Source organism: Sminthopsis crassicaudata, chromosome 1, assembly GCF_048593235.1.
Source record: "Sminthopsis crassicaudata isolate SCR6 chromosome 1, ASM4859323v1, whole genome shotgun sequence".
Classification (NCBI taxonomy): domain Eukaryota; kingdom Metazoa; phylum Chordata; class Mammalia; order Dasyuromorphia; family Dasyuridae; genus Sminthopsis; species Sminthopsis crassicaudata.
Genome location: NC_133617.1, coordinates 248,872,954 through 249,302,953, shown reverse-complemented (window position 1 = coordinate 249,302,953; position 430,000 = coordinate 248,872,954). Strand labels below are relative to the sequence as shown.

Here is a 430,000-nt window from a genome sequence, read left to right as displayed (position 1 = left end):
TTGTTTAGTCCATTAGTCATGTCCTTCTTTTCCTGATATTATTTAGGGTTTTTTTTTTATTCAATGAGAAGGCTTGGAGAATGATATTGGAGTGGTTTGCCAATTCCTACATCCATTCATTTTACAGATTATGAAACTGAAGCAAACAATCAAGTGACTTACCCCAGGTTCTCACAGTAAATGTTTGAGTCATATTTGAACTAGAGGTCCAACACTTTAGCTACTATGCCACTCAGCTGCAAAGAGCAAATTATGTTAATTCATAATTCTGGACAAATTACCCCAAAATACTACTTTTATTTTTAGGAAACCTTTAATTCCATTCTATCCTCGTGGCAGTTCATATACTGCAAATATATAAAGTAGTCTCAAGTATAATGGGAAAAAAAATTAGATAATAAAGGATAAGCTACCCATGTGGAAAATTAATCTTTATTTAAAACTACTACCAAATAACAGGAGCAATTGATATAAAAAAGAAGCCTCTTGCAGAGAAGCAGCTTATGTCCATTATGATTCTGCTTAGCTTTATACACACTTTTATCTTTCCTAAATAAGTCTAAGTATTATTTTCAAGCTAGAAAAAAAAATCATAGTAAAATTATCACTTCTTATATGTGGATATTAAGGCATATGCGTGACAAAAACACATCAACTTCATCTTATGGAATCTTTCTCAGTGATAACAAAAGATCATTTGGACTTAATAAGACTTAATAATACAATTTTTAATGTTTGCCAAAGAAAGACAGTAATGAAAGGCTTCAAGTTTGAATCCATAGAGAAAACTGAACCACTGGATCAAAAGAAACACTTAAAAATACCTAGATCTCTTTCAAGAAAGACATCGAGAATAAGGTACATTAAGAAGAAAGTATAATTTTATTTGTCAGAAAACTTACAGGCATTGTGAAATCAAAGCTCAATGAGAAGAACACATTTAAAGCAATTTACAACTACATAAAACTAGTTTTAATATATAGCAAAAATAGTTCATAATGTATTTATAAAGTATCCTAACAACAACAAAAAGCAGCACAATGGAATATATGCTCCAACATATTAAGGCAACTATAGAAAAGTTAATATCTTTAGGAATAAAATATTGATAAATACTTTCAAAGCACATTAAAAACTCACATAAATTCTTTCAGAATAATAAGACCTCACTGTGTTTTACCCCCAGAGGAAGTCTTTGCAATGGCTGAAATCCAAGAATAGAATCAAAAGGCCCTTCCTGGGTGAGATCCACATGAATTCAATTAGCAACATCCTACCAACAAAACATCAAACAAATTAGTGGCGGTCATGAAAATTTGTTCACAGAAATGGAAGGATTTAAGATGGCTATTCAGGAATAGATTATCAACAACAGAAATTATAGATGATTTATCCTTGTATTTATCAATCTAGGTTACACAGGGAAATAATAGTAACTGTCAAATTGCAATTGCAGGTTGTAAAACTTTAGCACCTGCTGAATACCTAGAATGGGATCATTTAATGGCTAAAATTATTTATCAGAAACTCTGCCTGAATAACAGATAAAAATGCTCATACTATACAAATAGTGTTATGAGCTTGAAGTGGGAGGGAAACTGCTTACTGAAGCTGTGCTCACTTTAAGATTATCACTCTGAAACTGTGTTCCCTTTATTGAAACTGTGTTCCCTTTAAAATTAAATTGTGTCCCCTTTTTGATCTGAGAGATCAGGATCTCCCAGGCTCCAAGGAGTCTAGAGAGAGGACCCAGCTTCCCAGGATGAGAAAAGCAACATTATTCAAGGGCAAATCAACTTCCATTGATCTTTTTGAAATTCTAAATTCTCATTCAATTGAGAAATCCTGGTCTGATCAGCTCAGGCTGTCCTAGCCCCCCCACCAAGATATCCATATAACAGGTTCCCTTAAACTCACTCCTTGCAACCAATTTCCTAGGACTCTCTGCCTACTGAGAAGGCATTCTCTTCTCAATGCCAGATTCCATTTCCATATATATATATTCCATTTCCCTATAAAAATCAGTCTCTTAGCAAACTGGCCCTAAGGTACAGAGGATGATCAGTACTCAGAAATGTTCAGCACAGACCACAGTTTAGGGATCTTTATACTGCACTGTTCTCTTGACTAGCAGCAAAATACATATCAAAATAACTTGAGAATTCAACAAATAAATTATATTAAAACTTGACTATTACAATTGACAGAAATATTATCAGTAATCTCCTGGATATAACAATGCTTTATAAAAATTTAAGAACAATTGCCATTCCAAATACTCACAATCTCAAAGCAACTAGCAACAAAAAATTTTCAAAACAAAGATCCAGTTTATATTTTTATTCGTTTTATAATTATGATTTTTTTGACAGTACATATGCATGGGTAATTTTTTTTACAACATTATCCCTTGTATTCACTTTTCCAAATTTTCCCCTCCCTCCTTCTACTCTCTCCCCTAGATGACAGGCAATCCCATACATATTAAATGTGTTACAGTATATCCTAGATACAATATATGTGTGTAAAACCAAATTTCTTGTTGCATGGTAAGAATTGGATTCCGAAGGTATAAGTAATCTGGGTAGAAAGACAATAGTGCAAACATTCTATACTCCTTTCCCAGTGTTCCTTCTCTGGGTATAGTTGTTTCTGTCCATCATTGATCAACTGGAAGTGAATTGGATCTTCTTTATGTTGAAGATATCCACTTCCATCAGAATACATCTTCATACAGTATCGTTGTTGAGGTGTATAGTGATCTCCTGGTTCTGCTCATTTCACTCAGCATCAGTTCCTGTAAGTCTCTCCAAGCCTCTCTGTATTCCTCCAGTTGGTCATTTCTTACAGAACAATAATATTTCATAACATTCATATTCCATAATTTACCCAACCATTCTCCAAATGATGGGCATCCGTTCATTATCTAGTTTCTAGCCACTACAAAAAGAGCGGCCACAAACATTTGGGCACATACAGGTCCCTTTCCCTTCTTTAGTATTTCTTTGGGATATAAGCCCAGTAGTAGCACTGCTAGGTCAAAGGGTATGCACAGTTTCATAATTTCTTGGGCATAGTTCCAAATTGCTCTCCAGAATGGCTGGATTCAAAGATCCAGTTTAAAAAAAGTCAAAATCATGTGGAACTAGAATAAGGTACATTATCATTCTGGTCATTTGTTTGAACTATCCTGAACATGCTTGCAAAGAATTTAGTAAAGATAAGCTTACTTTCCTATAATTGTATTCAATTATGAAAAGCCATAATTGTATTCAACCTTGCAATAATGTATTGAACACTGAATATAAATTAATTATATGAGGATAATGAGTAGTCACAGGAACATTTCTACCAAAACTCCACAGGAATAAGATGATTAATAAAAGTAAAAATTCATGCTTTTGTAATGTTGTAAGGTTTCATCACAAAAACTCTGTGGGGCACATATTATTTATAATGTTATTCCCATTTTACAGATAAGGAAATCAAGTCTGAGACCAAGTGGTAATTTGTCCATGGTTAAATTTAAGCTAGAAAGGCTTAAATACTAGATTCAAACTTGCCTGACTCCAAGATCAGATATAATTTTACTATATTGCAAAGCAGCCTAAAATCACAGAAATTAAATCTTCTTAAAAGCTACTTTCAAAAATCAGTAACATAATTTCATTTTTAATTTGCCTTTTTAGTTAACTATATTTAAAATCAGTAAAAAAAAGTTTAGTTTTTTTTACCACTTTTTAAAACTAAAATTAAGCTTTTCTTTGGACTTATGAAATTCTCTATATACATAAAAAGTTTGTTTATATAATATTTCATTTTAGAAAGGCTATTGCATTTATAATCCTGTGAGATAAGTACTATAGATCTTATTATCCCTACTTTATAGATGAGAAAACTGAATATATGACCAAGTTAAATGACTTGCTTTCTGATTATACATCTAGAAAGATCTAGAAGCAAAAGTCAAATGTAGGTCTTTTGTGACTCTATCTCAATACTTATCTCTCTAAATTGAGTTGCTATAAAATGCATTATTAAGAAAATTCTAAAAAGGACAATGTTTGCCTGAAATATTATAAAATTGTAAAAGCTTGGGAATAAAGATAAATCTAAATAGAAAGATAATCACTTAAAAGAAGACCTAATTCAAAATCATTATAATAATCCTTATGCAAAATTAGTATTACCAAGATACAAATTTGTAGTCTGAAAGTTAGATAATAAGAAACATTGCTATTTTATGGGCTATGAATGACAGTTCTAACTTCTTGCTTGGTTCAAGTAGTCTCTGTTCTTTTCCAGTCATGCTTTAACCTATAGGTTTTATTCACTTCATTCTTTCTTGTAATTTTTTTCACCAATCCCTCACTTTTCACTTCCATCCACCTTGAGCTTTGATATCCATTAGTTTTTGGGTGACATTAATTCCTCAAAAGTCATTGTTCCATGACTAACAGTCATAAGGTACAGTTGGAAGACATTGGTACTTTGAAGAATGGAATATTATTTTTAGAGAAAAATCTTGGGGTTATTAAATTCTTTTCAGTTTCCTAAATGTCTACTCTGTTTTTCCTATGACTATCCATGATGTAAGAAAACCAAGACAAATAGAAAGCAAATTTCAAATCTTGTTTGCTGATGGAGTGAAAATAGAGAGGGAGATTTGGTTCACAAATCATAGATCATGAAAGGAATAGAAGGTGAGACAAACAAGAGTATTGGGAACAGAGACTATTCCTCCTGCCTGATAGGCAAAGAGAGAAGGAGGTCAGTGAAGCAGGAGTTTCTGATCAACAAAAAGATGTATTTGCCCATGGATATAACTTAGCCCAGTATGCAAAGAAAATGCTGTAATTCAGTACTTCATTGGTGTGTTCTAAAGAGGAATAAACCAATTCTGTAACGCCTATTTTAAAAGCATCATAGTCATTAAATTAAAATTCTATTAAAAGAGAGTTTGTCAAAATCACAACAGCTCACACTGTGATTGTTGCAACCCTCTCCCTGTAGAGAGTTCGCACAGTTATAACTACTATATAATTAATATTTTCTAAATAAAATGTAGTGCAGGAACTCTCCTCTGGGATGCCATAAAAGCATGAAAAGGGAGTGAAGAAAGGAGGAAGAAGGGAGACTCAATTAGCTACTCTCATTCCTTCCCTGGGTAGGAGAAATATCACTTTGTGGGGTTCTCTCCTCCCCATCACTTCCTCCTACTGGTTGGCTCTGTGCCCTTCTCAGTCCCAGGGCCAAGACTTGAGTGTATCCAGGGGCACAGTCAAAGCCTGGAAAGGCAAACTGTCCTTCAGAACAAAGATTGCCTGCCAGGCAGCTTTCCACTTCCTACCCTCCTTTAGTGAGTTTGGATTCCACAGAACTGCTTATTGCAAACTGAGACCATGGAGAGGGCAACTAGTGACCTTGGTGTAGCAAGAAGCACTAAAAGCCAAGCTTCCCAGCTTCCTGCCCCTAGGGTTGTGAATCTTGGCACTTCTTGCAATCAGGTTCCTCTTCCTCTGAAAGACAGAAGCAAGAGGACAGTCCCAGGTTATACAACCCATCTAGGCACAAAACTGCTGGCTGAATTGGGCTACCAGACCACTCAATAGAAGGCCAAAAACCTGAGTCACTTTTCTTCTCTGTGGGAATGGGTTTCCATGCATGTCAAAAATGAATTACCACCAGGGAAATACAAAGAACTCCCCAGTGGGAAAATGCCTATGTATTTGATGAGAAATAGAGATTATTGCCCCCATTTTTCTAGATACTTTCATTTGCTGTTAGTAGACCTTAATCCATTTTCTTTGTAGACCATTACTTGTTATTTTAAGACCTTTTAGAAAGAGACTTTCATATGAACTTTTACAAAATATGAAAAATTAGTTTTCCAATAAACCAAGGTCAAGGATTAAAATATCAATATGCAGCAGGAACAATAATTCCATTAAAAGAAGAAGACATATGCACAGTTAATTCTTGATTAATAGTGATCCAATTTTCAATTCAACAATTATTTCTAATCATAGTTAGCATTTATAGAACATTTACTACGTGCCAGGCATTGTGCAAAACATTTTATAGATACTGTCCGATCTGATTCTCATAACACCTTAGAGGTAGGTGCCATGAGAGTCATTGAAAGTAGCACTCTATCCTCCTATACCACCCAGAGCACTATGTTGGGCATTGAGGGAAATGCCATCTTTAAATAAAATATCATGAAGCTATGATATGACATATCCAAAAATACTTCTATTTGGAGATATTATATATGTACAAAATCATATTTGAAAAGTCTAATAGAAAGTGCTATGTGAGGCTGGAAAAGAAAGATTATTGAAGGGTTAAGGAAAGTCTTCCCTGAGGAAGGAACATTTGAGTTGTACTTTCTTCAAAGTATAAGAATTAAACAGGACAGCAAAGTGGTTCACTGGGTAGAATACTAGGCCAATAGTGAGGAAGATCTGAATTCAAATATGGTCTCAACATTTAATAGCTGTTAGACCCTAGGCAAGTCATGAGCCCTGTTTGCCTCATTTTCAGATCTGGAGGAGGAAATGGCAAACTATTGTAGTATCTTTGTCAAGAATACCCCAAATGAGGTTATGAAAAGTAAGAAAAACTGAACAATAAAAAAGAATTAAACATGTTAAAGTGTGATGGTAGGACATTTCAGACATTTGGAATAGCACAAACATAAGCACAGAGATAGAAAATTGCTTTTTGTATTGAGATAGGTGAGATTATAAAGAAAAGAATAGTGTGGGGGTAAATTAAAAAGTAGGTTTTTATATGTTTTTGGGTTGTGGATGATATTGCTATTGGGAGTGCTGAATAGAACACTAGAACACTGCTTAGAAGACATAGAATTCAAATTCTTTCTTAGTTACACTTATTAGCTGATGGGACACTAAGTCACTAAGCTTCAGTTTTCTCATTTGTAAAGTGAGCATAATATTATAATAGCATGTTTATTGTGAGAATCAACACGCCTAGGGATAATACTATATTTGTAGCAAAGCTTTGTACAAGGTGTCCCAAAATTCTTGCTGCAGTTTTAAGTTACTGAAATTTAAAGATGCAAGTTGTAAAAGATTATGTGAGGATCAACTGTGATGAACTTGGCTCTTTTCAACAATGAGATGATTCAAGGTAATTCTAAGAGACTTATGATGGAAAGTGCCATCTATATTCAGAGAGAGAACTATGGAGACTGAATATGGATGAAAATATAGTATTATCACTTTTTTGTTGTTTGTTTCCTTGTGTTTTTTTTTCTTTCTCATTGTTTTCTTTTCCATTTTGATCTGATTTTTCTTGTGCAGCATGACAAATATGGAAATATTTTTAGAAGAATTGTACTCATTTAACCTACATTGGATAGTTTGCTGACCAGGGAAGGAGTGAGGGAGAGAGGGAGAAAAATTTGAAATACAAGGTTTTCCAAAGATAAATGTTTAAAACTATCTTTGCATATATTTGGAAAATTAAAATAATATGAAAGAAAAAAAAAAAGATGTGAGCTCTTAATACCTAAAACTGCACCATGACTTTTGGGACACCCTGCATTAGTAAAATGCTTTCTCAACTATAACGTGTTATACAATTAAGTTACTATTATTGAATGGCATTTATATACATGATTTTTATTTAGGAGGCAATAAGGAAGCATTGCCAGATTTTGAGCAGAATCATGAGATAACCCATTTTCTGCATAAAGAAGATATCTGGTCATCTTACAAAACTTGACTTGAATGGGAGAAAATGGAAATGATAGAACCAGTAGAATTGTAATAGAAAATGAAAGCTTTCAGCAGCAAGATAACAGTGGATAGAGCACCAACTTTGAAGTAAGAAGGACTTCAGTTCAAATCTGGTCTCAGACACTTAACACTTACTAGCTGTGTGACCCTGAGCAATTTACTTAACCCCAATTGCCCTCCCCCCCCAAAAAAAAAAGAAGAAGAGGAAGGAAGGAAAAAAAGAAACAAAGAAGAAAAGCAAGCAAGCAAGAAAGAAATAGAAAACGATCTAGAAAAGTTCAGAGCTTAAGCAGAAAAATGGAGTAATTAACTTTGGTTAATTAACAACTTCCTATTAATCAAGTTCTTCCTCAAAAACCTTACACAGAGAACATCCCTGAACAAAATAATCTTCTCAGGATAAGCAGGAAACTTGCAATAAATAAAACTAGTGTGTCTCAGGAGCACCCAATGCAAAAAGCAGAGTTGGCAGACCCAAAGTCTGCCATAGCCCTTGGTCATGATCACTACAGTAAAAATGACAAAAGATCTAGGACCTGCCTGTAAGCAAAAAGAACATACAAAAGGATTTTTGCAGTGATCTACAACAATGTTGGCCCATTACTAATGACAGTTCCATATTAATTAACCAATTAATTATCTGCTATGAGCCAGTTGTTTTGCTAAGTTCTGGGGATACTAAAAGGGACAAAAGACAGGAAGGAGTGGGAAGGATAACATCTTTAATCTTTAGGATATCAGGAAGAATAAAATCTTTGGGGGAAAAAATGGAAGAAAGGCTTGAGAGGATTTTTTTAAAGCTAAAAAAGAACTCTGGGAGATGACTATGAACCACTACATAGAATTCCCAATCCCTCTATTTTTGTTCGCCTGCATTTTGGATTTTCTTCATAGGCTAATTGTACACTATTTCAAAGTCCAATTCTTTTTGTACAGCAAAACAACTGTTTGGTCATGTGTACATATATGGTATTTAATTTATACTCTAACATATTCAACATGTATTGATCGACCTGCCATCTGGGGGGAGGGGGAAAGGAGGGAAAAATTGGAACAAAAGGTTTGGCAATTGTCAATGTTGTAGAATTACCCATGCATATATCTGGTAAATAAAAACTATTAAAAATAAAAATCAGAACAATGACAGGATGAGGGGAGGCACTGGACATTCTGCTAAGTAGGGAAGGTCTGGGGTCATGATGTCTAAGGTACAAGGTTTTTCTCCTTACTTGGATCATGATGATTAGGAGGGGGAATGTTGCAACTAGGAGGAATGATTCAGATAAATTGAGATAGAATAATTAGGGAAACTGAGGTAGAACAATCAAAGGAAACTGTGGCAAAATAATACATAGACACACACATATCTCCCTTTCATCTGCCCACCACTCCCAAACAAGCTACAGTTAAAAAAAAAGATATAGTTATGTATACATATGTAGATATATACATACATACATACACACATTCCACACATACATATACCTCCTACATACAAATGTGTTTCCTATCCCCTCTAACTCTTTCATTAAATTCTGCCCCATAACTTGGCTTACTATTACTTAATCTCTCCCATCCAAAGATCCCTCCCTTGTCTATGTCCCTCATTCTTTGTTTCCCCAGCCGCCTATCCCTCCCTTCCCTTATTTCTTTATAGATTGTGGAGGGAACTATACCCTTCATGGTATATATGTAATGTTGCCTATTGAACCCATTCCTAATGTGAGTAGGTTTTCAGAACTACAAGCATTCTTACACACCCCAATGCCTCTATCTACTTCTTCCTCTGTACCTCATTTTTATGACATGATTAATATTTTTTGCCTTTACTACTCTGCTAATCTTTCTTTTGAGCTTACTTTATTGTTGATGTACATCTTTTTAAAAACTATAAATGTAAAAAATGTAAAAAATTAAAAAAATAAATAATTTGTCCATTTTTAAATAGTTTGTCCATGTTGAGTTCCTTAAAATTGCACCTTAAAGTAGCTAGGGGAAGCTAAATGGTGTAGTGTGTAGAGTACTAGCCCTGAATTCATAAGGATATGAATTCAAATCTGGCCTCAGACACTTAACATTTCCTAGCTGTGTGACCCAAGGCAAATCACTTAAACCCAATTGCTTCACAATATACATATATAAGATAAATAAACAAATGACCCCAGATCAAAGAGAAAATTTTGCAAGAAACAATAAAAAAACAATTCAAATATGCTGGAGCTACAATTAGAATTGAACAAAACTTATCAACATCTACAATAAAAGATTGCATGTCTTGGAATCATATTTACAAACAAGCAAAATAACTAGACCTGCCACCAAAAATATCACACGCAACAAAATTACCTATAAGTTTTAATGAGGAAAAAAATGGACATTCAACAAACTTGCAGATTTTCAGGATTTTTTTATCATACAAACCTGAACTTAACAGAAAATTTAACACATAAAAGCCAATATCATAAAACTATGGATACTAAGATGATTTTTGATTGGAATAAAGAGTGAATGAAGAAAAAGAATATAAATATGGAATAGCAGGTAGCAAACCGAGTATGGAGACTTTTAAATGCCAGGCTATTTACATTTTATCAAAAACAAAAAGAAAGAACCCAAAAAGAATCACTGAAAATTCAATCATCTATAGAATTTAGAAGCAAAGATGGGCCACATAGCATTAATACCAAAGTATAGTAGGAAATTAAAGCTCAGTATGAGCTAGAACTAGTCGGAAATACTAGAAAGAACAAGAAGAGTTTTTTGAAACCATATTGAGGGAGAGGAGAAGATTAATAAAACGTTGGTGTGAGGAGAAAAAAGACTGCTGCTTAGATTTTCAGGGAATTGCATAATTGAAATTAGTGGGAGGACAAAACTACTCAACTTTTTTGTTCTTCTGAATTTAGGTTTGGAAGGATAAAACAAAAATGGTTAACAAGGAGTCAAAAACCAAAATAAATGAGAGAATGATGCAAACCCCTTCTTTAGGAATTGTCTTTGATGAGATTTTTTTGGCTTGATTTTGTTTTGTTTTTATCAAGTACAGGTGAACTACTTTTAGGGTAATCAGACACTCAGTAATCGTTTATTAGAGGCTATTATTTGCCAGGTAATTAGCAATGCACTGGAAGTACAAATTAAAAAAATAAACTATCTCTGTCCATAAGGAAATTTTATTTTACTGTACTGAAAGACCTGGCAAATGGGATTGCTGGACTGCTATCAATTTTTGAAAGATCGTAGAGAATGAAGGCTTGAAGAAGGGCAAAAAATGTTATCTCAGCCTTTTCTTTGAATTTTATATATCTTTTGTTTTTATATCACTTATCTCTTCGACTACATTCCTCTCCCCCTCTTATAGAGGCCTCCTTTGTAATAAATTATAAAAGGGAGGGAGGAGGAGGGAGGAATCCAGCAAAACTAAACAACAAATCAAAAAAGTTTGGTATTTAATAGCTCAATATTTGTGATCTCTTACCTCTGAAAAGAAATTGGAGAGGGGCAAAGGTGAGAGGTGACTTCTTATATCTTTTCTTTGGGATTAAGCTTTATATTATAGTTTTACAGCATTGTTTAAGTTATTTTGTTATTGTTATAGTCAATTATATTGTTTTCCAGATTTATTTTGCATTTATTCCCAAACTTTTTGCCATCATATTTAGCACTTTTCAAAACACAGCAATATTCTATCATGTTCATGTGCCATATTTTATTTAGCCATTCCCCAAATAATAGATATTTCCAGTGCTTCACTAGAACAAGAAGTGCTGATAAGGACATATGTGTATATGTATGTATATGTGTATATATGTGTGTATCAGTGTAATATGGAGACTTTTTTATTGTTGACCTTTCAGTAAATATCTGGGTAACAGGGTATTCTAATTATCTCTTGGAAAGAAGTTGAATTGGTTTCCAGAATGGTTGTGATGGAGGGACCCTGAAACTCCAGAACTCCTTGAAGGACAAATTTTCCTTGAATCCTGCCTCTCTAAAGACCCCGCCCGAGGACAAACAGCTTCATTCTGTTATCTAGGTGGGGCTGGTTGAGTTTGGAGCTGGAGATACCAATCTTATTGAATTAAAGAGAACACCCATTCAATTCCAAAATTGTCTATTCTGAGTCCAGCTCAAACTCCACTCACTAGCTCCCACTATCCCCCTGGGCTTGTAGCCAAAGGCTTCTATTATAAAAGAGCCAATTTTAAGCTTAATCCTTGCAGAGGACCTAATATGCTATGCCAAGGAAACTCTCTCTCTTCCTGGTATAGCAGGAAACTGCCCTCGGGAATATTCTCTTTCAGTGCCACCCTCTCTTTATCCTCACCTATTTTCCTAAGGAGACTTTATATCTCTCTGTCGGGACCTTACCACTAAGGAATTCAGCCTTTCTAGTCATGCATAGCAAAGACCGACTTCCCAATGATAATAATAAACTTCTTTTTATCAGTTTCGCTTTTCAGGTTCATAAATTCCATACAAAGGACCTCTGCTCCACCAGAAGGGGGATCTCCAAACCTCTCTACCAATATGCTGAATCCCTAAAGGGGGCTAGAGGAGCCAATCTCATCATTTGGTTTCCTGAACCTCGAACCTGCCACTAACCTCATCATTTAACTCCCTGACCACGTGGAACCCCAGTCTCATCGTTTGGTTCTCTGAACCTCGAACCTGCCATTAACCTCATCATTTAACTCCCTGACCACAAGGAACCCCAGTCTCATCGTTTGGTTCCCTGAACCTCGAACCTGCCACTAACCTCATCATTTAACTCCCTGACCACGTGGAACCCCAGTCTCATCGTTTGGTTCCCTGAACCTCGAACCTGCCACTAACCTCATCATTTAACTCCCTGACCACGTGGAACCCCAGTCTCATCGTTTGGTTCCCTGAACCTCGAACCTGCCACTAACCTCATCATTTAACTCCCTGACCACGTGGAACCCCAGTCTCATCGTTTGGTTCCCTGAACCTCGAACCTGCCACTAACCTCATCATTTAACTCCCTGACCACAAGGAGCCCCAGTCTCATCGTTTGGTTCCCTGAACCTCGAACCTGCCACTAACCTCATCATTTAACTCCCTGACCATGAGGAGCCCCAGTCTCATCGTTTGGTTCCCTTACTGAATGGAACCCTGAAAATTAGACCTCATCATTAGACCAAAAATCTAGACAAGATAAAAAAAAAAGCCTTTCTTGTTGTTGCTTTTTCTCCAGCTAGGAGAATTCCCTTATGGGGATTCTTATGGTCTCTGTCTCTCTCTCTCTAGACTTGTATACCCTATAGCTAGGACACTCAGACTTTGAATCATCAGCTCTCTGACAATTGTCCATTGCTCAGGGAGCATTTTGTCACTTTCCTTCTCTAGAGAAGGACGAGGAGCCTATAGAATCAGGGACACTGTCTAGGGTCAGATAAGGAGCTATTGAATCAAGAACACTAAAGGGGTTTTTTTTGTGTTTTTTTTTTTTCCCCTAGAAAATCAAGGAATTCAGTCTTTCTAGTGAAGGCTGACTTCCCATTTGGTGGCTGTTCATGAGGTTTTTTCTGGTTGAGGTAAGTTTCATCACCCCACCCTTTATATGGTGGGGGGGGGGAGGGGAGACAGCTCAAACTCCCCAGGGACATGGTTGAGTTATCCGGGGCACCAGGCCCAAGCAGAGTTTTTGCCTCACGACACTCATGGCACAAACTCCTGTGAATTGACAAAATTAAAATTTTTGTCATCTCTCTCTCTCTCTTAGGGACGCCTATAGAGAATGAAAAAGCTATAGAATTGGGAAAACTTGGGGCTTGGGCCTGTGCTTCTCACCTGTAGGCTGCCTCATTCAGCTTGAGAAAAAACCTCAAAACTTGAAAACTTAAGACACTGATTAGATCAGCTGAAAGGAAATCAGTCTCTCTCTCTCTCTCTCTCTCTCTCTCTCTTCTCCTCTCTCTCTCTCTCTCTCTCATCTCTCTCTCTCTCTCTCTCTCTCTCTCTCCTCTCTCTCCTCTCTCTCTCTCTCTCTCTCTCTCTCTCTCTCTCTCTCTCTCTCTCTCTCTCTCTCTCTCTCTCTCTCTCTCTCTCTCTCTCTCTCTCTCTCTCTCTCTCTCTCTCTCTCTCTCTCTCTCTCTCTCTCTCTCCACCCACCAGCATCTCAATATAGCTTTTTTTTTTTTTTTTTTTTTTTTTTTTTTCTCTCAAACCCTGGGACTGCTCTCTGCCCTCAGGCAGAAATGGCTGGCCAAGACATTCCCAGTAGAAGTGCCTCTTCTGAAGCTGAACCCCGAACCCTCCCAGCCTAAGGAGAACCTGGCTACTCTGGGATCCCGTCCCCCAACTTTTTCAGGGATCCAAAGCCAATATACAAGGAAAACTGGAGGAGCCAATTGTGAGCCCTCAAGTTTCTCCCACTCTGATGTTACAAACAGCTGTGGCTTTTTAAACTCTCTTATGAAGACTCCCAGCTTTTTTTTTCTCCTCAGGACAACGCCTGCATCCTGGGAAAGACACTCAGAGCAGAAGTGCCTTTTTAATGCAAATCCCTCCCAGACTCAGGCTGGGAACCCCAGAGGTTCATGCTATAAGTGTCATGGAAAATGTCCCTGTCCTGAGTGCAGGAGGAGCACTGGAGGGACTGCCTTTCCAGCATGACAGTCAACACCTGGGGGATGGTACAGAGGGTCGAGCCACCCTTCCCCCAATGTCCGGCTCTCTGGTAGGAATTTGGGGCTTGGTCAAGTTCCTTTTTGCTTCACTGGGACAGCCCGAACACCTGGGGCAGGTAAAATGGGTGGGGCCTCTTCACTCTGGCTCTGGCGTGCGGGTCTCTCCCACCCCTCCCTTCTAAGAGTGGGGAAGGCAGGGTAAGAGGGCTCAGAACAAGCTTAAGGAAGCTTGGTGATTTTGTGGTAAGACTCAATTCTCTTTCTCAGACTTTCAAAGGATTTTTTTTTTTTTTTAAGCACAAACCTTTAGACAGACAATTAAGAAATTTTGAGAAGCTTAACTGCACTCTTATCTTGATTTGCAACCCTAGAAGGCAGGGCCAAAGGACATCAGTGTCTTAGTAGGAAACCTGATAGACAATGTATAAATGTATAAAGTTTGAGCATCATTGACACTGAGAGAGCTGCCTCCACAATTTGCCTCCATCTTCCCTTTGCAGTCTTATTTCATCTTTTCTCCCACTTCAAACGCTATGTTCCAGCCACACTTTAATATTCTTTGTTCCCCCATTTAGACCTACTATTTATTACTTCTGCACATTTGTGCCTGTGACTCCTCATGCCTAAAATGCACTTCCACTTCATTTCTGTCTGCTAAAATCCCTTTCTTCTTTCAAGGCTCAGCTCAGATGTTACCACCCCCATGAAGCCTGACACCTCTTCCCACACTCAGATAAAAGACATCTCTCTTTCCTTTTTCTAAAACACTTTTCCTGGCTCTCTCCCTTTTCACTATCACAATGTCATAAGCATTATTCCATTGTTTGTATGCCTCATTAGCACCCCATCTCTGGGGTAGACTATAAACTCCATGAAGTGAGGACTATGATGATTTTTCATCTATTTATTCTACACTATGACTGAGGAAGGACGAAACTTAACTAAGACAATGAAAGGTATGGGCAATAAATAGCAAAGAAATAACAACAATTATTATTATATAGCACCTACTATGAACCAAGCATTTAATGAAGATCGTCTCGTTTGATCTTCACAACATTTTGAATTAGGTTCTTTTATTATCTTGTATATTTGAGAGAACAGAAGCAATCAGGGACTTGCTGATATCTGAGTCCACATGATAACTTGGGGCTTCCAGACTATAGCGGCCGCATTCTATCCATTATTCCACCTCACTACCCTAGCTATACCCTGCATAGATGTCAAAGAAGGGATAGAGAAGTTGCAGCTGGACAATTTAGAAATAAGATAAGGGAAAGGAGGAAGAATTTAAACCGAGTTAAGGATTGTCACAGGTAAAAAACAGAGGTAGGGCATATTAACTGCCATTAGGATGAGCAAAAGCAAAGAAATAAAGTATAAAACACAATCTAGAGAAACTAAGTCAAATTCATTACAGTCAATTCTTACAGATTGAGAATTGGGAGTGAAATGGAAAGACTGAGGAATAATTGTCCACACCAAATATATCTTGTTTGCTATCTAAATGTTTAAGGTTAGGCCTACATGGTGAATGAATTAAATATAAGTGATGAAGCCAAATGGGATGCCCTTGGTTTCCTTCATCTGTATCTCACAAACTGAAGTAGACAAAAGAGAAATAAAAAGTAAATTTAAACACAGAAAATCTTTACTGTATAAAGAGTTTGTTATCCAGTGTAAGAACTATCTTGTGCAGATTTATCTCTTTTTTTGTCTTCCTGCTCTCTACCTATAAATATTTCAGTATCTATTACCTAGATATGAGCTAGGAAAAGCAAAGAAAAAAGAAATTTAAATCAGCAAGTCTTCCATTTAATGCTGTGGTTCTGGTAAACAGCTTACTAAGGGAGAAAGTTAGATACTATGAACTAAATTGAAGTTTGGGGATTATATGTAAATCCCATTTGCATGAATAATAAGAAGTTGGCTACAAGGTAATAAAAATGCCAAAGTATTAATTCTGAGAATGGAACATAATAATATTAACCCTATATGAAACAGAGCTTTAGGATATCTTGAAATCTGTTTTTCTTTTGAGTCTATCCCCATTTCCCTATCACCACCCAAGAGGTATCCATGCAAAAACGCTCTTGGGAATTTAAAGAGAATCCTGTTTGCTAAAGATAAGAAATTATAGTCAAGAAATGCAAAATGGCTTCTATATAGAAGCAGCTGAGTACATATGTCTGATTGATTCAGTATGAGGATGAATCACATGATGAAAAATAAATTCAAGCTAGTCTTTACAGATACAATTGATTTATTTTTCAAGTAAAACACTTCTGAGCAAAAAAAAAAAAAAAGGAGTAAAAAGAAGAAAGTTGTTAACAGGTATGAAAAATGCATAAGATCTATTTTAATCTGGAAGCTGTGCTTCCCTAAAAGTTCTAGTAAAAGATAGTGGAATAAATTTAAAGATGAAATGAGAGACAGCGCAGAGGCCTCGACTCAGAAAGGAGATTGGAAGGGAAGGATGCTTTGGCAAGGTACAAAAACCTGTGTCTATTCTACAGTCTTTATGAAATCTCTGCCTACATGGTCCTTCTGCATCCCACCAGAGAGTTGCTACAGCATGAAGTGACTAATAACACTTAAATTGAAGGATTTTCTTTATGTAAAGATCAAATATTATTTTCTGTACTTCCTACTATCTTTCTTCTGGAATCATGATGAAGTCAAATTGTTCTCCGATATGACCATTCTTCAAAGAGCCAAAGAAAGCAATCACGTTCACCCAGATTTTCTGATCTCTGTGCTAAAAATTGAGAGTTCTACCAACTAATACTCATTTGGTATGGTTCTTGTCTTCTGGAAACATTGAGAGACTTGGCCATTGTTAAATGGCTGTATTTCATCTGATCAGTGACCTTCCTGATATATATGGCCTCCAGAAGTGGGCACAATACTCTATTTATGTCCTAACAAGGGCAGAGGACTATCATCTACCATGTTCCAGGTACCATAGATCACATTATTCAAGAAATATTTCTTTTTGGCTCAGTGAATTGAACTCATGAGAAGCAGTTAGGCAACCTCTTATGTTTTACATTGGATTTTACCTCCCTTCTTGTCTGAAAAACAAACTCAGGATCAAAAACTTGTACAAAAATTAAGCTCATGCCATATGAGAGTCTTTTGAAGGTTTGAAGAAGAAAAGACTTTGGGGGGCATGATATTAATAACGATTGGCCTTTACATAGCAATTTAAGGTTCATGGAACACTTTACATAGATTCCTTTTCAAACCTCATGACAACCTTATATGGAAAGTATTACAAATATAATTATCCCCATTTTATAGATGAGGAAACTGAATTCTTGAGAAGTTTGGGTTTGTCAATAGCTACAAAGTTAATAAGCAACAGAGACAATATTTAAATCCTCAGTATTTAACTTTAGGTCTAACATTCTAGCTACTTTGTAATGAAGTCTCCCCATGACAGTTGCTTTCAAGAATTTAAATGGATGTTATATGAAAAAGGATTCAATTTTTTTCTACTTGGCTGTGCAAGACAGTAATGAAAAGTAATGGAAATGATAGATAAGCAAATTTAGACTTGATCAAGGGGGAAATTATATATACATATACATTTATACACATATGTGTGCATGTATACACATATATACATATACTTGGAGCTATACAAATATTAAATCAACTACCTTAGATGGTAATGAGTTATTTCCCATGCAAAGTCTTCAAGTAAATTCCAGATCATGCTTCTTCAGGTATGGGCTAGAAAACACCATTTCAATGTGCTGTTATTACACGTGTTATTCAATAAATATTTGTTCAATATGCATTATGTGCAATTACTTGAGAAAAAAGAGAGAAGGAAGGGGGTGGAAGTAGAGAAAGAGGGAAGGAAGAGAAGGAGGAGGAAGGGAGGGGGAGAGAGAGGAGAAGGAAGAAAGGAAGGAGAAGAGGGAGGGGGGGAATGGATGAGAATTTATTCAGTACTTATTATATGCCAGAACTGAGCATAAGGTTTCCAGGAGGGAGACAGGGTAAGGAAAACAGCCTGATGAAGAGATTCCAGAGATCTCAAAACCTAGTGAAATGCATTTCTGTATCCAGTTGTGTGTGCATTTTTCCCTCCTTTCACCAGCTCAAATGTGAACAAAGTTCAGATGTTACCTAGTGCCAACCACTGCTTCCTCCTTTCTTGTACAAACTTTTACTATCCTGAGTAGAGAAGATAATTTTCCCCATCTTTCCCTCCCTTCACCTCCAGTTCCCAAAAGGCTCCTCTTTTCCTCCTTCTTTCAATCTTCTTTTAACATCAAAACATTACATCACTACATCTAGACCCTCTGTCTTAGAAACATTTATTGTCTTCCCACATTAGAATGTGTTTATTCTTGTTTAGTCCTTTATGATTATTAGTCCTATGTGATTATAATGTTTTTCTTTTTCTCTTTCTCTTAACTCCTATGTTTTTATTTCAGAGTTTCTATACAGTTCAGATCTTTTCATTGGGAATACTTAGAAGCATTATTATTATTATATCTAAGCTGCTTTGCCTTCCTACCACAGGGGTTTTTTAGTTCATATTTTTACCTTATTTACAAGGTTTCTCTCTGTTAGCTGTAATCTGAGTTGGGAACTTCCAGAAATAATAATAGAGCCAAGATATAGATTTAACTCCTATCTCAGATATTTACTAGCTGACCTGGCCAAATCATCTCAATTTCTGGGCCCTGTTTTCTTACTCCTAAAATGAAAGCTTTGCCCTTAAATGAGCTCTAAGATCCCTTTCATCTGTAATTGCTCTGTGGCTCCAATTCAGCTGGCAGATCTGTCTGGAAACCACTCTCATGCAGAAACTTTCTTTTGTACATGTCAGAATCCCTGAGCTGGAAGTGGCTGAAGAGCTATTTTATTCAATCATACCTGAATAAATAGTCCCTCTACAACATCCCTGAGAAGTGATCAGTACAGGTCTTTTCTGAAGATCCCCCCAAGCCTGCTCTTTCCTGGGGCAGAGGGTCATAGTTTGTAATACCTTCAATTTTTGTGATTGTTTATAATTTATGATTTCAGCCCCAATTTCAAATATTCTATCCCAATGTCTTTAGAAACCAAATAGGAGGCTTTGTCATGAAATCATCAGCTCCTCCAGGACAGGGATTATCTTTTGCCTTTCTTTGTATACCCAGCACCCCTGTGCCTGCCACAAAGCAGACATTAAATAAATGCTTATTGACTGATAATATTATCATTTCAAGTTTTAGTAGAGTAGTATCTTAAGGATAATCTTGATTTACAGAAAAAGGGTAACAAGTGCCATTGATTGTGTTGATATTTGTAGTTCTCTATGCCCAAAGCTGATTTCAAAATAGACTTTCTAGTTTTTTGTTTTTTTTTATTGTGAGAGAACTGGTCATTCTCATAGGTGGCAAATAACCTAGTCTTTTATAGAGCAGACTAAGAGCACTTGTCTGGGGTGTAGCCTTTAAAATCAGCTGTATTCATTCATTAGCAAGGACACTTTCACAAAATTTAAATAAAACAACCACTGGGTGGCAGCATCGATTTGGAAAGTACAAGCCAGACATATGCTAAGGGCTATGGCAGTTGATTCATCTGTTTTACAACATTGTGACACTTCTTTCAATTTAATGTCTTTTGAGAGATAAAATTCATGTAACTCCTTCTACTATTAGAAAATGTCATATATGACTGAGAAAATAAACTTCTCCCCCCAAATTAAGACACTTTGTAGATCCACTCTGGCTGAATTTTTTTTTCTTTTTTTTTCTTCTATTTAAAAAAATGTCACTACTTGACATCTCATTCTATTCTATAAATGTAATATGAACTTTAAATATTACTCTGTTCAGCTTTGATCGGTAGTCACAGAGGAGTGTTTTCTTTCAAGACTCTAAGTTGGCATTATTTTAAAATCAGAAATCTGACAGTTTCTACATTTCTGTTTTCCCTATCTTGGAAATTATGAATGAATATGTGGGATCTCATGTTATATATATTTTATAATAGAGGGACAGTATGGCATGATGAATTGAGGGAAAACTTTGAAGCCCAAAAAACATGGGTTCAAGTCACACCTCTAAAACAACTGGGCAAGTCACTTCACTTTTCAGTGTTCTAGACAAGTGGTATCAAACTCAAATACAAAAGAAGACCATTAATCTACACAAAATGACTTTTGTAGGCTACATATGACTTATATGACATTATTTATGTTTTATTGTATTTTTGTTTATTTTGTTGAATATTTTCCAATTATAGATTCATCTGGTTCTGGCTGCACATCTGGTTGCGGGCTGCATGGCTAAACCCTCTGACCTACACAATTCTTAAAATTATAAAACATGGAGAAGGTGGTGATCTGAATTGTTAGGAATTCCTTAACTAAGAAATCTCATATCTCAGTAAAATAATAGCTCCAATTCCTCTCCTTATATTTTGTAATAGGAGAGATCATTACGTAATGTTAAAATCACAGGCCTTGAGCTATAGTTCTGTTTATGACTTTATGGTCTTGTAAAGTTATTTAACCTTCTTTTGTTTTAGCTTCTGTTACTTCCTAATAATCTCCCTTCAGTTTTATTTTATAAATATATAGAAACAGTAATCATTCCCCAACTCACAGTTATTACTATTATCTACTAACTCCTTCTCCCTCCTATTTCAATAAAAGGTTGGCTTGATCATTATCTTCACTTCAACTTGTTCCTTCATATATATTGATGCTCCCTCAAATCCATTAATTTCACAATTCTTCCCTGTTAGGATTACTAAGTGAGAACTGAGGTTTTCTGGACAATTACAAGGTGAGAACTCAGGTTGACTTGATAGAGGGGGCAAGCTCATTGGCTGGGGTGGTTCTTCCCAGAAGCCCTTGCATTATCCCACGCCCATTCTCTGGGAGAATAAAAGAGAGGACTCTCAGAGAAAGAAGAGGACTCTGAATTGCATCAGGCTTGACGGAGCTCTCTGCAGGAAGGGAAGTCACTTCTTTGGACAAGAGTTAACAGCAACTGCCTGGAGACAACGGTTCATTACAGGAAGAAGAATCTGTCGGAGAGATTTGAGTAGAAGACACAGCAGATCTCTTCCCAGAGAGCGATCCAGCAGATTCTGGAGACGACAGCTCGCTACAATTGGCGCCCAACGTGGGGCAAGGACTTTTGCTTATCCTGACAAGAGGAGCTAGACCAGACCTTCGCAATTTGGCGCCCGAACAGGGACAGACACAGTCCTGATTCCAGTGGAAAAGCTTCCGATCTAGATCTCAGTCTCCTCCTCCAAAAACAAAAGAAAGGGGGAGCCACAGGTAGCCCTAGGGAACTTCTAAATTTAGTTCTCTATACCATTAATTTTCTAATTTTTGACAAAGATGCACTGGCTCCAGCAGACAGGTTTTATAACCCACCAGAAGGGCAGTGTCCAGTGAGAGCATCTCCACTGTCCTTAGATAATCGCCAGGTGATGTGGAGAGATCCAGAAAGTGGTGAATGGAAGGGACCAGATAGGTTAACTGCCTGGGGGAGAGGGTTTGCTTGTATTTCTTCAGCAGGAGAAGGAATCAGATGGGTGCCAACGAGTCATATTCGCCTTGTCCATCAGAGAGAGACAGAAAAAGAGAAAGGCCTCAAAATAAAGGAGAAGATCTAAGAAACATCTGACACTGAAAGAGCATGGATAATAAGAAGACTGTTAAAGAACTTTAAAAACCAGCAGGAATCATTGGACTTCCTCACACAAGATGAGACTAATGGACAATGGACTTATGGACATTTATAAATTTTCAATTTATGATTATGTTATATACTTCTAGCATGTGTTATGTTACTATGTTACTATGTGCTTATGTAATTTATGTAATTATCTGTAATACTTCCCATATTGATGGATTTATGTTTCAAGGTCATGACTGTCCTATGTTCTAAATCAAAAGAAAGGGGGAGATGTTAGGATTACTAAGTGAGAACTGAGGTTTTCTGGACAATTACAAGGTGAGAACTCAGGTTGACTTGATAGAGGGGGCAAGCTCATTGGCTGGGGTGGTTCTTCCCAGAAGCCCTTGCATTATCCCACGCCCATTCTCTGGGAGAATAAAAGAGAGGACTCTCAGAGAAAGAAGAGGACTCTGAATTGCATCAGGCTTGACGGAGCTCTCTGCAGGAAGGGAAGTCACTTCTTTGGACAAGAGTTAACAGCAACTGCCTGGAGACAACGGTTCATTACAGGAAGAAGAATCTGTCGGAGAGATTTGAGTAGAAGACACAGCAGATCTCTTCCCAGAGAGCGATCCAGCAGATTCTGGAGACGACAGCTCGCTACACTTCCCTATCACTCCACTTCTGCTACACATAGACGGTCATTCCTTCAATCTCTCCTTGCCATCACCTTTAAATGCACTGATATGTTCGTTAACTTCAAAATTCCTTTTTATATTTTAATTTATTTGTAAATCATGATTGATTTTATTTATGATTATTTATTTTGTGATATTTTATCATTCTATTATTCCTCATTCCTTACATACTGTTCGTCATTCTTTTCATGACCTTTGTTTCCTTCACCCCTCAGTTTTTTCTCAGACTATACATCGGCTGTATTCTCCACTTCCCATACTAAGTTCTTGGTGAATCGGTCCAATGCTACTATCCTCCACTTTAAAATCAGTTGCCCTTGTTCTACTATGTCTTATCCTATGATAAACAGAGGCTGCCTTGGATTATTCCCACCATGCACTTCTTTTCCTCCTAATTCATATACCCTTCAAGAAAGTCGTGAAACATTGTTAATAAGATCCATTACAAATTTATGCCATATAATCTCACTAGGGCCCTCACAATTCCAAGGCAATTCTTCTATGTCCCCCTCCACTGATTCACTCTAGCATTTACCACAATGATTATTCTAACCCATTCCATCCTCCTGGAATCTCTTACTATTCACCCACTTACCAAGAGTTTCACCTAGTATTTTGCAAAAAAAAAAAAAAACAAAAAAAACAAACCAATGAGGGCATTCATAAGGAGTTGATTCTTCCCTCACATCTTCCTTGCACCATATCATGCAGACACCTTCTTCCATTATCTCCTCCACTCTTGTCTCTGACAAAAAGTTGGTGGCTTGTCTCCTCATCAAACAAAACTCCTCTTCATGTACCTTTGATCCCATATTTGCACACATATACATACATAGATGTAGCGAGCTGTCGTCTCCAGAAGCTGCTGGATCGCTCTCTGGGAAGAGATCTGCTGTGTCTACTCAAATCTTTCAGACAGATTCTTCTTCCTGTAGTGAACCGTTGTCTCCAGGTAGTTGCTGTTAACTCTTGTCCAGAAAAGTGACTTCCCTTCCTGCAGAGAGCCGACTTCCCTTCCTGCAGAGAGCTGCGTCAAGCAAGATGTAATGCAGAGTCTTCTTCTATCTCTGGGTGTCCTCTCTTTTATTCTCCCAGAGAATGGGCATGGGATAATGTAAGGGCTTCTGGGAAGAACCACTTCAGCCAATGAGCTTGCTCCTTCTATCAAGTCAACCTGAGTTCTCACCTTGTAATTGTCCAACCTGAATTCTCACCTTGTCACTATCCAGACAACCTGAGTTCTCACCTAGTAATCCTAACATCTCCCCCTTTCTTTTGATTTAGAACATAGGACAGTCATGATCTTGAAACATAAAGCCATCAATATGGGAAGTATTACACATAATTACATAAATTACATAAGCACATAGTAACATAGTAACATAATACATGCTAGAAGTATATGACAAATAACATAATCAAATAATCATAAATTGAAAATTTATAAATGTCCATAAGTCCATTGTCCATTAGTCTCATCTTGTGTGAGGAAGTCCAATGATTCCTGATGGTTTTAAAGTTCTTTAACAGTCTTTTTATTAGCCATGCTCTTTCAGTGTAAGATGTTTCTTAGATCTTCTCCTTTATTTTGAGGTCTTTCTCTTTTTCTGTCTCTCTCTGATGGACAAGGCGAATACGACTTGTTGGCACCCATCTGATTCCTTCTCCTGCTGAAGAAATACAAGCAAACCCTCTCTCCCAGGCAGTTAACCTATCTAATTACCTTCTATTTACCACTTTCTAAATCTCTTCTCATCACCTGGCAATTACATTGGAATTGTTTGCACTGGATACAGCCCTGTTGGTTTAAAAGGCCTGTATTCTCCCCAAGTGTAATCCATTTTTGCAATCTGATTGCCTTTTGGCTGACTGATTGGGTAATCCCTTTCTGCCATGTGATTGCTTTTCTGCTGGTTGATTAAATCAGAGTCCTGGCCTTCTAAAGATTCTTTGGGTGTAACATCAGCTGCCATCATGCCCCAAGTCTTTTTTGCCTGGGGCCCTGGACCTGGGCCCCTCATCCCATTTCCCTGAATTATTCTACACTCTGATGCCCAAGGGAGTCCTCTGTTGCATTTTGGACATGGGGTTTTAGGTCTTCTTTCACCCTGTCTTCTCACTGTATCTCCATACCTACACTGAGCTCTTAGATGTCCAATTTTTCCACATTGAAAACATCGCCGAGTTTCTCTAGATGTCCCTTGCCAGAAGGGACCCTGTCTTTCCACATTCATCATTGTCTGGGTGTAAAAAGCATTTGTTCCCACTGTAGCACAGCGTCTTATGATCTCCTCTAAAGGAGCATCTTTGTCTAATCCCCATATAATTCTTTTGCAAATCTCGTTGGCATTTTCCTTAGCCAGATGTCTGGTCATTATTTCTGTAGCTGCATTTTCTCCAATAGTTCTTTTGACAGCAGTTTGCAAACGTCCCACAAAATCTGCAAAAGGTTCATTGGGACCTTGCTGTATTTTAGTGAAAGCCTCTCCACGATCTTTCTGTCCAGGAAGGACACCCCAAGCTTTTATTGCAGCCTTAGCAATTTGTTCATATATTGTCATGGTATAATTAATCTGTTCCGAATTCTCTCCATACTGACCTTCACCAGCTAAGTGGTCAAAAGTGATGTGTGTTAACTCCTATTTCCAAATTGCATCTGACTTGAATTTTACATAATTCATGAAATTCCGCAAGCCATAATAAATTTTCCCCAGGTTCCAGACATGTCCTTGCTATGGATTTCCAATCATTCGGGGTTAGGACTTCATAAGACAAACCATCTAGTAACATTTTGACATAAGCTGATGTAGCCCCATAAAGGGTACAACCTTTTTTCAAATCCTTAATTTTATTCAAATCTAAAGGTGCATATCTTCTCCTTTTTTTACCTACAGAGTCAATCTCTTCAATCACAGAATATGCATGTATAAAATCACTTATATCCTGTCCTTCTCTCTTAGCTTTAATCAATGCTTTTTCTAATCTTGTCATAGGCTTAGGCTGCTTCACAGGCAATTCTGTTTGTGTTTCTGCCTCTTCCTCTCCTCCTTCTTGCTCCACCCCTGAAGGGTTAATTGAGGGAGGAGATGGGAGGTGCTCCTGTTGCTGTTGCTCAGAATTGTACTTAACTTCATTGTTATCTGATTCATCCTTTTCACCTAGTTTAGTTGACACTTCCCCATTTTGCTCCTTCATCTCTTCCTTTAGAATAACATTTTTTAAAGCCATTTGGATTAAATTGTAGGTATGAATTGTATCTTTGGAAACTGAGTTTGGTCTGGAACCAAAGGGCAAAATGTCACAAAGGCAATTGTAGTGTTCACCTAATTGCTCTCCTACTAATTTCCACTCATCTGGATCCAATTCTTTTTCCAGAGAAAAAGAAGGACATATGACCTTCACAGTTCTTAAAAGTTCAGTAATCTCCTCTAAAATTATAATCAATCCTTGGCTTTTCATAACCTTGATGATGCTCTCTAAACATTTTCCTTGAACAGAAGGTGTTTGCCCCATTTCACTATAAGAGATTCCTGGTTTAGCCCTTAACAAGTTAAGTTCCTTATTTATCTATTAGCACGCTCACTTAATCTTTAACAAAGTTTCCTCGTTACTCACGGTTCTGGGTCAGAGAGACTGAGATCTAGATCGGAAGCTTTTCCACTGGAATCAGGACCGTGTCTGTCCCTGTTCGGGCACCAAATTGCTGAAGGTCTGGTCTAGCTCCTCTTGTCAGAAATAAGCAAAAGTCCTTGCCCCACGTTGGGCGCCAATTGTAGCAAGCTGTTGTCTCCAGAAGCTGCTGGATCGCTCTCTGGGAAGAGATCTGCTGTGTCTACTCAAATCTTTCAGACAGATTCTTCTTCCTGTAGTGAACCGTTGTCTCCAGGTAGTTGCTGTTAACTCTTGTCCAGAGAAGTGACTTCCCTTCCTGCAGAGAGCCGATTTCCCTTCCTGCAGAGAGCTGCGTCAAGCAAGATGTAATGCAGAGTCTTCTTCTATCTCTGGGTGTCCTCTCTTTTATTCTCCCAGAGAATGGGCGTGGGATAATGTAAGGGCTTCTGGGAAGAACCACTTCAGCCAATGAGCTTGCTCTTTCTATCAAGTCAACCTGAGTTCTCACCTTGTAATTGTCCAACCTGAATTCTCACCTTGTCACTATCCAGACAACCTGAGTTCTCACCTAGGAATCCTAACACATAGATATGCATATATTATTACTGAAAGTATACATCCATAAGGAGATCCAGTCATAAAATCTCTCCTGAGCTAGTCTCACACCACCAACTACTGTTGAGATACCTTTTTTTTTTTTTTTTTTTGGCAAAGTATAAGGTGAGGTTCTTGGGAAGAGAGTATGGACTGGGTTGGAATACACTGAGATCCTATTCAATCTCAAACTCAACATAAAAGCAGAATCCACCAAAACCCTCCCCTCTTCTCAGTTTTTCTAACCTGTCAAAGACACCATCATTTTCCCATCACAGAGGCTTGCATGTGTCAATCTCAACTCATCACTCATGCTCACGTAATATAACTAGTCTATTGTAAAATCTTGACATGTTTACCTTTAATCATGTCTTTCATATATGCCCCTTCTTTCTACTACAAAGCACCTCCCTTAATTCAGTCCTTCATAACCTCATATTTGGACTATCAAAATAATTTTTTGTAGATCTCTTTGTTTCAAGTTTCTCCTTATGCTTATGCAATCTCCATTTAGTGTCACAATGATTTTCCTAAAGTGTAGGTCATCTACCTACTCAAAAAACAATAGCACTTACCTATTACTCCCAGGGTCTAATATAATATCCTCTATAATTTCTATATTATGTACAGCATATAAATCATAGCTTTTTAGTCTTTACTTCTATTCCCCTTTAAACATATTTAGAGCTATCCACACTGGCCTGCTTACTATTCCTCTGACACAAAATTCCATCTCCAAATTCTATGTCTTTTTATTGAAAGGTTCTACCCCTCAATTCCATCTTTTAGTTGCCCTGGCTTCCTTTTAAGATAGCGCTCAAATTCCACCTTCTGGAGAAAGTCTTTTACAATTGTTCTCCTCTACCCATCCCATATGCATACCTTTAGTGCCTTCCATCTGAAATTACTTTCCATCTTCTATCTCTCTGTCTCTCTCTGTCTCTGTGCCTGTCTCTGTTTCCATATCCGTCTTAGTCTCTATGTCCGTCTCTGTCTCTCTGTGTCTGTCTTTCTGTCTCTGTCTCTTGTTTTTTATCCCCATGTAGTCTCTTCCAATAAAGTGTGAAGTCCTAGAAGGCAGAAATAGTCTTTTTTTGTATCCCCAGAACTTACCACATTGCCTTAGTTCATAGTAACTACTTTAAAATGCTTGGTGATAATCTGGAACTATGCTCAAAAAGCTATCAAAATGTGCATATCCTTTGACTCAACGGTGTTTCTACTGAGCCTATATTCCAAAGAGATTTTAAAGGAGGGAAAGGGACCTGTCTGTGCAAAAATGTTTGTGGCAGCCCTCTTTGTAGTGGCCAGAAACTGGAAACTGAGTGGATGCCCATCAATTGGAGAATGGCTGAACAAACTATGGTATATGAATGTTTTGGAATATTATTCTTCTATAAGAAACGACCAGTGGAATGATTTCAGAAAGGCCTGGAGAAATTTACATGAACTGATGCCAAGTGAAATGAGCAGAACCAGGAGATCATTATATATTTCATTACTAATACTATATGATGATCAATTCTGATGGACATGGCTCTCTTCAACAATGAGATGAACCAAATCAATTTCAGTAGTTCATTGATGAATAGACCCATGTACACCCAAAGAAAGGACCGTGGGAGCTGAGTGTGGACCACAATATAACATTTTCACCCTTTCTATTGTTTTTTGCTTGCATTTTGTTTTCTTTCCCAGTTTTTTTTTCCTTCTTGATCCAATTTTTCTTGTGCAACAAGATAACTATATAAACATATACACATATTGGATTTAACATCTAATTTAACATATTTAACATGTATTGGACTACGTGCCATTTAGAGGAGGGAGTGGGGAGGAAGAAGGGATAATTTGGAACAGAAGGCTTTGCAAGGGTCATGTTGAAAAATTACCCATGCATATGTTTTATAAACAAATAGCTTTAATTTTAAAAATTAAATAAAATGCTTGCTAACTCAATAACTGACTTACAATAAAGACAACCCATTTAAAATTCCCTTTCTGTTTCTGCAACATGTTCCCTGGAGCCCCTCTGGAGTTAGAAACATACCTATAGCTTTGTTCATAAAATCTCTTCTGTGTTTAGACTAGGATTATTATTGCCTGGAATGGTTACACAAATGACCCTTGGCTCTGATTCTTTCTCAGGCTCCTTCAAGGTCAGTTTGTATGAATTTATCAAGGCAGTAGCTAAAGTACTGTTATATGAGAGAGTGTAATAAGACCATGTTAGAGGCCAGACAAAAGTACTATAAGAAAAATTGACAGGAATAAGCTTCTCCAACTGTAGGGTAAGCTTTCTCCAACTGTAAGTCTTCATGGATGAAGCAAGAGTAAATAGAGTCTTGGTCTTGGAATTAGAAAAACTTAGAATAAAAGCCTGCCTCAGACACTGGCAATTGTTATGTGTCTCTTGTCAATTCCTTAGCATCTTTGTGTGACTCAGTTTTTTCTTCTTCAAAATGAAGATAGTAGATTTGATGGCTTCCAAAGTCCCTTTTAAATTCCATGATGATGATTAGTACAGTAACTGAGAGCACACACAGTTAATGGTTACCATGATAATGCTGGAACCAGCTTGAACCAAGTCAGTTATTAAGTGTGCACTGTAAGCATTTACATCTGGGGGGGGGGGTGAGAATGCTAAAAATCATGCTTGATTTATTGTTGTTTTTTTTTAAATAGTTTAGATTTTAGAAAGTGATCAAGAAAATATTGATAATACAAGTTACAGTTAAGAGTGTGTCATGGGAACAATTCCCACACAGGCCTAGAACTGGTTGTTAAACATTGCCAGCATATCGCTGACTGTAGCTCAAAACCAATATTCTATCGACACAAAGTTAAGAAAAAAAATGCTATGATTAACATCACTGTGCTTGTGCTATTCGATATTCGATAAAATTCAGGACAAACTAAAAGAATATCCCTCTCCCCTTCACCCCAAATTATCCAAACCTCTTTCTTGAACTATGGATCAAAATAAAAAAATTGAGCTACTCTGTGTTATTATTAACATTATGTTTCCTTTCCAGTGATTCTCAAATAAGCTATACAAACCATGTTCCCCATAGAGGCAAACAGAAAATCTTGCCTATGGTAAAATACTGTTGTTTTCCCACCATTTATGTGAACCTCCCTCTATTTACAGTGTTGGAGTTCATTTCAGTTGAAGGTATGTGACAATAGTGACTTTGGATATTCAGTTTTTCTTCTCACTTAATGGCACTACAATTTTTATTCCAAGGAGGAAATGATTTATATTCAATTTGAGGAACCAACCCATTAACTAGATTTGGGCCAAAGATTTTTCCAAACAATAAAGACATACCACATTCCTCGTGAGCTCGCCAACGGCATTGTTCCAGCAGCTTCTCATTAAGCTAGATATAAAAGTTTCAGATGAAGAAGTAACTAATCTAGCCAGGGAAGCAGTCTGGTGTAATGGAAGGAGTGCTGAACTTGGATTCAGAAACCTGGAATGTGACTCCTAGCTCCCCATTTATTCACTGTATGACTATGGATAAATTGTCTTTTGGTCTGTTTTCCCATCTGTCAGATAGGGATGATATACTGTGCTAAGGGGAGATTTGGCCTACTGAATAGGGTATAGCCTTGACAAGAGGCTTGAATTCAAATCCTGCCTCTTGACACTGAATGTGACCATCATCCTCTCTAAGTTCAGTTTCTTCATGTGTAAATTAGTAATAATAATAAATATTAATACCTCACAAGGTCATTGCAAAATTCAAATAACATGATGCAGGAAGTAGCTAAGTAGTATAGTAGATAGACCACTGGCCCTGAAGTCAGAAAGAACTGACTTCAAATCTGGTCTCAGACATTTTCTTGCTATGTGACCTTAGAGAAGTCAATTAACCAAGTTTGCCTCAGTTCCTTCTTCTGTAAAATGAGTTGGAAAAGGAAACTGCTAACCACTCCAATATTTTTGCCAAGATAACTCCAAATAGAATTATGAAGAATTGAAACAACTAAACAACAACAAAAGAGAGAGATTTACAAACTATGAAGAACTATATCAATACCAATATATGAAACTGTTAATGCAACCACAGGGGGATTTATTTGTTAGTCATCACTAATAAAATTATTAACATAATCCTCTTTAATCATCTGTTTAATTATCCAGAAGATGTGCACCTGCCTAGAGTCAGTGTGGCTTTATAAAGGTTTATGGAAGGAAGAGTTAACATGGTGTTTGCTGTCCAACAACTCCAGAAAAAAATGTCAGGAGCAAAACAGAGGTGTGTGGACATTTGTCAACCCAATCAAGGTCTTTGATACTCTCAGTCATGAGGGTCTGTAGAAGTTCATAGCAAAATTAAGTTTCTGGGAGAAGTTCATCAATATTGTATAATTATTAACATCTACCTTGTCATATTTTGTGAGAAAAATACCTTTTTCAAAGAAATATTTTAATTTTTAAAAATTATTTGTATTGATGGCTTTTTAAGCAATACCTTCATTTCCATATTTATTTTTTTCTTCTTTTAATTTTTTTATTATAGCTTTTTATTTATAAGATATATGCATGGGTAATTTTTCAGTATTGACAATTGCAAAACCTTTTGTTCCAATTTTTCCCCTCCTTCTCCCCATCCCCTCTCCCAGATGGCAGGTAGACCAATACATGTTAAATATGTTAAAGTATCCATATTTATTTCTTTCACCATAAAATGATCCTTTACTTTTTTAAAGGGCAGTTTAATAAAATTAAACAAATTATCAACCAATTCTGATCATATTGGGTAACCCCCAAAATCTTAGTGAAGTTTTCTTTCGCTATCTTTAAAAATTGTTGCCTCTTGACTTGAAATAGTAAAAACATTGTTCATGCACATTTCTTAGACATTACATTTTTAGTTTGGGATAGTTTTTTTAAACTTTTATAAAAACAAATCAGGACATATTAACAAGTATTGGTTGGTTTATCTAATGATGTAACAAGGTCAAGAAACTTTAACCATAAAGTGAGTTTTGCCATGTGGAAAAGTCATGAGGGGCAGTGAAGAGAACTCAGAGAAACCCAAGTTCAAATTCTAGATCAAAGTCTCCTCTGTTAAAAGAGAGATCTGACCCTATGATCTTTAAAGGCCCTTCCAGTTCTAACTCCTACAACTTCATGGATGACATTTCTACCAGATAGACAAAGCTCTAATGTGAGCCCATGCTCTGTCCTATAGCGTTCATATTTCCTGTAGAATAAAGAAAGCTCCACAATTCAGTTCCAAAGACCAACAAACATTCCACTTCACTCTGTTCTGCCTGAAAAATGTGGCTTTTATTGTGGTGAAAACTGATGCTACATTAAGTTATGACAAATAGTATTATTTTCTTCATCCCTCCCAATCTCCCATCCCCTCTATCATTTTTCCCCCCAAGCTGTTCATTATAAAAGAATGTTTACTGGTAAGGTACCATTGAATAACATTTTCAGTGGACAATACTTCACAATTTAGCCGGCTCTAATGATAAATAGCAACATACCATAAGGATGCTTTTACAGGTGCCTTGCTCTCAAGGAATGGAATCAGCAGTGAACCTTGGCACTAAGGTGTACCATCCATCAGATGCCCTTACAAATACTGAATGGTAGGTTCAGCGTTTATGTTCTGCTTATGTACAATGAAATACCTAATGGACTGTTCCTAAATAGAAAAAGAGTATCAAGGGGCTGAGTTATGAAAATCTTTTTTGTTTTAAAGAAATTCAGAGAATCCATTCTCTCCGAAAAATGGGCATGGGGTGAAAGTTTGGTTCAATGTGTGGCACCCAGAAACTTTAAATAACTCACTCTAAAGTCTTGGAAATAATATTATTGGCATGGGCAGAAGAGGTTATTTTGAGAGCAAAGTTTAAGAAAACAGGTTCATAGAAGGTCTTATCCTAGGATATCACATCTGAGCTTTGGTATCACTCCCCAAATGCTCACTCACGGTTGATGTTCTAGATTCCCAGATATTGACTTTATCTGTTTTCAAGGTTCAAGAAATATCTTGAAGGGTTTGGGATATCCACCATCTTTTGTTTTTGCCCATCCTGTTTACATCATCTCAATATCAATTCAATAGCCAATTAACATCAGTTAGATTTCATAAAAGCTGAGAAAATACAGCAAGATATAAGATAAACAAACAAATGAATAACACCTCCACCAAAAAAAAACCCCAAAACAACCAATTGCCCAATAACAAGCCAGAGTACACTCTCTCCTCCATACCTTGATTCCTAACAATGCCTCATATTTAAAGTGGTAGCCACAAAATATCCTCCCATCAGGTTTACTTCCAGGTATAGTACACTGAGGGACAAGTCCCTTGCTAGTAGTGGAGCCTCAACTGTGCTGGTCAGGACTATGCTGACTAATTAAACTTTCTATTGCTTTGGCTATAGCAGACTGAGCTATGGATTCCTATCACTGGACTCCATGGTTTTTTCAAGGAAGAAGGAGAGGGAGGTTGAGGTTTTCCATTAGAATCTTTGGTCCACAACCTCACTTTTGGCTCAGCAGCCAATTAAAAGGCTTTTTATCTGAGGTGGGATATCATAAGGCTACTCCATTACACAGCATTACTTACTTCAGGAAGCAGGCTTTCCAAGTATCCATGTGGATTGTCATCAGAAAGAGCAGATTGTGCATGCTCAAAGGACAAGGCCCCTGTTGGCCAGTCCCCTATTATACCAGAATATCTAGCTCATCACCAAATGTGTATTTGAATGTTCTCTACTAGGATTTCTGTGTCTCCACGTTCAAGTTGTTTAAGAGTTCTGAGTATTAAGAAAAATGATACTTTTGTTCATTCATTCAAAGATACTGGAATGGTTAACTTTTTTCTTCTCTAACCTAATTTACAGATGAGGAAACTGAGGCATATAGGGTTAAGTGACCTGGCCAAAGTCACACAGCTTGTAAATGCCTGTGGTCAGATTTGCACTCAGGAGTCTTCTAGACTTTCTGGTTGACCTAAGTGGCCAGTTGAATAACATGCTGGGTCTGAAGTCATCTGGCCTCAGATATTTCCTAGCTGTGTGACTCTGGGCAAATCACATAACCCTATATGCCTCAGTTGCCTCATTTGCAAAATGAGAACAAACCACTCCAATGTTTTTGCCAAGAAAATCTTAAATTGGGTCACAAAAATGATATTGTACTCTCCTTTTCAGAACCCCAGCTTGGAGCTAATGCTCTAAGAATCCAGTTTGGAATTTAGGAATACTAATGGCTTTCACTAGCTGTTCAGTCTTTTTCCATTGTGTTTGACTGTATCCCTCTCTCAGGTCCACCCCAGGCATCCCATTGTTGATACCGACACTTTTTTTCTCCACATCAGAATTTAAATCTTATGTGCCACAGGAATGGTTTAAGTTTTTTAGTAGAATCTGATTTCTACTTTCACAGTTGGACTTTATGCCTTCTCCAAGATTCTCTTTTTTTTTAGGCACATGTTAGTGCCTAATAGAGCCAGTACCTTAGAAACATTCTGGGCATGGGCCAGAATCCTCTACCAATTGGACCTCCAGAATGCATGTTCTCAGTCCCTGGGAAAGTGATCTTGCTCATCTTTGGAAGTTCTGTTCTAAGGCTCCACTGCATTGATTGGTCACTGAGTAAATGCAGACTGTCCCATTCAGCCCACTAAATATAAGCCTCAGATCTCAGACTTTACTTCACTTCATGTTCCATCCAGCTTATCATCTACAAATCATCGTGTACAAGTTTCCCTTAGTCCTTTACTTCTTTGAATAATGTACAGTTGCTTCTTCTGGAAAGGATATGTCAGCTGTCCTATATTGATTGAGTGACCATTCCTGTGACTGCCCAGCCTAAAATTTCCCTTCCTAGTCACCACTCTCAAATATTTATTGTCTCCCTCTATTAGGAAATGGACTTATTAATTAAGATTGGGGATTGTTTCTTTTTACATTTTAGTCAGCACAGTGCCTAGTGCAATGTTCCTAATAAATATGTGTTGATTTATTGATATGAAATGATGATTTCATCTGAATTTAAAAATTGGTGTCTTTCTTCCTCTTCTATGTCTCAACAGTTTGTTTAGACGGAGGAGTTGAGTTCCCCATCTCTGGAGGTCTTCATATATAGTCTAGGTACCTACTTCTTTAGTCATAAAAAAAGACTCTGCTTGGGGCTGGACAGGAGCCACGTGCAGAGGCCCCTTCCAGTTTTGACAGCTATGATCTTTCTTTTTAAAAAAATCCCAATGAACCAAAGTGAATTGCCAAAATAACTTCCCTTCACTTTTCTAAAAACAGCTGTCATGTCATCCACTAAATCTTTTCTTTTCCAGGCTGAACATTTCCATTGCTTTGATTACTCCTCTTAGAAATTATTTTAAGACCAATTAAAACCATAATTATATGTCTTCTGGATAGCTATATAGTTAATCAGAGTCCCTCAATATTCTGGTCTCAGAATTGGACTTCATATGCTGGATAACAGGTGACCAAAATAGAATTCAGAGCTATGTTCTCCCTCAATTCAGACAAAATGTTTCTTCTGACATAATTATTAATTATAATGATGATACACTCAAGACCTTGTTAGCCTTCTTAGCAATGTCATATGGATAGTTTATGTTCAATGCTCACACAATGAAAATATACACTGCCTGACCTGTTGGATCTCCATAGACAGATATCATTCCTAATTTTTCTATCCTTTATCATCATAAGACCTTAGATTTTTGTCTGGCAGTGGCTGTGGCCTCATCTAGCCCAGAATTATCAAACTCATGGCAAGAAAAAGCTTAAACAGAGCACAAAGCAAATTTAAGTACAATTGGGGAATGTTTATCAAAATAATAAATAGAATACAACATAGATAATATTAATTGGTGGTTTTCTAAGTCAATATATGCCCTCCTCAAGGATCCTTTCCTATTTCAGTTTCATACCACTAATCTAGAGCACCTAGGTGGTACAATGGCTAGAGTTCTGACCCTAGAGTCAGGGGGATCTGAATTCAAATCTAAGCTCAGACACTTAATATCCCTGTGATCCTAGGCAAATCACTTAACTCTGTTTGCTTCAATTTCCTCATCTGTAAATAAGGTGGAGAAGAAAATGGTAAACTGATTCAGTGTCTCTGCCAAAAAAATTCTCAAATGGGGTTAAGAATTTATTGACTAAACATAAAGACTGATCTAGCCTAATCCCTTTCTTTTACAGATGAACAAACTGAGGTTCAAAAAAAAAATAATAATTTACCTAAAGTCCCATAAGTAATAAATGGTAGAACCAGGTTTGCACTGAAGTCCTCTAAATATAAAAAAAATCTAGGGTTTTTGTTTGTTTGTTTTTTGTTTACTATACTTCCCATAAGCTATATTATGGGGTTACTAGGCTAATCAAAGAGAGAGGTCTCAGGATGCAGTATGAACATCATGTATAAAGTATTATTAATAGTATTGTGTGGTCTGCTCCCAAAATGGTGACCTAGAACAGTAGTATAAAAAGCAAATAGAAATGGATCCCTATAGGCTATTTATTGACATAAAAATACAAATTCATATTATTATATTGTGATGTATTTTTATTTTGTTAATTCTTTGCCAATTACTTCTTAATTTGTTTTCTACAGTAATTTTGAGTCTCACTCTGTATTTCATGCTTTACCAGTTTGATACCTCTGGCTTACAGAACATGAGTTCTAGGTTTTCTTCTTAAGCACTATTGGTCATTAATAACTGGCAGTTCTATGGTACATTCAGATTTATAAAGTGATTTTTGTATGTTATGTCATTTGACCCTCTCCACAAACCTGTGTGATAAGAGATTTTCATTCTGAAAAAGAAAACTTTGGCAGAGTAAAATAGCTATCTTCAATGATTTGAAAGTCTGTTGCCAGCAAGAAGGATAAGTTTTGCTCTACTTGTACCCAAAAGCAAAATAAAAGAAAAAAGTAGGAGCAATGGATCGAAATGGTACATTTATTATTAATGATCTAGAAGTGCAAAATTCTTAAAAATCATCTAGACAATTATCTTCATATAAAATATCATAATATAAAAAAGAGAAATAGATCACATAGATCTCACAGATATGAATAAGAGATATATTCTTAAACAAGAGATAAAAAATGTTGGGTTCCCCTCCCTAGAGATAATCAAAGACTGTTTTCTAAGGTGGCCCATTCCACTTTTTGAAAAGGTCTAACTTATTGTCTTCTTCTATTGCTAGCATTTCTTTTTTATTAAAGCTATTTTTTTTATTTTTCAAAACATAAACATAGATAATTCTGCAACATTAGCTCTTGCAATGTGTTCCAATTTCCCCCTTTCTTCCAACCCCCCCTTCTTTAGATGGCAAATAGTCCAATATATGTTAAACATGATACAAATATATGTTAAATCCAATATATGCATATATATTTATACAATTATCTTGCTGTACAAAAAAAAATCAAATCAAACCAGAAAAGAAAATGATGAAGAAAATGAAATGCAAGCAAACAACAAAAAAAAAAAGTGAAAATACTATGTTGTGAACCATACTCAATTCCCACAGTCCTCTCTCTGGGTATAGATGTTTGTTTTTGTTTTTTTTTTTTAATCACAAAACCATTGGAACTGGTCTGAATTATCTCATTGTTGAAGAGAGTCATGTACATCAGAACTGATATAATATTGCTGTTGCCGTGTACAATGATCTGGTTCTGTTCATTTCACTCAGCATCAGTTCATGGAAGTTTCTCCAGAACTCTCTGAAATCATCCTCCTGATTGTTTCTTATAGAACAATAATATTCCATTATTGCTAGCATTTCTAAGAGATCTATATCAAATAATATTGGGGAAAATAGACATCTAGCATATTTCTATTGCATTTGATACTTGCTTTGATTTTAGATTTTTTTTTTACTTTTAAAAACAATACCTCTATATCTATGCTTTGTAGGATTTTTAGCATAAAAAGTGTTGTACTTTGTCAAAGGTTTTTTGCATCTATTTAGATAATTATGAGGTTTTGTATGTTTTATATGATTAATATGATGTTAAATTTAATTATATTAAATTAATTAATTGCATTTTAGGTGGGTTTTCTAATTTATTAAGCAACATATTTAAAGTATCCTTTTACTGGCTATGCAGAAAATATAGCTATAAAAATTAAAATTTCTGCATACTGTCCATTACCTCTGGCTTTAAATTTTTAGGGTGACAAGGTTGATGGTGGTAAGTCTTATAGGAACAGCCTTATCTACATGTAGATAGGGTAGAAAAGAAGGTATAAAACTAAATCATTATGCAATGGTATGCTTAAAATATAAATGGGCATAGTTAATAGTTCTTGTCTTTAACAGATATAGCCTTGACAGTATCCTTCAGTAGGAGAAATTCATTTTGTTTTGGGTTGTTGTTTTTTTTTAATCATTTTTCACTTCCTAATACCTAGGTAACCCACAAATGGATTAAATTGTGATAAAAGATTTATTTTATCTACCAGGGACAGAGACTGGAAGAGGTAAGAATGCCTAAGCAATGCAACATGTCTTTATTATGTCTTTTTATGTGCAAAGCACTATAGTAACCACAGCTGACACAAAAATGAATAGGAGTAGTTCTTAGGAAGCTTAAAATGAAAAACAGATAAAGTAGATAATGAGAAAAGAAGAATGAGATATACTCAAAATCAAAGTTCTGAGAGCAATAGAGTGAGTACCTTTATCTAAGAGAATGGGAAAGGTCAGGAATGGTTTTCATAGAAAAAAAGAACATTTGAGTAGAGTTTTGCATGGGAGAACTTTAAATAAACGGGTGGCATAAGGGTTCAGGTGTGAGGGAAAGTCTATTTGAGGTAACAAACCTATCATGAACAAAGGCATAAAAATAGGAGAGAGCAGAATGAGAAATAGATCTGAAAAGGAGTTTAATTTCTGTATAGCTCAGAATTCATTAGACATGTTGGCAATGAGGAATCTCTGAAGGCTTTCATATAGAAATGATATGATAATAGGGGTACATTGGATAGATCAATTGGCAGCAGTGTTAGGATAAATGGATTGAAATGGGAAGAGACTAAAAATTGGTCATTGGAATAATTTAGATGAAAAAAAAATGAGGTCTTGAAATAGAGTTGTGGAGTGGATGTAGAAAGGAGTTAGGAAATATTGCTTAGAAAGGAAAATCAGGATCTGGACACTGGATGGATGTCTGAGGAATAGAATAGGGTAGCTCAAAGGTTACTAGTTTGACAATAAGGAATGATATGATATCAACAGAAGAAGTAGAGAGGTTAAAATTAGGGCTATGTGGATGGAGGTGTGAGGTTTGTGAGAAGAATAAAGCAATAGCACTTATTATAAGCTAAGCAATGTGCTAAACACTTCTTTCAAATAATATTTATTAATTCATTTGAATGTGGATGTACATATCATCAAAGATATATCAATGGATATTTACAAGACAATTGAAAAGGGTATTATAGCTCTGGAAAGAAACTACCAATGAAAATATAATATTATTATCTGTACCTAGGATATACTATAAGATATTTAATATGTATGGGAATGCCTGCCATCTAGGGGAGGGGGTGGAGGGAAGGAGGGGAAAAATTCGGAACAGAAGGGAGTTCAAGGGATAATGTTGTAAAAAAAAAAAAAAAAAATTACCTATGCATATGTACTGTCAAAGAAAATGTTATGATTATAAAAATTAATTTAAAAAAAGAAAATATAATATTATTATCAACTGAATTGCCTTGATTTTGTCACCTTCCTATATCATGAAATCTGATCTCTTGAAGCTGGCTTTGGCAGAACCAAAAACAAGTAGAAATAGCTGGCTAACTATCAGACTAAGAGCTTAGAATTCTTCAAATCACTAAGAAATGTTAAGTAACAGATTACTCACTAGAAAAGCAAATTTTAGCTCCCAAATAGAAAGCAGTTAGGAGCCTCTACTCAGCTATTATTTATTATTATCATCGTGGGTAAAAGCTCTTCCTCGCATTAGGTAATTGCTTTATATACCATGGTAACAGGATAATGACACAGATATTTCTAAACTCATAGTGTCACGAATCAAACTGAGAGTTGATGCTTTTCTTTTTAAGCGGAATTTTTAAAATGCAGCTTCCTTTGCTTTTGCTTGTGGTGTGTTGCCCCATTTCAAAAACTGTGAACTTTCTCAACATTGCTAGCTGCTCTTCAGGCAGTTGGTAGGGGGCATTACTGCACTGTTTATAAATGCAGCCTCCTCCTCATGGTCTTCTCATTTCTATTGACTGATTAAGCATACAGAAACAGTTCTAGCACTTTATGTAGGCCACAAATTCCAAGACTAAAGACTTCTCTTCATAATAGTCAGCAATTCAACACATTTTCAGTTAAGTTTAGTTAATAACTTTTCTGGATATAGTCTAATGGCACATTAGACATTCGAATATATCCAGTGACATTAGGCTATATCCAGAAAAGTTATTAATTGAAATGTTAGGGAAAGAGGAAATGGAACAAAATTTCCACTTTCAAACATTCTCTGGTTATTAGGCCACTAGATGATAAAGATCTTGGCTTTCAATGTCAAAAAAATAAATAAATAAAAGTTCAGGTTCAGATAGTTAACATAGATTAATTTAAGAAAGGAACATTAGAAGAATAGTCTCAAGTTATGAAAAGGCTTAATATCTCATTTTACCCTACCTACTCTCCCACAGTGACCTCTGCAATCCACTTTGTTATAATTTAAAAATAACCATTTCAGAGAAAGAAATGAAAGCAATTTCTACTTAAGTGAGAGTAGGGAAATGTTCTAAATCACTAATTATTAGAGAAATGCAAACTAAAACAAAACTGAAGCACCACCTCACACTTGTCAAATTGGCTATGATGACATAAATGGAAAATAATAAATGCTAGAGGGGATTTAAGAAAAATGATACAATAATACACTACTGGTAGAATTGTCAACTAATCCAAACACTTTGGAAAGTAATTCAGAATTATGGTAAAAAGTGATTAAACTATGCACTTCAACTTCAAACTTCAACCCATTAATACCATTATGAAGTCTATAATCCAAAGTGAGCAAATAATAAGAGAAAGGACCTAAGTACAAAAATATTTATAGCAACTATTTTTTGCAGTTGCAAAGAGTTGGAAATGGAGTAATATACCTGTCAATTGGGGAGTGGTTGAATAAGGTATAGTATTGAATGTAATGAAAAATTATTGTGCTATAAGAAATGATGGAACTAATGATTTCAGAAAAGTCTAAGAAGGCTTATGTGAATTTACACAAAGTAAAATGAGTAGGACCAGTACAATTTATACAGTAACAGCAATATTGTGAAAGCAACCAACTATGAAAGATTTAGAAATACTGATCAGCACAGTAACCCACTATAGTTTTAAAGGATATATGATGAAGAATGCTATCCACCATCTAGATAGATGGATGTATTAAGTTTAGCAGTTACAAGATAGTTCAAACACTACACAATTATTATATTTCTTTAAAATTCCTCTATCAGATCTAGCTTATGGTTTATCTTTCTGTTCAAATTACCATAATTTCTAAAGGAAAATGATATTGGAGATTTCCAGCTTTCCATTGCCTTACCCCTCAACCCTACTTCCCTCACCAACATCCCTCCATCTACTTTGTCTTCACTGCAATCATCTTTGCTGTGGTTCTTTGTAACCTCTATTTCAGTCCTTGATTCCATCCCCTCCTAGTTTCCATTCACTTGCCTCTTTAATCATTTCTTTTATCTCCCTAAATTTCAAACTCTTCTTATCTACTGGCTCCTTTCCTACTGCTTAAAAATATGATCAGTTTTCCATCAACTTTAAAACAAACCTTTATTTAATTCTCATACTCTTAAATCATTGTTTCACCATTCTCCTGTTCGCAGCCAAACTTCAAGAAAAACGAAGTATAACCTCACCACCTCCACTTCCTTTCTTTTTATTCATTAGACTCCTGAAATCTGCCTTCCAGTCTTATCATTCATTTGAAAATGTTATCCATTGATCTCTTATTTTCCAAATCTGAATGCCTTTTCTTAATCTTCATACTTCATGACTTTTCTACAGAATCCTACACTCCTGACCTATTCTTTCCTGGATCTCTCCCTAGAAAGGTACTTTAGTCTCCTTGATTGGATTATCATCTATTACCTACCTCATATATAAGAAAGCCCCTAAACGTTCTTCTCTTTCTGCCCCTCAATAAGCTCATTTATTTCCTTAGGTGCAATATTATCTCTATGCAAATAGATTCCTGATCTTACATAGCTAGTTCCAGTGTCTCTCCTGAACACTAACTCCACTTCCATAGGTATTTCAGATGCAAGATTTTTCAAAACAGAACTGATTATCCTTCCTCCCCAACCTTCTCCCTCTTTCTAATATACTTATTTCTCTTAAAAACATCATAACTCTTTGTCACCCAGGTTTGCAGTACCATAGATATTGTCCACTCTTCTAATTCCCTCATCCCTTAATCCTTACATCCAGGAGGTTGCCAAGTCTTTTTAATTTCATCATCCCAGCTTATCTTGTATCGAACCTTCTTTCACTTATGAAAGCATGATTATGATTCAGGCCTTCATCCCTTCTGACCTAGACTTCTGCAATAACCTTTTTATTGGTTTTCCTACAGTCAGCCTCTTTCTACTATTATCTATTTTCCATACTGTTACAAGATGGTTATTTCTAAAAGACAGGCAAGAAAATGTCATTCTACTGCCTCAGAAGTCTCAGTGGTTCCTTTTTAAACCTTGAAAAATATAATTATCTTTTTCACATCACAAGATTAAGGGTACAGCACTCCAGATCTGGAAAATCACAGAAAATTATTTTGGCCCTTCCTTTATGCCAGAGAAGAAGCCTGAATAATAGTACTTTAAAATAACATATATTAATATTATACAGTACTATACACATGTTGTAATGGGCCAGAACTCTGTACTTGAAACAAGGATTCTTACAAGGTGTTAACTCAGTGGAATTGATAAGACAATGGTTATCTAGTATAGCATGGTGATTAATAGTTCTCTATGTTCAGTATGATTGAATTAATCTTACAACAAATAATGGTTTCCTAGTGATATGATGATTGGCTTATACTCAATATGATGAATGGATTTAATTGTAATAGAGTATTTAAGAGCTCAGAATCAAACCTAGAGAGGACTCTGAGACAGACTCAGAGAAGACAGAGGACTAGAGGCTGGAGCTCAAGATCTCAGAGCCAGGGAGAGACATTCACTCTGTCTCCCACCACTGTGGTGGCTGGCCTGTCCTCCTACTTCCTCCACTGAGATCAAGGCCTGTCTGAAGGGTCTCCAGAAAGCTAGCCAAGCCCCAGGCAAAGAGACAGCCTGTGAAAGAGACAATAAAGATTTTTGGACTTTATCTCTGGCTATTCTCGTGGTTACTCTGCTGAAACAAAGGCTGGTCCAAAGACTTCCAGAAAGCTAACCAGAACGTTACAATATGTTTTATACATTTCTGAATTTCTAAACTTTTTCTGTCATCTGCTTGCCTTCTGCAGATTCAAACTCCCCCCAAATTCCCAATTAATTTCTTAGACTGACCTTCAATACATCAAAACCACAATAGAGAAAATGATGATGTGGAAGCAATAACTATACTAATTCCTGTATTTAGCTTGTAAAGCCCTTTTCATTCTGTGTCCAGACTACTTTCAGGCTAAATACACAATTCTGCTTGTTTGTAGCCAACCTGGCCTTCCAGCCCTTCCTACTTTGTGCTTTGATACTTACCATTCTCCATTCCTGGAATGTATTCCCTTTTTCCTCTTGTGGAATTCTTGTTTCTTGCCAACTCAGTTCAGTTGTCACCTATTATAGAAAACCTAACTTGATTCCCTCAGTTTTTAGTACTTCCCTAGAAACTACTTCTTAATGATTTTGTATTAAATTTTCTACAACATATGCTGTATTTGTTCAAAAGAATATAAACTCCTTTGAAGGCAGGGACTGTTCTGCTTTTTGTATTTAAATCCCTAATGGAATGCCTGGTACATAATGCACAATGACTATTTGTTAACTGGATGATTAAGTGAATGAATGAATAGACTGAAACTATAACTGTTGACTGATTACTTTCTGCTACAAACTTACCCTTTTAAAAAGTTTAGGATACAGCAGTTGATTTCCACAACAAAATGTGTTGTTTTTTTTTAAATCAAGAAATCTCAATCTTCTACAATAAGCTAAATAAAATTGTAAATGTGATTCCAATCAAATAACAAAATAAAAACACTAAGAAAAAAGAACATATAAGGTACACACTGGTGAAAATGACTAAGCTGGAAATAAGATTGAAGAGAAAGAATTTAAGAATCATCAGACTCTCTGAAAACCAGGACCAAGCAAACAAACAAAACTGAATACCATATTCTAAGAACTCATAAAAGAAAACTATTGTGAAATACCGATGTATTTAATGATTTCTTCTCCATTAAAGTTCCTTGAGAAGGGAAGAAGGGAGAAAAAAGAATAAAGTAAAAAGTACATAGCACAGCACAGCATAGCACAACACATCAAAGAAGCAAAGAAAAGATTGTCAGAACACAATGTGTAGTATTTATTATGTAGGCTTTCTTGAAATAGAAATTTATTGCTTTTTCTATTGTGAATCCTGTGCACATGTCAACATTTTATTTTTCTTTTCCTATTTTCTATTTCCATTTTAAATAAATAAAATTTTTAAAGAAAAAAAGCAATGTACAATTAAGCAGTTTTGTGACATAGCTCCATTTGCTTTACAAAATGGCTTCACTAATTTATGTCCCCATAAAAAGAGAATCAATACCCATGTTTTCTTGCAGTACTTTAGCATTGTCATTTGGTTTTTGGTTTGTGTGTGTGTATGTGTGTGTGTGTGTGAATTTTGCCAATCTGATAGCTATAAGGTAGAATCTCAGAAACATTTGAATTCACTTTCCTTTGTTAGTGATCTGGAGCAATTTTCATATAATTGTTGATACCTTAGTTTTTTTTTCTTTTTAAACTGTATTTTCATATCTTTTGACCACTTATCAATTGCAGAGTGACTCTGATTCTTATACATTTAAATTAGTTCTCCATAAATCTTAGAAATGAGAACTTTGCCAGAGAAATTAGCTATAAGGATTTGTTGTTGTTGTTGTTGTTGTTGCCAGTTCCTTGCTTCTTTTCAAATTTTTAGCTATGCTGGGTTTTTAAAATAAAAGATCTTTGTAAATCTGATTTAATAAAAACTGTCCATTTTATCATCTGTGATCCTTTCTATACTTTTTTGTTGTTTTGAACTCTTCACCTTTTGATAAATCTTAAAAACAAAATCTTTCTTGCTCCTTTAATTTGTTTATGATATTTTTTTCTGTCATATACTCATTTAGAGCTTATCTTTATACATTGTATGAGACATTGATCTATATGTAATTTCTGTAAGAATGTTTTCCAATTTCCTCAACAATTTTTGTCAAAATAGTGACTTTGTTCTCCAGTAGCTGGGATTTTTATATTTGATCAACAATAATCTGCTGTTAAATTCCTTTTCAATGCTGTGTACTTAATTTTTTCAACTAATTGTTTTTGCTATTACTTAACCATAAAACCCATTTTGACAATTAACTGTTTTGCAGTATAATTTGATGTTTAGTACAACTAGGACCTCTAAATCCCCTTCTTTTTCCCCATGATTCCATTTGAAATTCTTTATTTTTCATATTAATTTTGTTATTGTTTTTCTAGCTGTATAAATGAATCTTTTAATAGTTTAGTTGTCATGGCAATCAATATGAAAATTATTTTAAGTAGTATGGCCCTTTTTGTTATATTGTCTCATCCCACCCATAAGCAATTGATATCCAATGAATAAAGTATGTTTTTGTGCAAGGTGTTTTGCAGTTTTATTTTTATAGGCTTGTGTGTGTTTTGATAGATGCCTGAGTATTTTATATATCTTAATAATTATTTTAATGAGATTTAGTCTCTCTGTCTCTTATCACTGGATTTTGTAGATAATATAAAGAAAATGCTAAAAAGTTTTTAGGTGAATTTATTTAATATTCTACAATTTTGCTGAAACTATTTTTTCAATTAATTATTAAATTTGTTCTCCAGGTTTCACTGAATAAATCATATCATCTGCCAAAAGGGATCGTTTTGTTTCTTCTTTATCCTTATTCCCTCTATATTTTTTGGTATTATTTCTATACATAAATTTTTTAGCATTAAATCAGATTGTAGCTTTAATTTCTTGCTTTGCCCTCTTTTTTTTTTTTTTGAAAAGGTCTTTACTTTATCTCCATTACATATGATGCAAACTCTTAGCTCTTGATAGATATGATTTCACAAATTAAGGAAAAATACATTTATTCCTGTTTTCTTGTGTTTTTCATAGGAATAAGTTTTGTTTCTTATCAAAAGCTTTTTTTCTGCATTTATAATCATATGGCTTTACAATAATCAGCATGATTAATTACATTTAGAATTTCCTAATATTGAACCAATATTACATTCCTGGCATACCTTCAACCTGATGCAGATTGTATGATCTTTTTATCTATATCTACAACCCCTTTGCTAACATTTTATTTAGAATTTTTATATCAATAGGGATATTGATCTACAGCTCATCTACTTAATCTGTGGTTCACAATCCCATATGAGGTCTAGCAATTGAATGTGGGGGTGGTGAAATTATCATTTATTATCAGCAAATGTTTGATTTGTCTACTTATTTTATATGCCTATATATACCTAGAGTCATGGAAAAATTTCTTGGGTGGTAAGGGATTTCAAGAAGAAAATATTTAAGAAACCCTGATCTAAGCTGTTATTTTTAGTCTCTTTATATTTTCTGTGTCCTAGAAGAGCTGAAAGGGGTTCATGAAGGTGTCCCCTCATTTTCTACTGCTATATTTTTGCTGCTATTTCCCCCTATAGCAATTAATGCTATTTAATGAATTCATGTTAAATATTGATATTATTTCAATTTCTTTAGTTGTAGTTGATATGAATCTTTTAATCAATTATGTTTTTCTTGGTACCTTGTCTGAGACCATGACTGCTATCTCTGCTTTTATTCACGTAAAGGAAAACAGGTTTTTTCCTAGCCCCCCCCATTTTTTTTTTAACAGTGTGAATAGTTGTTTCAGATAGTTTTCTTGTAAATTATATATTGTTGGATTTTAATTTTAAATACATTGTTATCTTTTTCTAGTTCTATTATTGAATTCATTTCATTCACATTAACTTATGATTATTACTTTTGTGTTTCCTTCCATTCCATTTTCTTAAACATTTCCTTTCTTTGTTTCTTGTATCCTCTTTATAAAAAAGAAGGTGGTGAGAGACGTGGGAGCTCAATACCAGTGTTCCATGATTGATGTGATCAGCTTCTGATTCTTTTCTCTTTTCTTTTGACTTTAATATTTCTTGTTGTTGCACAGTCATTGATTTCAATTTGTCCTTTTTAATATTCAAAAAGTCTCTTGCTTGGGTAAAGTTTTGTGCCTCTTGTCCTAGACTGTTAATTCTCCTTCCAAGTCTTGTCTCTAAAATGTATTTCTTTTTCCACTTTTCCCCTCTAGAGCTTTTATTTCATTTACAAAATAATTTTTAACATTGAAAATTTCTTTCTTCACTTCTTTTAGAAATTCTAGTAGTATTGAATTTTGTTTTCTTCAAGGTACTTAACAAAAGGTCAAGTCCAGGATCTGCAATTTTTCCATTTACCTAAAATGGTTTGATCTAGAGCAGAGTCTGATTGTCCTCTTCATGAAGCCCTGAGTTCAATATATGTGATCTTGCTCCAGATTAGGGTAAATTGCTGCTGGCTTCAGGCTCTGTTACCTAGATGGATTCAAATGAGTAAAACTACAGGATTCTCCCTTGGTCTCAGGTTTCTGTCCTGGTTATTCAACCAGAGGATACAAACTATTCTAAGGTCTGAATCTGAATCCAACAATCCAAGCTCAGTGTCACACAGATGTTACTTGCTTCTGTTCCTGCTCCTTTTCCACTATAGCTTCATCCCATAATCAATCCTTACCCCAAGGATACTACTGACTCTCCACCCCAAGAAAAGCCCTTCCTTGATCCACACATCCACACATCCACACAGAGACTATTACCCAGCTCTGGGGTCAGAGTGACTTAATTTTTAATTTTTTTCCAATAATATTTTATTTTTCCACAATACATGCAATCTAATACAGGTTAAATATGTGCAATTCCTTTAAGCATATTTCCATAGTTGTCCCATTGTGCAAGAAAAATCAGAATAAAAGAAAAAAAAAACATGAGAAAGAAAAAGAAAAATGAAAATACTATGCTTTGATCAATATTCAGTCTCCATAGTTTTCTCTCTGAACCATTGTCCATCACAAGTCTATTGAAATGCCCTTGAATTACCACATTGCTGAGAAAACCCAAAGCCATCGCAGTTGATTATCACATAATTTTGTTGTTGTATACAATGTTCTCTTGGTTCTTCTCACTTCCCTCAGAAGCAGTGTCAGAGTGACTTAACCACCAGTTGTCTCCTGTTTCTGCACAGGAGTAAGGATCATCTTGGCTATATCTAGTGCCACTTCTTGCCATTATACACAAATTCAATCTCCAGTCTTTGAAGGTCTTTGTATCACTGTGACAATCTGGGCTCCAAAAGCTTACTGTTTTTTTCTCTTTGAATTCCCTTATCACTATTAGATCTGGCACTTTTTCTAGGTCTTTGTTATACAGGAGTTGTTGAAGGACCATTGCACTGGACTATTTATCACTATTCAGTCTTTTCTCTGCTTAAGAAATTTATGACCTAGGACAAATCTGAGAATAAATACAAATCCTTTGTTGTTGTTACTTCTCATTGATAAATAGGGGACATTTACATTTAAATCATTACATATGAGAGAAGGATTTTGGTATACTAAAATTTAAGTGCAATTTAAGTGTAAGTGAATAATCTGATAATGACAGTCAAAAAAACTATATGAATTTGTTTTTGTTTTTTTTGGCAAGGCAGTTGGGGTTAAGTGGACTTGTTCAGGATCATAAGTATTTGAGGCCTGATTTGAAATCAGGTCAGCTTGATTCCAGAGCTGATTCTCTCCACTGTGCCATCTAGCTGCCCCAAAGCTAATATGATCTTGGACTGCATTAGGAGGGGTAGGGGTATAATTTCCAGAGAGAAAGTAGTAGTGGCACTAATATATTGTGACTTGTTTAGACCACATCTGAGGTATTATGTTCATCTTTTTAATTCCACATTTTATAAATTATTGATAACTTGATGGTGTGATACATAAAGCACTGGATTTGGAGTCAGGGAGATCCAAATTCAGATGCTGCCTCAGAAATACATTAGCTCTGTATCCCTGGGCAATTTTTTTTTTTTAACATCTTTCAGCCTTGTTTCCTCATCTGTAAAGTGAGGATAATAATATAGCACCTAACTCACAGGCTTGATTTGCACATCAAATAAGACAATATAATGTACTTTGTAAACCTTAAAGTTCTTTATGGTTAGCTATTATTGCTGTTGTTATAGAACAGAGATGCCAGATTTCCACCCTGTGACCAGCACAGAGCTCACATTCAGCCTGAATTAGGTTGAAATCTAATTGAAAAATGTTTACCAAAATAAATTAAAAATATTAGATAATATTAATTTGTGTTTTCTTAGTCAATATGCAATCTTCAGGAATTGTTTCTATTTGAATTAGACACCATTGTTGTAGAGCATCCAAAGTTGTGTTTCCAGGATGGTGAAAGCCCTTAAATAAATGCCAAATTAGATTAAATGAAGGAAATGGGAATGCTTATCCTAGAGAAGAGAAAATCCAGTTAGTGTATGAACTCTAGATTCAAGTATTTGAAGGATTATATGGAATGGGGACTGAATTGTACTTTTTAGTCACAGAACACAAAATTAGGAATAATGAATGGAAGTCAATCAATTACTATTTATTAAGGACTTTTTGTGTGCTAGGCCCTTTGTACAGTCCTGTGAATATTTTTTTTTTAGTTAAAAAGTAAGAAAACTAAGTGTGAAGTACTAACAAATTCTTAATGATTAAAGCTAAGTGAGCTTCCTTGAGAGGTATTGGGTATCACCTCATTGCATATCTTCAGATAAAGACTGGGAGACTAGGCAGACTAGTAGATAAAGTACCTTTTGTAATCTGGTTTCTTCTTTTCTCTTTTTGATGTAAATGCCTAAACAGCACCTTTTAAAAAAAAAATTCAAATTAAGAGCCTAGAAAACATGAATAAGAGTATTATTATTACTCTTTTTTTTTTAAGCTAACATCTATCAACAATCGCTAAACCCCTGGAATATGTTCACACTTCTTCTCAAACATTTTGTTCACTTAAATATCCTCATTAGGAACTCATAATTCATCTAAACAGTGTCTAAAAATAATACTTAAGAGTAAATACCACCACACATTTTTATTAAACAAAAGTATCACCATTTTCAAGTATTAACAGCCCCAAGCTAAAAAGCTGTCATCCATTAAATAAATCATTATAGAAATAAAAGAAACACCAGACAAAATACTTTGAAATATGTAAAATTCTATTCAAATGTAAGGGACCGTCATTAAGATAGCCTCTCCTTCACCTAATAGTAGATGAAGGTGAATCCACACATGACCTTCAATGGGTGCTAAAGAACACTGAATTTGGAACTAGAAGACGTGAAGTGGAATCTTTTCCTTCTAGGAGCCAAAATTTGCTTATCTTTGAAATGGGATAATTTGCTTATCTGAAAGTTCCTTCCAAATTTTTTTTTTCTATCAGCCTGCAAACCCAAATGATAAGTTAATATCATGACCTTTATGATAACAAGAAATGAGAAGTCCAATAACTAATGAGACTTTCTTCCTTACCTTTCAGTATTGTTCAGCTGTTACAGTTGTGTCCGATTCTTTTCTAATTGGCTTCCTAATGATGAGGTAATAGGGAACCTCAAAATGATGAGGTAACTTGAACCAAATCATGAGGTAAATACCTAATAATGAGGTATACACCTCAATAGGATTAAGTGAGGTCTAGTGGCAGGATTCGGGGTACAGGGAGTCACATGGAGCTCCCCTGCAACCCCCTTAGGATTCGGCGCAAGGATACAAAATTAAGTCAGGTCTAGTGGCGGCGAGTCCCCTGTAAATGAATTTACAGGCCCGAAAACCTAGATGGGTGAAAGATGTTTATTGCAGGGTTTGGAAGCAAAGTTAAGGTCTGGTTAGTAAAAGGCATTAGATAGAGGAAGATATACACCGAAAGCGGCGGGGACAGAGAATCTCTGACGCAAGCATCTTGGCTGGCATCTTTCAAATCTCTGAACCAAAGATGGTTCTAGCTTTGCTCTTTTTATCTGCTTGAAGAAGTAATGGGCGAAGCTCAGGTTAATTCCTTGAAGGCCAGATTTTTGGCGGGCTTTATCCAAGCCAGCTCAGATCCAGTGGGGGGCTGGGTACAAGCCCAGACTAGTTTGACCAGATCTTGTATCAAAGGTCCAAGTCCCAAAGGAAGTTGGAGATCAAACAAGGAATACCAAGGGGCTACCGCCCTCAACACTAACCCCCTTCCCTCTTCCCTCTAGTCCATCCTCTACAATGGTATCAATATTGAATGAGATGAGGTGAGATCTTTCAAGACAGTTGTGAAAATCGAGTAAGGCTTCATCTACTTCAGAGTTCGAGTAGGCCTGAAGGACTCTGAAGGGCATTGCCTTCCCCTCCTATGACATCTCCCTATTTCATCCAAATATGGGCAACTATGTACTTATTGGTCAAGTTCAATTTCATGGGTAGATCTCGCGTTTAGAATGTAAGACTCTCAGCCAATGAGGATGAGGGTCAGTGGTGGGAGGGGGCGTTTTGCGTTAGGGATTAAAGGTGCTGTCCTGCCCACAGGAGGCACTTCCTCTCTTCGATAGTCTACTCGAAGAGTGGGACGCCCTTCTCGCGAGAATGTACAATAAAATGCTTTTCTCTAGAGCTCTCTCCAGCTTTTTTTATTAAATGGTGTTCCCTCACCATTTCCATACCACACAATATGAATTCCCTAAAAGGTAGGTCTGACTCTGTCCCCTTCCTTCCAGTAGCTCCCTATTACTTCCAAGATCAAATATAAGGGTCTACATTATTTAATCTTCTGGACCCTTTTTACTTTTCCAGCATTTACTTTACATTCTCTACAATCTAACTAGACTGTATATAACTATATCTGCATCTATACAGTTCCTCAAATGTGACATTCTATTATCTATATCCATGGTTTTGCACTGGCTGTCCCCATCTCTGGAATACTCTCTATCTTCATCTCTTCTCCTAGATATTGTCTTCTTTCAATGTTCATATGAAAACACCAACAACTAGTATTTACATAGAACCTTAAGGTTTACAAAACATTTAACAAACATCTTCCTTCATCCTCATAATAATCCTGGAAGGTAGGCACTTTTACTATTCTCACCTTACAACTGAAGAAACAAGGCAACTAAATTACTTGACTAGAGTCACAAAACTACTCAAGTGTCTGAGGCAACATTTGAATTTAAGTCATTGATTCCAGGACCTAAAACTCTATTACAAAACAAGTCAGCAAACCATCTGGTACTAGTTAAGAAATATATGAGTGATAGACCAGTGGAATAGGTTAGATACGCAAGACACAATGATCAATGACTATAGTAATCTACTGTTTGATAAACTGAAAGATTCTAGCTTCTGGGATAAGAACTCACTATTTGACAAAAAGTACTGGAAATACTGGAAACTAATTTGTCAGAAACTCATCATAGACCTATATCTCACACTCCATACTGAAATAAGATCAAAATGGGTACATGATTTGGGCGGAAAGCATGATATCATATGCAAAATAAGAGTAAGGGATAGTTTACTTATAAGATGTTTGGAGAAAGGAGGAATTTATGACCAAAGAAGAACTAGAGAATATTATGAAATGCAAAATGAACAACTTTGATTACATTCAATTAAAAAGGCTTTGCACAAACAAATTACATTCAATTAAAAAGGTTTAGCACAAACAAATGCAACACATAAGATTAAAAGAGAAGTACAAAGCTGGGAAAAATTATAGCTAGTGTTTCTGATAAAGACCTAATTTCTAAAATATATAAAGAATTGTGTCAAATTTATAAGAATACAAGTCATTACCCAATTGATAAATGGTCAAAGGACATGAATAGACAATTTTCAGATGATGAAATTAAAATTATCTATAGATGGTTATAAATAGCTATTTTTTGGAGGAGATGTGGGAAAACTGGGGCACCAACACATAGCTGGAGCTTTGAAATAATCCAACCATTCTAGAGAGTAATCTGGAACTATGCCTAAATATGGTATATATATATATATATATATATATATATATACACACAGTATAAAACTGTGTATACCCTTTGACTCAAGCAGTGCCATTACTGGATCTGTATCCCAAGAAGATCATAAAGGAGGGAAAAGGACCCATATGTGCAAAAATGTTTGTAGCAGCCCTTTTTGTGATGGCAAAGAATTGGAAAATGAGTAGCTGCCCCTAAAGTAGGGAATGGCTGAATGAGTTGTGGTATGTGAAAGTAAAGGAATATTGTTTAAAAAAAAATGAACAATCTGATTTCAGAAAAGCCTGTAAAGATTTACACAAACTGATTCTGAGTGAAGTAAGCAGAACCAGGAACACATTGTACACAGTAATAGCAAGATTGTGTGATGATCAACTATGAAATACTTGGTTCTTCTCAGTTATGCAGTGATCCAAGACTATCCCAATAAACTCTCAATAGAAAATGCCATCTGCATCAAGAGAACTATGGAGATTGAATGTAAATCAACACATGCTATGTTCACTTTTTTGTTGTTGTTGTTGTTGTTTTCTTCATGGTTCTCCTTTTTTTCTGATTTTTTTCTTGTCGCCATGATTCATGAAGAAATGTGTATTTAAAGAGTTAATCTACCTGTATAATCAGAAAAAAATTTAAAGAAAACCCCCAAATGGGAACATGAAGACTTTTACATGACTGAAAAAGGACTCAACAGCAACAAACTTTCTCAGGTAATTCATTCAACCTTCAAATGGCTCTATGTATTAGGAAATTTTTTTAAAAATTGACCTAAAAGTGAAATGAGCAGAAACAGGAGATCATTGTACATGGCAACAGCAGTATTATATAATGATCAATTCAGGATGTGGCTCTCTTCAACAATGAGAAGATTCAGATCAATTCCAAAGATCTTGTGATAAAGAGAGCCATCTACACCTAGAGAGAATACGGTGGGAACCAAGTATGGATCACAACATAACATTGTCACTCTTTGTTATTGTTTGCTTGCATTTCATTTTCTTTCTTATTTTTTTTTCTGATTTGATTTGATTTTTTTTATGTAGCAAGATAATTACATAAATATGAATGCATATATTTGTAGAGAGCCAGAACTCTGGAGAAGTATACTTGAAACAAGATGTCAACTCAGAGGAATTGATGAGACAAAGATTATCTAGTTTACATATATACTTAGTGCTCAGCATGGTGATGTAATGGTTCTCACATAATCAGTATGCTGTAATGATGTAATTACAATAACCTATATAAGAGTCAACAAGGATGGGAAGAGAGACATTCCATCTCCCACTATCTTGGTGGTTCTCCTTTCTTATGCATTCCTCCACTGAGACCAAGGCCCATCTGAAACGTCCCCCAGAAAGCCAGGCCGGCCCCAGGCTAAGGAGACAGATTGTGAAGGAGATAATTAAGACTTTAGGAAGTTTTCAGGACTTTATTCCTGTTATTTTGCTGAAATGAAGGCCCATATAGAGGACCTCCAGAGAACTAGCCAGAACATTACATATATTGACTTTACCATATATTTCTACCATGTTTAATATGTATTGCACTACTTGCCATCTAGAAGAGGGGGGCAGAAAGGAGGGAAAATTGGAACACAAGATTTTACAACGGTTAATGTTGAAGAATTATCTATCTATGTTCTGAAAATAAAAAGTTCCAGAAAGTTGAATATCTGGTGTGATCTCCAGAACTTCCTATCATGTGTACATCCACATTGAATTCTTGCTTATCAATCAAAATTGAATGCAGAATAACAGTCCCCCTACCAACCCATCAATCCTCAGCACCTACTTTGTCTTCTGAAGGATGAAATTATCAAGGCCGTAAATCTCTCAGGAGTTGTTTTTTAACCAAAAGTGAGTTCTTTCTGAAGTCTCCCTCCCTATTGTATCTTGCTTTCACCCCAACTACATGATCTCCCTAACTCGTGATCCATTCTTCATTCCTGCAAATTGATCTATAATGTTTTCAGCACAATGACTCTTAATTTTCTTTTTCTAATGATCCTCATCCAAGTGATCTCTACTCTGTTTCCCCTTTTTGTTCATAGAGTGAGTTTCTTTAATAAAAAAAAAAAAAAGATATTTTTAAAATATGTGTAGTCTTTCCTACAAGCTTCCAGTGACTAATGAAATAATTCTCTGGAGGAAAAGATGTGGAGCTCCTAGCCATGTGAAATTTGGGATGGGAGTATGATATATTGCTTATGTGCAAAGTTTAGAAGAGCCTAAAGATGGGCAGATCACAGACATTTCCAGGAGACCACATGCTAGATAGGTAGACAGGGCATTAGCAATCAGAATGAAGCAGGAATAATAATGGATATTTTTCTCTCCACTATGAAACTGCTAAGGATGTCCTCTCTTTTCTCTCCTCTTCAGCTGCCCAAAGATCCCCCCTCCCACCTAGATCTTTCTATTCCTTTTACATAAATCTCTCATTATGCAATGGTGTTTTTTTTTTTAAATTAAGCCTAATTTATTTATAGACCATTCTCTTGTGTTTTGCTGAGTAGGCTTAATGAAAGGATAACTCTGAAAAAGTCTTTATATTTCACACAATAGGTGAACTAGAACCCAATGTTCTATGGCTCACAGAGATAAGACGCTCAGGTTGTATGACATTTTTCAACACCACCTTTTTCTGATTAGGATAGACAGAGTGAAGAGGAAACAACTAGAACTCCAATAGTAACTAGGGGCTATAATTGCAATGCCTCCTTCCATTAAGATGGGGGGCTAAGATATTGAATTATTTCCCACCTCATTCCATTTCAATGAAATTGCATTCATTTCCTTGTGTTATGATCTCTAGTCTATTATTCTACCTACAAATAAATAAATTCATGAGTAAATATTGGAGTCAAAGATTATTAGTTCCTTTCCCAGATATAATCTATTGGGAATTAATAGGCACATTCATTGCTATTCTTCCTAAGTCACATTAAGTATTTATTGTGGTATTGACTTTAGCAAATTATTTACAGAAAATGTGATCTTTGTCCATACAATTTTTAGTTTCAAGCTCCTGTAATCAAATCTGCAAGTTTCCTTAGTCTTCATTTGATATATTCCATTTATGGCCAGAAGCTCATCATTCTCATATTTTAAGTCCTGATTCTGAAATCTAAATTTTGTGCTCTGATAATCTTTTTAACTGGCTGTTTATTTTCTCAAGCAATTTCATTTTATTTACTATAATATACACTTTAATTCTGTCAGTAGTAATAAACTATCACTTGTCTCATTTCTTATGTTCAGCCCAGGATTTCACAATCTCAAGAGTCTTTGGGTTCAAATTTTCTTCTGGTAATCCTGAGTCCTATATAAATCCCAAGAAGTAGCTGGTGCTTACCAGATTCAACAAACCTCGGGAGGGTCTATATCACATATCAGATCCATATCCTAGGAAGCCAATTGTGCTCCCTATTTTTTTTCTGACAATCTCAAGACATCTCATCAAGAAGCTATCTGACATCCAACATTCTTCTTTGGCTTTACATCTGAGTCATTGTTCTGGGAATCATGGATACCACAGGACCTAATTCTACTTGCAAATGAAGGAAAACCCTCAATCTCATCCTTCAATTTTACAAAAGTTGAAATTCCTTTCCCTACTATTCTTGCTTCTCTAATCCTGTGTCATATTTGTTATCCCACTGCCAACTGGCTACAATTTATTTAAATGCCCCTTGAATTTAACATTTCAATTAACTTATTAAAAGTAATCTTTAAATTCTTCCTTGAAATTCATCATTACTTATTTCCAGATATTGTTTTCATTTACCAAAGATTTCTTCTATGTAACTCCTCTAAAGTGATCCTTTTCTAAGATCTGAATGTAGTAGAGAAATGGCCTAGATTCTCAAAGCCTATACTAAAAGAGAAAAATATCTGAAAGATTTTATGATACTGGAATATGTTTGAGAAGAATTCTGGTGACATATCATGTCTACTTTCTGTGGCCCAGCCTAGCAAAAAGGGGTTCACCAGTAGGCTGTCCAATAAGGCTGTCCAACTTCTTTTGCCATGACAACCCATGAAACAAATACAAAATGGTTCTCAGGCCTGTATAGTCCCCTTTCTGCTTCTTCAGTGAAAGTGACAAACTAGTAAAAAATAAAATGTAAGGCTAACAGTTTGTAGATTATCAACAATGACTTACTGCTGTTGCTATTCTACTGAAGAAAAAAAAAAAGAATTAGATCAATATTGACAGCCTTGCTATAGGTAAATCCAAACACAAGTTGTAGTTAGATGGAAAGCTATTCCATAGGTTCTCCTTATGAGGAAAAAGCAATTGTTGGAAATTGAAATCACTATTCACTCAGGCAATGGGAAACATTACCATAGCACAACTAGTCATCATGCTATTGAAGTGGTCATGATGCTCATTTGCAAAATATCATCACTAATATGATTCTGTTGCATAGAACTTACAGAAAGTTTACAAAGAATTTTACGTGACTCTTCAAACTAAACATGTTTAATACCGAATGACTTTAATGTAAAAGTAGGCAAAGAGAAAGATGGTACAATACGTGTTTTTTAAAGAAACAAAATATGATTTTGAAATGAAAAAGAGGCTGAAAGTCTGTACCTGCTCTCTATGTTTCAGATTATTTATATAGAATAAAATAAAAATCAACAGCAAATTAGAATACAAATGAAAAGATAAGATATGCAATTGAAGTAACATGAATCTATAAAATTATTTAATTAATCTGTTGATGTTGAAAAATGAGAAATGGATTAAAGAACAGATATTGATAAATTTTTGCTATTTTTAAAAGTTTAACTTACTTGAAACAATTGCCATCAGGAGATTGAGGACCTAAAAATTGCCTTAGTCAACAAAGAATTCATTTCCTTATTAAGAGATTTGGTGGCCAAAATCAATATTGGATTAGAATATAAACTTACATAGAAGAGATTTGTAGAAGATTCTCTGGTAAGTAGTAATAGGTTTAAAAAAAAAAAAAACTATAGAAAGCTTGATATGAAAATTAAATCAAATCTAAAGCATTTTATGGAAATGAAATTACTCTTCTTGTTCTACCTATTAGCCTATTTAGTTAACCGTAAGCTAGATACTTGTTTGCTGGATATGAAAATAGTACCCAGATTTTACTGGAAACAAACATGTTCAATCATTGGCTTGGGAGTCTTAGAAAGGTACATATTGAAATAAGTATAGTTACATTTACTCATTTTAATAGAAAGGGTGTTTTAATTGCTTTGACTACTACCTATTATTCAAAGGCACACACACAATCTTTTGTAGATATCATTAAGAAATCTTCATATGGAGCAGACAGGTGGTACAGTTGGTTGAACACCAGCCCTGGAGGACCTGAGTTCAAATACTATCACAGACACTTTGCTTTTTTTTTTTTTTTTTTTTTTTTTTTAACAAAAGATTTATTTAGGGAAGGGGTTCTAGGCAAAATGAAGACATGAAATAGGCACCAGGAATGGTAAATGAACTACAGACACTTTACATATCCTAGCTGTGTGACCCCTGGGCAAGCCTTGAGGGAGGGGGTAAGGGGAGAAGAAAAAAGAAAAACCACCTTCATATAAACAAGTTGGCCTTAAAACTCTATTAAAACTTTTGGATTACCCTGCATATACCCTTCACTTTATTTTTACAAATCAAGTAGAAAGTTTAAAACAGAGCAACTTTGGGGGATTTTTAAACTTTTTTTGTAATCATTAAATAAGAAAACATTTGAAACAATAGAATTGGGTCCAAAATCAGAACAGTAATGAAGATTCTAAATTCAGATAGAAATATCTTATAGTATTTTTTTAAATTATAGTTTTTATTTACCGGATAAATGCATGGGTAATTTTACAGCACTGACAATTGCCAAACCTTTTGTATGTGTGTGTTTTCTTTAAAGAAAAAATTTCTAATTTGAATGCTAAGCATTCAGAGTAAAGGACAAGTTATTTATAAAAATCTGTTTCCAGACACATAAAAAACTGATGAGAACAGTATAGATGGCCTAATTCAAAAGTGTCTAATTTTGTTTGCATATTTTTAAATCAACCCCAAATAATAGCTGACTATTCCATCTCAATCAACCCTACAATTCAGGGTCAGCCATTTTCAAAAATATCTCAAGTGTCCAACTTTTTTCAATTCAAATTTTAATATAGCACACAATATAGTATGTACCAATAAACTACAAATAGAAATAACAAAAGAGGGAAAAAAAAACTAGGGACAAGTATATATATTTAACTTTTTTATTTTCTTCAGAATATTTTAATATTGAAGTCCAAATTGTTACTTTTAGGGAAAGGGAAACAGAGAAACATGAAAAAGACAAAACATTTCATTTAACTTATGGTATTGTGAGCAGTCACTTTTGTAGGCAATACTTTTTGTAGAAAAAAATAAAAACAAAACAAAAAACAAACAGCACCATTAAAGAATGCATGATCCCTGAATTTTAAACAAAATACTGTCTAAAAAAAGTGTTAAAATGCTTCTTGCAGGCAGTCACATTTAGTCAGGTATCAAAGCAAGCATAACACAGTATTAAATTGTAGCAGTCCCATTGAAATCAATTGCTCCCCCTTCTGAGGATTCTGCAAACCATTTATGAGTTTTGTTTTTTTTGTTTTTTTTTTGTTATTTCCTGTGGGAATAGTATTTTCTTTGGTAGAGGACTGAAGGAGGGTTTACTTTTTTGTATGCTGATATAAAATGTCTATGTATGGTGCAGGGGCATTTGCCCCTGTACTTGTCATGCATGTTATGTTTGGGTTGATTTCACATTTTGCTGTTATACTGTAGGAGTAATACTGCCTTTTAAAAAAAGGCATTAAATGGCTAATGTCAAACAGATGTAAACATTCAGAATACTGACAACGAAAAAAAACCACACGCGTGCACGCACGCACACACACATACACACACAAAAAACCCTGTACTGAAAATGTGAATCAGATTAGGTTTCTGTGAAGTAAGGAATGGTGGGGGTTGTGGAAGAATATTTTATAGCAGTACAAGAGAATTATGGCAACCAAGTAAAGCACTTTCTTTGTAACATTCATTTACAGTACAAATACAACAAAGTTATTCTACAGACTAAATTATTGTCACTATCAAATATAGTACAAAGAGAAATTGTATGTGCTATAAAAAAAAGCAGCTCCTTTAAATTAGACTAAAAAAATGTTTTCTGTTGGTTTGACAGTGACAACACATAAGGGCTGAAGACAGGATTTCAAATTCAGGAAACATTTTAGCTATATAGGCCAATGGCAGACAGTCAAGTATTGTCTCTAGGACTGTCCACATCATTCTCTGAAAACATATGGGTGACAACTGGACAACTTTGTTACTGTCACTACATATGTTGTGCAGTTTCAACAGGGCAGTTCACACCTGGGAGAAGAAATAGTCACAGGCCTGAATCTTACGGAGATGGAGCTTCTGAGTTTGGCCAATTTCCAAGTGTTTATATTGGGACTTTACCAAACTTCATAGGAACTGTTAAACCAGAGGCTACAAGAATTTTGAAATTTTGCATGTTTGTAAAAGGAATGAGGCTACAGCATAAGAGTACTTTTACCCCTGGTGGTATTGGAAAGCACCATATGCACTAGTTTATTCTGCTTTTATGTTAAACTGAGCAAGGAACTCTAGGCCCAGAAATCACCTAGATGTTTTACAGCTCATCCCTACAACAAGGCTATCACAGGAAGTCTATTAAATAAAGAGGTCCAACCTCAGAAGTCTATTGTCTTCAAGTTAACCTACATTTTCCATGGACTACATCTCAGCAAGTAAACAATATATAAACAGGGTGCTCAATTCGCCAAACCTTCTATATTTCTCACTCTGGGGAAGAAAAGAATCTTCATATTGGAAATTTATTTTGCAGTAGGACACACTTCTTAGTATGCTCCTTGGTACCTTACTGTCATTACACACTTCAGGTATATGCATATCATGAAGGAGGTGAGGGAGGGGAAGTGACTTTTTTTCCTTCCCCTGCTCCAAAAGTGCTACTTAGGAATTCTTTTTTAAGAAGAAAGGAAAACAAAACAAACAAACAAAAGGCAAGTGTGCAAATATTTTTCTTCCTGATGGAGACATATTAGGGTGTAGTAGTCCACAGGTATGATAGGGCACATACCAAAGCCTGTGTTTTAACATAAACCAAGAAGGAAATAGGCCAATTACCCCATCTGTACTCAAAGGTGGCAGCTGGTACAAATCAGCAGAGAAACCCTATTGGTCTGAATTGCATAATTTGGCTTTTCTACATGCACTTAATAGATACCTGCAGAATATCTGACCCCTCATGTTGCTTATTACTCTTTTAATCTCACTATTTTTTAGTGTGTGAACATAGCTGCTCAGTGACACTAAACTGCATAAGCACTAGGCTAGGAAACTAAATTGGAGCAAAACCAGAATGGGCAAGAACAGGCAAAAAACCGGCAAAAAAAAAAAAAAAAAAAAAAAAAAGTTTTGAACTTGATTGCGCTCCAAGTTACACTACTGAATGACTAAATACATGACCATTGATAAATTCTTAAAACCTAGTCAATGAAAAATTAAAGATACAGAAGGACACTTTTCTTTATCCCCCAAAAGCCGCTTGCAAGCAATATATAAAAATGACTGGGCTGATAAGAAGAATGAATTTAGTATCACATCAGTTGCATTCACATCTCACATACAAAGTGCAAATGTTCTGTTGATTGGAAATTCTCTCCACATTGCCTATTAGGCACTGCTACAATATTTTTTCAATCTGCTGGTGTAAACAGAGACTCATACCCACATATAGCTAAAGAGTTTGGAATCAGGAACTACAAAATGCGCACACCTGTTTCTTAGGAAGTGTTCACACTAAACTATTCTAGTACTTTGTTGTCATTCTGCTCAACTGAGGAATTCTTTGCTCTGACCCTTGTGAAAGTTAAATACAATATGATGTGATACAAAACAAAAGATACCACTAAACTGAAGCTTGGCACACAAGAGGAGCTCAAGGATCTTCTGAAGTCTATCCTGATTCCTTTGGAATGGATTAAGTGCACTCCTAACTTCTTCAAAGATCAGGTTTATGGGAAAGTTAGTAGCAAAATATCAAAAAGGTGAATTGCTTCACAAAAGGAGGCATTTTAGAGAAGAAAGCATCTTTTGAGGTTAGCAATTTTCATCAATCAAACCTGACTTGCATCACATTAACAAAAGGAATTTGGCAATATCATAGTAATAAATAGGAGGGGAAAACATTTAGAATCTTAAATTGCTTGTTTTAGTCCACTCTTAAGACAAACTCTAAGAGAAGCATTTACGTTATTAAGATAACCCCATATGTAAACACCCAGGTGATACTACCTAGATATAAATTACCATTTCTCCTATGTTTTTGTGTTTATTTTAGTGGCCACAGCCACGTTAGTGGATGAGTTCGCTGCACTCCAAATTTTGGCTAGCAATTTGGAGCAAAAAGGGTACATTTTTTCTTCCTACAATCTGCATGTGCTTTTATACGTGCATTTGTGACTAAAGCCCCCAAATTACAACTGTTTTCAGATGTGATAATAGTGAAAGCTTTTGAAATGTAGCTACTGAGTCCTCAACATGCATACTGTACATTAAATACTGATGGTCATTTGTCAAAGATACAGTATCCCTTTTTCAGAAAAGCACTCCCACTTCCCCAACACTAACAATGTCTGGAATTAAATTAAGAAAAAAAATTTTAAGCATGCATTATCTAGAAGTAATTTTTAAAATAAAGATTACAAATTCAGTCAAATATATTTATACAGAGAGTAAAACATGAAATATTTTTAAAGTGTTATACTAAATTAGCCCTATATTCTGACATTCACTTTCATCATCAATGTCACCTTAAAAGGTAATGTCTGACTTTAAGAGAAGCCAGAATCCAGAAGTGTCATTGATGAAGGGCCCTCGTCACCTTTCCTACCAAATTTTAATGGCTAATGATTATACTGAATAAAGTGGAAAGATTTCACCAAATTTATCCATTTACCAACCAATATGTGAAATACTTTAATTGGAGAGGTTACTTTTAGTCTTGCTTCAAGTATCATGTTTGAAGCTATGACGAATAGCATATAGTACTGAGACCAAATAAGTTACCCTGAATTTAAAATAAATTTGGAGTAGACAAAGTCACATTATTGGCTCTATAAGACCCATTTGGGATTAAGGATGGGCAATGTCTTCCCCAGATGGGTAAACTTCTGCACATCTTTTAACAGGCCATCCTATTCTACTCTATTAATAGTGTTTGGAAGGGCTAAATGGGGAAATCAATAAGAGCAATTATTTTCATTAAACTCTTACCTCTATCAATCTCTCTTGTGAGGCTCACCAAGCAAATAACTCCCTAGTTATACCTTTAGGTCAGATCCCTCCCCCAGTTAATATGACTGGGCACAATACATTGTACAGGTAGATTTGGGTTAAGGAATTAGTAGGACAGCTAAGTCTTGTAATTGTTAATCTAAAATAACTATGTCTCTCCCCTGACTTCATTTTCAATTGAAAGGAATCAAATTATCTTGTCCTACTTATTTATCTCAGGGCACTGCATATCAACTACCTAGGTAAACAAACACTATACAGTGTGTGTCCACGTTGGCAGATTATTTCCAAAGCTGGGAATGATACTTCTTAAAACCCTCACTTATCATGGCAACCAAGCTTATTGAAAACAAAAAACAAATATAAAAGCCACACACAACATGCCACTAAGACATTTCTGATGTGATGCATCCTTTTTTAAGAGGGATAATAAGGCAAAGGGGATAGGGAAAGGGAGGAAAGGAATCTAAGTGTGAAGAATATAACCTCCCCTAAAATAAAATAAATTAGAATGACAGAAAGCATTGTAATATAAATTCTTTTTCTGTTGTTTGGCTCCTCCACAGGGAAATGGGATACTGCACCTTGGACTTGGCTCCTATCGGACAACCAGGCAAGCTACACAGAGTTTGGAAGGGCCTATGCAGTCATCGTGGCAGAAGGCTCCACAGCCCTTGCACACAATCATGGCTTTCAGCCTGCACGAACATTTCAATTCTAGCTCATCTGCATTACTGTTGTCAGCAAAGTTTTGAACTGGAATCTGAGCATTCTGGGTAGCGAGACCTGTAGCAGTGCTGGAAACACTTCCCAAAATTCCAATGGACTTTTCAATTGCAGAAGCTGCCCTTTTGAAGCTTGTGCTACCAAAGTGTATAGCTGGGTAATTTCCACAGAGCTGCTGTGGTGGCTGTGGTTGCTGTGGCTGCTGTGGCTGCACCTGCATTTTCTGAGCAGCTAATTGGGTAAAAGGCTTTTGTGGCTCAGAAAGTATATAGGAAGAGAAATCTGCATTTTTTAGTCCAAAGGCTTTTAACTGTTCTTTTACTTCATTCTGATCATAAGACACTTGCTTCATACTCAGTTCACAGCTGCTCAGACCTTCCTCAAAAGAAAGAGGTTCAGATTTTATATTGCTACATAGGCTGGCTGGCTGTGGCCAACTAAGTCTTTTAGTGGTTTCCATAGTAACTGGTGGTTGTTTTTGATCAGGTGGGACTTCTGCATTGGGAACAGAAGGTGGTATGGGAGGTGGTGGTGGGGGAGGGGGTGGAGGCAAGGGTGGTGGTGGTGGTGGGGGATGCACCAAGGCTTTATTCTGGAGGGCATGTGCAGTGCTGCTTATGTCATCACCTTCCTTAATGGGAATACTGGGTGATAACACACTGGCCAACCTTAATTGGTGAGTGGTCGTTGGGATTCCAACCTCTCCCAAGCCTTTTTGTTCCAGGTGTCTGTTGAAAGCAAATGAATGGCAGCCAGCTGGGGCCTTGGAAGAGGCCTGCAGTAGAGCAGCTGAAGGAATGGGGCCCCGTGCAGTCACAGGCATTTGGTAAAACTGTGGTCGGTGTGAGGTACCGGCGTCTGTGTGAAAGCTGCCATTCTTGTCAACATGGAATAAGTTCTGCTGGAAACTACAAGAGGGAAGCAGCCTCTTCTGCTGCTTCATCTCAGGACTGTGAGCGATTCTGCCCTGGGCGGCGTGTTTGCTCATCCACTCTTGCTTAAAAGGCTGGCTGTGCCCCAGTGGATTCATGTTGGAGCTGACACATGGTGCCACTTTAACATCTGTGTCCATCAGCAGCTTCCCAGGCTCACATTTCACTTGAGCATGTTCCCCCACAGTCCTGGCTACTCTCTTTTTTGGGTGGTTTTCTCGCTTTCTAATTTGCAGTGGCACTAGAGTCCCTGCCAAGTAGCCTTTACCATCTGGATTTGGAGAGCTAGCAGGAGTCTCAACAATATTCCTTTCAGATGCTGCTTTGCCCACAGGAGTCTGCAGAGGCAAGGGAAGGCGATGAATTTCCAGCTTGGCTCCTAATCGGGGCTGTGGCAAGGCTTTTTCTAAAGGCAGGTTGCCTTGTAATAACTGTGTCACTAGGGGATTGTTGGCCTCTACGGATGACAGGCGACAGCTTGAGCTTCCTCCACCTGGGACTCTCTTCATCGATTCTGTGGACAATGACAGCGTCTCTTCCACAGAACTGGAGACAGATGCCTTAGTGTTTGGGGTTTGCTGTATACTTGGGGTAGCTACATCAGCCTGAGGAGGCATTTCTGGTATCGGGAACTCTTCTGTGTCCATTCTAAAGCACTTGTCAATTTCAGGGGCTTCTGATTTCACTGGAAGAGCAATTTTTGCCATAAGATTCCTAGAGTGTAACTCTGAGACATGAGTGTAGTTGGAATGTTCTGTTTTGATCGTCTTGGGGCAATTCTGCTCTAGGTACTCCTTATGTTTATTTATAGCTGTAGAATGGCTAGCTGTAGGAGGTTCTGTACTCATGACATCTTCACTGTTCCAGCAAATGAGATTACCCGTATTATACTGATTGCTACAAGTAGTGTCTGCTTCACTTTTGAAAGAAGTTGGGCCTTGTAATTGTTCAGGAAATCCATGACTGGGTGTAGTGACCTCGCCTACTTTATCAGGAGAACCAAGGGGCAATTCTCGGAGATGGGCACAAGTGGAACTCAATGGTTTGCCATCTTGCTTTGCTGTAGGAGTAGCAAGGAAGCCCAAACCATGTTCCATGTTTTCACCTGTCACTGGTTCAGACCTGTTGATAACAGACACTTGAGGACATGCCACATTTTGTAAGGCTGCCTCTGTCCTTGACGGCCTGCTCTGAATTTCCAGGCCAGTTTCTGCACTTTCAATAGAAACAGTAAGAGCCAAGGTGGCACTGTGATCGACAATAACTTTACAGGGAATCGATCTGTTCACTGCTGGTGGTGTATAGCCCCCAGATGGGTGCTGAGGTTTTCCAGAGTGCTCTGGCCTACTTCGGACAGCTGTACTTTTTTCCAAGCTTTCAGGACCCACCTTGGTAGGGCTGTCATAGGAACTTATTGTTAACATGTTTCCAGTAAACATAGCAATAGGTGGGCATTTAGCTGAGGAGTCTGTGATCGCAACCCGATCACTGCAGCTCAGAGCTGCTCTCACAGTGGTGCTTATAGACATGCTGGTCTGCTCATCGCATCCAGGCATGGCTATCTTATCAGAAGGAAATCTGCCACTGGCTCCCACTGGGGGAACCAGGACAGAGCTGGGAGGAACATGATTTGGCAAATTATTTCCAATGGAGGGAGATGGCACAGTGGGATACTGACTGGAGACTAAGTTATTATTAGCACTGTTGCTTGTTATTGGCAACCTTTTATCATCAACAGAGTTTGGTAAGACTGAACCTTCTGTGGAAGGCGTAACAGGAGCATTATCAACACATTTTGGTATAATGGTTACACATGTAGTATCAGCTCCCTGGATAGTTTTTAGCATATTTAAGTTACAAGCAGAACCTGTAGCATTTGTACTGTCAACAGACATTAAAAGAGAGGATTTATCAACAGAACTTGCAAAGGGAAGTTCTTTAATTGTTCCTGACATGGCAGTGTTGCAAACAGACACAGGGACAGAATTTTTAGTAAAAAGTATGGGCATACCACTATTTTCAGAAGAGGTAGATGAAGTAACTTTCTCAGACAAATGTGACATTGGTATATTTTCATCAGAACTGTGAAGAGATATGTCAGTAGCAGTTTCTGGTAGCTTAGCAGGATTAAGTGACTGCTGCAATAAAGTGGTAGTTTCCCGGAGGGGAGCAGACTTGTTGCTAGGAGACCTGCAGTTTGGATTAACTATAATGACACCAGTTGAACCTTCCATCTTTGCATCAGGAGTAGCTGAAACTTCCAGAATAGGAGGCCCATCCTTTGAGCTAAGCTGTGGCAATCTGGCTTCTTTATTAGTCTGGAGTAAGTGTGCTCTCGCTTGATGCTTTGCAAAGAGCTTGGCTTTTGTTTGTTCTTTGATGTGGGCCAGGGTCCGGGTTTTCCCACTTTCACTTGGACTCCCCATAGCTCCTGAGACTATGCTTGCAGCAGCAGCGACTGCAGCTGCAGCAGCAGCCTCTCTCTGAGCCCGAGCTTGTTGGGCTCTTGCCTTGATATCTGCGAGGGTCCTTGCACCTGTGTTCCTCCCGCCACTAATTGAAGTGCTAGGTGATGATCTAGACTCTGGCTTGGAGACTGGCTGGCTCTTGATAATAAAAGGAGGCCCAATTTTTGATAGCTGAATCTGAAGAAAAAAAGAAAAGGGAACAGGGAATAGAAATATTATTTTTCCACCACAAAAAATATACTTACTTGGCTATTACATAGTAAAGAACATGCTGCACTCTCATCATATTTTTCTTTTTAGGAAGAATAAAATATAATTAAATCCTTATGATGGTCAGGGCTTTAGGGGATAAAGACAGGCTGATTCAGCTCAGCACAAATATGTCATCTGCCACCATTCATCAAGCATTCTTTATCTGCTTTTAATCTTCTTAAAAAACAAAGAACTGTACTCACTTAAAAAAAAAAAAAAGAAGCAAGTCTTAACTGTACAATGGAGAAAGTATGGTGCCTTACCTCACAAGGCTTCTGTGAGGATTAAAAAAGGAAAGTACATATGGGTATTATCATGATATTTCAAAGTATAGAAACAAGACAGTGTCATTTTTGGAGTTAGGAAGACCTAAGTGTAAAATTAGCCAAAGGCGAATTACGAACCATGAAGTAGTTCCTACTTCACAGGGTGGTCATGAGGCTCACTTGAGAAAACAGAGGAAAGACCTTAGGGGACTATATGTCTCTTAGTATTATTATTAACATTATACATTATTATTATATACATTATTATACATCTCTTTAATTATAGTGGGTAGAGGGCCAAGTTATAGAGTCAGGAAGGCCTGGGTTCAAATCCCTCCTCAGACATATAACTTGCTATTTAATGTTAGATCTAATGTAGGTTAAATCTACTCAGTGCCCCAGAGAATTATCGAAGACTATAAAAAAATAGAACATTTGCTGATTTTTATCAAAAGTCAGATTTCTTCACTGAGCATTCCCTATACTACTGAAAATCACAGACCTGAAGGGAAAAAAAAGGTACAAACTGAAATTACAGGTATCTTGCTTTAGATCTAATAAACAATTTTTGTCATCTAACTTTCTGAGCAAGGCACCCTCTAGCTGAGAAAAAAAAGTCCATACACTGTTGTTTCATCTTCTTTGTATTATTCTAAAACTCAAAACCATCTTAATTTCATTCTTTGACCAATATTTGACATGAGTTAAATCTAGCATATATATATATATATATATATATATATATATATATATATGTAATATTTTTCCAAAGAAACTCATCATATTCTAGTTGACTACAATAACTACAAAAACACTGATATTTTCTTTTAGATAGGTAGTTTTTATATTCAAAAGGGTAAACAAAAGAATGAAAGGATTACAGTTTTAGAGCTGGAAGGGATCTTAGAGACCATTAAGTTCAAAGACCAAATTATACAGATGAGAAAACTGAGATTCAATGATGGAAGAGTTGAAATTGTTAACACTGGTCCTCTGACTCTAAATCCAGTGTGCTCTTTCCATTATACCAATAACAGCCGTATGAATTTATGGAACAGCAGTTGGGAGAATGCCTGATGTTTCTCCAACATAATGGGAGCATGGCTATCAAATGTCATTAAGGGCAAGCAGGAAAGCTATTATTTAGAAAAACATCCTCTACTAGTTCTTTTTTTTTCTTGTTACAATTAAAATCTACACACACACACACACACACACCCCTATCACACATCAAGCCACTTCACTCCCTTATTCAAAATGTACCCAATTAATATCCAGCACTTCTGTGACTAGATATATCAGGATAATACATCACAGACCCTTTAAAATTCTTCCTCCTTTAGTTTATTAACTAGAAAAAAATGGAAAATAAAACTCAATACACATTAAAAAAATGGATATCAAATCTTCAATAATTGCTCCTGTGTCCTCTCCTAATTTCATGATTATTCTCAAAACATCTAAGTAGAGCACCCAGGCCTGCCATTTCTCTCATTCCTCTCAAGTATTGCTCTAGACTTCCTCTAACATGTCCTAGCACTAGGTGCCTTTGTCTCTCCCTCCCTCCCCTTTTCACAGCTGCCTTTTATATGCTGTCTTTCCTATAAGAATGTAAGCTTTTTATGGGAAAAAACTGCCTGTTTTCTGTTTATATTTAGCCTTCTTAGCGCTCAGCCCAGGATCAGAACACAGTGCTTAAAGACTGGTGTAAAAAAGAGGAGGGGGGAAGGGGAGGAAAGGAAGTTCAACATGTGTTATTTTTGTGGCAGCTAGACAGCACGGTGGACAGAGCAATGGGCCCTGAAGTCAGGAGGAAACTAAGTTCAAATCTGGCTTCAGACACTTAATACTTCCTAAGTCTGTGACCCTGGGCAAGTCACTTAATCCCAATTGCCTCAGAAAAACAAACAAAACCATGTTGTTTTTCCTATAGGTCTAAAATATGTGGACCTACTGCAATACTTTAGAGTATATCATCACAAAGGAAGAAAAAAAAACAAAACTAAAATGAAACAATCTTATTTTTGTTGGTTTTTTAATGTTAACTATGTTTATGTAAATAAACTTTATGGTAAGGCTTACTTCTACATGTATCTTTGACATTTTTATGTTCAATTTCAGAAATCAAAAGTGTAAGGCTTTACATATTTTTCATGTCACTAGAATAGATGAGAGTTGTCTTACTAAACAGCAAGACCAACTAGCTGGGACCTATAAAGTCAACCAGAAATTCATTTCATGTGTCTTTTATCATGTTAGCATGAAAAAGTGTTCATCCCATGCTTTATATATTTGGTCAGATTCCATCACATTGCAAAGACTATTACAGAATTAATATATATATATATATATATATATATATATTTTTTTTTTTTTGCAACAAAGAAACAACTGAAGTGTCCAAAAATCAAAACATGCAAACAAGTTCTATTCCTGACCTGACCAATCCCCAATTGACTTTGGGGAAAGCATCTGTTCACTCACTCACTCACTCATTATTCATTGAAATTTGTTTGTTTAGTAAATTCCACAGATGACTTTAGGATGAAAAGCACTGAATAAAAGCAAAATATAGCATATGTAATTTTGATTAAGTTAAAAACTTTTTTCCCTAAAATTCACATTTTATATTAATGTTATGTTCACAGAAACACAGAAATAAAAAGGATCTTAAGAAGTCACCAAATCTAAACTTTATTCAACATAAGAATCCTCTTGATAACATCTCTGCCAAATGGTACATTACTCTGGCAGAATTACTATATGTAGTAGAAATTTAATATTGACTGAGTAAATAATCATCCAAAGTCTCTGGTTTATGCACTTCCAAAGATGGGAGTTCACTAATCAACTAGACAGTTTAGCTCCAACTTGATATTCAAATTAGAATCTACTTTCTGGGCCTATCTATCTATTTATCCCAATATCTAAGGAAATACTGGATGAACTAGTTCTCCAACATCTATTTCACATAAATGAAGTCTTTTATCAATTCCTTCTCTCAATGATTTCTAAAGACATGATTTTAAATCCCCTCATTATTCAGATAGACTTCTAGATGCTCAGGCCATTCAGGTAATGCCTCTCTCAATTTGCTTATGGCAAGAATCATTTTATTTAAAACTTTACTATTTGAGTGCTGAAACTTACCTAAAAATATGATGCCATAAATTTCATTTATGTCAGAAAAAGGAACACCAAGGGATCGTACTTTCTTTTTAAACATATCTATAATAACTCGTTAATTAGAGGTTCAAAGTTCTTTGCAACATAATCCATGTATTAAAAGCTGAGTTAATATTAGCACTACTACTGCTAGCATCTATACAATGCTTATATGGTTTGCAAAGCTCCTCACAAATATTATCTTATTTTTTGCCTCAGAATTAGGTGCTATTATTTCCCTCATTTTGCAGATGAAAAAAAAAGTGCCCAAAGTCACACAACTATTAAAAGTGACTGTGGCCAGATTTGAATTTAGGACTTCTGGACTCAAGATACTCTGTTTTATCTAACTAATGAAAAAAAAAGCAGGACCCTGAAGATTTTGGCCCAAATCATAGAAGTAGGCAATTGTGAATCTGCAATAATAAAACTTAAGTCTTATGCCTCTGTGAATGCAATCTAACAGTCATCAACATTTAATGAGATGGAAAAAATCATTAAACAAAGACTTCTGGGCAATATGGAATCACTCACTAAGTTTTTAGAGAAAAAGGAACAAAAAATAAAAGGAAAATAATTTTTGTTTGTGAAATGCAGTTAATGGCCACTATCTACTTACTATGATGGTTAATTAATAATTAAGGAAACAATTTGAACTATATGATTTATTAACACAATAGGCATAATTAATGGGTCAATAAACTTTCCAGTCAGTTCAAACTTGAATACAAAGTAGGATAGATTTTTATATATTAAAAGCAATCAAATAAAATCAATTAATTATAAGAAAATAATTATCCAGGATACATATCAGAATATATAATTAAGTAATCTCATTAATAATTAGAAGAAACATTGGGGGCTTTACAAGTTGGTAGGTTTTGGTATCTTTCTTTTTCCCAAAATTAAGAGATTCTGATTAATTGAACCACCTGCATTTATGAAACAAAAGCTAATTTATACCATCTAATTTCCAATGGATGATTTGCAGAAAAACAAGATGGAGGAAAATAAGTGGCAGAACAAATGAGTCACTTTTCAAAAGATATGTTCTAATTGATTTACTTGAGTCTAACACCAAACTAACTCCATTTTAAAGCTGGCCTTCATTTCATCTCCTTATTACCCAGTACACACATTTGGACACACAAAGGCAGTGTGTGTGTGTGTGTGTGTGTGTGTGTGTGTGTGTGTGTGTGTGTGTGAGCGCATGTGTGCTTGCGCGCATCTCTTTCTTTCTCCCTCCTCGGCCCCCATTGGTCTTTCCTTCTCTCTATCTGGCCCCACCATGGCCCATATTACTTCCCGTTTCACTCCCCTACTGAAAACCGTCTGAGACTTGATTATATGATTATGTCAAGGCATTAGTAAGTTGCTGAATGAATAAAGAGCCTGGAATAATGCCTTACTTTTGGTCTCTTTAAATAACTCTGAATGCTTCAATACCATACCTTGAGAGGTGGTACCCTGGGCTCCTCCCGTGGGGGCTGCTCTTTTTCAACTGGGCTGGTGGCTGAAGCACTACGGCTTGTCTGATCATCTTCTATTCTTGCTCTCTTCTCTTTACAGATTCCAAAACTGTGCTGTTCTACAGTTTTCCTCTTTGAGATCTCTGGTTCCCTATTTTCATTTCTTATTCCTTCAGGTGATTTGGCAACATCTGAGGATTTAGAAGAATGTGAACTCTCCAATCGAGTCTGTGTACTCCCCTGCTTGTGTGTCTTATTTCGAGATCCTTCAGAAAACGAAGCCTTCTCTAATGAGGTATTCTGTTTGTCGTGTGACTTAGCTGGAGGAAGCTCGCCGCTCTTAGCCACAGTGCTTTCAGATGAAACAGATCCCTCAGATGTTGAGCCTGTACCTTTCTTTTCAGTTCTTTGCTGGACAATTTGACTTTTAACTTTTGTCACTTCTGGAGGAGAGAACTCTGGAACAGATGCAATACCAGACTGCTCTGTTTCTGCAGGTGATTGACAAGGCTGCTGGCTCAGGATTTTACTGTGGGTATCCTCAGTTATTGAAGTTTCAGGAGTGACAGGTGGTAGATCCAATTGGATAGTCTCAGGTGTATCCAGATGCATCTTCTGATGAGTCATAAGGCTCTCCCCTGGAGGTTGAGAGAGGGTAGAATTTTCATCTTTGAGAGGAGAGAGTGGCTCTTCAGATATAGAAGGTGACTTTCTTGGTTGATGGATGAGCCTTTCACTCATGGAAGAACTAGAAATTGGAGATGTTTCTGAGGGTACAGGTAAACTGGTGACAAGGGATGTCTCTGATGTCAGAAGTACTGAAGAAACAGAAGAGGTTTCTGATGTCAAAGGCAAATCAGACATTGGTGATGTTTCTGATGTTAAAGGCAAGTTAGACACTGGAGAAGCTTCTGATGTCAGAGGTAAATTGGACATGAGGGATGTTTCTGATGTTCCAGGAGAAGTAGACATTGGAGATATTTCTGACATCAAAGATGCATGAAGGTTTTCATCAGCAGGCTTTCTATTACTATCTATGTCAATGTTTTCAGTGCTAGACACCTCAGAACAAAAGGTTATTTCAAGAGATGCAGGTGTACAGGGCTCTTCTGAAGTTGACTGTGTTTCCCCACTTGGGGATGTCACACTAGCAGATGCTCCCTCTGGGCTCTCTGAAGAGAAAGATGTTTCAGAGACACAAGCATTTTCAGAAAGCTGTTCATCAGGATCACTCTGTAGCTCCATATCCACAGCAATGCTTTCAGCTGGAAACAGTTCTTCCGTACCATGAGGAATATTCTGTGTTTCTGGGATATTGGACTCTTTTATGGATTCTGGCTCCTTATCTGCTGTATCACTGACAGAATTCAGAGAGGAAGCAGAAGGGGTTAGGGATTCACAGTCGGTTATCTGATCAATAACAACAGCCATTTCTTCCTGAGGGGATTCCAATTTCTCTTCCACCTTAATTTCAACATGAGACAGTGTATCTAAGACATCATTCATCATGACACAGCCTTCTACATTATCCTGAACAGGCACTATTGTTGACTCTTCACTTTGATTTGGGGAGCTACCAGATTCCTTGGAAAATTCTGGTTCCGTCTTAAGATTTTCATCCTGGCATTCACAGAAAGTGGTTTCTACCTCTTCTGCAACTTCTTCTTGAATTACAGATTCTTCAGGGATCAAGATATCTTCCGATTCAGATTCTGTCATGACGTTCTTAATTGGGACCTGTTCCATGGAAGCACAGAAATCAGTTTCTGGAGAAGGTGGAATTTTTGTGCTTTTTGGCAGCTGTTCTTCAAAGGATGATGGTGTAGATGGACCTGGCAAACATGAAGACCCACACAAAGGAGTATTTTCATCACCATCACTGTTTTCAACTGAAGTGAGCTTCATTGATTCTTCTCTTGACATACCCAGCCTAAGTAGAAATTATAGACATTAAGTTAATATTCAATTATAGAGAATTAATGTTATCATTTGACTTTTTTTTTTTAACAGATGCCCTATTTCACAAATTTGAATCTCCATATGTTTTAAGTAAATATTTAAATTTTGGGGGCCTAGATTATAGTAAATTCAATTTTTTCCACTCGTTTTAAAACTATGACAAAAATTGAAGCACATTTCTGATTTAAAAATATAGATACCCCAACATTGTAAGCTTTTTGAATGCATGGATTCTAACTTATTCATTATTGTATCCTTCCCTGGTTCTTTTAATGAGTAGATACACCCCAAATTAGTCAATCTCTCACTCTCTTTCCTCTCTCACTTTTCTCTCTATCCTGACCTATGAATTCACTTGTAGAAGGAACTTCTGATGAAGTTCTCTCTATCAATTCATATCCACATCTGCTAGGTAACTTTTCTTCAGGAGTTGCCTGGGACACTGAGGACTATAAGTGTCTAGCACCCAGGGTCACACAGCTAGGATATGACAGAGGCAAGTTTTAAATCCAAGATTTTCTCATTCCTAATATATATTAACTCTGCCAGGAAGTGAACACAATACTTCTAATAAGCATTTGTTAATAAAATAAAAACTAGTGATGTCCTTTTTAATAAATCATTTATTAGATAAGATTTTTGTATTCTTTCACTGTGAAAGTCAAGGTAGGTATCATTATACTTGGGTGGCAAAATTCTGATGAATAATTTTGGTACTTTATACTACTGGACTAATATTTCTATAATCACCTGTCTCAGTGGGCCAGAAAAAAATAAATACATGTGAGAAAGGGTATAAGTAACAGAAAAATCACAAGTCATCAAAAAGAAAGAGAAGAAGGCAACAGAAATATAATCTATTATTCTGGTTATATTCTAAGACATAAAGTGAATCTGAAAGCAGAGAATTCTATACTATGCCAGTAGAAGGTAAGATTCAAAACCTGATCCTTTATTATAATTTAAAAGAAAAAATATTGAGCTGAGAAAGTGTGAAGACAAACTGACTAAACAAGTTCCTTAGTGTTTGTTTGTTTGTTTTTTTAAATATAACCTACTAGGTTCTGACTTCAGTCTGTTATGTTTATTATGACAAAAGTCTGGTATAATAAACAGCAGTCTTGCTTAGAACAGGAATTGCCTTTTAAATATCTCCATGACTGAAAATAATTCTTTCAAGGATTACAAATTATACCCAAATCACCAAGTTACTTTTTAGATGAATATATGGCATAATTCTAGTGGTACTAGATGCCAGAGAAATATTTTCTGCTAACTGAAATTAAATTACTTTGTAATGAATAAGGAGAAGCAAAAAAAGAAAAAAAAAATAGAGCAGAGGACACCCCTAAGAAAGGGCACAGGGAGGATTCAATCTACTTATAATAACATCCAGGAAAGAAAGAAAAAAAACAAAACTGGATGACTATGCACTTCCATCTTTTACCTAAAAAGTATTCAGGAAATCAAATAGACTGGATCTCTGATCATTTATCTATCCACTTAAATTATGAAGGCTGGAATTAATCAAAGGCAAAGTCTGAGAGAATATATATTTTTTAAAATTAAAGCTTTTTATTTTTCAAAACATATACAAGGACAATTCTTTAACATTAGCCCTTGCAAAACCTTGTGTTCCAATTTTCTCTCCTTTCCCCCACACTCTGCCCTAGATGGCAAGTAGTCCTGTTGTTGCCATGTATAATGATCTCCTGGTTCTCATTTCACTTAGCATCAATTCATGTAAGTCTCTCCAGGCCTCTCTGAAATCATCCTACTGATCTTTCTTACAAAATAATAATATTCCATAACATTCATATACCATAATTTATTCAGCCATTCTCCAATTGATGAGCGTCCATTCAATTTCCAGTTTCTTGCCATTACAAAGAAGGCAGCCACAAACATTTTTGCACATGTGGGTCCCTTTCCCTTCTTTAAGACCTCTTTGAGATATAAGCCCAGTAGAAACACTGTTAGGTTAAAAGGTATGCACAGTTTGATAACATTTTGAGCATAGTTCCAAACTGCTCTCCAGAACGGTTGGATCTGTTCACAGTTCCACCAATAATGTATCATTGTCCCAATTTTCCCACATCCCCTCCAACATTTGTCATTATTTTCCTGTCATCTTAGCCAATCTGATATGTGTGTAGTGTATCTCAAGACGTGTCTTAATTTTCATTTGTCTGATCAATAGTGATTTAGGGCACCTTTTCATATGACTAAAAATAGTTTCAATTTCTTCATCTGAAAATTGTCTGTTCATATCCTAAGAGAAGATCTTAAAAATCAGTTTTTGCTTCATCTCTACCCAAATATGGATTTAAATACATTTACAAATTGACTTGTATTCTTCTTAGCAGGTAAAAAATAAATTACTAGAGGACAAATTTAGAAAAGAATAATTCTATGGAAAGAAACTCCAGGAACAATTTTCATCAACATCACTGTTTCTTAGAACTAAGAAAGGAGGTTTAGGTGAAAAGGATTTAGGGAACTATATAAACACTAAGTCTACAATGATATAGGAATGCCAGAAAAATGCAGTCTTAGGTGGCTCAGTGGATAGAGAGCCAGCCCTGAAGTCAGGAGGACCTGAATGCAAATTTGGACTCAGACACTTAAACACTTCCTAGCTGCGTGATCCTGGGAAAGTCACTTAACCCCAACCTCAGCAAAAAACAAACAAAAAAAACAACAAGTCTTAGATCAAAGGAAGTACATAAAGGTCGTGTATGCAACAGTCCTACTATATTCTATATTGGTTAGACCACATCTAAAGTATTCTATTAAGTTCAGGTACTACAAAGGTACTATACATTGTCAAACTAGAAGGAGACTAGACTGGTGATATTTGAAATCATTAAACTATGACTACTCCCAGAGGAAAAAATAATAGCATTTGAGATGCCCAAAAGGTCACAGAAGACCAACCTAAAGAAAAAAAAAAAAAAAAAAAAGGCAATAAAATCCAAGACTTTAAGTTGCTGCATACCAATTATGTCTAGCAAGTGAAGTGAAATGCAAGTGATAAAACAAAAAAATACAGAATACTAGAAAATACAGGAAAAAAAATACTAGAACACAACTCTGAAAGTATAGAGTACAAAGGAAGAGGGCAGGGTTAGAAAAGGGAAGGAAAGGGAAAGGGGAGGGCAGGGTTAGAAAAGGGAAGGAAAGGGAAAGGGGAGGGCAGGGTTAGAAAAGGGACAGGTGTCAACAGCACTAACTATTAAGACACTCTGAAACCAGGAGGGACATGTTTGAGAATCTCTATCTGAAGACTAATGGTACAATAGAAGCAAGAGTGTCACTGAGAAACCACAAATCATCCAAAGAAAAAAGACACAGATAAGAAGTTTAGAAGGAAGAAGAGGGAGATTCCAATCATAAAAGCATTTGCCAAGGATCTCCCTCTTCCCACCTCCAACTCTGTATAAATGACCTAGGTGCTAAGACAATGAAAACATTTTTTAAAGACTACATTGAAGAAGAAAAAAAATTAAGAAAGAAAAGATAGAATTACCCTTACAGATGAATGAGACAATGATAATGAACCAAGGAAAGCTTTCTCTGCTTAACTTTTGGAGAGCAATTTTTTATCTTTCTTTGTATCACCTTGCTTAGCACAAAGCTTGGAACACAAAAGGTATTTAACAAAAGCTTGTTGACTAATTGCCTAATTACTTAATTATTCTTTTCTCTGTTAAAGAAGATAATCTTTGGATTATAAACATATTTGTTAAGTGTCTATTAAATGCCAGAGAGTGCACTAAGTATTAAAGATACAAAGAAAGGCAACAAAACAAAACCAAAAAAAAATCTAGTTCTGGATTTCAAGAAACTTATAATGGGGAAGATGACAAGAAAACAATTATGTACAAATAAGACACAAACAGGATAACTTGGATTTAATCAAAAAAAGAAAGGGGATCATAAAAATTTTTTGTTGGTAATGAGATTTCAACTGAGACTTTGGAAGCCAAATAGGGCAGAATATGGAGGTTATGAGGAAAAGAATGTGGGCTGAGGAACAGACTGTGAAAATACTGGAAAACTAGAAGATAAAGTATCTTGTTAGAAGAACACAATGGGGTGTCTTGTTCTAAATAAAAATGGAATGTCTTACTCAAGGAAGAGCAAGGAGTCCAGTGTCAATGAAACAAAGAATACCTGGAAGTAAATAAAATGTAAGAAAACTGGAAAGGTAGAAAACAACAAAATGATGGTCTTTGAATGCCAAACAGAGAATTTTATATTTGATTCTAAAGGTGATGAGGAACCACTGGAGTTTACTGAATTGGGGATAAAGTGCAACATGCTTTAGGAAGATCAATTTGGCAGCTGAGTGGAAGATGGACTATATGTAATAAGAAAAGACTAAAGGCAGTGAAAAGTAGCAGGTTATTGCAATTGGAACAGGAAGGAGACCAGATCAGAGGGAAATTTGTAGATAAAAAGAAAGAAAAAAAAATAAAGGCAGGAAGAGATCAGGTTATAATGAGGCTTTAAAAGAGAGGATTTTATATTTGATAGGGTGATGATTTGGTCAGATTTGTGCTTTAGGAAGATAAGTGGAAAGAGATTTGAGTGAGGAAAGCTTGAGACAGAAAGACCAACCAATAGGTTATTGCATTTGTACAAGTGTAAGATGATGAAAACCTGCACCAGGATAATAAAGGGGCAACAACAATTGTCCTGATTAAAGGAAAAGTAAGAAAGAAAATATAGTCCACAAACTACATTCTAATGAATTTAGCTTAATTTCCATAAAAAGTTGAAAATGTGTTCTTAAAAATAACTCATTTTTCAATATAATTACTAAGCTAAAAGAACAGGGGAATGCCATAGGAATATTTTCTCTAGACTTTAGCTAAGCATTTGACAAAGACTTTTAAACTGCACGTGGGCAAGGTAGAAGACAATTCCATAAATAAGGGCAGTACTTTTCCTTTTTATTTCCATTACAAATATATAGTATTATAATAATGATATCAATAATGGACTTTTATGGCATAACTTAGGGACCTAAAGATGATCTATGACAAGAATTATGGTAAAAAAAAAAAAAATTTCAAGTGGCAAATTTGGAATAGTCTGCCTTGGGAAGATAATGGTTTCTCATTCAATGGAAGTATTTGGGCAAAGGTACATTATTTTTTGGATGTATGTTTTTAATTAAAGCTTTTTATTTACAAAACATATGCATGGCTAATTTTTCAATATTGACCCTTGCAAAAGCCTTCTGTTCCAAATTTCTCCCTCATTTTCCCTCCCCCTCCCCCCCTCCCCTAGATGGCAGGTAATTCAATACATGTTAAATATGCTAAAATATATGTTAAATTTTTGGGGGTGTATTTAAAAAAAATTCTTGTTCAGGTATGTGCTAGACTATTTAAATAGCTTCTGAGGTCTCTTCCAACTCTGAGATTCTCTAATTCTATATCGCAAAGTAAATTCAGCATTGGTTGGATGGTCAGACTCTATTTGTGATACACTATCAACATAGACGTTGGTCTTTAGTGGAATGCCTCAAAACTTTATACCTGATCATGTGCTATTTAATAATTTTACTCATTTGACAAAAGCCTTAGATAACAATCCCTACCAAAACTTTTAGAAAAACGACACAAAGCTAGGAAGGATGCTGACATACTCTATGAAAGAATTGAGATTTAAAAAGTTCTCAATAGGTTAGAACAGTGGGGCAGATCTAAAGACATGATATATATATTCTATCCAAGTCTCTCACTTATGTTTAAAAAAAAAATTAACTTTATAAGTACAAGACTACAGTTAACTAGATAAAGATGACACATTAATGTGTAAGCACACTTCAAGAGTATATGATGGCTTAAAATAAACGTAGGAACCAGAACTGTTAGGAAGGTAATAACATCACTATACTTGTTCACTTCAAGGCACAAAAAGAGTACTGAGTTCACTTCTGAGTTCTAATTTTTAGGAAGAAAAATGAAATTCTATGATGAGAAGGACTATGAGAGAAATTGGTCATAATGAAAGAGATTTTAAAAATCAAGCCATAGAACAATCATATGAAAGAATTAGAGATGTTTAGCCTAGAGGAAAGAAAACTTCAGGAATATATTTCAGACTGTATTCATGTGGTTTTATAAGTCAAACCTGGAAGCCAAGGACAGAAATTGTAGAAGGTTTCAGACTTGTTATAAGTAAAGATTTTCTAACAAAGCTCAAACAGTGAAATGAGCTGACTGAAAAAGCAATACAGTTGGGTCCCTGTGTTACTTGAAGCCTTCAAACAAAGGTTATATGACCACTGGTCAGGTCTGTTAGTAAAGGGAATTGTTGTTTAAATAAAAGTTGAACAAGGTGGGTTTTGAGGTTTCTTCCTGTTCTGAAACTGTGATTTTTGCCTCTGTAATTCATTTTCATAGAAAGAATGTCTAAGGGGAATTGAGGGCGTATAAATATCCTAGAGAAGAAAAAACAATCATCAAAAGACACGATATGCAGAGAAATACCAACTGTTTTTGTAGATTTATAATGCACAACTAGAACCAAAAGGTAATATTTTTTCAGAGAAACAAGTTTTATTTCAATTTAAAAGAAATTTTTAACAACTACATTTGCAAAACTGTCATAGGTTTGCATGCTTGGTAGAGAATTTTCTTTTACAAAAAGTATTCAAATTATTAGGGATGTCAAAGAGAGAATACCTGTGTTAGATGAGAAGTTGAACTATATTACACCTGGGTACATTACAACTCCAAGCTCTTCCTAAAGCTAATAAGTTATTTGGGCAGGATATATAGCCTGGCATGTTATGATCATCACATATCAATTTAGGTTGTCAATGATATTAATGGTTAAGCTGCTAAGGGCTGTAGTAAATGTTACAGTGTTACACACAGATTTACAATATACATTTTCATGTAGAAATATGACAGAAAAGGAAGGAAAGGGAAGTCAAATTGATAATATCTGTGGAAAAACATTTCAAGCTTACACAGAGAGATTTGTTGGATAGAAGGCAGACAAGCAGACACAAGGAAGGTGAGAGGGAAGAAGGAAGAACTTATTAAGCACCTAGTATGTGCCAGAAACTATGCTAAGAATTTTATACATATAATCTCATTTAGTTCTTAACACTTATATCCAACTTATTCCCCTCATTCTTTACACATGGGTAAACTGAAATAGAGATCAGTAAAGAAATTTGGCAGTCATATGACTATTAGTTTCTGATGCTATTTTTGAACTCAAGTTGTCCTGACTCCAGTCCTACTGTCCTATTCATTGCACTTCCTAGCTGCTTCAGAATTCTAAATTCATTCAACAATTCTAAGATCACAGACCTAAGTGTCTTACTTTCAGGTTGTTAGTATGACAACAAAAAATTGGCCTGCTAATAGGTTAAAAAAGCCCATGAGGGATCATTTTTTTTTTTTTTAAGTTAAAAGCCAAACTAAAGGCAGAAAAATGAATATGGTCAATTTTTAATGAATGTTAGTCTGTCTGCCAAAATAATCAAGAAAACCAAAGCTCAAGAGAATAAGAAAACATACATTTCAAATCTACTTGATGGCAAAATATAAACATTACACACACACACACACACACATCATATGTGTACATACATTCATGCCAGGAAGGGAAGATATAGAGAGAAGAGAATTCAAAGCCTATGGCTAAACAAAAGCCTTAGTGTTATAAACAAACCTTAAGAGATTTGTCAAAAACTGCTTAAGGATACAAAATATTTGCCAAGTTAGAAATAGCCAAAGTTAGAAGATAAAAGAAGGTAGTTCTTCAGTGAAGAAGAAATATCTTCTTCCAATTTACTCTCTTTCTATGCACTTCACCAAAAAGAAAAAGGTAAAAAGTTACAAAGTTACATAATATAGAGGAACTCTAACTAAAGAACCTAAGTCCACAAACTTAAATTTGGGGGAATGACATGACTGCCAGACTCTAGACGGTAACTCTATCTAGATGCTGTTACCAGTAAGAACAGTATTAAACAAAAATTAAGCAGTGAGCCACTATGGCATTCAACATTATCTCTAGGATTTGAACCATAATTCTCAATGCTGCTTTATCAGTAGACACCTGGTATAACTTTGAATTTGGTACTTTTTCCAATCCCCCACTCCAAAAGAAAAAAGGGAAAAAAGAAAACATATATATATATATATATATATATATATATATATATATATATATATATGTGTGTGTGTGTGTGTGTGTGTGTGTGTATTTTTTTTTAATTATTTATAATTAGCTATGATTTGGCATCAATTATGCACTCAACAGTCCTCCTCTGGTTGCGCTAAAAAGTAGTTCCTGTTCACTAGTGTGCATCTACCCTCCTTAAATAGACAGGTTATGAAATCAACTCATTGAGCCCAAGATTCCTCCATCCACAGGAGAATCATGTGATTTAAAGGAAAACAGCCAAGCATGATGCCTGAAAAGGATGCCACATTTTTTTTTTTTAAATATAAAACAAGCAATTAAATTAAATTCAAGCCAGTAGTTAAGTCAGTACACAAAGTCTTTTACATGGAAGGAAACCTAAGTCCATGGACAAAACTCAGTGGCTAAATCTCCCTTTCATATAGACTGAACTATGTACATGAGTCCTTAAATTATATTAATTTAAATCATTAAATTTATATGAATATAAATCATTCCTCAACTAATAAATAATCATAGGCTATGAACATAATTTTCAGATGAAGAAATTAAAGTCATTTCTAATCATATGAAAAAATGCTCTAAATCACTATTAATCAGAGAAATGCAAATTAAGGTAAGTCTGAGGCAGCACCTTCACACCTCTCAGACTGGCTAAGATGACCAGAAAAGACAATATTAGATGCTGGAGGAGATATGACTAAATTGGGACACGAATACATTGGTGGTGGGCTTGTGAAAGGATACAACCATTATGGAGAGTAATTTGAAACTATGCCTAAAAGGTTATCTGATTATGCATATTTTTCACAGCAGAGTCTCTAATGCGTCTGTATCATAGAGATATCATAAAAAAGAGAAAAGGCCTCATATGTGCAAAAATGTTTGTAGCAATCCTTTTTGTAGTGGCAAGAAACTGGAAATTGAGTGGATGCCCATCAGTTGGGGAATAGCTGAATAAGTTATAGTGTATGAATAAGTATACTATAGTATATGAATATCAATAAGTTATAGTATATAGTATATGGAATATTACTGTTAAGAAATGATAAGTAGAAAAGCCAGGAAAGACTTACATGAAATGATGTTGAGTGAAGTAAGCAGAACCAAGAAAACACAGTAACAATAAGATTATATGATGATCAACTATAATGGATTTAGCTTTTCTCAATAATGCACTGATTCCAGGCAATTCTAACAGATTTGGAATTCAAAATGCCATCTGTATCCAGAAAAATAATTATGGAAACTGATATATTTCAAAGCATAGTATTTTCATCCTTATTTTGTTTGTTTATTTGTTTTGTTTCTCATATATATATAAGCAGGGGGGGGTGGTGGTAATTAATTCAGTCAAAAATACGAACAACACTTTTACATAACAATATTTATGTAAAGATACATTAACTTAAAGTGCTAAAAGTTTATGTTTATATAACATATATACAGAACATGTTTATAGAACATGTACATAGAACTTCTAGGGAACAAAACATAATTTTGATTTATGATAATAGAAACAGATTTAAAGCATTTATTTCTAATATATTTATTAAAGGAAACACTTGAAAATGAAGAAATGTATGAAAAAATATGAAAAATCAAAATTGACTTCCATGGTAAAGTCCAATGTGCCATTTTCTATTCACAGTGAGTTTTTATGGATAAGTTGTACATTCTTGAAAATGAGTTTTTTTTTTTTTAATGGGAGTGCTGACATGCCCCTATAATTTTACCCACAATTCCTTATACAAGGGAGTGCCTGCCTTTTATCAAAGGTTTATTGAGTGCCACAGCATGACTTTCCTATTTAAAGCAAAGGATTATATTTACATTTCCCTCTAAAAGAAATGAAAAAAAAAAAAAAAGTTTTAATACTTACTTTTCTCCATAAAACCTTTCAAAGAATTTCTCTTTCCAAGGTTCTGTTTTCTTTTCCTTCTCAATTTCTTGCCTTATTCGTAACTGCATTTCTGGGGTAAATTCTCCTAGAAGACACATGTTAACATTGTGAATAAAAGTGATCCTACCTCTTACACCTTTGTCAAAGATCATACACATTGTGGCAGATTGAAGACTCAAACTCACTGCTTTTTTCCAGCTTTCATTAATTTAGATGCCTATCTTGAGGCATTGAATAAGGGGATGGGATCTGACAGAAACTTAAATAACCCTGGTGTTTCTAAACTTGGCACCAGGCAAGGGTCAATAATCAGATTATGGCTCACTTCATTCAATTTTCAACAGAGAAATATATATACAACAAGCTGAAAAAATCATACAAAAGCTAGAATCAAGCAAAATCTTAATTTTGTAAATGGAGAAACTTAGGTCCTTGGAGGTTAAACAATTTATCCAAGTTCACAAAGGTAAACAAATCTGAGATATATTTGAACACAGACCCTCTAAAACTCCAGTCAATGCTTTTCTAGATGTTGAAGGCATTAGAATTCGTTGAAACAAAATGTGATTTGTACTAAATTAAAGTATAATTCAAAATAATTTTGACAAATTGAGAAATTTGAAAGAATACAAGTTGTGTCAAATACTTCAATGTTTCAAGGATCTACAATGTTGGTTTGGTTACTCTCTTCAATTAAAAGATTGCAACTCCTAATAGACTGCCTTAGGATCATAGGATCACAAAGTTAAGAGATGGAAGGGAATTTAGAGACTTCCTAGCTCAAACCCCTCACTTATTATATAAAAAAAAAAAAAAAACACAGTCCATAAAATACGATTGGCCAATGATCATATAGATAGTAAATGACAGAGATAGTATTTGTTTTTTTGTGACACCTTTAGCAGTCCATCTTTGTGACTGCCTCCTTAGTGGCTAACCTGACAATTAGCAATTAAGATTTTTTTTTCCTCTTTAGCCAAAACATATATTTACTTAGGAGAAGTCAAGGGAAAAAATAAAGATTAAAATAGGCCTGGTAAATATCAAACAGATTTGGCAGAGCATATAGTTAGCAAGGAAAGGGGGAGAAAAGGAATATGCTATGAGGTGTGAGTATGCCACTGACTGGCAGGCTAAATAAATAGAAGAATATAGCAGACACAGACTAATCAGAGTTAGCTATGTAAGGAGAAAGACAGCAATTAAAATTTTAATAAAATTAATTGTCAGTCACAGGCACAAAATCCAGGATCATTGTTTTTCCACTTAAGTAGAACATACCAAAGCTTCTCTTCCCAGTTATTCCAGAAAACAAGTGAGTAGTGAGGGATTTTTGTGCTATGATGAGTCAATAGAGTAGGATTTTAAGAATTGATATGTCATAGGATGAGAAAAAATTGGAAATTTTACCTTCTGCTAATCGTTGTTTCCATCCTTGTGCTGCATATGCAAAGAATTCATTATTTAGGGCAGAACTACTGAGGCGTAAAACTCCATCACTTCCCATCTACAAAATAAGCCAATAAAAATAAGACACAATAATCAGAAAGATGTTCAGTTAAGATTACACAGAAATAAGCTGAAGATTCCAATTAAGGAAAATATGAGGTTTAGAGTACAAAAGAAAGAAAATAAATGAAAAATAAAGGGAAAGTAAAAGAAATGGATTTCTAGTAATAATAGTCGTAAACTCTGTCATTTTTACCTTCTCAAGACATAAGACATATAAACACATATATTTGTATGTATGTATGTATGCATACTATCTTACTCTCCTTTATAAATTATTTGCTAGGGAAAATTTAGATCCCTGTCCAGTTTGTTCTCCCTCTCTTAGGTCTGTCTCCCCTTTTCTTTTTACTCATTCTACCTTCTTTTACTCACTGTGACCTGATTCTCTCCTAATGACACAGCTTCTTTGTCTACATTTTCCAGCACAAACAGTACTCAACTTATATGAACTGATGCTGATTGAAGTGAGCAGAACCAGAAGAACACTGTATAGAGTAACAGCAATATTATTTGATCTTATCTCTTCTCAGCAAATGGTGATCCAAGATAATTCCAAAGACTTGGGATGGAAAATGCCATCAGCATCCAGAGAGAATAATGGAGATTGAATGTGAATAAAAGCATCCTATTTTCACCCTTTTGTTTGTTTGTTTTCTTTTTCTCATGTTTTTTCCCCCATTTTGTTCTGATTTTCTTTCACAATATGACAAATATGTGGAAATGTGTTTAAAATAACTGTACCTGCACAAACTATAACAGACTGCTTTTGCTATTGTGGGGAGGAAGGTAAGGGAGGGAGGGAGAAAAGATTTGGAATACAAAAACCTTACAAAAATGAATGACCTTTTAAAAAATGAAAATGAAAATCCCCACAAATATTTGAAAAAATAAAATATCATTGAGATAAAAAAAGAAAAGAAAACAAAAAAGCCAGTCCCATTCAATTCTGTCTTCTCCAACACATCATCCTCTATATTATCCTCACTCATTCATTTAGCTTCAATCTCTCTCTCTCTCTCTCTCTCTCTCTCTCTCTCTCTCTCTCTCTCTCTCTCTCTCTCTCTCTCTCTCTGTATTGACTGCTTCCTTGTCCGTTGTTCAATCATTTTCATTCATGTATAACTCTCTGTGACCCCCATTTGGGGTTTTCTTGGCAAAGATACTGGAGTGCTTTGCCATATCCTTCTCCAGCTCATTTTACAGATGAGGAAACTGAGGCAAATAGGGTAAAGTGACTTAAGTCACACAGCTATTAATTGTCTGAAGCTTTATCAAAGCACTGAAGATAATTCTATTCCTGGCATTCTATTTGCTTGTGACACCTCACTGCCTAACTGATTTCCTACAAACAAATGCCTACAAATATATCCATGACTTCTTCATCTTCAAAGAATTTTCACTTGATCAATCTAAAAGCACTAGAAATTGTCCCATATCGTTCTTATCTTTTGTGGTCAAACTCCTTGGAAAATAATTTAAAATTGTTACTTCCATTTCCTTTCACTCCCTTTTTAACTCTGCAGAACTCATAATTCAACTGAAACTACTGTTGCCAAAGTTACCAATGATATCTTAATTGCTAAATCTAATGACCTTTTCTAAACTCTCACTCTTTTGACCTCTCTGTGGCCTTTAACATTGTCAATTATTCTCTTTTTTGTGATATGGACCTGATTCTAGCCTTTAGCCTACTAAGTAAGTTTGCCTTGAAATAACTACAAAAGAAATCCCAAACCAAATAGGAGAAAGCAGTTTTGTTGCCCTGAAGCTGCAAAACTTTCCGTTTGGCTAAGTGAGTTCATCAGCAGTCTATTGATATTCCTGGGTTGGGGTAAACTCAGACTAAAAGAGTAGTGAAGAGGCCTTTCCTTGAATCACACCATTTTAAGAGAACTAAAAACCTGCAGGTCCTCAGATTGAGTTGTAAAATCAAGCAAAAAAAAAGGGCCAAAAAAGTCTGATATGCTCCATCTCTACTGAAAAATGGAAAATCCAGCGCACTAACATAAAATCCAAAATTAGTAAACAGGCTGGAAGATTGAGGGGAAAAAATCCTGTTATAAAGAACTACTATAATGACAGAGAAGCTTAAGACATAGAAAATAAGAGAATGATGAAAAACACTTACAATTTATAAAGCCTCAAATCAAAATGAAGCCTGTTCATGATCCCAAGAGGAATTCTGAAAAGAGCTGAAGTGCTAAATGCCAAGAAAAGATTTATAACAAAAATATATGAAAGTCATGGAGGAAAAATATGAAAAGAGTTTGTAAAAAGAAGCATAAAAATCTTATTGAAGAAAATAATTCCTTGAACATTAAAATTTGCCAAATGGAAGCTAATGACTGCAGAACACCTAGAAATAGTAAACAAAGTAAAAAAATCTGACAAATAGAAGAATATGTAAAATATTTCTTAGGAAAAATAACTGCCTTGGAAAATAAAGTGAGAAAAAATAATTTAAGAAGCATTCAAATACCTAAAAATGATGGAGGGAAAAGAGAGTGTAAATAACATAAAAGAAAACCGGCCAGATATATTTTAAAACCAAAAGGCAAAATCCAAATTGAAAAATTGACTGATCAGTTCCTGAAACTCGCAGTGCATCCTGTCACTGATGTCCTTAATGCTAATGGTTGCATCTAAATTATTAATGAGTAAGACAATGAAGTTATTTCTGTCACATGACTTCTGTTAGCCCTTGAGATATATATATATATATATATATATATATAAATATGTATGTACATGTACATGTCTGTGTATGTAGATATGCAGATCTATATGTCCCCATAATATCACATAGAGAACATTGATGTTAAAGACAAGGGCTTTGTAGCATGAGGATTTGGAGATCACTAAAAGTACTCCAAAATTATCTTGCTGAGATTTTAGTCTGATCTCCTCTTTTTCAATCTGTCCATAATCTCTAAAATACACATATTATTGAACTAAATGGAAAGAATGGGCTTACTGCCCAAACTATGAAGTAGTTGGAAGCTGTATTTTTCATCTTAGTTTTTATAGCATAGATTGTGATAACTTATTTCTTTATATGCCAGTATATTTCATTGAAGAATGTTTGTAATATTCTGAGGCTGAATGCAATGGGTATAATGCCAAGTTAAAAAAACAAACAAAGAACATGTGGATGATCTCACTATTGAATCACTCTATTGACAGGGAACTAATTACTCTTTTATTTTAATTGTCAGCCTTTAAAATAAGCATCTCTGCTTGTATTACCTATAGTTTATAATCTTCAACATATCTCATCTATATAAATACTAGAGGCCATTTAGTCCAATGTCCACCTGAACAAGAATAATCCTTAAAACATTCTCATAAATGGTCTTCTACCTTTGTTCTTCACAATCACCCCCCCCCCCCACTGTCCACCAATTTTCCACATAACAGCAATCAATAAGCACTTGAAAGATCATCACACTTGCCAGGATGTTCAATTGATCTTCATATAGTTTGGAAGTTCAAAGAATTAAAAGTAGAAATATAAAGATAAAGAGTTTGTAGTTGTTATGCAAAATTTATAAAATTCTTTTTTAATCAAGAACTTAATCATCAATAAACATTACATTATACAAAGAAGAAAATAAAGATGTGTGAAATTGTAAATTTATTATATGCTTTGAAAAATATATATTAAAATAAAAAAAAACAGTAGAAATAAAATTACTCTGTTACTCTGACCCCCCCCCTTTGATTTTCCTTTGTCTACTTCACATGATCTGTGTTCTCAAACCTATATGGTTTCAGAACTTTCCAATTTTGTGTTCTCAATATGCCTATGTTATCATCCTTTATCTTTAAACCAAGTACCCATTTTGACTTTATCTTGCTATATGGTATGAGATTAGTCATCTGCCATACTATTTCCCAGTTTTCCCAGCAGTTTTTTCTTTTTAATCAAACAGTGAGTTCTTATTCAAGAAGCAGGAATCTTATTATAGTCATTCATTACTGTGTCTTATGGGCCCGTAACCTATTCTAATGATAAACCACACTATTTCTTAGCCAGTACCAAATATTTTTGATTATCACTTTATAATATAGTTTTAGATCTGGTATGGTTAGCCCCCCTTTTTTGTATTTTTAAAAATCACTTCGTTTAATATTCTTGACCTTTTGTTTTTACCGATTAAATTTTTTCTAGCTCTATAAAATATTATTAGTTTAGTTTTAATAAGTGAATTAATTATGCAAAATTGTCACTTTTATTATTAGGTTGGCCTCCTCATGAGCAATGGGTATTTTGGAAAAACATTTTATTTAGCTCTGACTTTATTTGTGTGAAACATATTTTATAATTGTATTCATATAGCTCCTGGGTTTGTCTTCGCAAGCAGACTGCTAACTATTTTATACTGTCTATGCTTATTTTAAAGGAAATTTCTCCATCTCTTGCTGCTGGGCTTGTTTGGAATATACAGAAATGCTGATGTTGTATATGTGTTTATTTTATATTGTGAGACTCTGCTAAAGTTGTTATTTCAATTTATAGTTGATTTTATAATTTTAGTTCAATATTTATTTGATTTTCTATGATTCTCTAAGAATACTACCATACCACCTGCAAAGAGTGATAGTTTTATCTCATCCTATTTTAATTCCTTCAATTTCTTTTTCTTTTCTTATCCCAAAAGTTAGTATTTTCTAGTACTGTATTTAGTAATAGTATTCAAAATGAGCATCCTTGCTTCACCCCTGATTTTACTGGGGAAGCTAATAGCTTATCTGCATTACATATAATGCCTGCTGATGGTTTTAGATGGATTCTGTTTTATCATTTTAAGGAAAATTCCATTTATCCCTATATGTTCTCAAGTATTTTTAATAGAGGAATTTTCCTAATACTGAACCAGTCCTGCATTCCTGGCATAAATCCCATCTGGTCACATAGTGTTATCCTGGTGATAAATTGCTATAAACTCTTAGCTAATATTTTATTTATTTATTTAGTCAATTTTTATCACAGAGGTTGGTCTACAATTTTCTTTCTCTGTTTTGCCTCTTTCTGGTTCAGGTATCAAAATCTTATTTTTGTCATAAAAAGAATTTGGTAGAATTCCTTCTTTTCTTATTTTAAAAATACTCATTAATTTTTAAAAAATATTTTTTTTGGTAAAATTCACTGGCAATTCCATCTGGCCCTGGAGATTTTTTCTTAGGGAGTTTATTCATGGGTTGGTTCAATTATTTTTCTACAATGGGTTTATTTCCTCATTTGTTAATCTGGGCAATTTATATTTTTATATCTATTTCTAGATTTTACTTGGATTATCAGATTTATTGGTACATAACTGGGCAAAAAAGCTCCTCATTATTATTTTAATTTCTTCTTCATTGGTGATGAATTCACCCTTTTCATTTTTGATACCGGTAATTTGGTTTTCTTCTATTAAAAAAAAATCAAATTAATGAAAGGTTTATCCATTTTATCCCCCCCCAAAATCAAGTCCTAGTTTTATGTATTAGTTCAATAATTTTCTTACTTTCAATTTTTATTAATCTCACCTTTGATTTTTCAGAATTTCTAATGTGGTATTCAATTGAATGGTTTTAATTTGTTCTTTCATAGTTCTTTTTAATTGCATGCCTAATTCACTGATCATCTCTTTATTTTATTTTTGTAGGAATTCAGAAATATAAAATCTCCCCTAAGAACTGCTTTGGCTGTCTCCCATAAGTTTTGGAATATTGTCTATTGTTATTCTCTTGGATAAAATTATTGTTTTTATGATTTGCTGACTCAGTCATTTTTTAGGGTTAGACTTTTATAGTTTCTAATTAGTTTTTAGTCTATCTTTTCATGGCCCTTTATTACATGTAATTTTTATTGCATTATAATCTGCATTTATATTTCTCCCTTTCTTGATTGTGAGGTTTTTATGCCCTGATATATCATCAATCATTGTAACTCAAGGATACATATTAGAACAGAAAAAAATAAATTATTAAAAAACCAAAGACATGTCACCAAAACCATGGTTGGAAAGTTGTGCCAGGGAATAAAGGTCTCCTTCTAGCAGTCTTATAAACTTGAATCATCTTCCCCCATCCCATTCCTTAATTTATGTGTCAGAATCATGGAATGAAGGAATGAGAGCTTTCCAATACAAAACTAGAAACTTGACATACATTTTCTACATTGGGATATGATTTTTCCATCCAGATAGAAACTTCTTTATCAGCCCCTATCACCCTTAGCATATATTATCTGTATTTGAAGATAAAAGACCTTGGCCTTTTTAGGTCTGTCGCCAGTTGTCCTGATCTACACCTCGCCATTGAACTCCAAAAGCTATGGAGGAGAGAATAAGGTTGACAAACCCTGCAAAGCTTTGCCTCACTTAAATCCAATGCACGTGCAGCAAGTAAAGACATCTATCTTCACTGAAAACTACAGCACAATGATCATCAAAAAAAGCTTGAAAGAACCTTGGGAAGGTACTGTAGCCCAAGATCCCTCATTTTATAAGTAAAGAAAATGAGGCCCAATAAGGATACAATACAGGATGTTTTGTAGAAACATCCACAAAGGATTTCCACAAACGGAACAAAGATTCAAATTCAAAACTATTCCCATTATATCCAGTACATGAGTTCACTTTGTCATTAAGATTTGAAGAGTTTAATAATGAATCTTGCACAATGGTACACATGCAATGTGGCTAAAAAAATTAAGCTAATACTTTCTTCATATAAGTAAAGCACAGTAAAACAAAAGAGAAACAAGAATCTAGAAGCTCAAGATTCAACTTTCTCATCTTATTTTATCATCTCCAACACAGCTGACAGAGAACTACAGAATCTAGATATATCTATTGATCTGGAGGGAATAATTACACAAACAGTAGGCTTCAATGTAATTTTTAATCCCCAAAAATGCCAAATGGAAATTTCACTTTACTGTCAAGTGAATCTGGATACATCCTGAGAACTGTATGAGAATTTTAGGTACCTAGATACAAGAGCATAAATGTGTTTTTCATAAATGCATGAGATACCACCACAGGAAAAAAAATCCTTTAAAACAAAACAAAAATTAGCCTCCATAATTCCTGTCCACAGAGACAGCACAATTAAACACTAGGGCTAAATTAGACTTTGGAGAAACATGCCAATAAAGCAGTTTTTAAATACACTATTAATTTTTATGGTCTTTAAGAAACACTGTCCAATGGATATAATGTGTTAATGAGCTGGAACAACAAACATTTCTAGAAAGGTTTATTTTTCATTCTGTGGGGCTTTAAATTCCTGTCTCTCTGATTAGGCATGACTACAGTACTCATTTGAAATACAAACAACTCTTTTATGAAGAAGTCACATGAGAATATTTGAGATGTAATTTTTCCTTTTTAATTAAGAGAAAAGTACTGGTCATACTCCATTGATTGTTTATTTAATAGGACATAAAGATGTCATTGGCAAGAAGAAACTTGAGCAACTAGAACTTCAAAACACTCAACTTCTACAATGTTAACTGTATCACAACACTCACTTTTGTTGTGAACTCTGACTTTCTGAAATACCACTATTTTAACAATTTAAAAGATTAATGTGATTTTTTTTCTCCAAACAAACTGAATAATTTTCGTAATGTAGAGCTTTATTCTCAAACTATATAGAGAGCCTATGAATATTCCTTAAATATTATAACTGACATTTCATTAGCAATTACCAAGTTTCCACAATTTTATATTCCTTAGATATCTCTTAATTCACCTTACCCAGCATCATTTAGGAAGCAGTAGGGCCCTGAGAAAAGACTAGATTGGGTTCTAAGGATCAGAATTCTGACTCTGCTCCTTCTCAACCTCTGTGACTGCAAGAAAGTCACATAATCTATTTAGACCTCAAAAGTCCTCATTAATAAAATGACTGGTTGGACAAGGTGATCTAAAAGTAGAGTTTCTTCCAGGTTTAAAACCTAAGATATCCTCTTATAAAAAAGGAAAAATGTTATACAGAAGAAAGAACAGTGAAATTGAAATCAAAAGACTTGGACTGGTATCCCAATTCTACCACTTTAGAATTTAGATTTGGTATTGTCAATAATACTAAAATGACATTACAGGACTTAAAGATAAGGTAAATTATTACCTTATGGGAAAAGTTAAAAAATAGGAAATTAAGATAAATTTGTATATGCTATAGAAATAGTTGCTAGTTTCTCCTAAGTTACTTTTTATGACAAAAGTAAACATGACATGTAGTTTTGTAAGACTACATTACCCTTAGGCTTCCTGCAAAACTGGTAAACCCTCAACCTTCTCTCTATTCCAACTTTCTGCCAATTAGCCAAGTTAAAAGTAACCTCTTTTCAAAACCATCTCAAGGGAGGATCAGTCATTTAAGTTTGCATCTGAATTTGTTAACGTGTTACCCTTTCTCTCTTGTATTTGAGCCACTGAAATTTAAAATTTTTCTTTGTAACTCAAGAACGAAAGACTTTTTTTTCCCTCTTAAAAAGAAATCTGGACAACAATGAATATATGGAGAAGATATAATCTTGACATTGGAGGGATCTTCTTGCACCCCATAAATTACGATATTGAGATAACTGCAGAAACCATCTGTTCTTGGTACAGTCTAGCAACAGAAATGCTCAGAAATTATAAACAAAGAAGGGTAGCTTGTCAAAGGAAAAATTCTGGTCATCTCTAGTCAGGAAAACTGGAAAAATATTTGTTTTGACAGGTGCCATTTTTCTCCAATATGAATTTAAAGAGGAAATTAAAGCTGAAGTATGCAAAATATAGCTAATATTTGTCCAAGTATAAAATCAAAACTGGCTTTAGGAAACAATGAAAGCATCTTTATCCAACTAGGAAGTACACAAGTCATTAAATTTTGACATATTAGAGGACCAGCAAAGATAGCAGCATTAGGGAGAAGCAATAAAGCAAATCTCCTTCCATAACTTCTCTAACAAAGTTCTAAGAGCTGTGACTGAGAATCTAAGAAGAAAACACAGGGTTTCTCTCTTTTTTTTCCCCAGTGTAACATTACAAAACACTCCTCAAGCAAATGACCAAGATAAGAACCATGGAAATAAGGGTGTTCTGGCAGAGTCATTGCTCTGATCCCAAAGCAGGACATTCATGACTCAGGCCAGAAGTAAGAATAGCAGTTCCACAGTTAACTAACCCATCTTGGAACTTCAGCCCTTAGGCACTAATCAAGATTAGGCTGGCATTGTCATCTGTCATTCAGCAAGTTCAGTTTCCACTCTCAGAATAAGATTAAGGCAGGAATGCAATTTCTGTGTCATAGAGAAATTGCAGACTCAGATCCTAGATACAGAAATCATGTGTTTTAGTCTCTAGGCTCAAACCAGATTAGATAAACCAATAGCTAGCTCTACTCAAAGCCTATAGAATCTTCCACATATTTGACAGGGGTTGGATCTGTCTACTAGAATGTTTCCTGACTCCCACCCCCGGGATAAGTCTGTAGTTATGTTGCCTTCCAAACTGGGGACTGGAATTTGGAAAGTCCAGTGGGCCAGCAATCAGATCATGCCAAAGATCAGACCACTTAGAACCCAAGACTGTTTACTTTTCCCTGGCTTGAAATATCCATCATCTTTGAAGAAAATAGCGCTCAATACCCACAAAAACCAATAGCAGAACCCCCAAATTTTCTCTTTTTAAAATTTCATAGAAGCTAGCCATAATATTAAGTTGTAATGTTGGAAGAATGAACAAACAAACATTCACATAGCAAAGAGCTATTATAGTGAAAGAAAGATAATTTCTCCAAAATATCTATAAGCAAAGCCTTAAATAAAAACACAAAGTCTAACTATCTTATTTTAAATCACTAATGAAACAAGAGTTTTTAAAAGTTGATAAACATATATAAATAAAATATAAGTGAAAACAAAGTCACCTAACTCTTCATAAAAGAACGCCCCCAAATAAAAGCTTCCAGGAATGTGATAGTCAAAATCCAGAGCTTTTAGGTCAAAAAAAATGAATATAGCAAACCATGAGAAAAAAAGTTTTCAAGTACTGAGAAATTAGTTAGGATCACATAAGCTTTAGTTGCAACTTTAGTAGCTTTTAGCTACTAAAAAAAAGGAACAGAAAGAATATAAGAAAATATTCCAAAAAGAAAAAGGATTTAAGTTCACAACCAAGAATAACTTACTCAGAAAAAGCTGCACATAATCATAAAGAGCAAATAATGCATATCTTTAATAAGAGATGTCTTCTAAACTACTCTAAAGAGTTGAAAAGACACTTGTTATTTCACATAGAGAAGATATGCCAATAAAAAAATCAATACAAAACAATACAAATGAAAAAAGGGGGAAGGGAAGGAATCACATGAACCTAATTTTTATCTGAACTGGCCAAAAGATGGTAGAAGCCACACACACAAAGAATTGGGAACAGAAATATATTAAACTCAAAAGAGACAGGATGGTGACAGGGAGAGTAAGAAGTAAGAGACAGGGTAAATTCAGGGAAGGATTACCATAAACAAAACAAACTTCACTCACAGAGTACATTATGAAAGTGGGTTGAAAAAGGGAGAGAAAAGGTGAGAAAGAAATAAGAAGCATTTACTGGGGTCTATCTGTAAAGAAGAAAAAGGATACAAGAGAACAGACTTTTCTGCATCAAGCATTAAAGCACAACACTGAACCAATCTTAATTAAAATTTAATAATATTTTAAGCTCTTCTTAGAACTGTGAATTCACACAACTTTACCAATTATACCTTAAATGTCTATAATTCTGAGAGAAATAATTATTAATTAATAATTGTTAACATGGGAGAACCTAGGATTTTTCTCTTTTTATTTCCTCAAAACGCAGTACTTCTGAAGGACAGGATTGACAATTAGACATTCTTCAAATCATGGACAGGATCCAACTTAATTGAGAAAGCTTATTTCAAATTAAGGGGTAAAAATAATCTAATCTAGGAGAATTTTGGTCCATTGTTCTTTTCAGGATAGGACTGGGTGAAGACCAGATACACAAGTGAAATAACATAATAACAATAAATATGTATGGATCCCAGAAACCAAAATTTTAAAGAAAAAGTAAATAAATTACAGGAGGAAGTATTAATAGAGGACCCTCAACTTTCCTCTCTTAGAACTAGGTAAATCTATCAAAAAATAAATAAGATAAATAGAATCATTAAAAATTAAGAGAAACTAGAGAAAATTAAATAAAAAATGAAAGGAATATACTTTTTCTTCAATTGTACATGGCACCTTTTCAAAACCTCACAACCAAATGGGAAAAAGTTGGAATATTAAATAAACCTTTTTTATATCACAATGTCATAAAATTTCATTTAATAAAGGGTCATGGAAACATAAAAGTTAACTGGAAACTAAATAATCTAATATTAAAGAACAGGTGGGTCAAAGAAAAAAAAAACATAAAAATAACTCTTAAAGAAAATAACTATGAATATCACTGCAAAATTTGTGAGCTACAGTTAAAGCAATATTTAAGGGAAAAGTTACATCTCTAAATGCATATAAAAAGCAGATCAATGAATTGGGCAGGCAACTTAAAAAAAAAAAAAAAGTAAAAAAATTAAAAGGAAACAAACTAAAAGAGCCTCAATTGAGCACCAAAATAGAAATTCTAAAAGGAAATAATAATAAAATAAAAAAAATTATTAAACTATAAAACTAGGTAGTTTTCATGAAAAAAAAATCAGTTTTGATTTTTTTAAAAAGAGAAAAAACAAATTATTAGTATCAAAAACAAAAATAGTAACTGGATCATCAATGAAGATGAAAGCAATTATTACTAGTCATTTTGCCCAATTATATAATAGGAAAACCAACAACCTAGGTGATTAAAGATTAAAGAAAAGCAAATAGAACATTTAAATAACTATCTTAGACAAAGAAACTAAACAAAGCATAAATGAGTTCCCTAAAAAAAAAAAAAAAAAAAAAAAAAAAAAAAAAAATTAGCAACCCCCAAATGGATTCACAAGATAATTCTATCAAATATTTAAGGAATAATTAAGCACAATACTATATAAGTTATTTGGAAAAAAAAATAGGTAAAGGCATATTGCCAAATGCTTATACTGATACAATTAGGGTTTTCATACCTAAATCAGAGCAAGAAAAGAAAAAGAAACTACAGACCAATTTCTTTAATAAATATTGAAGCAAAAATTACAGCAATATATATTTTTATTTTTTTTATTAATCTTATAATTTTAACCTTTTTTTTGACAGTACATATGCATAGATAATTTTTTTTTTTTTACAACATTATCCCTTGTACTCCCTTCTCTTCTGAATTTTCCCCTTTCTTCCCTCCACTCCATTCCCATACATATTAAATATCTTATAGTATATGCTTGGTACAATATATATGTGCAGAACCAAATTTTGTTGCTGTTGTTGTTGCAAAGGAAGAATTGTATTCAGAAGGTAAAAATAATCTGGGAAGAAAAAAAAAAATGCTCACAGTTTACACTCATTTCCCAGTGTTCCTTTTCTGGGTGTAGCTGATTCTGTCCATCATTGATCAATTGAAATTGAATTAGCTCTTCTCTATGTTGAAGATATCCACTTCCATCAGAATATATCCTCATACAGTATCATTGTTGGAAATGTATAATGATCTTCTGGTTCTGCTCATTTCACTCAGCATCAGTTGATGTAAGTCTCTCCAAGCCTCTCTGTATTCCTCCTGTTGGTCATTTCTTACAGAGCAATAATATTCCATAACATTCATATATCATAATTTACCCAACCATTCTCCAATTGTTGGGCATCCATTCATTTTCCAGTTTCTAGCCACTACGAAAAGGGCTGCCACAAACATTTTGGCACATATAGGTCCCTTTCCCTTCTTTAGTATTTCCTTGGGATATAAGCCCAGTAGCAATACGGCTGGGTCAAAGGGTATGCACATTTTGATAACATTTTGGGCATAATTCCAGATTGCTCTCCACAATGATTAGATACTTTCACAACTCCACCAACAATGCATCAGTGTCCCAGTTTCCCACATCCCCTCCAAAATTCATCATTATTTGTTCCTGTCATCTTAGCCAATCTGACAGGTGTGTAGTGGTATTTCAGAGTTGTCTTAATTTGCATTTCTCTGATCAATAGTGATTTGGAACACTCTTTCATATGAGTGGAAATAGTTTTAATTTCATCATATGAAAATTGTCTGTTCATATCTTTTGACCATTTTTCAATTGGAGAATGGCTTGATTTTTTATAAATTAAAGTCAATTCTCTGTATATTTTGGAGATGAGGCCTTTATCAGAACCTTTAAAATGTTTTCCCAATTTGTTATTTCCTTTTTAATCTTATTTGCATTAGTTTTGTTTGTGCAAAAACTTTTTAATTTGATGTAATCAAAATTTTCTACTTTGTGATCAATAATGATCTCTAGTTCTCCTTTGGACACAAATTCCTTCCTCCTCCACAAGTCTGAGAGGTAAACTATCCTATGTTCCTCTAATTTATTTATGATCTCTTTCTTTATGCCTAAATCTTGGACCCATTTGGATCTAATCTTAGTGTGTGGTGTTAAATGTGGGTCCATGCCTAGTTTCTGCCACACTAATTTCCAGTTTTCCCAGCAGTTTTTGTCAAATAATGAATTCTTATCCCAAAAGTTGGGATCTTTGGGTTTGTCAAACACTAGATTGCTATTTTTATTCACTATTTTTATTCACCCTGTGAACCTAACCTATGCCACTGATCAACTAGTCTATTTCTTAGCCAATACCAAATGGTTTTGGTGACTGTTGCTTTATAATATAGTTCTAGATCAGGTACAGCTAGACCACCTTCATTTAATTTTTTTTTTTTTTTATTACTTCCCTTGAAATTCTCGACCGTTTGTTGTTCCATATGAATTCTATTGTTATTTTTTATAGGACATTAAAATAGTTTCTTGAGAGTCTGATTGGTATAGCACTAAATAAATAGATTGTTTTAGGGAGTATTGTCATCTTAATTATATTCACTCGGCCTATCCATATTAATATGGTCAATTATACTAATAGTTTTCCTAATATTAAACCAGCCCTTTATTCCTGGTATAAATCCTACTTGATCATAGTGTATTATCCTGGGGATGATTTTCTGAAGTCTTTTTGCTAATATCTTATTTAAGATTTTAGCATCAATATTCATTAAGGAGATTGGTCTATAGTTTTCTTTCTCAGTTTTCAATCTATCGAATTTATCAGCATAAAGTTGAGCAAAGTAGCTCCTAACTATTGTTCTAATTTCCTCTTCATTAGTGGTGAGTTCTCCCTTTTCATTTTCAAGACTAACAATTTGCTTTTTCTCTTTCCTGTTTTTAATCAGGTTTACTAAGGGTTTGTCTATTTTGTTGTTTTTTTCATAGAACCAACTCTTAGTTTTATTAATTAATTCAATAGTTTTTTTACTTTCAATTTTATTAATCTCACCTTTTATTTTTAGAATTTCAAGTTTCGTGTTTGTTTAGGGGTTTTTAATTTGTTCCTTTTCTAGCAATTTTAGTTGTAAGCCCAATTCGTTGGCCCTCTCTTTCTCTATTTTATGCAAGTAGGCCTGTAGAGATATAAAACTTCCCCTTATTACTGCTTTGGCTGTATCCCACACATTTTGGTATGATGTCTCATTATTGTCATTTTCTTGGGTGAAGTTATTAATTATGTCTATGATTTGCTGTTTTACCCAATCATTCTTTAGTATAAGATTATTTAGTTTCCAATTACTTTTTGATCTATTTTCCCCTGGCTTTTTATTAAATGTAATTTTAACTGCATTGTGGTCTGAAAAGGATGCCTTTACTATTTCTGCCTTACTGCATTTGATTTTGAAGTTTTTATGTCCCATATACTAATATGATCAATTTTTGTATAGATTCCATGAACTGCTGAGAAGAAAGTGGACTCCTTTCTGTCTCCATTTAGCTTTCACCAAAGATCTATCATATCAAACTTTTCTAGTATTCTATTTACCTCTTTGACTGATTTATTTTATGGTTTGATTTATCTAATTCTGAGAGTGCAAGGTTGAGATCTCCCGCTATTATAGTTTTGCTGTCTATTTCTTTTTGCAGCTCTCTTAATTTCTCTTTTAAGAATTTAGATGCTGCATCACTTGGTGTGTATATGTTTAATATTGATACTGCTTCATTATTGATGCTACCCTTTAGCAGGATATAATGCCCTTCCTTATCTCTTTTAATTAGATCAATTTTTGTTTTTGCTTGATCTGAGATGAGGATGGCTACTCCTGCTTTTTTGGTTTTGCCTGAAGCATAATGGATTCTGCTCCACCCTTTTACTTTTAGTTTGAATGTCTCACCCTGTTTCAGGTGTGTTTCCTGTAAACAACATATAGTAGGATTCTGACTTTTAATCCAGTCTGCTAACTGCTTCCTCTTTATGAGGCAGTTTACCCCATTCACATTTATGGTTAGAATGACTAATTCTATATTGCTTGCCATCCTGTTAACCCCTGCTTATGCTTTTCTCCTTTCCTTCCCTCTTACCCCCCTACCCAGTATTAAACTTGTGAACACCACTTGCTTATCACAGCCCTCCCTTTTTAGTTTCCCTCCCCCACCTTAAAGTTCCTCTTCCTATTTTACCCCTTTTTCTCACAATTACTGTATTCCCTTCCCCTTAGCTTACTCCTTCCCTCTCACTTTTCAATGAAGTGAAAGAAGTTTCACCATAAATCAAATATGTCTATTGATACACACTATATTCATCTCCCTCCTTTCTTTCTCTCAGATATAATAGGTTACCTTTGCCTCTTCATGAGATGTAGTACCACCACTTTACCCTTTTTTATGATATAATTTCCTTTCCACTTCTAGTTTCTAGGACAAATTATACATGTGTTCTTTACATATCTTTATGGCAGAAATATAGTTCTCAAGGTTTCTTTTTCCCTTTTTAGAAATCTCTTGAGTTCTGTATTTGAAGATCAAACATTTTGTCTAGGTATGGTTTTTTCATCAAGAATAGATGGAATTCATTTATTTCGTTAAATGTCCATCTTCTTCCCTGGAAAACGATGCTCATTCTTGCTGGGTAAGTTATTCTTGGCTGCATACCAAGTTCCTTAGCCTTTCGGAATATGTTCCAGGCCCTTTGTTCTTTTAATGTGGATGCTGCTAGATCCTGGGTTATCCTTATTGTGGCTCCTCCATATCTTAATTGATTGTTTTTTTTCTAGCAGCTTCCAGTATCTTTTCCTTTGTCTGATGGTTCTTGAACTTGGCCACTATATTTCTTGGCGTTTTGATTTTAGGGTCCCTTTCAGTAGGTGATTGATGAATTTTTTCAATGTCTACTTTACCCTCTGTTCCCAAAACAGCTGGGCAGTTCTCTTTGAGAATTTCCTGGAAAATAGTGTCCAGGCTCTTTTTTCCTCACATTTTTCAGGGAGTCTGATTATTCTCAAATTGTCTCTCCTGGATCTGTTTTCCAGGTCTGTTGTCTTTCCAATAAGGTACTTAACATTCTTTTCAATTGTTTCATTTCTCTGGTTTTGCTTGACTACTTCTTGGTTTCTCCTTGAGTCATTCATTTCTACTTGTTCGAGTCTAATTTTCAATGATGTGTTTCCTTCACTTACTTTTTTTATATCTTTTTGTTATTGTCCAATTTAGTTTTTATCTTCTATGGAATTTTTTCCCCATTTTATTCATTAGAGAGCTGTTTTCTTTATCCAGCTCACTAATCCTGTTTTCCTTGGAGTTGTTTACCTTTTCCAATTCACTAATTTTATTTCTCAATGATTTATTTTCTTTATCCGCTCTGTCTTTAAATGCGTGGAATGACTTCTCCAGGCTCTCTTGCCAAGCTTCCCTTTCCTTTTCCCATTTCTTTTCTAGCTCTCCTGTGAGAGCTTGATTTCCTCTATGAGATTCTTTTGTATTGAGGATTAGATCATATCCCCCTTAGGGGATTCCTCTGGGGACAGTCTGTTTTTAGTCTCCTCAGTATTTGAAGTCTGCTCTCTCTCCATACAGAAGCTGTCAATGCTTAGAGCCCTTTTACATTTTTTGTTAATTTTGTCAGAACGGGAATCAAAGAAAACAAATTGACAAGATTAACAATTAGTCTGTTTTGAGGGAATGGGGCTGGATGGTGTTACCGGGCTATCTCTACAGACTGCGGGAGACAGCAGTGAGAACCTTACAAGACAGCGATGGCTGAGCTGAGTCTGCACTCTGAGGCTCTGAGAACACGCTGAGTCACTCCAGGTGGGTGTGGGGGTGGCCGGTCCGAGAGACACTAGCTTTCTGGGGTTTTAATCTTCACCTCCGATGTTTACACCCTCTCCACTGCTCCTGGCTTGCTGCTAAGATGGAGTATCCACAGTGGGGTAAAAGTATTTTCACAGAAATGGAAGAGATCGTACTCCTCCCCCCTCTGGTCTGGGTTATGTGAGCTGCCTGCCTCACTCTCACTTCCCGCCCTCAGTCTGCGCCCGGTCTGTCTGTCTCCTCCCCTGAGCAAACACAGACCTTGTCTGGCCAATTTCAAGGATGGCTTCTGTTGGTGATTATTTGTGGGTTTCTTTTCCGGTCAAGCATTAACTCCAAGGCTTGTCATGAAGTAAGTCCTGAGAGAAAATGGGGAGCTCAAGCAGCTGTCTGCCTCCACGCCACCATCTTGGCCGGAAGTCCAGCAATATATTTTTTCAAAAATATTATATACTATGACCAAGTAGGATTTATACTAGGAATGCAAGGTTGGTTCAATATTAGGAAAGTTATATCAATAACAATATCAAAAATCACATGAAGAAAAGCCACTGAAAAAATAATACACATTCATATTAAAAAAGTATTAGAAAACATAGGAATCAAAGTAATCTTTCTTAAAACTGTAAGTAGTATCCATCTAAAACCAAAAGTAAGTAGTATCTGTAACAGGAATATGCTTGAAATTCAATAATATCAGAGTTGAAGCAGGGATGTCCATTTACACTATTCTAATTCAATACTGTATTAGAAATGCTAACTATAACAATAAGACAGGAAAAAAGAATCTGAAGGAATAAAATAGACAACAAGGAATCAAAACTATCAGTCTTTAAAGATGATATGATATACAAAGAGAACCCTTGAGAATTAAAAAAAAAAAAATAAAATAAAATAAAACTTAACTGACACAATTGAAACAACAATTTCCACAAAATTGCAGGATATAAAATGGTGTTTAGTCATTTCAAATATATTCAGTTTTCTGTGACCCCATTTGGATTTTTTGGGCAAAGATACTAGAATAGTCTGCCCTTTTTTTTTTTTTCTCTCTAGCACACTTTATAGATGAGGAAACTAAGGCAAACGGGGTTTAGTAACTTCTCCAGGTCAAATAGGTAATTTTTGCTTCAATATTTATTAAGTTTCTGAGACCAAACTAAAAATTGGGAAGATAAATTTTCATGACATCAGAGCTGACACTCTTATCAGTTGCTCCTAAGTATATAAAGTAAACCTACATAAATCATCAGCATTTTTGTATACTATAAATAAAACTCAGCAGAAAGAGACAGAAAGAGAAATTCCATTTAAAATAACTTCAGAACATATAAAATATTTCAAGATAAACCCAGGGATTATAGGGAACACAATTACAAAACACTTTTCACACAAATAAAGACAGACCCAAAGAACTAGAAATATTTTCTAGCTGTGTGACCCTGGGTAACTCACTTAACCACAATTGCCTCTGCAAAAAAGAAAAAAACAAAAAGAACTAGAAATATATTGCTTCTCATGGATAGACCGAGCTACTGTAATAAAAATGGCATTTCTACCTATATTAATTTATTTACTTAAGGTCATATCAATCGAAGTATCAAAGAATCATTTTATAGAGCTAGAAAATATAGTAACAAAAATTTATCTGGTAGAATAAAAGGTCAACAATATCAAGGGAATCAATGAAAAAAATATTAAGGAAGGCAGGATAGCAATTCCAGATTTTAAACTGTGTGGAATAAGATATGGTGAAGAACTTACAGATTAAGCACGTATTGATCAGAGACTGTTAGCTAACGTAAACCAGAGTATATGCTCCAGTCATGTGAAGGCCTAGGCTACATTCCATTGTCCAAAGAAGAGGCTATCTAGGTATAAAAAGAAATGTAAAAAGTGAAAATAAGAACTCTACTTGTGTCTGTGCATGTATGTTTTTCTGCTTTGTGTTGTTTTTGTCCCGTGTTAAAAGTTAGCAAGTTCGTAAGAGATAAGAGTTCAGCCTCTGTGTTGCAGGCTTAGAAAAATAGCAGGCTGAATTGCTGGGAGTTGGGATTCAGTCCGAGTAGTAATTCTTTCAGAGTGGCTCAGAATGTATTGGTCTTAAATCATAGAATATCTAGGCATTCTCTGGGAAGGCAGAGAGATGCACTAAATGGGCTTGGAAGTTTAGAGAAACTCCATTTGGATTCTGGGAGGGAAGAATGTTCAAGGTGAAACATTCTCTCCAGGGTCAGGGGTCCTGGGAAAAGCCCCTAGTCTGTTTTGCTGATTTAAAAGCTCTGTTAAGTTGTAAGAATAATAATTAAGAAATTTGGGAATAGGTTATTTTAATGTTACTTAGCATAAAACTTGCTTGTGATTTTAAACTTTTTAACCTGATGTGCTAATTTGTAAGTAAGGAAAAACAGGGCTGAAGTAGTTTTCACAGCCTGCTAAAGTAAAAGGGCAATAAAACCTTATCTGATAGAAACTCTGGCAGTAGAAGAACATTTGATTAGAAATATTGGGATGATTCTAAAATTATTGGAAATATAATTTTGTTATTGCCTTTGCATGCTAGATTTGTTTATTCTGAGTATAAGATCTTAGAATTTGTTTGAATAATGAAACCTTTATTACTAAAGAGGAAAAAGAAAAAAAAAAATTTGCTCTAGTTAGAAAGAAGGAAAAGAGCAATAAAATTCAAACCTAGACTGGGCTAGGCTATAAAAGCTCTGCCTGAATAGATAAAAGAGCTGCTAATTACTGTCAGAAGAACACTCAGACTAAAGAAAGGAAAGAAAACTTTTAAAAACAGCTGTATTAGTTTGATTCAGTATGTTACCTTCTGAAACATGTTGGGTAATTTGTTAACATTGTTAAGTTATGTTTTGTGAAGTTATCTAGGTATCCACTGTATTATGAATCTTAAAAGTTCTGAAGGGAACTAGAGAAGAGAATGCAGGAGATTTATGAAGGATTGATTTATAGGAGTAAATTGGAAACTTGAATGATATCAAGAAGGAATCAGTTGGAAAAAGAAAGGAAATTAACTGATTGCCTAAATCTTGAGAAGAATTCCTTTATAGGAAATTGAGTGGGGGGAAGGGCAGCAGTGGAAAGGGGCCTTTGTTCCTGTTCCCAATAAACTGCTGAAGCTGAATGGGGGGGAGGCTAATCATTTAAAGGGACAGGCTGCTCTTACTTGTTTCTTTGAAACATAATGTTTTTTTTTTTTTGTTTTGTTTAAAGAATATGATCAGAAATGTGATTTATAGTTTGAAAGGGGTTATTTCAAAAAGTATAAATGATGTTTATAAAAACTTTTCAGGTTCTTTTATGTGAAAATAGGAAGTTTTAATAAGTGTATTGGTGCCAATTATTTAAAGGGACTCCAAGTATAATAGTTTTTGCCTTTGTCCTTTTGAAAATGTTTTTGTTATGGCACTATGTAGTTTGGGATTTTTCTGTGTATTGAGTATTTTAAAAGTAAAATGATTGGTATAATGTTCAACTTATGAAACATCTACTTGGGTATATAAGAATTGTGTAAACACTGAGTTAAATTTCTTACTGTTAAAAGTCTTACAAAATGTAGATGATCCTCTTGTGGCAGGAAGGAAAAAGAGTAACCTTGCCCAAGTTACTATCAGTCTGTTAAATTATCTAGGGGCAGAGGGATTAAGAGTTTCCCAAGACAAATGGCAATTTGTGAAATGTGAGGAAAAATATTTAGGCCATTTTATAAGCTTAGGGAAAAAGAAAGGAGACCCTGTATGGGTGGAGGGGATTCTTCAAATTACTAAGCCTAGGATGAAAAAGAGTCTCCAGAGATTCCTAGGATTGATGAATATGCATTATTAACTAAGCCTCTATATAATCATTTGTTGGAAGAGAAGCCTGATATTGTGCAATGGAATTCAAAAAGGGGAACAAAGCTTTGAAATGTCAGCCCCTGTATTACTTTTGTCATCATTAGAAAAAGGCTTTTCATTTATATGTAAATACAATAAACAGGGTGGCTTTAGGAGTATTAGCACAATTAAGGGGAGGGCAGCCACAGTACTTTTGGTAGAAGAAACGTCAGAAATTAACCTTTGGGGGTAGTTTAATAGTGAGTGTCCTGCACCAGGTTCGATCAATTCTGAATCAAAAGGGCTGGGAGGTGGCTAACTGATTCAAGGATTTTAAAATATGAAGCAATACTATTGTTAAGAGATGATTTGGCACTCTCACCAGACCATAACTTTTATCCAGCCATGTTCTTATCAACTTCCGCTGGGGAATATGCGTCCCTTGAACATGACTGTCCAAATGTGATTGATTACCAAACTAAGATTAGGGAAGATCTGTAGGATGTCCCTTTGTTGAAAGGCACTGAATGATTCATAGATGGTTCTTCCCGGATAGTTAATGGGAAAAGTTAAAATGGATATGCTATTGTTAATGGGGAAGATTTGACTCTGGTTCAAGTTGGATCCTTGCCAAAAGAGTGGTCAGCTCAAAATTTATATGCAGTAAATCAAGCCCTAAAATTGCTTGAAGGACAGATTCAAAATATGCTTGGGGAATTGTTCATATATTTGGGAAAATATGGGAGGAAAGGGGAATGGTAAATAGCAAAGGAAAGGGATTGGCACACAGAGCATTGGTCACTGAAATTTTTACTAATCTTATGTTGCCTAAGAATATTGCAATGATTCATGTGCAGGGGGACTAAAGAGGAGATTCATTTGAGATAAGGAAAAACTACTTTGCAGATGAGTAGGCAAAATGGCCTGAAGAAGAGGAATCTGTAAGTACGGAGGAGAAGATGGTGATAATTCTGGCATTTCTGCCTCCAATGCCTCCACCTTCCCTTATCCCAAAAGAGAAGCAAGAAACCCAAAGCCTTGGCGCTCAGGAGGATAAAGAGGGCACTGACTCCTCCCTGATGGCAGAGAGGTACTGACATGTACATCAGAGAAGTCATTGGGGTGTCCAAGGCCTGTGTGACGTAGTGCTAAGTTTGTGGCATTGGCTTATACACAATGGGAGGCAACTGGTCATCGGGTGTCCTGTTTGTCAGAAGATGAATACGGCAGCCCAATGACAAGTCCAAAAAGGAGGAAGGCCCCCTGGTATAAGGCCTTTCCAAAGCATACAGGTGGACTTTAGTGGGGTGTCTCAAATATCTGCTGGCTGTAGTGGACCATCTGATCTTATGGGTGGAGACCTTTCCCCTTGCCTGGGCAACTGCCTCAGCAATTGTAAAAGTACTCCTTGAGCATATCATTCTGGGGTATGGGATGGTGGAGCAGGTAGATTTGGATCAAGGTACCCATTTCATGGCTAAGATCCTCCAATCTGTGGCCCAAGCTCTAATATCATGGGACTTTTATATCCCATGGCATCTGCCCAATCAGGTAAAGAAAGGACAGATAAGGAAATTAAACAGCAACTGACTAAATTGGAGTTAGAGACACAATTGCCCTGGACCAAGTATCTTCCCCTTGCCTTATTAAGAATTAGAACAAAATTTGGAAAAATGAATACAAGGGATAATATTATAAAAAAAAATTACTCATGCATATATACTGTTGAAAAAAAATTCTAAATTAAAAAAAAAAAAGAATTAGAACAAAACCCTCAAGGGATGTGGGATTATCATTTTATGAGTTATTGTATGGTCACCCTTGTCTAAAAGGGATTCAAAATTCCTCCTTGGATAGAATGTTTGAGACCAAGGATTTGTTTTTAGGAAAATATGTCATGTCTTTATTGCAACATCTAAAAACTTTACACCTAAAAGGGCCTATTGATCAGACTCCTCCCTTAGGATTCACAGTACTACAATTCTAGCTTGGAGACGGGGTCCTGGTTCGGACATGGAAGGAGGACAAGCTGACCCTGAGCTGGAAAGGACCGTTCCAGATCCTGTTGACTTCAGATATGGCAATACACATCAGAAAGAAAAGTTGGACACATCACACTCTAGTCAAAGGTCCCATGGATGCGCCAAAGAAGTGGGCAGTAGAGACTGACAGGAAACTTAGCAAAGACTGATGAATTGTGCATGTAAAATCTTTTTGACTTGTCTCATTTGGGGAACTCTCTTGGAACTTTTCTTCTTTGTACTAGATATTACAATTTGTTGAACTGTATTGTTAGGAATTAGGGGTATTATATACTAGTAAGGAGAATGGGGTGTGAACCAAACCCAAAGGGTTTGGAGACTGTGCCTTGTATATGCATGTATGACTTTATGTGGGTACACCCTTTGTACTGGTACCTCGAGAGCAGTAGGGTATGAAAATACCTTTCAAACCCTGATCCAAACAATAGCCACTAGCTTTAAATTGAGTGACTGTTGGATATGTGGGGGACCTGATCAACTTACACAGTGGTCCTAGGTTCCTGTTCCCTTGTCTCTGGCCTGGAGCTTGAGTAACAGGTCAGTAACAGACAATGGAACAGGTTTCTAGTCAGCTGAAGAAAAGCATCACTGGACCCTGACCAGTACAGTTTTAGGGAGATATTGCCTACATCAGACTGGTACAGGACCATGGATGGGAGAAAGTGAATGTACTTGGACATTTACTTGCAGGTCAGAGAAGGGAGCTATTATAGACTACAGTAGGTATGTGAATAGATGGAATCAAACCAGTATAACTTGTTATGATGGATCAGTAATTTGCTGTATCCAACGTTCTAATAATAGTGAGGAGTGTGTGAGGAAAATGCCACCTACCTGTTTAATCCCTGATTGAGAGGGACCCCAGATATGGACATGTATAACCTTGAATAGCATAGTACCAGGTTCAACTTATACTTCAATGGAATGGAAGTGGAAGAATAGAGAAAGCACCCTTAGGAAAATGTTTAATAGTTTCTGGAGCCGTCAGGATCTAACTGGGGAAAATGGTTGCATCTGCCAATGGGTAGTTGAAAGTCATCTTTGGAGATGTAATTCTAATAGGGAGGGTGGGGGGGAACCCTTGGATCTCTGAGATGTGAGGTATTTTCCACCTTCAAGTGGACCCTTCATATTTTAGTATGAAAATAATTCTGCCCTGAAGGGGCATTATTGGATCTGTGGTCAGACAGCTTATACCCATTTACCCAAAAATGGGACTGGGGTTTAATTAATTTAATTAGGTATAATTAAACCTAAATTTTTCTTTCTCTCATCAAGCACTGGCAGGTAATTGGAGATATGGCTATACAAAGATTTGGAAAGGGAAACACGAAGTGTGGACCATTCCCTAACCTGTATTGATTCTTCTTTGACCCAAACAAATGATACCAATGGGTGGGGAGATGCCTGGCCTCCAGAGAGAATTATAAAAGAATACATACTGGCCCAGGATGGTAGTTAGGAGGGTATCAAACCCTGATATATGTGTTAAATCAGTTGATTAGGCTACAGGCAGTCCTTGAGGTAATAATTAACCAAACTGCTCAGGCTCTTGATCTATTAGTCAATCAGGCCACCTAAACAAGGGAAGCTATTTTATAACATAGATTAATTTTAGATTATTTGCTAGCAGAGGAAGGAGGGGTCTGTGAGAAATTAAACTTGTCTACTTGTTGCATGCCAAATTGATGAAAATAGACAAGTAGCAAAAGAAATTACGAAAGGCATTCGCAGAATACTTCATGTGCCTGTAAAGATGTGGAAATCCCCTTTTTCTAATAGCTGGTGGTCCTGGTTTGATGGTAGCTGGTGGAAACAACTTTTATGGTATGGACTAATTGCTATCAGTGGTATTATATTTTTACCATTATGTTTACCCTGTATGATTACACTAATAACGAAAATAGTCCAATGATCCCTTTCAAAATTATTGCATCCAGAGGATGTTAAAGAGGCTGGAGGGTGTTGGAAGGGGATAATTCTGATAGTGAACTTGATAAACAACGTGTAAGCTTATTAACTGATTTTGAGCAATGTGTAAGTTCTTCATAGAGCATGTGATAAAAATCACTTACATATTAGGAGTAGGGAGCTGTGTGCAGTAATATATGGTGAAGAACTTACAGATTAAGCACATATTGATCAGAGACTGCTAGCTAACGTAAACCAGACCTATAGGCCCCAGTCATGTGAAGGCCTAGGCTGCATTCCATTGTCCAAAGAAGAAGAGGCTATAAATCAGTTTGTATGACCAATCACAACCTATGGAGGGTGGCATTTTGGAGGTTCTTTGTCTGAAATGTATAAAAGTTGTGAACATTTTCAAGGGAGTGGCTCTCTCCTGCTGTGAATCTGGCTCACAGACTAGGATGGGGTCAGCTTCTAGAGATTCTAATAAATAATTCTGCTTTTCTATGAGTGATCTCTGAGTAGTCATTTTTGGATAGGATTTTCTATCCCTCACAAAACTATACTGTATCAAGATAATCATCAAAATAATCTGGTACTAGCTAAGAAATAGAGTGGTGGGTGGATTAGTATAACAGATTCAGTATATAATATATAGTAGTAAATGACCAGAGTAACTTACTGTTTGATAAATAAAGATCCAAGCTTTCAGAATGAAAACTCAACATCATCTCACAAAAATTGCTGAGAAAATGGGAAAGTAGTTTTGGCAGAAACTAGGTACAGACCAACATGCTATACCATATACCAAGATAAAGTGAAAGGTCAAATAATCGATTCATAGATATAAAAGATGATATAAGTAAATTAGGGGAGCAGGGAAAAATGTACCTTTCAGATCAAAAGATAAGGGAAGGATTTATGACCAAACAAAAACCAGAAGTTTATGAGAAGTATACTGATTACACAAAATTAAAAACTCTTTAATGCTACCAAAACAAAACCAATGCTACTAAAAATAGAAGAAACACAGGAAAAGGGTGAGGGGGGAGGAGAAAAAAGGAAATCTCAACAAGTTTTTCTGATAAAAGTCTTATTTCTAAAATAAACAGAAAATGGAGCCAAATTTGTAAATATAAAAGCCATTTCCTAATTGATAATGGATATGAACAGATAATTTTCAAGTGAAATAATCCAAGCTTATATGAAATTAATAGACAAATGAAAAAATGCTCTCAATCACTACTTAATAGAGAAATGCAAATTAAAACAATTGTACCTCACACCTACCAGATGGCTATTGTTACAGAAAAGGAAAATCACAAATGCTATAAGGAATGTGGAAGAATTGTGATACTGATGCACTGTTGGTAGACTAGTGAACTGATTCAACCATTCTGAAAAGTAACTAGGAGCTACTAGGAACTATACCAAAGATTAAAAAGAAATAAACAAAATCCATGATGTTGATATTTTATTTTTTTAACTAGAGCATGTACATAAGTATTTGTAGCAGCTCTAGTTAAAAAAATAAAATATCAACATCATCATCATCACCACCACCATCAGCCTCTCAAATAAACTCTTTCAAAGACACAGTCCCTGAAGAGTACTAAGAGTCTACACTATTTATTCAAAAATCCCCGAGCAACTCTACAAGATGATATAAAAAGAATTTGTCCCTTGAAAGTTAATGAACAGAGATTCTCACAGTCAAAAAGGATTATTCTCAGGAACTAATAAAAAATATTCTATTCTGGATTCAGGATGCAATGCATTTTCTAAAATAATTTACAATACAAATAGAGCAAAATACTTTGGAAGATAGGGAAGTATCCATAATATATTTATCAATGAATTTGATAAAGCTAAAAAAAAAAAAAAAAAAAACATGGAAAAAGGAACAGATTGGTGGTGCTTGATTCAAGAGGACAGAAAAAATGAACAATGAGTCAAAGGTTCAGAGAAATTAATTTAGGCTTGAGGTAAGGAAAAATTTATTTTTTTTAAAAAAATTATATTTTAATTTTCCAAATGCATGCAAAGACAGTTTTCAACATTCACCCTTGCAAATTTTGTTCCAAATTTTTCTTCCAATCTCTCCAAAACAGCAAGTAATCCAATATAAACATGTGTGATTCTCAACATATTTCCATATTCATCATGCTGCAAGAAAAATCAGATCAAATGGGGAAAAAAAAATACAAACAAACAAGTAACAACTACAAAAAAGGTGAAAATATTATGCTTTGATCCACATTCAGTCTCCATAGCTTTCTTTATGGATGCAGATAGCATTTTTCATTCCCAGTCTACTGGAACTACCTTTAATCACTTCATTGTTGAGAAGGGCCAAATATAACATATTTGATCATCACATAATCTTGCTATTAACAGTATACAATGTCCTCTTACTTCTGCTCATTTCACTTAGCATTAGTTCATGTAAATTTTCCCAGCCTTTTCTGAAATCAACCTGCTCATCATTTTTATAGAATAATAATATCCCATTACCTTCATATAACATAGCTTGTTCAGCCAATCCTCAAATGATGGACATCTATTCTTTTTCCAATTCTTTGCTACCACAAAAAAAGTTGTTACATACATTTTTGTACATGTGGGTCTTTTTCCTTCCTTTATGATTTCCTTGGGATACAGACCCAATAACAGCACTGCTGGGTCAAAGGATATGCACAGTTTGATATGCCTTTGGGCAAAGTTCTAGATTGCTCTCCAGAATGCACCAACAATGCATTAGTGTCTCAGTTTTCCCACATAGCTCCAACATTTATCATTATCTTTTCCTATCATCTTAGCCAATCTGAGGTGTGAAGAAATTTGCATTTCTCTAATCAATAGTGATTTAGAGCATTTTTTTTCATATAATTAGAAATGGTTTTAATTCATTAATCTGAAAATTGTTTATGTCCTCTGACCATTTATCAACTGAAGAAAGAAAAATTTCTTAATGATTAGAAATATCAAAAATTGAAATTGAAACAGTCTGTTTTGGGAACCAATATACTTCCTTGTCCCTGGAAGTCTAGAAACATTAACTGGATGACCATTTGTTTAGAGGTATACTGTTCAGATACAGGTTAGACTAGATAAATACTGAGGTTTCTTCCAAAGCTAAGAATCTATGGAATATGAAATTTGAGGTGCTAATGATGCCAAGAAAAAAATAACATATAAAAGATAAGGATTAAAAGGATTTATAGTGTCTCTATATCTCTATCTCGAAAAGACAGTGTATCAGAGTGAAGAAATCATAATCAGAAAGATCTCAGTTCAAATCCCACCTTTAATACTTGTTAAGTATGTGACTATAAGCAAGCCAATTTCTCAGATTCATTCAGATCTAAAGAGTAAGTGGAGAAAAGAATGAAAATCTTAAAAACATAGATGATAACAAAACTGAAGCCCAAAGTAGTTGTGTGTTTCTCAATATCACACAGCCATTACTAGATTCCAGGTTTCACTTTCAATTACATCTTAGTCAAGAATATAAACTCAAAATAAAGAAAAAAAAAAGCCAAGGAATTTCTAAAGATTGATAACAAACATCACAGATATGCAAAAAATGCCAGCCCATCATTTTACCAGAGAGGAAATTGCAAGCTAGAGTAATTAATCAATACAACCATTAACTATTATCAACACCAGCAACAAATGACATTTTTAAAAAGCTTTCAAGTCTACAGAGCACTAAAACATTTCATTTCAGCCTTTCAATAATCCCTAAAGATAGATGCTTTCTAAGTATTAATAGCCTCCTTTCAACAAATAAGGAAACTGAGGCTCAGAAGTCAAGTGACTTGCCCAGGATAACACCAGGGTAGAAAATGAACCCAGGTTTCCTGTTATCAATAACATGCCAGGCTCTGCAGTTGCAGTACTGTCAAGTTTGCTTATAGCTTTTCAGCTAGAAAAATAATAATTCATCTGGAAAAAAGAAAAGGTCAAGAATATCAAAAGAATTAATGGGGGAAAAATGCAAAGGATGATGGCCTAGAAGAATCAAACCTAAATTCTATCATAAAGTAACAATCATCAAAACCATCTGGTACTGGCTAAGAAATAAAATGGTATATCAGTAGAAAAGGTTAGATACACATGACAGAGTGCTCAATGACTACAGTAATCTGTTGTTTGACAAATCCAAAAATTCTAGCTTCTGGGATAAGAACTCACTATTTGACAAAAATTATTGGGAACACTGGAAAATGGTTATCTCAGAAACTTTGCATATAGCTACATCTCAACCCCATACCAAAATAAGATCAAAATGGATACATGATTTAGGTATAAAGGGTAATGTTATAAATAAGCAAATTAGGAGAACAAGGAAAAGTTTACTTCCTAGACCTTTGAAAAAGGAAGGAATTTATCACCAAAGAGAAAATTAGAGAACATTATGAAATGCAAAATGGTTAATTTTGATTACTTTGAATTACAAAGATTTTACACAAACAAAACCAATGCAGCTACTATGAGAAGAGAAGCAGAAAGCTGGGGAAATTTTCTTATAATTTGTATTTCTGTTAAGACTTCATTTCTAAAATAAATAGAGAATTGTGTCAAATTTGAGAATATAAGTCATTCCCCAAGTGAGAAATGGTCAAAGGATATAAACATTTTCAGATGATGAAATTAAAGGCATTTGTAGTTATATGAAAAAAAAGCTCTAAATCACTATTGGCAAAAAAAAAAAAAAAAAAAAAATGCAAATTAAAACAACTCTGAGGTACCACCTCAAACTTCTCAGATTGGCTAAGATGCCAGGAAAAGATAATGATAAATACTGGAGGGAATGTGAGGAAACTGGAACACTAATTAATATATTGTTGGTAGAGTTGTGAAATGATTCAACCATTCTGGAGAGTAGTTTGGAACTATGTCCAAAAGGCTATCAAAGTATACATAACCTCTGACCCAGCAGTACCACCACAGCTCTTTCTCCCAAGGAAATTATAAAGGAGGGAAATATGCAGCTCTTTTTGTGGTGGCAAAGTATTGGAAAATGAGTAGATGCCCACCAATTGGGGAATGTCTGAATAAGTTATAGTATATGAAAGTAATAGAATACTACTGTTCTATAAAAAATGAACAAGCTGAACCAGGAATACATTATATACAATAACAACAAAATTGTATACTGATCGACTATGAAAGACTGGGTTCTTCTCAGAAGTTCAACGATCCAAGGCAATCCGAATAAAGTTTGGAAGGAAAACGCCAGAGAGAAAAATAGAGACCGAATTTAAATCAATTGTAATGTTCAGATTTTTTCCTCCCTTTTTCTTCAGTTTCATTTTTTTTTTCTCTCACTCTCATGGTTTTCCTCTTTTGTTCTGATGTTTCCCTCCCAACATAAGAAAATGTATTTTGTTTTTTTTAAATGAATGTACAATGGGAATGTGACAGGGGAAAAAAAAAAAAGAGGCCTGGGATACTCAATTGCTTGTATTTATATCCCACTTAGTACCATGACTGGTATATCCTTCTTTTGTTTCAATCATTTCCTATTTTTTTGTGACCCTATTAAGGTTTTCTTGGCACAAATACTGAAGTGGTTCATGCTATTTGTTTATCTAGCTCACTTTACATATAAGGAAACTTAGGCAAACAGGCTTAAGTAATTTACCCAGGGTCACTGAGCTAGTGTCTGAGATCAGGTTTGAACTGAGGAAGATCACTCTTCTTGTCTTTAGCAGCTCCGCTATCTATTCACTGCACCACTTTGCTGCCTGATCTGGCATTTAATGAGAGTTGAATAAATGCTCTATCAATCTATTTCAATTCAACTCTTTGGGCTTCAATATATTCATCTGAAAAATGAAAGTGATATTAATGGTGGAACAGTATTTTATAAATATGGGCTCCAATAATAGGAACCACATCCTAGGAAATCCTTTGAACACTGTAGTCTACACATCTGGGTCTGTAAATTAGTAATTCCTGGCAGGGGAAGGTAATAAGCATTAAATAGCATCTAGTATGTGCCGGACACTTTGCTAAGTGCTTTTACTATTATAATATTGTCTTTGACAGCTATGGAAAGAATATACAGAAAATGGAATAAAAATTGAACAGATTATTTTTAAAAAATACTCTCTTCCAATTTCTAATTTCCTTTTTCTTTAGATTTTTGCTTCAAGCACAACACAAAGCTATTCCAAATAGCAACAGCAGGCAATTTGCTGATGGTAAACTAGAAGTTAAGAGAAGAAAGACTACATAATTAAATTCTAACAAGATATTAAAATATTTCATGGTGGCCCTACCCTGATGCCTCAACATTAATGGTTCTACTAAGCTTCATAAAAGGTCGAGAATTGAAAGGGAACTAATGAAAAAAAAGTCAGAGGAAGGTAGTCTAAGTGTACCTGATCTAAAGCTATATTATATAGCAGCAGTCACCAAAACCATTTGGTACTGGCTAAGAAATAGAACAGTAGATCAGTGGAACAGATTAGATACAAAGGACAAAAAAGGGTACATCTATAGCAATCTAATCTTTGACAAACCCAAAGATACCAACATTAGGGATAAAAATTCATTATTTGGAAAAAACTGTTGGGAAAACTGGAAATTAGTATGGCAGAAATTAGATATGGATCCACACTTAACACCATATACCAAGATAAGATCAAAATGGGTCCATGATTTAGGCATAAAGAGGGAGATCATAAATAGATTAGAGGAACAGAGGATAATCTACCTCTCAGACTTGTGGAGGAGGAAGGAATTTATGACCAGAGGAGAACTAGAGATCATTATTGATCACAAAATAGAAGATTTTGATTACATCAAACTAAAAAGTTTCTGTACAAACAATACTAATGCAAACAAGATTAGAAGGGAAATGACAAATTGGGAAAATATTTTTAAAAGGAAAGGTTCTGACAAAGGTCTCATTTCCAAAATATATAGAGAACTGACCCTGATTTATAGGAAACCAAACCATTCTCCAATTGATAAATGGTCAAAGGATATGAACAGACAATTCTCAGATGATGAAATTGAAACTATTTCCACTCATATGAAAGAGTGTTCCAAATCACTACTGATCAGAGAAATGCAAATTAAGACAACTCTGAGATACCACTACACACCTTTCAGATTGGCTAAAATGACAGGAACAAATAATGATGAATCTTGGAGGGGATGTGGGAAAACTGGGACACTGATACATTGTTGGTGGAGTTGTGAAAGAATCCAGCCATTCTGGAGAGCAATTTGGAACTATGCCCCAAAAGTTATCAAACTGTGCATACCCTTTGACCCAGCATTGCTGTTACTGGGATTATATCCCAAAGAAATACTAAAGAGGGGAAAGGGACCTGTATGTGCCAAAATGTTTGTGGCAGCTATTTTTGTAGTGGCTAGAAACTGGAAGTTGAATGGATGTCCATCAATTGGAGAATGGTTGGGTAAATTATGGTATATGAAGGTTATGGAATATTATTGCTCTGTAAGAAATGACCAGCAGGAGGAATACAGAGAGGCCTGGAGAGACTTACATCAACTGATGCTGAGTGAAATGAGCAGAACCAGAAGATCACTATACACTTCAACACCAATACTGTATGAGGATGTATTCTGATGGAAGTGGAAATCTTCAACATAAAGAAGATCCAACTCACTTCCAGTTGATCAATGATGGACAGAAATAACTATACCCAGAGAAGGAACACTGGGAAGCGAATGTAAATTGTTAGCACTACTGTCTATCTACCCAGGTTACTTATACCTTCGGAAGCTAATAATTAATGTGCAACAAGAAAATGGAATTTACACACATATATTGTATCTAGGTTATATTGTAACACATGTAAAATGTATGGGATTACCTGCCATCGGGGGAGGGAGTGGAGGGAGGGAGGGGATAATTTGGAAAAATGAATAAAAAAAAAAAAAAAAAAAAGAATATACGTGACTAATAAAAGAAGTGTGAGAAAATGTCAGCAATCAGAAGAGTTCTTAGAGGTATAACAGCTAGCTGTAAACATGCAGAACTCTCTCTCTATGACCTATTCTACTGTTACTTTCCTATACACACACACACGGATTTAAGTATATCATATGCTATCACTCACAAAACACACATGATCTACACACAATCAAGACAGCGATCTTAGGTTTCAATTTTATTCCAATGGTAAAAGAAAAAACTGTGTTTTAAAATTCTCAGATAACTGGAAAATAATTTATTAATGACAAATTCCATCCTTATAATCACAGCCAGGTATTGTTATTTGACTAGAATACAGTTAATACTCAAAGATAACAATTTAATTATGGGAGGCTTCATTTTATGACATGGTTATCACTTTATAAAGGGAGAAAAGTTCCATTTAGCTAAATGTCACAAGAAACAGCCCCCTTCAGATTTTAGAACGAACAGCAAAACATCTTTCAGGTACTATAAATCTTTTCTAAAACCACAATTTGAAACATATGGGCCAAGCTCAAATAATAATAAAGAAAACCTAACAACTAGAAACTGGTACTAAGTAAAAGCATCCATGAAATTTATGTAGAAAGGCAAAAAAATATATCTATATCTATATCTATATCTATATCTATATCACTCTGGGAAAATGTAAAGATGGTATTTTTTCTTTTTCATTTTATCACCAGAAAACAAAGATGTCCTTACCCCTGAAAGAATATAGAAAACCTAAAAAAACAAATGCAAATAGCTGTTGACAAAATGAAATGTGATCTAGTTAATTTAGGAATTGTCTAAAACAAGAGGAGAAACAATAACACTGACAATCATTCTAAAATGCTTTGTCAAAAATAGGAAAAAGTTCAGTCAGGCAGAGCTAAATGCACAAAACTAAATGAAAAATGTAAATGAAATAATAAATCTGACAAAATGAGAATAGTGTGCAGGTTGAAAAAGAGTTCAGGAAAAAATAAGATCTGAATATTCACGATGGCATTTTAATTGCTTTCCTATAAGGCAATGTGCAATCACATTTTATAGCCTCACAGAATACCTTCCATTAAGCACTTTGTAAAAATACTGATTTTCCTACTCATATGCCAAACATAAGAGACTTAACTACAACATAAATGCTTGAGAAGTAGATGCAAAAGCTAAAATAACAGAAGTTTATAAAAAACAGAAGCAAAAAATCTATCAGTCTGACAACTAGTTACAACTGGATATGTGCAAATTATATTCACCCCCTCTCCCAACTAAATGAAGATAAAGGTAGGTGAGGGAATGCATCTTATGGTTAACTTTAATTTTCTGGTAAATTTTTATGCCCAAACCAATGCTTTGGGGATGAAATATGTTAAAAAAATTCAATAATCAAATCAAAACAAAACATTTAATTAGTAGGTTAAATGTACCCTACATACTATGTTTGAAAGTAATATTGTAGACACTTGTCCTTTATTCAGAATGACAAATGGAGAGACTTCCCTTTTCTTATGCTGAAGAATTCATAAAGGAGTTGGCCAAAGAATACCAGCATAATTTCTAGACTACCAGGGAACCAAAATGTTACTGAGATTATATATATTACTGATGCAATTATTATTGCCTATGGCTGGGCAGTTTGTTACCTTAAAGCAAGTTCCCAATATAACAAGGTTCAACACACATATGTGCCAATTAACTGTATTCTTCTTCCACGACAAGACTGAATAATTAATTCAACCCAAGTAGTATGAGCATTTGAGTCAATAAGAATAAAAAAGTGAAGAGAGAAATCATTGATTCTTTCCCCACTTCTCACCTCCCCCCCCCAACAGTAAGCAACCTAGGAAGCCAAAACTATATTTCCTCCAGTACCTACTGCAACTAACAAGTATTTCATAAATGTTTATTTAATTGAATGACTCTGAAAATCTATCAACTCCCCTGCAAGCGTAAGCCAAGTATAGCCTATATGGATATTATTATAGTTGGACTCTCAAAAGCCATCTGGGGCAAGACAATTTTTAGGAAAGATAAATGATTCATTTATTTCTGATGACCAGTGTCATCAGAGTTGGAAAAGATGCAATAAGTTTGTAGGTATTTATTGGGGAAAAGCTTAAAAGTAATTTTCACAAATAAATTTCCCATTTATTTAAAAAAAATAGATCATCTTATTAGGTAATTATTCCATCTGAGGACTTACCAAAGAGCCAAGTATTATTAAAAAGATGGTATAATTAATTTAGTTTATCTACTGCATACATGAGAAAAACATCTTGATGTACATGCACAAAGCTTCCCAATGCATGAAATAGGATCCAAATATGAATGCTTGGGTAACCAAAAGCAAACAAACTTTCAAAAATATATCTCTGAAAAGCAGTTTTTTAGAGCAATAAGAATAATTTCTAATAGAAAAATTTAGATCCATAAACTAAGCCCTTCTATAGCACTAAAATTTTATTTGTTAAAGAAAATTCACAAATGACTTAAATCAACCCTTCAATTGGAATATATTCAAGTGCCCTGAATGTAATAGGAGGCATCATATGGCTCAGTCACTCAGAAAACCTTAAACATAGACTGAAAATTTTTTTCTTTTTCTTACTTTTTCAAATTTTATGAAGTAATAGAACAATGGGCAAAATGAGATTTACTAATTTATTAATTATTAATGTATTACTTAGATATAAATTTGCTTTGGAAAAAAAAGGAAAATATTTAGGCCTTTATAGAAAAACTATAAATAATAAAATTTGAAAATGACAAGGATGGGTAGTATTGAAAAAGCTTTTTAAAAAATACAATATTGCCTAAATGTTAAGATGCAGAAATAGGAAATATTTTCAATGTTCTCTCCTCATCATGTCTATTAATTTCAATTCAATGGAATAAAATGGAACAAGAAAGTCAGTTTATATTGAATGAGACTGATTGGAAGTTTCTTCAGTTTAAGACTAAGTCACATGATCTCTATTCCCAAAGTCAGAAGATAAGTTCTAGAACCCTGGGATGCAGGAAGCTAGTGAAGTTACAGGAAGTGATATGACCCAGAGGAAGCAGACACTATCCAATGAAAAGGCTTGAGTCTTTTTCTATTTAATCAGGTGTTCTACTTCAGCTGATCAGGTCAAGCATATGGCAATGTGCTCCTGGGATGCCTCCTGGGTATGATTGGGTCCCACCTTGCAAAGACTAAATAAATGCTTTCTCTTTGTACCTGAAGATGTCTCTGATGACTGCTTTTAATTGGGAAAGCAGGTCTAACTTCTAGCACCCATCCCATCTTTGAGGGTTTATTTTATAGAACTTGGAACAAAATTAATCTGGAGTCAAATCAATAAACATTCATTAAGCACCTACTATGTACCATATATAGACATATATTCTCCTAAATGTTGCTGGGAAAACATAAAACAAAAAAACTTACCCTCAAGCAGTTTAATCTAATTGGGAGAAATGACAATTCTTAGAATCTCAAGGAAAATAATGAAAAAAGTAGGAATGAAGGAGGAATAGCACTTCAGACCTTAAACTATGTAATAAAATATTTGTATTATCTATTTGTATTAGTTTGGAAATAGACAAGTATGAATCAAAACATCTAGGTAAGCAGCAATCCCAAATAATAATTCAGTGGCTGCTAAGTCTAAAGAAATATTAGAATTCTTTATTAAACAAGAATTAGACAACTAGGAGATGGTAAATAAAAAAAAAAATTGAAACAAGCATTTCACTCCATACAATATAAAAACTCCTTAAAACAATCTCACACGCACACAACATTACACATATATAGCTTTTTTGTCAATATATTGACATAATATCATTTGAACATAAACTACCCAGATCAAAACATTTCTAAAAGGGCTGCCCAGCAGAATCAATCCTTTTCTTTGAATAAGACTTAGCTTTTCTTCCAGGTGAATTTCCTGTGGGCTCTCTCTTGGCCTGGTTTCTTCCTAAAGAAGAAATAACCTAAACATAAATGTAACCTAAATATGAAAGGCTACTTCATTTAAAAATTGGAAAAAATGCAAATCAATATCTTTCACAACTATTGCTGAGGGAAATTTTAAAAATTCTTAAAATGCTATCTGCTTTTAAGTCATCTTGATTTTTTGAGTGTAATCTTCCTTTCATTTCTTCTTACAGAGCCATCCTTAGAGGAAAAAAAAGGATGGGGGGGGGATTTAATAAATCTAATGACTATATGAACCATGTTCTACTAAACAAATGTGTATGTATGCGTATGTAGCATTCAATATAGCCCCCACCTCTATAAAGACAAAGAGGTACATTTTATACTTCTTTGTTATGGCATTTGATCATTATAATTAAATTTCTTAGATCACAGTGATATTCTATTATATAAATGTGACAGAATTTGTTTAACTTTCCCCAAGTGACCAGCAGCTGTTTTGTTTCCAGTTTTCTGTTACAACAAAAAATGCTATTGTAAATAGTTTGGTATATATGTTATTTTTTCTTTTATCAATGAAGTCCTCTGGGTATATACTTACCAGTGGATCTTTGAATTCAAAAGGTGTAGACATTTCATAACTCTTTTTTTCATAATTCCTGATTCCAGAATGACTGCATTAGTGTACAGATCTTTCATCTATAACCCACTCCACTTTCTACATCTTCTCTTGATAGTGACCATTCCTATCTTTTGCTCTCTTTTGTCAATTTGCGAGTGTAAATGGAAACTTCAGAATTGTTTTTATTTTCATTTCTCTTATGACTGATGTGAAGCATTCTTTTGCATGGTTATTAATTTATAAATCTTCTTGGAGAGCTGTTAGGGTAAGTTATCAATATTCTCTGACCAATAATGTATTAGACAATATTTTTAGTCATGTATTTTTGTTTTTAATTTTTATTTATATATTTTGGAAATCAGAATCTATCCAAGGTAATTGAGACAAAGAAACTATTCTCTTGCTAGCTGACCATTTTCTTTCCTGGTAACATGAATTTTGTTTATGCAGAAACTTTTAAACTTCAAATAACCAAAATTACCTTTTATAATTGATGGAGGTTGAGGTCCCTTTAAGCTAGGATCTTTTGATTCACAAATCCTAGTCAAAAAGCACCCTTTTGAATTCCATTGATATCCAGGCTTTCCCCAGCCCCCATCAGATCTGAGCTAACTTGGGTTTTCCCAACCCCCACAGTTTCTTCCTTATCTGAAAACCCATTGAATTCTATTCAATGCTGACCCTGCTGGAAAATCCGCCAGGAGCCTGGGACTCCAACCACCTTACCTTCAAGATTATAAAAAGGGAAATCTTTTGAGGCCACTCTTTGCAGGAGCCTCCCCCCCCAAACATGGTATCCTTCCACCATGTAAGGGTTCCTGTCCGCCTGGTAACCACCTCTGGCCCTGGTGTCTTTCTACCTTTACTCTTACTTGCAAACCCTAAAAAAACCTTTTTTATCAATCTAGGTTTTCAGGCCTGTAAATTCCTTTACAGGGGACTCTGCGCCGTCACTGGACTATCCTTGCGCCAACCCAAAAGGGGTTCCCCCTTTCCTAACTCTCATCATGTGGTGGCCTATTTGGGGACCCTGAAAATTGGTACCCCAGAAACTAACCTTAACCTTTTTTAGGTCTCTCAGAACCAATCTGGGTTCTCAGCTGTTCGTGCAGCTTCCTGGAAGAATATCTGTGTTCCTACCCTTGTCTCATTCTATCTCTAAAACATAGTGGGCACCCAGACCAGGTCTGAGCTTCAAGCAAAATTTTCTGTGCTAATGGAATAATAGTAGACTGTAAAAATGAAAAAAAAAAAAAAAAAAAAAAAAAAAAAAAAAAAAAAAAAAAGAGGAATTCAGAGAAACTTGGGAAGATTTGGTGAAAGTTGGTGGCTTAGCAGACAGTATGCCAGGCCTGGCATCAGAAAAACCTGAGTTGAATTACAACCTTAGATACATAGCAGCTGTGCAACTCTGGTCAATTCATTTAACGTTTTTTTACCTCAGTTTTCTCATCTATAAAATGAGGACAATAATATCACCTATCTCCCAGGATTGTTATAAGGATCAAATGAGATAACTGTAAAATGCACTATATGAATGCTAGATATCTTAGTAAGAAGAGGAAGAGGAGAAATGGATGTAAGGTAAAATAAACAGAAGCAGAATAATAATATATACAGAAATATAAAAAATAAAAATAACAAAACAAATATGAACAGTTATGAAACTAGTGATTAACTTTTGATTATGGATTAGAAATTTTTAAAAAAGTACTTCCTTTTGTTGGTAAGGTGGGGAAGTATGGTTTGGAATGGCAGGGTCACTGTATTGGTCTTAATTATTTTATTTTTTTTCCTTTTTACAAGGAAAGGCTTACTATAGAGGCAGTAAGCAGCAAGTGAGGAGTCAATTGAACTAAGAGTTAACTGGAAACAAGTGTGATAAAATTTTTTTAGTCTAATAAATTAAATAGACAAACACATAGGTTTAAATGTCCCAGGAAGAGAAATAAATGTATTTAAATTTAAATAAATTGTTGTGGAATTACTTTCCCTAAAAAAGAATGAACAGTAAATATCCAAAAACTGTAACGTCAACTGAAAAAGGAATTCAAATATAGGAAATTCTCCAGTGCAGTCTAGCTCACTTTGTTATTCATGGATGTGTGAGTATTTGCTGCTGTGACAGGACCTTTCTGTAATTACTAAGTTGCTCAGCAAAGAAGTAAATGATCATTCTCTACATAGGAGGAAAAATGTTATGCTATCAGTTGGGAAAGGAGGAAAGTCTGGGGCAGTTTTTCAAGGAATGGATGCATTTGCAATGTTTAGACAAGTTTCCTGTGTGTTGTGGGTTTTTTTTTTTTTTTTGACATTTGTTTTCATTGCTTTTAATCAAATCCTATTTCAGTTAGGAATCCCATCTGGCAGTCTAAATAAGGAAAAACAAGAACTCAGTAAAATTAGCTGGCCTTGAGCTTTACCTTCTCCTAAATGAAAGTATCTTTCCTAGTTTTCAGTGAAAAGAATATAGTAAACAGTAATTGTACAACCTATAAAACTAGTGTTTAAAGAAAAGTCAATGTTTATGACATTGATATAGTGAAAATATTTCTACTGATCTCATGACACATTATTTTATTTATAGAACCTAACATGAAGTTGGTAGTAAAAAACATGAAACACTTTGGGGAATTCCATTCGGTGAACTAATTATTTAACTTAGCACCAACTCTCAGCTAGGACCCGAGTACATAAAGACAAAACAAAACAAAACAAACAAACAAACAAACAAAAAAAATCTACTCCCTATCTTCAAGCTTACATTCTAAATACAGTAAGGGATAAAAAATAATAAGAGTGATACTCAAAATTATCTTTGGTCTGCCTGGAATTAAAATTGTCTTTATTAAAAGGTCTTTTATAAACATACAAATGAATGAATAAAATGAAATGTCTTATAACATCATAGATCTAGAGTTAAGAGTTTGAAAAATTAAAGTCTATCCATCTCAAATTCCTCATATTACAGACATGAAATCCATGGACATTATGTGACTTGTCCACAGGTGGTAATAAGCATCAGAGGTCGAATCAAATCCAAGTTCTCTTTCTCTACAACCTACTTAGGTCTTCATTCTTAAGAGGCCTTGGAACTAATATTAATTGTGCTTATCTTTTATATTACAGAAATATAAAACATATAACCATACAAATAGCATATTATAATATAATATAAATATTATATATTTAATTTATAAAAGTAGTCTACCAATATAAATCAACAGACTGATCAATCAATAGACATTTACTAGCCACTTACTATGTTCAAAGAACTGTCCTAGAAGCTAGAGATACAAAGACAAAAATGAAATATTCTCTGGTTTCAAGTTCATATTTTATAAATGAGGTAACCAAAGAATATTTTAAAAATCACATATGCACAAAAAAAAAATAGAATAACTGTACTTTTACAGATTGTGTTGGTAACTTCTTATAGTCCCTGAACTAATTTTGACAATGAGACTTCAAGATTTTTATTAGTCTGGTCTTCAGATAAGATATACTTTTCAACCCCGGGACTTTAAAAAAACAAAACCATTATGGTTTATTAGGACTTGCCAAAGCCTACACAAGCTTCAGGAACACAAAATGACTCTACGTTCAGGTAAGGTCCACAATTAAGAATTTAGGTATATATTAAATAATGCTTTAAAATGCTTATTGATTTTAATATTACTTTATATTCAATTAAGTAATACATTAACCATGTAGAAAGTCACATTTCTAATGATATAAGGAACCAAGTATTGTAATGAAATGACTGGTCCATTGTCTGACAGTTTTCATCTTTCTCTCTTATTACTAGGGCCTAAGACAGGAAGCAGAGAGGATAGTGTCTATTATTCATAAGTTAATGAATATTTACTGAATAAATGTTCAGTGAAAATATGTCACTCTACTGCATATTATTAGAAAAGTATCTAGTATATTTATTGTTCAAAAAATATAAAGATTCATTTATTATCTTTTAACTATTTTACAGCCTAAGTAAAGGGAAAAAATAAACAGGGATATCTGGATGTGCTTTTCAGAGTGAAGACAAAGCTGATGTCAGGTTTATTAAAAGTTCTGCAATACAAGAGAACTTTTTACTTTTGGTTAAAGGTTTAAGATAATTTTATAAGATTACAGATAAAGGGAAAAAATTATTATGATATGTTACATAAATGGATTATTTGACTACATATACTAACTGTGGAATAAAAATAATGGGATAACTTTTAAAATCAATATATGCAGTATATAAAATAATCTCCATGCAAAGTTATTGCAAATGTATGAGATACTTCTACTTGGGGGGAAAAATGATTATCTTCTTCCATTTACATTTATAAAGGCTATGTGATGTCTTTAAATACACAGAGTAATGGCAACAAAGTCATCAAAAATCAATAAATCATGTACTCATGTGCTATAACATGCTTAACAAATGCATTAATTTTTCTAATCCAAAATTCTCTGCAAAGAGAATTGTGTAAATGTTGCATTTTACTTTAATGGTATTTTCCAGTCAGAATTATGTGCATTATGACTGAGTACAAAATCTCAATGGGCCAAAGTTTGATAGGATTTTAAAGAGGCTATGGAGCACAAAGCATTCAGTAGTTGAGCATCTAACTTACTCAAAATTTCAAAATGTGAATGTAGAGTAAAATAGAGACTAATTATAATGATCTAGAAACCTGCAATTGTTTATTTATTTATTTATTTTGGGAGGGACAAAAGAGAATAGACGAACTAGGAAGCTTTTGGTGAGATCTGTGTCAGGGAAGGGGAAAGGGATAATATGTGAGGAGTTTCTCTCTTATATCAAGCCCAGAAAGCAAAGATGCATATTCCTGGAAAATAATATATGTGACAGAACTGACAACATACTATTCATCACTGAGGTGACATTTGAAAAAGTAATAAAAACCTAAATAAGACTCCACTTAAGTTGACATTTGTTCCACCAAGTGACATCCACTAAAAAGGTCATGAAAGATACACGTATACTATTTATGAAAGTACAAATTTTAGAAGCTAAAGGAAAAAAAAAATCTGCCAAATATATTATAGGGAGGCCTAAAAAAGCCAAGAAGCATATCTTAGAAGGGTTTGCACAGAAGTATCCCAGATTAAATACCAGCAACAAATACTCTGAGCAGTTTGATTTACTATTTTGTCTGAATGAAAAACCATTTCAATCCAGTACCAATCTATCAGCAAGAGATCCCCTGCCCCTCTGTCTGACTCCAGACTTCAATTCTCTTTCTTTGTTTTCATAATCCTATCTTAAATTCATGCTGGTAGCTACCGGTTGCTTTTATGGATATGATCTGGAATCTTCTATAGTTTAGAACATTCTCCTTAACAAAATATTTGGGCAAAACTAAGCCAAACAAATCTGACCCTTTCTCTAGGAGTTCCTAATATCACTAGTATAAAATTAAAATAATATTTTTTCTCAAGGGGAACAAGGTAGCTCCTACCCAAGGAAATAAGAGGATATTATATTATTATTTAGGGCACTTTAAATTTGGGGAGTAAAAAATTAGAATAACATCAATTAACATGTTCAAACTAAGAAAAACTCAAAGAAAAAGACTAAAAGAATGTTACTTTCATTTATGGATTTGTGTTTACATGATGATCTATATGTTATATCTTATGTTAATGTTTAAGGGGGGAATTATGTCTATGAATAACTTTAATAATCTAGGGATAGATTTAATTTTAAAAATTCCTTATCAGATATCACAGAAATCTAAAAAAAGTCATATTCTATGATCATGATCTTTTATTTTAAGAAAATGTTCTTCAAGACTTAATTCTTATTATAGATTACATTACCGTACTAACTTATTTTTAAAATCTTTTCAATAATGTAAATTATATTTAGAATTCAAATATGTATACATAGTTAGCTACAAACAACCCCCCCCAAAAAAACAAAAACTACAACCTAAGTTATAGAGAAGTGATTAGTTAATGGTAAATCCTAATTTACTCTGATATGCTCAGAGTCTGGAACCATAAATTTTAAATGCTTTCCCCAAAGAGTTTAAGAATAAAAACATTTACATATTTTCTTAGAAACATAGGCTCTTTATTACTGCATTCAATATTCTCTCAGGCCAAAGAAATATCTACTTCAAAGATTTATTTGATAATGAAATGGAATGCTTGATTTCCCCCCCTTAAATATAATTTATACAAACTCTCTTTTACTGATTTTTATTATACAGTATACTATATTTTAAGATATAATTGGCTAATTATTGAAATTTAAGATCATTATTATAAATAATAAATTAAACTAAGAAATTAAAATTAAGTAACGTGGTCCTAATTATTTCAAAGGGAATTAATCTAAATAATAGCTCTACATCTTCTGGTTAACATAACTAGCATTTGAAAACCAAAGCCTAAAACTTCTACTTACCTGCCTATCTACTTCCGGAAGCAAAAGCAGGAGGTACTGTTGAAAATGTTGAGGTAAGGAAGCAAAAGTGTGTTTGTTTATTAACGCCCTCAGGTTAGTGTTCACAAGAATAGATCCTGGTGTTTCTATGTCAATATCCTCAGCTTTGGTCCATTTCAAGTGTCCTGTGGTAAAAAAGCAAGAAGTACAACTTTATTGTAGATAGATATGTGTGGGCAAAATTATATATCATTTTGGCGAGACAGTTAAATTTCAATCCCTATTTAAAATGTTGACATTTGAAAAAAGAAATTGTAATAGCTTCTTCCTTTATGTCTGCCTTACTTTGACTTTTTTCATTTGTACCATCTTAAAATAAGAATCACATACATTTTTAACTCAAATTAGCATCTTGGACCATATAAATATTTTCTACATTTCATTAATTTATCAAATTGCTATTCTGCTGGAGCAGCTAGGCATCTCAGTGGATATAGCACCAGCCCCAGGATCAGGACCACTTGAGCTCAAATTTGACCCCAAATAACTTACTAGCTGTGTGACCTTGGGCACAACATTTATTTCCCCTCCTCCCATTTTTCTTTTTTTAATACTATATTATCACAGCTAAGCCCCAAGTTGCTTTGAAATACTTTGGGGTTATGAAAGCAGGAGTCTAAGTATGGTAGACTACTAAATGGAAACCCCTTTACAGAACACTGTATAAGAAACTCAGTTCTAAAATATTTGCCATAGATTAGGAGAAAAGCCCATAGAAAAACCTTCTATTGCAAAACACCTAATATCTGTTAGTAAAAAGACAATGTACCAAAAATCCTTTTATAAAAAGAGAATAATTTCCACTAACAAGGTTAAATTAGTATGGGTTCCTATACTCTTCTGAATATCTGAAGTTTCTCTGTTCAATGCTTGTTCTTTATATTTTTAATTATTCTATATTGTTCCATCTTTATCTCATAGCAAAATCAACAGCTCTTTTATCAGATTACTATAATATTATAAAATAAAGATCATTATTCAGTCCAGAAATAAGTTAATTTTCCAAACAATACAAAGATATTTAGAATTTTTAAACTTCAGAAAATCTTATGTCTTAACCTAAAAATAATTGGCATGGTTTTACCAAATAGGAAAGGACAAAAGATCTGAGTTAAATGCTAGAGAGAATATGGAAAAGGCTAAGAATTAAGTGATGACATTCCTCCCAGAATTCATTTATTCATTCATTTGACAATCTCATATTAAGTGTCTGCTAAATGGGGCTACATGGATTAAAATGAATAGGATCTAGCCTTTGACACAGTTTGGTTATGTGGCTATCAAAGTCACTAAGCCTCTAAATGTCCTAGACAGACTTCAAAGCCCATAACTTCCAAAGAAGGTCCCTTATACTGGAGTTCTATATCCCAATGAAATCACAGTCCAAGCCTCCCTAATAAGTGCAAGGCTGAATGTTAAAGTTACAAAGATGGAAACAAAGCAAAGCCCCTCAAAGAACCTGTTAGAATTAGCTTCATGGAAATGGTTCCATTCCAGGATAAGATCCAAATTAGTAGCATTTTTCAATATGTTTTTCAATATGTGGAAAGATTAAAGAGTGGATAATTCTAATGGGGATGAATTAGAAGTTTTATATTCACACATGGAATATAAGGTGTCTCATACTTTGGTATCAATGGAACCTATCCCAAATTTATAAGCTAGGAATACAACATATTTTCTTAGGCCAGTAGTACAACATATTTTCTTAAGGCCAAAGAAGTTTGTTGTTTTTTTTTTTCTTTCTAATTTTGCAATCAAAAAAAAAATCATATTCTTATAACATGTATAAATGTAAGAATTTCTTGTGGAAAGGTAAATATTAATAAATATAAAACCTTATATATTAGATCTTTTACTGAAGTATATAATTAAGCATATAATTAAGACAATGTTAGCTTATTAGATTACAGATAACATTTTACTTTTTTCCATATTCTAAAAGAATCTGCCTGCATATGCTCCCTCTCTCAATAGTCTCTTGAGGGAAACCAAAACCTTTGAAAACAGAAACGGATGTATTTATTAAAATCATTTCAGAATCACTCATCAGAAGATGGGGCATTCCAAAGTCACTGGATAAAATATATACGCATTTACTTTATATCTTTTGTACAATGTTACATTTAATGATTGAAGCAAATATGAGATTAAATACTAAGGTACTTTTTACATGTTAACAACTTAGTTGGGGAGATGAGACTAGGTTAAAAAAAAATTAAAAACAATGGCACATCCCAATTAAGTAAAAGATAGGATATTAAAGCTATAGGTAATGTGAAGAAATATCAATAGATCTTTTATTATATGGTCAGCTGTAGCGTTCTGGTTGGTTTTCTGGAGGTCTTGGAGCAACCTTTGTTTCAGCAGAGTAATCACCACAAGAATAGTCAGGTGTTAAAGTCCAAATTCTTTATTATCTCCTTCAAAGTCTTGTCTCCTTATCTGGGGCTCAGCTAGCTTTCTTGTGATCCTCTGGAATGTGTCTTGGTTTCTGTGGGGGAGGCAGGAGGAACACCACGACAGGCTCTACCTTGAAGTCTGTCTCAGTCTGAGAGTTTGTGCTCCAGCCTCCAGTCACTGTCTTTCCCCAGTCTGTTCCAGTCTCCTTCTGAGTCTTTCTCCAAGCCTCTTCAGAGTCTGTCTCTGGCTCAGAAGGGTCTTGGTCTCAGTGTAGAAATGAAGGACAGGCCTGCCACTATGGTGGTGTAAGATGGAATGAAAAAATCTGGCTGAATTTGTCCCAGCTTATATACTCTATTATACTTACATCATCATAAGTGTGAATCTTATAGAAAAGGTATCAATTTTGTAGAACTATATTAAGTACTAAGTTCATATACTTAAGTAGAGAACTATTCATCACCATACTAAACTAGATAGCCATTGACTTATCCATTCCACTCAGTTAACACCTTGTAAGAATCCTGGTTTCAGAGTTCTGGCCCATAACAGTCAGCTATAAACTCCAATTTTACACTAGCAGTTTGTTCATTTGAATGAAAAGTAATTATCCTATTATCTTGTCAATTTCCTAACCCCCAGTTGACACATACAATTGGAATAAAGTAAATTTTTGGAACAGAAATGGTTCCTTTGAGGTTGCTTTTAGCTCTCCAACATAGTGGCAAAGTCATCAGTATTCATCTGTGAGGTATGTTTCCTTTAACAAGGAAAAAATGTAACAGAAAGAAAAAGATTCAACTCACCACTACAAAGGGTAATGGAGATTGTATTAAATTCTAAGGTTGTAATTTCAAACCAAGATAGACATACCAAATATGAATTCCCATATGGAATCATTTCAAGAAATCTAACCCTGTTCTGGGCATTAAGAGATAAAGACCAGAACAATAATTTCAACAATTTAGGGAAGTCATCTAAGGAACTCCCTAAATTGTTAAAGAGGATTCTCTTTATAACTGTTCTACAACTTAAAGAGTCTTAGAGCATTTCCTAGAGAACTGATAAAAGCAAATATCTTGCTCAGAGCTGCAAAAACAGTATGTATCAGAGGCAGAACTTGAACCTAGATCTTCCTACCTTCATGGCCCACTTTCTATTCACTACTTCTCACTGTCTTGAGTTGAAACAAAGCACAAAAACTTCATGATTAATATTATAAAATGAGTATTAAAAACTAGATGAGGGCATGGAGGTGAGAAACAATTCATTGTCCTCACTTCACTAACTAAAATAAACATATAGTAGGCCCCTGCAATGTACAGGATTTCATAAGGGGGAGAAAGTGTACAATACAATTACATTTCTCAAAACATAGTTTAGAAAAGATACCAAGACACATATGATCAGCATATTAGGCCTTCAAAGCAAAGTACCCTGATAATTTTGAGACCAGATCAAAAAATGCTACACTTTGAAACTGGAGTGAGTAAGTAATCAAATCAGCAGGGATGAGAACAAAGACTGCATGGTAACCTGCCCTAAGAGAGTATTTGAAAACAAACTCCTGTTATTGCTATCAGGTTTCCTGAATCCCAGAAAGAAGTTTAAGGGTCTACCTAAAAGAAGGAGAAATCAAAAAATTTTTTGGAAGGAAGGAAATCAAAGATCTTCATTTTATGCAGGTTGAATTTCATTTTAAGCATATAATTAGTTCAACTGGTAGTTTTCAAAGCTGTCTATATTACGTGTCATTCTTTTTGGGCTTTCCTTGTGTTTTCAATCTATTTAAATTTAACCAACATAAATGGTCATCTTAAAAATTTAATTTGTTTTCCTAAGTGTACTAGTGACACAACTTAGTGGCTGATATTTTGAAAGCTATGTAAGAATCTATTTCATGTAAATATAGTGCTTGTCCAAGAGAAAGATAGCACAAGGTAGGGAAAAGATGAGATTCAAAAGTCAAACCAAATTTGTCACTATTTGTGTGATCTTGGAGAAGCCAACTCATTCTCTCAATTTCCTCATGAAGAAGAACAGGTTTAAGAGGACTCCTAAGGCCCTCTTTTCCAACTTCAACTTTAAACTTATGAAACCATACTATCCTATTCATAGTATAAGAAAAGTTCATCTTTAGGCTCTACTGTCTCTGTATGGTTTAATCATTTTCAAGCTCCCATGATATACAAAAAGAGATACTTCAGATAAGAGACACAAATATTTAGTCTCCTTAAAAATATATCTACCAATTACAAGTAAGTAAATTGACCTTCTGGTTTATGTGAGTTGGTTGCTATGAATAAATTCCTCAGGAATTGATTGCCTAATAGTGGATTGATAAAATCAGAATAAAGTCAACAGAATCATAAAAACCATTTATTCTGTAACACCATTGTAAAAACAAACAACTTTGAAAGAACTTTGATCCAATCAATACTAAAACATGGTTCCAGAGGACTGAAGATAAATGTTACTAACTTCTTGAGACAGTAGTGATAAACTAAATATGTAGAACGAGAATGTTTCTGGACATAGTAAATGTAATTTTTTAAAAATTTAACTTTGCATACTTGTTACAAAATTTTTTAAAAAATGCTTGTTAATGTAAAAGATATAAAATTTTAATTTACAAAATTAAAAATATATATATATCAAATAACTGAGTCCTGGAAGCCAAAGAATAAATGAAATGTAAATGTGAGGGGATTTGCCAGAGCTACTTCTCATATGAGATATCAAGGATAAAACAAGTCTGTTGATTCCTCTAATATACAACATATACATACTGTAAATAAATACAACATACCTGGATTTGGTCCCATTTCATAAATATTTCAGTCTTCTCCAGTATTCTAAGCTCTTATTAAGTTCAAAGTCTCTCTAAGACAGCACTTTTAATAGATAGTAGATACAATTTATTGAGTCTCCTTTTGTGTGCGACTATGACTTTTCAATTTCTGAAGTTTTCTTAGATAGTGGCGAGCACATAATAAGTTCTTAAAAATTACCTTCTGACTTTGCTTCCTCCAAATGGGCCATCCCATCTCTCACTACTGAATGTTTATTCTTTCTTCTACAATTTACTACTTATAATTCTCAATCATCACCTAGACTCTTTACAATATAAATTATACTACTAACCTATTTTCAATTACCTTTTGCCTTTCTCTCTTCACTTTAAATAATACCTGCTTTTAGATATTAGGTTGTAATAAATTTTTTCTATTCTGACCCAATAGACATGCATTCTTAGACCCTGTTGTTGTTGCCTTAATCTGACATGCAGCGCTATATATACAACTCTACCAGACACTACATGACAACTCTGTCAAGCCCCAAACCATATACATATATAACTATGGTACGTATCTCCAAGTAATCCCCATTTCAACAAATTTGGGAAATGGCCATTTAATTTCTGCTTGAAGATCTCAAAGGAGAAGAACCACAACCTCTCAAAGTAATCCTTTCATCTTTTGGACAGTACTAATTGTTAAGAAATACTTCAAGACATCAAACTAAAATTACTCTCTACAAATCTCAATCCCTATTTTTGCTTCTGCCTTTTGAACATGAAGAACTTTTTCCTCTTTCACAAGAGCAATACTTCAAACACAGTTATCATGTATGTCTTGACTCAACCAAGCTTCATTCAGCATGAAGTAAATGCCTTTCTTTCTCCAGTTTGACTATTGTTATCTGAACATTCACTTTCCAGTATATAAGTGTCCTTGCTAAACTGTAATACCAAAAACCAAACTCAATCTTTCATGTGTTTCAAACAGGTAAGAATAGCACAGGATTATCCATCTCATTATTTTTGAAAGCTATGCATTCCTTACAGCCTATGATCACACCAGCTCTCTTTAGTTTTGCAGTCCACTAAAACCTCTATTGGCTTTCCTTAGTTTAAGACAACAAAATATCCTAGCTGTCTTCAGGTTAATTGTTATTAAATATCACCAAGAATACTACAAAAGTGTTTTCTATTGTATGACTTTCCAGAGTACAGGGCATAAAAACCGTGATTACTAATTGCAAATTTCAATCACTGTGCTATCTAATACTATAGTTTGATTTTATAAAATAGATCTGTAGATTCCAATCTGAGATAAGACTCCCTTTTTCCCCTAGAATTCCTTTCTAATACTCTGTATAAGGCATTTAACCTACTCTGGAACATGTGTAAATGCTGCTCTCTAGAACTGACATCAAAGCTGATATTCAGGTAAAGGCTCCAACTTTAACTCCTCTATATTGGCTAAACTATAGCCTCTGGTCCTCAGTTTCTTCATCTGTAAAATTGAGGTATTAGATGACTTCTGAGGTGCATTTTCAGCTTTAATTCTATGATCTTATGAACTTGGTAAATTTTTCCCATTAGGAATATTCATATACAATATCATACTTTAGTTTGTTTTCTGCTTTAGAGCCAGGTGATAGGAAAGTACTTAACTTACATTCCTAAACATGCATATTTTACATATGTGTGTATATGTGTCTGTCACATACACACATAATTCTTATGCTCAAGTTAACTATATACTTTCTATGTGAATATATTATATACTTACATCTATAAATATAAGTAGATATTCATATATAATGATAAACATTACATATTTAACTATAACTACGAATCTAAATCTAATTATGGTCTGTTTAAAGTGTTTTAAAACAGACACAACAACCATTATTTTGACAGTTTTGTTTATTTGTGAATCTCAAAGATCTTTCAAAATTTCTCTCTGGTTCTTAAAGAAAATCATTTCCATTTTTATATGGGGCTAAATTTTAACATCAAATTTTAGTTTTAAATAATCCAAAAAGTGGTAAAAAAAAATTCAGACTTCTTAATGTGAAGTCTTTAAATCATATATATTTATTCATTAATTTATCAGAACACTTCAGTGTTAAGATATTAATGCACTGGTTTTGGGGTTTTTTTCACAGATGGAAACACTATGAAAGAAATTGACCATTTGATTTAGTTCATCCAACAAAACAGAAAAAGACAGAATTACAATGCCCAGATCAGAAGACATTTTCTTTTTGCCTTATTAAAATAAATAGGCACGGTGGCATGTGCTTGCAATTTCTATCAAGGAATCTGAGGTCAATAGAACTCAATAGAATAGTACCTAAGTTCTAAGCTATAATAGATAGCTTTATTTAAAAAAAAAGGAAAAAAAAAATCCACAAGTTGAGGGAATCTAGATTTGAATCTCAAATCCAGTGGATGTACAAAATGCATATTTGATCAAACTCTAGATTTGGAATCAGGAAAACAAACTTGAATGCTGTTTCTCATACTTATAACTTTTGTACAATCGTCTGGCAACTAGATAGAGCTTAATAAATATTTTAAAACAAGCAAACAAACAAAAAAGCTGCAATGGACTACAATGACTGTATGTTTGCATTAAGCTCAGCATTATTGTAGTGGGAAGGTTGATTAAGGACACAGCAAATCATAACTTTTGTATCAACCAAAGGGATAAAGGGCCTGTGAGTAATCCTTAGTCTTCAAGTCTGAGAGAAAAAGGAAGACCCAGGTTTTGGTTTGTTTGTTTCTGTTTTAGAAAATAAATTAACAATATAACATGGCATGGCATGATGTAACATAAAATGACATGATGTAACATGGCATGGTATGATGCAACATAGCATGACATAATATAATTTCACTATTCTTTTTTTCTTTCCTTTCAAATACCGCAACTGGGTTCCAACTGAAAACTAATGTCACTATGCAAGATCCACAGATCCTACAACTCATAGATTTCTCAGAAAATTTGTAAATCAACCAATACAGAATGACCTGAGAAAAATAATAAGATAGGCAGCCTTTTTAACATAGAACCCTATCATAATGTGCAGCCCCATAATTATTTCCTGTAAGTTCACCTTTTTATTTGAAGTAACACTGTATTTCAATCAAATGAAAACTTAAATGCAACAAAATCCCTCACTAATGAAATCAGTATTTGGAAGAAGAGATCACTTTAATTAATGCTATTATGAAACTGTCATTAGCACTTATTTTATCTATTAATTTTATATTCAAAGAGAACTATCATTCACAAATAAGGAAAACAAAATTAAATCACTTAATTATGTTCTTTTCCATTCTCAAATATAACCTAGGTTTTGTTTTAGATACTTTGTAAAAATTTTGCTCAGTTTGATTGGATTAAGTATTTTTTAAAGTATCTATGGATAGTCTACAAAATCATTCAATAAGATAAGAAATTTAATGGACCATAATCAATCCCATTGGTATACTCACCTAAACCAGATTTTTTCAATCGTTTTAAGTGCTGACTTGTTTGTTTTCCAGTGGGAGATTTCTGCCCATGTTTCATTTCTTTATCTGAACTGTCAGCTTCACCATTTTTAGATTCAGATCCTAAAAAAAGAAAACAGTTATACAACTGCTGTCCTCTTTCTTGTTTTCCTTTTTAAAAGGAAAGATCAGATTTTTTTTTTTTTAATCCAAAAGCATTATCTCCTTTGTTTTAGCTAAGAGGCACTATCTTTTTTGGTCATAATCTGATTCTTCTAACCCTAGAAGTAATAAATATAAAAGCAAACTAAATCAATGCAAAAAATAGATGGACTATCAAGAGTAGCCAAAAAGTAAATTCACTAATCTTATAACTTGAGGATAAGTCCCAAGAAAGCACTTTGTAAAACAAAACTTTAAAAAGCTTTTTAAACAATTTGATATAGTATTCTTAAGTACAGTCTAAAAATAGGGAAAGATACAGAAAGAAGGAGGGTGAAAAAGAGAGAGAGGGAGAGAAAGAGAGAGAATATGAAAAAAACATCTTTCCAAATAAACTTTTGCAATAAAGTATTTCTGAAGAATACAATATTGTTATATAATAAATACTTATATCTCACAAGGTTTTTTAAATAAACAAATCAACTAGGAACCAAAATCAAAGGTTAGAGTGGCACAATGTTAAAAATAAGTGTCAGAAAATAAAAACTTATAAAAGGAACTCTAGTTTTGACAGAAGACTGACACACAATTTCACATCCACAAAAGATCTGCTTTTGATAGCATTGTACATCATTATGTGACCCACTGTTAAAGTTCAATATCCAAACAATCAGGGGGGAGGGGCCCAGAATCTATCAGCATCATTTCACATTTTCTCACAATTGTTGCCATTTGCAAAAGTCATTTATTGTGTACTATCTGGATTTTTTTTTTTTTTTAAAGAAAAGGTTAACACAACTAGTTTGAGTTGCTTTATCAACAGAAGGGATTTTTTAAAATAAATAAACCAAACCTCCAAAAAAAAGTAGTACCCAATGATTTTCATCAAATCCAGATTTCATATGCCATTTCTTACTAAGGTATATTCTGTGAGAACTGGTCTAGCATACAATCATTTAGCTATTTTACCTGACGGTGAATCCGACTGCTCATCAGACACCTTTAATGGTGTCAAAACAACACGAGGAACAGTCTTGTTTACCATCATTGAGACTCCATTTCTTCTTTTCTGCTGCTGTCTCAAAGCCTATAAAACACGATAATAAAACACAACATAAAAATATAACCAAAATTATTTCTTTTAAGTGAATTAAATGAGGCATCTGACTACCATTAAATGAAATCTCTTAAGAGATACAAATTTTGCATAGTCACTAATTTGTCAAGCTTGCTAATAGTCACCTTCATGTCATTTTCTTCAAAAGCATAAAACCAGGCTTTAGGAAAAGGGGACGAGTCTTAGATCATTTTCAAAGCAATTCTGACAACAAAGCAACACTTAAAGGTTTGCTCTACCTTTGCAGCACAACATGAGGACCCCTGGAATTTGAAACTATGACTTCAGAGTAAAATAAATGTAAAATAAATGTTTCAAAATCAGGATAAAAATATATGTGCCTGCACTTGTCTTGCAGGTGCATCCTCTCTAGTATACTGCTCAGTCAATCAACTTAACACAGAGTGTCATCAGTATGTACAGCATGTAAGGACTACAGTACTGAGGCACTCACTCAGCCGTGTGGAGTGCTGCACAAAATCACTGAACATGGCAGGAATCATTTATTTCTGTGAAGGGAATCAGTCCTAATCTTGGAAACCTTGCAGCACTTGGCTTCTGTCTGACTGACTTTAGGCATTAACCTTCAGAACACGAACATGATGGTATTCCGGCAAATCCAGAGGAAAAAAAATTGATGAGAATAAATCTCTCCAAATAGGAGTGTTTTAAGTTTTACAAATGAATCAACCACAGGGATAACATGATAAAAGCTATTAAAAAGTTTTAAAATATAAAGTCTTAACTGATCATTTTACACAGAAAATTATCTCTGGTAGGGAAAAAAAAAATTAAACCAGGGGCACCAAGCTCAAAAATATGAGGCTACTAAAAGTCCTCAAAAGGCTAAAAAAGCTTGTCAGGGACTGCCTGAGCCTCTGACTTTGCTTTTATCTGTGTCTGTTTAATTCTCATTAATTTTGTAACATTTCTGTGACCTATTTAATGTTATTATGCCAAAGATGGTCAGACTTCATTTAAAACTTATCAATGACTTGCCTATTTCTTGATAGCCAAAGACAATGCAATCTTTTTTGGAAAGAGATATATCAATTAATTGTAGCTAGAAGGCTCTTATAAGCCATTTTAGTTACTCAAATAACTAAACAATTGGAAAATCAGATGAGCTTTGAAAGAATTTGAAAAAATGGAAATTGTTAAAAGAACATTCCAAAAAAGGTAGTGACAAGTAGAACAAAGGGAATCATCATTCAACTATTATTCTTCATTTTGTGTCCAAGCATGTGGGCATCAAATGAGAAACTATCTGTAAAATACTTAACATACAGCCAAGAATGTAGTAGGCACTTAACAAAGATTTATCGCCCTCCTTTCTTCCAATGAATGAATGAATGAATGAATGAATGAATAAATGAATAAATAACAGAAGTAACAAGAACAAATTAGTTTTGGAATAATAATACATTGTTGGTAGAATTGTGAATACATCCAGCCATTGTGGAGAGTAATTTGGAACAATGCTCAAAGATAGCAAATTATGCACACCCTTTGTTCCAGCAATGTTTACTACTGGGCTTACATCCCAAAGAGATTTTAAAGAAGGGAAAGGGACCTGTATGTGCAATAATGTTTGTGACAGCCCTCTTTGTAGTGGCCAGAACTGGAAACTGAGTGGATGCCCATCAATTGGAGAATGAATAAATTGTGGTATATGAATATTATGGGATATTATTGTTCTATAAAAAATGACCAGCAGGGTGATTTCAGAAAGGCCTAGAGAGACTTACATGAACTGATGCTGAGTGAAATGAGCAGGACCAGGAGATCATTATATATTTCAACAACAATACCATATGATGATAAATTCTGATGGACAAGGCCCTCTCTAACAATGAGATGAACCAAATCAGTTCTAATATAGCAGTAATGAACTGAAGCAACTACACCCAGCGAAAGAACTCTGGGAGTTGACTATGAACCACTACATAGAATTCCCAAGCCCTCTATTTTTGTCCGCCTACATTTTTGATTTCCTTTGCAGGCTAATTGTACACTATTTCAAAGTCTGATTCTTTTTGTGGAGCAAAATAACTGTTTGGATATATATGTGTGTGTTTTGCAAATGTCAATGCTGGAAAATTACCTATGCATAAAATTTTTATAAAAATTAAAAAAAAAAGAACAAATTATTTTTGTTAAAGTTTTGCAAAATATATTATTTTATTTAGCACTCATAATAACTTTATAAAGTAAGCAGTTTTATTATCTCCACTTTACAAATGAGGACTCTGAGGCTCTTAGCTTAGTGAATTGCTTAGGAACACATAGTCAATAAATGATCAAAGCAGAATTTGAACTCAGTTCTTTTCCAAGCTGATTCTAATATGTGGGCTATCTATCCTTCAAGGGACTTTATAATAAAGGTAATATTTTATCTAGTAGTGATAAGGTGTGAGCCTAGGCTCAAAGAAAGAGAAAAAGAGAGACAGAGAGACAGAGAGGAGAGTCCACATGACAAGAATTCATGAACCTGAGTATCTGTGGCAAAAAATAGGAAAGTTTATTTCTTTTTTAAGAAAAGAATTCTCTTTGAAGGAGTTTCAGGGCTCCCCCTTCAGTTTCAGGATTCTCAGATCAGTAGCAGTCTCTGAAGAATTCAAAGAACTTTACAGACATTAATTCATCAACTGAGAATACAAAGTGTCAAGGGTCTGAGTGAAATCTTAAAAGGTAGTTTAGTACACCTTCCTATAACTCAGTTTAAGACTACAGCTAACTAGCCTAGCCAGATAAGATAATTAATATGTATAATAGAAAAAATGGTGTATACATATATATGTGTGTTTATTCAGCTCCTCCCTTTGGCTGATTCTCTTTTCAGGGTATCACCTAACTCTCTTGACTTCAGTTATCTGTTCCTTGCCTAGTCCTTACTTGCTGTACACACTACTGACACTGTGTTAACTTGATTGACTGAGCAGTATACAAGAGAGGAGGCACCTGCAAGACAAGTGCAGGCATATATAATTTTATCCTGGTTTCCAAAACATTTGATTTACATTTATTTTACTCTGAAGTAATAGCCACCTTGGGCTGCAAAGGTAGAGCAAACCTTTAGGTGTTGCTTTGTTAGAATTGCTTTGATAATTTTAAAATGGAGAAATCCTTCCCCTATTTGTCACTATCTCCATGAATATAATTGGAACTTCCTTTCCTAATCTTTTCTTGGTACATTGTAGGTGCTTAATTGATCAGTTGAATCTAAAATCCCATTGTGTGCAATGGTTGTTGAAAATGACACATGCTTTGAAGTCTACTCTCTGCTTTACTTTCATCTTTTTAAAATACATTTTATTTATTTGTTTTTTATATCACCAATAGTATCCCATGAATTCCTTCTGAAAGCCATCTCATGAGACAGTATTTTTAAGAGAAAAAAAAAGTCAGCACAATTGATCAATACATTGAAAAAAATATATAAAACTATGTGTAGTGTGTAATACCTATGGACTTGCTACCTCTACATGGGAATGAGTAGGGAATCTATCCCCTCAAGTCCTTTCATTTAAGTCCTACTTGATCTTTTTAATTAGCAACATTTACTTTTGTTCTTTGGTGAAATAACGCTCTATTTATCTTTTTGTACTTAGTGTATATATTGTTTTCTTGCTCTGTTTACTTCACTGTGCATCAGTTCATATAAATCCTTCCATGTCTCCATCCATCCCACAAATTAATTAATTAACTAGGTTTTTGTTTGCTTGTTTATTTATTTGTGTGTGTGTTTGTTCATTCATTCATTTCACTCAGATTAAGTGACTTACTTAGGGTCACAGACCTAGTAAGTATTAAATATGTGAGGCCACATTTGAATTCAGGTGCTCTTTGATGAGGTTTAGATTTGGGGAATCCAAATGAAATTAGCGTTTCTGGTGGTCAGGGAGTTAAAATGAGATCTAGTGGCAGGTTCAGGGTTCAGGGAGTCAAAATGAAGAAATTTGGCTCCCCTGTAACCCCTGTGGGATTTGGCACAAGGGTAGGGAATTTTGGGGACTCCCTTCTGGTTGTGCAAGAGGTCCCCTGTAAAGGAATTTACAGACCCGAAAACTTAGATTGATAAAAGAGGTTCATTATGGGGATTAGAAGTAAGTAAAAGTCTAGTTAAGAAAATAGGTGAGGATAAAGTGAAGATAGCACTGGAAACAGTATTCCAGTGGGCAGAAGCTCCTTGGAGTGCCAAGCATGGCACAGCTGACATGTTTGGAATTTCTGCAAAGAGAGGGTTTTAATTTGGCTCTTTTATATTAGGAGTCTTTGGCTACAAGCTGAAGGGGGCTCATGGGTGGAGACCCAAATTGGCTCCTAGCTTGGGTTTCAGCTTCAAGCTGGAATCTGAATAAAATTCAATGGGTTTCAGGACTCAGCAGACCCCACCCAGATAACAAAGATGAAGCTGTTTGTCCTTGGGGCAGGGTCCCTCCCTGAGGCAGAGTTGAAGGAGATTTTTCTCCTTTAAGAATTTTCAGAGTTTCAGGGTCCCCTCTTCACTACTGACTTCAGGGTCAGTGCTCTATACACTGGACTACATAGCTGCCCCACACAAATTTTTCTTACAAAACAGTAATAGTCTATCTCATTCATATACTGAAATTTGTTTAGCTATTCCCCAACCAATTATTACTAGGCAATTACAAAAAAAAAATGCTGCTATAAATATTTTGCATATGGAAAATTTTTTTCTTCATAAAGATTCTTTGGAGTTACTAGTTCAAGGAATATGGATGTTTTAGCTACTTTATTTGCATACTTTCAAATTGCTTTCCAAAATAATTATACTACTTTACACCTCCAACAACAACATACCAGTTTGCTTATCTTCCAACAACCCCTTTAATAATGTTGCTATTTTTTTGGTCCATTTGAAGGGTGTGAGGTGAAATCTCAGTGTTATTTTCATCTGCACTTCTCTTACTAGTGATTTGGAGCTTTTTTCATGTGACTGCAAATAATTTGCAGTTTTCCTTTTCAGAATTGTTCTTATCCTTTGATCATTTATCTATTGGGGAATGACTATTAACCATATATATATTTATTAATTTTTCATTGACATATATATATATATAAATATATAAAATGTACATATACATATATTTTCACTCTCATTAAACCTATTTTAATCTTCATTTCAACCAGTCCTCTATCTCTTCCTGCATTATCCATACTTCCATAGGCTTAACCCTCAAGTGAAAACATTTAACTATATATGTGTGTGTGTGTGTGTGTATTTTAATATTTTTCCTATTTTAACATTGCTCATGCCTTGCCAAATCTCAACTGCCCCTTCAACCTTCCTTCAGGAGAGGACAATGTCTTTTCTTTTACCCAAAAAAGAAGTCATTTGTTGTGAACTCCATTTTCTTCCCATTACATATCTCAAACTCCCTCTACATCATATTGCATTCTCAACTCATTTGTCCCAATCTTTCTGAGGCTCTCTTTCTTGCCAAGAACAATCATTCTTGTGTACTTGTGTACTTGATTTGAATCTCTCCCTTCAACTCAAAAGATCTTTAATTGCCCCCCCCTCCATGCTCAAACTTCATCTGCTGGCTCTTTCCCTGATGTCTCCAAACATGCCCAACTCTCCATTTTCTAAAAAAAGCTGTTCACATGACCTGTCATCTCAGAGCAATATGTGTACACAAACACAGACACAGACACAGACACACACCATAGCCAAGGATAGGGAAAAACAGACTTGTAATTTTATTGCCACAGAAAAATTCCAGGTGAGGAAACCCTCTAACAATTCTAGCTGGTACATTCTCTATAATCCAGAGTCTAAGAGGAGTCCTTTTAACTCAAACTGGGTGTGGAAATCCACATTCATTACATCTACCATGTTCCTTACCAATTCCTTAAAAAAAAAAAAAAAAAAAAAAAAAAAAAAAAAAAGACTTTTTTTTCTGTCTTTGCAGAGTAATTTTCAAATACACCCTCTATCATCTCATACCATTAAACAACAATAACCAGATAAATAACAAATAAATAAACAAATAACAAAAACCACATAAGACCTAATGGCAACTGTATCTGACTATATTTTTAAATAACATTCTATTCCTAGAGTTAACCACCATTCTCCCAAGAGCAGGCAAGTATGTTTCAATATCTGTAGTCTGAGGTGATGATTTATCACTTAATGAGTATGTTGTTCTCCTGGTTCTACTTCATTCTGCATAAATTTATGCAAGTCTTTCCATTTTTTCTTTAAAGTTCTCATATTTGTTAGTTATTATTGCACAATGATATTCCATTACACAAATGTACATCCTTTCAACTTTTTACTATCGTGAGAAAATGCTGATAGTGAACTGAATGGATTAATATATATGAACACAGAATTCCAAACTATCATCCAGAAATGTAAATGATTTAAGATTCCTATAACCTCTAATATTGATTTTTTCCGATTTTTAATTTATCTCTACACTTTATCAATTACTTGGAACACTTTTAGATTATAAGATCTTTGTGGTTATGAACTGTCTTTCTCATTTGTCTCCCAACATTTACCATCATACTTGGTATATAATATGCACTTAATAAATGTGTACTGATTATTAAGTATTCTTTACATTTCGGCACTGTGTGAAGTGTTAGGGATACAAAGAAGGGCCAGAAAAAAAAAATCTCAATCTCAAGAAGCTCAAAATCTAAATGGGAAAGACAACTATGTACAAACAAGATACAAGATAAACTGGAGGAAATCCCAGAGAAGGCAATAACATAATTTAAATAAGGAATAGGAAAGGTTTCTTGTAGAAGTGAATTTCCAATAGCTATCTTACATTCAATATGCCCAAAACTGAACTCATAGCTTTTCCCCTAAACTTTCTTCCCTTCTAATATCCCTGTTTTTGTAGAGGGCAATACTATCCAGGCAATTTCTCAAATTCACCACCTCCCATGGTAATCCTCACTATCTCTCATCTTCAATATGTAACCTGTAACCCACATCTGTCATTTTTCACTGTCACGACATCTTTCTAATATGACCTCTTCTCAGCTCTGACACTGCTGCTACTCTGGTGCAGTTTCTCATCACCTCATTAGTATTAGTATTATTACAATGTCCAGTGGGGGCGTCTGTCTTTCTCAAAATTCTCCACAGTACAATCTACCTTTCATTCATTCTTGAAAGTGATTTTCTTTAAATACAAATCAACTATATAACCTTATTCAGTAAAGTCCAACAGCAACCTATGTCGTCTAAGATTAGATGCAAAAATCTCCATTTGATATCCAAAGTATTTGTTTCTCAGTTCTGGGCATTTTCTTTGGTTGACCCTGGGATGCTCTCTCTCCTCATCTCTACCTACTGACTTGCTTGACCACATTTAGGTACCAATTAAAATTCTTAATTTCATGCCTACCCTCTATTAATAATTTTCTATTTATCCTGCACCTAGCTTGTTTGTACATTCTATATTTGTTTTTTTGCCTCCCTCATTAAAATCTAAGCTCCTTGAGGGCAGAAACCATCTTTTCCTTCTGTGAAAATCTCTAGTTCAGCATGGAACTTTGCACATAAAAGGCACTTATTAAATGTTTACTGACTGATTTTATGAAAAGTTTTCATTCTAGAAAGAGGACTGAAGAGGGTGAGATGCATTTGTAGGTTAATTCCTTGTGCCTGTTACAACAGGAATGACTATCAACTTAACTCTATCTTTTAAGAGTTTTTGCCTTCCAAAACCGTGCTAATTCTAGTTTTTATATTCTCTGCTTTATCAAATGATCCTGTATTTAGCTCTCTTGTTATTTTATTCTTTCACAATTCATGAGAGAAGAGATTATTTTTCAGTTGTCTTTATATGTCCATTGCCTACTACATAATAGATGTTTTAATCAATGCTTGCTGAATTGAATTGACTAAAAAAGTCTCTGAAATTCAATGAAGCAAACTGCTGCTTTAAAGAGTCAAAGACGTCAACAATGGAAAAGAGCATGTTCAGTAATCCTCTATTAATAGCAGGTAAGATATGTGTTCATCCAAAGTTGTTTACTATTTCTTTGGAATTTGCTAACACTGAGTCCAAATGAAATAAGATTTCCCCACAGACTAACAGATTCTCCATTTTCTCCTGTTTACAGATGGCAATATCATTATAGTATCTGGGAAGAGCTTTGGGACAATACAGAGATGTTATGGGCCAGAACTTGAAACAAGGTACTAAGTGGAATTGAGGAGACAATGGTTAAATCTAGTTTAGCACTGATTTAATCCTACAACAAATAATGGTTTCCTAGTGATAAAATGATTTGTGTGTACTCAGTGTACAGCATATAAGCAAGAAGATCTCAGGGCCAGAAAAGACAAGTGCACTAGAAGCTCTCGGAGGCTGAGTCAAGTTCATTCCATCTTCCACATTTGTTGTAGCTGGAGGCTGAAGCACAAACCCTTGGAAGTCGGGGAGATTCAGAAGTCAGAGCTCAAGCTCTCGGAACCAAGATTACAGAAGATCTCTAAGAAAACTAACCGCGTTTGGAAAGAGACAATAAAGGATTTGTACTTAAATACCTGGCTGCATTTGGGGTGATTACTGAACTGAAACTTTGTTAAAGGGCTAAAGTAGTCCTTCAGCTAAAATGAGACAGATTTTAAGAAAACAGCATTCTTTTCTAGTTCAAGGAAAATGTGTAGAGAGTATTGTCAAACTTATGAAAAGCCAAGGTTTGAATGTAATCTGTGAGCAGATCACTGAACTTTTAGAAACTGTATAGTACACATCTCCTTGGTTCTCTATGGAAAAAGAACTGGATCTAGAGGAGTGGAAATTAGTAGGAGAGCAACTATGTCAATTCTATAATGAAAATGGACCTGACTCAATTTCCAAAGACACACTTAATACATATAATTTAATATAACTGGTTTTAGGAAATTATATAAGTTATAGAATAAAGAAAAAAGAAGAAAGAGCAGGAGGGGGAGGAACTAAATAAACTAGATGAAAAGGATGAAGAATCATTTAAGAATGGAGTTAAGTACAATTTTAAGTATGGCACTTCACAGCAGGAGCATTCCCCATCCTCTGACTTACTTCCCTCAATTAACCCTTCATGGGTGGAGAGAGAAGGAGGAGAGTGAAAGGCAGTGGTACAGTCAGCACCACCTATGAAGCAGCCTTTGACAAGATTACAAAAAGCACTGGTTAAGGCAAAAAATGAAGGACACGATATATCTGATTTAATAAATGGATACCCTGTGATTGAAGAGCTTGACTCTTCAGGTCAACAAAGGAGAAGATACACTCCTTTTGATTTGGAAAAAATTAAGGCTTTGAAAAAAGGTTGCACTCTTTATGTGGCTACATCATTTTATGTTAATAAGATGTTACTAAAGAGTTTGGCTTATGAAATCTTAACCCCTAGTGATTGGAAATCCATAGCAAAGATATGTTTAGAACCTGGACAAAACTGGTTGTGGCTTTTGGAGTATCATGAATTATGTAGTTTTCAAGCCCAATGCAATAAGCAAACTGGAGTAATTGTAGAGAATGGAGAAAATTCAGAACAGATTAATTACCCCCATAGGAGCGAATGAATAAATTGCTACTGCTGCTATAAAAGTTTGGGGTACCCTCCCAGGGAAAGATCAAGGGGAAGACTTCACAAAAATAGAGCAAGGTCCCAATGAACCCTTTGCGGATTTTGTGGGACATTTGCAAACAGCTGTCACCAGAATCAGTGGAGAAAATGCAGCTACAGAAACAATGATCTGACAACTGGCTAAGGAAAATGCTAATGAGGTTTGCAGAAGAATTATATGGGAACTACACAAAGATGTTCCTATAGAGGAGATCACAAGACGCTCTGGGCACAAATGCTTATTATACCCAGACTATGATGAACATGGGAAGACAGGGTCCCTCTTGGCAAGGGACTTCTAGAGAAAATCCCCAATGCTTTCAGTGTGGACAAATAGGAGATCTTAGAGAGCAATGTGCATTATAGAAATAGAGTAAGGGGACAGGATGAGAGAAGACATAAAACTCTATGTCCAAAATGCCACAAAGGTTTTTTCTGGGCCTCAGAATGTAGATTGACCCAGGAAAATGAGAGGTGGGGGCCAGCTCCAAGACCTTAATCAAAAGACAGGTGGGGCATGATGGCAGCTGAGTTTACACCCAGAGAGTCTTTAGAGAAGTTTAGGGTTCTGATGTGATCAATCAGCAAAAAAGAAATCAGATGGGAGAAAGGGATTACATGATCAATCAGCAGAAAAGCAATTAGATAACAGAAAGGGATTACAATTGGAGAGAATACAGGCTTTTTTTTAACCCAACAGAATGGAAGTGTCCAGGGCAAGGAGCTCCAATGTAATTGCCAGGTGATGAGGAGAGATTTAGAAAATAGTAAAATAGAAGTGACTAGATAGATTAACTGCTTGGGAGAAAGGGTTTGCTTGTATCTCTCCAGATAGAGAAGGAATCGGATGGGTGGCAACAAGCACCTGGAGAAAGACAGAAAAAGAGAATAACCTTGAAACAAAGGAGAAGACCTAAGAAAAAAATCTGCAGGAATCATTGGATTCCCTAAAACAAGATGAGATTATTGCAGGACTTCAAAGCTTGCAGGAATTATTGGATTCCTGGCACATGAAATAAGGAACAATGGATTCCTTTTGGACTATTTCTAGGACTTATGGACATGTATAATTCCTCATGTTGACTCATGTTATTTGTTACATCACTATAAGCCTGTATTACTATGTACTTTATGTAATTATGTGCAATATCTCCCATTGATGTATTTATGTATGCCTGTTTTAAGAGTGAGCCCCTTAATCTGCTAATCTGATTTGATTTCCCATTTCCTTTGGTGTTTTCATCTCCCATACTGAGATGTCAGGGAGGGCGTGATCACTTCCTCTTTATGGTGTTTTCACCCCTTTTTTGGACAGTCAGGGAAGGCATGATCAACTCCTTTTTTGGGGTTCTCACCTCCTTGAGAAGTCAGGGAGGTCATGACCACCTATGTTCTAAAAACAAAAGAAAGCGGGAGATGTTAAGGGCCAGAACTTGAAACAAAGTACTAAATGGAATTGAGGAGACCATGATTAAATCTAGCTTAGCATTGATTTAATCCTACAACAAATAATGGTTTCCTAGTGATATAATGATTTGTGTGTACTCAGTGTACAGCATATAAGCCAAGAAGCTCTCAAGGCCAGAAAGGACAGTGCACTAGAAGCTCTTGGAGGCTGAGAAAGGTTCATTCTATCTTCCATCTTTGTTATGGCTGGAGGCTGAAGCACAAACCCTTGGAAGCCAGGGAGATGCAGAAACCAAAGCTCAAACTCTCAGAACCAAGACTACAGAAGGCCTCTAAGAAAGCTAACTGGGCTGCAGGAAAGAAAACAAGATTTGGAAAGGGACAATAAAGGATTTGGACTTTAATATCTGGCTGCATTTGGGGTGAGGAAACAATGCTATAATGGATATATTTTGTCTACAGATGAACAATGAACTAAGACAAGAATTGATGGAAAAGAACATTACATTGCATTTGGAAATCCCTAAAGTTTCTTTTTTTCTACAAAATAGAGACAGCATGGCACAATGAAGAGGGCAATGAACTCCAAACATGAAATATCTGAGATCAAATCCCATTTAAGATATTTGCTAGCACTCATTACACTATTTCAAAGTCCAATTCTTTTTGTACAGCAAAATAACTATGGATATGTATACATATATTGTATTTAACTTATACTTTAATATATTTAACATATATTGGTCAACCTGCCATCTGGGAAAAGGGGTGGAGGGAAAGAAAGGAAAAGTTGGAACAAAAATTTTTTCAATTGTCAATGCTGAAAAATTACCCATGCATATATTTTGTAAATAAAAACTTATAATAATAAAAAAAAAGATATTTGCTAGCTCTATGGTCCTTAGCATATCATTTAATTTATCTATATCTCAGTTCCTAAATCGCTAAAATGAAGAGGTTGTACTTGACATTTTCTATGATGCCTTCTAATTCTAAATCTATGATCCAATGACCTTAATACCAATTTTTTTTTTTCTGGTGTTGCTATACATATCCTAGAAAAGGTATACAAACACGCAAAGAAATGGAATATGGAATATAACTGGTCTTCAAGGAACTAAAATTACAAATTAGCTGCAATGCAACTGAAAGACAACTATACCTTACTACAAGAGAATTACATACTAAGAGGGGCAGAAAACATATCAGAGACATTTGGAATGTTGGAAAAGAAGTGTGCTGGTTATACAGCAAAAGTGAAGGACAAGAGTTCTATGAGAGAAAAACAAGAAAATTAGAGGAGAAAGACAAAAAAGTTACCTGTTTTAACTTTTGCTAAGCCTAAAGTAATTACTTTTCAGAAAAGGTAAATATGAAAACAGGGTTATAGGTCATGTTATCTTGGAAAGATGTTAGGCTATGGGAAAGCTATTCTGTTTTCCCTCTATCTGGAATCCTGGATGATTAGTAAACTTATTCCTTTCCCTACAGAATATAAACATCCATTTGCATATAGACACAAACACACAAATAGAAGATACTGATATACACAGGTGTGCCTACACACACACACACACACACACACACACACACCCTTGTATAGAAAATATATTCACTAGAAATTAGAACTAAAATTACAAAACTATTATGTTGGAGAATTGTACAATGGATAACAATGCATCTTGAAGCTATTGCCTAGAAACAATTTAGTTAATAGGTAAGTCAGATTGAAGGTGCTGAATCCCATTAAAACTCACAAGATAAGCTGGATGGGCAACAGAAACTTAATTTATATGTCAAACAGTAATTTGTCATAACTCCATAGTAAAACTGCAAACATAGTTAATTCGTAATGGATCACAAGTGTACTTAAAAACAAAAATTTGTATAGTAGTATAATAGCTCATCATGACAATAAAAATGATTATATTTATCATGTTTGCATTACAACTCCAGAAATGACAAAAAGATATCATAAAATGTGAAATAACACAGTTATAATATGGTTTTTCATCTAACATGAAAAACAAAAGGGTAAAATTGCACTGAAGTTCACATTTAATTTCTAAGGAGATATTAGGCTTTGCACAAAAAATATCCTGATGAAAAATACTATGAAAGAATTTCAACACAGTTAAAAGATTTAAAAGAAATGAATTAAAAACCCAAGCCTAAAAGTTGAGAGCAAATATAAATTGATTCTACTCTAAGATTATAATCTAATAAATTTTCTGATATAAAATAATACTCAAATTATACACACACACACACACACACACACACATTTTAACAATTCCATGACAACTAAGAAATTTATAAGACATGCTCAATTAGGATTACAAAACAAAACATTAGTAAATATTTCAAAAGTTTTTCTTGTAGGAAAAAATTTTAATCTCAACATATTTAGCAGAAATAAACTTTGAAATAAAACAAAATGACAAAAGTAAGCTAACAACTAATAAAAAATAAAACAAAATAAAGCATCTTAACATTATTATTAGAGGATCACAGATCTGACCGTAACTTGAAAGATAAGATTTAAGAGAATATAGGAAAATCACTTTTATGACATGATCTCACATTATCTTTATAAGGCAGGGCAGTTTCTTCTAGATTAGTAAATTATATCTCAAAAGCTTTAATTCAAGGAACTTCTGAGAAAAGTCAAAAGCTAGGAAATTGTCCTCATTTCTGTTCTACAACAGAAATACATATTGGAAAATCTTGAAATCTGTATTACAGAGATAATGCCCATTTTATTTCACTGGGGAACTGGTGGAAAAACAATATAACCGCATATGGATAATGCATTAGTACAGTAAATAATTCATTGGAGACTTTAAAATATCATATCTTATGAATGTTAAAATTTAAATAATTAAAGTATACTCATACTAAACACCTGGCTGCATTAGACATGAGCACCTCATACTCTTACTGATTGTTTAAATGTCAATGCCCATGTTCAGAAACTATTATGTAACATAACCTTTGAAATTTCACAGTATTAGTCAAAAATAACAATTTACAACAAGAATGTTCTGCCAAATTAAAAAAAAAAAATCTATGACTTTATAAGTTCTATTACCCTAAATAAATAATGAAGACTTTCAAACAAAGTGGCATAGAGAAAAAGGAAAGGTTATATTTTAATACAATGCCATTTTCCGTCATAATAAAATTCAATCTTATTCTATCCTTTTTCCCTTTTTGTTCTAATATGTCTTATACCAAGACAAGAATGAAATGGGTACTTGATTTAGCAATAAAGAGTGATACTATAAGCAAATCATGAGAGCAAGTAATAATTTACTTGTCAGATCTATGGAGAAGGGAGGAATTTATATGAACAAACAAGAAAATGGGAAAACTATGAAATGCAAAATGGATTACTTTGATTACTTTAAATTAAAACATATTGCAGAAACAAAACTAATGAAACACAAGTTAAAAGGAAAGCAGTCAAAAAATGTATAGGCAATATTTCTGATAAAGGCCTCATTTCTAAAATATATAGAGAATTGAATCAAACTTATAAGAATGCAAGTCATTCCCCAAATGACAATCAAAAGACACTAGCAGCCAGTTTTCAGATGAAGAAAATAAAGCCATTTGTAGTTATTAAAAAATGCTCTACATTATTAGAGAAATGAATATTAAGACAACCGAGTTACCATTACACACCTCAGGATTGTCTAAAATTATAATATAGAGAATTGAACCAAACATATAAGAATACAAGTCATTCCCCAAATGACAAATAGTCAAAAGATGAAGAAAATTAAAGCCATTTGTAGTTATTAAAAAATGCTCTATAACATTATTAGAAAAATGAATATTAAGACAACTGAATTACTATTACATACCTGTCAGATTGTCTAAAATGATAGGAAAACATAACGATAAATGTGGAGGTATCTGAGAAAACTAGGACACTACTGCATTTTTGGTGGAGTTGTGAAATTCTGGAGAACAATTTGAAACTATGGCCAAAGGGCTATAAAACTGTATAAAACAAAATTCCTTTGATCCAGTAGAGTATCTATTGGGCCTATATCCCAAAGAGATCATAAAAGAGGGAAAAGAAACCTTATGTTCAAAACTATTTGTAGCAGCTCTTTTTGTAGTGGCAAGGAACTGGAAATTGAGTTAATGTACTTCAGTTGAGGAATGGCTGACTAAGTTAAGATATATGAATGTAATGACATACTATTAATCTATAAGAGATTTCAGAGAACTCTATAAAGACTTACATGAATTGATACTGAGTAAAGTAAGCAGAACCAAATCAACATTGAAAATAGTAACAAGATGATCAACTGTGATGTATTTGGCTCTCCTCAACAATGTAGTGATTCAAGGCAATTCCAACAGACTTAGGGTGGAAAATGTCATCCTCATCCAGAGTAGGAACTATGGAGACTGAATGTGAATCAAAGCATAGTATTTGTACCTATTTTGAGGTTTGTTTATTTTTATTCTCATTTTTCCCCCTGTGAGCCGATTTTTATTGCACATATTTATTTATTTAAATATATTTAATATTATTATTATATATTAAATAAGTAAAATAAATAAGTAATATATTTAAAAGAATATTTATCCTATATCAGATTACTTATTGTCTTGGGGAGGGAAGAAGTAAGAAAGGGAAAGAGAAAAATTTGGAACACCAAGTCTTACAAAAATGAATGTTGAAAGCTATCTTCACATGCATTTGGAAAAAGAAAATTCTATTGAGAAAAAAAATTCAAAGACCACTAAATTATCAATTAGTCATTCAAGTATATTTTGTTTTTCTTCATATTTTTTATATCACCAGTTTCCCTCACTCCTCCCAAAGTGTTATCACATGTTAAAAAGGAAGAGGAAAAAATCAGCATGACTGATCAATACAATGAATTAATTCTGAAAATATGAACAATGTACAACACTTGGGAGACTTTCAGATCTGCAAAGGGATGGGGTGGAGTGGGACTACATTTTATATCTCCTTTCAAAACAAGCTCTTCTTAAATAGCTTTGAAACATTCATTTTGGATTTTTTAAAGTTATTTTTTCCAATTACATTATTGTAGTTACTGTGTTTATCATTTTCTTGGCTCAGCTTATTTTACTACTGCATTGGTTCATGCAGATATTTACATGCTTTCCTGTACTCATTATTTCTTATAGCACAGTAATATTTTATTATATATGTGACAAAATTTATTTAAGAATTCCCCAATTTTTGAACATCTGTTTTGTCTCCAATTTTTAAGTACGAAGTGACGGCATTCTTATCAATAGTTTCCTTGAAATATAAAACCAGTAATGGAATCTGAGTCAAAGGACATGAACATTTTTGGTCACTTTATTTACATAATTCCAAATTGTTTTCCAAAATCATTTCATTTGATTCAAAAACCAAAAATGCTGTATGCCTATCTTCTCAAAACTTCTTCAACCTTGAATATTTCTATCTTTCATCATTTTTGTCAATTTTCAGGAATGGTTGTTTTGATTTATATTTTCTTATTTCTATGTGTATTAACATTTATATTTTGGAAAACAGTCCCCTATTTCTTTTGTAGTCTGTTTTATTACTACCCTGTGATAAATGTTGATTATTTTTGTTTTTATAGTTTATGATTTTACCTTGTTCATTTGCTATTTTATTGGTTTAATTTTTTGTCCTATTTTTAAATAAAACTGACTAAAGATGTGTCTATTCAATTGTTCTTTTCAAAGAACTGGCTTTTAGTTTTATTCATTAGTTCTAAATTTTTTTACTTTTCAATTTACGTATTTTCTTTCTAATTTTGATAATTTCCTCCTATGATATTTTTGTTATTTACTGATTTTCTGATTTTTAGCTGTATAGTTAGCTCATTTATTAATCACATCATTTTCTACTGTAAGGATGTTTGCAGGACTATGATTTTTCCCTTTGAGAACCCCTTTAGTTGAATTCCTGAAGTTTTGAAATATTCTCTCACATATTTTGTTTCACAATTATTTTCAATTTTTAAAAAATATTTTTGTTTGTGGGCCAATTCACTACTTAGAATTTTACTATTAAGTCTGCATTTGAGTCTTTGGTTTGTGTTCAGTAACCTGATAATTATTCTTTTAAATATATTATGGTCTGTAAATGCATTTTAATTATATTTGCCTTTTTTACATTTATTTGAAATATATCACTTTGTCATAATAAAAGATCAAATTTTGTGAAATCACCATGTGATGCTGAGATATTCATAGATGTTCTAATAGGGGAACTTCAACTGGCCCCTTTCAGAACTAGATATATCTAAAAAAGTAAAAAAGAAATAAATGAGGAAATGGATGGATTTTAGAAAAAACAGATGATCTCTGGAGAAAATCAAATGGAAATAGAAAGGAATATACCTTTTTTTCACTGATACATGGAGTCTATACAAACATTTATCATGTATTGGGGCATAAAAACCTCATATAACAAAAAGCTTCAGAAATATTAAATGCATCTTTTTGAATTGTGCAATAAAATCATATTCAATAAAGAGATATGGAACTATAAGTTGAAACTCAATTAAAAACTAAATAATCCTCAATGAATACATCAAAGAGAAAATCATGGAAACAATTCATTAAAAAGCATGACAACAATGAGATGAAACCCTAAAGCAGTACTTAGAGGGAAATCACATCTCTAAACACTAACCTTAATAAAACAGAGAAAAAGCTGATTGAGGCACTAGGGAATGCAACTTGGAAAAAAAAAAAAAAACACTCAAAAAGAACAAATTAAAAATCCCCAAATAAATATGAAATGGAGAATCATGAAAATCAAAGGAAAGATTAATACAATTGAATGTAACAAAATCATTGAACTAATAAAACTTGGAATTAGTTTTAGGGAGAAAAAAAAATCAACAAAATAGATAAAACATTAATTAATTTGATTTTTAAAAAGAAGTAAACCAAATTACCATATTAAAAATGAAGAGGATAAATGCAAGACCAATGAAGATGAGATTGAAGGAATTTAATAGGAACTATTTTTCCCAATTATATGTCAATAAATATGAAAATCTAAGAAAATGGATAAATATTTACACTATTGTAAAAAGGGATTTACACTAGGAATGCAGGGCTGGTTCAATATTTAAAAAGCTATCAGAATAATTAACAATATAAATAACAAAATCAACAAAAACTACATGATTAACCCTGTAGATATAGAAAAGACTTTCATAAAACAAAACATTAAATCATATTAAAAACACTAGAAATTAACAGGAATCCATGGAACTTTCCTTTAAATGATAAATAGTATCGATCTAAAATCATCAGCAAGCATTATCTAGAGGAGGATAAAAGCTGTAAGCCTTCCTAATAAGACTGGAGGGTTAAGCAAATATAACCACTATTTATCATGATAGGCTGAACTAATATAACAAAAATGACAATGGTAACTAAATTTTCTTTTTCAGTGTCATACCAATCAAACTACCAAAATATTACTTTATAGAGGTAGAAAAAAAATAACAAAAAATACAAATAAATAAGAGGTCAGAAATATCTAAGGACTCATTGAAAAAAGTGAAATAATATGATAGGTACTAGATATCAAAATGTATTAAAAATAGTAATTATCAAAACAATTTGATATTGGCTAAGAAATAGAGTTCTAAATCAATGGAACAGATTAGGCACACAATTCACAGTAATAAAAGACCACAGTAATGCAGTATTTGATATACCCTAAAATCAAAGCTTTGAAACAAGAACCCACTATCTGCTTAGAAAACTGGAAAACACTTTGGCAGAAACGCAGAGCTAAACTAAATCTCAGATCATATACCAAAATAAGTTCAAATTGAGGCCATAATTTACACATAATGAGTAATATCATAAACAAATTACGAAAGCAAGGAACAGTTTATTGTCAGATCAAGGAGAAGAGGAAAATGTATGACCAAAGAGACAGAGAACATTAATTATTATATGCAAAATGAATAATTTTGATTACATGAAATTAATTTTTTTTTCAGAAACAAAACCAATGCAGGAAAGATTAGAATAAAAAGAAATAAAAGCTTTGCATAATTATATGAAAAAAATGTTCTAAATGACTGGATTAGAGAAATGCAAATTAAAACAATTCTAAAGAACCATCTCACACATATCAGGCTGGCTAATGTGATTTTTAAAAAAAATACTTTATAAACATTTATTTTATCTTATCAGGAGGTACCTACAGTTTTGCTTTGCCTAAACATAATCATAATTATCACTATCAAGATATTTTTAAATGAGAACAGTGTGATTGGTTGGGCTTTGCTTTTTTTTTTTTTTGAAAATTCTAGTCTAATCCAGGAATTTTTTTTTCAGCATTGATAATTGCAAAACCTTTTGTTCCAGTTTTTCCCCGCCTTCCCCCCACCCCCTTCCCCAGATTGGAGATTGACCAATACATATAAAATATGTTAAAGTATAAGTTAGATACAATATATGCATACATATCCATACAGTTATTTTGCTGTACAAAAAGAATCAAACTTTGAAATATGTTAGGTTCTTACTAAGTGCTAATGAGATAATGAGATATTAGGCTCTTACTAAGTGCTAAGTCAGTACTTGACAATTCTCTAGTTCTGGCCTTTCCTGGGGAAGAGCTTGCATGCTTAGGAGGAGCAAGTTCATTGGTTGAAGTAATTCTTCCCAGAAGCCCTTGCATTATCCCACGCCCATTCTCTGGGAGGATAAAGAGGGCAGCTCTGGAGGAAAAAGGAAGTCTCTGATCTAGACCAGACTTGAGGCAGCTCTCTGCAGGAAGGGAAATCACTTCTCTGGACGAGAGTGAACGGCAACTGTCTGGAGACAATGGTTCTCTACAGGAAGAAGAATCTGTCCAAGAGATTTGAGTTGACACAGCGATCTCCTCCCAGAGAGCGATTGTCAGCTTCTGGAGACAACAGCACGTTACATATATATATATATATATATATATATATATATATATATATATATATATATATATATATATATATATATATATATGTATTAACTGTGAAGGAAATCAAAAATGTAGGCGGACAAAAAAAAAGGGATTGGGAATTCTATGTAGTGGTTCATAGTCATCTCCCAGAGTTCTTTCGCTGGGTATAGCTAGTTCAATCCATTACTGCTCTATTGGAACTGATTTGGTTTATCACATTGTTGAAGAGGGCCATGTCCATCAGAATTGATCATCATATAGTATTGTTGTTAAAATATATAACGATCTCCTGGTCTTGCTCATTTCACTCAGCATCAGTTCATGCATGTCTCTCCAGGCCTTTCTGAAATCATCTTGCTGGTCATTTATTACATTACAATAATATTCCATAATATTCATATACCACAATTTATTCAGCCATTCTCCAACTGATAGGCATCCACTCTGTTTCCAGTTTCTGGCCACTACAAAGAGGGCTGCCACAAACATTCTTGCACATACAGGTCCCTTTCCCTTCTTTAAAATCTCTTTGGGATGTAAGCCCAGTAGTAAACACTGCTGGATCAAAGGGTATGCACAGTTTGATAACTTTTTGAGCATAGTTCCAAATCACTCTCCAGAATGGCTGGATGTATTCACAATTCCATCAACAGTGCATCAGTGTCCCAATCTTCCCACATCCCCTCCAACATTCCGCATTATCTTTCCCTGTCATTCTAGCCAATCTGACAGGTGTGTAGTGATATCTCAGAGTTGTCTTAATTTGCATTTCTCTGATTAATAATGACTTGGAGCACCCTTTTCATATGGCTAGAAATAGTTCCAATTTCTTCATCTGAGAGCTAATGTGATCTTTTAAAAAAAGAAAAGAATGTTGGAGGGGGCATGGAAAAACTGAGACATTAATGCATTGTTAATGGAGTTGTAACTAAGCCAGTCATTCTAGAGAACAATTTGGAACTATGGCCAAAAGGTTATAATACTCTGATTCTAAATCTATATTCCAATAATATTAAAAAACAAAAATCCATAATATAAAAACAGGCAGGAGAGGTAGAAGAACCTTTTTATATAAAAACATGCATATCAATTCTTTTTGTGGTGACAAAGAACTGGAAATTGAGAGGGTTATATGTTTTGCATGATTGAACATGTATAATCTACATTCTGAAAGTGAAAAGGTAGAGAGAAAATGTGATATCAAAAATTTTTATAAGTGAATGTTTTAAATTGTACATGTAACTGGGAGAAAAAGATTTTTTAAAAAATATATTAATGTTAAAAATTGTTTCTATAAGTGATTGGAGAAAATAAAATATTTTTTAAAAAAAGAAAAGAAATATCAATTCCTACAGTGATAGAGATCTTTTTATATTGTTGCATCCCACTTGCCTCAAAATCTCTTCCTTAATTTTTTGCCCTCTCAATTTTGTGTTAGTTGTTCTCAGATTCTCTGATCCCTTTTTCTCCCGGTAGTATGAGTGATCTCAAATCAAAGCAAATCCCTGCAGAATTATGCTCATTGTAAGACAGTAGTTTCCCATTACAGAATCTTTCTCCTCCCAAGGAAGCATTCATCTTTGTTCTCCATTCCTCACTACAAAAAGAAGATTTCATTCTTTGCCTTCATTTTCCAATCCCTTTTATCTCTTAAACTCATTTTCTTATAGACGCACACTTTTTTTTTTTGACTTGAACAGCATATACCATTTATTCTTTTATGCCTTTCTTTTTCCCCCTTTTTTGTGCTCTCTAATTCTATATCATTTAAATCCACAAACAATACTGATTCACCTGTATGAAATATTATGAAGGTTTGTCTATGCTATTTCATGCCTATTTCTACACCATAACTTATTTTATTCTTGGTCACTATATTTGCTTGCCTTCTTGTATTTTTGTTTGTCTGAGGTATTTGAAAAACAAATTATTTCTTCAAGTCTGATTTTCTTCCTAGAAATCTTTCAAATGACTCATTTATTAAATATCCATCTTTTTTCACTAACAGGCTAAAATTTTCATAAGAGGTCACCATAGCTTTTATATTATTTTGATCCTGGGAATATATTACTCCTGCAGTTTCAGCAGGGTGCAGAACTTTCTTTTCTTTATATTAGGTCTTTCTCCTAGTGCTAGTGATTTCAAAAATTCATTATCAATGGAATGATTAAATTTAAGCATGATGTGTTCTTGAACTTTGATAAATAAGGTGTTTGGGTTGTTTTTTTTTTCCCCTTGTGTTGATCTGTAGATTCTTTTCATTGACACTTTATTTTATTTATTTTATGTTTAGAAGTTTTGGCCAATTTTCTTTAAGTATTATTGCACTAAAATTAATTTGGAGTTTTTTATTTATGTTCTTTTGAGAAATTATAATCTTTATATTGTCTCTATACATCCTGTTTTTCAGATTAATATGTTTTGAGCATATGGAGTTTATGTATTTTTTGATATTGTTCCTTTTTTGCTTCTTTTCTTCCAGATTGTCTTTCATTTTAAATATATTATGCTGTGATATATTGGAAATTTGGCATCAGGAGACCTCTTTTCAAATCCTGCCTCTATCACTCAGTAGGCAAATTGGTAGCCTATTGAAGATAGCTAGTGGGCAATGGAATGAACATCAGGAAAGGCTTTCCGCCAAAAGAGAGACATTAGCTGAGATATGAATAAAGCCAAAGAAACGGAGATAGAAATGAGAAGGCATATCATTCCAGATATGGGAGACAACCAATGAAAATACCCACTACAGGAGATGAAATGGGCTGTTCAGGTGGTCAGTGTTATTAGACTGCAAAGTTCTACATTTTAAGAGGCAAGGAAACCTTGGTTCAAATCTCCAAATCTTAACACTTACTAAATGTGTGACTTTGGATAAGAAAATCTCTTTGAGACACAAGTTCTCCATCTCTAAAATTAGGAAATCAGACTCAATGACTTCTTAAGCACCTTTTAGATCAAAATTTATGGTCTTATGTTAGGATTACTAAGTGAGAACTGAGGTTGTCTGGATAGTTACAAGGTGAGAACTCAGGTTGACTTGGTAGAAGGAGCAAGCCCATTGGCTGGGGTGGTTCTTCCCAGAAGCCCTTGCATTATCCCACGCCCATTCTCTGGGAGAATAAAAGAAGAGGACTCTCAGAGAAAGAAGAAGACTCTGAATTGCATCAGGCTTGACAGGGCTCTCTGCAGGAAGGGAAGTCACTTCTTTGGACAAGAGTTAACAGCAACTGCCTGGAGACAACGGTTCGTTACAGGAAGAAGAATCTGTCTGAGAGATTTGAGTAGACACAGCAGATCTCTTCCCAGAGAGCGATCCAGCAGCTTCTGGAGACGACAGCTCGTTACAATTGGCGCCCAACGTGGGGCAAGGACTTTTGCTTATCCTGACAAGAGGAGCTAGACCAGACCTTCGCAATTTGGCGCCTGAACAGGGACAGACACAGTCCTGATTCCAGTGGAAAAGCTTCCAATCTAGATCTCAGTCTCTCTGACCCAGAACCGTGAGTAACGAGGAAACTTTGTTAAAGATTAAGTGAGCGTGCTAATAGATAAATAAGGAACTTAACTTGTTAAGGGCTAAACCAGGAATCTCTTATAGCTGAAATGGGGCAGATGTTAGCTATATTCAATCCCTGGACCTCAGCCGACTCAACCTCAGCCCCAGACGCAACCTCAGCTCCATTCAGGAGTGGTACTATAGAGAGTATAATCAACATAATTGAGGAGCAGAGTTTACTTGTAACCTGGGTACAGATTGCTAAACTCTTGGCTGCATTAAGACGCACATCCCCTTGGTTCTTAGAGGAAGAAAAGATAGATGTAGATAAATGGAAGCTAGTAGGATATGAAATGAAAGAATTTCAAGCAAAAAATGGGCCTCGTTCAATTTCTGCAGAAGTATTTTATATCTACAACATAGTTCAATTAGCCTTAAACTATCAAGCAAGTTGTAGGAGAAGGAAAAGTTCTAAAAATGAACAGAGGAGGAAGTGTGAGGAAAAAAGGAAAGATCAAGATCTTTCCCTAGAGCAAGAGGATTTAAATGAGGAATTATGGTATGATTCTCTTGAAGAAGCTTCAACCCTGCCTAGAGAACAGATTATTGACAGGCCCACATCAACCCCACCTTCAGAGATGGAGGAAGAAAGAGGGGAAGAGGCAGAAACACAAACAGAATTGCCTGTGAAGAAGCCTAAGCCTATGACAAGATTAGAAAAAGCATTGGTTAAAGCTAAGAGAGAAGAAACAGAGATATTAAGACACTCCTCCAAAAACAAAAGAAAGGAGGAGCCACAGGTAGCCCTAGGGAACTTCTAAATTTAGTTCTCTATACCATTAATTTTCTAATTTTTGACAAAGATGCACTGGCTCCAGCAGACAGGTTTTATAACCCACCAGAAGGGCAGTGTCCAGTGAGAGCATCTCCACTGTCCTTAGATAATCGCCAGGTGATGTGGAGAGATCCAGAAAGTGGTGAATGGAAGGGACCAGATAGGTTAACTGCCTGGGGGAGAGGGTTTGCTTGTATTTCTTCAGCAGGAGAAGGAATCAGATGGGTGCCAACGAGTCATATTCGCCTTGTCCATCAGAGAGAGACAGAAAAAGAGAAAGACCTCAAAATAAAGAAGATCTAAGAAACATCTGACACTGAAAGAGCATGGATAATAAGAAGACTGTTAAAGAACTTTAAAACCAGCAGGAATCATTGGACTTCCTCACACAAGATGAGACTAATGGACAATGGACTTATGGACATTTATAAATTTTCAATTATGTTATATACTTCTAGCATGTGTTATGTTACTATGTTACTATGTGCTTATGTAATTTATGTAATTATCTGTAATACTTCCCATATTGATGGATTTATGTTTCAAGGTCATGACTGTCCTGTGTTCTAAATCAAAAGAAAGGGGGAGATGTTAGGATTACTAAGTGAGAACTGAGGTTGTCTGGATAGTTACAAGGTGAGAACTCAGGTTGACTTGGTAGAAGGAGCAAGCCCATTGGCTGGGGTGGTTCTTCCCAGAAGCCCTTGCATTATCCCACGCCCATTCTCTGGGAGAATAAAAGAAGAGGACTCTCAGAGAAAGAAGAAGACTCTGAATTGCATCAGGCTTGACGGGGCTCTCTGCAGGAAGGGAAGTCACTTCTTTGGACAAGAGTTAACAGCAACTGCCTGGAGACAACGGTTCGTTACAGGAAGAAGAATCTGTCTGAGAGATTTGAGTAGACACAGCAGATCTCTTCCCAGAGAGCGATCCAGCAGCTTCTGGAGACGACAGCTCGTTACAGTCTTATACTTCCTTTGGACCTCAGTTTCCTCATTCGTAAAATGAAGGGTTGGATTAACTGTCCAAGAAGGACCTCTTCCTGATTTCAATTTATTATCCTGTGGTCTTAGAACCTCAATATACCATTATTCAATATAGAAAGAAATTTGGTATAAATTGTCTGTCTTGGACTGTCTATTTAAAGGCTGCTAAATAAGGTGACTCAGATAGTGTGAACTCTGAGAACAGTCTTACACAGAAACCACTATATCTGTATTTAACTTAACCATAGAGGTATTTAAAAAATTTTAAAGATGAATTTGTTTGCTGAGGCTGCTGCAATTTAAAATACAACACAGAGCAATTACTTAGAATCAAAACACAATTCTGCTACTTTAGCTTTTCTTTAAAATTATTTTTGATATGAATCTGATTACTAATCAAACAAATGCCTTTTTGTACATTTTGATCCAGAATCTCTCAGTACTCAAGCTATTCTTTGTTACAGAATAATTAACAAATAAAAAAAGGAACTCTTTTAGGGACAATTGTAAGTTTTGGTAAACTGATGTGTGTCTAACAACTAAAGAATAACTTGAGCATAGAACAAATCTTGCATAGCATACAGAAAAACATACATTCACATATGATAGTAATAATAGTAACAATAATAGTATTTATATAAAGTTTATGAATCATTTTACATGTTAGCTCTTTTAGTCCTCAAAACAAATAGTTGCTATCTCCATTTCAGAGATGTATTTATATGCACATATGTTTCACATTAAAATTTGGAATAACTCATTAAAACTCTTAAAATATCTGAATGATAAAAAGTACAGAATGAAAATACAGATTCAAATCAATGTCCAAAAAAAAAAAAAAAAAACAGGGATACAGAGGAATAGATCTTATGATTATTAAATTTATTGTTTAAGACTATGAGAAATACTCCTTTGTTAAATCACAATTCTATTTATACTAAATACAAGTAAAATTTTTATTCATACTTGCATTTTTCAATACTGAAGGATGCATAGTTCCTGACTTACAAAAGCATTGTGTTATAATAGTTCTTGGTAAGTCAATTTGAAGCATAGAACGCATTTTCCAATTTACTCAATTTGTTATAAAAAAAAAAGTATAAATTCCTAGGTTAAATCTTAAAGAAATGTATTTAACGTACATTATAACTAAAATTTGTAGAGAACAAAATAGTTACAATACTAGTGATAAAACTGAGACAATCAAATTATTCTTAGGTTTACATTTTTTCCTTTTATATGGTATTTCAGAAAAAAAGTTTAATTAAGAATTAAAAGGTAGATAGAAATACTGTAAAAATATTTGTGGGAGCTTCTTGATACTTTCTTAGACTTTATAAAGTGATAAAACTGGTTCTTATTCTACATAATTTCATTTAAAAATCTAAAATAAAAAAAGTTTTCATTTTTTCTTGATTGAAACATATCATTAGCAATTTTACATCTATCAGCCCATGAGACCATATACTCTTTAAAGGATAGCTATGCTTTCATTTGTCATTATATCCCTAGCATTCAGCACAATGCTTGGAATATAATAGAAGATTATGGTTTTCTGAATACTAATTTTTGTAAAGTGCTTTCCACATCTTAAAGATAGATACACATATACATATATACATGTATATATTAATATATCACATATTTGTTGTCATATTTTGTAGGATCACTTCACATTGAATAGAGTCAAGAGATGAGTTATAGTCCTAGTTCTCTCACTCAACAGCTGTGTGATCATTTTCAAAGTCAAATGTTGCTAAATTGAGAAGTGTTTTATTTTATGCTACTATTTGGACAAAACTAATAAATTTAAAAAATGTAACAGTAGTAATACAATTACAAATAAATAACAGATAAATTCATTACAAATATATCCCTTACAATGCTATAGGAATACTTGATCACCTTTCAAATTAAATACATCTTTAGGATCATGACCTTAAAGACCTTTTAGTCACTGTATCACCCACTTCAATTCCATTAATCTGTTCTAGACAAAGTCCAGTCTATAACTACTCAAGCTAAATTACCATGTTTTCTTGTCCTACTTTCCTTCTATTTCTGAGGTTCAACTCAAAAGACCACAATAAATATGAAAAAACAATCCTTTCATTCTTTAGATCTTCTCATTATAGACCTTTTCTTCATCAGGGCCAACCTCTGCAAAAGGTCAGGTATTTAATGTTATATCCTACTGTCATCTAGTCTCAGGCTCCAAGATTTTGATGTTCCTTAACTACTGGCACAACCTACACCTTATCAAGCTGATTTAAAATCAATAAATGAACAAACTTCCTTTATCATTTTATTACTTACAGGTCACTGTCTAATCCAACATCTGATGCAGAACATAATTTGACAATATTATCTTAAAACAGGATTATATACTCTGTGAGTACTCAAATATTGATTGGAAAACATTTTAAGCTATCTTTGAAATGTAAAATTCTTTCTTCTTTAATAATAGTAAGTATGATATATTCTGGATCTCAGAATATCTGGCCAATGTTAATAATAATCATTCAAAACTTTTCCTCTCTTTTGGAAGTGTAATCAAATGGATCCTATAAAAGTTTGCTTATTGTCAGATATATAAGATTCCATAAATAATCAGGAAAACATCATTTTGACACCACACCACGTTCCCAAGTGATACATTTTTATTATTGAGTCATTTTCATTACCAACTTCTCTTTTTATGGTTTTCTTGGCAAAGACAATCTAATGGTTTGCTATTTCCTTCTAGTAGACTGACTCAGGGAAATGGGACGAGGGGCCCAAGGCAAAAAAATACTTGGGGCATGATGGCAGCCGATGCTACACCCAGAGAGTGCTTAGAAGTTCAATACCCAGACATGACCAATCAATCAGGAAACCATCTGATGGGAGAAAGGGATTATAATTACGGAGAATAGAGTTGTATGCAGCTGGGACAATTGAGATACCCCCTGGAGAGGTGAAATCTGTTCCTCTCCAGCCTATGGATCCCTTGCCTCCAGGCATAGTAGGCTTGACCATTTCACCTAAGAGTACTTCATCCATACACTGACTTGGGAAACTGGGGAATGTGTAGATAATATTCCAGTCACTAATACAGGTAGACAATGTGTGACTTATCAACCAGAAGTAGTAGCATCAGGTTTATTGATATAGACTCCCTAATAAGCAATCTGGTGATAGTCGAGCAGATTCTGACTCCAAGCAGCAAAATCCAGGAATATATTGGACAGCAGCTATGACAGCTGATCGACCTATGCTCACCATCTATATAAATGGCATACCATTAGAAGAACTGGTAGACACTGGTGCAGATCATACAGTCATTAGAGGTGCCAATTGGCCCAGTCACTGGCCAAAGATTAAGGCAGACCCCTACATGTCCGGGGCAGGAGGATCAATAGCAGCTGAAGTTAGTGCTACCCCTTTGAGATGGACTTTTGAAGGCAAAACAGGAGGTTTTACTCCTTTTATAGTTGAAAAATCCCCATCAATCTGTGGGGAAGAAACATTTTACAACAATTAGGAATAAAAATGAGTACTTCCATTTTTTAGGCAGGGCTGCTGTTGAAGGCCTGCCAACACTTTCACCTGTTCCTATCCAATGGAAAACTGATACATCAGTGCGGATAGAACAGTGGCCCTTAGCTAGCAATAAAACTCAGGCCTTATGAGATATAGTACAGGAGCAACTTGACCAAGGACACTTACAACCCTCTCTAAGTCCTTGGAATTCCCCAGTATTTGTTGTAATAAAGAAATCTGGAAAATGCAGGATGTTGACTGATTTAAGAAATGTAAATGAACAGATGGAAACTATGGGAACTCTTCAGCCTGGACTTCCATCTCCTCAATTGCCTAGAGAACGGCCTTTTGGGTTATAGACATTAAGGACTGTTTCTATTCTATCCCTCTAGATAAGGAGGATATGAAAAGATTTGCCTTCTTGGTGCCCAATGTTAACTTAGCTGAATCTTATAAAAGATATGAATAGACAGTTTTGCCAGAGGGAATGAAAAAGAGCCCTATTATGTGTCAAATGTATGTTGCTGCTGCTCTTACTCCAGTAGGAAAAGCATTTCCAAAAGTAATGCTATTACACTACATGGATGATATATTGGGGTGTGCACTTGAGAAACAAATGTTAGAAGCATGTCTACAAAAGACCATAGAAACACTAAGGAATTACAAATTGGACATAGCTCCAGAAAAAACTCAAAGACATGCTCCTTTTCAATATTTAGGATATGAAGTATACCCTAAGGTATTTACAGTACAAAAACTCTCCTTAAGAGCAGAGAAGCTAAACACCTTAAATGACTTCCAGAAATTGATAGGAAATATCTAATGGATGCGTCCAGTGTTAGGCTTGACTACCTATCAATTGCAATTATTATATGACATTTTAAGAGGAGACAGTGCTTTAAACTCACCATGCCAGCTTACAAAAGAAGCTCAAGAGGCTTTGAGAGAAGTAGAACTGGCTTTATCCAATGTGGTTGAAAAAGTCACTCAAAAACCCTTGGAAATATCAGTTTTTGCTACACAAGAGGCACTCACAGCAGTCCATCAAGGAGATAGTGTGATAGTGTGGGTGAACCTCCCAGCACAACCAGAACAAAGCCTTACTACTTTCCCAGTGCTTGTGACTAGAATTTTATTAAAGACTATTAATTGAGCAGTACAATTATCTGAAATAAGACCGGACAAGATATACACCTTTTATACTAATGCACAAATTAATGTATGTTGTGAAACCATCCCAGAGTGGCAAATGTTATAATTTGCCACTAATAAAAAGTTTTATTAACCATGGCTCCAAATTTTACACACGGGTCTCCATAACCAGACTATTATATAATTGATGATGGATTCCTGAAGAAAAGGTTTCCAAAGTTCCTCTTAAAGGACTTCAACCATCTTTACAGATGCATCCAAACATGATATTTGTGCTGTATACTCTCATGACTTAACTATAAAGAGAGTAGTTAAAACTCCTTTTCAGTCTACTCAGCAGAATGAATTGTATACAATCATTCTAGCTCTTACTTATTATCCAGGAGATATAAATATGATATCTGATTCAGCCTATTCAGTAGGTGTGGTACAAAGAACTGCCACAGCCCAAATAAAATTTGTAGCCTCTAATATATATCAGCTCTTTAAGGAACTTCAAGAGCAAGTGAGAAAGCATCCAGGTAAGATTTATATCTTGTATGTCCACTCTCATAGTGGACTTCCAAGTCCTATTTTTGATGGTAATTCAAAGGCAGATAACCTTCTAACTATGTTGGCCAATACTCCTTTATTTCAAGAAACCCAAGGATCTCATTTTAAATATCATCAGGCTGCTCAAACTTTATGTTTACAATTTGGAATAACAAAGAGAGGAAGCTAGGAGCATAGTAAAAGCCTGTACAGCTTGTCTTCCTTTCCATACTCCTACACTCCCTCCAGGGAAGAACCTTCATGGTTTGAGACCAAATGAAATTTGGCAAATGGATGGGACCCATTATAAATCTTTTGGTCACCTGTCTTTCGCCCATGTTGTGGTAGATACTTTTTCAGGTTTCATTTTTGCAATACAAGCAGCAAAGAGACAGCTTGAGTGGTCACAGAATTCCCTATACAAGCATTTGCAATTATGGGTGTGCCACAAGCAATAAAAGCAGATAATGAACCTGCATATACTTCTAAACATATACTTTGTGCATAGTGTAAGATTTTACACACTACTGGCATACCCTTTAATCCTCAAGGACAGGCAATAGCAGAGTGGACAAATAGAGAGGGTACAAGAAAGGTCAGGCCAGCGCAATTAAGATGTAAATGGACCAATGGTCTTTATCCTCGATGTGCTTAAGAGTTGAGTACTTAGGGACTTCCTCTGTGGTTGGGATCTCCACCCAAGGCGGGAACCTACATCTCCCTCTGAAGTCAAATTCAGGATGTAGACTTCATGGTTGACTGGCTTGTGTCTGTGACCTCATTGACTCAATTTAAGCTCAGGACTAGAAGCACCCTCTCCTTTTTCACTTCCCTTTTTCCCCTCTTTTCCCTTTTCTCTTTCCTCTTTCCACCTGGAGCCTGGACTGGGAGGTCGATACTAAGGTATATACAGGAGGTCATAGGGTAGATGTGATTTATGGGAATAAAGTTTAAGATTGCTGTTCATTTAAATTCTTGGGTGCTCTGTTATGCTTCAAATACTTTCTATGAGATAGTAGCCAGAGGATTCTGAAGACCTCAAAATAGAGGTGAGATTGATGATATTATATTTACCAGATTTTCTCTGATAGGCCTAGGAATAAGGACAGATTAGCATTAGTTAGGGAGAGGAAAATAAAACCCTAACACTCCTCCAAAAACAAAAGAAAGGGGGAGCCACAGGTAACCTTAGAGAACTTTTAAATCTAGCTCTTTTATACTATTAACTTCTTGATTTTTGACAAAGATGCACTGGCTCTGGCAAACTGGTTTTATATCCACTGAAAGGGTAGTGTCCAGTGCAAGCAGCTCCACTATCTTTAGATAATCGCCAGGTGATGTGGAGAGATCCAGAAAGTGGTGAATGGAAGGGACCAGATAGGTTAACTGCTTGGGGGAGAGGGTTTGCTTGTATCTCTACAGATGTAGAAGGAACCAGATGGGTCCCAACAAGCTGTATTCACATTGTCTATCAGAGAGAGAAAAAGCAGACCCTTGAAACAAAGGAGAAGGCCCAAGAAACATCGGGTGGTTCCATCGCTGATTGCACCCAATACCAAAAGAGCCCGACAGTTATGGTATTTGACTCATGGACATCAAAAATTGTTGGACTTCAAAACCCTCAGAAATCACTGGATTCTCTGAGGCATGATAAGACTGTTGTAGGACTTGAAAACCCTTAGGAATGGGATGGCGTGATCACCTGTATTCTAAAACAAAAGAAAGTGGGAGATGTAAAGGGCTGGAACTCTGAGTTGATGCACTGAGGTCTGACAACCAAGCACTTAAGGCTAATTACCTAATGGACAATACTCTATTAGCATATGCTTGGAAAATGGTCCTTCCCACTATTTTGTACTGGTTAAATCTTTTGGTGTACACAGAGAATTGTGGGGAGGATAAAGGGGTAGAATAAGACCTTGGGCGGTAGAAAAAAGAGAGGAGAGGTCATGCAGATCCTTTGTTGATCCAATTCACTTCTACTCCTAAGACCAAGAATAAAGACAAAGAACTTTTGCTTATCCTGACTCTAGCTAATTCTAAGGTATCCAGGGTGCTAATTCAATCTTCACAATGAGCCATGTTGCTTTATTAAAATATTACTAAGACAAATATCAATTATTAAGCACCTACTATGTGTCAACTTTTCTCTTCACTCTGAATTTGCTGCTCTGCCTGGTTTCATTCCATGAAACAAAAAGTCCTTCCCAGGTTAAGCTTATTACTTCTTGATCACAGGGCTGCTAAACTCAAGCCTTGATTAATCACATTCCTTACACAGCCCTCTCCTCTAACTGGAGGATACCATAGGTATTCCTCCTCCTTTCTAGAAGACAGAAACAACTTTTTCTATTTCATCCCTGCCGCTGCTGCTCTGCCTGATTTCAGCTTTAAAGAGCAACCTATGTCCTTAAAACCTTGTGGTTATCCTCCCAGGTTCCTGCTTTTTTTTTTTTTTTTTTTTCAGTGTTGTCCCCGCCCTCCCAACTAGACTGTAAACTCCTTGAAGGCAGAAACCATCTTTGTCTTAGTAATGGTACTCTCAATGTTTGGCACACAGCAGACTCTTGAGAAGGCAGTAAACACAGTCTCTACCACTAAGCACCCAGCTTAATGCACTCTCAAGAATACAAAGGCACTCAAAGAATACAAATACAAAGGAGGATAGAAAACAAAGGAGGCAGTTTGTTAGGGGGAGGGGAAGGCTTTGTGTTTGTCTCAGGGAAATCATTCAGAAGAAGGACTAGGATGGATTTCCAGGAGAAGATAGGACTTTAATTGAGACTTTAAGAAAGCCAGGAGATATAGATGAAGATTAGAAAGTATTCTAGGCATAGAGGATGGTAAGTGAAAATGCTCAAAGTGGAAAGATGGAGAATATTCTGAGAGGAACAGCCAGGAAGCTAGTACCACTGGATCACAAAGAATATGAAAGGGAATAAGGAATAAAAAGACTGGAAAGGTTGGAAGGGGCCTGGATATAAAAGGCTCTCAAAGCCAAACAGAGAATTTTATACTTGAACCTGAAAACAAAAGGGGGCTACTGGAGTTTATTGAATGAAATATAATACAGTCCCATCTGTGCTTTAGGAAGACCAATTTGAAAGCAGGTAGAAGTCAGACTGGGGAAGAAAGACAGGAAGCAGGGAGACGAATCAACAGATCATTGCAGTAGCCAGATAGTGAGATGATAAGGGCTGGCACTAAAGTAACTATAGGGAGGTACATAGGAGACTTGTCATGAAGATAAAAGAGAAGGATCTGACAACTAGCTGAATATGAGAAAGGAAGAGTGAAGAAGAATCAAGGACGACACCTAAGTCATTAATGGAAGAGGGTGGCACCCTTGACAGTAAAAGGAAATCGAGGGAGAGGAAAGGGTTGGGAGCAAAAGTTAATGAGTTCTGTTTTGGACAAGTTGGACTGTCTATAAGACATACAGTTAAAGATGAATAGTTATCAGCCATTAGAGATACAAGACCCAAGGGGCCAGGAGGTGGTGAGGTCCCTGGACCTGGAGTCAGGAAGGTCTGAGTTCAAATTTGGCTTCAGACACTTGACACTCCTGGAGCTTATGTGTGTACCTGAGCAAGTTATTTAATCCAAATTGCCTCACAAAAACAAAAACAAAAACAAAAACAAAACAAACAAACAAACAAACAAAAAAGGCCCACAGTCAGAAGAAATAATAGAACTAGCAAGTAGATATGTGAATTACTTGAATACAGATGATAATTAAAAGCATAGGAAAACTTTCATAGAGGGAGAAAAAAGGGAGCCCAGGACAGAGCCTTGAGGGCCACAGTTGGCTGGCACGAAGTAGATGAAAATCCAACAAAGGAGAAAGCAAGAAAAGTCCACCAATTAGGAGAAGAAACAGGCAAAGCAATATCATGAAAATACAGTATCAAAGGAGAAGATGGCTGAAAATGTCAAAGACTATGGAGAGGTCAAAAAAATGAAGATTGAGAAAAATTCATGAGATATAGCAATTAAGAAACCATTAATAATTTTGGAGAGTGCAGTTTTAGATGAATGATGAGGTCAGAAGCCATACTGTAGAGAATAAATTAGAGATTTTGTTGCCTACAGAGCTGCCATTTCATAGAACATGATGGAAAGGTTAGGTAACTTTAGAGGCAGTTATTTGAGGGGGGTGGAAATTAGGACAGTGGAGGATAGAGAATGAGGTTAAACAATGTCAAATGGCATTCATAATTACTGGGTGGGTTTGATAGGATGGAAGTATATTAGTCATTGAAAAATTTAATCAGGTTGATCATTGTCCACTGGAGTGTACACCTTTGGGTAGAATGATCAGAGGGCTTTAAGCAGCTGTGTATGGCTAAAAAGTACAGGAAGGTAAACGGACAGGAGATTATTAAGGCAGATTTAGTCGTGTGAAGCTACAGGTGACTAAAAAGAATGCTTGGAAAAAATTAGAAATACACAGGCAATGTAAGACCAAGGAAATCAGAGGTTAATAAAGAAAGTGCCTGGCTGGAGCATAGTTCTATATGTTGTTCAAATATTATGACATGTGGCAGATCTGGAGATAAAAGGCTGAGTTCAAATCCCAGCTCTCCTACTTAGAGGTATAACTGAATGTCTTTGGTCAAGTTAGTCATTTAAGCTAACCAGGCTCCCAGTTCATCTGTAAAAGAAGTTTGAAATGGATGACCTGTAAAGTCCCTCAGTTTCCTCCAAAATTATGCTAAAGAAGAACTATTACAGGACCACTGATGGAATCTTACCTGTTTAAGAGCCTTTTTGGTGTGTTGCTGGAAGGAAGACACTAACTTGTTTTGCACTGCTGTATTTGTAAGGTTTGAGTCCCGGTTGGAAGACGATTCTTCAGATACTTGTCTTGTACAAACTAAAAAAAGAAGTAAGAAATGAGATTATAAATGGTTATTTCCTTTTAAGTCTCATTTAGAATTACCAACCATTGGGGTTTTCTAATAGAAAAAGTTTTTTGGGTTTTTTTTTTTTTTTTTAAATAGCTTTTTATTTACAAAACATATGCATGGATAATTTTTCAACATTAACCTTTACAAAACCTTCTGTTCCAAATTTTCCCCTCCTTCCCCCTCCCCTAGATGGCAGGTAGTCCAATACATGTTAAATATGTTAAATCCAATATATGTGTATGTATATATATATATATATATATATATATATATATATATATATATATATATATATATATATTTATAGTTAAATGTGTATACATATTTATAGTTATCTTGCTGCACAAGAAAAATCGGATCTAGAAGAAAAATAAAATCTGAGAAGGAAAACAAACATGCAAGCAAACAGTAACAGAAAGAATGAAAATGCTATGTTGTGGTCCACACTCAGTTCCCATAGTCCTCTCTCTGGGTGAAGATGGCTCTCTTCAGTACCGAACAATTGGAACTGGGTTGAATAATCTCACTGTTGAAGAGAGCCATATCCATCAGAATTGATTATTATAGTCTTTTTGTTGAAGTTTATAATGATCTGGTTCTGCTCATTTCACTTAGCATCAATTCATGTAAATCTCTCCAGACCTCTCTGAAACTGTTGGTCATTTCTTACAGAGCAATAATATTCCATAACATTTATAAACCATCATTTATTCAGCCATTCTCCAATTGATGGGTATCCATTCAGTTTATCGTTTCTAGCCACTACAAAAAGGGCTGCCACAAACATTTTTGCACATATGGGTGTCTTTCCCTCTTTTAAGATCTCTTTGGGATATAAGCCCAGTAGTAACACTGCTGGGTCAAAGGGTATGCACAGCTTGATAACTTTTTGAGCATAGTTCCAAACTACTCTTCAGAATGATTGGATCCATTCACAGTATCCCATGTATCAGTATCCCATGAAAAAAAAAGGTTCTTCATATGTAAACAATACAACAGTCTATCTGAAACAAGCCTTAAGAAATTTAACTATTTTAAATCTCTCATCACACAGGCTAAAAACATCATCCACAACCAAAACACACACACACACACACACACACACACACACACACACACACACACACACACACACACACACACACACACCCCACACACACACACACCCAACCAAAATTATTCTTTCATTTATGTGGCTATACATATGGTAGGGTTTTATTTATACAGTAGATTATGAGCTCAACAATCTATTTGCAGTTGAAGCAAAAAAGCATGAAAATTAGAATGTGGTCTTTTAAAATGTGATAAATTGGTCCTTTTCAGAGTATTATATAATTTTTCCATTCTCCAAGGTGAAGTTTTTCCCTTTCCTTGAATTAGAGAAACTTACTTTTCCCCTCTAACATTGCTAAATAGGAAAAATAGGCTAAAGAAGCTTTCTTTGAATAAAGTCCAAAATTATAACATAAACCTTTGTGACTACCTCTCTCCACTGTTCATAAGATTGCCTGGCTAAATTAAAATATCTACTTCTTTGTGTCATATGTGATTGGGATGAGGGTGGTAAGACAACACTAAGATGTTATGATTCAAATGTTATATTCAGGTCTATTAGCAATGATGACAATAATAGCATTTATGTAGTGCCTTAAGTTTATCTCATTTAATCCTCAGAACAAACCTAAGAGAAATTGCTATTATTCATTTTATAGACAGTCAGCCAATAAACATTAATTAAGTGCCAACTTTGAGCCAGTCACTAGCACTATGCTAGCACTAAGGATATAATAAAGGTAAAAGGTAGTCCCTTATAGTCTAATGGAGAGACAACGTGAAAATAGTTATAAATTTAAAAGACACAAGATAAATTAGAAATAATCAAAAGAGGAAAAGCACTAGAATTAAGGGAGATCAGGAATGATTTCTTTATACAAAGTGGGATTTTATCTAGAACTTAAAGTAAACCAAGAAAATCAAGAGGTAAAGATGAGGAGGTAAAGTATTCCCAGCATGGGGGAACAGCCAATGAAAATGCTAGAATTGGGAGAGAGAAAATATCTTGTTTGAAGAATAGCAAAGAGATCAATGTCATGAGGAATTGGAGAAGGGAGGGTAAGGATAAGAAGACTATGAAAATGAAGAAATTGAAGTTGATTTAATCAGGGTCACAAAACTGGTAAATGTAAGTATTCTAAGTAAATTCTTGTAGATTATTAACACTCTATTCACTACAACATCTAGTTAGATTATATGTCGACAAATTTGTTCTCTCGAACATACACACACACACACACACACACACACACATACACACATATCTTGGTTTACTGCCTGTATAATTTATGAACTGTCTAGGAATGACAAAGATACTAATTTTTTAGAATTATTTTCTCATTAACTGCTTTTAATTCCCCTATAAAGCAATAATGTTCATAATCATTTATCTTCCTTTTTTTGTGTTTTACAAATGAAAAATTGGTATTGACTAAATTGCTATTTCTCTTGAAGAGAAGAGGAAGTGTTTGATGGCAAAGTCAATTTCTGGCTTTTTATGTACTTTTTTTGTGACAATTGTTCACTATCAATGAAAACTTTTATACCAAAGAATGATAATTGGGATCAATGTCTTTGATTTTTCTATTTCCCACTTTTTGGCTTTGATGGCTTATTTTTAAAGATGAAGTTGAAGTTGTGTGACTATTCTGTTTTCTCAATTTTGGCCTTTTTATATCTGATTTTTACTTTTGCTCTAAATAATCAATATTCTGACTGCACAGTAAATTTTGATATGATTCCCACTTAAAGTAAACAGTTGCTCTTGGTTAAGACAATTTTATTTTTTGATGATTTTGTTTGGTGTTCTCCATGTCTATGTTCTTAGTTTTTTAAAGTATTTTTCCAATTACATGTAAAAACAATTTTTAACCTTCATTTTTTTTTTGCATGTTTTTTTTTTGTTTTTTTTTTTTTAATTTTTATTTCATTTTATAATTATAACATTTTTTGACAGTACATATGCATGGGTAATTTTTTACAACATTATCCCTTGCACTTACTTCTATTCAGATTTTTTCCCTTCTTCCCCCAACCCCCTCCCCCAGATGGCAAGCAGTCTTATATATGTTAAATATATTACAGTATATTCTAGATACAATATATGTGTGTAGAACCGAATTTTTTGTTGCACAGGAAGAATTGGATTCAGAAGGTAAAAATAACAGTTTACATTCATTTCCCAGTGTTCCTTTTCTGGATGTAGCTGGTTTTGTCCATCATTAATCAATTGGAATTGGATTAGCTCTTCTCTATGTTGAAGAAATCCACTTCCATCAGCATACATCCTCGTACAGTATTATTGTTGAAGTGTATAATGATCTTCTGGTTCTGCTCGTTTCACTCAGCATCAGTTGATGTAAGTCTCTCCAAGCCTCTCTGTATTTCTCCTGTTGGTCATTTCTTATAGAACAATAATATTCCATAACATTCATATACCATAGTTTACCCAACCATTCTCCAACTGATAGACATCCATTCATCTTCCAGCTTCTAGCCACTATGAAAAGGGCTGCCACAAACATTTTGGCACATACAGGTCCCTTTCCCATCTTTAGTAGTTCCTTGGGGTATAAGTCCAGTAGTAGTATGGCTGGGTCAAAGGGTATGCACATTTTGATAACTTTTTGGGCATAATTCCAGATTGCTCTCCAGAATGGTTGGATTCTTTCACAACTCCACCAACAATGCATCAGTGTCCCAGTTTTCCCACAAGCCCTCCAACATTCGTCGTTATTTGTTCCTGTAGTCTTAGCCAATCTGACAGGTGTGTAGTGGTATTTCAGAGTTGTCTTAATTTGCATTTCTCTGATCAATAGTGATTTGGAACACTATTTCATATGAGTGGAAATAGTTTTAATTTCGTCATCTGAAAATTGTCTGTTCATATCCTTTGACCATTTATCAATTGGAGAATGGCTTGATTTCTTATAAATTAAAGTCAATTCTCTGTATATTTTGGAGATGAGGCCTTTATCATAACCTTTAACTGGAAAAATTTTTTCCCAATTTGTTACTTCCCTTCTAATCTTGTTTGCATTAGTTTTGTTTGTGCAGAAACTTTATAATTTGGTGTAATCAAAATGTTCTATTTTATGATCAATAATGGTCTCTAGTTCTCCCTTGGACACAAACTCCTTCCTCCTCCACAAGTCTGAGAGGTAAACCATCCCATGTTCCTCCAATTTATTTATGATTTCGTTCTTTATGCCTAAATCTTGGACCCATTTTGATCTAATCTTAGTATGTGGTGTTAAATGTGGGTCCATGCCTAGTTTCTGCCATACTAATTTCCAGTTTTCCCAGCAGTTTTTGTCAAATAATGAATTCTTATCCCAAAATTTGGGATCTTTGGGTTTGTCAAAGATTAGATTGCTATTTTTATTCACCATCTTGCCCTGTGAACCTAACCTATGCCACTGATCAACCAGTCTATTTCCTACCCAATACCAAATGGTTTTGGTGACTGTTGCTTTATAATATAGCTTTAAATCAGGTACACTTAGACCACCACCTTCCTCTGACTTTTTTTTTCATTAGTTCCCTTGCAATTCTCGACCTTTTATTCTTCCATATGAATTTTGTTGTTATTTTTTCTAGGTCATTAAAATAGTTTCTTGGGAGTCTGATTGGTATAGCACTAAATAAATAGATTAGTTTGGGGAGTATTGTCATCTTTATTATATTCGCTCGGCTTATCCAAGAACACTGAATGTCTTTCCAATTATTTAAATCTGACTTTATTTTTGTGGCAAGTGTTTTGTAATTTTGCTCATATACTTCCTGACTCTCCTTTGGTAGATATATTCCCAAATATTTTATACTATCGACTGTTATTTTGAATGGAATTTCTCTTTGTATCTCTTGCTGTTGGATTGTGTTGGTAATGTATAAAAATCCTGAGGATTTATGTGGATTTATTTTGTATCCTGCGACTTTGCTAAAATTCTGAATTATTTCTAATAGCTTTTTAGCAGAGTCTTTGAGTTTCTCTAAGTATACCATCATGTCATCTGCGAAAAGTGACAATTTGATTTCTTCATTTCCTACTCTAATTCCTTGAATCTCTTTCTCGGCTCTTATTGCCGAGGCTAGAGTTTCTTGTACTATATTGAATAGTAATGGTGATAGTGGGCAACCTTGTTTCACTCCTGATCTTACAAGGAAAGGTTCTAGTTTATCACCATTACATATGATGTTTACTGAAGGTTTTAAATATATGCTCCTTATTATTTTAAGGAATAGTCCATTTATTCCTATACTCTCAAGCGTTTTTAGTAGGAATGGATGTTGGATTTTATCAAATGCTTTTTCTGCATCTATTGAGATGATCATATGGTTCTTATTAATTTGATTATTGATATGGTCAATTATACTAATAGTTTTCCTAATATTAAACCAGCCCTGCATTTCTGGTATAAATCCCACTTGGTCATAGTGTATTATCCTGGGGATGATTTTCTGAAGTCTATTTGCTAATATCTTATTTAAGATTTTAGCATCAATATTCATTAAGGAAATTGGTCTATAGTTTTCTTTCTCAGTTTTCGATCTACCTGGTTTAGGTATCAGTACCATGTCTGTGTCATAGAAGGAATTTGGTAGGACTCCTTCAATCCCTATTTTTTCAAATAGTTTACATAGCATTGGAGTTAGTTGTTCTTTAAATGTTTGGTAGAATTCACCTGTAAATCCATCTGGTCTGGGGACTTTTTCTTAAGAAGTTGGTTAATAGCTTGGTCTATTTCTTTTTCTGAGATGGGACTATTTAGACTACTTACTTCTTCCTCTGTTAATCTGGGCAAGCTATATTTTTGAAGGTATTCTTCCATTTCATTTAAGTTATCGAATTTATCAGCATAAAGTTGAGCAAAGTAGCTCCTAATTATTGTTCTAATTTCCTCTTCATTAGTGGTGAGTTCACCCTTTTTATTTTCAAGACTATCAATTTGCTTTTTCTCTTTCCTTTTTTTAATCAGGTTTACTAAGAGTTTGTCTATTTTGTTGTTTTTTTAATAAAACCAACACTTAGTTTTATTAATTAATTCAATAGTTTTTTTACTTTCCATTTTATTTATCTTACCTTTTATTTTTTGAATTTCAAGTTTTGTGTTTGTCTGGGGGTTTTAATTTGTTCTTTTTCTAGCAATTTTAGTTGTAAGCCCAATTCGTTGGCCCTCTCTTTCTCTATTTTATGCAAGTAGGCATGTAGAGATATAAAACTTCCCCTTATTACTGCTTTGGCTGTATCCCACACATTTTGGTATGATGTTTCATTATTGTCATTTTCTTGGGTGAAGTTATTAATTATGTCTATGATTTGCTGTTTTGCCCAATCATTCTTTAGTATAAGATTATTTAGTTTCCAATTATTTTTTGGTCTATTTTCCCCTGGCTTTTTATTAAATGTTATTTTGATTGCATTATGGTCTGAAAAGGATGCATTTACTATTTCTGCCTTACTGCATTTGATTTTGAGGTTTTTATGCCCTAGTATATGATCAATTTTTGTGTAGGTTCCATGAACTGCTGAGAAGAAAGTATATTCCTTTCTGTCTCCATTTAGCTTTTACCAAAGATCTATCATAAAAAACTTTTCTTGTATTCTATTTACCTCTTTGACTTCTTTCTTATTTATTTTGTGGTTTGATTTATCTAATTCTGAGAGTGCAAGGTTGAGATCTCCCACTATTATAGTTTTGCTATCTATTTCCTCTTGCAGCTCTCTTAATTTCTCTTTTAAGAATTTAGATGCTGCACCACTTGGTGGATATATGTTTAATATTGATACTGCTTCATTATTGATGCTGCCCTTTAGCAGGATATAATGCCCTTCCTTATCTCTTTTAATTAGATCAATTTTTGTTTTTGCTTGATCTGAGATGAGGATGGCTACTCCTGCTTTTTTGGTTTTGCCTGAAGCATAATAGATTCTGCTCCACCCTTTTACTTTTAGTTTGAATGTCTCACCCTGTTTCAGGTGTTATTCCTGTAAACAACATATAGTAGGATTCTGACTTTTAATCCAGTCAGCTAACTGCTTCCTCTTTATGAGGCAGTTTGCCCCATTCACATTTATGGTTAGAAGGACTAATTCTATATTGCTTGCCATCTTGTTAACCCCTGCTTATGCTTTTCTCCTTTCCTTCCCTTTTACCCTCCTATCCAGTATTAAACTGGTGAACACCACTTGCTTTTCACAGCCCTCCCTTTTTAGTTTCCCTCCCCCACCTTAAAGATCCTCCCCTTATTTTACCCCTTTTCCTCAAAATTACTGTATTCCCTTCCCCTTAGCTTACTTCTTCCCTTTCACTTTTCAATGAAGTGGAAGAAGTTTCACCATAAATCGAATATGTCTATTGATACACGCTATGTTCCTCTCCTTCCTTTCTTTCTCTCAGATATAATAGGTTACCTTTGCCTCTTCATGAGATGTAGTACCACCACTTTACACTTTTTTATGATATAATCTCTTTTCCACCTCTAGTTTCTAAGACAAATTGTACATATGTTCTTTACATATTTTTTTTGACAGAAGTATAGTTCTCAAGATTTCTTTTTACCTTTTTAGAAATCTCTTGAGTTCTGTATTTGAAGATCAAACCTTTTATGTAGGTCTTGTTTTTTCATCAAAAATAGATGGAATTCATTTATTTCGTTAAATGTCCATCTTCTTCCCTGGAAAACGATGCTCATTCTTGCTGGGTAAGTTATTCTTGGCTGCATACCAAGTTCCTTAGCCTTTCGGAATATCATGTTCCAGGCCCTGCGTTCTTTTAATGTGGACGCTGCTAGATCCTGGGTTATCCTTATTGTGGATCCTCCATATCTGAATTGCTTTTTTCTAGCAGCTTCCAATATCTTTTCCTTTATCTGATTGTTCTTGAACTTGGCCACTATATTTCTTGGGGTTTTGATTTTAGGGTCCCTTTCAGTAGGTGATCGATGAATTTTTTCAATGTCTATTTTACCCTCTGTTTCCAGAATGTCTGGGCAGTTCTCTTTGATAATTTCCTCAAAAATGGTGTCCAAGCTCTTTTTTTCCTCCCATTTTTCAGGGAGTCCGATTATTCTCAAATTGTCTCTCCTGGATCTGTTTTCCAGGTCTGTTGTCTTTCTGGTAAGGTACTTGACATTCTTTTCAATTGTTTCATTTCTCTGGTTTTGCTTGACTACCTCTTGGTTTCTCCTTGAGTCATTCATTTCTACTTGTTCCAGTCTAATTTTCAATGATGTATTTTCTTCACTCACTTTTTTTATATCTCTTTGTAATTGTCCAATTGAGTTTTTATCTTCTATGGAATTTTTTTCCATTTTATCCATTTTATTTTTTAGAGAGCTGATTTCTTTTTCCAGCACACTAATCCTGTTTTCCTTGGAGTTGTTTACCTTTTCCAGCTCACTAATCTTGTTTCTCAATGATTTGATTTCTTTATCCACTCTGTCTTTGAATACATGGGATGACTTCTCCAGGCTCTCTTTCCAAGTTTCCCTTTCCTTTTCCCATTTCTCTTCCAGCTCTCTTGTGAGAGCCCTTTTGATTTCCTCTATGAGGTTCTTTTGTATTGAGGAGCAGCTTATATCCCTCCCAGGGGATACATCTGGGGACAGTCTGTTCCTAGTCTCCTCAGCATTTGAAGTCTGCTCCCTCTCCACACAGAAGCTGTCAATGGTTAGAGCCCTTTTGAATTTTTTGTTCATTTTGTCAGAGTAGGAATCAAAGAAAACAAACTGACAAGAGAAACAATTAGTCTGTTTTGCGGGGGATGGGGCTAGATGGTATCAATGGGCTTCCTCTACAGACTGGGGGTAGGGCAGCAGAGAGCCACTAACAGAACAGCAATGACTGTACTGAGTCTGCGCTCTGAGGCTCTGAGAACGCACCGAGTCAGTCCAGGTCGGGGTTGGGGGTGGCCGGGCTCTGAGAGAAGCTGGCTTTCTGGGGTTTTAATCTTCACCTCCGGTGTTCACACCCTCTCTGGTACTCCTGGCTTGCTGCCAAGACGGAGCATCCACAATGGGACAAAAGCCCTTTCACAGAAAAGGCAGAGATCACACCCCTCCCCCTCCGGTCTGAGCTGTATGAGCTGCCTGTCTTGCTCTGGCTGCCTGCCCTCAGTCTGCGCCCAGTCTGATTGACCCTCCCCTGAGCAAACACAGACCTTTTCTTGCGACTTTCAAGGATGTCTTCTCTTGGTGATTATTTGTGGATTTCTTTCTGGGTCAAGCATTAAGTCAGAGGCTTGTCATGAAGTAAGTTCTGAGAGAAAACAAGGAGCTCAAGCAGCTGTCTGCCTCCACGCCGCCATCTTGGCCGGAAGTCCCTTAACCTTCATTTTTAAAAAATTTTGAGTTCCAAATTATTTCCCCCTCCTCCCTAATTGCTTATGAGTAAGCAATTTGATAAAGGATATTTATGTGCAATCATGTAAAACATTTCTGTTAGGATTACTAGATGAGAACTCAGGTTGTCTGGACAGTGACAAGGTGAGAATTCAGGTTGTCTGGACAATTACAAGGTGAGAACTCAGGTTGACTTGATAGAAGGAGCAAGCTCATTGGCTGAAGTGGTTCTTCCCAGAAGCCCTTGCATTATCCCACGCCCATTCTCTGGGAGGGAAAAAGAGGACACCACTCCAGAGATAGGAGAAGACTCTGCACTACATCTGGCTTGACGCAGCTCTCTGCAGGAAGGGAAGTCGGCTCTCTGCAGGAAGGGAAGTCACTTCTCTGGATAAGAGTTAACAGCAACTACCTGGAGACAACGGTTCACTACAGGAAGAAGAATCTGTCTGAGAGATTTGAGTAGACATAGCAGATCTCTTCCCAGAGAGCGATCCAGCAGCTTCTGGAGACGACAGCATGCTACAATTGGCATCCTCACGTGGGGCAAGGACTTTTGCTTATCCTGACAAGAGGAGCTAGGCCAGACCTTCTCACATTTCCATATTAATTGTCATGAAAAAAACAAAAAGGAAAAAAAAAAAAAAGACAATTTTAAATAATTTAAATTTAGACTTCCGGCCAAGATGGCAGCATGGAGGCAGACAGCTGCTTGAGTTCCAAGCTTTCTCTCAAGACTTACTTCATGACAAGCCTCAGAGTTATTGCTTGACCAGAAAAGAAACCCACAAATAATCACCAAGAGCCTGGAGAAGTTATCCAGAGTGGATAATGAGATCAAATCATTGAGAAACAAAATTAGTGAACTGGAAAAGGTAAACAACTCCAAGGAAAACAGGATTAATGAGCTGGATAAAGAAATAAGCTCTCTAAAAAATAAAATGGAAAAAAATTCCATAGAAGAAAAAAACTCACTTAAAAACACAATTGGACAATTACAAAAAGATATAAAAAAAAGTGAGTGAAGAAAATACATCACTGAAAATTAGACTCGAACAAGTAGAAATGAATGACTCAAGGAGAAACCAAGAGGTAGTCAAGCAAAACCAGAGACAGGAAACAATTGAAAAGAATATTAAGTACCTTATTAGAAAGACAACAGACCTGGAAAACAGATCCAGGAGAGACAATTTGAGAATAATCAGACTCCCTGAAAAATGTGAGGAAAAAAGAGCCTGGACACTATTTTCCAGGAAATTCTCAGAGAACTTCCCAGACGTTTTGGAAACAGAGGGTAAAAGACATTGAAAAAATTCATCGATCACCTACTGAAAGGGACCCTAAAATCAAAACGCCAAGAAATATAGTGGCCAAGTTCAAGAACCATCAGACAAAGGAAAAGATATTGGAAGCTGCTAGAAAAAAGCAATTCAGATATGGTGGAGCCACAATAAGGATAACCCAGGATCTAGCAGCGTCCACATTAAAAGAACGCAGGGCCTGGAACATGATATTCCGAAAGGCTAAGGAACTTGGTATGCAGCCAAGAATAACTTACCCAGCAAGAATGAGCATCGTTTTCCAGGGAAGAAGATGGACATTTAACGAAATAAATGAATTCCATCTATTCTTGATGAAAAAACCAGACCTACACAAAATGGTTGATCTTCAAATACAGAACTCAAGAGATTTCTAAAAAGGGAAAAAGAAACCTTGAGAACTATATCTCTGCCATAAAGATATGTAAAGAACATATGTATAATTTGTCCTAGAAACTAGAGGTAGAAAGGAAATTATATCATAAAAAAGGGTAAAGTGGTGATACTACATCTCATGAAGAGGCAAAGGTAACCTATTATATCTGAGAGAAAGAAAGGAGGGAGATGAATATAGTGTGTATCAATAGACATATTTGATTTATGGTGAAACTTCTTTCACTTCATTGAAAAGTGAGAGGGAAGGAGTAAGCTAAGGGGAAGGTAATACAGAAATTGTGAGAAAAAGGGGTAAAATAGGAAGAGGAACTTTAAGGTGGGGGAGGGAAACTAAAAAGGGAGGGCTGTGATAAGCAAGTGGTGTTCACAAGTTTAATACTGGGTAGGGGGGTAAGAGGGAAGGAAAGGAGAAAAGCATAAGCAGGGGTTAACAGGATGGCAAGCAATATAGAATTAGTCATTCTAACCATAAATGTGAATGGGGTAAACTGCCTCATAAAGAGGAAGCAGTTAGCAGACTGGATTAAAAGTCAGAATCCTACTATATGTTGTTTACAGGAAACACACCTGAAACAGGGTGAGACATTCAAACTAAAAGTAAAAGGGTGGAGCAGAATCTATTATGCTTCAGGCAAAACCAAAAAAGCAGGAGTAGCCATCCTCATCTCAGATCAAGCAAAAACAAAAATTGATCTAATTAAAAAAGATAAGGAAGGGCATTATATCCTGCTAAAGGGTAGCATCAACAATGAAGCAGTATCAATATTAAACATATATGCACCAAGTGGTGCAGCATCTAAATTCTTAAAAGAGAAATTAAGAGAGCTGCAAGAAGAAATAGATAGCAAAACTATAATAGTGGGAGATCTCAACCTTGCACTCTCAGAATTAGATAAATCAAACCACAAAATAAATAAGAAAGAAGTCAAAGAGGTAAATAGAATACTAGAAAAGTTTGATATGATAGATCTTTGGTGAAAGCTAAATGGAGACAGAAAGGAGTATACTTTCTTCTCAGCAGTTCATGGAACCTTAGAGAGACTTACATTAACTGATGCTAAGTGCAACGAGCCGAACCAGAAGATTATTATACACTTCAACAATGATACTGTATGAGGATGTATTCTGATGGAAGTGGATATCTTCAACATAGAGAAGAGCTAATCCAATTCCAATTGATCAATGATAGACAGAATCAGCTACATCCAGAAAAGAAACACTGGGAAATGAGTGTAAACTGTTATTTTTACCTTCTGAATCCAATTCTTCCTGTGCAACAAGAAATTCGGTTCTACAGACATATATTGTATCTAGAATATATTATAATATATTTAACATGTATAAGACTGCCTGCCATCTGGGGGAGAGGGTTGGGGGAGAAAGGGAAAAAATCTGAACAGAAGTAAGTGCAAGGGATAATGTTGTAAAAAATTACCCATGCATATTTACTGTCAAAAAAAAGTTATAACTATAAAATAAAATAAAAAAAAACAAAAATTTAAATTTAAAAATGAAAATGGTATGCTTTGATCTGCATTTGGATTCCATCAGTTCTTTCTCTGAAGGTAGATAGCATTTTCTATCATGAATCCTTTGTATTTGTCTTGGATCCTTATATTGCTATGAAAAACTGTTCACAGACAATGCTCAAGTAAATCTTTCTGTGTTTTTCTGAAATTGTGCTGCTCATCATTTCTTATTACAAAATAGCAATTTATTACATCTACATACCACAACCTTTTCAACTATTTCAACTGATGGGAATCCCCTCAATTTCCTATTCTTTTCAATCACAAAAAAAAAAAAAAAAATTGCTATATAAATATTTTTGTACATGTAAGACCTTTTCCCTTTTTGTGATCTCTCTGAGATAGATATGACAGTGGTATTATTGAATCAAAAAATACGTACAATTTTAAAGCCCTTTGGACCTAGTTCCTAATTGCTTTCCAAAATGGTAGGATCAATTCATAAATTCCCCAACAGTGCCATTATTGTCCCAATTTTCCTGCATCCTCTCTAATATTTATCACTTTCCTTTTCTGTCATATTAGCCATCTGATTGGTGTCAAGTAGTGCCTCAGAGTTGTTTCAATTTTCCTTTCCTTAGTCAAAAGTGATTTAGAGCATTTCTACGTATGAGCATAGATAGCTTTGATATCTTTACCTGAAAACTGCCTGTTCATATGCTTTGACAATTTATCTGCTAAAGAATGGCTTCTACTCATATATTTGACATAGCTCTATATATATGAGAAATGAGGACTTATCAGACATAGCTGAAGTAAAGATTGTTTCCCAGTATTCTGCTTTCCTTTTAATTTTGGTTAAAATGGTTTTGTTTGTGCAAAAAACTTTTAAATTTAATGTAATCATAATTTTCCAATCTACATATAGTAATGTTTTCTCTCTCTTGTTTGGGCATAAATTCTTCTCTTCTCCATATATCTAACAAGTTAAATGTTAATTGTTCTCTTATTTCATGCCTTTTTTATGTCTAAACCATGTATTCATCATTGATCTTATCTTGGTATACAGTATAAAGTTAATGCTAATATCATTATGTTTTCCAATTTTCCTAGTAGTTTTTGATAAATAGTGAATTCTTATTCCAGAATCTGGGGTCATTGATTTAGTAAACATTAGGTTACTTTTTACTACTATGAGTTAACCTAATCTATTTCACTAATTCACCACTTTATTTCTTAGCCAGTACCAGATAGTTATGATATTATCAGTTCATAATATAGTTTGAGATCTGGTATGACTAAGCCATTTTATTATGCATTTTTCTCCTTCTCAATTTTGGCCTTTTTATATCTGATTTTTACCTTTGCTCTGAATAATCAATATTCTGACTGCACAGTAAATTTCGATATGATTCCCACTTAAAATTGCTTGCTGAATAAGTTTAATAAAATGTTAGCAAAGAGTAGTGACAATCTTAATTTTTGTTTCCGGATCCCTCCTTGGGCAAGTCTCAACCTGCCTGGGTTTCACTTTCATCAAAAAATTTTAAAGGCCTGACCTGAGGCAAATATAGGCTAGGATACTAGCAATACAAAAAAAAAAAAAAAAAAAAAAAAAGTCTTTGACTTGCTATTTAGATGATCTTTACAATCTCTTCAAATTCTCAGCCCAATTATGAATTACGATTAGTATCTACCCCAGAAGTGAAAGCAGGAAATTATGTATCTTTGATCTTAAACACAAATAAATTCATATATAAATGTGTGTCTAAAATAGACAATATCCAGACTGCTGTGAAAGAAAACCACATAAACTGAATCTTTAGATACAGACAAGCCACAACAATTTTTAATGTATTTGTAAATATCAAATCCCATTACATATCCCATGAGTCCCTATATAAAAATTCTGAATAGCTTTTTCTGAAAAGCACTTATAGACTGAGTTAATGGGCTGTATTTGTTCAAATAAAGATTCTAGAGTTCTGATAAAACTATTTTTATCATTTTTTTCTCATTCTTGAAGCTGTTTTAGTAATATATGTAATAATGAAGAAATACAATTGAGTTCATTTTAACAACTGCTCTTAGATAAATAAATATTTTAACAAACTTAGAACTAGTCCTCATAAATGATAGCCAAATGAAAATAACACTTTGAAAAGGAAAGTACAGAGGGAAAGCCTTTCTATTTAAGAACTACTGTGAAAACTCAAATACAAAAAAAGGAAGAACATGCATATTTATGTTATTTTATCTACAAATGCTGCCACACACACTGTAGAATGTTTCTACCATACATGTTCCTAAATAAACACTAAAGACAATGAGAGGCTAACAGCATTGTCTCAGTTTTCACACATACACCATCATCTCACTATGAGGCATTTTTCTTTCATGAACAACACAGTTAAATGGGAGGAGGTATAAATCCTGCCTCTGGAAAACTCACATCTTTTGCAAGAAAAAAAATTTAAGAAAATTTTGGAGAACATGATAGCCCCAAAGGGCAATTCAGAAACCACCATATCAAACTGTTGAATTTAAGCTCACACTGTGAGGTAAATCAAATGTTCTGGGAATTTAATTTTTGTTCTTTCAATAATAACTAGGATCTATGTGGGAAGCCTGGGGTCTGAAGCCAAAGTTACAGATAGAGCTGGTAAACTAGTGAACAGGAAAATAGCAAATAAAGACTTTCACATAGTGGTAAGACCTGCTCCAACGTACACCTGAGGTTCAACACTTCTTTGTGGATTCTTTTAAATTCCTTTAATTTCATCTTTATATATTTTCTGAAGGAAAATATTCACAATTAAATTAACATACTTAAAAACAGTTGTTTAAGACTGACATCAACGATTAACTTCCTATTTTTAAGATAACAAGAGAAAATACGCTTGTCATACCTGAGTTACTATTTATTATTAATATTCAATGGCTAAGTTAACATTTATAGATGATCAAAACACTTTATGGTCTTTTGCCTATTTTTAGAATTAATTTTTTGAAGAGTAGCTTTCTTCTTTTCCAGCAAGGAAATACAGGGGCCATTAAAAGGCCCTTTTCACATATATATTTAGAACAAGAGTTTCTTGACCTAAATGACTTAGGCCAACTTGGTCCCCTTTTTTAATTTTTCATTTATCTATTTATGTATTTTAATACACATTGCTTTATGAATAATGTTGGGAGAGGAAAAAAACCAGAACAGAAGGGGAAAAAAAAAAAAAACTCATGGGAGAGAGGAAAAAAAAAAAAACAAAAAAATAAAAAACAGAAAAAAGAAGTTAACATATCATATGTTGATTTACATTCAATCCCCATAGTTTGTTTTGTTTTTTTTCCTGGATGGCATTATCTGTCCAAAGTATATTGGATTGTTTTGACTCACTAAACCACTGAGAATAACAAAGTCCTTTATAGTTAATCATGGCACATTCTTGCTATTATTATGTACAATGTATTCTTGGTACTTATTGTTTTGTTCAGCATCAGTTCATGTAACTCTTTCCAGGCCTTTCTCAAATAAGATTGTTTATCACTTTTTATAAAACAATAATATTCCATTACCTTTATACACCAAACTTGGTTCAGTCATTACCCAACTGATGGACATCTACCCATTTTCCAATTCTTTGCTACCACAAAAAGAGCTGTTACAAATAATTTTACTCATATGTGTCCTTTTCGGTCCTTGATGATGATTCCCTTGGAATACAGGCCCAGTAGTAACACTGCTGGATCAAAGGCTATGCAGTTTGATAGCCCTTTGAGCACAGTTCCAAACTACCAGAATGATTGGATAATTTCACACCTCCACCAACAATGCTCAGCATCCCAATTTTCCTACATCCCCTCCCAACATTTATAAAATTATCTTTTCCTGTTATCTTAGCCAATCTGAGAGTTGTGTGGTGGTATCTCAGAGTTGTTTTAATTTGCAATTCTCTAATCAATAGTGATTTAGAGCATTTTTTTTTCATATGACTATAGAGGGCTTTAATTTCATCATCTGAAAATTGTTCATATCTTTTGACCATTTATCAAGTGCAGAATGATTTATATTCTTATAAATTTGACACACTTCTTTATATATGTTAGAAACGGGACCTTTATTAGAATTATTGGCAACAGAATGTTTTCAGCTTTGTACTTCTCTTTTAATCTTCATTCTCTTGGGATATTTTGTGCAAAAGCTTCTAATGTAATATAATTAAAGTTTTCCATTTTTCCTTTTATAATGTTCTCTAGTTCTTTGGTCATAAATCTCTCTCTTCTCCTAAGATCTGATAGATAAAATTATGTCTCACTCTCCTAATTTGTTTATGGCATTATTCTTTATGTCCCTATATACCCATTTTGATGCTATTTTGAGATTGGATATGAGATGTAGATCTATGCTGAGTTTCTAATATATTTTCCAGTTTTCCCAGGGATTTCTGTCCATATGGTGATATGTTAATCTATAAAATATAAACTATAAATAGTTTAACTTTTGAATAATGATTTTTTTTCCATTTCCTTTTTACTTGTTTATGCTTCTCTTGAGTCCTCCTCCTCTAAAAGATGATGCTAAAGTGTTACTGGATAATTGATTCTTGGTTGTAATCCCAGGTCCTTTGCATTCCAGGCCCTCTGATCTTTTATTGCAGATGCTGTCTAATTCTGAGTAACCTGTGACTCCTGAACATTTCTTGGGGTATTGTCCTTGAGTTTTCCAACAATGTTTCTTTAGGTTTTTCCACGTATAATCTCTTTCCAGAGGTAATTGATGGATTCTTTCAATGACAATTTTTATCTCTGGTTCCAATATATCAGGGGAATTTTCCTTGATGATCGCTTCAAAAATGCTATCTAGAATCTTTTTTGGTCATGGCTTTCAAGTAGTCCATCAATTTTTAAATTGTCTTTCCTGGATCTATTTTTCAGATTGGCTGTTTTCCCAAATGAAGTATTTTATATTTTCTTCCAGTTTTTCATTCCTTTCAGTTTGTTTGACTGATTCTTGATGTCTTATAGAGTCAATTAGCTTCCATTTGGCCAATTTTAATTTTTAATGTATGATTTTCTTCAGTTACAGTTTGAATCTCTTTTATCATTTAATTAATTCTACTTTTAAAGGTGTTTTCTTCAATGAATTTTTATCATTCCTTTTCCAAGTTGTTGACTCTCTTTTGAATAGGATTCATTTCTTTTCCCATTTTTTCTTCTCCATCTCTTATTGTCTTTTAAAATCCTTTATGAGCTCTTCCAAAAAGGCTCTTTGAAGCTTGAGACCAATTCATGTTCCCCTTTCACATTTCAAATATAGGCATTTTGTCCTCTTCTGAGTTAGTGTTTTAGTCTTCCCATCAAAAGAGTAGCTTTTCAAGGTCAGTTATTTTCTGTTTCTTGCTCATTTTTTTTTCCTTTTCCCTATTTTCATGCCTTTTTTGGGGGGAGGAGGAAATAAGGCAATTGGGGGTTAAGTGACTTGCCCAAAATCACAGAGCTAGAACTGTTAAGTGTCTGAGGGCAAATGTGAACTCAGGTCCTTCTTACTTCTCAGTGTTCTATCCACTACACCATCAAATCACCCAGTATTTGGTGATTTTTAAGAAAAGGTCTGTTCTTCAATCAGATCTGTACCAAAATTTTTGTTCAACTTTGAGCCTTGGCTTTCAAGTACAGGAGTACAATGTATTTGATATCTTGGTCATAGCCTAACCAGTCCCATCTATTATTGCCTGGTTTCTTTGATTGACAATTTGCCTTCTGTGCTGAGACTGGGGGTTGCCCCACTAGTTCATGCTTTCAAGACCAAGAGCCTTAGCTGCTTGATCAAGACTCTCTCACTGGTTTTCCTAGACCCTGGCTGAGCTGAGTCAAGCATTCCTTTTTTGATGCCCTTCCAACCTATTTTGAACTGGAAAGTTGTTTCATTCCATCTCTTTGTAGGCTTTATCATTCCAGGCCCTGTTTAGAACCTTGATTTCATAGGGTTTCTGAAAGGAACTGGGGAAGGCTTGAGGAGCTTCCTGGTTTTACTTTGCCATCATTATTATAGTAGAGGCTATTATAGACAAATGCCACTTTGTTTGCCTCTTTGCCTGAATTTCCACCACTCTATTGAAATACACTCCTATACATGATCAACACATATACCTATGAAATAAATCTATGTGATCCACATACATGTAATCTCAAGAATCCATATATAAAATTTATGGATAGTTTGTGAAAAACACCTGAATAGATTATTTTTAAAAGCACTTGTACTCACAGATGTAGATATGTTTAGATTTAATTCATGAATGGTGTATGCATAGATATAAATTTAATTTAAGAATTTTCCTAGCAAAATAAGTCATGTCCTCTTTATTGCTGGTAGACTAATCTCATCTGATTTTAAAAAAACAGAGCTGAACAAGATAGTAGGCATAAATGAATTCCCATTTGTATTGAAACAATATCCGTACTAATGAGATGTTAGACTGTACTTAAATAATGTTAATGTACATGCTTAGTTAATAACCTGGGGTATAAAGATATTTTTGAAACTAGAAATGGGAACTTAGGAAATCCAGCAAAGATATTATTATTAATGGTAAAAATAGTGACAACAATTACTCATTTATGTAATGCTTTACTATTTGCAACATTTTCATACTTTATTTTAATTGATTCTTTTACCTCTATAAAGTAAATGCTTTTACTATCTCAATTTTATAAATGAGGAAACTGAGGTTTTATAGGACTAAGTGACTTAACCAGGGTAATTCAGATATTTGTTAGAGAAACAAAAAAAAGTTTTCCTGATTCCAAGAATAGTACCTCTAAGCTGTTATATCATCTGGTATTGTAACAATTGTAGTTGTAATTGAGTTAATAATGATAATCATATTTCAAAAGTATAGCATACTTTTGGCTAGCAAGTAGCAAGATGGTGAGGTAGATCACTGGCTTACCAGTCCAGAAAAATCTAAATTTAAATATTTATGAACTTTGTGACCCTGGACAAGTCACTTAATTTTTATCTCTTTCCTTATCTGAAAGATAGAAATAATAATATTATGTGCCTCCCTCTTGGAGTTGTCAGTATAAAATGAGATAATATTTGTAAAATGCTTGGCAAACCCTAAAGCACAATATAATCCTAATCATTATTATTATTTTTAAAAACAAAGGATTTGTAATATCATTATACAATATACACTGACACAGACCAAAATTTCTCAAAACTTAATAGCTGGGGCTTCAAGAGTTGTTGGGGAGAGGGTGGGAGAGATTCATCTCTTTTGGCTGCCTTGGTTATGTGGATGCACTTATGCAGATCAATTTGACATAAATTACAACAGATGTCACTGGGTTCATAGATCCTGAACTCTATGATGCAATATCGGAGAAAAGAAATAATAACAATAACTATAATGATGTAATTTTGGACCAGATTAAAGTAAAAATTTTAATGTATATCAGAGAAAGACAGAGACTGAAGGATTCAAATTTAAAACAGAAGGCCCTATGGAATCAATGAGTGACACTAATACATGAGCATCTATTTTTCTTCAGTGTATGACAGACTGACATTAAAGATAACAAGAAGCATGGTATGATTAAACATGCTAAGAAAGTTACTAACTTTCTGAAATCAAAGATGGCTAGGATATCTATTACCAATCCCTCCCTCCCTCCCTCCTTCCCTCCCTCCCTCCCTCCCTCCCTCCCTCCCTCCCTCCCTCCCTCCCTCCCTCCCTCCCTCCCTCCCTCCCTCCCTCCCTTCCTTCCTTCCTTCCTTCCTTCCTTCCTTCCTTCCTTCCTTCCTTCCTTCCTTCCTTCCTTCCTTCCTTCCTTCCTTCCTTCCTTCCTTCCTAGTAAAAAGGGTAGGAGGGGGGTGAGAAAGTGAGAAGATTTAATTGTTAATTTTTTTTAAATAAGGTATAATTTTTTTTTTTTTTTTTTAAAGAACTGAATGTAGAGAATCCTGGAGAATCAATTAAAGAACTATTAGAAGCAATCCACGACTTCAGCAAAGTTGCAGGACACAAAATAAATCCACATAAATCATCAGCATTCTTATACATCACTAACAAAATCCAACAGCAAAAGATACAAAGAGAAATTCCATTTAAACTAACTGTCAAATTCTGAGATATCACTACACACCTGTCAGATTGGCTAAAATGACAGGGAAAGGTAATGCACAATGTTGGAGGAGATGTGGGAAAATAGGGACACTGATAGATTGTTGGTGGAATTGTGAATACATTCAGCCATTCTGGAGAGCAATTTGGAACTATGCTCAAAAAGTTATTAAACTGTGCATACCCTTTGACCCAGCAGTGTTACTACTGGGCTTATATCCCAGAGATCTTAAAGAAGGGAAAGGGACCTGTATGTGCAAGAATGTTTATGGCAGCCCTCTTTGTAGTGGACAGAAACTGGAAACAGAGTAGATGTCCATCAATTGGAGAACGGCTGAATAAATTGTGGTATATGAATATTATGGAATGTTATTGTTCTGTAAGAAATGACCAACAGGATGATTTCAGAAAGGCCTGGAGAGACTTACATGAACTGATGCTGAGTGAAATGAGCAGGACCAAGAGATCATTATATACTTCAACAACAATACTATATGATGATCAATTCTGATGGATGTGGCCATCTTCAACAATGAGATGAACCAAATCAATTCCAATACAGCAGTAATGAACTGAACCAACTACACCCAGCCAAGGAACTCTGGGAGATGATTATGAATCACTACATGAGTTCCCAATACCTCTATATTTGTCCGCCTGCATTTTTGATTTCCTTCACAGGCTAATTATACACTATTTCAAAGCCTATTCTTTTTGTAGAGCAAAACAACTGTTTGGACATGTATACATATATTGTATTTAATTTATACTTTAATATATTTAGCATGTATTGGTCAACCTGCCATTTGGAAGAGGGGAGGGGAAAAATTAGAACAAAAGGTATGGCAATTGTCAATGCTGTAAAATTACCCATGCACATATATCTGATAAATAAAAACTATTTTAAAAAATAAAATAAAATAACTGTCAATAGTATAAAATATTTGGGAATCTATCTGCCAAAGGAAAGTCAGGAATTATATAAGCAAAACTACAAAATACTTTGCACAAAAATAAAATGAGATCTAAGCAATTGCAAAAATATCAAGTGCTCATGGATAGTTTGAGCAAATATAATAAAGAGAACACTCCCTAACCTAATCTATTTATTTAGTGCTATACCAATCAAACTCCCAAAAAACTATTTTACCAGATCTAAAACTATAAGCAGCGGTCATCAAAACAATTTGGTACTAGCTAAGAAATAGAGAAGTTGTCAGTGGAATAAGTTAGGTTCACAGAACAAAATAGTCATTGACTACAAAAATCGAGTGTTTAACAAACCCAAGGGCCCCAGCTTTTGGGATAAGAATTCACTATTTGACAAAATCTGCTGGGAAAATTGGAAACTAGTATGGCATAAAGTAGGCATAGAACTACACTTAACACCATATACCAAGATAAAGTGAAAATGAGTTATGATCTAGACATAAAGAATGATATTATAAACAAATTAGAAGACCATAAAACAGTTTACCTCTCAGATCTGTGAGGAGTAAGGAATTTGTGACCAAAGAACCAGAGATCATTATTTATCACAAAATAGATAATGTTGACTATATTAAGTTAAAAAGGTTTTGTACAAACAAAACTAATGCGGACAAGATTAGAAGGCAAGTAATAAACTGGAAAATATTTTTACATCCAAAGGATCTCATAAAGGTCTCATTTCTAAAATATATAGAGAATTGACTCAAAATTTATAATAGTTCAAGCCATTCTCCAATTGATAAATGGTCAAATAATATGAACAGTCAATTTTCAGATGATGAAATTAAAACTATTTATTGCTACATGAAAAGGTGATCCAAATCACTATTGATCAGAGAAATGCAAATTACGACAACTTTGAGATACTACTACACACCTGTCATATTGGCTAAGATGTCAGGAAAAGATAATGACATCTTTTGGAGGGGATGTGGGAAAACTGGGACACTGATTCATTATTGATGGAACTGTGAACAGATTCAACCATTCTGGAGAGCAATTTGGAACTATGCTCAAAAAGTTATCAAACTGTGCATATCCTTTGATCCATCAGTGTTTCTACTGGGATTATATCCTAAAGAGATCTTAAAGGAGGGAAAAGGACCCACTTGTGCAAAAATGTTGTGACAGCCCTTTTTGAAATGGCAAGAAACTGGAAAATGAGCAGATGCCCATCAATTGGAGAATGGCTGAATAAATTATAGTATATGAATACTAAGGAATACTATTATTCTGTAAGAAATGATCAGCAGAATGATTTCAGAGAGGCCTGGAGAGACCTACATGAACTGATGCTAAGTGAAATGGGCAGGAACAGGAGATCATTTTGGCAACAAGATGTCTACATGACAATCAGTTTTGATAGATGGGCTCTCTTCAACATCGAGATGATTCAAACCAGTTCCACCTGTACAGTGTTGAAGAAAGAGTCATCTACACCCAAAGAGAGAATCATGGGAAAAGAGTGTGGAACATAACAGCATTCTTGCTCTCTCTGTTGTTATTTGCTTGCATTCTGTTTTCTTTAAGTTTTTCTTTCTCTTTTTTCTTCATCTGATTTTTTCATGTATAGCATATAAATATGTATACATGTATGATTTAACATATATTTCTGCATATTTAACATGTACTAGGACTACCTGCCAGCTAGGGGAGGAAATGGGAAGGAGAGGAAAATTTGAAACAAAAAGTTTTGCAATGGTCAATGTTGGAAAAGTTACCCATATATATGCTTTGTAAATAAAAAGCTTTAATAAAAATAAAATAAAATAAAAAGTTAATTTAGTTTAAAAAAAACTGAATGAAAAGATCATGTTCATCTTAAAGCAATCGTCACTTTTACAAAAAAAATTCTTAATATACATTTTTGGAATTGCAAAATGAACCATAAAAGATTTAGAGTACCCTAATAAGAATGTTAACAAAGCACTAAAGCAGTTATAGAGATACTCAAACTTTCCTTACAAAAAGACATAAGATTGGTTAGACATTTTTAGGGTACATATCAAATCAAAAAGCTATAGAAATACTTTTGGGATAGGCAGACACCACTTTCACCATGCACTTCTAAAAACTGGCAATAGTAGCAAACTATTACATTTGCAGAAAGTGACTCAAAGTGGTTGTCTTTGGATAGAAAGTAAGATAAGTGACATGTAAATAATATAGACTGGAGGCTTATATCATTCATATAAAACCGGCCACCAATAACTCATCATAAAGTCATTCACCAAATATTAGTAGAAATAGAGCCTTATAATTCAGGATTTGGTCTTGGCTATCAGAAACACTCAGAAAGTGATCAAAGTAGTTTGTGATTCAAGGAAACAAAATAGAGAATATACCCTACTGCAGGCTATAAAAAGTTTGCACCTACAGAATACCCAGAACAAGATTCCCATGCTGTTTCTATCTGAACCTCTTCTAAAATGATGATAGGAATGAGATTATCAAGATGATGATGATGATGATAAACAACTCACATGTAAACAGATTTAGACTTTGCAAAGTACTTTCATTACAATAACCATATAAGATAAGAAAGGAAAGAGACGTGTGCATAGACAATGTGTGTATATGAATGTAAAGGACACACACACACACACACAAAATCTTATGTACTATAGGGAACCAGTTTTATAGCTGGAAAAGAGTCTGGTGAAATAGATGAAAGATCATAGATCTAGGACTGGAAGCGAAGCCACCAATCTAATCACCTCTAAAAAGTTTTATCAGTAAGAAAAAGGAAGCCCAGGAAGATTCAGTTACATAATTAAGTTGCTGAGGCAGGATCTCAATGGAAGTGCTTGGACTTTAGAGTCAGTGTCCTTTCCCCAAAGAGCCAGCTCTAGAGTTTTGAATACTTGGCTTCAAATCCTACCTCTGGTATCAATCATTATTCCCTCAGTGACCTAGGATGCTAGTTTATTTACAAATAAACTGCAAATCTGCTTCAGTGGAGGAATTTCCACTATGAGAGGTCCACATCTCTTCTACCTCTATCTCCAAATGGAGGCTTTCATGTGAATGTTTTGATTTGGCTCTGACCATAAGCCTATATCTGTCTATGCACAAGAGCTCACATCTAGGTCAAGAAACTGAAGCAGAAAAGAGGTTACAAAAGGGTTATAAAACAAAAGTGTCTGAGACCAGATCTGAACTGAAGTAAGTGTTCTAGACTCTAGACTCAGAACTCTATTCAGTTAACAACTTAGCCCCCAACAAAATTATTTGCTTTGTAATCTTATGTATTTTAATTTGTTTACCTAAAAACGTTATTCTGAGAATGGCAATGCCAAAAAAGTCCATGACCTAAAAAAAGATTGACTCCTTCTTTGCTTATAATGATGTTATTCATAAAATGATGATAGGAATGAAATGATCAAGATGGTGATAATAAATAACTCGCATATAAATTTAACTTAGAACTTCACCAAGTGCTTTCAATATGATAATTCTATGAGATAAGATTATTTAATGACCTATGGAGCATTTTATTCATGGAATTTTCTTGGTAAAAATACTACAGTGATTTCCTACCCCAGTAGATCAAGGTAAATAGAGGTTTGTGACTTGTGACTTGTCCAAAGATTGCTAGTGTATTGAGATCAGGTTTGAACTCAGGTCTTCCTGATTGCAGGCCCAGCACTCTATTCTTTGAGCCACCTACCTGTCTCCTAAGGAAAAGTTAAAGTGACTTGCCCAAGATCATGATACATCTAGTAATTTTCTGAAGCCAAATTTCATACAACCCATGCTCTAACCACTGAATCATCTTGGTCTTTGCTGTAAACTAATTGTTAAATTTTGCCCGATAGCAATATTTAATTTACACAGCGTTGCATTTTCTTCTTTATTCTGATGTTTTCTTTCATAACCACTGAGAGAAAAAACATTATTGTTAATTTAAGAAGAAGAATGATGTGCAATGAATATGAAAGTTTCTCCATCTTTTAAAAAGATTTTGACATGACTAAAAAAAATTTAAAATATACTTCTTAGAGGAACAAAGTTAAAGTTTTATAAGTTCTATATTTTCAAACTGATCCTTCAATTTCACCCTCAAAGTCACATATTTTTAGATTAGTTTAACATGACATAAGTTTGACTTTAAAATTTAAAAGAAAAACCATACTATTTAAAAATAAAAATTTAATTTCCATGTTATTTATTTTAAATTACTCTGGTAAGAAGAAAGGGACACAGAAAGTGAGGAAATTCCTAAAAGTAAAATATGGGTTGTGGTAAAGAACCATGTTACAAAGTAAAATTATTTTTTAAAAAGATGGAAAGTAGCCATATTTTTCCAAAGTCAAAAAAGCCTCACATCCCAAAATTAATTAAGGAAAATATGACATCCAAACCACAACTTCCTGTTCATCACGGAAGGAAGGAGAACAACATACCAATAACTATGAATCTGAATTGCTAACTAAACTATTTTATAAGGAAAAATCCAATTTCAGTGGTTTTGCTTCACTGAAATAGTTTGATTTTTTAAAAAAAAATCTCAACTTAAACGTCATAGTGGTTGATATAATAATAACGGGTTGTGTGTAAGCCAAGAGAAATAAAAACAGCATGGCACCAAACCTTTGCCTTGAAATCCCTACACATTATAATCCCAAATCATCTGTGATGGCAAGACCAGCAACAGAGAGCTCCTCAAAGAAACACACCTTAGTGTCCACAAAACAAAACAATGATCATCAGTACTATCAGTATTTGGGCTCCAAGTTTGATAAAGATAAAGACGCAGTACACTCTTATTTTTTTTACTATCCTATTTTTAACCATCCTATAGGACTTGTGGAAATTGTGTATAATATTAAAAAATTGCGAGATGAGTATATAGAAATTTATTAGAGATCAGAACAAGGTAAAGTCATAAAATAACATTTACATTTATATTATATTTTAATACTTGAAAATAACTTTATGTCATTTGGTTCTCACAATAATCATGTGATATGAAATAATATATTGTGTACAAAGTATTTTGCAAACAAAGAGCAATTATTTTAATTCCCATTTTACAGATGAAAAAACAGAGACATTAAGTGATCATATGATTACACAGATAGAAAAGGTCACATACAAGACTGGTACCCATTAAGTTTCTCCTGATTTAGTCCAGGTTTTTGCCTACTCCAATATTATTTTCTATCATCAAAAGGTGCTTTCAGATAGTCCAATGATTTTCTCTCTTTGATCTGTTTTCCATTTCACTTGTTTTTCCAGATATTTTACATTTTCTCCTCTCTTTTCATTTTGTTTTATTGTTTTTTGATGTATTTTAGAATCATTAGCTTCCCATTTGTCGAATTTTAATTTTTAAGGAATTATTTTTGTTAGTAGCTTTTGTACCTCCTTTTTCATTTGGTGAATCCTACTTCTTAATAATTTTCTTGCAAACTTTCAAAGTTGTACTATGATTAAAAAAAAAATCCTTTGATGTTTCTGCTGTTCCTGATTTAGTTTTGAGGACTTAGTTTAAACTTATTTAGAGAAGAATTTTGAAGAGCTAAAGTGAATATTTGCCTTTACTCTACCTACAATCATGGTTTTGTGGCCTCTGTCTTCCAGATTCACACCTTAATACTATTCTCCTAACAGACCCTTTCTTTCTTATTTTTTTCTTTTTCTTTTTGGCTTTTCTATGTATACCCATTGATAAAGCACAGAATCTGGCACAAAATGGAAGATTAATAAATGTCTGTTAACTCACTGACTTTTATAAACAATTATGACAATACCTGTAAAGGATTTTTAAGGTTATTTAGCTCTTTTAACCTGCCCAAGAGTTATACCCAATCAATAAACCAAAGCAGTTACTATGTGGAGCAAAAGGCAAACCCAGAGGATAAATATCAGAGATAGAATTTGAACTCATGTCCAAATCCAATTCTCTTTTCCATTACATTATGTTGCTAACTGAAGTAGCTCAAATCAAAATCACTATATCAGAGTGATTATGACATTCAAAGACTATAGTCATAATCACTGTAGTGACTATCATTATAGCATTTTTTAAAAAAGTAAATGCAGATATCATAACAGATGATTACTGTGAAACAGCATTTTAATGAAGTATCACAAAATAAAATTAGGTCTCAACTACCTTCACTACTGAAGATTAGCAGAAAGAAAGAAGTCAGTAAGCGGCAGAAAATCCAAAAGACATTATATCTAGAATGTTTTTATGTACAGTACTCACACTTCAATGTGGGTATGTCAGGTGTTCTAAAATGTAGGTGGAATAGTGAACAAAGCACTTGGCCTAAAATCAAGAACACCTAAGTTTAAATCTTACTTTAAACAATTATTAGCTATGTGACCCTATAGACATCACCTAATCTCTGTTTACCTGAGTTCTCTCAGCTATAAAACTAATAATAATAGCACTTTGAAAGATCAAAGGATATATTAGTAAAACTCCTGGCACAGCTTTTTGCTTCTCTTCTAACCATGGCTGCACTGGATTTGTTTGTGTAAAACTCTTTTAATTTAATGTAATCAAGATTATCCATTTTGCATTTCATGATGTTTTCTAGTTCTTCTTTGGTCATAAAATTCTCCCTTCTCCTAGGTTGGAGCACAGTTGTGAGAAGCCTACAAAGCTAAACAGTTATCTTTATATCTATATCTAGTGACAGCAAGGAGCTACAGAAGTAGCAGAAGCTATAAGAAAGCTTTTCCAAGAAATCTGAAGCTATATTAGGCAACAGTTTAGGAGAAGACAGTCTAGAGATAGTTGTTTGTTTTTTTTTTTTTTATGATAAAGAACTACATGGAAATGTTTGATGGAAATAGGGAAGAAAACTATAAAGGGGTTGAAAATTAAAAAGAATGACTCAGGATGCAAACTTCTAAAGATGGAATGGGTAGGATTCAGTACATATATATAGGGGTTGGCCTCAACAAGAAGATGGTTCAAATTTTGTCAAAAACTTAGAAGGAGGAGGAGAGAGTACGAGATGATATTAAGGGATCTGAAATGAAAAGAGAAAAGAGGAAGCTCACAATGATTGGTATTAATGTCCTCGGTAGAGAGAGAAGATCCTTTTCTGGGGGTAGGGCTGAAAGCAGAGAAGGAAGAAGACATTTACCTTTTTACAAAGCAGAGAAGGGAGAGTTTCCAGGCCTGGGGGACAACCAAAGAAAATACCTAGAGCCAAGAGATAAAGTATCTTGTTTGTGGAACATCTAGGAGGCCATTGTTACTGAACCAAACCATGTTAAGAAGGAAGATGTAAGGAGACAAGAAAAGTAGGAGGGGATAAAGGGAAGGATGATATGATGGGACGTGTGTTTTAGCAAAATCCTTTTAGTGGATGAATGAAAGAGGGATTCAAATATAAAGGAGTGACTATCAGGTTACTGAAGTACTTCCTTTTTTCCTTCTCACTTTACCTCTCTCCCTGTCTCTTTCTTTTTCTCTTTCTCCTTCTCTGTCTCAGGAAAATCATTCACAATCTTGTGTTTATTTCATTGCATAAGGGAATATAATCAAAGGGGATCACAATAGGATGAACCTATAAAAAGACCTGGAAATATCTCACTTTCTTTTGCACTCATGAAGGCTTTCACTTTTCTTTCTTCTACTAGTGTGTGAATTGCTGCTGATGAAATGTCAATGTGACTACTGCCAGATGGTCCCAAAACCAAAAAGCTACCTTCAGTGTTTTCTAGGCAATTGTGTATCCTGAGAAGCTACTTAACCATATGTAATTGATATCTCAACAAAGATCTTGATCCCCATTTACTTCAGGCCATCTGACAACATGTTTTCATTTCTAAAGCCTTTGAGTCAAGGAAAACAAATAACCAAATGAATAAAGTTTCATTAAGTTAATAACAAATTTGCCAAAAAGTATAAAATCAAAAGTCTATTATAAAAGTTGGTCACAAAGGGTAATTTTTAAACCCTTAAAATCTTTGGATGATTGAATTATTTTCTTAAGAATACTTCAGACTGAAGGATAGGATATATGTTCTATCTTTTTTTTTTTTTAACTTCTTTTTAATAAAGAATGCTTTAGAATACTCAAGCTCCTACTACAGTGTTGCTTCATTCCTGAAAGTTATTAGGCTTAATAACAAGCAGACCACTGTTTGATCTATGCTGGATGAAAATTGTACTTTCTCCAGTTTCTCCATAATTGCTTTGAGAATCCCCATTTTAAAAATAAAGAGCATAGTTGATGTTGAAGCATAATGTGAAGCATAATGAGATCCAATAAAACAAGAACTCCTTTGTTTCCTTGTCAGTAGAAAATTTGGAAAATAATGTTTAAAAAAATTACTTCTACATGGTTATATATCAAACAAAATTAGCATGACTCTGTCATACACACACTTTAGCAGCAGGTAGTCCACTTAAAACAGCAAATGTGTGAGCAAACTCCTCAGATGTGCTTATGTCCAATAAACAACTCACACACACAAGAATAGCTCATAAAATTCAAAACATTTCTTTGGGTGACATAGATTTATACTTATATTGACATAAATGGTCATGGGTTGTCAACATAGATATATCAAGTGATTCACCTAAATTATTCTTTGATCTTTAAGAGCTTAATTTGTAAAATTTGAACAATTTACTTTCTTTAGTTGGTAAGTCTGATTCTTATTAACATGAGAAGTAGCTGAGAAGCCAAATTGAAATAAAAATCAATAAGCAAAATGTATAATTTACAAAGAGGATTAAAAATGAATGAGTACTATTCTGGGCCTTATAAACATTAGGACCGACAATATTCCCACTTATTACCACAAACAAGAAATGAATTACTTTATTCAACAGATCTTTGAGAAAATGTCTCCCTACAAACCAAAAATTCAGTTGCCCTAAAAATAGGATCAAAATAGAGCAAATGCAAAATTAAAGTATTTTTGTTATAATCTTACTCTAGAAGAAAAAAAAAAAAAAAAAAAAAAAAAAAATATATATATATATATATATATAATATATATATATATATATATAATCTTACTCTAGGACAAGTCCACTGTTTCCAAACATCTAAGAGTAAAAGCTCACTCTTGTTGCTATTTGCAAATTTAAGGACTACTTTCTTTTCTCTAAAATTTCTGCCTCTTTGTTCCCTTAATAGTACAGCAAATATCAACAAATCTTATGATTATCTAAATATATATTCTAGATAGACAGATAGCTAAATATAGATAAGTTTATAAACTATATTGAGAGACTTCCTATCAACTGATTTCCTATTGGTTCTCCCCACTCTTTCATCCCATAATAATAGTAGCTGGCACTTTTGAAGATTTGTAAAATTAATTCATATAACTTTTTTCATTGATTCTTACAACAACCTTGTGAAATGTTACTATTACTTTTTCTTTTCTTTTTTTTTTTTTTAAGATGAAGAGACTAAAATTCAGTAACATTCAGTTACAAGATCACATAGCTAGTAAGCACTAGAGCCAAGATCTGAGCCCAGTATTCCCTGCCTCCACATTAAACACTATCCATTTTGTCATAGTGTCTCTCCATAGGAGGAATGGGAGGTAAAAGTGTGATGATAGGTGGTGATTTTTCTCTCCCTTGTTCCTTCCAAAGTATATTTATATTTTTACTTTAGAAAAGTAATTTCCCCATTCCTTTACTCTACTATGTATAGCTGAAATGATAACTTAAGTCAACCTATAAAAATACATCAAGAAATAATTATTAAGCATCAACTATATTCAGAGCAAGCATAGTGTTAGATATTGTTGAGTCATTTCAGTAATGTCCAATTCTTTCTAAACCCATTTTGGGATTTACTTGGCAAAGATGCCACTTCCAATGAGGAACAGGCAAATAGAATTAAGTGACTGCCCAGCATTATCCAGTTAGTAAGTGTCTGAGACTGAAGCTGAACTAATGAATATGAGTCTTCCTTATTCAAAGCCCAATGCTGCATCTACTGCAGTTACCTAACTGTATCCCATAATGCTAGACAATATAAAAATTAAGACATAGCCCTAATCCTTATGGAGCCCATTTTTTAAAAGTGGATTTGTTTTAAAGTTTACCTCAAAAAAAAAATATATATATATAAAATTTCTTTTATATGTATTATTCTCCACTATTACTTATCTATTTTATACTAAGCACTAAGCTCAATACTCGAGATACAAATAAGAAAAAGAAAGACAGTCTCATCCCTCTATGTGCTTACAATCCAATGGAAGAACACAATACAATAAAGTAAAGTGAAAAAGGAAAAAGGAGGGAAGGTACTAAACACATGAACTCGATGAATAAATCCACAAGAATGCAGCCAGTAGGAAATGAATAATTGATTGGCTTGGACACTCTCTTTAATGAATACTTTCCATTCACTATCCCCTCAAATCATAGAAGCCAAGGCTGTTCAGGGTATTGATGCAGTAAAGACGGGGCTTCTGATGATGCAGTTCCTGGATTCAAGCTAGAGGAGTCTGAAGGAGTTGAGCTGGATGGGCATGCTACATTATTATAATGTAAACTCCTTCATAGCGAGGATCTATCTATCTATCTATCTATCTATCTATCTATCTATCTATCTATCTCTCTGTACGTATATATTTGTATATATACACACACAAACTGTATTTTAGTATGTATACTGTATTCCCATAACTTGGCTAAACACCTGGCACACAGTCAGCATTTACTAGGTTTTTTCATTCAAACATCCATTCTTTTTTTTTTCTTTCTTTCTTTCATCTCATTTAAGCACCAGAAAAATCCTAGAAGTTGCCTCCTAAGATTTAGGTATTACACGTATTATTACTTTCATTTTCCAAATGAGAAAACTAAAGCTCAAAGACTTTAAAAAAAACTTTGTGCTCATTTACCCAGCTAGTATATATCATAGGCAAGATTCAAACACATCTTCCTAATTCCAATGTCATACATTAATTCTAATCCATTGAGCCAAATACAGATTTAAAATGCATCATTTTCTATTGAAAAAAAAAAAAAGTACTGTTACAGAAGATTTACCAGGTCAAGTTCATTAGTGCCACCTTTTAAAGAACTGTTAATCACTGATTTGGAAAAGGTAAGGACCTCCTTTTGCTGTAACAGGTAATGTTCTTTATCCTAAACCCTAACTATCATGCCTACAGATACAGAGGTTTATGGACCCAGTCATGACCTCATCTTTTTAACTTCCTACAACTGTCTTTGTTTGCAAATGCCCCCTAAGGTTGCCACAATAGGCAGTACACAAAAGAGGATTTGCTTAACTGGATATGAAGCGCACAGCCCAGAAAGAAGCAATGTGGTTTTGCTACCAGAAGTAAAGGGGGGACAGTTTAGAAATGTTTACTAGAGTTCTGGAAAGCCCTATTACCCCTAATTTTCTATTCTCTCCCAAGAATCCAACAGGGAAGAAAATCCATGGGAAAACTAAATGTAATCATTTTGTCTGGATATTTATGAATATGTTTTATTTAACATGAAATTAAGAGAGAAGATTTTTTGGCAAAGTGTTCATGGGATTCAAAACAACCTTCAAAACCATTTAATTCAATCCCTTCAATGTACAGATTAGGAAAGTAAGTCCTAGAAGTAAAGCAATTTGCCTAAAATCACTCCAATTTCAAAAATAATATTCTTGCTACAATACCACAGCTAGCTTAGACAGAAGTTTCAAGTAGAGTGCTCTCTCAAAAATTATTTTTATATATGATCATCCAGTATGAAAGTCTATTTCCTGTTGCCACAATCAGATCAACTAAGACATCAGAGATTGCTATATATATCTCTGCCACTGTTGTCTCCCTAATTCTATGTAACAGTAGTCTATCCTAGTCTAAATTGTAACTAGAATAATGAGTATTCAGATGCTGCCAATCCTGATCATAGATGAGATAGTTTAAAAAAAAAAAAAAAAACTACATAAAAAGTATGTCTTCAGGTTTGTAATGAAAGATCTTGGAGAATACTTCTATAGTGATAGCTTCAGAGATGACTACTTGTCAACCATTACCAGGAATCTCATAAAGACTATCAAAAAGCATACTAACATGAGAGCAACCATTTGGTTTAAAGACTACAAAGAATCTTTTGTTGTACTTTAAAAAATGTAATGTCTTCAATCTAATGCTCAAATGAGGCATTTAAATTTAATTAATAGTAATGGAGACCATGCCAACAGTTTCCTTCCCAAATCATTCTTTTGAGTCTGCTGAGGGGAAAGCAGACTGAGCATGAAGAGTAAAGCAGTACATGTAGAGCAACTGTACAAAAATCAACATGTAGTCCACAAGTATTTATTATCCACTTATCTATGCCATGCATTATACATATAAAAATTACAACACAAAAATCTTCAATGTTATAATTTCATTTATTTTAGAATTCTAAACATAAGCACTTTAGTCATTCTCTCCAATGACTGATCTCCTCCCCACAAGAAACAACATTTCAATATAGAAAAAGAAATAGCTTAATACATTAGTAAGATAAAGAAGAATATTATGTGTTTCAAAAATATTAATTTTTCATTTCAGGTTATAGAACTTGTCCAGGATCACAAATAATCAGCTGATTGAAAGATAAAACATGGATTTTTGTAGTTTTCATTCAGAACTGAATCATTAGAAATGCTTATCATAATCTCATAAGAATATATTTTTACTGAGAACACTGCAGGAAATGACATAATTTACCAAAACATTAAACACTATGACATAAACATACAGACTCAGACACAGATACATATACCCCCTATCCAGACCAACACCTTTTACTACTCAGTCCTTTTTATAAAAATTGCACTAAGCACACATCTAGAATGTAAGAACATAGAAAAAAAATTTCCTTTACTAAATCTATACTATTTTGAAACATATTCCACAAACCATTATAATTATCACATGCAAGCAGAATACTTAACAGAACAAGATCACATACCCTAAAAGTTTTCATACCTACCTCCATTTTCTTCTCCATTACTACTATTTGCTTCAGCCATTTCAGTGCCATCTAACTCTGATTCACAACCTAAATCCAATGTTCCATCAGCTGGGCATGAAGATTCTTCTTTCTATAGTATAAAGAAAAGAAACAGAAAAAAACAAATTAACAACAAAATATTCATAATATTTTTAAAATTTGTACTGTAAATTATCACAAGATATTATTTTGAATTTCAAAAGTTAATTACTTTCATTTATAATAATCACTACCCAGAAGGAAAAAAATGAAATAAAATAAAACTGACAATGACTTCTGAAAAAGGGTTACTTATTTATAACATAAAAGTCTGTATTCTAACATACATATACTCAAAGTAAAATTCTTTGTTTAGTTTTCCTTCTTTTATCTCTTATTTCTTGTGCAAAAAAAAAATTATTTTTTTTTAGTTTAAAAATTTGGGGATTTAGTCAGTGACCTCTATACCCAAGTTAATTGTAAGGGAGAAACAAATAAGTAAACTCCTTTCACACATTCTCATTCTCTCTGTCTCTCTCTCTGTTTCTCTCTCTCTGTTTCTCTCTCTCTCTCTCTCTCTCTCTCTCTCTCTCTCTCTCTCTCTCTCTCTCTCTCTCTCTCTCTCTCTCTCTCTCTCTCTCACACACACACAGTAATATTTTTTTTATTTTAAGATAATGCTTAGAACCTAGTATACAGCAACCAAGAGAAAATATTAAGGTAATAAATTATAAATACTATCTATCAACCGTTAAGGAAAAGTCTTGCCTTTGAAAATTATAAGTAATAATGTTCACAATGATTTTACTCTTTCAGAATAAAGGCTGCTAGAAGTTTTTTTTTTTTTTTTTTTTTTTTTTTTTAAATAAAGCAATAAGATTTTGCCAAAATAATTCAAGTTAATGTAAATTGTTAATGACAAAGAAAAATCAATGGTGTTGAAATAATTAAGTTCCAGGACTCTTGTATTCCTTTTCAATTATTCTACTGTTATTATGAAGTCTACAGATTTAATTACTATTATTTCCCCTGGATCACTCTATTTTCAAATTTAAAAAAACAACTGCAATATCTTTTTCATAAACACTTTATATTAAAGTGGCTTATAATCCAAAACTGTCCCACCTAGAACTTTGAAAAAATAAAAACATTTTAAGAAACAATTTTTTGCCATATGTCAAAATTAAAATAGCGATCCTCTTTTCCTGAAAAATAAAGTGTCAACTTATTCTCACTATCAGCTGCTTTTAAAGACATATGAAAACAATCAGGTTTTAGGGTCATTTCCTGTTCACCACACTACTACCCTCTCTCTGAGTCTAATTTTGTTTACTCTTCTCTTGTAAATTAGTAAAATGTATTCATAATTTGCTATAATTTTCAGAAGAATCCAACTTACTTTAAGAGCATAAAGTCCTGATTTCCCAGGGATTTTGAAGAATGTCCCATCCCCTACTCGAGTGTTGGTGTGAAGCATTGCATTCAGACAGGCTAATGGAGAAGTCCCACTAGAAAATAAAATTTTATAAAAATGAAGCAGTCTGAGGTGGAATGTCTGTAGTAAAACTGTTCACTGTCTCTTTAAAAAAATTCATGCATGCCTTTTTAAATAGCCTCCCAACCCTGAAAACATCTACATTACAATAACAGGCCAGTTTCACCAAAGTTAATCAGATGCATCTGTCCTATAGGCTTCAGGCAAAAAGTCTGTGAATTATAATTATGCTTTTCTTCATACAGCAACCAACATCACATTCTAAAGAAACCAAAGTCCAAACATTTATGTGAAATTATTTCACAAACACCATGAAGCCTCAGTTTTAAAATGTTACAGACAATTTGACGGCTGCACATGAATGATCAAAAACTACTACTAAGTTCAAGGGCAGCTGTACACTATAGGATGAAAGGCAACAAAAGAATAATAAAAAACTAAAAAACTCGTTTGAAATTACAAATTTTAAGTTACTGAGAGGTAGCATTTTTTCACATGGTGAAGTTACTATGTCTGCATACATTCTTAAGATGCAATTTCTATAGGAGATAGTATATTCTCTATTAAGATATTTTAAAGAGATTAAAGAAATGAAGCATATAGTAATTATCATACTGGTCTTATCAGCTAATATGCTCCTTTTGTAAAGCTATCAGGTGTCAAAGTCTTAATTAATTTGAATTTTTTAAAAACCATTGGGATAACAAAATTCCACATTCAAATATCTTAATGAAAATTCACAAATGCATTTGTACTTCATATGTATCAAAAGATCTCAACAACTACATTCTTCCCCAAATATGCTTAAGAGTATGATGCAAACTAAATTTTTTGGGGGGGTAGGAGAAGAGGGAACTTGAGCAACAGGAGGAAGGATTGACAAAAGATGGTGTTCTAATTAGCTTCAAACTCTCCAAAATACTATACATTAAATCAGATTAGGGATTGAAAACTAATGCTGATAATAAAGTCCCTTTAACTTTCCTCAGGAGCTCTAACTATGTTAGGAAACATTCTGAAAGGAAAAAGTCCCAAATGCTGAGATTCCCAAGCATGTAATTGTAACCTATCTGTTTAGAAATACAACTTTGGTATTTTACTTAAAGATCCACCTACAAATAAAATCATCACCTTGTCATAATATGTAACCTGATGTTTACAGATATGATAGAAAAGTCAAAAACTTCCACCAATTTTGGCTAGCAAGTACACATCTGATAACAATTGGGTATGTATTTACATTTATGTATTTATATAGAAATGCTATATAAATTATTTTTAGTATAAAAATCTTTCTTTTCCCACAGTTTAAAGTGATTTCAATCAAGTTTGATTCTGTGAAGATAATATTGGGACAGTAACAACTGTACTAGCAATTGATTATTGCAAAAGTTTAACATATTAATTCATTTCAATCTAACAAGAACATAATTCAAAAACCGTAAGAGAATTTACTCAGAGTACAAATCAAGTTACTAATAAATGAAGTCACAATATGTAGTAATTGTACTTTGTATTTATATATTGCTTTTCTCCATAAAATTCCTAAACTTTTTAGCCTTCACATCATTCTTCCCAATCAAAAGAACCATTTGTAGTTTTTCTTTTTAGAGGGCCTGGACACACCTATAAAAATGAAGTCCTCTCTAGAAATTTCTTTCAATAGAGAAATTTCACACAAGAAATGTCATAAAATACTTTACCAAATAAAAGAATTTTTCTTCATTTCATCTTTCAGGCAAAATGACGTACAACTTGAAGTTAGCGAAAATGATTATGCCATATTTTTGGAGTCTCAATATAGTCAAACTGTCAGAATTACAAGTTTTTCAGTAGGAAGTTGGCAGGAAAATACTAACACTGCAATTGTAAGTAAATCCAATACATAAAAATGAGAAGGTACAAGTGAGGTTATTTTTAATATGGCTTTATAAAATAATTTACCTGCTTTAAAAACCTAACATGTTGATCTTGCCATTGACTTACAGAGTCATAGCAACAGAAATTTCAGACTCTTAAGCTTCAAACTAAATAAAACAAGAGAAACCTATGAAGAATGCAAAATAAAGAGAAAAAAAATAAAATAAAAATAAAAACCAAATATCACTCAAATTCACTGTCATTTTCAATGTCTGTAATTCAAGTTGTATATCTTTCATAAATAAAAATATTTGGTTCAGAGAATTCAGGTTAAAGAGAATATGGTTAAATTCTTCAATTAAATTCAGGTTCAGAGGTGCTATGATATCAAGGATATTATGTTACAATATTAAAAAAGACTGAAAATCAGTTTTTTGAGAGCTGAATTTAATAAAATTAAAGGAACATTTATTTATGTTTTTCTCTCCCATTATGAAGAGGCTTTTTATATTGTTTTGTTGTTTTTATTATGGGAACAGTTGGCATTTTCCAATGATTTCAAATTTTCTATTGATATGCTTTCAATGGTTTGGTTAATGGAAAATAATTTTTTTTCAAGTTGCCCATTTACTATTATTATTTTTCTTATCCATCTCCATTTTGTATATCAAAATACAGCACTGATCTGGGCTACACAGTTTTTAGGATCTAAATGATTGACTCAGTTTTAAGAACTGGATACTCAGCTAGGAATTGTTAAGTGTCCAAGGTCAAATTTGAACTTGGGTCCACCTGAGTTCCTTCCACAATTAGCTGCCCCTCGTGTGACCCTGGGTAAATCAACTAATCCTAATTGACTCAACAACAACAACAACAACAACAACAACAACAACAACAACAACAACAACAACAACAAAGAACTGGATACTTAAGAATTGGAACATAAACTGCTGAATTACATTTTTTTTTTTTTTAAATTTCAAAGTGTTTGACAAAAATTCATCCTTAGAATTATGCTCCTATAATTGGATGAAGTGTATACTAAATTTGCTTAGGAAATACTTTCTTCTGATAATACAGTAATAAACTTCAGTCAAGCCAACAGTAAAATAATGTGATCAATTCTGAAATAATGGACGTTTCACAATACTTAATATTATTTTATTGTATTTAAGAAAAAATACCTAAACTACACAAGATATTTTCTAATATGATGAATTAGTAGGTGTGAGAAATTCCAAGTTATTAAGAAAATTTTAAAGAGTGGTAAAGAGTTTCAAACCAAAATTTATATACTGTGTGTATATGTGTATGTGTATATGTATGTATATGTATATGTGTGCTTCTCTGTCTAGCTGTGCATAGTACATTGTGGCAAAGCTATAAACTAGTTATTATAAATTGGTTTTCTTACTCCAGTGATTTTCAAAAATCTTGAGGATGCAAACTCTTCTCCTTATATGTAATATATGTGTATATAAAAGATTATACATTTATATATAAATATGTGTGCACGTGTATTTATACATATGTTCTCCAAGAATCCAGAAGACTTAATAAAGTTTAGAGGCAAGAGAAATTATTGAAATTAACTATGTTCATGCCTATTTTTATGTAGAAACCATCATACTACTCCATTTTTGTAATGAAACAGTAATGTTGACAATAGAGCACATCTAGAAAAAAACATATGCCCTATTTTCCTTTGACAAACTGAAAAGTGAATTCACGTATCTGGAAAAGCAGATAGGGCAGGTACAAGGTCCAAAAGAAATAGGAGAAAATATTCCAAAATAATTGTTGGATGTTATCCAAACACAGCTAATACAAAGACTCTCAAATGAAATCTCTTCCTCATGAATAGTACAATTAAGACAACAAGAAACAGTTTAAGGGGGCACCCTAAAAAATATTAATGGAAACTATTTTAAATGCCTTTAATGTAGCTTAAAAAAACAAACAAACAAAAACCTTTGGAGAATTTATTGCAGACAAAAGATTTAATTCAATTCAACAAGCATTTAAGCCCCATCCTATGGGGCCCAGTCACTGTTAAACTCAGAAGATTGCAATATTCTAAATGAAAGATGAGAAGAGCTGTGACCATGTGGATAGAGAGAAAAATATAAGATAAAATAGTGACTACAGATTTTTACTGAAATGACAACTGAACAGATATGTGGATTGAGAGAAAAAAGTAAAGTCAATGATAATTTTAAGACTTTAAACTTAGAAATGATGGTGGTTCCCATAACAAAAACAGAAGTCTGAAGGGGAGGATTCTATGGGATAATAGATTTGGAGGTAGAGGGACTTTGGAAACCATAAAGTCCTGGCCCTCTATGGTTATAAAAATTGAAGCATAAAGAAACTAAGTAATTGTTATGCTTAAGGCCCCATAACTACTAATTAAGTGTCTGAAGCAGGATCTGAACTCACTTCTTTCTCACTCAAGTCCAACTATTCCAAAGGTTCCGAAAGTGCACTTCATAAATCCTGGGGGATCCCAGGAACCTTCCAAGATATACTCAAGATCAAAATTAATTCCATAATAATAAAAGGACATAAAATTAAAATTTTTGCCTCTTTTCCAATTACCTATCTGTAAGGCCATTTTTCCCCATATACTTTATCCAAAATAACATATTTTAACAGATGTAATACAGACGTAGGTACAAGAATCCAACTGCCTTCTAATAAGTCAGACATAATGGAGATTATTTAAAAATTTTAAATGATGTTACTTGTGATTTCTCTTTTTTATTGTTCGCAGACAACCTGAACTATACTCAGAAGCTTCTGTCCCAAACACTAACTCTCATAGCTCTCATTTGCTGGATAATCATTTCCATGGCATCTTCACAATTTTGGCATATATTCTCAAAAAAGCTGAAAATCAGTTAAGAAGTATTTATTAACGGTTTACTTTGTACCAGGCACATTGTGCTGGGAATACAAACAAGCCAAAAGAGAGTCCTTGTGTCTAAAAGAGGGATGATGACACATACAAGGAAGATTAAAGGGGCTTGGAGAAGGGTACTAAGTGTAGGGGCATAATGGAAGTGCACTTTGATAAGAAAAAAAGAGAAGCTGTCCTGAGAAACCCCCAGAAATGCAGATTTGGGGAGGAATCATTCAATCAAGAGAGACAGCACAGATATACAGAGGAGTACTTCTAGTGTGTGAATGAATTCCAAGGACAAGATGATCTTCCAACATGAAGAGGTTTCTGAGATATGGGAGAAAAGTCCAGGCTACAGCCTGGTGACAGCACAAGCTAGATTTCTATTATGCCTAAATAGATTTCTATTAAAATTTTTATGGACATCTGAATTAAAAATTGGAATAGTTAGTTTTGAGCTGTTATGCCATATTTTACTCTAACATTCCTAAGTTATTTAGTATTAATCTATCATTCTTTGCAATCTCTATTCTTAGAGAACTGCCTAATGCTAAGAAATTAAATAACTTCCTCACAATGCTGCAGGTAGTAAGTGTAAGAAAAAGGATTTGAAATATGTTCTTAAGGGCAGCTGGGTAGCGCAATGGATAGAGCACCAGCCCTGAAGTCAGGAGGACTGAGTTCAAATCTAGTCTCAGACACTTAACACTTCGGAGCTGTGTGACCCTGGGCAAGTCACTTAACCCTAATGGCAAACAGCGAAAAGAAAAGAAAAAAAGAATGCTTTTCCTAGAACTCTTAAGGCATTTTGTTAGGATTTATTTATTTCCTAACATTTTTTCCTATAACATAATGTTCCTTTGAAATATTCAACTCTTAAGTAGATGGCTTGGAATTTGAAAAGTGAAAAGTGACTAATAAAAAGAAGGGAATAATACTTTGGCAGAAAGAAAAGGTAAAGGTCAAGAATAATTTTTTTTAAAAAGAAGAATTGTGTTCTTGGAGAATAGCTTTGAATTTCCTCTTGCAATTATTGCAGCATAAAGAGTAGAAATAATAACAGTAACAGCAACAAGAAAGTTTATCATAAATATGGATTAAAAAATTCCAAAAGACAATGTAATGAATAAAACCCAAGTCTCTGGAGAGAGCCGAATTATAGTATTTATTTTTTATATATATACTCAAAAACACATTACATACACACACACACATACAATTCCTTTATGTGAGAATGATTTTTTTTTTTTTTTTTTTTTTTTTTTTTTTTTGCTGAGGCAATTGGGGTTAAGTGACTTGCATAGGGTCACACAGCTAGGAAGTATTAAGCGTCTGAGACTAGATTTGAACTCAGGTCCTCCTGACTCCAAGGCTGGTACTCCATCCACTGCACCACCTAGCTGCTCTAAGAAATCATGATTTTTTTTTTTTTAAATACAGTCAACTCTAGATTATCTATAATGCTAAGATTAATGTGTCATTGGTAATGTTAAACAAAATTATATTTGACTATGAGAAGCATTATGATGATTTTTTTTCCTGGCAGTAGATTAATCTTTCCAATTATGTTTTTCCCCTTGGGCCAATATTAATATTATTTTGTATTCCTACATATATACAATTGCTGAGGGGTTGTAAAAGGAACAAACTCTGATAAATGTGGGATGGCAAGGGAAAATCAATATGGAATTAACATTCTATATAAATAATCCAAAAGGACAAATGAGAGTTAATTAAATGTGAATTTTTTATGTGTGTTAAATTCTAATGCAAAAGTGTCCTTCCCGTAGTACATCTGGTCCTCGCAATCTTTGAAGCAAATGAAACTAGGAGAAAATTTTCAATAAAGTAAAAAAAAAAATTAAAGAAAAAAAACTTTTGAAATGTGCATGGAAAGAATAAAAGGATAAATCATTTAAAAGGATAAATCATCTTTCAATTCATTATAATAAATTAAAATTTAGATCAAAATATATTAATTACACTGATGATCCATTTCCAAGTTGTCAACTTTGTTTATCCATTCCCATATACTAGAGGAAATAAATCTTAATACTGTTCAAAATGTTTTCATTAACATAATCCTAAAAAAAACTTCAAACTATTTTAAATTATGATAAATTCCTAATGAGCTATCAATTTTATTTCAGATAAAAGGGAAGCAACAATTTTATGAGGGGTATATACATATTCATTCAATTCATTCAGTACAACAGGAAAGACCAGGAAAATCCACTAATTACTAACCATCCACTTACAGCAGTAATTACACTTGTTTCAATAGTCTTTAGCACAGTGCAATGGTAGGTTACTGATATTTTGACTAACAAAATTCTTGCCTCAATAAAATAAAAGAAAAGAAATTATATAGTTATCCTATTAAAGATGAGGAATTAAGGCTCTGTCTGAACTAGGTACTAGATAGCACTGAATAGAGAGCATTGTACTAGTGAAGACCAGAGCTCAAATTCTGTCTCAAATACTTACTAGCTGTATAACCAGGGATATAGTTTTTAATCTGAAGTCTGCTCAATTTCTTCAATTTTAAAATGGAGCTAATAATAACACCTATTTCCCAAGACTGTGGTGAGGATCAACTGAGGTGACATTTGTAAACCACTTACCATATATAGCATATGCTTAATAAATGCAGGTTCATTGATCAGAGAGATTAAGCATTTTGCCTAAAGTCACAAAGGGATATCAAAAAGATATTCTATCCACAAATATTCCTTTATTAAGCACTAACTACTTCTAGTACATAAGCATATAAAAGACACAATATAAAAGTGAACAAGGGACTTAATGGAGTAAGTTTTACAAATAAGAAATTTACAAAAAAGAAATAAGAGATTTTGGAAAAGGAAAAAGCTTTTGATCAGACTACTCATTCTGAAGTCCAATTGGATTATTATCACAGCCAAGTCCATGCCCTAGAGCAGTGTTTAAAGGATAGATAATGTCTCTTAAGGGACTATGACTGAGAGGCAGATTTCATATTTCACTGATTTCATGACTTTAGTGGCATGGAGATAAATTGTGAACATAAAATTGTTACAGATTAAAAAGTCAATTATACAAATGAGAAAAAAAATTAGTTCATTTGAATGCATATCATTATGTTCCTTATAGTGTACTGCTTGAGTTTAATAGTATTTTCTTTTTGTCCTGACCTATGATTTCTTCAATTCCACAGGTAAAATTTCAATCCATTGATAAAGTTCTGCCAGAAACACAAAAGAGTTTTGCAATGTTTTGCCAGTATTACACAGATCCTAAATATCAGGGAAAGACTTGAAAACAAGTATTTTTGACCCACAAGGATATTCTTGTATTCATCATACCAAAACAAGAGAATTCTCCAATTAATCTGGAATCTAATATGTACAGACACTAGAAATATTGTGTGCATGTTCTTATCAAAGATACTATAGCTATCACTTCATATCATAAAGGATTAGAATCTTTCCAAAAGGACATCATAAATCCAGAGTACACATACATAATATAAAGTGACTTAAAATTATACTGAGGAACATGTTACTATATTGAGAAAACCATATTAAAATGAAATTTCTTCAGTAGTAATTGAACATCATTCTAAAAATTCACAATGTGATATGTTTATTATATACAATATATAATTTACTCCATCCACTTTAAGGTCCTAATAATTGTATATTCACAGATAAATTACAATACCCCCCCCAACCCATTTGCATCCCCTTTTTATCTAGATTAGATTAGTTCTTAGTTTCTTTTATCAAGGGGGAATATTCCCAGCCTTTGCAGTAAGGTGTAGTGTATGCACCCTAAAAAGATATGTCTTTACCTATCCCAATCTGGTAATAAATATGTTCATAATTTAAATATATAATATACATATATATTATACACACATTCATATATTTCTATATTACATTTCAATAAATAATCTGGAATTGAATATTTAATAAAGGCAATTCATCCCATCAGAGCTCTCTGTTTTATAAGACTTCTCCAGGATGCTATGAAAGAACACCTTTCCTAATTTTCACAAACACTTTATTAAGATAAATGCATCCTAATTTTAACAGAATTTCAAAGGTGGTGGGAGGGAATGAAATATATAAGACTGAAAATCATGTAGTTTCTATCTTTACTTCCTCCCTTGCTGGACTATTCTCTAAAATATTCATCTAAATTTTTAAAGACATAAAATTTCTACCCTATCAAAAATATTAGCAAAAACAAATAATTTAACCAACTGTTCCATGAAATTCAGTATAATAAAAGAAAAATGCTTTAAATTTAAGAATTTCAAGTGCAAGTCCTAACTTTGCCACTTGCTAGATCTGTCACCATAGCTAAATCAATTAACCTGAGACTCATTTCTGCACCTGTAAAATGGGCATAATGAAACTATCTGCTTCATAAGTTTCTCTTAAGAACAACATATTATAAAACTTAAAACATTAAATATGTGCTAGTGTATTACTATTCTTACTGGGCAATCTTTGTGATCATAGAAAAAAAAAAATTTTTTAAGTTCAGTAAAATGTCGTAATTAAATCAGAAACTTTGGAAAGGCTCAATCTCCAGCAAGCAGAAGATGAGAAGAGAATGATTGCCTGTTGCCTTAGTCCATGCTAGGAATCTGAGAATACACTTCTCAAGATTTATTGAAAGCCTCAATCTTAACTTGGTCCAAAGGATCTATTCAAAACCTTATCTATTCCAGGACCACCTTGAGGGTCAAATAATGACAACAAAATATTAATTAAATACATGATAGCACTAGTATTAATTTTCTTGCAAAAGGTTGGGTTTGAGGTCAGATTTGAAAGAAACCAAGGAAGTTAGGAGGCAGAGACAAGGATGGACAATATTAGGTATGGGGAAAAGTCAGTTAAAATGCAAAAGAGAGTTTAGTCAAGTAGGAGGAATAGCAGGAAGGAACAGATCAAGAATATGTGAAAGGGAATAAGATAAAAAACTAGAAAGTTTGCCATGAGACAGATTATGAAGGACTTTGAATACCCAACAAAAGATTTTTCATTTGATCTTGGAGGTGAAACTTAGCCACTAGAGGTAATTGAATAGAGATGAGGTAAGTCATCTTTAACAAGATCATTTTGATAGTTGATATATGGGAGTGGGAAGATCTGAGGAAATGAGATCAACAAGCAGGTGAGATGAGTCCATTGCACCAAGCCAGTAGCAATGTCAGAAGAGAGATGTAGATGTATACAGGACTAAGAAATGACCAACAGGATGATTTCAGAAAGGCCTGGAGAGAGACATACATGAACTGATGCTGAGTGAAATGAGTAGAGGAGATCATTGTATACTTCAACAACAATATTATGTGATGATCAATTTTGATGGATGTGGCCATTTTCAACACTGAGATGAACCAAATCAGTTCCAATAGAGCAGCAATGAACTGAACCAGCTATACCCAGCAAAAGAACTCTGGGAGAAGACTATGAACCACTAGAATTCTCAATCCCTCTATTTTTGTCTGCTTGTATTTTGGATTTTCTTCACAGGCTAATTGTACACTATTTCAAAGTCCGATTCTTTTTGTACAGCAAAACAACTGTTTGGACATGGTGTGTGTGTGTGTGTGTATATATATATATATATATATATATGTATTGTATTTAATTTATACTTTAACATATTGAACATGTATTGGTCAACCTGCCATCTGGGGGGGAGGGGAAAATTAGAACAAAAAGTTTGGCAATTGTCAATGTTGTAAAATTACCCATGTATATATCTGGTAAATAAAAACTATTAAAAATAAAAAAGATATATACAGGACTTAATGCCAAATTAGAAATAGAGGGAGGGAGGGAGGGAGGGAGGGAGGGAGGGAGGGAGGAGAGAGAGAGAGAGAGAGAGAGAGAGAGAGAGAGAGAGAGAGAGAGAGAGAGAGAGAGAGAGAGAGAGAGAGAGAAGTTATGAATGAATCCTAGATTGTGAATGAACAAACTTGAGTGATGAGAATAATGGTGCCACTGACACAGTAAAAAGGAGGTAAGGAAGAGGGAAGAATTGGCGGCGGGGCGGGGAGGGGGAGCGGGGAATGAGTTCACTTTTGGACATGTTGATTTTAAAGTGTCTATAGGACATCTACTTCCAAGATATTATGATATTCTACATAAATTTAAACAGAATTAGGGCTAACCAAGGTCCAATTTACTTTAACCACACCCTTCTGAACAACAAAACCAACCTGGATTCTTGAGAAGTAAACAATGAATGCTTCATGACAAGGTATACAGTCTAAGGATGCAGTGGATCTATCCTGGTTTGTTGGTGTACTCTAGGGAATGCATGTGCTGTAAATCATTATAATAACTCTATTTAGTCTTTAATTGAAAGGAACTACATATAACAGTCGGGAAAAAAAAAAGGCAATCCTTTTGGCTCTGTTAGCACAGACATTCTACAATGACTTTATAAGCTGACTTATTTTTAAAAATATGGGTCAGATAATGAGGGGGAAGGCAATCAAAGTACTATTATAAAATACTTTGCTCTTTAAAATACTTATAATAAATGGATTATCCTATGCAAAGGATAACAGTAGGAAAATATTGGTATGTACCATAATTTAAACTGCAAAACAAAACAAACAAAAACCCCACAAAACAAGTTATATTGATTGGAAAAAAAAATGTCCTAAAATTATTTTAATAACAAATTATCATGTGCTACTTACACATTTATAAATCCTTAGAATTGAAAATGAATTTGAAAATCAAATCCAATCCCTTAAATTTTAAGATGAAATAGAGCTTGAGTTTACTTTTCTCAACATCACACAGTTATGATTTAGGACTTGAACCCAAACCTCCTAATTCCTAATTCCTAATTTAGTGCTTTTTCCTCAGATACCATATCATCTTCTGATTTCTCTGGACTTTCTTTTGTGTTGATAAATGAGTATTACAAATAACATACACAACTAGAAGTTAAAAGGAAATAAGAACAAGAATACAAATTAAAGATGCAAAATGCATCTTTAAGTTATCCCTCACCAGCATCAAAAATTATATTATTCACAATCTCACAATTGGATTGTTCCATCCCCATAGCACTATTGGATTCAATGGTAACTGTTTTGAAAATTTGAAAATGTTGGCAGAGTTCAAAGAAGCTTTAGAAGGGAAAAGAATTCAACACTTTACTGACTACAGAGAGAAAATACTGATTCCTTCAAACCTTTGATAAATAAGATCATATACAAGTATAATTAAATTAACCATTATAGATCAGCCCAACTCTTACAGGAAAGAGGCAAACTTTAGCTTTGTTCTGAGTCTGACCTTCCACCTTCTTTCACTGTTTTGATTTAAGAAAATTTAAGGTTGACTTAATAACAACTGATAACAATATCATCCACTGCTCTTACCATCACATGAGTCTGAGAAGTTGACTTTGTATTTGTGATTTCAGACACATATTTAAGAATGGCTTGACAGGAGACAAGAATACTTTATGTACTTTGTAAAATTCTATTTTTATTTCTCCTGTTCTCAGGACTAGTAAGTAATTTGTTCACTCATGATATCTACCTTAATTCTTCCATGAAAAACAATTTTCTGATTTCTTAACGATCTAAAACGTTGACCAAAAGCCTATAATAACCAAGAAAAACCTTTAAACAATTTGCTTTGAAAAATAATTAATTAGGAACAATTAATTATGCTACTAACCACTCTCCCTTGTCCTAAATCTATTGTTTTACTTAGACACAGCCATTGTCATAAAAATAAAGCTAAAGAAATAAAGACAGATTAAAATAGTTAATGTTGGAGAGGCTCTGAGAAGTCACAATTAATACATCTTTGAAGAAGCTGTGGATTCTGGAAAATAATTAAGCAAGAAAAAAATTTAACGTCCAAACCATTTGGGCCAGAATATCCACTGATAAAAATCAGAAATCCAAAAGTGATGCAAGACAGAGATACCATATATCAATATATCAATCAATAAATATTAAGTACTTACTATGTGCCATGTACACTGTGCTAAGTGCCAAGAATACAAACTGAGGCAAAAGAATCCTTGCCCACAAAGAGCTCACAATCTCATTATATATGAAAATGTTCATAGCAAAATGTTAAGTCGGAACTAGCTCCCTGGAGGCCTCTGTGTTCAGCCAGAGTCAGGATAAGTAAAAGTCCTTGGTCGTTAGGGGGAGAAGGGAAAGAAGAAGGCAAATTGCCAGGAGTTTTGCCAAAGATCTCTTCTCAATTCTCCAGTCCAGAATCTCCACCTTTCTCCTCCTTGTACTGCCCCCAAGTGAAATCTGGCCTCTCTCATCCCACCCTCTAAACCTTGCCTATGATTATCTTGTATACACCAAACATTGAGTAAGCACCAGTGAGAAGAGACATTTATCCAAACATTTGCTAATAGTCATTGTCTCACATTGAATAGGTAATTAGCCTTAAGTGAGCAGCTGTCCAATTCAAGAACACTTTTTCATAGTTTCAGCCCTTTAACAGCAATGCATTTTGTGACAGTAAAAAAAATGAAAACAAATATGGTGCCCATCAATTTGGTAAAATAAAGTATTAGCAAATAAATGTTAATGTGAGGTTACTGAACAGTAAGGAAAAGAAAAAGTGTGAGAAATTCAGGGAAACAAGACTAATAAGAATTGATGCAGATTAAGTTAAGGTGAACAAGAAAAACAATGGATAATTATTACAATAATATAAACAAAAAAGCTAAGAGTAAGTTTTGTTTTTTTTAATTGTACTAATCAATCTTGACTCTAGAGAGGATATTAGGAAGTAAAACTTCCTCCTTTAGTTGGAGAGTTGAAAAGCTATAGATAAAACTAAATATACTGTCAGATGCAGTCCCCATGTCAATTAGCTTTGCTTAACTGAGTTTGTGGTTTGTGATTTTTTTTTATTGTTACAAGGAAAGGCTACTGGTAGTGATAAATTCAGAAATAATAATAATAATAATAATAAAAGGCATAAATAAAATAGGGAAGGGGAAGGATTTGGGACAGAGGGAAGGAAAGAGAAAGTAGGTTTGATTAGTATCAGGAAGTAGAATTAAAACAAAGTTAGGAAGGAATAAGGTCATAAAAGTTTTGTATTCAAGAGAGAAAAAAAGTCATTGTTTCAAGCTGATGTTTCTGCTATAGAGATATAGGGGACATGGTAAATTGAATTATAGACATCTAGAACCACCAATGAGAATACTGAGGTTCAAATGAGGTTTCTGCAAGGCTGATATAAATATAAGATTACAAAAATATACACATATTATTAATAAATTCTAGAACTAATTCTATCTAAGAAGCTAAATATAGTAGCTATATTGACAGAAATAAATTAATATTTTTGTAGGAAAAAGTACATATTTTTATGACCTATAGAAGTGGGAGGGATAGGGAATGAATCTTTAGACAATAAAAAGTTTCTTCAATGTTGTTATACCAAGACTGGGTTCCAAAGATCCTCTAGAAAACAAATCAAGTAACTATTATAAAGAAAAGAATATAGACTCTGAATGTTGGTGGAAATAAAGTGAATAGGAATAGAGCAGAGGAAAATCTGATATGGTAAACTTTTAACTCTTATAGTACTAGTATTATAGTGCAATTAGCAGAATACCACAAAGATTTTTCTCCCTAATTTTTTCCATTTCTATAGAAGGGGAAAGCGGGTTCTGTCTTCTTTCACTTTCCAATGTAAAATGTTCCACTAAAATACCGTGGCTGCCTGCCATTTGGCATTCATCTCATTTAAGTACAACTCCAAAACACATTCATTTCTCATAAATTAATGTTCTTGAAAGTTTTACGGTGCCACTTAAATTTTCAGGAAACAATTCCTCGATCCAACCATCACCTACTTCCACAGAGTCAATATTTCACATATCCAAGCCAAGAATACTTAACTTATGTTTAAACATTTTTATTGTTCTTAGTTTTGAATATTATTTCAAGACTACTGGTAAAAGATATCATAGTTTTAAATCTGTCCAATCACAGAGCTATCATGACCACAATTATTAATAATACAACATAACAGTACAATTACCACAATTAACACACATGAAGGCTGCCATTCACCCCCATATAAAGAGCTCAATGCATAAAAAAAGAAAATAATCCTCTACCTATCCCTGACATGAAGAATACTGTTTCAAAAAGGTGCCTACCAATATAAAAATAGAATGTACAAAATCATAATCCAGTGCAACTGTTAATTACGCTTCTGAGATGGAGAATCATACTGATCCAAATTTGATTTTGGTCTATTAAAAAGCACAGATTTACTTATGTGTCGACTTATATGTTTAGAAACCAAAGCAATTATTTTTAAGTAGTCCTCCTAAAACTTCTTTCAACTTACAAACCATGCGCAGACACTTTATATTAATATTTTGCAGAATAATGTCCAAAAGCTTGAAGATTAAGGGCAATTTTTGACAACAACCATCTGGCTTCTGAATACTATCAAAAGATATGTAATTGCCTCCACAAACCTAAACGCACTGATCTTCACAATTTCTTTTGACATCATGAGAAGTATTGTTTAAAAGTTTTCATTTTACAGACACAGAAGTTGAGAAAGGTGGAAAATATTCAAAGACTAAACTAATTTTGAATGAAATTTTTTTATCTTTCTCTTTATGATTCCTCTCCCAGTGTGTTTGTTAAAAATTCCTTCTGATCCTTTGATATTAAATCACATTACATCACAAAATTTTACAAAATTACTTTATTGTTGCATTTCAAATATCCCTATCATTTCCCTTTGATTTGCTTGTGGCTTCTGATGTGGGCCTTCTATAAATTCACACAAGCACTATAGTTCATGGAAAGAACATTCCATTTTGAAGCAGAGGAACTGAACTTGAATTCTGTTTTTACTATTTCTGTGGGCCTCAATTTCTTCTTATAAAAATTTTTTTATACAAGTTTTAAATTTTAACTTTCTAAAGTTCCTTATAACTATAAATACGATCATCACCTTTCTCCCTCCACTTTATTCCTAAAATTGAAATATATGAGATAGTATCTAACTAGTCCCTGATAACAACATTTACAAATATATACCTTAAACTTCTGTTCTACTGTTAGATATATAAAAACTCCTCAGTGTTTGATGATCAATCAACTTCTGCATACCTACTTAAAGCAATATTATCTAATTAATATTCCAGAAGGGACATACTATCAATACAGCAAAGGATCAAAATGAATGTGACCTAACTTCATGCCTACAGAAACTTAAAATACAAGGACTTTTTAAAAACGGAAAAAGGAAGGCAATTATGTATATTTTGTACCTTTTAAAAGTGTCCTATAATATTTAGTTAAAACAATATTTTTAAAAAAGTTCTCTCCATGCATAAAATATAAACCATTATTTGAAAACAGTCACTCTCTCCTTTAAAAACTCTTATAAATGTGTAATTGAACTAAGCCCTAGCAAGTATCACAGTTGATGCATAATTTGTTTGAAAGAGTGGGTCCCAATCAGTATGTATTTCTAATACTGAAATCTGATTCTTAAGAATTGTTCATAGTCAAAAAATAAATTATCAATGATTGATCAACGCCTATAGTTAGTCCCATTAGATAAGTCACAACTATGAATAATTTCCCTTTTTTCTGATCACATTTCTTTCTTGTCTTCTAAACTTCAAATCTAGTCTGTATCTTTAAACAAAAACAGAACAGAAGTAAAGGATATTGAACAACTTCAAACTGAGAAATATCCTCAACACACTCTATGATCATTCCAATCACACTGCCTTTTATTTTCCCCCAAAGAACCTCTCACACCCACTAAATATGAATGGTAGAATAATTGACCACTATATATAGGGTTCCACATGGGAGGTCCCTCAGTGTCAATTTTCACCCATCACTACTAACTGATACCTACCCGGAAAGAACGAACGGAACCACTCCAATGTAATCCCATCCACTCCTGCTAGTTCAAGCATTCGGTTCAGCATCACCTCATGACCAACACGAAAGCAGCTGAGGCTCTAATATAATCATCATGGAAAGTTGTCTCAAATCCAGCATTCGAGGAGGATCATCCTTCAAACACACCAACGCTGTCTCCAAGCCACGCTGGGTTCTGAAACCAGACTGGAAAATATTATATATGTATATATATAATAAAACTCCCACAAACCACTCTGCTACTTTGTCATAATACTGCTGATTAATCAATACTATATAAATTTCTCATTGAAATTACTTCAACAAGAGACATTTTTAAGAACAGAGTAGGCAAATCTAAGCATTTATCTGCTCTGTTCCTTAGTGAAGATGGTCAAAGAACAAAAACATGGTAGTGGGACAAGGATAGTGTGAAAGAAAATGAGACAGATAAGTAATATTAGTAGCATTCAAGATCAGTATTTCCTAATATGACACCTAGGATCAAGCCCCATCACAATGTACAAACAAGCACTTGACCAATATCTTGTTAAATGTAATCCAAATTTTTTCCAAAGAATGATTGGTGCATTCACACTAAAAACTACACCTAATTAAAGAGAATTTTTCTCCAGTTTTATGGCAAGAGTACAGCCCTACTATGCTATACTGTCACCTATTTTATTTTTTTAAACTACTACAATGTTACTTATCTAACTTGCAAATAACCAAAGCCCAACAGATTGGGTTCACTGTTTTGTCATGTACAGCAGCCAGCTAATTCTTGTTTTATAATAAATGCTAAATTTTAAAAATAAAAACAGTAACCATCCCTAGAGCCAACTGTATACTTAAGAAAAATCGGAAACGAATAACTTAAAAAAAAAAAAAATAAACATGGCCTACTATCTTCTCACTTCTCTAAGGTATGCAATTTTTTAGAATAGAAATATAAAGCATAAACATTATACAGAAATGTTATTCTAGTTTGTAAGAGAAATTCTAGGTGAATCAGAGACTTTCATTGTTTTGAAGGGTTTTCTTGTTCTTTACCATGAATTATTAGATTTTTTTTAAACAAATCTCTTATATTCTGAATCAATATGGTATTATACATTATAAAACTGTACAAGTTTACCAAAATCAGTCTCTATGTTTCTAATATAATAACTTTTTTAAGTCAACCAAGTGAAGTTATTATGCTATTTTAAAAATATGATATATCAGCTTCCTCACTGTTACTCACACACAACACATTCCATTTTGACTGGCATTTTTCACTGGCTATGAATTTTCCATGAAATTTTCTCCTCTCCTTTTTGTTGGTTTCCCATTTAGTATCAGCTAAAAATCCAAAAAAACCTGCTCATATCTCCTATAATGATGTGTGGCTGGAGGGGAAGAGACAGAAGGAATTTATAAATGTGTATGTATATCTCTTTACATATGTGGGTGTGGACATGGGTTAATACATAAATATATATGTACATATATGTATATATGTACATATATATATGCACACACATCCATAACCATATATATGTATATAGATATAGATATATACATACACGTTTGTTTTGTATGATATAAGATATTTTCAAATTGCTTCTTCTCCCATCCCTCCCCCTCTCCATTAGATTATAAACTCCTTTAAGCAGGGACTGTTGGGGTTTTTTGATCCCGAGTGCTTTAACACAATCAGTGCCTTAACATAGTGCCTGTTACATAATAAGATCTTAATGTTATTTACCTGACATACAAGTCAGTGTAAATAAATCCTCATTTGTTCTAAGCATAAGGGTATTTACAAGACTGCTACATGGAAACATCAATTCACTTAAATGAAAGTATGTCTTTTAATCATCCATGTATTAGTCAAATTGCTCATACTGTTGACATTTAAGCTCAGCTTTCATTAAAAGTTGAGAAATGTTCAATAGGTTTATTAATAAGTCTCTATTCTTAGGAATTTTTTAAATTTAACCATCATGTTTAATGCAAACATTTCAGAAGTCTCTGGTATAGTATTAAGGATTAGTTGAAAGATGAATGCCAGAGACCAAAACAAAACAAAGCACTCCCTTTCTTTGTGAGTTCTTCACTAAATCTTCAACATCTCTGATGACTATGTCATATGTAAAATGATTCATAAAAGAATGCATGATATATATAGGCAATATGATCTTCCAGCAATGCAAAGTATACAGAATACATTTAGGAGAACTTGGAAAATTCTATTAGTATCCAATTCAAACTGATAAGATTATCCTGTTCATTATATTTTATTAGAACAATAGAATATTAAAGCTGAAATGGCCCTCAGAGATCATATGTAATGAGACATGAATTCCTATACTGCAAAAAATAACTCAAATTCCAACTTCATATCACAAATACTAAATAACACACTACCACATATAGCTGTCCATTCCGTTTATATATATATATTTCATTTTCTATATATTGAAATGAAAGCACACTCATATTTCTGTGCTCTGGGAACAAGCAAAACAAATACTCATAGTATTAATGATCATAATAAGCTTTTTATATTGGTGCTATGTATAGTATCTATTATGTATTAGTCATTATAATAAGCTTTTTACAAATACAGTCAATCCTTGTTATTTGTGGAGTTCGTATTTTCAAAATTATCTATTTGCTAACATTATTTTTAGTCCCCAAATCAATACTCCCAGTGCTTTCATTGCCACATGCATACATAAAAAGAGTATCAAAAATGAATTCCTTGATAATCATACCTCTACCTGAAATTGAACTAGACAATACTTTGCCTTCTTGTTTCAGCTTTTGTACTATAATAAAGCATCCTTTTGGTGGTCTATCTGGTGCTACATTTTTGCATTTTGGTGCTTTATTGTTGGTAATTTCATTGTTTTAAGTAAACCTAAACATAGTGGCAAAGTGCACACAGTGTCCTAAATGCAAGGAGGATGACATCTTAGAGATGCTTCATTCAGGCTTGAATTATAATGCTATTCGTCACTGAATTCAACGTTAATGCATCAACGATATGGTACTGCCTAAAAAAGGAAGAGAAAATTCAACAATCTCTACATGAGGCTACTCTGGAAGGTGCTAATGTAAATTTAGTTAAATGATTTTGTAAAATATAACTACCATGAATGACAAAAATCAACTGTTATCTCCTTTGATCCTTATAATAACCCTAAGAAGTAAATGCTATTATCCTCCCTATTTTACAGTTGAGAAAACCTAGGCAAACAGAGATTAAGTGACTTGCCACACAGCTAGTCACACAGTTATTAAATATCAGGCTGGATTTGAACTCTGATCTTGACCATTTAAGCTCAGTGATTGTTCTATGTTATCTTGATGCCTCTAAATTCATTTCCTTCCCCACCTTTCTTTATTTTAAGTTAATGTAGATCACTAGTACCTATGTGACCTATCAAATCATTTAAACTTTCAAGAACTTAGTTACCTCACTTGTAAAAAAATAGAGAACTTCTGAGACCATTTCTAGTCCTATAGATATGACCCTATGAATTAACTCATCCTTTTAAGTTCCATCCTCCTCTGGATGTGCTACTGCTTTTCAATGGTCTTCTTAAAATATGATACTCAGAAAAATATCCTTATGTGGTATATATAACCAAGAAAGATCTGGATTTTAAATTTTCTGCAACTTTTATTTATTATTATTATTATTTTTTTTTTTTTACCATTATGCTTCATTAGCATGGAAGCACCCCTCAGTTTTCAAAAGCTGTGCAACTAGAATATAACCCTCAGGTATGCTGAACCAAACTAAAAAGGCTTTTAAGAGTGTGCCTTACTATATGAATGTTATGGAATATTATTGTTCTGTAAGAAATGAGCAGCTGGATGAATACATAGAGGATTGGAGAGACTACATGAACTGATGTTGAGTGAAATGAGCAGAACCAGGAGGTCATTATACACTTCAACAACAATACTGTATGAAGTGTATTCTGATGGAAGTGGATACCTTCGACAAAGAGAAGATCTAATTTAGTTCCAATTGATCAATGATGGATAGAATCTGCTACACTCAGAGAAGGAACACTAGGAAATGAGTGTAAACTGTTTGCATTTTTGTTTTTCTTCCCAGGTTATTTTTATCTTCTGAATCCAATTTTTCCTGTGCAATAAGAGAACTGTTCAGTTCTATACACATATATTGTATCTAGGATATACTATAACATATCTAACATGTATAATACTGTCTGCTATCTAGGGGAAGGAGTGGAGGGAAGGAAGGGAAAAATTGGAACAGAAGTGAGTGCAAGGGATAATGTTGTAAAAAATTACCCATGCATATGTACTGTCAAAAAAAATTATAATTATAAGATAGAAAATATTTTTAAAATAATAAAATAAAATGATATTGCCCATGGGGGAAAAAAGTATGCCTTACAATGGACTGCATATTATGTATGTCATATCATAATAACTCAACTAAAATGTCAAATAAAGTATGAAGGAATTAAAATTTTTCAGTAGAAGGAATATTCAAAATAAAAATTCTTTTGAAGTGAAAAAATTAACTTTAGATAGTGACTTTGTAATATTTTAATTTGAGAGTAGAGGTCAATTAACAGAATAAATTAGATATGCACCATGCAGAATAAATGAACATAGCAACAATAGACTTCTCTGATAAACCCAAAGATCCTATTTATTGAAGGAAGAAATCACTCTTTGAAAAAAACTGTAGGTGAAAGTGAACAGTCTAGGTATTAGACCAATATTTTAGATAATATATAAAACTAAATTCCAAATGGATTTAGACATAAAAGGTTACATGATAAACAAGAGGAGGAGACAACAAGAAAATATATTTTTAACACTACAAATAGTCTTAAGAGATTAAGAACTCAAGAATGTATATAAAATATCACAACTCTGATTACATAAAAAAGTATCAAATTTCTGTGAAAAAATCTCATATATAGGAAACTAATTCAAATTTATAACAAAAGTCATCTTCAATATTTAAATGGTCAAAGGATTTGAAGAGAAGAAAATATAAGTTATCAACAAATATATGTTTGAAAAAGTAAATACATAAAATTAGAAATATTCTAATTAAAATAACATTATAAACTCAAAAATTCTAGTTACTATTTGACAAAAATTGCTGATTAAACAAGTCAGAAATGTGGCAGAAATTAGATACTGAGCAACATGTCAAACCATACAGGAACATCAGCTCCAAATGGGTACATGTATTAGATTTAAAAGATCATGTTGTAAACAAACTGGAGAAGCAAGCATGAAATTACTTTTTAAATTTATTGCTAGGGATAGAATGTGTTACTATAGAAGTGATAGAGACAATCACACAAGATAAAATGAACACTTATTGGATCACAGTAACTCATGTAAAATATCAACCAAAGTGTGGAGGAATTATGATTTTTCATTTGTTGAACAAACAAATCTAATATAGTAAAAATCAAATGACAAACAATGAAATGGGGGAAATCTGTGCAGTCTGGTTTGCTGATATAAAAGTCTCATATTCAAGATACATAAGGAAGTACTTAAAAGTCAAGAGACAAAGTGCTGTTCTCCAATACATGAGTAAAGGCACAAGAAAAGCAATTTTCAAAGGAAAAAATCCAAACTAGCAATAAGCAATAATCATTTTTAAAAGTGCTCTAAAAATCACAAATAATTATAGTATTGAACATTAAAGCAACTTTGAAATTCTAACCTCATATACATAAGACTGGCAAAGATGAGAAAAGAGTAAAATTTAGAGAACAACAATAAAAATCAGTATAGTAATGAACTGTTAGTAAAGTTGTGAAATGGTGTAACCATTTGGAAAAGCAATTTGGAACTACTACGAGGAAGTTACCAGATTCTGCATGTTCTCTGAATTGTATGATGATTAAGTCTATATCTGTATTTAGACTCTCCCTATGAACAGTTAGATGGCACAGTAGCTAGAGTATCAGATCTGTAGTCAGGAAGATATGAATTCAAATCCAATCTCAGATATCTATTAGTTGTGTGACCCTGAGTAAGGGCTTAATCCTCTTTGCTTTAATTTCATCATCTGTAAATTGAGCTGGAGAAGAAAAGGGCAAACCAATCCAGTGGTTTTTTTCTTTGTCAAGAAAAATTCCAAAAGGGATCATGAAGAGTCAGACATGACTGAAAAATTCCACAACAACAAAAATATATTTTTCCTATATATTTCCCAATAAGTTCTGTTATCAGGAAATGGCTAAACAGATTATGATTAAGAAATGCACATATTATTTTTACATAATAAATAATGAAATAAATAATGAAATGGATAGTTTCAGGGGAAATTGGGAAGAGTTCCATTAACTAAAGCAAATCAAAATGAGCAGAAATAGATTAATTTATACAAATATCTGTTAGGATTCTTACAAGGTGTTAAGTCACTGGAATGGATAGAGACAATAATTATCTAATTTATCATGGTTCAGTATGATTGATCTGATCCTACAAGGAGATGTTATGGGCCAGAACTTGAAACAAGGTACTGAGTGGAATTGAGGAGACAATGTTTAAATCTAATTTATCACTGATTTAATTCTACAACAAATAATGGTTTCCTAATGGTATGTACTCAGTATGCAGCATGTAAGCAAGAAGCTCTCAGGGCCAAGGAGGACTTTGGGAGATTCAGAGTCAGGATTCAGTCAAGGAGATTCACAAGTCGGGCAGAAGGAGGGAAGACAAGCAGTGGCAGGCTATCCTGTGAAGAACACTGAAACTAAGATCCTGAAGGCTTCCAGAAACCTAGCCAAGCCCCAAGTAAAGGAGGTAAGATTTGGAAAGGACTTTAACTCCTGGATGCATTTGGGATTATTGAACTGAACTGAAACTAAGGCTGCTTCCAGAAGCTCCCCAAAGATCTGCTCCCAGAGAACAATTACAATTTAGAGAAAACATTATAAATATCATTATAGAGGAATATAATTTCAAAAGACAACTCTGATCAATGCTATAATCAAGTCCCAAAGAATGAAGGTGAAACTCACCTCCTCATAAAAAGATATTTGAACTTAAAATTCAGAAAAAGAGATAGATTTGGGTTTTGTTGGACTATACAAATAAAATTCAAAAATTGATTTTTTTAGATTTGGGAATTAATTTATTAAAAATAAATGCATACCCTGTTATTCATGAGTTTGACTCAACGTCAACAAAGGAGAAGATACATTCCTTTTGATCTGGAAAAAATCAAAGACTTGAAAAAGAGTTGCACTCTTTATGGGGCTACATCATCTTATGTTAAGATGGTATTAAGAGAATTTGGCTTATGAAATTCTAACCCCTAGTGATTGGAAATCTATAGCAAGGACATATTTAGAACCCGGACAAAACTTGTTGTGGCTTTTGGAGTATAGTGAACTATGTAGAATGCAAAACCAATGAAATAGGCAAACTAGAGTTAATATAAAAGTCATCTTTGACAATATGTAGACACTTTAGCACAGATGAATTACCTAATTAATTAAAAATCAAAAAGGTTTAGACATTTGTTTTGTTGTATAATCATAGATTTATTATATATTCAGTTTTGTTTTGCTTTTGTTTACTAGGAGGGAAGTATTAAGTTTGTTTTTTTTCTCAACGGACGAGATGGAGGAAGAGACAAATTTTTTCATGTAGACACATATACATATTTGTATATATGTATGTATTTATATATATAAAAATAACTCTGGATTGGTACCCCACACCTTTCAAATGAAGAAAGATGATAAGAAGAGATGCTAACAGCTATTGGAGGAGCTGTAGGAAAACAGGTACACTAATTGGTGAAGCTATGAATTGGTTCAGTCATTCTGAAAAATAATTTGGAACTATGCCCAAAAAGTTACTAAATTTGTTCATGCCCTTTAATCCAATAATACCACCAGATCTGTACTTTAAGTAAATCAAAGGAAGAAAAAAAAATCCATATATTAAAAAAAACAAAAACATAGTCATCCTCTTTAAAATGGCAAAGAACTGAAGATAGAGGAAGTACTTATCCATCAGCCAGGGAATGTCTAAACAAATTATGACATATGAATGGAATAGACTATCACCATATTATAAGAAATGATATCAAAAAAAAAAAAACTTGGGAAAATTTGAATGAAATGATAAATATAAAGCAACTAAAACCAGTAGCCCAAGTAATTTACACTGTAAAGGCAAAAAACAAAAAACTGTAGAAAGACAGGTTTCAACCATATTTAAAAAAATATTTCTGAATGAGAATAATTGTAAAATGGAATATGCTGTCTAAGGAATCAGTATGCTCCGTGTTATAAAGTAAAGGGACTTAATAATCTGACAGGAATGGTAGACAAGATTAGAATTCAAGGTAGCCATTTTATTACATAACATTCAAGGGCCTGACACCTTCTACATCTGGGATTCTATAATTCTTTGTTGTAAAGGGGTTTCATTATGCAGATTCCATTTTCTGGTTGAGTTTTAACTAAATGGTTGCTAATATTCCTTCCAACTACAAAATCATTTGAATAACAATGACACAGAGTCCCAAAGTCTAAAGCTCCTGGAAGGAGAGATTCTCCTTGAACCCTCCCTTTGTGGGACCAGCCCCAGAAAACCAAGATAAAGTGGTTTATCTTGATGGGACTAGGTGAAATAATCTCAGTTAGATGGAGATCTAGATTTATACTGATCCCTATTGTTGGCTCAAAACCACTCCTAGTAAGTGGTCTCATCTAGGCCTGGGGGCAGTGACAACATTGAGAGAATCACATTCAGTTGAAACTCTGTCTCAGATTTCCTTATAAAAATGGCAATTTTAAGTTCAGTCCTTGCAGAGGACCTAACATGCTATGCCATGCCCATGCATAGCAGCAACCTCTGCCCATTGAAAATCATTTCATCATATTCTCTTTCAGCATTGAAGACCCCCTCTTTATCTTTCTTACCTATTTCCTTAACAAGACTTTATACTTCTCTGGTGTGATTTCTCTACTAGAAACTTTACTTCTCTGCTGGGACCTTGCTACTAAAAAATTCAGTCTTTCTATTTATGCAAAACAAAGGCTGACTTCCCAATGCCAATAATAAACTTCTTTTTATCAGTCTAGCTTTTCGGGTTTGTAAATTCCTTTACAAAAGACCTCTGTGCCACCAGACTCTCTACCTTGCTGCAGAATTCTAAGGGGATTTATAGGAGCCAAGCCTTTTCATTTGGTTTGCTGAACCCTAATCCTCATCATCATTTAACTCCCTGACCTAGACTATGAACCCTAATTTTATCAGCCTTATCTAAAATTATTATATATAAATCTGATGCCAGTAGATAGTCTCCAAGAGTTAGAACAAAGTGTTAACATCCTTAGAATTATCTTATTTAGGCAGACTCAAATTTACATCTATTCAAATTATGCAAGATTCTCAATAACACAAATTGATATCAGAGTAGTTGATTCATTTGGGTGATCACAGGTACTCATATTACCTCCCAGCTATCACTGATTAGAATTCAACCCCACAACCACCACTACCTGCATTACTTATTCACTTTTATATCCAAAGACAAAACTTGTGACCACATAGAACCCCTGCTGATAAATTTCAATCTATTTCAAAGTAGCTAGATGGTATAGTATATAAGTACTGAGCCTAGTCAGGAGGATTTTAGTTTAAATTCATCCTCAGACACTTACTATCAAGTCATTTAGCCTCCCTTTGTCTCAGTCTCCCTTTGTCATTCTCATATCAAATAAGAATAACAGCACCTACTTCTCAGGGTTGTTGTGTGAGAACCATGATATAATAAAAAGAAAAAAGGGACCAGCAGGATGAATACAGAGAGGCTTGGAAAGACTTACATGAACTGACGATGAGTGAAATGAGCAGAACCAGGAGATCATTATACACTTCAACAACAATATTGTATGAGGTGTATTCTGATGGAAGTGGATATCTTCCACAAAGAGAACATCTAATTCAGTTCCAATTGATCAATGAGGGACAGAATCAGCTACACCCAGAGAAGGAACATTGGGAAATGAGTGTAAATTTTTGCATTTTTGTCTTTCTTCCCAGGTCATTTTTACCTTCTGAATCCAATTCTTCCTGTGCAACAAGAAATTCGGTTCTGCACACATATTTTGTATCTAGGATATACTATAACACATTTAACATGTATGGGACTGCCTGTCATCTAGGGGAGGGGGTGGAAGGAAGGAGGGGAAAATGCAGAACAGAAGTGAGTACTAGGGATAATGTTGTAAAAAATTAACCATGCATATGTATTGTCAAAAAAATGTATAATTATAAAATTAATTTTAAAAAATTAAAAAAAGAGGAGTTTCCTCAACTGTTTAACAGAAAAGTTCTGCTAAACAAGATGACCTTAAAAATTCTTTCCAATACCATATCTTACAAACCAAGACAAACCAGCTATCACTGATTAGAATTCAACCCCACAACCACCACTACCTGCATTACTTATTCACTTTTATATCCAAAGACAAAACTTGTGACCACACAGAACCCCTGCTGATAAATTTCAAAATATTTCAAAGTAGCTAGATGGTATAGTATATAAGTACTGAGTCTAGTCAGGAGGATTTTAGTTTAAATTCATCCTCAGACACTTAGAGTTGGGAACTACAAATACAATAGCAAAATATCCTGGAAACATTAAAAGAAAGTTATATCAGGCCTTTATATTACCCAAAATAAATCATCATGTTACATCTCTTAGCTTTTGTCTTTTTCTATAATAAAGTTGTCAATTCCAGTCAAGTCAAGGAATATTTATGAAGCACCTATTCTATTCAAAGTACTGAAAACATAAAAAAAAACAAAAACAAAAAACAAAAAAACTCTGCCCTAAAGATTACCCTCTCCACTGGGAGTCATAATATATAAATATAAATGAATGATTGAATAAATACATACATACAAAGCAATTTTAGGAGGAAAGAACAAAGAAAATTTATTGAGAGCCTTAAGGAAAACATCTCCTGGAATTTCAAAAAATTTACATGAACTGGAAAGATTACATGAATTGAGTGAAATGAGCAGAAGAACCAGGAGAAAACCATACATAATAGCAACACTGTGATGGTCAACTAGGATAGACTTATTCTTTTCAGCAACATAGTGATCCAAAACAATTCCAAACTTGTGATGGAAAATGTCATATATATCCAAAAAACTAAGGAGTCTGAATGCAGACTGAAGCACACTATTTTCACTTTTTCTTTTTTCTTTATCTTGATTTTTCCTTTTTGTTCTGATTCTTTTTTCACAACAAGATTAATATGGAAATGTTTAACATGATTGTACATATATAACCCAAGTTGAATTACTAAATTGAATAGGAAAGGGGAAAGAGTTAGAGGGAAAAAATTATGAATTCAAAATGTTACAAAAATGAACACTAAAAATTATCTTTACATATAATTGGGGGGAAAATACTGTTAAGTGACTAGGAAATATATATATATATATATTTTACTTCCAGGAAAAAGAAAAGTTTCACTCAGAAAGTACCATCTGAGCTGAGGCTTGAAGGAGTTTAGATAGGGGAGCACATGATGGGCAAGAACAGCTGGTACAAAGCCAATAGGTCAGGAGATTGTACAATCAGTCTGGGACCAGTCGTCTAGCTTGACTTCTCTTTCTCCCTCCTTACTCCTTCCACATTCTTCTCCCAGTTCCTTTCCTACTGCCTACAAACATATCCATGTCTTACCCATCCTTAAAAAAAAAAAAAATCCATAGTTGATCTTTCTATCCCCACTACTATCCTATATCTCTTTTGCTGGTTCTTCTGCTCGACTTTCCTCTCATTTTCTCTTCTTGACGCTCTACAAGCTGGCTTTGGACTTCATCATGCCACCAAAATTGTTCTCTCCAAAGTTACCAATGATCTCTTAACTGCCAAATCCAATGATCTCTTCTTGATCCTCATTCTTCCTGAGCTCTCTATTAATCATCCTTTTATCCTTGATACTCTCTTCTCTCTAGATTCTCAAGATACCACTTTCTCCAGGTTCTCCTATACATCAGACTGTTCTTAAGTCTTTTTTACCTGATCCTTATCAAAGTCACACCCTTCCACTTACAAGGCTGTTCCTCAGGACTCTGTTCAGTGCCCTCTTCTTTTCTCCCTCTAGTCTACTTCATATGATGATCTTATTTCTGCAGATGATTTTCAATTCTACCTACTAGCCTGCCTCAACCTCTCTACTAACTTCCAATCTCGTAAATCAAACTGCCTTTCAGACATCTTGAACTGAATGTCCAATAGACATTTTAAAATCAAGATGTCTAAAATTGAATAAATTACCTTTCCCCTAAAACCATCAAATTTAAATTCCCTACTACTGTCCCTCCAGGTCCTTCAGTTTCATTACCTTAAGTGTTATTCTTGAGTCCTTTGGTCTCTCTCACCTACCATATCTAGTCTCTTTTCACGGTCTGTGGATTTCTCTTTTGCAATATCTCTCAAATATACTCTCTTATCTCTTTTTTGATACTGCTTCTACCCTAGTTACAAGCCTCATCACTTCATATTAATACTATTGCAATAGCCTGCCAATGAGTCTGCCTCCTTCAAAATTCTCCCCAATCCAATCTATTCCCATTTAGCCTGCAAAAAGGTTTTTCTAAAATAACAAGTCACCTTCTACTCCACTCCACAAATTCTAGTGGTTACCCATTTCCTCTAGGATAAAATACAAATTCTTTCATTTGGCTTTCAAAGGCTTTCATAAGCTAGCCTGCCCCACCCCTTCTCTTAGTCTTTTTACACTTTACTCTCAGTCATACTCCCTTAAATCTTGTGACACTTCTCTGTCATCAACATAGCTGATTCAAATCTCTGCTTCCTACAAATCCCTTGCTTCTCTATGTACTTGTTTGCTTGTTGTCTTCTCTTCTGGATTGTGAGTTCCTTGAGGGCAAGGACTATCTTTTCCCTCTTTCTGTATCCCCAGCATTTAACAAAATACTTGGCATAGTGTGTGTGTGTGTGTGTGTGTGTTCAGTCATTTTTCCTTTATGTCCAATTTTTCATGAACCTATTTAGGATTTTCTTGGCAAAGATGCTGAAGTAGTTTGCCACTTCCTTCTCCAATTCATTTTACAAATAAGGTTAAAGTGACTTGCCCAAGATCACACAGCTAATAAAGTGCCTGTCCCCAGGATTTGAACTCATGATGATAAGTCTTCTTGATTCCAAATCCAGTGTTCTAATCCACTGCACCACCTACCTGCTCCTGTTTGCCAAAAAAGAAGGTACTTAATAAATGTTTGCTTATTCACTCACCCCTCTACACAATACCCTACCCAGGATATTTGCTCTAAGTAATAGGAGATATATTGGTTGTTTAATATTAGGAGAATTGGGTCCCTAACACTTATTTTCTGCCAAGTAGAGTATCAGAAAAAGGCGCTCATTCTATTGCCAAAACTTCAGTATACCAGAAATTCCATCTCACCTATGTTCATACTTTCCCTTCCCAGAACTTTGATAGTCTAAATTTAAATATACCTAATGACCTGATGTAAGGATGCGGTTCCTGGAAAAAAAGAGAAGGGAATTGTAAGGGCCCTTTAAATGGGCGGCGCCACAGTACAACAGGAGATTGAGTTGTCCAGAAGTAATCTCTGTGGATATTAGGACTGTCCTATGGGTAGGATCTTGGCCATATTGAGATAGCTTCATAATGGGTGAAGACTCTCTCGCTGGTTGGCTGTGTGTGTGACCTCACAGGCCCTTTATAAGCCCACTGCAGGCAGCAGTCGCTCTCTTTAACCTGGCGCTCTTCACCCTGGCTCCCTAGCCTGGGTAGCCAAGCCCAGATGGGTAGCCAAAAAAGGTAAGGATTTTGGTAGTGAACACATGGGTCTTCTGACCAGGTGTTTACTCGGGAACCAACAAGTCAGGGCATCAAGTCAGGGCATTATGTGAGTAGGTATAATAAAGGCTTTTAAGATTACACATGGCTGTTCTTGAGCGTGCTACTGGTTATTAAACTATAGATTTAAGAGATTGTGGCCAGAGACCTTTGAAGGCCTCAGAGGAGACGAGCCGGGTAGAGTTGACACTGCAAAGGTCAGTGGTCAAAGATACTCTGTTGGGCCTAGCACAGACTAGTAATTGTAACTGCCAGGAGGGCATGTTACAACCTGAAGCATAAATCTATGTCCAAAATAGCCAAAAAGTTAAAATGAAGTAACAGTAAAACCTCAACCCAGATGATCATCTTATTATGATCTAAGTGCTTAATATTTTAAATAAGCACCAACAAGGGAGAAAAAAACTTTAACAAAATAAAATCCATGGTGACGAGGAAATTTGAGCTGTATATAGTTGCCTTCATGGAAGAGGCTTTCTAAGAGTCGGAATTCCCTGTACTATCCAATATCAAGAGTCAGGAAAACCTCAGATGAATCAACAAGAGGGAAGATGTGTGGCACACTGGAAAGGAAACCCCCACTGAAACCAGCAAAACCTAGTCATATCCCTCTTCTGACACATACTGGCTGTGGAATCACTGTCACAGGAAACTTTCTAAAACTATGAATTACAGAGCAAGGGCTCAACCCTAACAGTGGAAGAAATTTATTCAGCAATAATATACTGTGCAGGAGAGGAGAGGGAGTTAGACAGAGAGAGATATGGATATATACAATAGATATATAGAAAAATTAGTGACTACAGGATCCCAACCATATTTTCCACCTGAGGGGATACTTCTTTTTATGTAATTCTAATGTGTATCTAGTCTGTGAGCACCAGGGTCTTTTGCTTTTCTTAGTGTTCCCAGTACTTAGTACAATGCCTAGCACATAATAGGTATTTGATATTTATTATTGTTATTGTTGTAGTTGTTGCTATTAACCCAGAGACAGCAGGCTGCAGTCTAGTGATGACTTCATTCCCTGGGCCTTCTACTGCAACCCTGCTGATCTCAAAAATATTCATAGAGTGTAAAGGGCTGAAACTCTTGAGTCAATGCACTGAGGTCAGACAATAGAGCACTAGAGGCTAATTACGATTGGACAACATAAGAATATGCTTGGAAAACGGCCCTTCCCACTATCCTGAACTGGCCCAATCGTTTGGTGTATACAGAGAATTGTGGGAGGGACTAGAAGGTGCAATGAGACTATCCAGACTCACTCTAGGCCAGAGAGGAAGAAATGAGGTCATGGAGATCCTAAGAGTCCATCCCCTTCACTTCTACAGGAAAGACCAAGAATAAAGACTTTTGCTTATCCTGACTCTGGCTGATTCTAAGGTATCCACACAATAGAGCAATACAGATAAATATTTAAGAACCTGAATTGGAAGAGAGGGAAAGAATATATGCACATACTAATACTCATAAATTTAATCTGAATTATTAACTAATTTGAGACAATAATAATAAAAAAGTAAAGATCTAATCTGTAGCAATTAACAATTCCATAGGTTCTTATCTGGTTAAATCTGGCTCCCATACAACCATTTGCATCAAATCCTAGTTACTTTCCTGAGACAGTTATGCATCTCCAATGGCTTATTGGATACTGCTGTCTAATCATTAAATATTGTAAACCTAACACATTCAAAATAAAATCATTAGTTTTTCACCAAAAACCCATGCTTCTTCCAAACTTAACCATTTCTTTGAGAGTACCAACAATCTTCTGGTCTCCTGGATTCAAAAACCTAAGAATTAACCTCAATTTCTCACTTTTTCTCAACTGAAATATCCAAAAAGTTATCAAATCTTGTTTCTACTTAAAGTCTCTAGCATCAATCCCTTTTTCTCTACTCCCCACTCCAATCCAACCTTCATATACCTGCTAAAAAGCTTTTTCTGAAGTTCAAGTCTGATCATCTAATTCCTCTATTTAATCCACTCCAATGGTGCCCTATTGTCAATCAGTCCAGTAGGATTTATTAAACTACTATGTGCCAGACACTATACTAAATGCTGGAAACATAAAAAAAAGCAAATGAGAGTCCTAGTAGTCAAGGAATTCAGTCTAATAATGATGACCACATGCAAAGAACTATGTACAAATAAACTATTAAACAGGATTAATTGGAGATAATCAACAAAGGAAAGGTATTAGCATTAAAGACACTGGAAGAGGTTTCTTGCAGAATGTGAGGCTTTAGTTGAGACTTTGAGGAAGCAAGGAACTCAGGAGGTGAAGATGAGGAAGGGGAGTAAAAGGCAAGGAGAATACAAGTGAAACTGCTTGGAGTCAGGAGATGGAGTACCTGGTGTGAGGAAATCCAAGAAAGTTAGTGTCACTGGATTAGAGACTACACAAGAAGGCATAAAGTATAAGAATACTGGAGAGATATGAAAGAGAAAAAAGATGAAGAACTTTAAAAGTCAAAATGAAGATGTGGCATTTGGTTCTGGAGGCAACAACAAACCACCAGAAGTTGACTGAATAAAGACAGGAGTGACATGGTCAGACTCAGAATTTAGGAAGATCAACATATCAGCTTCTGAGTGGAATATGAACAGGAATAGGGAGAAACCAGTAGGCTTTTTTAATAGCCCAGGCATAAAGTTATGAGGGCCTACATCAGGATGATGGCAGTATCAGAGAAGCAATAATAATGTTGATAACACATATAAGGTTTTCAAATTATTTTACTATATCTCATTTTAACCTGACAATTATCCTGGAAGGGGACAATATTCTTGTCTCTATTTTAGAGATGAGAAAACTGAAGCACACAGAACTTAACTAACTTGCCCAGACACACAGTGTCTGCGGTTAGACTGAGTTTTAGTCTTCCTGTCACAAAGGACAGGAGATATGGTGAGGAAGAAGAGCTGGTTAAGGGGGTTACAAGACAAGTAAAGGTAATCAAGTAGTTCAGTCAGTAAAGTTTTGGTACTGGAATGCAGAAGACCTGAGAACAAATTCAACCTCAGACATTTACCAGCTCTATGAACTTGGGGAAGTCACTTCTCCACTATCTGCTTCAGTTTCCTCAACTGTAAAATGATGATCATAATAATACCTACATTCCAGTGTTATAGAGGGTTTCAAATGTAACAATATTTGCAATGTTGGAAATTTTTTCAGTTAATTGAACAGAATGTCCTAAAAAATCAATAGACAACAGTCATTCTTATTTGGGTGATAAATGTGGATTGTATAAACCTAAAAGAGAGGATACAAAGTGGGGAACACTCAGAATGGAAGTATAGCAAGGAGTTTTCCAACTCCCCCCCCATCATGAGCTATAAGTCAGGCCTATGAGTAAAAATGTAACTAGAGCTTAAATTTTTTTCAAATGGAAGAGTTTAATGCTGAAAGGGACACCAAAAGTATCTATGTTAAGAAAAAGATTTGTTTAATGGAAAAGAATTTAAGATATTTCTGTTGTCACAGATGAACATTTTTGTTCATCATGACTGAAAAGAGTAGGAAAAGAAATCTGGTCTAATGAAATTTAAAATATGTGTAGGAAGAAACAGTTTTTAGATGGGATTTGAGCAATTTGAGGACAGAAAGTAAACTGTGCCATAAGGGTAACGCCAAATTATCTTGTCAAAGATATAGGGCAATACTTCATTTATATATAAATAATTTGATGGATTAAAGGGACAATGAGAAAAAAATTTTGTTTCAAAAAAACTGGAAAAACATGAGCATGAAGAAATAGTTTTGAGAACACAAAATTGAGATGGGAGGATGATTTTGGGAAATGAATGCTGAAGGTCATTACAAGTGGTGAGTAGTTTATTTCCCCTCAACAGGACTATTATGAAGACAGAGGGAATTGTGGCCACACATTAGTGTTTTTTCTCTGGAAAACTAGACTTGTAAAAGCAAGTTAAGTCGTGAGCCAATTAGACAGCCAAAGGAATAGATAAACATTAGCACAATCACATAAGAGGTTGAGACTACCATAGCATGAATAACTATTATACCACCAATGCCCACATTATCCCTGAAATGTATTCATCCCTAATTTTTTATACATGCCAAGATACAAGTCAAGAAGAGCTGAAGAGAGACATAAGGTTTGGAATAAACCTGTCTGAAGAGCAAATATCTAGTGACTAGCTCCACAGAAACAACAAAAGAGGGACCCCTCGAGCTAACTGGGTATGACTGGAAGCTTAGCAGGAACCACAGAGACTTTCAACTTTTCAACTCCTGTACAGTTTGTTGGGATTTGGATCTAGGAAGAGGATGTGACCCTTGACTGCCAGAACCAACTGTGCTGCTGTGATATGGTTCTGTGTGAGAAGGAACCAGCAGGGCAGGGGTATTGCTCACTTCAATTATAGGAGGGTGGAGCTCTTGGTTTGGAGTTCCTTGTCAGAGTGGAGAACTGAAGGGAAGCTTGAGACACTATTAAACCCCCCCCATGATTAAAGGTGCTTACACTAATGCCTTAAAAAAAAAGAATCCTACCACTGAAACACATTATGGGAACAGGGAAGCTGGGAGAAAGGGGTTTCATCTTTAGAAAAGGATATTGAAATAAAAAAATCTTCTACTCCAAAGAGTAATATGAAATGGCTCTCCACCCAGAGAAATCAAAATACAATTTAAAAATCAAATGAGGGACATTGAGGAAAAACTAACAAAAAAAAACATACAACAAAAACAAGATTATGAAAAAAGTTAATCAACTAGAAAAGGAGACAGTCTCAAAGATGAGAAAATAATTCTTTGAAAATTAGAACTGGGCAAGAGGAAGCCACTGAAGCTATGAGAGACCAAAATATAATAAAACAGATTATGAAGAATGAGAAAATAAAACAGAATGTGAAACATCTTATAAGAAAAGTGACAAATCTATAGAATAGATCAATAAGAAAAAATATAAAAATAATTGCAATGCCAGAAAGTTGTGACCAAAAAGAGAACCTTGATTCAGTACTACAGGAAATAATCCATGAAAATTATTCTGGAGTGATAAAACATGAGGGGAAAGGAGAGATAGAAAAAAAATCTATCAATTAACCACCTCAAAGAGATCCTTTGTGAAAAACACAGGAATAATATTGCTTTTAACACAGGAATATTATTGTCAAATTTCAAAACCCCCAAATCAAAGAAAAAATTTTGCAAGAAATAAGAAAAAAAATTTCAAATATGCTGGAGCTACAATTAGAATTGAACAAAACTTAGCAGCAGCTACAATAAAAAAAATTGCAGGTACTAGAATCATATCTACCAACAATCAAAAGAACTAGACCTACGGCCAAAAACATCATATCCAGCAAAATTATCTATAATTTTTAATGAGAAAAAAAAAAAATGGACCTTCAATGAACTTGCAGATTTTCAGGGCTTTCTATCAACCAAACCTGAACTTAATAGAAAACAACATATAAAAGCCAATATCAAAGATCAAGTTTAAGGAACTCAACATGGACAAACTGTTTAAACATGGAGAAATAGTTTATGTTGGTTTTTGTCTTTGTTTTTTAACATAGGACATGTGTATTATATATGTAAGATTCACATCAACAGCTACCCAATAGGGTAGCTCAAAAGAAAGATTGGCAGAGTTAAGGTAAAAATCGAAATCATGATACACAAATCAGGTGCAGAAGACTAGTCATAGAGGCAAGGTGGGGGGGGGGAGTTATAGTTCTGAAAACCTACTCACTTCAGGAATGTGTTCAATAGGCAATCCTACTTATATATTATAAAGGATATAGCACTCTCCAAAATTTATAAAGAAATAAGGGGGGGGGGGTGGGGTAGGATGAGATGGGCAGACTGGGAAGTAAAAGGTTGTAAAAAGAAAAAAAAGGAGGGATCTATAGATAGGGGGAGGTTAAGTAATAGCAAGGCAAGTTAGGAGCAGAATTAAAGCAAAGAGTGTATATGAGGGGTGGGGGAGGTTATGTACATATACATCTACATATGTATACATAAATATATCTTTTCTTAAATGCAGCTTGCTGGGGGATGAGGGAGATAAAAGGGAAAAAAGAATAAAGTAAATAAGGTATGCAGCAGAGAACCAAAGAACAATTTATAAGGAAGTAAAGAAAAAATGGACATTCATGAATATAATTTTTTCTACTAATACATATACTTTCTAGATCTGGTAATTTGTTGTTATATATTTTGAATCTTGGAAGTAACTAGGTGGCACAGTGGACAGAGCACTAGCCATGAAGTCAAGAGGAACTGAGTTTAAATCTGGTCTCAGACAATTAACACTTCCTAGCTATGTGACCCTGGGCAAGTCACTTAATCCCAACTGCCTCAGCAAAAAATTTAATTATATATATATATAATTATATATATAATATAAGAAAAATAAAAAGCTATTATAAAATAAAATAAAATAAAAAAGCCAAGATCTCCCATTTCATCCAAAGCCAACTCAACTTGCCCTGATCGATATGTTGCCACTGGACCCAAATGACTCTGTAGGAGAAAGTAAGACTGGTGATTTTGCACAGTTCACCTTCACTTAAATCTAATTCACTTTCATGTCATGGATTCACTTCCCTGAGATCATGCCTCTTGGAGAATAAAAGACAAATAACAATACCAACAACGTGTTACATTTTTAAAAAATCAATAAATCCATGTTTAAAAAATGTCACAAAAGACATGTCCCATTTCCTTCAAATCTCACTTCAATTATAACATTCTAAATAAAGCCTTTCTTCATTACTCCAGCTACTAGTAACCCCTTCCCCCTAATAAATTTGTTTGCATTTTTCACATATTTATACATGTATCTGTTGTCTCCAATAGAATTTAATCTTCTTGAGGGAAAAGTACTAGTTCATTGTTTTCTTCTTATTCTAAGTCAAGCACAGTACCTGGCAGGAGGCAGGCACTTAATAAATATTTGTTGAATGAAAATAACACAACACTAGTCAAAAACAATTCAAGTAAATTACAAGCTGCTATTAACTTTTTAAATGTCCATAATTAACCTTTTCTACTATTAAAACTAGCTGGAAGATGAGGTAATGGAAATAGAGATCATCTATACACTCAATGAGTGAGTACTAGAACTGAAATAAAAGTAAAAATAATAGCACCTACCTCACAGGGTTGTTGTGAGGGTCAAATAAGATAATTATCTATAAAGTACTTAGCAAATAGTAGACAGTTAATAAATGCTTGCTCTCTTCCCTTCTCCTATCCCCAGACTCCCTGGTTCCACTCAATCTTCTGTATAATTCACTTGAGTTTTTTAATGTGAATGTATTCACAATTTCAAAGAAAAGAGGGAAAGCAATTAACATCACAGCTTGGAGGGCCAGAAAATTCATTCATATTTGTAGATGAGATTAGAGGAAAAAGAAAGCTGGGGAAATGCATCTTCTGGATAAATCAAATGAGCACACACTTTTTGAGAAAAATAATTCATTCCATGCTCTAAGGGAATAACCTCTTGTATAAGGAGGGAAAAACTCTACATGTGAATATTAAGGACTATGGTTATTAAGAGTACAATATGTTTTTTTTTTTCTTTTTTTGTTTGTTTTTTTAAAGACTCCAATGTTAACAAATGGAATTCTCTGGACTACAAAAAATTTAGGCTTTGTGTTCAAGTAATAGTTTTAGATAGACTCTAGGAGTCATTTGTGCCCATATAAACTAACTGAGTTATTTAGTCAGAATCTGTAGTGTTTTAAGATTTTTCACAATAAATGTTTTGTTAGATGTCTGGAAGGTTTACATATTATATATTGCTCTGATTTGCATTTCAAAAAGGTAATCCCTAATACAACTCTAATAATTTATATGTGCAATGCAATAAATATACAGCTTTAAAAAACCCAGCCAGCCCTCATTCCTCTTATTCAGGTCATGTCATGAGGATAGAATCTGTGTCACTAGAAAAGAGAGCTCAACATTAGGTATGAATATAAGGTGAATACATAGTGATTGAGCTCTGACTTCGTTTTTCAGTGATACTTATTTCTATATTCTACTTTTCACTTTTGCAATAATTCTATACCATTATTTTATCTACCAACATTTACATATAAGGTAGACAGAAGAAATAATACATCCAATTTATTGGACTCCAAGATCCAACGTGATTGAGCGACCTTGTTCTGTGTTACAAAGCAAAGTCAAAGACTTTAGAACCAGAATCCAAATCTAATATCTCATCTAATCCTTCTTCAATTAAACATAGCTAAGAATGTTCTCTCTGCTTCAGTAACAGTACAGAAATGAGTAAAGCTATTTATTTCTTTAATAGTCAAAAACATTATGATTATAAGTCAAGGTAAAACCAGAAACTGACTTTAACAAGGAAAAAAGAAGGTACTGTTATCCTTTCCACATCAAGACTGAACAGTAAGGCAGAGTAATGCTGAGGGAAGAACATGGGAATCAGAAGACCTAAGTGTAAATCCAACTGAGTAACTCTGAACAAGCCACTTCACACCCTCTGCTTCAATTTCCCAGAACCCACGCTAGAAGAGACCATAGAGAGAGGCCATTTAGTCCAATACCTCATTTTAAAGATAAGGAAATTAAATGACTTGCTGACATAAAACTGGAAATAAATATCAGAAGCAAAATTTGAACCTAGTTCTTCAGAGGACACTGACTAGTGATTATATAAAGGCTCTTCAAACTTAAAACACTTCAATCCTATTTGTATAAAAAACAAAAACAAACAAACAAAAAAACCCCTGTGAAATTCAGTTAAGAACAAGAGATTAGCTATGTATACTGTGAAGTTTGATTAATTTCAACTTTATTTCATAAGTGAATGGCTGTCTATTTCATCTATGACTTATTTGACAATGATTACATATTTTAAAATGACATTGAAAGAGACAGAGACAAAGAGAAGGAGAGAAAGAAAGACATCCAATAAAGACTAATTTAACACATGTACACTTGTTTTTGCCACAGGTTTGTTTCCTTCTGTAACATGTCCCAGTTGGACTGTTCAAGCTGCTCAATTTCTTATCATATTTTGATTATATTTGCATATTTAACTGAAATCTATCCCACTTTCTAAACAGAACAGAAGGTAAAATTTAAAAATGAAACACAGTACTATGATCACAGTGTGTATAAAGAAATTGAGAACACAGCAACAGTCCAATAGGGAAATCTAACTAGGAAAAAAAAGGAAAATGATGTATATTCCCCTATTGCAAAAATTATCACACATATCAAGGTCTCCTTTCTTCACTTATCTAAAATTCATTTTTAAAGAAAAACTAATACCACCCTCATTACATTTGATAACACCCCCTTCACACTCACCCCTCTTCACACCTACCCACACATACATACACAAACACTCATCAAATAGATATAACTGCACATGCTGTACCAAAAATTGCCTCCCTCAGCAGACAGATGTTGCAATGTACGCAAATCAGATACTTTTCTGCACTACTTATTTTTCTTGTACAGCTAATGTTCTAATAGGAGCAAGGAACTGACAAGGTCAGTGATAGGTTAGAATGAGCCTCATATGGCCCAGTTGCTTTCCACGCATTTGATATAAGTATGCCACTAATTACAAAGGTAACAAATGAATAAATATGGATGAATTACTAAAAGTCTATTCTCCTAGACAGGAAAAAAAAAATTTAAAGCCCCCCAAAAATGAGTTCAATAGTTATCATTTTCATATACATATCCAAAAATACATATGCACATACACATGAATATATAATATATGCATGTATGGATGTATATATATTTTCTTCTATTTTTCAACACTGTTCAAGATAATAAGATTTTCATGGATCTCAATTCTATCATCTATAAACTCTTAATTTACTAACTTGAAAATTATTCCAAAGTTCTATTTTTTAGTTAATCTAAATGACTAAGAAATCATTTCAAATCTCATATTACATTCTACTGTAATGAGCCTGCTCAGAATTCCCTTTCATTTGCAGGGGAAATCTATTTCAAATAAGGTTTCTCCAGAGCATAGTTCAAGGTTATATGATGGCAAAGACAACAGGTCCCAGTGTGCTCTTTCATCCTACCAAAGGAACTACCAAATGAACTGAAAGGAACTTAATTAGCCACAACCACAGAGGCAGAATTTTCTAATAAAGCAGCAGATCATGTCTTAAGAGGTCAAGGGAGTTGAATGGATGGATGGATTTCATATTTTATATCCTTACCTGTTCCAACATGATCAAAGTGCTTCACAGATATAATTTCATTATTCCTCATAGAATCCCTGTGAGATAGGAAGGGGGAAGGTACTATTATCCCCAATTTGCAGGGTCAATATATAGGATACATGAAACTAAAAGTTGTATTGTACTTGCTAAATGATTAATTCTGTGTGCATTGTATTGAAAGTGAAGGGGACATATCCAAGATGCTATAGCCAACCAGTATTTACATACTACATAACAAATCAGGACTAAAGGACTACTAGCACAAATTATTTTTAATAATATCCAAATTGTACTTTCTGGTTATCTCATCATGTGTTTTCCCACTATACAGCAAGGAAGAGGATTTTCTAACTTGTGCCTTTGCTATTATTCTGGATCTTCCTCCAACTAGTCACCAATTCTATTCTGATAAATATATAGATGCCATATTTATATTCCAACAACTGACTACACTACACAAGTCACATCAGCAAAACACTGAAAATAAACCCAGACTCAGAGCTAGTTCACAATATTTGAAAGGAAAAAAAGAAAAAAATTCAGCATACCAGTCAAGTAGTAAAATCTCCATAAAAATTTACTGATCATATGTGAAAGGGAGGAGTTGAAGATAACACCAAAGTTGTGAATCTGAGTGACTAGAAGGTTGATGGTATCTCTTACAAAAATAAGCAAGTTAGGAAGAGGGCAATTTGGGAACATATGTGATTGTGCCCCATGACTGGCTCTCACAGGAAGTATGGAATGCAATCCATCTTTCCATCCTCAAAATAATTGATCACATACCCCTTTAGGTTATGCACAGAGGCCCAATTCAGAGACCATGGCAAAGATCATGGGTGAATAGAGATGAGAATCTAAAGTTTCTTTATCACCTACAACAAGGAAAAAAGGAAACAGGGTATATAAGGCAAATGGTACTGGCCTGAATCCAAAAAACCTCCATTTTATCTCTGTATCTATCAGTATAGCAAAGTGACCATAGACCTTTATTTTCTCTAAGCCTCAGTTTCTCCATATGTAAAATGAAGGCTACCCGAACAGAAGGCAGAATGCCAAGCTCCCTCAAATTCATGGCAATGTTAGAAAAACAGAACAAGTCTATAACATCCAAAACTAATCATGTAGTTTACAAGAACAGAGAATTCCCTTGAATATTAATCTAGAGTGGCATCCTTGGAAACTGGAGGAAATAGTAAAAACCACTGTAGATGAGGCAGACACCAGAAAGAATGTTTCAGACAAGGAAATCTCAGGACTACAAGGTCCCTAATATTCAGTTCTAAGATATCAGAGAAGGCCTTAAAGATTCAATACTCAAAGAATCAAGGGAGCTAATCCTTAAAGGAGTAAGTCAACACAGAAATTCAGGTTTTTCAGGAAAGATCAAGCAAGGCTGGTAACCCATTCAAAAGTAGAATCTTGCCCTGAAGCAAAACACAAATTCAGGAACTAAAGTTGAGAAAAGGGAAAATCAAAAAAACATACTGAACTAATACAAAAAAGCAGAAACATAAAAGAAAAAATTGATTATATAAATACCTAGAAAGAATGAAAAGGATTAGATTGTTTGTTTTCCCTTTTCTGAAATGATAAAGAGGAAAATAAAGAGAATTTGGTGTAGAAATTCATCAAACTCAACAAAAAAAAACAAATATCACTGACACAAAATAATAACAGTAAATATCACTAGCAAAATAAAGCTACTGATGGTAAAAGAAAAATTAAAAGAAGGGCAAACAACCAGAATCTAAAATGATATCTTGAATTTGGAAATAGCTGGCTGAACAAATTGTCATATATAGCTGTAACAGAACTGTATTGAATGGTAATGAAAGGATTGTTGAGAATCCTGGGTAGCAAAAACTGGGACTAAGCAAATTAAATAAAATCAGAAAAACAATATACAACAACATTATAAAGAAAAACAACTCTAAAGAGATGGATCAACACTGACTAATCATGTCTCCAAAGGACCTAGCAAAAAACATGTTAACTTCTCTCCCTGTGTGTTGATGGACAGAAAGAGCCATTTTTGGAAACTCACTATGTAGTTTCATGTTGCTTGACTATGCTGATCTGTAATTGTTCCCCTTCTTTACCCTAATAGTTATCTGCATTTTGATCCAGAGGGTCTAGTATAGACTAGTACAGATATGCCATAAACAGATATTTATCTTAAAACAGGATAATGAGAAAGACTACAGAGTAAAAAGGAAGTCCATGAAAATGAAGGGAACACTTCTATGGCATGACAGAGAGTAAGATTTAATAAATGCTTGCTCACTGACTGATCAATGCTGTAGGAAGTCAGCACCTACACTGTACTCACTACCTACATTAATCATACACAACATCACAGATGCCTAGCAACTATAAATATCTGGGCAGAAATTAAAAATGAAATATATAAGATCCTAAAAGAACTTAAAATAGTTAGACACATCCATTTAACTTGCACTATAAAATGTCTGATCAGCACCATTAACAAGTGAGTTCTGAGTAACACAAGGCAAGAAGTTGATTTCCTACTCAAATTCATTCTTCATTAATGCTGCCAAATTTATTTTCCTAAAATACCACTTAGATCATACTACACTCTTATAATCAACAAAGATCCTCATAGTTAATCTGAAAATTATCTGCTTACTCTCAGAAATATACCATTTATTGTGGTACCATTCCAATGGGACACTAACTTTGAAAAAAAAAATTTTCTTATGCTATGCTTCGATTAATCATTCTCAGAAGTCTCAATGTCAATATGACGATCTTTAGAGAGGAATAGCAAGGATCTAGAAAGAAAAAAATGACACTAAGCATGGCAAAAAAAAAAGTATGTTGTAATTTTTAAGAAATATGAGAGGACATAAAGAGATGTTTGTCCCTAAAAATATGATAGGGATGTCAAATGGAAGAGAAAATAGCCTTATTCTATCTGAGTTTAAAAAGGCAATGAACATTATTATGTACAAGAAAGAATTTTGAACTTGAAATTTATCAATGAATGACTTCAATGATATGACTATCAAATATGAAGATAACATGAAGCTTGGTAAGATAGATAAAAATATTGAACCGCTAAAACAGCAAGTCAAATCTAAAACTTTAAAGGGGGTTTGTTTATATGAGTATTTCATCAACAGAAATTGTGATCTATTTCTTAATGAATTTCAAGAGTTAATTATGGTCAAAAAATTTATCATCCTGCTGCCAACTGCCCTGTCCTATAGAGTTAGGTTGGGCCCTTGTCAATTATTAGAACCTATACTCTGCTGGTATAGTGTTTGGGAAACAAAATTTCATAATATTATGTTAACACAACAAAGACTTTATTAAAGACTACACATTATTAATAATTTTTTTAAAAATTAAGTTTCTGAATGGTTCCTAAAGAATTTACCCATTATTTCCTGATCAATGTAAACTATAAAAATGATTTCTCTATCATTGAACTCATTTTAAAATGTATTTTATAAATTAAGAACAGACATAGATATAATATATTTTATTTTCATTTGTCTATCAACCTAGATTTTGTTCTCAATGTAAATCACAAGTCTCTTCTTGCAAATTTGCATCTAAAGGAAATATTCATGATTACCATCAGTTGTAAAAAACACAGGTCTTAAGATAAACATGTATTAACCACAAATACCAAATTAAGTATCCCTACAGTAATGTTTTTTAAACTTTTTCCATTCACAATCTCTTTTCACCCAAGATGGCCCTGATATATAGGTATATAAAATAGGTATACAAATCAAACATTTATTTATTATAATGTTATAATTTTGCAACCCCCACATTTAGACCCCATATGGAGTCACAAATCACAAGAAACCAAGCCCTGGGACCAGCTATATGGCGCAGTGGACATAAACTGGCTCTGAAGTCAGGAATCCTTGAGTTCAAATTTGGCCTCAGACACTTAACACTTACTAGCTGTATCATCCTGGGCAAGTCCCTAGTTACAAGAGAAGGAGAGATGAGGAAAGGGGAAGGAAGGAGAGGGAAAGGAGAAGAATAAGGAAGGGGAGGGGAAGGAAGAGGAAAGAGGAAAGGATAAACTGAGCCCTCCAAGAAATCAAAACAAGATCATTTCTTGTTTTTAAGAAGCTTACAATCTAATTGGGAAGCCACATAAGTAACACAAGACAACACATATTTAAGGGATTTGGGCTTTATTTTGATAGAATGTCAGATTCAATGTTGGGCTCATTTCAGTTCAAATCATAGAAAAAAAAGAAAACAAACAGCATGCAAAAAAGATTCATATTTTCATAGCAAACTATTATTTGAGATAGGTCTATGACAAATTATCCTAAGGAAATTGTTACAAATTAGAAATCATGGCAAAGGAAAAGGATGTTGTGATTTGTAAGGAATATGAAAGGAAAGATGACAGGAAAAGATGATAATGAATATTGGAGGGAATGTGGGAAAACTGGAACACTGATACATTGCTGGTGGAACTGTGAACAGATCCAACCATTCTGGAGAGCAATTTGTAACTATGCTCAAAAAGTTATCAAACTTTGCATACCCTTTGATCCAGCAGTGTTATTACTGGGTCTATATCCCAAAGAGATCTTAAAGAAGGGAAAGGGACCCGTATGTGCCAAAATGTTTGTGGCAGCCCTTTTTGTAGTGGCTAGAAACTGGAAAATGAATCAATGCCCATCAACTGGAGAATGGTTGGGTAAATTGTGGTACATGAGTGTTATGGAATATTACTGTTCTGTAAGAAATGACCAGCAGGATGATTTCAGAGATTTCATGTATTGGTCTACCTGCCATCTGGGGGGAAGGAGGGGAAAAGTTGGAACAAAAGGTTTTGCAAAGATCAATACTGAAAAAATACCCATGCATAGGTTTTGTAAATAAAAAGCTATTAAAATACATATATATATATATATATACACACACACACACACACACACACACACACACACACACACACACACACACACATATGAGAAGATATGGTGAAAAGGGATATATCTGTCCTTAAAAAATGTCATAGGAATGTCACATGAAAGAGGGAATAATAGTTTTATTGTATGTAGCTAATACCAAATTTGTGTGGAATCCTAAATTTAGAGAACCAATGGACAATACTATGTAAAAGAAAGAATTATAGACTTAAAAAATAAGGACTGGATCTCATTGGTACATCTAAGGCTATAATCAGAGTGAATTAAATCACTTAACATATTCGTTTATTTATTTTAAGACTGGGTCTCCCCATCTTGCTTAGGCTAGAAATGGATCAGTCATTGGAATCATCTGATCCCACCTCATTTCTGACTTGGGTGGATTCTATCCTTTCTTTATATAGATATCATGATGAGTACCCTGCCTCATTCCCTGCTTCCTGAGGGTTTATTATATTGAGAATGATGTATTATAGACGCTGGATTAATTGTAGTCCTGAAGTGCAAAACTGACAAACTCAACCAATGCACCAGACTCAGCCTCCTCAGCAGTCATGCTTTGTCACACCTGCAGTACCATTGATAAGAAAACTGAATGAGATATATTAAAGTAACATAAGTTGTTAACTTTAAAGTACTGAGATAAATATGAATTTTAACTATCATAACTATTATTGAATTTGAACCAGCCAGTAAAAATTATAGGAAAGTACTAAATTTCAAGTTAAAATAAAGAGAGAACTTTCTATTAAATACAAATGTTGAAAATTCACGTAGATTAACTAGTTTAACTAGTGAGTCTCAAGCTACTGAAATCTTTCAAGCAGAGTTCTTATCTCTAGTCAGATATATGGAGGGAAGAATTCCTTTGTTTATATGGGAGGCTAGATTAGATGACCTCTAAAGTCCCATCCAACACTAAGATTCTATAATTTTAAAATATACAAAAAAATCTTAATATTATGATAATCTAAAACTTTTTTAAAAGAAAAATGCCTTTAGTGTGCTAAGTATGTCTTTTAAAAAATACAGGTTATTCACACCCCAAAAAGCAAACTAAAACATCCCCTAAGTTTCACTTAAATGTCTTTTTGCTTTTTTTCCACCACATCCTACTGATTAAAAACATTATACTTGGGCAGGTGGAATCAAAGGACCTGGGAATGGATCCTTGTTCTACCCTTTCAATTTGTATAAGCACTTCACTTTCCTGGACCTGATTGTTATAAGTAAAATGAACAGGTCAGTTTGAAGGATTATAAAGTTCCCTCCCAATTCAAATTCTATGATCAAATAATCCTCGATATTCTTTTCTTGCTACAATGACTGAATCTAAATCGTCACTGCCAAGGCTACAAAAATCTAAAACCTGATCTTCCTGATTTTCTAATTCTTATACCTCTGCAATCCATCTTACAGCTATTTTCAAAAACTCCCTTCCTTAAACATTACATTTATAAGGGATGAACATTAATAAAAACCTCAAATGAGTCCAATGAATTTATTGAAATTACAGGGTATGGGCCTTTATTGGAAAGGTAACTCATGGAACTAGACAAGTGTCATATCTAAACTTATTTTTGGAGATTTTCCTGGAGTGTTACTCCTAGACAGGATAAGCAAAGAAAGAAACTGATCTTTTTTCCTGTGTTCAGGCCTCTGTGACAGGACTCATTCCAAATAAGCCTAGTCTTGAGGGTAAGGGGAGAAGGAAAGTAAGTTAGGCTAAAAGTGATAGTTTTTTGTATCACATAAAAGTATAATGGTTTTGTAGCACTTATGGTATAAAACCAATTAGTCCTACAAATTTCCTAAATCATATCAGATTTGTTATTACCCACAGTTCCTCTGTTCCTCTATCAAGCTCAATAAACTCCTGAAATCTCAAATAAATAACAGCAGCAAAAACAACAAAGTCAAAGTGTTGTTTTGTACCTCTATATACTGTGAAAATGATCAGCTTCCCTATCATTCAACTTTAGCACTGACCTAATATTTGGGGCTCCCAACACTACTAGCCACATCTCCCCTCACCAGGCTAGAGATCCAAAATCCCTAGGAGTTCCTCAAATCTAATCTTAAAAGGTGGTTAGTCAAGCCACAGACATCCCTGATCAGACCCCCTCCTTTTAATTTGTTTTTTAAAAGAAATATAAGTGAGAGTTCTGCTTATGCAGGTGTATTCTAAATGAAATCAGAATTTGTGATCCTTACCTCCTCTATCAACTTATTCCTGTTCTCCTAGAACAGCTGGTGAGCATGAATCTAACCATTAAATGGGACTTGCCTAGGGAATGTTTAATCTTACTGAAATCTAAGATGATAAAAAATGAAAATTCTATCAGATGGGAATAAATAATAACTACCCGAGTGTAACATGTTGATTTAAATTTTGAAAAGTACTCTTTCTCACTATGAGGTAGCTATTTTAGGTATTCCTATTTTATAGCTAATGAAACTATAACTAAGAAGGGCCAAGGAACTTGCCCTGTTACATAGCTAGCAAGTGCTAAAGCTCGAATTCTTTCTATTATGACATCCTGGCTACTTTGATAAATAATGCCATCTGGCCACAATAATACCTGTTGTGTTCTACTTGACCCTATCATGAATCATATCTTTCCAGAACCAACTAAACCATAGGATTACTGTTCATTTGGAAGACATTCTAATCTACTTCATTGATCCAAACCAGCATATCCAGATGGTCTACATAATTTCCAAGCATCTCTGGCAAAACCAGTAAATACAAACTGGAAGTGTAGAGGTCAAGGAAGACAATATAAGAGAACCAAAAGAGTTTCTAGAACACCTAATAAGTCAGAAAATGAAAGATGGAAAACAGAAGGCATTTGAAAGCATAAAGTCCTTAACCAAAAAAAAGCATAGCTAACAAATAAATAAATCCAATCCAACATTTATTAAACATTGATTATGAGGGTGGAAAGAATTGAGAATGGAGGAAGTTCAGAAACAAGTAGCAGCTATATAACTCAGACACTTTTAGTTGAACAATTTCGTCATTTTGCCCAAGCTATGGAAGAGTAAAGGTACCCTACATAATTCTGAAGAAGAAGAAGAAGAAGCCTAAACAACAAATTCTCTGAAGATTAGAAAGGACTAAGTAGAAGTCAATGATTCAATGAAATCAGAAGTATTGAAATAAAGTCAAAAAAACTGAAAAAAAAAAAAAAAAAGGAAAAAAGAAAAAACTATAATGCACCTCATAGCAAAAACTGACTTATGAAAAAATTCAAGAGGGGGAAAAAATTTAAGAATCCTTGGACTCTCTAACATTCTAATGGGGGGGGGGGAGAGAAACATTCAAGAAATCTTTGAAAAAAAAATTTTTTTTTATGCTTAAATCATTTACAACCAGAGGGTGAAATGGAAATAGAAGGAATCCATCAGTCACCATCTGAAAGAAACTTTTTAAAAATGAAAACTTCAGGAACATTTATAACCCAAATCTAGATCTTTCTAGTTCAATTAAAAAAACATCAAAAGCAGCCAAAACAAAAGAATGGAACAAGGAACCCCAGTCAGAATTACACATGCCCAAGAAGTAAGTATTGTGATAAAGAAGGAAAAAAACAAGAAAAGGATCTTCAGAAAATAAGATGATTTCCAACCATCTCTGATAAAAAGACCAGAGATGCACAGAAAATCTGATGTGAAAAGAAACACAAAAATGTAATCATGAATGAATAATGATAATTTCTTACAATGAAATATGAGGAGATGATACATGGGGTCCCTCAAAACCCAGTCATCATCAAGGGTCACAGACATTATAGTCTAATTAGATAAGGTCTAGGAATGGTTCTTTTTATATAATGATGATCTTTACAAAACAATGGAAAGAGAAGAAAAAAAGAAGAAATGAGGAAGAGAGTAGGAGGACAAGGAATCTTAGGGGTCATTTCACATAATCAAAGTGTCTAAGCAGTCATCTGTACAAAAAAAGATCAAAATGGGTCCAAGATTTAGGCATAAAGAATGAAATCATAAATAAATTGAAGGAACATGGGATAATTTACCTCTTGGACTTGTGGAGGAGGAAGGAGTTTGTGTCCAAGGGAGAACTAGAGACCATTATTGATCACAAAATAGAACATTTTGATTACACCAAATTAAAAAGTTTCTGCACAAACAAAACTAATGCAAACAAGATTAGAGAAGAGGGTACAGGGAGCAACTATATTCCAACCTCACTCACATAAGCAGTAGCCAAAAGAAAGAATACACATAAGCAAAAAAAAAAAAAAAAAAAGAAACACAAGCAATACAGAGTTGCCCCACCAAAAAATGTATCTTTAATGGGCAGTCATCTTGGTCCACTTTTTGAGTGGAAATGAGAGAAACTATTATTAATAATCAATTATTAGTCTGGGAGGAGAAATTCAGGATTTTTTCTCTTTCTATTTCTTCATTCAAGACATATTGAAGAACTGAGGAAAAGACAGTGATTAAAGGATAAAGAGAATCTAATCTAGATGAATTTCAACTCTTGGTTTTTTTATATGTAGTCTCTTTGTCTAGACTGCCAGAGATGGGTGAGGTCTAAATGTTCAAGAGTCAAGTTTCCTAATCTCTCATTATAATATTATTATATATTTGTTAATATTATTATTATAATTGTTAATATTATTGTTAACCAATGAGAATTTTTAACCAATCAGGTATTTAAACATGAAAAGGATTAGGGGAGAAAGTAGGTGGGGAAGTGTTTGTTTTTTATTTGACCTTCAATGATCTCAATTTATTATTTACTAACCATAACTAATACACTCATTTTTAATGATCCAGAAATTATGTCTCTCAGACTTGCCATTTGTCACAAAAGAGTGGGCAGTCTCATATTTAAGAAGTAATATATTTTTGTTGATTCTGGGCTTCTCCCTGAAGAACCTCTTTTTTAACATCAATTTTCTTCTGTAAAGCTATATGGCTATGAGTCATAAAGTTCCACAGACTCCAGAAAATTCCACTTACCAAAATACAATAGAGAGACACATAGTGGTAATGAGTGAGTGATTAGTATTTTGCACATAACTAAGTATGAGGCAGCTGGGGTTGTTGAGTGGATAGAAGGCTGGGCCTGGCAGCAAGAAGACCTGAATTCAAATGCAGCCTCAACCACTTACTAGCTGTGTGACACTAAGCTAGTCACTTTGTCATAAAGAACATGGGATGATAGATAGATATAGACAGACAGACAGAACTCAGAACCAGGAAGGCAAGTTCTGCCTTTGACATATATAAGCTTTCTTACCCTGGCCAAGTCACTTACACTCTAAGTATGTTAGATAACTTAGATAAGATTACAAATTACAAAAAAGGAGCTGACATGCAATGGTAAGACGAGAGTTCTTTATCTGAGAGTTCTTTATACCAATGAAATCATAGGTCTAGTTCCTATCTTGTAAACAGCTTTAGATAATATCATTTGCAACATATATATATATATATGTATGTATATTTTACAAATTAGGTAACCTAAATTGAAGAGATTAAATTGATTTGTCTACTATCACACTGTAGAAGTCAGAACTGATTCCTATTCTATTGATCTTTTCACTGTATCATTCTGAATAAGTACCAATCAAGAATGACAATCCACAAAAAATAGTTAAGAAAGGAGGAAAGCTCAAGAGTGGTAAGAAAATAGTAAAAATGAATTTTGGTCTTCTTAATTAATTTAAAAGCAAAGACCCAAAAGAATCATATATATCTGCACATCAAAAGCATTTATAGCTGTAATCACAGCACCAAGACAATCTTAAAAAAAAAAAAAAAAAAATAGCAAATAGGAACAATACAAAAGAACTACAAACGGGCAGATGTACCAATTTTATTTAAAAGGGAAATTCTGAAAACAACAAAATGATGAGCTTGAAATACAGTGATTCCCCAGCTAGGATCTAAAAGGAATTATTTAATAATATTTGGTAACATCATAAGGGAAAAAAAAATACTAATAATTATGAGCCAGCAGGCTCTTTTAAGAGCACATTATATGAGTTCAGTTCATATAACCAAAAAGACAGAGAGCCAGAAATTTTCTCTAGTCATTACTCTCAGAAAATAATAGTAATTCCCCCCCCAAGAAGTAATGACATGCCAGCAGCAGAATAATTACAGCTATCTCCATAGGTCAAGACACTAAGAAGCTATGAATTACAACAGAAAATATTAATCCCCAAGTGTTCACTGAGCAACAAGGCACACAATTTGATACAGCAATTTGTGTTCTGGGATCCATTTAATTTCCCCCTGCAGCTGCTAGCTCTACCAACACACCCTGCCCTCAACTTACCATTCTGTTGCAACAAACTGAAAACCTCAATTGTCTTTAATCTCTTGCAAAGGTAAGGGTAGATTTTCTAAATCTGCCAGCAGCATTCTATCAGAGAACTAAGTAACAGAGAAAACTGGGGAAAAGATACTAGGATGCATGAAGGGCTATATCAGGACTTAAGAAAATGGCACTGAGATCCGGTTATTTTCAGTCCCTCGAGGAGTCACTTGGGATAGGTGCTAATAAGATCAATGAAAAATGAATTCCCTAATATAGGATATAGTTGATATAATACAGTCCACAAAGGATCTGTCATTAGAAAAGGAGTGAAAGAGAGAGGGGAAAAGGATCAAAATTACATAGAAGAGCAGGAAAAAAAAAAAAAAAAAAAAACTAGCTAAAAACCTAAAGCACAAGCAAATAGTTAAAAAGGGAAACTATTAAGCTAGATTATAAAACAGGTACCAAAATATCTAAATGACTGCAAATGTCTCTAAATAAATATTGCAAGCCAAACGATAATGAAACAAAAGCACTTTATAAAAAACAAAATTCTGTATATCCCCAAGACAACAATGAAACCATTGTAGGATGTTCCTGAATGGTTGAAGAGAGAAATTAAAACCTTTAAAGAAGATAAAAAGGACTATGGTAAAATGCATGGTCTATAGCAAAAAAAAAAAATATTAACAGAATAGAAAAACTTGAATCCTGAGTGATGAATCTTACCAAAAGGAAAAAGAAAATGACTAGAAATACAAACACACTTAAGTAATGGATAATCTGAAGAAGAGAAGCAAAAAGCAATATTGTAAAAAAAAAAAAAAAAAAAAAAAAAAAAAAAAAAAAAAAAGATTTTATATAAACAACACATTGATCTTGGGCACAAAGATAGCATATGGATTATAGGGCTCCAAGGAAAATATGACGGGTCACAACATGAACATCATAATACAAAAACAACAACAAGGCAGAAGCCTAGAAATCACCTTCAAGGAAGAAAAAAAAAAAAAAAAAGAAAGGAAAAAAGCCTCATTCTACAAACTCCAAGACAGAAAATATTTAAATTCTAAAGACAATTCGAGCAACAAACCTTCAAATGTAAAAGAAAAGAAATCTGAGTATCAATAGAAACCAAAGAAGGGAATGGAACTGATGTACTTCAAAAAAAAAAAAAAAAAAAAAAAAAAAATGTTCATGTTGTAAAGCAAAAAGGCAGACATCTTTACACCTGAACCTAATTATCAATTTAAAAGATGAACTTTCAATAAAATGTCATGTGAAGCATTAAAAAAAAAAGCAAACATGAGCAGATTATTTGATAAGCAAACATCCCAAGAAAAAAAAGAAAGTATTTAACACAAATATCTACCAAAAAAAAAAAAAAAAAAAAAAAAAAGGTTAAGATGAAATTAAAAGAAAGAAAAGTGAAGAGGGAACAAACACATATGTGAATCAGTGTATTTTGTTTTGTGTAAACTGATTTTGGTTGGAGAGATGGATAAAAGCATCAAGAAATGGTAGAAAAATGAAGACAATGTGTGATGCAGACTAACAAGTAAATGATAAACAACAAAGGGCAATTAATTCTTGGGAGCTCTCCTCAACAAGACAGTGAAGAGACTGAAATACAGAAGAAATAAAGGTAGACATCCCAATTCACTGGTGGAAGGGATTCTCAAAAACCACTCAGTATTGGTTAAAAAAAAAAAAATAAAGCATATAAACAAAACAAAAGGAGAATCAAAAATAATGGAATTCAATAACCCAATATTCAATAAACCAGAAAACATGAATTACTTAGAAAAGCTCTCCTTATATAATTAAAAACTGCTGGTAAAATGGGAAAGCCAACCGAAATAAATTAGGTTAGGACCAATACCTTACTCTATAGTCTAAAATAAATTCTAAATGAATACATGACCTGAATATTCAGACAAGGAACTTGTATTAAGTACCTCCTATATGCCAAATGCTGTGCTAACCATTGAAAATGCAAAAAAAGGGCAAAAAAACAGTCCATCCTCTCAAGTTCACAATCTAATGATAACGACAAGAAAACAACAGGATACACTAAAAATGATCAACAGAAATCATGTACCTTTCACAAGGGTTAAGAGATGTATTCCTAACCAAAATAAATATATAGAGGCTGTTAAAAAGGAAAAAATAGCTAATTCTTATTACATAAAATTTAAAAGCTGCTACACAAACAAAAAGAAAATCTCTAGGATAGGAAGGGAAGCAGTCAGTGGAATAGGAAAAAATTTGTATCAAATGTTTCTGATAAGGGTTTGACAATCAAGATACAGACAACTATGTTAAAAAAAAAAAAAAGTCATCAAAACTATCCTTAATAGAAGAATTACAATCAACAACCATATGAACAGATGTTCCAAATCACTATTAGATAAACTGCAAAATCAAAACAATCCTAAGCTTTCACTTCACATCTAATAAATTGGCAAAAATGAAAAAAAAAAAATAAAAAAAATGGAAACAGCTGATAATGGAAGGTTTAAGAAAAGATAGGTTCAAGAGGTTACTGTTAGTAGATCTGGGAATCATTTCCATAATTTTAAAAGTCAATTTGGAATTATGCAAAAAAGTGACTAAACTCTTTGACCCAAAAGATGCCACTGCTGGGCATAGATTTCAAGATCACTGATTAAAAAAAAAAAAAAAAAAAAAAAAAGTCCCCTAAAATAACAAAATATATAGCAACACTTTTTATGGAAGCAAAGAACTAGAAATAAAGTAGAAACCCATCAATTGAGGAATAGTTAAACAATTATAGTATGTGAATATAGTGTATATATAAAGAAATCAGAGAAATATCTGATCTTGCAGAGTTAAGTAAAACCTTTTTTAAAAGATAGTGTACACTTATACATCATAATAATTTTTGTAAAATTATTAAAAACCAGCATGGGGGGCAGCTAGGTGGAGCAGTGGATAGAGCAACAGCCTTGAATTCAGGAGGACCCGAGTTCAAATCTGGTCTCAGACACTTAACACTTACTAGCTGTGTGACCCTGGGCAAGTCACTTAACCCCAGCCTCAGAAGAAAAAAAAAAATTAGCATAGATCCAAAGAAGAGATATCAGAAGATATCTCCTCCCAGTTTTCTGAAAGGACAAAAGATCTACATCTGTGGAACACTACATATATTTTCAGATTGTTTTTTCCAATGTACTGACCTATTTTTGCTTATTTTTTTAAAAAAAATTCTTTATTATGTGGCATGGTTCTATGGGAAAAAAGGAAAGGACACAGAGAACTGTAGGAAATATAAAGGCAAAAGATAGCAATAAAAATTTAATTTGAAAAAATGAACAAGTTATTCCAAAATTTAAACAATGTTTTTCATAGAACTTGTGAATAGGTACATAGAAAATGCTGTACATATACCATATTCAAATTTTAGCAAGGCATTTTATAGTCTTTCAAAACATTCTAGATGATAAACAGAAAAATATGGTTATATGAAAATATAATTAAATGAACTAATAGCCATGAAATAACCGTATTTGGTTATATCCAGACTGATATAAAGAAAAAAGCTCTGGGTTCCAATCAGCTCTGCCATGAAGTAGCTATATAACAAAAAAACAATTCTTTTAACGCTCAGCTTCTTCATCTGCAAAATGAAATTATCAAGACAATATTAAAATCCTTTCCAGTTTTAAAATTTAAATATATATGTTACTGGGGAAAATAAAAATATTAAATATAAATATTTTAAAATAAACAGCAGGGTGACTTCAGAAAAACCTAGAAGACTTATGTGAACTGATACAAAATGAGTAAGCAGAACCAGAAAAACACTGTACACAGTAAAACCATACAGCAAAACTTATTATCAACTGATCAAAAAAATGATTTAATACAATTGCAAAAAACTCACAATGAAAAATGCTATCCATCTCCAGAGAGACAATTAATAAATTCTAAACATAAAATGAAGCACTGTTTTTTTTAAAAACTAACTTTATTGTTTTGTCTGTATTTTCTATTACAACATGGTTAAAATGAAAATATATTATGCATCACTTCACATGCATAATCAATATCAAATTGCTTGCCTTCTCAAAGGAGGAGGAGGAAGGTGAAGGGAGAGAACTTAGAACTCCAAATTTAAAAAAAAATTGCATGTAATTGGAAAATATCTAATACAAAGAAAATGAATGTTTTTGCTCTTGTTCTTTAAAGAATAAAATTTTTAAGAACTGTTTAATCAGAAAAGGCTGCAAGTGAAAAGAAAGCTTCCAGGGTGATAAGAAGGTGGGAGTGGTGGAGAAAGCCTGGAGAATCAGAAGTGGAATCAAGAAGGGAGGGAAGAAAGTACTCAAACAAAAACAAGATAATCATCTGAGATGCTATGGAAAGGTATTTCTGTATTTTAGCAGCAGATTTGATTCTATAATCCAGATTTCCAAATTTAAAAACAAAAAGTTAAATCCTCAAAATCTTATGATTATTATTTTAACCATATCAAGTCTAAAAACTATTGTGCCTGATTTTAAGGACATCCATATTTAGAATCACCATACCTATCCCAGAAGTTGAAGGAGCTATCATTCTTCATGTTTTGGAAATTAGGACATCTGCCTTCTCCAATCTAGAAATACCTCTTCCACTCAAGTATATTTTACAAATCCTTGACAACAGCTGAGCAATCACACCTCCTAGTTCTTTCAATCTCTTGGCATGTAGTTTGTATTGATCTACTAATTATTTACTTTTTCTTATCATGGATCTAAATAATCTATTAGCCACTTTCGTCCTTTATTACTCGTTACATGAGATTTATTCTGATACCCTGATATCTGAGCACTCATATCTCTCTTGAAATTAATATTGATACATGTGTGTATGCTGTATTCATACATACACACAAGAAAGTCAGCTGCTTGAGGGCAGGAACCATTTGTTTTTTACTCTCTATAATCCTAGGAGTTTGCAAACAGCAGGTACTGCATAAGTGTTTGCTGAATTGAATTGTCAAGTGAATACCACCCCCAGCCCCAAATCTATTTTTCATTTTCAATCACTATTCCAACAGATCTGTAATTTCATCAATCTAGGTTTCTTTTCCCTAAGAAAAAAATATTGCAGCCCTTCCATGACTGCTTAATCTGTTACGCCTGCATCCATAGTCTTTCAATAAATCCCAGAAGGGACCCAATACACAAGTTCAAGTTCTATTGATAATTCATAAATAGCAATAAAGCATAAAAACTACCAGCCTTATTTTCACTACATGACTGTTTATTTCTTTACCTCATCATCCATTTCTCTGAAGAATCCTTCACACTATATCTCAGGATAATCCATTATTTGTTATGTTTCATTCATTTATATCCACCATGCTCTCCTCCATTGCTTTTTCAAGAATTTTCAACTTCATTTCTTTGGAGGCTATATAATCCCATGACTTGCAACCAGACAACAGCAGTACACTTTTTATATATGCCACAGACTGTGTGAATGTGCATGTGCATTTGTGTGAAAGAGAGAGAAAGAAAAAACAGGCAGAATAAAACTATGAAACCATAAATGGAAAATGACCACAAGATCCATATCATTATACATAAAATGTATGCATATATATTTTTCAGATATATATATATGTAATAATAGTGTTCTGTATATACTCACGTTAATAAGACAATGGTTGAAAGATTGATTTTCCATCTAAAATCTCAAGCACAATTGACGATATATATGAGATACAAAAACTAGCATTGTGTTAACACTTACTAATGTTTAATAAAAGTAATACTAAAAAATTAACTATTTACCAAACATTTTCTAATAAGCAAACAACAATGTGATTTTTCTTTTGGTGCCATTAAACTCACCTTCATACTTCACTTATGTGATACTCTTTCAGTTTGATAAGGTGTCACACACCAATAGTCTCTACTGCTGCAGAACTGATGGATCACTTGGATTCAGGAAGTCTCAGAAGCAGTAGGACTAAAGCTAGGAATGTCCACTCTACGTGACGATTATATGTGAATTATATTATGTGAATTTCATCAAGAAAAATAAGTTGGTTCACTCATTTTTTTTTAAGAGTAAAGTGACTTGTTCAAATACTGGCTTAACAAAAGAGAACACAATTTAATAATCTTTGAAACAAAATCACCTATAAAAAGAAGTTTCTATGTCAGCATATTATCATTTTGCATTTGAATTCTGATTCCAAACTCAAAATAGAATAGAATAAAATTAAAATCACTTAGACTTTAGGCAATTCAGGGCACAAACAATTTTAAAAAGTGAAAGGTAACAGGGGAGAGAGGGAACACAATTAAATAAAGGCATGTTGCTTAAATCTCTGTTCCTATATGCCTTGCCAAAGAGTTTCTCCTATATCTGATCCTCAGATGGACTCAAGTCATTTATACTACAATACTATATCCACTTTTGGTTCTAGTCATGCAGTAAAATATTTATAGAGTGCAGTGTATTACTAAAATAAATTACATCTGTATCTTGACAACACTGAACAACCTAAATTACTTCTTTTGTTCAACTGTTTAAAGGAATTTTTTAAAAAGCTTGACAGAATAAAAAGATGTATGAAGAAATATTGCCATTTCACACTTATAATGTATGTCTTAAATGTAAACTGAATGCCCTGAAAATTACATATAGTCGCTAAAGTTATTTTTACCAGAGGCTAAAACTCAAATTTAATTCAATGTGGATATGTCATGATAGGTTCTTATTATGTATGGTCATGACTCTTTTCAAAGTATTTTGTGCAGTGAAGTATACAATAAGAAGCATATTGTGAGCACAGACATAAGACATAATACTACACTAGGAAATGTTCTCAATACTATTCCTCAAAATGAAACAAAAAGCTCCAAATTCAGGATATCCATCCAGCAATAATACTAGATTCTTTTTCCAGCCTTTCTAGACCACTAAACATTCCTGGCAATGCTAGGAATGTCTTCCCTAAGTCAGATACCAATATAAGGAACCTTAAGGAAGAGAGACTACCAGGAAGGGTAAACTGATCCAGATTTGGTTTGGGTTTTTGTTTTGTTTCTTTTAAAAAAAATGATAAAGAAGTGAGGGGGAAAAGGAAGAGGAATGAGAGAAAGGGATGAGAGAGAAGAAGAGGGAAGACATAGGAAAAAAAAGAGAGGAGGGGGAGAGAAAAAAAGGAGAAGGGAGAGAGAAAGCAAAATAAGAAGGAGAGAAGTAGATAAGAAGAGAGGGCAGGAACAGAAGATTCTTTTTAAAAAATTAAGCCAACAACTGTGAACGCTTTATAAGAGCAATAATTTACAAAGGATTTGATATGGGCAATAATTATTAGGGTTCTCTCTGCCTTTAAATTTATTTATCTTATGTACATGTGTTATTTTCCCAGGACAGAGACTGTTTTGTTTCTTTTCTTGTATCTACTGCCTAACAGGAACTTTCATATAATATGTGCTTATTAACAAATGTTTATTTAATTTAACATAAAGAATTTTTGGAATTCCTATCCAGAATGTCTAAGTGTGCTTATCAACCATAAAAGACACTCCCCATGTCCTACTATCCAATCTCAAAAAATATATTTCAATAGAACCTAATATTTCTACCATGTAAAAGTAACAAAAATTCAACTACACAAGATTGCTTGGGCAAAGATGATGCAAACACAAATTTCCAATGTGTTCCAACTTGGAAACAACATTATTTTTATGAATCTAATTCCCAACAACTTATTTGACACTTTATTTTTAATCACTAAAAAAAAAAAAAAAAAAAAAAAGCTATAATTACTAGTGAAAAGAAATAAATTACAAGCTAATATTTATAATTCTAAAATAGTACAATACTTCCAAACCCCATCATTTTGAAATAAAAAGATAGCTAACATGGAATTTGAAAGTAAGAATTCTGAAACAAATGACATATATCTTATCTCCAGTCAAAATATCTTGGGAATAGGAATGGATCATCTCTTACTGCACAAATTAGGAATAGGGTTAAGAAATAGTACTATTTGTCACTATGTATGATAACACCATGATTTGAAATTTCCTTCACCCTAAGAAAAGTGAAGCATGTAAAAAAGTATACAAATATAATACAAAGTAAATCTTATTTAAAGCAAATTTAAAAGGGGGAAGTTAGGTAGCGAAGTGGATAGAGCACTAGTCCTGAAGTCAGGAGGACCCAAGTTCAAATGTGGCCTCACTTAACACTTCCTAGCTATGTGACCTTGGGCAAGTCACTTAACCCCAATTGCCTCAGGGGGAAAAAATTAGAGCATTTAAAAAGAAAAGACAAAAAATCCTTAGACAGTTGTCTTAAAAGAATTTCTCCTATATGTTTTCAAAGAAAGAACAGACAATACTATTCAATCTCCAAACCCAGAATTGTCAATAGCATACTCTGTATTAATAAAATAAAATTAAACTAAAAATGGTCAGCCTCAATGTCAGTGGAAATAACATTGATCATGTATGAAACTTGAATAACTTGACAACTATGAAAGGCAATTCATTGGACCTGAAGTCCAGAAAATCTAAGTTAAAATCTAGCCTCAGATTCCTATGGGACCAAAGAAGTTCAGTGACTTAACCAAGGTCACACCAGACATTAATGAGCAGAGTTGGGAATTGAACCCTTGTCCTCTAATTCATTTAAAAAAAAAAAAAAAAAAAAAAAGAAACCCCAAAACACTCTTTTCATCATAACATAATATGTGTGGTATTCCTGCAGATACATTTAAATTGCTATTCCTCTACATGCAAAATAGATGATTTTCCATGCTATGATGAAAAATGATATTTGTAATGACAGGGAAGCATCACTGGTAGAGAGCACCTGTGTACATATAATCTCTCAATTACAAAATAAAGTAAATTTTCCTTCCTTTTTAAAGATATTAACACAAATCATGGAAACAAGTTCTGTTATTTCTTTTCTCACTGATAGCTTCTAAAAGCTAGAGGCAGGAACATTATTCCACAGTAGCAAATCATGCCAAAGTCCTAAGAAAATATCTGAGCAGCATTCACACATTATGTATTTTAAGGTTTGCAAAGCACTTAACAAAAATTATCTCATTTGTTCCCAGAAGACATATAATATTATTCCCATTTTATAGAGGAAGAGACTATGAAAGAAGTTGAATGATTTGCTCAGTCACCCAGCTAGGAAATGTCTGAGGTAGAATTTGAACTTAGGTCATCTTCCTAATTCCACTGGGACTGGGATTCTAACCACTGCACTACTTAAGTGCCTGTGAAAATACTGAGTATTTGGCCTAACATCTCCCTTTCTGATAACTTAAAATCTTCAGATTATTTTTTAATCCCCGAAATGAAACATTTTTCATTATAAAGCTCTTTCTACTAGAAAAGTACTCCAAATATTCTATTCACTAAGACTGACCATTCTCATGTCACTTTAAAGGAGCAGGCCTCTAGAAAATACCATTCACTCCAACTGGAAAATGATGAAGCAAAGTCAAAGTGCAAATAAGGCGCTCAAATCAAGATACTTTTCACTATATCAAGACACCTTTCACTATACCTTCTGTCACCTGACATTTATGTTAGGAAATGAAACAAGAAACACATGATTATCCCCTTACCAAAGATAGTTGTGAATACTAATATTAAGTTAGTAGCATTAGAAATCATTCACATTCTGCCAAAAGATTAGAAAATATCGTAATATTAAAACTAGCACAATCCACATAGTAAGTATTGTTTCAGCATGAAAGTGATGAGAACAAAACTGAAATACATTGGCAAAGCTAAATATATGGCAATATAGAGAATATGAACTTTCAAGAAACCCAGTCTTTGGTGCCTGTATATATAAGCACTTAAAATAAATGACTGTTGATTATCATTTCAAAAAGAAAAGTACATAATTAAATACTTAAGAACGTGTAGTGGAAAGGTTGGTATAAAAAGACAAAAGTGGTTTTTATAAATCATACAAGTGTCACTGCTCCAAACATTAAGCATACACATATTCATACACAAAAGTTACACTCTAAAAGTTAATATTATATTTGCTATTTCAAGTAGGAAGTTTATTTACCAGCAGTTTTACTGTTAGAAAACAAGCCAACTTTGCAATAAGCTTTTTAATTCACAGGAAATCAGTGGAAAATCTCAGCATACATATATTATATGAATTCATCGATTTGCTATGTATTTTCTAAATTTAAAAGTCTACCTTTTGGATGTGATTAAAAACATTGAAACTACTGTTTGTTAGGATTCTTTATAATAAAATTTTTAAAAGTTTCTAACTTGGATGGCACATCAAGGTCATTATAACCAATAGCAATTCCTCTATTATTGAATGCACATGAATGAAAAAGTTAGTAATGTTCAGCTCCTGGAGGGAGACAAAATGAATAAATACACATTCTTGCGTCTTGGAACTCCTACTAAAAACTAGAAAAAATTTTATTATGCATGCATAATAAACCAAAGAACTACTGGTCACACCTTTTATACCAATGACTTTGCTACATTTAAAAAATAAGCAGACAAAATGCTTGGATTTCCTGAAAATAGCAGCATTTATAACCTTCTAAGAATTCCTCACTAAGGTTCTATCATATGACAACACTATTTCTAAACTTAACTCTTTTCTAAAAAAAATATACAGTGACACCTCACTTATCTGGCAAATTCAACAACTTGGAACACAGCCAAGAACTCAGAAAAAAGCAAAAAAGGTCTCTGAGCAGCCAAATTAGATGTCATGAAGCCAAAACACTAATTCAAGAGAATTTCTCAAGTACTTGCTCAGAGTCTACTTATTCCTAATTTAAACACATCTCTAACAACCTTGTTGGTCTGGTTTCCAAATCCCCTGCAGATTGAGAATTCACAATGCAGAATATTATATTACCTGAATACTTGAAAAAATACTTATCTCAGATATGCACCAGAAAATTAACTTCAGAGTTTATATGCACATATCTGACAGTTGACTTTATAGGACAATAACTAAACATAAGTAAGGCCTTATTCATCATGACCTCTTTTCATACTTCCTCAATTCATATTTTTAATTTATGAATAATTAAAATGTTTTTTTCTTTCTATTTCTGACTGTGCTTGCTCATCGTCATGTTTTAAAATTGTAGTCATTTTTCCTAGATATAAGTTTTACTGCCATGATGAAGGAGTGACTTGAGAGTTAGGACTGTTTTCTGTTTCAGTGACTCTTTAAAAAGACTATCTTGAGGTTTTTTTTTCTTTTTTTTCTGATTATGTACACTTATATTGCAACCTCTTTAACATACAACTCTGAGAAGACAAGCATTTTAAGTAGTGTGAAGAGGTGTTGCCATAATAACGAGACTAATTATAATGTAGTTCAGAGCCAAGGTGCAGTAGTCTCATATCACACAGTGAAGAACAACAGATAGTAAGTAGCATATTCACTGCTGTTGAGAAATGTATCTTAATAAACAAATTTCAAGTGATTGCTTTAATGAGGGGCTTTTTGTCTGTGTCGGCAGATCTTTCTGGCACAAAGCCCATATTCAGCAGGAGTTTATTTTCTGAGATTCCCTCCCCCTACTCCTTTCTTTTTGGCTGCAGAACAAACATTTCCAATGCTTTTTTTAAGGGCACATACATTTCCAGGGCTTTGACAGGTAGCAAGGGGAAAATGAATTTCTAGTTCTCCCCATTCTGCTGTCTGCCAACACACACATATCTAGCTTCCCAGAACAAGATCACCTTTAAAAGTGTTATGTAGTGTCAATAACTGTACAATTCTGCATTATTCCCTCCACTTTAGGAAAAATGCTTGCAAAAGTAACAAGATACATCCTCACAAAGCATTTCTTCAGAACAGATAAACATAGAAACAATTAGGTTGAAATTTCAGATCATACTGTCCTAAACCAAGCTAAATTTTACAGCTTATTGATCTTATTTTGCAAAAGCAACATTCAAAGCTGCTAAAGTATGCTATCACTTGTGCTATATAATTACAGGTGAGCCTTTTTTTTTTCTTTGTTAAAAGAAAAGAAAACCTATTCCAGAGGAATATTGATCCCCTTTAGCTACTTTATTTCAATACTAGTCACAACAGTCACAATGCTGAAAAGGTCTTGTCAGGTTTACTTGTTTTGGCCATGTGACAATTACTGAATGCATCTGCATGTAGGCACAAAAGTACATGCACAAAAATCTATTTTATGAAAATTTAGCCTATTATTTGCCCACAATATGGTTATTTTCATCCTCAAAAGCTAATTCCATTCTCTTTGAGCAATTAAAGTTCAAGCCACAAATTACCAACCAAAATTACAAACAAATACCAGCTCAGAATTAATACTTACATCACAGGATGTCTGTAAACTAACCAAGTTAAATACTATTCTTTCTAGAACCCCAAATTTTATCAAAAGAAATTCCACTCTTATATCTACAGTTCCATCTATTAAACCAGAAAGAACTATATTCACCATTCATTTTCAAAAACACTAACAACTTCTATGGGGAAAAAAAGAAACAAGGATAATTTTTTAAAAGATGCTAACTTTAGACAAAACAATCCTTCCTTAATATAAATAGCTCTTCTATAATATTTTATATATAATTTATCAAACTTTTCCCAAGTTAGAAGCCAGGCAAATGTTTGATCAAAAAAATTCCATGTTCACTATATTGGAATCTAAATCATACCTATCACTTTGGGAACCAGCAGTTTAATAAATCAATGAACAAAAGAACTCTATATACATTAATACTGACCTTGTTTCTTTTAGTCCTTCTTTTTGAATGACTTCCAATATCTGTTTTGCAGTCATTGGTGAGTTGGGGTGTTTTTCTAAAGCCTATAAAGAAATAAAATTTGATGGTTATTGTGTGAAGTTATTTAACACAAACAGTACTATATGTAATCATGCAATTTTCATTTAAAAATCATCAAAGAGCAGGGAACTTTATTGAGACATTGACTAAAGAAGAATAAGATTTTTTGGACATTTGTGGCATCATCTGCTTCAATCAAATATAGGGAAATTTTTTTTCCCAAAAAATGTACCAAACATACTGAAAAGGGTTAAACCCAAGGATAACATACTAATAATGACTGACTCAACTAAACAAAGAATAATTACTAAAATTTGGTTGAGGGAGGGAACACTTTTTTTTTTTTTTTAATCACCTTTAAACACATTCTTAATGGTTCTCTGATCTCAGGAAGACAAAAGCTGGAGACTAACTCTTAAAGAAGTAGATACTAGTCAATGATGACTTCATAGGTTTTATGTTTTAATTCATTTTTTTTTAGCTTAAAATAAATAATTTTTAAAATGTGGTCAAAAATAGTCAAAGCAGCACAGAAGATGCCCAGATGACTCATGACTGTGTGTTTTCCAGTTCAGCTCAGTTTCCAATTCCTTTGCCTTTTCCAATTGAACACAAGCAAAATCTCCCTCCTCTTCCCATTCAGTCCACCTCATACAGTTTTGCAATAAGTTCCATTTTTTTTCCTGCTCCCTTTTCAGTCCTACTTAGTTCATTTTCCAGATTACTTTTAAAAACTAGGTGGGAAAGGGTACCATTTATGCATGTAATGGGTAATCTACCACCAACTCTAGAAATCAAGCTCCTTCATTATCCAGAGACCAATTTCCTGCCAAACAAGAAATGGCAGGGTCAGGTTCCTGTGATGTCTCACCAATATGGTCGACAGAGACCAAATCTTGGTGGAAGAAGTGAATCTAATCTCCATCCATGTTCTCACCATCATCTCCACTAAGACAACCAACAGGGTCACAGCTACTGACAATTAACACAACAGGTTTTTTGACAGGGACTCCTGCCAGCTGAGAAATGGGAAGGCTTCCAATTCATTTCACAAGGGCTACAATGCAGCCATCAGAGAATCTTATTTTGGATCTCTACAACTGTGGGCTGAAAGCCAAAAAGGTCTCTAGAGGAAAAAGGCTTAGTACATAAGTACATCCAATAAGCTATCCAGCCACTTGATTACCCTCCCCCCTTGCCCCCACCCTCCTCTGCTACTTCACAACTTGAGTTAACTTTCCTGTTCTTCCCTTTCCAGTTCAGAAAGTTTACCCATAGATAGTCCTTGCCCCACATTATTTTCCAATGCAGATCAGCCTTCTTACTATTTGCTTTTTTTCAGTTCTTCTAAAGAGGAATGTAGAAATATGGGCTGCACTAGAAAGGTCTGGGAGGCGAACGAAACTGGTCCTGGCTGGAGACGACAGTGGAGAGCTGAACTGAAGGCTGAGAAAGGGGTAAAAAAGAAACATAGGCATGTCTGGATACGGAAGAGGAGTAAACTGGAAAATACTGAAAAAAAAAAAAAAAAAAAAAAAAAAAAAGAGGCAACAAGGAAACTGTTTAGAGCTGAAAAGGGGACAAGATTAGACCATAGAGGGAAAGGGAAAAGAACTAGACAGACATGTAAAAGCAGACAGATTTTTTTTTTTTTTTTAAGGACTGGAAATAAGACAGTACATAATTATAAGATACTTTAAAAGGGCATTGGAGATTCAAGGACTTGAAGGAAAAGGTTTGTCCAACTGAGAGACAAGGCTGGAGAACACTAACTTCAATCCAAAGGGATAGAAGGAAAGTCAGTAGACACTGAAAAAAGGAAACAAGCAGGGAAAAGGGAAATTGGTAGGGTGGGAGGGTTAGGAGAGGAAAAGGTGAAAAACAGTGGAGAAAGGGCTAGAAAGGAGAAAAACTGAGCTGAACTGGTAACACTCCAAAGGGCAAATTGGGTACAACTGGAAAGGGCAGAAGAGGAAACTACACTGTACTGGACAAGGCTTTAAAGGAAACTTGGGTGCACTTGAAAGTGGGGTTACTCACTGTGGAGGACTCCCTGTTTCTCTTCCTGAGTACAGGCCCCTCAGCACACCTGGGCAGCTCCTCCCAGCAATTGAGAGAATTTGGATAGCCCTTTCCCCTTCTCTATGACATCACATCCTACTCTATAAAGGAAGTAAAAGTGCCAAGTATTACAGCATGAACTAAATGAGTAGTGGGAAGGAAATAATAAAGCTATACAAAACACCAGAAGCCACCACCCACCCAGTTCCTACAAGATGGGGAAAGGGAGGAGGAGAGGAGGTACAGTATGCACTAAGGAAGCTGCACTGAACTGGTTGTGGGTACAATAGAACACATGAATAGAGAAAGATAATCTTCACAAAACAAAACAATAAAACCATCAAAAAAATGTGTAACATGGCAGAGACAAAAATCAGGACCCACAAGGCAGCCACGCTCTTAGAAACACTGTAGTATGATACAACCACATTCAGACTAAAATGACAATAACAAGATGCAGAATACTAGGCTGAAAGCCACAGACTGATCAATTATCCCTTGTTTCATGAATTTCTTGACTTGCAAGGGATTTGAGAGTTCATATATCCGACAAAATGCAATTTGACAATAGAACTTCCTTAATATTTCAGAACATAACTGGTAGGAGTATTCCTTTCCTTTGAATAATGTAGAGTAAATTTTCTCAATTACACATTGTTGTTGGGTGGTTGTTGTTGTTGTTTTAATTATGCATTTCCTGTCTTAGGTCTGCTGTATTCCAGAAGATACTATAATAAAGGTATAGATGTTAAGAATAAATCTAGAGTCAGTTAAGTAGCCAACCCAAGAATGGAATAAAAACAATCTTAGTCTAATTATATTCTCAGACATTTCCTTAAGAATAGGGTCAATAGGGGGCAGCTAGGTGGCGCAGTGGATAGAGCACCAGCCTTGAACCCGAGTTCAAATCTGGTCTCAGACACTTAACACTTCCTAGCTTTGTGACCCTGGGCAAGTCACTTAACCCCAGCCTCAGAAAAAAATTAAAAAATAAGATAAAATAAAAAAATAAAGAATAGGGTCAATAACTACTCAGGCCAGCCAAATATAGAGTTGCAAAACGGAATACAAATTACATGAAACTTAGGACAAGAGAATAAGATTTATATTCATATATAGACCGAGATATCTATTCACTACTTTTTCAGGTAAGTTTAAGGAATTTCTTCTTATTGAGCATGTGATCTCTTCCTTAATTTCAATTTCCAAGTTTAAAAAGTTATCTGTGTTCTCAAGAGCTCTGGATATGGAGTCATAAAGGCTTGGGTTTGAATTCAGTCTCAAATCTTTCCTTGCTGTCAGTCGATTATCCTTCATTCTCAGAGGACCAAAATGACATCACTATGTCAGAGTCAAGTTAGAGTGTGTCTATCTGTGACAGATCAGACCAATTCCAACTCAGAATGCTCTATAGTAATTCCAACACAAATAGTCTATATAACAGATCAGGGAGATGTCTCTAAATTTGCACATCTCATGTTTTTTTTAAGATATTGCAATTCTGCACAGCACCTTTTCTGATGAGGGCACACACAACTATGCTTAACAGTCTCCCCTGTTCTACAATCAACTTCAAAATTCTTCAGAGAGACCTTGAGAGTGTCAGACTACTTAACTTCTCCAAATCTCAGTTTCCTCATATATAAAATGTCCTGAGGTCATTTCCAGCTCTAAATCTATTATCGAATTATCCTACAGATATAATGCATAATTTCCATTATTGCCTAAACATGAATCTCCAAATAAAATATTTCTTTCTTGCTTTTTTTTTAAGCTAGAATGTCATCTCACTTCATTTTCTTTAATCCAAAATTTATATTTTGTATATCTTATACTTCAACTATATCCTTCAAGCATGTCCTTCTATTTTTAAAAAAGGTTTCAAAATCAAACCTTTCAAGAAAAAGTCTTTATAGAATCAACTCTTAAACACAAGGGTAGTCAATGATGAGAAATAATAAAAACCACTCCTTTCTTTGAAAATTATCTTTAGTTTCAGGGTGAAAGGTTGCTGGATTTAGCCAGTACTAGAATTTACCACATTTCCCCTTCCAATTGTATTCTATGATGGATTAGGTCTCATAGAGGATTTCCTTGCAGAAGCTATCCAACTATGGGCCCAAAAGCTATCTCTTAGAAATCCCTTTCCCAACACCACTCCCTCCAAAATTGCAATGTATTTTATTTACATATTATATACATGCATACATATGCATACATGTTTGTGAATAGTTTCTCTATTATATGTGTATGTGTGCATATGTATGTATATACATATATACTCCCTTAAAGGGAAGACAGTAGGTGCATGTATGTGCATATATATATACATATATATGTAAACACATATCTCTCACGCATACATACAAACAAACACACATACACTGTCTTCCCTCTACCATGTCTTAAAGGCAGAGGGAAAGAATTTTTTGTCTTTTGTCTTGTTAACCTATCCCCAGTACTTACTACAGTGCCTAGAACATAATTAGCACTTAATAAAGCTTTTTTTTGTTAAATGATTGATGATAACATAAAATGAAGAAAACATAAGGACACTATGTAAAGTAATGAAAAGTTAGCATCTATATTTGCAATTTTATTTTCATTTCCCTCCAAGTTTCAGTCTTAAAAGAAATCTGGTTCAGGACAGGACAATTCCTTATCTATGGATGTATACTTATATATGGATGTATATTTTGGTGTATACTCACACAGAAGAGTGACTTAAATTGCCCCCAGATGAATATATATATATATATATATATATATATATATATATATATATATGCAAAGAGAAGATGAAAATTTTCAGAATGAGCTACCATACTTTAACTATGAAATAAAAAGATATTTTCCTCTAAGGCAATGGTATTTGGATTTGGGGAGGTAAAGGGAAGAGATATTAGTTAATGATTTATGGGTTGTATTTTTTCCTGAAGAAAAAAGTTCTTAAGCATTTACTAAGTACCTATTATGGGCCATACATTTTAATAAGTACTTTTACAAATAATATCTCATTTGATTCTACAACAACCCTGAGAAGGAAGTGCTATTACTACCCTCATATTATAGCTGAGGAAGCCCAGATTAAGTAACTTGCCTAGGGTAACATAGTTAGTAAGTGTTTGAAGCCTCATTTAAACTCAGGTCTTCCTGAGTTCAAGCCTACTACCACTCTACACTAGCTAGCTATCTCAAAGCTTTAAGTGTTGCTAATTTCTTTGATTTTCAGAATTTCTACTTCAGTATTTAATTGAAAGTTTTAAAATTTAGTAGTTTTTAAAAATTTTAATTGAATGCCAAATTAACTGATTTGTTCTTTTTTCTCTTTTGCTTACAAATAGAGATATGGTTTTTCCACTAAAGATTGATTGCTTTGGCTAAATTCCAAAAATTTTGGTGTGCTATCTCATTCTCATTATTTTAATGACATTATTTATTGTTTCTCTGATGGATTCTTTGACCTGTCAATTCTAAAGGAGTAAGTTATCTAGTCTTTAAATAATGTTGAATTCTTCAAGGATACTTTAAGAAATAAGATTTTTGCTTAATTACATGAATTGAAACAAAGAAAGTACATGGTAAAAACTCTCTATTTCTCTAAAATATGCACATTCATTAGCAAACAAGTCGACTTGTCAGCAAATTAGAGGATTTAGCTATTTAAATCATAATCTATTAAAAAAAATTACTTGCTACTAAAAATAGGGATTTGTAAATACCAAAGGAAACCACTGAAGTGAAATACTTAATAATAATGACAATCAAGATAACTCATAGTGCTTGGCACATAGTAAAGCACTTGATACATGACTACTGATTGACTGGTGATGGTGATGCTAATAAGAAACACAATAATCTAGAGTAATCTAACAAGGATAGAGTAGCATAAGGCATTTCCTTTGTTCTGGACATATTAAATTACTAATCATCAATTTATTATTTACAAATTCAATTATGACTAATAATAATACTATACATATTTATATACACACATATAAACAAACACCCCTCACTCTGAGGTTCACAGAAGGTCTCTCTCTATATACCATGAATGAATAAAGGAATAACAACAAAAATAGCATTTATAAAGCATATTAAGGCTTGCAATCATAATTCATTTTGTATCTTCATAATTCTGAGAAGTAGATGTCATTACTATCATCCCTATATTACAGATGAGGAAACTGAGGCAAAGAGAGATTCAGTGACTTACCCAGAATCACATAATTTCTAACTATATGAGGCTGGATTTGAACTCAGTTCCTCTTGACAACAGATCTAGCAGTCTTATTCTCTAAGTCACCTAGCTAAGAAGTTAGAAAAATGTAATTCTAGAGTAATTAACATTGCTGAGCTTAAGGCAACCCCCAAAATAAACATCTTGCCTTTATAGTATATTAAGGTTCTCAAATCATACCTTTTTATGAAAAAGCAAAATCAATTTTGAAGTTATGTTTTTCTCATATGAAATGGTACAGGAAATAATACTTTTAAAACTTTATGGTAATATAGAAATGTAAGGTATTGTTAAAATAATAATATTTAAAGGAAGAAGTAGGTTTCTAATTTTTAGCTCTGTTACCTTTTAAATAGTAACCTTTAAGATAACCCTGAATGAGACACCTTGAACAGCTCTGCTGAATTCCCTAGATCAGTGGTGTCAAACTCAAATCAAAATAGGGACCACTAAACATCACATATGGATCCATGCTGGGAGAACTTGATGTGCCAAAGCAATAGAAGTTATAGGGGAAAAAATGAGAGGGACATAAAACTAGACAATAAGGATAGGAAAAAAAAATTAAGACTACAGACTTTCTATTTTGCTCCATAAGAGATTTTTCTTTAGACTCATAGATGAATGAATAATTAATAAAAGAAAATGCATTTATTAAGCACTTACTATGTTTTCAGAATTCTCAGCAATCCTTGGGAGCAACCTATCTTCACAATTGGCACTTTCAATTGTTTCTGAGAAAGCTCTTTCCCTAGTCTGCTAAAAACTCATAAATGGTAGGAGTTTTTGAGGTATTTAAACATTGGAACTAATGCCCAAATTCCACACTGAGACTCCTAAAAAAGAATAGTCCTCTTTCAATTTTTATTTGTATATTTATTTATATGAAGGGATAGTCAGAGTTTTATACTAAAACTAAAGCTAAATCTCCCCATATAAAGATTTAGTGTAGTAGAGTGGCATTGTTGATTTTCAGTGAAATTTTATTAAATAAATTTATGTTCATCTTAATGCTGTTTTTGCTCGAAAAACATGCACTTTTAAGGAAGATCTTTATGTGTTTGTCTTACTGGACACAATCTTCCAATTGTCAAATGATTCTTCCAGTTTATAACTAGATCTACCAAAGATATTCGTGCATATGGAAACAACTGATTTCCAATCCCAATTATACCCACATTTAATTGAATTACTTTGGTTGAATTCCTAAACTCCTTGGTATTAGTTTCCTCATGTAAAAAATGAGGAAACTAGTCTAGGTAAACTGTAAGGTTCTAAACTCAAGGTTTAACAATATGATTCTCTTAATTGTAACACAAAGAAAGAAAAAAAAAAAGGTATGATTCTTACAGCTTTTTTTTTTTATTTCCTCCATTCCAAATTTTCATTTTAATTAACTAGTCTTCATCATCCCTTAAATTCAGCTTTTCTCCCTGCTTAACTCTACTTGCCTAATTTTATCTTCCTCAATTATAAAAAAATATTCTAATTTCAAACAAGGTCATTATGTTTCTATAAATACTGCCAAGTCCATTGTGAGTACCCAGTGAAATAATTGCAGATATTCAAATTCAAAGTTATAATTATGTAAAATAAACAATTCCAGATCAATAGAACTATCCAGTGACAATCTGAATAATGTACCCAATTCAGTCCACAATGCATTAAAGACTTGTGTAAAACTGATAGACTGGTAGTGGTGGTTCATGCCATGATGGCACTCCAACCTTCATTTCTTACCTGTCTCAACTCTCTAGCTCTGAACAAAGCACCTAACACATATCAAGTACATTAATTACTTTGTCATTAATTTGTTCTTTCTTTTGTACTTTCCCGATTCCAGCATTTCTAATCCATTCTTGCTTTCAGCAAGTAAGTTCCTTGAGGATAATAAGAACGATCTTTTTTTTCATTATAAACCCAGTTCCTAAAAAAAGGCTTGGAACATAGCAAGTACTTAATTACTATCAAATATAAAGCATTGACAGGTGTCAGAGGAAATTAAACAGAGAGGAAAAAAATATATATAACATTATTTCTATTCCATCCCAGGCTTGCGAAAGATATACCAAAGAAGGATGATAAGAAAAATCAACAGGTTCAATGGGAAAATGTCAAGTGAAAAGAATAAGGAGGACAAAGTGGAAGAGCTATAAATTAAAGGAATTGAAGTTTTGTATTCATTATAAGGTACAGCTCTCTAGGTAGGTAGGTAATAGGTAAAAGAAAAAACAGAAATGTAAGTGATATAAAAAAGGTTAATATGTCTTAGAAACAGAATTAAAGGCATGTGAATAAGCTTTAAAGGGATTCTACTGGGGATTGTGGGAGAAATAGAAAGAATCAAAATTCTTTAGACAAGGAAAAAAAAAGTGAAAATGACAGAGCCCCCCCCCAAAAAATTAAATGAAAAAAGCTATCCCAGAACTCCAATTTCATTGTAAATGTGAATTCTAAAACATTCTTATAATATTCTAGTTTAAAAGATTCCTTTATATTTTTGATACAAATTTAAAAATACTTCTAACAATCCCCCACTCAACAAATTCCTATGTAATCCACTGAACTCCCCTGTTGCTAAACTCATAGCTGGTTTTTTTTTTTTTTGGGGGGGGGGGGTCAAACTCTTCTCATGTATTTAAATAAAGCTTTCTCCTCTAATTTCTTTCACAATTGCCATGTCTATTCTTTCTGTTCTTCAAATATCAACTCCCTAACTTCTCTTGTATCCCTGAAACTACTACAATGTTAAAATATTTGTTCTTATTTTCAAGGCTGCTGTTGCTAAGATTTGTTTCTAACATGGAAGAGCATATATATCCCCCCCCACACACAAAAAAAAAAATGCAGTAGTTACAGTATCACAAAGTCACAGAACTGAAAAGAATTATACATATCACCTAGGCCAACCTAATCATCTTAAAGATAAGTGGCTCCAAGACATTTATAATTCACTTTAGTTTTCACATTCAAAGTGTAAACGGAAGTAACAGGACAAAGTGGGAAAAACACTGATGGCTGAACAAAGTATGGTAAATGAATACAAAGAATCATTATTGCACCATAAGAAATGACACACAGATTCTGAGAAACCTGGAAAAAGTAATATGAACAGATGCAGAACAAAGTAAGCTCAACCAAGAAAACAAAATATACAATGGCAAAAATAAGGTAAAGGAAAATGATTTTGGAAAACCTATGATGAATCTGAAAAATGTAATGACTAATCATGACTTCACTCAAAAGATTGATGAGACAACATTCATCCTACTTAAAAAGGCAAAGAGATGATGGATCAGAAATGCAAATGAGATATTTTCAGATTCAGTCAATGCACTGATTTATTTTGCTTGATTACTAAACCTATGCATTACAAAAGAAGGTAAAATTGTGAGCAATGATATTGGTAGGAAACAAGAACAAAATAAGAGGAGCAAGAGAATAGTAAGAGAGGTCATTTTCTCTCACTGAGCCTGTTTCCCCATATGTTAAATAAGGATAATTAAGGCTTAGACTCTCTACCTCAAAAAAAACTATGAAGATAATTCAACATAAACCTCTGAAGCTCTTATTTCACAAAGATATGTGAATTCTTATTTCACTGGAAGCTAGCTCCTATATTTCCTTAACTTTACTAATATGGGCAAATCTCTTCACCTTTTGTAAAATAAAAATAACAAAAACTTGGCATTACTTCTACTTTACTTTCCCTTCTGGAAAAGTGTTCTGTAAACCTTCAAGAGCTCTAAAGATAAATTAAAGTATTACCTTTACATCAGCACATATAATGGCTACCACAAGAATAATCTGGGTGATTTGAGGATCAGAGAACTTCTTAAGATCAAATTCTTGTTCCACTCCTTACTACTTCAACTATATGTGTGACTTCTCACTTAACCTTTCTAGATTTCTGTTTCATCATCTATAAAATGAGATGGTTGGACTAGATGGTCTTCCATCTCTAAGTATCAGACCATAAGTACAATAAAATTATTTCTATATTATAAACATGAAAACTAAGCCTCAGAAGAGGTATCTGGTTCAAAGTTACATAATGAGTTAAGTCATGAAGCCAGAACTCCACTACAAGATAGCCTCAGAATCTAGACCACTTCATAGTAGAATGGGCCTGTATGAATACAATATTGCTTTCCATGTACCCCTCAGTGACACTCTCTAAGTGGAAATGGAAAAGAAAGCATGAAGAAGAGATCTAGCCTACTTCTCTTAGATTTTAAAAATCTATAATTATTCTGAAAACCACAGGAATGCTACAGGTTAGGTCAAGTACATCTTCACTATCAGCACTCTGCCATCTCACCTAAAAACAAAGTGTTTTAAGCAAATACCTGTACTAGATTAGCTTCAGACAGAGTAAAATACATGTTATTCATCTTTCTATATACCTGTTTTTAACACACTGTGCATAATAATAGGAATTTTACAACTCACCTTCTAAAAAAGACTCTACAAGGATTCGTCCCGGGTTAATGAGATATGTTTACAAACTGTACTTAACACATGGGAAGAAATGCATTACATGGACACAAATTACTATTCTCCAAAAGCTATGCTATCTGTGTGCTACATGTAATTATAATGATTCTATACAAGGAGAAATGCACAATAACAACAAAACTTAGCAGTTTCTTGTTGCACTTAGTGAGCAAGTATCTTCTCTAGAGACAAACTTTCAAGACAGCAGGAAAACAAAATCATAAAATACTTCCCAAATGATAAAATAAACAGAAAAATAAAGTTTTCTGCTAGTTTACTCAGTTTCAAGGGTGGAATAAAATATCCTTGATGTCATATCCAAGGTGACCACAGCATTGTTTTTGACAAAAGAAATCAAAAAGAATTCATCAAGACATTTCCTTTAAGTACTCCCAAGTTTACAGAATCCTTGAGTTGGAAGGAACCTTAAAGGTCAACAAAATCAGCCTGAGGATTACAGTCAGTACTCTGCCACACACAAAGTGAAAAAAATATGAGCAAAACTCATTTTTCTGACTTTCATTTTCATCACCTACCAAGTAGGAACAGACTTCAAGTTCCTCAACACTTTTCAAAAGGTGAGCCACAAAGTTTCATTAGGTGTGCCTCTAAACTCCTTCTCACAGCAACCCCTATCTCCAGCTGCAATTTAGGGGGGAGGGAATAAGTACTTATGTAGTACTTACTATATGTAGGTACTGTGCTAAGTGCTTTTTACAAATATTATCTCATTTGATCTCAAAATTTTACAAGGTTAGCACTATATGCAGTTGAGTAAACTAAGGCAAATGGATGTTATATGATATGCTTAATACCACATAAATATACACTGTCTGAAATTAAACTTTGGACTTAGGTCTTCCTGAATCCAGGCCCAATACTGTATATACTGCACCATCATGCACCTATAGGGCAGTCTACTAAAGGTCATAATAATAGCTCCATTAGTGCAGACCCCAAACTACTTCTGACTCCATCACTATGAGTCCTGTAGAAGTAAATAAAAAGAATGAGTTAGCAAAGCAGTGAAATAAGTGGAAGAATTCTAAAGTATGGTTAACAGGTCTAGAGACTTATTAAGAAAGGGCAAGGAAGCTCTTATTCACTGCTAACAACCACTGAGTCTATGAAAATCTTCATGGTAAACAATACTGTGCAATAAGTAACATAAAAAGTTAGAACCACTTAGAATATCTCACATTCAAAGGACTGTCAGTTCCAAATGAAATGCATCGAAATCTTATTTTAACTATAAAATACTACTGTGCTTTAGTGTATTTTTTTTTACTGGACTATAACTGCAAAGTAAGCTTTTGCTGATGGGCATGGAGTAGATCTAAAGTAGTGATTTCATCAAATTATTTCTAGTTACTAAAAACCTTTAAGAGTTTCCTAGGGCAACTCTATATAAGATGTTAAGCAACTCACTCTGGGCCACATAGCTAGCATGTACAAATCAAGACTTAAAACTAAGGATTTAGATACTTTACAAGGGATCTCTGAAGCTGTCCAGTTCAACTTCCTATGTTTAGAGATAAGGAATTATGAAGTTTGCCCAAGTAACAATAGTAGTAGTTAGTAATACAGACAGGATTGAAAGCAAGGGCCTCGGACTCCAACTATACTTTCTACTAGTCTTCCTGATTAAGACTATCCATTTATTTACAATGCCCTAGAGCTATTATTACAAATCTAATCCAATTTTCTACCCAATGTAAAACACTCAAGAGAATATTCAATGAATACTTCTATTTAGTCTCATTCATTATTTTAAGCTCATAGTATTAATCTATGAAAACTTTTTTCAGCCTTGACAATTCACCTATTATGTTAACTTTTAACTATTGTGTTATCCTTTCTAGAGTTATGTATTCCACATGTTATAAACATTCCTTCTACATCCTCCCCTAGTGGGATCCCACTAAACACTTCAATACAGGTTAATATCAATTTATTCATTACTATTCTTTGCACATGATTACTGAACCAGCCACAAGTCTTACTATAAATCATGAATCCAAATAATTATACTGAATTCTCAAATTAACAAAAAAGATTCTACTAAATGTCTTGCTGAAATTTAACTATATTAGGTCTACATTTATATTAGTTGATATAATAGCAGTATCCAGAATGAATGAGATGACATTTTTAGTGAACTTATACTTTCAAGGTTTTCTGTAATACCCATTTTGTTTGCCACATGATCATAAGTCATCAATGTTACAACAGAATGTAGAATTTTGCAGAGGATCTGTGCCTAGGCCACTGGACTTAGGTTCTAGAAATTTTGGAATATTACTGCATTTATTCTTCTGTGGTCTTCTGTCAACTCTGTAGTTATCTATCAATCCTTAAAAACTGCCTAGTTCTGTGATTCTATCTACAAGTTCTTTGAATACTTTGATAATTCTTCTGGGTCTTCAGACTTGAACTTATTTATACCATCTAAATGAGCTCATACAATCTCTTAATCCAACATCTTCAATTCTTCCAACCGTGATTTTTTAAATATTTGGCCATTTTTCAATGGCAGAAGATGAAAGTGAAAGAGGTTTAGAATGAAAAAATATTGATATAAGAAGATATTATTCACAATAAAAATTCTGTTTTTTAAATACCACCACAACATAAAAAGAATTTCAAAATCAATTAACACATTAAAGAAAGAGGGGGAAAATACAACAGCCTCACCAGAGCCACTTTAACATATTTATCAATATAAAACCAAATTCCTATTGTAAATTTTTCCTTTCCTGTAAATTGTAAATAAAGACATTAACAAAATAGGAGCACAAGATTCAAGTTAAAACTCAGTTATCAGGGCAGTTAGATGGCACAGTGGATAAAGTATCAGCCCTGGTTTTGGGAGGACTTGAGTTCAAATCTAATCTAAGACGCAACTTACTACTTTAGGTATCAACCCCAGGCAAATCACTTAACTCCAATTCCTCTCAAAAACAAACAAACAAAAAAAAACACCTCAACTACCTCCCACTTCAAGTTCTTCCTTATCCTCCATACACACACACACACACACACACACACACACACACACACACACATATATATTTATATTCTGGATCTCAGATTCATAATTTCTTTTCTAGTCTGTCACTAAGCATTTATTAAATACATACTCTATGTGCCAGGCACAAGGAACACAAAAAGAGCCTCTTCCAATCTCCTTATACACATAAGGAGCTGAAGCGCTAAGATGTTAAAGAATGTGCCCATAAGCACACATATAGTGACATCTTGAGCTAAAATCCTGGCCTCTAGTATATTATCAATCGTACCATATTATTAATATTTAATTTGTAGAAAGGCAATAAAAATATAGAGTGGACAAAAAACTGGACATGGAAATCAAATGACCTGGACTCATCCTGGCTCTATCATTAGCTGTATGATCCAGGGCAAATCATAAATTCTCATCTCATTCCCTCTTCTATTAAAATAAGGATAATAATAATTCTTATATCATAATATAACAGAATAGCTGCTATCTCACAGGATTGTGGAATACTTTGCAAATAGCAATGCCCTCCATAAACCTAAGTCATTTTTCCTTCCTCAAAGACCCAAAGTAAGTCCTTAGTATATGTCTTGTACTAAATTTTAAAAGCAACTACTTACCATCCCTGAAACAAGAAAAAGGCATAACTATTTCCACATAAACAGAGGAGATTAACAGAACTACATTTCTCAGTTTTGTTTTATTTTTTTAAATACTTGGAAGTGATCCTCCATCCTCCTAGGATGAGGGAGATGATATTTATGATGTTCTGGCCAAAATAAAGAATCAGTAACTATAACTGCATCAAAATGGTCAGATAGGATGAAGGAAAGTTGTATTCTATTGGGAACAATATTATTCCAAACTTCCAAGTAGTCCCAAGAAGAAAACTGGCATGAAGAAAACTCAGACATCTAGGAGGAAAAAATGCTCTTGAATCCAGAAAATAGCAACTTTAAGGCATTCATAGTCATTTTCAAATAAATACTACTACCTCTGCCATGTAAAATACTTGTATTCTACAGCATATACCTTAGGCAAACCTATTTTGCAAACTGTGAAAAGGTCACTGTCTTAAGTATCATATGCTGGCATTTTTTTCCATGCAAAATATTTAAAGAAAAAAAAAAAACTGACAGGTAAAATGAATTTTTTTAAATTTAGGATAACTTCTAAATTGAGGCAAAGTCAGCTAAATGAATGTCATCACAAAAGCCATCAAGAAAATAGGTCAAATCTTTGGTGAGGATTCCACAACTCTGCCATACAGGTCTATGCAATTTAAATGCTACAAGGTCTTCCAATAGCATTTGGAAAAATGAATGAGATAAAATGCCAATATAAGTACTTCTCCATTACCCAGTTGGTTTCCTCAACTCTAAAAGGAATGATGGTATAGCCTCATAGTTATTGACTTTCTTTGTATAACATTCTTAAATATTTTTATTCTCAGAGCTTAGAAATGCTCTAAATAGTTCCTCAACTAGGTCAGGAGATGATAGCAAACCTCTGGAAAATCCCAAGTCACTGAAATACCTCATCAAAAATGTATTAGGTTTCTGAGTCTCCAGTTATTCTGATCTTTCTTTCCTTCCTTCCTTCTTTCTCTTTCTTCCTTTCTTTCTCTTTCTCTCCCCCTCCGTCCCCCTCCCCCCTCCTCTCTCTTTCTTTCTTTCTGGCATTTGAGATTATATGACTTGTCCAGGGTCACACAACTAGTAAATGTTAAGTATCTAAAGCCAGATTTCTACAAACTTTAAAAAAAAAAAAAAAATCTGAATCGAAAAATGCAGATTTCATTTTTAGACAATAACTTTCTAGGATAACAAGTTCAGCCTTATTTATGAAAGTATCAATTAAATTAATGTGGAAATTAGAAACTTTATACGTGACAGTGGGGATGATTACTTTACTGTTTTAATAAAAGACTATATGGTTCCCTGGACTTATACTATATTCACTAGATGAGTGACAAGTTATTCAGTCCCCCGTCCCTAATTTTTGTCATGCCCAAAATAAGAACATAAATACTTCTACATAACTACATAAATTCTACATAAGACACTACATATGCTTCACAAGGATACTGATTATCCAGAAAGATAATTACATAAAAATATTTTTAACTGTGAAATGTTATATAAAAGACAAGATACTATAATATTTACTAAAAGATTTTCTGACTTTTTTTTTTTTTTTTTAAACTCATCAAATGATACTTACTTAATCTTTCCATAGAAACAGCTAAGAAGTGAAGTAGGTAAGAGCAGCTGGGTCTGGAATCAGGAAGACCAAATCTGGCCTCACATACTTACTAGCTGTATGACCCTAGGTAAATTACTTAATCCTGTCGACCTCAGTTTCTTCAACTGTAAAATAGGGAAAATAATAGCACTTATTTCAGAGATGTGGTTATCAAATGAGATATTCATAAAGTGCTTAAGGCACAGTGACTGACAGATGTTGATCAGTAGTTTTAGTCATGGCCAACTCTTCATGATCCCATGGACCATGTCTTTTCTTAGCAAAGATATTGGTATGGTTTGCCACTTCTAAATCATTTGGTCAGGGTCACACAGCTACTAAGTGTCTGAGACTAGATTTGAACTCAGATCTTTCTGACTCCAGGTATAATACTATTCACTGAACCATCTAGCTCCTCCTACTTGATCCAGAGTAGGTGTCTAATAAATGCTGGTTTCCTTCCTTCCTTAAAAAGTTTTAAAAATTCAATTCAACTTTAAAAGAGGTCTGCAACCACACAGAATTTATAACATAGTTAGGGGTATAGAATATAAAAATAACAACATTACCAAAAAAATGATAAATTCCGTCAGCATCAATTTCATTCTACCAACTTTACAAGTTATTGTTCTGCATCCCTCCTCTCCTTTTAATTAAACTGTTTTTGGGAAAGCCATCTACATCTACAATAAATGTCTTCAGTTTCTCCCACTTTCACTGTCTTCTAAACCTTCTTCAATCAGGCTTCTGACCTGATCATTCAGCTTCAACTACTCTCTCCAAAGTTTAACTGCCAAATCTAATGGCCGTTTTTCTCCTCGATTCTGACCCTCATTGACAACTCCATATTACATGACATTGTCAATCACCTTCTCCTTCTGGATATTCTCTTCTAAGTTTGTATAATACTCTCTTTCCTGGTTCTTCTCCCACCTAACAGACAGTTCCTTTTCAGTCTTCTAGTCCCTCTTCCAAATCAAGTCTTAAAACTGGTGTGCCCCAAGGATTGGGTCCTAAGCCCTTTCTCTTTTTATTTTATACTACTTCACTTGATGGTCTCAACAGCTCCCTTCAAATATCTCTATCTGCAAAGATGTGCATATATTCTCTTCTGAGCTATACTCACCTATCTTCACTTGCTTCCTGGATAAATAAAACTGGATATACTGTAGGGATTCTTAAACTCAAGTCTACACTGGAACTTAAAATCTTTCTCCTAAAACCTCTTTTCCCCTTTGGAATTTTTGTCAAGAACACCATCATCATCTCATGTTACCCCAGGCTCACAATCTTAGTATTATCCTTAACTATTCATTCTTACTTCACATATCCAATCCAGTTTCAAATTCTGACATTCTTACTTTAAAATATCTATCATATATTTTCCTCCCTATTCATAAAACCATAAATCTAGTTCAAATCCTTATGACCTTTCTACTGTACTATACAAAAGCCTTATAATGGGTCTCCATGCAAAATCTCCCCACTCCGAGGAGGAAGGACTTTGTGTCCAAGAGAGAACTAGAGACCATTATTGATCACAAAATAGAAAATTTTGATTACACCAAATTAAAAAGTTTCTGCACAAACAAAACTAATGCAAACAAGATTAGAAGGGAAGTAACAAACTGGGAAAACATTTTTACAGTTAAAGGTTCTGATAAAGGCCTCATCTCCTAAATATACAGAGAATTGACTTTAATTTATAAGAAAGCAAACCATTCTCCCATTGATAAATGGTCAAAGGATACGAACAATTTTCAGATGATGAAATTAAAACTATTTCCACTCATATGAAAGTGTTCCAAATTACTATTGATCAGAGAAATGCAAATTAAGACAACTCTGAGATATCATTACACACCTGTCAGATTGGCTAAGATGACAGGAACAAATAACGATGAATGTTGGAGGGGCTGTGGGAAAACTGGGACACTGATGCATTGTTGGTGGAGTTGTGAAAGAATCCAACCATTCTGGAGAGCAATCTGGAATTATGCCCAAAAAGTTATCAAAATGTGCATACCCTTTGACCCAACCATACTACTACTGGGAAATACTACCAAGGAAATACTAAAGAAGGGAAAGGTATGTGCCAAAATGTTTGTGGCAGCCCTTTTCATAGTGGCTAGAATCTGGAAAATGAATGGATGTCCATCAATTGGAGAATGGTTGGGTAAATTATGGTATATGAATGTTATGGAATATTATTGTTCTGTAAGAAATGACCAACAGGAAGATACAGAGAGGCTTGGAGAGACTTACATCAACTGATGCTGAATGAAACGAGCAGAACTAGGGGATCATTATACACTTCAACAATGATACCGTATGAGGATGTATTCTGATGGAAATGGATATCTTCAACATAGAGAAGAGCTAATCCAATTCCAATTGATCAATGATGGACAGAATCAGCTACATTCAGAAAAGGAACACTGGGAAATGAGTGTAAACTGTGAGCATTGTTTTTTTTTGTTTTGTTTCTCTTCCCAGATTATTTTTACCTTTCAAATACAATCCTTCCTTTGCAACAACAATAATTCGGTTCTGCACATATATATTGTACCTAGGATATACTATAAGATATTTAATATGTATGGGAATGCCTGCCATCTAGGGGAGGGGGTGGAGGGAAGGAGGGGAAAAACTCGGAACAAAAGGGAGTACAAGGGATAATGTAAAAAAAAAAAAAAAAAAAAAAAAATTACCTATGCATATGTACTGTCAAAGAAAATGTTATAATTATAAAAATTAATTTTAAAAATAAAATAAAATAAAGATGCGTTATCCTAAAAAAAAAAAAAAAAAAAAAAAAAAATCTCCCCACTCCCATCCATCCTCCCATCCTCCACTCAACTGTTAAGGTGATTTTCAGAAAGCACAAGTCTGACAATGCCACCCTGATCAAGGGGCTCCAGTGGTTCCCTATTAAAGATAAATGTAAACTGTTTGAAATTTAAAACCTATCCCATTCCTATATTTCCAATGTTTTACTCCTTTTTATGTACTTTTTTACCCTTTTTATGTACTCATTTTCCAATGACACTATCTGTCCCCTATACCTGAAGTTTCTCTAATAAAATATTCCTATCTCTGGTCTCCATACCTTTGCATTGGTTCTCTACCAAGCCTGAAATGCTTTTTATCTTCACCTCTACTTTTTAAAATTCCCTAGTTCTTTCACTTTCTTCATTTCCCTTCAAATTCTACCATTCTTCAGGATACCTTTTTAGTTCTCTCTAGTTATTAATGCTGTCTCTCTTAAGATTACCTTCACATTAGATAGCTAGATAGGCAGACAGATAGATGTGTGTATGTATATTTTAGATTATTTATGTATTAACATGTCTAACTTATTAAGATATATGATCTTTACCCAAAAGAGACTGTTTTTCTTTGGATGACTTTTCTGCCTTTGTATCTCCCATGCTTACGCAGTACCTGGCACAGAGTAAGTGCTTAATAAATACTTGCTGAATGATTTTATGATAGTGGCATTTAAGTGGAACTTTAAAAGCTGAATTGAAATTAAGTTGATAAAGAAGTCAACTTTTCACTAAAAGAATAACAATTTTCCAATATGTCAATGGAAATGGTTATGTAGAAGACATAATCAACTGTTCATTTTCTTTCTCTTCTCCTTCCTTTCCTCTTTTTTCCTCTCACAATGATGCAAGGAACTCTTTATCAACGAAAATCTGAATCTAAGCTATAACTTGGAGACTTAAAAGAGTTGTGTGAGGCAAGGTCAGTCAAGTGACTTTCCCATTTTCTTTGTCTTTTTCATAAAGAACCTGAACCTAGGCCTACTAAAATCATTCCAATAGAAAGAATGCTACATTTGGGAGTGTGAGGACCAGCATTCAAATCAGAGGTATGTTGTAAAAGTTTAACTGGTCTCAAGGGGAAAAAAAGAACCAAAGGCACACTTTTAAATTTAATCTGAATTATTAACATTTGTTTCTATCATTCGAGTCTAAACAATCCACAAAACAATCAAAAAGGTAAACCCTGATTTGTTACATTTGTTGATTTTCAAGGTTTAAAATAAAAACAACAATAAGCTTACAGGTTTCAAGCTAACTCCAGGACATCAAGTGGCTCAAATCTTCCCTCTGCTTATATGACCTTAGATAAGTCACTAAACCATTACATGCCTCAATTCACATCTATAAAATTAGGAAGTTGAACCAGCTGGCCTCTAAGGCTACTTCCAAATCTATAATGCTTTTATCTCTTTTCCACTTGCCAGACTATCAACCACTATTTTCACTAAAAATTGGGGAGAAGATAAATAGAACTTAAATGAATTGGAAATTTAGGACAAATATTCAGAAAAAATATTCTATGAAAATTGTTAAACACTGAAACTCATTACCAAAATAAGCAAGAATATTTATAGATTTTTTTTAAGAGCAGAGAAAACAACCATTTGCTGTCCTTGCTATCTTAATTGGACATCTCAATTTAGTTCATTATACATAATTCTACAACCTCCTCAGCAATGATTTAATCTAGCAATCCAAGTACATAGTACTTCACAAATAAAAAACTAATATTCCTAAGGCACAGATTGGACCATGTCACTCTTGCATTCAAAAACTACTAGTGCTTCTTCTTTACTTCTAGAATAAGGCATTAATAAACCTTATCACCTAGCTTTTAAAAACCTCCACATTCTTACTGGAGACCATCCTTCCAGTCTACTACTTCTATCTGGATACCTATGGTATCTTTTTAGAAGAATTAAATTCTTGGGAAAGGGATTGTTTTCATAAATTGTTTCCTTTACACTCCAATGAAGTTCTCTCTTTCATGTAGGTATGCCTTCCATTCACACAGCTTTCAGCTTAACTATGCTTTCTCCATTCATTTATTAAGCACCTATTTTGTAGACTTTATAGACAAATTTAGATCTCATTGTCACATTCTGTGTCTATGGATAAGCCCAAAGAAGAGCCCAGATAACATGATTCATTCTTTTATTACCACTCCTAGAAATTATCTTTACTTGAAGTAATGAATGGATCAACTAAAAGAAATTGGAAGTGATATTTATCTTCTTACCAATATGAGAAGAAATTCATCCTACCTCTTTATCTTAGAAAGGCAACAAGAAATTGTAGAAAGAGCTCTGGGTTTGGAATAGAGTTCTTAGGTTTAAATCTCAGCTCTGCTTCTGAGTGGCCTCTAGCAAGTCAGTCACTTCCCTTTTATAAATCATAACCTTTCTCTCCCTTAAAATGGGGGCGAGGTAGGTTAAGGAAAGAGAAATCATAACATTTGATAAGATTACTTCTAGCCTAAATATCTAGACCAATTATTGCATTAGCTAAAGAAAGATACTTTAGCAACTGAATTAAAGTAAAAATGGGCATGGGAACGGATCCTTAATAGAGCATCCTTCACCTCTGAATAATCTGTGAGTTGAAATCCACATTACCAAATTATCATTTATTTAGTCCATTCTCATCTGTTTTTCTCTCATGAAATTCCATTCAAGCTTACAGTACACCAAGAATTAAATTATACCCCAGGCCCTTAAAAAAAAAAAAAAAAAAAAAAAGTTATTTTTAATAGTCTCCTGACAAGAAGCTATATATTGCCCTAGGGATAACCTTGTAGAACTCCAAAGTTTTATCAAAGCTAAAGATGTTTATTCTGGTTCTTCCTCACTAGTAAATTTAGCATTATGACAAGCCCTTTAGCACTAACCTTATAGCATGAATTTGCCTTAAAACTACATATAAAATATATCAAACTAAAAAGGGAACCAAGGGAAAAAGTGCCAGTATTTCCAATGCATGCAAAAATTCCTTAGTAAATAGAGGCTAACAACTTTATTAGCTGAAAATTAGCAACATTTAAACCATCAATTGCTCAGTTATTTCCTAATGTGGGGATGGTGAGGGAACATGTAGGCATCTAAATTCAAGCTTATAAAAGTTAATTGCTATTCTGTCATTAGGATATGTTTAATGCTGAAAACAATACAGCTAATTTTAAGCATTTCCTAAATGTTCTCAGGGGCTTTTCAGTCAGTGCCTGAGAGTTTTCAGGAACTGAGGTATCACAATGATGAGTCAAAAGAAGAAAGAATCAAGCAACCACAACAAATAGAGAAGCAGAACAAGGTGGGAAAAATGAAAGAATGAAAAAAAGCCCCATGTTACTAGGCTTTGATACATTAGAATTGCTAAAGTTCTGAAAAGACACTCAGAAAAATATCAAGGAGAAAATTTAGCCTATGTAGCTAGGATCTTTTCTTGAATCAAATAGGGGAGGTGAAAAATGCTAGACTCCATAGTACTCCTCCCTTTGCCCAATGGAATCCTTTTTTTCCTTCAAAAATGAAGCTGGAGCTGGGTTAGATGCAGTGGACGTTGAGAAGTCCACAGAATAATCCACTAAATTGTTGCTCATATAGAAGCTAAATCATTTTTTTTCAAATTATTTCAATAATAAAACATAAATGAGGGAGAAGAATAAAGTAAACATAGAATTTCGGGAAAGACCACCCTGAAAATAAAGAAACTACAATAAAACTTGTTAAGTATCAGGGCAACATGATCACAGAGATGTACAGAATCATTGAATTAGAACACTTCAGAATTGGAAAAGACCTCCAACATCATCTAGTCCTACCCACACCTGAACAAGAGAGTACAAGAGAGAAAACTCCCAATACCTGCTGGAAAGAGAACGTTTGCCACAAACACATGATATTTATCCAGGTTTCACACAAACTTGGCTGCTAAGTTAACACATAGTGCAACATGATAATGCTTCTTTTTGTTCTTCATAGTAAGTTCCCAGAACACAAACTCTCCATCAATGCATCAACATTGTCATTATTGTCATCTTCAAAATCATAAAATTTATAGAGTATTCAATGTGGTAGTGTCTATCCTAAGCTTCTTCTAAAAATATTTCATTTGATCCAACAACTTAGCAAAATATCCTTATTATCCCCATTTTACATTATATTTACATTAAAGAACCTGAGGCAAAGGTGAAATGACTTGCCCAAGATCATATAGCTAAGTGTCTGGGGTTACATTTGAATTCAGACCTTCCTTAATCCAGGCCCAGTATTCTAACTGCCTCTAATGCAGTATGGCAACTGTGCTGCTTTAGAAAGAAACAGCAACTGCCCAGAATAACACTAATAGTATGCATCAAAGGAGATGGAACCAAGGTCTTTCAGACCAGTTCTCTACACACTAAGCTATATCAATTTTCTATTCCCTATACCATAATGCCTCTCCTATACATAAATACACATGTGTGCATATACATATATAGGAACATGTTATTTTAAGTAATAATTCCTCAACAAATTCCAAGATTTCTAATCTCAAAATCTTGTTCATGTAAAAGAAAGAGTGCTGAACTTCTTAGTCAGGAAAGACTCAGGTTTTTATCCCAAATCTGATACTTAATACCTATATGACCTTGGGACTTTCTGAACCTGTTTCCTATTTTGCAATATGAGGATAACAACACCTATATTTCACAATACTATTATAACGATCAAATAAATTATATTTACAATACATCATATAATTTAATGCTGCTACATAATGTCAATTATTCCTTTTTTTGCATAATTATTATTCATTTTTGCAATATTTCCTTTAAGAATCCAATAACTGGAACCCTCAAAACCACCACTAAGCACTACAAACTCATTATGGCCAAAAGATCCTATCATTATCAAAAATGACAAAAAAAACTAAAGGATAACCTTTATGTCTTGAGTAACTCCTGAATCCCTCTTACATCCATACAACATAAAGGCTGAACTCCTTAGTCTGTCCTTCAAGGTCTTCTGCAATCTAGATCAAACCTACATTCCCAGAACCAACTATAGATGATTCATCTAGTATTATTCAAACCCTACTTCAGGCATTTTACTACTGGTAGGACTAAAGGCAATTTACTGGGTCATTCCACACAGTGATTCTGATTCTTCATTTGTATAATACTGATTTGTAGTGTTTACCTAAGGGTTAAGGTTCAAATGTGATAATGTATATTAAATAATGTGAAAACCTGAAAGCATTATACATCAGTTAATAATAAAAATAGTATCATCTCTTTTAAATCCCTAAACAAATTTTCTTCTTTAGGTAGATTAAACTGTATGTGACTTGCATCCTAATCTCATACCATTTGCATTCTGCTCAGCATATATACCCCCTACCTAGAATTCCATTATAACAATCTCCTCTCCACCTCTCTAAATTCTAAACCCATCCTTCAAATTCCAGTGAACACCCTTCTCCTCCATGAAGCCTTTCAGTTCAATTCAAATTCTCTACATTTCACATTCTTACCCAACTACCTGGCATAATACCTGGTTTAGGAGGTGCTTAATTAACGTTAGTTGGTTCATTGTTGATTGTAACATTTATAAAGTAGCTACCATATATAAAGCAAAGGCCACAATATAGAGCTTAAAGGACAGCTAATCAGTTAGTTTGACTGAAAGAGTACATGGAGAACAATGGTAAAGTTAGAAAGGTAAGATGGAACCAGACTATGAGGAGTCTCAACTGCCAGGTTGAAGATTTTGTGCTTTACTCCAGAGACAATAAATAGGAAATCACAAAAACTGAGCAGAGGAATAATATGATTAGTTCCGAGCCTTAGGAAAATTATTTTAGCACATTTTTGGAGAAAGGGTTGACAAGGGGATAAAAACAAATTAGGGAACCAATTAGGAAAAAGCTACAATAGTTTACATAAGAGGTGGCCCAAACTAAATTGGCGGCTATGTAAATGAAGAGGGGATACATGTAAGAAATGTTGCAGTCAGAATCTCTAAAACTGGAGTACTAAATGGACACGGTGAAGGAAAAATATCAAGGGATATCAACTTTTAACATTTATATAGTTCTTTAAGGACTGCAAAGAGCTTTAAACATATTATCTTATTTAATAATCTAGAGTTGTTATCCCCATTGTATAAGTAAGGAAATTGAGACACAGATCAACCAAGTGCAAGTCCCAAAACTATAACTATTAAAGTTAGGTTTTGAACAGTCTCTTCTGCCTCCAGAAGATTTCCATTCTCTACTGTTGTAAAAAATATAGTTATTATGTGTCTCCTTGGAGGCTGTAAATTTATGTGACTAGAAAAATGGTGAGGATAGCCTCATCAGAAATGAGAAGATTTGGAAGAAGATATGGCTTAAAAAGAATGAAAAATGAGATGGTTTTGGATATGCAGAATTGGAAAACCGACAGGACATTTAGGTGATGCCCAGCTGACAGCTGGAGATGTGGAACTGAGGTTGAATAAATTTGGGAGCCATCTGCATAGAGATGACAACAGCATTCACAGAAATAAATAAGATCACAATGAAAAAGAGTGAAGATGTGAAAAGGAAAGTGGATTCCAGACAGAGTCTCAGGGCCAAGAAATGGATAAAGATCCTACCAATGAATCTGAGAAGTGGTCAGTCAGATATGGAGCTAGCAGCATCTCAGAAACCAAAGAAAAAGAGAATCTAGTGGAAAATACTCAAAAGCCACAGAATAGACTATAAAAATTTGAGAAGTGAGTGGAATATGAGAAAATAGAGTAAAGAAAGTGTAGACAATTCTTTCAAGGAATATGATAGTGAAAAGGAAAAGATATCTAGGACAATAGTTTAAGATGATGGATCAAGTGAAAAGTTTTTGTTTAAAGGCACAGAGGGAAAGAATAAAGAAAAGACAGAAGAAATGATCAATAGTCCAAACTCCCAAAGGTGACAGCAGAAGACATATCTAAGGTACATGTAGAGGTTCTGACCTTGGAAAAGAGAAAAGTCACCTGTTTCTCACAAAACAAAGCAATCATTTGAAATGGTAGAGGGTTTTGAGTACAGAGTAGGGAAGATTAAGGAATATACAAAAGCTAGCCCTTCAAAAATATAAGAAATTAGATTATCTGCTGAAAATGGTAAGGTAGTGAGAACTTAAAGAAAGAAAAGTCTGATGGAGCATAATAATCAATTAGGGAAAAATAAAAGAGTTGCCATGCAGCAGAGTAGTGAGGGCCTACCTGAAACTAAATAGCATGTATTCATTCGTCTGCAAAAAATAAGTTTCCTTCTTTCAGGTCAGGTAGCACCTCAAGTGCAATAGATACCCTAACCCATATCAATCTCTCCAGGCCCTAAATTTATAGGGCACTTACTTGTCTATACCTCTCATCTTGTACCTTTTATATATTGTTTTTTATTTTGGTTAATATCCACATATAATTGTTTCCTCTTTCCAATGGGATTTTAAGGCTCTACAACATAGAGATCTTACTATACTCAGTGTCCATCTTGTGTCTCAGTGTCTACTAGCACCTAGAATTATTATTATTAATTGGTTGATTTGATTACACTTGATATTCTTCCAAGAATTTTTAGTAAATGGTATATGCTGTGAATTACTACCATATTCCCACCACCTTAAAAAAAATAACTACTCCAGACAAGGACTATCTTTTACCTTTCTTTGTATGTTGAACCAAGGCAGAGCAATTGGCATATAGTAGGTACTTAATAAATACTTATGGACTGAATGACTTTATCTTTTAAGTTTTTTTGAAAAACAATAAGCTGTTAACAAGTCAGTTTTATTATGAAAATCATAACTAAGTTAGAGAAACAGAAGAACATAATACAGAAAATGTCACACTGTAAAATGTTACATTCTAAGGAGAAAAAAAGATGTAGTACATTTCAAAATGTAATGTATAAATGTGATTTGTTTTAGGAAAAATTTGTTTGCAAAACACTCAAAAAAAAAAAAAGATAATGTAGAAAGAAATGTAAAAAGAAAGAAAATAACAGCTCCTATTTACGTGTAATCTTAAGGCTTACACATCGTGTCTTCCTCACAAAAACTTTGTAATGTAGATAAGGCAAGAAATATCATCCCACATTAAAGATATGTAAACAAATTATTAGAAATGTCCAGTGGCTTGCTCAAGTTAGGAAGACAACAAGACCGCAAACGTCTACAATTTACAATAAAGGTTTGCAAAAAGGTTTACTTTGCAAAAAGATTTGACAATAGAATTCCTTTAAATGACCAATCCTCTTACAAAATTCTGAATAGTATTTGAGTCTAAAAAATTCAATAAAGATACATCCTTTGGCAAACTATATTGCATAAAAAAGGCATATTTGAATTCCATCCATAAAAATGAAACTGCTTTTTTTTAAGTGTAAAAAAGATAAACCTCTAAAGGTCACCTTGAACATAAAAATCTAAAATTCACTATTATAAAATAAATATATCAAAACTAAAAAATAAAAGTATATCCACCAAATATAAGGCTACTAAAAATTCATTTTAGTAAAAAAAATCATTTTTCCATTCTTATTAAAATTAAAACACAGAAATCTAGGAATAAAACAAATAGGAGGGACCCCCTAGAGTCAAATAAATAAATAAAATGATTATCTTCAAAGCAGCACTGGCATTCTAACCAGGGGACAAAACTATTAAAAAAAAAAAAAAAAAGATTCTCAAAGCAACAACATTTTTGCATGTCTAAAAAAGAATTAACCTAGAACAAATAGGGAGACAACAGAGTGGTCTATGTTAAGCCAATAACAAAGAATCCCCTTAGTTCAGTAAAACAAAGTCCGGTCAAATCCCCATTTTTACAAAGAAGCATGAAGATCCTTTCACAATGGTTTAAACTGTATTTATAGTAACAGAGTGAAGACTTGAGATAAAAGTCAAAAGGATTAAAGTCAAAGCCCTAGCTATACATAAGTCATGGTTTTGATTTTTATCCTCATTGTAGTCTACAAATATTAAGACAGAAGATATTTCCATGTGAGTGTGTGATCCACAGAGACTATCCAGCCTTAGAAGTAACAGATAAAGCAGATGAAAATGCATCTGGTTTGGGGGCAGCCTGCCATATTAAATGAAAATGCGCAAAGTAACAACTGCAACTGCAGAATGCTGTGGGGGAGGGGGTAACCAAAGCTGAATTTTTCAAACTGATTTAGTGCACAAAGCAGAAAAACTGTTTTGTTACGTTTTAAAATGGCAGATTGCTAATGGCCAATACATTTCTTAAATTACACTGGCCTCTAATGAAAAAGCTATCATCATTTCTCCTTCCTTGAGCTGAGTAAATTATATCCTTCTAAATTTACATGTATGCTTACGAATACACATAGACAGATATAGAGTTACTATTAGCACACATTATTAGCCTGAGAGGTAAAATACTATTACTTGATAACCAGTAACTGACTATATAACTGAAAGAAAATCCCCAGAGGTACACTATCTCACAGTGTGCAGCTTCTGAGACATTATAATTTGCTTAAGAGGAAAGAAAAGAGAAATTCTAGTTTTCTAACAAGCCTTTAATTACTCCAGAATTTTACTTCTTCCAGTTTTCCTTAAGAATGGAAAGCAAGTTGTGTATTTAGATAAAAATCCATAGGGCTTAGTTTTTAATGTTTACCACAAGCTCTGGGTCACATTTCTATAATTCTATTTTTTGCTCAACTGCTTGTTTTTTCTTCCCCCATTCCCCAAAGATTAACATAAAAGTTATTCTTAATATATTAATTCACTTAGTCTGTCCTCCAATACAAGTCATAATACAAAGCAAAAGCAAATCATATTGGGTTGCTTGTGTTTCTCCTCTCATGAAACATTACTTTTAAAAGCAAATAACGAGTGCTCCAGTTGGGTGGAGAAATAAAATGTCCTTCAAGAATCAATGAGAGGAAATTAAAACGTGTAACAAAAAATATTTCTATCAAAAGTACTAAAGGAGAAATTCTTTCTTCAAAAACTAGAAATTAATTCTATTATTTATTTCTAAGTCAAAATGGTTTATCATGTAAAATTTAGAAGATGGTAGAATGTATATGTAACCATGAAGCAAGGAGAAAACACTACTTTACCAAATAATCAAATTGTCTCCTTTTAATCTCAAAATAATTGTGAATTTGTCATATGTCAATTAAAAAAAACTTTTAGATTAAAAAATCTTCATAAAAATACTTGTTTTATTCTATATTTTGTATTAAATGTCACATTTTGAACACACATTCACACAAGGTTCAAGGGAAAAACTTGTATCAAATTGAAAAATTGCCATATCTACTGGGTTCAATATGTCTGGTAAAAATACAGACATCTGGTCTATCATTAATTCTTTTGTGTTGTTGATTCCCAGTGTGTCTATTTCCAGCAACGAACTTTGCAAGGAAAAAAATTCAACTCTTAGAAAAGAACTGTGATTTAGACATTAATTTCAAGACTTTAATTATGATATCTGTTACAATTTTTTCAAATAATAGGAGCACCACACTGACAAAAATGTATAAATTTGCTTATTGTATATTAATGCCTACCATGAGGTCTTATAAAAATAAACTTATTAATTATTCAGGAGATATTTCTGAACAAGCAAATACAGCTAACTTGTGCTCATTATTTTAGAATATATATCAATCACATCATTGTTTACTTGAAAATACGTTTGAGTTTTGGAATAAGGCTTTATTGTTATTCCAAGAAAATGAAATAATGAATCATATGGTCCTTTAAACAATATGAAACTATGTCTTAATGGCTAAGAGAATCTTGAGTACTATACTATATATATATATATATATATAAATATATATATATATATGCATACATATATAAAAATATACATACACAAACACTATACTATGCTCAGCCTCCAAATCACCCCAAAATCTACACTATGGGATCAACTTGAAAGTTATGTGTAACACAGACTAAGTTTCATCTCCTAGCAAATCCATCCATAGACATTGTTAGTTAACTCAATTACAGTTGAAGGAAGAAATAGACCCGTATACAATATTGCAAAATAAAGTCAAAGACCTGGAGACAATTACCACTATATTACAGCTATATTTAAATCATACAATTTGACTCCTGGGAAGGGTGGGGAGGGGAGCAATAAAGGCTTCTTGTTATATATGCCTTTGCTAGACATTGGAGATACATAATGGCCCTTTCAACCACAAAATATCTACAGTTTATATAAAAGCCTCACATATATACATATATATGTATACGGTAAGGATTTTCAAAGCTCGAAATTAAATGAGGCTACTAAGTGAAATCATTTTTACAAAAACTTCACAGCATATTTTGGGGGTGTGTTCAGATTTTTTTTTTTTCCAGGCTTTTCTTCAATTTACAGCAGCAACTAAACTTTGTGGACGTGTAATTTATGTAGTTGAACCAGAGAAAGGCTAAGTCCCACCAGACACACTGTACAGAAATATCCTTTTAAGAGAGAATGAGTTTTACAGCTTTCCTTTAAAAGAAAAACGCACCAAACCAAATACATGATTGTGCCGCTGCTGCAGCTACAAACACTTCTACTCTAGGCACATTCTTTCAATAATCAAAACACTAGATCGTAAAGGTTAAAGAGGGACCCCCTCCCCACCCCCGCAAAAAAAAAAAAAATCGCCAACCACCAGCTGCAAAAACTTCACTATAAAACACACACCTATCTGGACGTCTTTAAAACTATCCACTGAAACTGACCCTGACCCAACTTCTCGGGACACACACTGTACACACGTGCACAAAATGTACATAAAGGCATGGAACAGCAGCACAATGCCCCTAAAACACACAGACGCTGTACACCTCCACACAAAGTATGCAGACATGGGGACACAGGACACATGCACTCACTGTCCCCACACGCATGCATACACTATGCACATACCGGGCACACGGCACGCAAGTGTCCGTGTCCGTACTACACACACCCTGCATGCATGTGCGATGCATGGACACGCAGTCTGTACATACATACGGCCGACACAGACTGTGCACACGGAGAGTTATTGATGAAATTCCAGGGGGTGGAGGGGAAGGAGAGGGAGTGGTAATTGCCACACAAAGGTCTGGCGAGCGGCAGAGGGAAGTGGAGAGGGGCGAGTAATAAGCGAGTAGATACAGTCACCAAAGCATAGAAAGCAAATCCCCGGCGTGGGGGGTAGGGGGCGAGGGGGGACGCAGAGGAGAAGTGTCCCGGGCCGGGCCGCGGGGGTGGTCGGGGGTGACGGTGGCTGGCGCTGGGAAGGAAGGGGGAGGACTCCCGGGAGATCAACCACTGGCCCCTCCACGCGCGCGCAAGCACACTCACATACACGCTCGCTTACACACTCACACCCCCCAACTCCCCCCGCGATCTCGATCCCGGGAATAACAAAGACACCCCCCACCCGAAGCGGCTGAGGCTGAGGCTGGGACCGGAGCCCGGGGCCGGCTGCACCCGGCGGCCGGGGGGCTGTACGTACCAGGCGGGCAGCTTCGGCCCAGGTGCGGTCCTTCTTCTTCCTCTTGTCTTTCATGTTTGCATCTCATTGATGGTTCTGATTGTGACGTGGGGGATTCCACGGGGTGCTCGGGGCTCGAGCGCGGAGACAATGACCCAGTGACCCGGTGACCCGTACACGCACACCACACACACACATACACACACCACACACGCACGCACGCACACACACACAGCGGGGGGGAGGAGACAGGGTGGGGGGAAGGGGGGCAGAGCGCGAGCGGGCGGGAGGCGCGTGAGTGAGCGAGGGGCCGGGAGGGCGGGGGCGCCGGCGCCGGGGCTGGGCTGGCTCGCGCTGGGGCTCGCGCACCGCGGCCGCAGCGGCGGCGGCAGCAGCAGCAGCAGCACCAGCGGCGGCGGCGGCGGCGGCTGTGACAGCTCCGAGGATGCTCGCTCGGCTCACAACAATACACTCTGACGTCACGGGGAATGGCGACCGAACATAACACACTCCCGTACACGCTCACGCGCGCGGACATATACAATCGCTCATTCACTCCCTCACGCGCACAAGCCCACAGACTCATCTGTGCGTGCTTCACGAATCCGGCAAAAAGACGCGCCGAGCGCCCCCACCCCCCCAAACCCTCGCGAGACCCTTGTTCACCAACCTCCCACCCCAAACATCACCCTACTCCAACCAAAAAAAATCACAGACGACTACACCTCCCAGCAGGCTGTGCGCCCCTTAGCCCACCGACAGCCCCCAAAGAAGACCCCTCCAAACCGCCCCGTCCTGCACAGCATGTACTAACGTCCCTTTCAATGTTCATTTAAAACTATCTCTAAAAGAATAAGAAAAATAAAAGAAACAAAACTCTCCCAGTGGCTTCTCTGTGGTCTGTAAGGAAAGCCCCAGGCTTTTCTGAGGAAAGTGCAATATGAAAAGTTGGTCAACAATGCAAAGGAAAATTACTCTGCTTATATATAAATATAATATATAAACATGCACACAAACATACGATACGATGCTACATTTAAACTGTTTTAGAGCACAATCTACTTTCTGAACCCATTTGAATAGCACAATGAAATGTATTATAATTCTAGAAAACGTTTATAGGCTAAAAAAAAGTTATATTTACTTTTCAAATTAATTTATTTTTCTCCTTTTGGTTGAATTGCAAAGATCTCGAAGTTTATTTTAAGTCTTTCAACTTCTTTTATGGCTCATGAGTGATTCGAAGCTATGGAATAACAAAAATAATAATAAATTTTATGTACAAGGGACCACGAGGAAGCCAATTTTTTTTCTGAAATATTTAACATTTTGCTTTGTAGAAAAAAGATACAGATGCTGATTTTTAAAAATATTTCCATGCTTAAATTAAACTGACGTATATACAGAGCAGGAAGGAGCTAAACAAACTTAAAACACACACACACACTAAAAATACTACATCAGACAGCAACAGTCTAGTATTAAAAGAGGAGGGCTACTTCAAAATGTAATGGGAAGACAGAAAAGAGATATGAGGAGTTTTTGAAAAAGCCTAGCCAACATAAAAGAACTGGAGTAAATTAGGGAAATCCTTTTCTCTTCCTTTAGGAGTAAGGGCAAAGGAGATGAAACAGGCTTTGCAAAAGTTGGCAAAGAGAACTTCTGACCAAAATTGTACTATGAATTGGTCAGGGAAAACAGAGAAGAGTTCAAAGAAGTTTTAAGGGATGGAAGAGGGAAATTACAACAAATACTAGTGATTGCCTCCAACTTCTCAGAAAAAGGAAGAGAATCATTTGCTGAGAGTGAATGGCATAAGGGTATGGTCATAGGCTTGAGATCTGTAGAAAAGATTTGTCACACAAACTGGAGTATACTATTGAGGCGCAAAGGAGCCACTGAGTCACTTCTAAGGAGCAAAGTGTACTGTAGTTGACCAAATCCAACGACTTAAGAGCTTTTCCTTTACATATGCAACTAAAAATTGAATAAAAGTGGTTTAGTGAGGGCTCAGCAGAGGTTAAGTAACATGAATTTATAATGGTACTAATTAGCAAGGTTCATTACCTTATGAAATAATACTTCAAAACCTAGGAACAGGATGGGGAAAGATGATGGGAATTACTGGATATTTTTCACATGTTTCTTAGCCACAGTCAATGGTGGATTGTAGAAGACCACAAATAGTGAGTAAACATCCTGCTTCAAGAAGCAAGGATACTTACAGCAGAGTGTTCACTCACTATCTTTGATCCTTTACAGTGGACCAGGTTGAAATCTTCTGAGGTGGGGTGCAAGGACGGATTGCCACTGATACCCTAGAATCATCAAAAATTATTAAATTGTTCATAAAGAGTCAGATTCATTTAATTATCAAGGATTATGTAAATTGCTAAGGGACCAAGCAGAAGATGGCACACTAGGAATGAGGTTAGTGGGAAAAGGATGCAGGCTAAATTGGCATGAACCCTCAGGAAATCCAGTGAGGTATGTGTTCCCATTGGGCTCTTTGATAAAGTGCATGTTTAACCAGAGTCTTCTGAGTGGTCCCCGGGAATTCCTCCTTCTGTTCTACCTCCATAATATGGGAACCCACCAGAATTTTTGTTTATTTATGTCTTTTATCAGAATTTCCATTGGTAATGTCCGGGGCAATATCATTCCAGGAACAGCACACATGGCTCAAGAAGACACTAAAATAACATGAGGTACTCCAAAAAGGTCTAGCTCTAGGCATATACTCCCTAGAAAAATTAACCAATGTTACTTTACTTTAATTCAATGAAAACTTGTAAGGTATTGTTGTGATCAGAGTTCAAAAAAGGAAAATAAGGTCTAGAGATCAGGATGCTAGATACAGTTATAACAATAAAAACACATTGATTAAGCACATATGCAAGGCAAGAACAGAGTAATACAAATGGATAGATGTCTAGCTTTATAATCAGATAAACTTGGATTCAAATCCTACCAGTGACACTAGCAGTGTCATCATTGGCTAGTATCTTAAAATTAGTTATAGATGATTTGTCTACTTGTAAAGGTATAGAAGGTATGTTCCCTATGCCCACAAAAATCACAGGTTGGAAACCTTCCTTCCCTAAAAACATGCAAGTCCTTGTGCTTGTTTCTGGAAACACTCCACTAAACCAAAGGAATTATGATATCATCTGTTTGGGTATTTCCTTCAAGCATATAGATCACAAGCAATCTATGCCTATCATTTTACATAACTCTCTTTCATGTCACCACGGGGGGCCAACCAAACAGGTTGAGAGCCCTGCACATTTTCTTGAAACTATGAGGATACAATGAAGCACACAAATGAAATATCCACACTAGAATCTCACTAAAAATATCCTGAACTACTTCTCTTTAATTTGTTTGTATGTGCTTACTTAATGACCATCATGCATCTTTCCATGGCCCACTGGATGATCCTCAAACTCAATTCTTCAGAGACTTTAAGTGTCCATGACTTGAAGTAATACGGTAGAATATGTAATAAATGTAATAACTGTTTCATGGAGAAGCTTAGGTCATTAAAGAACCATAAATTTTCCTTGACTATTATATTCCTATTCAATTCAGATCCACAATGAATATCATAATTTATTTGCAGTTTCTGGTCAAGATATGTAAGCTAACATGAACTTTATGGGTTGTTTATTGAATGGAGTATCAGTCTGACCAACAGATATACTTCATGTGCATGGGGTTTCTTGGACAGATGATAAGGTCAAACTGTTTAATGACTATGGATTTCATTTAGGAGCCTGGGCTTGTAATAGGGTTTGATGTAATCAATGCAATATCATCTACAGACAAGAGTACTTTATCATATTTAGAGAATCATTCTTAACTTGAATTCTGCACTAAACTGCTTTCATAGCTGGGAACATCTTTGACAAACATACACCTTCCTGTTTTGTTCCTCTTTTGATATTAATACATCAGGAGAACACCAAACAAGTTTTTCTATGTTATACATTTTTTAATTTTTAAGCTCTTTTTTCATTTTTTTTTATTAAAGCTTTTTATTTTCAAGTCGTATGCATGGATAATTTTCAACATTCACCCTTGCAAAGCCTTGTATTCCAAATTTTTCCCTTCCTTCCCTCCCAGCTTTTCCCCTAGATAGAGTAATTTAATATATGTTAACCATGTGCAATTCTTCTATTCTGTTATACAATTTAAAGAAATCTTGTCTGATTTTGGCATATGAAAAGGAGACATTTGGAAGAAAGCCTTGAAGGTAGAATTTACTTTGTTTAGTCAAATGTTTTGTTTGGGTTTTTATGGTTAAGAAACAATAAATATGATACAACTTTATATTTTTCTACATTTTCAATCAATTGCATGATATTAAAGATAAGTCTACTGTGGAATACCACTTACAAAAGCCTGTTTCTGTTCTTATACCCTCATGAATAATATCATCAATGTTTGTTGACTATTCTTAATAAAAACTTTATATATTTGGCATTACAATCAGTAGTTGGTGTTACTTTTCTTAGTCACTTTTTTACTAATAAGAACCAAGATTTGTTTCTTGTTTTTGATATGCTCCATTTCTTCAGGTAATTCCCCCAATAACCTGAAAATTTTGTTTCTTATGGTGCTATTCTGCACATATTTGTTCTAGTCTAATCCAGTTACTTTTCCTATCTTTGTTTTCTTCAGTGTCATTTCAACTTCCTCAAGAAGCAAATATGGAATTATGAGATTATTATGAGGACCACTGGGAGAGTCCCAAATGTAGTGACTCAGATTTTCCTTGATAGAGAAAAGTATAAGCTTAAAAAAATTTGTATATAACTTTTCCATATTTCATTTGTTTGTTGTCCTATTTTCAATATCATACTTAAATGACAAAATGAGATATTTTTAAAATCACTAAGCACAAAGTAGAGGTAAAGAGCATTGGTTTCTAGAGTTAGAGGAGCTGGGTTCAAATTTTACCTTCAATGTTTTATCATTGAATGAACTTGATAGAGAGTCACAAGTCCCTTGGCCTTTATTTTTTTTTTTTCTGAAAAATGAGGGTGTTGTACTAGGAAGCCTCAGAGATGCCTTCCAGCTCTCTCTCTATAGGATATACTATATCTTAGTATTGGATGATATGTCATTCAATCAGAATGGAAAACTTACTTATCTTTGGGTCTACCATCTTTTACCAAGCCCTACTCATATGAGAAACACGAAGTTAGCCACATAAACAAGCAGACAATTATTCCATTGTATAAACATCAATCTCACTTACTTTTGTGTCTCTATCATCTCCTTTCTAGTCCCTCTTCAGCTCCTCTAATATTGTCTCTAATATTGTCCTCTAATATTGTCCTCTAATATTGTCTAATATATTTCCTGGGCACCAACCAGTAAGAAGCTTTGTCAGTGGGTGAAATCTGAGATAGAGAGCTCATACATATCAACTTATGTTATAAATATAATCCCTGCCACATTAGAATAACTCACACATTTGTAATGAATCACTTCCTATCTAATATAAAATCATCTTGAATTATTTGTGATGTTATTTGAGGTGTGTCATGTCAAAAGTATTTCAATTTTTTTCTCGAAAAAAGTATTTGAGAAGCCTGAGCTTCTCAAAATTCCTCTCCAAACAAAAATTTTTAAAATACCTCAAAAACATTTTTTAAGCACAGAACTAACAAAAGAAAAAAATTAAACAATATTCTAGCTTAAGACAATTTAGGAAGGTTGGTGGGAAAATCCTCTCTCACTAGTGTGAGAGTAGAGGGCAATCCTATTCCAGCCTTGGCAAGCCAAAAGCAGGTCTCAAGAGCTAATGAGTCAGCTATAGTGGTTTCCAGAGGGCTCAGTCTCCAGATGTACAACAGGTCAGCAAAAGATTATAGGTGACCATTTAGTCCTCAGGGATCAGGACTCTGTTACATTGCCCATATGAGGTTCTAGCAGGAATAAAAATCCTAGAAATAGTTCCAAAGCAAAAAAAAAAAAAAAAAAAAAAGTGCCTGTGGTTGCTCATAAACTAGAGCACAGGCTAGAAGAGCCACATCCTTGGAAGAACTGAAAATTTACAGACTCCCAAAAGAAACTCTGAAAACAGTTGCAAAATAAACCCTAAAGCTTCAGAGGGTATCTGCTATCTCCACAAGAGGAGGGAGGCCAACTTTAACAGAAAGTTAAAAGTCAAGAAGTAGGCTGAGAAAATGATCAAAAATTAACAACAAAAGAATCTGATTACAAGAAGTTACTATAATGATAGGGAAAATCAAAACCCAAATTCAGAAGAAGACAGTGTCAAAACAGCTATATGCAAAGCCTTAAAAAGACAAAAAAAATTCATTGTTGCTGGAATTTTGAACTGATCCAATCATATTGAAAAGCAATCTAGAATTATGCCCAAAGAATTACTAAATTACTTATGGTCTTTGACCCAGCAATACCATTACTAGGTCTATTTCCAAAGATGATTAGGGGAAAAAATGTTTATAGCAGCTCTCTTTGTGATGATACAGAAATGGAAATTTCAGGATTGCCCATCAATTGTGGAATGGCTGAAAAAGTTGTGATATACGATGGTGATGGAATACCACTATGTTATAAGAAATGATGAGTTCAGTGATTTTAGAAAAACATGGAAAGACAAGAAATAATGAAGAGCAAAATGAGCCTAACCAAGAGAACATTGTACAGAACAGCAGCATTACTGTTTTAAGAATGATTTTGAGCAGATGAGTTATTTTGTCTATTACAAATTAATTATAATGAACATATGAAGAAAGATGTTATCTGAAATCAGAGAAAAAACTGATAATTAGAAGTATATATAGAATAATTTTACATATGCATACTATTTATATCTGATGGTAGTCATCTCTAGGGTGGGTGAGGGAAGAGAGAAAAGGAAAAAGAAGAAAAAAATTTACATAATAGTTTTGTTGCATATTTGAAAGGAATAGCAAGTTATGCATAGCAGATTTGCAGTTTCATATATAATCATCTTTTTTATTATACTGTTATAGAAATATTTCATTTATTTCATAAATTAAAAATAAAATAAAGAGTAAAACAAAAAAAAAAAAACAAAAAAAAGGAAGAAAAATGTGAATTGGTCTCAGGCCCCAACAAAAATATTCCTAAAAGAGCTAAGAAAGGATTTTGAAAATCAAATAAGAAAAGTAGAGGAAAAATTAAAAAAAGAAATGATAGTGATGTAAGAAACTCATGGGGGAAAAAAGAGTCAGCATCTTGGTAAAACAGGTACAAAAAATACAAAAAAACAGAATAGGCCAGATTGTTAAAAAACAGAATTGGCTAAATGGAAAAAGAGGTACCAAAAAAACTGCAAAAAGATTTTCCTTAAAAATTAAAATTGGACAAGCGAAAGCTAATGATTCTGTGAGACATCAAGAAACAAAACAAAATCAAAAGAATGAAAAAATAGAAAAAATGTGAAAATTTTTTTGGAAAAAAGAACTGACTCAAAATAGATCCAAAAGAGGTAATTTAAGAATTACTGGAAAATCTGAAATTCATGATAAAAAAAAATCCTATCTTTCATTAAATTATCAAGGAAAATTGCCGTGATATACTAGAATCATTAGGTAAAATAGAAATTGAAAGAATCCACCATTCACCTCCTGAAAGAAATCCCAAAATGAGAACTACCAGTAATATTATAGGCAAATTACAGATCTCCCAGGTCAAGAAGAAAATATTGCAAGTAGACAGAAACAATTTAAATATCTTTGAGACATTAAGATAATGCAAGTTTTGATATCTTTTTGATATTAAAGAATCAGAAGGTATAGAATATGTTATTCCATTTAACAAAGAAGGTAGGATTACAACTGGAATCATCCACCTAGTAAAACTTAGCACTTGGGAGGTGAGGGGAGAAAGGTGAAGAAGAATGGAAGACTTTCAAGCATTCCTGATGAAGAGAACAGAGATGAATAGAAAATTTAACTTACAGATACAAAACTCAAAAGAAGCATAAAAAAGATAACAGGAAAAAGAAATCATAAGGGATTCAATGAGGTTAAACTATTTACATTACTACATGGGAAGATATTTGCCAAAAAGATTATTTTTGGCAAAGACATAGGGTAAATATTCATAAGGTGGTCAGAAAAAGCAATACAAGGACACTCTCAAGTTTCTCTTAAGAACTTTAAAACTGATTGCATGATGTGGGGGATTTAATGGCAACAGAACTACCCAACATGGCACACACTCATCAGAAAAGGTGCTGTGCTCTATAAGTAAAGCAGAATTGAAATAGTTCAAAAGACAACAGGAGATGCACAAAGTTAGAGAATCCACCCCAAATGTTCATAGAGATTATTTGTACCAACATGTGGTAGAGCATTCTAAGCTCAACCACAGGAGAACACAATGTAACTTGAATCTAACATATTCATGTCATTTTGATCCTCTTTAAGAACGAAGGACAACCACCAATTATTCTCAGCAATACAATGATCCAGGACAATTCTAAAGAACTAATCCATTTCCAAAGTAAGAACTGATGATGTCTGTATGCATATTGAACCACACTATTTTTTCATTTTCTATATATTTTTTTCATGGTTTTTTTTTTTCTTTAGGTCTGTTTCTTCTTTCAGGAGAAATGAAGGGGAAAGAAAGGAAAGAAAGGAGTAGGAATTTAGAACTAATTTTTAAGTAGTAAATACATGTAATTGGAAAAATAAAATATTTTTAAAATAGAATACAGTATATACAACTTTAAAAAAAAAAGGAATTCATCATGTTTTGTCATTGGGCTTCTCTGTAGTTTTATAAACCTTTGGTTTCTCTTGTTTGTTATTCCTGAACCATATTTTCCAACTTTTTTTTTGCTCTTCCTCACCTATTTCCACTTTTTCAATGGTGTCACCAAACATCCAAATATATGTCAAATTAATTTTTAAAATTTAAAACCTAATACAAAATAACAAAAAACAAAATAGAAAAAGACAGAAAAAGGAAAACAAAACAAAACATTGTCATGTGCATAGCAGAATATCAGGGAGGATTCAAAATTTTTCACAATAAATTTCCATTTCAAGAAAGTACATATAATAGTAGAAAACATTATATTCATGATTGTCCTACTTTTCTTTGCTTGCTTATTTTTTTTTTTATTCTTCTTCCTCCCTTTCATTCTACATATACATACATTTACACATAGGAGACATGCATCTAAAACAATATTAATATGGCTGCCATAATACAAATTTCTCTCTAAATTGAATCTTTAAGTTTAATTTTGAGATCAATGATTGCTAGTCCTATTTTATTTTTTAATAAGTTTTACTCCTGATCCTTGTTAGCACTGAATTAATTTGCAAGTTCTCATTTTTCTTTTTTTAATTAAAGCTTTTTATTTTCAATATATATACATGAATAATTTTCAACATTCACCCTTACAAAACCTTATGTTCTAATGTTTTTCCTCCTTTTCCCCTACTCTATTCCCTAGATGGCAAGTGATTCAATATATGTTAAACAATGACTTAATTTTCTATCTCTATATTTTCTAAAATTGATATTGGCCCATAATCTGCAACTATTAGCATGGTATTTGTCCCTTAAAAAAGGAGCTTTATATCATCTTATTTAGCTGAAACTTTTTGTTTTCAGGAGGAACATTCATTTTCTCTAGTACTATGTTCACTTGTGAATTATCTAACAAGACTCTCCCGTTTGAAGTAGCAATAACTCATAGATAGTTCAAAAATGTTTAAAAATTATGTGATTCCCTCACTTTCTCTGCCACCATTACTGAAGAAATGGAATAACATGGCTTCCATAAGCTGGCTACATGAATGAGAGGTGTATCTCTAAGCTGCCATATTCATATTCCAGAAAAAACATGAAATTGTACAAGATGGAATAATTAACATAAAACCCAGTGATAAATGAGAAACATACACCCCTCCACAAAATGTTGGCCAGAATGTCCTTGGGGGCTTCTATAGAAACAAACCAAGTCCCACCAACTAATCACAAGCCAAATAAATGTATAGTTTGCAAGTCTCGGTCGGGAAGAATGGAAACCTCCAACTCCAAGTAAGACCCAAGGAATTGAAAAAACTAGGGTGGAGACCTTGAAAGTACTAGAAAGCAGAAGCCATCAGAGTTCCCCAGCAGGGCTCTTACATAGATAATCTAGGTGACTTGAGATAACATAGAGAGCCCTAAAGATCCATCTCCACTATCTTGGGGGAATGAGGGATATGTAATTCCAAAAAGTGGAAGCCATTGAAAGAACCCAGGGACTAAGAGGAAACAAAGTAGGGTCAACTGCCCTATTAAAAACTAAGTCAGGAATAGAGACTCATCCAAAAAACCCCAATTCAGATTCTAAAGGTGTATATTAAAGAAAACATCAACAAGCATAAATAATTATTAAAGACCTATATATCCCATCTCAATCTTCTTCTCCCCACCCCCCCCAAAAAGATAGAGTACCCGTAATAGCTGTAAGAAGAGACATGAAAAAAAGAATACATTTTTCACAAGGAGTACATGAATACCCAGAAGAAATGAAGAAGAAAAAGAAAAAAAGCAAAATTGTGGAGAAAATACTTAGGAGAATAACTTAGATGGGAAAAAAAAAGGTAAACCTTATCCAAGTTAACATATATTCTGAAAACTAGAATAGACTAAAAAGAGATCTATGTTTCTATGAAACAGTAAGAAGCATGAGAACAAAGAAATGAAAAGGCCAAAAAAATTGGGAAAAAAATATGAGATATGACATCAAAACAATTTAAATGGGAGAACAATTGAAGGAGTGATGATTTAAGGATCATTGAATTTCTGAAAACCATAATAAAAATAAAGCCTTACAATGTCAAAGTCAAGAAAGTATAAATGAAAGAAAAATGTCCAGATCTATTTCAGAGAATAAAGTGAAGATAGAAAGAATCTATCAATCACCTCCTGGGAAACAAAGAAAAAGTCTTAAGTATGGTATAGCCAAAATCCATAGTTCTCACTGATCTATAAAAATAATTAAGAACAGTGTTTTTAAAATACATAACCATAGCTAATAATCTCCAAATTGTATGAAATAAAGAACCTGAAGTTACTGGAAATCAACACTTAACACAAACTTCTAGCCTAATAATGAAATGGATAGCAAAAATAATCCAAACCTTAAATGATTTTGAAAAGAAGACAGGTAAACTTAAAATTTATAAAAAACCCTTTAAGTTTGATGGCATAAATTCATCTAAAAGATCAACCATCACAAAAAAGGGTCATTTTAAAAGTTTATAGCCATTATTCACTCAATATTTAACAGAGAATATTAGCAGTTAAATAGTAAAAAAATTATAAGTTTGTAAGTGTGACTGTAATTGTAGGTGAACTAAAATTGATTGGAGAGATGAAGGCCTTCAGAATACAAGAGAATGAAAAAGTATGAGACCAACAGAGTCAACTACATGGATCCTCAAGGAGATAAGATGAATGTAATCAATAAAATGGTGACCAGAGTAAAAAGAAGGCAGCTTAAATGAATTATATAGTCTGTAAGTGAAGAGAGATGTTATGAATGATGACAGAGCAAAGGTACAAAAATGGGTAATGGAGTATGGAGAAATGAAAGTTGGGGATTTAGAATAGAAAGGTCTGAAAGATTTGCTATGTGGAATTTGAAAGAGTTAATTAGAATAATACAGTTAATAATAATTTGATATATGTTAAATATAAATCAAGAACTAGCTGAAGGAATTTTAATTGTAATCTCAATGTACACTCAGAAAACAGGCAAATTATTTTTACCATAATGTCTTCTAAGGTTGCCACATTACTCTATCCCAGCAATATTAATCAATTAAGTTATTTTCTACCCAGATTAAAAAAAATGATTAAAGAGGCAGGTGTTTCAGTGGATAGATCTGAATTTGAACATTTAGTAGCTATGTAATCCTGGGCAAATGCCCTAGCCATTGCCTCCTCAATTTCCTTATCTATAAAATAGGAATAATAATAGCACTAACCAAATCTGCTGACCTGATTTTCCCATCACTTTAATCCTTACAGTTGAACCAACCTCCTTATGTAGATCAAAGGAGACAATATTTGTAAAGTGCTTAGCAAATTTTAAAGTGCTTTAAAACACTAGTTATCATTATTCATAGTCGAGGACTTAATATAAAAAGCTTGAAGTTACCTATTGAGCAAACTTGAGGAGATATAAAAGTAGAATAAGACAAGAGGTGGAAGAAGAAGGAAGGGAAAATTGAGAGATTAAAGGGCTAGAAGAAGCCCTCAGTAACAAGCAAAGCAGTAAGCCAGAAAAGATGATATGTTATATTTCTACTTCTTAAAATTGTCACCTCAGTAAATTCCATCTTTGTATTGACTGATCATCTTCTCAGCTCAGATTGCGTATTCCATAAGAGAACTCTCATTGTTCCCCCAACTACTAGTCTTCCCCTATAAGATTACCTTCTCCCTATTCTATATATCTTTTATATATACTCATTTATTTGCATATTGTCTTTTTCCATTAGAATATGAGCTCCTTAAGGGTAGGGATCAGTTTTACCAAGTACAGTGCCTAGTGTGTAGAAAGGGGCTTGATAAATGCTTGCTTGATTGTTGAATAAGATAGAAATGGATCCTTACCCTTTACATTAATTTTTAAGTGTGATTTTTATGAAGATGGATAAAATGAGGTCCCATACCAAAGGTTTAATGTCCTAAATTTATTCCTTGAATATGTGTCATACTTTAAAATAAATCTAGAGTCTAAGAAAAGAACACATATTTAATGAAACACCATATGTTCCAAAAGTGAAAAATGTTACAGTATTCGAATTCCTTTGAGGATACCTTCTTAAAGATTAAAGTAATAAAAATATTGAAGACTTTGATTCCCAGGAGTTGAATAGTGGCACTTTATTCCCATAAGGTACTGATTACCAACACCAACACTTCTGCAAAAATATTTTTTAAAGCAAGCATCTAATAATGGATTTACCACAAGAAGAAAAAATAAAACCTAGACTAACATTTTAAAGAATCGTTAAAAGGTTATCTTCAATATATTTTTAATGGATTGCAAGAACACAATGGAGCTCTCCCTAGGTAATAATTTTACCCTTGTGGTTTGCATAATTCCATCCTAGTATGTTACTTGTTTATTTTCTATTTCAAATATTTTGAGTTTGAATCAAATTGAGCATCTGCTTTTATTTCCAAAAAAATCTTCTTTACAGTCAAAATAACAGATACATTTTAGACCTTTTATCTTTTTATTTTACCTCTCCTAAATTTTTTTCTTTGAAACCACTTAAATCACATCAATATTGGCTACATTTTGTGGAATGGTGACTAATAATAGGTTTTGAAGTCAATTAAAGTAAAAAGTTTGTTTATATGTGTACACTATCACAGAAAAGATTCTGATTTGAAATATGAAAGACAAGACTTTTCTCCAGCAAGTCTAAGTGAAACTGAAAATACAAGAACACAATGCAGGGTTATTGAAGGAATGTTGATTCTGGGATCAAAAGAGACCAGGGCTTTAGACCTGTTTCTGTCATTCATCAGCTTTGTGAACATGAGCTCCTAAACCTCTATGAGCCTCAGTTTCCTCATTAATAAAATAAAGACAATAAAATTTGTTAGTTACCTGATAGTGCTTTATTGAGAGGATCAAAAGGGATTTCGAGTATAAAACACAACATACATTTCAATTATTATTTTATGCATCCATAACCTTAGAAGTAGTATGGTATGGAGAATGGAGAGATGGACAGAGACAGACAGGCAGATAGACAGAAACAGAGAGATGCAGAGAAAGAAAGGGAGAGATAAAGAGAGAGAACTGGGCTGAGTTTCAGTCCTGCTTCTAATGAACTAGTTGTTTGCTCCTGGACAAGTCATTTAAGCTTACAGTGCTAACTTTAAATAGACTAAATGGCACAGTAGATAGAGCACCAGGCTTTGAGTTAGAAGTCTCATCTTCCTGAATTCAAATCTGTCCTAAGACATTTATTAGCGGTGATGTTGGGTAAGTCAATTAAGCCTGTTTGCCTCAGTATACTTTATTTGAAGAAGCTTTCTCTCCCCCTGACCGATGAGTCAATTAGATGAACAGTAAAATAATTTCCAATTCAAAAATTGTTAAGTCATTTATTCCTGGATGACAAGTCATTCCTTCCTTCCATAAACACTAAGTTCCTACTATGTTCCAGGTACATGCAAGATTCTAGGAATACAAAGACAAGAAGGCTATCCCCATTTTCAAAGAGTTTGTGATAAACACAGAAAATTATAAATAATAATTTCTCAGGAGAGTAAACTAGCATCTAGGGCAATCTGGCTAGGTTTCTTATATGAGACAGCACTTGAGCTGAAAGTTGAAGGAAGCTACATAGCCTAAGAGGTATAGGCGAGAAGAGACTAGATTTCAGGCAAGGGAGGTAGCTTATTCAAAGACTTCTTTACAATCAAATGAATTTGTATTAATTGTGTATTAAATTATTTCCCTCTATGCGGAAAGGGGTGTCAAAATGTGTATACCCTTTCACCCAGCAGTGCTTCTACTGGGCTTATATCCCCAAAAGATTTTTTTTATTATAGCTTTTTATTGACAAAACATATGTATGGGTATTTTTCAACACTGACCCTTGCAAAAACTTGTTTCAATTTTTCCCCTCCTTCCCTCCATCCCCTCCCCTATATGGCAGGTAGTCCCATACATGTTAAATAGGTTAAAGTATATGTTAAATACAATATATGTATACATGTTTATACAGTTATCTTGTTGCACAAGAAAAATCAGATTTAGAAAGAACGCAAAAATAACCTGGGAAGAAAAACAAAAATGCGAGCAAACAATAACAGAAAGAGTGGAAATGCCATGTTGTGATCTCAGTGTTCTTTTACTGGGTGTAGTTGGTTCTGTTCATTACTGATCAATGAAAATGATTTGGATTCTCTCATTGTTGAAGATAGTCACTTCCATCAGAATTGATCCTCATATAATATTGTTGTTGAAGTGTATAATGATTTCCTGGTTCTACTCATTTCACTCAGCATCACTTCATGTAAGTCTCTCTTGCTGGTCATTTCTTACAGAACAATAATATTCCATAACATTCATGAAGAGGGTGCAGTACTAAGCAGAGATGGGTCTGTAGGTTTCTCCTCTCTCTCCTCTCCAAAGTGCTAAGGACAGGTCCGTGGTGAAAGAATTTGCCTACTCGAAGCTGTGACAAGAAAGGCTTTATTGATTAGGAAAGAACATCAAGAGTCTTGGGGGGCAATATCTGCTTCGAGAGAGAAGCCATATTGCAAGAAGCACAGCTTGAGAACTTTATTTTATACACAACAGGATAATAGAACAAGATTTGTATCTGATAAGACTTTTCTGCTTCCAGAGGATATGGAGAAGTTTCTCCAGAGACTGTAAGTCTTTTGAAGTTTGTATAAGAAAGGAATTTTTCTCCAGAGGATATAAAGTTTTGTTGGTCATTTACATACTGGGCTGTTTGCTTTTCTCCCTTATTAATTCATATATACAATTTACTCAGCCATTCTCCAATTGATGAGAATCCACTCAATTTCCAGTTTCTAGCCACTACAAAAAGGGCTGCCACAAACATCAGGTGGAGAATGGCTGAATAAGTTATGATATATGGATGTGATGGAATATTATTGTTCTATACGAAATGACCAGCAAGATGATTTTAGAGAGGCCTGGAGAGACTTACATGAACTGATGCTGAGTGAAATGAGCAGAACCCAAATCATTGTACACGGCAACTAGAAGATTATATGATTATATAATATCAATTATGATGGACATAGCTCTTTTCAACAATGAGATGATTCAGGTCTGTTCCAATGATCTTGTGATAAAGAGAGCCATCTGCACCCAAAGAGAGGCGTGTGGTACTGAGTGTAGATCACAGTATAGCATTTCACTCTTTTTGTTGTTGTTTGCTTGCATTTTATTTTTTTTTCTCATTTTTCCCTTTGTGATCTGATTTTTCTTGTGCAACAAGATAATTGTATAAAAACTTATGCATATATTGAATTTAACATATTATTTTACCATGTTTAACACATATTGAATTACTTGCTATCTAAAGGAAAAGATGGGGAGAAGGAATGGAAAAATTGGAACACAAAGTTTTGCAAAAGTCAGTGTTGAAAAATTATATGTTTTAAAAATAAAAAAAAAACTTTAATAAAAATATTTTCCCATCATGAATTAAAAAGTGATTTGTATTTTCTGTTTTTGCCTCAATTGGTGCTATTTGCCAGTGTACTGAAATTGCTAATTATGGCTCTGGTATGTAGAAAACATTATTTTTATGAGAATTTGCTTTCTTCTTACTGTTCAGTCATTTTTCAATTGTGCCCAATTCTTAATAATTCCATTTGGGATTTTCTTGGCAAAGATACTGGAGTGCTTTGTCATTTCCTTCTCCAGCTCATTTTGCAGATAAAAAAACTGAAGCAAACAGGATTAAGTCATTTGCCCAGGCACACACAGCTAATGAGTATCTGAGTCTACATTTGAACTCAGGAAGATAAAATTTTAGGTCTGGCACTCTATTATGCTACCTAGCTGCCCCTAAAAGAGCTCAGGGTTTACCAAAAAGAAAAATCTGGAGTTCTAAAATTATGCTCACCCATAATCCTAAATTAAAAATTATTTTTACATTTCATATGATCATAGGTTGTTAAAGCTTAAAGGGAAATTAGAAATCATCTGATATAACTTTTTTTTTTTTTTTTAAATAGCTGAGGAAATGGAATTAAAGAGAGGTTATAATTTGTCTGAAACGTCTAAGTAAACAACTAGGCCAGCACTCTTTCAACTGCCCTAGGCTAATCTGAAATAGTAATTCAGTCAACTAGTATTTATTAAGCACTTACTGTATGCCAGGCTTGCTAAATGGTGAAGATATTAACAAAGGCAAAAAAAAAAAAAAAATTCCTGATCTCAAAGAGCTCATAATTTAATGGGATAAACAATACCTAAACTATATGCAAAAAAGATAGAATATATAAAGAAATATTTAAAAATTGGGGGGGGGGATAATTTCAGGAGAAAGATATTCAGATTAAGGAGAACTAGGAAAAGTTTCTTGTAGAAGATGTGATTTTAGCTGAGAATTGAAAGAAACAAGAGAAGCCACTAAGTATGGAGAGGAAGGAGCATGGTCCAGAACAATGAAAACATTTATTCTACTTCATATCTAAAGACTGCTTATCTTTGCTTAATTTTTATTTCAAATTCCATCCCTTTGAGAATTCTGAATCTGCTTAAATAAAAATTAAAAATATCTAAAGGGTAAAGCCAAAAAACAATTGCCCATTGGTGAGATCCTCTTTTATAACACATATCTTGATGACATGGAAATAAGACTATATATCTCAATTATTATTGGCAACTATTTCTTAAATTATGCTTTTTTGCTTGTTTCCACCATTGTTATCAAAGCATAGAAGTATTTGTCATAAGAGCTCAACAACAACAAAAAATTCTATTGTTCATTTGTACTGATTCTTTAGATTTAAAAGAGATAATGTATCATATGTTTTATCATATGTTTAAAGGGCTATTAAATCCAATTTTAGTTATTGTTTTGTAAACGTTATGAAGGTAGAGTTCTATCTTCAAAAAGTTATTTTCTGGATTTTATTGATTAACCAATACAATTCCAATTCAGTAAACATTAAATTATATAATTGATTTTTTAAAAAAGCAGTTAGTATTAATTATTAACAATCACAGAGTGAAGCTAATAAGTGTAAAATTCAATATAAAAATCTCAGTGAAGGTAAAGTCAGCCTCGACTGTAGGCCAATATGGAGCTATATAGCAGTTTAACACTAACTAAATGTATTATACAAGAAGAGAAAAATGTTTGTCATATTCACTATCCCTCTTAGTTCACAATCACTACTACACAATCCCAAATTGCTGAGGAATTATTATCATCAACATTCATCACTTGGCTGAACAGGGGAAAAGGTCAGGGTTGGAAAGTAAAGGCAGCAGTGACCAGATTGCACAGGAATGGGAAGTGGCCTTCATGCCCTGTCTTATAATAAAGCTAAATGTTGCAAAATATATTTTGTTTCTGAAACTCATACAGCTTGAATATTTTGGAGTTCTATTAACTGCATTAGTAAATATATGTGATAATTTCTCTTGAACATTTGAAATTGATGATTGAATATTATCTTGTAAATTCAGTAAATGTCAATTATTATTATCCATTTTAGTGGCTACATAACTTTTTCCTCTTTATATCAAATCATGATAAATAAAACAGAACATGAGCTGCTTTTTAGTTATGATCAGATGTGACCCACTGATTTTCCCCTAGCTTTCATGAATGTTTACCTCACTATTTTGGTTCCATATGCCACTGCATATTTTATTATATACATAAAATACTACATTCTCTTAAAGTTATCCAACTGAACAGAAACTTTATGAAAATTGTAAATGTTATTTGTGCTACTGAAACTTTCTAATGAAATATTCTGAGCCTACTGGGATTATGAATATATAATATTATTGTAGATAGAAGGACCACTGAATTTATTTACTAGGTGCTTCATGCAATACTTAGGATGCTGCATTATCAGTATCAACCTTTATCAGTACCTGTGCTGCCTTTCATATGCCTGCTAAAAGACAGTGCCTCTTTATCAATTAAATATAAAGAAAGTAAAATGGCTCTTTTAAACAATGAAGTGATTTAAATCAATTCTAATAAACTTGTGATAGAGAGAACCATCTCTCTATCATGGTGAGGAATGAATATGGATCATAGCATAGTATTTTTACATTTTTCCTTGTTTGCTTGTTTTTTTTTTCATTTTTTTCAGTTTTTTTTTCTTGTGCAGCATTGATACATGTGGAAATCTGTTTATAAGAATTACACATGTTTAACATCAATTGGATTACTTGCTATCTAGAGGAGGGAGTGAAGGGAGGGAAAGGAGGAAGAAAATCTGGAACACAAGGTTTTGCAAGGGTGAATGTTGTATTTTAAAAATAAAAATGAAAGCAAAATATATAATTTGTGCAGGACTCTACTCAAGCTGCTGAGATCTCCTCTGAGTCTCTTTCTGACATATTGCATGCACAAGATAACCTCATTCAATGTAAGTATATTATCTTGCATAGGCTACATTACTTCAAACATCCAGGCAGAGAGAATCCTCCAGAAGAGGATTCTGAGTTCTGGACTAGGTGTAGATCTAGAGAGCAGGAACTCTGAAAAGGTGTACTTAAACTTAGCATAGTGATGTAATCTACTGAGGTATTTAAGGGAGTCTCTCTTAGCCACAGACACAGAGAAAACACCAGACTCCATCTTTGACCAGACCCACGGCCCTCCTGCCTCCTTCACTCCTCCACTGAGATCAAGGAGTTGGGCTGATCCCCAGGGCCTCCAGAGAGCTAGCCCAGACATTGTAGGTAGATGTAAAATATTGCTCAAAATCATCAAAAATAGGAACATCTATTATTTAGCAGCTATTAGACTATTTGGGGAATATTTCTTGACCTTCTATCTCAGGAGTTCTTAACCTTTCTTTGTATCCTCTACCCCTTTGGATCTGGTAAAGCCTACAGAGTTCTCAGAATAAAACATAAAATAAAATATATAATATTTAAAAGAAAACTGTTAAGGAAGTATAGTTAAAATACCTCCCTAAAGTTTCACCCTCAGAAAAGAACCCACAGGCATTCTACTTTATCTAGCCACATTATTTAATTGAAAAGAAAAGTGGGAAAGAAATGGAACAGGTGCTCCTTCTCACCTTTCTCTTTCCATCAAAGGTGAAGAAAAAAGGCACTGGGCCTAGAGGTCCAAGAGCCACCAGCAGGACCAAAGAAGGAGAATCTGGGGCAGGCCAGGGAACTGATGATGGGCCTGCTACAGGCTGCATGCAGAGGCCTGACTCACCTGTGTGCCCAGAGGTCCTTGGATGGCTGTGCTGAGCCCCAGCCCTCGAGCTGCTCTCTTGCTCTGGCCCTGGGGGCAGGCCCCAGCCAGGGCCACAGTCAGGGGTCGATCCCACATGTTGGATGCTTGGGCCTAAGTAATAACTTAGAGAGCTCTCTCTCTCTCCTCCCCACCCCCAAAGAGATGCTGGAAGGAAATGGCTCCTGGGGGCAAAGGAAGAAGGGAGGGGGACACTCTAGGCCCGATCTCAGTGGGGGAATAGGTTTCCCTCTGCTGGTAACTTCCAGCCAGCAGGAGGTCTTCACCTTTACCTTGATTCATGGAACCCACTGGCAGTCTGGTGAAAACTATAAATTCCCACTCAGAACAATGTTTTAAAAGGCATAAAACACAAAGTAAAACACTTTTTTGAACTGCACTTTTAAAAAAATATTCTTTTAAATTAGGAATTAAAAGCACCCCTGTTAGTGAGAGAGTCAGAGTGGGAGCTTCAAGAACTCATGTTATCACTTAAATCATGAGTATCCTTATCCCAAGTCCAGAGAAAAAACCAATTATAATATTTTAAAGTAAATAAGCAGGCAGTTAGTGTGCACCCATTAATAGAAAAATTTTAGACTCAATCCCAGGAAAAGCTCTCTTTTTTGGAAGGATCAACTTTAGTTGTGGCGATGTTCATTACAAATCTCTATTTCAAAAGCTTAATTTTACTTTTTTTGTTGTAAATTGGAAGGTTGGGAGGAAGAAGAAATAAATGTTGTAAGTTGAAAAATAAAGTTACAAAGTGTAGTAGAGCGGTCATTGTGGTAAATCAACTGAAATAGCAATCCAAGAAACATGTATACAATATGGCCTTCAGGTTTGTATTGTCCCCCTTCTGTTTTTGTTCTGATGTCAGAATGGCAGAAAAGGGGTAGCAGGTGCTAAGAATCTGAACTGTTTTTAGATAATTAAGTTGTAAAATTAACTAAGTTATTGGTGTTCTAACTATGAGATCCTTATTCAATGATCAACAATTTGAAATAGTACCAGAGAAACCTGATCTTATTAAACTTGACAATCTCACTACAAATAAAACCAGAAGACAAAACAAAGTTGCTGTTAAGTAAATGGGCGTGGTCACAGCTTCTCCTTACAAAGAAGTTGGTAGAGTTGGTATAATTGTGTATCTGAAAGCAACAACAAAAAATCATTTTGGATTTCAGTGCTCATGATGAACATTTGAAAAAAGGCCATTATGACGACAACTATTTATTGCCAGTATTTATTGCAGAGGATTGAGAGAAAATTTCTATAAGAATTCAATATATGTCATACCAAATTAAGTTAAGCTATATATTTGAATATTCATGGACTTTAATGCAAAAGTGGACATCTGGCAGGATGGCCTTAAATATACTGGAAAATATGGCAACAAAATGAATATGAAACCATATGAAATAAAAGAGGAATCAATTGCACATGAAATATACATAAGCTGTGGAAGACTGAAAAAATCATTGAAAATAATCCTATTGTCATTTTGCGGTTTCCCATTCATATTTTTCCCTTTGATATCCTTATTAATCCTATTATTCCCAATGATTCCCTTCCTTTTCCCCAAATAATTCTTCCTTATAACAAATGACATATAAGTTGAATAAAATAAATCAACTCAGAAACTATTCATATAATACATTTTTCTATTATTCCCCTAATCAATGAGCACATTCTTGCTACTCCAAAAAATGCTGCAATAAATATTTTTGTATATATTTAGGTGGCATATAGATGTCTTTGACAGGGTATATATCTGATAATTATATCCCTAAATCAATGGATATATACAAGTTAGTCATTTTTTAAACATAATTCCAAATTGTTTTTCAGACCAGTTGGACTAATATACAATTTCATTACTAGTATATTAGTGTGTTTGTTTTCTCATAGCTCCTCTGTAATTTACCACTTCTATCTTTCTAAAAATTATTATTATAGCTTTTTATTTACAAAACATATGCACGGGTAATTTTTTAACAGTGACTCTTGCAAAACCTTCTGTTTCAACTTTTCCCTTCCTTTCCCCCACCCCCTCTCCTAGGTAGCAGGTAGTCCAATACATGTTAAATATGTCGAAATATATAGTAAATCCAATATATGTATACATATTTATACAATTATCTTGCTGCACAAAAAAATCAGATCTAGAAGGAGAAAAAAATTATGAGAAGTAAAACAAAAATACAAGCAAACAATAACAGAAAGAGTGGAAATGCTATGTTGTAGTCCACAGTTATTTCCCATGGTTCTCTCTCTGGGTGTAGCTGATTCTCTTCATTATTGAACAATTGGACCTGGTTTGAATCATCTCATTGTTAAAGAGAGCCACATCTATCAGAATTGATCAGAATATAGTATTGTTATTGAAGTATATAACGATCTCCTGGTCCTGCTCATTTCATTTAGCATCAATACATGTAAGTCTCTCCAAGCCTCTCTGAAATCATTCTGTTGGTCATTTCTTATAGAACAATAATATTCCATAACATTCATGTACCACAGTTTATTCAGCCAATCTCCAATTGATGGGCATCCACTCAGTTTCCAGTTTCTAGCCACTACAAAAAGGGCTGCTGCAAATATTTTGCACATGTGTATTCCTTTCCCTCCTTATATCTTTGGGATATAAGCCCAGTAGTAGCATTGCTGGATCAAAGGGTATGCACAGTTTGATAACTTTTTGAGCATAGTTCCAAATTGCTCTCCAGAATGGTTGGATGCATTCACAACTCCACCAACAATGTATCAGTGTCCCAGTTTTCCCACATCCCCTCCAACATTCATCATTATCTTTTTCTGTCATCTTACCCAATCTGACAGGTGTGTAGTGGTATCTCAGAGTTGCCTTAATTTGCATTTCTCTGATCAATAATGATTTGGAGAACCTTTTCATATGACTAGAAATAGTTTCAATTTCTTCATCCGAAAATTGTCTGTTCATATCCTTTGGCCATTTATCAATTGGAGAATAGATTGATTTCTTATAAATTTGAGTCAGTTCTCTATATATTTTGGAGATGAGGCCTTTATCAGAACCTTTAGATGTAAAAAATGTTTTCCCAGTTTAGTTTATTACTTCCCTTCTAATCCTGTGCACATTAGTTTTATTTGTACAAAAGCTTTTTTCTATTTTGTGATCAATAATGATCTCTAGTTCTTCTTTGGTCACAAATTCCTTCCTTCACAGAGAGAGAGGTAAACTATCCTATGTTCTTCTAATTTATTTATGATCTCTTTCTTTATGCCTAGATCAGGAACCCATTTTGACCTTATCTTGGTATACGGTATTAAGTGTGAGTCAATGTCTAGTTTCTGTTATAGTAGTTTCCAATTTTCCCAGCAGTTTTTGTCAAATAGTGAATTCTTATCCCAAAAACTGGGGTCTTTGGCTTTGTCAAACACTAGGTTGCTATAATTATTGACTATTTTGTCCTATGAGAGTAATCTATTCCATTGATATTTCTCTCTATTTCTTAGCCAGTAAGAAATGGTTTTGATGACCACTGCTTTATAATATAGTTTTAAATCTGGTACAACTAGGCCACTTCCATTTGATTTTCTTTTTTCATTAGTTCCCTTAAAATTCTTGACCTTTTGTTCTTCCAGATGAATTTTGTTGTTATTTTTCCTAGTTCTTGGGGAGTCTGATTGGTATAGCACTAAATAAATAGATTAGTTTAGATAGTATTGTCATCTTTATTATATTCGCTCGACCTACCCAAAAGCACTTGATATTTTTCCAATTGGTTAGATCTGACTTTGTGTGGAAAGTGTTTTATAGTGTTGCTCATAGAGTTCCTGACTTTCCCTTGGCAGATAGATTCCCAAATATTTTATATTATTGACAGTTATTTTAAATGGAATTTCTCTTTGTATCTCTTGCTGTTGGATTTTGTTAGTGATGTATAAAAATGCTAATGATTTATGTGGATTTATTTATTTTTTTTTGTTAGTAAATTTTTTTTTAATTTTAATTATAGCTTTTTATTGACAGAACAAAATCATGGGTAATTTTTACACCATTGTTCCTTGCACTCACTTCTGTTACAACTTTTCCCATCCCTCCCTCCACCCCCTCCGCTAGATGGCAGGTAGTCATATACATGTTAAAAATTAAAGTATTTCCTAGGTACAATATATGTGTGCAGATCCGTACAGTTCTCTTGTTGCACAAGAAAAATTGGATTCAGAAGGTAAAATTAACAGTTTACACTCATTTTCCAGTGTTCCTTTTCTGGATGTAGCTGATTCTATCCATCATTGATCAATTGGAATTGGATTAGCTCTTCTCTATGTTGAAGATATCCACTTCCATCAGCATACATTCTCATACAGTATCATTGTTGAAGTGTATAATGATCTTCTGGTTCTGCTCGTTTCACTCAGCATCAGTTGATGTAAGTCTCTCCAAGCCTCTCTGTATTCCTCTTGTTGGTCATTTCTTACAGAACAATAATATTCCATAACATTCATATACCATAATTTACCCAACCATTCTCCAATTGATGGACATCCATTCATTTTCCATGTGGATTTATTTTGTATCCTGCAACTTTGCTAAAGCTGTGGATTATTTCTAATAGTTTTTTTAATAGATTCTCTGGGATTCTTTAAGTATACCATCATATCATCTGCAAAGAGTGATAATTTGGTTTCTTCATTACCTACTCTAATACCTTTAATCTCTTTTTCATCTCTTATTGCCAAAGCTAGCATTTCTAATACAATACTGAATAGTATACTATTTTCATCTTATCATCACTTAAAAGATGAATGTGAGGTGAGTTCTTAAAGTTTTCTTAATTTTCACTTCTTTAATTATTAATGAATTGGATCATTTTCTGTGAGGTTTTTGATAGTTCATATTTATCTTTTTAAAAATTACTTGTTCTAGATTAGAAGGGAAGTAACAAATTGGGAAAATATTTTTACAGTTAAAGGTTCTGATAAAGGTCTCATTTCCAAAATATATAGAGAACTGACCCTAATTTATCAAACCATTCTCCAATTGATAAATGGTCAAAAGGATATGAACAGACAATTCTCAGATGATGAAATTGAAATTATATCCACTCACATGAAAGAGTGTTCCAAATCACTACTGATCAGAGAAATGCAAATTAATACAACTCTGAGATACCACTATACACCTATCAGATTGGCTAAGTTGACAGGAACAAATAATGATGAATGTTGGAGGGGATGTGGGAAAACTGGGACACTGATACATTGCTGGTGGACTTGTGAAAGAATCCAGCTATTCTGGAGAGCAATTTGGAACTATGCCCAAAAAGTTATCAAATGGTGCATACCCTTTGATCCAGCATTGCTGCTATTGGGCTTATATCCCAAATACTGAGGAGGGGAAAGGAATCCACATGTGCAAAATATTTGCAGCAGCCCTTTTTGTAGTGGCTAGAAACTGGAAGATGAATGGATGTCCATCAATTGGAGAATGGTTGGGTAAATTATGGTATATGAAGGTTATGGAATATTATTGCTCTGTAAGAAATGACCAGCAGGAGGAATACAGAGAGGCTTGGAGAGACTTACATGAACTGATGCTGAGTGAAATGAATAGAACCAGAAGATTGCTGTACACTTCAATGTTGTATGAAGATGTATTCTGATGGAAGTGGATATCTTCAACATAAAGAAGATCCAACTCACTTCCAGTTGATCAGTGATGGACAGAAATAACTACACCCAGAGAAGGAACACTGGGAAGTGAATGTAAATTGTTAGCACTACTGTCTATCTAGCCAGGTTACATGTACATTCGGAATCTAATACTTAATGTGCAACAAGAAAATGGGATTTACACACATATATTGTATCTAGGTTATATTGTAATACATGTAAAATGTATGGGATTGCCTGTGATCTAGGGGAGGGAGTAGAGGGAGGGAGGGGAAAATTTGGAAAAATGAATACAAGGGATAATGTTATAAAAAATTACTCATGCATATATACTGTCAAAAAATTATAATTAAAAAAAATTACTTGTTCTTTCCCTTTGACCAGGTATCTATTGAAAAATAACTTTTGTCTTTATGTGTTTCTTGATTACACTAAAGCCAACTCTAATTAGCTTTAAAGGTAGACACTTAAATTTTAATTGTGAGTACTTACACCTCAAAAATAAGCAATTGTTACAAATCAAGACATCATTTATGTGTTTATTGATAATCCAGATTTAAGAAAAGGTTAATAATGTAAATTAAACTTAGGTATTGTTAGTTTGTTTTCATAGAGCCTGATTGTTAAACATTTTACTAATACATCCTTGTAGTATGACTGAACTCAGCAAGAGTGCAGAAAAATATTAAAGGAAAAAAATCACACCATTCTAAGGCCTAATGATGGTCAGTCAACAATAGCAAAAGCAAGAAATAATGATTGGCATTTATGTAGTTCTTTAAGTCTGCAAGCATTTTGTATCCATTATCTCACTTGAGCCCCATGGCTGGCTTTATTTATTTGATAACATGCCTTTTTCAAGAAATGCTTGTTGCAAAGGTTTTCTCTAATTAGTTACTTCCCTTTTTATTCTAGCTATGTGGGTTTTGCTCAGATAAAAGTGTTTCAATTTTATGCAAATGATTTTTTTCATTATATCTTCCATAATCACCTCGATTACTTATTTGGTTAATAATCATCCCCTTAGAAATTGTTGGAAAAGTATTTCTTTCCAATTTCCCCAAATTCTCATAACTTTAAAAATTTAGATTATGTATTCATTGATAGTGCATTGTCATTTATTGTCTATAATATCTGTTTAAACCTAATTTTCTGCCAAACTGTTACTAATTTTACTATTTTGAACAGACTTCTAGCTCTAATAGTAGTTATGTCATGAAATTTATCAAACACTATGTTGAATTGCATCTGAGTTGCATACCTAATCTGTTCCATTAATGAACTTTTTTATTCTTTAACCAATACCAGATAGTTTCAATGATTGCTGCTTTGTAGTTATAGCATGTGTGACCCAGCCCCACTCTCAGAGGGTCATGCACACTACATATCGGCAGAGTTCACCCAGAGCAGTTGGGGGTTGCCATCAGCTTGAAAGCCATTAGTAGAGCTCCTTTCATTATTAAAGATCTCATTTCCATTTAACCACTTAACATCAATTAACTTTTTCAAAAGAATACTGCAAGAACAAATACACAAACATTTTACCCATTACTTCCAGAATGCTTTTTCCTATATCACCTTGGTCTGTAAGGAAAGTCAAAGTTTAGCTCAGTTTTACACAGAATCCATCCTTCTGAGTTCAAGTTGAAAGACTGTGTCACTTCTGGGACCCACTGAGCAGGATACTGAAGGTCATTTCCTTATTTATTTATTTTCTTATTTTAGTTTTCAACATTCTTTTTTGTAGGATGTTGAATTCCAAATTTTCTCCCTTCCCCCTTCACTTCCACCCTTCCCAAGACAGCAAGCAATCTAATATAGATTATTCATGTACAATCATTTGAAACATATTTCAATATTAGTTATGTTGTGAAAGAAAAATCAAAACAAAAGGGAAAAACCACAAGAAAGAAAAAAAAAGCGAGACTTGTATGCTTTGATTCACATTCAGTATTCATAGTTCTTTCTCTCGATGTTGATGATATTTTTCATCCTGAGAGTCATTTCCAAAGACTGCTTGCTCCTTGCTCCTGGGGCTTTGACTGCAACACCTGGCCTGAATTCCAACCTCTAGATTCCCTGTGGTTTGTTCTTCCTCACTTTGAAATTCTTAAAGTTGAAACTGAGACTTGTTTCTTGAATGGCAGTATATCATTTCAGTGAGGAAAAAAAGATCCTCATGCCTTTCCTTTTATCATGGGGTCTCTTATTCAGGACTGTGACAAAAAGAGTCACCAGCTTTCTCCAAGATGTACATGAAGATGACTCTGGTCTTTGTGAAGATTTTTCCAGTTCTGGCTACATAACTAATCAGAAAGGGCTCCTTCCAACCATATAATTAGGCAACCAGAACTATATTTGGTTGGCTAATCATAATCTTTAGAATTATTTAAGAATTAAATAATATTTCTTCAATTACTTATTTTCCTTTTTCTGTAAAGAATATTTTATTACTGTAGTAATTTTCAAATTTTTCATTAATTTTTTTGTTTCCTCACTCACATTTCCTCTCATATCTCTTCTGCCCTTCCCCAAAACCTATTTTATAACAAATAATAAATATAATAAATTAACATATCAACTCAGTCTAATATTATTTGTAAAATTTCAACCTCATTGTTTCCCCATTACTCATCACTCCAAAACCCACAACCCCATATCCAGAAAAGAAGGGAAAGACATATTTTCATATCACTTGTTATAGCCCAAGTTTGAATATGTTTGTTTTTTATAATATTTAGTTACATTCACTTTATTGCTGTTCTTTCTGTAAATATTTTATTTTAGTTATTTTGTCTGTTTTATTCCTGGTTCTTCTTATTTTCCTTTGCAGTAATTGTTACAAATCTTCCTGTGCTTTTCTGTATTCATTAAATTTCTTTTTTCTTACATTGCAATTACATATTGCATTATAAATCATTTTATATTTGAATGGTATTTACTTTGTTTAAAATTCTTTGATATTACCAAAAAAATCCTGCTATAGAATATATTAAATATATATTTTTTTCTATATAGACTATCCTTCTTTCTTTCTTTTTTTTTTCTCATTGACTCCTACCTTTTGACTTATAATGTAACATGTTTTTCAATGCTATTTTTCTAGTTCAAAGAATTTGGACATTATAGTTACTTTATTAACAGAATTCTAATTTGCTTTCTAGAACTTTTACACTAGTTTACAATTCTATCAATCAGATATTAATATTTCTATCTTTGTGTAACTACATAAATATTAATTATTCTTACTTTTTGTCATCTTATCAATTTGCTGGCTACAAAGTCAAATCTTAAGGGTTGTTTTAATTTACATTTCTCTTGTTACTACAGATTTGTAATAATCTTTTATATGATTATTAGTAGCTTGAAATCCTTCTTTTAGAGAATAGTTTATTCATATTTTTGGCTATTTCTCTACAGGGAATGGTTTATCTCTTGTATATCAGATTCCTATGAGATATAGTTGATGCAAAGGGAATAGTTTTCTGGTAGAGATATTTCTGTTCCAGGTGAGAGTTGTAGTTTGACATGTCTGAAATTTAAAATCCTTTTATGACTTTATTATTTAAAATCCTTTAATGACTTATAGAAAGTTCTATAAATGATCTCAGACTACATGGTTTTAATTACAGTTACAAATGAAGAACAGGGTGTTTTTCTACCAGAAATAGAATCAAAATCAGTCAAAGGTATATTTGTTATATTAGATAATGCTAATCAGTAAAATGCGAGTTCAAAGATTCTATAAAAGATAATGGCATAATTTGTAATACTGTTTTGAGAAAACAAGGAACAATTGTATCTGGTCACATGAAAATATTTTTTTAATAATCTGATATCTTCTGGGATATGCTAGTTTTAATGTATAACCAATTAGTCTTAATAATTATTAGCTTAAAATTAGCAGACTAACCTATTTATAGCTAAGTAGTAAGCACTCTCTTCACTTTAATTTACTTATAAATTTGAAACTCTAATATTATGATTTTATAATAGATTTGATCCATTTGCACATATATTTTGGAGAAACACTGAAAATGGAAAATGAATTGAGCCTGGAATTGGAGAAGTATAGAGTAGATTGCCTTGGGGAAACTAGGCAGTGCTTTTAATGACTTCAAGCTTCTGCCTGAAATAAAGGTCCCTCTTTTAAAGATCAATATTCTGTATATATAGCTGTGAATCATGGAATAATTAAACTTGCAAGTCACTCACAGTACAATGGAAATCCATCTGATGAACATAAATAGAATACAGAATTTAACCAGTAAAGAATTACAGAACAAAACAAAACAGAATAGAAGTGTAAAATGTTTCTTCAAAGAGACAAATTATAAGAAAAGAAAATAGTTGAGAATAAGGGATAATAAATGAACAACACAGAGATATAGCACAGTTCCAATGCTCCATTCATTACCATGCAATGTCAAGAGATCTATATTCTTTTCATACTTTGGGTAAATCCCTCTAGAGAATTTATGCAAAAGCAAGAGCTTTCAATTAAGTGCCTACATTGATAAGATCAAATAGCCATGAAAGTATTAAAGTAGAGCTAAAGTTAATGGAAATTGTCAATTTTCACCTAAGCTAAGGGAAAAAAATTATTTGTAAGATTTTAATTACATTGTCTGCATTCAGTTTCTTCTAGTACAACAAACTAGAGCTATTCTTTTAACTACATAGGTTTTGTGTTTAATTTAAATTTAATCTTAATGTTTACTGTAAAGACTAGATAGTATTGAAGAAAGAATGTTTTGTCTGGAATCAGAGAATCTGGGTTCAAAAATCACTCCTTACACATATTCTCCATTTTGTCAAAGGTCACCTCGCTTCCAGTGATCTCATTTATAAAATTAGGGTATTTAAATAGATGATCTTTAAGGTTCTTTCCTGCTCTAGATATAATCATATTTTACCTCTACAATTTTAGAATTTTAACTGTTTGGATACTTCTTTATATGACATAAATTAAAACTCTTCTGCAACGTGTATAGATGCCATTTGAAAGGGACACCCAGTATTTTGAAGATGCACAAGAGTAGCTGCTGATAGGGAGTTGGCAGCATTGGGATCGGGATCTCTTTCACAAAGTGATATGTCTCATAAACAAATTGAATGTTTAGAAAATTGGCAAATCACATTACCTATTTTCAATTCCAATATTGTCCCTAAGATCCCCTGAATGTCCAGGTCTGAGTGATTTCAGGATTCAGCAGTCAGGGATGGTTCCATTATATGGTCCACGAATCAGAGCTTCATATTTTGCTATTGTAGCAGCTATTGACTGAGAAGCCTAAGAAATGTTTTATTATGATACTTATCCTTCAAGCTGTATATATTTGTTCTTAATTTATAGCAAATTACTGCTGTATTCCTTTGAGTACTTAAAAAGATATTCAAAAGAGTATTAGAAAGTATTGGTTATACTCTTTGATCCAGTCATTACTTACTTGATCTCTATCCCAAAGAAATCATAAAAGAGGGAAAAGGACCCATTTATGCAAAATGTTTGTAACTGTCTTTTTGTGGTGACAAAGAATTGGAAAGTGAGTTGATTCCCATAATTGGGAAATAATGGAATATTATTGTTCTATAAGAAATTATGAAAGAGCTGATTCTAGAAAAGTCTGAAAAGATTTGCATGAATTGATGCTGAGTGAAAGATGCAGACCAAGCTACAACGATGATCAACTATGATTCTTCTCAGCATCTCAGTGATCCAAGGCAATTCCAGTAAACTTTGGATAGAAAATACCAATCATCCAAAGAGAGAACTATGAAGAATGAATATGGAGCAACATATACCATTTTCATCTTTTTTTTCTTTCTTATGTTTTTTTTTTCTTGTAGTTTTTCCCTTTTGTTCTGATTTTTCTCTCTCAATATGACTCATATGAAAATATGTAAGAAAATAAATGTACATATGTAACATAAAGGAAAAAAAGAAGAAAAAAGTATTGGTGATCCTCCTATTTTTTTTTCTTTTTTTCTTTTTTTTTTTCTGAGGCAATTGGGGTTAAGTGACTTGCCCAGGGTCACACAGCTGGGATGTGTTAAGTGTCTGAGGCCAGATTTGAACTTGGGTCCTCTTGAATACTCCTATTTCTTATACAAAACTGACACTTTTACCTCTACCTTATAGGTGCCCCTAATCAAATATTCCCAAATACATCATTTCAATTGAGCTTTGTCCTCAAAAGCTTGACAAGCTGTATCAAAATGAACACATATAGTAAAGAGAAGAAGTACCAAGAATGACTCACCATAATTTAGCGGTGGAGCTTGTATAATTTTCTCCATTTGGTTTATTTTTTTTTCCTGCCAGGTCTTATGTGTTAAGTTGATTTGTGGGTATGTTTTTATTTTTTGAAAGTTTTCCTTTTTTATTTTCAAGAAATGGCCTGTTCTATTTAAATTTGTTGAATAAAGAGAAAGATTTTGTAAAATTTTTTTTAAAGGACAGCCATAGCGCAAAAATGCATTTCCCTACAGCCAATCTGGGAATAGACTCTCGGAATTTATTTAGGCAAATACTCAAAGCCATTTCAGTTTTGGAGATATGTGAGAATTTTCATTGCTGACTTAGTTTTCAAGAACTCACAGCACAATGAGGTAATTGGTGGAAGACTTTAGGTGGAGGATTTGAATGTTTTCAACAATAAAAAACTTCAAGTACCACTCAGACATAATGAAGTTTGAAAAAATTTCCAGGACTTGAGAGGGCTGACAGTTTCCTACCATTTTCCACTTCTTCATTTTCTCAAATGGATCTTTTCTCTCCTCAAGTTTTCTGCTAATCTTACATCATAATAGATTTTTCTTCTAGATCCAGTGCATTAATTCGAGAATTTCTATTAAAAAATAAACTTCTCTTTCAAGACAGAGACAAGTCACAGTTTGTATTCCAGTGTTTGGAAGACTCACATTAAGTCTATTACATAAAAAGCTACACACATATTCTTCAACAACCTTCATATTAGTTTATACTGAATGAGAAAACACTTAGGAAATGTAAATAAACTTTTCACTGATACTATCTTCTTATGCATATTTAATGTTGTGATCAGACTATCAAAATAGAAATGTAACAATATTTTGATTATCTCCAAATGCACAAATTAGATTTCTCTAGGTAAACTCTGATTTAATCCTTTATTTATCATATTATAATGGATGGGATAGGAAATTACACAGTGCTGAACTGATCCTTGTGTGGAAATAACAAAACTCTCTACAGGTGTAAGAAGAGGACTAGAATTCTGATTTTCACTACTGACTCAACCACAATATAACTGTGGGCTTTTGGACAAATTGCCAAAGTTTTCTTTGCCTCAGTAGCCAAGTTTGCTAAAAAATAATAATAATTGAAACTGACCTCAAAATCCTTTAGTAAAGAATTATTAGTGTATTACTTAAATAGTTTAAAGCTTTATTGATATACTTTGTTTTTATACTAAACGAATTTACATAATAACCCTACTCAATGAAAAAATCTCATATAACAAAAGTAAAACAATTTTAAAAAATTAATAATACAGTAATATCATCTGAAAAGTTACACAAAAGTTCACACGAATAGCCTACTTCTCCCTCCAACATTTCTATTTTTTAAAAATTTGGAGAAAAAATTATCCTACTCTTTGGGAAAAGAGAAAAACAAAATTTTGTTAACAATTATAGACTTACGGACTTCCGGCCAAGATGGCGGCGTGGAGGCAGACAGCTGCTTGAGCTCCTCGTTTTCTCTCAGAACTTACTTCATGACAAGCCTCTGACTTAATGCTTGACCCAGAAAGAAATCCACAAATTATCACCAAGAGAAGACATCCTTGAAAGTCGCCAGAAAAGGTCTGTGTTTGTTCGGGGGAGGGTCAATCAGACTGGGCGCAGACTGAGGGCAGACAGCCAGAGCAAGACAGGCAGCTCACACAGCTCAGACCAGAGGGGGAGGGGTGTGATCTCTGTCGTTTCTGTGAAAGGGCTTTTGCCCCAGTGTGGATGCTCCGTCTTGGCAGCAAGCCAGGAGCGGTGGAGAGGGTGTAAACACTGGAGGTGAAGATTAAAACCCCAGAAAGCCAGCGTCTCTCAGAGCCCGGCCACCCCCAACCCCCACCTGGACTGACTCGGTGCGTTCTCGGAGCCTCAGAGCGCAGACTCAGTACAGTCATTGCTGTTCTGTTAGTGGCTCTCTGCTGCCCTACCCCCAGTCTGTAGAGGAAGCCCATTAATACCATCCAGCCCCATCCCCCACAAAACAGACCAATTGTTTCTCTTGTCAGTTTGTTTTCTTTGATTCCTACTCTGACAAAATGAACAAAAAATTCAAAAGGGCTCTAACCATTGACAGCTTCTGTGTGGAGAGGGAGCAGACTTCAAATGCTGAAGAGACTAGGAACAGAATGTCCCCAGATGTATCCCCTGGGAGGGATATAAGCTGCTCCTCAATACAAAAGAACCTCATAGAGGAAATCAAAAAGGCTCTCACAAGAGAGCTGGAAGAGAAATGGGAAAAGGAAAGGGAAGCTTGGCAAGAGAGTCTGGAGAAGTCATCCCATGCATTCAAAGACAGAATGGATAAAGAAATCAAATCATTGAGAAACAAGATTAGTGAGCTGGAAAAGGTAAACAACTCCAAGGAAAACAGGATTAGAGAGCTGGAAAAAGAAATCAGCTCTCTAAAAAATACAATGGAAAAAAATTCCATAGAAGATAAAAACTCAATTGGACAATTACAAAGAGATATAAAAAAAGTGAGTGAAGAAAATACATCATTGAAAATTAGACTGGAACAAGTAGAAATGAATGACTCAAGGAGAAACCAAGAGGGAGTCAAGCAAAACCAGAGAAATGAGACAATTGAAAAGACTGTCAAGTACCTTACCAGAAAGACAACAGACCTGGAAAACAGATCCAGGAGAGACAATTTGAGAATAATCGGACTCCCTGAAAAATGGGAGGAAAAAAAGAGCTTGGACACCATTTTCGAGGAAATTATCAAAGAGAACTGCCCAGACGTTTTGGAAACAGAGGGTAAAATAGACATTGAGAAAATTCATCGATCACCTACTGAAAGGGACCCTAAAATCAAAACGCCAAGAAATATAGTGGCCAAGTTCAAGAACCATCAGACAAAGGAAAAGATATTGGAAGCTGCTAGAAAAAAACAATTCAGATATGGAGGATCCACAATAAGGATAACACAGGATCTAGCAGCGTCCACATTAAAAGAACGCAGGGCCTGGAACATGATATTCCGAAAGGCTAAGGAACTTGGTATGCAGCCAAGAATAACTTACCCAGCAAGAATGAGCATCATTTTCCAGGGAAGAAGATGGACATTTAACGAAATAAATGAATTCCATCTATTTTTGATGAAAAAACCAGACCTACATAAAAGGTTTGATCTTCAAATACAGAACTCAAGAGACTTCTAAAAAAGGTAAAAAGAAATCTTGAGAACTATACTTCTGTCAAAAAAATATGTAAAGAACATATGTACAATTTGTCTTAGAAACTAGAGGTGGAAAGGAGATTATATCATAAAAAAGTATAAAGTGGTGGTACTACATCTCATGAAGAGGCAAAGGTAACCTATTATATCTGAGAGAAAGAAAGGAGGGAGATGAACATAGCGTGTATCAATAGACATATTCGATTTATGGTGAAACTTCTTCCACTTCATTGAAAAGTGAAAGGGAAGGAGTAAGCTAAGGGGAAGGGAATACAGTAATTTCGAGGAAAAGGGATAAAATAAGGGGAGGATCTTTAAGGTGGGGGAGGGATCCTAAAAAGGGAGGGCTGTGAAAAGCAAGTGGTGTTTACCAGTTTAATACTGGATAGGAGGGTAAAAGGGAAGGAAAGGGGAAAAGCATAAGCAGGGGTTAATAGGATGGCAAGCAATATAGAATTAGTCCTTCTAACCATAAATGTGAATGGGGCAAACTGCCTCATAAAGAGGAAGCAGTTAGCAGACTGGATTAAAAGTCAGAATCCTACTATATGTTGTTTACAGGAAACACACCTGAAACAGGATGAGACATTCAAACTAAAAGTAAAAGGGTGGAGCAGAATCTATTATGCTTCAGGCAAAACCAAAAAAGCAGGAGTAGCCATCCTCATCTCAGATCAAGCAAAAACAAAAATTGATCTAATTAAAAGAGATAAGGAAGGGCATTATATCCTGCTAAAGGGAAGCATCAATAGTGAAGCCGTATCAATATTAAACATGTATGCACCAAGTGGTGCAGCATCTAAATTCTTAAAAGAGAAATTAAGAGAGCTGCAAGAGGAAATAGATAGCAAAACTATAATAGCGGGAGATCTCAACCTTGCACTATCAGAATTAGATAAATCAAACCACAAAATAAATAAGAAAGAAGTCAAAGAGGTAAATAGAATACTAGAAAAGTTTGATATGATAGATCTTTGGCGAAAGCTAAATGGAGACAGAAAGGAATATACTTTCTTCTCAGCAGTTCATGGAACCTATACAAAAATTGATCATATACTAGGGCATAAAAACCTCAAAATCAAATGCAGTAAGGCAGAAATAGTAAATGCATCCTTTTCAGACCATAATGCAATCAAAATAACATTTAATAAAAAGCCAGGGGAAAATAGACCAAAAAATAATTGGAAACTAAATAATCTTATACTAAAGAATGATTGGGTAAAACAGCAAATCATAGACATAATTAATAACTTCACCCAAGAAAATGACAATAATGAGACATCATACCAAAATGTGTGGGATACAGCCAAAGCAGTAATTAGGGGAAGTTTTATATCTCTACAGGCCTACTTGCATAAAATAGAGAAAGAGAGGGCCAACGAATTGGGTTTATAACTAAAATTGCTAGAAAAGGAACAAATTAAAAACCCCCAGACAAACACAAAACTTGAAATTCAAAAAATAAAAGGTGAGATTAATAAAATTAAAAGTAAAAAAACTATTGAATTAATTAATAAAACTAAGAGTTGGTTTTATGAAAAAACCAACAAAATAGACAAACCCTTAGTAAACCTGATTAAAAAAAGGAAAGAGAAAAAGCAAATTGATAGTCTTGAAAATGAAAAGGGTGAACTCACCACTAATGAAGAGGAAATTAGAACAATAGTTAGGAGCTACTTTGCTCAACTTTATGCCGATAAATTTGATAACTTAAATGAAATGGAAGAATACCTTCAAAAATATAGCTTGCCCAGATTAACAGAGGAAGAAGTAAGTAGTCTAAATAGTCCCATCTCAGAAAAAGAAATAGACCAAGCTATTAACCAACTTCCTAAGAAAAAGTCCCCAGGACCAGATGGATTTACAGGTGAATTCTACCAAACATTTAAAGAACAACTAACTCCAATGCTATGTAAACTATTTGAAAAAATAGGGATTGAAGGAGTCCTACCAAATTCCTTCTATGACACAGACATGGTACTGATACTTAAACCAGGTCGATCGAAAACTGAGAAAGAAAACTATAGACCAATTTCCTTAATGAATATTGATGCTAAAATCTTAAATAAGATATTAGCAAATAGACTTCAGAAAATCATCCCCAGGATAATACACTATGACCAAGTGGGATTTATACCAGGAATGCAGGGCTGGTTTAATATTAGGAAAACTATTAGTATAATTGACCATATTAATAATCAAATTAATAAAAACCATATGATCATCTCAATAGATGCAGAAAAGGCATTTGATAAAATCCAACATCCATTCCTACTAAAAACGCTTGAGAGTATAGGAATAAATGGACTATTCCTTAAAATAATAAGGAGCATATATTTAAAACCTTCAGTAAACATCATATGTAATGGTGATAAACTAGAACCTTTCCCTGTTAGATCAGGAGTGAAACAAGGTTGCCCACTATCACCATTACTATTCAATATAGTACTAGAAACTCTAGCCTTGGCAATAAGAGCCGAGAAAGAGATCCAAGGAACTAGAGTAGGAAATGAAGAAATCAAATTGTCACTTTTCGCAGATGACATGATGGTATACTTAGAGAACCCCAAAGACTCTGCTAAAAAGCTATTAGAAATAATTCAGAATTTTAGCAAAGTCGCAGGATACAAAATAAATCCACATAAATCCTCAGGATTTTTATACATTACCAACACAATCCAACAGCAAGAGATACAAAGAGAAATTCCATTCAAAATAACAGTCGATAGTATCAAATATTTGGGAATATATCTACCAAAGGAGAGTCAGGAATTATATGAGCAAAATTACAAAACACTTGCCACAAAAATAAAGTCAGATTTAAATAATTGGAAAGACATTCAATGTTCTTGGATAGGCCGAGCGAATATAATAAAGATGACAATACTCCCCAAACTAATCTATTTATTTAGTGCTATACCAATCAGACTCCCAAGAAACTATTTTAATGACCTAGAAAAAATAACAACAAAATTCATATGGAAGAATAAAAGGTCGAGAATTGCAAGGGAACTAATGAAAACAAAGTCAGAGGAAGGTGGTCTAAGTGTACCTGATTTAAAGCTATATTATAAAGCAACAGTCACCAAAACCATTTGGTATTGGCTAAGAAATAGACTAGTTGATCAGTGGCATAGGTTAGGTTCACAGGACAAGATAGTGAATAAAAATAGCAATCTAATCTTTGACAAACCCAAAGATCCCAAATTTTGGGATAAAAATTCATTATTTGACAAAAACTGCTGGGAAAACTGGAAATTAGTATGGCAGAAACTAGGCATGGACCCACATTTAACACCACATACTAAGATTAGATCAAAATGGGTCCAAGATTTAGGCATAAAGAACGAAATCATAAATAAATTGGAGGAACATGGGATGGTTTACCTCTCAGACTTGTGGAGGAGGAAGGAGTTTGTGTCCAAGGGAGAACTAGAGACCATTATTGATCACAAAATAGAACATTTTGATTACACCAAATTAAAAAGTTTCTGCACAAACAAAACTAATGCAAACAAGATTAGAAGGGAAGTAACAAATTGGGAAAAAATTTTTACAGTTAAAGGTTCTGATAAAGGCCTCATCTCCAAAATATACAGAGAATTGACTTTAATCTATAAGAAATCAAGCCATTCTCCAATTGATAAATGGTCAAAGGATATGAACAGACAATTTTCAGATGATGAAATTAAAACTATTTCCACTCATATGAAAGAGTGTTCCAAATCACTATTGATCAGAGAAATGCAAATTAAGACAACTCTGAGGTATCATTACACACCTGTCAGATTGGCTAAGATAACAGGAACAAATAACGATGAATGTTGGAGGGGCTGTGGGAAAACTGGGACACTGATGCATTGTTGGTGGAGTTGTGAAAGAATCCAACCATTCTGGAGAGCAATCTGGAATTATGCCCAAAAAGTTATCAAAATGTGCATACCCTTTGACCCAGCCATACTACTACTGGGCTTATACCCCAAGGAACTACTAGAGAAGGGAAAGGGTCCTGTATGTGCCAAAATGTTTGTGGCAGCCCTTTTCATAGTGGCTAGAAGCTGGAAGATGAATGGATGTCCATCAATTGGAGAATGGTTGGGTAAACTATGGTATATGAATGTTATGGAATATTATTGTTCTATAAGAAATGACCAACAGGAGAAATATAGAGAGGCTTGGAGAGACTTACATCAACTGATGCTGAGTGAAACGAGCAGAACCAGAAGATCATTATACACTTCAACAATGATACTGTACGAGGATGTATGCTGATGGAAGTGGATTTCTTCAACATAGAGAAGAGCTAATCCAATTCCAATTGATTAATGATGGAAAGAACCAGCTACATCCAGAAAAGGAACAATGGGAAATGAATGTAAACTGTTATTTTTACCTTCTGAATCCAATTCTTCCTGTGCAACAAAAAATTCGGTTCTACACACATATATTGTATCTAAATTATACTGTAATATATTTAACATATATAAGACTGCTTGCCATCTGGGGGAGGGGTTTGGGGGAGGAAGGGAAAAAATCTGAATAGAAGTAAGTGCAAGGGATAATGTTGTAAAAAATTACCCATGCATATGTACTGTCAAAAAATGTTATAATTATAAAATAAAATAAAAATAAATTAAAAAAAAAACAATTATAGACTTACGATATCAGTAAATTCCCTTGTCTATATATAAAAATATCTACATCACATCCAAATCTATCACTTTCTCTGCCAGGATTTGGATAGTATGCTTCATCATTGATCCTTCAGACTCATGGTTGGTCAAAAAGTTAGCTCTTATTCCCAAAATTTGGGTGTTTTTAAAGTCACATGTTCAAGTACTAAATATTTTTATCTGTGTGGTATAGCTAATTTTTGTAGTGATCTCTCTTTTTTAACTAGTACCAAATTGTTTTTGAGAACTCCTGCTTTGTAATATAGTTTGAGATCTGACACTAATAGTCTCCTTTAATTTTCATATTTTTTCATTATTTCTCTAGAAATTCTTAATTTTTGTAACCTACATATAAATTCACAATTGAAGAAAAGATAAAGGATATTATTCAAAGTTTATTTTGCCCAACTATCAGCCAATAAAACCAACAATTCAAATGAAATATATACTATACTATACTTCTGGAATATAAAATACTCAGATTAACAGAATAAGATATTGAGAATTTAAACAACCTAATTTCAAAGGAAGAAAGTGAACAATTCATAAATGAATTTCCAAAGAAGAACTCCAGGATAAGATGTCTGTAGAGTTGTGATAACATTAGAAGCACAGGTCATGTACCAAGCCGTGTGTGACTCATTCTCTGCAATGCAATTTTACCTGCATTCCCAGAATCTACTGGGACTTTCAGTAATATCATGTTTTTGCATGTGTTGCTTCATCCTGATTTGGAACTCAATGAGCTTTTCTCCTGTGTATCACATGGTATTAGAAACCTAGCATAGGGGTCTTTTAAGCCCCTTCTCTCATACATCTCAACTCAAGTTTGTATACATTCATGCTAGCTAATATCTGGATATAGTTCAATAAATTTATTCACTGCAAAGCTGTACCCTTTAAGTTCTATGCTGGTTTTATCACTTTGGTTCAAGGGCTTTTCATGTCCCAGCCACACTCTCCTGTCCAATCCTAATACTTTTCTCCTGGAATGGTACCCAAATGTGGGACACAAGAAACACAAGAAACAAAGAAGCAGCAGCACCCAAGAGCTGTTTGTGAGTGGTATTCTCCCAGGAGAGTTCCTTCGGTAACTCGTGGGGAAGGAAAGGGAGAAGAGACCCAGTAAGATTTTTTTAGTCGGGGTAATCAAATGGGCCGACAAATCAAAGGGCTGAACCAGGAAACTAGTGAGAGACTTATGAAAAGTGCCTGTTCTGACTACAGTCCTCTTCTCTGTTTGATTTGCCTCCATGACATCTCACAAGATTTAACACTTTCTATAGTATCTCACCCTACAACCATCCAGAGGTGATAGAGCTGTTTGTACTCCCTAGCATGTGGACTCAGGTAACAGCTAATGCATAAATTTACTGACCATGCTGTGGGGGAAAATAATCCTGTTTCCATAAAATAAAAAATGGGGAATTGTTAAGGACCATATTTAAGTGAAGGGGCAGGTCAATTCTCTGAGAGCCTCCACAGCTATGAATCATAATACTTGAAGGAGTTACAAAGCAGCTTTTTACTAACAAAGATGTTCCTTGTGTATTGGGAATGAAATAAATTGGAGGCAAGAGGGAAGAGGAGAGAGCTCAGACAATGCACCTGCCTCTCAGTCTCCTTGTATCATCATCCTCCTCTCACATGAAGGGATCCATTCTACAAGTTTGAGTTAGACTTCCAGCAGACACTGGCAGGTGGCTCCCGTATTGCAACATTGGGGGAGATATAATTTATGTCCAGAGAAAACGCCAGTTTGAGGTCTATGGTATCTATCTGCCACAAAGAGCATGGACTTAGCTTTTCTTATAAAGTAGAATGTTTGTGTTCATTTGGGACATTTAGTTTCTTTGTATGAATGTCTCCTTTGATTAGAAGATTTCCTTTCTCTTTAAGCAATTCATTATCATCAAAAAGTGAACTAGCATGAAATTCCCAGAAATAACTTCCTACTGTTAAATTATCCTGTATATTTCCATTGTCATAATTCTCAGGCAGAACCAGAAAAACTTCTTATCTCATATGCCCTAACATTAGTGATTTTTGTATACTTTTCTAAATCTTTTAATTTTTGCCCAACAGCTATAAGATGTCCTCATTTCTTGAGGTTTGGTCTATTTTTTTAATTTCAGGAGACCTCAATGATTTTTAACTACAAAAACAAGATAGTATTACTCAACTATTGTAGTGCCAATCTTTTCTAGAGATTACTACATAAATATTAATGCAAGCAACAAATGCATACTGATTGTATTACAGCAAGCACTGACTATTGGATTAGTATTTGTATTTAAGCAATACAATAGCACAGCAAAAGATATGAATTTAAAGGATGAAAATAGTATCAGTGATTTTTCATTTATCAAAATATTGCAGTTAATTATGCATTGGTAGTGATGAAGTTCTCAGTAACTGGATTGGTTGGTAGAGAGGAACTGCAGGGAAAGTCTTTGATAGATATCAGTTTAGCCTATTCTTTGTAGAGGTCATCCAGTCAGAAATCCAAGTTATGTCAAATCCCTGAGACCTACCCTCTGTGGAGCCATAGATAGCCTCACCTTGCTATGTCTTGTCCCAAATCCCATTCACGTCCCTGAGTTAAATTTCCCCTGTAAATCAGTCTATGGCTTATGCCATCTTTGCTCAATCCCCCTTGGGGTATAGCCCACCATAGCACTCTGCCTGTGGTGTTTTTCCCTCCCCCATGCCATATGGTACATCTCCTCTCAACCCCCACAATGCCTTATGGTGACTTTCTCCTTCTTATAGCTAACTAACTATTGTGTTCTCCCAATGATATTTCATATTTACTTTTCCAGGTATACTGTATCTCTTCATTTGGCTGTAACCTCTCTTAACCAAACCTACTATTTGCCAAAGAAAATGGCCATTGTGAATTCTTCACGTGACCGAATCCCCATATTTGGTGCCTATATCAATCTGAACATCTAGTGTTCTCCTGTGCCTATTTGGTGCCTGTGTCTACAACCACATCAAGTAGCATTCAAACTTTTCAGAAGTACTACATATCAATATATTGAGCAATCACATAACAATATTTTCATATCAAAATCAGCTTGTGATGATGCTAAGCCACTATGGATAAGGTTGTTACACTACAAAACAAAAGTTAAAATTAAAAATTCCATCTAAAAATTCCAAAATGGAAGGAGGAAAAAAATTATCTGAGTCTCTATGGAAAATCTGTTTTTAATGAAGAGAAAAGAAAGAAATAATGTAATATACATTTTCCAGAATGGTGACACAAAGTCCTTTTCTGAGGCAAAATTGTTCACAGCAAAAATCTCTTTCTAAGCCAAAGAAGTATCCATTAAGTTTCACCATTAAAAAAAAAATCAGTCCTAAAAATAAAAAAAGCTTTCAAAATTGCTCTCCAAAAACTGCCAGCAAACAAATTTAAACTGTAAAACTGGCTACTGCAGAGAAAATAATTCCTATTTAAATGTATTCCCAACCTAAAATAATCAACCTCCTGGAAGTGAAGGCTAGAAGTGTTTTGAGTGGTCACTCAAAACAATAGCTTGCCTACCCTGGGGTTATTAACAACTCTACTTAAGTATAATCATTCAGAAAAAAAATTACAGAACTTCAAGATAACATTAAAAAATCCAAGGTTTTTAGGGGAAAAAAAAACCGATACAATAGTAAAACAATTTCTTACAAAAATAAGTGACAAAAATAGAAGTTAAATCTATTTTTTGGAACAGAATCTAAGTTTATGGTGTCCAAATGGACACCATAGAGGGGAAGAACAGGGAATAATGAATACCTATCAGTAGAGTCTCCTGGACTCACCCCTCTTCAAGGGAGACTTTGATTTTGCCCAGAAAGGGAGCTGGAGATTGGGGTCAAAGACTGGCCAGTCTGCCCTCCTTTGAAAGAGAAAATATAAGACTGGAATTATATTTGCTCCCACTGTCCTCTACCTCCAAATATTGTTAGTCTAGGGGATTCCTGGCATTATCTTAAAATGAGGAAGTTATGCTCTGAGACTTGACTTCCTTGCCATCAATGTCAGTTCCACAATGAGCATCCATTAAGAAATAGCAAACATTTAACCAAGCTGATAGCAAGCAGAAATCAAAGAATTTATGTAGATGAGATTATATACCAAATAATAATACACAGTACTCTCCCACTGGTAGCAAGATCTAGCTCAATCAGCAGAAAGACCTCCATATATCAAGAAGTAAATTTCCCCAAGTCTCTAGCATAGGAAACTGGGATAGGGATCAGGGTGGGGGCTCTTCTACATAGCAGCATCTTCCCAGGGTCTTTCTCTGCCTTTGGGGATCTGACAAGAGTCTGGAGTCTTGTGTCTTCTTTCTGGAAACTGGAAGCCAGAAGATTTGAATCTCTCTTCTAAACTCTCGCTAATCCCAGTCTCTCATGCAATTATGGAGAACTGAATAAATCAATCTCCACCAATAAGGAGAATCCCCTGAAAATGGAATTTGAGCCTGTGAGAATTAGATGAGTTTCTACAGTTATGAAACATAAATTAGAGAAATGCAGAGAAATGAAATTTAAATCAGAGAAATGAAACTGAAGCCTAAAGTCAGGTTAGGCTGTCATGGAACAAAGAAACAACTTAGAAAGGAAAGCCATAAATTAGCACATAAAGCATGCTATGAAATGTAATCAGGAATGGGAACTCAGACTCACATGGGAGAATTAGGCTGTAGATAGATTGTAAATTCTGTAGTACCCAGCCAATGGGGAATCAGAGGAGGTACTTGTGTTTTGGGGACAGGTATAAAAAGGCAAGTTCAGCTAATTTTTAGGTGTGCTAGTTTCTGGACATCTGGGTCTTGCAAAATCATGAATAAAAATCCTTTCCAGGTAGAGGGTTTGAAGAAAAGAGAAAAGAGCCTAATATTCTATCTTTATAGTGTACAAGAACAAAAGCCAAAATTTATTCAGAGTCATTATACAAATTTTATCAGCAATGAATGGGACAGTAATGGATGCCCATTTGAGCATAGATAAAATACGGGTCTTTGAAAAATGATAGTGCCAATTTTTAAAAAGTTTCCTTATATTGAGTCTGATTTGCTTCTTTGAAACTTTCATTCATTATTCCTAGTTCTCTAAGGCCAAGAAAATCAGATTCAATCCTCCTTCCACATAACAGACTTTCAAATACTTGAAGAAAGATATCATGTTCCCTGCTAAATCCCCTCCAAGCTAAATATAACCAGATCCTTCTATTGATGTTATATAGTATATACTGGAAGATATTCGCAATTCTGATTGCCCTTCACTGTGTATTGTCTACCTCATTAATATCCTTCATAAATGTGGTACCCAAAAATAAACATAATACTCTTAGTTGTGGTCTGGACCCAATTCATAAATGGTGGTCAACAAATGTTGAATATTTGAATAAATAGAAAAGTATCTGTATAATTTGAAGAGGAAAATTTTGGATTGGAAGAGAAGTCTAGGGTTGGTCAATGACATTGAATAGCTAAAGGAAACCACGGAAGTCCAGATTATTTAAAGAGGCAACATATATAGTCAGAACTTCTGAAAAAGGATCAGAAAAGAGATTGGGAGGAAACAAAAACAAACTCTTCCTACTTTGCAGCAGTTGTCTATGGAGCAGTTGTAAATTTGGTCAACAATCAAAGTAAGTTGTTCCCTGGGAAGAAAGGGAGATGCCAGTGTGGTTTATTGGTCAGTCAGCTTTGGAAGCAGGAGGAATTGTATTTAAGTCTTCCCTGTATCATTTCCTAACTCTAGACAAATCACTTAATGTCTTAATGTTCAAGACAATCTTGTGAAATTATACAGAGAATCTGCCAACCTATGTTGAGAGAGGGAGTTCTCCAAGTCAATGAAATCAAAAATCTAATTCTTTTCTGTTATTACTTTATTGTTAGGCCTGTACTTGGACTCTCTTTCTTTAAAGAGGTGACATATAGAAGAAGGGTTTATTCTGCTTGGCATCAAAAAGGCAAAACTAGAAACAGTCAGTGAAAATTTAAAAGAAAACCGTTTTAGTATGGATGTAAATCTAATAACTAGAAATATCCATAAATAAAATCGGCTTCCTTAAGAAGTCCAGTGTTCCTTTCATTATTCATGATCTTCAAGCAAAAGTCCCAATATCATTTTTTCAGGTGTCATTATCAAAGGGATTTATTTGGGATTGTGATTTGGAATAAATGTTACTTTCCAACTCAAAAATTCTGGGACTTTGGAGAGTTTAGAAAATATACATTTAATTTTTCTAATTCAACCTTTCCCCAGACCAGCTTAGGTCCTGTTCCTACCCCTTCCAACCTTGTCCAAAAACTCTCTCTCCATTAAATCATGACTTTTTTATATGGGATAAAATAAGAAAGAAGAAGCGTAAAAGCAAATGGTATTCTTTCTCTAGTCTTTTTATTGTCATTGTATGGTACAGAGAGAAAGCCATGACATGGTGAATAGAGAAGTAGTTAAAGAATGAGAAGATATGGGTTCAAATTCCACCCTTATTACAAATTGATTATGTGACAATTGATTATGTGGCAAGTTGTCTTTGAATGTTCCAGGCAACTCTTTAAGGCTATAAATTCAAGAGCAAAAGTCTATTTTCATTAGGAAAGGGGTTTCTTCATTTAAAGTTCCCTATTCTAAGTTATGGTATATTTATGTTATGGAATATCATTGTTCTATAAGAAACGATTGGAAGAATGATTTCAGAAAGGTCTGGTACTGATGCTAAGCAAAGTAAAGAGAACCAAGAGAACACTGTACATAGCAACAAGATTATGTGATAATCAACTCTGATGAGCTTGGCTCTTTCACAAGATTCAGGCCAATTCCAATGGATTTGTAATGGAAAAAAGCCATTTGTATCCAGAGGGAAGAGTTTGGGCACTCAGTGTGGATCACAACTATTTTTTTTGTTTTGCTCCTTTATTTTGTTGTTTGCTTCCTTTTTTTTTTTTTTTTTGTTTTTTTTTTGTTTTTTTTTGTTTTCTTTCTCATTTTTTTTTCTTTTTGATCTGATTTTTCTTGTGCATCATGATAAACATGAAAATATGTATAGAAGAAATGTACATGTTTAACATATATTGGATTGCTTGATTTCTAGGGGAGAGGGTGAGGAGAAGGAGGGAGAAAAACTTGGAACATGGGGTTTGGCAAGGGTGAATGTTGAAAACTATCTTTGCATGTGTTTTGAAAATTAAAAACTAATCTTAAAAATAAATAAATAAATTTTTTTAAAGTGTATGTTGAAAACTATTTTTATAAGTAGTTGGAAAAAACAACAAACTACTAAAACTATTAAAAACTATTAAAATATTAACTATTAAAATTATTTTAAAAACTATTTTAAAGTTCCCCAATTCCGATGAAGTTGCAGGACTTTTTTTTAAATGTACATTTAAAGGATTTTCTTTTTCCATTTGTCACATGGATATAATGTATCCCTGGCAAAAAGAGGGAGCCTTAGATACTAACCTCAGAAAGCTTCTTGTTTCATTTTAAGTTGCAAAACATTATTTTATTTTTCAGTTGTACTCTATTTTTTACTACCCCATTTGAGGTTTTCTTGGCAAAGATACTGGAGTAGTTTGCCATTTCCTTCTCCAATTCATTTTGCAGATAAAGAAACTGAGGCAAATGGATTAAGTGACTTGCTTAGCTAGTAAGTGTGAGGCCACATTTGAACTCAGGAAGAGAAGTCTTCCTGTTACCAGCATTCTATTCTACCACCTAAGTTGCCTGCACTACAAAATACTGTAACATTTGAGTATTTTCTAGATAATGCGAGTATACAGGCTGATTCCTCCCAGGATTGTAGTAAAGTAACAGAGTGTGCATTCTCTGCAGACTGGCAAAGCTTTGCTATTTGTTTCTTTTTAAAGGCAAAATTGAGGATATATATTTTCCTTAAATGCAACTCCTCAGTTAAAATATATGTGTTTCAACTGAAAACATATCCTGTCAGCTAAAATATTAACTCATAGCTCTTCTACATTCATAAAGGGAGCATGTGCTTGCTTGATTTCTGTGCATTATGTATAAATGCATATACTTATTTAGAAAAAAAAAAACACCTACACATATTTAACTTCTTTGGAAACTCGAATACTTAATACATGTATATGACTAGCTCAGCTTATTGGAAGAGAGACAGGGAACTATAGGTAATAAAAGCATTAATTTGGGACTAAGAGAGCTGGGTTCCACCAGTGGTGACTAGGATGGTTCACATTTCTTTAGTGCTTTAAGATATAAAACAGTTCCTCTCAATAATGATACAGATATTATAGATAGCTAGATGGTTTAGCTGAGAGGATGCTGAACTAGAGTTCAGAAGACCCAAGTTCTATTTCTGTACCCAGACACTTACTAGCAATGAGATTGTGGGCAACTCAAGCTATTATCTGCCTCAGCTTCCTCATCTGTACAGTGGTGTATCTACTTCACAGATTGTTGGGAAGATCAAATGAGGTAACATATAAAGTGCTTTTGCAAGGCTTAAAATGATATGTAAATAGTAGCTATTATTATTAGCTAAGAAAACCAATTTTCAAAAGAAGGGAGTCTCTTGCCCAAAGTCACTGGATTGTCAGGCTTAGGTTTCTTAACTCCAAAAACAGTTTTATACTCTACTATACTACTCTCAGCTCTTTATTTTGGAGCCTCATTCCCTAGAATTCACACATTAGAAATAGTGGGAAATAATCCCATCCACTCAACCACACCCATGTAACTCCATTTAAGGAGAATGCTAAGGCGGCCAACCCTTATTCCTTTCTAGGCTGCCCTGGGGACTTTTTTCATCAAGGTCCAGCTCTTCATCTTGGAGCTTCACTCCAACCCTGTAGTTCACACATTGGAAGTAACACCTCTCTCTTCTGCCATTGAATGAATTTTCCCAGAATCTCTATTTAAAGATTTTACACAGGCCAACCACATTTCATTTCTCTCCAGGTTGCACTCAGTCTTCCCTTACTATGAACTCCCACATACCTTTTTCAGTTTCCTTTATGTATTCTCTTCTCTCTTTAGAATGTGAACTTCTTAAAGGAAGGAACAATTTTTCTTGCAACTTTTTTTTTTTTTTTTTAAACTATCCCCAGCATATACATGTAGCATCCTGGTTGGCAGATAGTAAGTGCTTAATAACTGCTGGTGGTTTGACTGACTGACTGCTACTTGTTCTTCCACTAACTTGCTATGCAACAGGGACTTAACTCTTTTTGGCAATGGATTTTTCAACTGTATAATAATGGAGTTGGATTAAATAACCTACAGCTTTCCCTTCCTACTCTAGAAGTCTCAAAAGTACAAAATGGTGGCAGTAGAGGAATCAATATTAAAGTTTCAGCATATGTAAATAAACTTCACTCATAAGAAAAATATTTGGTCTTTGTATGGGGTTGGAAGTATAGGCTGCAACCTTCCATCCTGCCAGATGACTCACATGTGTATCCACAGTTACAAGAAAAGAAAATACATCTCAATTAGGTCCCAAATCTAATACCATAAAGTATATGCCTCAAAGATGAAGGATTATTGACCTAACTCTGTATGAAAAGGGAAATTTTGTGTATATAAATGCCACAGTAGTAGTTAAATAAAGATTCATCATCAGAATTCTAAGTTAATTATCTTGGAACTAGATAGAGGCCCTCAAACTACTGCTAAACTCTGGTCCTCTGGCCTTGCCTTTAGAGAGGAATTAAGCAAAAGCTTCCCTAACTTTCTTTTTATATTGTTAAAAAAAGGTCATTCTTACCTAAAGGACTATTTTATAGAGAATTCATTCCTCACATGGTAGTCAGAAGTGATATAATGACTCACAGTATCTCTGAAGAACTTTAATATTGACTGAGAGACATGGGAAATGTCTGCACAAGATCTGCATAATGTGCCCTCATCAAAGAAGACACTGTGTATGCTCCCTGAGCAAAGCACAATTCTGTAAGCACAAAGCAAACATGAGCTATACAAATCCAGAACCACTTCCCCTCCAAAGGGCCTAGTTTGTGCTCCATCTGTGGTGGTACCTTCCATACTGGGATTGGACTGATTGACCATAGCTGAACGCACTGTGCCCTGACCCCAATATTGTGATGTCATTGGTCTTCCTTGAAATTTAAGGAAAAATAATAAACAACAACCTAGATTTATAACAATAAATTAGTTAATTTGAAGCAAAAATAGCTTAGAGTGGAAAATGGCATTGGAGATAATAGGTTTGATTACGATTTTAACCATTCCTATAGAGGAAGTCATCTGGTTGATGTATCCACGAGTGTTGGGGTTGAAGGAAGGTATGACTAGAAAAAAAGATGTCATGGTAATGGGATCCTGCATTACAGAGCATGATGAGGCAAGATATGGAACAGTATAAGGGGAAGAAGTCGCACACCTCACCTCTCCCTCACAGGAAAGATTTCCCCTCATCTAGATGTTGGTACCTTTTGGCAAAACACCCTTCTCTCCATTTTAGTTAGGCTTTCAGTTGCTAAATGTGGCAATCCTAGTGTCCCAGAGTCTCCTTTGCCTTGACACTAAAGCTACAGGGTTTCAGATATACAGCAATAAATCCTCTTCCAATAAAAATCATGTAATAGCAATGTTGAATGAATAATAAGGGAACTAAAATTGCAAATCTTTCATCAAAAATGTCAGAATCATGTCAGAATTTTAAAGAAAATAACTTTATGTTAGGGCAAATACAAACAAAATGTGCTAATAAAACATACTACAACTTCTTTTAGGTCCTTATCTTTGAGAACACATTTAGTGAAGAGGTTATAATAGTGTTTCTCTAATACTGAAATCCTGAAACTATTTCCCCATGAGATTTTCCTTTCATTTAATACAACAAAAATAGATTCATTCTACAACTTTGGCATTTAGAAATCCGGTCTTGTTGAAATCAGTATTACTGAGCTTCTTCTTTCCATTGGGGTAGGGAGTTTTATAAGCTTATTCACTTGTCAGCTGTTTCATTAACATTTTAAAACAGAATCCAAATGCCTGGAGATTCCAAAACCATCACAAACTGCCCCAGCTTTACGCCTGTGGCTTCTGACCTGTCATCAGAACTCTTTGATGTATACATACAATCTATGTTTATGGGAATAGTCTCCTGCCCTCTATTTATACACAGTAAAAAAAAAAAAGGGGGGGGGGACTTAGATGAATGCAACTTTAATACCACTGGAAACTTGGGAGGTTGAATATATTTATTTTCTAGATTGTTCCCATGATGAACAGTGTTCAGCACCTTTTGTCAGATAACATCTACCCTCTTTTTATCTGGCCTCCTATTTACAAATTGATGAAGGGAGTATTACAATGAAATGAGTAAAAATAGCAGATGTGAATGTGCATCCTGTTTGAAATAAATCTTGACTTAGAAATCCTCGTATATTACAATTTAGATTTTTGAGAAGGGAAAACTATTTTGTTTTGATATGTCTTTCTCAGCAAGGATTTTATATCAAGGGCAGTCTAAAGCAAAAGGTTTTAGGCTATTCATATATAATGTTAGAATAGAATGGACAATTGAGTTGTAATTATAAGGATAAGACGGGATACAAAAATAATACTAAATGCTTTGTCACTATAAATAGTATTAGTCATAGTAATATATTTCTATGTGGATTGTTTTGTTTTTGTTTTTTGTTTTTTTACTATCACACTCCCTAATATTTATGTGACAAGCAACAACCTTACTTCTTACCTAATCATAGGATTTGGAGCTGGGAGGAACTCTAATAGTAATCTAATCCATACTTTCACTTTTTTCTCTTCTCATCTCCCATCACTTCAATGCAATCTTTTGCTATAATGACACTGGCCTCCTTGTTCCTCAAACAAGACATTTCATCTCCCAGTGCTGAACATTTTCATTGGCTGTCCCCTCATGTGTGGAATGCTCTCCCTCTTCCTCTCTGTCTCCTGGCTTCCCTGGCTTCAAGTCCCAGTTAAAATTCTACCTTCTGTAGGAAATCTTACCCAATCCCCTTTTTTACTTTTTATATTGAAAACCAATGGATTTCTTTTTTTCTTTTCTTTTCTTTCTTTCTTTCTTTCTTTCTTTTTTTTTTTAAGTTTATGGAATAAAACAAGCATTTCCATAGCATAGTATATTAAAAGGATGATTGCCTATGAAAATGAAAAAAATGTACTATATATAATAAAATTATCATGTACATTTCTTTTTTCCCTATTCTTCCCCTTTCCCCATGATAATGATGTTATCATTAGATACTTTTAATTCTAGTGCCTTCCCTCTGTTGATTATTTCCAGTTTATCTTATGGAAGACTTGTTGGTACATTGTTATTTGTATCTTGTCTCCTCCAATAGAATGTGAGTTCCTCAAGAGGAATGATGGCCTTTTACCTTTCTTTGTATTCTCAGTACTTAACACAGTACCTGGCATATAGCAAGAACTTAATAAATGTTAACTGACTCACTGACAATTGATATAACTAAGATCTGGAGAGGTGACTTGTCCAAAGTAGCACAGACAAATTCCAGATCCAGGTTTCAAAAAGATATTTGTTTTATTTGTTTGTTTGTTTGCTTTTGAGAAAAAAGCATGATATGGTAGCAATAACAATGCATCTGGAGTTAGGAGACTTTGCTTCAAACCTCTGTTAATAACTAACTCTATAACCTTAGCCAAGTCACTTAACCTTTTAGGCCCCATTTTATGCACCTATTAAATTACAGGGTTAATGCTTTTAAAATTCCTTTCAGCTATGAATTAGTCATGTATGATTTCAATCCCAGGGTTTATTTGTTTTTTTTCCCCCACTGTGCTGCTTATTTTATAGAACTGGTACTGATGCTCACTATTTATAAATACATTTGTAGGTCAGCAGTCCACGAGGATGGAGCTGTCTGTGAGATGTAAGGAAAAATATTGTGTCTGAAAGAATTTTTGTAGTAAGTCCCTCTTTAAATCAAATCATATTAGAGTCTCTGGTCTAAATAATACATGATCAAGAATCCCTTCTACAACTTCTCCCAAAATGGTCATGCAAACTTTGAAGATCTCTAATGAAGACTAACCACTATGTCCCATCCCATCTCAGATAACTCTAATTGGTAAGTTGTTTCTTATATAAAGTCTGAATCTACCTCTCTGCAATTTCTATTCACTATTCTCAGTTCTGAATCTGAGTAGAACAAATATGCAGCTATTCCTCTTACATGCTGACTTTGCCCATCATCATCATTCCAATATATTGCAAGTTGACATAAGAAATTAAATAGGAATTTGGGGGAGTTTTGTAGAAGCTGCAGTTGCAAAAGATCAACAGATGACACAGAAAAAGTTTAGAAACTCAGAAATAATATATATATATAGTATTATATATTATTTACATATAATTATATAAATAATATATTATTATGACATAATAAGATAAATTTTTACAAGGCATTGTAAACATCCCTTTAAAAAAAAAAAAAGAAAAAATTCAGATTTGTTTTTTGGTGTGTAGGGAGAGCCAAAAATTTTATGCAGATTTTCCAAAATGTGGGGGCACTGCACCCCTAACCCTGAGATATAGAAGGGATAATTGTAGTTTCTCTTTCACTTGACACTTCTTCAGATACTTGAAGATTGATCTCATGTCACTGTGAAGTCTTATCTTCTATAGGTTAAATAAGCCCATTCCCCATGTTATGTTTGTCATGCCTTTTACTAAGGGTTTGCTGGAAAAGGTTTCTGAATCAGTTCTATGAAAAAAAAAAATGGTACAGGACACATTTTAAAGTTTAACCTGCATTATTAACATTTTTTCAGCAATTATTTTTAGTCTAGGCAATCAGCAACAAAATGAATAATGACCCCCCCAAAAAATCCAAGACATTAAAGTAGATGACTTCTACCCCAGAATTGCACAAAAAGTCAATGAGAAGCCTACATATAATAAGGGGGAGCATCACAAAACCATCTTCAGTACAAACCCAGACTTCCAATCTAATAATGGACCTGGGCTTCAAGTAGCTTGAAAGACTGTGACTCTAGGGGTAGCAACTTTGAAGTGTCTAGGAGTGACAACAACCAAAATGGTCTGGCAATGGCTCAGACCACTGTGGTTCAGTGGCTTGGACATTCCAATGTTCTAAAGGCTTTCTCTTTACAAGCCATAGAATGCTCTTAAGATCCAGTATTCTGTACCTCAGAGATATAAGGGGTCTTAAGAGTAGTAGGAGAGGTTAGTGTTGGAGTCTAGGGTACTTAGGGTTAGCCATCATTGTCTCAAAATATAATGTCCTAGAAGATAGGAGGAAATGGACCTTTAATGGAAAATAACACTTTCAAATACTTCTACCTGAAAAGAAAAGAACTGAGTAGGAAGTTTGAAATATAAACAAAAGAGATAGAATATTAAAAAGATAAATTTATTTAAGCTATTGGAAGGGGTTGTGTGATCATTCAGGGTGAGCATTCTAATAGGGAGAAGAAACAAATATTACATCAGAACCTTAATTTTTTTTTTCAAAAGTTTTGGAGGAATCAATAGAAAAAAAAAACTAGGTTGGTTTGGTTCTATTATGATTGGTTGTATTCTGGGGGTTTTAAGAGGAGAAAAAAATGAGTAAGATAAAGAAAGGAAAGAAAATGAGAGGCTAAAAGGAAAAATGTATGTATAGAAAGGAGGAAGAAGGGGATGGAATTTGCTATTTTTCAATATTAGGGTACATGAGAAGAGCATACAAACATGGAGGAAGAAATAGGGGAAGTGAGGATCAGATGTAATATATTTTTATTTGAAAGGATATTAGCATATTAAACACGAAAATCTTTGGTGTAAAAATACATCAAAATGAGCAGAAAGGATAATACCAAATAGGAAATAAATCTAGTTAAAACAAATCTTATGACCCTGAAGACAAGATTAAAAGGGGAGAGGAAGGAAAGAAAAATAAACAAACAAACAAAAAACCCTAGAATTTAAGGCAGTTTATTTACCAACTTGGAAATCATTGAACAAAATGAGATATATAAAAGTCATGGAGAATTTTTGTGCCTAAGAAATGATAAAGAGATGATTTTAAAGAATCCTGGGTGGCAGGAAGAGATACATATCAAAGTAAGTAGAACCAGAAAAACACTCTGTGTGAACACAAAAATATTATAAGAAAAACATCTTTGAAAGACCTACAATGGTTTCTCTCGAGAACAAGAGATAAAAGAATTTCCCAACTCTTGTCAGAGAAATGATGAACTCGAGGTGCAAAAAAAGTCACATATTTCTGGATATGGCCACTGTGTAGATTCATTTTGTTGACTATACTTATTTGTTATAAGATATATTTTTTTCTATTTCTCTTGGCTTTTCATTGGGAAAGGATTAAGAGAGGAGATAATAGCAATAGTGATGCAAAGCCAAAGAGAGCCATTGAAAATAATTAAAACACACACACACACACACACACACACACACACACACACACACACACACATAGAGGAAACAGAAGAAAGTTTAGAAGATGTCCCAGACAAGTAGAACAGTTTTTAAATTAATATGTGCAATTTATTATATACTTTTCAAAAAAGCAAGCAGTGGAAAATGGAGAGTCACTATTTCATATACACCTTTTCTTTTATATATTTCTGGAAGGGCAGGTAATTATGGACCCAGAGCAAATCACTTAATCTTGTTTGCTTCATTTTCCTCATCTATAAATTGAGCTGGAGAAGGAAATGGCAATCCATTGCAGTATCTTTGCCAAGAAAACTCCAAATGAGATCACAAAGAATCTGAAAAGATGAAACTACAAAAGGCGTATTTTGAAATATTTTTTCTTTTCTTTTTAAAGAAGCATTTGTTGATTCTAAAGAGGGAGGACTATGTGAAGCAAGTGGTGTTCATAAGTCTAATACTGGGAAGGAGGGTGAGGGGGAAAGGAAAGAGAAAAGCTTAATTTGAGGATAATAAGATGGCAGGAAATACAGAAATAGTAGTTTTAACCATAAATGTTAATTGGGTAAACTTCCCCATAAAGCAGAGGTGGATAGCAGACTGGATTAAAAGCCAGAATCCTACAATATGTTGTTTACAAGAAACTTGAAGCAGGGTGATACATACAGAGTAAAAGGTGAAAGGCTAGAGAAGAATCTACTATGCTTCAGGTAAAACCAAAAAAGCAGGGGTAGCCATCCTTATCTCAGATCAAGCAAAAGCAAAAATTGATCTAATTAAAAGAGATAAGGAAGGGCACTATATCTTGCTAAAGGGTAGCATGGATAATGAAGAAATATCAATATTAAACATATATGCCCCAAGTGGTTTAGCATCTAAATTCCTAAAGGAGAAGTTAAGAGAGCTACAAGAAGAAATAGACAGCAAAACTATAATAGTGGGAGATCTCAACCTTGCACTCTCAAAATTAGATAAATCAAACTACAAAATAAAAAAGAAGTTAAAGAGGTAAACAGAACACTAGAAAAGTTAGGTATGATAGATTTTTGGAGAAAACTAAATGGAGACAGATAGGAGTACACATTTTTCTTGGCATTTCATGGAACCAATACAAAAATTGACCATATATTAGAACATAAAGACCTCAAATTCAAATGCAGAAAGGCAGAAATACTAAATACATCCTTCTCAGATCACGATGCAATAAAAATTACATTCAATAATTTGCCAGGGGAAAATAGACCAAAAAGTAATTGGAAACTAAATAATCTCATCCTAAAAAATGATTGGGTGAAACAGTAAATCATAGACACACTGAATAATTTTACCCAAGAGAATGACAATAATGAGATGTCATACCAAAATGTGTGGGATGCAGCCAAGGCGATAATAAGGAGAAATTTTATATCTCTAGAGGCCTACTTGCATAAAATAGAGAAAAGGAAAATAAAGAAATTAGGCTTACAACTCAAAAAATCTAGAAAAAGAGCAAATTTAAAAAACTCCAATCAAACACTAAACTTGAAATTCTTTTTTTTTCTTTCTTTCTTTTTTTTTTTATTATAGTTTTTATTTACCAGATATATGCATGGGTAATTTTACAGCATTGACATTTGCCAAACCTTTTGTTCCAATTTTTCCTCTCCTTCCCTCTACTTCCTCCCTCAGATTGGCAGGTTGACCAATACATGTTAAATATTAAACTTGAAATTCTAAAAATAAAAGGAGAGATCAATAAAATTGAAAGTAAAAACTATTGAATTAATAAATAAAATTAAGAGTGGTTTTTATGAAAAACCCAACAAAATAGATAAACCCTTTGTAAATTTTATTAGAAAAAGGAAAGAGGAAAATTAAATTGTTAGTCTTAAAAATGTAAAGGGAGAAATTTCCACAATGAAGAGGGAATTAAAGCAATAATTAGGAATTACTTTGCCTGACTTTATGCCAATAAATTTGATAACTTAAATGAAATGGATGAATACCTTCAAAAATATAGGTTTCCCAGATTAACAGAGGAAGAGTAAAATGGTTAAATAGTCCCATTTTAGAAAAAGAAATAGAACAAGCTATTAATCAACTCCTTAAAAAAAAAAAAATCCCCAGGAGCAGATGGATTTACATGGGAATTGTACCAAACACTTAAAGAACAATTAACTCCAATGTTACATAAACTATTTGAAAAAATAGGGAATTAAGGAGTCCTGCCAAATTCCTTTTATGACCTAGACATGGTACTGATACCTAAACCAGGTAGGACAAAACAGAGAAAGAAAATTATAGACCAATCTCCCTAATGAATATTGATGCTAAAATCTTAAATAGATATTAGCAAAAAGACTACAGAAAATCATCTCCAGTATAATACACCATGACCAAGTAGAATTTATACTAGGAATGCAGGGCTGGTTCAATATTAGGAAAACTATTAGCATAATTGTCTATATCAGTAACCAAATTAACAAAAATCATACAATCATCTCAATAGATGCAGAAAAAACATTTGATAAAATCCAACACCCATTCCTATTAAAAAACACTAGAGAGTATAGGAATAAATGGACTTTTCCTTGAAATAGTCAGTATCATCTATTTAAGACCATCAGTAAGTATCATATGTAATGGTGGTAAACTGGAACCATTCCCAATAAAATCAGGACAGAAACAAGGTTGCCCACTATCACCATTGCTATTCAATATTGTATTAGAAACGCTAACTTCGGCAATAAGAGATGAAAATAACTAAAGGAATTAGAATAGATATGAGAAAAACAAATTATCATTCTTTGCAAATGATATGATGCTATACTTAGAAAACCCCAGAGATACTACTAAAAAGCTATTAGAAATAATCCACAACTTTAGCAAAGTTGCAGGATGCAAAATAAATCCACATAAATCATTAGCATTTTTATATATAACTAACAAAATCCAACAGCAAGAGATACAAAGGAAAATTCCTTTTAAAATAACTATCAATAATATAAAATATTTGGGTATCTATCTGCCAAGGGAAAGTCAGGAACTATATGAGCAAAACTACAAAACACTTTCCACACAAATAAAGTCAGATCTAAACAATTGGAAAAATATTAAGTGCTCCTGGATAGGTTGAGTGAATATAATAAAGATGACAATACTACTTAAACTAATCTATTTATTTAGTGCTATACAAATCAGACTCCCAAGAAACTATTTTAATGACCTAGAAAAAATAACAACAAAATTCATCTGGAATAACAAAGGTCAAGAATTTCAAGGGAACTAATGAAAAAAAAAAAATCAAATGAAGGTGGCCTAGCTGTACCTGATCTAAAACAATATTATGAAGCAGCAGTCACCAAAACCATATGGTATTGGCTGTGATCTAGACTAGTTGATCAGCAGAAGAGGTTAGGTGTGCAGGACAAAATAGTCAATCTCATGTTTGACAAACCCAAAGACCCCAGCTTCCGGGATAAGAATTCACTATTTAACAAAACTGTTAGGAAAATTCGAAACTACTATAGCAGAAACTAGGCATTTACCCACACTTAACACTGTATACCAAGATAATGATGTAGGCATAAAGAATGAGATTATAAATAAATTAGAAGAACATAGGATAGTTTGCCTCTCAGACCTGTGGAGAAGGAAGGAATTTGTGACTAAAGAAGAACTAGAGATCATTACTGATTACAAAATAGAAAATTTTGATTATTAAGTTAAAAAGCTTTTGTACAAATAAAACTAATGCGGACAGGATTAGAAGCGAAGCAGTAAACTGGGAAAACATTTTTTACAGCTAAGGTTCTGATAAAGGCTTCATCTCCAAAATATATAGAGAATTGACTCAAATTTATAAGAAATCAAGCTATTCTCCAATTGATAAATGGTCAAAGGATATGAACAAACAATTTTCAGATGAAGAAATTGAAACTATTTCTAGTCATATGAAAAGGTGCTCCAAATTACTATTTATCAGACAAATGCAAATAAAGACAACTGAAATATCACTACACATTTGTCAGATTGGCAAAGATGACAGGAAAAGATAATGACGAATGTTGGAGGGGATGTGAGAAAACTGGGACACTGATGCATTGTTGGTAGAATTGTGAATGGATCCAACCATTCTGGAGAGCAATTTGGAACTATATTCAAAAAATTATCAAACTGTGCATACCCTTTGATCCAGCAGAGTTATTACTGGGCTTATATCCCAAAAAGATACTAAAAAGGGAAAGGGACCCATTTGTGCAAAAAATATTTGTGTCGGCCCTTCCTAGTGTCCAGAAATTGGGAATTAAATGGATGCCCATCAATTGAAGATGGCTGAATAAATTGTTGTATATAAATGTTATGGAATATTATTGTTCTATAAAAAATGACCAGCAGGATGAATACAGAGAATCTTGGAGAGACATATATGAACTCATACTAAGTGAAATGAGCAGAATCAGGAGATCATTATATACTTCAACAAAAATACTATATGATGATCAATTCTGATGTAAATGGCACTCTTCAACAATTGTTAGGATTACTAGGTGAGAACTCAGGTTGTCTGGACAGTGACAAGGTGAGAATTCAGGTTGTCTGGACAATTACAAGGTGAGAACTCAGGTTGACTTGACAGTTCTCTGGCTCTTGCCCTCCTCCTTCTTGCTCCACCCCTGAAGGGTTAATTGAGGGAGGAGATGGGAGGTGCTCCTGTTGCTCAGAATTGTACTTAACTTCATTGTTATCTGATTCATCCTTTTCACCTAGTTTAGTTGACACCTCCCGATTTTGCTCCTTCATCTCTTCCTTTAGAATAACATTTTTTAAAGCCATTTGGATTACATTGTAGGTATGAATTGTATCTTTGGAAACTGAGTTTGGTCTGGAACCAAAGGGTAAAATGTCACAAAGGCAATTGTAGTGTTCACCTAATTACTCTCCTACTAATTTCCACTCATCTGGATCCAATTCTTTTTCCAGAGAAAAACAAGGCATATGACCTTCATAGTTTTTAAAAGTTCAGTAATCTCCTCCAAAATTATAATCAATCCTTGGCTTTTCATAACCTTGATGATGCTCTCTAAACATTTTCCTTGAACAGAAGGTGTTTCAGAGGAGCAGTCTGGATTGGGGAAGGACAAGAGCTGGAGGAGATTCAGAGCCAGGATTCAGGAAGAAGAAGAGGCTGGCTGGAGGCTCCAGAAGCCTCCCAAGAAACCTGCTCATAGAGGAAAAGATTATACAGAAAAGAAACCTCCTCCCAGAGAAGGATTACAACTGAGAGACAATCAGAACATTACAATTGGCACCCAATGTGGGGCAAGGACTTTTGCTTATCCTGACAAGGACTTATTCTGAGCCCTTCAGAGGAGCTAGACTGTACCATAGCAATTTGGCGCCTGAACAGGGACAGACACAATCCTGATTCCAGTGGAAAAGCCTCTGATCCAGATATCAGTCTCTCTGACCCAGAACCGTGAGTAACAAGAAAACTTTATTAAAGATTAAGTGAGTGTGCTAATAGATAAATACGGAATTTAACTTGTTAAAGGCTAAACCAGCAATTTCTTATAGCTGAAATGGGGCAGATGTTAGCTAAAGACAATCCCTCAACCTCAGCTGACTCAGCTCCAACCCCAGAGGCAGCCTTAGCTCCAGCCCCATTCAGGAGTGGTACTATAGAGAGTATAATTAAGATAATTGAGGAGCAGAGTTTACTTGTAACCTGGGTACAGATTGCTAAACTCTTGGCTGCATTAAGACGCACATCCCCTTGGTTCTTAGAGGAAGAAAAGCTAGATGTAGATAAATGGAAGCTAGTGGGATTTGAAATGAAAGAATTTCGTGCAAAAAATGGGCCTCGTTCAATTTCTGCAGAGGTATTTTATATCTACAACATAGTTCAATTAGCCTTAAACTATCAAGCAAGTTGTAGGAGAAGGAAAAATTTTAAAAATGAACAGAGGAGTAAGTGTGAGGAAAAAAGGAAAGATTAAGATCTTGCCCAAGAGCAAGAGGATTTAAATGAGGAATTAGGGTGTGATGAGTCTAATTCTCTTGAAGAAGCTTCAACCCCACCTAGAGAGCAGATTATTGACGGGCCCACATCAACTCCACCTTCAGAGGTGGAGGAAGGAGGAGGGGGAGAGGCAGAAACACAAATAAAATTGCCTGTGAAGCAGCCTAAGCCTATGACAAGATTAGAAAAAGCATTGGTTAAAGCTAAGAGAGAAGGACAGCATATAAGTGATTTTATACATGCATATCCTGTGATTGAAGATATTGACTCTGTAGGTCAAAAAAGGAGAAGATATGCACCTTTAGATTTGAATAAAATTAAAGATTTGAAAAAAGGTTGTACCCTTTGTGGGGCTACATCAGCTTATGTTAAAATGTTACTAGATGGTTTGTCTTATGAAGTCCTAACCCCGAATGATTGGAAATCCATAGCAGGGACATGTCTGGAACCTGGAGAAAATTTGCTATGGGTTGCGGAGTTTCATGAATTATGTAAAATTCAAGTCAGATGCAATTTGGAAATAGGAGTTAACACACAATTCACTTTTGAGCACTTAGCTGGTGAAGGTTGGTATGGAGAGAATTCAGAACAGATTAATTATACCATGGCAATATATGAGCAAATTGCTAAGGCTGCAATAAAAGCTTGGGGTGTCCTCCCTGGACAGAAAGATCGGGGAGAGGCTTTCACTAAAATAGAGCAAGGTCCCAATGAACCTTTTGCGGATTTTGTGGGACGTTTGCAAACTGCTGTCAAAAGAACTATTGGAGAAAATGCAGCTACAGAAATAATGACCAGACATCTGGCTAAGGAAAATGCCAATGAGATTTGCAAAAGAATTATATGGGGATTAGACAAAGATGCTCCTTTAGAGATCATAAGACGCTGTGCTACAGTGGGAACAAATGCTTTTTACACCCAGACAATGATGAACGTGGAAAGACAGTGTCCCTCCTGGCAAGGGACTTCAAGAGAAACTTAGCGATGTTTCCAATGTGGAAAAATTGGGCATCTAAGAGCTCAGTGTAGATATGGAGATACAGTGAGAAGACAGGGTGAGAGAAGACCTAAAACTCCATGTCCAAAATGTCACAAGGGCCTCCACTGGGCCTCTGAATGTAGATTGACCCAGGGAAATGACAGGCGGGGCCCAGCTTCAGCCCCCCCAAGTGGGGCATGATGGCAGCTGAGGTTACATCCAGAGAATTTTAAGACATGATCAATCAGCCAAAAGGCAATCAGATTGCAAAAATGGATTACACTTGGGGAGAATTTTAAAACCAATCTTTTAAACCAACAGGGCTGTGTCCAGTGCAAACAACTCCAATGTAATTGCCAGATGATGAGAAGAGATTTAGAAAGTGGTAAATAGAAGAAAATTAGATAGGTTAACTGCCTGGGAGAGAGAGTTTGCTTGTATTTTAACAGACAGAAGAAAACAGATGAAGAAGGAAATAGATGGGTGGCAACAAGCACCTGGAGAGAGACAGAAAAAGAGAAAAACCTCAAAACAAAGGAGAAGATCTAAGAAACATCTCACATCGAAAGAGCATAGCTAATAAAAAGACTGTTAAAGAACTGGCTAAGGAATCATTGGATTTCCTAACACAAGATGAGACTAATGGACAATGGACTTATGGACATTTATAAATTCTCAATTTATTATTATTTGATCATGTTATTTGTTACATACTTCTAGCATGTATTATGTTACTATGTTACTATGTGCTTATGTAATTTATGTAATTATGTATAATACCTCCTATAGTGATGGATTTATGTTTCAAGGTCATGACTATCCTATGTTCTAAATCAAAAGAAAGGGGGAGATGTTAGGATTACTAGGTGAGAACTCAGGTTGTCTGGACAGTGACAAGGTGCGAATTCAGGTTGTCTGGACAATTACAAGGTGAGAACTCAGGTTGACTTGACAGTTCTCTGGCTCAGACCTTTGGTTTGGGCCTTTAAAGGGAGTTTACACCTTAGGAATTCTAGGAGGAGCAAGCTCATTGGTTGAAGTGGTTCTTCCCAGAAGCCCTTGCATTATCCCATGCCTATTCTCTGGGAGGATAAAAAGAGGCAACATTGAGCCTGGAGAGCAGTCCGGACTGGGGAAGGACAAGAGCTGGAGGAGATTCAGAGCCAGGATTCAGGAAGAAGAAGAGGCTGGCTGGAGGCTCCAAAAGCCTCCCAAGAAACCTGCTCATAGAGGAAAAGATTATACAGAAAAGAAACCTCCTCCCAGAGAAGGATTACAACTAAGAGACCATCAGAACATTACAAACAATGAGAAAATCCAAATCAGTTTCAATTGATCTGTAATGAATAGAACCAGCTACACCCAGAGAAAGAACACTGGGAAATGAGTATGCATCATTATCACATAATATTTCCACTCTTTCTGCTTTTGTTTGCTTGCATTTTTGTTTTTTCTTCTCAGGTTATTTTTACCTTCTTTCTAAATCCGATCTTTCTTGTACAACAAAATAACTGTATAAATTTGTATGCATATATTGTATTTAACATATACTTTAACATATTTAACATATATGGCATTACCTGCCATCTACGAGAGGGAGGGAATGGAGGGAAGAAGGGGAAAAGTTGAAACAGAAGATTTTGCAAGAGTCAATGTTGAAAAATACCATACATATGTTTTGTATGTATGTTTTGTATATAAATGTTATATGTATGTTTATATACAGAATATATGTTTTGTATATAAAAAGCTATAATAAAATTTTTTTTAAAGTACTTAGCCAAAAAATTCATAGTCCACAGCCAAGCAAGTGATGGGCCTTTCTGAATTTAACTAGAGTGATCTTCAGACCTCTTAAATTTGAAAACTTAGCATTGTTGTAGAAACTTTCTGAGCTTGGATTCTGCTGGATAAACTCAAGGTCAACTGAATATCCAAGGACTATGAATAATAGACTTCAGTGGAGAGTACTTCTATTATTTCAATCAAAATGACTCATAGTTTTAGAAATGAATAAATTTCAGAAATCATTTTGTTCAATTCCATATTAAAAATGAGAAAACAGCTTATTTCAATTTTTATTTATCCCATCCAAGTTACCATAAGGATTCTTTGTAAATTAATTTCACTTTTAAAAAATTATCAATATTTTCTATTTTACATTCTTTTCATTTCAAAACATATCTCTTCTCTGCCCCTGGAAACCATCTTTGTAATAAAGAATAAATGGCAAAGAAGAAAAACAATTCAGCTAAATTAATCAATACAGCAACTGAGTACTGACACTATATACAATTTTCGATAGTCTCTGCCTTTGCAAAGAAATTGCAGCAAATTCAAACTATAAAGATCCTCAGTGCAGTGAGACTACCTGGGAGAATTGGAGTTCTACCTTGAAATTAATTTAAACGTCTAAAATATCATTATGATTTTTCACTTGTTCTAGATTGCCATCAGGATTTTCTGTCCATTCATTTTTTTAAAAAATGATTATTAATGTGTTCTATTTTACATTATCTTCATTTCAAAATATATGCTTCTCTACCCCAACAATTCATCCTTTGTAATAAAGAATAAACAATCAAGAAGAAATAAAAAACAGTTCAGTTAAACTAATCAAATCATCAGCTGAATACTTGACCACATAGGCAATGTTCTAAGCCTTTGGTCTCTATCTTTTGCAAAGAAAGGAGGGAGGTATATTTTCTTGTCTCTTTTTCAGTGCTAAACTTATTCAGTATAATCATACAGAAATAACTTTTGATGTTGTTTTGACTTGGTTTTTTATGTTCATGGTAAATAATGTTTTCCTGATTCTACTTACTTCATCATACATCAATTCATACAAATCTTTTTATGCTTCTCTGAATTTTTCATGTTTGTTGTTGGCCATTTCCTCATTCTTTGGGCATCTTCTTTCAGTTTCTGTTCTTTGCTATCATATAGCAGCTCTTTGCTGTTATAAATATTTTAACTATATTCATGGGATTGTTGATTCTATCCAGTGATTCTGAAGTAAAGTAAGAGAAAATTATCCAGATTAATTCTGACCCCAAACTATATCAAATAAGAAAATATTTGTAAAAGTGCCTAGCATAGTGCCTAGCAGATTAGGAGATGCTTGATAAATACTTATTTCCTTATACCTATGGCCCTCCCTTTAAATGATGATTAAAAACTAGGTTTTAAATTTTCTTAATTCTTCTTAACCTTCAGCCCCTTATCTGGATAATTATCTTCTTTCACTGCCCTGGAGGCCTAATATTAGAATGTGGATTAACTTGTGTGTCTGCAGTGAGGAGATCAATTACAGTCTCTGACCAAAGACCAAAATACTTGTTAATGAACACCATATTGAGTCTTTTCTTGGACAAGTCACCTCTTTAACTAAACATTTTTTGAGTTTATTTAATGAAGTTGGTCAGTCAGTAAAGATTCCACTTGCTCAAGCTAAGTGACTGGCTCTGGGCCTGCTTCTTTGAATGAGGGAAGTTGGACAAGAGTTAAAGGATAATGAAAATACTCTGAGAGGAGTTAGTAACCTCATTGTTTGCAAAGCATTCTGAAATCCTGCAGTGAAAGGCCTTGTACAAATACTAAATGCTATCATTAATCACTTCACTAAGTGTGTTTTTTTCCCCCCCTCTTTCTCAGGATCAGATTTAGAAGTTCAACTTTGTTCATTGATATTTTGGTCTAAGAAGATCTCACTGTTTACCTTGAGACTACTAGTGAATGCAATAAGATTCTGCTGTGCAGCTTGAAAGATGGGTTATAATGTGTCCAGATAGTTCTCAAGAGACAGGATTTTGAGTTAAATTAGATAAAAGGATAAATGCAATTTTAAAAATACATAAGTTAAAAAACCAAAACAACAATTAAAAAACAACAACAGGTATTTGTGGCATTATTTTACATTTAAAAAAAGAAGAAAAAAGCCCAAAACAAAACAAAACCATACCCACTGAACAAAAACTGATATGAAATACTTACAGAACAAAATAACAAAATCTCCCCTGAGGAAAAATACTCATTTTACTAAAAAGAAAAAAAAATCCTAACTTAATTCAATGTTATAAACATTTATTAAGTACTTAATTAGTTTACAGGCAAAATATATTAAGCACTGGGATACATAAGCAAAATGAAAAGACTCCCTGCCCTCAAGGAGATTCCATGCTCCTCTAGATGTAATATAAATAAACAAAAGAACATTTGAGATGGGAGAGCATACTTCCCATATTTGGTCAGTCATCCAAGAGCATAAAGGGACAAAAAGAGTGAGCTAGTATTGTATTGTGGTGTTACATGTATTGTAAAGGCCATTTCAAACTGATGTGCATTAATCTGGGAGAGAGTCATGATTATTGGTAGGGGTAGGATATCCTGGAAAAAGAAACCTTGCTTCTTTTATCCAAGATAATATGACTTTTTTATCTTTAGGAGTTATTTCAAGTAATAAGATGATTTCTTTTATTATTCTGTTTATAGATCTTACATGTTTAAATGTTTACATTTTATATAATGAAACATTCTGTATGCAATTTTACCGATTCCTTGTCTGTTTATGGCTTGATTATTTTTCCCATAAGGAAAAAAAACCTCTAAGTCCTAGTTATCTCTTACTTTTAACTATACAAAAATTAATTCTCTCTGTCAAGTTAGTCATTCAACAAGTTTTTCTTTTGTTATTACTTAATACGCTCTGGGATATGAAGAAAGGTCAGAAGAATCCATGAACTCAAGGAGCTGACATTAAAATGGAGGAAACAATATGAAAATAACTACATCTATACAGTTATATGATGGAAAGTAATCTCAAATAGAAAGGCATTATCAGTTGGAGAGGTCTGGAAAATACCATCTGTGAGATTGTGTGTGTGTATAAATATACATACACACATACATATATACATGCACATATGTGTACATATTATATATACTATATTTACATATAAAATATATAAATATATTTAAAATATTTAAGTATATATTTTATAAATATTATATATGAAATATATATATATATATATATTTATATAATTTACTGCTTTCTTCTTTAAGTTGAGTTGAGAAAGCCAGGAAAACTAAGAGAAATAAAGGGAAGAACATTCCAGACATGTGGGTCAGCCAGTGCAAAGGCACAGGGATGGACCAATCTTAACTAAATTATAGAGTGTCAGAAGTTTGAAAAGTTAAGTCTTGTTCCTAACTAAAGAGCTGAAGCTGCCAAATAGGGAAGTTTGCATTTTATCCTGGAGGTTATAGGAACAACTGGTGTTTACTGAATAAGGGGGAGGGGTGCAAGACCAGACCTGGGCCTTCGGAAGATCACTTTGACAGCTGAGTGCATGATGGATTTGAGTGGGGAGATACTTGAAGCAGGAAAACTAATTAAAAGGCTATTGCCATAGTCCAGTAGAGAGCTGATGAGGCCCTGAGCTTGGGGGATGGCTGGCTGTGTGAGTGGAGAAAAGGGGGTGGCTGCTGGCTCCATTTCCAACCACACTTTGTTAGTAACATTCTATAGAAAGGATCCCTGAAAGTGGATATAAAGTTATCTGAGGCCTCTGAGGCTATAGAAACACTTCAGTGCCCTATAATGGACTCTTCAGTTAAATACTGTGTAAGTAGCCCAGTCTCACAAAAGGAGTGAGAGAATTGCCTATTTTGTAACTAATAAAGGGTAAAAGGGTTGTTTCAGAACTCTTTGGTTTGAGAGGACTCTTTTGTTTCCCAGATAACATTTCTCCTATACACAGCTGCGGTGATGAGGGGCTGGCCACTTAACCAACCAGGATTTGGTGAAAACAGTGCTGAATCTGTATTGGAGAGACCAGATTTAAAACCTGCCTTTGCTATTCTTAGCCGTGTGACATTGGAAAAGACACTTAACCTCTGTAGGCTTTCTTTATTTCTTTTATTTTTCTGCTTTTTTATTTTTATTTTTAGGCTTGCTTTCCTATAGGTAAAATGAGTGAGTTAGATTACGCTTTCTCTGAGGTCCTTTGCTGCTCTAAATCTAGTAATCTTATATATTTCTCAATGTGTCAGACAGTATCAGAGCTTCTTAATGACTGTCAAGTGGTAGATGTGCATTGCTAAAAAGAAATTCCTCTCTAGGGGCTGTCTATATTTTATAAATATATCCCTCAGTTCCCCTAACCACTACCATCACTATACCTATTTTTTAGGAAGGGAAGAGAAGTTTTTACTTAAGTTTAACATAGTTAGTAGTAATAGCCTCTCTCCACTTTTGGTTTAGGAGTCACAGAGAAAAAAATAGCATGACAACATCTTTCAGTTATATCTAGCTCCAAATCTTCTGATCCAATTACAATGAAGCCAGTTGTCACAAACTATTTACAAAAGCAAGCAGAACAGATATTCATTCAGCTATTCTTTCTATCGTCTAGCATAGAATCCCTTCTATTCCTTCTTTCTCCTCTTCCTTTTTTCTCTTTCATTTTTATCTAATCTTCCACATATTAGCTCCCAACCCACAGAGACTTTCTCCTACACTATTTTCCCTCATTCTATCCCACTCTACCAGTGGTTCTGAATCTACCCCTGTCCCAGCCTTGGCCTGGGATCAGCTTTCTTATAAGAGGTGATCACAAATTCAGACTGAGGATATAATATGTCAAGTGCTGATAAGCAGCCTAGAATAGTGGACAAAGTCCAGCATTTACTCCCCTCTTATACGTAGTGGCTATATAACTAAAGCACTCTCAGTACCCCAGGACCTTCACTGAGACAACAAGATCAGCAGAACAGGAGCTAATTCTGATCACTAACTCTTTACACTGATAAAATCACAGATATAATGGGAAAATAATGTTAATACATTTTAAAATTAGATTTTTCATGTAAAAAGACAGGAAACAATGATCCCTATGCAAATTCAGATAAATAGTTAAGGCTATTTAAAGCTACTTTTATTAGGAATAATTTTTTCTATGTCAGAGACACAGGATAAAATCCCACTTGATTATAATTAGGTATAGCAAAGCTAAACTAAATTTTCAAAGTTTAAATATCTCCAATAAATTTCATCATTTTGTTTTTAGTACTAATTACAAGTGCAAGTAATTTTTACATTTGCTCTAAGTGTTTCTTCTCCTCTCTCTAGGCTGCCCTGAACAAAGCTATCAAAGAGAATTTCCTAAAATCTGTCTATTACCTCCTCTACTTAATAATTGTCAGTGACTCCCTAATACTTCTGGTATCAAATTATATTGTAATTTAAAGCTTCTCACTATCCATCTGGCCCCTGCCTATCTTTTCAGTATTACTTATTATTTCCTTCTCTATACTCTACCTCCAGCTATACTGTCTTATTTGCTACTTTTCACACACCAGTAGCTCAGTTTATCCTTTTGCCATAGCACCACTCTGATTTTGGAATGCTTTCTCTTCTTACTTCTTCTATTTAGAAACCTAGTTTTCTTTAGGATTTAGGCATAATTCCCACCTTTCTTTCCCTTTCTTCCCAGTTGCTTTGGAGTTTCCTTCTAAGATGGTCTTTTGTATGCTCTCAAAAAACCTGAAAAAAACTTATATGAACTGATACAAAATGAAATGAGCAGAACTAGGGGCAGCAATATTGTATGATAGCAACATTATACTTTGAATACTTTAGCTATTTTCAGCAATATAATTATCCAAGACAATTCTGAAGTTCTTATGATGAATGCTTATCTTATGCTATCAATCTCTACAGAAAGAACTGCTGGAACCTGAATACAGATCAAAGATCTTTTTCTTTATTTTCTTCTTGTTTTTTTGTCTGTGTGTTTTTTTTTTTTTTTCACAGCATGACTTACATGAAAATGTGTTTTGGGAGATGACAGATGTATAACCTATATTAAATTGTTTGATTTTTCAATGGGGGAAAGGGGAGGAAGGAGGAAAAAGAATTTGGAATTTAAAATTTGAAAGTAGAATGTTAAAATCATTTTTACATATGATTGGGGGGAAAAACCTGAAAAAGATTACCTTTCATGCATTTGTTTACATGTTTATCTATATGTTGTCTCATCCATTGGAATGCAAGCTCATTGAGTACAAAGACAATTTTTCTTCGTATTTCTAGTTTTAATAGCGTAAAGGTATTCTAGATACCCAGAGTTTAGTGCCCTTCTTTGTTGTCTGGTAATCGGTAATGTCTCACAGAATTAGACCAAGTTAGCATACTTTCCTGACAGATGTTATTTTCTGATTTTGAACTAAACAGAGTCTTAAAGATCATCTAGTTTAGGTGGTTTTCAGACTTTGGTCTCAGGATGTCTTTTCATTCTTAAAACTTGAGGACTCTATTGCTCAAAGAACTTTTGTTTATGTACGTCATTATCTATCTATATGTAGTGTTCGTTCGCTTCAATTATATACAACTCTTTGTGACCCCATTTGGAGTTTTCTTGTCAAAGATACTGGAATAGTTTAATATTTTATCCTCCAATTCAATTTACAGGTGAAGAAACTGAGACAAATAGTTAAATGACTTGCCCAACCTCACACAGCTAGAAAGTGCCTGAGGCCAGACTTGAACACATCTTCCTGACTCTAGGTCCAGTCCACTGTGCTATCTAAATTAAGACATTTTAGTATTATTATAATAATTGTTTTGAAATCATGAATTTCCTGAAAGTGTTTGGGGATCCCCTGAGGTTAGCTAGATCACACTTTGAAAACCATTATCTAGGCCAATTACCTCCCCCTTTTTTTTTTTAATAAGTGAGGAAAAGTGAGTTGAAGTCATATTATTAGTGTTAAAGATTTAAAAATATATATATATATATATATATACATAACATATACATATATATCATAATATTGTGAATACAAATATTTTTTATTTATACTTTTTACTATGGCCTGAAAATTCCTTAGGGCTTTAGGTTTGTAAAATATATCAGTGTCTGACCTTGATAGTTTTTAAGCTTGAAAATCTTTTAAAATGTGAAGTTATTCATTTAGCCATTGACTTTTTGGATCCTCAGTTTATTCTTCCTTTTGCTGTATGATATTGAAGATTACTTTCTGGAGAGTTGGGGGAAGATAAAATTTGCATTAAAGGTGTGGTGAGTAATATTTTATCATCAACTCTCAAAAAAACAAAATAAAGAAACAGTTTAATCTGAATTATTATTTAATTTAAGCAGCTTTACATTTTCTCCATCACTTTCTTAAGTCTGCACAATCAACAAAGCAATAAATCAAGCCCTGGTTTGCAGTGTTTGCCTATTTCTGATGTGTAAACAAGTTCACACCTGAAAATTTAACAATCAGGCTTCAGCAAATTAGAGTTGCTATCAGCACACTCCTGATTTGGGAAGTGTTTAGCCCAGATTCAGCAGATTGAATAAATTTGCATTTTATTTAAAAGGAATAGGAGATTGCAGTGTTTTATTTTGTTTTGTTTTGTTTTGCTTTGTTTCTTTCTACACTTGTCTTTGCTGGTACTTGGGTAGTAAAGACACAAAAATTAATTTTAAATTCAGAATTGTGGTAAAACATTTAACAGTAGCCTCAGAATGACTATTTACAATCATCTGTTCATTTAATTTGAATGCTGTATTTGTGTGTACTAGTGAACCCTAGCTCTACTTTCCATGTATGAATCACAATTCTTTCTAGTTCCAAATCTATGAAAACTCAAATAATAAATTTTCCCCAAAATTTAGATCCTAATGTCTTGTCTATTTATTGACCATGTAAAGAGAAAAAGAACAATACGTATATTAGCTGCTCCAAGTATTCCTGATATCACTGAATCCTAAAGATTTACTTTACAATCTAATAATCGGATCTGAAAGGGAAAGATTTTTAAATCATATTTTGTTGGTAAAAAATGAACTTATCAGGTAAAGATGTAATCAGCACTGTATTGCAATTAAAAAATGCCAGCATGAATGACTTTTCATTTCAATGAATTATTGAACTGTAGGTGACTGAGCAAAACCTCAAGCAAATAAGATGCATTTCAGCTTTGGTGGACAAGTACTAAGGTTAATGACATGTACATTTGACCTTTTTCTTTTCCTTTTCCTTCCATCAATAAATTACACTAGTTAGTCAGGTCCCATTGGCTTAGAAAATACCAAAGGTTCTCTGAAAAACCCTTCCTTCCTTTGCTGGCTCTCTAAGCTTGGGAATGAGTGGGGGCTGGGAAGACAAAGGCATGTGTATGCTTCCAGCTCCCACGCTGTTCTTTCTGTTGACCCTACTCAGCAGGTGAAAGTGGAATAGAGAGGAAATCAAGGCACTTTCAGAAGTTTCACAAATGTCAGTCCTGGCCCTCCCCCTTCTCAATAACATAATCTCACATCCAGAGATATTCAGGGCCAAAGAGAAAGATAAATCCCAAGTCCCTGGGGGCAAAACTGAAATTTGGGAAGGTGTTCAGAGCCTTGGGCTTTTTAACCATACAGTAATTATATTGGTTTGATTCATAAATTTACCACAATGATTCTTTGGATGGAAAGGCACCTAACAGCATATTATAGTACTTAGAGACCTTTTCTCTTACATGTGCCTTTTATCTTACAGGCCCTGAATATATTATATATTACAATCAATTTATTTATTCACTAATGAGGTTGGTTCCTTTTGAGATGAAGGATTTTGGACCTTTCCCAGAAACCAAGCAATGATTTATGTGGAAGTGTGTTTTGGGTGATATTACATGTATAACCTATGTTAAATTGTTTAATTTTTTCAGTGGGGGGGGGGAAGAGGAGGGAGAGAGAGAAGTTGGAATTTAAAATTTTAAAATAGAATGTTAAAATCATTTTTATATGTAATTAGGGAAAACACTTAACTAACAATGCATTATTCTCTACTGTGAAGTTAGCATACCTACCGTCTGAAGTACAGCAGAGACTCTATGGAATGTAACCTAACATTTTTAGTCTGGTGTCTTTTATCAGAAGGAGCTCTGGTCTCTTTCTCTGGAGGCATATTTGACATACAGGGAATTTAAAAGAAGTTAAATAACATGTTTTGTAAGTGCTGTGCAGGACTATGAATTTCCCTCATCAGGTAAGCTCAGGCACAAATTGCAACAAAAGCTAGACAATATTAGGCAAAGAAAAAATTGTTTTCAAATCTGTGGTCTTCTTACATAGGCTAAAAGACCCCTTCACACATATGTATTTATATACCTTTCCTAAGCAAGTGCTCTGAATTGTAGAGGTCAGCTCAGGCCCCCATATGATGTTCTCCAGTTGCCATGGTAATTACTTGTTTTCATTGGGTAACGGAGCAAATGGTCACATCTGTTCTTACTGAGCACTCTTTTTTCCTTCTAACAAAGAGCATAGGGAATAGCTTCTCTTCTTAGTGCACAAAGATTTACGTGCATAACCCGTCTACACATCAAGGAGAGGCTATAAATCTCCATTCAGAAAGTCACATTTGCCCTTGGGTACCCTCCTTGTTCTTCACCCCAAATGTTCTACTATCCTCCTATAAACACAACCAAGTATGCATATTTTCCATTGTGAAAGACACATAACAATCTCCTTATGTAGTAAGGTAATATATCCTCTTTGGATACATATTGATGAGCCTGTCACTTAGTACAATGGCACAATGATAGTCCAAGTCTTAAAAGCTAAAGATTTTCTGGGAGGAAGCATAATACAAATGTAGGATTCTGGGTTTTTTTTTTTTTTTTTGAGTAATCTTTTCAATTGATAAAACCCCAGTGGTACATCAGTTCTAATGGAAGTTGGATCTAGAATGTCACGGTTATATTTGGATGATTTTGCCTCACTCCTACACAAAAGAAATAATGTTTTGCTGATCCCAACATTCTCAGCCCTGAATGGAAGAAGCAGACTATTGTAAACATGAATAAAGATACCCAGGACACCATTATACTAAGCTATGCAATGTGAGGTGAGGAAGACAATTTTCATTTTTATTGTTCTTATGTTCAGTTCATACCCAAAGTGGGGATAGCCAAAAAGGTACAAGAAATTTCCCAGAAAGGTGGCAGATGGTTTGTGTTGTAAAAATTATATTTTAGTACATCAAAAGATTTGTACTTTAATCAACTTGATTGGTGAAGATTGGCAGTCCTTCCATACCTGATGAGATAATTTAATGTTCACTTGTGGTTAAATTTTGTGAACCTCCTCAAATTTAGCTACAACAGCTTTAAAAGTTACTCAAAGTATTTTCAGTTCAATAACCTCTGCCAGGTCTTATGTATTATTACTTTACTAGTTTTTAAGACTCAGTCATACCATAATCAATTATCAGAATACTAAAGTGCAGTGTAATGTATGTGTGTATAGAAATAACAATTCCTACTTATATAACTTTAAATTTTATGTTACAAGTAGGTACTTGGCTAAAACCTTATATCCTCAATATAGAATTCTAGAATTTAAGAGTTGGAAAGGACCCCAGAGATCTCAATTCCAAGCTACAACCAATGTATTTATTTCAATCTTATTTATTTCATCTGCAACAACTAGTGATTCAGCATACTCTGTCTTCCAGCTCAAAGTTTACCTTCTCTAGGAATTTTTCTTAACCCCCATCTTGATGCTAGTGCCTTCCACCTCCTCTATATATACCTTATGCACCTTCCTTCCTTCCTTCCTTCCTTCCTTCCTTCCTTCCTTCCTTCCTTCCTTCCTTCCTTCCTTCCTTCCTTCCTTCCTTCCTTCCTTCCTTCCTTCCTTCCTTCCTTCCTTCCTTCCTTCCTTCCTTCCTTCCTTCCTTCCTTCCTTCCTGCTTCTTTCCCTAATTAAACCATACAACAAAGTACAATTTCATGAGTTTCAACATAGTTTACACACACACACACACAAATGTATACATACCTATACATATGTGTTATGTATATATGTATGCATATAAATGCATATGTGTATTTATACATGTATAAATAAAGGCACATATATATTTACTAGTTATTACCTGTCTTATACTGTGGTTTTTGTTTATTTACTCCCTGGAGATTTATACATATAGATAATGTATATACTACTCTTTCTTTAGCTCATATTACTTAATAAATGTCTTTCCATATTTTTATATCCCTCATATTTCTTATTTTTAATTGCATTATAGTGTTCTATCCACTCTGAGTGGGCTTATACATTAAGATATAAACACAGGTTAGGGAGAGGCAATTCTCCCTCCATGGGGGAGGATTGTGGTCTGAATCAAGGTCCATGCAATAATAAACTAAAAGGCAAATCTGGGTGAGTACCAGGATTCCTTTGAAATTCTAAATCCAAGGGGATTATGTGGAAGAAGGCAACCAGTTATAGAAACAGAGATTTCATGCTGTGAGGGTAGTACTGAATCATGAAAAGAGTACAGGGAGTGTTGATTAAACCTATCTCCTTAAAGTTTTGGTATTTGAAGACAGCAATGGGTTTTTCCCCCACTGTTGTTCTGTGCTGATGTGTGGGAGTATTCTACTATGCTCCCTTATGATTCACTTTTATAATAAGTCTGTGTGTGGTCATAGACACCATCTCTAGTTCCTGAACACCCCTGTGGACCTTAAGGATATGACTTAGTGGGAGGGAAGTGGTGGAATGCCTTTATGCAGCCAAAACATAGCCCATACTGAGCATAGAGCACTAGTTTCCCATTTGGGCCTATATCCTATTAGTGAAGTGAGTGTTGGAGATGGTCCTTGGGTCTCTGTGAGATAAGGCAGTTTTGAACAATATATTATTTTTGTTTAATCATATTGAGAAGTTACCATCAGTGAATTTTGAAATCCTTAGAGAAGGGAAGAAATGCAAGTTTTGAGAAGAACAAAATTTCAGGTTTTACAAACAAGGAAAAAGAATGCTATTCTAATTCCTGGAAAGAAAATTTTAAATGTATTGTAAAAGAGATAGTAAAGGGATATTTAGGGAGAGAGAAAATAGTAAATAGGGAGAGAGAAAAAAGTAATTAAAAAGATTATGGGAGATTGGCTTCATTTCCAGCCTTGATAGCATTATTAGACTATAGGATTTGTGTGTATGTATATATATATATATATATATGTGTGTGTGTGTGTGTGTGTGTGTGTGTATATGTATGTATGTATATATATATATATATACAAACACACATACTACATACATACACACAGCATATATATGTATGTATTATATACACACATATACACGTATGTATATGCATATCTTGCCTAGATTTTAGGAAAGCGTTTGACAAATCTCTAATGTTATTCTTTTGCAAAAAGTAGAGAGACATGAACTAGACGAAGAAAGCAACAAAAGAATCAAGCATTCATTAAGCACCTACTATATTCCAGGTGCTGTATTAAGCTCCTTACAAATATTATCTCAGTTTATCCTCATAACAACTTCAAGGCAGATGGCATTATGTCCATTCTAGAGGTGAGGAAAATGCAGCAGACAGAAGTCAAATGACTTGGTCCTACAGCTAATAAGTATCGGCGGTACAATCAGATGGATTGAGACCTGGTTAAATCGCTGGACCCAAAGGGATGGCCACTAATAGTTTGATGTCACATTTATTTTTGTTCCCTCTTATATATTCAGAGAACTCAGAGAAGCCTGTGAACAAAAACCAACAAAAACCCAAAGCAATCATTTTTCTATTTGGATTCCTTCCAAAAAGGACATTTCAGGGATAAAAACATTTTCACCATTCACTGCATCTGCACAGTATGAGCAACTTATAGCAATAACAGAGTTGGCAAGACACATATTTCTTTCTAAGATGCCCATTTGCTAGAGGACAATCATTTGATGAGAATCCTTTTTGTCCCTTAATGGGTGCCCTATTAAAGAAATTTCCCTCCTCTTGGGAATTCAGCACTCAATTCATAGATTTGGGGGATATGGGGTTAGAGCTGTGTTCAAAAAGCAGCCAGGTCCATGCACTCCCTCCTCAGCCCCTCCTAGGCAAGTCCTGGAAACTTAGTTGCTTTTCTTTGCCTTTGAGTCATGGTTTTCTGATCCTGGATCTGATCCTCATCTGTCCTCTCTACCACCAACCTCCCCCCATATGCACATATTATATTTTTAGTCTGGAAGTCCATGAGAGAGAGCATTAAAAAGGCTGAGTGGTTTTCTCAGCTTATTGTTATGTACCCTGGGGGTTTGGGGAAGATAGTTGTTCTGACAAGAATCATTCTGTCTGACTTTCAGACACCAATCACCTTGGAGACAGACTCAGTTACTGGTAACCAATCAGTAAAGTAACTCAAGTCATGCTTGATCAATCCTCATTATACTTCAAAAGGTAAAGGAAGTAATGAAAGGAATTGCTGTGTGGGATCTGATTTTTATTAACATGAAGGAACTGGTAGCTAAAGGAGAAGTAACTTGAACCTTGGGAGGAAGTGACTGCTCTAGTTCAAGATAGATAGAAAGGCCAGGTATAGTTTGAAATGCACCCTAAACTTTGGGATGGTGGATTTCCAAAATTCCAAATAAAAGACTTTATGGATTAATGTTCTTTAGTCCTCTTCAGGGGATAGAGAAACTCTCAAGAAAAATGACAACAATTTTAGGAGAATGAAAAAGCAGAGCATTCTAAAGAGACTGATATAGAGCCACAGAAACTCATTTAAACAACCAAATTTTTAAAAAGCTAGCAGGGAAAAAAGGGCACATAATAGAGGATAAAGATAGTCTTGTGAGCCTAGTGTTTGGAGCATGAAAGCTAAGAATGAGGTAAGGAGGATGATGAAAGTCAAGTAAAAAAAAAAAGAGAGCTGACTTTATAAATTATGTCAAGGGCAAGATGAAGATCAAAGAAAGGATAAGATTACTAGTAAAAGTGAATAAGAAAATGATAATGCATGGTAGGAAGAAGGGACAAGTATTCAATTCTTACTTGCTTTTTTTCTGCCAAGGAGAACAATCTTTTGTTGAAAGTATAGAAAAAAAATAGGTCAATAGACAGTTAACAATGAAGATGAATGAGAAGAGGATAAGAAAGAATTTAGTTGTTCTAAACAGTTCAAGTCACAAGGCCCAAATGAACCACATCTTTAGATACTAAAATGAACCAATAGAAGTAATGGCTGAACTACTGTCAATAATTTTGAAAAGATCATGGAGAATTCAGGAAGTACGATGCATCTAATAATATTAATCAACAATATCTTGGGTTTTAGAAAAGGAAAAAAATTAAAGGAAGAAAAATAGTTTCAAAGAACACTTCAGGTACCACTTTCTAAATGATACGTTTGCTGATATACCTGATTATTAGCTTTTTCTTTTGGGAACTATTTGTATCTGTGTATATACATATATATTATATATATATATATAATTTATATATGTATACACACATACATAAACATATATGTATATCTTATGTACTTACCCATACATTGTATTCCATCAATATAATGTAAGCTCCATAATGGCAGACACTGTTTGTTTTTGTTTTGTATTCCTTATACTTGGCATAGTGCCTTTCCTACAGTAGACACATTATAAATATTTCTTTACTACTATTTGAATTCATACTATAAACTGGAGTTCATGATTCAAGTTCTTGGCAAAATTCTAGGATGTATTATTATTAGAGAGTTCTTTACATAGTCTTACTCCTCTAATATCTGGTTGTAGAATGGAACTGATTCTGGATTTTGTCTTACTAGTTTACTTCAATCTCTGGTATTGCTTGCCTTTATATAAAGTATACATATACATATGAGTATACAAATTAGAGTATAATTCTAATTATGGATTCTATCTAAATTCACAGTTCTTTATTACACAATATTGCTGTTACTGTTACTGTGTTACTGCGTAGAATGAGGAACATTCTTCTGGTTCTCTTCACTTCATTTTGTATCAGTTTATACAAGTCTTTACAGTCGTCACCATTTTATATAATGGCTTGTTTACCTATTCCCTATTCCCTAATTGATGGACGTCCTTTCAATTTCCCATTTTTAGTTCACCAAAAGAGCTACTGTAAGAGAGAATGAATATATTTTAACAGAGATATGAGTTGAGCCAGAATAAGTTCCTTATATATATCAAGATCATTGACTTGTTAGTGTGAATTTAAAAACTAATACAAAGTTAGAAAAAATAATAAAAATGAGAAAAATAATGTTATGTAACTAAAATAACTAAACTAATTGATTAATGATGAAAAATCAAATATAAAGTCATATGACATAATACACATTTTCTCTGATCTCCATGACCTCTCAAATTTCTTCAAAATAGAAATTGTGCACCATGGATAAAGCAACTGTAACTATCTTCATGATCTAAGATACCAGAAGATTAAAAACAATCAAACAATGAATTGATTCCTACCCTAAGCTCACACAACAGTTCCTCCCCCATATCCACTAAGCTACTGTCAGTAAGACAAAACTTGCCAATATGAGGACTCCATGGGTTTACAACAAAGCTTTAAGCTATATCTTGGTCATTTCTCCCTCCTTCTAGTGCTGTGATGATCTGGAATCCAGAAATATGCTAAGAATGGATAGTACCCTGGCAGTATTCTATTGCAATAAAAAATTTCTGCAAGAGAGCAGAGAAAGAGTAGGATAGGGACAGACACATGTGTGGACTTGAAATAGAGCTTATTCTCACATCTCAATCCCTCTCTTTTTCTATTGCTATGGAGATGCAAATTCTAAATGACAGAAAACATCCACAGCTATTGTGACAGTAGGATAGCAGCATTTTGAACTGCCAGGTAAGAGAATTGAGTAACAAGAGAAAAAGGGCAAGATACTGTGTGTATATGGGGGTGGGGAATAGACTTATGGCACTCCATTAAGCCTAAAGGAAAAATGTCCAGCATCTATCTGGGGCTACTGGAAGAGATCTTCATTTGTGAACCAGGAATTGTCCAGTATAAGTGGTAACTGGTACATTTTGAGATCCAATCCTCAGGGAAATTTCCATCAGAGAGGAAGAAGAAAAAAAAAGTAAACAATAGAGGAAAATAAGAAGGGAAAAGACTGAAATTGTCAAAGATCTCAGGAAAAAGAAAATTCAAAGACCTTGAACATAAGTAGATAAATCAAAAGAAAAAAAATATAAATAGCCGGAGAAAATCTGGTGTCCAGATCTAGTGAACAAGTTCAGGAATATAGAAATAAATATTGCAAAACAAAGGAAATTGATCCAATATTTGATATGACATAAGACTCCTTGGAATTTAAGAAGAATGTGGAACCATATTACACTGCTTCTGAGGTGGTTTAAAAGAGAAATGAGAATTAAGACAGAAGAATTTATGGCCTGCAATGCAAAAATAGTTGACAGAATAAAAAAAAAAAAACAACTGTAATCAACTATGGCAAATTTTATTATGAAAAAGAAATGAGAACAATGGATTGGGTACACAAAAACACAGAAATGAAGGATAATCCAAATTGGAGATATCAGATACATGTCAGGTGGGCTGCATATAGCTTACAACACTATAGAATAAAGATTGAAACATTAAAATACATTAAGAAATATTTAGCAAAATAAGAAATACAGTAAAACATAGATAATATAACATATTAAAACTAAATCAGTGGCCCCTATTTTAATTTGAGAGAAACAATAAACAATAACATTAATGGAAAATATACTCTCTATGTAAAGCAAAACATATTAATCTCAAAGATAAGATCCAAGAGAGAACCTAATTAAGAATAATAGGTTTTCCAAACCCAGGAAGTTTTTTTTTTAATCCTAAACACCCTAATATAAGAAATTAATAATAATAATAACAATAATAAAACTTCTAAACACAGAAAACAAAGGGCCAATCAAAAGAATCCATTGATTGCCTCTAACCCCCTTTCCCTCACACCATTCCAAACCCAAAGCTGCAAACTCAATTACATTGAAGAATTCCATTGAGAAAAAATAAATTTTGCAAGGGACTAATACAAAGATCTTCAAATCCAAAGGAAGAAAATCCAAATAACAGAAAACTATTCTGCACCCACCAAAAATTACAGGAAAGAATGAAATAATGTACTCTGAAGCACAATTGAGCTCAGCATGCAATCCAGGGGGACCTACTCTGAAAATCTGAGATGGATCATAAATGAAAAAAAGATACATATTTAATAATAAAGAGGAATTTGAAATATTCTTAGAAAAGAAAAATAAGAACTGAAGAGATTATTTGTTTTTTGAATATCTCAGACAACAGAAATGAAGGAGAGGGTAAATGGATGTGTAGAATCTATTAAGAGATTTCTTTCTAAATGTATCTAAGAAATGTATCTAAGAATATCTAAGAATGCAAAAATATTTTGCAAGTGGAGAAGCAGCCCTGAGATATTATAGACAAAACCTTATGATAATCTGCCTAAAGGTGGGATTTTTTGTGGCACTATATTTAAATAAAAGGGTGCATGAAAAAGTGAAGGGGAGCAGAAATAAACGATGCGTTATGTCTCATTCAAACTGAAGGCTAGCAATGACAGGAAGATAAGCTCTGTGATCTTAGAAAGAGAAGGGTCTGTGGGGGTGTAGGTAAGAAGGAAGAGAGTATTGGAAAAGAGCTAGAGAATATGAAGGCTGTGTGTTGGTGGTGGGTCCACTAATGAATTGTCTCTAAAAGTGAAGAAAGATGCTCCGTGAGCAGAGATGAAGACCTTGTGCTGAGTTTGAGGGATTTGGTATCTGACAAGACCATTTGTTTTAACTTGGTAGAGAAAGAGTTAAAATTACTAGGACCAAATGGAATCCAGTTTGAGTAGGAAGACATTCAACTGGGGAAAAGCTTTTTTAGGAATATGAAGAAAGATGATAAACAGAGAACTCAAATGGAAACTTAATAATGAAATCCTAAATAATGAATGAAACAAGAGCAAATTATAAAATGAACCAATATATCAAAACTTCTGGGATACAGTCAAAATAAGCTTGGGGGGGGAGAAACATGTCCCTACAAATAAATATTAACAAAATAGTAAAAGAGAAGACTAATTGAATATGTATTTTTAAAAATAAGAAACAACAATAAATTAAGAAATTAAAATAAGAAAGCCAATAAATAAACCTAAAATAAGCACAAAAGTTATTAAAATTGTAGGAGGAATAGATTAGAAACAAACCATAGAAATAATAAATAAAACTAAAAGCTGGTACTTTGAAAAGACTAATAAAATTGCTAAACCTTTGAATTACCTGATTAAAAAGAAGAGGATAGAAAAATCAAATCAGCAAAGTACCAAATGAACAACGTAAAATCACAACCAAACTAGAAGAACTTAACCAAATCATATTATAGATATATGATAATAAAACTGAAAACCCAATAGAAATGAAAAAAACCCTTCAAAATACAAAATACTCAAGGTATCAGAAGATCAGGTAGATATTAAATAACTAGGTCAGAAAAAAGGAAATAGATCTTGCTATAAAGACATTATCAAAGAAAACACTAGCAGTTCTGATAGTCACAGAAGAATTTTATCAAATTATTAAAGAACAATTATAAACTATCTTTTACAAGTTATTCTCAAAAATTGAGAAGGAAATAACTCTATCAGAATGCTTTTATGGAATAAATATGGTCCTATTAATTAAACCAGGCAAAGATAAATCACAAAAGAAAAACTTTAGGCCAAAATTATTGAAGTAGGGACTCAAAAATTTGAAAGAAAATCTTGATAAATAGAATACAACAATTTATCTAGGAAATCATTTGCTCTGACCAACTAGAATTTGTACTAGGGATATAAGAATGATTCACCATTAGGAAAACAATCAACATAATTAATTATATTAAAAACCAAACCATCTAAAACCACATGACTATCTCAGTAGATGCATAAAAAACCTTTGACATAATTTTGATCCACAAACTCTGTTCCTAGGCTTATGCTCCCAAGAAAACAATTAATAAAAAGAAAATCCTCATATTGGTTAAAATATTTAAAGCAGCACTTTTTTGTGTGTGAAATCAAGAATTGAAAATAAAATAGATGCCCTTTAGTCAGAATATAGGTAAACTAATTATAGTAAATGAATGTAATGAAACATCATATTGCTATCAGAAATTATGTATGTGATGAATATAAGAAGCATTGAAAAGATTTATATGAATTGATACAGAGTAAAGCAAGAAGAGCCAAGAAAACAAAACCCACAATAAATACAATGTAAATGGAGAGAACCACAAGCCAAAAAAGACTAAAGTGAATGTAACAAAATTATAAAGTTAAAGCATGATTTGAGCAAAGATATAGGAGAGGACACTCCCCACTTTCAATCACCCATTTGTGCAGGTGAGAGGTCAACAGATGCTACACTTTTCACATGTGTTTGAACTTTTTTTAATGTATTTATCAGATGATCTGATATTTTTTTACTATTCTTTTTTTGTCTTTAAAAATTATTATTTGTTTGGGATGGCTATCTGGGATGAAGTAGGGAAATGGATATTGGGGACAACTATGATAATATAAAAACAAAAGACATCAATAAAAACTTATTAAAAATGAAATATGAATGAATAAAATGACATTGAAGTTCAGCTAATGTTGATCAATCATTATAACAAGGAAACCCAAAGGAACTAAGTATTTTCCTCAGTATACACTTGATTCATTTAGGAAGCCTAGAAATATGACAAATAAAGTCATCAGTCTAAAATAGAAATATTTATAAAATCTTAGAAGACTGGTGAAAGATTAAGATATATTTCCTCATACAGAGAGACAGATAGACAGACACATATACACAGACAGAGACAGAAGAGAAAAAGAGAGACAGAGATAGAGAGACTTTGTTGATGCTGAAAAATGGGATAAAAAATGAATTAAAGAACAGACATTTGTCCAGAAGGGTGTTACCTAAGGAAATTAAACCGATATTGATAATTGTCAAAAGACCAAAAGAGACTAGAAGATACTTGAGCCAGAAAATGTTGTCTCCTTGCCAGAGTAAAAAAAAATGGGAACACCAATTTAAAATAAAATTTTATTGGTATAGGGAAACCCCAAATAAGAAAACTTCTTTTTCCAGTACCTTCTCTGTAACTCATAGTCTTACAGAATTATATAGAACATGGAGAGATTCAATAACTGCCTAGAAACAACCTCTATATATCAGAATAACCTATTAGGTCCAAGGCCAGATCTTCATATACTTTGCCATCACAAAACAATGAATTGCAGAAGACTTAATATGTGTGTATACACACACGTACATATATAATGTTTCATAGGTACTATATTATAAAATAATATTTATATAATTGAGAAAGAGAAAGGAAGACAGACAGAGACAGAGAAAGGTAGACAGAAAAATAGTGACAAGGAGATAGAAACAAACACAAGAGAGAGACAATCAGACAGACACTTAAGTGCTTTCTATGTGTCAGACACTATGGTAAATATATATATATATATATATATATATATATATATATATATTTATGTATATATATATATATATATATATATATGTATGTATGAATATATATACACAAATTCACAGAAAATCCTTACCCTCAAGAGGCTTACATTTTAATGGGAGAACTGGAGTGTGTAGTTTCTAGGACATAGTGAATTTACAAGATGAAGAGGTGTGGGGGGCAAGGTAAAAGTCCAGAGGGTATCTTGGAGAGGAATGAGACAAAGACTGGATGACTGCTTTTCTCATATATGTGGAGGAATATCTTGTTAGGATGTAGATTATACTAAATGACTTTTGAGGTTCCTTCTTATTCTGAATTTCAGTTTATGTGACTTTGTGATATGTGTAAAAATGACTACAATCATAAAGTATACAAAATTGAGTTTTACTGTTGTGACTGATTTTTGTCATTTCTTTGTGGATATAAGGTGATTAATCAGAGCTATTTCAATTTTATTTTTTAAGAAGAATGATTTTTTTCAAATGAATAAAATTTGTGTATCTTTTCCTGTCATTTATCCATTTGCAAATATTTTTCTTGAATATTTATATTGGTCCCTCATACATTTTTAGTATTAAGATTTATCTGTTATATTTGCTGCAAATGTTTTCTGCATCCTTTTTCCCCCTCTTTTTTATTCTGGTTAAATCATTTTTGTTGTAGATTTTAAAGAATGTATAAATAATCAAATCCATCTACCTAGTTCACTTTAATTTATTTTATTTGTTCAAAAGGTAAAAAAAAAATCCTACTCTATAGTTAAGTTGAATATATTATTCCTTTTTCTTTTTACCATTTTATGGTTCTATTTTATATTTAAATCTGTTCCAGATGGAATTTATTATGGTATGTAGTATAAGCTAAGGATCTAATATCCCTATTAAATTTCATCTTGTTAGTTTCAACATTCCCTTCAAGTCTTTCATGATCTTTTATAAATCCAGTTTCTATTGCATAATGTATTTGCTATACCTACCAGTGCTGTGTTATATATATCCAATCCCTGCCATCTATGAAAAGGATAATTAGAACCACAGGACCACTGGATGATGGTCTAAAGTGGAGCCATTTTTATAACTCACCAGTTTGGAGGTGGGGGCAGGGAACATGTATGATTCTCAACAAAAGAGTTTAACACAGAAGGGGCAGGACCACTAACACCCCACTATTCTCTGGTGAATGCTCTTTATCTATCAAGATCTGGAGGAGTTTGAACCAGGTTTGGTTTCAGATGAGATAAGTAACATGATTAGGGTTCTACAAGAAAGGAAAGGTCTGAGATGAAATTTGAACTTTGGTCTTAGAGTCAAGAGGACCTGGTTAAATCCTTACTCAGACACCTAGTAGCTGTGTGATTCTGAATTAACCACTTAATTAACCACTCTGTGTCTAAATTTCCTTATTTGTAAAATGAAGAGGTTGGGCTCAATGACATTAAAAGTGTTTTTCAGTTTGAAATCCATAATGTCATGATTCCAGAAGCCACCCCTCCTGTATATCCAAGGGTAGTAAAATCACTCTGGTAAGCACATGCTGTACCTGGTTACTACTGGTTCCTTTTGGAAAGGTTTTCTCTTTTCCTCTCCTATAATATTCTACGGCTGCCATAATTATGATAAGCTACAATTGTTACAAGAAACTCCTGACTTATCCCTCCCCCAATTTTTTCTCATTCCAGTCTACATGGCACTCATCTACCAATGTGATTTTTCTAAATTATGGGTCTGACCATGTCACCTTTCCCCACCTTCCCTTTTCAATAAATTCCAGTGGCTCCCTGTCACCTCTAAGATCAAATATACAATACTCTGGCTTTTGAAACCCTTTATAACCTACCTCCCTCCTCTTAGGAGTCCAGATTTCTTACACTTTACTCTCTTATTTTCTACTTGTGTCTCTCTGGGAACTCACTCCTGTTAGTTTTCAGTTTCCTCAACTATAGAATGGGATAATCATGGGCACCTACCTCCTAGTGGTTGTGAGGATTAAATGAGATAATATTTGTGAAGTGCATAAAATAGTGCTTGACACATAGTAGACACTTAACTGATGTTTTTCCCTTCTCTGCCTGAGGAAGTAAGAGTCATTATGGGAGTACAAAAAAAGCAAGGGTTGTTGGAGGAAAAACTTTACCTACTTCAAAATTTTGTCTGGGATTGTCCTATTGTTTGCAGGTGTAAATAATTAGTATGGAAACATGACTATTCAGTGAGCTAGAAGTTTTGGTCTTGAATATCTTGTCTCTAATATCACCTTTTATTTTTCTACTTTTGGTTGTGTTCATAACTTTTCTTCTGTAGGAGGAAGAATCCCTTTTCCTTGACTTATTGAGAACACAAAATGAGTTTTGAAGAGAAATTTGAAAAAAGCATGCTTGTAACAGAAGCTCTTGATAAGGTGAATAATGGCAAAGAAAGCCTGGAGCTGTGGGTGAAAAGGAGCCAAACAGGAAAAAAAAATCAAGCAAGACAAATAAGAGGAGGAAACATCTGGACTGAAAACCTGAAAGTAAATTTTCTTCAAACTGTATTAGGTTTATTAGCAAGAGTAATAATATTTACACTTTCATAATGTCTTCCATATGAGAATTTCAAAGAACCATATAAACATTAATCAGTCTCCACAATACCTTTTAAGCATAGTTTAGTGATATTATCCCTATTTTACAGACATAGAAATTAATTAAGATTAGTAAGCTCAATGAATAGCTTTCCCTCAATTTAAGGTTTGACAAATCTGCTATAGGGAATGTCTATGATGTATTTCAACTAATTCCGTGAGAAAAATTAAATGTTAATTGCCAAATGATTGTTTCATGATGTTGCCTTAGAAGAATGTTCATTTGCATAGGAATGTAGAAGATTTTAACAGTGTAATAGTCTAATCGTATTTATAACTACTTTAGCCTTTTTATCCAAATGGACAAAGGAATAATTTAGAAGTGAATTTTTATGCTTATCTGCATTTACTTGAGATAACTATCCTACAAAGCTATGCCCCTTAGGTTTTCTTGATCTGGATCAAAATATTATGACTATGCCATAAAATAATTTTCTATAAGAAAACCAAGCTACAGAATTAAATTCGGATTAAGCAGTATTGAAGTTTTTAAAAAGTAAATATAAATAGAATTTATCAAATATACTCATATGGTTTCCTCCATTTATCTCATAGTTTTACTCTAAAATGTGGCAGAAGAGAGGACAACTTATACAAGCCTCTAAATCGCATTTTAATACCACCCTCTTTTTAAATCTAAAAATAAGGTAGGAACTGATGAGTTCCTGAATGTGTGTTGGACAGAGAGAAACTAAAGAATTAATCCCTGAGGCAGGCAGGGAGAAGACACTGACAGAAATCATGATCTCACCTTTTGGAGAAGTCTTGAGCAGTTTCACCTTGCCATGTCCTGTCAGAAATCTCAGTTATGTCCCTGAGGATAAATTTTCTCTACAATTTAATCTACTTATGGGCCATCCTGTGGCTCCCGCCCTCTTTAAGGTCAATCTGCCGAGAGATTCTGCCTTGTGGTGTTTTTCTCCTTAACCTTCCCCCACTCCATGCCCTAACTCCACTATACTTCTCAACTTCTCCTTCTTACAGCTAACTAACCCTTTTAGGGTGCTTAGTCCCTTTCAGGATTTAGCCTGACAGCTCAGAGGATGCTCCACCCTTATGGGGTGCTCCCTTTCTACTGGGTAATTGTGAATTCCACTGAGGAGCTGGTTTTTCAAATGTTCTCCTAATTTGATTTCATATTCACCATTCCTGGTGTCTATTTGTATCCCTTCATTTTGTCTATAACTCTTCTTTTAAAAAATCTACCTTTTGTCAAAGAGAATGGCCATTGTGAATTCTTCACATAACGGAACCCCAACTTTTGTCCTGCCATCATCTGGTGTCTATATCACCTACATTATTTTGGTTCCTGAACCACATCAGGAATTATGAAAAATTACTGTGACTAAATATGCTTCTCATGGTCATGAAGGACAGATAGAGATAAGGAAAAAGTGGGAAAAAATTACAAAGGGAGGCCATGCTGACTTCTTCAATGGGGTTTTGGAAAGAAGAGGAAGATGGAAAGGTCTAGGAGCTATCCATTCACATCAATGATAGCTATTACTGGGAAGCAGACTTAGTTCAATGTAAATCTCCCCACAGGGTCCCTATGCCTCTGGATATTCAGCAAGCATGATCACTTCAATATAACATACATTATTAATCTCTGATAGGATGAAGAACATAGTGCTAGTCACTAAATGCTAGTTACATAGTTTAGAGAAGGTATATTCCATACCATAATTGACCTTACAAGCTAGTTAGGACATGGTGTACAAAGATTTTGTACCTGGGAACTTATGATTTTCTCCTTAAAAGTTTTGAGAGAGGGATATCTGAATTTGGAAGATCAATTTTCCTTCCTTCCTTCCTTCCTTCCTTCCTTCCTTCCTTCCTTCCTTCCTTCCTTCCTTCCTTCCTTCCTTCCTTCCTTCCTTCCTTCCTTCCTTCCTTCCTTCCTTCCTTTCTTCCTCCCTTTCTTCCTTTCTTCCTTCGAAGAAATCATCAATAATTATAAGATTGAGGGAAAACTCCTAATGTTACAAATCCTCTGACCAATCTTTTAGTAATGTTTCTCTGAATTTAGTTAGACTAGATATCTTGATGATAGCTATACTGAGCCTATATGCAATATTTCCAACCCAGGTTCACCTCTGAGGATGCAAGATCACCTCTGTACCAAAAGGAGGTGTCAAAAACAATACTTTAGTTGAGAAATACCTTGTTATTCTTATTTAATTAAACATTCTTTTAAAAAATCTTACTGTTTTAGGAGGAATGAAATTTTGCCACAGGCAATTTCCCAGTGTATTTTAAAAAATTATTCATTCTTTGTGAAGTAGTATATTTATTATTGTTATTATTAATACTAGTTTTATTGTCTATTATGACCATAATTATCAAGAATAGCCCTTACCTGTAAATCCTTAGGACTAGGTAATTATTCTAAGTTTTGGGAATCACATTGATTGGGAAAAAGAACCCAGCTGGGGACTGACTAAATTCCATTAAAGAGGCACTTTTTCTTAAATGCTGCAAAATAGTATGGTAATAGTATGATATACCCATGGGAAATTTAGCATTCTTTAAGCTAGTAAACACTCAGATACTTGGCTCTGTGTCACTCACTATTAATGTCAGTTTTCCCTTCAGCAAAGAAGGTTATAATACAACTCTCCCTGCCCATCTTATTAGACTCCTTTCCAGGTCTTTACAAAAATTAGCCACAGAAAGTCTATCTAAGGGCCTTTTTCTTTCCCTTTTGAACATGGTAAGGATATCGTCAGAGCACTGGATGTCCAACTATTGCCTTCAATCTCACCATATGGTGAGAATACCCATCTTCTTGTTGAAGAAATAGTCTAATGAATATACTGCTAATTGCATGATCAAAGCATGGCTCCTTGATTGGTCATAGGTAACTGAGAGAGACTTTTTTTGGACAGTAAGAATCTTTTCATAATTGCAGTAAAGCAAAAGTTTATATGATATTGAGAAAACAGAATCACAGAACATGAGGCTTAGGATTCTGATCCCACATTTTTTTGGCTCATACATTTCACATATGCTTTCTTTTACTCTATTTTTCCATTGTAATACCACATTTATAATGTGCTGTAATTTACTCTTGCCCATCATCCATGCCTCCCTTGCTCTTTGAGGTGATTATTTATTTTATTTATGATTCACAGCTATATAATGAGACCGGTACAAAGTTGATATTGAAAAGATGGACCTTATTCTCAGGGAGAAATTTGGGGCCATTAAAATCAGCCTGTAATTTCCCAAATTCAAGACAACTTACTCCAATTTTTCTGCTTGATTCCGGGTCAATTCATTGTTCATTTGTATGTCCAAGATACATAAATTATGATGAAAAATACTATAGATTGTCCATGCAGCTAAACTATAGTCAGGACAATAAAAATTCTTTATCCTATTTATTTTTTCTCATGCTGTTAGTCATATAAACTCTTTTGAATGATTATGAATCTCATTTAGGATTTTGTTCTGTGTTCTGGGGCTTGATATAATTAGAATAATGCCATCAGTAAGCAGAAATGTCTGAAAAAGCTCACCATTTGAAAAGTATCTTTCTTCAATTTGAGGCTATTCAGAGGATTTCTTGTATGGTGGCAGAGAACATTATTGGCAAATGTGTGTCCATATTTTATGACTGTTGATTTTATTGATTACAGGATCATCAAAGTCATCATTCTCATTTACTTCAAGGAATCATTTATAATTCTAACACACACACACACACACACACACACACACACACACACACACACACACACATATATATATATATATATATATATATATGACAGCTTGTTGGAGAAGGACCTTTAAAGGCATCTTACTCTTTTGAGTCAAGTCCTAGATGTTTCCATTAATTTCTATTAAATAGCGTCATCAAGGATATATTTGATGCACACATTGAGTATTCTCATAATTTAAAAAAAATAGGAAAGTAGGCATATGTGTTAACCATCAGTCTACAAGTATTTATTAAGCATTTTATGCAAGCCAGTGTGCTAAGAAATGCAAAAACATAGTCCTTTTCTTTGGTAATAAGAAGGGCCAAGGTTTGACATCTTTGAAATACATTGATCTCAAAATGTCTCTAAATCTGTGTTGCTTATAGCACAAACACCCTCTGTGTATATTTGGCCCAATCAAGAATATTCTCTATCACTGTAGACTGACAATTATTTTATAATTTCCTTTTTTTTTTAATGCCATAGACAAACAATTCAACACCTAGTGTTGTCTTATTCTGTGTTTAGATGAATTAGTCTTTTGAAAGTAGGCAATCTGTTGGAAGGGCCATACTTGATTCTTTTCTAGCATTGTAGAATGTGCTAGAGCTTTTCATTTACTGATATAATCTTTCATGCAATGATGAGACTTTTTTATTAGGATTTTGTAGAAGAATAAATTGATAAGTTAATAATATCCACAAAATGGAGGAGTCAATGGGCTTTTAAAAAGTATTTTATTTTTCCAAATACATGCAAAGATAGTTTTTAGCATTCATATTTATAAAACCTTGTGTTCTAAATTTTTCTTTTTCTCTACTCCCTTTCTCCTCCCCAAGAGAGCAAGCAATCTGATATAGGTTAAATATGTGCAATTCTCCTAAACATATTTCCATATCCATCATGCTGCACAAGAAAAATTAGATCAAAAGGGAAAAAAACATGAGAAAGAAAAAAAAAAGCAAAATAACAAAAAGGTGAAAATACTATGCTTTGATCCATATTCAGTCTCCACAGTTCTCTCTATAGATGCAGATGGCATTTTCTATCTCAAGCCTATTGGAATTGTCTTGAATTACCTCATTGTCTAGTGAGTCAGTGGTGTTTTGACTGCCAGACTAACAAAGTCTTTCTTAGGGAATGTCACTTTGTCAATGGACCTTATGCCATTTAGCATTCTAATCAATGACTTGAAGGAAAAAAAAAAATTAAATGTGTTGATGACGTAAAGACAAGAGCTTCAGCTAAGAAGTTGGATGGACAGGATTAGGAGATGAAAAATAGCATGTTGGAGCATTGGGCTGAATGAATCTAATGCAATGAAATTTAATAAGATTAAACAGAAAGTTTTATATTTTGTTAAATCATCAACTTGTCAATTATGAGACTAGAAGCAAAGGCAGACAATATTTTTTTCTGAGTTTATTTATTTATTTTAAAATGAACTATACGAGTTAACAATATTATATGGCATTTAAGGAAGATAGAATAGTTTTAGCTCCATTAGGAGAGGCTTAGTTCCCAGAAATTTTATGTATCCATGAGAAATGCTTCACTGGAGGAGAGCCTTTAAGGCTACATCTTGTCTAATTTATATATGATCCATAGATCTAAGTCTGGGAGGAAACATTTGAGTTTATTAATTTCTCATTTTACTGATGAGTAAATTGAGGCATAGGAAAGTTAAGTAAATTGTTGAAGGTGATACATGTAGTATAACACAACAAAATCATGATTTGAATACAGGTCTTTTGACTACAGAGCCAGGTCTTTCCATTGTACTAGATTGCCTCCCCAGAATTTGCAAACTTTCTTTTCTTCTTCTTTTATTAAGTATGCTCTCAATGTATGTGAAGATTATTCTTATAAAATTTTTGTAGATAGGAACGTAGGTATAAGTCAACCCTAATTATTAATTTCTTATGTGGATTCCAGATATGCAAATTTACTTAATAGTTAAAATTTATTTGTAACCCCAAAGTTAATACTCCTGGCATTTTAACAATCATCTGCGGACATGCACTGAGCAATAAAAAATTTGAGTTGTCTACTTATGAGTGGACATATGAGGTTGCCAGATGAGGTTAAAGAAGGTGATGTTTGGTGAGCTCTTGTTTTAGCCTTCCTACTATAAACAACTGTCATTTTTGTGGTCTATTTAGTGTCACTTTTTTGTCTTTTGTGCTTTTTGTTGGTAATTTCTCTGTTTAAAATGATCTCTAAGTATAGGACTGAAGTGTTCTGTAGTACTCCCAAGAGCAAGAACACTGATGTGTCTTACAGAGAAAATACAAGTGTCAGATAAGCTTTGTTCAGGCATAAAAGTGTTGTTGGCCATAAGTTCAATATTAATGAATCAATAATACATTATATGCAGAAAAGGGAAGAAGAAATTCACCAATCTGTCCATGAGGCTGCTAAAATAAATGTTGTGACCAGAGGCTTATAGGAATCTAATCCTGAACAATAGTTCAGAATGTATTAATTCCGTGCTCATTGTGATTTTATAGAACATAATTATAGTGAATGATGAAAAGCAACTGCATACTGATAGATAATTTTATTGATTACCCTTTTTAGTGAACAATGATAACCTATCCTTTTTCAGATATCTTGAAATGCAGTTGGATAAAAAACTTATAGAGCTTGTCCATCAGCATATGAATCTTGGACTGTCATTGGAGATAAAGAATATAATGGGCAAAGAATGAAATGGAAGCAGGTGAGTAGTTTATTTTGTCTTTGAAAAAATTCTGCAGTCTAATAAACTATGTGAATAACAAACCCAACAAAATTTATATGATTATTTCAATAGATGCAGAAAAACCTTTTGAAAAAAAAATCCTATTAAAATGACTAGAGAGGATAAAAATAAATAAAACTTTTTTTAAAATTATGAATAATCTCTTTATAAACCCATCGATAAGAATTATCTATAAATGGGATAAGTTAGAAACCTTTCCAATTAGGTGACACAAGGATGCCCATAATCACTACTACTATTCAATAATGTACTAAAAATGAACTATAGTTAAAAGAGAAGAGAACTAAATTGAAGGAATTAGAATAGGCAGTGAGGAAACAAAACTACTGTTCTTTGCATAAAATATGATGATAGAGAATCTTAGAGAACCAACTGAAAAAAACAGTCAAAATAATTAACAATTTTAGCAAAGTTGCAGGATATATAAATAAATCCTCAGCATTTCTATATATTATCAACTAAGCCCAAGGAAAAAAAAAGATGGAAAGAAGAATTCCATTTAAAATAACTGTATAATATAAATATCATATGAAATATTTGGGAATCTACCTGTCAAGACTAACCCAGGAACTATATGAACACAATTACAAAATAATTTTCAAACAAATACAGTCAGACTTAAACAATTGGAAAACTATATTACTAATGGGTAGTCCAAGCCAATAAAAATGACAATTCTACTTAAATTAATTGACTTATTCAGTGCCATACTAATCAAATACCAAAATATTTTATGAAGCAAGAAAAAAAATGATAAAATTCATCTGGAAGAACAAAAGGTCAAAAATATTAAAGGAATCAGAGAAAAAAATGAGGTAAGGTGGCTTAATTGTACCACATTAACTTAGAAATAGGGTGGTGGATCAGTAAAACAGATTAGATACACAAGACACATAGTCATTTAGAGTTTGATAAACCAAAAGTCTCCAGCTTTTGGGATAATAATTCACTATTTAATAAAAACTTTAAGGAAAACTGGAAGATAATATGACAGAAATGAGATATACACTTTTTTTTAATATATACCAAAATAACATCAAAATGAGAACACAATATAGACATAAAAGGTGATACAATTAAGAAAATTAAGAGAACAAAAAATTGTTTACCTGTCAGATCCATGGAGAAAGGAAGAATGTATGACTAAACAAGATAGAGAGCATTCATTGTAAGATATAAAATGGATAAAAGTTTTTGCACAAACAAAACCAGTGCAACTAAGACTAGAAGGATATTGGAAAACAACATTATCTTTACAAAAATATCTATGCCAGCTCTTTTTGTTATGGCAAAGAATTAGAAATTGAGCAGAGACCTATCAATTGGGGAATGACTTAACAAGTATGGTATATGATTGTAATGAAATGCCATTGTGTAATAAGAAATGATGAGCAGGGTGATGTCAAAAAAACTTGGAAAGATTTATATGAACTGATACAAAGTGAAGTGAGCAGAACCAGGAAAACACTGTATACAGCAACAGCAATATTATAAGATAATCAATTATGAATGGCAGCTCTTATCATTATCTTGGTGATCCAAGATAATTCCAAAGGACTCATGATGAAAAATGTCATAAACATCCAGAGAAAGAGCTGACAATGTTTGAATGCAGATTGAAGCATACTTTTAAAAAAATGTTTTTTTATTTTGCATTCATGCATGAGTGTATGCATGTATGTTTGTGTATATTTTTCTTTGTTTTGCATCTTCTTTTATAACATGACTAATATGGAAAAAAAGGAAAATTCTGTAGTAGAGTTAATGACCTCAAATTTATCATTCAAATAGAGGTCAGTATTTTTAATATAAATATTTTCTAGTAATAATTGGAAGCTTTTGTTTTTATTCTTAAGGCTTTTTTATTTTTTAAATATATACATAGCTTTTATCATCTACCCTCGCAAAACCTTGTGCTCCAAATTTTTTCTCCCTCTTTCCCCCCACCTCTCCCACAAATGACAAGTAATCTAATATATGTTAAACATGAGTGATTCTTCTATGCATATCTCCATATCATCATGTTGCACAAGAAAAATCAGATCAAAAAGGGTGAAAAAAAGAGAAAGAAAACAAAAAGCAAGCAAACAACAACAAAAAAGATAAAAATACAATGTTGTGATCCACATCCAGATCCCACAGTCCTCTCTGTGGGTACAGATGACTCTCTCCATCACAAGTCTATTGGAATTGACCCTTATCACCTAGCTATTCAATAGCAATTTCTTGCTATTGACAAGAGCCAAGTGCATCAGAATTGATCATTGTATAATCTTGTAATTGCTGTGTAAAATATTCTCCTGATTCTACTCATATAACTTAGCATCAGTTCATATAGGTCTCTTCAGGCCTCTCTGAAATCATCCTGCTGCTCATTTCTTATGGAACAATAATATTCCATAATGATAATTGGAAGTTTTAAAGAATCAAAACACTATAAATCTAAAGCCAGAAGGCTAAAGCCATCATCTGGTCTATCTACTTGTTTTTACAAATGACTAAATTGAGTTCCAAGGAGTTTAAATGATTTATTCAAAGTCATACAAGCATCATTATAGGCAGGGAATGTGGGTTAATTAACATACTCATCTTTCAGAGCTAGAACTCTTTTCACTCATTATTTATAGTTATAAATGAGGCAGCTAGGTGTTTCAGTGGTTAGTGTCAAGCCTGAAGTCATGAATATTCATCTTTCTGAGTTGAAATCTAGCCCTCAGACACTAGCTAGCTATGTGACTCCTGGATAAGTCACTTAATCCTGTTTGCCTCAGTTCCTTATCTGTAAAATAAACTGGAGAAATAAGGGGCAAATCATTATAGAATCTTTGTCAAGAAAACTTTAAATAGGCTCATGAAGAGATGGATAATACTGAACTATAACAACAAAATGGCAGTGAATCATGGAACAGGATAGTCTTAGAAAAGATTCTTGTTGCAGATTACTCAAAAGATGCTGAAGAGATACATCATGGTTGTAAGAAGGCAGCAATATATGATCAATGAAGAACTTTGTAGATGTTCCAAAGGAAAAATCACTAAAAGGAAATTTGATCAGAAAAGAAGGTGGGTTAGGATAACTGATAAGTATTTTGTGTTCTTTGTCATTATTTACTTGTAGCACTCAGAATCCTACCTGTCATGTGCACATGAAAGCTATCTTAGGTTTGAGCCCTGCTGTAGGCTCATTAAAAAACCATAATTTATGATCCCCACCAATTTGTTGTTGTTGGGTTTTTTTTAATAGAAGGTTTATTAAACTTTTCTTACTTGCAATCCTTTGTAGGACTGAAAAAAAGCAAGGAAAAAGTCACGCTAGAGGAGAATGCATGGATAAGTTGTGACCAGTATATTGGAAGAAATGCTGGCATTGATAAGACTGCATTCTAATTCACTGTAATCTAAACCAAGGTTTCTTAAACCTTTTCCACTCATGAAACCTTTTTATTTATTTATTTATTTATTTATTTATCTATTTATCTATTTACTTATTTATTCTTTATTTATTATTTGCTGAGGCAATTGGAGTTAAGTGACTTGCCTAGGGTCACACAGCTAGGAAGTGTTAAGTGTCTGAGGCCAGATTTGAACTCAGGTCTTCCTGACTTCAGGGCTGGTTCTCTATCTACAGCACCACCTAACTGCCCTCTTGAACCCTTTTTACCCAAGAAATTTTTATGTAACCCTGGGTATATAAGTATATAAAATAAGTACAATGCATATCATTTATTTACTGATAATACATCATAATTTTGTGACCTTTGCATTCAGTTACAAGACTCCATACGGGGTTGTGATCCAGTTTAAAAAGCTGGAAACTAATCTATAAGATTGTATAAATATATAGGACCTGGGATGTGAGGGTTCATCAAGACATCAGACTGTATTTGGGATATTTTGTTCAGTTCTATCCACTACATTTTTAGGATGTCATTGGCAGTCATTGGTTACAGTAACATGAAATAATGTATGAAAAAGCACTTTGTAAAATCTTAGAGTTTCATAAACATGTGTTATTATTAGAATTGGCATTAGAATTAGCTAGACAGTATCCTAGTGTGCAACCAGGATGACTAATAGAATTTAAATAATATTAATAAGAATCTTTAAAGTAATTGCAAATGTTTAGCCTAGAAAAGCAAAGACATTCAAGTGTTTGAGGTTTTGTCATATCAAAGTGGGATCAGATTGCTTTTAGCCTTAGATTTTGATATTGAGAATAATGTTTCAAAGCAGGAAAGAAAAAAATTTGGGTTGATATTAGAAAAAAATTTTTTTCTAACAATTTTAATTGTTAGAAATTGAATATATTATCTCAAAAAGTAAGTGGATTGTTCTCTTGCTTGATCTTTTTAGGTGTAATGTAAAAATAATTTTCCTTGCATATAGAGTTGGACTAGATGGCCTCTGGGGTTTGTTTCAACTGTGATATTCTGTGAACCTTCCAGACAAATCTATGGAATGAAAAGACATCTCATGACAGTAGTCTCCAAAGGAGATGTTCATAGTGGGACAAGTTACCAATGACTTCCTTGTACTTATGCTATCACTTCACTCTTACCAAACAATCCCAACACAATTTTCTCAAAGCTTAAGTTACCACATAAACAAATAATTAATTGCTCTCTGTTCAACTTCTAAATACCACATAATTCCTCTTTTGTGAGAAAGAGGATTAAAGGTTGTGATGAAAAAAGGAATTCACTCTACTTCTAGTTTGTTTCATCACTGTCTCATTTTTCCTTGTCTTCCTTGTTGCTCTCAAGTTTCTTTATGGAGCAGGCTTGTACTTCTCTCACAGATAGCATACTTTCTTTCAAAACTGGACTATAATCCATCAAATTTGAGGGTATGGTGTCCTATTTGAAAAAAGGTCAATGGAGATTAGAGAAATTCCATCTCATTTTTCAACAAAAGCTGTTTCTCCAAATTAGTCATAGTGCCCTTCTCCTTATCCAGAGATCTTACCATAGGATTTACTTTACCCCACACTGATATGGCATTCAGCAGCTGAAAAGTAAAAAGCATTAACTGCTAAGGCCATGAGAATTATTTACCAAATGGATTATACTTCTAAGGATGACAGTGTTTCCTTCCATGATTCCTTTGCTCAACTTCTCTGGAAATATAATTTAGAATGAGAAGTATAGGAGAAATGGCCATCAGAGAAGTGTAACTCAGTAAGGAGAGGGTAAGAGAGTACCTGTGGCTCTTAGTGAGTTCAAGCTACTTGGTCCAGACAAACTAAGCTTTAGGTCAGGGAAATAACTTGCAGATGTATTATTACTGAATTACTGGAAGAGATGCCTGAGGAAAGAAATATCAAGCATAGGAGAGAGGCCTTAATACTAGAAGGGGCCACATTTTGCCCTGGTCTTCAAATCAAAAAGCAACTAATTCATTTAGTGCTTATTATGTGCCAGGTACTGTGCAAAGCATTGGGATTACAAATAAAAGCAGAAAAACAATCCCTGCTCTCAATGAGTCACATTATAATAGGTAAAGACAATATATTGAAGAGATTTGAAAAGTGAAAATGTATGTGTGGAAAGGTATCTGTAAGGGTGGGCATCTATGGAGCAAATTCTTAACAACAACAACAACCACAACATGGATTGTGAACCCCTGGGGCAATTATACTATACAATTCATACTATTATTTTTTATTTATTCATTAAGTGTTCACCCCAGTTATGGATTGCATTTCATAAAGTGGTCTCTTCCTGGTATACTTCCTCTCATCACTGTGTCCTCTGTCCTTATCTCTGGATTTTCTCTCCCAAGCTTTTTTTCAAGAGGGTCATCATCTTTCCTCCTTCTGATTCAGATACTCCTTACTTCTAGAAGAGAAATTTTCAGATAATATTGTGTATTGTGTAATACTGTGTTTATTTGGGGGTATCACAATTTATTAAGGACATTGATAAAGTGAAAAATTTCCAGAGGATGGAAGTTAAGATGGTCAAAGGGCATAAGTCCATGCATAAAAGTTGAATGAATTGGAAATATCTAATTTAGAGATGACTCAGGGACTGGGAATAACAATACTAATAGTCATATATATGTACATATATATACATATACATATATGTGTGTGTATATATGCATATGTATACACATATATATGTATATATATATATAATTTTAAGGTTTTTAAAAACATTTCAAATTTTATCTTTACAACAGGTAGGCCCTATTATCCCTATTTTAAACACAAGGAAACTGAGGCAGAGATGTATTCAAGCCTACATAGCTAGTAGGTGCTTGTGGCAAGATTCAAACTCAGGTCTTTTTGACTTGAAGTTTAGCACCTCATCTATCATTATCATCTAATAACTGCCTTCAAGTATTCAAAAAGTTGTTAAATGGAAGAGGGATTAGATTTGTTCTGTTTTGATTTGGAGTGGGGAAAGAGAAGTGGGGTAGTGGAGGAGGAAAAAGAGGATATCAAAATTTTTTTTGAATATAGCATATGGAAGTATTATGAACTAGAAAGAAGTTTGATATTAGAAAAAAAAACTTTCTAACAATTATAACTGCTGAACTGTGGTTTATATTGCTGTGAGATATGAGAAGGAGGGAAGGGGAAATAAACAATTATATAGTACCTACATGTGGGAAGCACTATACTATGTGCTTTACAAATGTTATCTCTCATTTAATCTTAACAACTCTGTAGTTATACCTATTTTGCATTTTATTATCCCCATTTTACAGTTGAATAAATGGGAGATCAATAACACAGACACACAGCTAGTAAATGTTTGAAGCTGAATTTGAACTCAGGCCTTCTTACTCCGGGTTCAGAACTCTAGCTACTACATCACCTAGAGATGTCCAAGAAGAGACAGATTACTTGTTAAATATATTACAATCTTTTGGGGGTACAGCTAGATGAATTGCTGGGGGTCCTTCTAACAATAAAATTCTGTGATTCTGTGGTTACTTGCTATTTTGTTTCAATGGTAAGATAGTTCTGTGCTGCTCTCCACAATCTCCCCAAAGAGTAGCATGATTTTTCAGTCATCATTACAGACTGAATATTGAAGCTGTACCAGGGGGACCTAGCTTTGCAATCTTAGCAGCTCTACCTCTAGCTTCAGAATTCAACTTAGCAAGTTCATATGGTGATCTCAAAGTGAAAAGCACATATTTTCAGTGTATAGCCTGCCCCCTTTGACTCTCCTTCCTGATACCCTAATAGTAATAGCTGACATTTATTTAGCATCTTACCACAACTTTGCAAGGTATTCAGACAAACTACCTATCTTCAAGCTGCCAAATCTGACTGGCTGCTCTGGAAATCTAATTCTAAATAGATCAAGGTGAGATTTGCCAAGTCATAACATATGGTCCTAGCAATTATAGTGCTTACATCATTACAACAATAGAAGACTTTGAGGTCTTTATATAAGATATCCAAAAAACATTTTGACATTCTCTCTTTCCTCCTCCACTATCCCACCTCTTACCACACTCCAAGCCAAGATTTTTTTTAGAATGAAGCAGCTCTCCTAAACTAACTTGTAGAAGGATGATTATCCTCATCGAGGATGAACTAGTCCCAAGTGAAGACTTCTTTCCTGCCTTCATAAAATGAATGAGAATTGAGGAATATCTTCAGTGGAGACTTTGTAAAACATAATTTGTATACTGGGGCAATCATCAACTCAATGCCTCACTTGGGCATACTTAAGAGCTGATTAGAGACTCTAAATATATCTGAGCAGAGGATTGATCTAGTCATATATATTTAAATATATATAATATATATATATATATATATATATATATATATACACACACAGAAGGGACATTATTCTGGCAAAAGATTTTCTGGAAAGGGGTCAAAGTAGATTATAGTAGAGAAACTCAAATGATTTAATTTTTTTAATTTAAATTTTTTAATTGAAGTTTTTTATTTTTAAAACATATGCATGGATAATTTTTCTACACTGACTCGTGCAAAACTTTGTGTTCCTATTTTTTCTCTTTTCCCCCACCATCTCCCCTAGATGAAAGTAATCCAATATATGTTAAACATGCTAAAATATATATGTAGATCCAATATAAGTATACATATTTATACAATTATCTTGCTGCACAAGAAAAATCAGATCAAAAAGGAAAAAAAAAGAAATGAAAAAAAAATTCAAGCAAACAACAATAAAAGAAGTGAAAATGCTATGTTGTGATCAGACTCAATTTCCTCAGTCCTCTCTCTGGGTGTAGATGGCTCTCATCATCACAAGATCATTGGAACTAGTCTGAATCATCTCAGTGTTGAGAAGCCACATTCATCAGAATTGATCATGGTATAATCTTCTTGTTGCCGTTACAATGATCTGGTTCTGCTCATTTCATTTAGCGTCAATTCATGTAAGTCCCTCACACCTCTCTGAAATCGTCCTACTGGTCAATAATAAGAATTTAATTTATGTAGAACATTTTATAAATCTTAAAGTGCTATATAAAATTCAGCTGTTGTTTTTGTCAGAGGCAAGAAAACCTGTTAGGCTGTTGCAAAGGTCCAGACCTAAGCAATACTTACCATGTAGAAGTGGTATTCAACTTCCTTTTTTTATTCCAGAGGAAGTTTCTGAGAATGATCTAAGGAAAAGCGTTGATATAAGGAAAGACTTGTTCAAAATGACAGCTATCCAAAAATAAAGTAAGCTTTCTCGGAAAGTGGTAAGTTTGCTAATACTGAAGGTTTCCAATTAGAGACTGGCTGGTCATTAGTCTGGGATATTCTCTCTCCCCCTCTTTCTCCCTCTCTCTCTCCCTTTTTCTCCGTCCCTCCCTCTCCTCTCCCCCCACTCTCTCTCTCCCTGTATTTTCGCTCAGTGTTGATTTGGACTCAATGACTTCTGAACCCCCTTTGAATTCTATGGGAATATGTGATTTATGGGAAAAATAGTATATTCTTGTTTCAATGCTCATCTGTTTTACAACTTGATTAAAAGTTTTTTCTTTTTCAGATAAGAAAGGATATCTAGTCCGTACTACAGATAATAAAGTAATTTTGCTTAGTATTTTAGTAATATAAAAAAGAATAAGAACAGTATTGTGGTCAAGTGGATAAAGAGTAAGACTTTTAGTGAAGGCAGATTCATATTCTATTTTGAAATTTTACTAGCGATGTGATCCTGGCAACCTGTCCCAAACTGCACTCATTTTGCTCCCCCACCAAACCCTCCCCTTTCTCTTAACTTCTCTATGTTATTAAAAGCACCACCATCCTCCTGGTCACTCAAGCTCCCAACCTGGATGTCAGCCTTAACTCCTTAGTCTTTCTCACATCCCATAGTCAACATTGTGCTAAATCAATAAACCTCCTGAGATTGTGAGTTTTGTCTTTCTTTTTATCCCCAGTTCTTAGTACAGTGATTGGTTCATAGTAGTTGCCTGTAAATACTTGATGACTTGATTATCTCTTTGCTGTGTAATATTTCAGTCACATAGATGGATAGGGAAGGACAATATTTGCAATCTAGTTCTAAAAGTACTCAGGAGAACCTAAACTATGTCTGAAATACTGTTCATAGGTATATTGAATCTTGAAAGTCCTCTCAACTGCCATTTTTCTTTTTGTTTCCAATACATAAAGCTCATTCTCCTAAAAAACAAACAAAAAAGCCCTTATACCCCCCCTTTCTGCCAAAAAAAATTAACCAAAAACCCCCAACCCTTCTGCTTGATTCACATTATTTTCCCTTCCATCTTGAACTATATATATTTTTTTCATCTTGCTGCAGGGTTCTATTCCCACATCTCCAATTGTCTTTTGAACAACACTGACTGCATAGATAGCTAAAATTCAAAATGCTTAAAATAGAACTCATTATCTCTCTTCTTTTTCCAATTTTTCCATGACTACAATGGTACCAACATCCTCCCAGTCATCCAGGCTTGCAAACCTAATGTTATCCTTGATTCTTCAATCACGTATCCAGTCTGTTTTAAAGTCTTATAGTTCCACAAAATCCTACAGAAACAAATGTTGAAAACCCATATATTTGGAAAATAAAGAACCACTGAAAAATTTTTAAAAAGAGAATTACAATAGAGTTTTTTTTTAAATGAAAACCATTGTGTGGTCCCAGGGAGATTAAAAAAGTGTTCTGTTTATTATTCTATAAATGGGAATGATTAATTATTTTTAATTTCAGTGTGTCAAAATGGCACCCTAATTGAAAGAGTTAACACAGTTTTCAATGCTACTCACCACCACACACTAGCCTGGGTATTATAAAATCTGACTCAATATTTGCAACCAATTAAATTTTTCTATAAATAAAGTTGACATTTTTGCTTTAACAACAAAAAGTTTTGTAATTCCTACCTACACAATATCTTTCATATATATAATACAAATAATATATGCACACAGAGACCTATATATTTACATATATATGTATACATATACATATATGTATATATGTATTTATATCTATATTCCCTCCTCTTTAATCACACTCATCATGCCATGGCTAGACTGTTGTAATACTCTGCTGATTGGTCTCCCTGATTCAGCTACCTCTCTATTCTATTCCATCCTCCATTAAGCCACGAAAGTGATTTTTATAAAAGCACATATCTGAGTGTTTAGTCTATAAAGAAGAAGACTAGGAATATAAGATAGGTACCTGCAAGTGTTTGAGGGGCTGATATGTAAAAGGGGGATTAAATGATTTTATTTTGCCTTAGTGGGCAGTAAGAGAGGAAAATAACTAAGCTGTTAATAAGGTCTGTTCCTCTCAAGGGAAAGGGGAAACTGATGTCCATCAATCATTGCCTTGGGGAAGGAAAGTGAGAGTTATCAATCTATTATTTTTATTCATAAAAATTGGCTTTAATATTTAGGGCTATCCCATGTGACTGTGAAATTGATGGATGATTTTATATTATCTAAGGCTTTCTGGGCCCTATCAGCCAGGTTGGCTTAATGTGATTGAAAGCTGATGAACATCTCTTCTGTAGGATAAGACTTGAAAGACCCATCCTTTCTGAGCTATTTTTTTCAGAGCCTATTATGTAATACAATCTGTCATTTTTGGCTATCACACATCCTCATTGCTTTTCTCTATTGCCTATGTGTTCTTTCTCTTGGCACCCAAGATCATATTTGAGCAAGTTTAAAGAGACATGTGGCACAAGTGTAGAATGCCTGTCACAGGGAAAGACATAACAAAGGATACACTAGTTACCCATCTGAGCCCATTTCTTCTTTCTGCTGGAGAAACTGGCACATTGACTTAACACTTTGTGAAGGGATGTAACGCCATTCTACTGGAGGAAAACATGGCTGACTGCCAAGAGCAGCAAGTGTAGGAGCAGCAGCCAATAATGGCAAAAAAGAGAGTTTTCTCCTTTCTGTACTGCCGCTGCCTGAGTTTAGTATAGAAAATAAAAGTGGAAGCTTATTCAAAGTTTTCATAGCTTGATTTTGATTTTGTTTGTAAAATCTCACCAAATCAGATTACAGGGGTAAAAGGCTGATCTAGAAAAAAACACCAAACTTTATAATTATTATCTCATTTTATTTTCAAAACAACCCTGGGAAGTAGATGCTATTATTATCCCATTTTACAGATGAGGAAACTGAGGCAGATTGGCCTGAGGTCCACGGTTAGTACCTATTTAAATATTTGACCTCAAGCTTTGTGACTCAGGCTCAGTATTCAATCTACTGTACCACCTAGATCTGGTACAGAGTAGGTATAATAATAAATACTTGTTGATTGATTGGTTAGTTGACTAGGCTCCTATAGAAAATATTTCTTGTTTTGTGAATCATACTTTGACCTGTGGAATAGCAATATATATATATATATATAAAATAATGCCATGTTACAAGGCAAATCCTCTTAAAAGAAACATAGTTTGAGTATTTAAAAATTTAAGCTTAATTTAAATCTTTGTTGTTGTTGTGGTTGTTGTTGTTGTTGTTGAGGCAGTTGGGGTTAAGTGACTTGCCCAGGGTCACACAGCTAGGAATCTGAGGCCAGATTTGAACTCAGGTCCTTCTGACTTTAGGATTGGGACACTAGCTACTGCACCACCTAGCTGCTCTCTTAAATTTAATTCTAATAAGATTTTTGAGCAGGGGCCCTGCTATGTTTGCTTTAATGAATGTATATACATATACACACACATATATACTAAATATATATATATATATACATATATATATATATACATATATATATATATATAAAATCAAAAGCATTTGTAATTTACACATTAATTACTCTGAATTTGAATGGATGTTATTATTATAGTATCTGAAAACAATATCTTAAAAATGATCCCCCAGGATCCCACAAATTTGCAGCACAAATTCTTGTTTCACAGATCATGCTTAAGTTAAGGAGTCAAATCTTGGTCAAATTGTCCTGAATTCTGAATTCATGAAGCCCATGTTAATGGACGTTTTATTGCATTGTCTGTGGCTGTTACCCTTCCTAAGACCAGTTCTACCACAGCCACTGAATTGACTATTTTTTCAGTTGGTTTGCTTTCTTAGTTTATCTTCAATGGCACACACAATTGGTTTAACGAACCCTGCTGGGAGCTGAATGAGCCATTAAGATGGTCCCAAACACAGCATTGACCACTTTTTGATACTGTGTTTTATCTCATGGAGTCACGGGCAAAGTTGATTCCTTTGATTCTTTGATTTTTTTTTTTTTTTTTTTTTTTTGTTCCTGCAGAACTTGTTAAATAATGGTAATCCTACACATTGAATCTGTTGAAGAGGCTGGGAAGCCAAAATAGCCCTAATTCGCTATTGTCCATGAACCTACACAGAACATCACTTTCAAGTAATTCTTTTTTTTTTTTTTTTTTTTTTTTTTTTTGGTCTAGGCTTTACTGGGTCTCAGCATGGGATAGACTAACCACTTCACTGGTGTATTATTATGGAAAAAAAATAGGGTCATCAATGCAATCTCTTTGATGCATAGAGGTAACAAGGCTTTCATTTTTACTCTATAGTTGCCTAATCTGATAACAACCCATCTCTGAAAAACAACATGGAACTGAACTATGGATGGATTGTACACATTATGATTTCCAAAGAACAAAACATCCTCTTTAATGTGTAATGTCAAATCCTATTTATTCAGAATGGCTTGTTAAAAATGTTTCTTATTCAAAACATAAATGCTGATGCGGAACATTTTAAAAGGACCATCCCACATAATCCAATTTAAATTCATGTTTTAGGGATGGGAATGTGATTTACTTAGAATCTCTGATTTCTCCTCTCAGTTTTGCTGCTAACTGCAGTTACTGACCTTGTTATGTTCAATTAATTCATCAGATAGTATTTATTAAATAAATAGCATATGTAAAATATTCTTCTATCTTTAATATCACAAAAAATCTAATACAAAAATTATTATAAAAAAATTTCCTATCTTTAAGGTAGGAAAAACAAAGTATATAGATACATTAAACTATTGAAAGGAAGTTAGGTGGTACAGCGGATAGAGTGTTAGGCCCGAAGTCAAGAAGATTCATCATACTGAGTTAAAATCTGAACCCAAATATTTATTAATGGTGTGACTCTGGCCAAATTCCTTAGATACCCCTTTCTTTCACTTTCTGGCCTTCTGAAATGTAGCCTAAGGCTCACACATTACTAGCTTGATTAGCAAAGGGTAAGAAAAAGGAAATAATAATTTATATAGTGTCTACTGCAGTTGATAAATATTATCTTCTTTGATGCTTGTTTCATTATAAGCACCCCATCCCATCTCTTAGCTTCTATAATATTTACTAAAATAATTTATATGGAACCTTGTATATATTAATTACTTAAATATTTGTTGACTCAAATAGAATAAAAGGAGTTTAGCAACTTTAGTGCCTCCTTTCTCAATTATTGAAAATAATTGAAAATATTAAACATTTATCTAAATCTAAATCTAAAATTCACTTGTCAATATTAATGGACCATAATTCCCCCTCCCCCTATCCTCTCTCTGACAATGCATATTTATGCTTTCCCTTTCTGATATTTCTACTTATTTTATTATGAGTGTAAGTATTAGGATTATATATGTGTTTTATAGGCAATCAGCTATGCTTTTTGCGATTTTTATTTTTTCTCTACTTTCTGTGAATTGTGCTTTTTCATTTTATTTTTCTAACTTGATTTTTTTCTCCTTTTTTAAACTAATGGCTAATAATTTATCCATTCTTTCAGCATGTTCAAGAAACTAGCTCTAATTTTGTGGATCATTTCTGTAATTTCTGTACATTTTTTGTTTTCAATCATGTCCACTTTGCCAAATCTCAAGATTTTTCATATTTTGCTTTTTTGGAGTTTGTTAATTTGTCATTTCTAATATTCTTTTGTGTTTTATTAATATAGCTTTAAAGATATATGTTGTTAAAAAGATATATGTTGTTATACGTTAATTGCATCACCCAAATTTTGGCATGGTTTTTGGTATTGTTATATTTCTATTTGACAGTTATCATTTCTAGGACTGGTTCTTTGATCCAATAACTGTTTTGATGTCTTCCTTTAAATTTGTATCATTTGCTTGTTTTGTGCTGGGATGGGTTTAATATTTCAGCCTTTTTAGATTTTTAATGACTTCTAGCATGTGACTAAGTTTTGTAAATATATCATGTAACATTGAAAAACATACATTTTTTAAAATTTTCCATTTGGAAAGACTATGTTGCAAGTGTAAAATAAAAAAAAAGTCTTTAAAAGAATGTATTCACATCTATGGTTTCATGTTTATCTTTCCATTAGATTTTTTTGGCTTTGAAGGAACATTAAAGTGTTATATAACTATTGTGTTACTAGCTCTGTCTTTTTTACATTTTAGTTACCTTTTCGTTTATGAATTTAGATATTGTGCCATTGGGTGCATATAAATTTAATAAAGATATTGTTTCACTGTCACTAGAGCTTTTAAAGGTAATGTAATTTCTTTCCCTCTTTCTTTCTTTTAATGCTTTAGATTTTTATTTCTACCTTAGTGAGTATCATGACTGAAACCCCTGCTTGCCTAGAATATTCATAAGCATGGTAAATTTTGCACAGCCCCTCATTTTTATATTGTATATGGATTTATTTTCAGATGTTTTTCATCTGTATCAAATTGATTTTGTTTTCTCCTCTGTTCTGCTATTTCCTTTCATTTTCTTGAGTAGTTTAATTGATTCATATATATAAAGTTATAATTACATTTTCTTGCATTTAATTATTTTGTTGTTTCAGTCATACTTCCTTCTTTCTGTCATCAACTCTTCCCTGCTCATCAGATTGGTTTACACTAATTTGATCATAGTCTTTTCCCACAGATTCTCCTTATCATTATTTCTCATTTCTCTGCTCAATATCAAGTTTCTTAAGCTCTCTCTCCCTCTTCTCCCTTCTCTCTCTCCCATCCTTCCTTTCCTTCCTCCCTGTTTTCTTCTCTCTCTCTCTCTCTCTCTCTCTCTCTCTCTCTCTCTCTCTCTCTCTCTCTCCCCCCCTCCCTCCCTCTCCCTCCCTTCCTCTCCCTCCCTGTCTCTCTCTTTCCTTCCTTCCTTCCTTGCTTCCTTGTTTTCTTCCTTCCTTCCTTCCTTCCTTCCTTCCTTCCTTCCTTCCTTCCTTCCTTCCTTCCTTCCTTCCTTCCTTCCTTCCTTCCTTCCTTCCTTCCTTCCTTCCTTCCTTCCTTCCTTCCTTCCTTCCTTCCTTCCTTCCTTCCTTCCTTCCTTCTTTCCTTCTTTCCTTCCTTCCTTCCTTCCTTCCTTCCTTCCTTCCTTCCTTCCTTCCTTCCTTCCTTCCTTGCTTCCTTGCTTCCTTCCTTGCTTCCTTCCTTGCTTCCTTCCTTGCTTCCTTCCTTCCTTCCTTGTTTTCTTTCTCATTTGTTTGTTTTCTTTCTTATTTGTTTGTTTCTTTCCTTTCTTCCTCCTTCTATCATTCCCTCCTATTCAGTTTCTCTCTTTCTTTCCTTTTTTCCCTCCTCTCCACTTAGATAAGAGAGCATATTTTCTGTTTATAGTGTGTTGCCCTTTATCCTTAACTCCTTCCCTTTTCATTCCTTTGGGCATCTGTAACCATCTTCTTGAAGAGTATTCATTTGTTTTCCATTTATTTTCCATCCCAATTTATTCAGAAACCTATTTCCAAGGGCTCTATACACTTACACACTTTGTTATTATATATTTCATTCAAGGAAAGTCTTCTGGAACATAAAAACTTTACTCTTTCCTTTGTGCATCTGTTAGAATGATTACAGATCACATATAATCCCCTCTTCTGCCTCAGGCAAATCAGATTGACAAAAATGACAAAAAACTAAAAGGCTAAATATTGGAAGAGGTGTGGGAAAACAGTGACATTGATATTCTGTTGGTGGACCTGTGAAAGGACCAATTCTGCAAAACAATTTTGAATCCTATACTAAAAGTTACTAAAAATGTATTTTGTTTGATTCAGCTATATCATCTCTAAGTTTATGTGCCAGAAATCAATAGAATAAAGTCATATTATATATATATGTATATATATACATATATATATATATATATATCTCAGAATTTTTTGTGGTAACAAAAAACTGGAAAGTAAAGAAATGTCCATCACTTATAAAGTGCTAAATGAGTTGTTCTCTATTATTGTTTAATTGTTGAGATCATTTAATTTGTTTTTTTTTTTAAAGGTCTTCTGATGATTTTCACTCTCAGAAATATTAATTCATAGAGAAGTTATGTTTCTTGAGTCATAGAACCTGGTCTTATTCCATAGACTTACAATAGTCATTTACCCAATTTTTTTTCCCTGAGGCACTTGGGGGTTAAGTGACTTACCCAGCTAGAAAATGTTAAGTATCTGAGGCTAGATTTGAACTCAGATTCTCCTGACTTCAGGTCTTGGGCTCTATTCACTATACCAACTAGCTGCCCCCATTTACCCATTTTAAGACCAGCATATCTTACTTTTTTGTTTTTGGTTCATTTTTGTTTGTTTGTTTGTTTGTTTTTGATTCTTTGTTACTTTTTTTTTTTGGAATTTCTTAGCAAAGATACTAGAATGGTATGTCACTTCATTCTTCAGTTCATTTTATAATTGATGTAAATGGGATTGTGATTTGGACAGGATCACTCAGCCAGTAAGCATTGGAGGTCAGATTTGAACTCATGAAGAAGAGCTTTTCTAATTTTAGGCCTCATGCTCTATTCATATTCTATTTACAAATATATTTTCTCTCATCAATCCTGGATGCCCCTCTTTTCTTCATAGATATCATCCTACTCCTAAATAGGTAGAGAAATGAAAGCTACAAAGTTAGACTAATAATCCTTCTGGTCGTTTATCTGTAAATGGGTAGGGGGCTTGAGAAATTGGCAAGAAAGAGAATAAGCATTTATATAGTGCCTGCTATATGCTAAACACTATGCTAAGTGCTTTACAAAAATCTCATTTGATCCTTATAACAGTCCTGCAAGATAAGTGCCTATTTTATAGTTGAGGAAACAGGCAGATAGAAATTAAGTGACTTACTTAGTCACACAATTTGTAAGTACATGGGATCATATTTGAACTTCCTGCCTCCAGGTACAGACTTCTGTGCACTATCTACCTAGCAGCATAGATTGGCAGTATAATACTGTACAAGTACTTTTCTGATTCATTTTCTTCCTTAATGAGGGAGCACTGAAAATCATGAATGTAGACAGTAAGGAGAGATTCTGTAGAGAGATTAAAGATGGGAACGGTGGATATGCTTGTAGTAACCTATTTAAATGTAAGACACCTTCTTCTGGGCCTGAGTTGATAGAGAATGTATTTTGATTTTGGGAGAATGTATTTATCTGATATTCCTTTGTGAAAGCTAATTAACATTAAATGGTGAAACTACTCTGAGGAGATATCAGTTAGTTAAATTATATTAGGACACTAATCTGATATTCCTTTTGTGAAAGCTAATTGACATTAAGTGGTTAGCAAATATTTTGAGGAGATAACAGTGAGTTAAATTATATAGGGACACTAATCATTAGAGATGATATTGGAGAGAACACACTTGAATGAGTGCTTGAGGTAACAGCATTGGAATAACTCCCTCAGGGCTAGTCCCAGAATCTCCAGAAGACAATGTAGGTAGTCACACTTTGGGAACCCCACATACTAGTACTTGTCTGGGTTGACAAAGTCTAGAATAAAAAATACATATGGGGTTCATCTGGATCAAGAGATGGTACAAGACTAGGTACAAAGTAAAGAAATAGAAATTGGTGATGGTGGTCCCATTTCAGATACAAACTTATATAGGAGTCTCTACCATGTCTGTTTCTGTCTGACTATCTGTCTGTCTGTCTGTCTCTGTTTCTGTTTTTCTGTCTCTCTATATCTGTCTCTGTCTCAGATATATGTGTGTGTACACAGATGTATACATATATACACACAGAGATAAGTATATATATATGCATATATATACATATATATATATATATGTATATATATATATATATATATATATATATATATATATATATATATATATATATATATATATATACATACCCACACACACAAAGGGAGAGAGACAGAGAGAGATGGAGAGTGAGGAAGGGAAGAGAGAGAAAGGGACCCTCCCACTATCTCTCCAGAGCTCAGAGTTAGCCTGATAAGGCCATATCTTTATCAGAAAAGAAAGGGAGGTTGAATTCTTCTGCTGGGGCCTATTCATTCTTAAGATTGTTAAAAACAAACAATTATACATATAGCTTTTGCTAATATAGTATTGAGAATAAAGTTTGGGGTTTAGGTTCAAATTCCACCTTAGATTTCAATTGTGTTTTCAAACTTTGTTTATTTATTTATTCATTCATTTATTTTATTTTATTTATCCTGGAGTAAGCTGATAGGAAAGGGCAGTTAGATAGTTAGAGTATCAGTAGGACTAATCTTCTTGTGTTCAGACCTGGACTCTTATGTGATCCTGGTCAAGTCCCTTAACTCTTTGCCTCCATTTTCTCATCTGGAAAATGACCAGGAGAAGAAAGTGGCAAACCACTTTACTGTCTTTGCCAAGGAAACCCCAAAAGGGGGCACAGAGAGTCAGCCATGAATGAAATGACTTAACAGCAAAAAAACAGACAGGAAATAATCACAGCAAAGCTAAGTTGGAGCCGTAGCTCCTCCATTAAATGTCACCATGCATTTCCAGAAGCAAGCTGATCAAACCTGCATGTAGATTGTCAGCAGGCAGAGGCTTCTGTTCATGCTCTGAGGACTGACTGAGCTCTCCTTGGCCTGTCCCCCATTACCCCCATAGATGTGAAGAAACTGAGTAAGTTCAAAGAATGGGGACTTTGTTACTGCGAGAGGGGAATATTTGACACAGGGAGGCCCCCAGGAACTCATTGTCAGCAAAAGAGCATTGAAGAGAGCTAAAATTCACCAAATTTCCTAATTTGTTTAGGGCTGCTTCTGCTTAAGAAGCTGCTTCTATCTTGGTAAGCCACTGGATCTCTAGCTATAGAAAGAATAGGGTTTTATACAACTACTTTAAACCCAGTGAATTTTTCCATAATTTAAAAATTTTGGGATTTCTATCATCTCAGTAGTATTTTTATTTTTTACTGAGTTTGGGGGACGCCTTGGGAATAAACACAGCTTCCATTATTTATATAAACTATAAACTATATTACTTAGATGTGAAGAAACCGCAGTGCTTTGGCTAATTCACATACTAAATTATTTAAAATGATCAGATGTGATGGTTATTTGTACAAGTAAATATATCTGTTGTTCTAAAATGGATGAATTCCTATTGCCTAAACTCCATTTTGGTCTCATTCATAAAGATGATGATATTAATTCCCTTGTCCTTGAATTAAATCTTTGACATTTCCAACAAGCTTTCAGGAAAGAAAATCTAGAATTGTTTTAGCCTTTTAAAAATAAGATTTTCTTCCCTGTGAATAAAAAAAAAATCAGACTCTTCTCCATTTAGCTAATTAGTTTTGTCTTATTCAGAGTTGTTCACATATCCTTTAAAATTCTTATCAACTAGATGAATAATTTCCCAGCAATTTTTTTTTTATCACACTGAGGATATAACATTATTTAGTAGATAGAGAAAAAGATTTGGAATCATAGCAAGAGTTCAAACTTCAGATTTATCACTTTCTAACAGAATGACTATTAATAAGACACTCAAAGTTCTGGGACTTCGTTTTCTTTTTTATAAAATGATGATAATACCTCGATTCCTGACTTCACAAGGTTATTGTGAGAAAAGCACTTTGTAAACCATAAAATATTATCCAAATATATTGTTTTCACTATTATTTCATTCTACATTTTATAGTCATGGACATCAATTATTTCACTAGTAAGTATATTTTCCACTAGTGGAGACTGAGTCTCATATACTTTTAGTACATGATTTCCATGATGTGCTGTGGATGAAGGAATCAACACTTGATGATGCTGAACTTCCTTGGATTTAAGTTTGTCCTGTCACAGTAGCTATATGTTCTGTTTTCTATAACTGGGCCAGGACTCAAAGACTTTCTAAGGTGATAGGAACTGCTATGATCGATGCTTATCTGATAAATCCTTCAAGAGTTATCTCCATGCTAAGATGAAGCATCTAGTCCTAAGTAGTTAAGGTAATAAGCATTTATACAGTGTCTACTACATACCAGGCATTATGCTAAATCACTATTTACAAATATTATCTCATTTGATCCATATAATGACAAAATGGTATTTTTTATTATCCTAATTTTACGGAGACCAACTGAGGTCAGGTGACTTTCTCTATTAAATGTGTGAAGACAAATTTGAACTTTGGTCTTCCTGATTACAGGCCCAGTACTGGATAGAGCAGATAGAGTTCCACTGCACCATTTACCTGCCTATATAATCTCAGGATTATTAAGTAAAAATGATTATATAGTTTTTGTAAATATGGTGTAGTAGAATAAGGTGCTGGAATTAGGGCCACAGAGTTCTTGGTTCAAATCTTACCTAAGACACTTATTAGTTGTGTGACCCTGAGCAAATCACATAGTCTTTCTATGCCTTAATTGCCTCATTTATAAAATGAAGTGGTTACATTGAATGGCCTCTGAGGTCCCTTCTAATGCTAAATTTATAAATTAGATAAATGTAATAATTGGTATTATTAAAGTATATTTAATTCAATTTAATATTACCATTGCATACATGTAACCAAATTTTTTTTAATTTACTCATTTATTTCTTTTATTTATCTTATCTACTTACCTATTCAATGTTCATTTATTTATTTATTTATACAGACTTAAAAAAAAATCTTTCCCTGTCACCACTTCCCTCCGAATTGAACAAATAAATAGTAGGGACAGCAGTTTGTTTTAAAAAGTTTGTCATTGGCTTAGATAGAAAACATAGCAGGTGAAAATTTTCATGAAGATCTGAGTAGAACTAAAGCTTGTATGTAGACTTTACACTTTAACTCTGGGTGAGATGAACAGACCAAATCTTACTTTATTTCTAGTTATTTTATATAGCTTTTTATTTACAAGATATATGCATGGGTAATTTTTTTCAGCATTGACAATTGCCAAAGCTTTTGTTCCTATTTTCCCCTCCTTCCCCCATCCCCTCCCCCAGATGGCAGGTAGACCAATACATGTTAAATATATTACAGCATATGTTAACTACAATATTTGCTGCAGAAGAAGAATTGGATTTTGAAATAATGTACAGTTAATTTTTTTAAAGGAAAACTTTCTTCTACCTTTTGACCATTTATCTTTTGGGAAATGACTCTTAGTCTTACAAATTTGAGTCAGTTCCTTTTGCAGCTTGGAGGTGAGACCTTAATCAGGGAAATTTGTAAAAACTTTCCCCCTACTTATGTTTCCCTTCTATTTTTAACCAAATTAGATAATATAAAAATGTATCAATTTTATACAATATGAACTATTATTTTATCTTTTGTGGTTCTTTCTATTGTTGGATATTATTCTCTTCCTCTATCAATTAATCTTAAATTAATTGATCTTAAAGGTAATTTCATCTTTACTTTTCTAATTAATTTATTATATCATCTTTTATGTCAAAGTCACATATCCAAATGGAATTAAACTTACTGGTCAGCTTTCCAATCTAGTTTAAATTAGCTCTAGCACATCATTGGATTAGAAGGAACTTTTTAGATCACTTAGCCCAACCTTTAATTTTACAGATGAGGCAGCATGACAAAGCGGATAGATAAAGCACTGTTCTTAGAGTGAAAGAAGACTTAGGTTTAAATTATCATTATTATTTTTGAGAGGCAATTGGGTTAAATGACTCATTCAGGGTCATATAGCTAATGTTAAATGTCTGAGGATGGGTTTGAACTCAGGTCCTCCTGATTCCAGGATTACTGCTCTGTCCACTGTGCCACTAGCTGCCCCTTAGCTTCAAATTACTTACAAAATAAGTACAAGCAAGTACAAAATACTAGTTATCTGATTTTGGCAAGTCACAATTTCTTTATGCTTCAATTTCTTCACCTTTAAATTGAAGAGTTCAGAGATTATTGATGTTAAAGGCCCTTCTAGCTCTAAATGTATGATCTTTAGGCCCATAATTATATAGATATTAAATATTAGTACTGGTAATTGAGAAAAGTCCTCTAACTCCAAATACAATGTTTTTTCTATTACAGCAAGATGCCTCTGCCATTAAAATAGAATATAATTACTAAATATTAAATATGGTAAGGTCTTGCCCTATATAAACTGTAGTAGCCTGATGACTAAATAAGTAGGACTATTTTTAGGCCATTTTGTCTTTTCCATAAATTATTAATGTATGAATCATGTAGAGGATTATTATTGAAGTTTTGATTTATTATGTAGTATTAAAAACGATTAAAGATACTAAGAGATATGCTGGGAAACAGAGAGCCATTTCTTTAAAGCAAATAATTTTCTTCCAATTTCACCTACATACACAAACACACACACATATTTGTATATAAAATCTAGATTTTTTTAAACTTGTTAGCTTTAATTATAACAAGGCATATTTGTGCTCATATTCATGTTTAGCCAGGTTATACTATATATTTTTACTGCTGAGAAAAGGACTTTTACTTTTCATCTAATCAGTTAATGGATATAGACAATAATGAAATTATAGGGGGAGGGCACAGAGAGATACCATATAGTTAATGTCTTCACAGTGAATAGAGATAGAAATCCAATAACTCTGTTGAATAAGGTAAATAACCTCTGGAAAAAGAGGTATACAATGGCTCAAATTCATGAGTAACTTAGGAATTTCTAAGACTAAGTTATTAAGTTGTCTGCAACAAAGGACTGTTATCTTACTCTTGGAAATGGGTTTAAAGACCTTATCTTAAGACTAGTGAACTTTGCTTAGCTTTTGGTGGACAGGAATTATAACTCATAGCTTTTAACTATCTCTAAATAGCTATTCCCATTTTTAAAAAATCAGGTAGAGTATTTCAAGTTATTTGTGACTTTTCCTATCACATTGGATCTGGAATATTTCTGGCAGGTGAGATAAATTCCAGAAATTGATATTAAGGAGCAATGTGTAGTGATGACAATGAGAATAATGAAATGATGCATTTAGTAAAAGGTAGATAAGCAAGAAAGGCAGGAAGCAGTAAGAGATAACACAGTGGAGTAGTAGTGGACCTTATGCTCACATGCAAACCAAACAGAAAGGAGACCCAGTGTGCATAAAGCTCAGCGAAAACAAAGAAATGACATTATCAGAAGACATATGCACTCTTATTGAATCCTAGACATAAATTGTGCCACACATGTTCCCTGTATTTGTATGAGTGTGTCTTAACACATGCCTTATCAATGCATATTCTTTATGTACATATACCTCCTCATGAGTGTTCTGACTATACATGCTTCAGATGTGACTCCCCATGTATATCCATTCTTCCCTGATTGGGCTTATTATATTTATTGGAGAGTTTTTCACAAGGTTTTCTTAATGAGTTATTTCATTAAATGCCTTTGCTTTTATCCAGTTATTAATTAGTAAAAAATGGATGAATTCTAGGAGACTACTATAAGTAAATATGTTGACTAGGGCTCATGTGTTATAATAGGTTGGAGTGGACATAGAATGCCTGAAAAATTATGAACAAAGAGCTGAATAATTGTATAGGAGGCAGCAACAAAAAACATCCCAAAGAAAAAGAAGAGCAAGAAAGCAAAATAACTATCTGAAAAAGCTTTACAAGTAGCTGAAGAAAAAAGGAAAGGGAAAGGAGAAAGGGAAAGATATGTTCAACTGAATGGAGAACTCCAGGAAATAGCAAGGAGAGATATGAAGGTTTTTTTTTTTTTTTTTTAAATGAGAGTCATGCAAAGAAATAGAAGAAAAAAATAGAATGGGAAAGGCAAGAGATCTCTTCAACAAAATTAGTATTCTCAAGGGAAAGTTTCATGCAAAAATTGGGCATGATAAAACATAAAAATAGTAAAAACTTGACAGAAATAGAAGAGATTAAGAAGAGATGGAAAGAATACACAGAAGAACTAAGCAAGAATACACAGAAGAACTACACAAGAATGGTGTCAGTGTCCCTGGAAACCATGATGATGTGGTTATTGATGTGGTAATTAGTACTGGTATACATGCATCTTAAAGAATCAAGTCAGGTGTGCTTTGGGAAGCATTGCTAACCATAAGACTGGTGGATGTGACAGAATGCCAGCTAAGCTATTTAAAATTCTAAAAGATGCTGCTGTTGAAATGGTGCAATAGGGGTAGCTAGGTGGCGCAGTGGATAGAGTACCAGCCCTGAAGTCAGGAGGACCGGAGTTCAAATGTGGTCTCAGACACTTACTAGCTGTGTGACTCTGGGCAAGTCATTTAACCCATTGCCTCAGCAAAAACAAACAAACAAAAAATAAATATCAAAATGGCAATCAAAATGGCAGCAAATTTGGAAAACTTAATGTTGGTAGGAAAAGATCAGTTAATGTGTCAATTACATTCCATTTATATATATATATATATATATATATATATATATATATATATATATATGTTAAATGAATAAATGAAAAAGCATTCCTTATATGCCAGGTACTGGGCATAAATGCACAAAACCCTTAAAAGTCCTTGGCTTCAAAGAACTTGCATTCTATAAGAGGGAAGCTAATGTACATGGGGCATTGGTGGCAAGGGAGTAGTGCTTTGGTCATAAAAGCCACAGAGATGGTGAATGGAATAAAAAAGTCATTGGGTATTTATTTTCTACCCTGGAATGACGTAATTAAACTGATTCCTGTTCCCAGAGTTCAAGATAAAAAGAACAGATGTGGTACTCCATGGCATGAAAATAGATGGAGAGCTGCAGCAAAGTGGGTCTGGATTGGATTAGAAAGAATAATGGTTGAAGTCCAGGAGAAGGGTGGGAAGGCACTCAGATTAAAAAGTGACAAATTATAGCGTATCCTGAGGAGGGGAACCAGTACAAGAGGCTTAAGTTCATGGCATATGAGGATTAACTGAAAAACATGGGGATACTTAGCCTGGAGAAGAGAATACTCAGGTGAATCTTCATGTATTTGCTCTTTTGTTGTTGTTAGTCATGTCTGCCTTTTCGTGATCCCATTTGGGGTTTTCTTGGCAGAGATATTGGAGTGGTTTGCTGTTTCCTTCTCAATCTCATTTTACAGATGAGAAAACTGAGGCAAACAGGGTTAAGTGACTTGCCCAAGGTCACACAACTATTACGTATCTGAGGTCAGTATTTGAACTCAGGTCCTTGTTACTCCAGGCCTGGCCCTCTATCCACTGCATTATTCAGCTCTGCTTGATCCCAAAGAGTAGAACCATAATAAAGAACAATTTGCAGAAGGTACAAAGAGACAAATTTAGCCTTGAGTTAAAGAGATAACCTGTAAGTCTCAAAGTGCTGTAAATAAATCCCAATCATTATTCCTTTTCCCATTCAAAGTAGAATAGATTGCTTTTGGAATTAGCAAGTACCCCCTCAATAAAGTTTTTTTGGGGAAAAAACTGTATGAAGATTTATTGGGCATATTGTAGAAGAGAATCTTGTTTAGATAGCAGTGAGATTAGAAAACACTTTAAAATTCATTCCATTCTAAAGAAGAAGCTAAAAAAGTAGATAGAGCTCTGGATTTGGAATCAGAAAGGTCTGAATTCAGATCCAGCCTTATATATTTACTAGATTTATGATCTTGAGCATATTACTTAAACCTTAACTTCTGTTTGCCTCAGTTTCTTCAACTGTAAATAGATATGATCTCATTAGATTCTCCAATAATCTTGGAGAATGTTAATAATAATAGCACCTACCTCCCAGGATTATTGGAGAATCAAATGAGATCATATCTGTGCCAGGCACTTAATAAATGCTTGTTCCCTTCTTTCTAAATCTCTAGGATGCTATAATTTTGGAGGTGGAAAGCTTAAAAGAAAAGATGAAAGAAGAAGAGTAGCGGCAAAGTATTTTGTAGGCTTTGGACTCTGTTCATTTTTCAAAGGGAAGGGCCACTTCCACCATTCCTGTTTAAGTCCTTTTGTCCTAAATCACAGATTGAGAGTAAGAAGGAAATCATGGAATTATGTTTCTCATCCAACCTGTGGTTTTGTCTGTGCTTCCGAGGAGTCTGGAGCTCTGATTTCTTTGCTTCCTCACTTACATCTGGCCTATTGACACTAGACAGCTGCCAGACAGGCAGCCCTCAGATGTCCAGATGTCCGATGAATAGAGGCACACAAAGGTGGGGTCAAGGCCCAGTCTGATAAACCAGTTGGGTTGTCTTCATTTCATACCATTCAGTTGTACCAGCTGGAAACCTCCATTTGTGGCAGCTGATCTGGTAATCTTGGTTGAAACTTCTTGTTTATTCGCACCAATTTGGTGTTTAAGAAACTGACATTCATTCATCTAGTTTGTTCCTACTTGAAAAAAGAACATTCACCAGTATGAAGATCCATTCATCAATCATTCAAATGACCAGCATTTATTAAATGCCTTCTATGTGCCATGTACTGTGTTAGGTCATAGGAATATGAAGACAAAATCAAAACAATTGCTGCTCTCCTTAAGAAGTTTACATTCTATCAGGAGAAATAACATGTTATATATATGTATATGCATATATGTATATGTATATATATATTATCTTATTTTGTGAGGTGGGAATGTGCTGCCCCATGCAAACATCCCACCTCATGTGGGAGGTACCATTTTGTCTGAGTTTCGAAGGAACCTAGGAATTTTAAGAGGAGGAGGTGAAGAGGGAATGCATTCAAGGGGTTGGAAAACAATTAAATGCTTTGTTAGAATGTAATTAGTCAACTAATCAAAAAGCACCCATTATGTGTCTGGCACTGGGCTAAGAAATACCTCCTTTTTGATTTCACATAGTTGGTAACTACTGCCACATATATATTTACCACAATGCAGAAATTATAAAAGTAAAGCCCTAGATTTCATTATTATGTTCAAATGGGCTCAGGTCTCAGATAAAACCTGAATAATCATGATGATTCTGACAAGACTATTTATAGACAAAATTATATTAGAGCAACAGAGAAATAATTCTTTTACATATTGCAGTCTTGTACATTCCTCTTATGCCATAAATATTTAAAAAGAGATAGATCCATAATCCTATGCTTCCTTCAATGTTATAAAAGTTGAACAAACTTAGTTAAAGAGTCAAACCTCATACACCTCCCTAAAGAAAACCAACTTTGTCAAACTCTGTAGATTACAGATTAAACTTCATTTGGAGGAGTCACAAATAGATTGATTGAAGAGGAGGATTTACATATTGCCAAAGAGTCAGGGACAATTGGGACTCTTTCTCTGGCTTCTTATCTAGGGAATACTTAAAGGTCTAAGTAATTTTTCAAGCCCCCAGGGCAAATTTTGGTGAGGTGAAGTTAATATTAAGATGGACTTTTTGTTAACCAAAATTTGCAAGAGGAATGTTAAACATGTGCAGTTCTTTTATATATATTTCCACAATTATCATACTGCATAAGAAAAATCAGATC

At 34.1% G+C, this 430,000-nt stretch overlaps 1 protein-coding gene across 5 annotated transcripts; it reads right to left on the bottom strand.

Annotated features, from left to right (window-relative positions):
• Nucleotides 1–59,591: 59,591 nt before the first annotated feature.
• ASXL3 (ASXL transcriptional regulator 3) lies at nt 59,592–308,576 on the bottom strand. 5 transcript variants are annotated; one of them, XM_074277569.1, is made up of 13 exons: nt 308,345–308,576; nt 278,995–279,116; nt 276,895–276,977; nt 211,987–212,095; nt 210,588–210,699; nt 175,799–175,920; nt 140,385–140,502; nt 139,257–139,376; nt 130,523–130,686; nt 86,457–86,553; nt 85,026–85,131; nt 72,986–74,933; nt 59,592–68,028 (listed from the first exon to the last, which is right to left on the bottom strand). In XM_074277569.1, the coding sequence occupies exons 3-13, from the start codon at nt 276,948–276,950 to the stop codon at nt 64,324–64,326; spliced, it is 6,657 nt and encodes a 2,218-aa protein (XP_074133670.1). In that variant the 5' UTR covers nt 276,951–276,977; nt 278,995–279,116; nt 308,345–308,576; the 3' UTR covers nt 59,592–64,323. The 5 variants fall into 5 exon arrangements, with proteins under 5 accessions (XP_074133670.1, XP_074133680.1, XP_074133661.1 ...); XM_074277579.1 differs by lacking the exon at nt 278,995–279,116 and adding an exon at nt 228,763–228,974 and having other exon boundaries at nt 308,345–308,376; XM_074277560.1 differs by lacking the exon at nt 278,995–279,116.
• Between the last annotated feature and the right edge of the window lie 121,424 nt (nt 308,577–430,000).

Excerpts from the sequence above, each read along its gene's own strand:
- ASXL3 (XM_074277550.1), bottom strand. The coding sequence starts at position 278,432 with ATGCCTATGTTTCTTTTTTACCCCTTTCTCAGCCTTCAGTTCAGCTCT. Across the intron at positions 140,503-175,798 it reads CCAAAAAGGCTCTTAAACAG|GCTTTGAGACAGCAGCAGAA; the intron begins GTAAGATTCCAT and ends CGTGTTTTATAG. Across the intron at positions 86,554-130,522 it reads TTCCGGAAGTAGATAGGCAG|ATGGGAAGTGATGGAGTTTT; the intron begins GTAAGTAGAAGT and ends CTTATTTTGTAG.